The sequence below is a fragment of the Ceratotherium simum genome, chromosome 1 (genome assembly GCF_057802395.1).
Source record: "Ceratotherium simum simum isolate JZ-2026a chromosome 1, ASM5780239v1, whole genome shotgun sequence".
In the NCBI taxonomy this organism is placed as follows: domain Eukaryota; kingdom Metazoa; phylum Chordata; class Mammalia; order Perissodactyla; family Rhinocerotidae; genus Ceratotherium; species Ceratotherium simum.
Genome location: NC_141900.1, coordinates 57,194,749 through 57,750,437, shown reverse-complemented (window position 1 = coordinate 57,750,437; position 555,689 = coordinate 57,194,749). Strand labels below are relative to the sequence as shown.

Sequence of the window (555,689 nt, the reverse complement as noted above, 5' to 3'; positions counted from 1 at the left end):
TGGGAATGTCCAAGGTGAGGAGGATGAAATATACATATTTTTCAAACTAATTTGATCCTTTTATCATAGAGCATATCATCAGACTAGAATGTCAAAGAACAGACTAGAATGCCAAAGAACAAACTTTGGAAGATGCAACTGCAGTATAGGAATTTGGGGTTTTAACTGCACATTTTCCCCTGGGTTGCAGGGGCACAGAATTGCATTCTGACTATCGGTATTCACTACATCCACCTCTACGCAGAGGGAGTGCAGCCTTCTCTTCAGACATCTATTTTAGTCATCATCCTCAACTTTCCTCAGAGGATGTCAGCTCTACTCCTAACTCTGCTGGGTGTTAAGGCTAATGCATCTGTCCTTATTAGGTGACAGAGAATACCTATACTGCAAGTATGCTCAATTTTGAAAAATATTTATGGAGCCTTCGAGATTAAGGTAAATTAAATCCATGCATCTAATTTCACTTACTCTTAAAAGCATGCTAAAACTATAGTGAAGTTTTTTGGTTTTGTTTTTTATTGTATTTTGGGTTTTTTAATCCTACATACAAAATCATAAACTAGCCAGGTCACTAAGAAGAATAGGAGCTGAGACATGAGAACATTTTGGAAAGGAGATGGATGATGGGTAGATCCTAACTGGCTGAAGATACTAGAACCCTAAACTGGCAGTGGGGAAAACAGCCCAATTTACACCAGCAGAATCCTCAAAGGGCTTAGGAACTCAGTACCAGGAGTGTCTGGGTCTGGGAGTAAAGGCAGGGAGTGGCAGTAGGGGTGGGGTTGCTAAATTAAGGAAGATTGGGTGAAAGCTAAGACACAATTGCTTCCCTAGATCCTCTCCCTGCCCAGCCCCCACCACCCCACTCCACAGTGCAAGACAACTGCCCTTCACCCTGACAGAAGTCTGGAAGATTATTTTCCAAAGAAAAGTAAAACAGGATTTCTAGTATGGAGAACGCCAAGCATAGCTGAGAACTGGGTCCGTTCTGAAAACAGGGAATAAGTACTTGTATCAATCAGCATCCCAGCAGGAAATAGACCCTCAAAGGATATCACTAAGGGGAGTTTAGTGAAGCGACTGTTTACAAAGACATGGGCAGGGTGAAGGGAACTTCCAACAGTGGGGGACCTAGGAACTAGCAATAGCAAGAAGCCTTACCACTCCCAACCCTTCAGGAGGGAAAGGCCCTGTGTTCCACTGGTGAACCCAACCAGAAGCCAGAGAGCAAGGGGGCTCAGGTGATGCAATCCTTAGATACCAATGTCCTAAGGCAAAGAAAAGTGGAAAATGGATCCAGACATGCAAGAAGAGAGTAACCAGCACAGTGATCTTATAAATACCGACTCTCAGTGCTGAGAGGTGCAGCTCCCTTCCCCACTAGGCTACCAGAAAACTGACAGACATCAACTCTCCAGGAGAGAAAGTTCCCAGCTGAGGTTGATCAAGGCCACACACTGCCTTCTTGTTTCAGCTCTCATAATATAAACAAAATGGCCTTTTCACGGTCTACTTCATGCAACATTTTTCACATTTTTGTGTCTTTTGTTGGTTATCTTGCGGTTTAACATGACCCCCCAGTGTAGTACTGAAGTGCTGTTTAGTGTTCCTAAGTGCGAGTCTGTGATGCGCCTTACAGAGAAAATGTTTGTTAGCTGTGCTTCATCCTGGCTTGAGTTCTTAGACTTGACACCAAAAACATGATCCATAAAAGAAAAAATTGATAAATTGGACTTCATCAAAATTAAAAACTTTTTCTGTGTGAAATATCCCGTTAAGAGGATGAAAAGCTACACTACAGACTGGGAGAAAAAATTATTTTGCAAACCACAGATCTAACAAAGGACTAACATGTAGAATATATAAACAACTCTAAAAATTCAACAGGAAAATAACAATCCAATTAGAAAATGGGAAAAAGACATAAAGAAACACTTTACCAGGGCTGGCCCCGTGGCGTAGCAGTTAAGTGCGAGTGCTCCTCTGCTGGCAGCCCGGGTTCAGATCCCAGGCGTGCACCGATGCACCGCTTGCCAGGCCATGCTGTGGCGGCGTCCCATATAAAGTGGAGGAAGATGGGCATGGATGTTAGCTCAGGGCTCATCTTCCTCATGATAAATAAATAAATAAATGACAAAAATATTTATCTTAATTCTTAACTACAGAATTTAGTTGATTTAATGTAATTAACTTATCTATTTGGGTTTTAATCTACCATCTTACAATGTGTTTATTTTTCCCTCTTTTTCTTTGCCTTTTTTTTAGAAAATTGCTGTTCCTTTTTTTCCTTTACTTTCGAAAATATACACAATTTTCTATTATTTTATTAGTTTCCTTAGAATCTAAAATATACCTTCTTCCTGGATAATTTAAGGACCTTAGAATATTTTAATTCTACTTTTCTTCTGACTTATATGATATTGTTGCCATGTACATATTTCAACTACAAAAGACATTATTATTATTATTATTATTATTCTTTGAACAATGTTCATTTGGATTCAACCACATATTGACCTATTTTGTTGCTCTTGAGTTCTTCTTTCATCTCTGATCTCTCAATCTGTAATCATTTACCTTTGTCTAAGGAACACCCTTTAGAATTTCCTTCAGTGTGGATATGCTGGCAGCAAACTCAATTTTTGATTGAAATGTCTTTATTTCTCTTTCATCCCTAAGAGATATTTTGCCAGATAAAGAATTTAATTTGATAGTTACTTTCTTTCAGTACATTGAAACTATCCATATACAGTCCTCTAGTTTCCATTGTTGCTATAGAGAACTTTTCATTGTTATTGAAATGTCAGCGTTTTTCTCATTTTGCCTTTACATTATTGTCTCTTTTGTGTGTGTGTGTGTGCGTGTGTGTGTGTGTGAGGAAGATCAGCCCTGACCTAACATCCATGCCAATCCTCCTCTTTTTTTTTTTTTTTTTTGGTGAGGAAGACTGGCCCTAGGCTAACATCCGTGCCCATCTTTCTCCACTTTATATGGGATGCCGCCACAGGATGGCCTGAGAAGCGGTGCATCGGTGCAAGCCCAGGAGCCGAACCCAGACCGCCAGCAGCAGAGCACACACACTTAACCACTATGCCACGGGGTCGGCCTCTATGTTATTGTCTTTGGCTTTGGCTTTTTACAGTATTGGAAATCATTGAGTTTCTAGGATCTATGAATTGATATCTTTCACTCAAATATTGCTTCTACTCCATTCTTCTCTCCTTCTGGGACTCCACTTGAAGTATATTTCACATTATCATTGCATCCTCTTAATTTTGATTATTTTTCAGTTCCAGAATTTCTATTTGATTCTTTTTCAAATCTGTTATGTCATTTTTGTAATACATATACTTTCCAGTTCCCTTCTAAAATTCTCAATCCTGGTTTTTATCTCTAGAACATACTAAACAAATATTTTACAGTCTGTCTGATAATTCCAAAATCTGGAGTCCCCATGATCTCTTTCTTGCTTCTGGCATTTCTCACTCATGTTGTGTCTATAATTATCTTCCTTTCTTTGCTGAATATTTTATTTGAAAAATTTGCAGAAATAATTTGAGACCTAGGCTGATATTATCTTCTTCCAGAGAGAATTTTCATTTGATTCTGCCAGTGCCTAAAGGAAACAGAATTCCTTATTACAAGTTCAAAATTTGAGGTTTCCCTTTGCCAACCACCAAAGTCAGGCAGCAGACCTTGTAAGACCTGTTTTTTTTTCCAGTTCATCCTCACTCCCAGGGTGTAGCCCTTTGAAATCCTGACCTAAAGCAAGGGTTGTTTACCAGGTACCAGGTTCCAAACCTCTGCCAGCCCTGAATAGATAGTATAGATAGATAGAGATATATACATTTCTATAAATAGATATCTATATATCTATAGAAAACTAGGCATGTAGATATAATCATCCAGTGTATCCCACGATCTCTGCATCCTAGTATTTACACCCTCATGAAGGCCCCTCCTACATTGTACCAGGGTTAGTCTCTGTGACCAACGGCAGAAGTGATGGGACATAACTTTCAAGATTATAAAAGGTTATGCAAGACTGGCTTCTGTCTTGGGTTCTCTCTCTCTCTCAGTCTGGGGGAAGCAAGCTTCCATGTCGTAAGCAGCCCCACCCAGAAGCCGCCAGCCAAGAGCCAAAAAGGAACCGAGGCCTAACAACCATGTGAGTGAGCTTGGAATTGGATTCTCTAGTCCTATTTGAGCCCTCAGATAACTGTATCTCTGTTCAACAGTTTGACTGCAAACTCATAAGAGACTCTGAGCCAGAAACAGAACCCAGCTAAGCTTCTTCCAGATTTCTGACCCACAGAAACTGTAAGAAGAAATAAAAGTTTGTGCTTTAAGCTGCTGAGTTTGGGGGTGACGTTATGCCGCAGATAACTAATAAATCCAGCTTTTTAAATTGTCTTCAGCAAGAGTTGGCACTAACTACTCTGTCATTCCTATAAGCTGAATTTTTGACATGCTGTTTATTTTTCTCCTTTCCTACCATCCTTGGGATTGAGTAAATTTTTAAATTCCATTTTACCTTCAAATGTTTCAGAAGTTATACACTTTCTTCTATAGTGATTATGTTTCAAGTTTCAACATGAATACTTCAAGAGCAATACATTATGGGCCGGCCCCGTGGCTTAGCGGTTAAGTGTGCGCGCTCCGCTGCTGGCGGCCCGGGTTCGGATCCCGGGCGCGCACCAACACACCGCTTCTCTGGCCATGCTGAGGCCGCGTCCCACATACAGCAACTAGAAGGATGTGAAACTATGACATACAACTCTCTACTGGGGCTTTGGGGGAAAAAATAAATAAATAAAATTTAAAAAAGAGCAATACATTGAACTTAGAACTAAACTCTGATCACACTCTCCCATTTTAAATGTTGTTGTTGCATATTTTAACTACTTTGGTTTTTACTTTCTAAATTAGACATTTTAATTTTTTTATATAATTTATGTTTCATTAGATTTATCCACATATTTAGTTTTTCCACCCTTCCTTCTTGCACTTCACACCTTTCTTCTGGGATAATTTTCCACTTTTTGAAGTACATTCTTTAGAAGTTTCTCTTGTAAGAGTCTGTTGGTGATAAACTCTCATCTTTTGTTTTTCTGAAAATATCATGTGCCTTCATTGAATAAAAGTTTAGCTAGACATACAATTCCAACTTGACAACTATTTCTTCAGCCATTTGGGGATGTTAATGGCTTCTGTTTTACTCTGCTGACTTCTGGTTTTCATTGTTGCTATCGAGAAATCTGCTATAAGTCTATTTGTGATTTCTTTAGTAGATAATCTCTCTTTTATATCTGGTTATTTTAAATACTTCTCCTTGTCATGAGGGTTCTGATGTTCCACCAAGCAACAGGAGTCTTAATGTCGATTTTGGACAATTCTCAGACATTATTTTTTAAAACATAGGCCTCGCCCCAATTTTCTCCATTTTATCCCCCTGGAACTCTAAATAGGTTTATGCTATACCTTTTATTCTATCTTCCCTATGTCTTAACTTCTCTAACTTCTCTTTTATATATTCTACTACTTTGTTCTCCATATTACATTGAGTAATTTCTTCAAATATACTTCACAGTTCATTAATTCTTTCAGTTGTCTTTTTCATATTATACACTGTAAAGGTAAATAAAAAATATTTTCTCTGTTTATAAAGGAAGACAAGGGCAGGCCCCGTGGCTTAGCGGTTAGGTGCGCGGGCTCCGCTGCTGGCGGCCCGGGTTCGGAGCGCGCACCGTTTCTCCGGCCATGCTGTGGCGGCGTCCCACATACAGCAACTAGAAGGATGTGCAACTGTGATGTACAACTATCTACTGGGGCTTTGGGGGAAAAAAATAAATAAATAAAATTAAAAAAAAAAAAGGAAGACGAGACCATTTCCCCTCTCTCCCCTTTCTAAGAGTGTTTGCTAGGAAAATCTAAAGGGCTTTAGTCCTCACTCTAACCTTTTGGAATGTAAATAAGTCTCTCAGAGGCCTGAGCTTCATCCCTTTTGAAATAACCTAGGAAGACAGAGCTTCACCTTGGGAGCCTAATATAGGTGTAATCATTTGTTTCTCAGGAAAATCCAGTCGGCCCTGCATATCTGTATCTGCAGGTTCCACATCCATGGATTCAACCAATCTTGGATGGAAAAACCTACGATGGTTGCGTCTGCAGTGAACATGTACAGACTTTTTTTCTTGCCAGTATTCCTTAAACAATACAGTTTAACAACTATTTACATAGCATTTACATTGTATTAGGTATTATAAGTAATCTAGAGATGATTTAAAGTATACTGGAGGATGTGTGTAGGTTATATGCAAATACTACGCTATTTTATATAAGGGACTTGAGCATCCTGGGATTTTAGTATCCACAGGGGTCCTGGAACCAATCCTCCATAGATACCAAGGGACAACAACTGTAAGCTTCATTATTCTTTTGGATGAGGACAACTAATTAAACAAATGGCTACCCCAATTCCCAAGTGAACTCAGAGTGAAGAAATGTGACAAAAGAAAAATTCAACCAAGAAGGATCTGGCCAGAAACTGTGATGTCAAGTCCTCCTACGGAAAACATGTTACTAGTAATCCAAATAACAAGCAATAATTATGCTGACAAAGGGGAAATAGGGTACTATTGATCCTAAAGCCTCATGTTATATGCTAGCTAAAAATAGCATGGTATAAAAGGATTATAATTAGTTTTGCTGTATAAATTTGTAAGATTTTATTCTGACTTGGTAGTTTCTTGTGGATTACCTATATACAATGACTGTATTGTGCTTACTCAATAATGAATGGATTTACTTTCTTAACATAGTGATGTGAAGAGGTCTCTCTTTCTTGGTAAGATTTTTACTTCCCTAATGATATTAATAATTCCAGCACCTATGACCCTTTGGGGCTATAATTTTGCTCTTCATTGTTTTTCATTTCGATCTCATGTTTGGCATTTCTTAAGAGTATGGGAATCCTGAGGGGCCTGGGTTGAGATATTCCTCTGGAGATTTGTGTTTGCTTCTGCCAGACACCAGAACACACTGCCCATCCACACCTACTTTGCTAATTTTCCAGCTAGAGGTTTCGTAGACCAGACCATGCAGGTGTAACTGCGGCCCTACAAGACCAGTTCACCTGACCCCATCTTATCATCAGAGTAATTAAGAGTTGTCTTTCAGGAACTAAGAGTCCCCCATTGTCCAGTTCAAGCCGATTGAGAACACCAACCCATCAACTGGGCCTGCGCAAATGCTCGATAAGTGACCTTTTTGACATCAAGGAGCTGAAAACTCCACCCTCAGATTATACTAACACCACCATTTTGTGAACATGCATCCTACGAAGAGCCAAGAAGCTTGACTATGCTTGCACAGATCATCAGTTGCCTCACTTCTCCCTGCCTCCAATCATCTGTCCACACTTCAGACTGCCCTGCCCTTCACCCCATAAATTGTGTTTCAAGCCCTGGATCAGAGAGACAGATCTGAGAGCATATGCCCCTGTCTCCTTGCAGAGCGATCCAGCAGTAAAGCTGTTTTCTTTTCCCAAAAGCTGATGCCATAATAATTGGCTTTTTTTAATGTGCATCAGGCAAGAGAACCCCAATTTTGGGCAGTAACACAGGTAGAGTAAAATCAAACCCTAAGCCTGCATGAGGGCAGACCTAAGGTTGTGAATTCTCAGGGGATACTTTTTCCTCCCACCTAGTACCAAGGGCCAAGCCAGACAAGACTAACTGGCTCTTCCCTTTGCCAGTGAGCAGACTGTATTTTATCCTTTAGATTCCAGTGTTCCAACATTAGGCAGGAGTCTCACCAAACTTTCCCTCTCCACCTCCCCACACCCCTACTCCCACCTTATATGAGCTTTACTTCCATGCTGCTGAGCCTAAGGCTCTTTTGCTTCAGCAAAAGTCCTTAAGGTGGCCCTAGAGTCAGCATATGCTTATCACATTTGTTTTCAGTTCTTGTTCTCCACCTACCCGATGCCTCCAACCTGGAGACGATGCCTCCAACCTGGAGACGTCCCTAACTTTCTTGTGACCTCTTTACATGTTTTGATTGGGGGGTGGGGGGAGCAGGTATCTTACTAGATTTTTTTCATCAGGAGGGTTTTTAAAAATATGTCATCCATTATGTTGCTAGAAGGAGAAATCTAAGGCATCTGCTTTATAGCAGTTATACGCCTCCCCAGCCACTATCCATCCTATGGGATAAGATGGAGGTAGAGGGAACAGATATAACATATGAATATGAAACAGAACAACTTGAAGAATATTATGGTTCTCAACTAATTCTCTCAGGTATCTTGGGTAAACTGTAAGTACTATGAATCTCTTTAGAACTTGAATACATGCATATTATAACATAATTTATGATATCTGCTTTACTACATGATTGTGCCAAGTGTTCACTTTTGTTGTTCTTTTTCTTCTCATCTTCCTATTACTTTCAATAACAAAACTCTTTATCCACAATTTCCTTAGTTAAAAGTATTAGGAACTTCCTGTTTTCTATTCTCCCCCTCATGGGAATAAATTTAAAATGATGTCAATCAATTTGCTTGGCCAATTGATTTATTGCTACATCTATAGGATCTGCAGTATCAGCACAATGCTGATACTCTCCGTGAGTCAACTCCTTTGTGAACAAAGACTAGTAACTCCTGATACCACAAACACAAAAGATTTTGACAGAACAATTACCTATTTAAGGACCACATATTCCTTGAATAGATATGCCTGACGATGTCAGGACAGGACCTGGCTTCAAAACTACAGGCTGAATTTGCAAGGTGTTGCTGAGCTTGGTCTTTTAAAAACTTGGATAGTTAGGCAAATGAGCCTACTTCAGGAGTACACCTAAATGCTCACATCTTGGTCCCTTCCCAAAGCCACAAAAGGTCTTGAATAAGTGTTGAGATTTCTGCTCTGTTTTATAGCACGCTTCTGTGGCAGTAGTGTGTCAGATTAGAGAGAGGGGAACTGGCATCAGGACACGGAAAACAATAAAAACAATCCAGTTACATAGGGAGATGGGTGGTCTGGAGCAGAAATCATAGGACCAGTAGTTTGGAATGGATCTAAGGTAATCTAGGTCAAGCTCCTAGTATCTATTGCTTAAGTTGGGGGCAGGAGGAAGGATGCTAGAATGTAAGCTGCACCGGAGCGAGTCCTCTCTGATTTACTCCAGGTTCCCTAGAAAGTGCCTGGCACATAACATGCATTCAATAAACACTTGACTGAATGAATACAGCAGTGCTACATAGAAGACTGGAAAGGTGGAAAAATTCACCAGAATTCGGGGGCTGAATTTGAGGGACAAGGCAATCGAGAAGAAACTTTCCAGGGACAGAACCGAGCATGTCAGGAAGGGGAGCTGGTTCTGGAAGAAAAGGACGGTAATTGGAAGCTGTGGCGATCAAACCTGCATTTCCAATATGACTGCAACCGCGTTACCTTACTTGAACACGACCTTTACCTAGGTTAGACGGGATGCAAATCCTCTCTAGATTTCCAAAAATTCGCCAATCATGTAAAAATGTTTCTTCCTAGATGCTGCCCGCACACCCTCCTCGTTCTTTCTGCACGCAAACGCGAGGGGCAGACGGGTGTTGCCAGAAAAGAAGCCGGCAGGTGAGGGGCCAGAGCTATGATCCAGTCTCCGCCGCAACTGCAGCACCTTCCCCAATCGTGGGGAGTCCTTCAAGGGGAGATGTGGAAGAAAATGACTTAAAGTAACAGGGTGCAGGCGGAACAAGGTAAGGAGCTTGTGTCCAACTCTTAGATCTCCTGGTTCCAGGCTCTCTCTCCGGGGCCACCTGGCACCAGCCGTGGAAGTATGACCGAGTTTGGGTAAAGGTCGCCAGCTGACGGGACGGTAGCCAGGAGACCTCTAGGTGCGTCAGAGTTGAGGTGTCACCCTCCGGGCAAGCAAAACGCCCCGCTCAAAGCGCATTACGTCACCAAGCACAAGAGCTGTCACCTCAGCAGGTAACGCCCTCGATCCTCGACGCGACCCGGCTCCACCCTCCCCGCCCGCAAACGCATGCGCACAAAGGCAGGAGGGTGATGTCAGCCCCTCCCGACACCGCCTCGACGTCGTAAGTCCAAAGACCTGTCGTAACTGCCCGGCAAGAGAGGCCTCGAAAGGAAGGGCACCAACGCGGCACACTCTACCCTGCTAGCCGGCATGCGCGCTCAGGTCGCGGACGCAGGCCCTGGAGACTGGAGCCAATGAGGTGCGGTAACGTCACTGCGTATCAGCCCGCGCGGCCGCACGTCGGGCCGCGGGAGGGCGGAGCGAGTTCGGTTGCACCAACACCGGTACATAGGCGCGGACCGGCGTGTCCTTGGAGTTAGAAAGCGGGACGTCCGGCTTAGGAGCGGGAGTGGTAGTATCGCGCGCGGAAAGAGCGGTGAGCTCCGGGTGTAGGGACCGCTGCTGGGAGCAGGCGGAGCCTTGGGGGGCGCGCGCCTGGGTGGGGTGCGCGCGAGCGAGCGGAGGCCGGCGCCCGGGACCGCCGAGTGACCCCGCGTGGAGCGGGCAGGGAATGGCGATCTGTAGTGTCTCAGCCCGAATCGGGTGGGATACGGCCTGAGATGGGGCGGAACCCCAACTAGGTAAACTCCGGACTCAAGTCAAGGCCCAGAGGCGGCTGAGACACGGATCTGACCGAGACGCAGGGCTTCCCATTGTCGGGGTTGAAGGGCTGTGGAAATAGTAGATAAGACTTTCTCCGGGGTGAGGGCGGGAGTACCGGGACCCTGCGCAGCGCCTCGCGTCCTTTTTCAAAGAGCAAAAGCTACTGCTCCTCCAGTAAGGGGTTATTTTTTACCCTGGACACCTGTCGCTTCTCTCTTTAACCTACTCAGGCATCTCGGAAAGGTAGGTTTCGTCAGTGTCCTTGAAACCGGGCAGGATGGGTAACCTCGTGTTCGATCCTGGGGATTCAGAGCTGGAGGATGGGGGTCCCTGGGAGACCTCGCAGCCCGCCGCTGCACCCCCCACCCACAGCAAAACAGTTTAGAGTGAGCTGAGCAGGCTGAATCGACCATGACCTCTTTTTTTAATGTTTTGCCTTATTTTCAGAGAGAAATAGCTTTAAATTGTAGTATGAGTGCAATTAGGTCTTAAAAGTTGGAATGTTGGTGGTTTGGGTTTAATGTAATCGCGGTTCAGCTTAATCAGATTTGTGACTTTTTGTGACCTTGACCTCACTTTTTGAAACAATTTTGAACTAGTTTCTCACTTGCTTACTTGGGCTTTGACCTTTCATCACTTAAACACACATGGATGTCTTTTTAGCGAAGTTCTCCTTTCAAATAGTGTTTTTGGTATTAAAGAGTATTGTAAGTGTACTAAGTAAAACATCCTGGTACTTAATGTCTTAGATTTGCAATGGATTAGTAATTAAGTGACTGGCATGATCATTGGTTTCCAGTGTATTTTTACTTGGAGGAAAAATGTAATAAATTGAGTCTTTCATTTTTAGATTTAAAAATGGGTGATGTTGAGAAGGGGAAGAAGATTTTTGTTCAGAAGTGTGCCCAGTGCCATACTGTGGAAAAGGGAGGCAAGCACAAGACTGGGCCAAATCTCCATGGTCTATTTGGGCGAAAGACAGGTCAGGCCCCTGGATTCTCTTACACAGATGCCAACAAGAACAAAGGTAAGAGGGATAGAGTTGCTAAATAACCGAAGTACAAACTGCATGAATGTAATCTATGGTAAACCCTTTATCAGGAGTGTAAAATACTTAACACTACATCCCTCCTTGTTTAGGCATCACCTGGAAAGAGGAAACACTGATGGAGTATTTGGAGAATCCCAAGAAGTACATCCCTGGAACAAAAATGATCTTTGCTGGCATTAAGAAGAAGGCAGAAAGGGAAGACTTAATAGCCTATCTCAAAAAAGCTACTAATGAGTAATAGATGGCCACTGCCTTATTTATTACAAAACAGAAATGTCTCATGCCCTTTTTTATGTGTACCATATTTAAATTGATCTCATACACTAGAATTCAGATCATGTATGGCTGATAGAATGTTTCTGTTGAACAGTCCTGATTTAAATAAGATTGGCTTGTGGCTAAATGGATACAAAAGACTTTTGGTAGTAATTCCAATCCAGTAAGTGTTATCCCTGTTTTCCCCTTCTAAAGATATGATTGGACTTGATTAGTGATGTTCAACTTTTCACAGAGATGGTGAATGTCGTCTCAAAACCTATAGGAGATTGGTTTTGTATTTAAATTTATATAACTGGTTATAGTAATATATTGAAATACTGAGGAGATTACTGTTTCATAGAACAGAGCAAGACTTACCTGTTCCAAGTTGTGTTCATTAGCCTGTTAAAGGCAAAGGCTGAAGATAAACTGACAATGTCCACTTTATCTTTTTGGTCTTAACTATACCAATTCAATTAAAATTCCCTATATCTAAAATGTTGCCTTTTACTTAATGAAAGGCATTTTAGTGTGGTTTATGTATAATTTCAAATAAAGACTATTTAACACTTCTGACATTTTATTGATGATCTGTGAGGTCAGATGCTTTAAAATTCAGCATGACAAACTTTGCTTGTGAATTCTTTTCTAAGTCATACTAGGTTATAATTGAGGGTTGTCTTTTAAACAGCTATTCAAAAACACATACAACTAGAACTACTGTATATGTATGATTGGTAATGGTGCTTTTGCCAACTCAGGAGATATACCATCGGCACAAATTTGTAAATTATGTGATTGTAAGGCTTAAGAATTTAAAAAAATCACAGATTGTGGTTTTTCTAATGTCCTTGATTTAATGACTGATGCCAAAATTTTAACGTTTGAAAAGTACAATAGCTCTAAATATTGATGCAGCAATGTTACTAGTCATAGTACTAGGTTGCGTTTACTTGGTCCTCTAGGACAGCCTCAACTAGAACATTTCAGTAATCCAGCCTTAGAGTTTCTTGGGCCAGAATGAGCACTGCAGCATTTCTGCCAAACGTGGATAGAATGTGCTTCTAGCCATAGTTTTGTGGTATTTAACAGTGTATAATTTATGTACTAAATTATTTCATACACAGTCCATGTCATACATGTTTAGAGTAGTTCCTGGAAATTTTATGGAGATAGTGAGCTTGAACTAAGCCATAAAGAATGGTGAAAGAGGGGGCCGGCACCGTGGCTTAGCGGTTAAGTGCGCGCACTCCACTACTGGCAGCCCGGGTTCGGATCCTGGGCACGCACCGATGCACCGCTTCTCTGGCCATGCTGAGGCAGCATCCCACATACAGCAACTAGAAGGATGTGCAACTATGACATACAACTATCTACTGGGGCTTTGGGGAGGAAAAAAAGGAGGAGGATTGGCAATAGATGTTAGCTCAGAGCCGGTCTTCCTCAGCAAAAAGAGAAGGATTAGCATGAATGTTAGCTCAGGGCGGATCTTCCTCACAAAAAAGAAAAAATGGTGAGAGAAATTCTCAGGTAAGAAAATAAATCTGTGCTGGTGGTAAGAGCCATGTCTGTGGGACAATGAGGACACTGGGAGGAGGCCTTGTCAATGTTTTCACAGGTGATGGGGTGATTAGATAGGCCTTTAAGGCCTGACAGAGCAATTTGTAACTTGTAAATCTTACTTTCAATCATTGGAGAAATGTGAGAAAGCAAGGAAGTCAGTCTGGAAACATGTGCAGAAACAATTTGGGGAAGCAAAAGAAAGCCTGCTATAATTCAGATGGTGAGTGCTAGTCTGAGTATTAATGAGTTAAATCTTTCTTTTTTTTGGTGAGGAAGATTGGCCCTGAGCTAACATCTGTGCCAATCTTCCTCTACTTTGCATGTGGGATGCCGCCACAGCATGGCTTGACGAGTGGTCTGTAGGTCCGTGGGATCCGAACCCACGAACCCCGGGCCGCTGAAGCAGAACACATGAACTTAACCTCTACACCACCAGGCCGGCCCCTGAGTATTACTGATGGGGAATTAAAAACTGCATCCTGGAAATCCTTCAGAAGTAAAGACTCTGTAACAGAGGCCTTAGTAACTGCATCAGTTAGTGAAATTTTGAGACAGTATAGTGATTAGCTTGTAAGAGCCAGTTCTGGACCACTATGGGAAGACATGGAGACCAGGGAGTTGATTTAGTTCTGTGTCTCTTACATCAAGTAAGGCCTGTGTTGGCACAGATAATTACTGAGTACCTGCTGCATTCTAGGCCAGTTAGACTCAATAAGTGCCTCTAGTGATTTATAATGTAAGTGATCCTATAGTTTATTCAAAAGAAGGGACATTCCCAGCTGTAAGGGGTATATGCTGTCTTAGAAATAAATGATAAAAAGCTAGCACTGTATAACCCATGTGTCTTCATTCCTTATGCTTCATTGTAGGTGGCTTGGTGACTGATATAAAAAGTGAGAGCCAGATGTATTTAAGGAGTGTTTTTTCCAGGGCCACCTACGCTCAGTATTTTGTCTAGAACAGCACTGTCCAATAGAACTTTCTGTGATGATGGATTGGATTTGTACTGTCCAGTATGGTAGCCACTAACCACATGTGGCTATTAAGCCCTTGAAATATGGCTAGGTGACCACAGAACTGAATTTTTAATTTTATAGAACTTGAGTTTAAATTTATATAGCCACAAATGGCTAATGACTAGTGTATTGACAGCACAGGTCTAGAACTAGAACCAGTGGTCTATAGCAAAAGTACTTCCCCTGGACTCTATTTTCTTAATCTAGGATTCTTGCAAGTATACTAAGTACCCTTCAGAACGCTGATTCCAATTCCTGTTTCAAAGTCTGATGTGCTCATCTCTTACCGTACGTTTTACCTGTTCCATTCATAATTTGGCACTTTAGGTAGGTGGCATTCTGGTAGGAGGTAGAAGAGATACCTTTTTGTCATCGTTTTCCCACACTTTTCCCCAATTTTTTTTAGAGACATTATGTTGTACCTTTTCGTTTTAACCTCTGAAGATTCTTGTAAATTGGAAAGGCTGTGATGGAATTCACATGCTGTCTAGGAAGAGGCCTTACCAGGGGCTGTCCCTTCCCAGTTGACTAGACTCAGGCTGTTTCATGTCAGTCAAGCTCAGGCAAGAGTAAACCAAATCCAATTTACTTACAATGGAAAGTATTAATTTTTAGTGATGGTGTCTTTTGGCTCCCCTTCATATTAGAATACAGATGATCCTCGATTTAGCATGGTTTGACTTAGGATTTTTTGGCTTTACTATGGTGCAAAAGTGGTATGTATTCAGTAGAAACTGTACTTTGAATTATGAATTTTGATCTTTCCCCGAGCTAGTGATACATGTAGGATACTTGTGATGCTGGCTAGTAGCATCGAGCCACAGCTCCCAGTCAGCCACACGATCACGAGGGTAAACAACTGATACACAACCATTTTGTTTTTCACTTTCAGTACAGTGGTCAACAAACTACATGAGATAGCCACTACTTTATTATAAAATAGGCCTCGTGTTAGGTGATTTTGCCCAATTGTTGGCTAATGGATGTGTTTTGAGCACATTTAAGGTAGGCTAGGCTAAGCTATGATGTTCAATAGTTTAAGTGTATTAAATGCATTTTCGACTTAGGATATTTTCAACTTATGATGGGTTTATCGACACTTAACTCCATTGTAAGTCGAGGAAGATCTGTACCTTGAAAGCCAGGTAAGATGTTGCTGAGCATGGAATTAGAGCTGTTAAGGTATCATTCATAAAGGCAAGGCTGATGCCTGACAGCATGTGAATACACCTCTATAGTGACCTGGAAGTTTGTCTCCCAGATGACTCCTCTAGTCAGTGCTGGAATATGCACTGAACTGCTTCTTTGGCTCCATTTTTTGTGCCCCAGACTGACCATTGACCTGGTGTTCACATACTTAGAGTATAATGCAAAATACTAGGTTTTCGCATGCTTAATAACAGTAGGATTCCAGCTTATCTTATTTGGAATCTGAGGTATCTGAAAACTGGTCATACCGTCAGGCTGTCTTGGTTCACTCAGAAAGCTAAACAGGGGCCTAACCGGTGGCGTAGTGGTTGGGTTCACGCACACCACTTTGGCAGCCTGGGGTTCGTGGATTCAAATCCCGGGAGTGGACCAAGGCACTGCTCATCAAGCCATGTTGTGGGGGCATCCCACATACAAAATAGAGGAAGGTGGACACAGATGTTAGCTGAGGGACTGTCTTCCTCAGCAAAAAGAGGAAGATTGGCAACAGATGTTAGCTCAGGGCCAATCTTGCTCACAAAAAAAACGCTAAACAGTCAGTGTTTATTAGTTTATTTCTCAAAGGGTAAATATATATCCAGGCTCTCAGGAGAATCTTCACTGGTAGCCTGTCTATGTATCACCAACAAAGTATAACTTTCTGTACATGGAAATATACAACAGCGAGAGGACCAATGTGTGGTAATTGATACATCATTGACAGTTTTTAGAAATCGCCTGGCAGAAATGCCAAGAGATGGACTGATTGGCTGACTTGCTAGAGCTTTGGTAAAATGGGATATTTTAATCACATTAGACAAGTCCTAGTGTTGGAACAGGAAGAGTTCTTGGAGATCCTTAGAATCCAGCTGTGCCATTATACAGATGTGAAGTTAACCCGAACTCGGGCTCCAGGAACTATGGGAACTACTCACGTTGGGTTGGGTTGGGTTGTGCTGGGCCAGGCCACTTACAGGACCTGGTGGTCCAACCTAGCTAGTCACTGAGAGGAGGGAAACTGAGGCATAAAACAGCTGGGTTTGGAGAGGGATAAGTTTAGCCCAGTGCCCCAACACCCCTACCTGAGCTGTAAAGCTTTCCTCTTGAGGGGCTGAGGTATGTGGTGGACAGGAGCCAAGCAGCCTGAGATGGAACATAACCCATACCCCTTCTGGAGTGTTCCCTTCCCACATATGAGGAGCCCTGCCTGGGAGCTTGCTCTTTGAAGGGTGCTGAGCCCAAATTGGCCATAGTCAAGTGCTCTCACCACTGGCCTGATTACAGGGCCCTCACTTGGGGGAGGGAAACCATTCTCCACCTCCTTTTCCATCCCTCTAGATTTGTTCACGTTTTGCACTCGTTTTTTTTTTTTTTTTTTGGTGAGGAAGATCAGCCCTGAGCTAACATCCATGCCAGTACTCCTTTTTTTTTTTTTTTTTTTTTGCTGAGGAAGACTGGCCCTAAGCTAACATCCATGCCCATCTTCCTCCACTCTGTGTGGGACGCCGCCACAACATGGCCTGGGACGCCGCCACAGCATGGCCTGACAAGTGGTGCATCAGTGCACGCCCGGGATCCGAACCCGGGCCGCTAGCAGCGGAGCGTGCGCACTTAACCACTATGCCATGGGGCCGGCCCCAACATTTTGCACTCTTAACACCTACTAATAGGTTGTCTACGCTGAAAAAACTAGCTGATGAGCCACATAGCCAAAACCACAACCAAGATACCCTACTGGAATTCAGACTTAATCTAAACCCCCTTTATCCAGACATATAGAGAGCTCATTAGAGCTGCTTTTTTGCTTTTTCTTCCTCTACATTAGAAATGCGGCTATGGGGGCTGGCCCGGTGGGGTAGTGGTTAAATTTGCGCTCTCTGCTTCAGTGGCCTGGGTTCAGATCCCGGCTGTGGACCTACGCACCGCTCATCAAGCCATGCTGTGGTGGCATCCCACGTACAAAATAGAGGAAAATGGGCACAGATGTTATTAGCTCAGGGCCAATCTTCCTCAGCAAAAAGAGGAGAATTGGCAACAGATGTTAGCTCACTGCTAATCTTCCTCACACACACAAAAAAAAAGGAGCTATGTTCCATATTGGTGCCATTCAATAATGTGTCTATAGCCTGAACAGTGTACTTTGAAAAAGAACCATTGGACTAGTTAATTGTATTATCTGTGGTGTAATGCAGAGAATGCTGGGTTTGGGATTAGAAAAATTGTGTTCAGAGTCGGGGTTGGCAAACAATATAGCCCATGGGCCCAACCTGGTCGGACACGTGTTTTTGTAAATAAAACTTTATTGGAGCACAGCCACATTCACGTCTTATCTAGGGCTCCTTTCGTGCTACAACATCAGAGTTGAGTAGTGACAGAGGCTGTATGGCCCACCAAACCTTTAGGTTTTTACTGACTGCACTTTACAAGAAACGGTTCTTGACTGCTAGAGCTTTGCAGTCTTGTTTTTGCCATCTGGAGAATAGGAATAATTTCTGCCTCATAAGATTGCTATCAAACATTCATTGAATGACATCTGGGAAAGCTCTTAACGGGTAAGCACTGAAATATTTGTTTTGTTCATTTTATATCCATGTCAAATTCCTTGAAAGTCACATAGTGAAAAATTACTGCTTCCAAGGTTAGTAGTGACCTAATTGTCACGTTTAGAATTCTTTTCTATTCTCAATTGGCTCTGATGATCTCTAGGACATTTGACACCTCTGACTACTCATTTTTTTTACCTTCCTAGGTTTAAGTTAGTTTCACCCCCACATAGAATAAAACATATAGGCATCATAAAATCTTTATGCACGTGTAGCTGTAATCATCTGTTGGTAACCCACATAAATACTTCAGTGTGACATTTTGCCCAAATTCTAGTCCCATAACTCAAATTGCTTTATATTTATATATTCACATCTCAATTTATCCTCACCATCACAGAAGGTATATGGAACAGGTGTTGTCTGTATTTAATAGCTGAGTAAACAGGCTTAGAGAGGTTGTTACTGCTGAAGGTCACACAGGTACATTACTTTGGTAGTAGTATTACGTGTACTTGCATTGCTTTTACACAGTGACTTCTGAAACTCCATATACTAGGTCATCTCTGTTAGCCTCTTGACAAAACTCACACACCTCCTTTCCTTACTAGAGATAAGGCTTTCTCCAGGCCTCTACACCCCTGCAGCCCTGCCAAGTGGAGCCTGCTTGTTCTTCCACACGATCCACAACAGAGGCCTTGTAGTCTTGGCATCTTCCAGATCATTACTCTTCCTCTCACAGGCAGACGTACTTGCATGAGATTCGTGACATCTTTATGGACCATTTGCTGTTGTCTGCACTTCTGGGCCTTACATTCACTGAGAACTTCAGCACCTAGCTTATATACTTTTCCATTCCAACACTTTTTTTTTATTATTATTATTATCTTGGTAATAGTTACATACAAGTGAATGAATGACCCATCCTTAATGCCAAGTAGCTTCAAATTTTTTACTTGATTTTAACTCTTCTCAGCAGTTCTTTTCCATGGTTACAACTTAGACTTGTCATTACTCCGGAACTGCTCCTCCTCTGAAATTAGAGACCCTGCCACACCAATCTGATCACAGCTTCGTATCGCTCCATGTCTCTCGTTCTTATTTCTATTCTAGCAGCTAGAACCTGTCAAAAAGCCCCAGTCCCTGATCATTCCTTTGTGACCTCCCTTCTTTAGCCAGCCCCTCAGTGTATCTTTTCAGTCACTGCATTGCCTGCATCCTCCACCTTTGTCCCCCGTGTTGCCTTTTGTGGCATCTGTTCTGCAAATACTCAGCCTGGGAGCAGCCCAGCCATCTGCTTTCTCCACTTCCACACCTGATCTGAGCACTGTTGGAGAAAATAACACACTTCTGCCGATCGGCACCACTGTAAACTTATCTCTGATTCAGCTGAACCAGCAGCAACCCTGTGCAACTGTCCATTCGTATACCCATTCTCTCCCAGTCTTCCTCATGGCTAATTTAGAAGTTCATCGTGCTCAAGCTTCTTCACTCACCCCTATCCCGAGTTCTCACAGCGGATGGCCTTGCCTCCCATTCCGGATATGAATTCTCTGCTTACTGACTACAAGGAAGGTTTTTGTCATCCCCCAACCCCCACCGTCAACAGTGTTCTTAATTCAGATATGGTTCAGAATGTTCAATTACATCAGAACAGTAGCTCCAGATGTCATAGATGCTCCAGCATGGTCACTCTCCCATTCCCAACCCCCTTGTCCTCTGCCTCCCTCTCCTGCAGAAGTTGAAAGAGCTAAATGCTTGCTTTCATTTCAATGTGAGGACTTTGCATTGGTAGCTACACTCCAACAGAGCAAATACACTAAGTTCTGGAACTTATAGCTTTTCTAATTCAATTTAAGTTTAATGAAATTATAGTTGTCCCTGCCTGCATCGGTAATACATCTGGACCAACAGATGACAAATCTTTTCAGCTTGGGGATGTTAGGGGAAGTCTACCAATTTTCTGAGTCACCGGCCCTGAGTTGGAGCATACCATATTGTCAGTAAGAGGAAAACTTTTTATGCTTTTTACTGGTGAATGTTAAAGACAGCCCAAGGATCTGAGCCCTCTGCTGACACTGCTTAATGGAATCGTAGGCACATTAACCCTTCTGTGCCTTAAATTTCCTCATCTGTAAAGTGACACTAATTGTATTAGCCGTTAGGGTTTTTGCGAGGATTAAACTAGAGAATGTGCTTGGCACGTTGCCTGGCACTCAGTAAACACTCAAATGGTAGCTAATTTAGAACTGGATGGGCAGGGCAAGTTGTCAAATTAACAGTTGGACAGATTGCATGGAAAGAAAAGGGTGCTCACTGAGATGACTTTTCCTGAAGTGAAGTGATTTAGTGGGAGAGAAGTGCCTAGTGTTAGAGAGTTATATCCATGACTCACGTCCATAATCTAGTAACTCGCCCATCAGGTGGCGTCTCATTCTCTATTAGTGACCAGGCCCAAGAGTCGATCAAGTCCAACCTCCGCCAACTCCATTCACCTTGAGAGCTTTTTTGAGGGGATCTGAGCTGTGTCATCAGAGGGTTAAATGGGCACCTAATTTTACACTCATTGTCTAAGTGTGTCTAGTTTTTCCAGTAACCTAACAAAGACATAGTTTTTAATACCTTATTTACTGGGATTATGCCAGCCCTAGCCAACTTCTCCTGAACCTTTATTTTTTTTTTTAAAGATTTTATTTATTTATTTTTCCCCCCAAAGCCCCAGTAGATAGTTGTATGTCATAGCTGCACATCCTTCTAGTTGCTGTATGTGGGACGCGGTCCCAGCATGGCCGGAGAAGCAGTCCGTCGGTGCGCGCCCGGGATCCGAACCCGGGCCGCCAGCAGCAGAGCGTGCGCACTTAACCGCTAAGCCACGGGGCCGGCCCTCTCCTGAACCTTTAAAGGTAATCGCAACAAGAAGGGAGACAAATCAAGATGGGAATGTGTGCATTAGAGGCTGTTTAGAGTGGGATATGTTTGGGAGGCTGGCTCCAGCCCTTCTCTATTCCCCCTCCCAGGAGGATTTATCTGGAGGTTTAATCCAGGTCATAGTAGGGTGCCATCTGGAGGGCCCTGGCCTGTGAATAATTAGTGCTCCTGTTTCCCATCTTGTCACAAGAAGTTGCTAACCGGTCTTGAGCAATGTTCAGTAGTTATATTGTTAAAGTATACTGATTCTGGAACATCAGTACTTCAGATAGTTCTTGGATGGGTCATGTGTGATATTACGAAACACCACTATGCTAGTCAAACAGACACTGTATGCCCTGTGCACAGGTTAGAGACAGTATGGGAAGAGATCTGTGGGAAAGATTTTTCATTTGTGAATCTCCTGAATTAGACTAGGTTAAGGTATTTAATGTCTTGGTATATACATCATAATATTAGGCAAAAAAAAAAAGATATTTAAAGAACCAGTGCTTACTGGGAAAAGCCTGCCCATTTCACCCCTTTCCAAGTTGGCATCTCTCAAGGTAAGGTAATGAAGGAGACCCTCTTGTATTGTAAATCAAGATCATGTAAAGACTTGAGCACTCTTTTTAGCATAATAAAGCAAAATGTAGGCTGTATTCTTTTTGTAGATCTCCTGCCCAGAAGATTCTGATAGCTTTCTTTCTACCCTCCACCCTAAAGTTGATCAAATAGGTCACAACCAAAGCCTGTATTAGTAAATACAAGAGGATTCAGGCAAGGCGTCTGACTTTCCAGTGTATCTTAGCTGGAGCAGTTGGCCCCTCTGCCTAAGCTGATTCTCCAGCAGAATGCCTTGAAATGCCTTTACCCTTGGTCTTCTCCACAACAGCTGCCATATCTGAATCCAACTACTTTTTGAATTTATAGGAAGACAGGGAACTGCCCCTGAGGACACAGCCACAATCTCCCCACCCTTGGTTCCTCTCCTGTTTCACTGACCATTTCTTCTCAGCCTCATTTGTAGGTTTCTTTTTGGGCTGGCCCTGTGGCTTAGCGGTTAAGTGCGCGCGCTCTGCTGCTGGCGGCCCAGGTTCGGATCCCAGGCGCGCACCAACGCACCGCTTCTCCGGCCATGCTGAGGCCGCGTCCCACATACAGCAACTAGAAGGATGTGCAGCTATGACAGACAGCTGAGGCCGCGTCCCACATACAGCAACTAGAAGGATGTGCAGCTATGACAGACAACTATCTACTGGGGCTTTGGGGGAAAAATAAATAAATAAAATCTGTAGGTTTCTTTTTGTCCACTCTAGAAGAGATCACTGTTTGCCTACTCAATACCCATTCTCCTCTTTATTTTTAGTCACTGTTTGCCTACTCAATACCCATTCTCCTCTTTATTTTTGGTAACAGAACCTTGATTTTTTTTCCAGAGTGGTAATGTACCCTATAAAAGGCTACCCTGTCCAGCTTCCCTAGGTGTAGTCAATGGGTCTGGTGGAAGTCAGTTGGGTAGGACTTCTGAAAAATATTAAAAAAAAAAAAAACAGGAACTTCTTTAACACTTTAATAAACTTCCTTTTCCTTTAAGCCATTGTTATTTCTGTTTCTGTTATATGCAGCTCATTCTAATCCTAACTGATATCCCCACCCCTCATATAATATTAGTGTTCCCCAAAGTTATGCCTTTGATATTTTCTTTACATTTTTTCTCCTTGGTGCACACACACGTGCCAGTGACTTCATATCTATATCTACAGTCCAAATCCCTCTTGAGCTCAAAAACCATATATTCAACTGCCTTTTGGACATCTTTATTTGTGTCCCCCCAGCTAGGCACTATGGTAGGTTGAATAAGGGACCCCCCCCAATATGTTAATGCCCTAATCCCTGGAACCTATGAATGCTACCTTTTATGGCAAAAGGGATTTTAAAATCTGATCAAATTAAGGATCTTGAGATGGAGAGTTTATATCTTGGATTATTCTGGTGGGCTGATGAGTCATAGAAGAAGGGAATGTGACAATGGAAGCAGAGATTGGAGGGATGGGGCCACAAACCAAGCAATGCTGGCAGCCTCTAGGAGCTGGAAGAGACAAGGAATAGATTCCCCTTTTGAATCTCCGGAAGGAATCAGCCCCCACACCTTGATTTTAGCCCACTGAGACCCATTTCAGATTTCTAACCTCCAGAACTGTAAGATAATAAGTTTAGGGTAATTCATTACAACAGCAGTGAGAAACTTGTTAGGCCAAACCTAACATACCCCAAAATAAATTCATTAACTTTTTCCCAAAACCTGATCCTTTTATATTTCCTATTGATACCAAACCTCTTAATCTCAAGTTCATGTGCAACAAGCCAGTCACTGGGACATCAGTGCTTGGAGATGGAGAAAAGTTTATTCGAATTGGCCAAAACAAAAAGGCGGGAGGATAGGTTTTCTCAAATCCACCTTAATGAAAGAAGAAAGCAGGGGGTCTTTATAGAGCTAAGGGGCTTGGGAGGAGGAGTTTCAGAGAAACAAATGGGAAATCCATATTTCTTTCACTCCAGATAAGCCCTTAGGCAATCAGACTTCTGGGCAGCTGGGGGCTGGTTATCTGGTGGTTGTAATTTCCTTAAAGGCATTCTTTTCCTTCTGCAAAACAAGCTCATAAATCCTTGTGACCCTTGAGTCACACCTCAGGTTAAACAAGAAAACAGCAAATTAACAAGATTAACTTCTTTTTATCTGTGTTGGGAACAAGGTCAAAGGGTAATCATGTTCTTATTGAATATTTACCGTAACCTTCAGATAGCCAGCTTCACTATCTTGATTATTATATTACCCAAACCAGAAATTAGTCATATATCCTAGATTGTCCCACTCTATTATCCTTCACACATCACTGGGTATTTTCAGTTCTATGTATTAACTGTCATTCAAATCAGTTCCTAATTTAAGTTGGCATTATCTTCCATGTGTACCATTACTGTGGCAGAGTGGTTCTCAACTAGGGGTCAATTTGCCAACCAGGAGACATTTGGCAATGTCTGGTGACATTTTTGGTTGTTACCACTGTGTGGGGTTGCTATTGGCTGGCATCTAGTGGGTAGAGGCCAAGGATGCTACTGAACATTTTAGAGTGCACTGGACAGCCCCCACAACAAAGAATTATCTGGCCCAAAATGTAAATAGTGCCAAGATTGAGAAACCTTGCTGTAGTCTTACAACTAGTCTCCCTGCCCCCATATCAAACCACTCCAGTCATAATTGTTATAAGTTCCAATTCCCTGGTGAAATCTATTTTGTTATTAGTTATAAGACTTTAGAGTCCTTGACCCATAGTGCCAATATCTGGATCACTTACTATAGATCTATTGTCTTTTCTTTCCTTTCATTTTTCAGTCATTTTTGTCCTTTTTTCTCGACATGCCAAGATTGAATTAATAATTGAATGCTGACATGGAGTATGAAAAATTATTGTGGCCCTGGTTGTGTCAATGCAAATAAGTAATAATCACTCTATAGATAAGAGAGATAAGGTGAGTTTTACTTGAGCCCAACTGAGGATTATAACCCAGGAAGGTGGTTTCCACAAGGGAAGAAAGCGGTCAGGAGAAGAATGGTTTTTAGTACAGTTTTACTTTTCAAACAAAGAACATACTTTAAACACGCCCAGGATACATATTCATCTAAGTTTCAAAGAGATATTCAGTTGCAAATTAGCAGGTCAACATGACCCTGATGTCCAGAATGTCTTCAGGAGTACTGCTATGAGTGTTACCGATACTGGTGATACTGGTGAGCATAGGAGGGGAAGTCTGCATTCTTATCTTCAAAGAGTGCATTCTTGGGCCGGCCCCGTGGCTTAGTGGTTAAGTGCGTGCGCTCTGCTGCTGGCGGCCCGGGTTCGGATCCCGGGCGCGCACTGACACACCGCTTCTCCGGCCACGCTGAGGCCGTGTCCCACATACAGCAACTAGAAGAATGTGCAGCTATGACATACAACTATCTACTGGGGATTTGGGGGGAAAAAATAAATAAATAAAATCTTTAAAAAAAAAAAAAAAAGAGTGCATTCTTTTACTTTCAGACAGTGTTTAACGCATTCCTTACTTGAATGGTTTAAGCAAATGTACAATGTATGTTTGATAGGCCATAAATTAGGCCTTTCTAGTTCAAGCCAAAACAGTTTTGAACCAGAATAGCTACCCCATATACCTCAATATGTGAAAAATCTCTTGTCAGTTTATATCTTCCTCCAGAGAAAATTCACCCTTTTTTTGCTGGGTAAGATAGAATGGAGGCTGATTATCTTAATCCATTTAGAGACTGAGCTGACTTGAGGCTGGGTTGAAAATTTGGAAAGGCTTTTTCTGGGTCTGGTTCAACCCTGCTCTTAAAGTGTAGCCTTCCACTGATTCCAATAGAGCCTGGGGAGTTGACTGGGCTCATCCCAAGATGTGTCTTGAGCTCTACGCTTGTCTGCTCAGCAGTGCAAGACTGACACAAACTCAGTTCTGCTCTTCAGAGCCTTTCTGCCTGGCTTCTTAGCCTCCTGCCTTGTGCAGCTGGAAAATTTGGCAAATGGCTTAAGGGCAGGGTTGTGGGCACGTATTTTGCCCCTTCCTGAGACATTCACCCTTCAAGTCTCTACTTTTCATTTCTCCATCCCCGAGAAGTTTCTGTGCCTTTTAGTAGAAGCCCTCTGCCCACGCCCTTCCCATGGATTTTAGGCTTTTGCCCCCACCCAGAATGGGTCATTGCTCTGGGGGAAAATGCAGCTACAGACGTTAACTCACCTCTCTCTGCAGTTCTCTCTTCTCCAAGATTTTATCTCATCAAGTCCTGATTGCTTCTCCCTTATCTTCAAACAGTTGCTGCAATCTACTTCATTTTAGCTCCACACATGAGAGAGAGGTGGGTGTCGTCTAGTGCTCCTAACAGCCCTGTGAGGAAGGGATTACTACTTTTGTACAGATTAGAAAATTTGAGTTCAGGAAGCTTAAATAACTTGTCCAAATTTGCACAACTGATGAGAATAGGAATGGAGGTTTAAAGCCCATCGCTGTCAAAGTCCATTATCGTTCCACTCACCTATGTTAAGTCATTTTCCAGGCTCTTTCAGAGCAAGGGCATTATGTGGGCGTCACAGAAAAGTAGAACTGCCTCCCAGCTCTCCTCTTCCTCATTGCCCTGCCTCCTCCAGTGCCTGGATTATCTGATGCAACTGATTGAGTTCTCTTTGGTTCCATCTATCCATCTATACAACTTTTTTTTTTTTTTTTTTTTGTGAGAAAGCTCAGCCCTGAGCTAACATCCATGCCAATCCTCCTCTTTTTGCTGAGGAAGACTGGCCCTGAGCTAACATCTATTGCCAATTTCCTCCTTTTTTCCCCTATTTCTCCCCAAAGCCCCAGTAGATAGTTGTATGTCATAGTTGCACACATCCTTCTAGTTGCTGTATGTGGGACGCTGCCTCAGCCTGGCTGGACAAACGGTGCATCGGTGTGCGCCAGGGATCCGAACCGGGCCACCAGTAGTGGAGTGTGCGCACTTAACCGCTAAGCCATGGGGCCAGCCCCTATACAACATATTTTGATGCCTAATATATGAAAATATTTATTGGAAGCATAAAAATCATGAAAATTTAAATTTAGATGATTTAATAACAAGTTACAGGATCAGATATGATCTGGGAGCTCCAGAGGGAATAAATGGAGAAAGGAAAGTGTTGGAGAGAGTTGGATGAAAGAGAAAATAAGGGATCTAAAGAATTTTACATTCTTCTCAGTTTTTCCTAGAGCTGGCTCTGTGTACTTATGATTCTCAGGGTGACAGCTCCTTTTAAAAACTGGTAGCCAGATTCAGATCCTTCCCATGAAACAAGAGATGCCATTTAAAAATACCCTTGACAAATCATGAAGAGCTGGCTGTGTTCAGGTTTGCTGTGAACACAAGAGGGCGCAAAGTTCCACAGTGATGCACAAGCCACTGAGGCCCACATCTAGCATCACAGCATATATACAAATAGTTGTTTTCAAGTGATATTTCTTAAAGGTTATATCTTCTCTCCCATCTAGATATACTCTAGTTTAGTACATACCCATCTCAGTTAATTTTGTGATTTTATGTACCTGTAAGATTTGCCACTCACCACATTAAGATATTAATATTTCTAAGGAAATCAAAATAAGGTTGGTCAGGCATGGGAGCATAGAAAGACAGGTTGCAGAAGCATTGGAATGGACCACCTAAGCTTTCTCAGCAAAGAGGGAGCCTTAGCAAAGACTTCAAGTGTTGCAATTCCATAAGAGGGCCCATGTCCTCACACCGTCTTACCTGGAGACCATTAACTCTTCAAACCATCTAACCTCCATGCTCACAAAGCAACCTTTGACAATTATTTGGCTTTTCATCAGGGTCTGTGTCCATGGATGGACACTCAAGGGCAAAACAAACTTTAAAATTCTCATTTCTTATGGCAAAACAAAACAAAAATGAAAATATTCTAAATAAGTATTTGGTGGCAGTTATATTTTTTATGTTAGGTGGGTCACAGGACAAGGAAGATTTTAAAATAGCACCCAGAGTTTGACTAAGCACAGAAATAGGAAAGAGTTGCTGGACAATGGGAGTTAAGGTTTTGCCAAGAATTTGAGGTACGGGCTGTTTGTGCAGGTGGCAACTATCAATAAGCAGTTGAAACAAGGTTCTTTCTCTATTGGCGCCTAGGAGAGATGAGGGAGAGAGACACAGGTTTAGGAGCCATTGGTTTGGGGGGTTATTGCATGGATGGGATTACTGAGGAAGAGTGTGGAGAAAGATGAGGCCTGAGGATAGCCTTAGGGAGTTAGGAAGTAAGACCCAAGAAGGGCAATGGAACAGGATTCTGTGATGATATCATAGAGGAGGATAGATGTCTTTTGGAAAAGAAAGGAGTAGTGTCCAGTGCTGCAGAGAAGATAAAAATGATAAGGATTGGATTTTTCTATTTAAAATCACTGATTACATTCAAGAGAACCAGAGACGTTGAGGTAGACGTCAAATTCTAAGAGTTTACCAGTAGGTGGGCCAGGAATATCTTGTCATGCCAAAAAGCAAGAAAATTCAAGGGGGGCTGGCCCGGTGGCATAGTGGTTAAGTTCACGCGCTCCGCATCGGCAGCCCGGGGTTCGCAGGTTAGGATCCCAGGCGCAGACCTACACACCACACATCAAGCCATGCTGTGGTGGCATCCCATATACAGAATAGAGGGTGATGGGCACAGATGTTAGCTCAGGGCTAATCTTCCTCAGCAAAAAGGGGAAGATTGGCAACAGATGTTATCTTAGGGCCAATCTTCCACACGAAAAAAAAAAAGAAAGAAAACTCAAGGACTTGGAAGCCAATTTGAAAAGGACAACTGGCCAAAGATGGAGCAGTATGAGCTTCAGTCAAGATAGCAACTGTATTAGTTCCCTATTGTTGTTGTAACAAATTACCACAATTTAGTGGCTTAAAATGACACAAAGTTGCAGTTCTGTAGCTTAGAAATCCAACACCCGTCTCACTGAGCTAAAATCAAGATGTCAGCCGGACTGCATTCCTTTCTGGAAACTTTAGGGGAGAATCTGTTCCCTTGCCTTTTCCAGCTTCTGGAGACTGCCTGCATTCCTTGGCTCATGGCCCCTTCCTCCATCTTCAAAGCCAGCAGTGGTAGAGTCCTCACATCACATCACTCTGACCTCCTGTTTTGCCTCCTTCTACTTTTAAGGACCCTTGTAAGTACTTTGGGCCTACCCAGATAATCCAGGATAGCTCCCTATTTTTAGGTCAGCTGGTTGTTAACCTTGATTCCTTTTGCTACCTTGATTCCTCTTTGCCATGTAGCATAACATATTCACAGGTTCCTGAGATTAGGACATGGACGTTTTTGGGAAACATTATTCTGCCTACCTTAGGAACTATGACAGATTGAAACAAATCATATATGTTTAAATGCATGAGTTCAAAATGATATTAAGACAAACAAACAAAACTCACTGCCAGGAAACTGACACAGTGTTGTGAAAACTGGTAAATAAAGGGAAATGAGCAAGTATTCGCCCTGCCCTTCCTGTACAAACTGTACCTTGGTAACCAAAAAGTTGGTGAAGGAAAATTTTTCTTTATATGAAGAGGGAACATCATAATTTTCCAATCCTGGGTGAATTATTGGATCTTGGCAGTAATTATCAATGACAGCTAACATCAGAAAAACGCAACAGACATCTGGATATTCTGTGCCTCCTGACGGGAGTACAGAGCACCAGCTATGACTCTTGCCAAGAAAGCAGATCCTGAAACTGGTGAAGCCTCTAGATCCAACCACCAGTTTACAGGAAATACAGGGGACAAAGGAACACATTCAATGACTCTGAAGGATGCATTGAGCAAAATCTGAACTGTGGGAAACTCCACAGAACAAACAACATGCGTCGTTTGTTCTGTAAGAACTGTAAGAACAAGAACATCAACAAAAGATGGAGGGTGAACTTGTTGGAAGACTTAGAAACATCAACCAATTGCAATGTATGGGTTTTATTTGGGTCCTAATTCAAACAAACTTAAAAATTTATAAGGCAATTGGGGAAATGTAACAGTAACAGAATACTCGATGATACTAAGAAATTGTTAGTGTTTTTTAGGTGTTACAATAGTAGGTTTTTAAAATTTATTCTCTTAGAGAAATATACTGAAATATTACAGATTAAATGACATGATGTCTGGGATTTGCATCAAAATACCCTAGAGGTGGGGCAGGGGTAGGTAGGGGAACAGAGGAAGCAAGATTTGACATAAGCAGATTATTGTTGAAGCCGAGTGATGGGTACCTGGAGTTTCTTTATACTGTTCTCTCTCTCTTTTTAAAAAAATATGGGCAAAGAACCTAGGCTTTGTAGTCAGATTACCTGGCTTCAAATCCGTTTATTAGCTGTGTAACTCACCTTGTAGGATTGTTAGGAGGTTTGAATGAGAATATGTTTTTGTGATAAAATATATATAACAAAATTTACCACGTGAACCATTTTGTGTGTGTGTGTGAGAGGAAGATCAGCCCTGAGCTAACATCCAATGCCAATCCTCCTCTTTTTTATTTTTTGCTGAGGAAGATTGGCCCTGGGCTAACATCCGTGCCCATCTTCCTCTACTTTATATGGGGTGTGGGCACAGCATGGCTTGACAAGCGGTGCATCGGTGTGCGCCCGGGATCCGGGCCTGCAAACCCCAGGCTGCCAAAGAGGAGTGCACGCACTTAACTGCTACACCTCCAGCTGGCCCCTACTTGAACCATTTTTAAGTGTACAGTTGAGTGGCATTAAATACATTCACAATATTGTGCAGTCATCACCACTATCCATTTCTAAAACTTTTTATCATTCCAAACAGAAAGTCTACTCTTTAAATAATAACTCCCCATTCTCCCTCCCCCAGCCCGTGGCAGCCTCTTTTCTACTATCTCTATGAATGTGACTACTCTAGGTACCTCATATCAGTGGAATCATTCAATATTTGTCCTTTTGTGTCTGGCTTATTTCAGTTAGCGTAATGTTTTCAGGGTTCATCCATGTTGTAGCATATATCAGAATTTCCTTCCTTTTTAAGGCTGAATAATATTCCATTGTATGTATATACCACATTTTATTTATTCATTCATCTGTTGAGAGATTATTGTAAAAGCATTTAGAAAAGTGTTTGGTTGGGCCGCCCCATGGCTTAGCAGTTAAGTGCACGCACTCTGCTGCTGGCGGCCAGGGTTCGAATCCCGGGCGCACACTGACGCACCGCTTCTCTGACATGGCCGTGTCCCACATACAGCAACTAGAAGGATGTGCAGCTATGATATACAACTATCTACTGGGGCTTTGGGGGGAAAATAAATAAATAAGTCCTGTTAAAAAAAAAAAAGTGTTTGGCATATGAGCTTGCTAAATGACACCTAGTAATTATTATTGTTGTTATAGGAAAAATGCTGGAAGAAAGTACACCAAAGTTTTAACCATATTTATATTAGGGTGGAGGGATTGTGTTTTCTTCTTTCTTTTTCTATATGCTTTGCCTTTCTTGGTAATGTTGTTTGATAATTGAAAATTATTTTAAATACACATACACACATTTTAGTGTGTAAAATACTCTCCTTTCTCTCTTCATCTTTTTTACCAAACTTTTTTTTTATAATTTTATTTATTTATTTTTCCCCCAAAGCTCCAGTAGATAGTTGTATGTCATAGCTGCACATCCTTCTAGTTGCTGTATGTGGGACGTGGCCTCAGCATGGCCGGAGAAGCGGTGCGTCGGTGCACGCCCAGGATCCGAACCCACGCCGCCAGTAGCGGAGGGCGTGCACTTAACCACTAAGCCACAGGGGCGGCCATTACCAAACTATTTTTAAAAGGAGTATGCATGCTGCCTCAATCACCTTTTTTTAACGGTCTTTTTTTAATTACACAACTGCCGTTTTCTCTAAGTGCTGCATTACAATCTGTGCCCAGTTGGTGGCGATATCAACATTTGATCCTTCCACCTATCTCCTTACAACCACAGCCCCAGTGAACACACACTCCCATTTACTATAGTCTTAGGAATGTAGGCAGTAGCTATCTACTGTTTACAGACAATATTCTATACCGCCACCATCAAAGACACCAGTGCCAAATTACATCCGTGCCTGTGAAGTTCCACCTTTCCTGCCTCTCCGACCCCCAACCCTGTCAACCAGGGAGTCGCCAGAGTCATCCTATGACTGGGAAGGAGGAGCAGAAGGTACAAGCAAGGAAGGAGAGAAGCTAGCTGATCTTCCCCGCTTTCCTCAAGTGGGCGTAGAGGAATGCTGTGACCCTTCTGTGACCCCTCATAGGCTCCAAGATGCAGAAATTAAAGATGTCATACCTGGCCCAGCAGGGGACCTCCAGGAGCCTGCTCCAGTGCTGGGGGCAGCTGGAGTTCTGATGGTTTGGGGGCCCAGCCAGAACAGTTGTTGAGGCCTTTTAATATCACACCCATCTAAGATTGACCAGAGAAATCATGGGACCTGCCACAGATTTCGTCCAGGGGCAGGGAAGGAAAGAATGTGGTTTAACAGATGGAGGGAGGGGGGAAGTAAGGTTGTTTTCTGATTGCACTTGCTTTTGGCTGATATACCTGTTACACTATTTATTGTATACTTAGGAAAGTCAACAAACACAACAACAAAATAACAAAGGAAAAAGTTAGAGTTGCAGAACATAAGAGAAATCCACACAAATTAACTGCATTTCTTCCCCAAGTTAAAATTTGTAATGACTAAAAATTCCACTTATAACAACAACAACGAAGCTTTAATATCTCAAGACAGGAGATTTTGTCAAGGAAGTAGTTTTTTAATCCTGGTAGAGATAGAAAAATAAAAGCAAGACACATCTCTGTGAGTGGAAAGTCTATATCCTGTTTAAGAAGATTAAATGCAGTAAGATGGTAATAGTCACTAGGTCTCTCTTTCTCAAAGTGTGTTCCTCGGACCAGCTACTCTCCTAAGAACTTGATATGGCATGTCTTTAACTCGTCATAGCGAGGTATCATCACCCACACTTGCCACAGAGGAATGGAAATTACAGGAGTTAAGTGTTCAGTTCCTGAGGTCCCAGAGTTGCAGAGTATTGGCTCCAGAGTTAAAATACAGTTCTGTTTTACTCCAAAGCTATGTCTTTCCCACCAAATAAGGCTGCCTCCCAATTAATATGCTGGTAAAAATAATTTCATATATATGCTGCCACAGCGAGCACAAAAAAATAATGTTGTAAAGGTACAGAGCTATAATAAAAACCTGATTATTAAGTATAGCACGACCTATTTCCCTGCTCCTAAATGCCAGGAAGTTCCAGAAGCTTCCACATGTCCTATGTGTCTCTCTTTCTTACATGTTCTATTAGCACAACCTTAGAACACAGTATTTTTAGAGCAGGTAAATGGACTGATTTGCCTGCATTTGAGCAGTAAATGCAGAATGAGTACCTTGTGGCCAATTGGATCTCATTGCAAAAGGGAAAACCGAATTGCATCACTGGATGTGCTGGAGCTAGAGGAGGGAGACGACTGTGTAACTCAGACAAGGTTCTGTGTGAGTGCACACGCTGGCCCCACTCAGACAAGCCTCTTCCATGCACAGCTCTGGCCTCCACTTTTCTAATACTCTTCCGGGGCCCACTCTGCCCCCGGTGAAGCGAAGAGATAGAATGAATTTCACTTTGGTGGCTACATCAGGTGACAGAAAGAAAGTAATCCCCCCAAGGGGGAAATGCTCAAGACTAATGTGGCCAGTGGGTGACAAAGCTGAATTACCTCACCCCTGGATTTCTCTCACCCATCAGGCAGTAATCAGCATGATGTAGACCAGTGACATGTTGTGGCTCTTGTGGTAATTTCCAGAAAAAAAGTGCATTCCTACCAAAAATATATATATCTGGTTTCTTTTCGTTTTGTTTTGTTTTGTGAGGAAGATCAGCCCTGAGCTAACATCCATGCCAATCCTCTTCTTTTTGCTGAGGAAGACTGGCCCTGGGCTAACATTCGTGCCCATCCTCCTCCACTTTATGTGGGACGCCGCCACAGCATGGCTTGACAAGCGGTGCATCGGGTGCGCACCAGGGATCTGAACCCAGGCCACCAGCAGCAGAGCACGCGCACTAACCGCTACGCCATGGGGCCAGCCCCCTATAGTTTCTTTTTAAAAGGAATTTACCCTTATAACACTTGTTTTAAAAATTACCTTCAGTAGAACCATGTGAGTTTAGCAACTAATATATGACATTCTGTATTTCGACTTGTTAAAATCCTGTGTTTTCCATTTTGCAAAATTTATCAAGATTTGCCACTCTTGCCTTTGTTCAGGACCAGCATTCCCCAAAGCTCCTGGTTTCACTGACACTAATTAAAAATGGGTGTTCGATGGTTCAGCTGTTCCCCATGGTGTGAAGAAGACAGAAAGGACTTCCAGGGAGAAGCACATTTTCTCAGATTCTCCCTCCTTCCTTTTGTCCTTTTCCTTCTCTCACAAGTGTTTTTGCCTGGCATCTCAAGAATTAGAAATTGACAACCTGGTAGAAAAAGTAACACCCACCACCAGATTAACAGTTAATTCAGAACCGCCCACTGAGTGAATCACAGGATTTCTAGCAGGGCACAGAATACTCAATGGGCCTTCACCTCTCGCTTTAGCTAGTAGCTGGAAGGAAGTCCAGGAACAGAATTAAGAAAGGAAAGGAAGGAGCCCTCCTGGGGGTGTGGTGGTTAAGTTTGCGTGCTCCACTTCAGTGGCCTGGGGTTCGCAGGTTCGGATCCCGGGCACAGACCTATGCACCGCTCATCAAACCATGCTGTGGCAGGTGTCTCACATATAAAGTAGAGAAAGATGGGAACAGATCTTAGCCCAGGGCCAATCTTCCTCAGCAAAAAGAGGAGGATTGGCATGGATGTTAGGTCAGGGCTAATCTTCCTCACTAAAAAAAAAGAAAGAAAGGAAGTTTTCCTTGCAAGGACTGTCAAGCAAGATCAATGAATCCATAAAATTGTGCATTTAAAATGATTAATATTTAAAGAGTAAACTGTCTATGATTCTTCCTCTCTTTTACAATTCTGAGATTTTCAGTCTTCACTCTTTATTCTTCTCCTTTTGGATCTGTGAAAAACCACACATTTATCCCGAGAAGACTGCGAGATGGGTCAAAGGCTCATGGCCTACTTCAGGGATATTCAACATCAGCCTGCAGTCAGCTATATGTCACCAGCAGCTGCAGCCTAAGCTTGAATTAGAGGGGCGTCTTCTAAATCAGAACTTCCCTAGGGCACATGAGAAACCAAGGGTAGGGGTAGTCCACTTTTCAGGGCCTCTTTCTGAGCATATTAGAAATGTTTAAAATGGGGACAGGCTCTGATGCCATTAGATTTAAGGCCCGACTGCTATCTCCAGTCTCAAGGGAACCCTTAAAATTAGGCCATTAGCGGAGAGCACTTGCAAGCTCCAGGGAAAAAGGCACTCAGAGTAAAAAGGATTATAATATTAACAGGCACACTGCATATTCCAAGAATTGGGGGTGAGGGGGGAAGCATTGCTAAGTGCATGAGTGGGCATATATTATGGCATATCAAGGTTATCGTCGTAGTCAGTTTCCGTCAGCAAAGCCTGAATTAGACACACATATATTAGCCATTGGAAATATTTGGAGTCTCTTGACAGAGAGTAAAGCGCTTCTGTGCTTATGGATGTTGGTAACAGCAATGGGTGAAATCTATCAAAGCCTGGGGGTTGGTGGCTGGGGAGGGCCCTTAAACACTAAGTCAGGGATAGTTAGGCTGCGATACACTTGGGAGGGTGTATTATCCCCTGTCATGAAATATAAGGGCTGACTGTTGTATCCATAGCACTCATCAGCTTCAGGGGCTCTTCCTATCGCTGCAATTTTCTATGTATGGTCCCTGGAGCCAGACTGCATGTGTTGAAATTAATTAGTATTCAGTTTTATAGCTTTTCTATCTCCAATAATGGAACGATCTAGCTTCTTCACATTTGCTTTGCTAAAGTGTTGTTTGAACTTGTTTTGGCCTGATTCAGCAAATGAAGCTTGCTAGCTGTCCTCTAGCAAACACACTTGGATGCAACATTCACCTTAATACCTTTTCCAAAGACTTGATCAAAAAGACACAAAATTCTGTGAACTTGGCAAGTCTTTGAGCCTCAGTTTCCTTATAAGAACCATATTAATAATATCTACTTCCTGTGGTGTTTGTGACAACATGATTTTTTTTTAAGCTAGAAAAAAAATGTCCTCTAAAAGTTCCTAGAAGCCTTCTGTCTCTAAAAGTGGGGGAACCATCAATTCACATTTGGAGGAGTCTTCCTTTGTTTGGGGAAAACCATCGGAATGAACAACTTTAGTTAAAAAACGGTAAGTCTCCAGTATAAATGCATATAAACATTGCATGTACTGATGTATTTAATTTCTCTGACATTTAGAATGTAAGTTCTATTTATTTTATTTAACAAATATTTATATAGCAGTTACTATGTACCAGGTATTGGTCAAACGCTTTGCAAATATTGACCTATGCAATCTTTGTAACAACTCATATGACAGATGTGAAGTAAAATTACTTGCTCAAGGTCACAAGCTAATAGAGAGAGTAGAACCAGGATTCATATTCAGGTAGTCTAGCATCAGAGCCTGCGTACTTAACCGCTATGTCAGGCCCCAGACTCTCTGAGTATAGTGTCTATCCTGTTTCCCACCATATCCTAGCACCTAGGAAAGCACCTGGGCCATAGCAGGTACTCAAATATACTTGAAAGGATGGCTATGAGCCTGGCTGCCTGGCACCATCCTAAAACACTTTATACATAATAACTAACGTAATGCTCTCAACAACCCTGTAATATATAGGTACTATCATAAGAATCAGCATATAATTTATCACTGAAATCGGAACACTGTTAGTAAGTATGATGGAACAACAAACATAAGCCAGGACTGTCCCAGGCAAATCAAGACATACGGTGACCTGAATTATTGTTATTGTTATTGTTATACACAGGTGATGAAACTGAAGCACAGGGAGCTTACTTCACTTGCCCAAGATCACGTGTTAGTAAGTGATGGTGACAGGTTTGGAAGGCCAATAGTCAGACTTCAGAGGCTTCAGCTGTGACTCTTTGCTACTAGGAAGTGAAACGGAGAGAGGTTTTCCTTCAAGTCACACAACCAGTTAGCCCCCACTCCCATGCTATTCTGTTATGTATACTTCCTCTTCTAAGGCATTTGCACCGAAGAGATTATTCATGAATTTCATTTGTCCTCCAAACCACCTTTGAAGAAGAATTCTCTCCAGGAAACAAACATTCTCATACATGGGAATATGCTTCGCTGAGCATAACCTTTGGAAAACCACTCAGGTGATATTTATTAAATTTTAATTTACAAATATTTGGATTTCCAGATATCTTTCTGTTATTGATTTCTGGTTTAATTCTCTTATGGTCAGAGAACATACTTTATATGATGTCAATTCTTTCAAATGTGTTAAGGTTTGTTATATGGCTCAGAAAATGGTTTATCTTCATGAATGTTTCATGTGCGCTTGAAAAGAGTGTGTATTCTGCTGGGGTTGGGGGCTAGTTCTATACATGACAATTAGATCCAGTTGGTTGATAGTGTTGTCGGGTCTTCTGTTTCTTTGATCAGTTTCTGTCTACTTATTCTCACACTTACTGAGAGGAGCGTTGAAGTCAGTTGTAATTGTTAGGTTTGTCTCTTTCTCCTTGCAGTTCCCTCAATTTTTGCTTCATGCAATTTGAAGCTCTGTTATTAGGTGCATACACAATTAAGATTGTTATGTTGTCTAGATGAATTAAGATATCATTATATAACATCACTCTTATTCTTGGTAGTATCTCTTCCTCTGAAATCTACTTTGATGTCAATATAAGTACTCAAACTTTCTTTTTTTGTTTTTGTTTTTTATTTTGTTTGTTTGTTGTTTTTTGTGAGGAAAATCAGCCCTGAGCTAACATCCAATGCCAATCCTGATCTTTTTTTGCCAAGGAAGATTGGCCCTGAGCTAACATCTGTGCCCATCTTCTTCTACTTTATATGGGACACCACCACAGCATGGCATGACAAGCAGTGCATCGGTGCGTGCCCGGGATCCGAACAGGCAAATCCCGGGCCGCCAAAGCTGAGCACACATGCTCAATCGCTTGAGCCACCAGGCCAGCTCCCCAAACTTTCTTTTGATTAGTGTTTGCATGGTGTATCTTTATCCATCTTTCATTTGTAACCTGTGTGTGTATTCATATTTAAAATGAATTTCTCATAAATAGCATATAATTGAGTTTTGTTTTTTATTCAATCTGATAATCTCTGTCTTTTAATTGGTATATTCAGACCATTTATATTTAATGTAGTTGTTGATATGGTTGGATTTAAGTCTACCATTTTATTGTTTTGTTACGTTTCTTCATTCTGTTTCTTTGTTTCTCTGTGCCCCTTTTCTGCCTTCTTTTACATTATTGGGAAAATTTTTTGTATTTCATCTTAATTTATCTTTTGGCTTTTTGGCTATATCTCTTTGTGGTTTTTTGTTCCTTTAGTAATTTACTCTAGAGATTACATATACATTTCTAAACTTTCACAGTTTATTTAGAGTTACTATTGTACCAGTCCAAGTAAAATAGAGAAGTCTTGCAACCATGTATACACTTCCTTTAGCCCCCACCCCCACTGACTTTATGTTGTCATATATATCACATGCATACACATTGAAAACCCCACCAATGTTATATTTTTTGCTTCAGCAGTCACACATATTTTAAAGAACTCAAGAGGAAAAAATAATCTTTCATATTTACATATATTTTTTACATTTATATTAACAGATAGTTATCATTTCTGTTGCTTTTTCTTCACTCCTGAAGATCCAGATTTCCCTCTGGTGTCCTTGCCCTTCAGCCTGAAGGACTTCCTTTAGCATTTCTTTTAGAGTAAGTCTGCTAGAGACAAATTCCACTAGTTTCCCTCCTCCAAAAATATCTTTCATTTCACCTTCACCCTTGGAGGTTATTTTTTCAGGATATAAAATTCTACATTGACAATTCTTTTCTTTTATCACTTTAAACATGTTGTTCCATTGTCTTCTAGACTGTAGTTTCTGATGAGAATTCCATGATGATTCTCCCATATGTAATGTGTTGTTTTTCTGCAACTGCTTTTAAGATTTTGCTTTTGGGGCCGGCCCCATGGCTTAGCGGTTAAGTGCGCGTGCTCCACTACTGGCGGCCCGGGTTCGGATCCCAGGTGCGCACTGCCACACTGCTTCTCTGGCCATGCTGAGGCCACGTCCCACATACAGCAACTAGAAGGATGTGCAACTATGACATACAACTATCTACTGGGGCTTTGGGGAGAAAAAAAACGAGGAGGATTGGCAATAGATGTTAGCTCAGAGCCAGTCTTCCTCAGCAAAAAGAGGAGGATTTGCATGGATGTTAGCTCAGGGCTGATCTTCCTCACAAAAAAAAAAAAAAAAAAGATTTTGTTTTTGTTTTTTGGAAATTTGATCATGAAGTGTCTAGGCAAGGTTTTCTTTTAATTTATCCTGTTTGAAGATGGCTGAGCTTCTTGAATCTCTAAATTTATGTCTTTTACCAAATCCGAGAAGTTTTCAGCCATTTTTTTCTTCAAAAATTTTTTTCTACACCAAATTTTTCACCTTTTCTTCTGGGATTCCAATGAGATATATGTTGAAACTTTTCATAGTGCCTGACAGGTTCCTGAGTTTCTGGGTTTTTTCTTTCAGTTTTTTTCCTCTCTGCTCTTTAGATTAGACAATTTCTATTCATCTATCTTCAAGTTCACTGATTCTTTCCTCCATCCTGCCATTAAGCATATCCAGTGAATTTTTTATTTCAGATATTCTATTTTTCAGTTCTAAAGAAAATTGGTTGTTTTATATAGCTTCTATTTCTCTTCTGAGGACTTCTATCTTTCTATTCATTTCAAGTATGTTTACCTTTACCTCATGTTCATGCTCATGGAGTATAGTTGTAATAGTGCATTAAAGTGACCTTGGGTGCTCTTGGTGGTGGCATCTGTAGACTGTCTTTTCCCTGGAGAATTGGTCACATGTACGTGGTTTTGGATCTGTCAAGTAGCTTTGTATTCTAGATATTGTGCATGTTGTGTGGGGTAAACACTGGGTCTTGTCACAATCCTCTGGAAAATATTGACTTTTTTCCCCTTATTTTTTTAGCGGATAATCTACAAAGTTAGGATCAGGCTATTAGTTCTGTAGGCAACGGTTCCAATGTCAGTTCAGTTCTCAAAACCTTTGTTGTGTTTCTTTGGATCTGTCTGATTCACATGCAACTCAGGGGGACCCTGAGACTTAGGCAGGTTCATACACAGAGTTGGGGAGTCCTTATCTTCAGTTCTCTCCTCTCCAGTTCCCTCCCCACTCCCTAGCCCACAGAGACCCCTATTTCCTCTTCCTTTGCCACAAAGATGAGTTTTCCATAGGAGTTTTAGCCATCCATGCTGCTATTTTGCCATGCAGCTTCATGACTAGGACCTGCCCTCTGGGCAAATCTGTGAAAGAAAAGAGAAAAAAAATGGGGAGACTCATTCCTTTTCAAGTTGCTTCTTCAAGTTTTGACTCCCTTTCACAATTTTCTGCTGTTTACTTTTCAGAGTATTCAGGTAGTTGCTTTTGATGTTTTGGCCAGAGTCTTCAGTGATAATCAGCAGGAGAGAAAGGCTACAGTGGGCTTATGTAGTGGGCCATGCCAGAAGCAGAACGAACCCTCTAAAAATTTTAAAGTACATTTATACTTTGACCCATTAATCCCATTTTGGGGACTCTATCCCTGAGAGAGAAAATCACCTGCATATAAGGATAGGTATGTATGAATAGTTATTACAGCATTGTTTGCAGTGGCACAATAAAATTGGACACAAGCTAAATGACCATTAACAGAAATGGTTGACTATATCCACACCACAGAGTATTTTGTAGCTATTGAAATGTATGAGTTTGGATCTATATCCATGTGGCAGATGGTTGCTAGTTGTCCATCAATATCAATTCTCCTCTTCTTACGTAATGGATTTTTAAAATCTAGACTCATGGCTTCCCAGTTAAAGACTACATTTCCCAGCCTTCCTTGTAGCTAGATGTTGTGTGATTAAGTTCTAGCCAATGGGATGTAAGTGGAAGGAATGTATGGAAATTTTCTTCTTGCCTTTAAAAGGAAGGTGCGTGTCCTCCTCCTCATCTATCTTTATTCCAACTGACTGAAATGGGGCATGATAGAAAGAGCTGCAGCAACTGTCTTGGACCATGAGATAGAAGCTTTTGGTTGAGAATGGCAGAGCAACAAGATGAAAGGCACCAAGGTCCCCAATATAGACAAACTACCTTACCAATCTTAGATCACCTACCCACATTTTTACATGAGAGATATTGTGTTAATCAGGGTTCTCCAGATAAGCTGGAGAACCAGGAAAACCAGTGGTGTAATTCAGTCCAAGTTGAAGGCCTAAGATGTTGTAAGTCCCTATCTGAGTCCAAAAGTCTGATGTTCAAGAGCAGGAGAAGACAGATGTCTTAGCTCCAAGGATCACTGCATTTCCAAATATGACATACAGTTTATGAAAGACCTTTGTAAAATGAAAATGTTAAACAACGATAAGATGTTATTTTTAAAAATAGTATTTTATTTTTATCACAAAGGAAACAGGAAAATGAAAGTAGAAAGAAGAAAAAAATCATTAACTTTCTAGCAAATACAACTCCCCTTAACATTGAATTGAACCCCCTTATTTTTCAAAATATAGTGTCTCTATTTAATAATTTTAATCATACTCCATGCAAAATTTTATATCCTATTTTTCACTTATGTTATAATAAGCATTTTCTGTGACATTATATATAATTGTAAAAATTCATAATAACTATGTAATATTCCCTAGAATAGTCAAATTCTACTTTTTACTTAGGCTACATTAATTTTCTTTCACCAATGTGGGTGATGATGCATAGAACATCTTAGTGCATAAGGTTTTCTATTTTTAAAATTACTTCTTTGGCATAGAATTCCTATCCTACAGTGATAAAACTGAGTCACTAAAAAATATCATATTAGGAATGGTCAAACTGGCTGAAAACTTGGAATGGGCAGGAAAATTTTATAAGTTTTCTGTCTTCTGATTGTTTTAAGGATATCTTTAAGTCCTGGCTCTTATTTCAAGAAAGAAAACTGGAAATCACAAATGATGCTTTATGGAAGTGATTTATGCAAGAAAGATGGCAGTACACAAATCAGCAGATGACAGTCAAGGAAAAGCCTTGGCTCTAAATCAAAGGGTTGGAAAAGTAAACATGCATTTAAATGTCACATGTTAAAATAAAATATTGAAGATATGCATGCAACTACTTTTTGTTTTTGTTTTTTTTTCATGAGGAAGATTTGTCCTGAGCTAACATCTGTTGCCAATCTTCCTCTTTTTGCTTGAGGAAGATGATCCCTGAGCTAATGCCTATGCCAATCTTCTTCTATTTTGTATGTGGGACACCGCCACAGCATGGCTTGATGAGTGATGTGTAGGTCTGCACCTGGGATCAGAACTCGCAAAACCTGGGCTGCTGAAGTGGAGTGCAAGAACTTAACCACTATGCCACCAGGCTGACCCCTGCATGCATCTATTTTAATGAAATTTTTACCACTTTAACTGAAAATTTTTTTTTTTTTTTTAAAGATTTTATTTATTTTATTTTTTCCCCCCAAAGCCCCAGTGGATAGTTGTATGTCGTAGCTGCACATCCTTCTAGTTGCTGTATGTGGGACTCGGCCTCAGGATGAACGGAGAAGCGGTGCCTTGATGCGCACCCGGGATCCGAACCCAGGCCACCAGCATCGCAGCGCGCGCACTTAACCACCAAGCCACAGGGCCGGCCTGCACATCCTTCTAGTTGCTGTATGCGGGACTCGGCCTCAGGATGAACGGAGAAGTGGTGCCTCGATGCGCACCCGGGATCCGAACCCGGGCCACCAGCATCGCAGCGTGCGCACTTAACCACCAAGCCACAGGGCCGGCCCTGAAATTTTTTTTTTTTTTTTGTCTGAGGAAGATTCACCCTGAGCTAACAATTGTTGCCAATCTTCCTCTATTTTATATATGAGCCACTGCTACAGCATGGCCACTGATAGACGAGTGGTGTATGTCCACGCCTGGGAATCGAACCCACACCGCCAAAGTGGAGTGTGCTGAACTTAACGACTAGGCCACTGGGGCAGGCCCCTGAAGTTTTTGATTAGCTGGCCAACTATAGGTCCTGATTATATAATGTTAATTATATTAGTGCAATTATTTATCTAATCATAACATAAATAGAAAATACATATGTTTAAGATATAAAATATAATCAATTATATTAATATAAAATATATAATATATATTATTATATGATAGGTCAAATAAGAAGTTTCTTCAGCGTTATCTATTTTTCTCAAGGGAAGTATTGCCAGCATCTCTGCGTACCTTCCCAGAACACAGACTATGAGTTTGTTACATGAAAGAGTACTGGTAATGTTTGCAATTTTACCATGAAAAATGTCTCTGTAAAAATATTGTACTGGTTTTTTGTTTTTGTGGGGTTTTTTTGGTGAGGAAGATCAGCCTTGAGCTAACATCTGATGCCAATCCTCCTCTTTTTGCCGAGGAAGATTGGCCCTGGGCTAACATCTGTGCCCATCTTCCTCTACTTTATATGGGATGCCGCCACAGCATGGCTTGACAAGTGGTGCATTGGTGCGTGCCCGGGATCCGAACCGGAGAACCCTGGGCTGCTGAAGCAGAGCACACACTTAACCGCTACAGCTACTGGGGAGGCCCCAATGTACTGGTTATTTTGTTGTTGTTGTTGTTGTTGTTGTTTTGTGAGGAAGATCAGCCCTGAGCTAACATCCATACCAATCCTCCTCTTTTTGCTGAGGAAGACCGGCCCTAAGCTCACATCTATTGCCAATCCTCCTTTTTTTTCCCTTTTTCTCCCCCAAAACCTCAGTAGATAGTTGTACGTCATAGTTGCACATCCTTCTAGCTGCTGTATGTGGGACGTGGCCTCAGCATGGCCAGACAAGCCGTGCGTTGGTGTGCACCCGGGATGCGAACCCTGGCCGCCAGCAGCGGAGCGCGCGCACTTAACTGCTAAGCCACAGGGCCGGCCCCTGTACTGGTTATTTTTAAAAATATTTCTACTAAAGGAAAAATCTTGCGCTGATCATTTCCAAGAGTTATGACTATGTCTCTTCTGGCTCACATTTTCTGCCTGAAGGAAAGCAATAAAAGCTGTCAGAACACCTTCCCTTTTTGCAACAGTCATCTGCTCACCCTGGCAGAGACGTGGTGGCCTGGAGGGGGGACGGTCCCACCTCTGCGTCCCCCACCCCCGTATGCCCAAGTCTGGTGCTCTGGACTATTTGGATAATGAAGACTCGCAGAGGGCAGGAGGAGTACATGATGTTGGGGTAATGCTTGGCCCTGCATTTTGTCGGGAAGAAAGGGATAGTAACGTCCTTTGTCCATCCTCTGTCTCCCAGTGTCCTGACACTTCATTCTCTTTTCGTAAATAATAATGACAACGATGAAAGGTCTGTCCTGGAGAGTGGAAGCATCTCCAGTGTGACGATCGTAAGGCAGAGTCTTGGGGTCATATGGCAGTTTCCGTTTTCTACTTAGTTTTATTTGCCACTGCCGTGCTCCCCTCTAAGGAAAAATTTTGATGAACAATAATAACAACAGAAATGTTATTCACAGTTGGCTCTTGACAAATGAGATTTTCTTTCATTAGTAATTTTTGACTTGAGAGAAATTTTGGCTGAGAGTTTCATTTTGTAAAATCCCTTTCCCTGAGATAGCCATAGAGTTGTCTCCTGGATCTGAAAATCCAGTAAGTGTAAAAGACTCTGTATTACAGCCTCTTGCAAAATGTTTTGTTTCACCAAGAGTCGTGTTTTACACAAAATATTGTGACAGATTTGGCAGAGGGAGTTCACAGCTGCCTTAAAAATGGCACCTCCTGAAACCGCTCCCTCCAATCAAATCGTTCTTTCCCTGCTGAAGCCCCTGTGGCCTTGGCACCGTGGACGTCCTTCTTCAAACGGCTCCCTCAGCTTCTGTTTTCCTCCCGCTTCTCTAGTCACTCCAAGGTTTTCTCCACTGACTCCTCTTCCTCATCCCAAGCCCTAGCCTTGGGATCTCTTGCCTCTTACTCTGTTATCCCCAAACCTTTTCTGTCTGAGAACTTAACTCTCCCGTCTAACTGATGCTTCACCCATAATGTATTGAATGAATGAATGAATAACCTCTAAAGCTCTTTTTTTGTGTGTGTGTGAGGAAGATCGGCCCTGGGCTAACATCCATGCCCATCTTCCTCTACTTTATATGGGATGCTGCCACAGCATGCCTTGACAAGCTGTGCACTGGTGCGTGCCCAGGATCCGAACCTGTGAACCCGGGCTGCCACAGTGGAGCGTGCACTTAACCACTGCACCACAGGGCTGGCCCCTCTAAAGCTCTTAACTGATGATTTCCTCTCACCCAGTCCCAAACTCCAGTCCCTCTGCTGCTTCAAACTCAGCATGTCTGACCTACTTCTCTCTTTAGGTCCTACTTCTCCCTACCTGTCCACTTGGTTTTTTATCCCAGATTCCTAGATTCCATGAATGGCAACAACATTCTTTGTTTTCTCTTTATTTGGGCTTTCCCAAAGCCCCCCAACTCATCAGGGACCTAGGGTGAGGGCCAGGATCACTGACTCTGGGTCTGGCAGGACTCTGCTTCTGATAGTCTTCAAAGCATCCAAACTCAGAACTTTAAAATCAGCGTTAGTTCATATCCATTCTTCCTCCCTCATAACCATCCAGTCACCACATCATGTTGGTTTCATTCTTAAAACGTCCCTTATATGGTTTCCTTCTTCTCCACTTTCCTGGCCACCACCTCAGTCCAGGCCCTAATCCAACCCTCTGCAGCCTGGTCTCCAAGACAGTCTTTATCTGGTCCCTCTACCTTGGAATGTCCATGCTTTAATCCATCCTGCTCATTGCTGCCCTTCTTTAACCACCTCCTTCCTCTTCAACAAACAGACTTTTAGGCCCAGGAGAGTCTTTACAGATTAAATAGTTCAACCCACTTACTTTAGGAATGAGAAGATGAAGGTTCAGGGTGGTAAAGTGACTAGTTCTAGGGGGTCTCACAGCCAATCACTCATTCCCTACACAGCAGCCTTCAATGGCTGCCTAGTCTCTGCTTCATAGATGTACACTCCTTTTCCCTCTTCTTCCTCAGTTTCCCCCAAGAGCCATTTTCTTTCCTCAAGCCCATGATGGGGCAGATATAAAATTCAAAGAAACTGCCTACCTAGATAATAGACAAAGATTCTCTTCTCGGAGAGAAACTTGCAGGGCCATATTTTTACTTCCAAGATGTTAGATAAGAAAGGCCTGGGGAAGGAAATAGAGAATAACTCAGGAAGACCAGTTGACGGACGAAAAAACATTCAATACAGAAGGTAGGAGGTGAAAGGAGATGCTACTATTACAGAGCAGAAGAGACTCTAAGGACAAATCACCTGGAGCTGCTCCTCTCCACCTCCCCATATCACATACCTCTGTGCTCCACCTCGCGTCTTCTTGGCTCGCCTCTTTACTCTGGCCATTGCTACAGCAACCCATGCAGATGTAACCTTATACCTCGCTTTCTGCTTCTCTGACACTACCTGTAGGAACCACTCAGCCATTCTGATAACCTGTGCAGACCTGGAAGCACAAGGGAGTTAACACTCCAGGAAGCAACTCTTCTCCAAAGAGAGTGGGAAGTGGTACATAAACACAGTCCTCTTCCATCTCCAGGGCAGACAATTCTGAGACACATTCTGCATAGCACCTTGGAGAGTCCCTAGCAGGATCCTCTAGCCTCAGTTCCCAAACTGGCGGTCATCGTGACTGATGGTCATCAACATATCCTTAGATTGTCTTTCCTTTCTTACGTGCTTCACTCTTCCCAGTCCTTCCTCTCGCGTTTGGGACCAGTTACCAAGATCACCATCTTCTTGCAAGCCCTTGTCTCAAGCTCTGCTTTTGTGGTGAACTCAGACGAAAATACCCTCAGTTCAGGCAACTCACTACCTATGGAAATCTGCTGTTCAATGGTCTGAACCCTTATAAGTCCAACAAACAGAGGTATGGGAGCCTAAGGACCGAGGTGGATTGAACACAGTGGAAGAATTTCCCTATGAGTGGGAATATAGGAGACCCACAGTCACTGCTGCTTTTGGTTTCGATAATATGCTGCGACAAAATGTGTTTTCTCCTATTCCCACCCACGTCTGTGAATTCTTCCAGTGGACATTGTGAGCAGTTGTGTCATATGCTGATATGGTTGTTCTGCTGAACTCCTAGAATAAGGCCAAACCCCAGTGCAGTGAGTCAAGTCTCCCCTAAAGGGGGATGGGCATTCAAGTGGAGAGGTAGAACTTTAGGCAGGACACTTGATTTGAAAAGTCAAGCTTTAGTGACGATAAAAGGGATTTGTGTCTCTGTCTGGATTCATTTTCCTATTAATAGCTCAGAGGAGTTCCTGGTTGGTGAAGGGTAGATAGCTTCTGCCTGTGTATGTGGTACAGAATTAACTTTACCCAAGGAGGTCTGGCCTTTGCCCTTGGCTCCTGATCACTAGGCCCTTGAAACGTCCTACCTGATAAGAGTGTCTTTGTGTCCCTGGGGGTCTAGGACCACACCAGATAGTCTAACAGTGTGATTTATGGTGAGGGCTTTAAGCCATGCAGTATCTGTTCTACCTCTGGAGGGGCTGGAGACTAAAGGTCAGCTGCCTAGGCAGTCAACTACATCCATGTGATTGAGCCACAGGAAAAACGCTGGACACCACTGCGCAGATGAGCTTCCCTGGTTGGCAGTATTCCATGCATATTGTTACACATTGTTGCCAGGAAAGTTAGCGCTGTCCATACCTCCACTGAGAGAAAACAACTTTCCTGGACTCTGCCCCCTGCATCTCTTCCCTTTGCTGATTTTAATCTCTATCCTTTCTCCACAAGAAACCATAACCATGACTATCACAGTGTTCAGTGAGTTCTGTGAGTCCTTTTGGTAAATTATTGAACCTGAGGGTGGTCTTGGGGACCCCCCCAAACTTGCAATTGGTCTCAGAAGTAAAAGTGGTCTTGTGGACTGTTCTCTAACTTTAAACTATATTTTTATATCAAATCTAGTTTTACATTTCTTTCTGTGTTTGTTCCAGCTAGATCTCACCAGGCTTATCGGGAATTAAGGGACCAATTGTCTCCATGATTGGGCCAGAGCATTGGAGATAGATCAGAGAGGTCCCCTTCCTCAAGCCAATGTGGAGTGGAGCTGAGAATCTCTATCAGGGGAAGGTGAGTTAGGGAGTAGGTGGGCAAAATGGGGGCTCTGAAGTTTCGACACCTTTTCTCCATATGGAAATTGTTCCTCAAATAATCAAACTTGGAGAACCCAACCTGTGAGCTAATAGGCTTCCTTATTAAGCTCATTTGGGCCGAGGACTCTATCTTATACTTCTGCATCCATCATAGCACCAAGGACAATGTAAAGCATAGAGTAAGTGCACACTAATTCTTGATTGTGGGACTTTTTTTTTTTTTGCTAAGAAAGATTCGCCCTGAGCTAACATCCATTGCCAATCCTCCTCTTTTTCTTCTTTTTTCCTTGAGGAAGATTAGCCCTGAGCTAACATCTGTGCCAATATTCCTCTATTTTTTTGTGTGTGGGATACCACCACAGCATGGCTGGTGAGTGGAGTAGGTCTGTGCCTGGGATCCAAACCTGCAAACCCGGGCCACCAAAGCGGAGTGCACGGAACTTTAACTACTTGGCCACGGGGCCAGGCCCAGAAGGGGACTTTTGACGAACTTAAGCAGGGAAGATGTCATGAAATGTTCTTATAAGCTCACTTTCTTGTCGCTAATTTTTTATCTTTTTTCTGTTTTGACTGGAAAAGAACAATTTGAAGGGAAAAGCACCCATAACTTTATCCATTATCATAAACATGTTTCTGTATTATTACACTTGATCTTAGCCAAAAGGCTGAGAAGCAATCTCTGTATTATTACATAGCCTTCATATCATTACCTGCAATCCCTGCTAAATAGTCTGTGGAGTAGAGTTCGTGACCAAGGGTCATGATCAAAGTATGGAAGAGAAGAGAACTCAGGAAGAGATCTAAAGAAGAGAACTCAGGCGCTGTGCAAAAGACAGTTTCGAGTTTGTTGACCAGGACCCAATGGTGGAGCCTGCGGAAAGTCCTAGAGTCACCACATGAAGGAGAGCACCATCATTCTGGAATACCCTCCCCATGCTGGACTGATATAGGAGTCAGAAAGAAACTTGTCTTTGAGCTGTTACATCTTGGTTCTATTTATTACAGAAGTTGAACCTACCCTAAATGATGCAAAAAGTGATACCTTGAAGAAAAGTACTCCCATAAGAAAGACCAAAAATATATGGCACTGGCCTAGTAGCTGGGCAGTTGAGAAGAATACAGCATGCTGTAAATCTGGACACTCTACAGGCTGTACTCGCATCAACCACGCTGCATTGCCACGATAGGGCTTCCTGACTCAAGTGCTGTGAATGGTTACAGGTGTGCTGACAAACTGATGCCCTCTGCCCTCCAAGGGTGGTTAGGGTTCAAGGTGGCCAACCCCCCATGCTAGTTGCCTCAAGCCAACAGCAGCCTGTGTTTACCTCCAGTGGGCCATTGGCCATTTAAATATTAAATGAACAAAAAGGAAGCTTTCTTTTCCTTGCTTTTGAATAAAAAAGGAAGCAACCTCTCTAAGCTCTTTTATAAAGCTCCTCAGACTTCTTTCTGTCTGGAGTTATACAGCTGACTAAAAGCCCTGGACAATTTTAAAGTATTCCTTCTCCCTTTTTTTCCAACTTCCTAGAGCAAAGGCTATCAAAGTCAAAATGTATCACAAGTCCCATGTATTACGTTGGTTGCTCCGCTTGTTTTTCTTCCCTGCTTAACTATAGTTACAGGTAGCACGGTAATCACAAGGAATTTCATTACTGAATTCCCTTCTCAAAAATTTACTTAAATCAAAGATTTGTGGTTTCCAACAGCGACAGTAGGAAGTGCGGTAACTCGGGCTCTCTACAAGTGCAACATGTTATTAATGCAGTTTGTCCAAAGTGTGGAAATGGGCTAGCTGGTGGCGAACCCCAATGGCAAATTAATGCCCGAGTTAAATTCTGAACTTGGAACATGGCTAAGACATCGCTGTTTCCTGGGTCAATCGTATTTTCTCAGGGAACTCTCATATTATACCCTGCTTTTAAGAAAGCATATGACTTAAAAGATAATTAAAATGGTAAATTTTGTTATGTGTATTTTCCCACAATAAAAAAAGTTGTATGCAAGTTTACTTCTGACCTTTCATTCCCAGATGCATAGAATATCAAAGAAAGGGCCGGCCCTGTGGCTTGGTGGTTAAGTGCGCGCGCTGCGATGCTGGTGGCCCGGGTTCGGATCCCGGGTGCGCATCGAGGCACCACTTCTCCGTCCATCCTGAGGCCGAGTCCCACATACAGCAACTAGAAGGATGTGCAGCTATGACATACAACTATCTACTGGGGCTTTGGGGGGATAAAATAAAATAAATAAAATCTTTAAAAAAAAAAAAAAAAAAAGAATATCAAAGAAAGAACTTTAGAGATCACCTAAACATTTTGATTATTAAGCACTTACTATTTAGTCATTTAAACCCCATCATATTTCAGAAAGAATTTACGGCAACTTAAAAGCTATATAAAATACAGTAAGGCGGGCTGGCCCGGTGGCTTGGCGGTTAGGTGCGCGTGCACCACTGCTGAGGGCCCGGGTTCGGATCCCGAGTGTGCACTGATGCACCGCTTCTCTGGCCATGCTGAGGCCACTGTCCCACATACAGCAACTAGAAGGATGTGCAACTGTGACATACAACTATCTACTGGGGCTTTGGGGGAAAAAAAATAAAATAAACCTTTAAAAAATATATATAGTAAGGCAATATAAAATAGAAGTAGTAAGAACTTTAAAAAAGACAGAAACTTTTCAAAAAGATTATTTTCAAAATAATTTGGTAATTTCAAAATGATAATCTTCAGAAAATAATTTTCATAATAGGGCAGAATCGTAACATAAATACAGACAGAAAACTGAAAATATGTTAAATATTTTATTAATGAGGAAACCGGTAAGGATCTTACAACCAGATTAAGGGAGAAGTTGAAAAACAGACATATTTCTAGATCAGAAATATTGAAATGAATATACGAATAGAGACAAAACTGGCCCCTTTCATTGTGGGGAAGGGGAGTCAATTAGACCTCACCTAGTCAGGACAGAATTTGCATGTCTATAGACGAATTATTGTGCATTGCTATCAGTAATCTACAATTTACAGTTGCAAATAGCTTCCATATAATCGGAATCAGAAAACCCCCAGAGGGGTGTCCTCTGGAGTATAGACAACGCAGAAAACGAAGCATAAATTTTTCCCTACACATTAAACAAAGCCAAGAATTAAGTTAATACAAAAATACATACCAGGCTGGAATAGGATGGGAAGAATTCTGTTTTCACAAAGAACTTGAAAACCAGTCTACTGTAAATCGAGAGAGTTACTGGCACTGTGCTTCACGTTTTATTTGCCTCAGAATCCAACTGGGAAGTTGATTTGTAAGTCCAACCCCTGAATTTTATTTATCTTCTAATCCCTGTAACATTCCCATATGTGTGACAACCTTTTGTGATATTATTATGGTAAATACTTCAGGGTAGAAACATTTTTTCAGCTGTGTGAGTTTCTCCCTCTATCATTTTGGATGTTTTCAACTATTTACACAGTTTATTCTTTTCATAATTTAAAATAAAGACTGAGAATACGACATGCCTGTGACACCAATGGGATTGCGTGAGTTGTCGCATTTGGGGAATTGTAGATTCTTGAGGACGTTCTGTAGCATCAAGCTATTGGCAGAAAAGATGAAATTGAAAGCTGTCTTTAAAACTGACTGTGGCGCTCATTTAGGGGTCTTGGGAGAAGCTATAAATTAAGAGCCAACCAAAATTCATTGCAATTGAACACCTACTACTGCCCTTTTTCTATAGCTCACAGTCAGAAGGTGAGACTGTCTGTTGCCCAGAGTCCATTCTGACACTTCTCTCAGTTTATATAGCGAAACAATTGTAATAGTCTAAGCCTCTCCTCAGAAAGTTCAGGTCAGGTGAGAACCCAACCCCACAAATTACCCAAAGAGCACTTAAGCTCAGAAAATGCATATTTATCCTCGTTATTCAAATTAAAGTATGACTCTGGGGCCCCATCCCACCCACCAGGAAAATGGCTTTTTCCCTTCTCTGGGGATCTCACTCCTCAGATGACTCCAGGAACCTTTAGGGATAATTATTCAGTACAAAGGGTCAGTCCCAAATACTATCACCTGAAGAGAGAATAATATGGAAAATCAGCTCAGTAAGGCATTCAATTCTTTTCAGCCAGTGCTATCCACTGCCACTAGGTGTCGCTATTGAAACCTGACATCCACCTCACCATGGTCCAATTCGGTCTTTTTCCTGTGGTTTTAGGAAATTTTTTTTAAGGGCCGAATTGAAGAACATAAACAAAAATTAAATGTAAAATCTTGTTGCAAAATGTCATGATATAATAAGGTAATAATTTACAGGAGAAACTTGGACATGTGAGTACGTATAGTGCCTACTGTTGCCACCTACCTGCTCTGAATCTGGGACCCCTACCACCTTATACTCCAGGTATTAGTGAAGCAGATGTGGGAGCATGGGGAGCATGGGTTCTGGAATCCAAGAACTTTGAGAAACTGGGTTATTTGTTTGGGGATTCGTTTGGACTCTTGCGTCATCACTTTTTTTCTGTTCTACTGAATCATTCCCATTAGCAAACACACATGCTACAGTATCTCCCATTTTTGAAAAAGTCATCCCTTGACCCCACATCACCTCCCATTTCTGCCTGATTTCTCTGCTTTCCTTCACAGAAAAATTCGAGAGTTGACTATACTCACTGTCTACCTCCTCTCCTCCCATTTTCTTTCCAATCAGGCTTTTATTCCCACTATGTCCCCTGAAAAACACTCTTTTCACCACGTTGCCAAATCCAATGTTCGTTCAATTGATTCGCAGTCCTCATCCCTCTTGATTGTAATTGCCATGGTTGACCACACCCTACTTCCTGCTGAAACCCTCTCATCTCCTGGTTGCCCTCTCCTGATTTACCTCTGACCTGCCTGGACTCTCCTTGTTAGTCTTGGCTGAATCCTCCTCACCTTCATGGTCTCTCACTGGGGATTGCTCCAGGGCTAGCCTCGGACGTCTTTTGTAGCCATGCCCACACCCTAGGTGATCTCATTGAGCCCCATGGCTTTGGATACCATCTCTACACTATGACGCCCAAATTAATGTCTGGTCCCTGACCTCTCCCCTCAACTCCAGCTGCCACATCCAGCTGCCTGTGTGACATCTCCACTTGGTCATCTCACAGGCGTCTCAAGCTTCACGTGTCAACAACCTAACTCTTGCTCTCCCCCTCAAAACCTGTTGCTCCTCTAATTTTACCCATGTCAGTAAATAACGTCTCTATTTACCCAGTTACTCAGACCAAATACTGTAGAACCATCATAGACTCTTTTCTCCCAGATTCCATCACCAAATCCAATCTAATAGCAACTCCTATTGGCTCCAGCTTCAAAATGTATCTTGAACAGATCATTTCTCACCATCTCCACTACTGCACCTCCACTATACGTGGCACCGCTATCTCACCACTGGTACTGGCCCTCCTGCTCTGACCTTGCCCACCACTTACAATCCATTCTTTATGTGGCAAACAGAGGGAACTTTTAACAAAGTAAATCAGATCAAGTCGCTCCCTTGCTCAAGACACTCCAATGGCTTCCATTTCACTGAAAATATAGCCAAATGTCTTAATCCACTCACTTCACTCCAGTCACAGTGGTTTCCTAACACTTCCATGAACCACCACGGGGCCGTTCACTGGCCACGCCCTCTGCTCAGAATCCTCTTCCCTCTAGGACCTGGCTCATGTGTGAGGACCCCCTGATCATGCTATCTAAGATGACATCCCTCTCCCCCCTTCCCTGCTTTATTTCTCTTTATAGCACCTCTCACCCCCTGACATTAGGTTATATGTTAACACATTTGTTTGTTTTCTTCTGCTAGAAATATAAGTTTCGTGAAGACAGGACTTTGGTGAGCACAGCGCCTAGACCAATAGCTGAGACACAAAGGGCAGTTGATAGATATTTACTGCAGAAAGTATTGGAAAGGCAGGGCCTCTCTTTTGGAGACAGTTGGCTGTGACTGGAAACAGAATGCTGGAACTGGAAGTAAGGCTGTGTCAGGATATATTGATCTGCTTTCGGCGTCCTGGAGTGTTGATCAGAGCGTTACTTGCCACTGACCTATATTGCGCCTAGGCCTCTGTAGCCGGCCAGTCATTTCATGCATTCCCCCGTTCTCTCTGAGCACCACATGCAAATACTTCCAACATTTAAATCCTCTCACAGACTGACACTTCCAATAGCCAGCTGACACCAATCGTTATGACAGCTTCTCACAAAAAATTTTCAAAAAGTCAATTAAATTTATTGCATCTAAATATTTCGTTCTTGTTAATAGTTAATTGAAAACAATTCAAAATGATTTTCTTATAAATTCACAACACTTGTTGTATGATTTCCAAACCCACTAGTAATATCCCTAAACTATCACCCCAACCATTTTCAAAGCTTCCTGCCAGGGGCAAAAATGATCCCTACAAATGGGCCATCCAGCCATCTGAAGCCCTCTTTCCATCCACTGTTAGATCCCCTGTGGTGACCTGGGCAGATCACCACTGATATCTGGTGATCCCATAGTCTGATGTGATCTCTGGCCACCCAAGTAAAAGGCTTTTTTTTTTTTTTTTCTGATTGTTTTTTTTTTTTATTGTGAAATTTTTGTTGTACATTATTATCAGTCACCATATAAGTGCATCCCTCCACCCCTGTGCCCACCCCCCACCCCCCTAGCCCCTGGTAACCACTAAACAGTTCTATCTGTGCATGTGTTGGTTTATCTTCCACATATGAGTGAAATCATGCCCTGTTTGTCTTTCTCTTTCTGACTTATTTCATTTACGTATTACCCTCCAGGTCCATCCATGTTGTTGCAAATGGCACGATTTTGTCTTTCTTTATGGCTGAGTAGTATTCCATGGTATATATATACCACATCTTTATCCATTCATCAGTCGAGGGACACTTGGGTTGCTTCCATGTTTTGGCTATAGAGAATAATGCTGCACCAAGTAAAAGGCTTTGATGACCTAGAACCACTGACGAGCTCACAATCGCTGACCCACAATCGTGCCTCTGGGTCCTGGGTCACTCAGAAAAGGAAATCTCTGTCCCCTGGGTCACTATGGATGCTCCAGGCCAATACTATAGCCCTTTGATGACACAGCTCTTTGAGTGTAAACACACATAAAGAGGGTCATTTTCCCCCAAGACATCCCCTCAGGGCCAGGGTGGCTGGGTCCACAGAAGGTTACTGGCTGCAGTCCCAGAATGTCCTGAGGAATCACCCCTCCTCCCTGACCTATACATCTCGGGGTCAACAGTAGGGGAATCTACTTTCTTAGCCTCAAGACTCACCCCATTTCCTCTCTAAGCTTGTGACATTCCTTGGGGGAGGGGGACTTGCCCCTTATTACACAATCATCGATTATTTTTAGGCAATATCAAATAAGCCAACAGCAAAGTGACAAGAGGCACAAACTACCTCTATTTGTTTCAAGAGAGACAGTGAGTTGGCAAATTTGTAACTGTAAAGTAAGGTAGTAACAACTCCTAGCCAAAAGGCAAGCCACAAAAATTAACTACTGTACCAGGTTTGTTCTTTTGGAAAACAAGTAAATCAAAATGTAGGTGGTTTTTAACCTTTCAGATTATATGCTAACGATCACAGTTGTTAAAAGGATAGGAGAAATAAATCTCTTGGGTAAAGTTTTCCTACCAGGGATAAGATAGTATGAGGTGGGGTGGGGGTGGCGGATCCCCCCAGGAGAAGCATGACTCTGCATATTAACGAAAAGGTCAAGAAAAAAACCAATGTCATAAGATGACTTTGTGAGGGAGTTGGAGCAGTTAAGTGTTAATATTGCCCTCTTTGTTCCTGCCTAAGGAGCTTGTCATATGCTCTTTCTATCCACCTGCTTTGCAATCTTTGTGCCGCTCCTTTCAGTTTAGCAAAGCAACAGTTTTAAAAGACAGAACAACAATTTAAAGGGAGGACTGATGTTAGATTTTATGGTGGCTTATTTATCGTGAAAGCCCTTAAAACTGCCTAAGGCTATCTTCCTTTAGAACACTAACACGATGAACAATTGGTATTTAATTATTTACAAAGTACTTTGTCATCACTTTTATTTGTTTTTCTCCACAGCACCCTGATATTGATAGCCTCAGATGGGATGATGTACAGGAAAGATTTTAAAGTACAGAAAGTCAAATGAAATTATTTTATCATTATGACTATTATTACACGTCTAATCTTCTATCACTGTCGTAGCTATTAATCTTTCCAGAGCAATGCTTAGAAAGAAAGGAATAGCTGAGACTTGCTCCATTTCAGAGAAAAAACTAAGAAATGGAGAACACAGGCATCCTCCTAAAACTACTCTCTGCCAAGGATGTATATGACAGAAGACTGAAGAATCTCATAGAATCCTCACTTTCATTGAGCACGTGTGTATTTCTGCACATGCACATGTGTTCACGTGTGTACCTCACAGTCTTGAGAAGAAAGGAGGAAGATGTCTAGAAGGTTTTTCCGTTACAAGAATCTCTTTGTTGATATTTGCCGAGTTACCACGCATGGCCAGTTCATCATTAATGTCATCATTAATTTCTTTGTCAGTCACTAACCAGCTGCTTCCCCACACAGACTGGGTCCTTCACAGAAATCATCTCTCTCTCTGGTGTCACCTGTTCCACTGACCCATGCAGCCACTAACTGATATAATTGGTGATTGACAACTTGTTCTCTCTGTAGGGACACTCTCACCGTTCCCCTGGTCTCCCAAGCCTTGGGGTCTGTGACTTCCTGCCACCCCACACTGCACAGCCCCTGCTTCCCGGGGCAGTGACTGGCATTTCAGCCATCAGAGTGCTCTGGGCTGCACTGTTTAATATTTCACACCCTCCGCTTGGTGTGACTCATCCTCTAAGAACAGACAGCCTGAGCTTTCTCACACCTCTCGTTTCACTCTGAGCACAGTGAAGGCCACCCAATGGACCCTTGAATGTCACTCTTCAAAGACTGTACAGGCACCCCCTTGTTTGCAAGTCCTCATGGAGTCACGGAGCCAGAAAAGGAGAAACTCGTGCTCCCTGGATAAATGAAACCAACCCCTGACTCCAGTACGTAGGAGGGGTAGTGCCTACAGCAGCTGGGGACGGGACAGAAGGGGAGAGGGGGAGGCTTCCTCCCTCCTGCATTCCAGTGAGAGACCCTCTTCTCCAGGGAAGGTGCCAGGGACAGAAAGGAGGGACAGGACTTGGGGAGGCAGCACAGCAAGGGCACTTCTTGCCTCCAGCCTGGGTGAGTACATGCTGGGCATCTTGGTGCTCACCAGAGCTAGTGCTCTCTGGATCCTTTATGCTGGCGATAGCATCAGGAGTTGAGAGCAGAGGGTCCACAGGGCTGAATCTGCCTCACATGTGCCAGGAGAGGGATAATAATCTCTCAAGGCCCCTCCGTGGCAGGGACACTGCTGCTAGCCCTTATGGCACCTTTTTGTGAATTAGAAAAGGTGCCCCGGCCGGCCCCGTGGCTTGGAGGTTAAGTGCGCGCGCTCCGCTGCTGGCAGCCTGGGTTCGGATCCCGGGCGCGCACCGACACACCGCTTCTCCCACCATGCTGAGGCCGCGTCCCACATACAGCAACTAGAAGGATGTGCAGCTATGACATACAACTGTCTACTGGGGCTTTGGGGGAATAAATAAATAAATAAATAAAATTTAAAAAAATAAAAAAAAGAAAAATAAAAAAAAAGAAAAGGTGCCCCTCCGGCCCCGTGGCTTAGCGGTTAAGTGTGCGCGCTCCGCTACTGGTGGCCCGGGTTTGGATCCCGGGCGTGCACCAACGCACCACTTCTCCGGCCATGCTGAGGCCGTGTCCCACATACAGCAACTAGAAGGACGTGCAACTATGACATACAACTATCTACTGGGGCTTTGGGAAAAAAAAGGAGGAGGATTGGCAATAGATGTTAGCTCAGAGCCGGTCTTCCTCAGCAAAAAGAGAAGGATTAGCATGGATGTTAGTTCATGGCTGATCTTCCTCACAAATAAATAAATAAAAATAATAATAAAAAAAATTAAAAAAGAAAAGAAAAGGTGCCCCTTCGTCAGGGCTCTAGACTGCTGTCAGTTGGAATGTTGTTGAAATAGACATGCACATATACAGCGATGATGATAAGAATGGTACTCTTGAGACTTGCATAATGTGGTCAGAAGAGGTAGAGGAGGGTACAATAGTGAGGCATGGCTTCAGCGACTTCAGGGGAGACCAGGCCTGGATGAGGCACACAATCCTGCAGAACAGGTACATGGGTGGTGGTGGTAAGAGTGTTGTAGGGGCACTAGCCTGCATGCCCTTTAAGAGCCTTGTGTCCTTGAGGCTCCTTGTCTGGGCTCCACTCCAGCACTCACGATGATAAAAGTCCTGGGCTTGGCTAAACCAGCTGAACAGTGTAAACCCAGTTGTGGGGCCCAGAGCAGATAACACAGGTGGAGACCTGGAGAAGGTTAGGTGTGCATGGGTCTGACGGCAGCCTGGGTCAGGGCTTGGCCCTAGTGTCACAGGCTTCTCTGAGGGTGCCAACACATCGGCAGAGGAAAGAGGAAGGTGCCATGTGGAGAGCACAGGTGGGGTCCACTGCTGGGAGCAGCAATTAGAAATGTGGTCTGCAGCAGGAGTAGCATGTGAGTTGCCCCAGGTCTCCACTGGAACCGGAAGGCTCTTGTAGGGGGTGGGGGTGAGTGTTAGGGGTCCTGCAATTTTGCAGGCTGGGGCTTAAGTCAGCGAAACCCTGTTTGGTTGCTATTATTGTGGTCAATTGTGGTCTCAGGAAAACACTTGTTAAGCCACAAATGCCCTTAAATGCTCTTTATCATCCCCAAAGTAAAATGGTTTGACTGTTTTTCTCCCTCTTCTCTAAAGCACTGCTAATCTCCCATCTGGACCTCTTTCCTCTGGCCGAGGCTGCCTTACTGCTGTAAACAGAGTAGCGAACAGACTGGCAAGAAAATAAGATTCAAGAGACCACTGTTCTCCAGATCCTTCCAAAGGAGGAAAGGAAGGGAACAGAAATTGTTGAGCCTTACCATGCTTTAGGACTTGTGTGCTGAACTTTGCGTACCTTTTAACATTGGCTTTCATTATTAAACAGTCTCCATGAGCCAGATCTTTTATATACCTTTACTTTTAACCCTCACAACAACCTTGTAAAGTAGATGTGGTTCACAGAATAATAATAATGGCCCCCTAAAAGTTGTACATCCTAATCCCCAGAACCTATGAATATGTTACCTCACATGGTGAAAGGGACTTTGCAGATGTGATTGAGTTAAGGACCCTGAGATGGGGAGATTTCCTGGATTATCCAGGTGGGTCCCATGTCTACACAGGACCCTTATTCATGAATAAGGCGGGAGGCAGGAGAGTCAGTTAGCAAAGGAGACGTGACAATGGAAACAGAGTCAGAGCAATGTGATGTAAGAAAGACTCGACCTGCCATTGCTGCTGTGAAGATGGAAGGGCCCACCAGCCAAGGAATCTGGGCAGCCTGTAGAAGCTGGAAAAGGCAAGGAAACACAGGGGGAAGGCAGCCCTGCCACCATCTTGATTTTAGCCCAGTGAGACCCATTTTGAACTTCTGACCTCCAGAACTGCAAAGTAAATTTGTTTAGTTTAAGCCACCACATTTATGGTAATTTGTTTGAGCCTCAATAAAAAACTAATGCAGTAGGTATCCTTGTCTCCACTTTATAGGCAAGAAAACTGAAACTTGTAAGAAGATCCTGAGTCAGGATGGAAATCTAATTCTCTGTGACTTCAAAGGCCGTACTTTTCCCTACGCCCCACTGCTTCCCCTCTTAAATTTTTATGACTCATGTCCTTACTGAAATCATCAAATATTTAATTGCTGGAACAACCACTTTAGAAGGAATCACTAATGGCATACTTCTGAATATATCTGCTTGCCACAAGTAATTTGTTGAGAGAAAAGAAAGCATCAGTTAAATCTTGTCTGGAGAATTCATGAAAAGAAAACCAGAACATGAAAATTTTCCTGCAGAAGCACTGGATTCTAAGGGGACTAACAAAATCATCACCCTTTAGCTTGTTTATTCATTTGGTTGAATTTATAAATTATCCTAAGTACACTTAATAGGCATTGGTCATGAAAAGATGCACAACGTCATTAATCATCAAATATAAGTTAAAGCCATAATGAGATAGCACTACACGTCTGCTAGAATGGTTAAAATTGAAAAGACTGAGCATGCAAGTGTTGGTGAGGATGTGGAGAAACTGGAATTCTCATAAATTGCTGGTAGGCTGTAAAATAGTTCAGCCACTTTGAAAAACTATTTGGCAGTTTCTTACAAAATTAAATATGCATCTACCCTATTACCCATCAATTCCACTTCTAGATATGTCTTTTAAGGTGTATACATTTGTCAAAACTCATCAAACCTTTCGCTTAAAACCTCTGTATATAATTTATGTCTTAAGCTTTGAAAAAGGAACCAGGAGTTGAAAAAAAGAAAAAACCACACACACACCAGGGTTCTTCAAATAACCAGTGTGCATAGAATTAGGACTTTTAAAAGGGAGGTGAGTGGAGTGGTGGAAAGAGCACCAGGCAGAGAACAGAAGCTTCTTTCTGGTCTCATCCCTTCCTGACTTATCCTGACTTATGTATATGTCCTCGTGGGATTCATTTCTCCTCTCTGGGTCTCAGGATCCTCATCTGCAAAATAAATGAGCTGTTAGATGACCTCATGGTTTCATTCTAACTCTAAAGTTCCATTATTTACCATTTTAAGTGGTAAATCAAATTACTTTGGAAGTTTCTAGTTGATAGAGCACTGCTTTTCCAACACACTCTGATTCAATCTGTGATTCAGTTGATCCTGCGTTGTCAGTGAGCAATATAATTCTCAGAGATTACGTTTTCCTATCAGAAACTTGGATCCACTTCATCAGACTGTTTCCAGGAATATATCTTTGAGAAAAGCCAGTGTGAAAAGCATACATTCAGATTATAGGCATTTTCCATACTTAGACACAGCATATAGGTATGTATTAATAGAGATCTGGGGATTACTAAGAACACCCTCTTTAAAAAGCTTTAAGGAAAGGGGAATGTGACACCGTAAAAATACCACCAGACCGATAGGCTCTGGGACCTCGAACACATTCACGTGTTCAGATGACATATCAATATTTGCACTGGCTGCTTCCCCCGGGTTGTTTAAAGATGAAATGAGATTTGTCAAACAGGTAAAGCACGTTGTAACTTACAAAATGCTGTACAAATATAAAGTGGTTTGTTCTTATTGAGAATGAGGAGAGGGGAGGAACAAGTGTCCGGAAGGGGACCGTTCTTCAAGCAAGAGCTGAGGTCCGGTCAGTACCAATCGCAGCTCTGATGTGATGCAGGAGATAATGAGAGAGAGGCCAGCTTTTTAAACACAGAGGTAAAGGTATTTTAGAAGGATTCCCTTGGTTGCACTGAACTTGTGGCAGTTTCTGCTGCTTCCTGCAGTCTCAGCTCATGCCCTAGATTGTGTCTGAAGAGAGCCCGGCCTCCCCTCATCTGCAAGATGACTGACCTCTGGTTTGCCAGGCTAGACTGGGAAGACTCACGAGAGCCAAATGTCCGCAGCTAGAGGTGGGGAGGAACCGCAGACAGTGCTTGGGGAAACTGATTGCATGAGACTGCTGAGGCTCTGCCCAGGCGGGAGCGGGGATGGAGGCAGAGGGGTTGAGTAGGAGGGAGGATTGGTAGAGAGATGACTCAAAGGAAGCTTTGTAGCAGAGCGGGGAGGTCGGAAGGAGTGGAGTAGAGTAGGAGGGATGGGGAATGGCTCTCTTCCACAGAGCACAAACTCTCCCAATGAACTGTTGATATTTGATGGTACTATTTCCACACTGCTACAGTCCCAGGACCTAAAACAGTGTTAGCCATGCAAAGGTTAACCATGCTTAATAAATACTGGTTAAATGAGTTGAATGGATGCATTGTAAAAGAGGGTCAAAAGGCAGCATTTGCAGTGCCCGTCCACCCCCACTGTGCCCGGAGGAGGACAGTCCTGGCCCATCTCTCTGGTCTTGGAGGCAGGACTAGAGAAGGATTCAGCAGACTAACAAAGCCAGGTATCTAAACCATTCAGATCACGCAGCGTTAATACTCTTTTTCTGATTATCCAGTCCCAGGCGGCGTACTTGATTCTTTCCTGTCCTCTACATCCAGTCAAGGAGCCCCATCAATAGCATCCCCAAAATGTTTTCTGAATCTTCCTGTCCTCACTGTGGCTCTTACTCCAAGCCCCATCATCTCTCATCTGGACCACTGCAGTGGCCACCGAACTGGTCTCCCTGCCTCCACTCTGCCCTCCCATCTGTTGTCCACCTAGCTGCCACAGAATCATTGGTTAAGTCACTCCTCTGCCTGAAATCATCCAGCAGTTTCCAACTGCACATAGAACATGTCCTAGCACCTAATGATAGCCGTTGAAACCCTATGAGAACTGCTCTCCATTTTCCTTCTCTATCCTGTCACCCACCATTCTGCCCCTCACTCACTTTCCTATTGCTGCACTGGCCTTCCCTCTGTTCCTCAAACTTGCCAAACTCTGTCTGCCTCAAGACCTTTGCACCTGCTATTTCCCCACCCCAGCTCATGTGGCTGGCTTTTTCTTGTCATTCAGAAAGGCTTTCCTAACTAACATGCCTTCCCCTTGTCACCCAGTACAAACTATCTCCTCATCTTTTTTTTTTTTTGTCTTTTTTTTTTTTTTAATTTTTTGTTTATTGCAGTAATATTGGTTTATAACATTGTATAAATTTCAGGTGTACATCATTGTACTTCTATTTCTGCATAGATTACATCATGTTCACCACCAAAATACTAATTACAACCCATCACCACACACATGTACCGAATTATCCCTTTCACCCTCCACCTTCCCCCCTTCCCCTCTGGTAACCACCAATCCAATCTCTGGCCCTATGTGTTTGTTTATTGTTGTTATTATCTACTACTTAATGAAGGAAATCATGCGGTATTTGACCTTCTCCCTCTGACTTATTTCACTTTGCATTATACCCTCAATGTCCATCCATGATGTCACAAATGGCTGGATTTCATTGTTTCTTATGGCTGAGTAGTATTCCATTGTGTATATATACCACAGCTTCTTTATCCATTCATCCCTTGATGGGCACTTAGGTTGCTTCCAAGTCTTGGCTATTGTGAATAACGCTGCAACGAACACATGGGTGCATGTACCTTTACAAATTGGTGTTTTCAAGTTCTTTGGATAAATACCCAGCAGTGGGATGGCTGGATCATATGGTAGTTCTATCCTTGATTTTTTGAGGAATCTCCATACTGTTTTCCATAGTGGCTGCACCAGTTTGCACTCCCACCAGCAGTGTATGAGAGTTCCCTTCTCTCCACATCCTCTCTAACACATGTTGTTTCCTGTCTTGTTAATTATAGCCATTCTGACGGGCGTCAGGTGATATCTCATTGTAGTTTTGATTTGCATTTCCCTGATAGTTAGTGATTTTGAACATCTTTTCATGTGTCTGTTGGCCATCTGTATATCTTCTTTGGAGAAATGTCTGTTCAGGTCCTTTGCCCATTTTTTAATTGGGTTGGTAGTTTTTGTTGGTAAGATGCATGAGTTCTTTATATATTTTGGAGATTAAGCCCTTATCAGAAGTATGGTTTGCAAATATCTTCTCCCAATTGTTAGGTTGTCTTTTCATTTTGTTGATGGTTTCCTTTGCTGTGCAGAAGCTTTTTAGTTTGATGTAGTCCCATTTGTTTATTTTTTCTATTGTTTCTCTTGCCCGGTCAGACGTGGTGTTTGAGAAGATGTTGCTAAGACTGATGTCGAAGAGCGTACTGCCTATGTTTTCTTCTAGAAGTTTCACAGTTTCAGGTCTTACATTCAAGTCTTTAATCCATTTGGAGTTAATTTTTGTGCACGGTGTAAGGTAAGGGTCTACTTTCATTTTTTTGCATATGGCTATCCAGTTTTCCCAACACCATTTGTTGAAGAGACTTTCTTTTCCCCATTGTATGTTCTTGGCTCCTTTGTCAAAGATTAGCTGTCCATAGATGTGTGGGTTTATTTCTGGGCTTTCGATTCTATTCCATTGATCTGTGTGTCTGTTTTTGTGCCAGTACCATGCTGTTTTGGTTACTACAGCTTTGTAGTATATTTTGAAATCAGGGAGTGTGATACCTCCAGCTTTGTTCTTCTCAGGATTCCTTTAGCTATTCGGCGTCTTTTGTTGTTCCATATAAATTTTAGAATTCTTTGTTCTATTTCTGTGAAAAATGTTGTTGGAACTTTGAAAGGGATTGCATTGAATCTACAGATGGCTTTAGGAAGTATGGACATCTTAACTATGTTAATTCTTCCAATCCAAGAGCACGGAATATCTTTCCATTTCTTTGTGTCTTCTTCAATTTCTTTCAGAAATGTTTTATAGTTTTCGGTGTACAGATCTTTCACCTCTTTGGTTAAGTTTATTCCTAGGTATTTTATTCTTTTTGTTGCAATTGTAAATGGGATGGTATTCTTAATTTCTCTTTCTGCTACTTCGTTGTTAGTGTACAGAAATGCAACTGATTTTTGTATGTTGATTTTGTAGCCTGCAACTTTACCGTATTCGTTTATTACTTCTAAAAGTTTTCTGGGGCAGGCTCCGTGGCTTAGCGGTTAAGTGTGCGAGCTCTGATGCTGGCGGCCTGGGTTCAGATCCCGGGCACGCCCCAAGGCACCACTTCTCCGTCCAACGCGAGGCCGAGTCCCACGTACAGCAACTAGAAGGATGTGAACCTATGACATACAACTATCTACTGGGGCTTTGGGGGGAAAAAAATGAATAAATAAAATCTTTAAAAGTTTTCTGGTGGATTCTTTGGGGTTTTCTATATATAAAATCATGTCATCTGCAAATAGTGACAGTTTCACTTTTTCCTTTCCAATTTGGATCCCTTTTATTTCTTTCTCTTGCCTGATTGCTCTGGCTAGGACTTCCAGTACTATGTTAAATAGGAGTGGTGACAGTGGGCATCCTTGTCTGGTTCCTGTTCTTAGAGGGATAGCTTTCAGTTTTTCACCATTGAAGATGATATTAGCTGTGGGTTTCTCATATATGGTCTTTATTATGTTGAGGTACTTTCCTTCTATACCCATTTTATTCAGAGTTTTTATCATAAATGGATGCTGTATCTTGTCAAATGCTTTCTCTGCATCTATTGAGATGATCATGTGATTTTTATTCTTCATTTTATTAATGTGGTGTATTACGTTGATTGATTTGCGAATGTTAAACCATCCCTGCATCCCTAGAATAAATCCCACTTGATCATGGAGCATAATCTTTTTAACGTATTGTTGTATGCGATTTGCTAGTATTTTGTTGAGGATTTTCGCATCGATGTTCATCAGTGATATTGGCCTGTAATTTTCTTTTTTTGTGTTGTCCTTGTCTGGTTTTGGTATCAGGGTAATGTCAGCTTCGTAGAATGAGTTAGGCAGCTTCCCCCCCTCCTCAATTTTTTGGAAGAGTTTGAGAAGGATAGGTATTAAGTCTTCTTTGAATGTTTGGTAGAATTCACCAGGGAAGCCGTCTGGTCCTGGACTTTTATTTTTGGGTAGGTTTGTGATTACTGTTTCGATCTCCTTACTGGTGATTGGTCTATTCAAATTCTCTACTTCTTCTTGATCCAGTTTTGGAAGGTTGTATGATTCTAAGAATTTATCCATTTCTTCCAGATTGTCAAATTGGTTGGCATATAGCTTTTCATAGTATTCTCTTATAATCTTTTGTATTTCTGAGGTGTCTGTTGTAACCTCTCCTCTTTCATTTCTGATTTTACTTATTTGTGCCTTCTCTATTTTTTTCTTGGTGAGTCTAGCTAAAGGTTTGCCACTTTTGTTGATCCTTTCAAAGAACCAGCTCTTGATTTTATTAATTTTTTCTATTGTTTTTTTGGTCTCTATTTCATTTATTTCTGCTCTGATTTTTATTATTTCCCTTCTTCTACTGATTTTGGGCTTGGTTTGTTCTTCTTTTTCCAGTTCCTTCAGGTGCATTGTTAGATTGTTTATTTGAGATTTTTCTTGTTTGTTGAGATAGGCCTGTATTGCTATAAACTTCCCTCTTAGAACTGCTTTTGCTGTATCCCATAAATTCTGGCATGTCGTATTTTCATTTTCATTTGTCTCCAGGTATTTTTTGATTTCTTCTTTGATTTCTTCATTAACCCAGTCATTGTTCAGTAGCATTTTGTTTAATCTCCACGTATTTGTGGCTTTTCTGATTTTCTTCCTATAGTTGATTTCTAGTTTCATACCGTTGTGGTCAGAAAAGATGCTTGGTATTATTTGAATCTTCTTAAATTTATGGAGACTTGTTTTGTGGCCTAATATGTGATCAATCCTGGAGAATGTTCCATGTGCCTTTGAAAAGAACGTGTATTCTTCGGTTTTTGGATGGAATGCTCTGTATACATCTACTAGGTCCATCTGTTGTAGTGTGTCATTTAAGGCCAATGTTTCCTTATTGATCTTCTGTTTGGATGATCTATCCGTTGGTGTAAGTGGAGTGTTAAGGTCCCCTACTATTATTGTGTTACTGTCTATTTCTGTTTTTATGTCTGTTAATAATTGCTTTATATATTTAGGTGCACCTACATTGGGTGCGTAGATATTTACAAGTGTTATATCCTCTTGTTGGATTGTTCCCTTGATCATTATGTAATGCCCTTCTTTGTCTCTTTTTACAGTTTTTGTTTTAAAGTCTATTTTGTCTGATATGAGTACTGCTACCCCAGCTTTCTTTTCATTGCCATTTGCGTGGAGTATCTTTTTCCATCCCTTCACTTTCAGTTTGTGAGTGTCTTTAGGTCTGAAGTGTGTCTCTTGTATGCAGCATATATATGGGTCTTGTTTTTTTATCCAGTCAGCCACCCTATGCCTTTTAATTGGAGCATTTAGTCCATTGACGTTTAAAGTAGCTATTGATAAGTATGTACTTACTGCCATTTTTTAACTTTTTTTTTTTCTCAGTGTTTTAGTAGTCCTTCTCTGTTCCTTTCTTCTTCTATACAGAATTGATGGTGACTTTAGTTTGACCTCTGTCTGAAAGCTGTACTCTTTAACTCCCCTCCTCCCTCATGTTTTTGATATCATATCTAACCTCTTTGTTGTGCATTTGTATCCATTACGTTCTAATCATGGAAATAGATAATTTTTCCTATTTGTGGTCTTTTCTTTTCCCCTTAAATCAGTCCCTTTAACATTTCTTGTAGCACTGGTTTCTTGGTGACAAACTCCTTTAATTTTTGCTTATCTGGGAAAATTTTGATCTCTCCTTCCATTTTGAATGAGAACCTTGCTGGGTAGAGTATTCTTGGCTGTAAGTTTTTTCCTTTTAGCACTTTAAATATATCATGCCATTCTCTTCTAGCCTGTAAGGTTTCTGCAGAGAAGTCAGCTGATAGCCTTATGGGGTTTCCTTTGTACATAACTTGACATTCTCTTGCGGCTTTTAGGATTCTCTCTTTATCTTTAATTCTGGACATTTTGATTATGATGTGTCTTGGTGTGGGCCTCTTTGGGTTTATCTTGTTTGGGGCTCTCTGTGCTTCCTGTACCTGGATGTCTGTTTCCTTCCTTAGGTTAGGGAAGTTTTCATCTATTATTTCTTGAAATAGATTCTCTGAGCCCTTGTCTCACTCTTCTCCTTCCGGGACACCTATAACACGGATGTTAGTGCGCTTGATGTTGTCCCAGAGGTTCCTTAGACTGTCCTCACTCTTTTTAATTCTTTTCTCTTTTACCTGTTCACCTCGGATAATTTCTTCTAGTCTTTTGTCCAGCTCACAAATCCGTTCTTCTGTATCCTCTACTCTGCTTTTGAGTCCCTCTAATGAATTTTTCATTTCCAGTATTGTATTCTTCATTTCTGATTGGTTCTTTTTTATATCTTCCATTTCTTTGTTGACATTCTCACTGAGTTCATCTATTCTTCTCCCCAGATCAGTGAGCATCCTTAACACTCTTAGTTTGAACTCTCTGTCAGGTAGGTTGCTCATTTCTGTTTCACTTAGTTCCTTTTCTGGGGTTTTGTCCTGTTCCCTTACTTGGAATGTATTCTTTTGCCTCTTCATTTTGCCTCTTTCCCTGTGCTTGTGTCTACGTATTAGGTAGGTCAGCTATGTCTCCTGCTCTTGGATAGGTGACCTTATGTAAGTGATGGCTTAGGAGGCTTCCAGTGTGCTTCCCTCAGTTCTCAATGTTCCAGGGGTGACCCCTATGTGGGCTACGTGTGTCCTTCTGTTGTGGCCTGTTTGCTCTCCCTGTAGGCGCCCAGGGAGGCTGAGTTATGCTCCTGGCCAGCTGTTGTAATGCTCAGCTGCTTGTAGTTGTTGTGGGCCCTTCAGTCTCTTTATCAGGTGTGGGGATCCCCAGCACAGTTGGCTGCAAGTTCTAATACCACATTTGTGTTGCAGTATTTCTTTTAAGTGAGTAGGCCCCCACCGTGGCAGGTTGTTAGGCTCAGGGCCTTACAATTGCTGTAAGCCTCTAGCCTATTAGGTCTCTTGTTAGCTCTCTGAGGATTGCAGCTGGGTGGGGCTGGCCTCAGGCACAGGAGCACCCAATTGTTTCAGGTTTTGGAAGGTGGAGCAAACCTCCTATGTGGGTCTTTGAGAAGTACAAGTCTTCTGCGGCTGAGAAGCCCTGCCGCCCACAGGTCCACACACACAGTCAACACAGTCCTGCCCTGTGTGAGCGCCCCGACCTCCCCAAGCGGACCCAGTCTCTCCACGGCGGGAGCCCCACACACTCTGCCACTGCCCCACACTCTCCACCCGCTCCTTGTGCCCACCCTGCCCTGCTCAAGTCGGCTCAGTTGCCAGGCTGCAGAGAATCCAGTCACCAATCTATGCAGGCCCACAAGTTGCCTGAGGGCTTGTTGTTGGGTGGGGCCAGTCTCTAGGGTGGGCTGCCTGCCCTGGCTGAGCTGGATTAAATCGGTGCTCTAGCCGGTGGGGCAGACCCTGGGCTAGCAGGCCTCAGGGAGAACTCCAATGGTGTCTGTGTCAGCACGCCCACACCAGGCCACAACAATGGCCACCGCCAATGTCCCAGTCCCTGGAGAGGTCTCACCCCTCACCGAGATGCACTCAGGGCCTATTAGGTGAGTCTCTTGTCACCAAAGCACTGTACACCTTTCTTTCTGGTGATTTTAGGGTGCTTCCTGAAACAGGTGAGTTTGCGCGCGGTCCCTTTAAGAGCCAGTTTTAGTTTCTTTGTGAACCGGGTTTTCTGGGGGTGCTCCCCAATGCTTTAGTAGCAGGCAAAGTCAGATATTATGCCGCTGGTCTCGATTGTGCTGGGTCCACAAAATGCCCACAGTGGGGGCGCTCCCGGCTCAGGGCCCCGCGCCTCCGGGGAGGCTGCGTACCTGTGAGCTGCTCCCGGCGGCCGTGGTGAAGCTGGCGGCTTGTGAAGGCGGTGTTTTTCCTCTCCAGAAGGGAGTCTCTGCCTCTTCCACCTCAGTTAGGATTGTCCGTTGTTGCAGGAGTTCCTCTCATCCAGTTTTCAGTTCTATCTCAGGGGTAATTTTTCCACGAGTAGCTGTAAATTGGCTGTGTCCACGGGAGGAGGTGAGTTCAGAGTCTGCTTACGCCGCCATCTTGACTTCTCTCTATCTCCTCATCTTGTTTTACTTTTTTTTATAGGACTTATTTGAAGATAGTGTTAATTGTTGTTTACTTGTTTCTTGGCTCCTCTCCCTTAGGATCATGGATTTGTAAATATTGTTCATTACTGTAACCTCTGTTTCCAAATGTTGTCTAGTACCTAATAGGTGCTAAATAAAATTTTTGGAATGAATGCCTACTCACTAAGTGACCTTCTGATTCTAATTTAGTTTTCCAAATAGACTACCTATAGAGAATGTGCCAGCCAAAGGACAGAGGTGTCCTGCTCCCTAATAGTTCTATTTCTCATATAAATAAATATATGGATGCTTGAGTTTGTATACTTCAGCCTCTGTGAGTTTGGTTAATATGAGTCTGTCCCTAAAAGATAGATTCTCTCTGGGCACTAACAAATCAGGTATCTGAGCCTACAGACCAGTGAGAGGCATTAACTGAGGAAAGGCAGCCTGCCTATGTGAGCCCTGACCTTCTGCTCATGACATTCATGGCCTTACCAAGAGTGTCTTCTGGGTTTCTTTTTGGAACTTCTCTAGGAACAAGCAGAGGAGAACTCTTGGTGGGAAAATCTCCAAAAAGGAAGGGAAGGCTGTGTTAAGTATTCAACAGCTCTTTCATCTTGAACTTTTGTATTTGTGGAATCTTTCTATTCTATCCCAAATGCCATCACTACACGGTGCCCTCCTTTTTCCTGTTTTCCCTCAGCATAACCGAGTCAAGCTTACACTTCTGAAGAACAAGAAAGATGATAAGCTAATAGCTCTTGAGTACTCTATTACATATCAGGCACTAAAGAGTTTACAAATATTATCCCAAAGCAACATTTCTAAAAACTAAGGGAAAAAAGAAAATATAAATTGCATACAAGAGTTGGATATTCAAGATGAGATAACACAAAGGATGGATCATCATACCAGACTCACAGGAGTTAGAGATCATTCCCAGTAGGAAGAGTTACTAATAATTTCAAGAATACAGGTAACTGTGAGCTACAGGTGAATCCTGGAGACCCTGGTCTATAACAGCTGCTCTCTGGATCCTCTCTGGCCACATCAGGCTTTGCTCTGGCCCAGATTTTAACAGATGAGGTCTCTAAGCAATGTACGTTGTCATCCCTAAAGCAAGAAAGAACAACTTGGATCAGGAAATATCTCAGTTTTATACTCATATAGTTTCATAGTTTACATGTCATTTTCCAGGGAGCTGTGCCCCATGAATCCAGAGATTCTGGGTGTGTTTATCATAAGCCACCCTAGACTGACAGAGTACATCCTGCGAAAAGTTTTTCATAGATATAGACTCTCACTAGTAAATATCATTAGTTTCCTTTCCAGGAGGCCTGTGATTAGAATGACTACAAGGAGATTTTCAGGTCAACTCTTTCTTCCTCTCTCTCTCTTTCTTTCTTTCCAGTGGCTTCTCAGGGAAAGAGAGAGAATAGCCAGCTACTAATCCTTTCCTTCCTCCAAGGAATAGGTTTCTGATCCTAAGAATCTCACGGAAAGCAGTGCAGTGATTACTTCCTGTGCCCCCAAAGCCTTTCATCTCAGATTAGCTCTGCCTCTGTCCAGGGAGAGCTGGCACAGACTGGCAGCTTCTCCTTAACCAGCCTGCTGTCTCTTTGGCTCCCAGACCTGTTTCTCTGCTGTAGCATTCATATATCTCTCCACTAAATATATTTCCACAACTAAGTCCACATTCAGTTATTTTTCCACATAATTCTAATTTTTTTTAAAAAAGAATTTATTATTCAAACAGGTCTTAATATGAATGTTTGTTTCTTTTGTTCCACTCACTGACATCTACCACCACTATCCGGTGGGATTCGGGGGATATAGACAGTGTTAGCACGCTGAGTCCAAGTCCTACCCAAATGTTATTGAAAGCCAGGTGCCCACAGGGTACAGAGGATGGAAGAGACAGAGTCCCTGCTCTCAGAGAACTCACAGTGCATTGGGGAATAAAATGTCTTTCTCTCCAGGGCCTCCAATGTTGTGGAATTGACTTGCCTTTAATATCTATCTCAAAGAGCATGTAAAGACTGTTCTCTCCCTAATGGTACTCTAGGACCAATTTGAAAGAAACATTTTGTTCTTGTAAATACACTCATGAATAAGCAATGGGATGTGCTTGGCACTGTAATATAAGAACGTATATGAAGTGGAAGGAGGAAGTAAACAGTACATTCTAATTGGGGATGTGAAAGAAGGCTCAAAGAGGACGTGACGCTTAAGCTGGGTCGGATGAATGACTGGGGATTTCTCAAGTGGGGGAAGGGCATTTCAAGCAGCAGGCTTAATATACACACAAGATAGAGGCATGAAAAAGCAAAGAATATTTAGGGACTAAAGCATTCAGTAAAAGAAGAGAGTTGAAAAGTGGCAGCATGGTGCAATAGACAAGAAGCGGCTTACTGTCCTCAGCTATTATCCTCAGCATTCTCTAAACATAAAAGTGAGTCTGGGATAATCGTCCTAAACTATCCAGGAGTATCCTAGCCAGGGCCAGGACTACGGGAGGCAAGTGAGGTATTTGTCTTGGGTGCAAAATTTAAGGGAGTGCCAAAAAACTTAGTCATCAAGATAATATTTTAATACAGAATTTTAAATAAAAATAGGATCACATTAGTTTTGCCTCTGGCTCCAATATGGCTTGGCAAGCCACTCTTTGTTTAAAATGTTGGCATTTGTTCATGATAGACTTTTTTGCATTAATTTTGATTTTTTTTAAGTATTGCATTAAAATATTATTTATCTTGATGACTGAGGTTTTTTGGCACTCCCTTAAAACTTTTGCATCTAAGATGAGTGCCTTATTCACCTCACCCTAGTCCTGGCCCAATTCCAGCCCAACTTTATCTGTTAGCATGTGTGAAAGACACAGCATGCCACCCTGCATGGAGGCACAAATTAGAAAGGGGAAAGTTCACAGCACGTGGTGGCTGATGGGATCTGGAGAATAAGGGACAGAGAGGAGTCAAGAATTTTGTCTTGGAAAACAGTATGGAGCTTCCTAAAAAAATCAAAAATAGAACTACCATATGATCCAGCTATCCCACTTCTGGGTACTTATCCAGAGACTTGAAAACAGATTCTCAAAGAGATATTTGGACACTCATGTTCACAGGAGCATCATTCACAATAGGCAACCCAAATGTTTCGTCAACAGATAGATGGATAAAGCAAATGTATACATACAACGGAATATTATTCCTTAAGATGGAATATTATTCCTTAAAAAGGAAGAAAATCTGTCACATGCTACAACATGGATGAACCTTGAGGACATTATAACAAATGAAATAAGCCAGTAACAAAAAGATAAATACCGTACGATTCCATTTATATGAGGAATCTAAAGTGTTCAAATTCATAGAAACAGAAAGTAGAATTGTGGTTACCAGGAAGTGGCGGGTCAGAGGGAATGGGCAATTGTTGTTTAATGGGTACAGAGTTTCAGTTTTGCAAGATGAAGAAGTTTGGAGATCTGTTTCACAACAATGTGAATGTACATAACCCTACTGAACTGAACACTGTGTATGTACATAAACACATACACTTTCTGTCTCTGTCTGCTGAGAGGTTCCTAGGAGCAATGACCCCTCAGTAGCAAAAAAGGATTAGGAGTCACTTACTGTCAAGGCCAATAGCCTTCTCTGTCTCAATAATTGATGAGGTCATCACTGCATCACATTAATAATTAATGTAAGAAATAGTGACCCTGAATCATATGGAAAAGGTTAAAATTTAATCTACAGTCACCATTTTCTGGTTAAGAAGGCATGTAAAAGACTTTCTCCAAAATTTAGCACCCAGATCTTAGTTTCTCAATAACCATTATCCAATATAAGGAAGAAGGGCTTCTTGGAGAAGTAGTTGAATCTAGAGCTTGGGCAGGAAGAACTCAAAATGAGCTTGGAACATTTCATGATGCCAAAAAGTAAGGCAGTACTTGAAAAAGGTTGGGGACACAGATAGAACTGTTTGGCGGTTACCAGGGGCCGGGGGGTGGGGGTTAGGCACAAGGGGTGGAGGGATGCACTTATATGGTGACTGATAGACGATAATGTACAACAAAAATTTCACAATAAAAAAAATTTTTTTAAAAAGCAGGGAAAAAAAAAAAAAAGGTTGGGGAGCTTGTCAAAGGATACAAAAGCCAACTAGAAGGGGCTTCCAGAGGGCAAAGATGGAACAATTTGAGCAACAAAGTAAATAATGATAGAATTAGTTATAATCCATAAAATAAAATAAGTATTCATGAGTCCTTGCTGATATTAATTAATTAGTTAATTAACTTTTAAAAGGAGGAGAAGGAGGGCTGCCCCAGTGGCGCAGTGGTTAAGTTCGGCTCGCTCCATTGCAGCAGTCCGGGGGTTTGCGTGTTTGGATCCCAGGCGTGGACCTACGCCACTCATCAAGCCATGCTGTGGCGGCGTCCCACATGCAAAACAGAGGAAGATTGGCAACAGGTGTTAGCTCAGGGCCAATCTTCCTCACCAAAAATAAAAGGAGGACAAGGGACAATTGTTTCTTACAGAAGAATTCTAATTTAAAAACGTAGAAGTCGGGCCGGCCCCGTGGCTTGGTGGTTAAGTGCACGCGCTCCGATGCTGGCGGCCCGGGTTCGGATCCCGGGTGCGCACCGAGGCACCACTTCTCCGTTCATCCTGGGGCCGAGTCCCACATACAGCAACTGGAAGGATGTGCAGCTATGACATACAACTATCTACTGGGGCTTTGGGGGGAAAAAATAAATAAATAAAATCTTTAAAAAAATAAAAATAAAAAAAAAATAATAAAAACGTAGAAGAAATGAGGGAAATAGAAAATCACCATTCCGGAAAAGATCCACCAATGGATGCTAAAATTAGTGGGTGAAAGCTTGAGGAAAAGCAGTAGGTAAGCGTAGTCTCAAAGTATCTCACCCAAGATACTGGGTAACTTTAGCGTAGTAAAATCCAGCAGACATCCCTTTAGTCAAGTGATCAAAGTTACCATCACCAGTCATGAGACATCTGGACATCAGGTGCCCCTGAAACTATGCACCGAGAAAGGTACATCACTTATGTGGGATTCTTCCCCCAAATATATAACCTCAATCTAATCACATTAAAATCAGACAAAATGAGGGACATTCTACAAAATCACTGGCCAGTACTCTTCAAAAGTGTCAAGGTCATGAAAGACAATGAAAGATTAAGGACCCATCACAGACTGGAGGAGACGAAGGAGACATGACAACTCAGCCCAATGTGGGATCCTGGGACAGAAAAAGGACACTAGGGAAGAAATGAGTGGAATTCAAATACTGTCTATAGGGCCGGCCCTGTGGCTTGGTGGTTAAGTGCGCGCGCTGCAATGCTGGTGGCCCGGGTTCGGATCCCGGGTGCGCATCGAGGCACCACTTCTCCGTCCATCCTGAGGCCGAGTCCCACATACAGCAACTAGAAGGATGTGCAGCTATGACATACAAGTATCTACTGGGGCTTTGGGGGGAAAAAAAAAAAAAAAAAATACTGTCTATAATTTGGTTAATATACCAATGCTAATTTCCTGATTTTTATAATGGTATTATGGTTATGTAAGATGTTGACATTTAAGGAAACAGGTTAAAAACTAGATGTGAAACTCTTCTGTTTTTGCAAATTTTCTGTATGTTTAAAATTATTTCAAAATAAAAAGTTAAAAAATTCTTAATGGACATAAGTTTCTGGGGAAAAAACTCTACAATATATATCATTTTTTATGAATTAACTCCAAATGCTCTTCTAATATTTTGCTAAAATACACGTTTCTCAAGGTGTAGTTGTAACTGGTGTTTACATACTGGTGTTCTCCTTTTTTTCCCTTGAAATAAATTTCACTCATTCATTGAATAATTTGATTAAATAGTGGTCTTTTGTCACTATGAGTGGCCCTGTGCTAGGCACTGAGAACATGAAGATGAATAGCACTTGGTCTCTGCTCTTGAAAAGTTTACAGAATAGTGGGGATAATAAAAACGAAAAGAAGAGAAATAATATGATAAGCTTCATTACAGGTAGATAAGCAAAGGGCTGAGATATAGAGAAGCTACCGTCTTCCCCTTTTTTAAAAGAATCCAGAGTCTAACATGTTGACATAATCTGCATAATTATGTGTAAAGAACATATAATTGTCCACAATGTAATATACTGAGGTTGGCAGGGCTGTTCTCTATGGGAACAGAGTGTTGGGTATCTGGGGCTCTTCTGACTCTTGAGGGAAGAGAACATTTCCACCAGTTGTCCTTGGGGTCAGCAGGCAGAGCAGGTAGAAAGACTCTCATCTGGAAAGGGAGAGTGCTCCCCACCTCCCCGCTCCACGTTTGCAGACTGTGCCTTTGCTGCTGAGAGCCCATCAGTTGCAATTTAAATCAATTCCCCTAAAAAGGAGACTTATGGGATGGCCAGAGCTCAGCTTAATAAAGGAAGTCAATAGGATTCTCATCAAAGAGCTCAACTAATTTGTCTCATTTCTGAGTTACAGCGTCCCCTGAGCCTCCTCTTGGAGGTACCAACTATCATGCTAATTTTTATAATTGCAGGTAATTAAATAATTGGCACAATTCATTTCCCTGGCAAGAATTTCCCGTCAATTCTGCCCCAGGAGCCTATAAGGACCGGAGGCCCTACTGAGGATTGCTGCTCTCGGTCTCCCATCTCACACATCCCCTGGCGATTCTCTTTGCTCCTGTATCTTCAACTTCCTCCTGTTTTCTGGCTCCTTCCCTCGCACGGGAAACATCCTCAGTACGGGAAACATCCTCAGCCTCTCTGCCCTGCTTCCAGGCACCCATCTGAGTTTGACCAGGCTCTCCTTGAACAAAAGGCAGACGGCTAGGAGCAGTAAGGAAGCATTTGCTCTGCCCAAATAAATAAATAAACGCAGCAAATAAACGAATAAATAAAGACAATTCTTCCTTGACAGTTTAGCCACCTAAGCCGCTCTCCTATCTATCTCTTTCCCATTCTCATAGTCTTTGGTGCCTCAAAGTCACTGAGTCAAACACGGAGCCCATTGTTAATCTCCACACTAGCAAACAAACAACCTCCCCAAACCAATTTCCCTCTATTTCATGATCTTGGTTGGTGGCTTCTCCATTGCCCAAGTCACCCAAGCCAGATCCTGTATACGATCCTAGACATTTACCTTTCTCTTTCTCGTCACATCTAAGCGCTCATCAATTTCCATCAATTTTACGCCCTTTGATATTTTTCAAATCCATTCTTTCCACTCCACCCACCGCCATCCCCACTGCCACTGCCTGAACTCAGGCCTTCTCAGTCTTGCCTGGACTCTTCAAATAGCCTCTCCTCTGCCCTCCCTGCCTCCCCTCTCATCCTACCTTCCATATGTCCACATGGCTGTCCAGGTGTGGATCTACCCACGGATTGAAACATTTCAGTATTTCCCTTTGTGTGGCTTACACGGCTTCTCTTTTTTTTTTTTTCTTTTTTTTTGTGAGGAAGATTGTCCCTGAGCTAACATCTGCCAATCCTCCTCTTTTTTGCTGAGGAAGACTGGCCCTGGGCTAACATCCATGCCCATCTTCCTCCACTTTATATGGGATGCCGCCACAGCATGGCTTGCCAAGCGGTGTGTCGGTGCGTGCCCAGGATCTGAACCGGGGAACCCCGGGCCGCTGCAGCGGAGCGCGTGCACTTAACCGCTTGTGCCACGGGGCTGGCCCCTGCACCGCTTCTCTTGAGCTGGCCCTCACCAACCTCAACTTCTCATTTTCTACCTCCATAAGAAATGATATTTATCAAAAGCTTCCCTCATGCTAGAAGGTATAGTACTAAGTGTTTTATGTGAGTTATTTCATTTAATGTTCACAAAAATCCTTTGGAGGAGGAATTATTTTTTGATCCTCCTCTTTACAGATAATAAAAGTGAGGCAAAGAGAGGTTAAGAATTTTGCTTGGAGGCCAGCCCAATGGCATAGTGGTTTAAGTTCAGCATGCTCTGCTTTGGCCACTTGGGTTCAGTTCCTGGGCGCAGACCTACACCACTCATCAGCCATTCTGTGGTGGCGACCCACATATAAAATAGAGGAAGACTGGCCACAGACACTAGCTCAGGGTGAATCTTCCTCAAACAAAAAGGGGAAAATTGGTGACAGATGTTAGCTCAGGGTGAATCTTCCTCAGCAAGAAAATTAATAAATAAAATAAAAATAAGTGAATTAAAAAAAAAAGAATTTTGCTCAACTTTGCACAGATCGTAAGTGGCAGAGCTGGGACTAGAATCCAAGTGTTCTGCCACAGAGTCTGCTCTTGGCCACAAGCCGTGCTGCCCCTTCTCTATCCCAGCCCCCACCGTGGACATGTACATACCAGCAGACCTGGATGACCAGTATTCGCACACACACAAAATATTGTCTCATGACTTTGCATGTGTTGTTTCCTCTCTTGGAATACATTTCTTCCCCTTATTTGCCTGAACTCCTATTTAGCCTTCAAAACCCTACTTTATTATCACTTCCTTTATGAAGATCTGCTGTCCTCCTTCTCTATAGACCATTGTCCATTTTGTTATTACTTGGTTTCCTATATAGATATATATCATGCAACGCTGAAAATGTTTACTTTTCTGTCTCATTATTTGGTTAGGTCATGTTAACAGTCTTATTTATTATTATTCCTCAGCAAGTGGCAAAGAGTCTGATACACAAAAGGTACTAATTTTTTTAAGTTTTTTAACTGAAAGGACCAGTTTGCATGCAGGTTTTAGTATCTTTGTTTCCTTGGCCTTCTTCTAGGAATTAATGTGGAAATAACACATATTTGACAATTTAAAAATCAGTTAGACACCATAGCCAAAAGGTGGAAACAACCCACATGTCCATCAACAGATGAATGGATAAACAAAATGTGATGTATACAGTACATACAGTGGAATATTATTTAGCCTTAAAAAAGAAATAAAATTCTGATACATACTACAACATGGACCAACCTTGAAAACATTATGCTAAGTGAAATAAGTGAAAAGGACAAACATTGTGTGATTCCACTTATATAAAATACCCAAAATAGGCAAATTCATAGAGACAGAAAGTAGAATCATGGCTACCAGGGGTGGGGGTGGGGAGGGAAATGAGGAGTTATTGTTTAATGGGTACAGAATCTATGTTTGGGATGATGGAAAAGTTCTAGAGAAGGATAATGGTGCTGGTTGCACCACGACGTGAACATACTTAATGCCAGTGAACTGTACACTTAAAAATGGTTAACAGTAAATTTTCTGCTATGTATATTTTACCACAATAAAAACAACAACAAAACAAACAAACAAAAACTATCCAGGTCATCAAAAACAAGGAAAACTGCCACAGCCAAGAAGAGTCTAAGGACACGTGAGGACTAAATGTAATATGATATCCTGGATGAGATCTTGGAACAGAAAAAAGACATTAGGTAAAAACTAAGAAAATATGAATAAAATATGGACTTTAATAATAATATATTAATATTGATTCATTCATTGTAACACATGTACTGCACTAATGCAAGTATAATGTTACTAATTAACTAATGTTAATAGTAGGGAAAACTGGGTGTGGAGTATATGGGAACCCTGTACTATCTTTACAATTTTTCTGTAAATCTAAAATTGTTCTAAAATTAAGACTATTAAAATTAAAAAATCTATTAGATCGCACCTTTACCCAAGTGTAATTAATCAAATATGTATTTTGAAACTCAAATTAGTTTTATACATTGTGATCAAGAAGAAATTTTAGAACATACCTACTCTGAAACCTTCAGGCACTGGTGGCAAATATTTCACGTTAAGGACGTAATTTATGTGGAAAACATGGAACAGTGATTTCAAGTGGTGTTGGTGCTAAAAGTTTTACCTCTTTTTAATTAAAACAATCACACCAAGGTCAGAAGGCCCGAAATATAATATACTCAAGGGCTTCTTCATACCATAAATAAACCAGCTTTGGTCCTCTCTTATTTCAAAGAACACTTTAATAATTAGAAACAAGAAGGGACCAGTTACGCAAAACATGACTTGCAATAATCTCAAATATTTTCGGAGATGTGCATATGCCAAGATCCATTTCCTCCTATCTTTCTACCTCCTAACTCAGCCCAGTAAGTGTGTTCTAAGAAAACAAGGCTGGGTAATGGGATTTGGTAGAGTGAGCATTAAGTGGGGGGAAAATCAACAAAAGGAAGGGTCATTCCCTTCTGCAATCACAACTCAGTGATCACAAATGAGCTTCCTAGGGAATGTGTCCCCCCACCCAGAGGCCCTGGAACACTGCCTCAGATCACAGGTCTGCTCCAGCAGTCGCTTCCAGAGCCAGTCAGGAACCAGAGCCAGGGATGACCCAAGCACGGCTATGCAAGGCCTCCCAGTGAGAGCCTTCCAAGAGACGGCCAGCTGGTCTTTCTGAGGTTTAATCCAGAATGCGGGACTGGATGGGGATTGAGGGGGCTCTCTGTGGAATGGAAGCACACCAAGTGAACTCCCCAGAGCCGTGCCCCTCTGTCTTCTCTGTTTGCTGTAAACAGGGCAGCAGCAGAACAGCAAAAATGTTGCTTCTGATCAGAGGGCAGACTCCTGCCATAGACAAGTGGAGTTTAAGCTCGTCAGTTAACTTGAATTGCCACTTTGTTTCTAATCTGGTTGGTTGTGGGAATAAATTTCTACCTGTTTTCTTATTGTTATCACCCAGTGCTTATTTTCATTTCACAGCAGCCTCTGAGAAGAGAGAGAAAGGGAGGGAAGGAGAGGGAGGGAAGAGAGAGGGGAGAGAGCGAGAAAGAGAGAGAAATTGGGCTGAATCATTAGGTAGAGCACCAATCCATTGAACAGATATTTACAGAACACTGTTATATGACAGGCTACCCAAAGATGATGAGGACATGGCGCCTACCTTTAAGGAGCTTCCAGTCTAGTGGGGGATTCAGACACCCAATAGTTGTACAAATTATAACAAGAGCATAGGGATGGTAGAGAAAGGAAGGATTCAACCTACCAGGCAGAGCTGGGAAATGCTTCCCAGAAGAGGTGACTTTTATGCTGGGCCAGGAAGGAGGACTGGAACTATACCTGTAGGAAGAAATGACTTTTAGGGAGAAGTAACAGCACGTGTGAAGACTTGGAAGTATGAAGGCCCTTGGTTGACCCCGGGAGTGGAGAGCAGTTCTCTCTGGCTGGAGCACAGTGTATGTGGCCTTCATGGTGGGGAGGATGGGTTTGGGCTCATGAGCACAGGGACTTGGAGGCCATGCAGAGAAACTGGATTCTACCCTTACTGTCTCTCTCACGGGTTGTTTTTCCATCATCTCCATGCCTGCTGCCATCATCACAGTCCGGCTCCTGCCTGGGTTACTGCAGAAGCCTGCTAATGGCTCTCTCCCATCCACTCTTGCTCCCTCCACTCTATTCTCCACACTGCAGCCTGAGGGATCATAGCATGACCATTCTTAAATCTCTTTGTCTGAATTCTAGAACAGGCGAAACTAATCTATAGTAAAAGAGAAAGCCAAGCAGTGGTTGCCAGGGGTGGGGGATTGACTGCAAAGGAGCATGAGGGAAGTTTTGAGTGATGGAAATGTGCTGTACCTTGATTGCGGTGGTGGCTACTCATTGAACTGCACACTTAACATGGGGCATTTTATTGTTTTTAAATTATACCTCAATAAAGGTGATTTATTAAAAAAAACCTTTCATTTGCCTTGGGAGGAAAACCAGTACCCTTGACGTGGCTCAACAGACCTTGCACGACTTGCTGCTTTCTCTTGCCTCACTGTGGACCCTCCACACCACTTTGCTCTGGCCTTGCCAGGCGTCTTTCGGGTACAGGATTTGACGTGCCCTCTCCTCATTGGCAACTGTGCCCACGTGGTTCTTTCTGACCAGAATGCTCGTCCCCTCCCTACTGCCCGCTTTGCCCAGCTGACTCCTGTTTATCCTTCAGGTTGCAGTTTAAATCTTAGATCCTTCAAGGGCCTTTCCTGGCCCCTCAGGCTCCCGGTGCCCCCTGCCCTCATTGAACACATCTGTGAGTATTTGACATCTGTCATCCCCCCCCAGACAGTGTGCTTCATGAGGATGGGGGCCATGTCTGGCTTATTCACTGCTAACTCCCCACCACCTAGCCCAGTGCCTGGCATGTGAGGGGATTAACAAATATTTGTTGAATGGAGTTTTACCAGGTTTAAGAGAGATGCTCATACATATATTTTTTAACAGAGGTTCTCAGCTACAATGTTTGAACATGTCTAGGGCATTTCTATTTCTCACAATGACTGAGGGGTGTTCTTGCTACTGGTCCAAGGCCAGGCCTGCCAGACGTCCCTCAATCATCAGGAAAGCTCCCTTGAGTAACACTGCGTAGAAAGATCACTCTACCTGTGCCAGGAAACATCTGTAAAGTGTGAAGGAAGAGGAAACAGAGGTTGACATTAGGGTGACTTGCAGGAAGACTATTGCAATCATCCAAATTTGGGGCTGTCCACGTGGCTGGGGAGGAAGCATAAGCTAAATTAGAAGGTAATTAGGAAATAGAACCGACAAACTTGGTGATCAGTGGGATGAGAGAGTCACTCTTCGAGGAAAGACAACGGATGTAAGCATGAAGGTAGGTAGACAGAGAGATACAAGTTGTGTGACCTTGGGCAAGTTACTTAACCTCTCTGTGTCTAATTTCCTCATCTGTAAAGTGGGGATGAAAATAATACCCACATCACAGGGCTGTTGTGAGGATTACATGAACTGAGTTAATTTAGGTAAAGCACTTGGAGCACTGCCTGACATAGGGTAAGCACTAGATAAGTATTTGATATTATAGCTACAGAAATATGAATAAACAGATATGTGGAAATATTGACAGATGAGTGGTGGGAGGGATGGATGAATGAATGGATGGATGGACGGATGAATGGATGGATAGATGGATGGATAGATGGACAGGTAAATCGATGGTGAAGAGATAGACAAATGAATATTGGATGTGGAAGATAGAGGAGAGAGCATGATCCCTGGAAGTTTTGCCAAGAGCAGTCACAGATTTGAGCAAATATACCTATACTCTCTCCCTTCTTCTTCCTTTATGTCCAGTGATCAAGGTACCAAGTGTCTTTGGTTTATGGAACAGAGCCATGACAAATGACCCACATGGGCCCACTGGAAGCATGCAGTAGGCAAAGATCTGATGTGACTGGAATGTGCCACAGGCATCTCCTGAAGATGGGCTATGAGGTACACAGAGCATCGAAGTTGAAAAGAGCTCTTGTAACTGTGGCTTGGGGTACTCACAGGGATACTCACAGGAGCTCCCACACCCTTCCTAACTCTCTCACTTTGCCTGCTCTCTAGACATTTTGTCACACACCCACTTTCTCCATTCTGTTGTTTGTAACATTTGCCATCAGAGGATACATCTAGGAGTCCATGTATATTACCTGGAACGACACTGGCCTGGGAGTCAGAAGACCTGTGCTCTGTATGGACAATGAAGCTAGTTGCTGGTCTTGGCCTAGTCATTTTTTCTCTCTGGTTTCAGGTGTTGGTTGTGTAAAATAATTGGACTACACTAGATCATTCCTGAAGTTTCTTACAGCTCTAACACACATGCACCCACAGCCTGACCAGCCTCTTCCCACATTGTTCTTCCCCCTCAACTCAACTCTCCAACCCTACTCTCTCGTCTTCTCTCTCTTTGCCGTTTCCTTGGTGTGGAATGCCCTCCCCTCCTTGTCCTTCTACCCTCCTCTACACAGTCTTCAAGTCTCAGTGCTACCTTCCTTGTGAATCATTCCTTGACACCCTCAAGTATAGGTGTCCTTCTACTCCTCTATGCACCCACTGTACCCTGTGTGTACCTGAAATACAGCACTATCCTCAGGGACTTGTTTACGTGCCTAGCTCCCCGAAAGGCTGTAATGCCTTTAGTGCAGGAATTACATTTGTGTCAGTCAGGGGGTAGTTTCAGAGAACAGAATGCACTCTAACTAGTTTAAGCAGGAAAGAATTTATTACAGTTATTATATGACTTATAGAGTCATTGGGAGGGGAAAAGAAAGACTCAAGACTAAGCTTTCAGGAACCACTCACCAAGCCACTCTGCAGAACTGGGCCACCGAGGGAGCTGCTTCCTGATACTTCTTTTGGTATCAGGAAGACTCCAGCTTCACCAGAGCACCACCATTAGAACAATCAGGAACTAAATTGTCTCCACATATATCTCATAGTCCAATTCTCAAAAAGAGCAAGAATCTGTTGAGCCATCATCATCCCTGCTAGGACACTGTTTCTTGCACCAGGCCACCTCCTAAACTTCTGACCAAATTAGAGATTGATTGCACTGGGATCAGGGGCTAAGTGTGGTCAAAAGAGCTGTGGCCAATGGGAGCCAAGTTCATCTGGCACAAACATGGGGAAGGGGGCAGCTGGGGATGAGGGCGTGACAATAAGTTTCCTCTTTCCTTGTGCTGAGGAGAGCAGTTTTCCCCCTACCAATAGGGTTCTTTAGCAGTGATCGATGACAAGTCAATCGCCTGGCTGGATATCAATTAAATTTAAATCTGCTCTTAGCCCTGACATTCCCTTCAGTTCATGCCTCCCACAGAATACAAACTGCTTTAACAAAATAGGGCAGGATCATAGAATCTTGGGAATCGGAAGTTCAGGGGTCATAAAATCCAGTGGTTACCAAATACCTCTTTGTAGCAAAAGGAGAAAAATAGGACCATGTAATTAATCTTATTTTATCGAAGCGTATTCACTTTAAAGACTTGGCCTTTTTCTAAGATTTTCTTTGTCCTCTTTTTTCTCTAGTGATATACAGTATTTGTAGTTCTTAGCTTTTTTTGGTTTAGGCTTTTCTTGGCAAAACAACAACTAGGCTGTCCTTTGTGAGTTCTCCCTTTCAGTTGCCTCTTGATTTTTAGTCTATCCTGATGAAGGGGAGGAAGACTATTCTCTACCCATTCTGGGTCGTTTCTGGCTGGGCTACAAATTTAATTGACCTGAGACTGAATGGCAGGAGAAAATCAAACAAAGCTTTATAACATGTATACATGGGAAAAACCAGGGAAACTGAGTTTCTTGACAAATGGCAGAGGTTTTCACCCTAAATAGCATATTCAGGTAGACAAAGGCGGATGTTGGGGTTGGGGGAGTCAGCTATGGGAGATTACCAGAGAGCACAGTAATCAAGAGTATGCAAATTTTAGTCCTTGCCTTCCGCACTGACAAGAGTTTCTAGAGATAAGGTCATCACCCCTTCTTCACGTTACAGAGAGGGAGATACCTTTACAAATGGAGATTTCCCTTAAACAGAACTTTGATCAAAATGGGCTTAGCAAGGCCCCTCCCAGTCTATTGCTTTTAGGCAGTTTGGGGGAAGGTCAAATGTCCTTCAGAGAAAAATATCAGGGTAAAGAGACATATTTTGAGGTGGCCAATTCTGACCCCCCACACTGATCATGTCCCCAAAGGTCTATACCACAGCTTCACCATGATCCCTTGTGTTCCTGTTTCTTCATTTGTTTCATCCTTTATTCCCCATCATCTCACAGGGTATGGACTCTAGGGTCTCAAGACACTGAACAAGACATGTGGTAAGACTTCAAGAGAAAGCGTATACTTTCTTTGATTCTTTGTCACTGCCCCATCCCATGTCATATCACAGAATTATTTTGACACTCTACTCTTGTAAATAAGGCCCAGCTCATTTGTGAGAAAATAAGCTGTAATGTGTAGTTTGTCTTAGTGTCACGGACTACTTGTCCCAAGGAACTCAAGGGTGGGTTTGGAAGCATTTAACTGTTTTTCCAAATTGTTTTTTTCCCTTTTGTAATGTTAAGGAGATGCAACCACCAACCACCCTGAACCAGACCAAGCCTCCCCACAAGAGCTACACCCACCATCTTTGCCTTACCTTTAATGCTAAGATCTCTCCAGGAGGAGCTTGGGCCTTATTACCATAACCTGCAGTGCATGTGGAAGCATGTTTTCCAGCTGAGCCTGCGCAAGCAAATACCCACCTCTTCCTTTTGACTATTCATTCCCCATCCTAAATAACAGGTCCTTGCTTCTCTTTGTTTGGAGTCGCCATGACTTTGGAAATGATTCCACATGGCCTCCTATTTGCTGCAAACATACTTTACTCTGTGAGACTGCTTCCACTGTTGTAAAGTCTTATTTAACTTGCCAGGAGGCGAACTCACTTGGTTTGGTGATATTGGCATGTTCTCTCTACTTCAACTAGGGTTATTTCCTTCTTTCTCTTATCATTTACAAATATGCAGTCTATTTTTATTTATCTTAATGCTACTTTTTATTCCACTTATATTTCTGTTACACTTTCCAGGACTTCTTTTCCTGGAATGCTTCTGCTTATTTCATTTCTTGTCTCGAGTTTGGATTTAGTCCAAACTTACTCTTTATAGTTAGGTACAAGCATCTATGACTTCGTCTACCCATTTGCAAGCATTTACTTATTGACATACATATTATTTCACTCTAGATTGCTCTCCTGGGCCTGAGAGCCCTGAGATCCATTTCTTGCCCTCCCTGAGTTCTCTATGTCATGGTGGTGGGCGGACCCCTGCAGGCTGAGCCTCTCAGGCTCCTGTGTCAGCCCATTTCCAGCTGGGTTTGCCTAATGGGAGGTGCAAAGGGGAGACTGGAGACAGAAACAGGGGAGAAGCTCATGCTCCAGCGGCAGTGTCTCTCCTCAGTGGTCCCACTGCTGCCCAACAGGTCCATCAAGGTCTCGTCTGTCAGGTGACCCTAGCTAGACCCTGGTCTGATAACACCACCTCTCACCTAGGTCCCCTCAGCCTAGGAAGCTGAAGAGACCTCTAGATGGTGCTCAGCTCTGGGGCATCTTTGCTGTAAATACTCGGAGGGGTTTCTCTTTTCCAAGTTAGACTCCAGCTGACATAAGGATAAATCTCAGAAGTAGAATTGCTGGGTCAAAAACTAGGATTTTTAAACTGAGGTTTGAAGACATTTCTTCCTGCTTTCTCTCCCGTAAGCCCTTTCCTCCACCTGTAGTTTTCGGTATGCAGTCTGGGCCCTTCTCCTGCTGCCATTCCATTTGTTTACACATCTCTGGGCATTGGACTATCCCTCTGGTCACACTACATTTTCAAATAATGATAAACAAAATGAAAAAGTTAAGGAGGAAGGCAACCACTTCCTGGTGGTAACTGATATCTGTGCTTTCAGAACATGCCTAGGAAAGTGGAAAGAATAAGCAAGAACCTGGGTAGTTCAGGCAAACATTGACTCACCTCATCTATCAAGAGTAAGTGGTAAAGGGAGGGGAAATTGGAACTAAGTATTAACGTCCTCAAAATTGCCAGAATTAGGTAGAGAGTTACTGAACTCACCACTTCATTTCCTATCAGGAGTCTAGTGAAGGAATGACATCTCCTCGGCCATTTCAACTGCCAGGTCTTTAATTTTAGTAGGAATGAGTCAAGGAGCAAAGTGACCTTTGTTGTTTGTGGAACTGAACCACTTGTTGACTTTGACTCCACGCTGCTCTGCTTTAAGAGGGCTCTAGGCGCTGTCTCCCCAGGCAGTGGAGACAGCTTGCTGTAAATTCAAGTTCCTGCATCTTTTCATTGCATCAGACTCGGCTCTCATTGGAAACGAGGCTCTCATCCAAACTCGGGTAAATGTCTGACTTCATGTTGTGATTTACCAAATAAAAGCTATCGACTGTCTTTTACAGGCTGCTGATTAATCTTCAGCTTTCTCTGCATTTGTGGCCCTTAAAGACTCTGCTTATTCAGCAATATAACATAGTCATAAAAAATAATTTTTATAGCAAGCCATTCTTTGAATGTAAAGATAGGGGGGCAGTTGCATTGGGGAGAGCATGGATGAGGAGTTGCTTCTTATGGATGAGCAAAGAAAGTGGTTTCTTGAGATGGAATCTACTCCTGAGTGGGGAGACCCCCCATGTAGGAGTTAAGAGATCTGAGTTTGAGTTCAGACATTGTCACCACCTAGCCGAAAACCAAAATCAGCCATTTAATCATGGTGAATTTCTTATCTATTAAAATTAAGTGCTGTGAAAGTGAAAAAGATGATAAGATGAAAGAGTAATATACAGGTGCAAGCTAATATTATTACAAGCACACCTCAGAGATATTGCGAGTTCGTGTCCAGACCACCACAGTAAAGTGAATATCACAATGAAGCAACTCACATAAATCTTTTGGTTTCCCAGTGCACATAAAAGTTATGTTTACAGTATACTGCAGTTTATTAAGTATGAAATAGCATTATGTCTAAAAAAACAATGTATGTACTTTAATGAAAAAATATTTTATTGCCAAAAAATGCTACCCATCATCTGAGTCTTCAGCAAGTCATAATCCTTCTGCGGGTGGAGGGTCTCGCCTCGATGTTGATGGCTGCTGACTGATCAGGGTGGTGGTTGCTGCAGGTTGGGGTGGCCATGACAATTTCTTAAAGTAAGACAACAATGAAGTTTGCCACATCAATTGACTCTTCCTGTCATGAACAATTTCTCTGTAGCATGCAGTGCTGTTTGATAGCATTTTACCCACAGTAGGACTTCTTTCAAAATTGAAGTCAATCCTCTCAAAGCCTACTGCTGCCTGATCAACTAAGTTTATATAACATTCTAAATCCTTTATTGTCATTTCAACAATTTTCACAGCATCTTCACCAGGAGTAGATTCCATCTCAAGAAACCACTATCTTTGCTCATCCATAAGAAGCAACTCCTCATCCATTAACGTTTTATCACGAGATTGCAGCAATTCAGTCACATCTTCAGGCTCCACTTCTAATTCCAGTTCTCTTGCTATTTCCACCACATCTACAATTGCTTCCTCCACGGAAGTCTTGAACCCCTCAAAGTCATCCATGAGGGTTGGAATCAACTCTTTCTTACTGTTAATATTTTGACCTCTTCTCATGAATCACAGATGTTCTTAATGGCATCTAGAATGGTGAATCCTTTCCAGAGTGTTTTCAGTTTACTTTGCCTAGATCCATCAGAGGAATAGCTATCTATGACAGCTATAGCCTTACGAAATGTATTTATTAAATAATAAGACTTGAAAGTTGCAATGACTCCTTGATCCACAGGCTGCAAAATGGATGTTGTGTTAGCAGGCATGAAAACAACATTAATCTCATTGTCCATCTCCATCAGAGCTCTTGGGTGACCAGATGCATTGTCAATGAGCAGTAATATTTGGAAAGGAATCTTTTTTTTCCTGAGCAGTGGGTCTTGACAGTAGGCTTAAAATAGTCAATAAACCATGTTGTAAACAGATGTGCTGTCATCCAGGCTTTGTTTTTTCATTTATAGAGTACAAACAGAGTAGACTTAGCATAATTCTTAAGGGCCATAGGATTTGTGGAATGGTAAAAGAGTATTGGCTTCAACTTAAAGTCACCAGTTGCATTAGCCTCTAACAAGAGAGTCAGCCTGTCCTTTGAAGCTTTGAAGCCCAGCATTGACTTCTCCTCTCTAGCTGTGAAAGTCCTAGATGACATCTTCTTCCAATATAAGGCTGTTTTGTCTACATTGAAAAATCTGTTGTTTAGTGTAGCCGCCTTCATGAATTATCTTAGCTAGATTTCCTGGAGAACTTCCTGCAGCTTCTACATCAGCACTCACTGCTTCGCCTTGTGCTTTTATGTTATGGAGACAGCTTCTTTCCTTAAATCTCATAAAACAACCTCTGCTAGCTTCAAATTTTTCTTCTATAGCTTCTTTAGATCTTCTAGTCTTCACAGAATTAAAGAGAGTTAGGGCCTTGCTCTGGATTTGGTTTTGGGAATGTTTGTGGCTGATTTAATCTTCTATCCAGACCACTAAAACTTTCTCCATGTCAGCAATAAGGCTGCTTCACTTTCATATCATTCGTACATTCACTGGTATTGCGCTTTTAATTTCCTTCATGTTTCTTTACATTCATAACTTGGCTAACTGTTCGGCACAAGAGGCCTAGCTTTCGGCTTTCTCAGCTTTCGACGTGCCTTCCTCACTAAACTTAATTATTTCTAGTTTTTGATTTAAAGGGAGAGATGTGTGACTCTTCCTTTCACTTAAACACTTAGAGGCCATTGTAGGGTTATTAACTGGCCTAATTTCAATATTGTTGTGTGTCAGGGAATAGGGAGGCCCGAGGAGAGGGAGAGAGACGGGGAAACAGCCAATCGGTGGAGCAGTCAGAACACACACAACATTTATCAATTAAGTTTACCATCTCATGTGGGCTTGGTTCATGGTGCCCCCCAAACAATGACAATAGTAACATCAAAGATCACTGATCATAGATCACCATAATAAACATAATGATAATGAAAACTTTTGAAATATTGCAAGAATTACCGAAATGTGACTCAGAGACACGAAGTGAACAAATGGCATCAATAGACTTGCTCCACGCAGGGTTGCCACTAACCTTCAATTTGTAAAAAGGGCAATATCTGTGAAGTGCAATAAAGCGAACCTCAACAAAACAAGGTAGGCCTGTATTCATTTTGTCAATTTTATTTTTCCAATATTTGTTGTGGATTGGTACTGACTCTCAGGCTATTTGCATCCTTTCATTAGCTCATTGTTAAAAACAACAGATTACACAATGCATGTGTTAGGGTAAGCAGTTAGAAGCCACTATGACATTGGTACATGTGTTGGGAGTGGAGAACAGGATCTGAAAGTCATAACCAAAATGACCCTCTATTTGATAGTGTGCTTTCAAATGATCCACTGAAAGAGCCTGGAGAGGCTTGGAAGAGAGCATGTCCCATTTCCGCTGCCTCTGCCCTCATCTTGTTCTTCCTGACAGTGTTTGGACGTTCCCCTAAGCCCCCAGCAGCTTCCTCCTGGGCAGTTGTGGGGACAGGGTACCCTAGGCAAGCCAGAATCTTTCTCAGGCTGACCAGGGACAGTGAGCACGACAAAAGTGGACAACCATATGGAACACACTCAGAAAATAACACTAACCCAAGAACAAAGTCGATGTCATTTGTGATTTAATGTGTGGTACCATGGGAACAAAAGCATTTTTACTGTCACTGAAGCTTTGTTTTTCTAGGCAAGAAAACTAATTAGGAGACAACGACTAGAAATGAATTTACCAGCTTTCAGTTCTGTTCTTACAGATGCTGGGCCAGAGTACACCACCTCAACTTCCTACATCCCTTCAGTCTGTGTCAATAGCCAGCAGACATCTGTCTTCTCTGCATGATAATGAGATAAGTTACACAGGTGTCCTTCAGACATTATTTTCTTCCTTAATGCAGTACGGTTTTTCTGAGTGTTTGCAGAATTGTATAATGCACTACGAGACCACGAAAATGGCATGGAAGTCAGAAACAGATAGGAGTTTAATGAATTGATTAACTAAACAAATTTTTGTTGGGTGCCTTCTATATGTCACATACAGTTCTAGTCAGTGTACTGAAAATACAGCAATAAACTAGAGAGTGTTGATCTCAGCCCTCGAGAAGTTTATATTCTAGTGGGGAGAAACAAGTATACAAACAAATATGTAACATAAATTCAGGTAGTGATAAGTGTTATTAAAAAAATAATAAAGCAGAGAAAGAGGTTAGGGAGTAATTATTCTAGATGAGGTTGTCAGGGTAGGTATCTCTAAGTGACATTTGAATTGAGATTTGAATGAGATGAGGGAGTGGCCTTTAAGCCTGTTCTAGGTAGGGAAACAGACCCCACTAGGATGAGCATGAGCTTGATGTGTTTGTGGAATAGCAATGTGGTGAGTGTAACTGAGCAGAGAGCGTTAGAGACAGTGAGGAGATGGGTTTGAACTCCAATTCCTACCACTAAGTAGCCATGGAAATTTTCTCTAGGAATTTATTAGATTTATTAAATTTGTTTAATCTCTAGGAACCATAGACTCCTTGTAATTATTATGGTTTTTGGTCACAACAGCTCTCAACTTTGAGCTAGGCTGAACTAAAAATGAGAATTTTTAATAAGTATATAAGAATGTCTCCCAGAAAGCAAGGGCAGAAAAGAATCTGGGCCTCAAGAAAGAACTAGAACCAGGACTTGGGAATAACAAAACACCACCACAAAACAAGACTTGTACTCAGTCGCTCACCTTTCTTTCCCTCTTCATGCCAGATTTCTTCTCTATCTACAATCCAGCTCATCTGCTCCTCTCCGCATGCACATCTCATAGCTCCTGAATTTACTCATTTAGCCCAAATGCCAGCTGTCCCCATGTCCAACCCCTGTTCCTGTCCCCTACCAGTGCTGACACAGGGCTCAGCATGGCTCCAGAAACAGCCTGCTCCTCCAGAAACATGAGAGACTCATCAGATTTACTAAGGAGTTCATAGGAAGGGCAGAGCAGGGGGTTACCCTGCACATCAACCAGCACAATTTTCAAATCCCCTCTCTGCTCCCAAAGCTTGCCAGCAGCATGCTAATCAAAGGTTCTTCTCTTTTGTCCCCACCCCAAATACATCATCCAGTTTGCTCTGGAGTCTCCCCTTCCCCACCCCACCTAGCCCCCAACAAGAGCTTCTCCATCTCTCAGCCCTTTTGTAAGCAGAGGCATTAACTTTCTCCTAGCTTCTATAGCTGAATGTGAATTCTCAGCGCCACACATCCTACCATGTGAGTCAGTGACCAAAGGTGCTCCAGGTACCAGGACCCACTCTCTAAGAGGGCTATTTGTCTTACAAGTTCCAGTTCCAGCCATTGTTGTCTCTAAATCTCGATTCCAAATTTCTGCCAGAGAATATCTGATTGGCCTGCCTCATGACATATGCTCATACCTCTGGTCCAATCAGCACTGGGCGGAGAAAAAGTTTGACAGGACAAAAGTTTGACAGGACAATTTCCAGAGAATGCAGCAGTCCTTAGGAGATGGACAGATATGCTAAAGGAGCTTGTTACATTCCTCATGTATAAAATGGAGACAATAATACATTCCTCTCACGGTTGTCATGCTAGCTAAACAAAATAACAAGTAAAAGGGACACTGCACTCAGTAAATGTTACTTTCCTCCTCTTTTCAAGAAACCAACCAGCAAACAAACCACAGAAGACCTCTCTCTTGATTTTCCAAAATAGTCCCAGCTTCAGTATGCTGCCCACTTCTAGACTGTGCATATAAATTGTGCATCTGAAAAATACAGTCACTGTAGGTATATTTAACATGTACAAAAAATTATTAAGCAAAAGTGTTTAGATTTTATTCTGTCTCTCATGCCTTCTCCCCTCCGGCTAGGCTGAGTTTGGTGTTGTCTGATGGGCTCATCCCCTTCCATCTCTGCCCCTTCTCCAGGGTCCTAAACTACGGATTGGAGGTAGTCCATTGGGAAGAACAGAGAAGCCTAAGGGTGGGAATTGGCTTTGAAAAGGGAGAGACTAGAGTGAGCCATAGGGAGAGAGGCTTTTGGGCAGATTTTTGAGAAGGGTAGGGATGGAGAGGACTAGGGAAGGAGCATTTGGAGAGCTGTCACCATAGGCATTGAGTTCTCTCTAATGATATTTCAGAGATGCCAGTAAGATTGGAATTACTCCTAATTACTCTTGACTGCTGGAATCCATCTGCAAATCCCTGTTGAGACAGAGCCAGGTGGGTGCCTGGGTTTTGTCTACATACAGATAAAAGAAACCTCTTCTCCAGGAAATTACCATATTTGGAGGAGGCAAGACTTAAATACTTAAATTAAGGAGGCATGAAATGATTGGAACGTAAGATAAGACAGTAACAGTAATGTGTGGAACTGAGTACAATCAAAGATTTAAGCTATATCTATACCTAGGGTATTGGAGACAATCACGATTCACAAAATCTCCAACCAACTGCTGTTTTCTGGGCATGAAGGATATTTACAAAAATTACGGTGAATCCTTTGACATTTAGACAAATAATCCATTGTGTGTGAAAAACAAGTTTCCTCAAGGGATTTTCTAAATAATGCTTTTCCACTGTGCAAACAAGAGTTTTTAGTGATGTAGCCTTCAGTATAAGAACGCCTTCCAGATCACCGATACACCCTTTCACCAGCTGTCTTCGATGAAAAATTAAACAGAGACTAAAAGACTTCCTGCCTCATGGCTAATGAGCAGACAGGAACACATTCAGGAAGCTTGAATCAATTTGAAAATTTGCATCTAAACTCCTTTAAAATAAAATAACATGCACTTTTCAATATTTTGATTATAAAACTAATGTGCACTATGGAATATTGTGTTAAAAAGAATGAGGTAGGTCTAGACATATTGACATGCAAATATATTTGTTATTGGGTGTTTTGTGTCTTTTAAAAAGCATTTTACACAGCAGTATGTTAAAGGGATCCAGGGTGACAAAGACAAATACCTAGGTAGGCCAAGCAGGTATCAAAATTATGACTGCCAGGTATATGACAATAGGTGCCAAGTGGTTTATGTTGCAGAAAAGTACTACTACTTGTGTAGCTACGCAACCTTTTAAATCATTGTGTGGCTTAAAGAAAACATCATACTGGGAGTATCCCATTCCTCCAAGACTGTTTGTAAGTAGTAACTGAAAAAAAACACCAAAACTCTGTAAATGCATATTTCCTTACATATGTATGTATGTTTGTAAATGCAAAGTAAAATGCCTGGAAAGATACATATATAAACTTTTATTGGTGCTTAGCTTTGAGAAATCAAACTTCAGGAAGGGAGATTGGTGGGAGAATATGTTAGAGGGGAATTTTTATGTTTTACTCTATATTTCTCTATTGTTTGACTTTTACAGCGGGATGTATTATGAATATTAATGAGTAATTATGCTCTATAAAAATAAAAGAGTCATTCATAAAGATTGTGGAAAATTTGGAAAAGAATGAAAAGAACAGATAACAGGACTGGCCCCGTGGCTTAGCGGTTAAGTGCGCACACTCTGCTGCTGGCAGCCCGGGTTCGGATCCTGGGCGCGCACCGACGCACCGCTTCTCCGGCCATGCTAAGGCCGCGTCCCACATACAGCAACTAGAAGGATGTGCAGCTATGACAGACAACTATCTACTGGGGCTTTGGGGGAAAAATAAATAAAAAATAAAATCTTTAAAAAAAAAAAAAGAACAGATAACAAAAATCACCCATAATTTCATAAACTCAGATGTTAACTATTGATCACTGTCTTAGTCTGTTTGAGCTGCTATAACAAAATACCATAGACTGGGTGGCTTAAACAACAAAAATTTATTTCTTACAATTCTAGCGGCCAGGAAGTCCACTATCAGGGTACCAGCGTAGTCTGGTTCTGGTGAGGTCTCTCTACTTGGTTTGTCAATGGCCACCTTCTTACTGTATCCTCACACAACAGAGAAAGCAAGCTCTAATATCTCTTCCTCTTCATATAAGGGCACTAATCTCATCGTGAGAGCCCCACCTTTATGACTTCATCTGAACCTAATTACCTCTTAAAGGCCCCATCTCCAAACACCATCACATTGGTGTTTAGGGCTTTGACATAAGAGTTCCGGGGGAGGGGGGTGGAGGACACAAACATTCAGCCCATAACAATCATATTTTGGTATATTTCCTTTCAGTCTTTCCTTTTAAAAAAATATATTTAAAATAGCTGGGATTGTATTGCATGAACCCAGTTTTATACATAGTTTTGTATCCTGTCATAATTTTTTTTCCTTGTCCCTTTTTTGAGTGGATTATTACCTTAAGATAGATTCATGTAGGTAAAATTAATGGGTCAAAGAGCACAGACTTTAAATATTTTTGTGCATATTGTTAATTTGCTTTCCAGGAAGGTTGAATCAATTTACAATTAGGAAAGTATGAAAGTATCCGTCTTATTGTACCCTTTCCGACTTTGAGAATTATCAACTTAGAAATCATAAAAAAATGCCATCTGAATAGTATTTTTAAACTTTTATTGAAGCATAAAGATACACACAAAAAAGTGTCTGATTATCACAAAGCAAACACACTTGAGTAATCAGCATCCATAACAAGAAAGAGAACACATTCACCATCCTCAGAAGCTCCCCTCATCCCCCTTCTAGTCATTACTATCGCAAGAATAACCACTATTCTGACTTCTAATAGCAATAGGCTAGTCCTGTTTGATTTTCTCATTTTGGTGTAGTATTCCATTTAAAAAATACAGTATATCACTGTGTACTTATCCATTCTGCTGTTAATGGACATTTGGGTGGTTTTCAGTTTCGGATGATGAGCATTTCTGTACATTTCTTTTGGTAATGATGTGTATGTGTTTGCAATAGCCACGCACCTAGAGGCAGGATTGCTAGGCCATAGCATTTGCCTATATGCAGCTTCAGAACATACTGCCAGACAGTAATTTCCCAAATGGTTGTATTAATTTAGACTCCCACCAGGAGTATATAGGAATTCTAGTTTCTCTAAACTTTGGTTAACACTTGATGATGTCAGCCTTTTTCTTTTTAGCTAGCTGGCTGGGCTGTGTAGTGATATATCATTGTGGCTTTAATTTGCATTTCTTGGTGATTAATGAGGTTGAACAACTTTTCATATGTTTACTGACCATTTGAAGATATCCTCTTTTGTAAATAGTTTGAGTTTTTGCCCATTTTTTAATTCAGTTATCTGTCTCTTATTGAATTGCATAAGCAATTTTTATATTCCAGATTTGAGTCCTTTGTCAGGTATCAAATATCTTCTTCTACTCTTTGGGTTTCCTTTTACTCTTCAGTGGTGTTTTTGATGAACAAAAGATGTACATTTTAAGAGACTCTAGTTTATCCACTTTTTCCCTTTATGCTTAATGCTTGTTGTGTCCTTTTAAAGAAAATTTGTCTCCTTCAAGGTCCTGAACATATTCTCCTCTTGTTAAATTTACATTCTCTGATGCTTGGTGAAATTGAATTTTCATCTGTTTTTAAAAAATTTCTTTTTGTCTTTTGTAATTTCACTGTCAGCTTTTATCTTTTACACATTGTTTTATAAACATATTGGTGTTTTTCTTTTTTTTTTTTTTAGAATGATGTTTATTTATTTATTTATTTATTTCCCCAAAGCCCCAGTAGATAGTTGTATGTCATAGTTGCACATCCTTCTAGTTGCTGCCTGTGGGACGCGGCCTCAGCATGGCTGGAGAAGCAGTGCGTCGGTGCACACCCGGGATCCAAACCCAGGCCGCCAGTAGCGGAGTGTGCACACTTAACTGCCAAGCCGTGGGGCTGGCCCTGGTGTTTTTCTTATTGGTTTCTATAAGATATTTATATATTCTGAGCAAAATTTTCATTTTTAGTCCTATATATTTTTCCTAACTTTGTTAGCCTTGTAATTATTTTTAATAGATCTTAAGATAGTTGAATCATATTTCCTTTCATGATTTTTTTCATTTAGTACTTTAGGTTTAAAAAAAATCCTTTCTTATCTGTTAAGAAAAGTATATCTTCTTTTAATTTTTGTGGTTTTATTGTTATTTTGTTTTTTTTTTTTTCCTTCATTTAGCTCTTTGATTCATATAGGATTTATTTGGGTGATATTGTGAGGTGAGAATCTAAATTGACTTATTTCCCCCTAATATCTAAGTCAGTTTCCCTTTTATTAATTGAATGATTCTTCTCTTTCTAATTGATTTATAATGCTTCCTTTATAATGTTTGGTTAGTTTATATATTTCAATCGGCTTTTTAGCTATTCTGATCCATTGATTTGTATGTCAGTTCTAGTGCTATGATATATAGCTTAAATGTTTTTGTGTGTGTATGTGTGTGTGTTTTATTTTTGTTTTTTTGTTTTGTTTTGGTTTTTTTGGCTAGGAATACTTTCATTTCCTTTTTCGTCTTATTCAAACATTATTTTGGCTATACTAGGCTCTTTACTCTTCTGGATAGACTTTAGAATCTTTTTTTTTTTTTTGAGTAGCAAAAAAATCCTTTGAGATTCTAGATTAGAATAATTTAAATCTATACAGTAATTTATGAAGAATTGTTTCTTTTTTCCTTCAATATTTAGCCTTTGATACCAGAATATATTTTCATATCTCTTCATTATTTATTCAAATCTTACTCTCCCTGAAGATACATATATATGTATTAGACTTCTATGTATATGTAGACTTCACAATAGTGAAAATTTGAATATTATTTGATTGGTGATTGACTTCTGACCCATCCCTTTGTCAAATGCGGGGAAACTGATATTTTAAAGCCAAGGAGATGACTTGGGATGGGGAGGTGGCCACATCAGAAAGATCAACCACATGATTAGAGGGTTGCGGCTTTGTGCCCTGAGAGTCTTGATTTCAAGCCCATCTTTGCTTCTTACTGGGCAAGCTTGGGCTTGTCCACTGATCCTCAGTTTCCTTATCATCAAGTGGGAGTAATGGGAGAAATGGCAGGGTCGTGGCAGGAAACCAATGACACATTTAACATGGATAATTTGAGAAGAGTTTAGCAGAATTTAATAAAGGGACCATTTACAAAGCTGTGGGCAAGGTGTAAGGAAGCCACAGGGATAACGGAGTGCCTCAAGGCTAGAAAGAGTGAGGGCCATTTCCACTCTTAGACCTGAAGACAAGAGGAACAGGGTCAGTTACCAGAACTCAGAAGGAGCACATCATGTGGAGAGGCCAACCTGACAGGAGAAGCACTTTTGGTGGAGCCTGATGTGATTGCACAGGTGGGAAGCCGGGGGAACAAGTAACCTGAGCTCACGCACCTCCTCCCTCTCACCTTCTGTAGGTGCTTCCCAGTTGATGAACCCAACCTGAATCCAGAGGGCAAGAGAGCCTGTTGAGGAAGGCCAATGGTTCTGGGCCTTGGGGCTGCATCAGAATCACCGGCAGATTTTGTAACCGCAGATTTCTGATTCAATGGTGGTGGGATGGGGGATTGGATTTTGCATTTCTAACACATTCCCAGGTGATGCTGATCCAGCTGGTCAGGGGATGCACTTGGAGAACCACTGATGACATCCTGGGCACAAAGGAAGGTGGAGAATGGTGGGGAGTGGCTCTGAAGAGGCAAGGGAAGATATCAGCACACTCTTTTTAGTGTTTTTGGAGGGTTAAATAAAATGAATGTTTAAAGTGCTTGTCGGGCCGGCCCCGTGGCTTAGCGGTTAAGTGCACGCGCTCCGCTGCTGGCGGCCTGGGTTCGGATCCTGGGTGCGCACTGAAGCACTGCTTGTCCGGCCATGCTGAGGCTGCGTCCCGCATACAGCAACTAGAAGGCTGTGCAGCTATGACATACAACTATCTACTGGGGCTTTGGGGGAAAAAAATAAATAAATAAAAATTAAAAAAAAGAAATAAAGTGCTTGTCATGCTGTAGGTGATCAGCAAATGTCTGCTTTCTGTGACTTCAGACCTCAGAGTGCTCTTTGACTCCTCTTGACCTTTTTGGCTTCCACCAACTGCCTTGCTCATTTCTCCAAGACCCTCATTAGAGGGCTCTCCAGGATCCTGACTCGGAACTTGGTCTCACCATCTGGTTTCTGCAGCTTCTTCCAACTCAGAGCACTCCCATGCCAGCCACAGACTTGCCCAGATATAACCCCGGAACACGGTCTTCTCTGCAAGAGTGTCGCCTTCAGCTTGATGTGCTGACTTTCTCTGTGCTATTTGAGCCTCATGCTGACTCTCTCTTTGGTTCTCAAGCTTTTTTTTAAATTTATGACCCACTAGTTGCAAGACTTTAGAACTTTCCCTTTTGAAAAAAATAGTTGTCATGATAGATGTTTTTTCTTTTTTATCTCCAAATGGCTAAAGAAATACCTACTATGTGACTTCTTCAGGGGTGTAGAAAAAATTTTTGCATTTCAATGGAAAATATGCATTGTCTGTAGCATACCCTTTCAAGTTATCAGATTCTATCCCTATTCATTGTTTTTGAGCTGTTTCGCAACTCTTTGTAAGTTGTAGGTAACTGATAGATATGTAAATTCTATCTTGTCAGGTAGTGATTTTAATTGACTTCCTCCCCTCTGTGGAAAAACTAGTTTTGTCTCTATTTGCAATTATTATGTGAGATAATAAATGTTTCTTACTGTGTAAATTGAGTTTTCCATTGCTTGCAGCCAAAAGCCTCCTGACTGACATATCCCTCATGAACTGTGGTCAGTAATATTTCCTGCCTACCCTGCATGTTTGCCGTATGAAAGCACTTTGAAAGGTGTTTGAAGACACATGTTCTAAAGGATGATGTGCAGGCCTTTAGGTGGCTGGATACTTAAATATCCCCTTCCCTGAGTCCAAAGATTAGAAAAGAAATTAGTTCATATACACTCCCTCTAGGCTTTGACATAGCTGCAGTGTTTGCTTTTGATACTAAACTACAAAACCAGGTCTCACTCACGTATTTGCAGTAAACTGGAAAGTGGCTGTTGGAACTCAAGTAAAGATGGTCAAGTAGAAAGGTCTTTAGTGAATGAAATATTAAAAACACAGTGATCAATACTAGAAGATTTAATTAACTGCTGTTGCATTTTATTACCACTGTGTCATCTGTGTTTGATTATTTGTCTCAGTCTTGTAAGTGGTTGAGTTTCTAGCTCATTATAGAACTGAGTGCTGGTTACTAGCAAAATACCTAAGACCCTTCTGTCATCTGTATGGATGTTGCTTAGTTTGGGCAGGTTCTTAGCATATAAGCAAGTGACTGTTTACTAAATTCCCTTTGATGATTACAGTTACTATAGAACCTCTCTCCACCATGCCCTCCCTCCAAAAAAGTTGCAGGGATTTGGAAATTAGAATCTAAATTTTTTCTATTTGTCTAAGCATGTTCTGAAGATTGGGTTTGAGTTAGGCTTTATTAACACTTGGTCTTCAGGCTACAAAACCTTTCACTCCAAGTGTCCTCAGTCTTCTAGCAGCATCCATTATATGTACAGAGAGGAGGAGATGATGATACTGAACCTCTTAATCTCAAGTTCCTGTACCTGACGCACAATAAGCCAATCATTGAGACACTGCTGCTCAAAGATGGAGAAAGGTTTATTCGAATTGGCTAAAATGAGAAGGTGGGAGGATAGGTTCTCTCAAATCCACCTTAACAAAAGAAGAAAGCAGGAGGTCTTCATAGAGCTAACGGGCTTGGGAGGAGGAGTTTCAGAGAAGCGAAAGGGAAGTCTGTGTTTCTTTCACTCCAGATAAGCCCTTGGGCAATCAGACTTCTGGGCATCAGTGGCAGCTGCGGGCTGGTTATCTGGTGGTCGTAACTTCCTTAAAGGCATTCTTTTTCTCCTGCAAAACAAGCTCATAAATCCTTGTGACCCTTGAGTCACCCCTCAGGTTAAACAAGAAAACAGCAAATTAACAAGATTAACTTTTTCATCTGTGTCTATGTTGGGAATATGGTCAAAGGGTAATTAAGTTCTTATTGAATGTTTACAGTAACCCTCAGGTACCCAGCTTCAATACCATCATAAAAAAACAATCTTCTTCAAGGTTTGAAATCTGGTGACCAAAGTCATAGTCATAAAAGTCAGTAGGGGCCAGGTTTAGCTTAGCTAATCTCTGCTATGGTTTAGAATTTAATATTAAATCATTTAAAAAAGCCATTGCAGACTCCTCATATCTTTTATTCCCAAGCACAAACAAGCTCTAACTAAGCAATTAACATGTCTATGGATCTGTTGTGTTTCAGTGGCTTTTTTTAGATCTATTTTAAAAGGGTAAATGTGTATTCACTAGTTTGTTCTGATTTTCAGATAATATAGGTATGTTTGCTATAGATAAGAGGTTCTCATTTCCTCTTCTTCTTCCACAGTTGTGTATTTTAAAACCAGCAGCATTTCTCAACCCTGACTGGTTCTCAATTTCTCAATTCTGACTGCACATCAGAATCAGTAATATAATCAAAACACAATCAGTATAAAAATTACTAACAATATATTTTACATTGTTTTTTTCCTACTAAGTCTTTGAAATCCAGTGTGTATTTTATACTTAAAGCACATCTCAGTTCAGACCAGCCGCATTTTAAGTGCTCAACATCTCCATGTGTCCGGTGCCACCACATCAGATAGCACAGATCTAGACCTAAGGGTGCAAATGATTTTTTGTGTGTGTGTGTGTGAGGAAGATCAGCCCTGAGCTAACATCCATGCCAATCCTCCTCTTTTTGCTGAGGAAGACTGGCCCTGAGCTAACATCTATTGCCAAGCCCCCTCCTTCCCCCCCCCCTTTTTCTCCCCAAAGCCCCAGTAGATAGTTGTATGCTATAGTTGCACATACTCCTAGTTGCTGTATGTGGGACGCCGCCTCAGCATGGCCCGACAAGTGGTGCATTGGTGCACGTCCGGGATCCAAACCCGGGCCGCCAGTAGCGGAGTGCACACACTTAACCGCTAAGTCATGGAGCTGGCCCCGCAAATGATTTTAAGTAAATGAAGATGTAGGCAGAGAGTAAGAGCATGCTGAGAGTCTTGTCTTGTTCTCAGGGTTGGGCAGGCAGCAAGATACAGATCCTGACAAAAATGTTAATTAGCCAACACAAATACAATGTATAAGTTCTAAATCATTGGAGGAAAAAAGTAGAACCAATCAAAAACAAGACAGGAAGTGAAAAGAAAATAAACAAGAAATTGTGGCTGTTACAAAAATTATAGCCCATCCAAACTTTGGCATACTGTGCTATAATTAAAAAGAATAAAGTAGGCAGTCTCTGGTGGCCCCCAATGGTCCCTGTTTACTAGCATTCATGACCTTATGTAATCCCTTCTCCTTGAATGGGGCTGGACTTTTTGACTCTCTCCTAATGAACAGAATCAACAGAAGTGATGAGATGTCACTTCTAAGATTAGGTTATAAAAAGGATTGGTTTCCATCTTGAGCACTCTCTCTCTCACTCCCTTAGATCACTCACCCTGGGGAAAGCCAGCTGCCATGTCCTGAGGCAACCTTGTAGAGAGGTTCATGTAGCAAAGGACTGGGGTCTGCCAACAACCACATGAATGAGCTTGGAAGAAGATTCTCACTTCATTCCCAGTCAAGCATTCAGATGAGACCACAGCCTCAGCCAGCAGCTTGACTGCAGCCTCACGAGAGACTTTGAGCCAGAGTCACCTGGGAAAGTTGCATCTGAAACTCATCCACAGAAACTGTGAGACAATAATGTTTGTTGCTTTAAGCCCTAAGTTTTGGGATAATTTGTTATGCAGCAATAGATAACTAACACAGTAGCTATGTATTAACATTAAGTATAAAAAAACCAACTGCTGTTTAGTACATGTAGTATGATCCCATATATTAAAAAAAACAGAAAAATTAAAATGTATGAGAGGTAGATAGAATAACATTTATTGATAGATGATTATTCCTGCCTTTCCTTCCTCTCTTTTCTCCCTCCACACACTAACATGCATCTTTGCCTTCCCTCACCTCTCTTTTAGATGCTGAATCAGAAGAATATAAAGAGATCTCCCTGAAAGTAGAGGATTTAAATACCAAGCCAGTCTACATAATAAAGAGCTGAAGGTTTAGGAAAAGAGAGAGGAGAAAAATATGCACACATTGGGTCTTGAGAAAGTTTTGTGATTTAGCATATCAGAGATCCCAAAATAGCTTGAAAAGCATAGTATGTGGTGTGAATTGGGGCATCTTTAAGAGTTTTCAAGAAATGGTTACGAGGATTGCAAGTGCTTCTTAATTAACGTTTTGTGGATGGACTATATTTCTTTGAATCTAACTTTATTCAGAGACTGGACTATGTGGAAAATAGAATTTATTAGGGTTATGTATGTTTATAGGTAAATATTGGTACCCAAAACCTTATAAGGAAGCACCAAAGTTCTTTCATTTTTTATTCTTTGTTCTGTATTTGAAATTTCAATAGCAAGCCTGTATTGATAAAAATCTGAGGGAGGAATTATTTCACTAAAACATCTCTGAGATGTTGCCAGTGCAAGACAGATGTGACATAATTCTCACCAATAGCTATGAAACAGGTAGGAGATGAGTGCTGGTGGCACCAGTGGTGACATGAGACAGAGTAAGAGAGAAGAAAATGGTGGCACCATGGGTAACTGAGAGGCCCTTGCTATGAATACATACGAAACACCCCAGAATTCTTTAGGGGGAACTTTGAGAGGTGCCGAAGACCCAGCAATTGTAGATTGTGGGAGAGTCAGAGAAATCCTGTTTCGTGACTGACTTGTGACCCAGTTTTTACCCTGGGATTGTGAAACCTGGGGAAATAAGGATGGAACTTTCATAAAATTACTGACAACCCTGATCATCCCCTAAATAATATGAAAAAGACTATCAGCAAGTCAGGTCAGCTCCAGGGTGCAGAGAAATGGGAACACAGACACTGCTGGTAAGAGTGTACATTGGCAAAAACAAAACAACTTTGTAGAGGGTAGTTTGGCTATTACAATATCTGAAGGAAAGGAATTTTCCATCTATACTCCCACTCACACATTCCGCAAACATCTCAGTCGCCCTTTGCCTATGAATGGTGTGCAAACCCCTAGGGTCATTTAGTTTCCTCTGGTGTAATAACTATTTGACAAGTATCTTCCTTGTGTCTAACATTGTGCCAGAAGCCATGGGATTCAAACATCCTACAGAATATGTCCCTACCCATCAGTTCTTAAAATCTGGTCAAGGAGAGAAATCACACTCAGCAAATAGTGAGTGACAGTGTTGGGTATGCAGTCCTGTAGCATACAACAACATTTCGGTTAACGATGGACCAACAAATACGACGGTGGTCCCATAAGATTAGTACCATAGCGAGCTATGTAGTCAGCTACGCCATCTAGGTTTGTGTAAGTACACTCTATGATGTTCGCACAACAATGAAATCACCTAACGATGCATATCTCAGAACGTATTCTGTCGTTAAGTGACACGTGACTGTGCTCACACTGTCTACTGACTGTCAATACAAAACTGGATGGTACAGGGACATAGATAATAATCAAGCACGGATAATAACAACAACCAGACCACATCATATAACACAGACTCAATGAGGTTGTTTGGGCATTTATAAACATTTCCATTATGAAGTTTACTGAGAGGGAAAGGGTTAAGGGACATGCTCAAAATCAGTGATCCTTCCTTCCTTCCTCTCTTCCTCCCTTCCTCTCTCCCTCCTTGCCTCTCTTCCTTCCTTTCTGCCTCTGTCCTTCTATTCATTTAACAAATGTTTTTTGAGTGCTTACTATGTGTCAAGCCCTGTACTAGATCCTGGGGATAAAAAGTTAAGCAAAAACCCTGGCCCTTAAATATCTTGGAGTATGTAGGGGAGATAGATCAAATAATCATACAAATAAATATAAAATTATAATTTTGGTCAAGTTACAAAGGAAAACAATATAGTCTATGAGACTATGTAACTTGACCATGGGATTCAAGTCTAGTTTGACTCCAAATTCCCTGCTCCTCTTACTAACCAGCCTTTGACTTCTGCAAAGTAGCCAAAATCCCATCCTATAGATAATATTGCTAATTCTCCTTCTGGAATTTCCTTTTCTTTTTTGAAGCTGTCATGGTAGGTCACTGCACTTGCATCACAGTTGTCAGTTGCTGCGGTGCAGCAGCGTGATGTCAGGCTTCAGATTCAGAGAGCCTCAGTTTCAAATGCTCACTTTGTCACTTTCTATCTCTGTGACATTGGGCAAGACAGTAGACCTCTCTGAGCCTCAATTTCCTCAACTGTAAAATGGGAGTAATAGTACACGTCAAACACATGGGACATAACACACATGCAATAGTTGGCTGTTATTATTAGTTCCAACTGAGAATGTTATTTCCTCTAAATCTGGATTTCTAAACCCAGGGAAATTGGGTAGTTTGTCCAGAATTAGAACCACATCTGATGTCCAAATTAGAATTTTGTACTTTATGTTCATTTCTCAAGACAAGAAATAAGTGTTGTAGATTTGAAGATAGAAAGGCAATGGAAATACATATCTACAAAAGAAAAAAGACCTTCACGGTGTTTGTGTTCATGAAGCTGTCATCTTCTGTTATGGAAACTCATGTGAGTAAGCGTCTTCCAGCTAAAGCACTTTAGCCTTATGTTTTGGCAGCAGTAGAGGGCGTGGTGATGGGGTTCTTAAACACCCTATGATTCGAGAAAGCCAGTCAGGGTTTTTGTTCCTGGAAGAGTGACGTTAGGTTGTTGGTCCATTTACATCCAGTAAGACTATTATCCGCTGATTGCAATGCATCACAACCCTCTGGAGATATTTGGGCATCAGTTCCATTAAAATCTTGGCTCCTGGCATCCCCCCCCCCCACCTTTTTCTTTTTGACATCTCAGCTTTATCCAGATGAGCAAATTGTTGCCAATGGATGTACATTATTCTGATCACTTCCTAGGAAGGAAGCAATGGAAGTACAAGCGACCTGTGGAACTGAATGGTTGAGGGAACCCTACATCCCTCAAGCTGGAGGCTTGGAGGCACCTTGATGTAAGGGATAGTGTTTGGACTAGGTCCTAATCCTGTTCGGCCACTACTAGCTGTGCAACTTGAGCTGGTCACCAACCTCTCTGAACTTCTGCTTCTTTATCTTGGTTTCCTGTGCCTGGCACATCATAAGCACTTCTGAAGTGTTTTAGGTATGACTACTGTGCCATAGGTTTTATTCTGCCCATTTTTCATATGGAAAGATTGAGTGAGGTTCAGAGGGGTTAGGCTCAAGGCCATATATTTAGTTGATGATGCAACTAGTGTTTAAACCAGTTTCTCAGTCTCAGCGCGACTGACATTTTGGACCAGACAATTCTTTGTTGTGGGGGCTATCCTGTGCATTGTAGGATGTTTGGCAGCATCCCGGGGCTCTATTCAGTAGATGCCAGTAGCACTCTCCCTACCCGGGTTGTGACAACCAAAAATGTCTCCAGACATTGCCCAGCGTCCTCAGGGGACAAAAATGGTGCCTTGCCCCAGGTGGAGAAGCACTGATTGAAATCCAGATCTTTCTGTCTCCCAAGTCCATTCCATGACTTCATATTGTTGCTGATAAATACCAGAGGATTCTTCATTTTAAAAAGGAATTATTTATTTATTTTTTCCCTTAGATTCCAGGTTTTTCTCATTCTTGGATTCCTTTTTCTTTTTACCGGTCCATCTTTAATTGATTTTTTTCAGAAAGGATTTTTGTGTGTGTGTGTGAGGTAGATTAGCCCTGAGCTAACATCTGTTGGCCAATCCTCCTCTTTTTGCCGAGGAAGACTGGCCCCGGGCTACCATCCGTGCCCATCTTCCCCTACTTTATATGGGACGGCGCCACAGCATGGCTTGACAAACGGTGTGTCTGTTCACGCCCAGGATCCAAACCTGTGAACCCGGGGCCGCCAAAAGCGGAGGGCGCGAACTTAACCGCTACGCCACCGGGCCAGCCCCCTAAAAAGGAATTTAAAGGAGCTTTTTTTTTTTTTTTTTTAAATAACAGACACATATTATTTCCGGAAGTTGATTTAAGCCTAATTGTGAAGTTGATACATCTTGTCATAAGTTCCCCCCCTCTTTTCGCCTTTTAATCTATTAGTAGTTCTCACCTTGACTTCTGCTCACTCCCCATCAGGTACCCACTGATTTCATGGTCCACCTTCCTCTGTCATAATCCTCTTTCTACCTTCAGATGGCTTAAAGTTTTAGCCATTACAAGTTTGGTGGGAGTTGTTTAGATTTGTCTTTTGTTTTTGAAACAGAGTTCAATATTTTGAATTAAAAGTGTGGGTGCCCCACCAGCAGTTCTCAACGCTGGCCATTCATTCAAATTACCTGGGGAGTTTTTATAAATGATTCACCAGATCCACTATTGAGGGTTCTGATTCAGTTGGGAAGGTGAGGATGGGAGTTAAAAAACCTATTCAGTTGATTCTAACAGGCTAAACTGTTAAGAAACTCTTCCAAGGCAGTAGAGTCCATTTGCTGCGTTACTAGTGTCTGTCAATCAGAATCACGAGGAAAATTTGTTTAAGCAAACAAAAAAGATTTCTCAGGAGCAGTGATTAATTAACTCAGTAATTCTGGGCTTGGACCCCAAACTCTTCATTTTAAGAAGTGACTAAGGTGATCCTGATGTGGTGGTCCACACTTGGAGAAACACTGTCAAGAGTTAAGTTTGAGTCACACTGGGTTCTGCCACATGCCAGCCATATAACCTGGAGTAAGAGGTGAACCTTCTGAACCCGGGTTTCCTAATCTGAAAAATAAGGATAAGTCAGAACCCACCTTGCAGTTTCTGTGAGATTAAATGAGACATTGCACAGATGGAAAGCCTCGGGAAGTGTTTGTGGTCATTGATATTAATGGGTTTAGAACCTTAAGCAATCTTGATTATTATTCTTACTAAGGTTTTTTTTTTTTTTTTTTAAGTTAAAACTAACAGCATAAACTATTTATAGATTACTTTTTTGGGGAGGGAGGGTCCTTTTGAAAAACAGATATAACAATGTTGGTAGAGTTCTGGGGATGCCTGCCAGCCCTCTTTGTGTGATGTGTGCGTACGTCTGCGTCTCCTTCTGGAGTGTAAGCTGCCCCACAGCTCTTTGTCACCCCACAGCACCTGACCTCTTCTCCACCCCTTCAGGGCTCTGTACACCTTTGTTGAATTGAATGACTGGTTCTATTAGTTTGCTGGAGCTTCTGTAACAGAGTACCACAAACGGAGTGGCTTAAACAACAGAAATTTATTGTCTCACAGTTCTGCAGGCCAGAAGTCTGAGATCAATGCGTCAGCAGGGTTGCTTCCTGCTGAGAGCTGTGAGGAAGAATCTGTTCCATGCCTCTCTCCTAGCTTCTGATGGTTTGCTGGCAATCTCTGCCCTTCCTCAGCTTGTAGAAGCATCACCCCAACCTCTGCCTTAATTTTCACATGATGTTCTCCCTGTGTGTGTATCTGTGCCCAAATTTCCCCTTTTTATAAGGACACTGGTCGCATTGGATTAGGGCTCATCCTAATGACTTCATTTTAACTTGGTAAAGAACCTATCTCCAAATAAGTCCACATTCTGAGGTACTGGGGGTTAGGACTTCAACATATGAATTTTGGGGGACATAATTCAACCCACAGCAATGGTCTACTAAGTTGGGAATTGAATGCACCATGCAAAGCCAAGATATTATTGATTTTTCACTGCAGAGTGAAGTACATTTTATTCTTGCCACTTCCAACCTATAGCTCGAACAACACAAATCCATCATCACACTGGTGAAAATAAATCTAACTCACCGCCATTCTGAGGGAAAGGCTCCCTATGAATGCCGGTGATCATCCTCTCCCTAAACCAGGGGCAACACCTCCTACGCCGACTTGGGCACAGTCCCCACCACGACACTGTGGTATGTCTCTACACGTGTGCTAACAATATGGAGTCTTCATTTCTCCAATATGAACATTGTTTAAAAGTGTTATCACTCCTTCTATTAGCAAAGGCAATGATGGACTTAACTTTATTGCTTATTATTAAAATAAGGGCAAGTGCTTTAAAACCATGACAACTTGGGTTTACATTTCATGATGACTAATGACACTGATGGGAGAAAAGAGACCTGACAAGCTAGGTGTGAAAATAATATATGTCATTAAAGAGTAAGGCTCTTTTTAAAAAAAATAATAATAATGAATACAGGGCCTTTTTACTAGTTGATTGTCCAAAGCCTCACTGACATGTCTTGGTATTCTTTGAGGAGCCCTAGAAAGGTTTCCACACTAGCTCCCTCAGTCTAACCAGACACATTTCCCAGCAAAATACTACTTCATTTCCCTCAAAGAAGTCATGTGGGTCCTGTCATGAATACACAGCCAAGACAGTAAAGAGATCCTTGAAAATGTACCCGCTCAGCCTGCTCTTGAGAAGCAAAGAATGACGTAGGCAAACCTACTTCAAGGCTTGTGGTGAGCAAGCATACTTCAAGTATAGAGAAGATATGCAGAAAAGAGTTAATGACAGAACTAAGACTACCATCCTTAGAAAGGCCTGCTTACAAGGTTGACCCTTGGCTGGCATCTGGGAACTTAGACATAGGGAGAGTTCCCACAATTCCTTAACTGCTAAGAGTGGCTCACTGTGCCTAAAGTGTTTGTGCAAACAATGTGGTTTATGCTGAACACCTGCTTTCTTCTGGGAATCTGGAATTTTAGTATATGCTAGGCTGAGGCTGCCTATGGGACCAGCCACCAATAAAAAACGTGGACACTTAGCCTCTCTGGTTGGCAGCACTTCACATGTGTTGTCATGACATGTTGTCACAACCCTCATTGCTGGAGAAATTAAGCGTGTTCTGTCCTGTGTGACTCCACTGAGAGAAGACTCTCGGGAGCTTGTGCCTGGTTTCCTCCAGACTTCACTCCATATGCCTTTTCTCTTTGCTGGTTTTGCTTTGTATCATTTTGCTGGAAAAAATCATAGCCATGAGTGTGACTATATGCTGAGTCCTGTGCATCCTCCTAGAGAATCCTCCAGTGTGGAGGTGGTCTTGGGGATCCTTGACGCAGAAGAGCAGCTGTTATGGGCCAGCCCCGTGGCTTAGCGGTTAAGTGTGCGCGCTCCAATACTGGTGGCCCTGGTTCGGATCCCGGGCGCGCACCGACGCACCACTTCTCCGGCCATGCTGAGGCCGCGTCCCACATACAGTAACTAGAAGGACCTGCAGCTATGACATGCGACTATCTACTGGGGCTTGGGCGAAAAAAAAAGGAGGAGGATTGGCAATAGATGTTAGCTCAGAGCCGGTCTTCCTCAGCAAAAAGAGGAGGATTAGCATGGATGTTAGCTCAGGACTGATCTTCCTCACAAAAAAAAATTAATTAATTAATTAATTAAAAAAAAGAAAAAAAGAAGAGCAGCTGTTAGCAGAAATAAAAGACTCTTTAAGCTAAATGCTTACAGAAACTTGATGCTTGACATCATTGGAACTTTTAAATTATTCAAATGATAGCACTCCAGTTGGGATTAGTATAGAATATAATTTACCATATAAAAAATAGTTTTCTGGATTAGGAGCAGGAAAAGGCAATCAAACAAGTAAGAGACCCTTTTTACCTTTTACAGAAGACTCTCCTAAGAAAACCATGTGAGAGCTGGAAGCAGGGACCAAGCAACTGACATGAATTAGAAAAAAAATTTTTCTCCTAAACTGTTGAATGGCACCCCATCTCAGGTCATAACTTACTCGGAAAATCCAAGTTTCTTTCAAAGACTTAGACCAAGCCCTTCTTTACTGGAGAGAGAGGTATTGCAGATATATATACAAGTGTTGTTATCTGAAGCTTGAAGGCAGTTCCTTGAGAAACCTTTAGAAGGATGTCATTTTAGGGAACAACAAAAAAGCACTTTAAAAAGGGAAACAAAAAGGAATAATGAAACGAGCAGGCAGGAAGACGAGGATGACTGTCCTCAGGGAATTATTTGCTGAATCTTTGATTTCTAACGTGTGGTTCTCAGCAATTCTTTAGAAGTGAGTCTCTCATCGAGCCTAGGTGTTTCAGAAATTGGAACTCTGTGCCAAGCCCTGGAATTTCTTTTTTTTGTGTGTGTGTGAGGAAGATCAGCCCTGAGCTAACATCCATGCTAATCCTCCTCTTTTTGCTGAGGAAGACCAGCTCTGGGCTAACATCTATTGCCAATCCTCCTTTTTTTTTTTCCCCCCAAAGCCCCAGTAGATAGTTGTATGTCATAGCTGTACATCCTTCTAGTTGCTGTATGTGGGACGCGGCCTGAGCATGGCCGGACAAGCAGTGCGTCAGTGCGCGCCCCGGGTTCCGAACCCCGGCCGCCAGTAGCTGAGTGCGAGCACTTAACCGCTAAGCCACGGAGCTGACCCAGCCCTAGAACTTCTTAGTGTACTTCTTTACCAATTGGATCATTCTCAGAGCGCTCAGGACAGCTCCAGCAGTCAAATGGTCTGGGGTCAGACGTGCTAATAAGAGGCCCGTGCTTCTCCCACTCCCACTCATCTATGCAGAGCCCACACTGCACAGCACCTGGCAGCTCCAGGCGTCAAGGGCAATTATCTGCTGTCCAGCATCAGGAATGACGACTCCAGAATGTTTCTGGCTTTTGTGTGACTCATTTGCTCTCATTAAAGAATAGGCAGAGAGCTGATTGCAGCTGCATTAGTGAGGAGGGCAGATCTAGTTGCAATGAATGGAAACACAGTGCTGAGAGCCCTTGGTATACACAGCACGGCCTGAGGAATCAGGGCCCAACGAAGATAGAGGAACCACGCTTGGCCTTCAAGCCAGGTACAATTTGAAATGTGTATACAAGGAATTTATCCAGAAGTGTGAACTGTGTATTGAAGGCTTGGTTATCTAATAATCCCAACTTTCTAGAGCCCAGAAAAACTTAAAAATTAAACACAAGGGGCCGGCCCCGTGGCTTAGCGGTTAAATGTGAGCGCTCTGCTACCGGCGGCCCGGGTTCGGATCCCGGGTGCGCACCAACACACCACTTCTCCGGCCACACTGAGGCCGCATCCCACATACAGCAACTAGAAGGATGTGCAACTATGACATACAACCATCTACTGGGGCTTTGCAGAAAAAAAAGGAGGAGGATTGGCAATAGATGTTAGCTCAGAGCCGGTCTTCCTCAGCAAAAAAAAAAAAATTTAAACACAAAAGGTCTCTGTACTGTCAAAAAGGATGTCACCAAGTCTGTGTGCTTTTCTCAAAGCACAGCTGCTTTGGTCTTTGCCTAGAGTGCATTTATTCTTACTTTATACAGAAAAAAAAATCTGTCTTCAGCTTTCACTAAAACTGCCCTCAATGGACATCAATGCCTTCCTTGGGAAAATAACATTCTTTCTTTTATGAATTGATTCTCTAGGCAGCATTTTTAAAATGTTGACTCCTCTTTCCTCTCTCCTGACTTTTAAAAAAATTAAATAATATTGAGGTGAAATTCACATAACATAAAATTAACCATTTTAAAGCAATTCAGTGGCGTTTAGAATATTCACAGTGTTGAATATCTAGTTCCAAAAGATTTCCCTTAGTCCAAAGTAAAACCCCATATTCACTAAGCAGTTTCTCTTCATTCTCCCCTCCCCCTGGCCCCTGACAACCACAGATCTGCATTCTGTCTCTATGGATTTATCTATTTTGGACATTTCATACAAATGGAATTGTACAATATGTGGTCTTTTGTGAACGGCTTCTTTCACTTAACATAAGGTTTATTCAAAGTTCATCCATGTTGCAGCATGTTATCAGTACTTCATTCCATTTTACTAGGTTAAATGATATTCCATTGTATAGATATTCCAAATTTTGTTTATCCATTCATCAGTTGAAGGACATTTGGGTTGTTTCCACTTTTTGACTATTATGAATAATGCTGCTATGAACATTTCTGTGTTCTCTGACCTTGCCACTTCAGTTTCTCATCTCCACAATGGAGATGATAGTGGTACCTGCCTCATAGGACTGATAGGATTAAATGAGGATAAAACATTTAGAATAGTGCCTGGAACATGGTCAAAGTTCAATACATCCTTTCTGCTTTATTATTTTTTAAATATATAATAAGAACTCAAAAAGCATCAGGGGTCAGTTAGAGTCAGGGCAAATAAGATTATACACCTCAATAATTCTTGAGGTCATCATTGTATCACTTCAATAATTAATGTAAGAAATAGTGACCCTGAATCATAAGAGAAAGGTTAACAGTGAAACTATGGTCAGTATTTTCTGGGTAGGAAGGCAGGGATGAGTATGATACCACACTGATGGATTTTCATCAAAACACAGCATAAGGTATAGTAAATAAATATGGCCTTACAGGGACCTGCAACAGAATATCTTTTTAAAAATAATGAGCTACGAGTTTGCAGAGGATAAATCAGATAATAAGGGCCTTTGAGTGCTATTTCTCAAGCCGTAGAATTGTAAATATAAAATTGTAAATTGTAAAAATGTAAAATTGTAAATGAAGAAGAGCACACTGGCACTTCTGAGCCCAGTAGATTGGAGTGGAGGCAGGAAGACCAGAATGGATACTGCATAAGGGGTTGAGGTATTACCCTTAAGAGTTGGCTGGGGGCCGGCCCCGTGGCTTAGCGGTTAAGTGCTCGCACTCCGATGCTGGCGGCCCGGGTTCGGATCCTGGGCACGCACCGACGCACCGCTTCTCCGGCCATGCTGAGGCCGCATCCCACATACAGCAACTAGAAGGATGTGCAACTATGACATACAACTATCTACTGGGGCTTTGGGGGGAAAAAAAATTATAAAAAAATAAATAAATGGACTGATATTGAGATTCTAAAAAAAAAAAGAGGTGGCTGGGCTTATGAAGAAGAAGCAACGTACCTGAAAGGCACCTGTATGAAAAATTAACAGTAAATGGGAAGAGACTGGCAAGAGAAGGGAAGATTCAGAACAAATGCCGTGAACTCTGATGACGAGAAGGGCTCAGGTGATGCTGTGAATGGTGATTGGAAAGTTGGAAAGGGAGCTGCTCCAAGTTAGGGCATGAGGGACTGCTTTGACATATTGATGTTACGTGTGTCATGTCACCCACTTCTATGTTCATACAAGTTTTACTTTTTATTTAGGAACGAAAAGAGATATAGCAACACTCTTGGTTGCATTTTCAACACCCATGTCCCATTTTTTCCTTGCTGTATCAGTAGGAATGAGTTAAGATATGCTACAGTAACAAACAATTCCAACATCTCTGTAATGTAACAACAAAAGCTTATTTCTTGTTTGTGCTAAGAGTGCATTTCGGTTTGGCTGAGTCTGTATCCTGCATCTTCATCCTTCTCACCTAGAGACTGAGCCAGATGGAGCAGCCTCTGACTGGAACACCACTGGTGACTCTGGCAGAGGGGATGTTAGCATAGCAAAGCAAGGACTAGCTCTTAAGGCTTCTAGTGACATTTTATAGGCCAAAGTGGGTCATATATCCATGACTGACTTCAATGGGTGGTAGGGATGGGGTTGTGGGTGGGAGGAAGGGGAGTATAATTCTCCCTCCATGAGGGAAAGCAGATACTGGTGAAATGTAAAATAGTCTACCACGTTTGCTAATTGAACTCCAGTTTTTTTGTTTTGGTTTGTTTTATTTTTCAGGTATGAATCTGTGGTCTAAAATAGTCATGGCAGAAGTTTTGTCTTGGCCAGTGACTGCTTTAAGTGTGAATGGGCATGTGCCCCAATTCTGGCCAATGCAATATGAAGATCACCTCGTTGTGGGGCTTGTAGGTGAGGCTTCCTTACTTACAGAATGTGACTCAAAGACGGGATATTCTTTTTTTTTTTTTTTTTGTGAGGAAGATCGGCCCTGAGCTAACATCTGCCAATCCTCCTCTTTTTGCTAAACAAGACTGGCTCTGGGCTAACATCCGTGCCCATCTTCCTCCACTTTATATGGGACGCTGTTACAGCATGGCCTGACAAGCGGTGAGTCGGTGCGTGCCTGGGATCCGAACCGGTGAACCCCGGGCCACCGCAGTGGAGCGCGCGCACTTAACTGCTTGCGCCACTGGGCCGGCCCCCCCGGGATATTCTTTTTTGCCTCTGGACATGGTACTGGGAACTGTCACACATATATCACATTCGGCCTGAGGAGGAAACCCTCAGGGTGAACTCAACATAGCAGAAAGACAGAAAGAACCTGGGTCTGTTGCTGACATGTTTGAGCTACTGAATGAACCAACACCAAAGTCACTGTATTTGCAGACTTCTTGTTATGTGAGATAATATATCTTCTTGTTTAAGTGATTTTCTCTTAGTTGCAGTCAAAGTATCCTAGCAGACAAAAGGAATATAATTCTACTATCTTACTAAGTAAATTTAGATCATAGTTTTGAGGAAACTACATTTGTGTATTGGTTCAATAAGCAAAATAAAAAGATGAAATGTCTTTTATATGCAGAGCGCTGTGCTATGTGAAAGCAAGACGTTCTGGAAGAATAAGAAAAAGAGTTTATAATCCAGAAGGCAATATAAGATGGGCACCCAACTAAACATAATATAAGGCTTCTTAAGTCACTTGAAATACTACAACACAATGCTGGCGTTATGTGAGTTTTTTATACCAAAGTTATTCTGAGTTCATGTTATTTGGGATACAAGTTATTCCGAAGCCCCCAGCATGGCTGTTTTCAGGTCTCATTTACCAGAATTGCGACATATGCCCATTCATACATAAAGCAGTCACTGGTAAAGGCAAATGAATCAACGATAGATTGAGCCTATAAAAGCAATCAGGACAAGCCCTTTAATTTTATTTATTTATTTATTTTTCCCCCAAAGCCCCAGTAGATAGTTGTATGTCATAGCTGCACATCCTTCTAGTTGCTGTACATGGGACGCGGCCTCAGCATGGCCGGAGAAGTGGTGCGTCGGTGCGCGCCAGGGATCCGAACCCGGGCTGCCAGCAGCAGAGTGCGCGCACTTAACCACTAAGCCATGGGGCCGGCTCAGGACAAGCCCTTTAAAGCTGAGGTCTTTTGGGTCCGCTTCTCACCCTGAGAGGAGTATAGGCATCAGGGATGCCCTGGTCTGAGGCTCCTTAAAGTAACAGCTGCTTGGGGTTCAAACACACTCCAGCTTATCTTTTAGACACAAATGGCCAATCCTGTGAAGACTGTTCAGCCTCCCAGAGCCCAGGCTCCTTCCGCCTGTGGACCTATTATGATTTTCTGTTTACTCTTAGTTGGGAAGAGGTTGCCCAGGTACCATTCTAATCAATCAATAACTGGTTCAGCTTACGGGATAAACAAGCAGGCTTTCTGACTCTTATTTGTTCAGTATATGATTAGTACATATTTCCCTTAGAAACGTGACTCCCTAACATGGGAGAAGATGCGGTGAAAGCAACAGGTTCCAACATTGCTACAGCAACATCAGCTGGCATGAGGCTTGAGGAAGGCAATTTTCAGAACCATAGATATGTCACATCCCTTAACCCAGTAATCCCACTCTGAGAATTTCACTAAGAAGGCACTAGTGGGAAGATGTATGCGTCATTGCAACATAGTCAAAATCTAGATCAAACTAGATATCTTTGGGTGACAGAGGCCTATTAAAAAGCAAGTTATTCAAAAATAAATTTTTATAAATTATCTTCCTTTTCTTGGGGACCTTATCTCAGCTGATCACATTATTACTTTCAATCTCTATAATAACTATGAGGCAGGTATTATGGACTTCATTTTGAAAATAAAGAAGCAAAAATTTAGAAAGGTTAAATTACTTGCCCAGGATGAAAGAACTACTAAATGGAAAAGGTAGCTTTTAAACCTAGTTCTTTGTCTTCATTCAAAATTCAGTTATTTCAGTAATGGTACAAAGTTTAATTTATATCATCCATATTTCTCAGGGTGTTTCATAATCTTCACAGTAATCATTTTAAGGATTCATAATATTTTGTTGAGAATTATAAAGCAGCAATTAGGAAAACATATAAAATCAAGTCAAAAATACAATTTAAGTTTGTATTTACCCCAAAACTACAACTGTATGAAAAACTACCGGAAGGAAACCTTGAATAATAATAACGTAAGCTGAGGTGGTGGTGGTGGTTGTTTGTAGGTAGGATTATAGGCAATTTTATTCCCTTTCTTTAACTTATATTACTTTTGTTTTGTTTTTTTGTTTTTGTGAGGAAGATCAGCCCTGAGCTAACATCCATGGTAATCTTCCTCTGTTTGCTGAGGAAGACCGGCTCTGAGCTAACATCTATTGGCAATCCTCCTCCTTTTTTTTCTCCCCCAAAGCTCCAGTAGATAGTTGTGTGTCATAGTTGCACATCCTTCTAGTTGCTGTATGTGACACGCGGCCTCAGCATGGCCGGAGGGCCCGGGCCACCAGTAGTGGAGCGTGCGCGCTTAACCGCTAAGCCACGGGGCCAGCCCTCTATTACTTTTGTTATAAGGTTGTTTTTGCAAGAAATAACGATGTAAAGCAAACACTGGAGCCACATCCTTTCATAACCAGACTTTCTTCCTCTCTTGTCTTCCATTTCACAGTCCAGCAAGTCGCACTCACTTTGAGGAAAAACACAGACTCTAGGCATTGACGTGCCTTATTCCAAGTACATACTCTTCATAGAAAAGTTTATTTTTGTAATTCAGTTCATTATATTAACAGTCTATAAGAGCCACTACAAGACAGTCACAGTTCCTTCCCTAAAGTGCTAATTTCATCGGGTGTGATATCCCGAGTTGCTGTGGATCAACTGGAAATTGTGTGCAAGTACTAAGGATCAGTGAATGGGGCACTTTCTTGTGATGAAAGCCACCTGATACAAGTCCTAACAACACTGTGGAGAAATAAGAGGTTAACACAAAGGTGAAAAACCCCCTTCAAGAAAAGGCAAAAATACACACCCATTGTGGGTTCCTCGTTTTCACTTCTATAAATAGGGAAAGATCCATGGGAATTGGGCTATGGCAGGGTGGATGCAGCCAAACTAAGTCTTCCTCTGAAGTTTCTTTTGATATGGTTTGATAGAGTTGATGCGGACATTCCAAGGAATAGGGAAATAGATTAAAGGGAAAAAAGGGTAATAAAAATCAGTTAATTTATGATCTTGGCAAAATGGTAACTTTAAAGGAGATAGCATCTTTCTTTTTTTTTTTTGTGAGGAGATCAGCCCTGTGGTAACATCTGCCAATCCTCTTCTTTTTTTGCTGAGGAAGACTGGCCCTGGGCTAACATCCGTGCCCATCTTCCTCCACTTTATATGGGACGCCGCCACAGCATGGCTTGCCAAGCAGTGCGTGGGTGCGCGCCCGGGATCCCAACTGGTAAACCCCAGGCCGCTGCAGCAGAGCGTGTGCACTTAATGGCTTGCGCCACCGGGTTGGTGCTGAGATGGCATCTTTCTGATGTCAGTTGCTGTGTGACCTGAGCAACTGAGCAGTCTCTGCCTACTGGGCCTGGGATGGGTGCCCACACTACCTCTCACCCCGTTACAGACATTACAGTTCATTTCTTTGGGATTCCCTTTATTCACTCAACAAATATTTGAAGGCCTACTAGCTGCTAGGTATTGAGACAGGCATTGGGAGATTAGAAACATACAGGGTCCTCACCTTGTGGAACTTACAATTCAGTTAAGAGACAGAAATTAATTTAAAAAATCACAAAAATAAATATAATTACAACTGTGATTGGTGCTACCAACATACACACATATACACCCCCCCAACTCAGTTCTAACAAGAGCACAAAACAGAATGAATTGATCTATTCATGAAAGTCAAGGAAGACTTTCCTGAGGAAGTAATGACCAAATGAGATGTAAAGGATGAGTCGGCATTAACTAAACAAAGAGAAGGGACTAGCACGTTCCAGGCAGAAGCACATTCCAGGCAGAGAGTGCCCCATATCAGGAAGGAGCAAAGTCCTGGAAAGCAGGTCAGTGTGGCAGAACGGGGTGAGAGGGAGAGGCGACATGGCACTAGATGAAGTTGGTGCACACCAGATCACACGGGAGGTTGAAAATCGTGCAAGTAGTTTTGTCTTTATCCTAAGAGCAATGGGAAGCTTTGGAAGGGTTTTACGATCAGACTTGGATTTTAAAAAATCACTCTGGCCGCAGAGTGGAGAATGGCTTGCAGGAGAGCAAGAGTGCTGTCCTGGGAAGTGGTGGTAAGTCTGCTGCAGTTTTCCAAGCAAGAGATGATGGTGGCTTGGACTACAGCGGCATTTCTGGTGGAGACTGAGATGGGAATTTAGGGGGACTGGTGAAGGACTAGGTCTTCTGGGTTACTCTATAAAAACTGAAACGCATCAAAGAGGATATAACAAATAAAATCTTTTCCAGCCAACATACTTGTTAGAGATTTGAAGGAAAAGACATGGTGGGTGCTGTGACTTGGCTGACTCAATTTCTAACCCCACTTCCTTCTAATGTGCCTTACTGCAGAGGCTGGAAAGGTAAAAATCACATTTCCCGGCTTCCTTGCAGCTAGATTTGCAGATGTTATTTGGAATGTTCCAATCAGATGCATTCACGCAAGTTATAAATTCGGAAAGGGACTAATAAAGGAGAAGTAGGATTCAAGGCATACATTTTGTGGTGTGGCTTATAGCAGGAGGGGTATGGTTCTGGCAGTTCTGCCAAGTTTTTCTGGTTTGATAAGCAGCCTCCTAATGGTAGCAGGAGTGGCAGTAATCTTGGCAGCCCAGTTTGGCAGTGCCTGGCACATAAATGCTTAATACATGTGGGCTGTTATTACAATACTTAGCTTTTACTGCACATAATATTATAGGATGTCCATGTGCTACGGAGATAGTATCTAAGAGATAATGGAATGTTCAGCCTGACTTCTGAGGTCGTTCAGTCCTGAAGGAAATATTGTTTCCTGGTTTAATGTGCACAACGTTGGTGTTCCTTCATCCCCGTTACATTCCTTCTTATAACTAGCCTACGTTCCCACTGTATAACATGCTAAAAACTGGTTCTGTCAAATGCTTGGGAGAAAGCTGGCCTGTTGTCATCTTCCTCTAGAACATCCCAGGAATTTGAAACATCTGATGAAAAATGACTATCAGAGTTAGAATGAACTATGACCTTTAGGTGCACTGATAGTCTCCACTTAAACGAAGCAGGAACAGGGTCTAAACCAGGAATCCTAACAACGTTGCAACTTCCTCTACAAGGATAACTTGATTGTAATAAATAAGAATTTCTCATCAAACAGTTAATGTCAACGAAGGCATGCAGGAAGTGACTCTCTGTTCCTAATTCCCAAAATAATTTCTCCCTTCTCTGAACACATTTTTGGTACCTCTCAGGACATTTTCTATTTTTTAGCTTGTATTGTAGTTATTTATGTCCATGTCCGATCTGCCCAATATATGAAACTGTAGAAACATTGAGGGCAGGGACACCTGCTGATCCTCTTTGGATCTTTTTAAAGTGCCTGCTAAGAATGGTCTCTTATACAAAGGAGGTAGTTGATCTATATTTAATAAAGGAATTTTGGTGAATTCTCGAGCAGTCCTCAGTCATGAGTTCACTAACACTTTTGAAAGAATGCTCATAAGGTTGTTCCTATGCAACTAAGTACTTTCATTCATTTTCCAGATAAAAGTGAAAGAGGGAAAAACATGAGGAGTGTCCAGGATGAGGAGGGTTGCATCACTGCTTCAGACAAGTGTTTTCTCCACCTCCCAGAGGTGGTAGAAGTGGTAAAAAGATGACTGTTTAAGAGGGTAGGAGCCCCAGCCTCCAATCACTCATAGACTGCATGATTAAGGTGAAGATAATGGTAGCTGGAACTCTTTGGGCCATGGCTCCTCCCCCTCCCTCATAAAACGGACTGATGAGGAGATGAACTATAGTCCTTCTTATCACATATCTTGTAGTCACCATTCCAGAAGATTGAAGCCCTAATTTTATGGTGACTTAAGATCATAATCTTTTTTTTTTTTTTTTTTTTGTGAGAGAGGTCGGCCCTGAGCTAACATCCCTGCTAATCCTCCTCTTTTTGCTGAGGAAGACCGGCTCTGAGCTAACATCTATTGCCAATCCTCCTCCTTTTTTTTTTTCCTTCCCCAAAGCCCCAGTAGATAGTTGTATGTCATAGTTGCACATCCTTCTAGTTGCTGTATGTGGGATGCAGCCTCAGCATGGCCGGAGAAGCAGTGTGTCGGTGTGCGCCCGGGATCCGAACCCGGGCTGCCAGCAGCGGAGCGCGCACGCCTAACCGCTAAGCCACCGGGCCAGCCCCCTAAGATCGTAATCTTAAGATGACTTAAAGGTCACATAGCCCCAGCATGGCAATTCAGCATCATCTTACTGCTGACCCTGATCTATCAGCGTGTTGAGAAGGATTCTGAGGCCCTATTTGAGCTCAGTGGAAAAGACAGCCTTGACTTTATAGTGATGTCTAGCATGAGGCAGGGAGGGGAGTGGCAGCAAATAAGCCAAGATATGTCATCCCCGGTCTAGCCCAATGCCTTCACTTCACAGGAAGAAAATGAGAAGAGATGCTCACGTCTTGAGCTCACCATGTGCCAGGTACCATGCACATTGCTTTTACACACACAAATTTGTTTAATCCTTAGTCTTAAGAAGTCAGAATTATTATGATTCCCATTTTGCACATCAGGTTTAGGGAACAAAACTTGCCTGAGGTTCACACTCTAGAAATCCTTATCTTGAAGCACTTCCCTGTATTGCCTCCTAATCTGTGGGCACTTACTATGTGCTAGGCTAATGGCCTTTAGCCGGGAGCTTTTTTGCCCTCAGACATCTGGCAATGTCTGGAGACTTTCTAGTTGTGGGGAGGAGAGAGTGTTCCTTGATCTAGTGGGTAGAGGCCAGGATGCTGCTAACTGCACAGAGTAGGCCCCCAGAACAAAGAAGTATCTAGCCCAAAATGTGAATGGTGCTGGGACTGAGAACTCGGAGCTAGACTATGTGAAAATCGTTTTTAGACTGATGATGAAACTCTTCCTCTAGCCCAGTAGGTGTGATTACTGTCTCTATTTTACAGATAAGGAAAGGTGCTCCCAGAATCAGAAAGTGGTCACCCCAAGACAGGAACTTAGGTAGTCTGATTCTAGAGGCCTGCAGAGTCCTCCTCCACCAAACTCCAATACATCAGCTTCCTTTATTATCCAAACATGTAAACTCTTTTAACACCTGCTTACCTATCATGAATTTCAGAAGCTAAGAACATTCAGCCAACTGTGAAAAATTCCCACCCTGTTGGATGTGTCTCCAAAGATAAAAGGTATTTGCTCAACTGTTCAAAGGTCTTGAGAAACTCTTACTATAGAACCATTGATCTTTCTTCAGTAGACATTCAGATCCTTGCTTTAAAATAAAACTCTGAGGAGAAAGCTAATTTTCGGACATTAACAAGTTTTTTCAAGAATAATTAGCTCTGCATGGGATTCAACTTTAATTTTTTTCCTTTTGTTTTTAGGAGCTGGTGAGCCTGGAGGCTTATTTAGGAGAAGAGGAAATGAAACTCTGAAAAGGCACAGTACGATTCCTCTTTTTCTTGGAGGCAAGGCATAATATGAATATGAATAACTCTCTCATCCTGTCCAATTAACAGCCTTAAGTACAAATAGGAAAAAAAACATAGACGCACTTGGTTATTTGGAAGAAACAGCCAAGAACGTGATGCTAGTTTCAACAATAGAGCCCTATGCAAATAACTTCCTTTCGGATTGAAGGCTTGTCTTCCGCAGAAAAAACAATGCTAATGAAGCAGGGTGACGGTAGGAGGTAGAGAGAGGAAAAGAAAAAGAGAAATAAAAGAGCTTGAAGGAGGAGGGGGAGGAAAGAGCGCGCTTCTATCTCAGACAGGAATTACTGAGAAATGGAGGAAGGGCTGGGCAAACAAAGTCTGAGCTGCTCTGGCAGTCGGGGCTGGGCGTGGGTGCCTCCTTGAATTCGGAGTGAATGGTCCCGGCGCCTGCCAGACACGTTCACTCACCCGGCGTTCGTCGGTGCGAGGGCGTGATTTAAGAACCTCCGAGCCGTGCGATTTTAAACCTTCTCCAATAGGGTTCTCCGAGTGCCGACGCGGGCAGCGTGACGGTGGGTTCCTTCTGCAGCTCATGGGGATCCTCCCGCCCGCGCTCGCCGCCTGCCAGATGCAAAACAGACAGTCCCAGACATTCCGCGACGGATGGTTCCAGAAAGCGGAGAACTGAGCGCGATGAATGAAATGTGAATAACGTGGCTCCGGCAAGAGCCTCAGAAACCTTAACTGGGGGTCAGTTGGGAGACTGGAAATGCGTCAAGCGCCGCAGGTGGGGCGTGGCACTGGAATTTAACATTCTGGAGCCCCTACTCTGCACCAGGCACCGAGACTAGGGAGCCGCACTCGTTGTCTAGCGCGGTGAGGTAGGTTAAATGGGTCTTCAGGGAGGAGAAATACATTGCATTGGCCGTTCCCTTTGCCTGGAACGTTCTTGCCGAGACTGGGGTGTGGTACCTCTTTTCTCGAGTTCAGGAATCTGCGTAAAAGCCACCTCCGCCCAGAGGCCCGGGCGCTTTGCAGCTCTCTGTCACGCCCGTAACCACTTTTGAAAGCTCTGCTTAGCAATTAGTGCTCACAGTTGTTCAGCATTTTCTCGTTTATATTTGCATATGTTCTTCTTTGTTTATGGTCTGTCTCCTCACTAAAATGTAATCTCCATGAGAGCAGGAACCTGGTGTGCCATTATCACAGCTGCATGCCCACAACTGCTCCGGGCGCACACAGTAGGCGCTCAGTAAATGTTATTTTCCTTCCCACACTGCCACCTGCAGCACGCGACACATTTGCAGTCTCCAAACTGATCCCAGGTGATCAGTGGCTTGCATTCACGCTAGGACCACAGGAGGCCGAGGAGCGGGTGGGCAGTCAAGTCGGGTAGACTTTCCCGTCCAACAAGCAGCTCCTGCATTTTAATTGTAACTATCAGGCTTTCTCTGCCTTCCCCCTTGCTCATGAACTACATAGAACAAAACCACCACACTCCCCTCAGGTCTTCTCCTGGGACCCCGGCAAGAATCTGCATCACTGTCTCTGGACGTCAGGGCCACAATCTCGGGCCGGGGTCCCACGCCGATTCTGTCCTTTGTCATCCTGTGTCTGCAATTCTCTCTTCGCCACTTATTTTGTCCGTTCTCCATCCCTTTGCCTCGGCCTGACTTCCTCAAGAGGTCGAGTTCTCTTTGCCTGTTCGACCACATGTGTCCCCTGGAACCTTCTCCTTAAACAAGCCCTTCCCGCGCCGGCCTCATTCTCCCTTTTTCCCTGGTCCGGAAACGCCATTCGACAAACATTTATTGAGCGCCTACTAGGCGCGCAAACAGCGCGGTGCGCCGCCGAGAGCTCCTTCCCGGGCCCCGCCGCAGCTCTCACCTCCCTCCGCCCTTCCCACCTGCCGGGAACCCGGGGTGCCAACTCCTCTGACTGCGTCATGGAATCCGCCCGCGTCTGCCAAGTGCATCGCCCCACCTCCTTCCCCTGGGACGACTCCTGATTGGTGGGAGTGTGGGTCACTCCGCCGCCCTCCCGCCCTCCCTGTGTGGCTCCCGCCCGGGGACGGGAGCAGGCCCCTCCTCCTCACTCCCGCCCCTCGCTCCCCTCCCCTACCCCGGCTAATCGCCAGGCTGCGCGCGCGAAGTTCTGGGCAAAGTGCTGGGAACTGGCCGCGCGGTCGCAGCGGCGGCGAGCCGGACCCGGCAAGGGGGCCCGAGCGCGAGGCGGCCAGTACGCGGCGCGAGCCCCGGCCCCGCCGTCCGTCCGCGAGTGGCCATCCCCGCCACGTCTCCGGCGGCTAGTGCGGGAACTGTCAGCTGCGCGTTGCAAGGGGACCAGAGAAGCCTGGTTTGCCTTCTCCTGGGTCTGTGGACGAACCCCGGAGCCCGGCACTGGGGAACTAGGCGGCGTCCCCGGAGGCAGAGCGCGCAGGTAAGCGCCGGGACGCCCGTCAGATTGGTGCTGGGGTGTGGTGGGGGCCCGGCGGCGGCGCGCGTTCGGAAGGGCTGCGGTTTCGGGAGGCACCACCAGTCCCCGCAGGACCGGAGTCTGCCTCCTGTCGCCCGGGGAAGAACCGGCCCATGGGGCAGCCCCGAGCCGGGAGATCGCCCTCGTTGCCGGCGCCAGCCTTCCGGGGGTAGGGCCCGAGTGCTGCCCACGCTAGAGCTCCGTCTTCAGAGGGACAGTTTGGCCGGGATCGACGGCGAGAAGGCGCCTAGCACGGGGGCCTAGGTCGGGGCGCGGGAGGACGCGGCGCCGATAGGCTGTCCTGGGCACCGGGGCCGGAGGCACAGCAAACCTGTTTAACTGGGCCGAGCGCGATGCTTTACCACATCCGCGGGATGGGGCGCGCCTGGGGGGACCCGGACGACGCTGGTCTTGGAGGCCCCCGGCTCGCCCGCCTCCCCTCGCTCGGTCTGCTTCGCTCTCCGGTGCCCCGTCTGGGGGCTGAGGATCCTCGCCCCTTTGGGCTTCCCAGCGCCCTGGAAAGCGTGTGCAGCCTCTAGAGTCCCTGATGGGCATTGTTGTAGATCGTCCAGATATTTCTGAAGCCGGGGCGCGCCGCCCTCTTTTAGTAATACAACTTGCCAGCCACCCTGTGCACACTTGTACTCTCCCTTTTCTGTCTCATAGACTACCAGTCTCCTTAGTCGGGACTCTGAGCTGAGGGGGCTGTGAAGTTGTCGCTTTCGATGTGTCTAGGAACTGCGCTGCGGTGCATCTGAGGTCCCCCAGATGTACTAACCCTTAGAGTTTGAGTCCTGGGATGGGGGCATTTAGAAATATTTTAAGCTGCAGCTGCAAAAGAAATCCTTCCACACACGGGTAACAGTGTAGGTCTGACTTCTGATCATCCACACTCTACCCTAAGCATCATACAAGGTGAGGGCCCCCTTCTGGCCAAAGGAGACCAGCCAGGCAGGCCTGGGCTGAAATGCACCCAAGCTAAATGACCATCCTCTCCACCAACTTGTTGGCACACCACCCTGTTTGGTGTTCCTCGAAGCACTCATCTCTCTTTGAAATCATCTCCTTGGGCTGTTTACTATCTCCCTTCCTCCACTAGAATGGAAGTTCCAGAAAAGCAGAGATCTTATTTGTCTTGTTCTTCACTCCATCTCCAATGTCATCAATAGTGCTTGCCACACAGTAGGTGCGGGATAAATATTTATGGAATGAATGATGAATACTTCTCTGTAAAATATGAGGAATGATGATTTCATAGCTGTTTTTGATTTTCATGTTTATTTATCCTTTTTTTTCTATTGGGAAAATTAACAAATACCAATAACTACTATTGATTGAGCACCTACAAAGAACTGGATATGTACTAGGAACTTTGTATAGATTATCTTATTAAACATTACAGTAGTCTTCTTAGCTGGGTGTTTCTGACCACATGGGAAATTGAGGCTCCAGCAGGTTAATCTGTTTTCCCAAGATTATCCTGGCAGCGCTAGAATTCCAGCCCATTTTCTCTCTATTGTGCTGGGCAGCTTCCAAGAAACTAAAATGTGGTTTCCACCATTACAGCCAATAGACATTTAGCTTTATTTGTAACAAAAGCTATTGCTTAGCCAAAAGAAGATTTGTTGCTTTATCATTGTTGAGATATAGTTTCAATAATAGCTAATAGTTATGTTGTAGCCCAGATACTACCAGGCTGCCATAGATTGTATTATCTCATTTAATCTTCGCCAACTGGAGAGGCAGTGTTCTGAGGTTATCTCCATTTTACAGATGAAGAAATTGCAGCCTGGGTTCAGGAACTTGCCCAAGGTCAATAGTAGATTGCTCAGCTAGATTTCATTAATAGTTTCTCTAACTCTAAATCTTTAGCCTCCTTCACTACACCAAAATGTCTCCTGCTCCCACTATTTAATTAAATGTTAACTCATTATGATAGAGTCCAATGATACAATATGTTAAAACTATCTGAGGTTGGGCTATAAACTTTCCGCTGCCAATATCATGTGTCTAGTCTATTATTTTCTGAATTGGACTCTTATTGCCATCGATTTTTTTGGTTGAGGTTATGGTTTGTGGGCCTAGCAGACGGGAGATTTTTAATAAAGAAGGAAAGGAAATTCTCCTTTCACCTAAATTTAAATTTAGTTTCACCTAAATCTAAAGAGAAATCCGATGGGTTTTACCCACTGTGGTAAATGAACTCTGAACACAGTAATGCTTTATGCCTCTTAAGGAAAGTACTGGAAAGCCAGCTAGTTTCTCTGTTCCCATATGTAGAATGGAGACTAAGAAACAACTACTAATTCCAAAAGCTTCTGCAACAGCCTTTACTAAAATCACTATATTTCAGTTCTTTGTACTGTTGTAGTGAAACCGAGGGCAAGGGGCCGGCCTCGTGGCTTAGTGGTTACGTGCGGGCGCTCTGCTACTGGTGGCCCAGTTCCGATCCTGGGCGCGCACTGACGCACTGCTTTTCCGGCCATGCTGAGGCGGCAACCCACATACAGCAACTAGAAGGATGTGCAACTATGACATACAACTATCTACTGGGGCTTTGGGGGGAAAAAAAAAAAAGGAGGAGGACTGGCAATAGATGTTAGCTCAGAGCCCGTCTTCCTCAGCTAAAAGAGGAGGATTGGCATGGATGTTATCTCAGGGCTGATCTTCCTCAAGGAAAAAAAAAAAAAAGAAGAAACGGAGGGCAAGGAGAAGTTGATAAGAGTGTCATGGTTACCACCTAAAGGGCTAGTGGCAAGATAGGGGATGGGAAGGAATTAGCGATCCCTTTTTTTCTTCTACTTCCCGTTTTAAGGGTCGTATAACTGCATGAAGGTCTGGATAATCACCAATTTTATTTATAATGGCCCTCTTGGCAGTACTATATTTTCTTAATTGTTAATTCCACTTGAGGAGTACTCCAGGAAGGGCTGGAGAGCTGTCCAACCTAGAATGCCCCAGAAGAGATGGGAGTGTGGGACACTAAGGAAGATGAAGCTAAGTTGAAAGAGCCTTCCATGCATAATTGAGAGTTGTTTATAGTTCCCTGTGAATCCCTTTCCTGTCTCCATCTTATTCATCAGCCTCTAGCCCTGTCCTCTGGAAACTTCCTTCTTGACTTCCCAGTCACTGCTGTTGAGACTACGTTTATGCTCACCCCAACTCTTATCTCCTCCTCACCGCCTTTCACATTGATCCCTTCCTGTTGCCCCTGCACCATCTTAGTTCAGGGTCTTAGGGACTTCTGCACTCTGTCCTTACATTGCTTACAGGCGGATTTTCCTTCCTCAATCTCGCCTTCATATCATAGGTAAATTCTTTAAGTCCTGTCATTATATTGCGAAAAATTCTTGAGTGGCTTATATAGTTAATAATATTGATAGCAGCAGTAGCTGCTGAACTTCCTGTGCCAGGTACTGTCATAAGTGCCGTATATGAATTACTGCATTTAATCCTCAGCAGCACCGAAGCAGGCACTGTTATTGTACCCCCAATCTCCAGATGAAGCTAGGAAAAGTTAAGTTCAAAACTACTTTATAACTCTTACAAGGTGGAGCTCAGATGCAAGCCCCAGGTCCTTTCTCTCCTCGTGTAAGTGTAGACTCAGCCTGAAGTCAGGATCCGGCAGCCTGGGCTCAGTGTCCGCCTTCACCCCATCGCTCCCCAACCCTGTGCACCGGCAGCCTGAACTTGATTCAGCAACAGAGCATTTTGCCTTTGCCCATACACTCCTGTTGCCTAGAGAGCTCTTTTGTTGTCTCTCCCTGTGAAAACCCAAGTCTTTCAAGGCTGGACTCATAAGCCTCTTCTGTCAGAATAATCTCTCTGAACTCAGTCTTCCACACCATTTATTAAAAAAGTGAGAGTCCCCAGTTCAGTTTCTGACTATTGAGTATCGTGGTTTGTTTCTTTCTTTTAGCGCTTTGTATCTTTCATATCCCACTCCTCCCTGCCCCCATTTCCCCACCCTCGTGCCTCCCGGCCTTGTTTATTCAGATGTATTGCCTCCCTTACTAGATTGTAAATGCCTTGAAGGCAGGGCTAGTCTGCATTCCTCATGGTTCTGTCCCTCACATCACTAAGTGTGGTATCCCATCCATAGTAGGTGCTCAGTTAAAAAGAGAATATGAAACAATTATATTTGGTTATATTCTGTTAGAATATTCTGTGAAAAAAGTAATTCGAATGTGATGTTTTGTTTCCTACTTTTTGAACCACAATACTGTGATGCCTTCATCAGTTTATGATGAAGCAATAGAAATCCTACTTATTGAAATCCACGGGAAGCACCTACGCTGGCTGTTTTCACCTTGGAGATGTTGCAAGGAGGTCTCCATCCCATACACAAAGCAAACATTGTCTGTAGAATAAATATCTTGCATCTTATATGCACTATTTTTTCATATATATGGAAATGTTATTAAAAATGTATTAAAGCTGTTATGGAATTTAAATTTTTGTCAATATTTTATTGATCAGTGACTATTTCTCCTTTTTAACCTAATTTACTAGATCCCCTGTGAACTAGCTCCAGCTCATGGGTCATCACTCATCACTTTGCTCTGTGTGTTCCAGTCACATTGAACTAAATTCAGTACCCTGCCTGTATCCCAGGGCCATGCATGGTGTGCTCTGGCCTCATAATCTTTTCCTCCTCACCCATAGTCACCTGGGAATTAGCCAGGAGGCCTGGTCATGGGAATTTTTTTTTAAAGAGTTTTCTCATTCTATATTATAGCGGGATAGTATTCCCTTGTGTGGCTGTAACATGCTTTATCCAGTTACTTCTTTTTTTATAACAGCTTTATTGAGATATAATTCACATTTCATACAATTCACTCATTTAAAGTATACAGTTCAGTGGTTTTTAGTATATTCACAGTTGTGCAGCCATCACCATAATTAATTTTAGAACATTTCATTACCCCCAAAAGAAATCTGCACCCGTTAGCAGTCTCCCCTCTCACCCCTGAAACTACTGATCTATTTTATGTCTGTATAGATTTGCCTGTTCTGGACATTTCATATAAGAAGAATAATACAGTATGTGGTCTTTTGTGTCTGGCTTCTTTCATTTAGCGTGTTATATTCAGGGTTCATCCCTGTCTTCGCATGAATCAGTACTTCACTGCTTTTTATTGCCTAATAACACCCCATTGTGTCTAGGTGCCACATTTTCTTTATCCATTTGCCAGTTGATGGAACTGGTATTGTTTTTTAAGGCTTCCCCCAGCGATCCAAACGTGCAATCAGGAACTAAACGGGAGGTGCCTTTGACTCTTGTTCATTGTTGTGTTTTGGGGCTAGAACAGTGCCTGACACAAGTTAGATGTGTTGCAAACATCTGAATGAATAAAGCATTTTACTGAAAGTATAACTCTTTTTTTTTTTTTTTTTTTTGGTGAGGAAGATCAGCCTTGAGCTAACATCCATGCTAATCCTCCTCTCTTTACTGAGGAAGACTGGCTCTAAGCTAACATCTATTGCTAATCCTCCTCCTTCCCCCCCCCCGCAAAAGCCCCAGTAGATGGTTGCATGTCCTAGTTGCACATCCTTCTAGTTGCTGTATGTGGGACACGGCCTCAGCATGGCCGGAGAGGTGGTGCGTGGGTGTGTGCCCGGATCCGAACCTGGGCCGCCAGTAGTGGAGCACGTGCACTTAACCGCTAAGCCATTGGGCCGGCCCTGAAAGTATAACTCTTAAGTAGGTGTCATCAAAAGTTGTTGTCATTAAGAAGAGATCCTCATAGCTGATTGTTTAGATTCCAGTTGGAACAAATGAACTGTTAAAAAAATTATGAGATAATCAAGGAAATTTGGACATGGATGAAATCCTATAATTTTTAGGCTCTGCTTCAAAATAATCTAGGGGTGGGGAGGGAGTATAGAGGGTACAAGGCCGTCCGTGAGTTAATGATTACTGAAGCTGAGTGATGAGTTCTTGGGGTTTTTAATGCTGTTCTCTGTATCTGCTGTCCGTTGGGGCAGCCATTGGCCACGTGTGGCTGTTGAGCGCTTGAAATGTGGCTAATCTTTATTGAGATGTATGTAAGTGTGAAATACACACTGAGTTTCAAAGAGTTAGTATGAAAAAGAACGTAAAATTATTTCTAATTTTTTACTATCATTTATATGTTGAAATGATAATATTTTGGATATATTATGATATATAATGAAAATGAATTTCACCTGTTTCCTTTTAATCTTTTTAATTGGCTACTTAAATTAAAATTACATGTATGGCTCATATTATATTTTTGTTGGATGATGCTGCTGTATACTTTTGTATATGTTTGAAACTTTTTGTAATAAGTTAAAAAAAATTGAAGACGTGAATTTTTTTAAAGTCTGGAGTAAAATATTTTTCATAAAGGATTCCTCTTGTGTGAAAAGATTGGGAAATATTGATTTGTTCAAAGATGATTCTTTATAGGAGCTTATAGCAGGCAACTGAAGCTTTCCAGTGTTAATCCTGGGCTTACTTCACTTATGTGAAAATTTAAAAATTCTTTTCTAATAAATGGAATAGCAGCCTGAGGGGCTAGAAGAATTGCTCCTTTAGTTATTCATCTGATTCTTTTGTTTTGAAGTTGATGAAATATTTCCTTCATCTTGGAAAAATATAGAAAATGCAGTGGTAATTTCTTGTTCTTAGTCACATAGTTTATACCCTGAAATTAAATTTTTCCTGGACTTTCTTTATAATCACTCTGCCTAAATCTCTTCGTTTGGAGCCAGAATATGATTGTTTCTGGACTTCCCAAGATCCCGGGAATATGAATGGAATATGATTCTTTAATGCTAATAATAATAATGTACAGATTTAAAGCTGAGAAGCAAATTGCTTTTGTATAAAATTTCTTTAGATGAACTTTATGTCACTGTCTAGATGTCTGTGTTTACTCACGAGGTATTAGTGAGGTAATAAACCCAGTTCTCTGAGGGGGTGTGGGCTAGACGAATGACCCTAGAGGATGTTCTTTCTCATCTGTGATTTCTGAGATCGTGAGACCTAAATTGAAAAATAGCTTGAATATAAAGCAGCACAGAATCGAATTGCCACGAGCAGCCCAACAAGAGATCATCAGAGGATCTGCGACTGTCAGTATAAAATCAAGTTTGTTGTTTTGTTTACTCTCTACAGCTAAAATATTAAAATGTTTGTTTTTTTAATGTTATATGGGTCAAACACTTTTCTCAGTATAACATATCTCCACTTATGTATTAAAATGTACTACTAGTCAAGATTCCCATACTTGATACCAAGATACTATCTTGGTATCAAATGTGGTAATACGAGAAATTTAAAGTTACGGTTTAAGTTTTATAAAACAAATCTTCTTCCCCAAATCATTTGTGGTGGGCAGTGATCTGAAATGTTTAGAAGCAAAAGGTAAATAATATATTTTTTAATCTCATGAACATTATTAAACTTGAAGTAAATGCCTCCTTAGAATGAAAGCATGCAGTATGTTTTTGTTCATACATTTAGTGTTTATTGAGCACATGCTACATGCCAGACACCAGACTGTACAGGGGATGTGGTGATGGATTAGACAGATGTGGAACCTTCCTTCAGGGAGCTTGCAGTTTAGAAGGGGACGTAGGTATTAAGCAGTCACAGAGAACTTGTTAATTACAGTGGGGATATGTGGCTCAAAGGGAATGAGTCTGAATTTTAATTGGGACCTTGGAGAGAAAAGTTCCATCTGCTTGTAGATCATGATTCAGGCTGCTGATGGTCTGAAGAAGGAGGAGGAAAGAGAACATGGCTAGGGAATCCTCAGAGGAGGATGACCCCATGGAAGTCCTGCCTTTTTGTGTCTTTCTGCTGATTGCAGGAGGCCAGGTGGAACTGAGTAGGAGGAGGGGTTTATTGAATTGCTCTCTGTGATGCTACACTCAGGTTTGTTTATTTGCTACTAGAATTGAATCCACAGTCGAGTTTTTACCACCTTTGTAGCTGAAACTGAAACTGAATGAGATCTAACAACCTGTTCTCCAACATAGCCATGAAAGTAGCTAAAAATAACGAGCTGGCTCCAATTCTGGTGTAGCTCAATTGTCTAGCATCTGAGATGAAGTGAGTTAGGGGTATTGAAGGCCTCAAAGAATATAGGGAAGACACACATGGATTTTTCTCACAGGTTCAGGGCTGCTTCAAGCAAATTTCTAGTGTATATAGAATTAACTAGGTGTTCTTTGGAGCTTGTTGGAGTCATTAGGGATGGGGAACCATCCTGCCTTTAAAGGTGGTGATGAGAATTACAAAGAACAGTAATAATAGCAGTGGCAGCCAATAACTTATTCTGTGCCAGGCTAAGTGCTTTACTTAGATCTTCCAGTAACTTATGAGGTGGCTGTCGTCATTCCAGTTTGTCAATGACCAAACAGAGACTTGGGAGCAATTACTTGCTCTTTGGTTGTCCAGTATCCATTTACTCTTCCTGATTTCCATTTGAGGAGTCACTTCTTGCTTTTGGATATAGTCTGCTAGGACCACAACAAGGGGCCCCATTCTCCTCAGCCCTGGTTGGCCCAGTGAGCCAGGCCGGTCAGATGCCTCTTGCAGGACTCTGGGTCCAATGCCAAGGGTCATGGAGATTGTGCTGCCGAGGTGTGTCCTGACCAGACCATTCCTGTCCATGACACATTGTTGTGGTCTGGCTCTGGTCCCATGAAGCTGTGCCGTGCTTGCCTCTCCAGTCTCCTCTTAGTTCCTTAAACTGATATGTTTTCAATACATTTTCTTTGGTATCATATGACAAATTGGTTTCTATTGCTTCCACTTAAAGAATCCCTGAGTGTCACAATCCTAGAGAGGCTTAAGTAGTTTACTCACGGTCACAAAAGGAACAGGTGGCAGAGTTGGGGTGCAGTCCGGGCATTCTGCCTCTATTGCCAGGCCCTTGACCCCAGGGCCCCTCAGGGTGGTGGAGAGCACTGGACCAGGAGTCAAAGAAGCAGAGGATGGATCCAGTCCCAGTGGTTCCTTTACCTTTGTGATCTTGGGCCAGTCACTGCCTTTTCAGGCTGAACTGGGTGGACAAGATGAAATCTACACATATCTAAATGACGCCTAGCTCGAGAGGGTTTCCTCCTCCATGAGATTTTTGGATGGACTGTGTCCCAGTTTCTAAAGGCTTTCAATTTGAGGTTTGAGGCATGGTCTGAGGCAATGGTTTTCAAAGTGTGGTTTCAGGAGTTGCTGTATCACTATCACTTGGGAACTTGTTTGAAATGCAAATTCTTGGGCCGAACTCTAGACCTACTGAATCAGAAACTCTGAGGGTGGGGCCCAGCCATCTGTGGTTTTACAATCCCTTCAGGTGATTCTGATGCACACTAAAGTTTGAGAACTACTGGGCTAAGGCATTTTCATTTTATTAAAAACAATTTAACATGGGGGCCGGCCCAGTGGCGCAAGCGGTTAAGTGCACGCGCTCCACTGCAGCGGCCCGAGGTTCGCTGGTTCGGATCCCGGGCGTGCACCGACGCACTGCGCACTGCTTGGCAAGCCATGCTGTGGCTGCGTCCCATATAAAGTGGAGGAAGATGTTCACGAATGTTAGCCCAGGGCCAGTCTTCCTCAGCAAAAAAAGAGGAGGATTGGCATTGGATGTTAGCACAGGGCCAGTCTTCCTCAGCAAAAAAAGAGGAGGATTGGCAGATGTTAGCACAGGGCTGATTTCCTCACCAAAAAAACCAAAGAAAACCCAATTTAGTATGTATAAGGGGCTACATAGAAGCAGGGAACATGTAAAAGTTAATTGGCCACAGCCCCTGCTCTCAAGGAACATTCTCTCCAGCTGGGGATACAGATATAAAAATACAATTGTGAGGGACAAGAAAGGGTGTGATACTTGTTATAAACAAGGTACTGGAGTGCTGTAGGAGCACGGAAAGAGCGGTGAGAGACACTTGCAGAGAGAAGTGGGCGTTTGAGCCAGGCCTTGAAGGACACAAGGATTGAGATGAAGAAGAGAATGGAGGGCCGGGTGGAAAGGGCGTTCCAGGCAGAGAACTGAGGATAAGCCAAGGCACAGCATTTTAAGCAATGAAGGACCCTCCAGTTTGATAAGAAGGACTGTTTTAATGGGAAAAGTGACAGGATATGGGGGTGGAGAGAAAGGTTGGGGCCTGGCTGGGTCCTGAATCCCATAGTAAGGGTTTGGACTTTATTCTGTAGACAGTGAACAAGGAGGTGATATGATGGGAGCTTTCTTAGAGAAGATGTTCTAGTGGTGGTAGAGAAAGTCAGAGGTTGGGAGAATAGGCATGAGGTCATGAAACCTGAACCAGGTGGTCACAGTAGGAGAAGAAAGGAAAGACAACACAGAAATACTGGAAAGTTTGAATGACAGTCCCTAGGAACTAGAGGTTGGGGGACGGTGTTGAGCGAGAAGGCAAAGATGATTCTGTGGGAGATAATAAATGATATTGGTACAGTCAGGTTAAAAGATAAAGTTGGAGCCTTACATCACACCTTCCACTAAAATAAATTACACATGGATCAAAACTTTAACATTAAAACAGATGGGAAAAAAGAATACCATTTAAATAATAATAGGGATGGAAAATCCTTTCTAGATATGACACAAAATCCAGAAGCTATAAAATAAAAGATTGATTCATTTGACTACATATAATTTTTGCAGGACCAAAATTTTTTAACTGTGTCGAAGGCAGTCAATAAATTTAGAAAAATAATTGCAATTCATGTCAGAACAATGTAATTTCATCAATATATGAAGAACTTCAACAAATCAATAAGAGAAAGTCCAGTTACTCTAAAGGCAAAGAATATGAACATAGAGTTTACAAAATGGCATACAAATGACTCTTAAATATATGAAAACTTTAATCTCACTCATAAAAAGAGAAATGCAATTTAAAACTTTAGTGAGATGATATTTTTCACCTATCAGATTGGCAAATATAACAAAATGTGAAAATATTATTGGCAAAGATTTGAGGAAACAGGTATTCATACGTGGTGGATGGAAGTGTACATTGATCCAAGCTCTGTGTAGAGGCATTGGCAGTATCTATCAAAATTGCAAATGCATGCACTCTTTGAACTAGCAGTCACAATTCTATGAATATTATCCTACAGATATGCAAATGTAGACAATGATATGTGTGCAAAGTTATTTATTGCAGCATTGTTTGAATAAATAAAAGATTGCAGATAACCTAATTGTCCATCAGTAGGGACTGGTTAATAAATAATGGAGCAGTTAAAAATGAGACTGCTCTACATCTACTGATTTGGAATAGTCTCTGAGATTTATTATTAAGTTAAAAAAAAACAGGATGTAGAATACATAGGTTTGTGGCAAACATACCATATATACCAATGTATGTATGGTATGCTTCCATTTGAGTAAAGTATATCCAAATATAATATATATTTTATATGTCTGTACATAAGTATGTACATATTTATGTCTGTGCACACACAGATACGGCTGGTGGGCTGAAGCCAGCTCATACTGGCTTGAGAGAACCACTGGGTGCATCATGTCCTTAGTCAATGTCTTGGAGTTGGTAGTTTGAAATTGGTCATGGTGGGAGTATTTACACCGCAGAAATCAGCAAAGGCAACAAATCAGGGCTTCTGTTTTTGTTTTTGTTTTTCTAGAGAGCTGGTTTGATAAACACTTACTAGAACCCACTGTGTGTCATAAATATAAAATATCTCTTGAAGGATACATGAGAAGCTGGTAACATTAGATTCCCCAAGGAAGGAAGATTGGGCGGCAGAAGGACAGGTGTGAGATTTGAATTGTCCCTTCTGAATTTTGTTCCAAGTGAATGTATTACTTATTCTGAAATGAATATATAAAACAAACAAGATATAACTCCAGAGTTTCAGACCTAGGTGACTGTTGGTGTTATTTAAGGTGCCATTGACTACTTGAGGGGAAAATGGAAACATGAATAGATCTTAGGGAAAAAGAATGCTTTGGGTTTTGAACATGCTGAATTTGAAATGTCTGGGTGATGTGAGTGTGGAGATGTCCAACAGGCAACTCAGAAGGGAGGGCAAAGCTGGTGATCACTTCTGGGAGTCAGCAGTCTAATTGAAATTATGGCAGTTGAGAAGGTTTCCAAGGGAGGTCCAACCCATACAACCTTTTGGGCAGGTTCCAGGAGACAAAGGGGGCTGCATGTAGTACCTTGGAGAATGCCAGCCAAGAGGTAGGTAGGGGAAGGGTAATTAGTCACAAAGGTAGGAGGACCATATAATGATGATGGTCCTCTTTTATGAGTTGTCTATGAAAAGTGAGGCACTATTCTTAGTACTTTTTGAAAGAACATCTCCTGATTTAATTCTCATAACCACACTATGGGGTGGGTATTATTTCCATGATTGCCAGTGAATGGAGGAAGGTAATTCCAAAGAATAAACCAGGAGAGAGCTCCTGGGAGGGACATTAATAGAGCAGGACCTTGAAATGTGGTGAGATTTTGTAGGTCAAGACAATTCCGGCAGAGGCGAGTGATGAGCAAAGGTACAAAGAGGGTTATCTGATGTAGCTGGAGGGTTGAGATTCATGGGAGCTTGAGAGCGATGCATGGCTGCTCCATTCTCTGGCAACTGGAGAGCCACAAAATAGTTTTGAGCTAGAGAATATGCTTTAATCAGTTTGATTAGTAGTCAGATACAAAACTTACATGTCGTATTACTGGAGCACTTCCTCTGTGTTCATTGGTGGGGAGATAGGAAAACAGGAGACAGGAAAAACTACCATAAAACTTTGAGATCCATCATGGAAATGGCCTGTGCATATGTAAGGTTTTCAGAGTGTCTGCAGACAGGCACTGGATGGCTGGTGCCGGTTCCCTCTTAGTTGGTTTTTTGACTCAAGCTGAATTTTCTATGTGGTGGTGTATTGTTTATCTTTTTTCTTTTTATCTGTCAGTAAATCATGGGATGGAGGCTGTATTTTCCAGAAGATTGTGAATAAGGAATAAGGAAAGAGGAGGTAATCAAGAAATGATTATGTGTTGACATATATTTTTATGTATATGATTTATTTATGAGTTGTGCTGAGAAGTAATATTCCTGTCTCACAAGGCACATGCAGGTCCTGCCTCTCTTTAGAGAGATGCTGTATTTGTACCAGCGGTTCTTTTCCCTTGTAAATATACATGTACACCAACAGTGTGAAATTTCACCCTAGTTAGGTTTTCAACTCAGTCTTTCTCTAGCCCAGTGTTGTTTTACGTTTGTCGTATGTGTGTCATTAGGAATAATACCAATAATGAGGTGTCAGAAAGGAGAAGGATAATAGCTGTGGCCTAAACATGGGTCAGAGAAAGGACTGCGTGGTCTTCTTCATGCCAGCCTGCTAATGCATCCACTCCTGCCTGGAAAGTCCTGCTTTTCTACTCTTTGATCTCACAAGCCAAAATAGCATTCCAGTTTGTTACTTTCAGTTCTGCGTCATTTGTTCCTTGATTAAGGGCCTGGAAGCCTCTTTTGTTCTCTGGCATCCAAGGTCTTATTTTCATAGGTGTGTGTAGATAGATATGGATGACGTTTATGTAAGACATCTGCCTTTTTTGACCCACAGATTAAGACACCTTTGTCTGACAAATGCCAGGGACCAGAGGGACAGAATGTTGGAATTTGGGTCTCTGTAAGATGTACGATGTGTGGTCCCGAGAGGTACTCCGGTTTTCCGTCATTGCTAAGAACTTCACAGATTACTTGGGCAAAATAATCATGTCCTAGGATGCAAGGTACTCAGGTCTTGCTCTAGCTGGTTAACTTGTGCTGAGGTTTAGCATCATGGACTTCCCTACATCCCTGTGGATGCTACAGTTTCTCCTCCTCTCTCTCAGAAGAGTTGTTTGAGAATTAGCCAAGTGTTGATGAATGTGAATGGGCTTCTGGAGGAAATGAGAGCCCCGTGATTGCTAACTGGGTGGGGAGCCAGGTGGAGGAGTGTGGCCCATGTGAATGGGACTCACAGTTATCATAGTTATGTATCAGTTTCTCTGGGGCAGTAGTTCTAAACTTAGCAGCACCAGAATGACCTGCAGGGCTTGTTAAAAGACAGATTGCTGGGCCCTACCCTCAGAGTTTCTGATTTAGTGATCTGTGATGGGACCTGAGATTCTGCATTTCTGACAAGTTTTCAGGTGATGCTGGGGCTGCTGGTCCAGGGACCCCTTTGATAAATGTAAGCAGTGGTTCAGTAGGCAAAAGACTGAGTCTTGACCAGCCCCGAGTCCTCTCTGATTTGGAGAAGAACCAGAGAATTCTGATTATCATAAACCCCATATTTTGTATAGCATTTCCATGTTTGTAGATCACTTTACTATACTCTGCTTCTCACAACAAAACTGCCCTGTGAAGTAGGCAGGACAAGTATTAACCTTGTTGCACAGTTGGGGAAAATCAGGCTGAGGACCTTGGGGAAGGTGAGTGACTGACCCAAGGGGCAAATGGCTGAGCTGAGACTTACTTCTAGATTTTCTGACTGTGGCTTTAGTGTTCCTTCTACGTTGCCTTTAATGCTAGTGAAAAGCTTAGAGATCATCTGCTCTGATAATGCTCCAAGTTTGTTTTCATCGCCGCCCAACGCAAAAATAGCTTTTCATTTTAGAACAGTTTTAGAGTTACAGAAAAGTTGTGAAGATGGTATAGAAAGTTCCTCCGTATGCCCCACACTGTTTCTCCTATTGTTAACATCTTATGTTAGTGTGGTACATTTGTCACAATTAATGAACAAATACTAATACGTTATTATTACCTAAAGTCTGTACTTTGTCCAGATTTCCTTAGTTTTTACCTAATGTCCCTTTTCTATTCCAGGATCGCATCCAGGTTCCACATCATGTTTAGTCATCATGTCTCCTCAGGCTCCTCTTGGCCATCACGGTTTCTCAGCCTTCCCTTGTTTTTGATGACCTTGACAGTTTTGAGGCATACTGGACGGGTGTTTTGTAGAATGTCCCTCAATTGGGATTTCTCTGATGTTTTTCTCATGATTAGACTAGGGTTATGGGTTTTTGGGAGGAAGACCACAGAGGTGAAGTGCCATTCTCATCACATCATATCAGGGGAACATGAGTTATCAATTGTTCATGTTGACCTTGATCACCTGGCTGAGGTCATGTTTGTCAGGTTTCTCTATTTATTTATCTATTCATTCAATCAATCAGTGTTTATATCAGCATGGCTTCATGGATATTTATTTTACACTTTGGGTTATAATCCAGTAGTACTTTATTAATTTTCTTGCTCAAATTGTTTCAGCTTTGGCCAGTAGGAGCTCCTTCAGTTGGCTCCTGTGTCTCTTTAGCACAAGCCCATCATTGTGGATTTTTTGAGCACACCCTTACCTTCTGGCGCTATAGGATGCTCTAGGCTCATCTTCTATATTTCTTGTCCCAGCCCTAGAATCATATTGTTTTTAGTGTTGATCCTGATCCATTAAATTGATATCACCATCCGCTACCTGAGTCACCAACCAAAGTGAAAAACACTGATCCATTTCCACCCATCACATGTTAAAGATAAGGAAATCGGCACCTGGAAAGGTGAAATGGCTTATCCAAGGTCACACATAGTTTGTAGCAAAGCCAGGGCCAGGACCAGTGCCTCTGGACTTCTAGTCCTTTGTCTTTTCTGCCATTTTATGCTGGCAAATTCTACCATTCAGAAGCTGGTTTAGCATACTCCCACCTCCCCCATGTCCTTGTGTGTAGGCATTCAGATGTGAACTCAACTGGATGTGCTACTGTCTATCCAGGGCAGATATCAGCAAAAAGGGGCAAGGGGTACTGGCCAGATTCCTTTTGGAGACTGCCATGGCAAGTCTGTGTTTTTGATCAGAATGGGGTGTTGTAATGGTAAGCTGGTTACAAAGTCACAGAATGTGACTGCTGACATCAGCACTTTGCAGCTGAGGTTGGACCACATGACTGGCCTCTGTTTTGTGGGGAAGTCCGGGCAGAAGGGAGGGAGGTTTGTAAAATCCACATGCTCTTCATTTGGGTTCTCCTCCTTTCCGTGGCGGAGGGAGAAAGAAGTGAGTGCAAGTAGAAAAACCCTCAAATTTCACTTCATCCTATGAACTCCTTGGACCTGCAAAGACGGAGCTGAACAGACAGGATTTTGGTGTTCTAAAGGCCCAAACAATCTGGTTTTAGGATCTGGTGTGAATAATCAATTACACGAAGATGCATATTTTCTTTTGTGAGAGGAAATAATTCAGTCATCAAAGGGTTCCTAAGATTCGGGGAATAAGAAAGGGCAAGTTCATTTCATATCCATTTCTTAGAATGTTCCATTTCAAAAGATTTTTTTTTAACAGAGAGCATACGTGGCCCTCAAAGCCTAAAATATTTATTATCTGGTCCTTTACAAAAAAAGTTTGCCAATCTTTGCTTTAGATCAAAGTTATAGCATCTCGATTGGCATAGATACATTTTTCAAAAAATTTTATTGAGGTCATAGTAGTTTATAACATTGTGAAATTTCAGTTGTACGTTATTATTTGTAAATGTTATAAACGTGCCCCTTTACTCCTTATGCCCACCCCCCAACACCCTTCCCCTCTGGTAACCACTAATCTGTTCTCTTTGTCCATGTGTTAGTTTATCTTCCACATATGAGAGAAATCATATGGTGTTTGTCTTTCTCTGTCTGACTTATTTCACTTGACATAATACCCTCAAGGCCCATCCATGTTGTTTTAAATGTGACGATATTGTCTTTTTATGGCTGAGTAGTATTCCATTGTATATATATACCACATCTTTTTTATCCAATCATCAGTCGATGGGCGCTTGGGTTGCTTCCACTTCTTGGCTACTGTGAATAATGCTGCAATGAACATAGGGGTGCATAAATCTCTTTGAATTGTTGGTTTCAAGTTCTTTGGATAAACACCCAGTAGTGGGATAGCTGGATCATATGGTATTTCTATTTTTAATTTTTTGAGAAATCTCCATACTATTTTCCTTAGTGGCTGCACCAGTTTGCATTTCTACCAGCAGAGTATGAGTGTTCCCTTTTCTCCACATTGTCTCCAACATTTGTTATTTTTTGTCTTGGTGATTATAGCCATTCTAACAGGTGTAAGGTGATATCTTAGTGCAGTTTTGATTTGCATTTCCTTGATGATTAGTGATGTTGAACATCTTTTCATGTGCCTGTTGGCCTCAAAAGATAGTTTTTATTTTTTAATAATTGATAGTAGGTGCTCTGGCTGAAGAATTATTCCTGTAAAGGGGTTTAAGGGAATAAGGTAGTAGTGATGTATTAGGATATTTTGTTTGCAAGTAACAGAAACCCATCCAGCTTAAGGACAATTTAAAAGAAAATTTATTGACTTAAGTTGCTAAAAAGTCCAAGAGTAGTGCTAGCTTCAGGCATGGCTGGATCTAGGGGCTTAACTCATGCCATCGGGGCCCTGTTTCTGGCTTCATTCTCAGGCATGCTTTCTCCACTTGAGTAACTCTTAGCAGCTGTAGACTTATTTCCTACATGCTAAGCAACTTTATTAGCACTGCAGATGCTTGTTGCCTCTGATTGTCCCTGCCTTTGGTCATGACCGTAATCCTGAACCAGTTACTGGGGCTGGAGTTATCAGGGCTGTTACTGGTTAGATGTGGGTCAGTTGTTCCCTGTGGAACCATGGGAAGAGGAAGATTGAGGTGCTGGTACCAGAAGGGGGAGTTGGCCGGGCAGACAACAATAATGGCTGTCTGTTACAGTGTTGTGAACACTCAGGGTAAGTGCTTGATGAATGAGTAAATAAATGCTCAGCTCTGAACCTGTCTAGACATTTGTTTATTTAGTCCCTTCTGAAGCTGCTCATTTATTCTGTGGACTCACGAGTTCTTCCAGAGGGACTCCTAGTCATTTCTTGATGAATGTAGTAACCTGACCGCCAGCCCTTGTTAGCCGCTCAGCAAATACTCATCTTCTTGTTCCTGTTGCTAATTTCATGGCTCATTTCAGCTAGTCTTGGCTAGATGGTGATTCTCTCCTTGAACCTGTTTAACCAGGTCAGTGTTAGACACTGTGATTGGTTTTGGCTGAATGGTCAGCATAGGTGCCTTTAATAAATCTGCTTTGCTCTTGAGGGAAAGGAGGTAACTTCTGATCTTTTTTCCCTGGATGCCATTCCTGGCTCAGATCTTGACTGGTTAATTCTAATCCTTCCTTCTGTAAGGGGAGGACAATTTTTTTTTTTTTTAATCATTAGATGAGCCAGGAATTATTAGTTCCAGATTTTCAAAAAATTGACTTGAAAGTTTTATTATTCAAATTTCTTGCTTGTTTTCGTTGTTCCTACCTGTCTTCTGCAAATTTCACTACTTATTAGCACCTTTGCCTGAAGACAGACAAGATGAGATCAAGGGGTGTAATTAAAACCTTGACAGCATCCCATCTTTTTTTTTTGTTTCTTTCTAGAGGGGTTACCTACTTGGCAATGTTTCTATGCAAAACCAGTCTTGTACATTGACCAACATGAACTGTGGTGGATTACCTGTGAATTTCATTTAATCATCTTTTTGGTATCTGTTTGTACAATAGAAAGTTGAAAGCAGGCTGCAAAGTCCCCTCCCTCTGGTGGTTGCCTAGACTTCAGATATTTTCCTTTTGCCTTTTTTTTTGAGTCCTATTGAGATCAAGTTAATGAATCAATGCCAAGTTCAGAAGAGGTAAGTGTTTGGGTCTGTTCATTATCTTGGAGTTCCTGCTATTTCTATATTTCACAGCCAAATAGAAAAGATTTTTAAAAATCTGTCTCTGTTAGCACAGATAATTGAGTTTACTATATATTGATTTTATTTTGTCCATTTTCCGTATATTTGAAGCACTGCTTGACTAGTTCAGCACCATCAGTTTTTTTTCTTTTTCTTTATTTATTTTTCTTGTGAGGAGGAGTAGTCCTGAGCTAACATCCGATGCCAATCCTCACCTTTTTTCTTGAGGAAGACTGGCCCTGAGCTAACATCTGTGCCCATCTTCCTCTACTTTATATGGGACGCCGCCACAGCATGGGCTAACAAGCAGTGCCTCAGTGCGCGCCCGGGATCCGAACCTGCGAACCCCAGCCGCCGAAGCGGAGCACCCTCACTTAACTGCTTGCGCCACCAGGCTGGCCCCTTTTTTCTTTTTTTAATCTCTAAAGTATTTGTATCTGGGCTATGGTTAAGATTCACAAAAACCATTTTGAATAGGTTTCTCATTCATTTATATACTACATAAGCAGGGCATGCTTTTGTATTATGAGAATACTTTTAGAAGACTAATGAGGTGGAAGGATTGGGGTTTTATATCCTTTGCTTTTCTTCTATTCAGACACCTGCATTTGCCATTAATTACTACTCCCATGGCACTCTCTCTTTCTTTGTCTGTTGTGTAGTGTTTTAAAACAATATCGGGAGGGAAGCTGGGTGCTGAGGCACATATCTGCTTTGGAATAAATAGTTTTTTCCTTGGTAGCTCAACAGAAGGCTCATTTAAGTATAATTGCTATTTTGGTACCATTTTAAGGAGGTTTAGTTTCTTTTCATCTTTTTCTGCAATCTTTACCTATTCGCTATAGCTGATTCCCTCTGGTCACCTCATATTTTTCCTTAATCAAACAATTCTGAATACCATTTGCGGCTCCTGTGTTGTTTCAGAAATAAAAAATTGCTTTCTCTGGGATCTCTTTCTGGAGAAATAGGCTCTTGGGTCAAACAATGTAAGTCAGTTGAGTTTGCCAGTGGCTAATAATCACCATGATATTTAAAAAACATTTATTCATGAAAGATATTTTAAAAGGAATATATTCTCCTTTGGAAGTTTAGCCTATTGCTTTTCTTTTATTTTAGGTAAACTTTTTATTGAAATATAGCATACGTGCAGAAAAGTATACAAAGCATAAATGTGTGGTTTAATGAGTTCATAAGATGATTACATCTGTGTAACCAGCATCCAGATCAAGAGACAGAATATTACCAGCTCCTTAGAAGCCTCCTCATAGAGCCCGCAGTCCCTTTGCCTACCCCAAAGGGGTCTCCTGATTTGTAATACTATCAGATTAACTTGCCTGTTTTTGTAATTTACATAAATGGGGTCATATAGACTCTTTAGGTCTGTGAGATTCACTCATATCTTGGTGTGAAGTTGTAGTTTGTTCATTCCCATTGATGTTAGAATTCCATTGTATGAATATACCAAAATTTATCCATTCTACTGTTGATACACATTTGGGTTTTTCCCATTTTAGGCTGTTACGATTAGTGCTGCTGTGAACATTCTTGTACATAGCTTTCAGGGAACAATGTGTGTGTTTTTATCAAGTATTTACCTAGGAGTAGAATTTCTGGGTCACAGGTTGGCATATGTGTAGCTTTAGTTGGTTCCTCCAAACATTTTTGCAAAGTGATTGCACCAGTTTACATTTCCTTCACAGTGTATGAGAGTTCTAGCTGACCTACATCCACACTTGACATTTTCTGTCTTTTTCATTTTAGCCAGTCTGTTGGATGTTTAATCGTATCTTGTGATTTTTTTTTTTTTTTTTTTTGCTGAGGAAGACCGACTCTGAGCTAACATCTATTGCCAATCCTCCTCCTCTTTTTTTTTTTTCCCAAAGCCCCAGTAGACAGTTGTATGTCATAGTTGCACATCCTTCTAGTTGCTGTATGTGGGACGCGGCCTCAGCATGGCCGGTCAAGCGGTGCGTCGGTGCGTGCCCAGGATCCGAACCCCGGGCAGCCAGTAGTGGAACGCGCACTTAACTGCTAAGCCACCGGGCCGGCCTTGGTATCTTGTGATTTTTAAATTGCGTTTCCCTAGTTAGTAAAGAAGTCGATCACCTTTTCATGGATTTATTGGATGGACATTAATACTTTGCTTTAAAAAAATAGTTTGATCTTAGTTATGTTCTTTAGTCATGTAAGTCACAGTCAGGATTTCAGTGTTAAAACAAACAAACAAACATTAAACAAAAATCTTAGAAGAAGGATTTATCAGCATTTGTTGCCATGATATGAACTTCTAGGCCAAAGAACAAGTCTCCATATCTTCACTTTATTCTATTATCCCCATCACTAGATTTACAATGTTGTTTTGGAAGTTTAAGGACATATGCAATTAGAACCTTACAGTCTGTATTTCTGATTCCATCTGTCATCCCGCATTAATCAAGTGAATGTGCTAGATGTCATAGGGGATGCTAAGATGGAGTATTTGGTCTTGAAATTTAAGAAGCTGATATATGTACATGACAGAGTGAAATGATGCTATTGTGAAGCTCTAAAAATGTGCCCTGGGCACCTGAGTAAGGAGGCATTAAGTCCTATGAGAGGAATACAGGAACATTTCATAAACACTGAAATGCCTTTGAACTTGACTGTCAAACAATTTTGTGAATGGGGTGGAAGGAATGGGCATTTTCCCAAACGTGGCCCATTTGGGGAATAGCCAGTAGCTCAGGGTGGCTGGATCATACCATGTGCAAAGGGATATAGAGGAAGAAAGTTAAAGGGAGTGAACTAAATTTTCTTATTATTCAAAGAGAGACTATCAATCAAAAAAGGACCCAAAACCTCATTAGAAAAAGTAAATTAAAACACATGGAGATACACATGGAGATATTTTTCACTATCCTATTGACCGAGATTTAATAACAATGTTTGACAAGAGATTATATTGACAAGTGTGTGTGGAGAAATAAGTCTCCATTTATGGCTGGAAGGAGAATAAATTGCTATAAACCTCTATGGAGAACAATCTGCCAATCTTTTTCAAAATTGAAATATGTATACTTTTTGACCCAGGAATTCTTTTTTAGAGATGTACCTTATAAATATGCTTATACATGAGCAAAAGGCTATAACAGTAAAAGATCGGAAATAACCTAAATGTGGGAGACAGTTAAATTAATCATGGTCCCTCCATTCAATGGCTTTCCATGCAGCCAGTGAAAAGAATGGGGGAGCTCTCTCAATACTATTTTAATATGAAACAATCTCCACGATATGTTGTTAAATTGGAAAAAAGAAGGTGTAAAACAGTGAACAGTACCATAGCATTATGTAAAAATTGGGGGGAAATGCACATGTATCTTCAAAAATAAATATGAAGTTGATTACATAAGTTGCTTCCTGAGAGGAGAATTAGGTTGTTGGTAGAAAGGAATGGGAGACTTTTTACTGTACAGCCTTTTGCAGCTTTTGAATTTTGAACCATGTGAATGTGTTAATCTATTCAAAAATAAGTAAAATTCCCCAAGAATAGGAAACGGGATCATACAGGACTTTGAATTGCAGTCTAACAACTGTATTTTTCTGTAGTCTGTTAGGGCTTATAAAATTATTTCAAGTGCATTCCCTCTTTTAATCTTAACAATAACCAACTGAGGGAGCAGTTTTTATTTCTGTTTTACAAACGAGAAAGCTGAGACTTAGGTATTTAAGCAATTTGCACAAAATCTTTCAGTGGCAGATATTAGATTTGAGACCATCAAGTGTACTGTTTAAGAAATAACTTCATTTACTAGAATTTTATTAAAAGGCAAAATACTAGAGTATTTTTAGGCAGAATGAATATGTACGGAATAGTAGTATTTGAAGCTTAGTGATTTGAGAAGTGTTTATTAACAGTCTTTATCTAGATCTTTATCAGCATACACTACTACCACCATGATCAAGTCTCAGCTGTTCATTCTAGGTGAAAAAGCTGAAATTCATTAAGAAAGAGGTAGTTGAAGACTTGATAAGTTTTCGCTTAATGCAACTTGTGGATTTATTTGTTTTGGGAGTCTAGAAGTGTAATCTTTTTTTTATTAATGGAAAGGATTTGTTTCTCACAAACCTTAGTTGATGGTGGCAAATTTCTTCTTTTTGTGTCTTTTCTGCCATAATCTTGGCAAAGACCACGTGAGTGGATTATGTTGCTTCAATAGGATTGGGCTCCTTCCTTTCAGAGTGTTAAATTTGTGTTACATCAGAAGCAAAGGGCCTGTTCAAGTATAGCGACTGGAACTTTCTAGAATACTTGGAATTACAGTTCTACTCACTTGGTCTTACTTGACCTTCACAGCACCAGGCAAGGCAGATAGGACATGCCTTATTCCAATTATATGGATGAACAGTTAGAACATTCTGTTGAGTGTTTAATATTGGGAGGGGCAAGGCATTGATGAGGAAAGAAAAAAAAAAAATGTGAAAGAACATGAAAGGATATGCCCAAGATCTCACCACTTCAGTTAGTGGAGCCAGTCATGAACCCAGGAACTAGAAATTCAGTGGGACAAAGAGAACCTATTTTAAATAGGAATTTCAACGCACCAAACAAAGGAACTCCATGAGAAGAAAGTAACAGTTGAGAGGTAAAAGAGTTAAGAGGAAAAAAGAAAACCAACAATAGAAGAGCAAAACAATCTCTCTTCATTAAAAAATAAAATTTGATTATTAAAATGAAATTATACAAGTAGCTAAAAGACAGATGGGAAAACCACAAAATACAGAAAAAGGCCAGATTTACAAGGAAGAGTACAAAGAATCCAAAAGTTTTAAGTGTAACAATGAGACCAACTTATAACAGAAAACTCTCCTATGAGAAACATGCATCGCATGCACAAGACAAAGATAAAGGAAGATGCTCATTTGATAGTTAAGAGAAGATGTGAAAAAGGCAACAGATATTCCAGGGCTTACTCTTCAGTTCTTCCTAACAACAAATACATGGAATGAGCAGGTGGGAAATAAAGCCAGAGTAGGGAAACTGATGACGGATTTTTTTTTTTAATTAGCTACATTCTAATCTGAGTGGCCTGATGCTTTAGTTGATAAAATAATCTATTCATTGGCATCTTGTGCAGAGGTGGAAATATCTCAGAAGAACAGAAAAGGGCTGTGGCTAACTGGGAACCCAGTTGGCGCCCTGGAGGCTGGGTCGGGAATCGCTCTGGGCCGGGCTTTGCAGTATTTCAGTGACCCAGCAGTTTTATTAGAGCCCTTATGTGACTAAGTGGGTCCGGGACTATGGGAGTCAGCACTGAGTTCACACTCAGGTGCTGGCTGTGGGTCACTGTCATCCTGGGAGGGGTCAATCAGTATTTTCCATGGAGATTGATTTCAAGGCCTGGGAGAACTGGACATCTTTATTAGTGTTCTGGATTATGAAGTGGAAATCATGCTGTTAGAGTTTGGAGATGGTGCAACCAGTTGGTAAGTTGGAAGTAGCTGGGAGATAGCCTGATCTCGTAGCTACAAGTGCAGGGTTTTCTCAGCAGGGCCAAGAGCTAGTTAGAGTGAAAGAGATCTGTGAGGTCACAGTGACTAAGCTGCACAGGAATGGGTGTGCTGAAGGATTATATGTGTGCTTAATGATTATATGTTTTCAAAAACATGCAGTCTGTAGATATCAAAAGCCTATGAATGTGCCAGGTACCTGGGGATACAACAGTGAACAAGGTCATGCCCTAGTGGAATTTACATTATAAACAAATATATATGCCGGGTGATATTAGATGCCAGGGAGGACATTAATGCAGGGCTAAGGGGTTAGAGAGTAATACAAGGGACTGGGTGTTACAATTTGATATTATACAGAATGGTCAAAGGCCTCTCTGATAAGGTGACATTTGAGTAGAGACCTGAGGAGAGACAGGAAGTACAGACTACACAAATGTCTGGGGAAAGAATGGTCCAGGTAGCGGAAACAGGAAGTGCAAAAGCCCTGGGGCAGAAGGGTGCTTGAGTGTTAGAAGAATAATGATGAGCCCAGTCCCAGTGTGGGTTTGTGGAATGAAGTGGAGAGAAGTAGCAGAGGAGATAAAAGAGGTATGGGATGGGCTTAAATAACGTAGGGCATATATGAAAAGAATTTTAGAGTGTTTGCATATGAGGAGGGGTCAGAGGAGATGGATTTAGGAGGTATAATGGACATGGGAGATTGGTTGTTAGAAGACAATGCCAGAGTAATTAGATGGATGGTATTTGAGTAATCATGGAACCAGGAGCGGCTTTGTGGGAAGAAGTGCATACAGGTAGAGAAAAGAGGCATCCACTGTCATGTTCAGAGCAAGAGTCTAGTCTATAGAAAGAGAGTACTTGTCTAGAAACATCTTTAAACCAAGGGATGGGCAGGATGACCCCAGGAGAGTATGTACCGTGGGGACATGACTGAGACGGAACATTTAGGTGTGTGCTGAAGGAACAGAGGCTGGTGATGGAGACTGACGCTCCCTCCCAGAGCAGCAGGAGGACAGGAGCGAGGAGTGCCCCCAGGTTCCCCAGAGGTCACCAGAGCTGACCTGAAGGCCAGAGCAGTGAAGGGACTTGTGGAGTCAAAAGCTTGACCACGCAAGAGCTAGGACTCGAACACAGTACTTTTGACTTTGACTCAGTCTTTGCATTAAACTGAGAAATGTATGAGTGTGAAATGGAGAAAACGCTTCTGAGACAAGCAGAATGTAAAATTATATATATAGTATGAACCCAATGACAAAAATAAATTGGATAGGTGACTAGAAAAAGTTCGGGGATGAATGCAACAAAAGGTTATAACAGTTATTGCCACATGGTGGAATTACAGTTGATTATCAGTGTGTGTTTTTACATACTTTTCTGTATTTTCTAGAATTTCTAAATACAATGAACATGTTATTTCCTTAATCAGGGAAAAGAATGGGCTTAACCTGTGCCTAGTGGGTTTTGTTTAGATAAGAATTTCCTTTATTGCAGATCTTAGGTAGATTTGGAAGATTATGGTACCCACACTCCCTGCTTTCCCTCCTGTTATAGTGAATCACTTCTCCCTGCCCTGTCTGAGGCCATCCACCTGTGCATGCGATCCCAACCTCTCTTGCTTATTCAAGGGCTTTGCCTGTGGATTTATTCCCTTTCTCCTGCATTATCAATTTCTTTATCTCCTAGATTATTCCCATCAACCTCTAAATGTACAAAATACATTCTGAATCCAATTCCTTCTCGCCATCTCCTCCCTGGTCCGAGCCCCCATCATGTCACCTTTGGTCTACACTAGCGTCCTAACTGGACTCTTTGTTTCTCCTCTCCACCCCCACAGCCTGTCCTCCACACAGCAGCGGGGGAAAGTCATTAGAGCGGAAGCCCCGTGAAGGCAGGAACTCCATGTCTTGTCCTCCATTGTATCCTCAGTGTCAGAAAAATTCCCAGCACACTGTAGGTGCTTAATATATTTTTGTGGCTGGAATAAATGAATCCCTGAATGACATGGTGGCACCCAGTCTCATTACGGGAAAGATTTAAGTGCTTTTTGCCTTGTCAGTGGGGAACTAGTAAATTAAAGTGCTACTGGATGACCGTGCTGTAACAATGTATTAATTCAAAAATAATTTATTGGGTGCATTACATGTGCTAGACACTCACTGTTCAGGTCCTGGGGCTGTGTATAGCAGGGAACAAAATAAAAACCCTGTTTTTGTGAAACTTCTAGTGACCAAGGGACATTATGGGTCTTTGAAGTCATGATTATGGAGAGCGTGATTATATTTTCCTTATCTGCCCAATTGCTTTATCCCAATCCAGCCCCTTGGATGGGTAAATATCCCATCCCTTTAGTACCATTGGCAAGAACCCTTGGCAAGAGGGACCACTTATCAGACCCAGTGTGATATTTCTTATGCTCTTTTTAAAAAATCCTTTCAAAAATGTCTTTCACCCTTATAATTTCTAGGTAATATAGTTTGGTCACCATATTCCTGCTAAAAATTTTGAGGTTGAAATTAAAGAGAGTGTGTCAATGCAGAATGATTTTTTGTTTGTTTGTTTAGGATCCAAGTTTTTAATTCTTTTTACTGTGCTCTGTGGACAGAACCTGAGTTCATCTGCAGGGGATGGGGTAAGAAGGGTTACAGGCCTTATCTTTTTGCACCCCTCCCCCTCTTTTTTTCCTGATCTGTCTGAGAGAATTGGCCAGCCAGCATTGAGTAATATGGTTGGAATGATGCGAGTGCTGTTGGTCTAAATAGTTTCTTTGGAGCCAAAAGGCCCAGGTTAAATGGGTCTCTAGTGAATGTGTTTATATGAATTCAAGGAGTGTAAATGACTTTTGGCATAAGAGTTGCTGTAATAACATTCATAATTAATGTCGAACTTTTAAAGCTGTTTTGGTTTCATGCCTTACCTTGTGACTGAAAGATTTTGACATCCTTATGGAGAAAGGATTAAAAAGTAACAGTCTCTTTTGGTGCAGAGAATAAATAATAACTCCATGTCTAAAGATATCTTAATTTGCCAAAAAAAAAAAAAAACGCTAATCCAAAGTGTTTGACCTGAAAGACTTTTCATAACTTAATAAAGCAGCTAGATGATTCCTGGAGTTCAGGACGGTGTTTTGGCTTGAGTGACTCTCTATATGTTTAGATATCATAGCTCCTTTGTTTGCCTGTGTGAAAACTGCGGTTCTTGGGGAAGGTAGATGAGTGGAATGCCATGAAGGAGTAAGAATGTGATCTGTTTGGGGCTGCTATCTCCAGTGTTACCCAGACTCTTTGTCCGCGAATGTTCTAAGGTCCCTCCCCATGACTGAGGAAGTGTTTCAGATGGTCTGTCACTGTTGTAATGTTGATTAGCATGAAGATTATTTCCTTTATGATCTGATTTGTCTAACATTTTGTTGTAAGAGTTAATCATGGGGTACATACTGCATCTTTCTAGTTCATGCCATGGAACATTTAACAAAATGCGAGACGGCATTGACCATTTATAAAATGGAGCCTCAATTGTGTCTTGGTCTCAGGTGACTTGGAGTTTTATTTTCATTCTTTCATTCATTCGTTCACTTAGCATTTATTGAGCATCTGCTGTGCCAGGTCCTGAAATAGGAAGTGGATATGAGTCTGCAGCTTCTGTTTAAAATGAGCTGCCCTCCTTGGCTATGAACTACTTCATCAGCATACAATCTGACAGCTTTTTAATGTGCCTAATCCGTTTTCTGGTAAGCTATTTGGTTTTCATACTGAGAATACTAACAAGTGCTCAATTAATTAACTCCTATTTAAGATGAGGATTGAGGGCTGGCCCCGTGGCTTAGGGGTTAAGTGTGCGCGCTCCGCTGCTGGCGGCCGGGGTTCGGATCCCGGGCGCGCACCGACGCACCGCTTCTCTGGCCATGCTGAGGCCGTGTCCCACATACAGCAACTAGAAGGATGTGCAATTATGACATACAACCATCTACTGGGGCTTTGGGGGAAAAATTAAAAAATTAAAAAAAAAAATTAAAAAAAAAAAGATGATTGAAAATCTGGTCATAATTCAGCAGCCAATACTTTCATTTAACTGCAATACTTTAATAAGAGGCATTTAAACCCACGTTCTGAACAATCTTTCCTGCAGGGATAGGAAATTAGAACTTGTTGGTATATATTTCCCTGAGAGAAACCCCAGGGAAGAGTTGCCTGGTTTGGAAAGATACAGGCTAACCCCCTGGCAGAGCAGACAAATGGTTGGGTATCGGGAGCTGTATGTACATGGGTGGCCAGAACAGTTAGAGTGATGAAGCCTAGCTACTCAAGTGAAGGTTTTAATCTTTTCAAATCTTTTAAGGTAGTATTCCATTTGGAAAAGCCCAGAGTTATTTTAGGTGAGGTGGAAGAGGGGAAAGGGAATTGGGTGGGAGGATCTTTTAAATCTGGAAACCCTGATAATACCCTTGTTTATAGATTCAGCTAATGTTTTGCAGGTTGTTAGGGCTGGGGAATTTTGGAAATTACCTAACGTAATCTCCTTAGGGTTGATGTAATACACAGAGTTAAGAATGTTGTAGGGTTTTGTGTATGAGTATACATATGCCTGGCATGAATTACATTAACCTAGATGAAAAAGTTTAGTATGGAGTCTCTTGAGGTGGCTCATATGAGGCTGTCCTCATTGGTAGATCAACACCTAAAATTTCATCCAATTTCATATGTTGTTTAAGGATGTTAAAAATAATTTTTCAGACATGGAAGATTAGACCATACCTTCTGAGTTTCCTGAGGTTTCAGTCTGCTACAGAGCATTGAGTGTCAAGGCAGACACACGGTAGACCTAGATAATCCGGTATGTGGTTAGTGGTAACGTGACATTGGACAAATCTTGAGCTTATGGGCCTCAGTTTCCCGATGCCTAAAATATGTTTGCAATGCTTATGTTTTGCTTAGTGTCTTAAATTCTTTTCCTTAATTCTGTTTAGATTGTTGCTCCTAACCCAAATCAAATATTAGTCTTATTCAGTAGAATTTTGTGCGTCGTTCTGGTGCCTGGGTAGTTCCGAGTGCCTCTTGACTACTGCATTCTAAAACTTTATCCATGTCTGAGCTCCTTTTTCAAAGCATGGAAGAATGGCCAGGAGGAGGCCCCTCCACGGTCTCTCCTGTTCTTCCTTTTAGTTATTCGGTGTTATAATCCACTTAATAGTATCTCCAGGAAGTGTTGCTGTCAACAATACAAAAGCTCTTTACAGTCTCATTCATGCTTGAATAAAATGATTCCCTTTTATGTTTTAAAAAAATGAAAACATTTGAGGTCTCGCTGAAACTGTTTATTCATTCAAGCTGAAAGATGTACCGTGGGTGTTGTGTCTCATTTCGGAGAGCTTTTGCAGCAGATTTATGTCTAGAGTGTTTTGTCTCTGTTTATTTGTATCTGTTTAGTCTGAAATCAATAAAGAGCTTTTCTTGCAAACCATGAGGATAATTAATACAGGTTTCTTCCCTATGGTGTTTTTTGTCAGCCATTGCGTGGAAGAAAAAAGTGAAAGAATATTTTTTCTTTAAGCTCAATTCTTACATCTTTACCAGTAAACTAGGGAACTTGGAAGAAAAGAAAAAGACAGAACTCTTTTGTGTGTGCGTGTGTGTGTGTATACGTACAATAAGAAAGTTTAGGTCATAAACACTAATAGTCTTACAAATAATTTGTAAACCAAATTCTTTTCCTGGCTCTAAAAGTGTTTTTTAAGTTTCTTGTATCCATATTCATAGTCATGGACTCTATGTATATATTTAATGTTACTGAATGATTTTTTTGGTTTGCATTTACTTTTCATTTTTCCCTTTTGTTGGATCATAAGGGATATGAAATTAAATATAAATCTATGTACAATTGAAAAAGTAATTATGATTTACTTTTTACTTGAGCTTTTATTTAAAGGCATTTTTTTAAAAAAAAAAAACTAGAAAACAAGTCATCTAAGTATCCACTCATATTGGGCCATTAAAAAAGATTTTTAGGAGCCAGCCCGGTGGCGTAGTGGTTAAGTTCGTGCGCTCCGCTTGGGCAGCCTGGGCTCACTGGTTTGGATCCCGCGTGTGGACCTACACCACTCATCATGCCATGCTGTGGCGGCGTCCCACATACAGAGTGGAAAAAGATGGGCATGGATGTTAGCTCAGCATTAGCTCAGGGCCAATCTTATTCACCAAAAAAACCCCAAAGATTTTTTATAAGATTTTATTTATTTATTTTTTTCCCCCAAAGCCCCAGTAGATAGTTGTATGTCATAGCTGCACATTCTTCTAGTTGCTGTATGTGGGACGTGGCCTCAGCATGGCCGGAGAAGTGGTGCGTGGGTGCACGTCCGGGATCCGAACCCGGGCCACCAGCATCGGAGTGCACTTAACCGCTAAGCCACGGGGCTGGCCCCTTTATTTATTTATTTTCCCCCCAAATAAGATTTTGATTGATTTCTTTGACAGTCTTATTTCCACAATTCCAGATTTCTTTGTTTCTTTCCTCTCCACTTTCTATTCCTTGATGCCACGATCATCAATAATTGGTGTTAGGAGAGTCTTTCTTTCTTTTTTTTTTTTTGAGAACTTTTAAGATTTACTCTCTTAGCAACTTTCAAATATACAATACAGTATTATTAACTATAATCACCATGCTGTACATTACATTGCCATGACTTGTTTATTTTATGACTGGAAGTTTGAATTTTTTGACCCCCTTCACCCATTTTGCCCACCCCCTACGCCCTGCTTCTGGCAACCACCAACCTGTTCTCTGCATCTGTGAACTTGATTTTTCTTTCTTTTTTTTTGTTTTTAGATTCCTAATATAAGTGAAATCACATGGTATTTGCCCTTCTCTGTTTGACTTATTTCATTTAGCATAATGTCGTCAAGGTCCATCCATATTGTTGTAAATGGCAAGATTCTTCTTTCTTTCTTTCTTTCTTTCATTTTTTTTTGTGAGGAAGACTGGCCCTGAGCTAACATCTGTGCTCATCTTCCTCCATTTTTGTATGTGGGACACTGCCACAGGATGACTTGATGACCAGTGCATCGGTCCGAGCCCGGGATTCAAACCTGCGAAGCCCAGGCCACCGAAGCAGAGCACGCAAACTATAACTGCTACGCCACTGGGCCCACCCCTAGATTTCTTTCTTTTTTATGGCTGAATAATATTTTATTATATATATACCACATTTTCTTTATCCATTCATCCATTGATGGACACTTAGTTTGTTTCTGTATCTTGGCTATTGTAAATAGTGTGGCAGTGAACACGGAGGTGTGTATATCTTTTCGAGTTGGTGTTTTTGTGTTCTTTGTATAAATACCCAGCAATGAAATTGCTGGGTTATATGGTAGTTCTATTTTTAATTTTTTGAGGACCCTTCATACTGTTTTTCATAGTGGCTGCACCAATTTACATTCCCATCAACAGTACACAAGAGTTCCCTTTTTTCCTCATCCTCACCAACACTTGTTATTTCTTGTCTGATGATAGCCGTTCTAACAGGTGTGAGGTGATGTCTTGTTGTGGTTTTGATTTGCATTTCCCTGGTGCCTTTTCATGCACCTGTTGGCCATTTGTATGTCTCTGGAAAAATATCTATTCAGATCCTCTGCTCATTTTTAATAGGATTGTTTTTTTGTTATTAAGTTTTATGAGTTCTTTATATATTTTAGATATTAACCCCTTATGAGATATATGATTTGCAAATATTAGGAGAATCTTTTTATGGGGGTAGGTAGTGGTGGTGGTGGTTTAAGTATTAAGTGAGGACATATTAATTGTGGGACTTTGATACAATTTCATATAAATGCAACTTTGATCTGTTAATTAAGATTTAAGGCTTAGCTTTATATAAAGAGGAAACTAAATTTTTTCTTCAACTCAGGTTTGGTCTCTTGTGATTTTATAACTTGACTTTTAGCTGTTGGGCATTGACTTTGAACAGTCCTCTGTTGTGGTCTGAGTTCCAAATTACATACCCACTTTAATGCTGAGCAACTTGTTCTAAAAGGCCGTCTTTCTTTCCTTTTACTCTTATCTTTGCCCAGGAAGTTTTACATGTTTTATGTGTGTTGAACTAAATTGTTTCTACTTTCACCTTTGATAGCTTTGTCGAGTTTGATTTTTTTGTCTGTCTTGATTTCAAGATTAGTTATAAGGGCTTAAATGAACCTCAGCGCCAGGCATTTTGATTCTTGAGAAATCCCCTTTTACCAGGATGTGTGTTTGTGTGTATGTGTCGGGGTGGGTGAATAATTGTTCTTGGAGGCTTGATTGCGTTACTAAATATTTTCTCTGGTAAAGAAATGCAGTGTGGTAGAGTTATGGGTTTCCTTAGGAACTTCTGTGCTAGAGCTTAGTGCTTTTATGGAATAAATACTTTGCTGGAGTTTAGTACTTTTACAGAATAAATACTTTTAATGGCCTAGCTTGGGAACCTAATCATTTATAATAGCATTTCTATGGGAGAAACCAATTGCAAATTCCAAGCAGTTGGTTTACAAACATACTTTTGAAGCATAAAGCACTGGAAAATTGGAGGCTGTTTAAATCATCCAGTAAGGGCAGGCTGTCTGGTTGGGCCTGTATCTCTGTGTTAAGGACTTGTCAAGTGAGTTCATTAATGTGATTATCATTTTGAAGCAGAACACCCACCAACTCTGGCATTTCTCAGTGTTTCTCTCTTCCTCTTTGTCCCATTTGAAAGGCCTGGTCCTATATTTACCATCAAGTTTAATGATTTAGTTTTTTGTGTGTGTGTGTGTGTGAGGAAGATCAGCCCTGAGCTAAAATCCACGCTAATCCTCCTCTTTTTGCTGAGGAAGACCGGCTCTGAGCTAACATCTATTGCCAATCCTCCTCCTTTTTTTTTTCCCCCCAAAGCCCCAGTAGATAGTTGTATGTCATAGTTGAACATCCTTCTAGTTGCTGTATGTGGGACGCAGCCTCAGCATGGCCGGACAAGTGGTGCGTCGGTGTGAGCCCGGGATCTGAACCCAGGCCACCAGTAGCGGAGCGCGCACACTTAACCGCTAAGCCACGGGGTCGGCCCCAAATGATTTAGTTTTATAACATCAGAGTTCATTGGTGCGATGGATCGCTAAGCTTCAGGAGAAAGAGACAGTTTGCGCCTCTGGGTTGAAGAGGTCACCTTCATTATGATATATGAAAGAAGGTGATCCCTTGGCGCTTTAGAATGGGAGAGCTGGAAGAGATTTTAGTTCCATTTTCTCATTTTACAGATAAAGAAACTGAGACTTAGAAATAACCCAAATGACATCACTGCCTTAGTTTGATTTTCGCTGAAAGCGTAGCCTGAAGCAAAGAGTTGAGCTCAGGGAGTTTGTTTGGGAGGCCATTTTAGGAAGCAGTAAAGGGAGCAGGGAAGGAGTAAGGGAGCAGGGAGAGAGGCAGGGAGGGAGCAAAAGTCAACATAAGAGTATGTCATGAAGGCTGATGCTATAGGCAATTGGCGCTTGATTCTGTTCCCAGATTCCTCCTTTGGAAAGATAGGAGGAGGCTAGAGCATTTATACAGCCCCCTGAACCCCTTGGTTGAGGTTGTGACCTGAGCCATTAATGTTCCCACACTCTGAGCTGCCCTTGCCTTCAGGCTGAGTTGGTGTCCAGCTTCAGAGAAGGCCCTGGAGACCAAAGGGGACACCTCTGTTGCCTGTGGTGGCAGCTGTCAGCTTGAGCTGTCTACCCTACTTGGAACTCCCCACCATGGCTATGGCTGAAATCAGAGCTAGGCTGAGGGAATATGACAACGGACACCAAGAGTATCTGCTACCAAAATCAACACCAAAAATGGATTGATTATATAAAGTACAACCAACTATATCATTGAATCAAAGACTGTTAATTGTAAGATCCACTATTAATTTATATACTACTGAGAAAGAAAATGTACCACTAAGGAAGAAAATTTTGATGCCAGGTAAACTGTGATGGCCATTAAATATGAGATACACCTAATATCAGAGATGTTAAAATGTGGGAAAAAGCCTTTCCTAGAATTGATGAAACACGGTATATAATGAATGCTATAAAGCTATGCTGTAGGTTTATATGTCTTATCATGGAAATATATCCAGTATGTGTTGTTAAGTGAAAAGTGCAGAATACATTATATGTAACAGTATGTAAAATATGATTCCATTAATATAAATAGGTAGACCAATAAATTCTAAGTGGATTCACACCAAACTGCTAACACTAATTCTTCCCGGTGTGGTGAGATTACTAATGATATTTTCATGATGAGAATGTACGTGGTACCATGAAACTGACAAAGAAGAAATGAAGAAGTAGTGGCCCGGAGAAATCACGACTCATGGAGTCTTTTGGTGAGTCATTGTCAGATCATGAAAGTCAGGTCTAAAACCTCCTGAATACTCTTCTGTTAACTGTTGTTTCTGTTGAGCAGCACTGCCACTGGAAACAACTGGTTTCCTCTGCTGAATAATACGGAACCACGCACTTCGTATACACATCTCAGGAAAGCTTTTTCCCAGAGAGTCCCCACATATGCCCTCCCAAATAAGATGCTTCTGACCCCTTCCCCACCGTTGATGACAGGCTCTGTGAGACTAGCTGGCTTCAGTATTGGCCTAGGCAGACAAATACCTAGACAAAAATTTAGAATTAAGGATCCCACGACTTTTAGTAGATGATTCGGGGATTATCTATTCACAGAAAGATGGAGATTTCCTCTTTCATAAAGCAGATCATAGAATTTTAGGGTTGGAAGAAAGAATCTTAAATATCATCCAATCCAATACATCATCTGATTCTGTAGTCCACGCAACTTTGCTGACGGACATCATTTAGCCTCTGAAAGGTTCTTTGGTGATTGGGAATTCAGTACCATTTCATGAAACCCATTCCAGCTATGAGCTATCAAACTACTAGAAGGATCTTTTTTTAATGATAAGGTAAATCTGCTTGTTTTAACTTCGACCCAATAAGCCTTAGGTCTACCCTCTGAAGTAGCATAAATCTGATGTCATCGGTGCAGCAATAGTTCAAATATTCGAAAATAGCTACCTTGTCTTCTCTGAAGACTTGCTTTTTTAGGCTAACATTCCCAGACTTGAGAGTTTTCTGTCTCTCTGTATCTTCCATAGCTATGGGAGACTGTGATTCTCTGTGATCTGTCCTTGTTAGCTCCAGCTCAAGGGATTTCTCTATAGGTCTGTGAGTTTGGTGTATGGTATTTTATAGATTTTCTTATTTCCAGTAAAAGATTTAGAAGTGAGTGGTCATTGGATATAAATAAAAAATCATATTATTCTTAAAGTTTAATCTGTGATACAGTCTCTTGCATCTTTGACACACCATGAGTGGATGGAGTTCTTCAGGGCCGTTATAATGGCTGCCTGTCCACTGTCAGTCACCAACATCCATCACAGAATCTGGTGCATGATAGATGTGTGCTGAATACATGTATATAATTTGTGTTCAGGTCATAGTTTAGTTTATAGCTTATTTTTTATGTTAAAATTCTGTTTAAAACTATCTTTTGTTTCATATGAGAAAATATTCTGCTATCTACTCAGAAATAGTGACTCCTAGATGTATTTGGCAATATTTGATCTCCTCCCTCCCCGTGTAAATAAGTTGTTGGTATGGTTAGGGATAAAAAGTTACTCTGAAAATGTGACTTTTTTTTTTTTAATTTTTATTTATTTAGTTATTTTCCCCCCAAAGCCCCAGTAGATAGTTGTAGTCATAGTTGCACATCCTTCTAGTTGCTATCTATGGGACGCGGCCTCAGCATGGCCGGAGAAGCAGTGCGTCGGTGCACGCCCAGGATCCGAACCTGGGCTGCCAGCAGTGGAGCACGCGCACTTAACCGCTAAGCCACGGGGCTGGCCCTGAAAATGTGACTTTGAGATTCATTCCTTGTTAGTAACTGTGGAAAGGTATTTTCTATGAAATGACAGTATGTAACTTCAGGAGTAGCCACTGGCAGAGTGAAAGCAGCAGTTGGGAATACTGCTCTGGAGGTTTCTGGTAAAACCAAGTTGCATATATCCTGTGGGTCGATTCCTTCTGTAGACCATTGAATTATACCTGGAAGACCTTTATTCTGAGTTTCCTAGGGATCTTTTATTTCAATACATTATTGAAAGGAGGGTGGTGAATGGTACATTTCACACATTTATAGGAATTCAGTTTTGCTGAATTCCTATATTTCTATGTTACAGAATTCCTGTGTTACAGAATTATGGAAGTCTTACTTAGAAGGGACCTTAGAATCTTTGAGTCCAACCTCCATCTGATGTTTTAATCCTCTCTAAACACCTTGACTTGACCATCATCGGGCTGGGGAACTCCTGTATTTGTTTTCAGACAGCTCTGAGCCTCCCTAGAACTCAGCAGTCCAGCCTCCTGTGATACAGATTGTCTTCTTTGTTTTAGCAATTTAAAGGTATGAATGAGGCAAGAAGCACAAACCAAACAGCAAAACCTTTATTGGGTACCTGCTGGGTGCTGTGGGAAAGAGGAAGAATTAAGGCAGTTCTTATCCTTCCAAAGCTAATGACATGGACAGGGTCAGTTTCTCTCTCTCTCCCAGCCTCCCCCCCGCCCCTGCGTCTGTAACTCACCAATCCAAAGTATATGATGAAAAGGGAAGTGAGCACAGGAGGAAGAAATGACAGCCGCCTGGAGCTGGTAAGGTGGACCTGGAGCCTGCCCTTAAGAAGTGGGCAGGACTCCTGTGCTTGTGTCGCTTTTGTTGCTTACAAGTCCAAAAGTTCAAAAGCTGTTCCCATAACTCTTTTGTTAAGCTAATCAATTAATTAATTAAGCTTAGCTTATATAACAAAAGAAGATATTTGGACTGAATGAATAACAGATAATATTTCCCTCATAACGACTCATATCTAGAATGCAGTATTCTACCTAACCACATTTGTAAAATAATTGAAACTTACCCCTTTAAGAACGGTGGCAGTTTTAAAGAATGGGCAGAAATTCTCCTCACGTTGATAGGTGGGGTCTATGTACCCTCCTCTTGAATATGAGTTGGCTGGTGACTGCTTCAACCAACAGAATGTGGTGGAAATGACAATAAATGAAGAGGTCATGCAACTTCTGCTGCTTCTCTTGGGATACTGATTCTGGGAAAGCCAGCTGCCATATAGAAATATGACTGCTCTGAGATTTCCATGCTGGAGGAGCCATATGTGGGCACTCCAGTCAACAACCCCATCTGAGCTCCCAGCCGACAGCCAACATCAACTTCCAGCCTTGTGAGGGGGCCATCTTGATACCCATCCAGTTGTGCCTTCAGATGACTCCAGCCCCACCTGGCATCTGATTGCAAGCACATGAGAGACCCTGAACCAGAACTGCCCAGCCGAGCCTTTCTTAAATTTTTGACCCAAATAAATTATGAGCCAAATAAAATGGTTGTTCAAAGCTGCTAAGTTTTGGGGTAATTTGTTACGTAGCAATCGTAATCGGAACAAGTACTAAGAAATAAAATACTTTATTATTATTTTTTGTGTGTGTGAGGAAGATGAGCACTGAGCTAACATCTGATGCCAATCCTCCTCTTTTTGCTGAGGAAGATTGGCCCTGAGCTAACATCCGTGCCCATCTTCCTCTACTTTACATGGGACGCCGCCACAGCATGGTTCTACAAGCAGCCCGTCGGTGTGCGCCCGGGATCCGAACCGGCGGACCCTGGGCTGCCGCAGTGGAGTGTGTGCACTTAACCGCTTGCACCACCGGGCCGGCCCCAGAAATAAAATACTTTAAATTAACTGTGCCTTCCATCTCTCTAAAATGTATTACCTACATTTTTGTGTGTGTGTGTGAGGAAGATCAGCCCTGAGCTAACATCTATTGCCAATCCTCCTCCTTTTTCTTCCCCAAAGCCCCAGTAGATAGTTGTATGTCATAGTTGCACATCCTTCTAGTTGCTGTATGTGGGACGCATCCTCAGCATGGCCAGACAAGCGGTGCGTCAGTGCGCGCCCAGGATCCGAACCTGGGCCGCCAGTAGCGGAGTGTGCGCACTTAACCGCTAAGCCACGGGGCCCGCCCAATATATTACCTACATTTTTGAACAGAGTGTAGACATAATTTGAACCTCTTATGAACAATGAACATCTTATATCTTGCATTGTGATTAATGTAGTTATGTCGTAAGCTATACAATGAGTTGCAAAGAAACTCTAAACTACTCAGCTTTTCGAAGTCTTTTGCATATTTATAGTTTTTTCTTTTCCCTTGCTGTCAGTAATCATTTCACCATATCTGAGTGTGCTACTCTCAACACATTAAACCACATTTGGAATCGTTGTGTTCAAATTCAGGTACTACATTTCATTAGAGATATTTAAAAAAAATATTTAGTGAATGTTTACTTTGTGTCAGGCATTGTTCTGGGTGCTAGATGAGATGCTAAGCTTCAAGAGAGCAGTGACTTTGTCAGTGATGTAGTCCCCGTTCCTAGAATAATACCTGGTGCTCACTATGCCTTTGTTGAATGAATAGACACAGGACACTGTGTTAGATGGTCAGAGCATGTACTCACAGTGGATTCGGTCCTCAGGGAGTGGCTAGGATGGAGAAGGGGCAGGAAACCATATGGTCGGAGAATGACTGAATTAAATGGAGATGTTCAGCCTGGAAAAGAGAAGAGTTGCTTGGAGAGGGGAAGGATTGTCATGGGAAAGAGAAATGGTGCTAGATTTGAAATAAAGTGGATTTTCTTTTGTTTCTTTATTATCAAATAATACATTAGGTGGAGTTTATCAAATAATTTGGCAGGGCTGTTTTGGCTTAAGAATGTTGCTTGCTTGAATACAAGAAAAAAATGAATCATGAACTTCATCGGGGGAAAAAAAATCATTGACTTATTGTGCCAGAATTATTGCTTCGTGTTTTATAGATTCTAAAATATTTTTGACAGTGATATAGATGTATGTTGTTCATTAATTTAAAATGTCACTATTAAAGAGAATAAGAAGGGCCTTGTGGAGAAGTTATATACCTTGCCAGATAAGAAAAATACAAATACAAATAGCATTTTGTGATACAAACCTTTGGATAAAATAGAGCATACAGAAGAGCCCTTGGCATTCCTTCTCTTTGGGGAGGGAGAGAGGGGTCAGGTTTATTGAGATTTTTAATTCTTAAATGTTGCCATGGCATTTTTAACATCTGGAGTTTCTTCTTCTTAGTGTCACCACTGTGGTCTCAGTAATCAAGTCAGGTAAGTTTAATGCAAATAAGAAACAGAGGCTCTTGCTCAGGGGCTGGCCCTGTGGCTTAGCGGTTAAGTGTGCGCGCTCTGCTGCTGGCATCCCGGGTTCGGATCCCGGACGTGCACCTACACACCGCTTGTCTGGCCATGCTTAGGCCCCGTCCCACATACAACAACTAGAAGGATGTGTAACTATGACATACAACTATCTGCTGGGGCTTTGGGGAGAAAAAGGGAAAAAACGGAGGAGAATTGGCAATAGATGTTAGCTCAGGGTCGGTCTTCCTCAGCAAAAAGAGGAGGATTGGCATGGATGTTAGCTCAGGGCTGATCTTCCTCACATACACACAAAAAACCAGCTCTTGCTCTAAGTTTCATAGTAAGTTTAGGAGGTGTTACAGCCACTTTTGTAACCAGAATGTAGTATTTTAGAATATAGAAAATCCAGTCATCACTCAAAGTCAAGATCACTTTTTAATCTTTGTTTTCTCCCCAATAAAATTATTTTCTTAAATTATTCTTGATTTCAGATTGACAAATTTTTAATTTCTTCCTTGATTTTCTTGGCATGTTAAAGGAAGTTATTGACTACTCATATTTCTGTTCATGCTGGAAAGACTGAGTTAACAGATTCTTAATTTAACCATTATTGTCTCTTTCAGTTTGTGTTTAACCTGAAACACAATGTAAACTTCATAAACTGACTTCCCTGGAGTACAGTGATAAGTGTCAAGGAAGATTCAGAAGGGACCAACCAAAGTCACGTCTGTTTTTAATATTTATTTTTGATAGTGACATTTTCAGTAATCCATCCCAATTTAGTTGTATCATAGTGAAGAGATAGCATCAGGGAACACATGAAAGCTCTTCTTAGAGTCACATTTCCATTTTATTAAATTCTATTTGCCTGATTTCTTTCAAATTTGAATCCGTTTCTTTTCTTTTTTTTTTTTTGAGGAAAATCAGCCCTGAGCTAACATCCATGCTAATCCTCCTCTTTTTGCTGAGGAAGGCCAGCTCTGAGCTAACATCTATTGCCAATCCTCCTTCTTTTTTTCCCCAAAGCCCCAGTGGATAGTTGTATGTCATAGTTGCACATCCTTCTAGTTGCTGTATGTGGGACGCGGCCTCAGCATGGCCGGTGAAGCAGTGCGTTGGTGCGCGCCCGGGATCCGAACCTGGGCCGCCAGTAGCGGAGCGTGTGCACTTAACTGCCAAGCCACGGGACCGGCCCTGAATCTGTTTCTTAGCATGGCTCTAATAGTAGATGGGTTTCCTTGGAGATATGCATAGATATAGAGTTGTAGTGTTAACCCTGATCTTATCTAGTTTAATGGAGTTCTTAGAAAAGTATGTTCTTGTTTAGGTTATTAAAATATTCCACAAAAGCAAATACAGAAACTATGGAGATAAGATTTGAGATGATAAATTTCTGGTTGTGAATTTGGTGCTTTGTTGCAGAGGTGATTTCAGAGATGGGAGTGGGGACTGGGTGGGGAGGGGAATAATGGCATTTTTCAGTTATCACTACAAATAGATCTTCCAAAAAGATCAGACTGTGTGGATCAGTGTACCTGGTAAATCCCAACCCTAACCTCAGCAATTTAAGTAATTCATATGACTGTTGAAAGAGAGTGAGGGTATAACTGACATTTCCGAGTTACTGGTAAGAGAAAAAGGATTCTGCTTTCTAAATTGTAAAACTTTGAAGACTTGAGAGAAGTATAGAGGGAGCCTGAGAGGGTAGTTGTGACATCTTGCTCAAGAAGAACTGAGCCTTTTTTCAAAAATATTGTGTATGTTTCCTCCCAACTATGCCAACTACAGGTGTGTCTTGTTATCCTGAAACCCAGTCTGTGGAGATGCAGACTGACATCACGCGTTAATGGGACAGTTCTGACATACACGCTCGATGACTATTTTTACAGCTTTCTGGCTGTTTTCTTTAGTACTCAGACAGTTTTATTTACGTCTCTTGGTATGCATATGCCCTATTTTTGTCTGGTTAATTTTTGCTCACTTCCTGTCATGTTTTTTAAACTTGACGATGATGAATTTACTGATTACTAAACACCAGTTCCCAGACGGCCAAGAAACTAGTTCCTAGGAACGTCATGAGCAGGCATGTCCTCCTGCTTCAGCATCTTTGGTGGAGAGGGGCCAGTTTAGAAGCTAGAAACCTTTTCTGTTATTTTTGTTTTGGAATGAAAAGCCTGAATGAATGAACAGACAGACATGTTTCCTGTCTTTTCCTTTAAACCTATAAGATATGGAAAGCTGCCTCTATGGCATGAGCATGCTTGTGTCGCTCACTGCGTCGTGGCTTGCTGTGGTCTGACACGGCATTGTGGAGTGAGAGGGTCAGATTCTTCAGCATGAATATCACTGTATACATGATTCATGTATTCATGTATACGCTGTATACATGCATATCACGGGGCCTGGCGCTGCAATGGATGGAACCATGGAAGTTGCATAAATTGGTTAAATCATAAAACCCTGGCTGCCACAGCCAGGATAGACTGTAATAAGGAATTAATGATGTATAGCACTTCAAATAACCAAGAAATTGAGGAACTTTAGTAAGTTATGGGAGGAAACTTTCTGAGGTTACATTTCACCCAGAAGTTTCTTCCAGCCCTGAGCCAGAGTTGTCTTTGGAGCCACAGAGAGGACAGGCGTTCCAGGCAGGCCTTGCTGCAGCATCTTGTTTTTGCAGACGGAGCGACAGCAGTGGTCACCTCCTTAAGCTCCAGCATTGCACAGTTATTTCCAATCAGTCTCTTACCACGGTTGTGAAATCTGAATAGCAGCAGGTTTCTTGTTGTTGTTCTGGTTGTATTTTTGTAGCTCATTTGATGGCAAAATCTGACCTGAACTGACATGAAGCTATTTATGGTCTTTATTCCAGTTAATAGGAATGTTCACACGTTTTGCTGCAAAAATATTAATGTGTTTAACTATGAGACGCTGCTCCAGGTCCTGCTGGAGATGTTATTTATGATATACATACCCTATTACCTTTCTAAAATTAAGAACAAAAAAACCTATACCAATTCTAAGTATTTCTGGCCTCAAAGCTTTCAGAAAAGGGTGTGCAGACTTGCACCCAACAGGAAGAAAAATGACCACCATCGTAGAAACACAGAAGCTTTTGTAGTTTGCATTTGTCCTAATTTCACATTTCAGGGATCTGAATTCTCTCGTGTTAAGTAGATGAGACCTGAGGCCAGGATGTTCATATTCTGATGACCATCAGCATGGGGCATGCGGATTATCACGGGACAGAGAAGAGGCCTGTGAAGGATCTAAATCTAGGAAACAAAAGAAACAAAGCATCTGGATAGGGCTGGGCAGACATGGCTTTAGTCACCCCTGACTCCCAGTGGACTTAATGCTGTGGTCAGGAGGGGTGGCTCTTCGCTGTATTTAAACTGTCTATTCATTGTATTAGTTGTATATAAGAATGTCTATAATTAGATTGTCTATTTAGTAAATTTGGTATAATTCAGTCCATATTGTGTGAGTTCTGTTCTAGTCAAGTAATCCATCGTTTTCTTCTTAAAGTTACCAAGGTAAATGAACCTCTTGAGAATTTTAAGGGAAGGTTATTTGAGTCAGGTGGACTCAACATACATTTCTAGTGATACCCAAAGTACGTGGAGCAGATAAGCAGTGGGCCTTATGGAACAAAGTTTATTCCTTCCTGTTGTGTTATGTGTTACATAGAGAAATGTGAGCAAGATACAGCTTCGTGTCCTTGGAGAGGCAGGTGTGGATACAGATAACTATGAAGCCAGTCCAGCTTGCTTTGCATTAGGATAAGTGGAGTAAAGTGTGTGAGAGAAAGCTGGAAAGGAAGGTTGGGTCAGAACTGGCAAGGGCCTGGAATGCCATCGTTACATAATTGGACTTAATTGTGTTCATCATTTGTTCACAAGTTTTGCACATAGAAGAATAAATAACTAACTAAATGTATTATTTCATGTTAGATTAGATATCTCTTCTACTAGATGTTATTTTGGGTAAGTGGGAGTTGGTGTCAAAAGTTATGAAAATGTGAAGGGAGAGAAACTTAAAATGGAGGAATAGTAGCTATTACATCTTTTTTTTTTCTTTTCTTTCTATAATTCGAGAACAGACTGCATCATTTGATTTTCGTAGTGAGAACACCTCGACCCATCTCATGGGATGTAGGGACTGTAAGAGTTCTGCTTGAAAGCCAGTGCTCTGGGCGATGATTTGTCACTGCAGGTGTTTGCACAGAGAGGAGTGATGTGATCTGAGAGATGCTCCAGGAGGATGAATTTGGTAATGGTGTATGGGATGGTTTGAGTGGGGAGAGCCCAGTGCTTGGCAAGTGAGGTAGGAGCTGTTGCAGTCATCTAGGCATGAAGCAATAATTGCTATCCTCAAGGGTACTTCTAAATTGATAAGAAGGAAGGCCTGATTAGGAGGAATTGTCTGATAATAGACTGAGTTTTCTAGGATTTTCCCAGGGTTCAGAACCACAGTTTGTATGTATGTGTAAAAGGTTATCTGCCTGAAACTATTGCCTAGGCTAACAGAGTTCTCCTTCTTAAGGAATCTTGGGATTCAACAGGTGTTCAGAAAAATGAAGAGGTGTTAAGAAGAGTGGTGTGGGAGATGTCGGCTCTCAGTTCGTAGCTGTCTCCTGTTTTCCTTTGAGCTCCTGGCCTGCGCTATGCCCATGTTGGGGACTCATCTGACATGTTCATTAACTGTTCTCCCGTCTCCTTGTTTCAGTGACCTCCCCTTCCACACCACCTGAGCAACCCACTCAGTGGCCATGCCCTAGTTCTCCCGCTACTGAGATGTTTATCTCTGAAATACCTTTCCCTCTGTCAGAGCACCTATCTTTCCTGTCTGCTTTCTCTCACTACCCCTGTTCTTCAGACTCTCTGTGAATTTATTCCTTGATCCCCCACCCTGTGTTCTGTCTGGCCTTTACTTCCCGCCTTGCTTCACTTCTTCCCTGATGTGCCTGGATGGTACAGTCAGCCATTTTGACGATCTGCGCTGGCACCACTCATTTCCTCCCTCCTTTGATCGGTAGTAGTCATCTCTTTCTCCAACTCAGAATCAGCACAAGAGTCTACTTCTCCTGTCTCTGTACTTTGTAACTGATTACTGGCTCCCTTGCAAATGCATGATTTAAGGTTAACAGAACCCTTTATGTTACTGGAAATCTTTTTGCTGATCCAAAGTTTACATCTTTTCCCGTTTTCTGTAGCAGCTATTTCAAACCTTTATTATTCTCTTCAAGGATACGACTTTCCTCCACAATCACATTCTCAGCATTTGAACTTGTTCTAGTATTATCTGGAAACAGAGGTCCCTAGGAAGAAGTTTTCCCCCCTCAGTGATTGAATATGCCATTCCAGTCTAATCCTGTTTTCCAAGGCCTCCTGATGCCATCCTGGCCCATCTGTAACTTTTGATAATTGTTGACTATTGTGTCAGTTGGGATGATTTTGGCTGCAAATAACAGAAAGCCCAAATAGAAGAGGCTTAGGTGAGAGGCTACACAAAGGAAGTCTGGAAGTAGGGGAGTTCCATAGTTGCTTAATTCATGGCTTGACAGTGTTATCAAGGACCAGTTTATTTAGTCTGTCTTCCCTGTCATTCACAGCATGTTATTTTTATTTTTTCTCCAAACTTGCCCTTGGCCCATTGGCCAGGACTATGTCACATACCCTTGCCTAAGCCAATCAATGACAGGGGAATGGGATTTCCTGATAGGTTTAGAATTGTCAAGCCTTACAGCCTGGGGTTGGGGAGGAGGCCAGGTTCCCCTTAAGCACATAATGTTTCAGTAGCTGAACAAAATTGGAATTCTTTTTTTTTTGTGAGGAAGATTAGCCCTGAGCTAACATCTGATGTCAATCCTCCTTTTTTTGCTGAGGAAGATTGGTCCTGGGCTAACATCCGTACCCATCTTCCTCTACTTTATATGGGACGCCACCACAGCATGGCTTAACAAGCAGTGCGTGGGTCTGTGCCTGGGATCCAAACCTTCGAACCCCGGGCCGCCAAAGTGGAGCATGTGAACTTAACCACTATGCCACCAGGCCGACCCCCAAAACTGGAATTCTGTTAGCAGTGAAGAAACATGGGGAGAATGGCTGCTGGGGAGACAACTACCAGTCGCTTCCACGACCACCTCCTCAGTGCTGAAAGACTTTGCTCCCTTGAATTATGAGCACTGATTTTCTTCCTTCTCTGAGTATTCTCTATGTCTTGGTTTCCTTCATTGACTTTTCCTCTTTTTTCCTCTTAAATCTTGGCTTTCCTGGTGTAGTCACCTTACCATCTCTTCTTGATCAATGGTGTTTCCTAGGGCTATCTTAGTCATTCCTATGATTTCATCTGATAGCCCTATGCTGACAATTCTTAAATCTGTATCTCTACACTGATCTCTATCTCTTGAGCTCAGTTTTCTTTCTTCTCATCTGTTCTTGTTCTGTATCTTGATTAATCACATCACTTACTATGGCAAAGAATGTTGCTTCCAGAGGGTGGGAGGAGTGGGGCAGGCAATTGCCATCATGCATTTTAAGCATATATTTTTTTATGCATATAAGCCTATTTAGTTTCTTAAACCTTGATACAAATAAAAACTATGGGAGAAAAACCAAAAAAGAGTGTTGCTTCCCGTTATGCACTTTTTCCTTAGTAACAGTCCTTTTTTTTCCCTGTGCACATTATCTAAAAAAACAAACACAAACAACAAAAACAATGAAACCTCATTATCCAGTCTTCCTTGCAGCTAGCTATGGCCATGTGACTAAGATCTGGCCTGTGAGTGTTACTTAGGAGTATTGTCTGGGACTTCCTGGAAGGCTGAAAAAAACAGAAAGCTGGTCAGCTGGGAGGTGTCCCCTTTTTGCCCGTATCTCTTTCCTTCTTCTGGCCTTCAAATTTGAATGATGACTAGAGTTTCAGAAGCCATCTTGAACCTTGCAGTGATCTTAAAGATGGAAGCCAAGATAGGAGGATGCTGAGTTCTTTATGACCATAGAGCTGCCATATTAGGAATGCTTTGGAATGCCTTCCTCTGGAATTTTACATGGCAAGTAAACCCTTGTTTATTTAGGCCACCCGTGTATATGTGTGTGTGTGTGTGTGTGTGTGTGTGTGTGTCTTTGTTAATTGCAGCTAAGTGTAATTTCTAACATATTTCTTCTCTTGTTACCCAAGCAGCACACTCCATAGTTTTCCTCCTTCCCCCTTACTACCCACATTTTAATTCATGCGTTATGCTTTGGAAATTTCTCTCAATCCTGGAAACATAATACAAAACCAGGACAAGAATACCCATCCTATATGCACAGATTTGTTTAAATTAGACAGTTTGACTATAAGCATGGGCAAGGGTGTATAAAATGGAAACTCATATTTTATTGATGGGAATATCATCTGGAACAACTGCTTCAGAGAACTAATTTGGCAAGAAGTAGTTAGGTTTAAGGTGTTCAAACTTTATAACTCCATAAACCAGCAGTTCTATTTCCAAATATGTAAAAGTCTCATACACGTGTATTGGGAGGTGTGTATGCTCTGTTCACTGCTCTGTTGTTTGTTAGAGCAAAAATTGGAAGCAACCTCAATGTTCACGAACAAGATGTGGATAAATAGTTGTGGTGTATTCAATCAAGTAAATTATATAGAGGCGTTAAAATGAAAGAACTAGAACTGTGTGTATCTAAATCTCAAGAATAATGTTAGGTAATCTCAAGAATAATATTGAATAAAAAAGTTAAGTTGTGGATTATATATAGCATGATGACATTTATATAGTTTTAAAAAATACAAATAAAAATTTATTTATTTATTTTTTTTGTGAGGAAGATCAGCCCTGAGCTAACATCTATGCTAATCCTCCTCTTTTTGCCAAGGAAGACTGGCCCTGAGCTAACATCCGTGTCGATCTTCCTCCACTTTATGTGGGACACGGCCACAGCATGGCCTAACAAGCGGTGCGTCGGTGCGCGCCTGGGATCCGAACCCGGGCCGCCAGCAGTGGAGCGCGTGCACTTCACCGCTACGCCACGGGGCTGGCCCCCAAAAGTTTATTAATTAGTATCCTTCTCTACTACAACTGCTGCTGCTGCCACTGTTCAAGGTCTCATTGTTTTTCACCTGGTATACTGGTAAGAGCCCAATAATTTATCTTCCTTTTCCGTTCTCTCCATTCCAACTCACTTGAAACACTGTCACCAGTCTAATCCTCTGTTTAAAAACTCTTGAGTTTCCTACTGCGTATAGGATAATGCAGTCCAAACTTTTAGCATGGTATTCGACATTGTTTCTAGAATCATCTTCCTTTATATCTCTATCCTGTACATACCTGTTTTCCAGCAGATCCTCAAAGTTCCTGTGCCCGCAGGCACAGGCAGTCTTTCTGACTGGAATGACCCTCTCCTCTTCCCACACTCTTTCTCACTTGGCAGAAGCCCAAATATAAGCTTTAAAGGCCCAGGGCAAGGGTCATTCTTGGTCCAGAATCCTTCCACCCTCCTGCTCCTACACAGAATTGGTTATTTACTCCCCCATCTACTCCTGGGACTTTATTCTCACTGGTGGTATAAGAACTTGGCTTGTTGTATCGCAATTTTGACTTTGTTAAGTGCAGGATCTTTGTCTTATGTATCTTGAGGTCCCTGGAGGAACTCTTTTGCATAATTTTAGTACATGGCCTATGGTCGTTAAAAGTTGTATTGAAAGAATGTAGTTGGTATTTTTTTTTCCGTAAATTGTGAGAGAAAGAGTTAGCCCTAATATAGTCTGTGTTCAGTGTCTCAGCTTCCCTTGCAAAATTCACACATATTCTAACATACTGAGCTTCAGGGGGCAGGCCTTTTCAAGTTCATCTGTTACTGGAACTGGTAGTTTAAGGCCCCTTCATTATAAAGTTGATTGACATTGTGTTTTAAGGGAGTGATAGGAAGGATTGTATTGAAGATATTAAAGTTAACTTTGCAAGCAGCAGAAACCTAAGGATGAATTAGGTGGTGATTAAGAAAAGATTCCCTCCTTGAGAATATACGTACCTTTTTTTGTCTTTTTCTCTGCTTTATTAAAGTAATTCTTACTTATTGCAAAATAAATATCAGAAAGCATGAGATAGAATTTTTAGAAGAAAGTTAAATTTTGGTGTTTTTGGATTTCTTTTTCTGGGCATATAGAGACGCATAATTATACAAAAATGGGATCATCCTATAAATACTGTTTTGTAACGTTTTTTTAAACCTCATCTATCTTGAACATGTGTCCATGTCAACCAATAGGACTTCATCATCATTCTGTTTAAATTCAAGCATAACTAATGATCTAAATTGTGTAAATCTTGAGTGTACAGCAAAACCACCACCCAGATCACGATATAGAACATTTCTGGTACTACAGAAGGCTCTCTTTTAGTTCCTTGGTGGTGATGAAACAGTTCTGAATCTTGGTTGTGGTGGTGGTGATGTGAATATATATACATGTGATAAAATTTTATAGAACTATGCACAATACATACACATGCAGACGTGCACAAAATGAGTGCATGTAAAAACTGGTGAAATTCAAGTAAACTCTGTAGTCTAGTTGATTGTATTGTGCCAATGTTAATTTTCTGTTCTTTTTTTTCGGGGGGGGGGGAGATTGTCCCTGAGCTAACATCTGTTGCCAATCTTCCTCTTTTTCTTTTTTTTTTCTCCCCAAAGCCCCAGTACATAGTTGTATATCATAGTTGGAGAGTTGTACCTCTTCTATGTGGGATGCTGCCTCAGCATGGCTTGATGAGCAGTGAGTAGGTCCGAGCCCAGGATCTGAACCAGCAAACCCCAGGACGCTGAAGCAGAACACGTGAACTTAACCGCTACGCCATGGGGCCGGCCCCAAATTTTCTGTTTTTGACTATAATTACATATAAGTTGTTACCATTTGTGGAGCTGGGTGAAGGGTACATTGACTTCTCTGCACTATTTTGGCAACTTCTTGTGGTTCTATAATTTTTTTTTTTAAGTTAAAAAAAATCTCCCTCATGCCTGTTTCATTATTTTAATAGATGTCTTATAGGTTATTATATAGATATGCAATAACTTATTTAACCAATTATCTATTCATTTTCCAGTTTTTACTAGTACAAACAACTTTGGTGATGAGCAACCTTTAGATATTTTTCAAAAGAGGTCTTATCTTAAAAAAGAAAAAGCTACTACAAGGTTTTTATAAGTCATTTTTTCAGTGACTACGTATAATTTTCAAGTTCATGCATTACATAAAATGAGACAAACCAGTGCAGTAGCCCAGTGCAGTAGGGATAATTAAGTCTTCCACGAAGAAGGCATTTCAGCAAAATTGCAATTTCTGGCTTTTCCATCTGCCTATTGCCAGAAAGCCCAGGGGTGTTGAACCTCTGTACCAAGGAAATAGAAAATATAAACGAAAAGTATGGCCTGATTCAAACACAGGTCATTATGTTGCTTCTCAAGGGCGAAATATTTCTAGAAAAGATTCACTCAAGGGTAAGCTGCATGGCAAACTCAGTTGTACAGTCTTTATTTAAAAGATAAAGCCATCTGAGTTGTTATGCTAAGTTTTCCTGGTATTGTTCATCCTGATTTCTAATCTAATTTTGAGAAGACCAGCCTGGACGCAGCTTTCTTGAAACCATAATATACTTTATGTTACTCCTCATGGGTTAGGGGGAATAAGATAGATGTGTTTTTGGTAAAGCACGTGTTAAATGAGACTTGTTTTCTATTTTGACTTGGCAGATACCTTATACTCCGATAGTTGGTGAAGGTATTTTTTGTTGTTGCTGTTTTTGGATAATAGTTTTCATTTCACTGATATTCTGTTACTTAGAATTTTGTCTGATCCAAGGAACTCTGTTGTTTGTCATTAAAGCTTCTAACTCAGACACAGGGGAGGAATATAAAGAAAAGATTATTGCTTCTCAGATGTCCAGCAAGGAAGACTTAACACTTGTCAATAAGATCAGTGTTGAGCATGCTGTGTTTATCTGTGTAATATTTGAATAAGAATTTGTTGAGGTAGTTGATATTGGTGTTTTTCAAAGGAGACCAGCATTGAAGTGGTGAGATTTAACTCTTCACATGTGAAAAACTGGCTCACATGACCTTATTTTTCATTACTTCTAAACTCTTACTTTTTTTTTTTTAATCTTATTTATTTATTTTTCCCCCAAAGCCCCAGCAGATAGTTGTAGGTCATAGCTGCACATCCTTCTAGTTGCTGTATGTGGGACGCGGCCTCAGCATGGCTGGAGAAGCCGTGTGTCCGTGCGCGCCCGGGATCCGGGCCCAGGCCGCCAGCAGTGGAGCGTGCACACTTAACCGCTAAGCCACGGGGCCGGCCCCTAAACTCTTACTTTTGACCTCAGCTGAGAAAATTGACTTTCTCTCAGATTCCCATTTCAGAGCAATTACACATATGGTCTGCCTTCTCTCATCAGCGTCATCACATTCTGTCCCTTCCTTCTTTTAAGCTTTGCTTTTCTCATTTTATCCATGGAGCTATTTATAGACTTAACCAATATAAGGCCGGCAAATCTTAGTATTTATTGTTTTACTCTTTCTATTATGTAACTCTTGTTTGTATCTTTGTATATGTGTGTTTAACTCTATCTTTGGCTGAAATTCCAAATTTTGATAGCAAAAGCAGATTGTTATTAACTTTGTGAATTACCCATCTGTTTACTTTTCTCTTCTAATAACTAAATATGTAAACATTGACCGGATAAGAACTGGGAGCATATGCAAATACTTGCCTCACCTGGAATTTAAGATAATTATGGAAAAGCAAATTTTTTCTCTTTTGCATAACATGCTTAAAATTTTGCTCAACTATTAGTTTTCTTTGAGAACAGAAGTATAATCGGAAATATCATTAATGACCTAAGTGTTCTGTATTGTGGGGTTAATCTAGTTTGGGTTTTTAGACTGGCCTATGATTGTCAATATCTTGATAGTTTTCTGGGTATTTTTGTTCTCCTTTACACATTCTGCTTCTTTTAAACTATTCATAAACTTAAGATACTGTTATGCACATGAAATTATTCAGGAAATTTTGGGACTAAATCAGAGTCCATTGAGAGAGAAAACGTTCTAAAGGGCTTGTGTGTGCACGGTTCTTTTCACCTTCATGGGTCTGTTGCTCTTGAACTCTAGGATAATGTTAATAAATTGTTGAGCTGAATTGCCTCGTATTTGGGAGTTTCCAGGTGGGACTAATGATCTTTCCCTCCTTGAACACGTGTGATGAATGTCCTCTTTATTTTCCATTTTAACCTTCAGCTGTGAAACCCCCTCTCAGTTGGGCCCCAGTTCTGCAGGCATCTGTCTGCTTGCCCTGTTATTACTCCATGAATCACTGCTGGCCTTATTAAACTATTTTGGGCAGCAGCCTTTCCATTCTCCTCCCGTGAACCGTGAAGACTGGAGGTGCTGCAGCAGCATAGGCCCAGTGTGGAATTTGGCTGTGAAGGAAAGAAGATTCACTAGCTTGTCATATAGCATTCTACCCTATAGAACAGTAGGGTGTCTGCCCGCCGAGGCCACGCCTTGAAATTTTTCTTTAGTTTTAAAAGTGATCCCAGAAAAGTCATTCTTGAATGTCTAGCATTTAAGATGCTTGAATACAAGGCAGTTTGGTCTCCCTCCCACCCTTTTTCCTTCATTTTCTCTAGCATATCCATAATCCTGGTTTGTGTTGGTGGTCTTCTCTTGCTCTTGTATTCTAACCTACCTCAGATCCGTAGGCCCACAGTGTGAGCCTTCACCCGGAAAGGCAGCAGAGTACTGTAGATAAGAAGGTGGCTTCCAGTGAGAGAGGCCTGCATTCAAATCCCGATGATGGTGGGCAAATGACATCCCCTCTTTAAGGTTAAAATAGGGCAAGTGTACTCAACCTCACAGGATGGTATAAGGATTAAGAGAAGACATGTAGGGGGCCGGCCCCGTGGCTTGGTGGTTGAGTGAGCGCGCTCCACTGCTGGTGACCCGGGTTCGGATCCCGGGCTCGCACCGACGCGCTGCTTCTCCGGCCATGCTGAGGCCGCGTCCCACATACAGCAGCTAGAGGGATGTGCAGCTATGACACACAACTATCTACTGGGGCTTTGGGGGGAAAAATAAATAAATAAAATCTTTAAAAAAAAAAAAAAAGAGAAGACATGTAAGAACTAGTTAATGGGAAAACTGACCACTGGTTAGAACTAGTCCTCTGGCTTTTGTTAAGGAGACATTGTAATTCATGTAGACTAAATGTTTCATTTTAAAGATCAGTCATTGTAACCCAAAGAGGTTGTGCTTTCCTGATGACGTATAGCTGTACGTGGAAGAGTGAGGATGAGAACCCAGACTTCTAACTCCTAGTCTAGGGTTTTTCCATTGTGTCACATAACCTCCCCAGATGTTGCTGGCTCTGGGCCACATTTGAACTGTTCTGAGCCTTGTTGATGGAGGCATTTGTTGTTCATCAGAAAATGCTTTTTCCATATGCTGTTTCATACTTCTTTTCATTTCCTCACCCCCTTAAAAAAAAAAAAGAACGGACAGTGTATTAGTTTCCTATTGCTGCTGTAACAAACTAAATTGCTTTAAGCCGCAAGTTGAGTGGCTTAAAACGATACAAATTTATTCCCTTATGGTACTTGAGGTCAGAAGTCTAAAGTCAAGGTGTTAGCAGGGCTGTGTTCCTTCTGGAGGTGCTTGTGGAGAATCTACTTCTGTTTTCTCTGACTTTTAGAGGCTGCCTGCATTCCTTGGCTCGTGGTCCCACATCACACCTCTTTTTCCATCATCACATCTCATCACATTGCATTCTACTAACTCTGATCTCCTGCCTCTCTCTTATAAGACCCTGTGATTACATTAACCCCACATGGATAATCCTAAATAATATCCCCATCTCCAAGGCTTTAACTTTTTTTTTTTTTAATTCTCTGTAATAACCTCCCTTCTTTGCTTTTTTTTTTAAATAATTTTATTTATTTATTTTTCCCCCAAAGCCCCAATAGATAGTTGTATGTCATAGCTGCACATCCTTCTAGTTGCTGTATGTGGGACGTGGCCTCAGCATGGCCGGACAAGCAGTGCGTCGGTGCGCGCCCGGGATCCGAACCTGGGCCGCCAGTAGCGGAGTGCGCACACTTAACCGCTAAGCCACGGGGTCGGCCCTCCAAGGCTTTAACTTAATCGTATCTGGAAAATCTACCTTTTGCCATATAAGGTAACATTCACTGGTTCCGGGAATTAGGATGTGAATATATTTGGGGGCCATTATTCTACCTACCACAGACAGACATCTGCCTTACAACACAATTCCCAAATTATCCTTTTTTACCTATGGTTCTGAATGTTTCCAAATTGGGTTACATGTTTCAGTCTGCTCACGTATATTTTTGCAGCCATTTACTCTCCTCCCTCTGTGCCGCATAATGAATTCCTCCTTTTAGAGTAGGCCTGTTCTAGAAATGGAAGGCACTGTCACCACCTACTCAGATGACTGTTGATACTTCTCTGAGTTTACCCTGATGTTGAAGAGGCGGTGGTTGGGAATGGATGTCTGGCACCATTCCCACAGGTATTTTCTACCCTGAACATGTACTTCTTTTTTTTTTTTTTTTAAAGATTTTATATATTCAGTTTTTTTTTTTTTTTTTACCCCCAAAGCCCCAGTAGACAGCTGTATGTCATAGGTTCACATCCTTCCAGTTGCTGTACGTGGGACTCGGCCTCGCGTTGGACGGAGAAGTGGTGCCTCGGGGCGCTCCCGGGATCCGAACCCGGGCCGCCAGCATCAGAGTGCGTGCACTTAACCGCTAAGCCACGGAGCCGGCCCTGAACATGTACTTCTTATGAGAATGTTAAATAATTTGGAGGATTAAAAAAAATCATCTTCAACTTCTATCCTGTGTGTATTTGGGGTTTGGATTAGGAGAGGTTTGCCTTTCTCTTTTTGGATATAGGTCATATTTGAATTATTGTCAGCAGAAATATCAATGGTGAATCCATTTAATCAGGGGTCCTTCATCTAAACCTGGGGTCCCTAAACCCTTAAAGGCTCCGTGGAAGGCCTTCAGGGAGCCTGCTCTCTTGTAGCTATGCAAAGCCATGTGATCATTTTTCTGGAAAGACTGGACTATATTCATTAGATTTTTAATATGTTAGCCACCCAGAAAAGGTTAATGGCCAACTGAGTTGATGGCTGGTGGATTATTTTCCATTTCCCCAATAGGGAAAAGGCCCTTGGAAGTACAGTGCATATATTTTTTAATACGTGACATGATCTTTTTTTAGTTGCAACTGAACTTCCCCCATTTATATTGAAATAGACCTCCCGCTGAAGCCCATGTCTTTTTTGCTGTCAGCAGTGAAAGGTTTATTCAGTTTCTGCTGGTGTATTCTGAGATAGCTTTAGAAAAAGATATGGGAAACCTTTGTTAAGTATAATCTGAATCTTGGATAGGCAGTATATAATTTGTTTGTTTAGACAGGAATTGAGGATAAAAAGTGTTGTGGTTTTTTTCCTATAGCCCCTCGAACACCGGCTGTTTTATTTGCAAATTTTTTTCTTTTAGTACATAGTTCTTTGGAACTGAAAATTAATTTCCTTTGGTATTTTGCCTTGCATTTTCTCCTCACCTTTGATCACTGTTTACCCTTTCTTCTGTCTCCTTAGATTTCCTCCTAAAGAATGCATGATGGTTTCCTGCCTTATCATTCACTTTGCCTTCACCTGTCCTTTACCCTTCCCTTGCCTTATGGGAACCCAAAGGATGAGGACTAGCTTTTGGAATTTGCTTAGTTTCCATACATTGCTAGATATATGAGGCTTATCAATGGTAAAGAAGTATTGTATATGCATAAGGCAAAATAGCAAATAAAATCCGAAGATTTGCTAATTGAGTCACTTTATACAATTTAAAGCTTAGTGAGCAAAACATAAATGACCAAAGGTGATTACTTATGCTTTTTGAATCAAAAAGGTTTTTAAAAACAGGTACAATTTGGAATTAAGCTCACTTGACTATGAAGGAGAATTCATTAAGGTTCACTGATTTGGCAAAACAGCTTTGATGCACCAGGCAAAAAAAAGGGGCTTACGTTGGGTGGAATCTCCTTTCTTGATGGATTCTTGTTCCTTTTTTTTTTTTTTATGTGTGGTGTTTTGGAGAGAATTATTCCTTTGGTATAAAATAGAATATTTACAAATTCTCTTTGAAAACTGTGGGACATTATGCAAAAATATTGCTTAACTATTATGGAAGGAATATGTTGCTTTTGACAAAACTCATTTATGTTCATTTTTATTTGGAACAAGAATTTAAGTCTCATTTGGCCTGACTTAACCATTTTATAGATAGGAAAAAAATGAGGTCAGGATTGATGGTCTTCACAGCATTATGCAACTATTTAGTGACTAAGTTGGTGATGAATTTCAAGACTCCAGACCCTGACCCAGTGATCTTTCATTTATATGGTATTGCCTGTGTTCTGTGGAAAGAGGGAGAGCGTTCCTTGAATGCTCTTGAGTGAAGAGGAAGAGGAACATTCCTTGAATGTTGAAGGAAACAGATTTTATTCCTTATAAATTAAATCACAATGAGATATACCTGCACACCCACTAGCATGGTTAAAATTTAAAAGACTGACAATACCATGTGTTGACTAGGATGTAAAGCAACTGGAGCTGTTGGGCACGGCTAGTGAGCTTATAAAAAGGCACAGTCACTTTGGAGAGCAGTTTGGCAGTTTCCAACGTTAAACACACTTACCTTACCATAAGCATACCTTATGGCCTAACAGCTCTGCTCTATGCATTTACTCAAGAGAAAGGCCTGTGTACGAATGTTCATGGCAGCTTTATTATAACAACTAAAAGCTGGAAATAGCTCATTTTTAAAACAAATAAATTGTCGTGTATTTATACAGTGGAATACTACTCAGTAATGAAAAGGAAGAAACTGCTGATATAAGCAATAAAGTGACTCAAACTCAAAAACATTGTGTTGAGAGAAAGAAGCAGACACAAAAAAGCATATTCTGCCTGATTTCATTTATATGAAGTCCTGGAACAGACAAAACTAATTGATAGTGATAGAAATTAGAGGGATGAGTGTGGGAGTTGACTGCAAAAGGGCATGAGGGAAATTTTTGGGTGAGGGAAATGTTCTATATATTGCCTGAGGTGGTGGTTACATAGGCATGTACATTTGTCCAAACTCTTCAAAGTCTATGCTTAAAAGGAGTGCATTTTATTGTACATAAATTATACCTTTTCAATAAAATTAATTTAATATAAATAAGGGATAGGAAATGAGAAGTTAAGGGGTTGAACAGCAAAGCACAGTTGGTATAAAGCATAAAATATTTTTACCATGCCATTGAATTTTCTCTCCTCTCATTTTGTCTCTCAAAATTGTGGTCCTTCTGTTACTGTCCCCTTGCCACTTGTCTGAGAACGCAGATAGAACTACAAGCAAGCATACCATTGTGGAAAGAAATGATCAATCCGCCCATGTGCATTTCCACGAGCAAGTTTCTTCTGTGCTTGAGGAGATTTTGCCTTCTGTGCTTGAGGAGATTTTGCCAATTTAAGCAGTAATCTTGGGAATCATTTAGAGCTTCAGTTATTAATTCTTCTTTAGTTACCAAAATTTTACCAGCATAACTATATATGCAAATAAAATAATACCTGGAGAAATGCCAAGTGCTTTTCTGTTCTCTAGGAGAAAGTTTAGAGGATTTCTAGACCGAGTAGGGTGAATTTATAGCCATATTCTCTGTTAAAAACTCTAAAAATAAAAACGTTGGCATCACAGTTGGTATTCCGAGTCATATTTTAAATCCTGTAAGCCTGTAGCTTAGCAAAATGCTATTCAGAAAACTCTAAACTGCATATACAATATATCCTCATCTTGCCAACTTCCCTTCCAGCGTCTTTCAAAAATTTCCTTCAGCAATGTCTAAGACTAGAATTGAAGTCATATGAATCCCCTTGAAGTGAGTTCTAGACGAAAGAGGAAAGCAGCATTGCTTCTAACTGAGTCAGAAATTCCCAAGAGCTTTCTCTTTAGTGTGCTTGAGGATTATTAGGTAACTCTTAGAACCCAAGGCACAGTATAAAGAATCTAACTGAACAAAAATTAGTGATTATTTCATTCAAGTTTTCTTTAGCTCAACTAAAACGAAATAATGCCACCAGTATCCCTTGTTATAGTTTTGGCTACATTGATTCCACATGGGTGCATTTATTAGTTCATTTACCAAAAATTTATTGAGTACCTATCATATGACAGGTATTTTGAGAGGCAGCAGGGTATAAAGATGAAAAAGAACAGTGTCTATCCTCCAGGAGCTTATAATTCAGTAAGGAGACAGACATGCAAACAAATATTTTTATTGTAATAAATACCGTTGCTAGAATAAAGTATGTGCAAGAGCAGCCTGGTGTGTGCCAGCCTGCGAATGTTAAGTCCATCTGGTCTAATGTGGAGTTTAAGTCCGGTGTTTCCTTATTGATTTTCTGTCTGGATGATCTATCCATTGATGAAAATAGGATATTAAAGTCCACTGCTATTATTGTATTGCTCTCTATTTCTCCTTTTAGGTCTGTTAATATTTGCTTTATATATTTAGGTGCTCCTATGTTGGGTGCATAAATATTTACAAATGCTATATCCTGTTGTTGGATTGACCCCTTTGTCATTATATAATGTCCTTCTCTTGTCTCTTAGTACAGTCCTTGTCTTAAAGTCTGTTTTGTCTGATATAAGCATAGCTACCCCAGCTTTCTTTTGGTTTCCATTTACATGGAATATCTTTTTCCATCTTTTCACTTTCAGTCTGTGTGTGTCCTTACATCTGAAGTGAGTTTCTCATAGGCAGCATATAGATGGGTCTTGTTTTTTTATCCATTCATATACTCTGTGTCTTTTGATTGGAGAATTTAGTCCATTTACATTTAAAGTAGTTATTGATAGGTATGTACTTATTGCCATTTTGTTAATTGTTTTCTGGCTCTTTTTTAATTCCTCTGTTCCTTTCTTTTGCTCTCTTCCTTTGTGATTTGATGATTTTCTGTAGTGGTATGCTTAGATGCTTATCTCTTTATCTTTTGTGTATCTGGGAATGTTAGAGAGGAATGGATAGAAAGGCTTGTTTGAGCTACAACCTGGATGATGGCTACTCTGCCATTCTCAATGGGGGTCAGGGTGGCTGCTACAAAGGCTCAGTCACAGTTTGTGGGAAAACTGGAAGTGGATTGGTGCTGCTGGAAGGTGAAGTGTGAGGTGGATGGTTATGGGAATTGAGGATTGTGTGTAGTACAGAAGACTTGAGACTTCCTCTTATAAGTCAATAGTTCTCAATCCTGTGCATTGTAGTCACGTGGAAAGCTTTTTAAAAAATGTTCATACCTAAATCCCAGGACTGTTGAATTAGAATCTTTAGGAAGAGGACCTGAGCATGTATTTTTCTTTAAAATGTCTGTGTATGACTTTGATTTGCAGCCGGATTATCTGTTATTTGTAGGTAGTGTGTATCCACTGAAGAAATTTGAACAGAGGAGTGACATGACCTGACATGTTCAAACAGAAGACTGGAGAGCTTTTTATGAACTGTTGTCCGTCTTGTAAATACTGCTTCTGTAGCTGCAAATAGGTCACTATCATTTTCCTGAATTCAGAATACCTAGGGGGTAACTGTTGTAGACCTAATGAAGTAATAGGTTTCAGTTACCACTGCAGCCCACGCCCTGCTTTAGGAGCCCACCTGGTAATTATGTCTGCCTCTTCATCACACAAGTGCAAAACTGAAGGCTGATAAGGTTTCACTTTATAGCTAGTTAAGGATCATTGAATGAGCTTTTTATCTTTCTAACAACAGGTGCCCCATCCTGTCTTAAGAGTGATCTATAGAAACCAAAACAGCTATTCTACTCAGCCTTTTCCATGTCATAAATACGGGTAAAATAATGTCTGTGGAGTTGGACATGTCAAACCAGCCAGCATTCTGAACTCTAACCACATTCCAGTATAAAGGAGAGAGCCTGATGTAAACACACCATTAGCAGAACCCACCTCTGTTCTTGCTTTTCTCCTCTCCATGTAACTCAGTGATATTGTTTGCTACAAACAGTGATAGAGAAAAGCAATGAAATGTTCCCATCTGAATGGGAACCACTGAATGCATTTTTAGCCTGGAGAAGCTGGAGAATGCTCTTGCGGGGAAGGCTTTCTTCCACAGGAATTTAACTTGGAAGGAAAGCTATCCTTGTAGAACTCATTTTAGATATTTTAGTACGTCTTCAAACTGGCGTGGCTACTGGCCACTTTGAAGGAAAAATGTTTTTGTTATTAGATGAGAGGGCCATCAAGGAAAGATGTGGAAACCATCTTGGATCTTTGAGTATTTGGGCTGGAATTGGGCTATTTCTTCTATTCCTTTTTTTTTTAAAATCAGTATTCTTTCTTTGTTTTTTTGAGGAAGATTGACCCTCAGGTAACGTCTGTTGCCAATCTTCCTCTATTTTTTTTTTTTTTTAATTTTTTCTCCCCAAAGCCCCAGTACATAGTTGTACTGTTCTTCTAGTTCTTCTATGTGGGATGCCACCTCAGCATGGCTTGATGAGTGGTGAGTAAGTCCCCCGCCCAGGGGGGACTTACTCCAAACCGGTGAACCCCAGGCCGCTGAAGCAGAACACGTGAACTTAACCGCTATGCCACCGGGCTGGCCCCCTCTTCTATTCTTGAAAAGGCATCTGGTCACATATTACTATAGGTGGGCATCCTTCCTAGTGTTCCAAGGTCCAGACAAATAACAAAGTCAGATAAGTATATCAACCTCACCACCCTCCATCTACACCTGTTTCTGGGGTTTATGTTGAAAGGGGTGACTGAGGGGAGTTTGTTATTATAGCTATAGGTTGGTGAAGAACCTATCAGGATAATTTCTGTTTCAGCTGTTGGCTCCTGTGCTCATATATGTGGTATTTAAAACACCGAACTCTGGTCATACCATTTAGTAGTAATCTTTAACCATGTTTTTTTCCCCCATTAACTTGATTGAGATAATAGTGGTTTATAACACTGTGAAAATTTGGGTGTACATTACTGTTTATCATTTTCTGAGTAGACTTCATTGTGGTCATCCCAAGTAATCTAATTATTGTCTGTCACCACACATATGTACCCCTTCACCCGTTTCACCCACCCCCCTCCCCCCTTCCCCTCTGGTAACCACTAATCTGTTCTCTTTATTCGTGTGTTTGTTATATTCCACATATGAGTGAAATCATGCAGTATTTGTCTTTCTCTGTCTGGCTTATTTCACTTAACATCATACCCTCAAGGTCCATACATGTTGTTGCAAATGGGACGGTTTTGTCTTTTTTTATGGCTGAGTGGTATTGCATTGTATATATATACCACATCTTCTTTATCCAGTCATCAGTTGATGGGCACTTGGGTTGCTTCCACATCTTGGCTATTGTGAATAATGCTGCAATGAACATAGGGGTGCATAGATCCCTTTGGGTCATTGATTTCTAGTTCTTTGGCTAAAGCCCAGTAGTGGGATAGCTGGATTGTGTGGTATTTCTATTTTTTGAGAAATCTCCATACTGTTTTCCATAGTGGCTGCACCAGTTTGCATTCCCATCAGCAGTGTATGAGGTTCGTTCCCTTTTCTCCACATCCTCTCCAACATTTGTTGTTTTTTTGTCTTGGTAATTATAGCCATTCTGACCAGTGTAAGGTGATATTTCATTGTTGTTTTGATTTGCATTTCCCTGATAATTAGTGATGTTGAACATCTTTTCATGTGCCTGTTGGCCATCTATATATCTTCTTTGGAAAACCGTCTGTTCATATCCTCAGCCCATTTTTTGACTGGGTTGTTTGTTTTTTTGTTGTTGAGTTGAATGAGTTCTTTATATATTTTGGAGATCCACCCCTTGTCAGATAGGTGATTTGCAAATATTTTCTCCCCGTTGAGAGGTTGTGTTTTCTTTAACCACGTTTTTTGAATGTTAATTATATGTATAGGTCCACTGTGCTCTTCTGTTATAAAGACCCGAAGATGTATATAAAAATGATAAGTTGCTATGCCTCCTCCCTTGTTCCCTTTGCATATACGTATGTATGCACGTAAAAAAGAACCTAAAAAGAGGACACTAATAACAGCTATATATAGCTGATTTGTATTGTTACTAAAGAAGGGAAAACAACTAACCAACCTGAGCCAGGACAGATCTGATTCCTGGGCAGAACTTTGAGCAGCACAGCTGTAGACCTAACTATCCCATGAGAAAGGGGATCTTGTTGGACAAGGAACAGGATTCTGATGACCATCAGGTTGGTGAGCTGCTCATATAGGCCTTGGGGCAGCTGATTAAGCTGGAGATCATTGACATCACCAAAACATGTAAAAATGGAATTGGCTTCTTCAGAAAGTAATAAGTTGTCCATCAGAGTATCCGTACCAGTTAAACCCCGCCTGATACAAGGTGGGCAGGCACTGAGGAAATGTTTAGTAAATAAGTGTCAGCATGACAATTTTGGCAAGAAGCCTAACTGGGTGACCTCGGTCCTTTGAGTCGGTAATTCTATGTAGGAATCCATACTGGTACTGTTAGTAATAGGAAAATCACAACTTGAGAAAAACAAGTACAAAAGTGTAAGGGGATAGACTCGCATTTGTTTTTTTCCTCCTCATTTTATTTTAAGTGATTAAATAGATCATCTTGAATATATTCTCATCATAAAAATGTTGAAAATACAGAAAATTAATAAGAAAGAGAGGGGGGAAATCCCCTTTGATTTGCCTTCTAAGTGTAGCCCCCCTTCATCTCTTTGGGTATTGCTTGTGATCTTTATTTTCACTATACCTTTTTACATAATTTATGCACTTTTATATTTAGCATTTTTCTTTTAACATAAACAATTTATATTCATATTTTTAGAGGCAATATTATTCATGGTGTGCAATAATTTATTCTAGTCTTAATGTGCTTAACTTTTCCTCTACTGTTGTGCATTGATTGTTTCCACTTTTTCCCTATCGCAAATATTGAGTAAAAGGGTAAGAATATTTTATAACATTTTGATGACAATTGCTAAATAGCTTTCCCACATATTTTTTACTTATTTATATTGCTATCAGCAGTATGTGTCAAAATTTGCCAATCCTTCCTCTCATTGGGTATTGATATTTCAAATTACTTTAAAAATTTCATATGTGGAAAACAGTATCTGAAACTGATCAGGTAAAAAGAGGATTTCTTTGGACTGATGTAGGGGTGGCTCACAGAGAGAGCCCCAGGGCAGGAGGCAGGAAGCCCGGCTGGAACTTGGCAGGGCGTCAAACATGGCAGAAATCCATGGAGTCTTCCCTTATTCTTCCCTTATCCCCACCAGGTTACCCACCCCCCTCGGCCTCTTCATCTGATTTGTCTCTCTTTGTGTGTCTGTTACTTTGCCTCTGGCTCTGTCTCATTGCATGTGTGTGTTGTCTGTCTGTCTTTCTGTGTGTCTCACTCTGCCTTGCTCTGTGTCTCTGGTCTGCCTGTTCCTCTTTGTCTGTCTTTCAGGTTTCTCTCTTCCCACCCTGCCATCCCATTCTCTCTTCTCTGCTTTCCCTGCACATGGTTAAAAATGGCTCCCCCCAGCAGTTCCACTTGCTTCTGAGTTCAGTGGTCATCAGAGTCTGCCTCAGTCCCTGTGTCTACCTTCCAAATTCTGGACACGGAGAATCTGGTTGACTCAGCTTGGTCAGTACAGTGGCTGCCTTTGGTTTGGGTCACCCCAGTGGTCAAGTAGGGGCAGGGCCCAGGAGAGGCTGGTTCTCACAGAGGAAGGTGCTGGGGAGAGGAGCCCCTCTTATGGGTGCCTACAGGAAGACTGGGTGTAGTCCTGACCTCCCAGTTATGATGAGCTCCACTCTGCAAAGATAATTGAGCAAGTATGCCTTGTGTTCTTCTGTGGGCCTATTAAAGCAAGAAGTGGGATTAGTGAAGACCTGCTCTTGATAGATAGCCTATCACAAATTGATGGAAACTATCTTCTAGGATTAGATTTGCTGTCCCTAAAGTGAAGAAGAATTTGCTTAATTGGTCCCATCTCTGATACTTTGTGTGTGTAGGTGATGTGGGGCCACTGAGGAGTCGAAAAAGAATTTTCCAACACGAGCCGCTCGTTCTTTCGTGCACCTTTATTTTGTGTTCAGCATGGGGACAGGACCCATGGGCGGTAAAGAGCTGCATGGGGACAGGACCCATTGGCAGTAAAGAGCTGCTGCCTGGAAGTGTCTGTGCGTGGCCAATATATACCATTTTTGGCTATTTTACTATTCTATAGAAATGTCAAAAGAGAAAGTATTAGGTGGTCTGGTTAGCCTCAAAGATTAGGGCATGGGGGCGGATGAATGAGATGTGTCCTGGCATTCCAAGGTAAAGTTTGCCTCAAGGAACACGTAGGCAGGAGATTAAAGTCATTGATCACCTCCTGAGGTCAATTCCTTGGCTCCTAGCCAGAGGCGATTGAGTAAGTAGGGGCATGTGAGACTGAGGGGCGACCACGTCATAGGGAGGGGAGCCATACTATAGAGTAGCTCTGAGGGTCATGTTTAGAGGTTTTCTTTTTCTTTTTTTCTGCTCCTAAAACTGTAACTCAACCTTGCCTTTTCTTTTCCTTTCTGTATTGACCCTAATGTAATAAGCTAACTTTGTATTCAAAATTAGCTCTGCGGTTTTCCGTAAGGAGGATGATCCATCACTTTCACCCAGGAAACTCCGGGTCGGTGAGTGTGGCAGGTTTTTGGGGGTGGTGGTGGGGGGACAGAGATCCTTGACCTGAAAACCTGAAGCAGGGTTGGGGGATTAAGCACAAGTAGCAGGGTTGACAGCAAGGCTATGAGTCAGAACCAGGTGGTCAGGCTCGAAGGAAGTCAGTCTGAGGACTGGGGGCTGAGCCGGCAGCTCAGTGTAAGTCAGAGGAGAGCCGGCAGAAGGGACAAGGAGAGATGGTGGGAGCAGGGCTAGGGAGAGTGGCCTGAATTATTACATGCTTCCCCACTCTCATTTGGGGTTTATTGTAATGACAAATCACCTAATGCATTCTATTTCTTTAGTTGTTTAATGAGCAATACATGTTTGTAAAACCACATTTTAAAGGCACCAAGGTATCCACTGAAATCTTAATTTCCCTTCCACCCTGGTTACCTAGCCACACCATTCTCTGGGTGAGAATTAGTTCTCTGGTTGAGGAAATCGAGGCACAAATGATACCGAACCAAGTGGGCTTACCTCCTGGTGAGTTAAATAAGACTCTACACCAGTGGAAGTTGTCTCACCAAGTAAAGTGTATTTGCAGCAAATAGGAGGCCATGAGGAATCATTTCCAAAGTCATGGCGTCCCGAAAAAAGGGAAAAAAGGAACTTTTATTTCAGTTGGGGAATGAATATTCAAAAGGGAGAGGTGGATGTTCGCTTGCACAGGCTCAGTTGGAGAACATGCTTCCACATAATGAGGCCTTAGCTCCTCCTGGAGAGATCTTTGTATTAAAATAAGGCAAAGGTCTTTGAAAAGATGTTGCTAAGACCGATGTGGAAGAGCGTACTGCCTATGTTTTCTTCTAGAAGTTTCATAGTTCCAGGTCTTACATTCAAGTCTTTAATCCATTTGGAGTTAATTTTTGTGCATGGTGTAAGGTAAGGGTCTACTTTCATTTTTTTGCATGTGGCTATCCAGTTTTCCCAACACCATTTGTTAAAGAGACTTTCTTTTCCCCATTGTATGTTCTTGGCTCCTTTGTCAAAGATTAGCTGTCCATAGATGTGTGGGTTTATTTCTGGGCTTTGGATTCTATTCCATTGATCTGTGTGTCTGTTTTTGTGCCAGTACCATGCTGTTTTGGTTACTATAGCTTTGTAGTATATTTTGAAATCAGGGAATGTGATACCTCCAGCTTTGTTCTTTTTTCTCAGGATTCCTTTAGCTATTCGGGGTCTTTTGTTGTTCCATATAAATTTTAGGATTCTTTGTTCTATTTCTGTGAAAAATGTTGTTGGAACTTTGATAGGGATTGCATTGAATCTATAGATGGCTTTAGGAAGTATGGACATCTTAACTATGTTAATTCTTCCAATCCAAGAGCACGGAATATCTTTCCATTTCTTTGTGTCTTCTTCAATTTCTTTCAGAAATGTTTTATAGTTTTCGGTGTACAGATCTTTCACCTCTTTGGTTAAGTTTATTCCTAGGTATTTTATTCTTTTTGTTGCAATTGTAAATGGGATGGTATTCTTAATTTCTCTTTCTGCTACTTCGTTGTTAGTGTACAGAAATGCAACTGATTTTTGTATGTTGATTTTGTATCCTGCAACTTTACCGTATTCGTTTATTACTTCTAAAAGTTTTCTGGTGGATTCTTTGGGGTTTTCTATATATAAAATCATGTCATCTGCAAATAGTGACAGTTTCACTTCTTCCTTTCCAATTTGGATCCCTTTTATTTCTTTCTCTTGCCTGATTGCTGTGGCTAGGACTTCCAATACTATGTTAAATAGGAGTGGTGACAGTGGGCATCCTTGTCTGGTTCCTGTTCTTAGAGGGATAGCTTTCAGTTTTTCACCATTGAGGATGATATTAGCTATGGGTTTGTCATATATGGCCTTTATTATGTTGAGGTACTTTCCTTCTATACCCATTTTATTCAGAGTTTTTATCATAAATGGATGCTGTATCTTGTCTGACCGGGCAAGAGAAACAATAGAAAAAATAAACAAATGGGACTACATCAAACTAAAAAGCTTCTGCACAGCAAAGGAAACCATCAACAAAATGAAAAGGCAACCTAACAATTGGGAGAAGATATTTGCAAACCATACATCTGATAAGGGCTTAATCTCCAAAATATATAAAGAACTCATGCATCTCAACAACAGAAAAACTACCAACCCAATTAAAAAATGGGCAAAAGACCTGAACAGACATTTCTCCAAAGAAGATATACAGATGGCCAACAGACACAAGAAAAGATGTTCAAAATCACTATCAGGGAAATGCAAATCAAAACTACAATGAGATATCACCTCACGCCCGTCAGAATGGCTATAATTAACAAGACAGAAAACAATATGTGTTGGAGAGGATGTGGAGAAAAGGGAACTCTCATACACTGCTGGTGGGAGTGCAAACTGGTGCAGCCACTATGGAAAACAGTATGGAGATTCCTCAAAAAATCAAGGATAGAACTACCATATGATCCAGCTATTCCACTGTTGGGTATTTATCCAAAGAACTTGAAAACACCAATTTGCAAAGGTACATGCACCCATGTGTTCATTGCAGCCTTATTCACAATAGCCAAGACTTGGAAGCAACCTAAGTGCCCATCAAGGGACGAATGGGTAAAGAAGATGTGGCATATATACACAATGGAATACTACTCAGCCATAAGAAACGATGAAATCCAGCCGTTTGTGACAACATGGATGGACATTGAGGGTATAATGCAAAGTGAAATAAGTCAGAGGGAGAAGGTCAAATACCGTATGATTTCCTTCATTAAGTAGTAGATAATAACAACAATAAACAAACACATAGGGCCAGAGATTGGATTGGTGGTTACCAGAGGGGAAGGGGGGAGGGAGGAGGGTGAAAGGGATAATTCGGTACATGTGTGTGGTGATGTGTTGTAATTAGTATTTTGGTGGTGAACATGATGTAATCTATGCAGAAATAGAAGTACAATGATGTACACCTGAAATTTTTATAATGTTATAAACCAATATTACTGCAATAAACAAAAAATTAAAAATAAATAAATAAAAAAATAATAAAATGAGCAGAGATGATAAACCTGATTCTGAAGCTCAGGAGAAAGTACAAGGAAACCTCTGCTGGGGAGGAAAATGTACATACACACGCATATATTTGTACATATACATGTATGTATGTAAATTATATCTTATCCCATTGTTTATTTTACAACGCCCCAAAAATTTCAGCTTTCCATCAGCCTACTCTGAAATTGCAATTTACATTTTCAGTGCTAGCTTTAATAAAGTTTCTCACCCAATTTAAAAAAAAAATAAATAAAATAAAATAAAATAAAATAAGGCAAAGGTCATGGGTCCAGCTCTTGTGGTGAGGCTTGGTCAGTTTCAGGATGGCTGGTGGTTACATCTCCTTAACGTACAAAAGGAAAAGGAAAAGAAAACAACTTGGAAAAACAGTTAATTGCTTCCAAACCCACCTTTGAGTTCCCGGGGACACCTAGTTGGTGACACAAAGAGGCAGATTGCTCAAGGTCACACTGTGGTAAGAGCAAGCCCGCCTTCCTACCACCCGAGTTTGTGCTCTCCCTGGTCCACCTTGCTGCTCCCTGCTGGAACTCTGCATAACACAGCCCAGGCACTACAGCATTTGTGGATAGTTATTTTTTTAACCATGTTTTCTATTTCTCACCTAAATGATATCTTTTCTGAGGCCAGGACAATCCCGTTAGTCCCTATCGGTGTACCTAAGATATTCTAGGGTATTTTAAAAATAAATTACATCCCCAATGCTAATGATGTTAAAGGTACAGAGATTCCACAAATGTCTTTGATGTGCCTGCTAAGTACAGCCTCTCTGCTGGGTGTCAGACATAATGGTGATGAAACATGGACTCTGCATTGACCATAAGAGACATTGAGAAGTTGCTCAAAGTCACGACTTTTCATGTATCTTCCTTAGGAAATATATATATATATTTTTTTGTGTGTGTGTGTGTGAGGAAGATCAGCCCTGAGCTAACATCCATGCTAATCCTCATCTTTTTGCTGAGGAAGACCGGCTCTGAGCTAACATCTATTGCCAATCCTCCTCCTTCCCCCCGCCCCCACCCCCAAAGCCCCAGTAGATGGTTGTATGTCATCGTTGCACATCCTTCTAGTTGCTGTATGTGGGACGCGGCCTCAGCATGGCCGGAGAAGCAGTGTGTTGGTGCGCGCCCGGGGTCCAAACCCGGGCCGCCAGTAGCGGAGTGCGCACACTTAACCACTATGCCACGGGGCTGGCCCCACGAAATATATTTTTAAAAAATCCAGCAATTTGACTTTCCGTATGAATGTTGTACTTCAACAAAAAGTTTTTAAAAAAATCCCATAATGTGAACTCTTGTTTGCTTTCATTTCCAGATAAGCAGACATTTACTGAAATTAGTACTTGGGGAGAATAGCAAAAAGCCACAGACCCTCCCAGCCTTAGAGATCCCTTGTGAAGGATGTATATGTCTGAATGGGAGTGGGGTGGGATTCCCACCGTGGACCATGGCCTGTATTTGCTCACCAGTGTAGGACACCTGGGGAATGATGGGACCAGAGAGTGTGCACCCTATTTCCTGATGCTGCAGCTGGGATGCAGCCACTACTGAGCTACGTTCCGGAGTTGAACTTGGGAGGCATTTTCCCCCTATAAGAAGTGCCATCAGCTCTCTGCTTCAGGTGCATTGCATTGGTCTCTCTGGTCTCGGGTACGTGACCACAAGCTAACAGACTTCTATGAAAAAATGTGTTTTGAGTTTCAAACAGCTAATTTATAATTATCTTTTGGAACATAACCTTGCAAAAGTTGGAATTATCTGTGCTTGCTCTGTTGATCTTGCTTTCTTGACTGCAGACAATGGAATCCAGACTTTTCATCAGCTTGGGTTGTTTTTTTTTTTGACTAGTGATGGGTTGGCTTGTGTGAATGTTACTGGATACATACCCAGGTTGTTTACCCGCCACATAAGAGGGGCCAAATAAAACTAGAACACCAGGCTTGTGGCAAGGAAAGAGTTTTTACTTCGGGTTACGTCAGCCAGGAGATGAGAGCTCTCAAATTTGTCTCGTCTCCGGGGCGGCGCAGGGGGTTTTAAAGGTTGTGAGGAATGTGGCTGCTTGTAGGGAGGGGGAGCCTGTGGCCTTGCTAGTCAGCACTTTCCCACCAGCCTGCGTTTGGCCTTGTGAGGCTGCCGGCAGGGAGGAGGATGGTGAGATAAGGGAATCCACAGGAGGGTGTTCTTCAACTGTCTCTGTCTCTGTCTCCGTGGTGGATGATGGATTCCGGTGCCAGGAAGCCAAGGAGTTGAAGTCTGAGAAGCTTTAGCTTCTTGATATCAGTTTCCCTGTAACAAACCTCAAGAACTGGTAATTAGCCAAAACATCAGTGTGAGCCCAGCTTGAGGCCACCTGGACTTTTAACAATTAGTAACTTCTATCTGCCTTGTGAAGTTCAGGGATACACAAAAACCCAATAGTTACATATGAATGTAATTTAGAGAAGCAGGGAAAGAGGATGAGTGCTTTTGGTTTTAACCACATATATTCTGGGTTTAACGTAGGGGAATTGATATCAGGGCCGGTATCATGAATATGTGTGTACATATGTGTATCTATTTTAACCTACATGGCGGTATTTCTGAGAATTAGAGTTGTAGTAACTTTTGTGTTTTTTTTAATGTGGGTCTGAGTCTTTGCTAAATGTAAAGCAAGCATACAGAACAACCGTTTCAGAGCTTGAAGGTCGTTTTAGCATCACATCCAGATTTAGCTTTTAGTCATTCTGTAAAAGGGTGTTAATTAGACCCCTGATTGCTTGTAAATAGGCCCTCAGTGATCTATGCTGGGACTGCCAATCAGGACAGAAGAAAGTCTTCGAGATCTTGGAGGACCCCATGTTTCATTTCTGGATATGATTGTCAACAACCTCTGAGATGAGGAGTCTCCATGATTTGTTTGTAAGTTCTTGGATGACTAGTGTGGCAACCAGGGTTGACAAGTCTTGTCATAATTTGTATTGGTGTTTCCATGTGTTGAAGTTAACTTTGACCTTTGACTTTTACTATGTCGTTATTTCCTTTCCATGAGTTCACTAGAGCATATAGATTCAGAAGGCTTTATACGGACTGATCTGAAAATCTAGGCTCCCATGTGAATATATTTTTTGCTCATTTGTTTTCAATTGAGTACAGGTATCTTAAAGCAGTCGTGGTGGAGTTCTCACAACTTTCCTACTGGAGTTTCTTCATCTCTTTCCGAGCACAGAATAGTTCTTTTTTGAATCTTAGGACTAGATCCCAGTGTCATATGTCTGACTCAGCAAAAGATGATTTACCTGAATGCCAGTGGTTTTTGTGGGAGACGATGAATAACTGCATATCTGATTCTATTTGATTCAAAGATTATTTTTAGTAGAGGAGGATTTTTTTATTGATCTATAATTCACATACCTCGAAATTTACCCTTTTAGAGTGTAGAAGTAGTACATTCACAAAATTGTACAGCCTTCACCACTATATAATTCCAGTACATTTCCATCACCCCAAAAAGAAATCCCGTACTTCCTCGTTTCCCCCTACCTCTAGGCCCTGACAAACACTAATCTACTTTCTATTATAGATTTGCTTATTCTGGACATTTCATATAAAGGGAATCATACAGTCTGTGGCCTTTTTTATCTTACTTCCTTCACTTAGCATAATGTTTTCAAGGTTCATCCACATTGTAGCATGACTCAATGTTTTATCCCTTTTTATAGCTGAATAATATTCCATTGTATGGTATCTTAGTCATTTCGGGCTGCTATAACAAATCACCATAGACTAGATGGCTTAAACAACAAACATTTATTTCTTATAGTTCTGGAGGCTGGGAAGTCCAAGATCAAGGTGCTGGCAGATCCATTTTCTGGTGAGAGCCTACTTCCTGGTTTGCAGATGGCCATCTTTTTCTTGTATCCTCACATGGCTGAGAGCAGAGAGAGGAAGCAAGCTTTCTTTTTATAAGGGCACTAATCCCATTCATGAGGGCTCCACCCTCATGACCTAAATACCTCCCAATGGCCCCACCTCCAAATACCATCACATTGGGAATTGGGCTTCAATATATGAATTTGGGGATGACAAAAACATTTAGTCCATAGCATATGGATATTCCACTTTTTATTTATCCATTCATCATTTGATAGACATTTGGGCTTTTTAACTTTTTGACTATTGTGAATTATGCTGCTAGGAACATTCTCGTCTGCAAGTTTTTGTGTAGACATGTTTTCAAGTCTCTTGAGTATATACCTAGGAGTGGAATTGCTGCCTCATATGGTAACTATGTTTAACATTTTGAGGAATTGCCAGACTGTTTTCCAAAGTGTAACATTCCCACCAAAATGTACCTGGGTTTCAATTTCTCCACATCCTTACTAACACTTGTTATTGTCTGCCTGTTTGTTTGTTTCTTTATTATTATAGCCATCCTAAGGGATGTGAAGTGGTATCATTTTGTAGTTTTAATCTGCGTTTCTTTCATGGCTAATGATGTTCAGCATTTTTTCACGTGCTTATTGACCATTCGTGTATCTTTTTTGGAGAAATGTCTGTTCAAGTTCCTTGCGCATTTAAAAAATTAGGTTATGTATTTTTTCATTGTTGAGTTGTAAGAGTTCTAGAAGATCAAGAACATTCTAGATATGAGACCCATATCAGATATATGATCTGCAAATACTTTCTTCCATTCTTGGGTTGTCTTTTCATTCTCTTGATGTTATCCTTTGAAGCATAAAAGTGTTTAATTTTGATGAAGCCCAATTTATAATTTTTTTTCTTTTATTGCTTTTGTTTTAGGTATCATATATAAGAAACCATGACCTAATCCAAGGACAGGAAAATTTACCCCTATGTTTTCTTTTAAGAGTGACGTTTTAGCTCTTACATTTAGGTCTTTGGTCCATTTTGAGTGAATGTTTGTATATGGCATGAAGTGGGGGTCCAATTTCATCCTTTTGCATGTGAATATACACTTGTCTCAGCACCATTTGTTGAAAAGATTATTCTTTTCCTGTTAAATTGTCTTGGCACTTTGGTCGAAAATGAATTGACCATAAATGTGAGGGTTTAATTTCTGCATTCTCAATTCTCTTCCATTTATCAATATGTCTATCTTTATGCCAGTATACACTGTCTTGATTTCCGTAGGTTTGTGTAGTAAGTTTTGTAATTGGGAAGTGTGAGTCCTAGAAATTTGTGAAGATTATTTTTTGATGTGATGTTGATATCTACTCTTCTACCTTACGTGCTTTGAGATATCTTTTCTCTGCCATCAGAAAGTGACATTAGAAATGTTACTTTGAAGTGGCTGTGAATTCAGTTTCAAGTCTAACTTCACTATTCTTGTGTAAAAGGTATGGATTTGGAATCAGGCATATTACAAAAGTTTGACCGCTAGCTCTGTCTCAGTTCCTTAACTGTAAAATAAAGCTTAAAATGCAAGTCAAAAGGTAATTCTGAGAACTAAATAATGTTACATATATAAAAGCATCTAGCATGGTGCTTGAGAAATGATAGATACAAAATAGATGTCTGTTGCCTTTCCCATACCCTTCTCATGGATGCAGAAACTTTCCTTGTATCTTGTAAGATGGTTCTGAATTCTTCTTTAAAGTCAGCCTTCTTCGGTTTAGAAACTATTTTCCCTAAAGTCATCATATGGTATTACTGGATTTTCTAGTCTATTCTGTGGTATTGTTTGTAGCGTAGTGTTTCAGATTTCGTTCACTGCTTTATCTCAAGTGTCAAGAATTATGCCAGACCAATAGTAAGTGCTCAGTAAACATTTCTGAAGGGAATCCCAAGAATTCTTGTTTGATCTCATTTTCTTGTTTGCTTGGGTAAATATAGTGCACATTGCTTGGAGATGTGTTTTTAAGTAAGCCCGCACAACAGTTGTGTGAGTATTTTAATTTCTGAGACATTCTCCACAAGGGTTTTTTGGGCAGTTGGTCCAGTTAACTTGAGCGTGCCCCTCTCCCTGGAGTGGTCCTTACTTCTTTCCTCTACATGATGTTATGCTTGTCATTCGGATGTTTCTCTTCAGGGTAATTTCAGACTGAAATAGAAAGGATTGAGTCTGAGTAGTAAACTTGAGAAAGCACTGGGGAAGGGGAGTGGGGAAGTTGGGTTTGGGGGAAGATCTGCGATAATGAGAGACCCAGGAGAGACTTTTAGGGAAGACTTTTAAGTCAAATAGGGAAGCATGTTCCCAGACTCTGAACATTGCTTATGGTTTTAATGTGATAGTCTTGGTTTCTCATGCCTCTCTCGACCTCTCAAGTCTAGACATGAAACTAAGCAAAGAGCATCCAAATGTTATTACTGGCTGTTGTGAACCTGATTCATAACCTAGAAATGGTGCCTGTGCATGTTAAGCTTTATCTGCATGACAGATAAACCAGCATTTAAAGGTAAGATTTCAAATCATTTCATGGACTCCTAGGATAATTGAGTTTTAAAGCTAGAAAGGGCCATCAGGGTGAAGGAATGATGGTAGGTGTCACCTCAAAGAATAGATTCCACGGTCGAATAAGTTTGGAATGAGTTCAGTGAAGTTAACAGATTTGGCTTTGGTTGATATTTGTTTGTTTTAGCTGCAGGACCTCTCAGATCCTTTCATGTGCCAACATGTATTTCACTGTGTCTTCCAGAGGGAATGGAGGAGCAGCATTCCCCAAGGTGACTGGGTCTTGGGGACTTATTTTTTTCCTCCAGAGCCCTGTGGGACTGGCATTTAGCAGAGCACATTTTGCATAGTTATGATCCAGGGTAACACCTTTATTTTTCAGGCATGAACTCTGATTTGTTAGTCTTTTTTGAGTTGCTGTTTCTAGGAAGGGTCATGTCTGCTGATAACATTACACAGAAGCGGACTATGTCAGTTGTCTTACTTAGAGGACTGTCCAAAAGGTGAGAGCTTAAATTAGGAGTTGCAATCAAACTTCTGAAACACTGTGTATATGTACATATAATTTATGAAATACCTTATCTTCCAGGATCTAAATATTTGTTTATTTTTAATCTGTTACTTGTATAGCTTGGTTTACGTGGTGTCTGATAATCCCTGATCTAATGAATTTGTACAATTCGGTATCTGCTTCTTTTGCTCTTATAGTCCTTAAGCTGGAGGGCAGGAGGAGGAGAACCCTTACAAAACAGGACCACTGACTTCTGCTGTGGAATAAACAAAACATGGAGAGCTACCTGTTCTGAGTTGTCAGGTTATGACTAGAATGCCTTCCTGGAGTTCAGTGGTAGAGCAGACTGCATCCAGTTAGGAGTGTGGAGACAGGCTGCTTTATACCCCTAACAGTTCTTCCCTCCCTCTACCCAAACACACCCACCCTTCCTTCTTCTTCCAAGGCTAATAGGGTTTGTTTATTTAACCTTCTTTTGAAGAGGGGGTAGGAGGAAGGAGAAAGAAAGAGAAAAAGATGAGAGATTGGAAGAGGATTTAGTGGTATAGCTGCCTTCGCTTCCAGGAAATACTGTTTGTGTGTGTTGATGTGTCACCATTGTGGTGTAACCACAGCACAGACGGGATTCCCAGCATCAGTAGTTTCCACTCACACTTCAGGTTAAAAGACCTAAGCACTACTGTGTTTGTTATCCACATTCTTGGGAGTTTCTGCGTTACCCTGCTTGATGACTGTGGGGAGGCGTGACATAGGCAGATTCTCTCATCTTGGAGCATGTTTCTCTAACAGCTGAGACTCAACCAGAGAAAGAAGAGGACTACTAGGGGCGGGGGAGGTATTTGAGTTAGAATTTGAGATTGGTGAGTGTTGGAGACATACGAGAACCATGATCACGTGACTTTTTTAGGAAAACGAGCCATACAAGTCATAAAAATAATTACTGTTTTATTTTTATTTGAGTGATATGTGTTTTTTCTTTTAAATCAAGCAAAACAAAAAAAAGTTCAAAGGAGAAATTAAAATATTATCCAAAAATCTCAACCCCAAAATAACCAATGTTAACGTTTATTTCAGGCTTGCCTCTAGACGTGTAGTGAGAGAGATGAATAGAGGGATGGATGGATAAACAAAGGGCAGAAATAATTGTGTAAGATGGAGCTCAAACTAAATATAGTTTTAAAAGTAAAATATTCTGTTTTTTTTTTTTTTTTTTTAAAGATTTTATTTATTTTTTGCCCCCAAAGCCCCAGTAGATAGTTGTATGTCACAGCCGCACACCCTTCCAGTTGTTGCATGTGGGACTCGGCCCCAGGATGGACAGAGAAGTGGTGCCTCGATGCGCACCCGGGATCCGAACCCGGGCCGCCAGCATCGCAGCGCGCGCACTTAACCACCAAGCCACAGGGCTGGCCCTAAAATATTCTGTTTGATCTTACTTGAATTTAACAAAAGGAAAAGAAATTGCCAGTCTTCTGAAAAGTCATTCTTGATCCGAGGAGAATTAGTTCTTTTGGTTCAGGAGAGAGATGAAAACCTCAAGAGTGTGGGAGTCAGAATGGTTTGAGCATGAAAAAATAATGTGTTTAAATCATCTAACACTTTCGCCCAGCATCCCTCCCCAGCATTCAGATGTTTTTTGCTTGTTTTATTTTTATTTTCTTAGAATTTATACTTTTAACACTCGGTAGCTATAATTCCCCTGGTTATTACCCCCACTTATTTAATCCTAATCAAGGCATTGTTGACCATCAGTCTTTTTACCATGGCGTTGCCATTCTTGGTAATTTAACGTTTGATGGGCTTCATCGTCATTAAAATTTCTTGGAAAGGGCTTTTGGATGCCATGTTTCCTGAGTTGTTTTATGTTTGGAAATGGTTACCTATTGCCTTTTTTTGGAAAGACAACTTTTCTATTGCCTAGTTGTCTTCTAAAGAGGTTGTACCAGTTTATATTCTACTAGCAATTTATGAGAATGTCTGTCTTGAATGGTGAACTTTTAAGAATATCTGTTTGTCTGAAATGGTGGAATTATATTGGGCAGTGGCTGAAATAAGTTTGAGTTGGTAAATCAGATATCAGATTATGGAAATACTTGAATGTTGGGAAATTGGCTGTGTTCTTGGTGAATTTCTCATTTCCTTGCCAAATTAACAGCTTTCCTGCAGGCCGAGTGATAGCTACTGGGCAGTTTTGTGGAGCTATTTCTAGGGCTTTGTAAATTCTGTGGGAACACGCTTAAAAGGCATCTCCCCCTCCCTCCCCACTCTCTGTGAAAAGGCACCTGGCTGGCTGAGAGTGGATTTTTGTTGCCATCTGAAGGTAGTAGAATGTAGTAAATGTTTTCATCTACCAAAAAAATTGGCATCTGGTAATTGTTTGAACTAACATTTTTTTGGGTTCCAAAAGATGATCTTTTGCCTCGTGTCACAGACTATTGTCTTAAAACTGAGCAACCATTATAAACCATTCCTAAATGACACATGAATTTCACACATCTTTTGTAACATTCATAATGGTTTTCAATTGAAGCTGTGTGAGTTGGAAGGTCTGATCCTTTTAGGGAAGTTCATCTCTGTACTGACACAGTTTGAAGTACCTGTAAATTTAAGTTGGGCTTATTACTAAAAATCCCTGCTGACCTCATGTGGAAAACTAATAGCCTGTTTCGTTCTCTCCAAACAATGGAGGAAATGGGAAAGAAAATTTCCCAGGTGACTTAATCCATTCAAGTTTTGGCCATCATACTTTAGGGTGACTCAGCTGTATGCCAGCCATTGACTTTTTCTCTTTTTTTCTTTCTTTTCTTTCTTTTTTTTTTTTTGTGAGGAAGATCAGCCCTGAGCTAACATCTATTGCCAATCCTCCTCCTTTTTTTTCCCCCCTAAAGCCCCATTAGATAGCTGCATGCCATAGTTGCACATCCTTCTAGTTGCTGTACGTGGGACGCGGTCTCTGCATGGCCGGAGAAACGGTGCGTCGGTGCGCGCCCGGGATCCGAACCTGGGCCGCCAGTAGTGGAGCGTGCGCACTTAACCGCTAAGCCACCGGGCTGGCCCTAGCCATTGACTTTTTCAAAGGTGGTGGGGAGCACACCTGTAAGATTTCAGGAGGCAGAAATGTCCCTAGGTGTTCTCACGTTGTGCTAAAGGAAAAGAGGGAGAAAACGAGTGGTTTAGCATGGTGTCTTCTAAAGCTGTGCTATCCAGTATGGTAGCTACCAGCTACATGGGGCTATGTAAATTTAAATTATTTAAAATTAAATACAATTTAAAATTCAGTTTCTCAGTTGCAGTGACCACATTTCAAGTGCTCAATAGCCACATGTGGCTGGAGGCTGCAGTATCAGAGAGCACCTAAAGTTCTGTTGGATAGCTCTGGTTTATATGCTGATCTTTTATTTCATGATCATCCAGGGTTCATTACAGCCTAAGGAATCGGTCAGTCTCCTGTCTTTTCTTCCTCCCTCCCTCTTCTTCAATCATTCTTTTGCTCCAACTCAAATGATAAAGCACTGCTCTCCATGTTGCCTTTCTGGCGTCCTCTGGTTTCTGGGCACTGATAGCCCCCAGGGAATCCTGTGTGGTTGAGACCAGATCTTTGCACCTCAGGATCAGCTAGACAACTAGGGTCAGTCAGTGTTCTTACGAAATGATTGAATGGTGCTTGGGATTTTGACTCTTGAATTTAATAATAAAACTGCTCTTTAGAAATATTTAAATGTATCCACTTAGGACTTTTACTTCAATTCCCTCCTCCTCTTCTGGGTGTGTTCTTGATGGAGAGCAGTCCTGGGTTCTGTCCTAGTTGTACCCCCACCGACTGACCCTATGACTTTAGTAAGACAGTTTCTCTGTGGCGCAGTTGCCAGTTGAGAACTCACTCTCAGCCACTGCTTGAGCCATTATGAGGATAAATGCAAAATACTAAGTGAGAAATTTTGAGGTCCATGTTAAAAGGTATAATTAAAGGGTTTGTAAGGAGTTTATCTTCTCATCTTTGTGCCAGGTTTTAGATTTCCAATGTCACCTTTGTGGCTTGACTGTCACCATCAGATACATACCCACCTTGATTAGCTAGTTGGTCCATACTCTCTACTGTGAGCTTCATGTAAGTGACTTTCTAAGTGGGGGTTGGGGTTTGTTGAGCAAGGAGCCCTTTTCCAAGTCTGACCTATACAACATGATTAGGATGCTCTGGTAGAAGGAGCCTGGTGGCCTGAGGGTCAGAAGAAGGGGGCATTACTGTTGATGGAATCTTTTGACCCCACGTTCTTCTCGTGCTTTCCACCTGACTATCCTGGAGGTCTGCCAAGAGTTCCTGCCTGGTGCTCCAGTTATCTAATGCTGTGTAATAGACAACCCAAAACTTGGTGGGTTGTGACAATGACATTTATTTAGCCCTCAAATCTGCAATTTGGGCTGGGCTCTGCTCCACTCACTGTCAGCTGGGACAGGAGAAGGCTGGGGCGGGAACACGTGGAGGCTCGCTCACTCACATGTCTGGGAGTTGATGCTGGCTGTCAGCTGGAGGTCTTGGTTCTTTTCCAAAATGGGCCCCTCCATGTGTTTTCTCCATGTTGCCTGATTTATGCTTCCTCACATCATGGTGGCTAAGTTGGAGGGTGAGCATCCTGAGAGAAAGAGAGTCTCAAGTGGAAGCTGTATTGCCATTTCTAACATAGCCTTGGAAGTCACACAGCGTTGCTTCAGCCGTAATCACAAGCCCAACCAGGTTCAAGGGAAGGGAGCATAGACTCTGCCAATTGGTGGAGAAGTGTCGATGTTACTTTGTAAGAAGAGCTTTGGAATGGAATGTGTATTGGTGTTGTCATCTTTGAAACATACATTTTTCATACCCAGTAATGATGAATCGGAATTGGCATCAACTCTCTAAGCCATAAATAAGCCTTGAGGTGTGACCTGGATCTGGAAACTGGGGCATTTCTCATTTTCAGGAGATATGGTTGTCATCGATCTGTGCTGGGGCTTCTCTGCCTTTGGGTATGACCATGGGAGAGTCACCATTTGCATAGTGCTGGGACTGATTTGATGAAAGATGCTATCTTCGTGCAGAATGGTGTTCTGAAACACCCTCAATGTGCCAAATGCCCAGATTCAACTGATGTCTGCAATGAATGCACGACGTAGGGAAATTCACAGTGAAAATCAGGGTCCTGGTCGCTGAATGTTATTTTTTAAATTAATTTGATGGAATGAAGCTGGAGTTTTGATACATTATTACACCTCACATTTTGACTTAAGTTTTCTTATTTGTAATTTCTATGACTTATTACTCTTTTGTAACATTCTCATTAGATGCAAATTCCTAAACCATTAGGATCCATCTTTCTAAAAATTTTAAGATTTGATAAATGGTATGATACTTTAGAATATTTCTTTTCTTTTTTTTAAATAATTTTATTTATTTATTTATTTTTCCCCCCAAAACCCAGTAGATAGTTGTATTTCATAGCTGCACATCCTTCTAGTTGCTGTACGTGCGACGCAGCCTCAGCATGGCCGGAGAAGCAATGCGTCTGTGCGCGCCCGGGATCCGAACCTGGGCTGCCAGCAGCGGAGCGCGCGCACTTAACCGCTAAGCCACAGGGCCGGCCCTAGAATATTTCTTTTCCTATTTCTGAGATAAAATAAGTTTTAGTAAAAACCTTGTAGCATCGAGTATAAAGGGGAGGGGACACAGGTGATCAGTTTGGTAAACAAATAACCTGTCACATGCCAGGTTCTGGGCCAGTTGGAGGAAACTGAAAAGCAAAATCAAAAAAGAGTAAGACACAGTCTTCAAATTGCTTCTGATCTATACACTCCACTGGAGAGAAAAAACAACCAGTGCATTGTTAGCATTAGTAACAGATGCTTTTAAATTTTTCTTGCCTTTTTAGCTTTAGTCTACCAGTAACTACCCCAGTTTTTTTTTTAACGTATTTTCTCTGCCTTTTCCTTCTATTTCTCCCTATACTTTTTTTCAGCTTGTACTAATTTAAAAGCATCTTATGCTCAGTTTCTTGTAGTAGTCCTTCCCCTAGGAGTGAGCAAAACTTCCGGTATCCTTTTTCTCCCTGCCTACATTCACTAAATTAGTGATTGGTTGCTTTCTTTTGGGCCTCTTACAAAACATTGTTTGTTATTGCCTCTGCAGCTTTAGAAAGATACCCCCAAAATGTATCCCAGGAAATTAGTTTTATAGGATTTGTTTTAATTCTCAGTCCTAGGGTTATTCTCAGTCCTAGGGTTATTCTCAGTCCTAGGGTTATTTTTAGTTAGGTAGACAAACAAACTTAAAGTGTGTACGTCTGATACATTAACCACTAGGTATTGAGTTTCTTGTTACATGAGAGTGTTCAGTTAGTGCTCATGGAGCATTATTCATTCTTAGCTTAATGTTTCATTTCTGAAAAGACGATTAGTAGATTTTTATAGGAGATAGAGAAGTTTTTTGAATTCACATTCATATTTCATGGTAACTCAATTGATAGTCTTTTTAGATAAGTAACAAAATGCAGTCTGTGGTTGCCAATTGTTAAAACTCTACCCTGCTTCCGCCAGCAGTTGTCAGTTAAGGGAGGATAATGACACCCACTGATAAAGCTCAAACCGCAAGATGTTATTTTAAGTTCTTGGGTGGCGCTTTCTCTTCTTACCCTTTAAACTGCGAAGTCATATCCTGCTTTGCATTTTAATTTGGTATAAATTAGATGCAGTAGACGTAGGTCTGGCATTAGACACTAAAATGAAATTAAATACCAGAATCAAAGAAGGCCGTTCTGTGGAGTAAGTCTTTCTGTCATTTTTGAATGCAAGGTTTAGGGCAGTGGTTCTCAGCCCTCACTGTGCGTCAGCATCACCTGGGGAGCTTTTCAAATGCCCTTGCCTGGGATGAGTGGCTGGATGAATTGGTATGGCGTGGGGCCAGACTTTGGTCTTCTGTAGAAGCTCTCCAGGGTGATCCTGTCATGTAGCCAGGCTTGAGAAATATTGCATAAGGTACCCTCCCTGCCCTCCACATTTCTCTCTACCTAGTCAAGTCCTATTCACATCTTTAAGGCTCTCTTAGTCTGCCTCTTTCAAGCTTTTGCTCACAACCCCAGCCCCACTGAGATCTTCCCTGTGACTACCCACAACACCTGCTAGATGTTCCATCTCGAACTGTGTTCTGGCTTGTTTCATCTGTGCACATCTTATTGTGGTTTCCTCCTTGAATGAAGCGTCTGTCACTTGGTTTCCATCGCTTAGAGGTTAGCACAGCTGTGGATGCTTGGTAGGTACTTTATAGATATACGTTGAGTTGAGTTTTCATCCATGTGGCTGCTCTCCTTTAGCCCCTTGTCTTTACTCTATAGCTTCCTTTATTAGCCCACATTTATCCATAAGTGTTTCTTCCTCTTGAGACGTGGAGGGCAAGTAAGAGTAGCTGAATGGCAGAACGAGGAGGAGACTCAGCCCGTGTCTGATTTTACTATTCAAGAGTGGAGGGATTGTCAGATGACCTGTGGACTCATCCCTCTCCAATCTGAACATTCAGTTCTCCTGTTCCAGAGTGGCTCTCGGGATCACGTGGTTGACAAATGCAACATGAGGGGGACTATCTTGCTGGAGAAGGTAAAAATGATCTGAGGAATGCATCTCTACCATAAGGCCTACTGAAGAATATAGGATTGTTTCAGGAGAAGATAATATACTCCTAGAACTTGAAAATAGTAGCTTTCTTTGCTTTGTCAAAAAGTAAGGATTCTCACTGCCGGTGTTTCAAGGGTTCCTGTTTCTGGGCCAGGAAGCCAACTGGGAAAGGGGTGGTTGGCAACCTCCTGGTGAAAGGTACAGAGGTGACCCAAGATTCCTAATTTTAAGGCATGCTATCTTTTTAGGGCCTATGTTATTTATGCTAAACCTCTGTAACTGAGAGGCCCCAAATTAAGTGGCTTTAACAAGATCAAAGTTTATTTCTCTCTCATGTAACTGTCCAGATATGGTTATTCCTGGGCTGGCACAATGACAGTACCATTCTCAACCCATGGCTTTTATTTCTGGGTTTAGTTGTCACCATCTCTCAGCCCTCAGGAATGGGGAAAGGAGAGGGAACATATGCACATCTCTTTTTAGCACAGTTTCTATTCACATGTCATTGGCAGAACTTAGTCACAAGGCCCCCACCGACTGCAAAGAAGGCCGGAAATGTAGCTTCTAAATAGATGACATTGTGCCCAACTAAAACTTGAGAGTTCTGTTATTCAAGAAAGAGAGAATGGATATTTGTGAACAACAAGCCCAGGCATGCATGATAACCTGCCAAAATATCAGATCTACCAACTATCGCCTGTGTTCATTGGTTTGCATAAAAATATAGTAACCTGTCAAAAGAAACCTCAAATGTATCCCTTGTGCTATGAAGTCATGGTACGAAACTGAAGGTCTCGAGGGGGATGTGTGGTGTTTCTACCTTTCAGGGGAAGGTAGACCGTGAGTTGGAAAAAGATACAGAAAGTGTACAAATAACTACAGCGCAGATAATGTTGACAAACATGGTTTGGTTTGCGAGGCAGGCTCTTGCATCTTTGAGGACAAGCGTGTTTGGGAAGAGATTTGCTGACCTGATCAAGAGAGTTCAACTGAAATTTGATGGAAGGAAAAAACATTAAAATTTGATTATACGGGGGCCAGCCTGGTGGTGCAAGCGGTTAAGTGCGTGCACTCTGCTGTGGCAGCCCGGGGTTCACCGGTTCGGATTCCGGGCACGCACCAACGCCCTGCTTGTCGAGCCATGCTGTGGCGGCGTCCCATATAAAGTAGAGGAAGATGGGCACAGATGTTTAGCTCAGGGCCAGTCTTCCTCAGATAAAAGAGAAGGATTGGCATCAGATGTTAGCTCAGGGCTGATCTTCCTCACAAAAAAAACAAAAAACAAACAAACAAAAACTTGATTGTACAGAGAACAGTAGGCATGGGGAAGATATGACCAGTCACAGAGGAGGAGAACTTCAGTAATTCATAAAAAATACCCGAGAAGCAGGGCTATATATCTGTGTATATATATATATATATATATATATATATATATATATATATACACACACAGATATAGTATCTCTCTCTGTATAGATATAGACATATAAGACCTGTTGTTTTTTACCATTTTGCAGCCTGTGAGGATAAAGCACAGTAAACTTGAAGCATTAAAACTTAGACATAGATAGGATCATCTAATTTCATCCACCAAGGTTAGGGTGGGTCTCCTACTAAGATATGATTCTAGAAGGGAATATTTTGCTTTAAAGAAGCAGGCCTATGAAAATCCAGACCCTAAAGATGAATTGCTAGGTAAGGGGGAAAAAAACCACAGAAAAACTGTTGTAGTAGGATCAATATTATGAATTGCCAGACAGAGGTTAAGGATGATGCTTTCTCCCCAGAGACTATAACTCTAGAATGGATGCCAAATGTGCTGATAAAACCCACTGGAAGTTGCATTTGGCAAGCTTCTGATAAACTCTTGACTTAGGCCAATCATTTAATTTTTAAAAATCCTGAGAAAATAATGCAAGGAATGATACCTCTGGATTTCTTTCTGACCCAACAAAGAAGCATTGGCCAGTGATATAAAGTGACAGGAACTAGGAGATGAAATTCCTAAAGAAGCATGCTTTGGGCATAGCCATGTACTCTAGAAACATTTCAAACAGTTCAGAGAAGAGAAAGAAATGATTTCTCTCATGGCCAAAGACAAAATGGTAAGGAGACCTCAAAAGGAAGGGATAGCTAAAATGTTCTGAAACACAAGTATAATCTCAAATGATTCCAGTGAAGAGGAAAGGAGGAAGGCTCCTATGGAAGTAGATCAGTATGTTTACCCAGAGAACTTTTTTCCTGTTAACTCAGATTAGTGAAGGATATTCAGTCTGGCTCAATAAGTATTGTGCTACTAATCTTTGTAAGTTACTTTCCCACAGAATGTAAAGATGAGTGAAATGTAGTCCCTGAGTGAGATAATAGACCTAACCTCTAGTGGTCAGGTTACAAAGAGTGAGTCAAAATGCAAGAAACATATGGCATACCCACAGACAGCACAAAAGTAAAGCAGAGATTCAAAAGAGAAACAAACCCAGGAGTGGGGTCGGTTTCAGCAAAGGTTCCATGGAGAAGATGACGTGAAATGTTCTTTGGAGGGTGGGAGGCATTTCCCCGGATGGAGGAGAGAAAGTGGGTTAGAAGCATGCTCCGAAGGACTGGAAAGCTCCGAGGCAGAGTGGTGTAATTGCAGGGGAGTGTAGAACACAGGGTATGTCTACGTGAGTTTTTGGAGATGAGGTTTGAGTAATTACAGGTAAAATATAATTGAGTGGTGTCTGCCAACACTGTGTTGAATGCTTTACATGCATTATTTCAAACTTCACAAAAACTTAGTACTATTATTTGTCCCTCTTTTCAGATGAGGAAACAACTCCGAAAGTTTAGTGACACACAGTAAGTGGTAGATAGAGCCAGAGTCCAAAGCTAGGTAGATTTAACTGCATTGTGAGGAGCTTAGGATTTTTAAAAAATGATTTTATTTATTTATTTTTTTTCCCCGCAAAGCCCCAGTAGATAGTTGTATGTCATAGCTGCACATCCTTCTAGTTGCTGTGTGTGGGACGCGGCCTCAGCATGGCCGGAGAAGCGGTGCGTCGGTGCACGCCGGGGATCCGAACCCCCGGCCGCCAGCAGCGGAGCGCGCGCACTTAACTGCTAAGCCACGGGGCCGGCCCAGGAGTTTAGGATTTTTAATTTAATTCCATGACCAGGGTGGCCCGGTGGTGTAGCGGTTAAGTTTGAGTGCTCCGCTTTGGTGGCCTGGGGTTCACAGGTTCGGATCCCGGGTGTGGACAGACGCACCGCTTATCAAGCCATGCTGTGGCAGTGTCCCATATAAAGTAGAGGAAGACGGGCATGGATGTTAGCCCAGGGCCATTCTTCCTCAGCAGAAAGAGGAGGATTGGCAACAGATGTTAGCTCAGGGCTAATTTTCCTCACACACACACACACAAAATAATAATAATTCCATTACCAGTGGGAATTTGGAGCAGAGAAGAGACCTTGGAACCTTTTTTGGGAAGATGAACTGTGCAAGAGAATATAAGGTGGATTGAAGTTATGGGGGAGAGAAAGGGGAGACGCCCTAATGGGGTCTAAAGTAGATTGGTGGTTGTGGTCATGGAATAATGGAAAGCAAGTTGTGGGGGATGAGGTGAATGTCAGGGCAGAGTGTTCTAGCTCTGAATTTACAGTATTAGGGGATCTAGGAGAGAATGTGGGTGGACTAGGAGAGGGCGGTTGTCTTAACCAGGGTCAGGGAAGTTGGCACAGGTGTCAGCATGAGGGAGTGATGAGTTGGCTCTTGAAGGAACCAGTAGGCTTCATGTTTCAGTGATAAATCCAGGGCCCATCTACGAGGCTGCCGACTGGAGGGAGAGTAGGGATAGCAGAGAGGGTAGACAACCACCTTATTAAAGTCTTGGGTGTTGGTAAGGTGATCAAGAGCTAAAGTTAGTACAAAGAAATGGATGAAGGACAAAACTTTGATAAATGCCTTTGTAACTGGGAGGATAAAAGAGGAGCCAGTAAGCAACACTTTAAAGTTAGGAGGAGCTAGTTAAAAGTGTCATACTACCGTGCTAGAATAATGTCTGCAGAAGTAATGTCAAGAGTGAGCTGAGGCTTGCAAAAAGTGGTTCAAGGCTACAAAACAACTTTGCAACTGTGTATCCAGAGCCAGAGGAACAAATAAAAGATAAGCTTCTGGGTGTGCAAACTTTCTCTTCACAAAACATCAGGAGTCAAAAGAATTATTCCTTTTCTACTTGTTTTCCATCTCTTTTCTAAAGAAGTACTAACTAAAAAGGATTGAATAAACCAGAGAAGAGGAAATTGAAACCCAAGACAGGTGAAGGGATAGGAAACGTGCACCTAGCTGTGTTAAATGGATTCTGGGTGCCATTTCAGCCCAGAAACACACCAGGGGGATGAATTACTTCAGTCTTCACAGAAGCTCTGAGAGTAAATTGTGCCGGATAAAAGAGATTGAGATGGGTATCAGACGTCTAAAAATGCGTGGAAGCTGTCAAGGTTATTAGAAAGAGAAAGAAAATTTCTGAAAACTCTAGCCCAATGATTTTCAGTCCTGGCTGCATATTGGAATCTGCTGGGGAGCTTTTACAGACTATGGCTGCCCAGGTCCCACCCCCAAAGTTTAAGATTAAAGTGGTGTAAGGATATTCTACCACCCCTTAGGACATTTGAACAAGCATTCAGGGATTAGAATCACAACTCCATACTGATGAGTTCTGTCCATCCACTGCAGAATTCTTGAATGTGTTGTTGTTAAACAGGTGAACAGTTCACGTTTAGAAAAGGAGCCAGTTTGGGCTCACTTAACACAAGGCTTGCTGAATTACCCTAGTTTCCCTTTGTGGTTGGGTTACTAGATCATAAAAATACTGCAGACACAATAGATATTATTTCTGCTAGTTGACACCTGAGGATTGGGGAGGGTAATCCCCAGCTCAGGAACTTGTCTCAGGTAGGGCTGGGATGACACAGTAGGTGAGATCTGCAACACTGGGAACCACCCAGGATGAAGAATGTTTGGTGAGAGTATGGTAGCCGCTGAGGAGGATACAGCCTGAGGAAGTCAAGCCAGCAGCAAAACCCACCATCCCGAGGGAGGTCAGTGGTTACCAATGTGGGGGTAAGTCCAAGAGTGGAGCCCATGTGACCAGGGGTGGGGGCTCCGCATTGGAGCAAAGCCTTGGGCATCAAGGCAGCCAGCCAGTATTGCCAGACAGGAGTGTAGCAAGCTCCTTTCTCATTTGTTAAGGAGGATGCCAGACTTCTGAAAAATCTACTTGACGTATTCGTTCAAGTATCTATCTTGTGATATCCTTGTGAACAAGGTGGAAAATTAAGGTCTGATTCAAAAGCTTCTCTTCTGCTGAAGGATAGGATTTGTCTAGGTGTGTGACATGGAATTTTCATAATAATTCTTTGGAAATTACCTTTCCTTCTTCCCCACATCTGCCTGCAAGTGCTCTTTCCTAGAAATCTTACCAGCTTTAATTATCCATCTGTAAACTCCTGAAAGACTAGGTAAGCAACCTTGGCCACTGGGTCTCTCCCAACCTTCCTTTTCCTTTCTTCACTAACAAATATCTTTGATGTGTTCCTTTCTGATTCTGTGAGCTAGGCGTTATTATTGGTGTGTCTGTCCCTCCTTCCCTTCTCACTTGTTCTGAGGATGTTGGAGGCAATTGGAACTGTCAAGCTGAGGTAGGGCTCACGCAACAAGATAAAATGGAAGGCATCCTTGAGTAGGAAGCTGAATAGAAAACTATCCACTATCAGAACTTGCCAATAGTCCAGTAGCTTGTATAACTTTCTAGTTTAAAAAAAAAGATAATTTATTAAACATTGTCTTATTTCACAAAGTATATTTAAAGTGGTTTCTAAGACAACACCCACGACACAAGGAAATAGTGGGTAGCTGAGAGAATTGGAGCGCAGTGACAATAAGGGTAAGCCCGGAACACAGAAATGCTCATCTGCTGCTGCACATTACCAGTGGCACAACATTAATCTGACTCCCTCCATCCTAGGGCCCCAAACAAAGAGGGATATGTTCTTACATACAATTCTCAGTCTAAAAGCCAAGAACAAGCCAGTCATTTAGGAGTGGCTCTCTGATACTCAGAGCTGAAAATTTTCTCATAAGAGTCCTTTAAAGAAACCTTTGTCTTTTGAAGAGCAATTTGGAATAGCTAGTAAAACTAAAACTAGTCTACCTTAATATACAGCATTCCACTTATTTTAGAAAATCACCACATGAAAAGGTGCTCCACATCACTCATCATCAGGGGAATACAAATCAAAACTACAGTCGGATATCACCTCTCACCCGTTAGAAGGGCTGTTATCAAAAAGACTAGAAATAACGAGTGTTGGCAAGGATGTGGAGAAAAGGGAACCCTTGTGCACTGTTGGTAGGATTGTAAATTGGTGCAGCCACTGTGGAAAACATTATGGAGGTTCCTCAAAAAAATTAAAGATAGAACTACCATATGATCCAGCTATTCCACTTCTGGGTATTTATCCTAAGAAAATGAAAACACTAACTTGAAAAGATGCATGCACCCCAAAGTTCATTGCAGTATTATTAACAATAGCCAAGACATGGAAGCAACCTAAGTGTCCAGTAATGGAAGAATGGATAAAGAAAATGTTGTATATATAATATGTACACACACAATGGAATATTATTCAGCCGCAAAAAGAAGGAAATCTTACCATTTTTGACAACATAGATGGACTTGGAGGACATTATGTAAGTGAAACAAGTCAGACAGAGAAAGACAAATACCATATGATCTCCCTTATATGTGGAATCTAAAACAGAAAACTTGAGTTCATAGATACAGAGAACAGACTGGTGGTTGCCAGAGGCAGGGTGTTGGAGGGTGGGCAAAATGGGTGAAGGTGGTCAAAAGCTACACATTTCCAGTTATAAAATAAATAAGTCCTGGAGATGTAATGTATAGCATGGTGACTATAGTTAATAATACTGTATTGCATATTGGAAACTTGCTAAGAGAGTAAATCTTAAAAGTTCTCATCACCAGACAAAAATTCTGTAACTATGTATGGTGATGGATGTTAACTAGACTTATTGTGGTGATCTTTGCAGTATATACGAATATCAAATCATTATGTTGTAGACCTGAAACTAATATAATGTTATATGTCAGTTATACCTCAATTAAAAAAAAAAGAAAATCACATCACAGCGTCACAAGGAGCAGATCCTGCAGCACTGTTTTTAATAGCAAAGAATTGGAAACAACCTAAAGGAAGAATAAGTTAAACAAGGCATAGTCATACCATGGAACTATGTTGCAGGAATGGACTAGAGTGTGTGTGTTTGCGTGCAATAGTTTTGAGTGAGAGTAAGCCAGCTGCAGAAAGAAATGTATGGTATGATACTATTTATTAAGCGAAATTTTATAAAAGCCAGAAAAATGGTGTATATATATATTTATATAAATAAGAGTGGTGACCCATTAATTTGGGGTGATAGGAGTATGGATATTTGTATATATCCTTTTTATTTTTATAATTAAAAGAGAAAAGCAGCTGTTGCGATGTGCACTGAGGGTGACCACTACATCCTACCCTAGCTAACTCTTTGAGAGATGACTGCCCTGTCACCTTTTATATGCTTTTATATGCATTAGATCATCTAATCACCTCGGCAGCCCCTTCAGGGAGATCTTTTAATTATTTCCATTTGTCAAATGAAACACTGAGAATTAGAGAAGCTAAAAACTTGCCTAAAGCCACTTAGTTAGACTGGCTTTGAGCCCAGGCAGTTTGAATCCAGAGCTTGTAGTCTTAGTTATTACACTACTCCACAAAATTTCCCAATATCATAGGGTAGGTTGGTTGGTTATTTATTTTTATATATATAATCTCTCTCATTGTAGGCCAAGGGCATAAACCCGGAGGACAGGGCAGGAAAAGCAGTTCTTCAGAGAAGAGAATAGTGCAGCTCCACCAGCTCGATCATCTGATGATCTGGCTTGAGCTGGGTGCACACGTTATCTTATCTTTTTAGCTCATTTACTGGTGGTTCTCAACCCTGGTTCTGCATCAGAATCACCCACTTAATTCTAATGTGCAGTCAGAGTTGAGATCCACTGCTCTATAAACTCTGAACAGTACAATGTTCAAAGTTATAATGTTTGGCAAGAGCCTCCTGACAAGAAGAGGGTAAATATTTTGTGTTGAAGATCAAGGACAAATCCATGGGTGTTGAGTCTTATGACCAGACCACAGTTAATGTCTTGTGAAATTAAGGCTCCTAGTCAGGATAAGGCAGTGCATGGACCTCTGCCCACCCCACCATGCCCATGTGGACCTTAGCAGGATAGGATCTATCTGGCCAACTCTGTCCTTAAGTTTTCTGGAGAGCTGTTTGAGAAAATTTGCCATGATGATTAAGCCTGGGAGTAGGGACTAAAAGCACGTCTATCTGGTATTTGCCATCCCTGGCTTAGAGGAGTAAGTAAGCAGCAGGGCAGAATCTTCCTTGGAAAAGAGCTCAGGGTTGTCTCCAGTCCCCTGACCAATGTATACCGGAGGCCTCGAGATTCTATGCTGCGGATAAAGTATTAACCTTGGCAGTGCTTCTTAAACGTGTGCATCAAAAAACCTGGAGCTCCACCCTCAATTCGTGATGCTTAGGTCTGTAGTAGGGTCTGAGAATTTGCATTTCTAACAAGCTCCCAGGTGACCTTGATGCTGCCAGTCTGAGGACCACTTTTTGAAAACCACATGCGTAGGATAATAAAAGAGGGTTTTGGCTTCTTACCCTCTCTGCTACATCACATATACACAAAGAGAAAGATTGGTTCAGGGTAAGATAAGAAGGGTTGAAAACTACCGGCAACATCAGGGGTTCTCAAACTCTAACGTGCACAAAAATCACCTGCGAAAGGTGTGAAATGTGCAGATTATCAGACCCATCTCTGGATATTCTGATTCAATTCATCTAAAGTGGAACTTCCAAAATCTGCATTTTAAACCAGGATCCAGGAAACTTTGAACAGGTGTATCTGGACACTTTGAGAAGTTGGACGTGACTGTACAGTTGGGATTTACGGCGGGTTGGCAAATTTGAACCCAGAAATGCTAATTAGTGAACAAATTAACATCAGGCTGTGAAGAGACTTCAGTGCCCTTGGCACTCTTCCCCTTACTAAATCTCTCGGTATGATTTACTTGGGTGAGGACAGAATTCACGTGCTTATGCAGTCTATGGATGCTGCGACAAAGGAAAAGTGAGCCAAGTACATCAAATGACAGCCGGTCCCCAGAAATATCTTGACAGACTGGAATCATGGGTCAAAGTTAATATGAGGTAATTTAATAATAATAAAGAATAGTCAAGGAAGTAAAGGAGTTCTGTTCAGATAGAAGGCAGCCCAGCTTCTCCACAAGTCCTACCACACCAGAGTCCTAGAGAACTGTCGGGACAGTGAGTGCTAGAAAAAGGTGTTGATACCCCCAAAGCTAAGATGGACTTAGGCGGTATTAACAGTTGCAGTGTGCGTAAGGCAAGAGAGGTGACTGCTCCCTTCTCTCTTGCTCTAGCCAGACCGCACCTGGAGCTTGTCTTTAGATCTGGGCACCATTTTTGGGGAAGCATAGACAAATTGAAGTGTAACCAGAGTTGGATGTCCGTGATCTTAAGGATCACGTACGAAATGCCTGATGACAATGTGGCTGCTCTGGAGAAGAAAAGATTTGCTGAGTGGAAGGTGGGAGTGGTGGTAGTTCTTAATGTAGGTTATGGTGAAAAAAATGGTTAATCTTGTTCTCTGTAGTGGCAGAGGGTAGACCTAGGACCACTGCGTCCTGGTGAGACACATTGCAACTCTAAATGAAAACCCATCTAGAATAGATTTTTTTAATAAAAAAATGAAATGGGCCGCCCTGTTTCTCTCCTGAGAAGTGGTCAGCAGTGATGATGTAGCGTTATTACAGGAGGAATTCCTGCTCCGGGGAAGTAAGAAGTTGGGCTAGAATTCACCCGTAGGTTCCGTGATTCTGTGTAATAACTTGACTAATATTTTTGTGCTTTTCGTTCTGTTTACTCAATGGTGGCAAATAAATGGTTCAAGAACAAATTTTCAGCCTGGTGCCACTGTCAAGCTTTTTGTCTCATGGAAGCCATCACATTTCAAATCTGTGTCTACATGTGTTTCTGTTGCTGGATTGGACTCTGAGTGATAACTGATTCTTCTCTGAAGAAGTAGATTGTGAAGGGCGTGTAACATCTTTTGCATGGATCATGAGGGGGTAGAAGTGGATATTCTGTTTAAATGTGAGAGAGTAAGCATTTGAATCTTTAGGCCTCTTGACCCCTGTCTTCCCAGATGGGAGAGAATACAACAAAAAATGGTTTGTGGAGGGGTTGTTTGTCCTTGGGGCCGTGGGGTAGAAACATCTTTGACTCTGAGCCTCAGTATTCATCCCCGAGGAAGTCAGATATCAGCATCCCCGGATCAGGCCAGCGGTCCAGATAGTTAACGCAGATAGACCAGCCCTTCACACGGAGATCTAGGATCGGCTATCTGAGGCATTGTGATTGTTACCCAGCCCTAACTTGCTTAGAACACACTTCCAGAACCTCTGATCTTCTGAGGAGCTTAGAGCCAAATAACCAAAACTATACTTTGTTGTGTGTGTGTGAGGAAGATCGGCCCTGAGCTAACATCTGCCAATCCTCCTCTTTTTGCTGAGGAAGACTGGCCCTGGGCTAACATCTGTGTTCATCTTCCTCCACTTTATATGGGACGCCGCCACAGCATGGCCTGCCAAGCAGTGGGTCGGTGCACGCCCGGGATCTGGACCGGTGAACCCGGACCGGTGAACCCCAGGCCGCCGCAGCGGAGCGCGTGCATTTAACCGCTTGCGCCACTGGGCCGGCCTCCCCCAAACTGTAATTTTGATCATGTAACATTTTGGAAATCAAGGTGTTTCAGAGGGCATCATTTCTAAAAAATGCATATCCAGGGGGCCGCCCAGTGGTGCAAGAGGTTAAGTGCACGCGCTCCGCTGCGGCGGCCCGGGATTCCCCGGTTCGGATCTCAGGCGCGCACAGACGCACTGCTTGGCAGGCCATGCTGTGGCGGCGTCCCATATAAAGTGGAGGAAGATGGGCACGGGTGTTAGCCCAGGGCCAGTCTTCCTCAGCAAAAAAAAGAGGAGGATTGGCAGATGTTAGCACAGGGCTGATCTCCTCACAAAAAAAAAAAAAAAAAAAAAAAAGACGCATATCCAGGATTTGAATAATTTTCTTTTACCAAAAAAGACCAGAAATGGATATTCTATTATAAAATTTTTTGGTGTTAATTTAGGACATAATTTATCTATATATTTTACTGGGAAATTTGATATTAACTGGAACTGTATGCCATCTGGTCTTCATGTGAGTTGTTTCAAAGGATGGAAGCAAAACTTGTTTCTCAAGCAAAACATGACCAAGTGTGTGCGTGCAGACCCCCAGGCCTAGCAGAATAATAAATAGCTGTGTTGTATGCCACTGTTTCAAACCTACTAGTTAACGTTAAGTTGCTTTTTTGAACAGCCAGTAGGGATGAATAATGTGGCTTTTATCTTTCTGCATTTATATCTTGTTCCAAAGTAGGCATGCTGCTTTGATGATTTAAAAATCTGTTCACACGTGTGTTACAGATTTTAGAAAATGTTAATATGTTGAAAGACAAAGATGTTTTAAAATTCTGTAGAGTCCTTACTTGTTTTGATTGCAAGAGGAGCGTAGGGTCTTATCTTTGCTGCACATGCCACTTTCAGGAAGCCAGGAGAGGAGGAACTGGAACTAACATCTGTTGAGTTCTATTCTATTCAAGCCAGACACTTTATCCTTATTTTCTGGTTTATTCCTCACAATTCCCCATTTCCTACATAAAAAACTGAAGATCAGAGAGGTTAGTATATTTGTCAAGGTGCACAGAATTTGTAATAAGGGAGCACCAATTCAGACCTTGGTGTGCTCCTTCCGAGGCATGTATGTGCTGTGTACACCTCCTTTGCATCTTTCTCCAAACTGTGTATTCTTTTCTACGTGAAAATTTCTAAAATAAGTCTTAAAATCAGCCTTTGTTGCCAAAATGCTTGGCAGTGACTTGATTATTTATTCTTCCCTGTCCTTGGTGGAAACCAGAGTTCTCGTTCCCTAATGGAAGCCCCAAGACAGCGTATGTTTGCATGTGTTTCCCATTGGACTTTTAACTGGAACACCGTTTTCACCTGGACCTGACCCATCAGCTTCTCAAGGTGGATGGCAGTGGTGAGAGAGGACCCAGCTCATCAGAGGCACAAGTGCGCAGGGCATTTTTGAATTGACCTAAATGCATTGGGCTTTTCATGCCTGTTGGATTTGGCTCCCGGGTGGTTTGCTGAGATGAGAGCAGGTCCCAGGGTGAATTCTGTCACACATCAAACACTGGTATTAGACAGAAGGCACATAGTCCGTTCCTGTAAGCTCGAGAAGTCCCAGCTGTCTGATTTGGGGCAGGTTGACAAATACTTGCAGGAGAGGTGGACGTGGGGCAGGTCCTACAGCATTCAGCAGGAGGATTGGCTCCCCTACCAGTCAGATCAATGGCCAGGGGATGGAGGAACCTTCTGGGGAGGCTGCAAATGGTCTATTTCTTGATCTGAGTGGTGGTGATATCAGTATTTGCGAACGTCAAACTTCATAGAGCTGTCAGTGCGTTTAAGATTTGTTCACTTTACATATGTAAGTTACGCCAGGGAAACTGTTATATTTTGTTCAAATCAATAAACTCCTTGAGTTAGAGATTTTCCATGGAAAGGTCACTGGGAAGGGTGAAAGCACGCAAGGGTCTTTCATATGTACCCACCTCATCATCTCATATATCCCTGAATCAGGGCCCTGGCCCCTGGACAATATCTACCTCCCTTGAGGGCTTTCTCTTCGCCATTTTACGAGGTCAGCACCGTGAAGTCAGCTAGTTGGGGTAGAAGACACCAGGCTTCCGTGTGACTCCCCTTCGTGGAGGTCCTCTGTCTTGGGACTCCCATCAAGACCTTCCCTCTGATGACCCCCAGGCCAGCCCGCGGGGTCCCCTAGGCTGGATGCAATAGCTGCCTCATTCCACGGGACCACCTTACCCCTGGGGTGCCTTCTTCTTGGGCCACTGCTGCCTCCATTCTTTATTCTGCCCTTTTTTAAGCATATCTTTTCCCCAGAATTTGACTTCTTTTGCTCTTTAAAGCCACCGTTGGTAATTTTAACTGAATTTCTGATGAGGCTAGGCAGGAAGGTTCTGGGGGATGAAACAGATATCTTTCCTAGGCAGTAATCCCAGACTCACCCTGGGGACGGATGTGGGAGAGGCTGTGGATTCCCACCCTTTCTTTTCCCTGAAGGAGAAGAAGAGGCAGCGGGTGATACTTGCAGAGACCTTAACTCTAATTACCAATTTAAATGAGTATGGGATCTGGCCTACTCACAGCCCTGGACTGGGTAGCTGATACCTGGGAAGGGAAGTTAGGCAGGGTTGAGAGACAAAGATGATCCTTTCTATCCGTTGCCCCTAGAGCAGGGTTATGGTGTTTCTGATTTGGCATTTCAGAATTCCAGTCACTCTGATTTTATTGCCTATGTACTCTTTTTTCTCCCTTTTTCGCACATCACACACCACCCCCCCTCTCAGACTTACTGTCAGAATCTCAGCCTTAAAAAAAAAAATACTTGCACACACAAACAGAAACCCTTTGTTGGTATTCCTAATCTACTGTGGAGTCAGTTGTCATGGCAATGGCTGCCCCCACACACATCTCATCATTTGGGGTTCCCGTCAGGTTTTTTTTTTTCCCTCTTTCTTAAACAGCAACAGCCAACAGTGCTGTTAAACAAACTATTAATGTATCTTTACCGCCTCTCTTGGTGGTTTTTATTTTTTTTTTTTTTTTATTTTTTTATTTATTTTTTTTTAAACAGAACAGTGTGGACCAGCCCCTTTTAATTTTTTTTTTTTTTTTTTTATTTTTTTTATTTTTTCCCCCCAAAGCCCCAGTGGATAGTTGTATGTCATAGCTGCACATCCTTCTAGTTGTTGTATGCGGGACTCGGCCTCAGGATGAACGGAGAAGTGGTGCCTCGATGCGCACCCGGGATCCGAACCCGGGCCACCAGCATCGCAGCGCGCGCACTTAACCACCAAGCCACAGGGCCGGCCCTCTTGGTGGTTTTTAACTAGACTGCGTTTGCTTCTAACTTCAGGTACAGTTAGTCATGCCCCCATGAGTAAAGCTAACTTGATGAAGAGGCTGGTGTTGGTTTGCTTTAAGTCTTATTTATTGTTGGATCCACTACATAATGCATACAGAGATTTGGGGGGTTTCTATGAAAGCAACATGGGAATTGAGTTCTATGGCTACAGGTACCTTAATTTTATTTACTGAAATTTTTATATTCCTCCTTTTTGTCTTGGTTTTAGTTTATGATTTTATTTGTTTGTTTGTGAGGAAGATCAGCCCTGAGCTAACATCCATGGCAATCCTCCTCTTTTTCTTTTGCTGAGGAAGACCAGCTCTGAGCTAACATCTATTACCAATCTTCCTCTTTTTTTTCCCTTTTTCTCCCCAAAGCCCCAATAGATAGTTGTATGTCATAGCTGCACATCCTTCTAGTTGCTGTATGTGGGACGCGGCCTCAGCATGGCCAGATAAGCGGTGCATTGGTGCGTGCCCGGGATCCAAACCCCGGCCGCCAGTAGTGGAGCGTGCGCACTTAACTGCTAAGCCACGGGGCCAGCCCCTAGTTTATGGTTTTAGCATACTCATTTTTTAAGTGCGAGGGAAAGGCATAGGAGATTTGAGTACTTAATAATTAAACAAAAGTTTGATATAATATTTAACTAGCTGGTTCCTGAATAGTTACATAATATCCTTTTAAAATTAGACTGTGTGAATACTAATAACCAAATGGATTAGATATAAATTTTTTTTATTGTTGGTAACATGCTTGGGAAAGTTGTAGAATTTATTTGAACTTAGTGTGTTAAATAAAAGTCTGGCCTTCTGAAGCTAAAACCAAACTTGTTAGTCACCCTTAACTCAGGGCTGTGGATGAAGGCAGTGGTTTACCCCTGAAGAGCTGTAGGTGTGGCCGGTGGCAGCCCAGCTCACTGCTTGGAAGAGGTGTCCCTGTTTCTGCCCTGGTTGATCCCTTCCCCACCACAGATACTTTGCCATCTTGGGGATTAGTACTGTGCTGTGGAAAGGAATGGGGCGTTATATCTTCAAAGCTGGCTTCGGATGTGCTCCCTGCTGAGTCTTTCTAGTCCAGCTCCTTAATTCTCTTAGGTCCCAGAGGTGGGGCAGTAGCTGTTATTGCCAGACCTGGCCATAAGGCATGAGAATTTCCAGCACCAAGGTTAAAAGCCTGGGATCTAGCCTGGAGTCAGTCTCTTGCCAGCTGCATGATTGGGCAAGTTACCTAACTCCTCAGAGCCTCAGTTTTTTCCTGTGTAAAATAGAGATGAAACTCTCCCATCAGACTGTTGATTAAATGAGACAATGCGTGTGGGACACTCTTACTATAGTGCTGGCAGTCAGTAGTATGGACTCAACAGATGATCATTGTTTTTTTTTTTTTTAATTTTTTAATTTTATTTTTGTGAGGAAGATCAGCCCTGAGCTAACATCCGATGCCAATCCTCCTCTTTTTGCTGAGGAAGACTGGCCCTGGGCTAACATCTCTGCCCATCTTCCTCCACTTTATATGGGACGCCGCCACAGCATGGCTTGACAAACAGTGTGTGGGTGCGCGCCCGGGATCCGGGCCTCCGAACCCCGGGGCCACCGAAGCAGAGCGTGTGCCCTTAACTGCTTGCGCCACCGGGCCAGCCCTGATCATTGTTTTAATTACTAATGTACTAATAGATGATATGGAAAATTCTGCCTTCTCTCATAGTTTTTGTCACAGTATGTTATAGTTTTTTGGTAATAGTTTTTTGGTAGGATGTCTCCAGAAATCTTTGGTAGATCAAATCCTCCATCCCATCCTCCAAGAAACAGAAAGAGATTTTTTTAATTGTAGTAAAACACACACAATGTAAAATTCCCTTTTTGACCATTTTCAAGTACAGTCAGGCACCACATAACAACATTTTGGTCAACGATGATGGTCTCATAAGATTAGTACCATATAGCCTTGCTGTGTAGTAGGCTATACCGTCTAGGTTTGTGTGATTTTGCACAATGATGAGATTACCTAACGATACATTTCTCAGAACTTATTCCTGTCATTAAGTGACGCATGGCTGTATACAATTCAGTGAAATTTAGTACGTTCACAATGTTGTGCAACTATCACCATTATCTAGATCCAGAACATTTTAATCACCCTAAGGAAATTCCATAGCCACACTTCATTCCCCAATTTCCCCAGCCCCTGGCAACCACTAATTGGCTTTCTGTCTCTATGGGTTTGCCCACTCTGGATATTTCATAAAAAAAGAAACAAACAATATGTGGTCTTTTTTTCCTAGCTTCTTTCACTTAGCATAATGTTTTCAAGGTTCTTCCATGTTATAGCATGTATCGGTACTTCATTCCTTTTAATTCCTGTGTAATATTCCATTTTAATGGAATATACTGTCATTCCATTCAGGCTTCTGTAATAAGATAACCACAGTCTGTGTGGCTTATAAGCAGCAGAAATTTATTCCTATGGTTTTGGAGGCTGGAAGTCCAAGACAAGGGTGTCAGCATGATCGGAGGGCCCTCTTCAGGTTGCAGACTTATCATTGTATCCTCACATGGTGGAAGGGGCTAGGGAGCTCTGTGTGGTCTCTTTTATAAGGGCATTAATTCCATTCGTGAGGACTCTGCCCTCAGGACCTGACTACCTCCCAAAGACCCCACCTCCTAATACCATCACATTGGGCGTTAGGATTTCAACATGTGAATTTTGGAGGGACACAAACATTCAGGAGGGACTATAGCTTATACCATATGTAGTTTATCCATTCATCAGTTGCTGGACATTTGGGTGGTTTCTTCCTTTGGCTATTGTGCATAGCATTGCTATGAACATTCTTGTACAAGTTTTTGTTTGAATACCTGTTTTTGATTCTTTGAGATGTATACCTAGGAGTGGAATTGCTGGATGATAATGATAATTCTATGTTTAACTTTTTTAAAAACTGCCAAACTGTTTTCAATTATGGCTGCACCATTTTACATTTCTACTAGCAATGCCTGGGGGTTCCAATTTCTTCCAACACTTGTGCTTTTATTTATTTTTTTATTATACCTATCATAGTGGGCATGAAGTGGTATCTCATGGCTTGGGTTGGTTTTTATAGTACTGATTTTGTATGTGTCTGGACTCAAATTTTCTTACTAGTGTTCTTAAGCCCATCATATTACAAAGCTACATGAAAAACCGCCTATATATAATTTCCAATAAGAGATAGGTGTAAAGCATCTTTTCCTTCACAGCCCCTGATGTAACTAAGCACCGGGGCTCTGTAATCTGTAGTGTAGATAAACCACTTGCAGACAATCAGTGGCTAATTATAGGTGATGTCTGATGCCTCTGACCTACTCTCTAATCCTTTTCTTTTGGTTTTAGGGATTTCCTCTGGATCATCCAAAATGCTTTTAAAACATATTGGATAAGAGCTGAGCCACTTCCATACTTTCTGCTCCACTGTCTTCTGATGGCATTTTGACTGCATCGAGGCCAAGTGACCCGCTGCTCATGATGAGTGATGAGAAGAACCTTGGGGTATCCCAAAAATTGGTCTCACCTTCGAGGAGCACAAGTAGCTGCTCCTCCAAGCAGGGAAGTCGACAGGTAAAGTTGAACAATTGCACATTTAAATCAAGAAGTTTGAATATTAAAGTATGTACATTTACTTAGGAACTCCTCGGATTAAGAGCATTTGCTTTCAGTCGTATCTTAATGATATGAGAAGAGTAAATTTTAGATAATTTGAATGATGCAGCTTGAGTGCCTACCAGATGGGAAGAACTGTATTTGGCTCTTTGCATTATGTTATTTAATCCTTGCAATTGTCTCTAACACAGATATTGATATCCCTATTTTCTCCGTGAGGAAGCTGAGTCAGACCAACTGAGTTATGTGCTCAAGGACACACAGCTAGTGAGTGACAGAACAAGAAACCAAAGCTCAGTCTGTTTGACTCCAGAGCCCACACTTTCCTTTACACCCTACCAACCAAAACAAAAAAATAATCACTTTTCCAGTAATTACAGAACCCCCCCACCCTCCTTTCCAGCCCTTTACCAAACTTTTATGACAGCTTTGAACCACAGAATGCCCTGTTAGTTACTTTGAGTATCACCTGCTTAATTTCTCTAATGGATGGGAGAAGCAAATCAACAGGGAGGTGGTCGAAAGGAGTTAAGTAGGAAGAAGAAAGAAGTGAGACAAAAAACTGAATAATTAACTCCTTAATAACTGTCAGCTAATTATATGTTGTTTCTTAGTTCCCCTTCTGATAAATCTCTGTTGGCAGAATTTGCTGGTTTTAGATCAATGGCAGTAAATGCACATTAATTATTCCATGTTCAGTTAGGTAGAGAGAGAGTGGGCTGTCAAAAGCTATGGGTTCATAATCTAAGGGGTCTCTGAGCCTTTTCAGTATCCACTGGCTGTCTTGGCATTGCCTTCCCCCATGGGAAGCGCTGGCCTAAGATTTGGCCCAGAGTCCTTGGTTCCAGATTTGCAAGCAACAATCAAGCAACCTCCCACCTCAGGCATGTCCACATTTATGACACGTCACCACGGGTCTCTCCATTTGAACATTGCCAGGGACAGGGAGCTTGCCGCCTCACAACCCTGCTTCATGTCATTAGAATCTATGATTCTAGACAAATTAGATTTTGTCACAGGCCTGACATTTGGGGAGCCCTCCAAGATCTCCCCTGAGGGGTTTGGAAGAAGAATGTTTTCAGCAGTGTTATAACTTCCTTCTGGAATTAAAAAATGACTAAAATTAGTCCTTGGCCAGTGCATCATGGCTCCATGGGAGTTCTAGTTTCATAAGGGGACCTATGCTTACTTTGTCAGCTTTCCATAGGGGTATTTCTCTCCCTTAGCCAAAATTCTGGTTGGGATTAGAGCAGAATTGTGATCTTCCCCCAACCCTTTGCACCTAGTAGCATCTATTGCTATGTCCTCCTTGGGTAAAGAGCCAGCCCTGATGATCTAGTGGTTAAGATTTGGCAAACCACACCACCCCTCTATCGATGGTCATACTGTGGTGGCTGTGATGCTGGAAGCTATGCCATTGGTATTTCAAATACCAGCAGGGTCACCCATGGTGGACAGGTTTCAGTGAAGCTTCCAGACTAAGACAGACTAGGAAGAAGGACATGGCCACCCACTTCCAATAAATTGGCCATGAAAACCCTGTGAATAGCAGCAGAACATTGTCTGATCTAGTGCTGGAAGGTGAGAGGATGGTGCAAAAAGACCAGGCTGGGTTCCGCTCTGCTGTACACAGGGTCGCTAGGAGTCGGAATCAACTTGATGGCACTAACGTCAACCTTGGTTAAAAGAAAAGAGCATGGTTCATTTAAACAGCCAGTGCTTATAACATCGTAGGAATTGGAGCAGTGCAATGAAATTCTTGGATTGAATACTACAGAAACTTTTTTTGGTGTGTTATTTGAAATTGATTGATTTGGTTTTCACCAAGATTTTTTGAGGTTACATCATAAAGAGTAAGAGGAATGTGCTTGATGCCTCAGTTTTTTTTTCTGATTTAGAATGGTTGGTCATTCAGCTATTCATTCATCAAATGGTCATCTTTTATATTTAGGATCTCCCACTTTAATGTGCATGTGATGTTGCTTTATAAACATATGTACTTATTTTTCCTCTGTGGCAGAGAAGATGGAGAATTTTGTAAGTTTATTCCAACTTGAGCCTGAATCTAGTTATAAAGCACATGTTTAATTTTCAGGGACAATTTTCTTATTCTATCCACTTTCCCATCCTTCTATCAAAGAAAGGTGTTCTGTTGCAGGATTGGCTTCTTTTGCATCTGTGTTGTCCACTTTGTTAATCCATGTCCATTCTGCCATCACAAAGTATTCCAAGATTGCCTTTCAGTCTCTAAAGGTGCCACAGAGGTGCAAGAATCTTGGAGGCTCTTACTTCATGGCTCTTAGGGAACACAGCCATATCCAGCCATCTCTCTGATGCTCAATATACTGATGAGACTGTGCTTTTAGTCACTTCACTGGAAAGTACAAGTTCAACATTTAAAACTTCAAGATTTATATAATAAGAAATTTAATTTGAGGAACGTTGAAATATAACTGATAAGATAATCTGTGCAATAACTTACTTGTTTTTAAAAGTTTAGTCTGAAGTCATTTTCAGGTTGCTCTATTCATTTCATCTGGAGGAAATAGGTCTGCTGTTGATTTTATTGGCCATCTTTCTTTCTTCCTTTTTTTTTTTTTTTTTTTTTTCTGGTGAGGAAGATTGTCCCTGAGCTAACATCTATTGCCAGTCTTCCTCTATTTTGTATGTGGGACGCCATCACAGCACGGCTTGGTGAGCAGTGTGTAGGTCGACGCCCAGGATCCGAACCTGTGAACCCTGGGCCGCCGAAGTGGAGCAGGCGAACTTAACCACTACGCCACTGGGTTGGTCCCTGGACATCTTTCTTAGTGCTAGTTTTTCTTATGTGCTTTGGAATTACAGTTTAGAGCGTCATCTTGAGTTTGCTTCCTGCATGTTCTTTCTCTGCACTCACTATCCTTTCTAGGGGTTTACTGTTACCTACTGCCTACCTCCAAGGACCCCAGTCCAGAGCCAAGTGTTTTTTGTGTGTGTGAGGAAGATCAGCCCTGAGCTAACATCCGATGCCAATCCCCCTCTTTTTGCTGAGGAAGATTGGCCCTGGGCTAACATCTGTGCCCATCTTCCTCTACTTTATATGGTACACCGCCACAGCATGGCTTGACAAGCGGTGCATCGGTGCATGCCTGGGATCAGAACCAGGGAACCCCTGGCTGCCAAGGCAGAGAACATGCACTTAACGGCTGAGCCACCAGGCCGGCCCCCAGAGCCAAGTTTTATGTTTGCAGCTAGGGGCTTTAGTTCCACGATGATGATAGAATGTCAAGATCCACCACCAGGCCGGCACACAACATGGCCCAGGTCCTGGTGGTGAGGCTGTGTCTGCCTCCTGCCACCTCCCTGAATAAACAGATTTTTAAAGCCACCTTTCATTGTGTTGTGCGGGCTTCCCCCTCCACATTCTCTGATTTCCAGCAGTGAGCCTGGCTCAAGCCCCAGCCTTTTCCTTTTTAGCCCCATTAGTTCACAGAGGTAAGACTGCTGGACACCTGTCTACAGTATGCTTTGCATTTCTATTTTGTGTCTGATCCATGGAGACATTTAATCTTGTTTTTTTAATCACACAGACACAAAAAACCCAGCATGCTTATAACTTTGTCTATTTTGCTGTTTGGAGCTGCGATCGTGATAGGGAAGGGGCACTATATATGTGAACTTAGAATACCATCTTGGCTGAAAGACTTGGTCTTCTTAAGTCATTTTCACTTAAATTCTCATGCAGCATTGCCAGGTGACATTGAGAGTCTGTACCCACACTGGCTTCCTTTCAGTTCCTGGCACTGAATTTGCCTTTGTCCTGTTTCTTGAACTGAACTTGAACGCGTCCTTCCTACGCCGGAGCCTGCTCACATAAAATCTCAAGGAGCTATGCCTTTATGTGTAGATACCCCCTATCTCTATATCTATGTTAGAAGAGCTTGCTTCCTTGAAGGACAAAATGAGTGAGACCTGGGTGTTAATTGTGGTCTGTGTTTTCACTTTTACATCTGACCTAAGACAAAGTTTACAGCTTAGGGCCATGAAAACCCAAGGAGAAGGGTTCTGTCATCTTTTAACTTAAATACTAGGGCTTTGGAAATTTTAAATATAGTTTGCCTCATGTTGTCAGTATGGAAACAAGCTGTAAATATAATCTTATCAAGATAGATTTGGGAGGAAGGTATGCGTAGTGATTAAAACTTGACCTCTCCAACCCTGTTTCTACCCATTAATTGTTTCTGTGACCTTAAACTATATCAACTATATCAGTAAGCTTCAGTTTTCTCGTCAGTAAAATTGGAATAATAGTTCTTTTTGCATAGGATTATTGTGAGGATTAAAACTAAAGCATTTAATCCAGAGTCAGACTCATAGTAGGTGCCGAGTCAATATTAACATTCATTTTTATTATTATAGTTTACATTAATTTGAACTTCATTCTTATTTGTGGAAAACCTAAATGCTCATAGTGAATAGTTCTACTTTTTGTACCCAGAAACTTTTACAGCAATCATACCCCTACCTACTTCTTCTTCTTTAGTGTTGTACAAAAGACCCCCAAATGTAGAGCCAGCCCCATGGCATAGTGGTTAAGTTCGACATGTTCTGCTTCAGCAGCCCGGGTTCACAAGTTCAGATCCTAGGCGCGGACCTACGCCACTTGTCAGCCCCGCTGTGGCGGCGACCCACATATAAAGTAGAGGAAGATTGGCACAGATGTTAGCTCCTGGCTAATCTTCCTCAAGCAAAAAACGAGGAAGACTGGCAACAGATGTTAGCTCAGGGCTAATCTTCCTCAGCAAAAAAATAAAAAAAATTAAAAAGCCCCCAAATGTATGCAATGTATATATGACTATATGCTTATAAAATGAAAAGTGCCTTACTTTATACACATTAACAAAATGCTTTTAGGGAAGAACATAATAGGATGCTTAATAATTGGACTATATTTGATATCTTCAACATCTGGCATAACCTATACCTAAAACAAGTGGAAAAAGTTGGTGAATTCTTACCTGGTTCTAGTCTGCTGGGCCTTGTCCTTGCCTGGGTGTAAATGTTCTTCACCTGTTCCCTCTACTCTCCCACCTAACACCTGCCAGGCCAGCACCCACTATTGGTAGTAACTGCTAGGAGCATTGTGTTGAGAAGGATTCTGCAGTTGAGTCTGGGTTCAGTGGGAAAGAGTGCCATGTTTTAGCTCATGGGCACAAGCAGGGTGAGTGGCAGCACGGGTGCCACACTTGTCACCCCTTAGTGATATTAGAGGGTTGGAATCAAGAGGTCTCGGCTATAGTCTTTATACTCTGCCATTGGAGGAACTTGAGGCAAGTGACGTTTGCCTCAGTTCTCCATCCACAAAACGGAGACAAAACTCACCTCCTGCTTCCTTTGCAGGGTTGTCGTGAGAGAACACTGAGTCTTTTCACTGGCTAAAAGACATTGAAACTCTTGGAGAAAGGTCCTCTGTAAATATAAGAAACTGTTACCATGACAGATGAGCTCCCTTTACTCTGGCCAGTTCTGGAGCCAGAACTGAGATGGTCTTGTTTCAAGGACCCTGACACTCTGCAGAAGAAATGGATCTCTTTGAGGTAGACCATCCTTCAGGTATAGTGTCTTTACTAGATAGGCATCTATTCTCCATGCAGGAAATTCCCAGCTAGAAGAAGCCAGCTTATACAAAGAATAGGTTGTTGGTCCCTCTGACTGTCTTAATTAGACCTTATTATTTGTAGTGTCCTAGGTTGATCTCTGCTTCAGTGTTTTTCCCTCTCCCAGTCTTTGGCTCAGCCATCCCTTTAGCTAAACTGATCCATATGAAACTGTTCTGCCCTTTTGAATTTCGTGATTTTCTTGAAAAGAATCTTCATTGATTGCTTTAACACTTTAAAAATAATTTTTATAAAAATAGTGTGTGCTCACTGTAGATCATTGCCACGGTACATGCAAGATCTGTGAATTGCAATGCTTTAATTAGTTTATTTTTAAATGGCTGCTGATAGTCAAATAAAACGAAGCCTGAGAATGACCGTTGGTTGTGGAGGTTATTGGTGACATTGTCGAGTGGTTTCCTTTGAATGGTATCTGTGAAAGGCTGGTTAGAGTCGATTCGTGAGACAATAGGAACAGAGGAAGAGGGCAGCCCAGTTCTACCAGGTCCCTGGACAGGATTTGAGAGAGGCCTTAGAAATGTTCTGTTTGGGAACCTTGCGCTAAGCTAATGCCCACGGTTAAGACTGCCCTCCTGGATAATTCTTTTTTGATTAATTCATTGGTTGAATGAGTGTATAGTTCTTTGAGTCCTGGGTCCTGTTTACCCATCTCTTTAGCTCTCATAGCACCTAGCACAGGGCTTTGCACATGGCAGATGCAAATTACTGGACTGAATTTACTGAATGCCAGCAGCAAATAGCCCTCCATCAGGGCAGGTTAGAATGTATCGTCAGGTATACATGGGGAATGGCAGCAAAAAGCCCACAAATTCCTCTGCTCCCTCACTTCTATGACATATTGTGAAGATCTTAAAAAACGAACAAAGGCCTCTCCATTGAATTTCTTCTAGCGGATGAGGAAATCCCTAAATGCTTTCTATACATTTGATCTCTGAACAGTCTACTCGGTTGGAAACTATGAAACAGAAGTCAAGACTGTCTTTTTGGAAACTGACCTGTAGTCACACTGGCTCTGCTTTTTGCTAGCCAGGTGACCTTGCTATGTTATTTAAAACCTCTGAGTTTCAGTTTTTTTAGCTTTGAAATTTGGATAATTATGCTGACTCTTGAGAACTAAATGAAATAATAAACATAAAGTACCTCGGCTGGCACGTGGTAGACATTCAGTAAGTGTGGATTAAATGAGTGAATGAATAAGCACGCAGTTGCTCGATAGAAAGATGACTATTCTCAAAGCTCTGTAGATATATTAAGTAGCTTAAGGAATATCTAAGTGGGAGAGAGAATTGCTATTTTAAAACCTGTAAAATATGAGTAATTGCAGCTTCCTCTTGTCTTTCCCATGGCCCCTTTACATTTCCTTCCTAGAACTTTCAAAATAACACATTCCAAAGCCAGATTGAGCTAGATAAAGATGAATGAATAGATTTTGTCTTCTTGAAAGAGTCCTGTATGCACTTAGCTTTATTTCTTCAACCAGTATTGAGAACCTGTTAAAAGACCCTGGGCAGGGAGATGTGAAGCTACAAAGGACAGCACAGCTGAACAGACCACTACAGATGAGAAACCAACTCTGGGAAGACTGGATTGTAAAGAGAGCACAGCCTCCGTCCTTTTTTTTAAATAATGTTGCCAGCATTTGCTGTATAAGTCAGAAATCAACAAGTGAATCCTGCTAAAATAATTGACAAGTGCTTGGCTCAAGATTATAGGGGATTTGGCCCGGCCCCGTGGCTTAACGGTTAAGTGCACCTGCTCCGCTACTGGTGGCCCAGGTTCAGATCCCGGGCGCACACCGACAACCGCTTCTCCGGCCATGCTGAGGCCACGTCCCACGTACAGCAACTAGAAGGATGTGCAACTATGACATACAACTATCTACTGGGGCTTTGGGGGGAAAAAAAAGGAGGAGGATTGGCAATAGATGTTATCTCAGAGCCGGTCTTCCTCAGCAAAAAGAGGAGAATTAGCATGGATGTTAGCTCAGGGCTGATCTTCCACACACACACACACACACACACACACACACAAACACAAACGATTATAGGGGATTTGAAATGGAGTGATCTATTGCTAGGTAAGTCTCCATACAATTATGCAATTTTCTCTTGTCACCCTCTTGTCCCCGGGCTAATCCAAGGTGGCCTTTGAGCTCTCCTAGAGTCACCTGATGAGAGTTTATTTATGTAGGCTATTATATTCTGCTGCACTCCAGGGCGCCCAGGCTGGCTGGGCTTGGTGCCAGAACCTATAAGACACAGGAGTTGAATGGGAGAGAATTTGCCAGGAAGAGAAAAGAGTATTAAAGCCGTCATGCTCAGGTGTTTATAATTTCAGCAGTCTGATAGAGAAAATGCTTAGTCCTATTTATTTCTTTTAATTCATCATGTCTTTAGAGACACTGAGATTTACCAGCTGCCTTTTGTAAGCATAGGCTGAATAAACACCACAAGAAAGACCAGTGGAGGAGGAGACACTCGGGAATGTCATGATCTGTCACATTGTTCCGTGACCATCACAGATGAAAGGCAACAAGTATGAACTCAGTTGGGAGCCAGTCGGCCTGAGTTTAAACCTTGGTCTGTTTATAAGCTGTTTGACCTTGGGCAAGTTACTTAACCCCTCTGTGCCTTGGTTTCTTATAAAGTTGTGCAAATTATTTAGTTAGAAGAAAGCCTGCACGTAATGAGTGCTGTGTAAGTGTTTGGCACACAAACCATTCACCTTCCGTAAGCCGGAGTCCCAGGAGCCCTCAAGCAGTACTGCACGCTCACTGCCTCCCTGCTTCATCTTTCAGCTGCGAGGCAGGGTGGCACCAAGCAGTCAGATGGTGTGGCTCTGTCTAGGCTGCCAAAGAGTCAGCAAGGGACACTGGACGTTAACAAGTGTCTGATAGCATCTTTACAGCTCATTATATCCTTTCATGCCAACTTTTGGAGTCTCAGAACAACCCAGTGAGGTCCATATTGTTTTCTCCTCTTTGAAAGAAACTATGGCCCAGAGATATTAACTGCCTCATTCAAAGTCACATGCCTGATAAATCGTAGGGGACCAGGCAGCCATCTACATGGATAATGTTGGATTTCTTTAGATGCAAGAAGGCTTCTTTAGAGGTTCATTCAAGTTCCATGTGCCTTATGTCCAGATGGTTGTTGTTTAAACCAACCTCCAGAAGCCAACACCACTGTGAATGCAGGGACAAGAGTAACATGGCTCAGTAAAGTGGCCTTAAGGATCCCTGAGTTCTGTTTGTCTGGAGCTGTTTTTTTCTGGTGGGCCCACCAGAAAAAAAATTAACTATGTATTTCTGTCATTTTCCAGATTCTCGTTTTCTGACCTTTTACTTCTCCTTCTTACTGCCTACCTTTTGGTCCCACCTATGGTTGTGAAATTATACCCTGAAAGTAGGAAGGGTAGAGACACAAGGCTCAATTCTCAATATAGTTCTGCTCTGAGTAAATCTTGTAAAGAAAAAAATAAACATTTGATATAGGAAGAGGTTAAAACTTCAGCTAAAGTGACATGTTTGAGTTGTCAGGGTTTCTTTGTTACTCTCCACGTCCATAAATGAGACTGTCAGCTACATTTCACATTCCGAAGAGCAGGAGAAACTGAACTCTTAAAACACTTCTGGAAGTTGTTAAACTGTCTGTACTGTTCTGCAATTCCAGAATAACAAGCACAGCAAATATATTATGGTGGGTTTTAGAAATACTACTTTGATAGAAACTACATGAGATGCCTTAAGGAAATAAATTTATTTGTTTATGGTTGGCGTTGCCCATAGTGTAGGATATAGGAAGCCAGAACCCTGACCCAAATGCGTTTGTTGAGAGCACAACTTTTACTAGCTGTCTAGTTACTGGAATTTTCTCTAGAAGCTATAGATGCAAGTGTGAACTGAACTGACTCAACAGCTCTTTCCTAGGGAGCAAAAGGTCCAAGTCTACTTCAGTGATATGATGATATTAAAAGACTAAAGGCTCAGAAATGACGGTGTAAGGAGGAGCACAGAAGCAAAAGAAAAGATTTCCCTAGAATAATCTGACATCTCTCCAAGGTTCTCTGTACCCTGTCCCTGCTGTTGAGTCCAGCTGTGTCTCCCTCTGCACCTGTACACAAGCCCCCATCACAGCTAAAATCACCTCCTCTCTGGTCCCTCTCCAGGTGAGCCACATTCCTGGTGATCTCTGGCCTAGTGGTCCCTCTTGCCCTGTGTAGTGGGCTGAATGGTCCCCCACCCACCCCCAAGATGTGTCCACATCCTAATCCCTGGAACCTGTAAATGTTGCCTTGTTTGGTAAAAGGGTCTTTGCAGATATAATTAATTTAAGGATCTTGAGATGAGGAAATAATCCTGGATTATCCAGGTTAGTCCTAAATTCAGTGCCTAGTGTCCTTATAAGAAACATGCAGAGGAGAAGACAGACGTGGAGGAGAAGGTGATATGAAGATGCAGGCAGAGATTGGAGTGATGTGGCTACAAGCCTAGAAATGGCCACAGCCACCAGAAACTGAAAGAGGCAAGGAACGCTATTATGGACTGAATGTGTGTGTGTCCCCCAAAATTCGTATTTTGAAGCCTTAACCCTCAGTGTGATGGTATTTAGAAACCGGGCCTTTGGGAGGCAATTAAGTTTAGGTGAGGTCATGAGAGTAGTGCCCTCCTGATGGGCTTAGTACCCGTATAAGAAGAGGAAGGATGCCGGAGATCGCTCACTCTCACCCGTGGAGGAAAGGCCACGTGAGCATGCAGCGAGAAGGCAGCTGTCCACAGGCCAGGAAGCTGGTTCTCACCAGGAACTGAATCTACCAGCACTTAGATCTTGGACTTCCCAGCCTCTACCAAGACTGTGGTATTTTGTGACAGCAGCCCAAGTTAAGATGAACACATTCTCCCCTAGAGCCTCCAGAGTGAGCATGGCTCTGCCGACACCTTCATTTTGGACTTCTGGCTGCCAGAACTGTTAGAGAATAAATTTCTGTTGTTTTAATCCTCCAAGTTTGTGATAATTTGTCAGAGTAGCCTCAGAAACCCTGCTTCTCACTCTGTGTCAATTTTCCTGCGAGCCCCAGCTCACGTCCTTCCCCTAAGGTGGATCTAACCCGTTGTGCCTACCTGAGAACAGGAGTCTGCACCTGGTTTGTTTGAATCTCCCATTTGGCATTTACACGTTTTCAACTTTGTGGTCTCTCTTTAGTGTATGTTCACATCTTGAAGGCCAGCACTTGGTCTTATATCTTTGCATCTCCAGTACCTGGTGCTAAGCCTTAGACCTTTGAGTAGAGACTACCCTATTAATTAGAAGCTCAGTTATGAACTAGAATATAACTTGCTTAACACAAAAGTCATTTGTCTTTGATTCAGAAGGATCTCCAGGATCTTAACCTGTCACTAGGTTCTCATTATGAGAACTAGTTATTCTTTTGCAGTACTGTGAAAAAAATCACTGATGATTTGGATCAAGGATAGGAAATTGATTATGCTCAACATCTGCCACCTACTCCTATGATTTTTAAATCTCATATGCATCAATTAGCCAGAATGTATCTCTACTTTGATTGCAAATTTCAGTTAGCTCTGAAAAAATAGTTTTGAGTACACTGCAAGAGAGAACACTATTATCAGCCACTGCCATCCAGCGATGGAGTGGGATTCCTTGAGGACATGTGATTGCCCTGTAATTGGAGTGCAGAAGTGTTATATCTGAATACAGAGAGTCTGTGATTCTCTCCAGGGCTCAGACACCAAAGGGCAGAGCTCTATAATATGCCAAAGAAAGTGTGATTTTTTTAAATTAAAAGGTAATAAAGATAAAATATTAAAACAGTGCTGGAAGGTATAAAATGAAGAGCAAAAGTCTCCCCACCTAGTTCCTCTGACCTAGTCCTGTTCGCATAGGAATCTGTTTTGGAGATTTTCCCTGTCATCAGATGGTAGTGCCCGCGTGTGGTGAGTTAGGCCAGGATCTCCTACACAAGGCTGTCTGCCGCAGTGGGGACAAGGTGATTCATAGAAAGGGGCGGTGGAAAGGGCACTGAGTTGGAGTCAAAAGACTGGGTCCCAGTTCTCAGAAGTCCTGCACTTATTTTTATGATGCTACACAAATCATGTATCTTAGATTCCTCATCTCTAAAATGAAAGAGCTGGGTAGATGACTTCCACATTCTCTTTCAAGCTCTGAGGTTTAAAAGAAACACCCCATGACTCTCTGGGGGAAAAGAAATCGTTACAGTATACCCTGAAGAAAAACCCAGAAGAGACTCTTGAGTCGCTTGTGTGGCCAGAGTTTTCCCTGTCATCGTTGGCTAACACACGCGTATTAAGTGCAGGACTGTGCTGTCGGAGACAGACTTACTCTGTTTGGGGAGAAAGTGGTGCTGGGGGTAAGGGACTCGACTGGTAGGGGAGGAAGGGGCCCTGGGTGGTCTAAGATACTTGTAGGTGATCTTGTCCAGAGTGTGTGTGGTCTCCAGTCCACAAATGAGGTCCCCCACTTAATAGTTTGTGATCTTGGACAAACTACTTTGGAGCTTCGTTTTCCTCATTAAAATGAGGATAATAATACCATCATTACAGAATCATTGCAAGGCACATAGAAGGTATTCAATAAATTGTAGTTGTCACTTATATCACTATAATCACTACCACAATAGCAACTAGAAAAACCCCACCACTACCCCGGTGGGCTGCGTGGCAATTATGGGTTGTGTGTCTCCATCTTTAACAGTAGCCGCAGCTCTTAAGAGGCCCTTGTTTACAGAGCAGAGCATTACAGAGAGAAAAGTGCATAGGAGATGCTGTCCATAGCCTTAAGGGGCTTTGTACAATTAACAAATATTAATAACCTACATATCTAATTGAGGAACCTAAAAAAATGCCAGTGTAATTACAGCCATAAATGCTGAGCGAGTGATCAACAGAGTAGAAATAATGATTATATGCACATCAAAGTTTTTTATTAATATTTCAATTATAAATCCATCTGTGGTCAACACAACTGGAAAGCATTTTTCTCTTACTTGGAAACTCCAGGATGGGAATGACTTCAGGTGGAGTCGTCGACAGAGCTGGCAGCTCATGTGTTTTTTTCTCTCTATTGTCAGTATCAGCTGCTGCCAATGACTCCTTTTCTTCCCTCACCTCTCATGCTTTCTCAGGGGTTTACCCCAAAGACTGATACATGTTCTCCCGTTATCTAAATAATTACGGCACCAGTGTTTTTGGTCTGTGACTAGCCGGGTAATCAAGACTTAAAGAATTTGGGGGCCTGTTTCATCTGAATATTCCCTCCCTAGCCCTGGCAAGGGTTGATGAGCTGCATCTCTGTGTGAAGGGAGAGGAAGGCCAGTGGCCGGGGGTAGGTCGGGCCTGCTGTTCCCCACATAGCCATCAGAATCTGGGGGGCTCTTCATTGCTTAGTCCTCCTTTTTTCTTTAATTTTCTCACTTAGATCCTAGGGTCAAGGATTGTACCTGAGGTTACTAGACTGAAGCTAATGCTACTATTTATTTGTTTGTTTTTTAGGAGACTTTGCCAGCCAATATTTTATTTTATATTTTTGTTGGGGTAAGAACACTTAACATGTGATCTACATCTTAAATTTTTAAGTGCAGTATGCAGTATTGTTAACTTTAGGCACAATGTTGTGCAGCAGATCTCTAGAACTTTTTCATCTTACATAACTGAAACTTTATACTACTTTAATATGAGATGAGTTTATAAGATTTGGAAGGGCTCTCACAGCGCATTTATTCTGACCTCCTTCCTAGGCCAGGAATCCCCTCTGTGGTACCTCTGCCAGCTTCTGACAGAGCTCTCCAGTGACTAGGGAACTTGCTCTTTCATAGAGCAGTCCATGTCATTTTTGTCATTTTTTCATAGCACTAATTATTAGAAAACCAGACCATCCATCCTTTCTGCAGAGCTAGAATCCAGGGCCTTATAACTCTCACCCATTAGTCCTGGCTTTGCCCTCAGAGCCTATCGAGTCAAATCCCAATTCTTCCTGACAGCCTGGTGTCCCAGAGTGTGGCTACTCTAAGTGGGCCTGTGGTCCAGGAGCAGCAGCAGCCTCACCTGTGCAGGTGCAGAAGCTCAGGCTTCACCCCAGACCTACTGAACTGAGATCTGCATTTTGACAAGGTCTTCAGTGATTGGTATGCACAGGACAGTTTGAGAAGCACTGCATTAGATCACATACACCACCACACCCTCCTCCCCGCAAATTGTTCTTTTAATTTCTATTGCTGTCAGGCCAGCTGGTGTTCAAAAAAGCTTAGTTGAGGAAGAAACAATTGACAAGAAGCAACAATTCCAACTCTTAGTAATTGAAATATAAGTACAGAGTTGGTCTGACATCAGTTACAGCTGTCATTATATTAACTGGAATTCTGTTGACAAGTATTTCCATGAGTCCATAGGACTGTCATAAAAGATGATGATCCTGAGGCTTTGGAAGATCAAAAATGCCTTTAGTCATTAAAGACACGTTAAATTCTGTTCCATGTGATTTAATTTGGTATTGCCTTGTGATTTTTAAAAACCTGATAAACAGACTAAATAATCAGAACAACCCACTCTCCAAGTCATGCCAGCTAGAGGCAGCCATAAAACTTCCTTCCACAACACTCTTCAGCTGCAGGAAGAGTGAAAGCTTAAATCGTTTTCTATTTCGGAGATCACCGCAAGGGCAGCGACTGAGAATCCAGCCTTTGAAAGGTGCACAGGAGATGGACACTGTGGAAACAGCTGTGCTGGAGGGAAGTGCTTTCAATTCGTGCACTCAGCAGTATGGAAATGAACTTTGCCAGCTCATGAGCATGAATAAATGCCTAGCTGCCTTCCCAAAAACAAAGCAGCTTTCTATATTTAGCACTTTTTAGACATTCAGTAAAACAGACTGAATTGTTGACAGTGCCAGACTGTCTGCAGTTAAGCAAAAACCTTAAGAAGGCTCTTCCCCCAGACCCCATCGTATTTCTCTCTCCACTTGGTGTTCATGGTGAGCTTTAAACCTGACCCCAGGGCAGGAGATCAGCTCAGCCATATCGGGCTAAGTCAGCAGGGCCTTGATTTTCCACGGTGGCCCAAGTCCACCCTGTACTGTGTATCTCAGGACATTCAGATCAAGGTGCATGTCCTACTCCCAGGTCACTGGGTGTGGAGCACAAGTGGAACCACTCTCTGACGCCCAGTCCCTCGAGGCAAGAGAAACTGGCATCTCTGCTTTTTTCTGTCCTGAGTACCAGTTCACTCCAGTCCAGCACACAATATTAAAATCCCTCTCCCCAAGGGCTCCGTGGGGCCTTTCATACCCCTCTTGCTCCTCTGACTCATTCCGTCAGTAAATATTTATTTAGGGCCCCTGCGTCCCAGGTAGTGAGACTATAATAAATAAGACCCAGTCCCTGTCTTCGTGGAACCCACATTCTAGCTAGGGAGACGTAGTGCAAGTGAGGTTTGTGTAAGTGCTGAGGAGGGAGAGAATTCCTGCCCCTAGGAGGAGGGCTGGGGCTAAATAAGGATTCACGGCTGCGAAATAGATGGGGCAGACATTCCAGATATAAAAAAGTGAATCCTGTCTGTCCCGGCTGTAAACAAGAACACGGAAGGCTCTATGATATGAAAAGAGTGAACAAAGCAAGAGCATAAATGGGTTTGGGGTGTGCCATCATTAATGTAAAAAGGGGGTGGGTATATTCATATTTGCTAGTGTTTGCACACTAAATCTTTGAAAGTATACGTACACAAAAAATTAAGATCAATGATTAATACGTGGGGTGAGGGAGTAGAAACTGCATGGTTGGGGCAGGGGATGAAGACTTTTTAAAAAATATACTTTATTATTTTAAAAAAAAGAGCGAATGAGCAAAGACTTGGCAACATTAAAATGCACAGGCTGATTTCCTGCGCCAGCTTGGTGGGACTCCGGATAGGAAACACCATAGCTCTGATCAGGGTCCCAGACCTTGCTGGTCTCTATCCATCGGGCCGTGCTTCTTAACTCCTTCAGATTGCTTCAGGATCTCGGCCACTTCCTGGATTTACCCACTGCAATACCCCTACCACATGGCATTTACTCCTGGTTCATCACCAGAATTTACATACTTAAATTACAGTAGAATATGCAATATGCTATCATATGTAGCAGAATGATTAAAAATGTAGGTTCTGAAGTCAGTGGCTTTACCACTTGGTAGCTTTATGGCGTTGGGGAAGTTAATTCTCTCTTCCTCAGTTTCCACATTCAAAAAATAAAGATACTAATAAATCTAACCTCGCAGGATTGTGCAACTATTAAGCACAGTGGTGTAATTCTGGTGTTTAGCATGCTACCTGACAGATAATAGATGCGTAATAAATGTTAGCTATTGTAATTTCCTCATTAATTCATTCAATGTATTGATTCATATCTACTATGCACTGTTAAGTAGTGAACAAGAGAGAAAAAGTTCTTGCTTTCAAGGAGCTAGAAAGTGTTCTCCAATCATTTTCTATTATTATTGTTTATGTTGTTGTATTCATTTATTGCTTCAATCGAGCCCACTGGATAGTATTTCCTGAGGCACTATTCTTTTTTGTTTTAAATGGCACACTATATAGAAGTATGGATGCAGCTTAATACCTCTTTGTTAACCAACGACCCAGTGCCATTTACTTGGTTTGGAAACTTTATTTTCTTGGTATGAGACCCTAACAATTAATAAACCCAAGAGAATTCTTTTATTTCCTACTGTATACGTAGTTATTTGCTGGGGTTCTAAGCAAGTTGAAAAGGTGGTCCCCATAACTATTTGGGGAGAAAAGGCCAAAGCACTGGGGATAAAAGTGAAAAAAAAAATCATGAATTAATTAAACACTAAGTTATCTGGTAATGGACAGTGATGCTACTGTAATTTACGGGAATATATGATTGATGTGGTTTGGATAATTTAGGAATTTCATGGAAGGGTGTAGAAACTGAACTAAATCTTGAAGGGTTTGCATGGGTAGAAAAGATCAAGAGAAGATTCTGGGAGGTCTGAACAATATAAGTAAATCACTGACGTGGAAATGAAGACAAATGTTACATTATATTCATTTTTATATTGTGTGGAGGGTAGGATGTAATGGGCCCCATAAATGATCGTAGAAGTGGGGAGTCTTGGGATTGCAGAAGTGGGGAGATTTGATGAGAGTCTGGGTTAGGGTGGTGGCTGGGGAACAGAGAGGAAGGGACATAGACAACACACATTTTGAAGATGAAACCAACAGGACTTACTTATAAGAAGACAATGAAGCCCTTATAGTTTCAAAGTGATTTCACTACCCTGTGTCTTGGCCTGGCATTCCTTCTCACAGGATTTGTGCCAGGTTTAGCAGGTTCTTAACCCAGCATACCAAGGTCCCTTTATTATGTCCAATATTTTAATGACTCCTTTACTCTCCTCAAATGAAATTCATTATTAGTTTAATATATTTGCGCACATAATTTTGAAAATATCAACATAATGCTTTACTGTAATATAAAGGAAAATTCAAAGAAAGTGGTTAACATTAAAATATGTTTCAACGTGTAAAAGCCCAGACATGACTACACCAGAAGATGTAATGAAGTGGTCAGATATAGCTATACTACGTTGAACACAACAGCTACTAATGCAGACCTGTACAGGTGTGTGGTGGTAATAATTCAAATACCGTTAAGTGTCTTGGCTTTTGGTGATGCAATTCTCCAAAATGGTGAGTCACGCTTGGTAAGGTCCCAAACAGAACGAAGTACAGTCTTCCCTCAGTTATTCAGTAGTTGGATTCCCAAGAATTCAGAGTGTATAAAATCCATGCAAAAATACCTTGGTTTGTATGTGAAACAGAGTTAAGTTCTATGCTCAAGTAATTAGAAACAGATTTCCCCTACAAAAGTGTCTGCTGGCCCTTTGGAGTCTTTGCGATGTGGGACAGCTTTTTCATTGTCCAAGACTCTGAGGCATTGTGGAATGTCTAAAATCCATGGCTCCCAGACATTAGGTGCCGAGGTACCGCCCCATCACTGTGACAACCACGAGTGCCCCCACGTTCCACAGCCTCAGAGGGAGCAATACCGCCCCCACGGAGACCAGTGGCTGGATGTTGATTTTCAAGTCTCAGCAGCAACTCCAGGATGGTGTCAGACAGGGAAGCTGGGAGGGAAGAATTTGGATGTCAAGCCCGGAAGAGGAATTGGCTGCAGTGCTTTTTCTTCAGTCAAGGAGAACTTTCGTTTTCTTCTTTTTTGGGGGGAGGAAGATCAGCCCTGAGCTGACATCCGTGCTAATCCTCCTCTTTTTGCTGAGGAAGACCAGCTCTGAGCTAACATCTATTGCTAATCCTCCTCCTTTTCTTTTCCCCCCAAAGCCCCAGTACATAGTTGTATGTTGCACATCTTTCTAGTTGCTGTATGTGGGATGTGGCCTCAGCATGGATGGAGAAGCAGTGCGTCGGTGCGCGCCCGGGCTCCGAACCCGGGCCGCCAGTAGCCGAGCGCGTGCACTTAACCGCTAAGCCACAGGGCCGGCCCCGAGCCTTCGCTTTCTTAAGTACTCAAATCTGGCTTTTCCAACCTGGTAAGCGTTTCAAGTTCTGAGCCCAGGTAGGAGATACAATGAGGAAAAAAAATGATATTTTGTAGGAATAAATGCAAACCCTTTTTTATTTATTTACCTTAAGAGCCACTAAACCCAGTCTAATTCCCTGCCCTCCACATTGGCTCATTGGTAGGAATGTACTATGTCTCAAAAATTCAGAAGAAATCTAGTTCTAACATGAATCCTTGAAACACTTTTTAAGTTTAATTCTTGTTTTCCTTTAGACTACAGGTATAATCTCGTTCCATTTTTTTCAGTTTTGTAAAGTGTGCAGTAACGTCTGATCCCTCTTGGCATTTGCATTTTGCACAATCGAATGTAATGAGCAGATGTGCATGCTTGTCTAATTATCGCTCTGCATGTTGCCTTCTGCTTGGGAGTCTTAAACAAATCAAAAGGACTTGATGCCCTTAGAGTACTTTCCAGAATATTTTGAGCCTTAGATTTTCATCTAACAATAACACACACATACCCTCTTTCACAAACGTGAATGTGCTGTATTTAATTAATAAATAGTCATTTGGCTCAAAGATATTGGGCACACTTCAAATGCAGGCCAATTTTTGATATTCCAACAACATAAATCTGTTTGCAGCCTTATTCCATGACCAAGTGTATCCATTTGCCAGTCGCATGCGTACTATTCACAGGACAGCGGGTTAGGTGTTGAGAGGAAATCCAAAGTAAACTAGACACTCTTCACCCTCAAGGAGTCTGTTGTTCAGTAGGGATGATAAAATCTCACATATGTTATCATAAGTAAGTGGTGAACCATTGGAAAGGTATGATGGAATGCCGATGGAGGCTCTAGGGGTGAAAGAGTACTTTCCTCTGAAGAAGGCTTCCTGGAGGAGGTGGAATTGTTAACTTGATGACCTTAAAGATTCATTAAAATTTTGACAGCTAAGACACTTTAAATTTTGAGGAATGGCTTTCTGAGCTGAAATAAATGTGAGCGGAATTTGTGTGTGTGTGTGTGTGTAGCTTCCCATCACTTAATAATACACATTCTCTATTTATTGTCTGGGTGTAATTAAATGACTGAATAATTGGTAATAATTGCTATAAAGAAGTCTCATTCGACATTGCAACCTTTCTGAAAAAGTCCTCTAATTTAAGAGCTGAATATAAGCTTTGCTTTTTCCAGTGAAGAATTCCCTTTTATAACTCCAGATCCTAGGATACCACTATCATATTTCAAAACTCTGAAATTTACCTTTAACTTTAAAGTAAAGTGCAATCAGATATAAGGCAGATCTCTCAGGATCATTATATATAGAGTTCAATTGCTAAAGTAGGAAAGTATTCTTGTTAGTAGGTGTTTCCCATGGATTGATCTTGAGGACAACAGAGAAACTGAGCCAGAGCACCCAGGACTCCCTGCAGTTCCCAGGCCCTCCCCATTACACTGTCTGTTTCCTGGGACTTGAGTCTAATTGCTTCTGTTCCCTGGTGCTGGTGCAGACTTACTCTCTATCTCCCAGCCCCTCTGGCCTCTGCCTGTACCACCTGCCTATAGGCTGGAGATTTGACTAAAAGCAAGTTAGTCAATGTGAAATCTTGGCCAAAAGGACATGTTTGTCTCTTGAAGAGATATCTGCACCCCCACATTCCCTGCAGTGTTATTCACAATAGCCAAGACGTGAAAACAACCTAAGTATCCATTAACGGGTGAGTAGATAAGAAAGCGTGATGCGCGCGTACAGACACACACAGGAATATTATTCAGCCATAAATGAGAAGGAAATCCTGCCTTTTGCGACAACATTGATAGATATCGAGGGCATTATACTAAGTGAAATAAATCATACAGAGAAAGACAAATACTATATGTTCTCACTTATATGCAGAATCTAAAAAAGCTGAACTTATAGAAAGAGAGAGAAGAATGGTGGCTGCCAGGGGCAGGGGGGGCAGGGGTGGGGAGAATGGAGAGATGTTAGTCAAATGGTACAAACTCCCAGCTAGAAGATGAATAAATTCTGGGAAGTCTAATATACAGCATGGTGACTGTAATTAACAATATTGTTTTATATACTTGAAAGTTAAGAAAGTAGATCTTGAATGTTATCATAAAAAAAATAGTGGTAATTATGTGAGGAGATGGAGGTGTATCAAATCATCACATTGTGTACCTTAAACTTACATACATTATATGTCAGTGATATCTCAGTAAAGCTGGGGGGATGGGGGGAAGGACATGTTTGTCAAAACTTAATTACCTTGTGTTGGAAATGTTTTCTGTCTAATCTGGGTGGTACTGAGTTACTGAGGGTACAAGTGTATAAATTTATTGAGCTGTACTCAAGATTTGTGCATTTCATGTATGTTATATCCCTATAAAAATGTAAAAGTAATAATAATCCATTATCTCAGCCACTGATATATTGCCAATTTTGGTCTATCTTAGGGTAATTTTGCAATGACTTATGCATTTTAAAGCATTTAAAAATAAATTTTCAGAATTTTTAGTGTTTTTCTTTTGTATTCCTTTTTAAATTCTTTTTCAATTAGTTGAAGTAACCTAAGAAGCCAACAATGGAAGATTGATTGTAACAACACTTTGTACCTCTTCAAAATTGCAGACAGCTCAGTAGAGCAATTGACCAAAAAAAAAAGTTTTTGAAACAAAAGAAAGGGAGGGAAAACAACATTTCTGGAAAAAGAGGATGAAAATACTTGTTGTAAAAGCACCTTTTTGATGCTTCAGGATCTCCAGTATTTAAGTTACTAGAATTCGAAGATATTAACTTGCAACTAAATCATTATTTCAACCAAGTTGTCATATTTACCAACTTGCATCCAGTCTCATACTTTTCAGCCAATTCTTGTCAATCTTCCTATATTCCCACCCATCCCCACCACGCCCCCCACTTCCATTCTGATGTCTGCAGCTTTTGGTTAAAATTCAGACTAAAGTCTAGTGGTGAGTAAACAGTAACTGTGTGATACACCACAGTAACTGTGTGATAATGTCAAAAAGAACAGAAATAGGACTTACAGTAAAATCTTTACCTTTAGCTGTGGTTGCCAAGGTTTAAGCACCAAAAGAGAGAAAAAACATTCTCTTCTAACAGAGCTTTTGAAAAAAAAAATCAAATTTGATACCATTAAATTATAGCATTAAATCTATAAAGTCCAGGAACTGTATAAAAATTTAATTTTAATTTCTTCTCCCCAACAAACCCAGCCAGGCTCACCATCTTGGATGGATTTACTAATAGGATGAAGTGCTTCTTAACATTATTATTTTTTAAGTTAGCCATTTAGAATTGAACTCTTTTGTTGCAACAGGACAGCTGGGAAGTGGTGGAAGGACTGAGGGGAGAGATGAATTACACCCAGGAGCCGCCAGTTCAGAAAGGATTTTTGCTGAAAAAGAGGAAATGGCCCTTGAAAGGCTGGCACAAGGTAAGACGTGGGCCTTGGCCTCACCTTCATTTGCACCCACACTGCCCCACTCAGTACCTGGTTCTTAGGCACTTGCATTTAATTTGAAGTTGAAAAATGGGACCAAGGGAAGGATGGACATTTAGATGGAATGTCTTAATGAGTTACACTTTCTTCCCTACAGAGATTCTTCTATCTGGATAAAGGAATCTTGAAATATGCCAAGAGCCAAACTGATGTAAGTCGTCTTATTAATCCCAATATGCTATTGAAGAATTCTGAAGGGCTACTTTTTGTCAGCTCATGGATGAGATTGTGCACATTTGGGGATTGCATTTCTCTGAACTGGAAACCACAGAGGGGTAATAGTTCCTTCACATGGAACAGAGGTGCCTGCTCCCCACTGTCCCAGCTCTGGGTTCCAGGTGGGCTCAGTTCACCTGCCAAGAAGAGATGTGGGGGTCCCTCTCAACACCCTACTGGTTTTCCGGGGGTCTGTTCTGGCCTTAGGGTTGCGCTGAGGGGTTCTCTGGGTGGGAGAAGACATTTTGCAGCACAATAACAGGAACAAAACATAGGGTGTCACTCCCACTGGTATAGTGGCTGAGGGGTTTGGTGGAGAAAGCCCTTCGTGCTAAGTGCTTCATAAGTCATAGTTATTATGTTTACTACTAGTAGATGTGGAACGAGGGGTAGAGGCAAGGAGTGTCAAGCATGTTGCTACTGTTCTTAGCACCATGGTTCTCAAGTGGCCCTCTTCGTGCCTCTGCAGATAGAGAGAGAGAAGCTACATGGCTGCATTGATGTTGGGCTCTCGGTGATGTCTGTAAAGAAGTCATCAAAATGCATTGATCTGGACACTGAGGAGCACATCTACCATCTGAAGGTGAGACTGCTTCCCGGGTGCTGTCTCTTGTTGCACAGAGTTTGTTTATGTTGCAAAAGGATCATTGGTTATTGTGCTATTGGTAATGCCTTTTGAATATTTCAAAACATTAGCCAACATATAGAAGATCTTCCTTATGAAGGTATTTGTAATGGACGCTATTGGTATTTGGATGGGACAGTTCTTCATTGTGCAGGCTGTCTCTCACACTGCTGAAGGTTTAGCATCCTTGTCCCCGCATCCTCTAAATATCCCCACCCTGTGATTGTGACAACAATCAATAACAAAAAAATCTTCATGTGACCAAATACAAACCTCCCCCTGCCCCCAGGCAGTACCATCTTTAGTGAAGAACCATTTACCATAGGTTAAAATGTTTCCTGAAGTACAATATAACATTTAGTTAATTTTATAGGGATTACATTAAAATTCTCATACTATAGTGAATGTCAGGAATTTTTCTTCTAAAGTATGGATCTCCAAATAATATCTCTCAAAGTGCTTAACTACCCTCCTCTGCCCTCTCTCCTGCATGAAAAAGCATGAAGTAAGAGCTTTGGAGATCCCAATCTGGTTCAGATCTTGATCTGGCTATTTACTAAGCTTTTGGCCTTTGGCAAATTATTTAATCTCTGAAAGTCTCAGTTTTCTTACCCCACAAAATGGGAATGATTATAGTGCTCATCTTGTAGGGTTGCATGTAGAAAACTTGGCATAATTCCCAGCCCACAGTATGCTCGATAAGTTTAGTTATTGTGTATAATTATAGGTGGTACCCGAATGTTAGAAATTAGTTGAGAAAATGTTAAGATTCTTTTCCTACTTGGGCAAATTACTTGGAATATTAAGAATGTGGGCTGAGGGTTGGAAAAATAAAACCCATTGATAGATACTCATGAGATTATGAGCTCCCTGTCTTAAGATGTCCCTGTATTCCCCATGGCATATATGTGGTGTTTGGGCAAATACATGCTTAACACATACATGTGGTTGATTGGCTGCCCAAGACAGTCAAATCCATACTGTTTCCTAACCTAAGTCCCTGTCCCTGTGGGTGCAGTTAATTGTGTAAAGTGTTTCTCACCCTTGACACTATTGACATGGTGGGCTGGAGAGTTCTTTGCCATGGGGGCTGTCCTGTGCACTGTAGGGTGTTGAGTGGCATCCCTGGCATCTACTCACTAGATGTCAGTAACAACCCCCTTCCGGTTGTGACAACCAAAAAATGTCTCCAGACATTGGCAAATGTCCCCTGGGGGGTAAAATCACCCCTGGTTGAGAATGACTAGTGTGAAGTAAAGGCAGGAGAGACCTATAATCTTAAAAAAAAAGAATATTCTTCCCCGCCCCCCTTTCAATGGTCAGTCTCCTCTAGAATAATTTCGGTTATTTCTCCATGTATTTCCAGTGACTCTTAGTTTTGTGTTTTGATATGGTCAGGAAATAAGTTCTTGTTCATCTACTCTTCTAGTTAATAGAATAGAAGAAATTAATTCCTAGTTTTTAAAGAACTAGAATGCCTTAAAATACATTGAATACTAATATCGTGATAAACGTAGTTTACTGTTTCTCTGTGTTGAATCAGTTTACGTTCTGTTTGTGTTTCTTCTTCATTCTTTTGAACATCAGCTATGACTTAGTGTAGGTATGTGTAGACATCTGCGGGTCCTAGTTAATAACCTCAGAGTCAGGCATTTTTAAATGTGGGCCATCTAATCCCATTCTCTTAATTTATAGGGAGGGATCTGGGCAGCAAAGAGTTAAGTGGCTGTCCACCCATGGTCCTGTAACTACTTGAGGGGCTGGAACAGAACTCTGATCAGTTATTTAATAAAGTACTCTTATTATTCTGCTTGGTTTAACCAATAAAAAATGAGTAAAGATGAATGCTTTGGGCACTGCTTTTTAAGGGCCTCTGAGAGTAGCTCAGTGCAAAGGATGACATGAGATTCCTGTAAAATTCCTGTAACTGCATCTGGGAAATGAAATACATTTGAAGAACATAATTTAGGGGAGACAAATAGATGTGAGTCTGTTTGTATTGCTTCTTCCTATAAAGAGCACATTCAGTAGTACCTGGAGGGGTTTTAAGTCTTGTATGTCCTTCCAATCAACACAACAAACATAAGAGCCAACCTCACATTTCCTAAAGGAATGCTACCACTGCCTTCTGTTTCCACATCCTTGCTCTCAGCAGTGGCATTAGGAAAGGTTTGAACAGGATTGACCTGGATTTTTCTTCTTGGAAGTTAACCTACCATGCATCCTTTTGGGTTATTTTAAGTAGCCGCTTCATGAGTCTTTGTGTTCTGATATGTAGGTATTTATCATTTTTCATTTTGAAAATCTGAATACACTCATACATACACAAAAATATTGACTATTAAGAAATATCTATGGTGCATAGGTGCTTGTTATATTCTTTTTAGTACTTTTATGAACATTTGAAATATTTTAAAATAAAAGGCACTGGTTATGAACATTATTCTTCGTGGAAATTAGACATTGATAGATACTCATTTATGGAGAGAATGGCTAAATGTTTGTGTGCTTGTGTTTGAGAAATCCTGGAAATCACCGATAATACTTTGTCAGTTTTTTTCCATTTCTGAGAGCAGGAGAAATGTTCTTTTAAATAACATTCACATTCGTTAACATACATTCTTCAGCAATGTATTCTTTGTCAGAGAAGATTAACAAGGTTAAATATTTTAGAAAGAATTTACTAATTCATTCCAATTCAGAGAAGATTGATCTGAAGATTCTGAGTATTAACAGTTCAAAAAGAAACATGGTGCTAATATTTTCAGTAGAGATAGGAGAAGCTAGGGCAGGAGAACTTGGAAGTACTTTAAGAGACAGATATAAGTTTGAGTTTATTTGTTGTTTAATATAACTGCTACTGTTTTGCTTTCTTAATAATAGTATAACAATTGGACCCTTTCATAGGAAGCCTAAATATATAGTTTATGAAGACCATTTTTACTCTCCGTTTCCTCCTCAGACTTGTTCCCTTGGACCACATAAATGTAAACTAAGCCAATAAGCTGATATTTCTACATGTGCCAACATGAAAGAGGGGGTGTCAGGAGTGACCTCAGTTTGATAAATAATTGTTCCTCTCAGTGAGTGACGCTCTTGTTTCTTTCTTTCAATTTAACGCAATTTAGGTAAAGTCAGAAGAAGCCTTTGATGAGTGGGTATCCAAACTCCGCCACCACAGACTATTTCGTCAGAATGAAATAGCCATGTTTCCACATGAAGTTAATCACTTTTTCCCAGGATCCACCATCACAGACTCGACGTCTGGGGTCTTGGACTCCATTTCAAGTAGGAAGGTAATAATTTGCCAATAAGGAATCTACAAGGAAGGGATGGCTTTGGGTAGGGGAGTCCCATCTAGGGGGCTGTGTCTGAGAAGGAAAGGTTTGTGGGGAAGAGCAGGGTAAGCTTGAGCTGGTATTTAATGAGTCTGTTTGCCCAGCCAGTCAGAACCAGGGCCAGAGGAGAATCTGTTATCGCTGGGACAGTAACTGAAGAATAGCACGGAAGGAGGACTTTACTAGCCTTGGATTCTCCAGCTTTCTCCTGACCAGTTTGACTTTGGTTTTCTTATCTGGTTGTAAAATGCAGTAGGTACATTCCTAGCCATACAGAATTGCAAATTTTTCCAACATTTATATCATTATTTTGGTATTATTATCATTTGACAGAAGAAGAAATTAAGGACTGCAGTCCAGGCCTCATAGCATGCTATGGCCAAGCTGGGGTGACCCCCAGAGCTTAGGGTCTCCAGTGGAGTGCTTTGCTAGAAGCTTCTTCTCCATTACAGGCAGGTGGCTTCCATTAGCAACTAGCCCACTTTGTTATCCTTTACCCTAAAGTGTTCCCACTGGGCTCTGTTTTCATTTATAACGTGCTTTTGTCATCTGTGGTACAGTGTAGCAGTATATCAAAGCAGAATTCGTTTCAAACTGGAAGCAATCTGTCATTTTCTTGTGGTGGTGAGACACGAGTTCCAGTATGGTTACAGTCTTCAGAGGACATGGAAAAATGCTCCAAAGGTAGAGTGACTTGAAACCTCTGCTTCTTTCTGTCATGGCTCTTAGATTATACCGGTTTAGTATTTACACCTTGGATGAATTTGTATCCTTCCCCGTTGCTAGTCTATATTCCCTCTCATATTTTTCTTATTAAGTTTGCACTTGTGATTAACGAAAGACGCTTTCCTTGCAGAGCTTTATGTCCTCACCTGGGTGTGCATGCAGACAGATTTCCTTTTTTACTCTTTAAGTACTGATGCCTGATTTCCACGTGGGCCTACTAAATCACAATCTCCAGGGGTGAGGTCTGCACAGCTCTCTATTTTTTTAAAGCGCCAAAAATGATTCTGATGCACATCCAGGGTTGAGAATCACTGTTCTGGAGGTGAGTGGGTGAACCAAATGGTGATCCCCACAAAATAGGTGTCCTCTACCCTGTCTGCACATTAGAATCACCAGGAGAGCTTTTCAAATACAAGAATACCCATGCCCAGGCCCCTCTGCAGAAGAATCTTTTTAAATTGGTCAGAGTGGGGCCCTGGCATCACTAATTTTCTAAAGTTCCCCAAGTGATTCTGATAGGAGCCAGGACTGAGAACTCTTGCCACAAGGAAGCTCAGTGTTCTCAACCTTAATTAGCTAAGAATCACCCAGGGAACTAAAAAACAAAAAAATCACCAGTGGGATGGGAGTGTTGTGATTTAATTGTCTGGGGATGGGACTTGGATATAGGTAGTTTAAAAATTTTCCCCAGCTCATTTGAAAGTGTAGCCATGATTGAGAACCACTATTAGAGAAAGAAGTCAGGTAGTAGCCTTGAAAATTGCATTTTCTCCTGTTGAATGCAAGTATTATCACACCTGGGGCCATATAGGTTTGGTCCTCCCAGTAAATGTCACTCATGAGCTTCACTGAGTGACATTTTGGGACATTAGTTGTTGAAGTGTCGTCTCTGGACCAGCAGCATTGGCCTGGCCTGTGAACTTACTAGAAATGTAAATTCTTAGGCTCAACCCAGATAGACTAAATCAGAAACTGGGGGTGGATCCCAACGATCTGTGGTTTAACAAGTTCTCCAGGTGATTCTGATGGGACCAAAGTTTGAGAGCCACTATCTTAATGCATTTGGGCCATGATTGCTCAGCAGCAACAGCCACCATCATCCAGTGAACAGCAAATTGAGGACTGTCTTTTGAGTTAGTGACCCAGCAACTGGTCTGAGAATACTCTTAGGTCCTCTCAGGTCAGTCTGCAGAGGATCCACATGGTCCTCGTGCAGGTCCATGATCGACAAAGTTATCCTTAGAGACCAAGACAACCTTCCTTTTAATTTCATTCATTTAGCTTGTATGGGGTCCTTATAAGCAGATAGTGACACCCTGTTATTGCACTATTAGAAATGATAGTGGTGATGATAATAATAGCTGATTTATTTAGTGCTTACAATGTGCCAGCACTCTAAAAGCCCGCTGCATACATCAACTCATTTATCTCACAACTATCCTGTGAGCTTGGTGTATAATTATCCCCATTTTCCAGATGAGGAAACTAAGACATTATGTAATTTGCCCAAGATTTTAAGCGTATTAAAACTGAGACAGCCTGGTTCTTCACATCCATGCCCTGAACTGCAACAGTCTACTGCCTTTCCTGTAAAAAAGGAAGTAAAATTTCCTGTCCTTACGGATGTAAATCAAACATAGATAAATAAGAAAAGTAGCTGGCACTAACATAGTGAAGCCTGAGTGCTAAGATAAGTGCTTATGAATCCTTCTTCTGCCTTTCTCCCACAGACCTGGCTCACTGTCATGCCTACCTGGTGGAAATGAACCAGCTCCTACAAAGTATGGACGTCCTGCATCGGACATATTCGGCACCAGCTATCAATGCCATCCAGGTTAGCCAGAGCCCGCTTCTGTTTGCATTCTGGCGTTCTGCTTTCCTTTTTCCTCCCCAGCCTTTCACTAACAGTGTGATGTTGTCTGGTCGGTCGCTTCCGCCAAATTCGAGGGGATGGAGGTGGCCACTTGGCTGTGCATTTTTCCCTGTTGGTTTGGTGGACCTTACTGTCTGTGCTCTCTTTCCTGTTTTAACACAAAGGGTGGAGCTTTTGAAAGTCCCAAAAAGGAGAAAAGATCGCACAGGAGGTGGCGGTCCAGAGCTATTGGCAAAGATGCTAAAGGAACACTGCAGGTAACCATGGCCTCTCCTGACAGCCTGTTTTCTTCATTGGCCCTGCTCTCCGTGCCCCTTGGCTACTTGGACTCAAACAGGAGAATAGACAAGTGAATATTCTATAGTGAGTCTCTCAAATACCCTGTGCAGAGAGATGAATTCAATCACTTAGATTTTCTGGATACTAGAATCAGCATGTAATGGATACTGGGTAAGAGAAAAACAGCATGAGGTTGGAAGGACTGGAGCCGTTTCTAGGACTGTGGTTTCCCCCTCTCTAATGCATAGCCTGCCTTCCCTCTTCCCTGCTTGGGTGTCTGCTCTGACCCACCTCTTCTGCTGCTGCTCAGTGGATTCCTCACTCTTCTGAGCCTATTGGCTGGAGTCTTTGGGAGCAGGACATTGTGCAGACTCTCTTGCCTCCAACCTCCCAATCCCCCATCAGAGATTCATCCTGTCACACTAGCCATTGACTTTCCTAATGAACAGCTAACCCAGAGGCCAAGATTTGCAGCTCAGCCGTTGCATGTGAAATTGCGACTTGTTAGGGTGAAAATAAATCAGAAACTTACAGATAAGTCATCTGTTATACTCTTGTATACTCTGTGGTTCAAAGCACTTTATGGGTTGAACTTAAATACTTTAAAGTAAAAAGGGATTTGTGTACAAACATGAGAAGTTAGTTCATTTTGTAGAAGCACCAGGTGCAAATAAAGAAAACGTTTTCAAATCTATCCACTATTAACAACCTAGATACTGGATGATTATTGCCAGAAAGAAGGAATTGAGTATAACGAGAAAGAGCCTGGCAGCTTTAGCTGTCATTTTCAACCTGTGACTTTAATGCTGCTGTCATTTCCAAAAGAATACGTGATTTCTTGCCCATTTTTATTTTGCAAGAAGCCAGTGCAAGTTGCCATAGAAAGGGCTTTCCTGAGTTTTCATTTATTTTTTTTATAAGTTATCACTCAGTAGAAAGACTTACCTATAAAATGTTCCTCTCTTACTAGTTTCCAATCTTAGAAACAAGTAAATATTCTACGTAATTTGCATCTGAAAAGAAATATCTCCCTTTGGTATTACTTCAGGTTCCTAAGCCTTTTTCTGGCCCAGTAAGACTGCATTCCTCCAATCCTAATTTGTCCACACTAGATTTTGGAGAAGAGAAAAATTATTCTGATGGCTTGGAAACCTCATCAGAGTTTTCTAAAATGCAAGAAGATCTGTGTCATATTGCCCATAAAGGTAAATGAGTTTTCTTTTTTCCTAAGGTGTTTGGTGAAAATGTTAAATGCATGTCTGAATATGGGATGTCTTTGGAGAGGGTATCTTAGTTGGTTCATTTTCTGCTCTATTAAGATTTTGGGCAATCTGATTTTTATTTTATTTCCCTGGTAGTAGGGAGTGTATTGGCAAGAAGATTCTTTTTAACCTGACAGGGGAGAGAAAACAGTAGATATACTTTAAAAGCTGAGCAATTCATATGCTGCTGATGGGGGTATAAATTGGTACTTTTCTGGGGGGCATTATGGTAATATGTTTCAACTTTTTTTTAATCTGCCATCCAGTCATTCCACTTTGAAGAATTCATTTGTAAGGATTAATTTAAAATTTACCCAAATAAAGATATCCATTGTAGCACTGTTTATCATTTCAAAAATTAGAAACAACATCATTAGCGATTAGGGAAATACAAATTAAGGCCGTGATAAGATATTGTTATATGCCTATTAGAATAGCTAAAAAAACCCAAAAAGCAGAAGCAACTGCTGGTGAGGATATGTATAAACTGGATCTCTAATATATTGCTGGTGGCAACGCAAGATGGTACAGCCACTCTGAAAATAGTTTGGCAGTTTTATATAAAACTAAGCATATATTTACCGTACAAGCGAGTTTTCACATTCCTGGGCATTTATCTCAGGAATGAAAACTTCAGTCCACACAAAACCTCATAAATGTTCAGAGCAAGTTTGTTTGTTTTAGCCAAAAACTGAAACAACCCAAATATCCTTCAACAGATGAATGGTTAAACAAACTGTGGGACATCCATACAATGGAATACTACTCAGCAATGAAAATGAGCAAACTATGGATACATGCAACAAGTTGAAGAGATCTCAAGGGCATTATGCTGACTGAAAATAGGTTGCATAGCGTACGATTCCACTTATATGACACTTTTGAAGGGATAAAATTATAGAGATGGAAAAGTGATCAGTGGTTGCCAGGGATTAGGGACAGGGAGGAGGGAAAGGGGAAGAGTATGGGTGTGATTATAAAGGGGTAGCAAGAGGGATGTTGGTGGTGATGGAAAGTTCTGTATCCTGATTGTGTTGGTGGTTCTATGAATCTACACATGTGATAATGTTGCATTGACCTTTATTTACACATATATACACAAATGAGAGCACATAAAACTGGTGTGGTCTGAGTAAGAGCTGTAGATTATGCCAGTGTCAGTTTCCTGGTTTTGATATTCTACCATCATTATGTAAGATGTTACCACTGTGGGAAACTGGATGTAGGGTACATGGGACTTCTCTGTGCTGTTTTTGCAACTTCCTGTGAATCTATGATGATTTCAAAATAAAAAGTTTTTAAAAAATTAGGAATAAACTAAACGCCCAACAATTGAGGATTGGATTATTAAAAATGCAATATAATCATAGAATAGAATACTCAACAGCGACAGTAATAAAAATAGCTACCTTATATTGAGCACATAGCTGTCATGTCACATAATTTAAGTACTTCACATGCACTGTTTCATTGAATTCTAGCAGCAACCTATGGAGTAGGTGTTATTGTAATCTTCATCACACAGATGAGAAACCTGAGGCTTATGGCCGACCCGGTGGCATAGTGGTTAAGTTTGTGCACTCTGCCTTGGCAGCCCGGGGTTTGCAGGTTCGGATCCTAGGCACAGACCTACTCACCGCTCATCAAGCCATGGTGAGGCAGCGTCCCACATAGAGGAGCTACAACTTTACAACTATGATACACAACTATGTACTGGGGCTTTGGGGAGAAAAAAGAAATAGAGGAAGATTGGCAACAGATGTTAGCGCAGGGCCAATCTTCCTTAAAAAAAAAAAAACACGTCTGAAAGGATATACACCAGCATTTTAGTGGTAGAGGCTGGAGTGATAAGTACTTATTATCTTATTTCTGCTTGGCTTTTTAAAAATTTCATATATTTAACAGTTTTTTAAAGGAGAAAATGAATTTAAAATTTTTAAATGGAAGGGCAGTGCTTGAGTTGGGAGGAGAGATGATGTTCCCTCTGTTGCCTTCTTCTCGCAGCCCCATATTTTTCTTCCATCGCCTTATTGATTCCTTCAGCTCTCTTTTCCCTTAGCCTGCAGACCTAAATCATGTTGGTTATGAGGAAACCATTTCATGCTTTTTATAAATTCCTACCTCAAACTCTTGTCCTAGTTCCCATTAGAACTTTCTCAGTGTGTTGCAATGCTGGTGTGAAATCAATCTGTAAAATGGGAAGAATTACCTGCTCCACCCTTCAAAGCTGTTTGCGTACCCCCTGGTATGCTCTGTAGTATTAAAGGATCAGTTATAATTCAGGCATTGCATTTTAGGTTTTGTGGGAGGAAATTCCTATTAAATACCATTACTTTTTAATAATGTGAACTGTCTTTTAAAAAACAAGAAGATAATGCCTCTGCAGAAGGGAAATATCCTGAATTTTACCTACATTGAAGAAGCTGCTTCCTCAGCAGGACAGAGGTTGCCATTTTGAGTGGATCTATTGATCCTCTCCTCCTACAGGGGGCTCAGCCATGTGGAAAGTCTATATGGGCCTCAGCCAGTTGTTCTGTCTTTTGGGCTTTGTGAAAAACAACTGGCTGCAGAGCTGCTGCATGCCTAGACTAGGTCAAGGTTTGTGCTCCAAGAAAGGTTTGTGCTTATTCAACAGCAGCCTGTGCCCCATGGGCTTATGGACAGTGAATTCCACAGGGAGCCTGTGAAGCTGGGTTTCATTTCTGTAGTTTTAAAGGACACTTGCAGAGATGGAAAGATCTCTGGGAGTCCACACAGGCTGTACCTCAGAGACCTCATGGAATAAAGATAGTTCTCAGGTTTGCCTTGAGTCCCATGACCTTGTGTGCTGTCTCACTTCCATACATTCACACTCAAAGCATATTGACCTTTCTTCCCATGTAAGCCTGATTTTGTTACTGACAGTTTTTATTGTACTTTCTTGACTGCATCACGAATCTGTTGACTGATTCCGGAGCAGCTGCACTAAAGGCAAGAATTCCACTGATGCTGTAACATAGTCTGTGTTACCTACTTTTTCTTCAACTTGTTAAATGCATCTGAATTCTCCCTGTTTTGTAGAAATTAGATCAATTGGTAGACAACCAATATATCCCTATCATAGTTGAAAAAGTCCTTGTTATATATTATAGACTGTAAATTTGACTTTTATGGCATATCATTGAACTAATTCTCGTTGGTTCATGTGTCTGGCTTTGTGTGTATGTTGACACACATATAAGCAAACAGAAAACAAAATGTACTAAAACTTAAAAGTCATTGTCATTTATCATTTACATTGCATATATTATTATCTTTTACATTTCCCAAAAATGTATTTCATGGAACACTTTACCCATAAAATGCTTTAAAAAACAAAAAAGGAATTTCATGACTAAAAATGTTTTGAAAACACTGCTGACTATGGTCCTCTCTGCATTTACACAAGAAACAGTAAATATTAAGGCCCTGAGAAGTCCTGTAGCAAAGGAATCCGTTTAGCTTTGTTTAACTCAATGATTTTCAGTGTTATTTGGGAAATTTTCCCCCTCCCTCCAATATCTGTTAACACCGTAGAACTACAGTTCTGAGAAACATACCTCAGGAAATGCTGTAAATAGTAGGCTTTTTGGAGCTAATCCTGTGTACTGGCTGAGTCAGAGGACAGGCGTTCTAGGCCACCTCTGTTACTGACTGATCTCACTGGTTAACCTCTCTGGGCCTCAGTTGCCTCATCCGTTAAATGTCCTAAAGTGATTGTCCTGACTCTTGGCTCTCAAATTCTGTAATTATCTTCTATGAGTAGTTATTTTGCACTGAATAGAAATAATTCATACTGTTGCTTATTTTGTTACAAAAAGATTTTATGAGAGAGTGTTCTATTAGTAATAAAAACAGAAATGATCAAATTTGTTGAGCAGATTTAAGATGAGAAAGCAAGGAATAGTATAGGACTGTGGTCAGTGTGCTCCAAATGGAGGTGGATATTCACATGCTGCCTTAGAAGGGAAAACAAATGAAGTTTTACTGATACTTTTTCTGCAGCCTGTGGAAAGTATTTTCTGTGAGAGAAGTCTTAATTTAGACTTCATTAAATTATTTGTTATTCTTTTGTTTCTGGATTCTTTTCCTGTGTTGAGTTTTAATTGAATCGTCATTTTCTGAACTGTTTTGAGCTTATGGAAGCATTGAATAAAAAGCCCAGTATGTTACAGTGACATCACTTTCATAGATTAAAAGCTACAAGAGATACATGACTTAAAGAAAAGCCAGATCACATAATTTAGAATTCAGCATAAAAATCTGCTGAGCTATTGCATTTGTGTAAATTATCAGGAAATAAGGAGAACCATTTAATCATATTACTTAATATATCTAAATCAAAGAACCATTTGGGTAGATTATGGGTTAGAAAATATTTTAAAACCATGGACATCCTGTGAGGTTTGAAAGTTAGAGGAAACAAATTACAAAATATCAACCCACCCCAGATATTTTAGGTATGTTAACATTTTAAAGAAAGTTCACTGAAGTGTGGTTTTGATTAAAAAGAGGAAGAGTCCTACTGTGGGTTGGGTGCTATACGATAGAGTGTTTTCTCACTGTTTCCTTAAAACACTCTTGAGATATGGGCATTACCCACACATACAGATGTGGAAATGCAGGATTTGTCCAAAATCTAAATGGCAACTTAGTGGTAGAGGTAGGACTTTGGTTTGCATTCGCCTTATTACAAGATGTCTTTCCCTTCTGCCACCTCCCAAGAGGTAGTGTCCATGGTATTCATAACTATCTGCCCAAAGATCTTATTCTTTTTTGGGGCCGAGAAACTGCTGAGGAGGAGGATGATAAACAGTAGAGCTCAGGTAAATTAAGAGTCCAGGTATCCTTCAGTGCCACCTTTCACCATCCAAATGTGCTATCTACACTCTCACCATCTAACTCAGTAAAGAACAGCCTAGAAGCCTGTAGAAATGGGAAAGGTAGTGATGATCACCAAGAGTCAATTGTATGATGCTTATGGCCGTCTGTTCTGACAGAAGCTCAACCTGTGTCCCACTCTATTAGTACAACGAGGGGGTCTGGGAAATGGCTCAAAGCAGTCTGGGAAAGAGATGAGTAGACAGAGATGCCATAATTGTCTTTCAGTATTTGACCACCCCAGAAAAGAGGAAGTAGTCCTGTTTGACAATGAGGAGACACCGAGGCAAATGTCGACGTAGGAACAGGAAGGACTTTCTTACTCCCCGAAGAGTCTAAAGACAGTGGACTGCTTTAGGAGACAGCGGATGCTCTGAGAAGCATGGGCCCAAGCACTGTTTGGCGAGGAAGTTGGAGATGGAGAGGACTTGGTCGTTCTGTAATGGCGGGTGGCCTTAGTGATCTTTGAGGTTCTTTGTAGCTCTGAGCATCTCAGACTTTGTGTGTGGTTTTGTTTATTATCAGATATCCATAGATGTGATACACTCATTTGGATCTTTCTATTTTTTTAAGCTTTTTATTCTTCTCTTGAATTACGTGGGAAATTAGTTAGAAAACACTCCTGTCACAGAGAATATTCCTGACCTCTGGGATCCTGTGTCTTTATTGATTAATATAAATGCAGTCTCTGTTGAGCAGCCTCTAATCATTGCTCTGTGTGTGCTGGATCATTAGGCCTCTGTGAATGACTCAGTGTCCTCTGAGTGGGTCTAAACAGTCATTTAAGAAACTTAGTGCATGGGGATCTGGTCTTCTGAGCCCCTTTGTCAAGTGATTTAGAAAACGCTTTAGACTTTAAATGAAGTAAAGTGACTATGTGAGTTTCTTTTTGCTTATTTTATGCCCACCACAGTCTTGTCAGCTATACATTTTGAACCAAATGATGTATATTCTGCCAATTTTTAAAATTTTAGTAGGAATCTTCTAGTTTGGTTGAACACCTTGCTTTACTGCAGGCCATCTGAAAGCCAGAGGAATTGATTTGGTAAAGTGGCAGCCAGCTGAGTGCCACATTTATTTAATTTAGAGCAATAAACATGACAGTGAAGAGGTGTTCCCCCAGGGACCCACTCAGGTGCATGTATCCTATGGAGTTACAAAGCAAGAGGATGAGGTGCCCATTTAATAGGACATAAAATGCAGTGAGTTAACTCTGCTCACTGTTGGAGAAGGCTGCTCTTCTACTGCTCCATAGATTCTAGTCGGTCCCTCATTCATAGAACCTCTACCCTGCATGCACTTATTTACAAGTGTTGTCCTGGCAAGAGACCACAGCATCCTCCTGAAGCTGCCGCCCATATTTCAAGAGACTGCAGTCGCCACTGCTTTCATCCTCATGAGTCTGTTTCATCACCATCGCTATCATTATTGCAGTAACATTTATTATTTATTATGTGCTATGTGTTAGGTTAAGTGCTTTACCTGCATTGTCTTATTTAATCCCATAACAGTCTTATAAAGTAAATGCTATTATTATCCCCATTGACACATGAGGAAACTGGGGCTCAAGTACATCATATACTTGTCAAGGTCACGCAGTAAATAAATATGGAGCTGGGAAGAATCCAGGGCTGATTTTGGAGCCTACACTGTTGGTCACTGTGTCGTGCTGCCCATTATTTTGCTTAGTGGAATTATTTCAATCAAAAAGCTAAGCATGTTCCATAGACATTGTTAGAAAATTTTGGTACCTATTGACCTTTGACCTGTCTTCTGTCAAGAGAAGCACCATAATTTGTGTGTGTGTATGTGTTTAAACAAATTGCTTATTTGTACCATAACTTTGTGAAGATGCTCTGAATCCATTGCTAAACACCACAACCTCAGACAAGTTCGGCAACGACTTGTGGAGAGGTTCAGTTGTCCTTGTGGCTGTGAAATGAGCAAAGTCAGTCAATAGTGCGTATTAAGTTTCTGTGACACTAAATAGGCCACTCTTGAATAACAATACCTCTAAACATGCAACGCTGTGGAATTCAGCAGTATGCCAGGCCATTTGAGAAGTATGTCTCAGTCTCTTCCTTCTTCCTACCCTTCTAAAACAAAATATAATAAAGGAGATTGCAAAGGTAATATTCAGATGTGATGTCCATGATCAATAATTTAGATAAGAGTTTCCTCATCCCTAAGAGATAACTCATACATGTGTGTCAAAACTTGATGAATTTTTTGCCATATGTGTTAATGGTTTTTAAAACTTCAGTTCGGGCATCTTAGCCTAATGGTGCTAAGCTGTCACTACTTGAATTCTCACTAAAGTGAACAGAGTAACTGAATGCCAAGTTTAGAGGTGGGGAATTATGGGTCAAGCAGCTGACAGGACTAACAAGGAAGAGAGTAGGTACACCTTACTTTGAAATAATTTCAAAGTTACAGACAAGTTGCAAGAATAATACAAAGAACTCCCATAGATCCTTTATCCACATTCACCATTTATTTTATCTCTTTCTTTCTACGCACACATATGCGCACATACGCCACGTGTGCATTTTTCTGAACTGTGTGAGAGTAGGAATCATACATCGTCATGTCTTTTTTTACGCCTTTATACTGTAGTGTATTTTTCCTAAGAATAGGGATATTCTGTTACTTAACCGTAACTTGGTTATGAAATTCAGGAAATTTAACGTGGAAACAGTCCTGTTAGCTCTTCCGCCTTCCACATTCAACCCAATAATGCCCTTTGCTAGCACTTCTCCGCTCCAGTACAGGGCCTAGTCCATGAGTGTATATTGCATTTGATTGTCATGCCTCTTTAGTCTCCTTTAATTGGGAGCAGTTCCTCACTCTGTCTTTCTCTTTGATGAAATTGACGCTTTTGAAGAATACAGGCCAATTTTTAAAAATAGGATGTTCCTCATTTTGGGCTGACATTTCCTTATGATCACATGCAGATTGTCTCTCCCTGGCCAGCACACAACAGAAACGACCGTGTGTCTTTTTCAGGGTGTGTTACATCCCGAGGCACACAAAGTCCCTCTGAGTCTCACTGGTGCTTAATTTTGGTCATCTAGTTAAAGGGCTGTCTTGGTTCTCCGCTGCATTGTTACCATTTTCTCCCTGACAACCAATAAGCTTTGTTTTCAAACATTTCCTGTCTTTGAGGATACAAACAAAACTAAATGTTGATAATTGAGAATCCAGTAATGTAGTCCTTTCAAGTGTCAAAATATCTTGATGATCAGTCATAAAATCATGGAATTTTATAATGAATTAGTGGCCTTATAATTGACAAATTGGTGTGATTATATATTTTTTTTGTGAGGAAGATCAGCCCTGAGCTAACGTCCGTGCCAATCCTCCTCCTTTTGCTGAGGAAGACCAGCTCTGAGCTAACATCTATTGCCAATCCTCCTCCTTTTTTTTTTTTTTTTTTTTTGTTCCCTTTTTCTCCCCAAAGCCCCAGTAGATAGTTGTATGTCATAGTTGCACATCCTTCTAGTAGCTGTACGTGGGACGCCGCCTCAGCATGGCCGGACAAGCGGTGCGTCGGTGCGCGCCCGGGATCTGAACCCAGGCCACCAGTAGCAGAGCACGTGCACTTAACCACTAAGCCACGGGGCGGTCCCTAAAACATTTTAATAGACTTTATTTTTTTTTTAATTGATGTTTTAATAGTTTTTAACATTGTGAAATTTTGGGTTGTACATTTTTGTTTGTCCATCACCATATATATGACTCCCTTCACCCCTTGTGCCTACCCCCCACCCCCATTGCCCCTGGTAACCACAATACAGTTTTCTCTGTCCATGTGTTGGTTTATATTCCACATATGAGTGAGATCATACAGTGTTGGTCTTTCTCCTTCACTTAACATAATACACTCCAGGCCCATCCATGTTGCAAATGGGACGATTTTGTCTTTTTTTATGGCTGAGTAGTATTCCATTGTATATATATACCACATTTTCTTAATCCAGTCGTCAGTCGAGGGACACTTAGGTTGCTTCCACTTCTTGGCTATGGTGAATAATGCTGCAATGAACATGGGGTGCATAAGCCTCTTTGCATTGTTGATTTCAGGTTCGTTGGGTAGATTCCCAGTAGTGGGATGGCTGGGTCATAGGGTATCTCTTGATAGACTTTATTTTGTAGAGCAGTTTTAGGTTCACAGCAAAATTGAACAGAGTTCCCATACCGCACCCCCACCCCCACCCCCATACACACACAACTTCCCATACTATCAACATCCTACCAGAGTGGTCCATTTGTTACAATCAGTGAACCCACATTGAAACATCATTATCACCCAGAGTCCATAGTTTACATTAGGGTTCACTCTTGATGTTATTCACTCTGGATGTGTTCTTTAAAAGTCAATTTAGAGTGTACATTTGCTGCACTGAAAATATTCGGGGCTGTGACTTTTCTAAGTTCTTTTGTAAGAAATACATCTCTCTGTATCTTGTTTTTAATTACACCTCTTCCTTTATTCCTTTTTATAATGATTATATCTTTATAGTTTACTTCACTTTAAGGTCAGCGTTTGATACCCTATCAACAGAGAGAGAGAAACTGAAGCAGCTGATGGAGCAGGATGTCTCCTCCACCCCCTCTGCCCAGGTCGTTGGTCTGAAGTGCGCCCTGTCGTCTGTAAGTTCCATGTCTGTGTCACAGAAATGCCTGACAATGTGTCCAGGCCCATACATTTTTTATATTTTCCATCTTCATGGTTGTGTTGAAAATTCATGAAAAAAACAAACAAATGGTCCAAATTATATTCTAACCTTTCATGAGGTCTGCTTATTCCAAACACCAAAACTGAACCTACCCCAAATCTTAGTAACTAATATTTTTATTAAGCATTAAGTACTTGAACTTTGGTTTCCTCCTGTTTGTCTTGATTTTTCTGTTTCTGTAAAGCTTTTGTTTTGTGTGTGCCTTACAGACATTTGTCTGTTTATGCTTATAAAATCTGACATTTTGGAGATTTCTGTACCTAAGACTTCACAAGCTTAGGTTGACTTTCCAAATGACAGGTAACAAAGTGAAATTCTGAGTTCACACATTACTGATCCTATTTTACCACTCTTTCAAAGACATGAAAGTTATTTTATTTGATTTAGTAGTACAAAACATTTAGCTTCTTTCTCCCTATGGGCACAGAGAGATGAGTCATACGGAATGTCAGGTAATCATTGTATCTTCCTAACAGCAGAGAAATCAGTCAAGCCTCAACTGTTTCTCAGTAAGCCTTTCTGTCATTCGCTCTCTCTTCTTTTTTCATCGGTTCCCGTTGGGCTCCATTGAAGTGCAGGGTCCTAGAGCTCTATTTTGAATGGCTGGCATTGTCTAGTTGCTCGCTCTGTATCTATCAATAAAAGCTGGAGAACTTTTAAAATAACATACTTATTTGCTACTACTCTTTGCTTGTCCTTTGGAATTCCTACCATAAAAAGAGAGAGTGTGTGAGCACGTGTGAAATTACCATCTGAAGCAATAGTCAACTTTCTATTTAGGGCCAGGTAGGGGAGATGAAATTTAGGATCTTGTTTGCAGAAGCTAACTCAGGCTTTGAGAGAACTAGAAAATATCCATTCATGTTTTCAATTCATCGTGTTATGGAGAAAAGTAAAGTAATGCTCTTGGTGTAATGTTCATGGTAAATACATTACTAGTAGTACATGTTGTTGTTGTAAGATACTTAAGAAATATTCACTCAGTTGAACGTTCCAAGTGTGTTGTCTTTTTTTTTTTTAAACATTTTATTTATTTATTTTCCCCCGAAAGCCCCAGTAGATAGTTGTATGTCATAGCTGCACATCCTTCTAGTTGTTGTATGTGGGACGCGGCCTCAGCATGGCCGGAGAAGTGGTGCGTCGGTGCGCGCCCGGGATCCGAACCCCAGGCCGCCAGCAGCGGAGCGCACGCACTTAACCACTAAGCCACAGGGCCGGCCCCCAAGTGTCTTGTCTTTGAAAGAAGTAAAAATTAACCTGGACTTCCTCCATGTATAGAGTCTTAAATGTCATCTGCCTTGAGATGCCCTAAGTTCTTTAAGGTCAGAGAGACAAACATCCCCTTTTGGACTGTAGTAGATAGCTGGCCACACAGTGGGTGCTACTTTAGTTTGAGAGAAGCAAGGTTTTTTTTTTTTTTTTTTTTTAGGTTTATTTTTTAGTGGTAAAAAGCGTTTCTTATTGTTCCCAATAGGTTGGCTTTAGTGCATTTAGAAGGTACCTCTGATGGCTCCTCTTTCACTGTGGTCTTCCTCTCCCCTGCCCTCCTCCCATGGAGGTCTGGCCTCACCTTGTTAATCCACTTGTCTGGTAGAGGCCATTGGGACCTGTTTGGCCATGGTATCCTAGGCCAAAGTTATTACCTTCACTAAGGAATTCACTCTCACCTGTATTCAGGATTTTGAAAATTTAAGATAAAACGGAATGGTCCTTTCTTTCCTTTTTGGCTTGGACTCTTGATTAGATTCAAGGCTTGTTTTTTAAAAATAAAATGTTTAGCGTCATCTCAGGGCTATCAGAATGGATATGTTTATATGTACAGTCTTGGTATTTTTCTTTCTTCTGCCTGTGGCTTACAAAGGAAAGAGAAGCTACTAAAATAACACATTTTTTCAGGCCATACTAAGATTCTAGCTGCTGATATAGATTCTAGCCACTTATACTAAGATACCAGTGACATATTGGACGTAATAAAGTGAGTGCCCCATAGAGATTGTTGCATGTAGTTGGGTGAATTAAGAAACATTTACTCAGTGTTTCCTAAATAATCCTTGAGAATTTCCAAATAACCCATTCCAGCCATGGGTACTAAAAAATAAAGCCAAAATCCTTGGTTGAGATCCAGGCAGAGGCTTAGACAGTGCCTCATCCTTCTGTGCTCTCAGCAGGTAGACTCTGTGGGCCCTGATGGATGGGAAAGGCTCTGAGCTTCTTGGAGGAGAGTCAGGAAGACAAACAGATAGGGTAGATCTGTGTGTAAGCACCTGGGGAGCTGATTGTGGGAGCGTCTGGGGGGATAATCAGACGAACTCATCCCTTTCCAAAGACGGATCATTTGGAGAATAGTTGGTGCACAGGATACCAGCATGAAGGAAACATCTTCCTTTACCTTCACGCCAGTTCCTTCGTAGCTGGGAGGTTGGGATAGGGAATCAGACTTGCCCAGGGAGAAATAAAAGAGGTCTGGGGTGGACTCGTATTTACCCACATCTCACACACCCTCCATTTTCAGGGCCCTGGTCCTTAGCCTTTATCCAGGTAAGTGAAAGTGAGTTTTTTTTTTTTTTAAATAAAATGTCTTAGTCATGAAGAATGAATGAAACAATTATCACCTATATTGGAAAATAATAAAATTAATCCTCCACAAAATCCTGCTTCCCAGCATACTTCCTAGGATCCAGTTCAACTGGTGTGAAAATTAAATTACATTAAAATATGTCCAGTCATAAGGGGTGGGAGCACCATCTTCTTTCAAGATGTGAGAAGCTTAGGATCATTAGGAGGGAGCTGGCCAGAGACTACCAGCAGCTAGGAAGGAGGAGGGGCTGGGAAACCACCAGTCATAGTAAGAGCTAAAGTTGTTTGTGATTCCCTTCTTCCCTGAAAGGAAAGCCCTACTGACCCCTCCTTCCATCTCCGGAAATGAGATTAGAGAATGGCCATGGTTTCCAGAATGTAATATCTTTTATCTCCCAGGCATCTCAGAGCTGGTATCCTTTAGATAGCATTCAAGGAGAGTCCAGGAAGTGCCCTCCCCGCCCCAGGGCTCCGTCACACTGGGCCCACTGCTGTGCTTTTAGAAACATCTGTTTATTAACCAAGCCCCACTATTTTTAACATGTTCCAGGCCCTAGCACAAAACACAGATCTTAAAGAACGCTTATGCAGAATCCATGCTGAGTCTCTGTTCTTCGACCCCCCTGCTGCTGCCAAGTCGGGTGACAGCCTGGCAGAGGTGGGTAAGGCTTCTTGTCTGGTAATGTCTCCGCCACCACCACCTCTCACGTGATGCCGTCCGCCCCGGCGCTCAGTCTCCCTGCGTCCGCCTCAGTGGTGCTCACATCGCACCGGCCTCCCACAGCTGGGGCAGGCACTGGGAGTTGCTGGTTCGAAGGCTTTCTTGAGACTTTGCTGCTAACTGCTTTTTTTCTTCAGAACTCTTCTTCCTTCGGTATTTCTTTACCCCATATTCCTCCTAAGTATCACCCTTTTCTCTAGGTATCACTGGAGTGGGAACTGTAGAGAGACAAACATTTTTTCCTGTTACTTCTGAAGAAACCTAAATTTCTCTGACCCCCAGTCTCCCAATTCCCTGCTGGCATCCTCTGCTCCCTCTGTGAGAACCACTCTCCTCTTTCCTTGTGGCTGTTCCCTTCTCCTTTATCCTGTGATTTTTTTTTTCCTTTTAAAAAACACAGCTGTACAATCTGAGGGAAAAAAATATTGTATCACCATTGAAGTGTCTCTCAGTCAGTTCATAGTACTTTAAAAATGTCTTTTCTCGAGACTGGGGATGTTTATCCAAAATATTCTTTGCATGTGTTTAATATGAGAAATTTCAGAAAAATACCAGTGGATTACTCGAAAAGTAAGTAGAAAAGGGCAATGAGGATTAAAACTGTTTTTGGTTCTTATATTTATATGCCTGCCTCAGATGTGCTAAATTTTTTATTAACAAATTATTAGACTGAGTGCATTAAAAAAAACACAAGGAAAGTAATATACAATAGGTGTGTGGGTCTGAATTTTTTTACAAGGAGTTTCTAATGTTTAATCTTAATCCATCTTTTTCCTTTTCCTGTCCTCAAAGACGACAAAACTCTCACACAGTACCTTCCCCTGTTGGGAGGCTGTTGTGTCTGGTGATGTGAAGACCAGAGGCTGAATCAGTCTGTGCACAGACCCCTGGGCTCGGGGGTCCACAGCCATTTGCATTACAGGCTGTGCCATGTGCTGATGGGACGCTGTCTTCCGATGAGGGAGTTACTTTCTGTCTGCAGAGGCTCGCAGGCTTCTTATTACTTCTACACACATGACAGTGGTTGACTGTGAAATTCCTTTACATTCTCACTACCCCCAAGAGATCTTTTCAGTCATTTTAGCCCAGACCTAACCTGAGTCACCTGCAGGATTGAGCATCTAAACATTACCTATGGTGGCCTTCATTTCAGGCCTGGGCAAAGAAATATGCTCACTGGATGATCTCTCTTTTGAATCTGCACGTTTGCTGAAACAGGGCCCAGTCACCATCACTGAGGGTTGTTTGCTGCCAAATGCCAAAGCATTCTGTGGGGTTTCGTGTCTGTTTCCAGGCAGTACTTGCCTTTTAAATAGCGTTATCACATAATTATATTTATCTATTTAACAACTTGTGGCAAATTGACCATTCATTTATGGTTTTATGAATTTATGCTCAGTGTGTATACTTGGGGCTGTTTGCATTTTGGAAAGGAAACCAAAATCACAAGTCTCTTAAAATGCATGGTTTTAAGTTGATCTCACAAGTAATATACCTGAAGGTTTACATGCTGTAAATGGTCCTTGAGGAGGAGCAGTACATCCCTCCAACTCACACCTTGCAAATCAGCCTCTGGAGTCTTGCATTGAGGATGCAGTTGTCCTGTTGGTCTAGTTCCTCTTCCAGGGACTTGCTGTTTTCCGTGTTTTATCCTGCTTCTCACTGAGTGACTCAGGCTGACTTTCCCAGTGAGAGAGGAGCCGTTGTTGCTGTCAGGAAATAAGAGAGTGAGTGGGAATGGCCACCCCCAAGCCTCAAACCGCGACTGCAATTTATTTTCTTAGGTAGCTCGCAGGCACCTCAAACACTCAGGAATGACAGTCCCACAGTGGGTCAGCCTAGGGAGCTCTGTTTTAGGACCTCCCACTTTCTTTGCTTACCTTCTGTTACCTTTTAGCTGCACAGATTACCCATCTGGGGAGTTGGGCCTGGCTACTTGGGTTATAAAATCCTCCCTCTCCTAACTGAAATTATTCGCACCTCCTATCAAGTCCTCCTATTTTATATTGCTGAATGTGAACATTTAATATTATCAGCTTATTAGTTCTTATTTTCTATTATTTATATTCGAAAGGAAAGGCTATGTGACTTTGGGGATAACACCCTACTAAATCTAAAGTAAATTTAAGAGACTAAATAGGCAAGAACTTTAAAGAAAAGTTTGAAAGAGAAGAAGGGAACTTAATTCTTTTAATTGCCTGTTTGCTGTATTCCATATGCATTTGAATGCATTACCTCACAAAATCCTAACCACAACTCTATGAGATAAGTGATGGTAGTTTCATTTTAGAGATGAGGAAACTAAAGCCCAGAGGGGTTAAGTAAGTTCCTCCAGGGTGCACAACTAGTAAGAAATAGAGCTGGGATTTAGGTCCACATCTAAAGAGTCGAAAGCACTTGTTTTCTCAATAGCATCGCACTGCTGTCTAGTGAGGAAAGACATACCAAGCCAGAAAATAACACAGAGTGAAGCTGGTAGTGAAAATACGATGGTGATGGTGTAAGAATGGGACAGAATAACTGTCTCAGGCATAAACACCATTACTATGTAAAAGTAATAAATATATGATAGAAAAGGCTCAAAAATCAATGGGAAAGAGATGGATTATTCAACAAGTTAGGTCGGCACAACTCAAAAGCAGCTTAAATTTTGCCATTGCACACTAAAATGAATTGCTAGTGAATTAGAGTTAAATACAAAAATTCAAACTGAAAAATATTGATTTAAATATTTATCAAGTGGCTGGGTAGGGAGGACTTCCTAAATTTGGAAACAATAGAAAAAATTACAAAACAGATATTGAGGGCCGGCCCCGTGGCTTAGTGGTTAAGTGCGCACACTCCGCTGTTGGCGGCCCGGGTTCAGATCCAGGGCGCGCACTGACGCACTGCTTGTCTGGCCATCTGAGGCTGCGTCCCACGTACAACAGCTAGAAGGATGTGCAACCATGACATACAACTATCTACTGGGGCTTTAGGGAGAAAAAGGGAAAAAAAAAATTATTGACTAAATTGACTATTTGTTTTTGAGGACAAAAAAGATGTGTGTGAAAAAATAGACAAATAATAGACTAGGAAAAAATATTTTCAGTGAAAATGTCAAACTCAGATAATGCTAAATAGGTGATGATGTCTTTAATATGTAAATAATTAATAATTAGTAGCAAGCAACTTAAAACCTGAACAAATAAACAGAAAAAAGACACAATTCACCAGAAAACCCCAAAACAGATAGTTTTTTTAAAACTTTTTATTTTGTAATACTTATAAATTCACAGGAAGGTGCAAAGAAATGCAAAGGGGGGGTCCCATGCACCCTGACCTAGCCTTGCCCAATGTTAGCATTTCTATAGCTAGTTTTTTAAAAACAAAAAAATGTTCAACCTAATTCTTAACAAAGAAATGCAAATTAAAACAATTAGATTAGCTCAAAATTTTTATAAATTACTGTATTTGGTGTGCTCAAGAAACAGAAGTTCTCTTACTTGTGGATGTAGTTAGGTAGTATATATTTTGCCTTAAACGTTTTTAACAATTCTACTTCTGAGAATTGATTCTAAGAAATAATGATACAAGTGAAGACGTGAGCAAACATGCTCACCATCTTTACAAATTTGAAAACACCCTTAATTTCCAATCAATGAAATGATTATTCTATGACACACATATATAATAAAATATTATTTATCAACTGAAGTTCATTGTCTCAAAAAACTTAACAGCCTGGGTAAAAGTTCGCAGTATAATGTTCATTGACTGTAGCAGACTATATAAAGACTGTACAGTGTGATCCTAGTTTTTCAAACTTAAAAATATATATATACACAAATATTTTAATATAAAAAATACACCAAGAGGTTAATAGGCACCACATCTGGGTGATGGGACTTTAAGTGATACATATTTTATTTTATTTATATTTTTCTATATTTTCTATTTTGAACACATATTACTTTTATCCTCAGAACAAATGTTAATTTTGAAAAAATGATTAAGATACCATGTTGTTTGGGGGAAGTTTATAAATATATAGATATACATACATACACACACATATATACATATATATTATGATTCCAATTATTTCAAAAAAAGCAAAGCTATATCTATAAAAAGGATGGGAGCAAAATTTGTCAAAATGCTTCTGGTGGTTGTTTTAGTGTGATAGGATATGAGTGTTCCCTTCTTTCCCTTTTCTCTGTTTGTTTATCTTTTTGCAGTGTGAAAAAATAAACAAACAACCACTCAGGCCTTACAAACTTGTGGGGAAATCATTGACTTGAACTGACTAGGTTAATATTTTAATAAAGGAGGGCCCTGCCTTGTGGAAGACACTGACACTGTGCTGGGGGCTTCACTGCTGCATCCCCTTGGGTTTTCAGTAGGTATTGATAGGAAGTTGCTGGGGAAGTGTTCACCGGAAAGGTCTAGGGCTGGGTGTGTTATTTTCAGTGTTGATCATCCAAGAAGTCCTTCTGACCCATCGGTTTAGAAGAAGGAAGAGAGGGAGAGAGCAGGAGTGACTGGTGATAAATTAATGACTAGAACAGGTAAGTAAGTTGTTAGTCTTATGTGGCAGTGGCACACCAAAGACACAGGACAATTCGCTTGTTTCAGTGAGCATTAAAGGAGCTCGGTTATTCACTCCGGTGTCTCCTCTTTTGAGGAGAGAGAGCTTCCTCTGAGGGTGACAGCCGTGATATTTATTTATGGATCCTAAAGTGATCTCTTGGTTAGGGTAGAGAAGAAGCCTGCTTTTCAGAAGTCTGTGTGGATGTTAAAATGGGTAGGGTCTTTAAACGAATACCTTGACCAGCTTCCTTATTTAGAAAGAATCCAAGAGGAGAGGATACACCTTTAAATGTGTTCCTGAAGTAAACATTTCATAAAGGGACCGCTTGCCCTTTACTCATGAAAATCTGCCGTGGCCCTCCCATGATAGCATCCTCATCTTGGTATAATTTGTTTATGAGACTGAGGAATGTGTCCTGAACTCGTGAAACTTCTGGGAAAGTCATAATCTGCTTTAACTTTTATTCCCCAAATTATTTTGAGACTCATTTTTCAGATACAAAGTGATACAGAAACAGCTCTTTTATCAGCCCAGTGAGAAATGTGAGCTGTTGATAAGTTCAGGGCAACAATCTTCTCCTCTGATTGGAAGGAATCAAATCATCTTGTCCTGAATCTGTTCTCATTCCTCAAGGTCTAGTCAGGTGTCACTTTTTCTGTGACGCCCTCCCCAAACCAAAGCCCCCTAAGAGAATCAATCTCACCTTCCTCTCTGCTTCTAGAGCACTTTGTCTATTCCACGGTTTTGGTCTGGTATGTGTTGGGTGCATTCTCTGCACCACTCATTCAGGCCAGAAACCTTGTCTTATTTGTCATTATATCCCTCCATGGCCAGGACAAAGCAGTTGCTCAATTGCTGAGCTGAATGTTTACTTGCAAAGTGAATGGAAAGTGCATTCCCAAAGTTATTTAGGTTCTTCCCAGAGGGAAAGTCTAGAGGCAATGAAGTAGCGAGTGGAGGGCTATGCAAGATGAGAAAATCGTGATCTTCTCTTGTCTTGTTTGTAGAGAGGCTTATAAAGGAGACGGGGGCTTTCCTTCCCTTGAGTCATTGTGGTTGGAGAGAGACAGACAAAGAGAATTTATCTCATTCATCCCTGAATAAGAATGACCTGCCAGCAGGGGCACTTCTGGACCAAAACACGGTTTATTTGTCAAGAGATGCCTCAAAAGCAGCTTATTGGCTTCTGCAAGAGCACAGGGGCAGAAGAAAGCTATGTTGCTCTGAACCAGCCATGCAAGGACATGCATTCAGTACAATTCAGAGGGAATTTTGGCATGAAAAGAAATATCCTGCAGTGGTAGAGAATGAGAGGATATGATTCAGAGAGCGTTGGAATTTTCCCACTCTTAAATGGCGCAAAGACTGCCCTGGACAGTCTTTTTTTGCTTTGACATTTGGTACATGTGCCCGAGCAGTGATAGTGCCTATAAGTGAGCTGCCCATTCTGGGGGACCTTCATTTTTCGTTTTGTTTTGTGTGAGGCTTGCTTCCCCTCAGCTTTGGAGCTGACCTCTGCTTTGAGCTGCTTGTTTGCATGGGCCTGTGACCTTCTGTATTGTGCCATGAAATCAGTTATTTATATTGTTTCTCTTGAGACTGTTTCTAAATATATGCATTTTTGTTTTTGTGCTTCAAATAGGAAAACTCCAGAGATGACAACCGAGCTCTGGTCCATCAGCTTTCCAATGAAAGTAGACTCTCCATCACAGACTCTCTTTCGGAGTTTTTTGATGCACAGGAAGTTCTGTTATCTCCAAGCTCTTCAGAAAATGAGGTTTGAGCACTGTTCTTAGTTGGATGCCTCAAAATCTCTTTTTTTTGCTTTCTTGATTAACACATTCATTTAGAAACACCAAACTCAATGGCCCCTTTCTACCACTACGTTCTGAGGATCTTCTTCTAACTCGTACCCCAAAAGGCACAAAAGGATACAAGACCTTAGAAAAAACAGGTTGTGGGCCAGCCCTGGTGCCCTAGTGGTTAAGTGCGGCACTGTCTACTTCAGCAGCCCAGGTTCAGTTCCCAGGTGCGGACCTACACCGCTCGTCTGTCACTGGCCATGCTGTGGCAGCGGCCCACATACCAAAAGAGGAAGATTGGCAGTGGATGTTAGCTCAGGATGAATCTTCCTCAGCAAAAAAAAAGAAAAGAAAAGAAAAGAAAAAACAGGTTGTGAAAATAGCAGGTGTTGGGCATGGCCTCGCTTCTGTTACTTGATGTGGTGTACCTCTTCAATTACAGGTTAAAAATTAAGACTTCTAGCTATTTGATAATGTAATATTTCCATGACAGGGCCAGAAATTAGCATCTTGTATATTTTTTAACCATTGATTTTGACCTATATTAATGTATAATATATAATAATGTTGTTTTAAATTAATGCATAAGGGCCGGCCCCATGGCTTAGCGGTTAAGTGCACGCGCTCCACTGCTGGTGGCCCGGGTTCGGATCCCGGGCACGCACTGACGCACCGCTTCTCCGGCCATGCTGAGGCCGCGTCCCACATACAGCAACTAGAAGGCTGTGCAACTACGACATACAACTATCTACTGGTGCTTTGGGGGAAAATAAATAAAAATTAAAAAATAAATAAATAAAAAATAAATTAATGCATAAAAGTCATACTTTCCTGAATAGGCAAGTACCACAGGTGGCATTACTGTAAATGTGACCAATTTTACCCTCTCAGTATAGAAGTACTAATCTTATCTATTAATTTCCATAGGAGATTCTCTTTTTCATAGATAGTTCAGAGACAAATCTTAACTCATTCTACCAACACTAACAAATTCTGAAAATGCTGCCTTAATTAATAAGAATTTTTATAATAACTAAAACTTGAGTTTACTTGTTTTTTCTTTGTGAGACTGATTCAAGGAAGTTAAGAATTTTAACAACAGGTGTTTGCTATGAACACCGCCTAGGCAGACTGGTATATGGGCTTCCATGAAAACGGCATCCAAAATTATTTCTGTAAGTTTGTAGTGCAAGACTCAAAATGTTTGATCATTCGGAGTAAAGATTTTACGAAAATCTGGCTTGTTTACTCTCACTCTAATGTATGTTATTTCTCCTTTCCCGTAGATTTCTGAAGATGATTCGTATGTCAGTGACATAAGTGATAACCTTTCCTTAGACAATCTCAGTAATGACTTAGATAATGAGAGACAGACTTTGGGTAAGACTTAAATTATTTGATCTCTGAGTGTTTGGATCTTCACAGAATACTAATAAGCATATACAGCGTACCTGCTGCAGGCAGAGAATTGCAGCAAGTACTACATCAGAAAATTAAGATGGGGTCCCCACCTTTGAGGTTTTTGTAATCTAGGTGGGGAGACTAGCACTTAGATGTTAAAAATATATTCATTCAAATAAATTTGTCTGCTCGTGCAAACTTTATAAAGTGAAGATATACCAATATTCTATAAATATCAAAAATCAATGCAGCAGATATCCCTTATGGTCAAACATTCTCTCTGCAGACATATTAGAACATAGCTTTTTGCCTTCAGGTATCTAATGTTTTTAACAATTTAGGAATTCTGTAGGGCTTGTATAATAAAAGGTCTATAGTGTTAAGTGGTAATTCAGCTTCAGACTCTTCAAGATAACACATTGGAAAGTAATAAACTGCTGCCTCCTAGAAGGGGGAGTCCTCAAGATATCCTAAGATGTCCCTTTATTACTGGTTGATCCCAAGAGTGAAAATGGTGCCCAGGAAATGAGAGTTTGAACCATGGGGTACCTGGAGTGGCTGGCTATCCCCAAACAGCCATGATTTAGGAGTTCAGTGAGCAGACTGAAGCCCGTTTAGGAAGATGCCCCTAAGAAGAATCTACCCATTAGTCAGTTCTCTGCATGGGTCCCGTAGCATCGGATACTCCCAGTCTTGATACTCAGTGTGCCCCGGGGTCTCTAGGATTGTCTGTGTCACTCACTGGATACCCAGAGCACCACCTATTTTCATGTCTACACGGAGGAGAGGCACCAACCATATCAGGTCCTTTTTGATGTTTTGGCGCTTCCCTGCTCAGTAAGTGTGTGTACAATATGATGCTGATGAGTTGTTATCTGAATGCCAAGGGGCTTACTTTTTGAGGACCATGAAAAAAGGCAGGTAATTTTACCATCCTCTGGAAGAACATCCTTTCAGCATCACGCCTGCTAGAAGTCAGATGCTCATTATGCTCTATCTTGGTTGAAATGTTTCTGGAGAGATGAAGCCTTTGGTAGAAAAGTCTGAGAACCAGTAGTTTAAAGAAGACCAATAACACAGGAGCTACTTGTTTTTTGAGAAACAAGAATTAAAAGACAAATGAAGAAACATCACTTATTCCCTTGGCAGACAGCACACACACTAAAATGGCACTCCCACTGTGGATGAGGAAGACTGGAAAACACTGAAGTCCTCCTTCTCTTTGAGGCCTTAGGGAGGAGACCAAGGGGAGGGCAGGAATAGAGGGTTCCGAGGTCAAAGTTGGGAACAGAAGACTTGCCCCAGAACCTAAGACTGTAGTCGTACTGAGCTGACACCAGCCTGGAAAGCACATATAAGAGGTTAAGCCTGGTTCTCTCATATTCCACAGCCATTTTGCTAGAATGCTGACCAGTATTGCCTTAGCTTGAACAAATACTGGGCCAAACCCAGCTTTCTTCTTCACCAATATTTGGAAGCAAAAATAGGTATCCTCCAATTTAACTGTCTCTGAGAAGGATTAGATTTCTAAACATTGGTACTCTGCTGAAAAGATTGGATGTAGAAATAACCTTTGCATCTTATGACACAGGTTTGCCTACAAAAAGAAATAGAATTGGATCAAGGTCTTGATAAATTATTATACTAGAATTTCTCTGAGGCCGTAGTAAATGCTAGATATTTAGGAAGGTAAATGCTTCCTATTAATTTCTTCCGCGCAAAATCAGGAGGCACATATTAGGATCTGTCACCATGCTCGGTGCTGTGGGGAGATAAGTGGTTAAGAAAATAGATTTAGGGACCAGATTTCCTCGGTTAACCCCAGCTTTGCCACTCCCTGGTTATGTGTTCTAGGGCAAATTACTTAACTGCTCTGTGCCTCAATTTCTTCATCTGTAAAATGGGGTTAATAATACTGTTTGCCTCAAGAGATTGTTATGAAGAATAAGTGACATAATAAATGTAAAATGCTTAAAAGCATTGCTGCCAGGGAGTAAATTTATTAGCTATTAGTAGTAGTAGTCATATAGTATTCTTTCAAAATTTAGGTTAGTGTAATCAAAGAAAACATTTTGAGATTATGTGGAGAACTTTTTAAAAACTACTATCATTCACAGCTATTTATTTGTATAAATCAGATTTTTGCCCATGTTGGGCAATTAAATTCAGCAATTCATTGGATACTTAGATTAACATGAGACTGCAGAGTATGACCCATTTCCTATTTTTCTGTTCATCAAAGCAGCCTCTTTCTTCAGAGTGATTGGCTTTATAATGAGTAAATGTTCAATATTTATTTTTAATACATAAATATATACAAATAAAATACCACTTTCTCATATGTTAGTCTGAAAATGTTGGTTTTGCATTATTATATAATCTCAATGCAAAAGATTTCACTTCAAAATAGGCTTAGTTGGGATGGGGAAAGAATTTCAGAGCATAAAGCAATGGAAACTGTCACAAAGGAAAAGATTGATAGATGTAAATATCTAAAATGTATGTTTCATTCATCAAAAAAACACATGGACCAAATTTAAAGGTAAATGTCAAATGGAGATTAAATTGTAAAACAAATATAAAAACAAAAGATTATGGTCTTAATATATAAGTAGGAAAGCAGACAATTCAGAAAAGAAGAAATATTCATGAAGCATTCCAAACCGCTAGCAATTTTTAAAATGTAAGTTAAAACAGGGAGATAGCACTATTCACCTAACAATTTGCCAAAAATTAAAAGCGAATGATGACAAACCTGGAAAGTCCTCAGGAGATAGACACTCACATATGCTGCTGATAAATGGGAAATTGATACAGCCCTTGTAAGGAGCCGCCTGATCATATGAATCAAAATCTAAGAATGTTCGTAGTCTTTTACATAGTGATTCCACTTCTGTATATCCTAAGAAATTAATCAGAGATATGATCAAATATCTAAAAATATGAATGTTCACTACTTTTTTTTTTGCATCATAGCACTACATTGAAAGAAATGTACAAGTCCAATAGTAGATGAATGATTCAGCAAGTTATGGCATATCCATAGCATGGAATTTTTGACAGTCATTAAAAATGATGTTTTAGAAGAATTTTGAATAGCATGGAAAAATACTGATGTTAACTGCATAAGCAGAACATAAAACGAGACATACAGTATGAACTATATGGATAGAGAAAACACTGAATGAAAATACTCCAAAATATAAATGGCTATTACTATTTCTGGGTAGTGAAAAGAGTTTAAAAGTATAAACAGTAACCTGCTATGGGCATAGAAATCCAGTTTAAGTTTATTATAAGCGTATATAAACTACAAGGAACTAGCTTTTGAGTGGGAACTTGAAGACGTCCCCCTGAAGAAAGTCTGAGTTTTAATGCATATAATTTTTGGTACTTCATTTAACTGTGCAGAATTCTTTTTATTTTTTGACTTTCAGTCATATTCTGGATAACCGAGATTACTAGTAAAATTGAATACTTGCTAGGTGAGGTTTTCTTCTTGGATAATTTTTTTAAATAATAAAATAAAATGAAATGCCTTATAGAGCCAACCAGGCTTATTTCCCTTTTAGGGCCTGTTCTTGAAAGTGACAGGGAAGCGAAGTCCAAAAGAAGAACTTGTCTGCCGGCGCCGTGTCCCAACACTGGTAACATCAGCTTGTGGAACATCCTGAGAAATAACATCGGGAAGGATCTGTCCAAAGTGGCCATGCCGGTGGAGCTCAATGAACCTCTGAACACGCTGCAGAGGCTCTGTGAGGAGCTGGAGTACAGTGAGCTTCTGGACCAGGCTGCGCAGATGCCCAGTGCCCTGGAAAGGATGGTGAGGAAGCCACCTTTCGACTGCGTTGTCTGGCCTCTGCACCTGAGCCGCCGGGCCGTTCATGGGGCCTGACAGAGCTAAGACAGCAGAGCCAGAGCTCTTGCCCCCCTGGTTTTCGTTTGGGTTGTTCTTTAGATTGGTTCATTTCTCAGCGACGTGTGGTTCCCCTCTACCTGGCTGTTTTCAGTCGTACCTGGCTGTTTTCAGTCGTCTTGTCAGGATCTGCTTCTCTGTGGCAGCTGGTGCCTGGGAGTAGTTCTGCTCTGTGGTTTTGCCCCTCTTCTTTCTCCAGAACCCATGAGGGCTGTCTGGGCATTTATTTTTACTATCCCAAGTGGACAGAATTTAATTTCTCGAGCTGTTTTTCTCATCCAGGGTAAATTTCCCTTGAGAATGTTTTTGTTTATTTTTGGAATTGTCCCATCAGCTCCTAGATTTTCAGAAAATAACGTTCACAGAAGAGGTTTTTACATAAGAAAGATTCTTCTTGGTTTTTTTCCCCCTTCCTTCTTTTATAGAGTAAGTTTAAAAAAAAAAAAAAGAAAGCTCGTCCTGGAAATATCCACCTTATGTTCTCTACTCAGTATCCCTTCCAATCACAGGTTTTTGAAGGGGTTTCCAGGTGTTTCTCATATTTCCCCTGTCCTGTGGGGAAGGAAGGGGGATAGAGGTGCCCTGGTCGTAAGACTGTGGCCAAATCCGCCCTTTTTGTGACTGTGGTTGACTTTGTTCTTCAAAACTGAGTGTCTCTGGGGCTGCCTGGTGGCATAGCGGTTAAGTTCGTGCGTTCCGCTTTGGCAGCCTGGCGTTTGCCAGTTCGGTTCGCCAGTTCCTGGGCGCAGACCTACTCACTGCTCATCAAGCCATGCTGAGGCAGCAGCTCATATAGGAGGGCTATAACTCTACAACTGTGATACATAACTATGTACTGGGAGTTTGGGGAGAAAAAAGAGGAAGATTGGCAACAGATGTTAGCGAAGGGCCAATCTTCCTAAAACAAAAACTGAGTGTCTCTTCCGCTTTTTGCTTTCTCATACGTTATCTGCTCAACGGTGAGGTCATTGTATAGGAGGCTGGGACTTGAGTGTCTTCCCCCAAATGCAGAATCTCTGTCCTGAGCATTTGCTGATTGGCTAAATTGGAGGTGGTGCCCCCACCCTGCTTCAGGGACCTGGCCATAAGTCTCCCTCTCACTGATGGAGGATACCATTGTTCTCTAAATTCTAAGCATTCTGTAGTTTTAACCCTCATTAAAACTTCATTACTTTAGTGATTTGAAGATTAAGGGGAAATCTAACTACTGGCTGAAAGAGGCATCCCATAGTCCTTCCACAAAGTCTCCAGGGACCTCCCATCAAAGAAACTTTCTTGATGCTGGTGATAATAAGAGCAGGAGAGAAAAACAAGCTTTTTTTTTTTTTTCTTTGTTACTGTTACCCAGAGAACTTCTGTTGAAAAGGGAGGCAAATCGCTTCTAAGGCAAGTGTTAAAACTCAGCATTTGTGGACAGTCTTTTCTTTAAAGAAAACGATTGATTTTGATGAATATATTCTGAAAGGTGTTTCATTCTTAGGGCAATTTAGAGACCCTTAAGATGTCAGCTGATTGATTGGTAGAATTGACCTTGAGAAGAAGCTTCAGGAAAGGCTTATGATTCCCGCACAAACATTAGGAAAGGAAAGTACAGGAAAGCACTGAGCAGGAACCTTATTCAGTAGGTTGTGTTTACTGCTCTGGGAGTCAGCTCCTGCCCCTGCAGATTCTCTCCTGTTGCTAGCTCAGAAGGAGAATGCTTCATTGTGCCTGTTCCCTCCCTCCCTTCCCCCCCCCCCCCGCATTGTGAATGATACCAAGTTCTTTTATAAATTTTGTTATATTTTAAATTGTGAAGGTGATTCAGGGTCGATTCAGCATTCCATACAGACAGTGTGACCTTCGTGTTTAATAGGTAACAGACATGAGGAAACAGAGAGAGAAACAGAGATACCAAGATTTCAAGAATAAAGACTGAATTGAGCATAGTGAATTGGTTTTTATAAGCTCTCTAGCTGCTCTGGAGTGTTCTGTAATGTGAGATATTAAGGGGGGTCCTATTTGCAAAAGGATAAGAAAAGTTATATGACTGGTGAACATTTGTGAAAGGCATGCAGCTTTTTTTCCAATATGAGGAGCTTCATGAAATGTGCTGGGAAGGGAAAACATTGAAAATGTTACTTGATGTTAGAAAGGGAAAGTTGCCATCCCTACTTAGGTTTAATTTTTTGCTGCCCCCTGCCCCCCAAATAACCAAAAAGAATAGTGTGTCTCTTTGGTGCCCTGAAAGGGGAGCTGATAAAAATGCCGAGCGCCTCCCAGCGAGGGCCATGAAAGGATCTTGATTTTTCATTTTCCTCCCAGAAAAGCAGAATTTTTTTAAAGGCACTGTGGCTTGTTGCCCAGGCTCAGGAAATGCCTCTCACAGATTTTCTTGTGTCAAAATGAGTTTTTAGGTTTGTACAGTATCAAATCGGGCAGTAAGCTTAGGATGCTTATTCCTGAATTTTGAGGGCAGTTCGCTCCTTTTATGCTCTTCTTCCCCCTCCTCCCCGAAAGCCTGAGCACGATGTCAGGATTCTCAGGTACTGTAAGGCTGAGGGCTACTGGACTCAGCTTAACAGCTCAAAAACAGTGGAGTTCGTTTGATAAATTGCATCATCTTGAAAGCCTCTCCCAACTTTTAGGCATCAGAACAAATGGACAGTTTGAAAATGTTTGGTTCATTTGTCTCTGGGCCAAAATGAACGTTACTTAAACCTGCAACTTTTTTTTTTTTTAATAATTTTATTTATTATTTTTTTTTCCCCCCAAAGCCCCAGTAGATAGTTGTATGTCATAGCTGCACATTCTTCTAGTTGCTTTATGTGGGACGCGGCCTCAGCATGGCCTGAGAAGCGGTGCATCGGTGCTCGCCCAGGGTTCGGAACGGGGCCACCAGCAGCGGAGCGTGCACACTTAACCGCTAAGCCACGGGGCCGGCCCCTAAACCTGCAACTTTTAACCAGAGTTGTTTGGACAAATCTTTGGCTTTCCAAAATAAACCATAAAGAGAGAAACAGAAGTTGTGTCTTGTTCATGTCTTTGTTTGTAAAAATAAATTTCTTGGTGACAGAGAAATAACAGAGTTCTTTCCTCCCTCTCCTAGGTGTACGTGGCAGCCTTTGCTGTGTCGGCGTACGCGTCTAGCTACTTCCGAGCGGGAAGCAAGCCCTTTAACCCTGTTCTTGGAGAAACGTACGAGTGTATTCGCGAGGACAAGGGCTTCCGGTATTTTTCAGAGCAGGTGGATGTGCACTCTTTTGTTTGTTGTCTACACCCTCTTTGTCCACTTGCACTGGAGGAGTTGCTCATGCCTCCTATTACATGTGCTTTTGAAATATTTGTTTTCCACCTTTCGCTGGCTTCAAAGCAACTGCGATAATCACAGTGCTTCTATACATAAAGAGAGGGATCGATTTCCCGTCCGCTGAAACCTAGCCACCACGGTGTGCATAAAGGTACTAGCAGTGCTGAGCACTCACTGGACCATTTGCATCGACAGTGCCCTTTCTGTTTAAAGTCATAGTGAGAAGAATTTCAAAGGATGAAACATTTCTCCAACCTTCGATTTAGGGGTTTAAAGTGTGCACCCTTACTCTTTGACGTTGTCATTCTAGAGCATGAACACCCCCATCGGAATGGGTAGCACCATAAATGCATTTTTTTTGTGTATGTGTGAGGAAGATCAGCCCTGTGCTAACATCTGCCAATCCTCCTCTTTTTTTGCTGAGGAAGACTGGCCCTGGGCTAACATCCATGCCCATCTTCCTCTACTTTATATGGGACGCCTCCACAGCATGGCTTGCCAAGTGGTGCGTTGGTGCACACCCAGGATCCGAACCGGCGCACCCCGGGCCGCCGCAGCGGAGCGCTCGCACTTAACCGCTTGTGCGACCAGGCCAGCCCCACATTATTTTTTATTTTAATTTAAGAGGAATCGTTCATCCACATATTTATTCAATCCGTCAGTATTTCTCAAGCATATACCATGCACCTGGCATCGTTCTGGGAGCTGGGAGGCTGCAGTGGGGTGGGGGCTGGGGGCAGACCAGAATGCCCGTGCTCATATAATGGATGAACATACTTTATACTTACACAGCCTGAGTTCCCTGAGTTTCTGTGAGACTCTCGCCACCTAAGAATTAGCAGAGAATAATATTCCAAAACAAAGAGCAGTGTCTCTGGAGACAGCCTAGGTTCACATCTCAGCTCTGCCTCCCACTGGCTTTATAACCCAGGGCACGTTACTTAACCTTTCTGTGCTTCAGTTTCCTCTTTAACATGGAGACGATGATAATGGCACAGCCGTGAGATGGCTTTGTGGCGATTAAATGAGATACTCTCTACAAAGCACTTAGAGCCGTGTCTGATACATGAACCATTAAGTGTTGTATGAATGTTTGCTGTCATATTGATATGGGACAGCATCGTTTGCAGTAGTGGAATGTTGGGAACATCCAAAATATCTGTCAATAAGGAATTGTTTAGCTAAAATATGGTGCATTGATACTGAAAATAAAAAACAGTCCTCTCCTGCCTGGTTAAGGCAGAGACTGAATATGTCCACCCTCCATATATCCATCCCTAAATGTCAGCCTAGGAACATTAAACAGGATTGCTTCAATACATTTCTCTCCTCCCAATTCTTAGAAAACTGAGGAAAAAAGAGTTGGTTGCTAAAATATTATTTTTCTTCCTGCTATTTGGCTGCCCTTTTTATCAATGGATTTGCACTGTGGGGGTAGGAAGGGAAAGGTGGTGTGGCTGAGAGACTTAGGAAGATGATGCTTGTCCTGCAAATTACAGGCAGTGTTCTCTGAAACTCAAAGGAAAATGAATATACAGTAATCCCAAAGCACATTTTCAGTAGCTTTCCAGTTAGAAGCTAGAACGAGAAATTAAACACCAATATTGGGGAGGTAGGGGGTTAAATCAGTAGTTAAAGGGATAAGATGATCTGATACAAATTCAGCTGGGTTATTTGAATACTAAACCTAAAATGGAATGAAAATGTAATTTGGTTACCATGGTACTGTATGCACTCATATGAAAAAGCCCAATAATAGCCCTAAACTACAGCAATCAGGACAGGATGAACAGGCATGAGAAAAGAATAGTAACGTGAGCTTGTGTGAAGCTAAGCTTCAATCTCATGAGCCCCTGACGGGGCAGGACCAAATTCAGGATCTGCTCATGTGTCTCCTATGGTGGGACAGAGAGAGAAGGCAGAGCTCCTGGGCACGTGTGCACAAAGAGGGAAGGAGCATTACATAACTTAGGCTTTAGTTCCATGAAATGGATCCCAGGGAAATAAGCAAGAAAGATCTGGTCATTGTTAGTAGCATAGGGTGTGCTGGCTGTAATGCAGACCTCCTTTCAAATCCTAACCCACCACGTACTCCATGTGCGACCTTATAGAAGCTACTTAAACTTTTTGAGCCTTGGTTATTTCTTTGTCTAAGAAATAGGAATGATAATGCTTAGCTCATAGGTTGCAGTAAGGCTTAAGTGAAATAATACACTGATAGATAAAGTACTTGCACTGAGGATGGTAACTGTTCAGTAGATGGTTATTGCTCTTACATTTAGAGGCAACTTTTTTCTTTGGTGAGGAAGATTGGCCCTGAGCTAACATCTCTTCCAGCCTTCCTCTATTTTGTATGTGGGACGCCACCACAGCATGGCTTGATGAGCGGTGTGTAGGTACACACCTGAGATCCAAACCCATGAACCCTGGGCCGCCAAAGCAGAGCATGTGAACTTAACCACTGTGCCACCAGGCCGGCCCCTAGGGCCAACTTTTAAAATGATTTTTAATATAGTGTGTTAAGAATAGTAAGAGGAGTGTTGAAATAAGATATACCATATCTACTCTACTAATTCAAGTGGTTTGAAGGGGGCATAATGTTGCTGGTGAGCTCTGACAGAAGCCAGCCATCAGGCAGCCGGGAGTCCTCACAGCTGGCTTTACCATCAGAGTACCATCACTCCTGCTTCATCTATCTGGAATTTAGTCTTATGACCTCAGATAGTTGGTTCTTTAAATACACCCAAGAATGGATGAGCCTCTCAGGGACAGATTCACACTAGCTAAGCTTGCAAGAAACTGATGTATAAACTGCTCCTATATGCACTTACTATGAACAATAGACCTGCCTCGGGGACCAGAAAGCTTTGGTCAGCGTGACCTGGCATGCTTTCCCCATAGACAGATTACTTGGAAAGCCAAATTGTAATCATCAAGTGAGTGTACAATGAGAAGGAGTAAGAGCTGTTCGATTTGATGTGCTGGGCTCCCACTGCCCCAGGAGTGGAACGGGTTTTGGCCAGGGCCTTCCTCTTCCTGGTCGGCAGGAGACATCAATTCAGCCTCCCCTACCCCTCTCCCACCCTTGTTGTTTATGCTGACCACCTGACCCATTGTGCACGAAGGCCTTCTAAAGTAACACATCTAAAGAGAGCATCAGAGCCTTTATTCTGTTTCAGGCTGGTCCCTGCCAGTATGGCTCTTTCTGCTTCCGGCCCAGGAGACAATCTACCTTTACGGAGACAGCGTGACTCTACCCTTGTCCGTTACGTGTGGGTGATATACTTCAGCTCTTGGGGTTTGGGGCTTCTTTGCTTTCTTATACCTCTCTACAATGAGTGGAGGTTACTGAATGACCTGGATAGGAGCCCCAAATTAATATTTTTGGGTGGAATTTTATTCTAATCAGAATGTTGATGGAAATCATATCTCCAAGTGAAAGGACCTGGAAAGAAACAAGGGTAACTCAGCCTTTCTACTGAGTTTTCTAGACAACAGAGTCGGGTGGTTTGAAAAGTGATGTCTATTCCTCCAAGGTCCAGGGTTTTGTTGCTTCATGTTTTGGTGGGTATGTGGAGGTTTGAGGTGGTTAGTGGCCAAGGAAGCTGAAGTAATTGCTACTTCACAGAGTTCAGCTACGTCGCAGCTTGCCCCTCTGTATTGTTTCTCATCTGAAAGACCGAAAAACACATGATCAAAATGACTCCTGTGGTCAGAAACCAGACAGAGCATTTGCTGTTCAAATTTTCCTCATAGGGGCCAGCCCAGTGGTGTAGTGGTTTAGTTTGCACGCTCCACTTCAGCGGCCTGGGTTTCACAGGTTTGGATCCCAGGCATGGACCTATGCACCACTTATCAAGCCCTGCTGTGGCAGGCATCCCACATATAAAGTAGAGGAAGATGGGCACGGATGTTAGCCCAGGGCCGATCTTCCTCAGCAAAAAGAGGAGGATTGGCAACAGATGTTAGCTCAGGGCTAATCTTCCTCACCAAAAAGAAAAAAAATATTTTCCTCATAACAATTAAGTATTAGGTTTGCAGAGTGCTTTATGCTTTTCAAATTTGTACAGGATCTTATTTGATCTTCAAAATACCCCCTGTGTGGCAAGTGAGGCGAACATCAGTTATGGTTGAGGAAACTGAGGCCTAGAACGTTAGTATCTTCCAGGGCCTCTCACCTAGCGCCCTCTGTTTCCATTCCAGGGTCCTCTCTCCCTCACCGTTTTTTGGGAGTCGCTTGTATAGGTTTAGTTATTGTGCTCAGAGCTGCTGGACTCACTGGCTGTGGATATAAAAATAGCATTTTCATATACTGTTCAGTCTGTGGGATTTTGCCTGTCATCTCACTTAAGCCTTTCATCCTCCAAACTCACTCGGGACTTTGTTCTAAGCTCCCATTGTGGGCTGGGGAGTGGCATTTGTGAATGAGGAACATTTAGGAGTCGATCATAAACATTCCTGTGAGATGTTCTAACCTCTGGCTTTTCCACCTTCTCAGGAGAGGAGTTTCCATTGTGCCAAGAAATGTGATTCAGCCTTGGCTTTCCAAAGAAAAGAAAAGGGGGAATTCAGCAAGAAAGGTCTTCTTTTCTCTCCTCAGGGCCTGAGGGTCCTGCTGGCAGGTTATTCCTGAGTTGGTTCTCTGGCTGCCTGGCAGAGAGCTGACACACTGGCTGTGAGCTTCATCAGGGACCAGATGGGTCAGAAAACTCACTTCAGTTAGCTTTGCCTTTCTTTTTGTACCTTTGGGAAAGACTTGGTGTCTAAAGGATCTGCAATTAAGCTATTATCTAAAAGTAGCTTTTCTTAATTACCTGGATCTTCAGTTGTCAGATGACTGTTCAAGTCATTTTATCCATTTACCCACCCAGCCACGTACTGTTTCGAGTTTGCGACAGAAAAGGTGAATGGAGTTATTGAAAGTTGCTAAAATGTAAGAGATTCAAATAAAGTCTTTTTTCCTTTGTTCTGTGGGCTCAGCCCGTCCTCCTTTTCTGTTGCTTATCAGGAAAACTCTGAATACACACTCTTGGACAGACTTATAAATACCTTTCACCTCCCTCCTTGTCACCTCTCTGAATAGTTCTTTTATCTGCTATTAGGCAGAGTTATTTACTACTGAGTAAAGTGGATCTTATTTAAAGACGTTATCAGAGGGGAAATTCAAGCTGTTCAAATAAAACTAGCAACAAATCAAATGTAAGGTGACTAGACCAGTGCTCCTCCATTTCTAGGTCAACACTTATTGTGTTTTTGTTATGGTTTTTCTGCAAGAAGCCATATGTTTATCAAATAAGTGATCAACTCTGAATATAGGAAAGGAGAAAATAATTGGCAGCTGCATTCTCCCCCATATCAGGGCAGTATTCTCGCATCATCCCTAATAGCTCTTGCTCTTATAATCTACATCCTTCCCATCAGCAAATCCTGGGGTCTTCCTTCAGAAGCCTTCCTTCCAAAGCCAGCCATTTTCACTCCCTCCCCCACTGGTCCTGGCCACCAGGCCTAAGCTACAGTCAACAGACTCGTTCACTGGTCTCTTGTCTCCACTGGCAATTCCTCACCCAGCGGTCAGAGCAACTGCTTCAAACAGGAGCAACATCTGCTCTAAATCCTCCAACTTCCCAAGTCACTTGGAATAAAATCCAAAGTCCTGGCCATGGCCCACAAAGCACGCTAAGATGCCGCCCCCAGACCTCATGCCCTCTCTTGCTTTCACTCATTCGGCTTCAGCTACACTGGCCTTTTTGCTTCCCCTAAAACATACCAAGAATTCACCAGCCCTGGCACTGTCCATGTCCTCTGCCTGGGACACACTGCTCCCAGGTGTCTGCGCCATTAACGTCCTTATTTCTCTTAGCCCCAGAGCTTTCCGTTATAGAGTCCTGCCACTACCACCCTGTCTGGGATGGCACTGCCACTTGCCTTCCCCCATCCTCATGCCTTGCTTTAGTCTCCTTAACACGTTACTACTGACAAGTTGTGTAACTTACTTGTTTATTGTCTGTTGACCTACCTCCACACTAAACTAAACTCCGTGAGGATAAAGATTTTTGTCTCTTTTTTTCTCATTTATCCCCAGTGACAAGGACAGTGCCTGTCACGTTATAGGTAATTAGTAAATGTTTGACGAATGCCATGGGAGGGGTGGCCACTTGGTCCACTCCCTGGGTGGTTTTTCACCTGGTACTTGTCCTCTTTTCCACAAGCTGCCCTCTGACCTGTGCAGTCAGAGGTGAGTCAGGAGCTAGGAGGACTCTAGAGTTATGTCTCTGGACAGTTGCAGAACTGATGTATTGAAGGGATATTTTTCTAAATCCAAAAAAGAAAAATTTACAAAATACACAAATACTGAAATACACTCTTTACCTATCTCCTTCCCCTCTTACCGCCCACCTCTTGTATAAAGTGCATTCAAAGCATACATCAAAAAGGATTAGGTCCTTTTTACAGGACCTTAATTACAAATAAGTTACAAGAATTCTTAACTACCAAGGGAACTCATTGACTTTGGGCTTATAGAAAGAAAGATATGTATAAATACTTGCATAATAAAGATTATGCATACTAATTTCCTGAATGTTTGGAAATCCTCACCAATCAGAAATTGCTCTTATTTGGGTGGAGAGGAAGTGATGGAAAAGGATGCTTAAAAAATAGTCAAAACTGGTTTTATCCAGTGGGCTAGCAGACAGTGACTACTCGAGGGCTGGGTCAGTTCAGACTCAAAATCAAAATCTAGTTGTGCCTGTCTGTGCCTGGATTCAGATGTAACGAGGAAAGAAGCCAAATCCCACACTAACAAAGGCAGGTTAGACTGTGCTTATTATTCTCTGGTCCAGTAGATTTTAGAGAGACTGCCATCAACAAAGATTAAATTATTAACCAGGAATTACCCCTTTCCATGGGCATTCAAATTAATCAAAGCCTTAGGAGAATCTTTTCCAACTGACTGGCATTTACTGCCACCTTTGATGCTGGGATTTGAAGAAGACATCGAGAACAGACATTAGAGTCATAACATTTTGAAGCCAGAGGGATCCCCAGATTCATTTTACAAAGAAATGAATGAAACTTAAAGAGGTTGGAACGTCAGACTCAAAAGATTTTTTCTCTAACTATCCATGAGATGGGACCTTAATGGTGTGCCCAGGCTTTGGGGAGGGACTGGAGCCCAACTTTGAGAGCAGCCGTGGAGAGGCAGCTTGGAGATGCAGAAAAGAGCATGGGATTTGAAATCAGAGGACCTCGCTTTAAAGCGCTGCCCTTGTCACTAATTGGCTGTGTATCATTGGACAGGTTCTTCAGTAGATAGAACCCCTGTATCCTAATTTATAAAATAAGGGTAACGAAGACACAAGGTTACCATGAGAACTAAGTGGAAATACCACTCATGAAAAATGGCTAAAATTTACTCCCTGCCTACTCCATACCAGCATGTGATCCTGGCACTGTACATGTGTCATCTTTTTTTAGTTTGCAAAGTCAGTGGTATTAGCCCAAGTTTACAGATGAGGTACCCAAGGCCCAGAGGGTTTAAAAACTTGGGCTCCAGGTCCTCCAGCCAACAGATGATATTGCACAGTTAGGACCTAGCTCTGTGGGACTCCAAGAGCTCTCCCTCATTCCCTGACACTATTGCAGCACATGGCAGATGCTCCAGAGACGCTTGATGGATAAATACCTGCTGTAAGGAAATCTATCAAAGAAAAATAAGGCATTAATTTACTTTCCCCGGAAAGCTTTGTAAACTTCTTAAAAGACAATGCGCACCAAATAAGTCATTCTCAAAGGCCTTCTTAAGCCAGAAAGAAATGAGCAAAATCATTGATATTTGAATGCTGAGATTTATTCATCAGAAAACATCCTTTGAGCACATCGAAAGGCACTCTGCTGAGCACCGATCCAGTAACCTGACACAGTTTTAAAAGGTCGAAGTTGCATTTTTATGGACGTATGTATACTTTATGATATGATGGGGCTTCTTTTATAGTTCATATGGACAATGTATTTATCCCTGTTTTGTGGGATTTAAAATCATTACAGAAGAGGTTGTGGTTTCTATATACTGTATTTTGCTTTGATGTTTACATTTGGCCACACCTATAAAATGCCAAATTCTTGACCAAGGCTGTGATCACTACATTTTTTACTACATTGTTTCTGTGGGAATGAATACAATCTACTTCATAATAATCTACTTTAAAATGTGCCTACATTGTGGGGAATGGGGACATGCCATAGCTCCTCTCCCACTCCACTGTCGGGGGGCCGAGGAGAGTGGAGAAGTGGGGGGTGATATTGGCTTGCCCTGGTTTAGTTTTACATGATCCCAACATTTAACAGTTAACCACTGTTTTCATGGAGAGCTCGTGGGGGGAGAAGGGGAGAAAAGGATGCAGCATTTTGTGACAGAAAGTATCTTCAAGGGATTGGATTAATAAAGACAATGAAGGAAAGCAGAGAGTTGCGTTTTAGGGGTAAGGTTTCTAAGTCAGTGCTTAAGGTGAAAATTGCCTTTAAAAATCCCATAGACACACGGAGGGGCCTCTTATTTTTAAAAGGGCTGCGGGAACTACGACCATCTAAGGGACAACACATTTGCATCTCCCACCTCGTATTGGATCTGGGATTTATGTGCATTGAGACCTGAAAGATAGCCACACTATTTAAATCTTTGTCTCTTTGGTCCAAGCTGGAAGGATTGAAAGCCCATCACTTAAATGCATAGGTGGCCTGACTCTGGGCTGTCCCATCCCTGCAGTTCTCACCTAGAGGAGTGGCACAGAGACGTGGTTTTCAAACCGTGTTCCTCAGTGCACCTGAGGGCCCAGAGCAAGATGAGTGTTTGCGGGTTTGTCATGCCCCTTTCCCCAACATACCTGTTCACCTCAAGCAGGGCTCAGTGGTCTGAGTTCTTGATAAGATATGTTTCAAAACAGGGTGTAGCTGCTTAAAACAATTTTTCTTTTTGAACTTTGAAAAAATGCTGGGTCTTGCCTCCACTTCTTCCCTATCAGTGTGTTTGGGAAACATTACTTAATCTTTCTGGTTTCAGTCCCCTCGTTTGTAATATGAAGGCTTTGGGCTAAATACTCTAAATGTAAGATACTTTCTAAGAACCAGCTAAGTCAGAGAAGTTTCTGGAAACACCCCTGACAGCATTACTCTGGTTTCACTAGTACTGAATTATAATAACAGTACATATATTGCTCACGTGCCCCCAGTGTTACTGAGATAAAGAGGAAATCTGACCGAGGAGCCATTTTCTCTTTTAGCTTCTTCTTTAGTGAATAAAACAGAAGTAACGACCCAGTGACAAAAGGCAGAGAAATGTGCTGCCCTGTCTGTTACAGGGGATTCTATTTTCTAGAATGTAATTACATATTTACTCAAGATATTTTTATCTTGACAAAAAATGAATAAAAATTTTTTTTCTTAGCAGTTGACTAACATTCTTGAATAATTGTTTAGCTCTTTATTATAGATCTTCTAAAAAATTATCTTAGGTTGGTCTTCTTGTAGATCATTTGAAAAGTGGCTGGACTTTGTGGTAGAGCTTTCAGAAGAGTTAAATCTGCTGAGCCAAAGAGCGTTTTTATGTTGCTTAGAAGTAGCATTTAAAAATATATACTATTTGACATCTTGATTGAAACATCTGCAGCACTTTCAGAACAGCTCATAGAGTTTGACACTGGGTAGCCAGTGTCAGATTATATGGTTTATGAGTGGGCAGCCCTTGCATGTCCCTGTTTTATTTTCACGTCTTTCACGAGACCGTATACTCATCACTTGCCACTTGGCCACATTTCCCCGAGGCTTCTAGAGGCTTCCGTTCACCAGTATTCTTCTCATGCGTGACAAGCGTGAGCCGGTCAGAGCTGACTGTATCAGGAGCACCCTCTTGAGGACAGACTTGGAGGAGTGTAAAGAAGTTTTCATTCAGTTAGACACGGTGCATTATGTTACATCTCAATGCAAGGGAGCAGACTGGAGTTCATGAGGCACAAAAGTTAATTAATTTTTTGTATTTTGGCCTTTTTTTCCATTAGGTCAGCCACCATCCGCCTATCTCTGCATGTCACGCTGAGTCTAGAAATTTTGTTTTCTGGCAAGGTAATGTGCTAATATGTTTGACCTTCATCATTTTTTGTAAGGTTACAGATTTATTTTATTCAGAAACTGCTGTAAATGCTTGTTAAGATCAAAAGTGGGCCCTAGCCTCGGGCCTTGGCGGAAGGATCTGCACCATTTGATGTTCTCGCCTCTCATCTCTGAACAATAACTGATACTTGTGTATTTCATAATTAAGGATTCAGGAAGGTGATTTAGTTATTCCCTTTAAAAAAAAATTCTTAATCTTTGTCTGGGCCACCACCATTTATTCCTGTAACTTTTTCTCTATCTCATTCCACAGCCAAGTGGAATGCCTCATATAGTTCTAGAAACAGTAAATATTTACAGTTATTTATCAGAGTCTAGACAGCAGAGGGGTTTTTTGCCTTTGAAAAATTTAAATTTTATTTCTGAAATCACATTTTACATTGTTGACGTTTTTTCAGTTTTGTGGTTGTTGTTCCTATATTCAGTTTATATTTTGGATTTGGGAGGGGTTGGGTTGTTCTAAAGAGTAAATAAGACTGCAGATATTTTCTAAATGGATTAGTTAATTTTGTTAACTTATTTATTTATTCAAAAGTCAGAGTGTATTACTATAGAAAGAAAACTTGAGCATCCTGGGTTTTCAAACAATGAGCATAGAAACAGACATGTTTTTAAAACATTTTTCTCTGCTAACAGTGATAGCTCCTGATTTGCCACATTGCCTTAAAAAATACAACTATAAAATTTAAAAGATATGAAAGAGTATTTTATAAAAACTCTCCCTCCCCCACCTCAGTCCCTAGCCACCCAGTTCCTATCTCTAGAGGCAATCAATATTACCAGTTTAGGTTACAAGTACCATAGTTTCCTTTCTGAATCTTTGCTACTAAAGTTTAGAATTGAAGCTTGATTGGAAACTTCTCTAACTTTCACTGAAAACTTCTGGAAATAATTCTCATAAGATCTCTAACCTCCTAGTTGCTAAGTGTCATTGACCCCATAGGCACTTTATTATTATTTTTAAGTTGTGTGTTATGTAATGGAAAGAATCTTCTGAAGGTAGTTCTTACGTGCACCTTATGTTACTCATGGTTTTCTCCTCAGCTCCCTTTGCTTCTTATCAGCCTTTTCCAGGGCAGTCCCACCTGTTCCCATAGGCCCATGACCCCCATATCTTGCTTTTTTATCCAATCTGACACTTCTCTGCCTTTTAATTAGATTGTTTAGACCATTTACATTTATTGTGATTATTGATGTAGTTGGGTTTAAATGTGGCTTCTTGTTATTTGTTTTCTGTTTGTTGCATCTGTTCTTTGTTCCACTTTTCCTCTTTTTCTGCATCTTTTGGACTCTACTTTTTGTGATTTCATTATATCTCCTTTGTTGGCTTATTAGCTATACCTCTTTGTTTCATTTTTTAGTTGTTACTGTAGGATTCATATTATATATGTGTAATATATCACAGTCTATCTTCAAGTAATATTATGCCACTTTATGTATAGTATAAGAAACTTACAAAACTATACTTCCATTTCCCCTCTCCTAACCTTTGTGCTATTGTGGACATACATTTTTCTTATGTATGTTATAAACCCTGCAATACATTGTTACTGTTTTTTCTTTAAACAGCCAATGTTTTTTTTTCTTTGGTAACAACTTTATTGAGATATAATTTATATACCATGCAATTCACCAAATTAAAATGTACAATTCAATGATTTTTAGTATAGTCACAGAGTTGTACAATCATAGCCATAATCAATTTTATTTTATTTATTTTTTTAAAGGAACTTTTTTTTTTTTTTTTTTTTTTAAAGATTTTATTTATTTTATTTTTTCCCCCCAAAGCCCCAGTAGATAGTTGTATGTCATAGCTGCACATCCTTCTAGTTGCTGTATGTGGGACTCGGCCTCAGGATGGACGGAGAAGTGGTGCCTCGATGCACACCCGGGATCCGAACCCGGGCCACCAGCATCGCAGCGCGTGCACTTAACCACCAAGCCACAGGGCCGGCCCGAAAGGAACTTTTTTTATTTCGTTTTTTGTGAGGAAGATCAGCCCTGAGCTAACATCCATACCAATCCTCCTCTTTTTGCTGAGGAAGACCGGCCCTGAGCTAACATCTATTGCCAGTCCTCCTCCTTTTTTTCCCTTTTTCTCCCCAAAGCCCCAGTAGATAGTTGTATGTCATAGTTGCACATCCTGCTAGTTGCTGTATGTGGGACACCACCTCAGCATGGCCGGAGAAGCAGTGAGTCTGTGCGCGCCCGGGATCTGAACCCGGGCCGCCAGCAGTGGAACACGTGCACTTAACCGCTAAGCCACAGGGATGGCCCCTCAAGTTCTATTTCTACTTTTTTAATGGTTCTGGGATCATTTCCTTCCACTCCATCCCTTATGTTACTGTCTTGTTTACTTCATCCTTATTTATCCCTTGAGCAAATACAGTAGCATTATAACTTGTCACCTGGCTTCTCATCTCTCCTGCTCCTGGTCCATTCTCCATATTGCTCCCAATTGTCTTTGCAAAGTCTGTGTCTAACCACATCAGTTCTCTGTCTAAACAACCACTTATTTTCCCCTAGTGCACACAAACTAGACTTCTTAGCCTGGCTTGTAGAGCCCACTGGTTTTTGTGCTCAATCTGTCTTTCTACTCTTCTCTCTAGACAATCTGAGACCTACAGGACAGAACGTCATGTTCTCTTGCCCCTCTCTCCCCTTGAACAAGCTATACCTTCTGCCTTAAATTGCTTTTTCTCTGCCTGGTGAACTCTTGCTTGTTCTTCAAAGCCTAGTTTAATTGGCCCCTTCAGACAGGCCTTTTCTGATGCCCTCCACAAGTGTGTTGGTCTTTTCTTCTTCTCTGGTTCCATTTCACCTTACAACACAATCAGTTAGAGCCCCTGCCTCTCTGTGTGGGCTTTATTGTTTTCACTTCTGCCTGCCTTTCACACTATGAGCTCTTTCTTTTTTTTTTTTTTTATATAATTTATTTATTTATTTATTTATTTTTTCCCCCAAAGCCCCAGTAGATAGTTGTATGTCATAGCTGCACATTCTTCTAGTTGCTGTATGTGGGACGCGGCCTCAGCGTGGCCGGAGAAGCGGTGCGTCGGTGCGTGCCCAGGATCCGAACCCGGGCCGCCAGCAGCGGAGCGCATGCACTTAACCGCTAAGCCACGGGGCCAGCCCTGTGAGCTCTTTCAAGGGAGGGACTTTATCTTATAATTTTAGTTTCCCTGATTCTGTTCCAGTTACTCAGTTGGTACTTATATTGAATGAAAAGTTATCCTATCCAATAATGGATTTTATTATGAAAAGATTGTTCTATATAGTGATTAATTATTTATCCAGCCTAAGAACTGTTTGATCTACCCAGTTCTCCTGTTAAATATGTAATAATTGGTATTTCATTTCAGATGTGAGATGGAAAAACAAATTCTGGGGCAAATCCATGGAAATTGTTCCCATTGGCACAACCCATGTGACTCTGCCAGCGTAAGTTCTTCTCCTGTGCTTAGGAACTTTATAGAATTTAGAGCCAAGATGGAGCTTTAAGACAGGATGCCTGCTGTCCCCCGCAGTGGGTGTTGAGTGTATGTTTTTTTCTTTTAATCTGTTTGATGGTAGGTTCAAACGTTCCTCATTTTGACAAGCTCACATTTTCTTTTCCTCAAAAGGAAATGCTCCTTGAAGACCAAAGTTCCCTGAACAGAAGCTTTTTTAAAAACTCCTTTCCATTTCCTAACAAAAATTAAGAATGGTAGTTTTTCTTTAACATTGTCCTGCCTCACTGTCAGAATTCTTGTTAGGAAAGATCTGACCTTGATCCTGTAGAGGTCACTGATACTCATTTATAAAGCAAAATGGCTGAGTGTGGCCTCCGGAGCCAGGCTACTGGGGCTCAGGTGCTCACTCTGCCACTTACTAATTACACGTCCTTGGGCAGGTTCCTTGACCTTTCTGATCACCAGTTGCCCCATCTGTAAAACAGGAATAATCAGCCACCTACTTCATAGGACTGTTGTGAAGGTTAAACAGATAATATATGGAAAGCACTGAAAATAGTCCTTGCACATGGTATGTGCCGTGTAGTGTTTGGTCTTAATCCTATTATCCTCATAATCATGATTTAATTCTGTAAGTAGTACCTGAATACTTTCTCATCATAAAAGATTTAAGATACATGTATCTTAAGATTTATATATATATATATTTTATACGTATATACATATAGCTACACATATACACATATATACCTATATATGTGTACATATATGTATATATAAATGTATGTGTGCATGTACACATATATGTATGTATGTGGAGAGAGAAAGAGAACAGATTGTGAAAAACTGCATACTTTCCCCACTGCCACTTCCCTTTCCTAGTTTGGTGACTTTAGACAAGTCACCTCTGGCTCAGATTCCTCCTCTGTCGAAGGAGGGAGTGGGTTGTTCCAGGAGATCACCAGCTTCTATGAAGCCTTTGGCAGCTTCCAGAGTGCACGAGCCTGACTGCTGTCACCCTCTGGGCATTCATGCCTCCTTGGAGAGTGAAGGCTCGTAGAAGGCCCAGCACGGCTTAGGCACTCAGTCAGTGTTGGTTCCATAAATGAAGGAATGAGGAATTCATTACGTGACTTATTTTTTCAAATAGCGGTGCTTGTTTGTATTTGCTGCTGGCTCTTCTGAGAATTGTTAGTTGACCTTTTCCTCGTTTTTAGTTTTGGAGATCATTTTGAATGGAACAAAGTGACCTCTTGCATCCATAACATCTTAAGCGGGCAGAGGTGGATTGAGCACTATGGCGAGATTGTCATCAAGAACCTGAGCAATGATTCCTGCCACTGCAAAGTGAATTTTATAAAGGTAACTGGGTGGCCCTGTGAGCTCCTACTCTGGAAAGGCGGAGCTGGGGCCGCAGGGCACAGGGCGTCTCGGGGAATTTTTCACCTTCGTCTTTGTGCCAGCAGACAAGCAATGCCAGGAGCTCCCTGGTCCAAGCCCCACCTCTCTCACCTGAAGCTGTGGCCCCTCCTGGCCTCCCTCCTTCTGCCCTTACTCCCCTAAGGTCTCAATTCAGCAGCAGGAGGGAGCCTTTTAAAACATAAGTCATCATGCTAGAATATGGATGAGCCTTGAAGACATTATACTAAGTGAAATATGCCAGACACAAAAGGACAAATATTATGTGATTCCATTTTTTTGAGGCACCTAGAGCAGTCAAATTCATAGAGACCAAAAGCAGAATGGTGGTTGCCAGAGGCTTGGGGGAGGAAGGAATGGGGAGTTACTGTTTAATGGATACAGAATCTCAGTTTGGGAAGAGGAAAAAGTTCTGGACATATGTAAGGCGATGGGTGCACAATATTGTGAATGTACTTAATGCCACTGAATTGTACAATTGTACACTTAGAAATGGTTAAAATGGTAAATTTTATGTTATGAATGTTTTACCATAATGTAAAAAAAGAACGTCATGCCATATTTGACCAAAATCCTCTGACAACTTCTGTCTTTCTCAGAGGAAAAGCCTGCATCCTCATGACGGCCCACAAGGCCCTGCACAGTCTGCACCCCCCCCCACGGTCACACCTGCGCGTGCACACGCACACAAACATGCACACACTCATCCCGCTCCTACCTCAGCTCCTCCCACCCCCTCGTCCCTTCCTTCCTCCCCGTCCTCTAACCGCACTGGCCTTCTCTCTCTCTCCGTTTCCTTCTGCTTGGGCGCCTCTCCCCGGCTCCTTCCATCACCAGCCCCGTCTTGTTAGTTTCGATCATATCCCGTTTTCTTCAGAGTTTTATTCTCGTCTGTAGTTAGCTTGCTCCCTGTTGATTTGCTTGTTTATTTTCTGTTCCCTACACTCTCCTCGCCATTCCTGACTCCCGAAAAGCAAAAGTCTGGTCTAACTTGCTCACTGCTGTGGCCTGATGCCTGGGAGTGGTGCCTGGCACACGGCAGAGGCTCACGAACATTCATGGGATAAGTGAACAGATTGGCCTGGGGAAAAAGCATGGAATAGTCTGCTTCCCTTTCCATCTGCCTTGATTTGAGCTCTTCTCCCAGCTTCTCTTCCTCCCTAGATTCCCTCTTGTCCTTAAAATTCTCATGTACTTAAAGTGACCGTAAAGCATTACCCTCCTCAAGGAATATTTATATTTAATTAAGATCAAAACCATAAACTGAGAGATTAGGTTCTAATTGTGGAATTTCATGGGGTACCTCTCTGCACCACCTATGGCTGGTGGGGGACATCATGGAAAGGTGGATGAGGGTCTTTATTATAGCCTATAGGTCAAACTGGGCTGTAGACAGATGTAAAGCTAGTAGTGATCTGGGGTAAAATAAAAATGACCCTGCCTTGAAAACTTCATCTAAGCTTTCTGCAGAAAGATGACAAGGCAGCCTGGAGCAGGGATGTGTATACCCCTGATCCAGGTGACAGCCACCCAGTTCTCAGCATTTTCCCCGAGGAAATGTGCACGACTCCCATGTCTGCCATCCACCTCGTGCTCCTCCACCTGGGACCAGAGAACAGATCTTTGTACTATGAGAGACGAAAAGAATTAGAACGTCGGATGTGCCTATGGTGTTAAAAGCGAATCTGAAGAGAATGTTACCTGTGGAGCACGGCTGCCTCCCTCTCTGACATCCCATCATATTGCCAGCATTGGATTTGTTGGCAAATATTTCTAAGAGAAAATCTGACTCCTGCTTCAGAATAAACTTAAGAGCCTGGACAGTATTTGTTTCCCTTTTCGCCCATTTTTACATGATTAGAGAACTCAATTTTACATTTCTGATTCAGCCCCGAGATGCTGCTGTACTCTGCTCTCCCGTTTTCCCCGCAGACGCAGATTGGGGAAACCAAACCACCTGAATTGGCCTGAAAATGCCACTCAACTTTATTGGTTTCCAAATATGGATTCTGTTTTGGCTGAAAATAGTACTAGGATTTTTGATTTATGAAGTAATGCTTCTGTCCTTTCATGAGATTTTTAGGGCAGCCAGGTAATTGGGAGATTTGGAAAAAATCATCTCCAGGGAGTTAGGGCTCCCTCTGCTGGCTACCTTGTGGTACTGTATAAAACCCATAAACTGAGCAGAGCTGAGCTGGTCTTAGACAAGGACCAATCCACAGTATGAATGGATGTGGGTTACATAAGGTACCACTGGGTTGGATGAACAGATCTCGTTTGGGGAAAAAAATAATAAAACAAACTGAAAATTTATTGGTTTACAAAGCAGCATTCTTGGCTAGTTTACAAAAGACTGTCTAGTTCCTTTAGTGAAAAAATTATATGAGTTACATTTCTTTTAAATTGCAATAGTCAGAGCCACAGTGACAGCCGGGGAACAGTTATTCCACAGGAGGGGGTTTAAGGGTCAACCACACTCCTTGGCCAATGTGTGAGAACTGAGCCTTTCCTTCCTAGAAGAGAAAATGTATCTTATATTGGTCGCTGTGTTGCAAACTGTAAATAAAGGGTTAGCTATTAATTTTTATTAAATAATTAAAAGTATGATTATTTTTTAAGCCAGAACCCAGAACTGGCAAACAGTATGCCATGTAGAATCATTCTTATGGTTCTTTCTCTTCCCTTTTTTTTCTCTTAATATCTGTAAGAAGTCGACCCCAAAATACTAAACAGACAACTCTCATTTGAATCCTAGGCAAAATACTGGAGCACTAACGCCCACGAGATTGAAGGTACGGTATTTGACAAGAGTGGAAAAGCAGTGCATCGGCTATTTGGGAAGTGGCATGAAAGCATTTACTGCGGTGGCGCCTCCTCATCCACTTGTGTCTGGAGAGCGAGTTAGTATCCAGGTTAATCAGCCCCAGGCCAAGGGGTGCGGTGGGGAGGGATGTGGCCAGAGGACCTGCAGATGGGCCAGCATTAGTGTCCATGCGGTGTCTCCAGTCTCCGCCTGCTTTGAACTCTGTTCGAGCTATCGGCCCTTCTTTCATTCACCTGCTCATATCTCAGACTCATCCTCATGCTGATGAACCAAGCCTCAGTTGGGCTGCTGGATCATGGATTTTTAACCCCAGAACGAAGCCATTGTTAATCCATGGTCACTCTCTGAGGAAATCTTCCAGTCAACACACATCATCCCTGTGTCTATACTGGGCATTAAGAAGGAATATCTTTAATATCAAAAAGTCATTCTAGAGTATGAATAAAGAGAAAACTGTTACTGGACAAGCAGACTGTCCTGGGGGTTCTATAAGACTTAGGGATCCCTCAGATTTGCCCAACACCATAAGCCACTCTGATCTTTCCTGTAATTCCAGAGGGATACCGAGCCCTTGAAGCAGCTGTGGGGAGAAAGCCTAGGGAAGCCAAACCTTCATAACATGTCCCCCTAAACATCTTAAGACTTTAGTCCATCTTTTAATCTGATAAGCATGTTTCCAAGTCATGGTCGTATTGCAAAACCGTTGTTCTGAGATATCACGGTAGGATGGTTTAGGCTGATAAAACAAAAGAAAACCTTCTAATAGTGGCTTAAACCATTAAGATATGTGCTATTACTTAATAACAAATGAGGTGGTGGGTGGCCCCAGGATTGTTACATAGGCAATTTACCTGTGTCAAGAGCACAGATCATTGAGACACGTTCTGCCACTCCCAATATGGTGGTGATGTTTGCCATCATCGATGTAAAACTGTTGTCACGATTCAATATCATATCCCCATGAGACAGCTCACCAAGCAGGGAAGCAGGGGAGGACAAAAGGGCTTTCTTGTCTTGTGCCTCTCTTTCTCAGAAATGAAATATTTCTGGGGCTGGTCCAGTGGCACAGCAGTTAAGTGCGTGCACTCCGCTGCGGCGGCCTGGGGTTTGCAGGTTCGGATCCTGGGTGCGCACCAATGCACCACTTGTCAAGCCATGCTGTGGTGGTATCCCACATAAAGTAGAGGAGGATGGGCACACATGTTAGCCCAGGGCCAATCTTCCTCAGCAAGAAGAGGAGGCTTGGCATCAGATGTTAGCTCAGGGCCAGTCTTCCTCACAAAACAACAAAAGAAAAAGAAATGAAATATTTCCTAGGATCCCCCAGCAAATGTGTCTTTGTATCTTGTCAGCCCGAAGTGGGTCCAAACCATCCCTGAAACAATCCTGGGTAGGCAGGAGAGGTTCAGATGGGCTTATATTCATCCCTTAGAGCACAGTGCCACCTGAACAGATCAGTTTCCCATTAGCAAGAAAGAGAGGGAGATGACTGTAGAGTAGGCAGCCAACAGTGTCTCCCTCACTGTGTTAGTAGTCACATCTTCCACCAGTGCAGAGGTTGCCATGAAGCTAGAAAGAATTGGCACCAGTGGCCACCTTCCTAGCTTCAGGTTCAGAGGCACACATGCAATTGTGTGAGTGAGATACTTGCTCTCCTTTGCTTAAAGTGTGTTATCACAGATGAGAACTGCCATCCTCTCTGGGTGTTAAAGTAGTCCGTTGATGAAAGAACACCGTGTAAGCTGTTATTCTTGTTGTCGTTGTTATTTATTGACTTTATGTCTCCTTGGCCATGAGCATCCCTGGCCCATCTTCAAGAAAAACCACTGTCTTCACTCTGATGGTTGGGACACTGGGGTGGATTTCTGAAGGCCTGGTAGGAAGCTTTGCTATTATTTCCATACTTAGAATACACAGAAAATTGGACAAAAAGGACTTCTGAAGCTTCAAAAAATGGGTCTGCAGAAGAGTTCCTGTGAAGCGTTTGTATTTGTGTGTGTGAACAACGAGAGCAAAGGCTATGCGTGGGTTTTATTAGTCTACATTTGATTTCTCCAATATGTAAATTTGGGTATTTTTAGCTGGAATTCAAGTTAGGGCAATACACTTGCCTTAGTCTGCTTGAGCTGCTATAAAAAAATACCACAGACTAGGTGTTTTAAACAACAGAAATTTATTTTCTTACAGTTCTAGAGGCTGGGAAATCGAAGATCAAGGTGGTGGCAAATTCAGATTCTGGTGAGGGAGCTCTTCCTGCCTTGCAGACAGTAGCCAGATCAGGGCCCCACCCTTCTGACCTCATTTAACCTTCATTCCTTCTTCAGAGACCCCATCTCCAAGTACAGCCACACACACCCTCCACAGTGGGGGTAGGGCTTCAACATATGAATTTTGGGAGAACACAAACATTTAGTCCATAACATTCTGCCCCTGGCCCCCCAAAACCATGCTCTTCTTACATGCAAAATGTATTTCTTCCATCTCAACAGCCCCCCGAGTCTTGACTCATTCCAGCATCAACTCTAAAGTCCAAAGTCTCATCTAAATATCATCTAAAACAAGTATGGGTGAGACTTGAGGTATGAATCATCCACTCCAGTTGTGAGCCTATGAAACCAAAATGTGCTTCCAAAATGCAATGGTGGGACAGGCGTAGGATAGACATTCCCTTCCAAAAGGGAGAAATAGGAAAGAAGGAAGGGGTGATGGGTCCCCAGCAAGTCCAAAGCCAGCAAGGCAAATGCCATTAGATTTGAAGGCTGGGGCTAATCCTTTTCTGGCCCGATGCCCTGCCCTCTGGACCCACTGGGCCAGTGGCAAGGCCCCCAAGGCTCTGGGTGGTGGCAGCCTGGCTTCTTGAAACTCCTGCAGTGGCCCCACCCTTTGAGAGGCTGAGGCAGCCTTGCCCCCTGGGCCTGTGTAGTCCTGGCCTGTGGTGGGAGTGGCAGCCTGATGGTCTCTGAATCACCTCATTTACCATCCTTGAAGGATAACCCATGTTTGCAGCTGGATAGCTCGATGGTTCCTTCCTGTAAAAGACCAGTAGCCCCACAGCCTGTCTGCATTCTGTCCTGTTTTCTCTGTCTCCTTTCGTTCCAGCTGGCAGTGTTTCTGCTGGTATAATCCTATCTGTATTCCTGGCTTCTGCTGAGATGGTTTTAAATTTAAATATGTAAGATTTGGAGGGGCAAGAGTTGGTGAAAAGAAGGGCATGGATGGAGGAAAAGAATAACATTTATTGACCACTTGCTGTGGGTTCAACACTATTTCAGGTACTAGACAGAGTTCGGGAGAATTTGACATCTCTTAAATGAAAAATGGATTCTCTAGAGTGAAAGTCTCGTTAGTCAGGAAAAATGGACTTAGAGTTCTTTCTAACATGTTTATTTTAGTAACAAATTATTTTTATAGCTTAAACAATGTAGAAACTTCATGACATTTTTATAAATGTGCTGTATGAGCATACAAAGAAGGCCTTTTCCTTGTAGGTAGAAAAAAAGTTACAGAGAAGAAAATTTATAGAGAAATATTCAGCGCCTATTTGTTAGCCAGAATATTTTAATAGAAATGGAAGAGTTTAGAGCTGAGAGAAAAATTGTAGCTGGTCTAAGATGAAAGAGGTGAAGGAATTAAAATGTAACATGAATGAAATGCAAGATAGAGACGAATGGTTTCTTTTTCTTCTAGATCCCATGCCGAAAAGCCATGAGCAGTATTATGGCTTCACACAGTTTGCACTAGAATTAAATGAAATGGATCCGTTGTCAAAGTCTTTATTACCACCTACTGACACTCGATTTAGGCCAGACCAAAGGTAAGGATTTTTTAAAGATCTTTATCTCTAGAGATTAAAACTCTTTATAAAAAGTCTTATTAACAACATCTGGGCCACCAGAGTCGCCTAGAGAGAGAGAGAGGAGTAGAGGTCTAGGGAACTTGCAGCAATCATGTTGTAGAAGAGACAGAGACCAGCTTAGATCTGTGTGTGGCAAGACCCATATTCATAAGTAGAGCCCCATTTCTATTGAAATATCAAAAAAAAAGTGTTTATTTTTAAGAGTTCCGTGCATACAATAATAAAGAACTTATTGTGTATTTGAAAGAGTCAAAAGCATCTAGCTCCCCCACCCCTTGAATTTAAATTATTTTGGTGCACTGAGGTCTAACTTCTGATCCTAGGTTTGCTGCTAACAAGCTGTGTGACATATGATACGTCTTTCTCAGCCTCAGTTTCCTACTCTGTAAAATTGAAAGAATAATCTCTCCCCTAAGGCCTTACTAATTAAGACTCAAAACCCGGAAGGTAAAAAAAAAAGGATCGATAAAATTTGACTTTATTTTTAAAAAACCAGCACCTTTCTTCATGGCAAAGTAAATAAAATATATACCCAGAGTCAAAAGATAATTGACAAACTGAGGGGTTGGCCCCATGGCATAGCAGTTAAGTTCGAGAGCTCCACTCTGGCGGCCCAGGGTTCGCAGGTTCGGATCCTGTGCGCAGACAGATGCACTGCTTTTCAAGCCATGCTGTGGCGGTACCCCATATAAAGTAGAGGAAGATGGGCACGGATGTTAGCCCAGGGCCAATCTTCCTCAGCAAAAAGAGGAGGATTGGCAATGGATGCTAGCTCAGGGCTAATCTTCCTCTAAAAAAAAAAAGATAAATGACAAACTGGGAAATCTGTGTTTGCAGCTCATTTTGTGAGTTGGTTCTAGAAATCAAGATCGACCCATTAAAAAAATGGACATAGGAAAATGAACAGTTCACAAAATAGGAAATGCAGATATCCCTTAAATATATAAAAAGATGCTCAGTCTCACTCAAAGAAATGCAAATTTTTAAAACCACATTGACATACTATTTCTTAACCTATCAGATAACAAAGATCAAAAATTTGATGCACTCTGAGCCTATGGGGAAAACCCTCCCTAATAACATTGCTGGTGGGAATGTAAATTGCTGTAATCCCCATAAAGGGCAGTTTAGTAATATACACATTACAAACTCATCCTTTAACCAGGCAATTCCACTTCTAGAAATTTCTCCTTACAGATACACTAACCTATGTGCAAAATGATGGATATTCATGGTCATTCATTGCAGCATTAACTGTTAACATTAAATAATTGGAGACATCCCAAATGTCTGTCAATAGGGAATTGTTTAAATAAATTCAGGTATAGCCACACAATTGAATATTATACAGCTATTAAAAAATGAAGATATCTATGTACCACCAAGAAAGATCTCCAAGATATATTCAGTAAAAAGTGAAACAAAACAAGAAACCAAGGTGTAGAGAGTATGTGTAGCATGCTACCATTTATGTTTAAAAAAGGAAGGAGGGGTAAGAATATATATTAACGTTGCTTATTTATGTATAAAGACTCTCTAGGAGGATGCACAAGAAACTAGTAACAGTGCGTTACCTGTGGCGGGGGGTGAAGGTGAGTGGGATGGGGAGAAAACAGGTAGAATTAGAGACAGGGATGAGAGGGAGACTTTGTCCCAAATTCCTTTTTATATCTATATCTCTCTATCTTTTTTGGACCATGTATATATCACCAATTCAAAAAATAGTATCTTCCCTAACTACCTCAAAGAATTGTCTTATGTATAGGAAAGCATTTTGAATATCCAATCTTGCACACGTGCAATTTTAGTAGTAATGCTTGTTTTATTTTCTTGGAATTCATGTTCCTTTGTTTTTTTTCCTCGAAACCTCAGGTTTCTAGAAGAAGGGAACTTAGCAGAAGCTGAAATACACAAGCAGAGGATTGAACAGCTACAGAGAGAAAGGCGGCGAGTCTTAGAAGAAAATAACGTGGAACACCAGCCGCGGTTTTTCAGGTGTGTGCGCGGATCGTGTGGGTCATTGGTTGACAGGTGCTGACGACACCTGATGCTTCTGGTCTGAAGAGAGTCACTGGGTGTCGCCTCCCCAGATGAGAGCACTCTCGATGCTTTTCCTGCTTCAGAGAGATGAAGCCTCCCCTCTATGTGGGGCCTGACTTTCTGTGGACACTGGCCTCTAGGCTGACCCTTCTTCCGTTCTCTGCAGAAGCAGTGTCTTCTTTTCTGCATCCCTTGCTCTTTCCCAGCTGCCTCTCAGCACCTCGTCCAGTGAGTTTGCAGAGGAGGTGCTCCATAAGTGGAAGAAGCAACGAGACCACCCAAACTTGGCTCCCAATACCAGGCCACCTTGTTAGATCCATGTCTACGCTTGGTCACCCACCCAGGTGTATTTTACACAATGACAGATAATTAATGATCGCCCCACTGGTTACCAAAATGGAAATTCCAAGTAGTCCAATTCTTGAATCACAGAAGTTCCAATACACTTTGGCTTGGATTTGGAACATTAACTGTTAATTTTAAAATAATTTGCCAAGAAAGTCTTGTTAAAAACAGACTTCAAGATTTAGAAAGGGCATCAGAGATCATCAGCCCTTCACTCCCTCTTTTATTTTAACGGAGAAGAGACAAAAGCCCGGGGAACACAGGTGATTCATGGAACGACCTGGTGGAATGTCCTGGACTGGGGCCTGGCTCTCTTAACTACCAGGCCAGGGGTCTATGTGGTTTTAGGGGTTTTTTGTTTGTTTGTTCAGTTTTTAAAAATCAGCATTAAAATAGGCACGTGTAGAAAAGCAGCAGGCTTCTGCACTAACATCTGTTGCCAATTTTCCTCGTTTTCTTTTTTTTCTCCCCAAAGCCCCAGTACGTAGTTGTGTATCCTAGTTGTAGAGTTGTAGCTCTTCTATGTGGGACGTAGAAGAGTAGGCTTGATGAGCAGTGAGTAGGTCCATGCGCAGGATCCGAACCGGCAAACCCCGGGCCGCCAAAGCGGAACATGTGAACTTAACTGCTACACCACCAGGCCGGCCCCTTGTCATTGTTTCTTAGTGGGCAACAGAAATACTTTTAGGAGGATTAGCTACTAATCTATCAGCAGCAGCAATGAAGTATATATTCCAAAACAGCAAAATAGCAACAAGTAATATTTTATCCTCAAAATATAATGCTCGTTCCCCTAGAGTTGATGTGGATTTTGCCAGATCCCTTCTTATCATTTCCATGAACTTAGGATATAAGCAATTAAAGATTAACTGGCTAGAGTTTCATCTCAAAATATTCATGCCTTCATTTAAATATTATAAAAATAAGACACTTTAAATTTGAAAAAGGCAAGGGATAGATAAATGGATAGATTAACAGACTGATCAATTAATAGATACACACATATACCTTTAAGTAGGTCAATTCTTTTTTTTCTTTCATAAATCATCTAATGTCAATTTTAAACAAGGAAATATACTTTTATAAAGATGTTCATTATGGTATTTTTTAGGATCATTAAAAATTGTGGGGGCCGGTCCAGTGGCATAGTGGTTAAGTTCACATACTGTTTCGGTGGCCTGGGGTTCGCCAGTTCAGATCCTTGGTGTGGACTTATGTACCTCTCATCAAGCCATGCTGAGGCAGTGTCCCACAGAGCAACTAGAAGGATGTACAACTATGACATACGACTATCTACTGGGGCTTCAGGGAGAAAAAAGGAAAAAAGGAGGAAGATTGGCAACAGATGTTAGCTCAGGGCCAATCTTCCTTAAAAAAAAAAAAATTGTGTCCAAATAGCTAAAGGAATCCTGAGAAAAAAGAACAAAGCTGAAGGTATCACACTCCCTGATTTCAAAATATACTACAAAGCTATAGTAACCAAAACAGCATGGTACTGGCGCAAAAACAGACACACAGATCAATGGAATAGAATCGAAAGCCTAGAAATAAACCCACACATCTATGGACAGCTAATCTTTGACAAAGGAGCCAAGAACAAACAATGGAGAAAAGAAAGTCTCTTCAACAAATGGTGTTGGGAAAACTGGATAGCCACATGCAAAAAAATGGAAGTAGACCCTTACCTTACACCATATACAAAAATTAACTCCAAATGGATTAAAGACTTGAATGTAAGACCTGAAACTATGAAACTTCTAGAAGAAAACATAGGCAGTACGCTCTTCGACATCAGTCTTACCAACATATTTTCAAGCACCATGTCTGACCAGGCAAGAGAAACAATAGAAAAAATAAACAAATGGAACTACATCAAACTAAAAAGCTTCTGCACAGCAAAGGAAACCATCAACAAAACGAAAAGACAACCTAACAATTGGGAGAAGATATTTGCAAACCATACATCTGATAAGGGCTTAATCTCCAAAATATATAAAGAACTGATGCATCTCAACAACAAAAAAACTAACAACCCAATTTAAAAAATGGGCAAAAGACCTGAACAGACATTTCTCCAAAGAAGATATACAGATGGCCAACAGACACATGAAAAGATGTTCAAAATCATTAACTATCAGGGAAATGCAAATCAAAACTACAATGAGATACCACCTCACGCCCGTCTGAATAGGTATAATTAACAAGACAGGAAACAACATGTGTTGGAGAGGATGTGGAGAGAAGGGAACTCTCATACACTGCTGGTGGGAGTGCAAACTGGTGCAGCCACTATGGAAAACAGTATAGAGATTCCTCAAAAAATCAACGATAGAACTACCATATGATCCAGCTATTCCACTGCTGGGTATTTATCCAAAGAACTTGAAAACACAAGTGCGTAAAGATACATGCACCCCTGTGTTCGTTGCAGCGTTATTCACAATAGCCAAGACTTGGAAGCAACCTAAGTGCCCATCAAGGGATAAATGGATAAAGAAGATGTGGTATATATACACAATGGAATACTACTCAGCCATAAGAAACGATGAAATCCAGCCATTTGTGACAACATGGATGGACATTGAGGGTATTATGCAAAGTGAAATAAATCAGAGGGGGAAGGTCAAATATGATTTCCTTCATTAAGTAGTAGATAATAACAACAATAAACAAACACAAATAGAGACAGACATTGGATTTGTGGTTACCAGAGGGGAAGTGGAGAGGGAGGAGGGTGAAAGGAATAATTCGGCACATGTGTGTGGTGATGGGTTGTAATTAGTATTTGGGTGGTGAACATGATGTAATCTATGCAGAAATAGAAGTATAATGATGTACAACTGAAATTTATACAATGTTATAAACCAATGTTACTGCAATAAACAAAAAATAAAAAAAAAAAATTGTGGGTAAACCAACTGTCTCAAGAGCTAGGTAAGGAGATTCACCAAATTGATCTGATGTGAAAGCATCAAAAATGAATTCACAGGGCTGGCCTGGGGCGTAGCAATTAAGTTCATGTGCTCTGCTTTGGCGGCCTGGGGTTCGCAGGCTCGGATCTCGGGTGCGGACCTACACATCACTTATCAAGCCATGCTCTGACATGCGTCCCACATATAAAGTAGAGGAAGAGGGGCACGGATGTTAGCCAAGGGCCAGTCTTCCACAGCAAAAAGAGGAGGATTGACAACAGATGTTAGCTCAGGGCTAATCTTCCTCACCAAAAAAAAAAAAATTTAATTCACAAAGTCTGTGGAGCTCTGTGGGAAAAAAATTAACATTTAAATGAAAAATATAAAATGTTATCTAGGCTATCATTGCAACCATCTAAGAATTACGTCCGGAATGGAAAAGGACTGAACACAACTAGCCAGGTGGCCATGACTCTTTTTCCTTTTGATTCTCTATCAAATATTGGAGTATTGGATCTGGCAAATAAAAAGTTGGAGAAAAGGCAAAAGTTCTTTTCAGCAGTAGCAGTCCTGTCAAAGAGATGATAAAAAGGAATGTGAGAACCGGGATGTTTCCATTAATATTCGCTGAAGAACAACGAAAACATCACCGGGAATTCCAAGTGGAAACTACAGCTTCGGCAGGATCAAGCCTCTGTTTCGTAGTCAAGTATCTGATGTGCAGATTGGTTCGTTTTATAATTTTATTTATTTATTCATTTTTCCCCCAAAGCCCCAGTAGATAGTTGTATGTCATAGCTGCACATCCTTCTAGTTGCTGCATGTGGGACGTGGCCTCAGCATGGCTGGACAAGCAGTGCGTCGGTGCGCGCCCAGGATCTGAACCCGGGCCCCCAGCAGCGGAGCGCGCGCACTTCACCGCTAAGCCACGGGGCCGGCCCTGGTTCGTTTTAAACACATCCCTTTATTAGAATAAGGAAACAAAAATCTGTGTTCCCGAGAGTGTGGAAAAAAAAGACCCTCTCCGCTTTTGCTTCTAAAACATATGATGGTATCAGTCAAAATTACAAATCTACATACTCTGACCCAGCAGTACTACTTACAGGAATTTTTAATGTAACTATACCACACACATACAAAATAACATATTATTATATGTTTTTTTTATTATTATAAACATACGTTTATAATAGCTAGAGATTGAAAACAACCTCCTAAATGCCTACCAGCAGGGTACCTGTTACATTGTGGTCCATTCCATGTGGTCCATGGAATATTATGCAACTGTTTAAAAAAAATGAGGACTCCCTTATCACCAGTCACCAAACTTTTCCTTTAAAGGGCAAATGGTAAATATTGTTAGCTTTGCAGGCCGTAAGCTCTCAGTAGTGATTACTCAACCCCACTGTGCAATGTGAAAGCAGCCCTAGACAACACTTAAAATAATGGGCGTAGGGCTGGCCCGGTGGCATAGCGGTTCAGTGCACGCGCTCCACTTTGGCATCCCAGGGTTCACGTGTTCGGATCCCACGTGCGGACTGATGGCACCACTTATCAAGCCGTGCTGTGGCAGCATCCCATATAAAAAGTAGAGGAAGATGGGCATGGATGTTAGCCCAGAGCCAATCTTCCTCAGCAAAAAGAGGAGAATTGGCATCAGATGTTAGCTCAGGGCTGATCTTCCTCAAAAAAAAACAATAATAATAATGGGCATGATTGTGTTCCATTAAAACAGTATCACTAAGATAGGCGGAAGGCTGGATTTGTCCCTTGGGCTGTAGTTTGCTGACCTTAATATGACAATGGAAAGTGATCTCCAATATATATTGTTATGTCAAAGCTCAAGAGGTGGGCCGGCCCCGTGGCTTAGCGGTTAAGTGCACGCGCTCCACTGCTGGCGGCCCGGGGTTCGGATCCCGGGTTCACAGCGATGTGCCACTTCTCCGGCCATGCTGAGGCCGCGTCCCACATACAGCAACTAGAAGAATGTGCAACTATGACATACAACTATCTACTGGGGCTTTGGGGGGAAAAAATAAAAAATAAATTAAAAAAAAAAAAAAACAAGAGGTAGGACACCATACAGAGCTACTGTTGTGGGAAAAAATGGGAGGGGTGGAGTGTGTGTGTGCACACAGGCTCACACATGCGTGAAATTTCTCTGAAAGAATGAAGCTGACAAGATCATTGCCTCTGAGGAGAAGGACTGGGAGGCTAGGAGATGGAAGCAGGAAGAAAAGTTTTAGCTGTCTACCCTTTTGTACCTTTTGAACTTTGATCTCTGTAATATATTATCTATTCAAAGAATAGTGAACCAAGGCTGTTCTCTCCAGGCTCTTATGGCTTCCTTTTGTTTTTACCGTTATCAGTTGTTATAAACGACAATAGTTGATTTGTAGCTTTTACATAGTCATACTCAAGGTGGTGGCGATCATCCCAGCTGTGTTTTATATACGACAAACTCTTCCCTTACCCAGGCTTTTCTTAGAAGCACCATTTTTCACAGCCTCTGAGTCTGAGAAGTCAAAGTCAGAAGCAACAAAATGGTGTCCAGGCTTCCAGTTCCCTCACAGTTCCAGAACTGGACTATCAGGGACATTGCATGCATATGAGAATGATAGCCTGGGGGTGAGGAGAGGAAAGGAGGGAAAAGGGGAGAGAGAATATGACAATATCATCAAGAGTCTTCAAGAAATTCTTTCATCTTTCACAGGAAGTCCAACCATGACTCTTGGGTGAGCAATGGCACCTATTTGGAACTTAGGAAAGATCCTGGTTTTTCCAAACTGGACCATCCTGTCTTGTGGTGAAAAAGCAAAGGATACATCTTTGTCCTTCTCCGTGTTTGCTTTCTGAAGCCACAAATCTGTGTCTGTATATTTAAAAGATATTATCTAGAATGATCACTTGTGCTTAGCTTAGCATTATATTTAAGTACATATTTTCTTCAGTAGGTTTCTTTACAGTTTCAAATGTTATAATGGTTGTTTATATGAATGTAGAACACCTTGATATTTCTTTTTATATATAAACTATTTAATAAAAATGAAAGACTGAATGTTATTGTATGGGTTAAAAAAGAAGCTTTAACACTAATTTTCCAAAGGTTAGGAAAATTCAAATTAAATTTATGCCTTATAAAATTATGTTGGAGAAAAAAAATCCATCTTTCCCAGGTGCATTAAGAAATGAGAATATCCAGGGTTACTCACCCATGCGTAAGCTACCCAAGTTTAATTTGGTAGCACAGATATTTTTTTGCCTCAGACAGCTCTTGAATTGCTCCTACAGAATAATTCTGCTGGTGCTGGCGTCTGAAGAATATTTGCATTTGCATTTTGGTGATTGGGAGGATGGTATAAGATCATTGGGATGTCTGTTTTTATGTAAGATGGATATGGCACCTTCTTGAAGAGGAAGCATTTGAGTTCATCCTTCCCTATAGTTTTATTGCCTCGTGTGCAAAATTGTACCCTGTTACTCAGAGAAATTGTTGTTAATCTGAGAAATCCCCATTAAGTAAATGTTATAATGACATCCCAGAGACGCAGTCGGAAATTTCTCCATAGTGAGAAGTGAATCCTTGACAAGAAACCATTTTCTGTTTCCTACTCCACCCCTAGCTTCCTCCCTCTCTGCCCAGTTTGACCACATCTCTGTTGAGTAGGGAATGTCCCAGTTTACTGTAAAACATCCAGCACATTCCACACAGCAGTTTGACTTCCTAAAAGTTTAGCAAAATAACTGATTGTTTTAAATAACTCAACATGTTTTCTTAAATAATGTCTTGGTATTTTCTACCTCTTGATAAGCACTGTATTTTAGATCGTGTATAAAAAGTTTGACCATCTGCCTTATAGACAAATGTAGAGAATTGATGTTCTTCCTTTGTGTTGTGTTCTGTTAAAGGTTTAGATGTCTTATCCCTTTCCTACACTTTCTTCTTACTCATATCACGCTTTTATGAGTTTTGCAGCAGTCTTGAATAGTACAGATTATGACTACCAAATGGGGAAACTTTGTCTTTTTAAATGTATTGTTTCAAAGTACAATAATAGAATTTGTGCAGTCGTTGAATTGTGTTATCAAAGCAGTTCCAACTTCTGCCCAGATTACATTAAAACCAAAGCCTAACTTTTAAACCTTTCGCTCTAATGTTCATAACAATCCTATGGAATATCAAGTATAACGGCTTGGTAAAAAGATTTCTCTGGAAAACATTTTTAGATATTTAAACAATTTCAGAATGCTCTGAATGAAAAGTAGAATAAATAACAGAAGAAAAGAATGCGTGATTTTTCAGTGTCACACCAAATAACTAGTTGGACAGTATTGCATTTTCAAAATGGAGAGTTATTTTAAGTGGATCAGTAGCCTTTTGGAATCTGCAAGTGACTAGCATTTTAAAACAATAAAGGCTCATAGAATATTACATTCATTCATTCCATTTTATCAAGACATCAAGATGAACACAATGTGAATATCATTTCCATTTCTAAGCAGTTAAATGACACAATCAAATTCTTTGGTATATGCTCTGTTCTTTTCTTTTCAGGCCTGCATCTAAATTCTGCTTACAGATGGGAAGAAGCAGGCTGTAGATTTAAGGGTACTCAAGAGAAAAACAAATCTAGTTCTCACAGTGTGAAGGTAAATGCAGAATTTTGGTAATATTGACTATTAAAATAGGCCTGCTCCAGAGGCTAGCTCAAAAAAGAAAAAAAACAACAATAAAAACAAAACTTGTAGCCTGAATGGATGTAGCTTTGTCATGCAGGATTTGGAAATTCTTTGTCTCAGTGCTGTTATTTCAGTTGATCCTATGCTTTATTTTAGGATCACCAGGCTAAATGGACCAAATATCACCTTTGTAGGCATCTTATTTAAAATGGGAGTGGGGATGAATTAGAATATGATACAGAATTGTATGCAAATTTTAAAATCTACTATTCAGTACCAGCATCTATAAAGGGCTTTTCTGAAATTTAAACAGCTTGGTGTCACATCCTGATATTATAATCTTAAAACTACCTTGAGGGGGAAATGGCTTTTTTTCCCCTTCAGTCCCTATTTTCAAAAGCACCTTCCCACCTAATTTGTAGCTCAAGGGCATTTTATAATTTTAAGATGAAGAAAACAGAAATATGACATTGTTTGGAAAGAATTGAGGTAGAATTTAATTTTCTGAACTTTGAATCTCCTGATTGAATAATACCAATCACTGTACCATTTGAGATACATGTTTTAACCTCTATTTTATTCCCAATTATTCCATCCCAAATTGATGGTGAGATACATAGATATTCTTGGAAACGGGACTTTGTGCAGCCAGCCACACTGCGCTTCAGGTGGGCCACTTGCCAGTATTGACCACCCCAAGCTGTAGGAGATCCGTTCGTAAAGGAGCCAACAGTCTCCAGTGTAGCTGGGCAGCAGATCGCTTCCCTACCCAGGCCCCAAAGCAGAGGTTGATGTTTCCCTGCGTCAAATGAAATAAGCAAAGTCTCAGTGCAGCTTCTCTGTGCAGTTCACCTCTCAGAAGCCAGGCTGGTTCTGCTACTAATTAAACAGTTCCCTTTAAGACAATAGTCCAGTTACCGTTCAAGTCCCCAGAATGCCCAAATAGCCCCCACAGTCTCCATGTGCTTCCTGTGGGTCTCTCTGCAAGAAAAAAATATGCAAACCAATTATTTTTAATGTTTACTTCATTTGGGTTGCTGCCTTTCTCATATTCTACTTTCAGTTACTTCCAATAAGTCCTTTGCTTGGGCTTTGAGTACTGTCCTTCATCTGTATTTTCCAGATTCATGATGAGCGTTTTCTCCTACTATTTTTTTTTTTCTTTTGGTGAGGAAGATCAGCCCTGAGCTAACATCCAATGCCAATCCTCTTTTTGCTGAGGAAGATTGGCCCTAGGCTAACATCCATGCCCCTCTTCCTCTACTTTATATGGGACGCCGCCACAGCACGGCTTGACAAGCGATGCATCGGTGCGCACCCGGGATCCGAACCTGCAAACCCCGGGCCACCACTTACTTAACCGCTGCGTCACCGGGCCGGCCCCTATTCTACTAACAATGTCAACCCTAAAAGAAAAATAATGAAGTTTTTATTTGGCTGTTGAATCTTTTTGTAGGCCTACGACATATACTACAAGTTATATTATGCCTTCCAGCTATCGTAGAATGTCCTCAGATCGTTTAGTTATGAGTAGGAGCAATAAGAAATTGTTATTATGATCTTAGGAATAATAGTTCCAATATATTGGCATAATTTATTTGAATGGCTTTAATTTTGATATTAACGTCAGCATAAATCTATTTTTGCTACCAAATGATAGCTATTTTCATGTGCTCAATTTTCCTCTGCATTGTATTAATCTGTTACTCGGTGTTAGTGTTTATTGTTCTGTGTTGGAAATACGTATCACATAAGTATCGCATATCATGGCTGTCTAAATGCAGATCATTTTTGGAGACTTTGGTTTTGGGGAATGCAATGATAAAAAGTTGCTAATTTATTTTATTTGTGGTGATTTTCTCTTCCTCTGTTACCTTCAGAGGATACTATTTTTTTTTTAATGGATATTTGTAAATCTTCCATCTAACTGTTTATAAGATTATTTTCTGTCTAAATTCCACCCTTCCACCCTTCACCCTATGCCTCCCCAAAAAGCTCTAATTTGTTTATCCCCCTCATATAACTAGTTGACTGCGAATAAATAACATGGAAAAAGGCCACCTTTGTCTTTGTTTTTCCAGGTTAATGGGTGTATGTGGCTGCTGGAAGGGGACAGAGCAAGACTCTTGCCTAGGCTCTTTTGAGGAAGAAACACACCAGCTTACCTAAAATGAAGGGGTTTGGAAATCAGAATATCCTGGGACATAAGGAAACTTGGAAGCCATAAAGTTGCCATACTTTTGGTCCCAACATTTCCAAGGTGTCCTACAAATGTAGGACCCTCAGCTCTTAGGACAGGGGACCGGAGGCAGCTGGAGCCCCAGGAGCCCCTAGAAGCCCCCTCTCTTTACCCTAGCATGCTATGGAAATAGCGTTATTTTTCTGTTACATCCTACCATGAAAAAGGAAAATGCTGACTACTCTCACCAATTTAATGGCTCTTAGGAATGACTGACTTATGTCCTCCCATACCTAAGTGGTATCCTTTGCAACTCCAGGAACACTCTTACTCTTCACTAAAGTTCCATTTGTTTCGGTTGATATGTTTGTGGTGTTACACAAGACATTGGATTGCAGAGGTGGACACATAAAGTCGCCTCTCTGCATCCCTGAAAACACTAAAGAGACAACCAAAAGCATTGCATGAACCTTGATTGGATCCTGACTTAAAAGAAAAACAAGCTATAAAAGACACTGAAATTTGCATCTAAACAATGAAATTATTGCTAATTTTCATATATTATGATATTGCCTGTTGATCCGAATCAAATCTGCCATCAAAGGAGGATCATTTTCCAGCATTATTCAAAATAATATAAACACTAAAGGAAATTTTAAAAGGCAACCTCAGAATAATTTAACATCTTGGCCATTATTGGAATAGGTGTTAAAGCATCCTAAGGTGTCGATTTTGAGGAGGCAATGACTTGGAGGTATAAGTTCCAGGCCATTAGTTTACAAACCTAGTCATATTATTTTTTAGTCGTACCAATGGAATACCTGCATTAACATCATTAATGTCCATCAGTGACCAGCAAATCAGGACATCACTGTCCTGGTTGATGCCAGTCAAGGGTTCCTTAGTAGGGACTAATTAGTTGGGGTTCCTGCAGGAAATAGAATCCAACTCTGATCATTCACAGACTTGAATGAAGGGGCTGCTTGCTGGGCTGTTAGCAGGTTGAAGGCACTTCAGCAACAACTGAAAGTTGTCACTGCCCCTGCAGTAGCAGGACCTCTGAAGGAGGGAAGGGCTATCAGGAGCTATGGTGGAGGGACGGACGTTCGGCCTCTGCCAGAAAGCCCAGACCATCGTAAGGAAGAACCGTCCCAACCCCTGTGTCCTCTGGCCTCCATTCTCCCTAGTGGCTGAACCTAAGTGAGCACGGGAGTCCCCACCCCATAGAGCTCAGCCCCTGGGGCATGGGGAGGGCCGGGCAAACAGAAAAACAAGCACCGGGACCTGATAGTCACAGAAATAGTTGGTGTCTGAGCTTTCAGAGGAATTTTCAGTAAGTAAATAGGCTTAAGAGCCCATTCTTTTTTGGAGAGGATAGAATTTGCTAAATTATTCTGGCTCCCAGTCATTTTACCAAGGATGAATTATGATTAACTGTGCTTTTAAAAACTCTCTGCTTCTCCGTGATATTATTTTTGTTGTTGTAACATTTTTAACGAGCTAAGGGCAGCCTCTCCTCTTTATTAAATGCCATAATTTAAACAGATATCACACTGGGAAAGATATATCAACTTGTTACCGAAACCAAAGTGGGTTCGCCTCCTGGCGAGTTAAATCAGACTCCACCAGAAGTAGTTGTTTCACAGAGTAAGGTATGTTAGCAGCAAAAAGGAGACCATGCAGAATCATTTCCAAAGTCATGGTGTCACATGGTGTCAGATCGGTGTGGTGAAGTCCCAGGTTCTTGGTCCACAGACACAGAAGGATTTGAGAGCAGATACACAGCAGAAGTTTTGACAGAGGAGGATTTATTAGCAAAGCAAAAGTACACCCCCAAGGGGAGGGGCGGGCAGGCTCGAGGTGAGTAACTGCCCCAAAGTTGTGGTGGTCAGTGGCTTTGGAAAGTCAGGTATTGGGGGCGGGGGAGGGTCTTGGAAGGTAGACCAATGGGGGCATTGTCTCCACCCTCACTTCGGGAGGGGGAGATTTTTTCCTTACATAGACATCTCCGGAACTGTCATGGCGGTGATCCCCTGCAAGGGGGCTCAAAAGCGCAATGCAATTGAGGGTATAGTGAGGCTTGGGGCTACTCCGGTCAGGGTCAGGGGAGTGCTGCATGTCCAGAGAGCCGCTGCCTGGTAATTAGGACGCTGCACCGGGTGGAGTGACCTTGCTCCCAGCTCATACCTAGCTTCCTGCCTCATTCCCCCCTCAAGAGGTCTCGAGGGCTGGCCCTGTGGCTTAGCGGTTAAGTGCCTACGCTCCGCTGCTGGCGGCCCGGGTTCGGATCCGGGCGCGCACCTACGCACCGCTTCTCTGGCCATGCTGAGGCTGCGTCCCACATACAGCAACTAGAAGGACGTGCAACTATGCAACTATGACATACAACTATCTGCTGGGGCTTTGGGGAGAAAAAGGAGGAGGATTGGCAATAGATGTTAGCTCAGAGCCAGTCTTCCTCAGCAAAAAAATGAGGAGGATTAGCATGGATGTTAGCTCAGGGCTGATCTTCCTCACAAAAAAAAAAAAAAAAAGAGGTCTTGAGACCCTGAAATCCTTCAGGGGAGTGGGACATGGAGCCTCTTCTTTAGCTACTTCCTGCTGAAAGGGGGCGACGTGCCAGGGTCTCGAGTATCGTCTTCCTCTCTGTCTGGGAGCAGGGTGGACCTAGAATTGGGTATCCACCATAGATGGGGCTCTCTCCTGGATATCCTGATGGAATCTTGGGGCAGCTGCATCCAGGGGCAAATAGAGGTCTCCTGGAGAGGCATGTTGTTAGAGAGAGGTGTATTTGACCATAGAGAATGTCGTTGGCTGAACGAGCATTTGGAACTTTATGGCCTCTATGCAGGCAGAAATAAACCTAGTTAGGACACTTAAAAGACAAGGTCCAAAGATAAGTGGAGTAGAATGCAAACTAATGGTCCTATGAGAGGGAGAAACCAGGTGAGAGATGGAAGCACCCCTGATTGCTGACCATATCTGATTGAGGTCTGGTCCCTGACTATAGCGATGGAGCCAGGATCCCTCTTCGTAGATTGCTCTGATGTTGCTCTCAGCCTGTCCCGAGTTATTGACGTAAGTGCAGCAGGTTTTGTTAATCACTGCACAGACGCCTCCCTGCTCAGCAAGGAGGTAATCTAATGCCTATCTATTATCCTATCTATTATCCATGACAACATTTGCTAAGGAGTCTAGGGAAGTCTGGATGTTTTGTAGGGTTTGTCCTGTCTTTATAACCAGGTTTTCAAAGGCCTGTGTGAGATTTCTTATAGTTGACTCATGGTATATAAACCCACCCCAGGGAGTTTCCAAACCCAGGGCAGCTCCAGCTCCTGTCAGAAGTAGTCCAATTGCTCGTCTGGGTCTGGGTTTAGTATTGTTGTGGATAGTTATACCCAGTCTCCGAGGACTTAGCCGGCCCAAGGTGCACTGTCCCCTGAATTGGGTGTTATCTATGCAGGGGTATGCCAGCACTTGAACCGGGAGCTGGAAAGTAGGGGTGGGGCTGTTGGCATGGGGCAACGTGTTTTAACAGGGGCCACAGAGGAACAGATATCCGGGAGGAGCACAAGCCTGGCGCAGGGTCGAGGAATCAAACCAAGTACTCATGGCAAATGCCCAAAGAGGGGTGCCCTGACATCAGGGGGAGAGAAGTCCTCCCATGTAACCTGGGTTTAGGGGCTAAGGTGAAGCCGCCCGCGAGGCCTTTCCCGTCACATAGTAGACTCGCCACTGATCTGGGAAGCTTCCCTGCCACATGGTACATCTGTTCTGGGGCGGCTTATGTTGGTTTCCATTGTTACATACATGGGAGGTAGGACACCAATGGGTGGTATTTGGTTGGCAGAGCTTAGAGGTGTTGAAGTTTAGTGGAAAGATAGTGGGGCGGGTGGCGGACGCCATAGAGATTGAAGGTGAGATTGTAGCAACAACTTGACCCCTGGCAGGTATAGCAAGGAGATGAAGTGTTTTGGCAGAGGAGCTGAAGGGCTGCACTTTTGGATGAGTAATTGTATCAGGGGTAAGGTCAGTACATGTGAAGTTTTGGGATGTTTCCTTGAACCACACAGCTAGCGGGGGTGGATTGGCAATGCCCGAGCTCAGGTTAAGTGTTAGATTAGACCCAAAGGGAGCGAGTAGGGGTCCTGGTCCCCCAACCTGTGGGTGTGGGTGACAGATCCAGCAGTTGGAAAGGCCACCCCCTGAGGCAATGATTCTGGAGAAGTTTACAAGTGAGTTTTCTTCCCATAAACCCCCAGCAATGGGAGCCAGAACCAGTAGAATTATTAGGAGCTTCATCTTGTCAGGGGTATGTCTAAATAGCCAGACTAAAGCATCCAGTTACAGAGGTGCCAGGGAAAGTGCAGGAAGAGATGCGGTTCAGAGCGGCCCAGGTGCAGTCCCAAGGAGGGACCTCGCTAGGGAGGTTTGGTCCCGGGTTACTGGCAGCAGAAATGTAGGAAGAGTCCTACTGAGAGCATGAGAAGAATACCCAAGAGGAAGAGGCCCCCAATTAGTAGGTCTCGCATAGAATACTTCTCTGGTAGGTGGTTTCTTGGTGAAGAGCAGTTTGAGTCCAAGTCAGTTGGTTCACAGCGGTAAGAGGTGGAGTTGCGATCTGCTGTGTGAGAGTCTGGGGAGAGTTCCGGTTGGCCCTCTGGAGGGAGAGGTTTGATTCTGGACAGGTGGACCCAACTGGGGATTGCTTGAAGTTTAACTGCGGTGAGGGTCACCAGCAACACCTGGTATGGGCCCTTCCACCTTGGCTGGAGCTGTTCCGCAGGGGAGCCCTCCCTCCAAGTTTTGAGAAGTACCCAATGCCCAGGAAGTACCTGAGGGGTGTCTGGGGTTGGGTGGGATCCAGGGAGCACCTGGTTTCCATACTGAGTGACAGCCTTTTGTAGGTCACCTAGGCTGATGATGTGTGTGAGGACCAACTGGGTTTACTCATCAAACCAGAGGTCTGTCCATAAGAAAGGCCTGCCGTAGATCATCTCGAAGGCGCTCAGCCGGAGCTTTGTTTTGGGAGCCATCCGGACGCTCAAGAGGGCAACAGGGAGGAGGGAGAGCCAGGATTCTGAGGTTTCTGAGCACAGTTTGCCTAAGGTCCTTTTGAGGGTCTGATTAGGCCTTTCGACCTTACCCGAAGACTGAGGTCTCCAAGCCGCATGGAAATGGTATTCTATGCCCAGAGCAGCCGCCATCTATCGGGTAATTTGGGCAGTGAGAGTGGGGCCGTTGTCACTTTGGAGGGTCTTGGGTAGGCCAGATCAGGGAACGATCTCCTTGACGAGTACCTTGCTGACCTCTGATGCCCTCTCTGTTCAGGTGGGGAAGGCCTCCACCCAACCCGTGAAGGTATCTATTAGCACTAGGAGGTATTTGAAGCCTTGGCAGGGAGGAAGCTGGGTAAAGTCTAGTTGCTGGTCTTCCCCTGGGTAGGTTCCCCGACGTTGTATAGGCTGAAGCAAGGGTGGTGGTTTAAGATGTCCTCCTGGGTTATACATGTGACACAGTGTACACGCCTGAGTTACTTCCCTGGCTGTCTGGGGAATCCCATCTCCCAAGTAAACGCCTTGAGCCAAGATGAGGAGGGAGTCCCTCCCTAAATGGGAAGAATCATGTAAACCCTTGAGGAGTTTCCATTGTAGGCTTCCCAGGAGACAGAGTCTTCCTGCCTTTTCCCACCATCCCTCAGGACCGAGTTGGAATCCCTCATGGTGGCCTTTTGGGCTTCCTGGGGTGTGTATTGAGGCTTGGGGAGTCAGGTGGCCCCGGGGAAATAAGGCTGCCTGAGTAGCTGGAATCCGGGAGGTGGCTTGTTTGGCGGCCTGATCTGCACACCGGTTGCCCCGAGTAATCTCCAAGTTGTCTTGTTGGTGTCCACGGTGGTGGATGATGGCTACTTCGCCGGGTAGCTGCACTGCCTCTAAGAGGTCTAGAATCTGTGGGGCATGTTTTATCTCTGAGCCCTGGGTTGTGAGAAGGCCTCCTTCCTTCCAAATGGCTGCATGGCTGTGGATTGCAAGGAAAGCATACTTAGAGTCCGTGTAGATGTGGAGGCAGATCCCGGTCCCCAACTGGAGGGCATGAGTCAAAGCAATGAGCTCTGCCTTCTGGGCCAAGGTGCCTGGTGGGAGAGCCTCGGCTTCTCTCACGCTGTCTAGAGTGACTAGCGCATATCCGGCCCTTCGTGACCTTTGCTCTACAGAACTGCTCCTGTCTGTAAAGAATTCCACATCCGGGTCCTTTTGGGGGGTGTCCTTAAGGTCCAGCCTGCTAGAGAAGGCCTGTCCGAGGACCTCTTCACAGGAGTGGGAAAGGTCTCCTCCATTAGGGCTGGGCAGGAGGGTGGCGGGGTGAAGCGTAGAACAAGTCTTCAGGGTTACTCTGGGGTTTCTAGGAGCATAGCCTGGTAACAGAGTAACCTGCCCCGGTTAACCATTTGTGTGCTTGGGCTGATGATAACTGATTGAGCTGGTGGAGGGTTAGGACTTCGAGGGTGCGGCCCAGAGTGAGTTTCTTTGCTTCGCCCACCAGTACAGCTGTGGCCGCCAGAGCCCTGAGGCACCCCCGGCCAGCCCTTGGCCACAGAGTCTAATAGTTTTGATAAATATGCCGCTGGCTGCTGTTCAGGCCCCAGGGATTGAGTGAGGACGCCCAATGCAACCTCCTGTCTCTCGGCCACATAAAGGCGGAAGGGTTTTCTAAGTTAGGCAATCCTAAGGCTGGTTGAGGTCAGTAAACATTGTAGTTTGTTGAAGGCCTGGTGAGGTAACCAGTCCAGTCTAACTGCTCGGAGTCGGGGCCGGCTTGGGCATCATGTAATGGGTTAGCTATGCCCAAAGTTAGGGATCCAGATTCTGCAGAAGCCGGCCATCCCAAGGAAGGTCCTGAGTTCCTGCTTGATCTCAGGAGGCCCCAGGCCACATATGGCCTGTTTCCAGGCGGGAGTCAACATCTTTTCCCCGAGGCTAATTACGAATCCCAGATGTGGGACTTCCTGTTTTGAGATTTGGGCCTTGGTGGGGAAATGCAGTACCCTTTTTGCACCAGGTGGTTGAGGGTCTGGATGACCTTAAGGTCGGAGTCCTCCTTGGTTGGGCTACAGATGAGGAGGTCATCCGCATACTGTATGAGAGTTCCCCTTTCTAGGGGGAGGTCCCTAAGGTCCTGCTGGAGGGCCTTTCCAAACAGGGCGGGACTATCCCTAAATTCCTGTGGGAGCCAGATCCAGGTAAGTTGGGTAGTTTCCTGGGTGTGGGCATCAAAGTCCATTCAAAGGCAAACAAATAGTGAGACTCTGGGTCTAAGGGAAGGCAAAAGAAAGTGTCCTTGAGATCCAGAACAGTGAACATTCAGAGTTTCCGGGGATTTGACCCAGCAAAGTGTACGGGTTTGGGACAGTTGGGTGGAGAGAGACCACTGCTTCATTTACTACTCTAAGATCTTGTACCATTCGCCACCTTCCATCGGGTTTGGGGATGCCCATGATCGGGGTGTTACAGGGGGAGTGGCATGGGATTAGAATTTTTCTTTTAGGAATTGGTCTATGATTGGTTGGAGTCCTTCCCGGGGTCTGGCCGTTCAAGGATAAGGCCGCCTGGGGTCTCTGAGGGAGATTTTGACCGGGGTGGCATTGATGGCCAATCCTGGGGTCCCAGTCTCCCAAATGTCTGGATGTACCCTTTGGTAGATGGGGGAGGGCACATTACCCAAAGGAGATTCCCCTCTCGGGCACAAACTGGACAAAAAGATTCCCTGGGCCCCTGACAGGCGCACAGTTGCTCTGAGGCTACTCAGGAAGTCCTGGCCCAATAAGGGGCTCAGTGACTCAGGGATAACAAGGAAGCTGTGGCTAAGAAGTTGGTCACCCCAGGGGCCAGCCCCATGGCTTAGTGGTTAAGTGTGCATGCTCCACTACTGGCGGCCCAGGTTTGGACAGGTTCGGATCCCCGGGCGCGCACCGACGCGCCGCTTGTCCGGCCATGCTGAGGCTGCGTCCCACATACAGCAACTAGAAGGATGTACAACTATGACATACAACTATCTACTGGGGCTTTGGGGAGAAAAAGGGAAAAAAAGGAGGAGAATTAGCAGTAGATGTTAGCTCAGGGCTGGTCTTCCTCAGCAAAAAGAGGAGGATTGGCATGGATGTTAGCTCAGCGCTGATCTTCCTGACAAAAAAATTAAAAAAATAAATAAATAAAATAAAGAAGTTGGTCACCCCAGGCACAATGTAGGGGCTTGGTAAAGAACCAAGACATTGGGACACTGTCGATCTCGGTGATGGCACGGTGTTTTTTTTTGTCAGGGGGGCCGGCAAATGTTGCAACACCGAATATGAGGCTCCCGTATCTAACAGAAAGTCAACGACCCTGTTGGCCACTCTCATCTTGACCCGTGGCTCCACTGTGGTGATAGGAAATGTGGCCACAGGAGCGTGATGGAGCCCTGGGCACCCTCATTGGAGTGGCTCCACCATGGAGGGTCCGTCTCCCCTCCCCCTCTGAGAACAGGGACAGTCCCTCCTCCAGTGGGCCATTTCCCCACAGTTGGGGCATGGGTTCCACGGGGGTTGATCATCTCAGTGGCCCCGTCGCTTGGGGCACCTGCGGGCCCAATGGCCATGCTTACCGCACCGAAAGCAGGGACCCCTCTTCGGGTTGGGTGGCCCACCGGGGGTTGTCATGATGGAGCCTGGAGCCTGTATTGCAGCGCCATAAGTTTGGCCTACCTTTGCGTTTTTGCCTCTTCCGTCGGGTCTCCTGAGTTAAAAACCTGGAATGCTGCATCCAATAACTGGTTAATGGGAGTCTGAGGTCCCAACCCCAGCCTTAGGGGTTTCCTCTGTATGTCTGGTGTGGCCTGGTTAAGAAAATGAGTAGCCAAGACAATGGCACCTGCCTGGGAGCCGGGGTCTATGTTGCTATATTTGCAGAGCATCTCGAGAGCTGCTCCAGGTATAAGGCCGCATTTTCATTGGGGACCTGAGTGACTGTCCCCAGCTTATTGAAATTGGCTGGCCGTTGGATGGCATGGCGCATGCCCTCTAGGAGGTAGGCTGTCATGAGTCTTATGTGGTTTGGCCCCGGCTGGCCTGCTGGGTAGGTCCAGCTGGGGTCAGTTAGGGGGCATGAGGCTGCTCTGAGTGGGGGAGCCAGATTTAGGGCATTTTGTTGGTCCCTGCAGGTCTGGGTGGCCCTGAAAATGATGTTGTTTCCTCCGGGGTGGTGAGGTGGGCAAAAAGAATTGTGACGTCCTTCCAAGTCAAATCCATTGAGAGGCCTAGGTCCTGGAACCCTACCCTAAACCATTTGGGGTCCTCTGAGTATTTGCCCAACTCTTTTCACCAGGTACTCAGCTTGGACAGGGAGAAGGGTGAATATACCCATGTAATCCCTCCAACCACTGGGGATGTCCTGCAGGGGGCATATGGCATTTGGGCCATCAGGGGCAGTAGGAGTGGCACAGGCAGCCTGGGGTGGCTTGTACTCTGGAGGGCCCATCGGTGGCTGGGATGGTGTCCTGGTGGTTTGAGCCAGGATGGTTTTGATGGACTTAGGGGTGGGGTCCTCCCTTAAAGCCATGAAGGCCTGTATATAAGGGACCTTGGACCATTTACCCTAATGTCTACAGAACAAGTCTAGCTGGAGGAGGGTGTTGTATTTTAGGCTGCCATTGAGGGGCCTGAATTCCCCATCTCCCAACGAGTGCTGTGGCCAAGCCGTGTTACAGAAGAAAATGCAATTTTTTTCTTAAGGCTGTCGGTGGGAAGAGACTTCCATTTTGTCAGGAGACAACCCAGGGGTGACCCGGCCAGGATAGAGGGTTGGTTCCCCGTCGAGTTGTGAGTCCTTTACCTGTGGGAGAAGGAGGGGAGTAATCTGCTTGAACCTCTCTGGACTGGGGCGTCTGAGTTTTCCGGGCTGCCAGAGTCTAGCGTCCTAGTTTCCTCGGCTGAGGCTATTGCTCTGCCAGGCACCCGGAGTGTCCCCCAGTGCCTGCGCAGTAACACTGGGACCCGAACCCAGGGCACCTTGGTCCAACAAAGGTGTGGGGTGCATGCCCATTAAGAATAGCCTCCCCGGGATGCCGTCATCTCAGGGTCCCCCTCATCTGACCCTCCGCTGGGCCCCGGAGGATGCGGAGCGATGTTCCCCAGTCCAGAGCTCGTGACCCCTGATGAGTCCCCTCATCCCTGGGTGGATCCTTTGGGCTCTCATTTCCTCGTGGTTTAAGGCCCGGCCTGTGTGCCAGTTGGCCTCCTCTGTCACCCTGGTGAGGATCTGGTGGACACAAAGGGCAGCTAGACTTGGGGGTCCCTGGTCCTCCTCCTTCAGGACTGATCTACATGTCCATAAATATCGTTTGACAAGAAGAGTTTTGGTAGACAGCCAACTCAGGGAAGTTACAAACGACTAGCCGCTGGTGGTGTATACAACATAACACTGGGAAAGATGTCGGACTAGAATCGTCAAGAGGGTGAATTCCCCAACTGTGGGGTCTTTGACCTGCCAGAGCCAGGGGCATCCCCTGGGCCCCATCAGATACTCTTGACACACAATGCAACCCTTGTCCCCATCAAACAGGCTCTGTGACACAGGGCAGGGAGAGATCAGGGCCCAACAGTCCCCGGAAATAGACACCAAAGAAAGTATGATTCCAGATGTAAAACGTGGGATCAGGGAGTTGTTGACGAGACATGGTTTCTAGCAGACAGAAGCAAAAAGAGGCCTGAGGACGGCAATCTGTGCACCTATGGGGAAGTTGCTGCGGGGTGGGGAGTATGATGACTTTACTGTGTACCTATCCGTTGCAAGGACGTTTTCTTGCAGCTGGCAGGGACTGATGTCTAACCTCATCCCGTGCCGGTCACGGGTGATTTCTTTTAAGTGGCGAGCACCCTAAGGGCTTTTATGTGCTCCACCTGTGCCCACCACACTGCTGCGGCATTGCCCTTGCCTCAGGTATAAGAAGACCAACAGAGAAAGACAATAAAAGTACGTGGACTGACAGGACATTAGGTTCAGACAAAGGACATCAGACTGTTGATGAGGCACAATTTCCCTCAAGGCTAAGAGGGCTGAGGGAAGACCCTTACTTGACGGATGTAGAAAAGGTCACCTGTTGATGTCTGCGACATCCCAGTGTTCATCAAGTCCTCTGTCTTCTGCAAGCCTCCTGGCTGGCTCACCAAGAAAGTATGTCACCTGCATTGGTCAGATCAGTGTGGTGAGGTCCCAGGTTCTTGGTCCACAGACACAAAAGAATATGACCATGACACACAGCAGAAGTTTTAATAGAGGAGGATTTATTAGCAAAGCAAAAGTACACCCCCAAGGAGAGGGGCGGGCAGGCTCGAGGTGAGCAATTGCCCTGAAGTTGTGGTGGTCAGTGGCTTTGGAAGGTTGGGTCCCGGGGGAGGGTGAGGGTCTTGGAAGGTGGACCAACCTGGGCATTGTCTCCACCCCCACCTCGGGAGGGGGAGATTTTTCCTTACATAGGTGTCTCCAGAACTGTCATGGAGGTGATCCTCCACAAGGGGGTCAAAACTGCAATGCAAATGAGGGTATAATGAGGCTTGGGGCTACTCCCGGTCAAGGTCGAGGGGGAGGGAGCCACTGGTGGAGTGACCTTGCTGTCAGTCGGGGGGAGTGTTGCACATCTGAAGAGCTGCTGCCCAGTGATTAGGACGCTGCACCTGGTGGAGTGAGCTTGCTCCCAGCTCATACCTAGCTTCCTGTCTATCTCAATGGCTCTCCCCAAGCAAAGGGAAGCAGGGACCTTTTATTTCAGATGGGGAATGAATATTCAAAAGGGAGAGGTGGGTATTCACTTGCGCAGGCTCAATTAGAATACACTGCAGGTTATGGTAATAAGGCCCAAGCTCCTCCTGGAGAGATCTTAGCATTAAAAATAAGGCAAAGATCATAGGCGTAGCTCTTGTGGGGAGGCTTGGTCTGGTTCAGGGCAATTGGTGGTTGCATCTCCTCAACATAACAAAAGGAAAAAAACAATTTGGAAAAACAGTTAAATGTTCCAAACCCATCCTTGGGCCGTTAGTTGGTGACAAACTCAAGCAGTGATTCTCAAATTTGGCTGATGTCCTGGGGGTAATTATACACAAACAAAGTTCCCTCTGGTGGTTCAGACCCAGACAGCCCCACAGTGTCTATTGAGCAGCATTTGCTTCCCACTGGGCTGGGACACCACATTCTAATTGCATGATTGTTCTAGGACTTTAAAAACGGCACGTTGATAAATATGTGTTTCTTTTCGTGAAATTTTGTATATTGCTTTTGTACTGTCTTTAAAATGTAGAGGTAGGGGCCTTGTCACCTCTTTCCCCTATGATAACTCATAGGCCCCTTAAAAAGCACCTGCAGTCCGGGAGAAGCCAGCAGCTTCTGTGATGGATTCTTTGAAAAACATTTACTGAACCAGGAATGGTCCCAGACACTGGGAATACACAGGCCTCCACCTTGCGGAGCTTCCAGTCTGGTGGGAAGCCGGTGGGTCAGCGAACAATCACAGTGTGGTGAGAAGCCTGCATAATAGAGGATGCCCATTGACAAGGGGAGAGGGGATAGGGGCTCAACCAGCCTGCAGATGTGGTCTGAGAGGAGAGACCTCAGAGAGGTGAAGAGAATGACAGGATTTGGTAACCAGGGAAGGTTGTGGGGAGAGGTAGAGGCACCACTTATGACTCACGGTTCCTCTCCATGCCAGTTAAGCCACAACACTGCTTCCCAACTAGCGTCACAATGAAATTTTTGATATGTCACAATATCTGGTGTTTCCTCAGCCTGGAGCCACGAGACGAAGGGTGGGACATGGAGGCAGGCAGCGCTCAGGTGCCGAAGGGGACCAGAGGAGGCCAAGGAAATCACACCCAAGGACCCCCATCTTCTCCCTAAGCCGCCACCTCTAGTGTTTCCTGGACCCACCCATGTATCCAACACAGTCTTGGTGAGGCAAAGGGAGGCCAAGCCTGAGGAATCTGAGAGGTTGATCATCTCTCCAGAAGGGACTAAGCACTACCAGAGCACACTGTCAAAATAATCTGACTAGACTGTTTTTATTTTAATTTTTCATTGTGGTAAAATATACATAAAAATGTACCATTTTAACCATTTTTAAGTTTACAGTTTAGTGGCATCAAGTACATTCACATTGTTGTGTGACCATCACCACTATCCATCTCTAGAACTTTCTCATCATCCTGACAAGAGATTTTCACATATTGAGGTATATGGGGTAACTATTCGGGTTCAAAACTGATTAGGCTTGAACTAAAAAGCCTGACTTATGGCATATCAAACATACATTGTACATCTGGGTAACCATTAAAGAATACACTCTCTTAAGATAAGAATGCGTACTTCCCCTCCTACGCCCTGTTGGTAACATCCAGATTAGTCCCTTTCCTGACATCACTGTCAATGTTGACCTGCTAATTTGCAGCTGAAGACCTCTGAAATTTTGATGAAAATGTAAAATGCCACTTTGTGATCTCAAGAATAGGTGGAAATGTCCTTTGGTCAATCAAGAAATATTCGTGAGCACCAAACCTGTGCCGGACACAGTCCCTGCCCTCACGGAGCTTACCTACAGATTGCAGAATCTGCCCTAAGTTATTCTTTCCTATTTTATCCTGAAAACGGGAATTATTTGGCCTTATGGAAGAATTACATTGCATACTTAGAAAATGCTGTCGGCTTTTGAATCATTGTGCTTTTGTGGAATCAAAATTATCCAAGAGTGCACAGTTGCTGCAAAGCCTATTAACATGGTCCTTTGCCTGTACACAGTCGTCCAGCCAACAAGACAGAGAATACAGGAGAGAGGAAAAAAAAATAGTTTCTGTTTTCCTGGAGCTTAAAGTCTAGTAGGGCAGAGAGTTGGGGGGGCTGGGGGTGGTGGAGACAATGAGCACATAAACAGATGAATGTGTGGTGTGACAGACGTGAAAGTGCTGTGGAGAAAAAATACTGAAGGACAGTGGGGAGGGAAGACTAGAGGAGGTTGCTATTTTATGTCAATAGAGTAGTAAGGGAGGGTCTCGCTGATCCAGGGCTTGAAGAGACTTGAAGGAAATGAGAAGGAAGAGCATTCTGGGCTGAGGGAATAGCAAATACAAGCCCCACGCAAGGGCGGGTCCAGTGGGGTGAGGAAGGGGACCAGTGTGGGTGGAGCGGCGTGAGGGGGGGAGAGGATGGTGCATCAAAATTAGGGCAGGGAGGTACTTGGGGTCAGAGGACTTTGGTTTTTACTCTGAGTGGGATTAAAAGTCAGTTAAGAGTTCTGAGCAGAGGAATGACAGGATTTGATTTATGATTTTAAACAGTCATCTGGCTGCCTGGTGGAGACTGTAGGGGCCACAGGCAAAAACAGGAAGCCCAATTTGGAGGTTATCAGACTCATCTAGAGAGAGATGGTGGTGGTTTGGACTAGAGTGGAAATAGCAGAGATAGAGATTTCCGGAAAGAAACTGGAAAAACTTTAAGGTAGAACCAACAAGATTGGCTGACAAGTTGGACTTGAGATGTGGGAGGAAAGAAGTCAAAGATGACTCCAAGGTCTGTGTCCTGAGCTACTAGAAGGATGAAGTTGCCATGAACTGAGATAAGGAAGACTATGAACAGAGCAGATTTGGGTACTCTGGTGAAAAAATTAAGTGGTGATTTTTTTCAAGAGGTACCCTTAAATAGGCAGCTGGATATACAAGTGCAGTAAAAGGTAATGCAGCAGGCTTGGGTTGTTCAAACCCTGCACGTTTTAAGGAGGAAAAGACTGTCCCTTGACCATCTCCTGGGAGATGCTGATGGGGTTCAGAGCAGGCTGCCCCAAGATGTGCCACTCTGGTATGTGGATTATTTCAAGCTGAAGACAATAAAGGCTTAGAGGACTCAGAAAGAAACTTTGACCTGCCCCCCCCACCCCCAACTGCCTCAAAGAATTTAAGATAGAAGGCCTGTCCCCAGGACAGGCCATCACATAGATAACTCTGGGTATGGATAGACTGGGAGAGTCCTTGCTAAGCCCATTCTTATCAAAGCTCTGAAAACCAAGTAAAAGTAGAACTTATCCTTTGTAAGAGACATTTACATTTATAAGGGAAATCTCCATTTGTAAAGGTATCTCCCTCTCTGTACTGGGAAAAAGAGGGGATGAACTTATCTCTAGAAACTCTTATCAGTATGGAAGGCAAGGACTTAAATCTGTATATTAACCTTACTCTTCTTTACTATGCTTTTCTGGCAATCTCCCATAGCTGAATCCCCCCACACCCAACATCCTCCTTTTTCTTTAACTGAAGATAGTATTTAAGATGAGAACCTCCACCATTTTGTTGAGTTACTCAGTTTCCCTGAGTCTCTCCCGTGTATACATGTTATAAAGCTTTGTTTGATTTTCTCCTATTTGGTCTCACATCAATTTAACTTGTAGCCCAGCCAGAAAGGACCCAGAGTGGGTGGAGGATAGTCTTCCCCGCCTTCCATGCCCTCTAAGCCCTTGAAATATCCCTCCTGATGGAGTGTTTTTGTATACCTAGGGCCTTCAGCCATGCCAGACAGTTTATGCTAAAAACGTTATTTATAATGGGGGCTTTGGGTCATGCTGTATCAGGTTGACCTCTGCAGGGGTTGGAGAGTAAGTAGCTACAGTCAGCCACATGGGTGCTCCATGCCTAACTGACCAACCCAGGACACCAAGCCTTCCTGGCTGACAATACTCTGAATGCGTTGTCATGTGTAGTTGCCGGGATTTCTCATATGAGAAACCCAGGTGAGATTTTAGACTCCTCCGTCTCCCTCACCCCTGCGTTCATGGGGACCAAGTCCTGCCCAGCCTACCTGTGCCGATCCTCTTCCTTAGCCCACAGCCCTGCGTGGGGTCCTCATCAGTTCCTGCCTGGCTGATGGAGCTCCGGCCCACAGTCCCAACTCCTTCCCATCCATCCTCTAAGCTGCAACCAGAGTGGTTTTTCTAGGCTCTTTCTGGTCATATCATTAATCATTAATCTCTTTATAATCCTTCTCTGCTCAGAGCACCTCAGCATGGCGTGTATGTAACACAGCAGTCACAAGCCCCCAGCCTTTGGAGTCAGAGAGACTTGGATTTGAACCCTGGTCCTGCTGTTTCCTCAGTTCTAAACTGGAGGTAACCCCCATGGTGGTTGTGAGGATCACTGGCTGCTGCCGTTTACTGAGCACTCACTGTTCTGATCACTACCCCAAGGCTCCGTGACATCCCCATTTTACCTAGGAGGAAATGAGACCTAGGCTGGGGAACTTGCTCACAGCCACAGTTTCGTACTCGATAAAGCCAGGATTCAAACGCTTTTATCCTCTAAGCCAGCAGTTCTCAGAAAGCGGTGGGCACCCCTGGGGCCCCTCAAGACCTATTCATGGTGTGTACAATGTCTAGAATAGTTTCCTAATAGTATTAAGACACTATTTGCCTTTTTCACTTTCATTCTTTCACGAGTGTACGGTGGAATTTTCCAGAAGCTACGTGACATGGGAGAGTGCAACAGGTCCATGCAGAAGCAGACTTGAGAATCTAGCTGTCTTCTTTTAAGCCAGATATAATGATATTTGTAAAAATGTAAAGCAAAGCTATTCTTCTCTCTAATTTTTTTGTTTTGGAGACTATAGTTGTATTTCATTAAAAGTATGTTTTTATGTTAACATATAATGTGTTTATTATTGATATTTTAAATGAATTCATGTTTCTAAATTTCTCAATCTGAATTTCTAATACACTAAATATCAATGGATATAACCTACTTATTTTAAAGTCTATTTTGTCTGATATGAGTACTGCTACCCCAGCTTTCTTTTCATTGCCATTTGCGTGGAGTATCTTTTTCCACCCCTTCACTTTCAGTTTGTGAGTGTCTTTAGGTCTGAAGCGTGTCTCTTGTATGCAGCATATATATGGGTCTTGTTTTTTTATCCAGTCAGCCACCCTATGCCTTTTAATGGGAGCATTTAGTCCATTGACGTTTAAAGTAGCTATTGATAAGTATGTACTTACTGCCATTTTTTAACTTTTTTTTTTTTTTTTCCTCAGTGTTTTAGTAGTCCTTCTCTGTTCCTTACTTCTGCTATACAGAATTGATGGTCACTTTAGTTTGACCTCTGTCTGAAAGCTGTACTCTTTAACTCCCCTCCTCCCACCTTTTATGTTTTTAATATCATATCTAACCTCTTTTTTGTGCATTTGTATCCATTACGTTCTAATCATGGAAATAGATAATTTTTCCTATTTGTGGTCTTCTCTTTTCCCCTTAAATCAGTCCCTTTAACATTTCTTGTAGCACTGGTTTCTTGGTGACAAACTCCTTTAATTTTTGCTTATCTGGGAAAATTTTGATCTCTCCTTCCATTTTGAATGATAACCTTGCTGGGTAGAGTATTCTTGGCTGTAAGTTTTTTCCTTTTAGCACTTTAAATATATCGTGCCATTCTCTTCTAGCCTGTAAGGTTTCTGCTGAGAAGTCAGCTGATAGCCTTATGGGGTTTCCTTTGTATGTAACTTGACATTCTCTTGCGGCTTTTAGGATTCTCTCTTTATCTTTAATTCTGGACATTTTGATTATGATGTGTCTTGGTGTGGGCCTCTTTGGGTTTATCTTGTTTGGGGCTCTCTGTGCTTCCTGTACCTGGATGTCTGTTTCCTTCCTTAGGTTAGGGAAATTTTCATCTATTATTTCTTGAAATAGATTCTCTGCCCCCTTGTCTCGCTCTTCTCCTTCCGGGACACCTATAACACGGATGTTAGTGCACTTGATGTTGTCCCAGAGGTCCCTTAGACTGTCCTCACTCTTTTTAATTCTTTTCTCTTTTACCTGTTCACCTCGGGTAATTTCTTCTAGTCTTTCTTCCAGCTCACAGATCCGTTCTTCTGTATCCTCTACTCTGCTTTTGAGTCCCTCTAATGAATTTTTCATTTCCAGTATTGTATTCTTCATTTCTGATTGGTTCTTTTTTATATCTTCCATTTCTTTGTTGACATTCTCACAGAGTTCATCTATTCTTCTCCCAGATCAGTGAGCATCCTTAACACTCTTAGTTTGAACTCTCTGTCGGGTAGGTTGCTCATTTCTGTTTCACTTAGTTCCTTTTCTGGGGTTTTGTCCTGTTCCCTTACTTGGAATGTATTCTTTTGCCTCCTCATTTTGCCTCTTTCCCTGTGCTTGTGTTTACGTATTAGGTAGGTCAGCTACGTCTCCTGCTCTTGGATAGGTGACCTTATGTAAGTGATGCCTTAGGAGGCTTCCAGTGTGCTTCCCTCAGTTCTCAATGTTCCAGGGGTGGCCCCTATGTGGGCTATGTGTGTCCTTCTATTGTGGCCTGTTAGCTCTCCCTATAGGCGCCCAGGGAGGCTGAGTTATGCTCCTGGCCAGCTGTTGTAATGCTCAGCTGCTTGTAGTTGTTGTGGGCCCTTCAGTCTCTTTATCAGGTGTGGGGCACCCCAGCACAGTTGGCTGTAAGTTCTAATACCACATGTGTGTTGCAGTATTTCTTTTAACTGAGTAGGCCCCCAGCGTGGCAGGTTGTTAGGCTCAGGGCCTTACAATTGCAGTAAGCCTCTAGCCTATTATGTCTCTTGTCAGCTCTCTGAGGATTGCAGCTGGGTGGGGCTGGCCTCAGGCACAGGAGCACCCAATTGTTTCAGGCTTTGGAAGGTGGGGCAAACCTCCTATGTGGGTCTTTGAGAAGCACAAGTCTTCTGCAGCTGACAAGCCCTACCGCCCACAGGTCCACACACACAGTCAACACAGTCCTGCCCCATGTGAGTGCCCCGACCTCCCCAAGCGGACCCAGTCTCTCCACGGCGGGAGCCCCACACACTCCGCCACCACCCCACACTCTCCACCCGCTCCTTGTGCACACCCTGCCCCGCTCAAGTCGGCTCAGTTGCCAGGCTGCAGAGAATCCAGTCACCAATCTATGCAGGCCCACACGTTGCCTGAGGGCTTGTTGTTGGGTGGGGCCAGTCTCTAGGGTGGGCTGCCTGCCCTGGCTGAGCTGGATTAAATCGGTGCTCTAGCAGGTGGAGCAGACCCTGGGCTAGCAGGCCTCAGGGAGAACTCCAATGGCGTCTGTGTCAGCACGCTCGCACCAGGCCACAATGGCCGCCGCCAATGTCCCAGTCCCTGGAGAGGTCTCACCCCTCACCGAGATGCACTCAGGGCCTATTAGGTGAGTCTCTTGTCACCAAAGCACTGTGCACCTTTCTTTCTGGTGATTTTAGGATGCTCTCTGAAACGGATGAGTTTGCGCGCGGGCCCTTTAAGAGCCAGTTTTAGTTTCTTTGTGAACCGGGTTTTCTGGGGGTGCTCCCCAATGCTTTAGTAGCAGGCAAAGTCAGATATTATGCCGCTGGTGTCGATTGTGCTGGGTCCACAAAATGCCCACAGCGGGGGCGCTCCCCGGCTCAGGGCCCCGCGCCTCCAGGGAGGGTGCGTACCTGTGAGCTGCTCCCGGTGGCCGTGAAGCTGGCGGCTTGTGAAGGCGGCGTTTTTCCTCTCCAGAAGGGAGTCTCTGCCTCTTCTACCCCAGTTAGGATTGTCCGTTGTTGCAGGAGTTCCTCTTATCCAGTTTTCAGTTCTGTCTCAGGGGTAATTTTTCCACGAGTAGTTGTAAATTGGCTGTGTCCATGGGAGGAGGTGAGTTCAGAGTCTGCCTACGCCGCCATCTTGACTCTGCCTCTGGATATAACCTACTTAAATAAAAGCTCCCTGGGTTTCTCTATAATTTTTAAGAGCATAAAGTGTTTTTTAAGAACATATGGTTTTTAAGAGCAGTTTGGTCTTGAGAACAAATAGTGTGAGAAACGTAGCACTAAGTTGTACATAATATATGTAAATTGCTTATCATGGTGCCTAATGGAGAATGAGGGCTCAACAAATGGTATTTTTCACTATTTCATAAGGCGCTGTAAATGAATAATAAATCGACTGGCCTGTGACATCTCTAAGCCCTCCTTCTCATCACTTCCCCCCAGGCACTCTTCTCTCCTGTTATACTGAACTGCCTGTCGTCTCAGGTCCCCATGCCTTTCACAGTCTATCCCTGTTTGAGAAATGTCTCTCTGGCCACATCTCCCTGACTCACACCTTCTCCCCTGTAAGCCTCAGCTCAAGCATCTACACCTCTTAGGGACTTCCTTGAGTTAGACACTACTGCTCTGACTCCCTGTTCAGTGATCCTCCCAGTGAACCTCCTGACTTGGGCAGAAGGTCATGGAGATTTTGTTGATTTCCTGGAAAGGGACGAGAGGGGAAGATTTCGTTACTGCCCATTCAGTACACTTAAGAAAGAGGCTTTCTTCCTGGTACATAGCGATTTCCCCATCACTAGAACAATATACGCAAGAAAGATCCTAGACTAGTCCAGTGCTTCCCAAAATATGGCCTAGACTTCTGCGTCCAGGTCATTGAAATGTGTGTTATATGCAGATTCCTGCCCGCATCCACAACCTACTGAGTCAGACTCCTGTGGATAGGGCCTGAGAAGATGATTTTTCAAAAGAAAGTCTTAAAACAAAGTGTTGATTTGGTGATTCTTATACACACTAAAGTCTGAGAACCACTCTTCTAGGTTCTACTAGGTTCCAGAAGAACCACTATGCCATCTATTGGGAAGACAAGGATGACTAAGACACTCTTCTGCTCTCTGTGGAGCTCATGTTCTCTGGAAGAATTAGGCTACAATGAGAGAGAAAATAACTTACAAGGAATATTTACTGTGTATGGAAACTTAACAAAGGGAGTCGGTTATGTTGGGAAGGGGGTCTGGGAGGATTTCACAGAAGATGTGATGTGACATTTGAGTTGGTTTGAATAGGCATTTTTAGGCAGAGAAGGACAACAAGGGTATGCCAGGCAAGAATAGAATGTACACTGGAAAAAAAGCCTTAAAATGCGTGGCACAGATGTGTGTTACACGTTACATGCTGAAAAGTTGGCTCCGACTCCTGGCGACCGTGTGGATGCATGATGTCCACAATGTCCTGTCCTCAACAGCCCTACTTAGCTCCTGTAGACTCATGCCTATGGCTTCCTTTATGGATTCAATCCTTCATATTTGGTCTTCCTCTTTTCCTGCTGCTTTCTGCTTTTCCCAGTATTATTGTCTTTTTCAAAGAATCCTGCCTTCTCATGATGGGCCCAAAGTAGGACAGCTTCAGTTTTGTCATTTTTGCCTCCAGCGATAGTTCAGGCTTAATTTGCTCTAGGACCCACTTGTTCATCTTCCTGGCAGTCCAGGATATCTGTAGAGCTCTCTTCCAACACCATATTTCAAAGGAATCAGTCTTTTTCCTGTCAGCCTTCTCCACTGTTCAGTTTTCGCACCCGTGCATGGTAACGGGGACTATGAGGGTGTGGATGATCTTGGCCTTAGTCTCTAATGACATTTCCTTATACGTGATGATCTTTCCTAATTCTTTCATTGCTGCCCTTCCCAGTCTCTGACGTCTCTTGATTTCTTGGCTGCATTGTCCATTTAAATTGATGGCTGAACTAAGGTAGACAAAATCTTTAACGACTCCAGTGTCTTCTTTGTCTGCGTTAAAGTTGTGTAGTTCTTCTGGAGTCATGATTTTTGTCTTCTTGATGTTCAAATGCAGTCCTGCTTTGGCACTTTCTTCTTTCACTTTCGTCAGAAGTCGTTTCAGGTCATTGCTGCTTTCTGCCAGTAAGATGGTGTCATCTGCATATCTTGGATTGTGGATATTTCTTCCACCAATTTTCACTCCTCCTTCATCTGAGTCTAGCCCAGTTTTTCATATGATATGTTCTGCATACAGATTAAACAGATAGGGAGATAAAACGCACCCTTGTCTGACACCTGGCACAGACATAGAAAGGCACAAAACCATCTGCATCCTTTGCATTGATGTTATGTTCAACCAAGAATCTTTCTGGATATTAATTTGGCTATTTAGCTGCTGTGTACTGATAGTAAACACGAGTTTTCCAGCCGCTGGAGAGATATTTGTGCATCCTGCATTACAAATCAATAAACCAATAGGCTGGTGTATAAATTAACCTTTGGTTAGGGTGTATCAATACCCCAGAACATGTCAGGTGGCAAAAATAAGTTTCTAACCTATAACCCCAAGGCCCTCAATGTGATTTCAAAGGCATGAACTGCCCTAAGAGGCCTGCCAGAAGAATCAGCTGACCTCTCAGACCTCCTCTAGTGGACAATATAGTCTGCTTCCCAAAGTCACCCCTTCATTTCCTTCTTACTTACTAACAGAACTTCGATTCTGTTTGGATGTGGGCAGCACTGTATTTGAAGGGAGGCCAAGTCTGCTCCCTAGCCCCAGCATCTTAATCAGGCTAAGCCTATAGGGCAATTCCTCCTCCTACCAGTGACTGACTGAGGAATGGGCATGGGATGCAGTTCTGGCCAATGAGATGGGGGGATAAATTTGCTGGCAGCTTTGGAAATGTTTTCACAGTTTCACAAAGGGACTAAAGACAGGGCCATCTCCCTTCCAGCCTTGGACTGTTGTTTGTGTAGATTGCTTCTGCAGTCATCCTCAAACCAAGAAGAGGCAAGCCAGAGGACAATACCGGGGGGCTGAGAATGGCAGTGAGAAATGGCAGACAGAGCCTAGGCTGTTGATGATGTCGTTGGGTCTCTGAATCAGTCACCCTGGACACTGCTCTACCTCTGCATGTCTCGATAAGTGGGATGACAGAAGTCCTTATTTGCTAGGCCATTTTCAGTTGGGTTTTTCTGCTTTGTTCCAGCTGAATGCACACTAATGGCAACCCACCCACACAGACACACACAAACATAACATACCATGTGTCACTTCCCCAACCTGGGAACTGAAATGAAGGTGTCACAGGAAATGTAGGAGCAGCCTTACTCCTGGGCCTCCAGAAACTGGAATATATTTATGGAACTAGAAGCTTATTCAGAATTCACCCACTTCCATCAATAAGATTATCTTTTCTTCCTCAAGGACAGGTTAATACCCCTCTCTGCCTCTACATCTGCCATTCTCCAATTACCAACAACTTTCTTACTTTTTTTCCCTCTCATGGCTTCTGCTTGCTCATAGTTTCTCCTGCCTAATTTCTCTCTGGATATCTTTCAGCTTCTGCAACTGACTAACTTAATGTATCTACATTTCAATTTTTCTAGGGAAGGGTCACATCCTTGTGGGTAAGGCGTTCATGCTGGGCCATCTCATCAGCTGCTGACGATACCATAAATTGACTGCACCTGGGTCATAGGTGCAGCCCTGGTCCACCCAGCTGAGGCCTAGGTGGAGGGTCACATGGTACCAGTAAGAAAATTTGTGCAGAAAGAACCACATAGAAAGGGATTGTGGAGCACGCCAGACATTGTGAAGTATTATCTGTTTAGTATTATGGCAGCTGGCAAGACGTCCCTCTTATATATCTTCTCCTCTTAATCCAAAATAATAGAAGCTTTGGCTGGGCACATGGTTACCCAGCTAACGACATTTCCTAAACTCCTGCTAGGTGTGGCCATATGACTATACTCTACCTGTAAAGTTGTGAGCAGAAGCAGTGTATGCAGCTTCTGGGCCGTGCCTTTACAATGAAAGGAACGCGCCCCCCTTCCCTGCTGGTTGCACATGGACAGTAGGAAGTTGGAGCAGCTATCCAAAACCTCAAGATGGAAATGGCATGCTGGCAAACCAACAAGGTTGATTTGACCCAACACCCAGGGTGACCAATTCATCTTGGTTTGCCCAGAACTTTCTCAGTCTTAGCCTTGAAAGTACTGCAAACCAGGAACCTCCTCAGTCCTAGACAAACTGGAGAGTTGGTCACCCTACTCCATCAGGCTGCTACACCAGCTCTGGATCACCTACTTGAACTCTTGTTAGAGAGAGAGCAAAAAATAAAACACTTCCGTCCTGATCAAGCCACTGTATTTCAGGGTTTCTTTGTTTACATCACCCTATCCTGTCTCCTGATTACTACAGATACATTTAGTCTAAAGATCTGCATTGACCACTTTTTTGTTGTTGCTCAGCCTGATCTCTGATGTTCCTCAATCAGGCTTCTAGACCTCATTGTCTGGTCTACATGTGTCTGGGTTCCAATCTCCCATTACTGAGCCTCTTGGAGAGGCTGAGGCCTGATCATCTCCCAGCTCTAACCTGGTCCCTCTCCTTCCCTTTCTGAATGGGAAGTGACTTTTTGAAACCTATTGACTAGTCCACAGTAACTCCCTACATAAACACACACACGCACATATGCACGCAAACATATGTACCCACATGCATACACACACTCACTTATATATACACATTCTCTCTTTCTCTCTCCTCTCTTGCTCTTTCTTTCATCCTCTTCTCCTTTTTGATACCCAGACTTTTAGAGGGAGTCTTTGTGGGAAACAGATGGGAAGCTGGAGTGGATTCAAGGGCAAAATAGATTTGTTTTTCTTTTTTTTATCACACAATATGTGTCCTTTGCAGAAAAATTAGAAAATGGAGATTGGTTTCATAAACTTTTTTTTTAAGGCAAAATAAATGAGAACAATAAATACAACCCATTAGGATTTAATTCCCTTTGGTCATACCAAGAGACGCCACTCTCATGTCAAAGGACACTTGAGGGGCCAGCCTGGTGGTGTAGCGGTTGGGTTCGCGCACTCTGCTTCAGCGGCCTGGGGTTTGCCCGTTCGGATCCTGGGCATGGACCTACACACCACTCGTCAGGCCATGCTGACATGACGTCCCACATAGAGCAACTAGAAGGATGTACAACTATGATATACAACTATACGCTGGGGCTTTGGGGGGAAGAAAGGAAAAAAGTAGGAAGATAGGCAACGGATGTTAGCTCAGGGCCAATCTTCCTCAAACAAAAAAGGACGCTTGAGCTGATCTGATTATCTAGTGGGTAGGATTGTGCTTCTTGGAAGCAGAGGAGTTCAGGTTCCAGACAAGGTATGGCCTTGCTTCTCCATGAAGTCACCTGCAAGGATGGCCCCACTAGGAGCCAGTGACCCTTCTTTGTATCTCTGGGTTTTTTCAGGAGAGCTCTAGTTTCAAATATCCTAGATGCAAGAGCCATCTAAAAAACCCCAAACCTTCAGTGGTTCAATTCCTTGACTACATTGCCTACACTGCTTCCTGTCCCTGAAGTAACCCTAAAAGCCTTGGTCAGGCCATGGATATGGTTTTTGGTTCAGATCGTATGCAAGGCCAGATTTTGATCTATCCATGGGCATATGAGAGGATGGCCTATGTGGACAACTTCAGGGTGTCCAAATGCTGTTGACTGATTAAAATATTTTTTCCATTTTCCATTTATCCAGAAGAGCTCAACCTGTATAGGGAATTCAATATGTTATTTTCCATAAAACCTTTGGAATTTATACTCTTCATGGTGGATATTTTTGTTCACTCTTTTTAATCATAAATGTAATTCATTACTTTCAGAAATAGAAAAAATTTAAATAATTATAAGCTAAAAGTAAAGAATAAACTGGAAATTTCCTGAGTTCATACCAGCTCAAGAAAATACTGTTAGTATTTTGGCATATAATTTTTCACTTTTCAGCATTATTTCTATTTTACCCATTTCTATGTCACACATATAAATGAATTTCTGGGGCTGGCCCCGTGGCTTAGCGGTTAAGTGTGCGCGCTCCACTACTGGCGGCCCGGGTTCAGATCCCGGGCGTGCACCAATGCACCGCTTCTCCAGCCATGCTGAGGCCGCGTGCCACATACTAGAAGGATGTGCAACTATGACATACAACTATCTACTGGGGCTTTGGGGAAACAAAAAAAAGGAGGAGGATTGGCAATAGATGTTAGCTCAGAGCCGGTCTTCCTCAGCAAAAAGAAGAGGATTAGCGTGGATGTTAGCTCAGGGCTGATCTTCCTCACAAATAAATAAATAAATGAATTTCTGGTCTTTTAAGAAGTAAAAGGACACAATTTGCATCAGATTGGTTTGGGAAGTAAATCATCTTTGGGGCAGCAGGTGAGATAGTGACCTAAGAAGGGTAAATGAGGCCAACACCCATGGCACCAGGGTCCTTTGTGTAATATCAGTTTATATCTGCTCCAGGAAGTTTTAGTTAAGGCGATCTATTAATGCTTTAATTGTAATTGAATTTTTAAATGACATAAAAGTAAATCCTGGTGAAGTGATGAAGACCTGGTTATAAAATGAAACCTAGAATTCGCTTCAAAATAAAATTGGAGGTGTGGGGGTGGAGAGTGGATATAGATGAAACAAGATTGCCCATGAGTTGATAATTATTGAAACTGGGTGACGGATACAGGGGAGTTTATTATACTATTCTATCTTCTTTGGTATAGGTTTGATATTTTTCATAATAAAAAGTTAAATCAAGCAACAATTAAACCCAGGAACTGGCTCGTGATGATAGAATCTGACTCATTTCCATCTTCCTTCTTCCTTCCATCTTCCCATTTTTGAGACTTTGCTTTTCTCAGAAGTACCACCACCATGAGCACTGTATCAGTCACATGAAATTAACCACCATGACCACCATGGACAGCATCCAAGAGCTCTTCCTACCACAATGTATCCTTAGCAAAGATTTCAAGAGGCAGGTTGGGGCAGGTTGGTGGGTAGTGGGGGACAGCAACCTTGGGAGTCCCCAACAACCCTTTGCAAGCTTGAAGTACCATGGAATTCTAGCTGCTTCACAAATTTGCTTTCATGTTCATTCCAAACAATGTGATTTTTAGGTAAATTATTTAATCCCTCTGAGCCTCAGTTTCCAAGTCACTTATTTAAATGGAGTTATCTCCATTTCACCCTGGCTTCACAGCACAGAAATAAATAAAATAACATATAAAAAAATTATCTAGCAGTATGCCTGACACACAGCAGATGGCCAATATTCAACCCCTTCCCTTCTCCTGAGTTAATAATAAATCTGAAAGAGGGTCTTTGCCTTCCTTACAATAGAGTTAGGAAGATAATGTGTCCATATAATATTTTGTAACAGGATAAGAAAAAAAATTACCATAAAACCTGGTATTGGAATTCCTCTTAGGAAAGAAACTGTCTCCATTGGGAAAATTAATTCGTTAAAACACTGTGGGTGAAATATGACACTCCAAGAGTATGGCTTGGCAGAAGACAAACCACAGAGATGGCAAAAGTCCAGGGCCACCTATTACATAATTTTAGTTACTTGTTTTGTTTTCTTGTAAACTCTTTCTGTTTCTCCAACCACTGAGTAACGTCTTCCACACATATGCCTTGTGTGGGTTGTATTTGTATAAATGAAAGACAGGGGCTGGATTCCATAGCTGGATCACCTCCAAAGACAGGAGGAACTAAGTAAGCGTAAGTGAGCATGCAGACCCAGGATCTTAAAGCCAGAAGTGAGCATGAGATTGAAATCCTGGGAAATGCATGAAATCTTTGGGAAGGTTCTTGTTCTGGTTTGAGGGCTCAAGGTGAGATATGAATTATTAAAAAAAAAAAAAAAAAAGTCAAGCAAGTGATCACGATACTGTTTGTGTTAAGTGGCAAATGAGTAAGGCCACCAGGAAATGACTTAGAGACAGATGGCTTCTTTGGAGCAGACATGATGGAGTTATGGAGGAGATGGAGGATGAACAGGGCCTGGAAGTCTCTCATAACTCAGACTGGTGCAAGACAAGAGTCTCTCAAAGACTCTTCCCCTCCCAAAGAAAGCAGGATGATTTGTTTATAACTTAGACCCCACATACTTTTCGAAGAGATTTGTGCATCTAAGAGACACACATCTATGTAAACATGGGGAAATTAAAGGATAAAGAGAGATTAGAAAACATGAAGAAAAAGCAAGGAGATGGTTGTCCTGAGAACAACGGAAGCTGTGGCTACGGCATTTGAGCCTTCTGGTAACCCTAGGAAGTAGGACTCACAGAGCTTTCCATAGCTGACAAAGGGAGTTATACCAACTCAGAGGGAGGGTACTAGATTGTAGGAAGAGTTCCTTCCAGGGGATGTTTTCATTTTCATATATGTAAGCCCCCTGGCTCTGCAAAACCCAAGGGCCCATGCCATCACTATTTCAGAGGACATAGAAAGGTTCTTAAAAAGGTGGATGAGAGAGGGAGCTATACTGACAAATTAAAACATGACTATGACTGTTAATTAGTCTTAAAAATTCTTTAGATCTGCATAATATATCTGAAGCTGAGAGTCTTCATAAAACATACGAAAATAAGAGCTGATTACAAATCAGCAAAGGAAGAACAATATGAATTGCCATCAAATAGGAACACAATTAAAATGAATTAGTCATAAACTACATTAAAATGCAGGCCACGGATATGTGGATTTATGATTTGCACTAAAATGTGAAAGAATAATAATAGCACTTTATCTTAAGCTATCAAACTTAATTTCTTTTCAATGTGCTTCAGGTAGTGGCTATATAACTTGAGACGTCTAAATCATAAAACAGAATTATAGCCCAAATGATTTAAACAGTGACGTAAGACTAAACACTAAGTTTGTTTATGCCTGAGAGCTTGTAAATGCCTGAACAGAATTGAGTTTATGAAGAAAATAAGATGAAAAAAATTTTATTATCACTGATGAGTTTCCAGGATACTATAGACAGACTTTTCAGGGATGGAGGTGGGAAAAAGAAAAGCTTACTCTGTTGCTGAGTGCTGTCTTGTACACCGCCTCTGTCTGTGGCCTCCCAGACCAGGAAGGCAGTTCAGGGATCAAGAGCATGGCGCCCCACAACAATGCAATCCTGTCACCTAACCAGCTCCTGCTGTGTCTGCCTCACCCCGTCTCTGTAATTCCTTACATGTTATTGGGTGTTTTCGTTGTTTGAAATAACCAAAGTCCCTGACTATTAGATTCTTCATCTTTTAAGATCAAGTCTCGTCTCATGGCTTCCTTTTTTATAGGTAAAAGAGGCATTAGCATGTAGAAGGAGAGGAAACCAGCCGGAAAAAAAATCTCTCTAAATTCTAGTGATTTAGATTTCTGAAAAATTACTGAACTATATAGAAATCCAGTCCTAAAATCCCAACAGACTTTGCAAAGACATTAAACCAAGTCAGTCATGGAAACTACTAATATCTGATGAGAAATACACCCATGAAATCAACAGCTATCATTTATTAGGCACCAGATATACTCTAGGCACTGTGCTTAACCTAGAATTATCTCTAATCCTCAACCACTTGATCGTTCATTCACTCATTGATGCATTGAACAAATATTTGTGGAGCGCCTACTCTGTGCTAGACATTGTGAGAGGTGATGGGGATGTAGCAGCAAGCAAAGACAGGCATGGCTCTCCCCCTTTGCAGAGCTTACATTCTAGCAGGAAAAATGGACATTAAATAGTTACATGGCCAATTAATTAATTACAATTAAGAAAATTACTAGAAAGAAAGAACAAAGTGGTCCCTGCAGATCTAGGTCCTGTAGGAAGGAGCTCAGCTGTAGATGTGGCATGGAGGCCCAGAACATCAGGTAAACTGCTCAAGGTCACGCAGTCAGTAAGTGACAGAACCAGCATTCTCCTCTAGTTACACTCCTCCTACTGCACCAAGGGCCCTGTTAGACTCCAAATAAATAAAAGCATTATTAATGTGTCCACCATGAGTTCAAGAGTTCACAGTAATTTGACTAAAAGATCCCCTTTCCAGGGAGGCTTTCCTTGGCCACTATGGAAAATTCCAAACCTACCCCTCCCCACCCCCATATAGCTCCTTAGCCCCTTCTTTATGTTTTTTCCCTTAGCATTTGCCATCATCTAACATGCCCTATATTTTCTTCTTTCAAGATTTTTTTCTTTCTCTTTCTCTGCAGTTTGATTAAGATACGCCTAGGTGTGGTTTTCTGGCATTTGTCTTGTTTGGTCTTCTCTGAGCTCTCTGGATCTGTGCTTTGGTGCCTGACATTAATTTGGCGAAATTCTCAGACATGATTGCTTCATATATATCTTCTGGTCCTTTCTTCTCCTTCTGGTATTCTCATTACACATATGTTCCACTTTTTGTTGTTGTTCTACAGTTCTTAGATATTCAGTTCCTTTTATTTCAGTCTTTTTCTCTTTGCTTTTCAGCCTTGGAAGTTTCTATCGACATATCTTCTTCTTTTTTTTTTTTTTTGCAAGGCGATCAGCCCTGTGCTAACATCTGCCAATCCTCCTCTTTTTTTGCTGAGGAAGACTGGCCCTGGGCTAACATCTGTGCCTGTCTTCCTCTACTTTATATGGGACGCCACCACAGCATGGCTTGCCAAGCAGTGCGTCCGTGCGCGCCCGGGATCCGAACCGGCGAACCCCAGGCCACTGCAGTGGAGCGCGTGCACTTAACTGCTTGCACCACCAGGCCGGCCCCATATCGACATATCTTCAAGCTCAGAGAGTCTTTCCTCAGCTTTGTCCAGTGTACTAATTAGCCCATCAAAGGCATTCTTCAGTTCTGTTACAGTGTTTTTGATCTCTAGTATTTGTTTTCAATTCTTTCTTATAATTTCCATCTCTTTGCTTACATTACTCTCAGGTTCTTTCTGGAGTGTTTCTAACATCAACCAATTCACCAATTCTCTGACACCAAATAGGTGTCCAACAATTCAATTCAATTCTGACACCAACTCCTAGAGTTAGCACAGACCCCACAGATTAAGGACTCAGTCCCACAATATTGCCCCCACCTCAGACACCAGTTACAAGTATCAGGTCCCCAGCTTACCCACACTTTTATTCGACTTGGCTGATAAATTTGGGGATTCCCACAACTCCCTCTTCACGTTTGGTAATTCGCTAGAACGACTCATAGAAGTCAGAAAGGCACTTTAGTTACCATTACCAGTTTATTATAAAGAATACAACTCAGGATCAGTCAAAGGGAAGAGATGCATAGGGTAAGGTATGGGGCAAGGAGCACAAAGCTTCCAAGCCCTCTCCGAGTACACCACCCTCCCAACACCTCAATGTGTTCACCAACCTGGAAGCTCTCCAAACCCTCTTGTTTATGGGTTTTTATAAAAGTTCTATTACATAGGCATGATTGATTAAGCCATTGGCTTTTTGTGATTGAACGTAATCTCCAATCCCTCCCACCTCTCCAGAGATCATGAGTGGGGCTGAATGTTCCAAATGTCTAATCACATGGTTTGTTTTTTCTGGTGACCAGCCCCCATTCTGAAGCATCTAGGGGCCCCTCACATTTCATTAACACACCAAAGATACTCACCACTAAGGAGATTCCAAGAGTTTTAGGAGCTCTGTACCAGGAACCAGGGACAAAGATCAAATATTTTTTATTATATTATGATTATCCATCTGTTCTTACATGTAGTCTACTTTTTTCTGTTAGACTCCTTAGCGTATTAACCATAGCTTTTTTTGTGTGTGTGGGGGTGGGGAGGGAAGATCAGCCCTGAGCTAACATCCATGCCAATCCTCCACTTTTTGCTGAGGAAGACCGGCCCTGAGCTAACATCTACTGCCAAGCCTCCTCCTTTTTTTTCCCTTTTTCTCCCCAAAGCCCCAGTAGACAGTTGTATGTCATAGTTGTACATCCTTCTAGTTGCTGTATGTGGGATGCCACCTCAGCATGGCCCAACAAGTGGTGCATCAGTATGCCCCCAGGATCTGAACCCAGGATGCCAGTAGTGGAGCGTGAGCACTTAACTGCTAGGCTATGGGGCTGGCCCCAACCACAGCTGTTTTAATTCTTGGTCTAATAATACCAATATCCCTGCCGTATTTGAATCTGGTTCCAGTGCTTGCTTTTTCTCTTTGGAGTGGGTTTTTTTTCTTTTTTCTTTTTGCCTTTTAGTGTGCCTTGTAATTTTTTGTTGAAAGCTGGACATTATGTATGTAGTGGGTAAAGAAACTGTAGTAAATAGGCCTTTAGTGATGTGGTGGTAATGTGTGGGGAGAAGGGAAGTGTTCTGTAGTCCTATGATTAGATCTCAGTCTTTAGTGAGGCTGTGAGCCTGGGCTGTGAAATTCACAAAAACTCCTCAGCTCCCTTCCCTCCCCCTTAGATGGGGCAGGATGTTTAGAGGGGCTGAAGCCAACTTCCCCTTCCACAGGTCGGTTTTTCCCCTTCCACAGGTCAGTTAGGCTCTGATGAAGCCTCAATAGGTTAGGCTTTAGTAAAATAGTTTCTCTTGAAGACAGTTAAGGTGTTAAGAAGAGCTGGATGCACTGGTATATTTTTAGATGGTTAATTTTCCCTTTCCCCTCTCGGAAGCATGAGGGGATTTTTCTCCAATATTCACTGTAAGAACCTGGTAGATGTCCTGGAGGTAAAACTCACAAAAGTGTGGAAAGTTTTAGACTCTTAGACTTGTCCACTGTGAGCCTCCAGTAATTCGTCAATTACAATCCAAGTTTTCCTACCCCAGCACTGGTTCCTGCAGAGGTTTTGATACCAAATCTCTTAATTTCAAGTTCATGTGCCCAATGCACAATAAGCCAATCACTGAGACACCGGGGCTGCTTGGAGATGGAGAAAGATGTATTCTAATTGGCCAAAACAAGAAGGCAGGAGGATAGATTCTCTCAAATCCACCTTAACAAGAGAAGAAAGCAGGGGGTCTTTATAGAGCTAAGGGGCTCAGGAAGTGGAGTTTCGGAGAAACAAAGGGGAAATCCATGTTTCTTTCACTCCCGATAAGCCCCTGGGCAATCTGACTTCTGGGCAGCTGGGGGCTGGTTATCTGATGATCCTTGAAGGCATTCTTTTTATTCTGTAAAACAAGCTCATAAATTTTTGTGACCCTTGAGTCACCCCTCAGATTAAACAAGAAAATAGCAAATTGACGAGATTAATTTACTTTTCATAACAAGGTTGAAAGGTAGTCTTATTGAATATTTACAGTAGCCCACAGGTACCTGGCTTCAGTTTCTGCTCTGGTAAGTTGTGAGTCTCTGTATCTGCCTGTGTGTCTCTCTAAGACAGCAGTTTTCCCTGTGACCTCACTTCTCTAACAGATCTAAGAAGAAGGGAAGATCTAAGGTTTTGCAAGCTTGCAAGCTCCTTCTGTGCCATACTGGAAACTGGAAGTATATTTTCCCTGTTTTCCTATTTATTGTCATTTTGCCTGTTAGAGTGAGGGCAGGCCTTTTTCTGTTGTTCACAGCTGTATCCCTAGTGCCTGGTTCAGTGTCTGGCACATACTAGGGCTTCAATGAATATGTGTTGAGTGAATTTTCTCTCTTTATCTTCATTCATTCATTTAACTATCATAGTATGATATAATACACCTTAATATAATTGCCTTAGCCCATTTGGGCTGCTATAAAAAGTATTATGAACTGGGTAGATTATAAGCAATAAAGTTTATTTCTCACAGTTCTGGAGGCTGGGAAGTCCAAGATCAAGGCACTGACAGATTCACTGTCTGGTGAGAACCTGCTTCCTGGTTTATGTGGCAGAAGAGGAAAGGAGCTCTCTGGAATCTCTTTTATAAGGCTACTAACTCCATTCATGAGGGTTCTACCCTTATGACATAATCACCTCCCAAAGGCCCCCATCTCCAAATATCATCACACTGGGAATTAGATTTCAATATATCAATTTTGGAGGGGTGTGTACATTCAGTCTATAGCAATAATATGATTTAATATAAATGCTGTTTATATTTGAACTGCTGATGAAAAATATTTGCTAAGCAAATTAATCTGGTGGACCAGATTAATTTAGGGTAGTGCTCGTAAAGTCAGGTACCTGATGGTTGCTGTAAATATTCAATAAAATTGCCTTTTGACCTTGTTCCCAACACAGACATAGATGAAAAGAAGTTAATCTTGTCAATTTGCCATTTTATTATTTAATCTGATGGGTGACTCATGGATCACAAAGATTTATGAGCTTGTTTTACAGAATACAAAGAATGCCTTCAAGGATCATCAGATAACCAGCCCCCAGCTGCCCAGAAGTCAGCTTGCCCAGGGGCTTATCAAGAGTGAAAGAAACACAGATTTCCCCTTTGTAACTCTACCTCCTAAGCCCCTTAGCTCTATAAAACCCCCTGCTTTCTTCTCTTGTTAAGGTGGATTTGAGAGAACCTCTCCTCCCACCTTCTCCTTTTGGCCAATTCAAATAAAACTTTCTCCATCTCTAATCACCAATGTCTCAGTGATTGGCATACTGCACATTGAGCACACGCACTTGAGATTAAGAAGTTCAGTATCACTCCCAATCTTTGTCATATCATGGCACACATAGAAGAAGTATTCATAAAATAATCAGCCAGTGACTCATCTCAAGAGCTGAAGGCCTCAATTTCTATATCCACTCATCACCCACATGCTGTGTCATTTGGGAAACTCTGCTTAAAGGGTAATTTTTAACCCCCTGAAGAGACCAATCTGTTTGGCTAAACCTGTGTGACTGGTTCCCAAGAAGGGGGGAAATGGTGTAGAGAAAAGATCCAATGGACAATTTCCATTGACAAGAGATTTTCACATATTGAGGTATATGGGGTAACTACTGAGGTTCAAAACGACTCGACTTGAACAGAAAAGCCTGATTTATGGCGTATCAAACATACATTGTACATCTGCTTTAACCATTAAAGAATGCACTCTCTTAAGATAAGAATGCATATTTCTCCTCCTATGCCCTATAGGTAAAGCCCATATTAGTCCCTTTCCAACATCAGGGTCATGTTGACCTGCTAATTTGCAACTGAGTACCTCTTTGAAACTTTGATGAATAGGTATCCTGGGTGTGTTTAATGTATGTTCTTTGTTCTAAAAAGAAACAAGACTGTACTGAAAACCATGCTTCTCCAGAAAGGTTTCTTTCTTTGTGGAAACTGCCTTCCCAGGTTATAATGCTCACCCTGTCTCAAATAAAACTCACCTATCTCTCTTATCTATAAAGTGGTTATTGATTATTTTGCATTGACACCATTGTTAAGTAAAGCCCTCCCTAATCTGCTCTCTGCCTATCTTTCCAGTCTCAGCTCCGCACTCTTGCCCCAAACCTCACATAATCCTGCACCTGGCTTGACTTATGCTGTTCACTCTCCCCACCCATCTTACCTTACTATGTCCCAGGCTACTGCTGGGAAAGTGTTTACCAGCCTTCCCACTCAGGATTCCCTCCCTTGTGCTCCTGGATTTCTGGTCCACAGATCTGCATTTGAGCTTCTGATCCACAATTTTAAAGTTTGAAGTAATCTTAGAGACTGAGTCCAAACTTCAATTTTCAGATGGAACACATGGGTCACAGAGAGGTAGAGGGACCGTGCTGGCCACAAGACCAGCTGGGGGCAGCCTTAGGACGTGGGTGTCCTGGTCTCCTGCTCTTTCCACCACCCAGTTTAATATCTTTTTTGCTAATGATGTCACTTGATAATTTATTGATGGGTGAGAACCGACTCATTGGAGAGTCTATATGATCTGTAGCAACATCCAGATGGTCCTTAATAAAACATTAATAAAGCAAAAGCAGATGGCATTTAATAAAGGATTATACAAACATGCCTCAGAGCCATCAAAAGCATTTTTTTTCTGGACTTCCCAATAATGGAGAATTATCAGACAACACATAGAAGAGGAAACCCGTCCTCTAAATCGTGATCTGAGAAAATGTTTTAGGTTCTTGTAGATATTATGGATAATAGAAAATTTTAAATTTATTTTTATCCCAGATTTCTTAGCCCTACAATGACTGTGTTTTGTGGCAATTTTAGAAGACATGACAAAGCTTTAATAGAAGCAAAACGAAAGTCCTACAACTTCCTCCTCCCTTGAAAATCCAGCCAAAGCCAGGCTACCTAATTTTCCCACTTTCCTAGAAAAAGAGATTTCTAGAAGGCGTAAAAATACTATATTTTAATATCAGGGCAATAGAAATCATTAGACTGGACTGTAGGGATTGTTTTTTTGGTCACTATTCTGGAGAACTTTTACAAACAGAAGAAATGACAACGTGTTTTGAGTGAGTGAATATTAATTTACCTGAAGGTGAAAAGTGGGACTTTCAGAATTATGTCTAAATGTTTGACTTACTCTCCAAATTCACCTTCCAGGCAGTAGTCAAAAGTTAGGGCTTCGGGCCGGCCCCGTGGCTTAGCGGTTAAGTGCGCGCACTCCGCTGCTGGCGGCCAGAGTTCGGATCCTGGGCGCGCACCGACGCACCGCTTCTCAGGCCATGCTGAGGCCGCGTCCCACATACAGCAACTAGAAGGATGTGGAACTATGACATACAACTATCTGCTGGGGCTTTTGGGGGAAAAATAAATAAATAAAGTTTAAAAGTTAGGGCTTAGACTCAGACCTGAGTTTAAATCCTGATATCAATTGTTGCCAGACTTGTAGGTTGCCTTTCTAGGGTTCAGTGTTTTTCATCTGTAAAATGGGGATAACAATACTTTATAGAGTTGTACAAAGATTTAATGAAATTATGTATATAAAGGACCATGCTGGACACAAAGTAAGCACTCAAACAATGTAGCAATTACAGCTTTCTAACCTGGTGCCCACTGTTCTAACTAAGCTACAAGTAGCAAAGTTGTGAAGTAACCTTTTGTTATTTCTTTTTAGTAGTTTCCTTTCTGTAAGACTTCCATGTATCTTTCAACTTTCTGATGAAACCCTGCTATACAGAAAGGATCTGTATCAACATTTATGCCTTAATGTGACTGTTTGTGGCAGTTTGACTTCCCTTGGGGATATTTACATTCCAAGCCAATTTCTTTTTTTTTTAATTTTTATTTATTTATTTATTTACTTACTTATTTATTTATTTTTTTGTGAGGAAGATCGGCCCTGAGCTAACATCTGCCCATCCTCCTCTTCTTGCTGAGGAAGACTGGCCCTGGGCTAACATCTGTGCCCATCTTCCTCCACTTTATATGGGACGCCTCCACAGCATGGCTTGCCAAAGGGTGCATCAGTGCGCGCCCGGGATCCGAACCCTGGGCCGCTGCAGTGGAGCGCGTGCACTTAACCGCTTGCGCCACTGGGCCGGCCCCCCAAGCCAATTTCTAATTCTAGAATGTGAGGCTAATCATTGCTACAGAGGGAATGTCTGGCATTACCCTCGTGGGGGAGGCCTTTTTTGGTGAGGAAGGAGAGATCAGAAATGGAAATGGAAGATTTCAAGCATGCTTATTCGACTTATCTTGATCCTTGCAGAGGTCCTGATCAAAGGCTAGTCTTTCCAGGACATATTTATGGCCAATTCCCCTCCCAAGTCAGAATTACCAGGTTCTTTTTAAAGCTTTTTCAGCAGGTCACTTCTCTAGTAGTTGTGAACTTCTTCTTCTTCTTTTAAATTTTTAATTAATTAATATTTTATTGCGGTAACATTGTATAAATTTCAGGTGTATGTCATTATACTTCTATTTCTGCATAGATGTGAACTTCTTAAGGGCAGGAAACGGTTTTGTTCAGGTACATAGTGGGCACTTGATGATGTTTGCAAAATGAAATGGAATTCCAGGGAACCTGAAACTAATAGGGATAGCTAGCATTTTCAAGTATCTACTGGGTGCCAGATTAATCACGGTGATATCAAGCAATGGGCTCTCTCTGCTGGCCGCAATCTGAGCCAATTAATCACAACGAGTTAGAGATCGAGAAACGAAGTTTAGTTAGATTAGCCGGCAAATTGGAAGACAGGTGACTAATGTCTCAAAGACCCATCTTCAAGGATTACAGAATTTTGAGGTAGTTATATAGGAAAAACGGGCAGTAAGGAGGGGGTTCAGAAACGTACATGATGGACTGCAGGATCTCTCATTGTTCTTTTCTTTTGTCCATGGTGATGAATATTCTACAGGTGCTCTTTGTTCCTGGAGGCCTTCTTATTTCCCGAAAATTCATTAAAATTGTTAAGAACAAAGCTATCAGAGAACCTCAGCAGGGGTGGGTGCACGTCAGGGCCAGAAAGTCATGAGAGTGTGTAGCAATTTATAATGATCACATGCTAGAAAACTTTCAATTAAGAAACGGTTATTTAGTGTAACAAGATGGCTTCACTTATGCTTACTTACAAGATGGTCTTACTTATGTTCACTTATAATTTTCCCACTGACAATAGTAACCCATAATCCTATAGTCAAGTGGGAGAGGGGGCATCATAATTCCTCTAGCTACTTCCTGCTGAATCAGGACATCGTAAGGGGGACCATAGCATGGAAAAGAGCTACTTTCCTTTTGAATTCATCAGAGGGGTCCCTTAAGGGGAGCTGTTGTGCTGTGGACTTGAACAATTTGGAGCTTATGACAGACAAGCATTTGACACCCAGCTTAAAAAGAAGAGGGATTAATACCCTGAGGAATAGTAGTGTGAGGCCCCCTTTTATGATTCCCACTAAACCGGAGCGGACTCCAACTGGTATCCAGGAAAATAGGGTAGTAACCCAGTCACCTCCACCAGAAAGAAAAGGGGTCTGGTGATCAAGGGACATTTGTATCCATGTGGCTTGTTCTCTTATTTTGTTGATGCTAGTCTCTACCTGGGAGGAAGTATTGATGTAGATACAACAGGTGGCGTTTGCCACCAGGCATACCCACCCTGCTCAGCTAGCGCATAGTCAAGCGCTATCCTGTTATCAAGAACCACCCTAGCCAGGGAATTTAGTGATGTTTGTAAATTTGTTAGAGAGTTCACGGTTTCATTGGCTGTAATTTCTAACGATTGGGACAAGTTTAGAACATGTTCATGAGCAGCTAACCCCCCACCAAGGTAAGAGGCTATAACCAAAAAAGCAGGCATCACTATCAGGAATTCCACCTGGCAAATCTCGACTCACTCGGGTGAGTAATTCAAGCCAGTCTGTCCAATGTTTGGTTTCTTCATTAGACTATAAATTGAAAGGTACTATAAGGGTTCCCAGTAGGCACTGCCTTGAGTCTGTCGAGTTCCATAAACAGTGCGCCCATGGTATGCTGTTGTGGCTGCAGATGAATACACAGCCTTCAGGAGGGCAATGCATATAGCCATAATCTATACCTACGGCTAGAGCAGCCTTCTCTACCCAATTTTGTCCGGGAAACTAGAATCAGCAGGTTCCCCAGGGACAAGCGACATTAAGGTAGGGGTGAGTGTGGTACTGATGAGCAGTTGGGTCCCAGTTCCTGACTGTAGCAGTGTCTTTATGCCCCTTTCGAAGTTTGGTACAAAAATAAAATCCAGCATCAAGGGGAGTAACATTGTGTATATGAATTGAAAAGTCCAAATTGTTTTTCTGGGTTGTTTTGGCTGCGCTAGTAACCCTAGGGTATGCATGTCCATTAAAATGGAAAAGTATGTCCCTACTGGTTTCAGTTTCTTTATACCATATAACAGGGCCTACAGGGAATAGAGAAGTCAAGATACAAGGAAGAGTTACATCATCTCCGACTATGGCAGTGATCATCTTCCTTTGTTGGGTAATGTTGGGACTTCTCATGTCTGGTGTAGGGATTCTGAAGGAGAAGCACTGATAACAAGGAGTCTTCTACATCTTGTTGACCAAACCCACAGGTGACTATTTTAATGGGCTGAATCTGGCATAAAGGGAAAATGTTATTCCCTGGAGAAGGCATGACATAGTTGTGTTTCCCTTCTCAGGGGTACAGTGAGACAAGGAAATGTTCCCTGTTTTTCGGTAGAGAACCTAATTAGAAATTAGAATTTCTGCAGCACTGGCCGAATGCCCTTCTGAGCCTCCTCTTGTAGCAGATATTGTTTCAGGCTGGGTTTTATCTTTTAGGTTTTCAAGGGCATGTGTATTGGCTGGACATTCTTTGCTTTCCCAGGCTTCCCATCCACCCACACGTCCGGTCTTACCTCCTTGAAGACCTTCGGTGGCAGTGGGTCTGGCGGTGGTGTTTGAACATCTAGCAGGGCCATCTGGAACCATAAAGATTTTTCCGGCGGCCCTTGCACCTCTAGCTGGCCTGGAGCAAAAGTCACTTGAGCATTCAGTTTACATGTAAGGTCTTGTCCCAGGAGGGGAATACGGCATTCAGGCATATATAAGAAACTGTGTTGTAATGTCTTGTCCCGATTTGACATTCCAGAGGTTGAAGAAAAGACCACTGTTGAATTTTATCGTGATACTCCAGTCACCAGAGTGGATCTCGCTGTCTTTTGTGTTAATTTAGTGTTCAGAACCGAATAAGTGGCTCCTGTATCTGTCAGAAAGTCAACAAGCCATATCCCCACTGTCAGTTTTTCCCCGGGGCTCTTGAGGGGAAATGGGGATAGGACAATGAAAGTCCAATTGAGTCCCCGGGCACCCCCATTCTTCATCTGAATTTCCAGTCCTGCTAACTATTTACGTTATTTCCCTCCTCCTACCAACAACACTTTCTTTCCCTTTTTGGGGCATTCTCTCTTCCAGTGTCCTTCTTCCTTGCAGTAAGCACACTGGTTTTTTCCCAAAGAAGGCTTGCCTCAATTTCTCCGATTGGGAGTCTTGCTTTTGGGAATTGTTCCCTTTCTGGTCAGAGCAGCTGCAAGGAGTGCAGCACTCCGCTTTGCATCCTCTTGCTTTGTTTTACACTCTCTATTGCTATGCACCTTGAAAGCCATATCTACCAGCTGAGCGGGATGCACGCCCAATGCCCCATCAAGCTTCTGCAGTGATTTTCAGATACCAGGAGCACTTTGTCCTATGAAGGTCATACTGACCATTTGGATGTTCTCTGGGGCCTCGGGGTCAGCATCTGTGTAACGCCTACAATCCTGATACACACGCTTCAGGAACTCAGAGGGATCCTCATCAGGCTTCTGCTGAATTCCCAGTACTGTATTTAAGGCTTTTCTACTTAGGAACCTCCATTTTTAGCCCTGCCAGGATGCACCTTCTGTAGTGTTCCAACCTAGCTCTTCCTGCCAATTCATTCGGCTCCCAGGCTGGCTCAGCAATAGGAACAGTGGCAGTGGCCTCTAAGGTGCCACCAGGGTCAGCTATATGGAGTCTGGTAGCTTCTTCCCTAGCTTTGTCTATCACCATCTGTTTTTAATCCCCTGTGAGGAGCGTGTTCATTGAAATATGTATATTTTCCCATGTGGGGTGATATGTGGAAAAGATAGAAGAAAAGAAGTCAGTCATCCTTTGGGGATCCTCACTGTATGGCTGATTATTATTTTTCCAATTAAAGAGGTGTGGGGTGGGAAAGGGAGAGTGCATCCAAACAAAGCCAGCTGGTTGCCCCTGTCCGTTTATGCCCATGGGATATTGCTGCAGCGGAAATTGCCCTCCTCCGAGAAAGGCCCCCTGGGAACCCAACTTGGGTTCCTTCCTGGGTTCAAGAGGGAGAGAGTCCCTCAGACATTTCCCCTCGTTGGAAATTTGGTCCTGGGGAAGGTGGGGGAAGAGGAGGAGGAACTGGGGGTGTTGTCGGAGGGTTTAGAGTCCACAGGACCATTAAATCCTCATCTTCCTTTTGCCCCTCCTGCATGACAGAAGGTCTTCGTACTATTAAGTGACTGCTTGGTTCATTCCTCCCTCCTCCCTGGTCTAGATATAGCAGCATAAAAGCTTAAACATAGGGGATTTCATCATCCTTTTCTTCCTTCTTGTAAAACAATTTTAGCCCCAAGATGGTATTATAATTGAGCGACCTGTTTAGGGGCCACTCTTCTCCTGAGCCCAGTGTATACTGGGACCAGGCTACATTACAGTAAAAGATCATCCTTTTCTTTGTCATGGGCTCATAACTGAAGTCAGCCCACTTGGCCAGCATGAACCCTATTGGGCTTTTTCTTGGAACGGACGGAGTGGTGCCCATGGTGATAAAGTTTGTGCCCGACAATTAATGGACCTGGAGAAGGGTGCAGGGCTCGACTCCGAGCATCCAGATAACTATAGGACTTTCCTAAATCCCACTCCGCCCAAGCACACAGTTCCTGCATCAGTGCTAAAGAAGCCAAAGAGACAAGAGGTAATGGCTTAAGGTGGGGTAAAGGTCTAATTTCCCAGCACTGGTGTAGGGGATCAGATGCCAGGCAGAATGTTTTTAAATCTTCTATTTTGCAGGAAATCCAGGTCCAGCTTACTTTAAGCCCAACCCTAACTTCCACACAATGACAACAGAGAAGATGCCGCACAAGACAGACAAAGAGGGGGAAAAGCTGGTCAGGCCATGCTCACACGGCTTGCTCCCAAGGATTATAAAGATATGGAACACACAAACAGCAGTGCCCACACTGAAGCGTGCAATCCTGGCTTGACACTCGACAGAAAAGGTTGCAAACTTCACGTCCTCACAGAGGATGTAACAGGCACTGAAAGTATGCTGTAGGATTCTGACACAGAGGAAAACTGGCACACAGACGCGTGGAATGACACACACTCAGGAGAGCAGACCATACAGGCGTGCGCACCACAGAAAAATCAGAAACTAGTCTTCCAGATAATATACTAGGCAGTCTCTACTTTCCTTTATCCCTAAATAATGGCGCCTAAACCAGATGGACCTTGGCCTGCCCAAGGCCCCCAGACAAGGAAAAGGGAATACGGTACCTGGGAGTGCACTCCAGACGACTCACCTAGCTGCAGACACAAGCTCGTCAGCAAGCGATCCAGTCCTTCTTTTCCAATCACTGAAGCGTCAGAGGCAGTCAGCAAGCGAGGAAGCCACAAAGAGAATTCCTCAGGTGGGGGAAAAAAAAAGCCTCCTAGCAGCTGCGGGGAAAAATCCCAAAACAGCTTCCTCCAAGTCGACTAGCCACCTGCAGAGGCTCGTCCCATCTGGGTCGCCAGAATTTGATACTGAGCAATGGGCTCACTCTGCTCGCTGCAATCTGAGCCAATTAACCACGAAGTTAGAGATTGAGAAACAAAGTTTAGTTAGATCAGCCGGGAAATCGGAAGACAGGTGACTAATGTCTTAAAGACCCATCTTCAAGCATTACAGAATTTTGAGGTAGTTTTATAGGAAAAATGGGCAGTAAGGAGGGGGTTCAGAAATGTACCTGACGCACTCCAGGATCTCTCATTGTTCTTTTCTTCTGTTGATGGTGATGAATACTCTACAGGTGCTCTTTCTTCCTGGAGGCGTTCTTATTCCCCAGGAAAATTCATTAAAATTGTTAAGAACAAAACTATCAGAGAACCTCAGCAGGGGTAGGTGCACAGGATCAGGGCCAGAAAGTCATGAGAGTGTGTAGTAATTTATAATGATCACATGCTAGAGAGATTTCAACTAAGAAAATGTTATTTAGTGTAACAAGATGGCCTCACTTATGTTCACTTACAAGATGGCCTTACTTATGTTCACTTACAACAGTAACCATGTGAGTTAGGTGTTATCATCTCCACTTTACAGATGAGGAAACTGAGGCTTGGAGGAGGAGTAACAGCAAGTAGGAGGCAGAGATGGGACTCAACCTTGTGCTTGTGCCAACTCCAAAATCATGAAACAGCCAAGTCTTTGTCAGCAGCCCACATTGACACTGAGAATTGCTTGTTTGGTTGGGTTTTGCTGTGTGTATTAGTCAGGGGTCTCCAGAGAAACAGAACAAATAGGATATATCTATATAGATATGCAGATATATCTGTATAGATATATAAAATTTTCTATATATATATATATACAGATATATCTGTACAGGTATATCTATATAGATACATTCTATTGATTCTGTTTGGTTCTATATAGAGACATCTAGACTATGTCTATATATGAGGAAATTTATTATAGGAATTGGCTCACATGATTATGGAGGCTGAGGGTCCCATGATCAGCCATCTACAAGCTGGAGAACCGGGAATGCCAGTGATGTATCAGTCTGAGTCTGAAGGTTGGAGAACCGGGAGAGCCAATGTCCGAGGGCAGGAGAAGATGGACATCTCAACTCAGGCAGAGAGAGCAAATTCACCTTTCTCCCACCTTTTTGTTCTACTCGGGTCTTCAAGGGATTGAATGATGCCCAGCAGCATTGGTAAGGCCGTCATCTTTACTCAGTGTACAGATTTAAATGCTAATCGATTTCTGGAAACACCCTCACAGACACACCGAGAATTAATGTTTTACCAGCTATCGGGGCATCCTTTAGCCTAGTCGAGACACATAAAACTAACCATTACAGTGTTGGTATTTTATTCTTTTTAATATGAGAATGTTAGCAGAGGAAGATGCATTTACTCTCATAAAGCAAGCCTACTTACATTGTGAAGTCCCTGTGTATCCATTCCCTGTTGACTGTTTCGAGTCCTCTGAGAAACCCAGCCTTGCGGTGAGATGACAAGATACAGTTCTTCTGGGGGAAAAAAATGAAGCTTGAAGATTTCAAAGTATACGATTAGAAAAAAATTCCACCTCTGCCAATAGTTTGAAACAAAGTAAAGTCTTTCCTGGTGTCAGAGGTGCCCAGGGGTGGCAGGGGCTGAACTGCTGGAGCTGTTTCCTCTTCCATCGTTCAGACTAACAAATTTACTGCACTGGTGATTCTAGCAATCAGTCAAGATTGGGTCAGATGCCAAGATAATTTTTCCTTGCCAAAGTGCTTTTTCCATTACAATTAGCCTTTTTTTTTTTAAATAATTTTATTTATTTATTTTTGCCCGCAAAGCCCCAGTAGATAGTTGTATGCCATAGCTGCATATCCTTCTAGTTGCTGTATGTGGGACGCGGCCTCAGCATGGCCGGAGAAGCGGTGCGTCGGTGTGCGCCTGGGATCCGAACCTGGGCCGCCAGCAGTGGAGTGCGCGCACTTAACCGCTAAGCCACGGGGCCGGCCCTGCAATTAGCCTTTTTAAGGACCTTACCAAACAACAAATGTGTATACAATTCCCATTCTCCTCCTCCAATTAAAACTCAGCTAAGAAGTTTTATCAGTAATAATTGTTAAAGATGAAAATACCACCCTCATCTACTCTATCACCAGTTTCTCTATGTTTTCTTAGATATCCTTGAAATCAGGTGTAGGATCAAGAAAGGTTTGATTTTTTCATAGTGTGTGTCATATAATCCAAAAATAAATTATTTAAACAAAAACAGTTTAGCTGTCTGGGTTGCCCTAGCTGGGATTGTTTTTTTTTTTTTTTTGTGAGGAAGATCGGCCCTGAACTAACATCTGCCAATCCTCCTCTTTTTTTGCTGAGGAAGACTGGCCCTGGGCTGACATCCATGCCCATCTTCCTCCACTTGATATGGGACGCCGCCACAGCATGGCTTAACAAGCGGTGCGTCGGTGCACGCCCGGGATCCAAACTAGCGAACCCGGCCGCCGCAGCAGAGCACACGCACTTAACCATTTGCGCCACCAGGCTGGCCCCTGGGATTCTTTGTAAAAACTCTGAGCTTGGCCAATACCTGTTTGTCCTCTAAAAGCATTTTGAAGTTGAGCCTGCTACTGCTCTCAGAAATCCATCTCCTCTTTTTTCCTGGGCACAAAGACTACATTTTCCAGCTTTTCTTGAGGTTAGGGGGAGCATGTGACTGATTTCTGGTCAAAGGAAGGTACACAAAAGTGCCAGACCCATGAAAAATCTCCCATGAGAGAGCCTCCATGTTCTTTCCTTCTCTGCCTCCTGGAGACGTCCATGCCCAGGCAAACTTGGCAGTCCTAGGTTGAAAATGGCAGAGCTTCTACCAGCCTGGTTCTGAAGGAACAGAGACTACCCTCCTCCATCCCCACCTCCCAGACCCTGGACCTACCTTCAGTTGTTTCTTGAGAAAAAATGAGCTGCTATTATATTAGAGCCGTTATAATCTAGGGGTTTATTTGTCTTAGCAGTTAGCCTGCCCTAACTGACGTTACTTGACCCAGCTACCTTTCCTCCTCCACCATGTTAGATGCTCCAGCCAAGCCTTCTCGTGGCACCTGATCATTGAACATCTCACTCTTTATCCTTATTGTTTATCTGTCTTCCTTCCCAGATGTACTCCCAAGCCCTGTGAGGGTGTGGACTACATTTCCCTCACTCACCATTATATCCCCAGTATCTAATAATAGTGCTTGGCACATAGTAGGTCCTTAAGAAATATTTGTTAAATTAATAAAATGTTGGATGCATAGACTTTGCCTTTCTCTGTGCTGGGTATGGTAAACTTGGATGCTGGGCAATCTTTAAGAATAATAACAATGGGGTGAAAAAGCTTGGACAGCTCGGAATTGCCTTACTCTTGAATTTTTCTATAAATCTGACATCTGGTGGATGACTACTGGTCTCCATCGCAAATCTCCTCGATGCTGATAATGATATATGTCTCTACATGAACAATGGACAAAAAAATATAGGAGTTTTTACTAACTTTGTTTATTTAATGGCATTCTCTTTCATAAAAACAAGTGTGATAGATTGAAGATGTCTGGACTTTCTTTGCTGTTTTTCCCATTGAGAGGTAGAGTATAATTCCCTGCTCTCTGAATCTAGGCTTGCTTCAACGACAGAATGCTGTGGAAGTTACATTCTGGGCCTTCAGGGGCTAAGTGATAAGACTTATAGCTTCTGCTTTGTTTCTTGGAACATTCGCTTTTGGAACCTTGAGCCTCCATATAAGATGTTTGACTTTCCTGAGACCACCATGATAAAGAGGCCACATCTAGGAGGTCTGGCTGACAACCCCAGCTGAGCGCTGCCTTCCAGCCATGCCTGCCAGGGCCTTAGACATGTGGGTGAAGCCATGCTGGACCCTCCAGACTAGGGCATTCACTAGCTAAATTCCACTGAGTGATCCCAGTCAATGCCACGTGGAACTGAAGAATCACTCAGCTGAGCCCTGCCCGAAGTCCTGATCTGCAAAGTCGTGAGATACAATAAAATGGTGGTTGTTTCAAGACACTAAATTTTAGGGTAGTTTGCTGTGCAGTAAATGATAATTGGAGAAACGAATGACTTCATTTCCTTATTTGTCCAATAATATTTGCTTTGAGACTTTTAATTTTGACAATTTTTGTTCATCATTTGCTGGCCACCAAGTAAATTTCAGTTCTTCTGTCTGTGTCTGTTCCTTGCAATTGAACAAGAAATGGTCAGGTCGCTGAAGGAAACAGGCTGTTAATTTTGGGCCATATTTAACCCTCCATAAAGCTTTTTAGTTTAAAATGGTAGTTGGTAATATGCATTGGCAGTATCGACTCGAATTAAAAAACACTCTTGGGATTCAGTGAGGTAAATTAAATTGGTTTAAAAATATATATCAATGGATGCCAAATTTTATTGTAACTTATGTTAGTAGCTATATTCCTCTGGGAAGCAGTCAATATGGCAAAAGATAAAATTATACATATGTGAAAAAAATTTTAGACTCAATTTTAAAGTGGCATTCACTGAAAAGTGATTAATAAAGGAAAGGAAACTAATTATTAGTGATGGCCTACTATGTGCTGAGTGCTTTTCATACATCTTCTCTTTTAAGCTCATGACAACACTATAAATAATTTTTAAATGGGAATAAAAATGACCTCAGGTCATTCAGCCCATAAGTGGTAGGGTGGATTCAACCCAAATATGACTCCAAAGCCTGAGTGTGTTCTTTCTCCTCTGTAGAGGCTATCCATCTGAGAGTCTAGGTCTCTGTGAAAGTGGCTCCCAAAGAACTAGGATGTAGTTATGGCACCCCTGCAGAGCTGGTTTGTTAACATGTTCATTTATGAAATATACCCCATTAACGAATTTTATCCATTTTTCCTGATCTTCAGAAGTTGTTTACTCAGTAAGGATCTGGGGATAGAGGAGGGAATAACCAACACCCTGGAGACGTGTTTCAGGAGTTCTGTAACTTGAAACATAGTTTATATAATGGATCTTTTTAAAAGCAAATACTTGCCATCACTGTGACCACCCCAATTTATCTCCTGCAAATTGCTGTTTCCATGCAGCTCCATTTTCTTAAAGGGAATATATCTACAACAGAGTGATGACTGGGGTGCAACGTTTTCTTTTAATTCATTTTTCCTAGTCGGGCTAAAAGTTCCCACCTTGTATTGTCCGTCTGAAATCTTCAAATATTTTAATAATAATAAGCACAACTGTTAAATACAACAAAACAACAACAAAAAACTGTTCAAAATACAACAGAAAAGTGGAGACTCCTCGTGAGGCCTGTGCCAGAATCTTGCTGATGCCCCCGCCATCGACAGGGAGAGTAGCCGTGATGGTGAGGTGGGGAGGGAATCGCCTTAAACACAATTCATCCCTCCCTCCCACCACACACGGCGTGTTCAAACACTGTGTGGTGGGGTGACTCTTCTTGTGCTTCTTATTTTCTGTTCTGAAGAGTCTGTGTGGGCTAGTGGTTTTAAAAGCTCAGATGGTGTCAAATCATCTGTGTTTAAATCTTGGCTCTGTCTCTTCCCAGCTGGGTGGACTACCCAGCTTGTGCCTCAATTTACTCATTTGTAACTTGGACCTCCAATCTGTTGTGAGGATTAAATGAGTCAATCAATGCATGTAATGTTCTCAGGACCATCCTTGGTGACAGTAAATGGAAAGTGCTATATAAACATTAGCTGCTAATCTTATGACTGTCGTCCTTGGGCATTTAATTGAAAGGCACTGGACAGGACAAAAAGAGTGAAAGAATTTGAAGCCACCGAGTAAGTGTTGCAACAAAAGGCTCATGCCCTCCCAATTGCAAGTGATAACCTATCTAGACAGAGAGCTGGGGCTTGTTGGAGGGAACTTCGTGAACATGCTGTTTATGAGGATGTCCTTAAAGTTAATGGTCTGGGTCAGGAGGCAATAATCCCTGATAACAAGCCAGTCATCACTATATGACGCCTGCTAGGTGCTGGGTATAGTGAACATAACCAAGGAAAGCCCCCGCCCTCACGGAGCTGACATTCCGGGGAAGAGAAGGATAATACATGAGATAAGCGTGATGCATATAGTCTATCAGTTGGTGATCAGTGCAAAGGAAGAAATAGAGCAGAACTAGAAGTGTTCTTGTGGTTGGTGGACTGGCTGTACTTTCAATTTGAATAGTCAGGGAAGGCTTTGCTGAGACAAGCACAAGCAGGTGGAGTAACTGCAATCTAGGAATATACCGCAAGCATATGGGGGCCCAGCGGAAAGCCCTGCCTCTTGCCTGGCCCTATTGAAGGCTGCAACGAAACTCAATACTCCTGAGTTCTCCTAGGGCAGAAACTTCATTTTCTCTGGTTCATTGCTCTCAGCCTAGCAGAGAGCACTGCTCAGAGAAGATAATCCATAATTGTAACTGAAAGGATGTAATGTTCAAGTCATTCAATAAGCAAGCAATTTTTAAGCACTAACTATGCTCAAATTCGCTCATTCGGCATTAACTGAGCACCTATTATGTGAGGGATCCCGCGCTCTGCCCTCAATATGAATTATTAATTAACCGTCAGGACTAAGTGTGGGCACAGTCACACCAAAAAATCCGGATACTTCCAGGCACGGGATCAGGGGATCTCACAGGCTAGAGTGGCCTCGGACTTCCCCAGTGGGACCGCGAAGCCACAGTGCCAGTCCACATCCCACTGATGGTGGCGGGTCCCGCCCACTTCGAGGAGCACCGCTTAAACCCCAGACGCTGGGGGCAGGAGGTGAGGCCTCTTCGAGGAAGGCTGAGCTCGCTCCTCCGGTGAGACCCCGACCTTTCCCCGGTGCGCCCCAGGCCGTGGATCCCGAAAAGTGCGCGGGGACTTTGGCCAAGCCGAGCCCTAGGCGTAAGCGACCCGCTCCGGGGGAGACACACGAAAAAAGCGCACCAGCTCACTCTGGGGCTCCGGCAGGTCTCGGGACAGCCAGCCGTGCTCGGGCCGCCCCAGCTGCAGCCGCGCCTGGCCGCCCCCGCCCCCGCCCCCGGGCCCCGCTCGCCGCCCGCGCCCGCGCGCGCCCCTCTCCTCCGGCCGCCTCGCCCCGCCTCCGCCGGGCGCGCCCGGTCCCGCAGTCCCGGCCGGCCCCCGCTCCTCCCTCCGAGCCCCCGCCCGGCCCGCGGGGCTCCTCCGACTCCGGCCGGCGCGGGGCGCGCGGCTGCGGGACTGAGGGGCCGGCGCGGGAGGTGAGTGCGGGCGGGCGCGGGCTCCGCTCCGGTCCTGCATGTACCCCGGCGGGCGTCCCGCCGTGGGGGCCGAGTCCGCGCGGCTCTCCCCTCTCTGGACACCCTCCCCTCTGTCCCCGCTAAGGGAGACGAATCGGTCCGCTGCCCGCAGCTGGACAGCTGGTCCCGTCGTCTCCCTCATCCCCAGTCCCCGACCCTAAGCTCACTCCCATCCCCTTCCCATCTCCTCTCCGGCTGCTGCAGGGCGGCTGGTACCTTCTGGCTCCCCCCCTCACCACCCCCTGCCCACTCCTTTCTTCTTTGTCTTCCGGTTGCTCTCTGGCTGTGCGCAGGCTTTCCCGGCGTGGGGGGCATGTGCGCGTGTGTGCGGGAGAGGAAGGCTCCAGCAGATGTGCGTCAGTCTCTCTGGATCGCAACGAGTCCCCATCGGCATGGGTCCGGGACCCTGGGCCCCGAGCTTGGGGAGGAGGCCAAGGCCCGTGGGTGTCCTCGGCCTGGGGTGGGATGACATCACAGGGGCTCGAGTGGCTTCCTTGGGCCTTAACGTGCGGACCCCAGACCCTATGGGGAGCCGGCTTCCCCTCTGCACCTGAGAGGGAAAGACAAGAGGGCAGCTCTTTCTTAGAAAGGCTTTTGCTGTAGAGAGTCTCCGTTCAAAGGAGTGCATAGGGTGGTGAAAGGGATGGATGTCTTGGGCTCGCTGCCCTCAAGAGGCAGATAGACAGACGGACAGAAGGCGGCGTCGGAGTGGAATGAAAGAAATGCTGTGAGGTCAGAGAAGTCGCTGAGTAAAACGTAGAGTCCATTAATCGTTTTCAAAATTAACCACGAAGGAGCTCTTCTTGTAAAGGAAAACAGCCGGGCGAAGTTGAGCCCAGGCAATTAGAGAGATCTGAGAAATGCGGCCCCTGCTCCAGGCTGCTGTCCCTTAGCTGGCCTGCTTCAAGAGGAAGCTTTGTATTTTCTAGAAGTGCTTTTCTTGTTGTTCTTTTTGAACCCTCAAGGGACCAGAGGGTTCTTCTCTGTTCTTAATCAGTTTCTCTAGTTATCCTCTCCACTTGCCAAAATCCCTTGCTGCCCCACCTGGACTCCTTTTTCAAGCTCATGCCTGTCTTGTGACCATCATTTGTTTTTTATTTCCCATACTGATTTTTCTTTTAGAAAGAAATGATAGAGTACCTTGTCTTTAATTTGTCTTCTTACTATAAAGATGAGCTGAAGTACTGGGCTGTAAGCACTGGAGGATGTAAAAGGGTGACACCTCTGTTTTAATTTAATCGACTCAATTTCAGTTTGTTATTTAGAAAACTAAAAATAATCCAAAATGTGCTGAAGTTGTTAACCATGAGACAAGTACAGCAATGTCTCACTTCCCTAGATAGTGAGGAAATAACGTGTTCCGTTGCCATGCTTTTCACTTCCACCATAACTGAAGTTGACTCTTTCGAGCACAATTTCTTACTTTACAAAACAAATCATATGTAGCCCAAATTAAAAAAAAAAGAAAACCTGACTGGGGAGTCAGCAGAACAGAGTGGTCAGGAGCTCAGGCTTGGAAGGCAGCTTGACCTCCGTTGGAATCTGGGCTCAGCACTAATTCTCTATGTGACATTCGGTGCCCTCCAGGCAAAGACCTCCAGGAACACACTTAATGTTGAACAAGTTGGGTTTGTTGCTTGTTGTGTGAAGGAGACCTCACACCATGGGGAACTGTGGTGTCTCAGTAAGTGGGTGTTATTTTTATTTATTTATTTTTTTTGTGAGGAAGATCAGCCCTGAGCTAACATCGGCCAATCCTCCTCTTTTTGCTGAGGAAGACTGGCCCTGGGCTAACATCCATGCCCATCTTCCTCTTCTTTATATGGGACGCCGCCACAGCATGGCCTGATAAGCTGTGCATTGGTGCTTGCCCGGGATCCGAACCGGCGAACCCCAGGCGCGCTGCAGGGGAGCACACGCACTTAACTGCTTGCACCACCGCGCCAGCCCCCAGTAAGTGGGTGTTAGAAAGGAGTTACAGGATTTGGCCTTGTAGGTGATTTTGGGGACAGTTTAGGGAAATAGGACTTTGCTCTGGATTGGATGCTATCAGAAAGTGGGGGAAATTCTATTGCGTATCCTCATAAATCTTGTTAAAAAGGAGAGAAGGCTAGAGTGAGGCTAAACCTGTGGTTGGCCAGCATGCACCAGTCACTCATTAGCCATGGTTGGTGGTGGTAGTTGGGGGTGTTTGGTCATTTTTGTGGTTTGGACCATGTTTCTTTTTTGTCTATGGTCAGACAAGGTTATGAGAGGTCTTGTTTTTGTCTTGATTTATCACGACCACAGATTGGTCTTGCCTGATGTTGATGTTCTGTGACATTCTTCATGTTCAACACGAGAACGCCAGGCCCGTGCCTAGCAACACCAGGGCTAGCTGATGGTACCAGGCCTACTCCCGGATGTCAAGGCTGCTTCTTTTTTTCTTGTGATCTTGGGCAAGTTACCTAACATCTTTGAACTTCAGTTTCCATGTCTGTAAAATGTGGACAATGCCTACTCTGGGTTGTTGTGAAGAGTAAATGAGGAAATGTGTAGAAAGGAGTTTTCCCAATGCCTGGCACACAGCAGGTACTCAGCGTACAGTTGCCCCTCTCTTTAGCTGGTGTATTTGGATGTTGAGGTTTCTCCCCTAGAACTATTCAAGCAGAGGCCCGGTGATCAACCAGAGCTGCTCCAGAGAAGAATCCTGAGTTGGCTATGAGGAAGAGCTGCGTCCTTTCCAACTCAAATATCCGATAATTCTCTAACTGAATCAGTCTTAAGAATGGACGCTAGTGATTGTAGTATCTTCTCATGCGATCATTACCTTGGCATCCATTTTTAGGATTCTTTGTTCCCAGGAGCCAGTGGCCCTAGTTGGCCATGTGCTTTTCTGACTTTTTGTTGTTGTCTTGCTTTCTTGGTCTCTTCCTTTGAAGTCTCTTGTCCAGGAGTCTGATTCAAGCTTGTACTCCTTATCACATTCGCTTTGGCTCTCTGAGTTCTAATCTACTTTGAGCTGGGAAGCCACATGGGCAGGTAAGTAGGGACTGTTTGTTAATAGAATTCTTAAGGCCCTGTGTGAGGGCCCAGGATCCATGGTACAGCTGTGAAATGCAGTGAGTTTTTAGGCCATGAGCATTTTGAACTAGATCTCATGTGGCCATTTTCATCTACTTCCAGGTTAGAGTGTTCTGGAAATTTGAATCTGAAGTCTGACTTCTGGTTAATTGAGACATTATAGTGCTTGTCTGTATTAGGCAACTTGGTTCTAGATCCTTTAGTTGGCCCTGGGCATATTATTTAATCTTTCCTGGCTAGACTTTAGTGACTTTAGGTGTTTGAGGATGGTATGACAGCTTATTGTCTCCTGATGCCACAACTCTATTGTATTAAATTTCTAGCCTATATTTTGGCTCATCTCTCTATTATATCAAAAGTTCCTAGGAATAAAGGAAAAAAAAAAAATGAAACAATAGAAAATGGGCCAAGGACACAAACAGTTAAGAGAAGAAATACAAAAAGACTTTAAACAAAACATGCTTGGTGGCACTTATATTAAATAACATAATCTAAAACTATACTGAGATACTGTTTCTCACCTATGAGACTGACAGAAATACAAAAGTTTGATAACACACTCTGTTGCTGAGCCTGATACTTTCATACCTTATTGGTGAGACTGCAAAATGGTACAACTTATAAATTATAGATGCTTTTACCTGTTGATCTAGTAATCCCTCTTCTAGCAATCTCCCTTCGGGTACTCTTGCCTGTGTGTGAAGAAGACATACAATCAGGAGTATTTAGTGTGGCATTTTTATAATAACAAAAATTTAGAAATAACCCAAGTGATCAGCATTATGAGACAGGTTAAATAAATGATGGTACATGATGGAGTGATGTACCATCATGATGGAGTATTATGCTGCTATAAAGAAGAAGGCCCTAACGTGGAAAGATCTCCAGGGTATATTGTTACAAGACAAAAAGCAAGGTGTAGAACAGTGTGCAGACTCCTGTTTACTTATATTTGTATCAGGAAATGTGAAGATAATATACCTGAAGGGGGGAGGGGTGAAAGGGTAGATGGGACCTGGATAGGAATGGGATTTCTTTTTTTTTTTTTTGTGAGGAAGCCCTGAGCTAACATCCCATGCCAATCCTCCCTGGAAGACCGACCCTGGGCTAACATCTGTGCCCGTCTTCCTCTACTTTACATGGGATGCCACCACAGCATGGCTTGACAAGCAGTGCGTTGGTGTACGCCCGGGATCTGGGAACCTGCGAACCCTGGGGCCACAGTGGTGCGTGTGCACTTAACTGCTGTGCCACCGGGCCGGCCCAGGAATGGGATTTCTTGGTGTATATCTTTTTACATAGTTTAGATATTTGAGCCATGTGAATGTATTATATATTCAAACATAATAATAATAAAGAAACCTCTAATTTTAACTTTACAAGGAGAATATTCTCAAAGAGTTCATCGATTAAATAAGCCTGATTTTAATAAAGACCTGCAAAGCAATGGCCACCTCCATTAACTCTTCCTAAAGCAACCTACATTGTCAAGGAGGCAAATTGACTGTGTTTGATGTTAGATTGAAAAAAAATTAAAAATTAATTTAGGCGTTTCCTTTTTTCATTCTCTAACCCCTTTGGGGAGGACTGATGTCATTACTAAGGCTGTGCTGCCCACAACAGATGGGTTTTTTTATGTTTTGTTTTGTTTTTTAATGGCCAGCCTGATTTGGCTTCTTTAGAAACCTGTTTGATCTGAAGGCAAGTTAGTGAATTCCCTTTCAGGCTGTCGCAGAAAAGAATAGAAACCATAAAAGTAGAGATCCTGACACCAAAGGTAAACTGAGGCAGATTCTGCTGCCGCTCTTCTCTTGGACAAGCAGGGTGAATTCCCACAGGTCGTTGGGGAGACTTTATTTTGTTCCAAGTTCTTTCCCTGTGTTTGGCGCAATAAATCTTGCACCTTATCCTGGATACATTCTCAGCAGTTACTCTCTTATTGTCCCCAGCAATCTGCTTCCTCCCGAATTCCCTCTTGGTAACTGGCATTTCCATCTCATCGGCCAACCCACACCTGAGATTCCTGGAGGCCATCTTAGGGAGTCTCCTCTGTTTCACCACCACCTTTACATCCAACCGGAGTTCTGAGGAAACCACCAAACCAGCATCTTTTCTATCCTTATGCCACCAACATAGTGCGGCAGCATCCTTTGTTGTCCATCTCTAATCTTGTTCCCTTCTAGCCAGTTTCCTATTTTGCTTCCAGAAGATCTTTCTAAGTGACCCCTCTGATCACATTGCTCCCTGTACAACCCCTCTGATGGCTCCTGCTGCCCTGGCCCCTAACGGGAGGCATGGGCTTCCAGGATCTGGACCGAGGCCTCCTCATCCTTGTCTTTTGCCCTTCCTCACTCTAGAACCCTGCACTCCGGTGCAGGAACCAATCCTGGAGCTTGAAAAGCAATTCCAGCTCTGTCAAAGAAGAGGCGACAGCATCTCAACACAAAACGATGTCTCCTGGACATCACGAGCTCGGTGGTCACAGATCTTGCCTTGCACAATCTTCCCTACCCGTCCACCACCTCCTGCAAATGCTGGGCTTTTATAATTGCTGCTTCTCTGCTAGAGCACTGTCACAGTGCTCCTTTGCCTGCTTACTTCTACTTGGCCCACAAAATGCAGTGTGGTTGCTGCCTACTTCCAAATGACTTCTCTGACCCTGTGCTTCTCTCCAGTTGATTTAGGTGTCTTTTACTTGGTTCCTTCCTTGTAGCAAACGGTGTCAATATCTAGCATAAAACTTAGCTGTTTATTTCTCCATCTAGTAGCTCATTAAGGAGAGAGACTACTTTTTGTCTCTGTATCCTAAGTGCTTAAACACGGTACCTGGGAATACTAGGTACTTAAGAGTAATTAATAAACAATGCAATAAATGTTTTGATAAATGGATAAATGAGTGCTCCATTGCATGCAAGATCCTTATGCTCAGTACAGTGAGAGATTAGTTAGAGATGAGAGCTTGAGTGTACTTAGTTTTCCTTCTTTGCAGTTCACTGTTTATCAGAGAGGAACTTTTTGCGTATTTTAGAATCCCTCCCTTAAATGTTCATTCTTTTTTTTTATTTTTATTTTTTTGGTGAGAGAGATTAGCCCTGAGATAACATCCATTGCCAATCTTCCTTCTTCTGCTGAGGAAGATTGGCCCTGAGCTAACATCTGTGCCTATCCTCCTCTATTTTGTATATAGGACACCGCCACAGCATGGCTTGATGAGTGGTGCCTAGGTCCGTGCCTGGGATCCAACCTGTGAACCCTGGGCTGCCAAAGCGGAGCACTCAAACTTAACCACTACACCACTGGGCCTGCCCCTAAATGTTCATTCTTATTGTTAATATACAAGGACAGGGTTAGGTAGCTACACAATAATCTAAGACAAGGTACTTTAGAGAAGATGGTGATAGGTAAGACAAATATTTTCTGATGCCCTAGAGGAGAGTCATGTTAAAGAAAGTAGGTTGAACTAGTTAACATATAGGGTTACTCCCAGCTCTCAAATTCTATGATTTTATGATCCATGTGACTGCCAGACACCAGGGTACAAATACAAACAAAACATAGTTCTTGTCCATTAGACATTTTAACCTTTGACTGTGGATAGTTTAAAAAAAATTTTATTTCTATTTGTGCTTTTTTTTTGAGTAATAATGATTATATGTGTGTGTTTGTGTGTACACATATGTATGTTCATGTATATATATATTTGGCTATGTGCAGTTTATGTATTGTGAATTGTTTATAACCTTTACCCATGTTTCTACCACAGTATTTTAAGAACTTGATTTGTTAAAGTTTTTTTTTTTGTGTGAGGAAGATTGGCCCTGAGCTAACATCTGCCAATCCTCCTCTTTTTTGCTGAGGAAGACTGGCCCTGGGCTAACATCCATGCCCATCTTCCTCCACTTTATATGGGACGTCACCACAGCATGGCTTGGCCAAGCGGTGCGTTGGTGCGTGCCCAGGACCTGAACCAGCGAACCCCGGGCTGCTGCAGCGGAGTGTGCGCACTTAACCACTTGCGCCACCAGGCCAGCCCCTGTTAGTTTTTTTATATATTAAGTATGCTGGTTCTTTGTTATAAATATTATAAGTATTTTCTCAATTTGGCATTTGCCTTCGTAAAAGCCTTTCTCATCCTACAATTGGACAAATATTTGTCTATTTTTTTCTAGTAATGTTATGGTTTAATTTTTCCTCGAAAACCCCTCTAATCCATTGAGAATTTGCTCTCATGTATGGCATGAGATAGAGATCTGACTTGAATTTTTCCACATGATTGGCCAGTTGTTCTAACACCATTTATTGAATAGTCTATACTTCTTCCACTGAATAGAGTACTTTTTTAAATTTTTTTTATTTTTTAATTTATTTTTTCCCCCAAAGCCCCAGTAGATAGTTGTATGTCATAGTTGCACATCCCTCTAGTTGCTGTATGTGGGACGCGGCCTCAGCATGGCTGGAGAAGCGGTGCGTCGGTGCGTGCCCGGGATCCGAACCCGGGCCGCCAGCAGCGGAGCACGCGCACTTAACCGCTAAGCCATGGGGCCGGCTCCCGAATACAGTACTTTTATATCCAGTGTGTCTCTTTCTTCTTTTTCCCTCCAGCTGATGAGTGACTGGCCTTCATTTCCGGGTTAAAAAGTAGTAGCTAGTTACTTTCCATTTATGAATAGGGGAAATAACACAGTGTAGGGAAAAATCATATTTGACCCTTCAGAGAAGTGGTCGTAAGATACAAATTGTGGTAGTCAGTGTGTTGTTCAACAAATATTCCTAGGCCTGTACCTTCCCGATACTTGGTAGGATTGTATTTCTTGACCATTATGATTGGCTGAGGCCATGTGACTAGTTCTGACAAATTGTGAGTGGACATGATGTTTGTCAGTTTTGGGCCAGAGCATTTAATTGTTGGTGTTAGACTTTCCAGAACTCTCTTTCCTGTTGGATGATGGCTGACAATGTTCAAGATGGTGGCTGCCCCTTCAGTCTGGATCCCTGAATGACTAAGATGAGCAAAGCTCTCCTGTCCTCCTGTATTGGCATGTAGTGTAATGAATAAATAAACTTTTTTTTTTTTTTTGTGAGGAAGATCAGCCCTAAGGTAACATCCATGCCAATCCTCCTCTTTTTGCTGAGGAAGACTGGCCCTGGGCTAACATCCATGCCCATCCTCCTCTACTTTATAAGGTACGCTGCCACAGCATGGCCTGACAAGCGGTGCATCGGTGCGCACCCAGGATCCGAACCCGGGCCGCCAGCAGCGGAGCGCGCGCACTTAACTGCTATGGCATGAGGCAGGCCCTGATAAATAAACTTTATTGTTATAAGCCACTGGGATTTGGAAGTTATTTGTTTCTGAAGCATAATCTAGACTATCCTGACTTATATTCTCTTTCAGTATTTCAGTGTGATTTCTTTGACATCAACTGAACTCAAACTAAAGGCTTTTCTAGGAAGGAGGTATTCTTTCATGTATACTGATTAATACTAGTGAGAAATAAGAATAATTTTAGAAAAAAGTCATGAAATAATAACTTCTTATTTAATTTTGGGGTAACTTTATTTTTTTTTTTCAGGTAATCTAGAGCTCTCAAAATGTTTGCCAAAGCAACAAGAAATTTTCTTAGAGAAGTCGATGCTGGTGGTGATCTGATTGCAGTATCAAACTTGAATGACTCTGATAAGTCACAACTTCTAAGTCTGGTGACAAAAAAAAAGAGATTCTGGTGCTGGCAGAGACCCAAGTACCAGTTTTTATCTGTCACCCTTGGAGATGTACTCACAGAAGACCAATTTCTGAGTCCAGGTATGTTTCTTTGGGTATATTCTACAATTAGTCCCACAACAAAAGGTGATTCTTCTTCTAGACACATGTTGTCTTGAGTGATTATAAGGTGATATCTTATAATGAATTCTCCTGTTTGTTTGCTTACTGTCTTATAAACATATCCTTTCTTAAAATGAACAAAATTCTGCAGGCCTAATATGAAAAGTTATAGCTTAATCTTTAATAAAATAATATTGCAGTTTTTGGTCTAAATGTAAGACATGCCCGTTGTAGGTGTTGTGTTTGGTCAGCGTAAGTGGGATGGATCTGCTACCAAAAATTGGTTCGATGTTGAGGTTGATGCCACATGTCCCTCAGGAGGGTGTGAAAAGTTTTATTACTTACATAAATGAAGCTTTCTGGGAAGAGCAGGGCAGCGTCCCAAGCTGGTCCAAAAATAGCTAAGGGAAGGAGGGAAAAGGAGATGGGTTCAGTTTTTATTGTGATTAGCAGGTAGGGTGAGCATTCTGCAATGTGGGCTGGGGCCTGCGAGGTTTGAACTTCCTGCTGGTGCCAGTGGAGGGAGCGCCTGGGTTTTCTTACCAGCTTGCCCAGATGTGTAACAGAAATGGAAGAGGGAGTGGTGGGCTTAAGCTGTCAGCAGTCAAACATCAAAAATGGAATCAGACTCATTATTGCAGAAGAGTATTTATAAAATATAGAAAGGCATGAAGAAAATAAATCAACAAAAATTCCACCAAGTGTTCCCATTAATACTTGGATGTAGTCTTTTTTCTCTGCATCTAATTTTTTAAAAACAAAATTGGAAACATACTATGTATAACTTTTCTATATTCCTTATTTATTTTTTATTTAACCTTGTATAAGTTTTTCTTCATAGGTTTAAATATTTTTATTTATTTATTTATTTATTTATTTATTTATTTTTGTGAGGAAGATCAGCCCTGAGCTAACATCCATGCTAATCCTCCTCTTTTTGCTGAGGAAGACCAGCTCTGAGCTAACATCTATTGCCAATCCTCCTCCTTTTTTTCCCCAAAGCCCCAGTAGATAGTTGTATGTCATAGTTGTACATCCTTCTAGTTGCTGTATGTGGGACGCGGCCTCAGCATGGCTGGAGAAGCAGTGCGTCGGTGCGCGCCCGGGATCCGAACCCGGGCCACCAGCAGCACAGCACGCACACTTAACTGCTAAGCCATGGGGCAGGCCCGGTTTAAATATTTTTTAATACTGTTTTCAACAAACACATAATATTCCTTTGTGTGTATGCACCTTAATTTGCTTAACCATTTCAATTTAGTACATAATAATTAAGGCTGCAATGAACATTTTTGTCTGAATTTTTATTGTTGTTTTTGTTTTTGCTTTAAGCCATTACTTCAGCACAGACTCTTAAAGATAGTCATACTGGACCAGAGGTGGGGAACTTTTTGAGGACTTTTGGTACTCATTCCTACACTACTTTTTGGAACATGGTGATATATGAAAGTATCATCAGCTCTTAATTATTGGACTAAATGATGTCTGAGTCCTCTTTCAGCTCTGAAGTTCTCTAATCTAGTGACTGCATCTCTATTAAAGGGGAAAAGAGATAGAGGAGATAATTTGAGTTTACAAATAGTTTCCAGACTGTCTTCCAGATCAGCATTCTAGCCTGTGCTTTCTTCAACCAAGCTCCTTATCAGGGCTGTCAAGCAATGGACAAATGAATTGATATTAATTTTATTTCATTTTTGTCCTGGATTTCTGGTAGAACTCCTATCGAGTGGTGAAATAACTAAATATGAGCAGGGGCAAGAGAAAAAAATGCACAGAATAGACCATGGACCCCTGAGTAAATGAATCCTCCCTGCTCTGTGCTGTTGAAGTGCCTCTTTTGTGGTGTCCTGAAAGATCACGAAGACTCGCATTAGATGGCTGAGGCCAGCTGTAGTCACTGCAGATGGAAAAGTCCCAGATATGCTAATCATCTGAGGCCAGAGCTCACCCCTGGTTCTGTGTCCTGTTGGTGTTAGGCTGTGATGAGGGGTGTCCTCTACTTTGTCTGCTGACCAGATTCAGGATACTTCACTTGTGTTATTTTTTTTGCCATTCGCAACAACACTGGTGTGTTTGCGTTGCCCAGGGATGCAAAGGTTGGAGGGGTGACTTGATGGCGACGGTCCCAGTGATCACCGGTTGGTTCCCTCACTTTCTCCCTTCCACCAGCAGCAGTTCATGATGCAGAAGTGTGCACAAATGACATCTTTTTTGGAGGTGTGTCTAGAGTGGCTTTTTGGAATATACAGACAGTGTTGATCGTCCCCACCTGCTATGGGGTCCAGTTTTTGGGACAGAGTTTCCAGGTGTGGTAATGAGCCTCATTAAGAACAGAACTGTGGGGGCCGGCCCCGTGGCATAGCGGTTAAGTACATGCCCCGCTGCTGTTGGCGGCCTGGGTTTGGACCCCGGGCGCCACTGACGCACTGCTTGTCAGGCCATGCTGTGGCGGTGTCCCACATAAAGTGGGGGAAGATCAGCACAGATGTTAGCCCAGGGCCAGTCTTCCTCAGCAAAAAGAGGAGGATTGGCATGGATGTTAGCTCAGGGCTGATCTTCCTCACCAAAAAAAAAAAAAAAAAAGAACAGAACTGTGACCTGAAGATAGAATTTCTGTGTAGCACTTTGTACAACCTAGGACTGACCTGTTTATCAGAAAATGCCGTTGCTCTGGGCCTAAACCCAGTGGATAGATTGAGCACTTGCTGTGTGCCAGGCTCTGTATTACATGCTGTACATAACATCAGCTTGTAACAGAACCCATCAGGTGGGTATTATTAATTATCTCCAAATTACATATGACAAGCCCGAGGTTCAGGGAGATGGATGTTACCTAAGTTCTTCCAACTAGGAATATTAGGTAGTGATAAAATCTTGAGCTCTTGACAACTGCTCTATGCTGCTTCCCAGAGCATTTCCCAGAGTGTTTGTATTCCATGAGATGTGACAGGAAAAGGCTTTAAAGTGGGGACATTTTCACAGCTTTCTCATTTTTGGTCGTGGTGGTAGAGATGATTTCCTGCTTTGTCAATTGCAAAGTTAATGACTGGTGGTTAGTTCTCATTAACCCTTGTAGAGGAATGGGTTTTCTAGACTGGAGTGAAAGAAATACAGGTGTTGGGAGCAGTGAGTGGATGGAAAGAAGCCTTCAGACTCCAGGTGGATTTGAATCCCTTATGAAGCACAACCAGGAACTCAGGAGAGTCTTGGGGCAGGGAAATGGAAAAGGCCAAGTGTGAAGTTCCTAAGAGACTCTAAATGTAGAGTGGTGTGATGATGACTGAGACTATTTTTATGGTGGTATTTGGTTGGATTAAAAGTGAGAATAGTAAGAATCTGGAGACATGAGAAGCTTGGCAGATCAGGTATGAGATCCTCAGATATTTATCTTTAGTGTTCAGATAAAAAGGGCAGATCTCGAAGACAATCTGATCGCAATCACCTGGATGTGACCAGATGAGGAACATGGCAATTCCCAGGGGACTTGATTGAAGCTGGGACACTGGGTAGGTGATGGCATCTTCCATAGTGTCTGGGAAGCCAGTAAAGAAGAATGGAGAATCTGGAGCTTGTGTGTTCCAGGATGGTATTTGAGGGAGGGAGGAAGGGCATGCCCACTGACTTTATCGGGAAGATAGAGCTAAGGAATTCTGTGATGAGGAATTGAATGCCTGGGTAGAGGTTAGGTATGAACAGATAAGTATGGGAAGGGAATTATTTGCACGGAGATGGTAAGAAGGTCAGGGGAATGGTGGGTGGGAAGGGAAGATGCCCAAGGACAGGGCCAGGTGGCCAACCTGCCAGATACCAAGGCAGGTCACTCGAGTGCGCATTCTGAGCATGGGCTGCTATTTACTCTCTGCTTAGGTGTCATCCTCATCTACTCCCTTTATAGTCTTCACCCTGGAAAAGCACACATTTAAAATATTCTGTTTCTTTACCTGGATAGTGGTTAAACAGATGTTTGCTTTAAAATTATTTGTTCAACTCTACAGATACTTTTTGTGCACTTGTCTATGTATGTATAAATTGGAATTGAAAGATGAAAAAGCTGAAAAGCACCCACGAGAGCCCCACCACCAGTTCACACCATGCTCTCAGTGAGCACCCAGTGTGCTGGCTCCATTTTCCTTTGCCCACACACACAGCATGGCTGCCAGCTTTCCATTCTAAGTGCAAGCCTCATGTTGCCCACGGATCTCCACAGGCTGAGAAAGCTAGGTGACCTAAGGCACAGAAACAGCTGTATCATCATCGGATTCCTTTGCATGTGTCATTCACTCCAGTGGTCGTGGAGTCGGACTTTGTGAAATACGAGGGCAAGTTTGAAAACCATGTGAGTGGGACCATCAAGACGGCACTGGGGAAGGTCAAGCTGAATGTTGGAGGCAAAGGCCTCAGGGAGAGTCAGTCTTCGTTTGGAACCCTGAGGAAGCAGGAGGTGGACTTGCAGCAGCTCATCAGAGATTCCGTGGAGAGGTAATCAGAATTCTATTTGGCATTTTGGATTTTGACACGTCTCACATTTAAAGGTTGTTCAGTTGGACCCCTGTTAAAAGAGTGACAGACAGGAATTTGGCCAATCAACAAACATTATTGAATGCCTGTTGTGCTGAAACTTTAGGAGGACTTCATCGTTTAGTCTGTAATTTCTTGACTGTTCTTAGCCTGAGAGTGGAGACTTGGGAAGCACTTTAAAAGGATGTTACTTCAGGCAACTATGTACTTTTTCTCAATCTTATGATTTATAAAATGCCAACAGTGAGAATGCTCTGTCCTACATTTTTGAATATTAATATCAGAAGTAGGAAAATCATAACCCCCGCTAGCCCTTAATAATTTTCTGTTTAGGAGAAGAGAGCAAGTGAGGGGCTTCGAGGGAAGAGCTGGTTTCCGGCTTGGAAGTCTTGAAGAAAACCCCACATTTGTTCATTGTTTAGCTTTCAGTAAATACATTTTACCCCCATATAACTTCTCATTATTTTTACCTTATGTTTATTCAACATTCAATGAATAGTTGTGTTGAGTGCCTACTATGTACCATGTCCTGTTCTACGTGCTGGGGATGCTACAGTGAACAAAATGCCAACATTTCTGCCCTATATTCTAGTGGGGAGAGACACAAAATGTACAATTAAGTAAAATATATAGTAGGTTGATGGGGATTGATGAAATGGAGAAAAATATAGCAGAGAGGGCAGTATAGGTCATGCCAGGAATGGGGATGATTTGAAAAAGTGGCCAGAGAAGGCATCCTGGAGAAGTTGGCACTGGAGCCAAGACCTGAAGTTGGGGAGAGAGCGAGCATAGGGGTGTCCTGGGCAAGAGTGTTGGAGGCAGAGGCCAGTGTGGCTGAAGCTGTGTAGGCTAGGCAAGAGGAGGTGACATCAGAGGGGCTAAAAGGAGTGGCAGGTCCTGTAGGACATTGTAGGCCACTGGAGAGACTTTAACTCTTACTTGGAGAGAGATGGGAAGCCATCAGAAGACTTTGAGCAAGGAAGTGCATGATCTGCCTTATGTTTTAGAATGATCATTCTGGCTGCTGGGTTGAGAAGAGACTGGGTTGGTGGAAGCGGAGGCCAATTGAGAGGTTATTGCAATAATCCTGACAAGAGATGGTATTTCAGTTTGTGCAGTAACGTCTGTGCATTTTCATGTGTAATTATATCACCTTTTTTCTTTTAAAACAGAAAATGCGAATCCAAATAAGTTGAGAGAAAACTCACTTGTGTTTAAGTATGGGTAGCTTATCTCCCCTTTTCCCATGTTCTTAGGATTATATGAAATATAAAATACGCTTGGTCATCGAACGAAATTATGTTTAAAAAATTATGAGTAAAAGATATCATAAAACTCATGTATCAAGCATTTGGAGGATGGATTTTGTATAAACATTGAGGATGCTTGGGCAACTGTAGTCTTCAAAACCCATTCACCTCTCTACTAACCTCTGATGCTTAATGGACTTGGAAGATCCTGGCTGTTATTTGACTATGGCCTTTTGGCACTCTCTTGGACTCCAGGACTCCAATGAGTTAGGACTCTGGCGGGAATTCCCTTTTGGTCAGAGAACTTTAAGCTCGTTATGGTGACACCAGGTGGAAGCGATAGCCACCTGTTTCTCTGAGAGTCATGATCTTAATTTTCCTTCCTCTACTGCTTTTCTTCTTTGCTAGAGAGGCATTTTCCTTCTCTACTGTAATACTTGAGACATATTAGACAAATATTTGTTGTCTATCTGAAAATAAAACTGAATTGGGTGTCCTGCATTTTTATTTGCTAAGTGTGGCAAATAAGGGGGAAGAGGGACAGGAGGGCTGGGAGTGTCCAGGGGCCTCTGTTCCCTCAGTCTTCAGACAGCCCTCTATAGCTTAGCCTTATTTTGCAATCTTGTTATTTCTATTTCAAGAACCACCGTTTGGCAATGCTCTGTAATCACATTTCTCGATATAAGATTTTCAAACACTCTTCATGATTCAGGTATAGAAGATAGTGCCAACAGGAAGCATATGGGGAGAAGTCAGTGAGCAGAGATGGGGGAAAACATTCTGAAGAGAAAGAAGCCAAGGCCGCAGTTATAAGTTGAGGAACAGGGAGAGAGGGAGAGGAAGGAAATGAACAGCCCCTGAGCACCTACTGTGTGTCAAACACTTTATAGACGTCATCTCATTTACTCTGCACGGCCGTCTCCTTTTACATTTGAGGAGCTAAGGCTCAGGGAGGAGAAGTGACTTGTTCTCAGTCCCAGAGCTCAATCTGGGTGCTGAAGCTGGGATTCAACCCAGTATCTTCTGGCGCCAAAGCTCCTGTTCTTTCCTCTAAATCATTCTTGAAGCAACTGTGAAGCAAAGAAACTGGCTGAGATAAAAGTAGTTAAAATTACAGAACAGAATGTAAAGGCAGAGCATGAATCTGGGTCCCCAGTGAGGGTACCCGGGGAGTGGACAGTGGACTAGGTGCTGCCCTGAGCAAGTGCACGTGAACAGCTAGGCCTGTCCACCTGGAGGGCCCCGCACACGGGGATGAGATCAGCTTGGGAGGGTATTCAGAAATCCTGTTCATTGTAGAGGTGATGGGGAAGGGATGGCCAGGCGAGGGGCAAGGGGGCTACCAGGAACATGATAAAGAACAAATTTAAAGTTTAGAAATGGAAAAGGTGTCTTATCCCAGAGCCATGTCTTCCTTGTTCTGTTGCTAAGAGTAAAGGTGAGCTATATGGGAGGGGAGGAAAGACTCTCTGATCACGGGATGGAGATCATGTAAAGCTAATGTTCTTGTTGTTTCACTCTGGAGTAATAAATTCTTATTGTCTGCCTGTCTTTGGTCTCCCACAACATCATCGGATTGATAAGATACTGTTTGATACACACATGGCCCGGGAGTAGTAATTAGTAATGCTTAAATACTGTGAATTCTTGAGGGCTTATTTGCAGTCAGTCATTTTTATTTCAGGTCATTTAAATAAGTTGTCATCTGTATACAAGTTATTTTAGCCTTCAGAATTCAGAGTATTACCTTTATTGTCCCCGAGATGTGTGCACATCTCAAAAACAAACTTCATCTATCCTTGAAAAAACAAGTGCCTGTATATGTAACATTTATCTAGCATTGTTGGTACGAAAGCGATCCACAGGAATAAACCTTTACACCTGGAGCTGACCCCTTCGAGTGAGAGCTCTATGTTTATCTTAAAACATTCTTGATGGAAACCATGCTAAGATATATCATGTACTTCTTTTTTTTTTTAATGGAGAAGAACACATTTGTTGATATCTTTTTATAATGACTGAGATTCATGTTTTATTATTCTTTTTTTGTGTGTGTGAGGAAGATCGGCCTTGAGCTAACATCTGCCAATCCTCCTCTTTTTGCTGAGGAAGACTGGCCCTGGGCTAACATCCATGCCCATCTTCCTCTACTTTATATGGGACGCCGCCACAGCATGGCTCGACAAGCTGTGTGTCGGTGCGCGCCCAGGATCCGAACCGGCAAACCCCGGGCCGCTGCAGCGGAGTACGCGCACTTAACTGCTTGCGCCACCGGGCTGGCCCCCTCATGTTTTATTCTTAAGAGCCAATATTATTTTGTAATAAACTCTTTAGTTTTTCTGCCTTGTCTTCCATTGTCAGCTGCCGTTTGTCACTGCCTTAAGTACAACTGCCACACCCCACCCCACCTCTGCCACTCATTTGTTGCTTCTAATCTCCTATGGTCAGGGAATTGTATTCCTGGTCAGTAGCTTCTGTAGATTTGGTATGTCACTTCTGCCCCTCGCCTCAGTTTCCTCAGCTGTAGGTAAAATAGGTGGACTAGATGATCTTCGAGGGTTTTCTCCTGGCTAAATGTGAGAAGTCAGAGGACTCCAGAATGCACGCATTGGCCCCTTCCCCTTGAGTTCAGGGCCTTGGTTTCAGCTGGTTCCAGAGATGGCGCCATTTTGTGCTTTCCTGGCTGTTCAGGCGTTGAAGTGGGTGTTACCATACAGGCAGATCCCATTGTCATTCTTTGTCATATTGTAAAGCAAATTTTGGTCAAATGGATTACCTTTTTCTATGCATACATGATAATTAGAAGTTTAGTTCTTCATTAAGAATTCCAACTTATAAATTATATGAAACTAATACATCATGCAAGCAATGGTATGGCAATGATAAACCTTCATAATTATTTAAAATATTTTAAAATTACGCCTGAAGTCTTATATCTAAATACTTCCAAAGTTTACAAGTTTTACATGCAAGAAAAACTTTTAAATGCTACTGTTTATTATGGCCCTCATTTGATCTCTCTAGAGTTACTGCAGTAGCTCTCATGAGTACTCTTTCAATGTGCCATCCACTCTTACTTTATTTAGTTGTTGTTTGAGGGGAGGGATTTGAGGGCCCATGTCTTTCTTAAAAAAGCCATGCAGCGAAGTTGGAACTGGTCTTGTTTTCTACTTGATAAATTTCCCTGTGGCCCGCAGAGGGTTTGAAAATCATTCCATTTGTCTTTGTGCTCGGCTCAGTGCTGGCCTCATTATTTTTAGTAAATAGAGTTTTTGCCTAACAATTTAAAGACCTCTGGCCACATGTTCTTGGAGAACAAGAGTTTCCTGAATCTGGTCCTTTTGTTTATTCTCTTTTTCCTTTGTGTCTCCTTTAGGGGCCGCCTTTAAGTAGTCAAAACAAACCAGGTGAAGGCATCCCCAGGTCTAGGGGTGGGAGCGGTCGGCAGCACATCTGCGTGCTCTTCTCTTGGTGTTGGTGGGTGACAGTATTTTTAGGCTGATTGCAGAGAGGTAAACTTCAGGCTCATTTTCCAAAATGAAAAAAATTGGTTGTGGAAACACAGAAGTATAAGGAGTAATATAACAAACACTAATATACCACCTCCCTCAACTGGGGCTTAAAATTCTTTTTCTTTAAACCAAGACATAGGAGTCATCTCTTTCTGCCTTCACCATCCAAGACTTCATTAATAAAATGGGATTAGCGTTCCCAAGGAGTTTCTGTGAGAATTAAATGAGAGAATATAAACAAAGCATGACACATGGCAAGTTATTAATTGCAGCTATTAGTGTGAACACTTCCATAATTATGGCTATTATTACTAGCCCCAAATAGAGCCTGGGAAAGGTCAGAGCTGTTGGAAGGAAAGGTGTGACTTAGCATTTGGTGACAGCGCCGGGAGACGCAGAGTTTCAGAAGAGGAATGAAGTAACGTCCTTGGAGTTTCTGGCGTGGAGCGTTTCTGACGCTCACTCCCTGGAGCCCTGGGCTCGCCCCTCGGTGGAGCAGCAGGCAGCGCCTCGTCTCCATCGTGAACCCACAGTGGAAGGACCACCTTCAGTGGAAGTCGGAGAGGCTCTGGTGCCAGCATGGAGCAACAGCCTGGCTTCTCCCAAAAGGAGTGTGGACACAGATGTGTAGCCATGCCATGGAAAAGTCTAGAAAGCACGCAGGCTGTTCTCTCAGAATGTTTTGTTTGTCACAGGAGGTGCTTGTTTAATTCTTGAATAACGATGTATGAAGCCCTTGAACAATATCAGTAAGATTTTTTTTTTGAGGACGATTGACCCTGAGCTAACATCTGTTGCCAGCCTTCCTCCTTTTTTCCTTTTTTTCTCCCCAAAGCCTGAGTAGATAGTTGTACACCCTTCTAGTTGCTCTATGTGGGACACCGCCTCAGCCTGGCTTGATGAGCAGTGCATAGGTCTGCGCCCAGGATCCAAACTTGTGAACCCTGGGTCACCGAAGCAGAGCGCGCAAACTTAACCACTATGCCGCCTCACCGGGCCGGCCCCTTCCAGCCAGAAGGTTTTTTTTTTTTTTTTTTTTTTAAAGATTTTATTTATTTATTTTTCCCCCAAAGCCCCAGTACATAGTTGTTTGTCATAGCTGCACATCCTTCTAGTTGCTGTATGTGGGACGCGGCCTCAGCATGGCTGGAGGAGTGGTGCCTCGGTGCGCACCCGGGATCCGAACCCGGGCCGCCGGCAGCGGAGCGCACGCACTTAACCACTAAGCCACGGGGCCGGCCCCAGCCAGAAGGTTTTAATGGGCCTTGTCTTTCACCATATTCTTTGCAGGATGAGCAGCAGTCAAGTTCTCAAGGCTCCACCAAATCTACTCTTTTTAAAAGATGTCTTCCCTAAGACCCCCAGGCCACACCTATCTCTGTGTTGTCTGAAATTTAGTTAATATATGGCCATTTTTCTCTAAATTATGCTATCTCTTGGTTTTGGTTTTAGTTTTTAGGATTGGGAGCTTCTGGAAGCTTGTTTGACCTTCTCTGACATTCTGTTGCTTTTATCTACGGTATAACATAGCCAGCTGATAACCCCTCATGCTGGAGAGAAGGGGGTTCTGGGGATTTTTTCCAGTATTTGATTCTGGGAGTGGTTTTTGTCTTTTTACAGAAATCATCCTGTCCTATGAGCTCTACTTTGAAAGGCTACTTGAGTCTTTTTTGGAAGTAGGTGGGATTCAAGTCCTAAGGAGAGGCATTCAAGTACTATTTTCTTCTATGATTGATAGACATCATCGTATTTCATCAAAATTCAGTATTTCATCCAAGATGCACCACTATTTTATGTACCACTAAGAAAGAACACTACCAATTAAACCATGTAACCCATCAATTTTAAAACATCTTGATTTCAGAGATAAGATGTGAAAAAAAAATGTATGTATTAAAATTGATGAGATGTAGTGTACAAAATTGGGTCGGCTGAAATGAGTCAGGAGTTAGAATTCAGGTGAGCAGACGTTTATTCCACCTGGGCTTTTCACAGTGTCTGACACATGGACTGTACCTGTCACCGAACTTGTCTTCTTTCTCTAAACCCGCTTCTCTGCCCAACTCCCTCCGAGTTGGTTGGTGAGGCATAAGTCCAGGTGTCTCAGCCAGAAATCTGAGTACCGACGTGGCTCCTTCCGCGCCTTCTCTCCCACACCTGGTCTCTCACTAGTTGATTCTACCTCTTAAATATCTGTCTTACCTGTTCCCGTTGCCCCAGCCTCACAGCCATGTCCCTGGTGCAGGCCTCCACTACCTCTTACCTGCATGTCTGAGGAGTCTCCCAGCTCATCTCTCTGCACCCAGTCTCACATATTCCAGGTGATTGTCTACATGGCAGCCACTCGGATCATGTCACTGCCTGGCTATGCCCGTCTGTGCTCTTCACTGTCCTAGGAGGACGTCCACACCCTCCTCTGGTTGGCAAGGCCCAGCTTTTACTCTTCAGCCTCATTTCTCACCATTCTCCCCTCACACCCTCCTCCCCGCATACCCTGCAGGCCAGTCCCCTGAATTTATTTCAGTTCCTGGGATGAATGCCCCAGGCTCTTTCTCACCTCCAAGCCTTGCCTGAAGGCTCCTTCACTCCTGTCCACAGACTCACCCCTCTGCTTCACCTGGCCAATTCCTCACATTAGCCCCAACTTGTCCAGCAGCCACATCACCCCCCCCCCCCGATTTCCCTACTGGGACACCATGCACGTTGTGTGGTAACGCACGTTGTAACCTTCTGATTCCATGTCTGTGTCCCTCCTGGAATGTCCCCTTTGGCCCTGCACGTGCCTGCAGCTTACTAAGCACTGTTTGGTTGAAAGAATAATTGGTTCATCTTCATTTTCCATCTGAGGACCCTGAAATGAAGAAGCTAATTAGTTTGCTTGGACTCAAAATTTAAGCCCAGGTCCACATAACACATGATTTTTCCAGTTCAGCTGCTGATGCACAGAGCTTGGAAAGAGAAAAATGTCCCGAAGGCGCCTGTGTGAATTTGCCTCTCTGCATCGGCTTCCTTTGGTTTATCATCTCAGACCTGCTGCATCTCATCAACTGGTGGCAGCCAATTAATTACTCCATCTGAAAGGTTCAAAGTCTGTAATTGCTCAGTCATTTTTTCCTCTTTCTCTCCCTGGTTGTATGTGAGTGAGATAAGGTATTATATTGGCTATAATGTGAACAGAGGTGGGGCAGTCACAGTGTGGGGGTGGCCTGGTCACTTTGGTAATAACGCGTGATTCGCACTGTGCTCCGATTTTGATTTTTTCAGGCAATTTACAATCCTGAAGTCGCAGCCATGTGAGAGAGAGAACATGGCTTTTCTCACTATATTGAAGTGGAGGCCCCAGGGCACAGTAGTTCAGGTTTCTAGAGATTTCTCTGGCTCTGGCTCTGTCTCTGGGTTGAGCATCTCCCGTGTGAGGGAAGTTTCTTTTATAGTTAAAATGGAGACTCTTGGTTGGTGGTAAGGAGCCAGCCAGTGGATGGCTGCTTTGGTTTCCGAGAGGATCTGCTGCTAGTCTGTGGGAAGCTCTTGCAGGAGGATTGAGCAGAAAGGCTGCTTGTTCGTTAACAAACATGTATTAAGTACCTTCTGTATGCAGGGCTCAGAGGAGGTCCAGGAGGGAGAGGGAAGATAGACACAGGGCTTCGGAGTTGGACATGCTCAGCTGCGTTCTCATGCTGGCCCTTATTAGCCATGCGCCTTTGAGTCACTGACTTAAGAGCTCTCTCAGGGCCGGCCCCATGGCGCAGCAGTTAAGTGCACGCGCTCCGTTGCTGGCGGCCTGGGTTCGGATCCCAGGCGCACACCGACGCACTGCTTGTCAGGCCATGCTGTGGCAGCATCCCATATAAAGTGGAGGAAGATGGGCACAGATGTCAGCCCAGGGCCAGTCTTGCTCAGCAAAAAGAGGAGGATTGGCATGGATGTTAGCTCAGGGCTGATCTTCCTCACACACACACAAAAATAAATAAATAAATAAATAAGAAAAAAAAAACAAGACTTAAGAGCTCTCTCTACTTGTCCCTCTGTAAAATAAGAGAGACAATAACTTCATGAACCAGTTAGAGTGTCTTTAATTGCGAAGAACATCTGTTAATACCTCACATACGAAAACATCCCCAGGTAGAGCGAGTCACCATTAACCTGTGGTTCCTGGTGGATGGTTAATTCAGCGGCTCCGTGGAGCCCCCCTGTGGCAGCCTCCGTGCATGGCTTGTCCCAGCAGCCTAGTTGTCCTCTTGGTCCCCAAATGGCCCCATTGCAGACAATAAGATCCAGAGGCAGAAAAGTGGTGTCTTTCTTGTGCCTCTTTTTAAGAGCAGGAAAAATCCTCCCAGGAACCCCCAATAGACTTTACCTCAGGTCTCAATGGTCAGAATTGCCACAGATGTCCCATCCTACCCCAATCCCCGCTAAGAACAATGGAGTTACCAGGAGTGGCGGAGAGACTCATCTGTGGGGCTGGGTGCCCCCCCCATCTCCTAGGACCAGGCTCCCAAACGTGAACACAGTTGGAATAGTCAGCTAGTTGTCACCACACTCATGGGGGACAGAGCCTTCCAGGCCCACCATGCTCAGTCAGTGCCTCCAGAAACAAAACAGGCACAGCTAGAGTGCTGCTTCCCTCCCTTCCCTCTCAAGGAGCATACAGACTGTAAAAGGGGGAAGGAGTGTCCCCCTGGAGGGGTACACAGGCAGATGAAAGCAGCAATAGTGTGCATATGTCAGGATTTTAGGAGGCGGTTACAGAAATTAAATTCTAGTCACGGGCTTTGTGGGGTGTTTTGCCACATCTGTAGACCGGAGGAGGTTGGCTATCAAAAGAGAAGCAGACGTCGCTGTTCAATGGAATGTCAGAAGAGCAAAACTAAGTATACAAGCAGCGTGCATGCATCTAATCTAAAGAGCCTTTCTAATTTTTCCACTATACAGCTGGTCTGTCAACACACACTTACTTCTTCTCTAACTGCGGTGTTAGCGAATAATCAAAACCCTTTGGAGAAATACCTAAATTACTAAAGCCTTAATCATCAGTATATATCTTCATTTCAGTGGGTTAGTAATTTTTTTTTAATTTATCATTATTTTTTTCCCCAAGGCCTCAGTAGATAGTTGTATGTCATAGCTGCACGTCCTTCTAGTTGCTGTATGTGGGATGCAGCCTCAGCATGGCCGGAGAAGTGGTGCGTCGGTGCGCGCCCGGGATCCGAACCCGGGCCGCCAGCAGCCGAGTGCGCACACTTAACCGCTAAGCCACGGGGCCGGCCCACGGGTTAGTAATTTTTGCTTAATACTCTCTAAAGGGCAGGCCGGCCACCATCTTCGGGCTCTTTTTAAAGTCCCAATCTCTGTTCCTGGGGAGCTCTTGAAACCCACCCCTACAGTCCTGCCCTGTTTCTTCAGACTGCATTTGTGCCCTTTGCTTCTTGCTGTCAGTGTTTAGAGCAGTGTAGTAGAAAGAGCAATGGTCCAAGAGTCAGATGTGTGTCCTGATTTTGGTTCTGCCACTAACATACCACGTGATTCAGGCGAATCTGTAACCTCTGAGGGGTGCGGTCTCCGTTTCTGAGCACAGGCGTCGGATTAGATCATGGTGATGAGGACCACCGCCCTCCCAGGCCCCTGAAGACATTGCAAATCAGTCAGCTTTCTTGCTCCTCACTGCCTCCCAGCCTCGACTCAGTCGTAGAATCCTTTTCTCTATATTTGGGCAGTGATCACTGATGGATTGGTCACAGGTAGTACTCAAGATGAAACTGGTTTTCCACCCCAGAACTAGGGCCCTTGTAGATTATAATTTCCCCACAGCAGATTGGATCAAAGCTGATGGCTCCCACTCTGTCCTGATGTACCTACTCTTGGGAGAACCTTATCAGAACTCTGTTGGAAATGCTATTCCTCTAGGACACATTATTATTATGAGCTGTTACACGGGAGGATTGTGGCAACAGTGACTGCCTTGGTCTTGTTCACTGAGGAATCTCCAGCATCTAGCCCAGTGCCCGGATCAGCGTAGGCCTCAGTTATTTGTGGGGTTGAATGAATGAGTTTGGTGTGGCGATCTGCATGGGAAAGCATGCCCTCCCTCACAGGGACTGCATTTATGCTTTGGAAAAGAAAGATACTTCCCTCTTTCTTTTGGATATTGTTAGAGTTGTAAACATCTTTGGGTTTCTTTGTGAATTTGCGTTTTGGCTTTCCAAGCTTTCAAAGTAGAGAGAATGGAAATTAAAGCTTCAGGCTGGGCGAGGAGGCAGCTTTATTGGGCTGAGCCTGGGGGCTTTTAGGTGCCTTAGGAGGGGAGCCTGTCTTCCTGCTGGCTGCTCTGGCCTACGGCCTGGTCTCCAGCAGCCACGCTGGGCTCTGAGCCATCTTCCCTACCGCCATCCCTGCCTGCTGCTTCCTAGTAGCGCCAGCCTGGTCTCTCCCTCAGCTGACTCCTGTCCTGTGTCTGGGTGGCGTTTTCTTAATTGCTGTCAGGGTCCACTCCCCGGCTTGAGGGCTCACCTCACGAAGCACCGAAGCACTGTGAAAATTGTGGCTATGTCTTTGACCAGCCTGGAAAGGGATCTTGATATGGTTTCCCAGCCAAGAGTAGAAGAAAAGAAACATTTTACAGAAGGGTACAGTGTGGGCCACTTTATGTAAGACCTCATTAAATATAAGCCTCAAAGCCAATTCTCGATTTACAGATGTGCAAACTGAGGCTCAGAGTCTGGAGGTAGTAACCCAGCGAGTAGGAGATAAAGCTGGGGACCACCTGAGGCTCAGTCCAGGTGTCTGTGTTACACAGAGCTGCTGGGTTCACAGAAGTGAGATGATCGCACAGGAGAATGGGGGCGAGAGGGGCTCAGCAAGTCCACGGGGTGAGGAAAGGGCTCTCCTCTCCCCGTTTAGTGTGTACCTCCTTCACTTGCCTCCAGATGCGTTCCTTTGAGTCCAGGCCTTTAAAACTGATTGTACTATGCCTCTGTCTCGGCCTCCCGTTCTTGCTTTCACATTGCCATCCTCCAGGAAGAGAGAGGCACCTTGGGCTGTCCTTAAAAATATATCTGAAGAAGATGAAGAACATGTGGCTGATCATTTTCTCCTGGGACAGCTTGGGCCCCATTTCTCCTGTCTATGGCATTGACCCCTGGATGGACTGGGGGAGAGACTTCTTCTTTTTTTGAAGTATAATTGATATATAACATATTAGTTCCAGGTGTACAACATAATGATTCAATATTTGTATACATTGTGAAATAATCACCACAATAAGTCTAGTTAACATCCGTCACCATATATAGTCACAAATATTTTTTTTCTTATGATGTGAACTTTTAAGATTTACTCTCCTAGCAACTTCCAAATATACGATACAGTAGTATTAACTATAGTCACCACGCTGAACAGTACCTCCCCATGACTTAAAAATAACTAGAAGATTGTACGTTTTGACCCCCTTCACCTATTTTGCCCACCCCTTACCCCATTGCCTCTGGCAAACACCAGTCTATTCTCTGTATCTATGAGTTCAGTTTTTTGTTTACTTTTGTAGATTCCACATATAAATGAGATCATATAGTCCTTGTCTTTCCCTGACTTATTTCACTTAACATAATGCCCTTGAGGTCCATCCATGTTGTCACAAATGGCATGATTTCAGTCTTTTTATGGTTGAATAATATTCCATTACATATATATACCACATTTTCCTTATCCATTCATCCATCAATGGACGCTTGGTTGTTTCCAAGTCTTAGGTACCGTAAATAATGCTGCAGTGAACATGGGGGTGTATATATCATTTTGAGTTAGCGTTTTCATTTTCCTCTGTTAAATTTGCAGAAGTGGAATTGCTGGATCATATAGTAGTTCTATTTCTAATTTTTTGACGAAGCTCCATACTGTTTTCCATAGTGGCTGCACCAGTGTACATTACCACCAACAGTGCGCAAGGGTTCCCTTTTTTCCACTTCCTCACCAACACTTGTTATTTCTTGTTGTTTTGAAAATAGTCATTCTTACTGGTGTGAAGTGATATCTCATTGTGGTTTTGATTTGCATTTCCATGATAATTAGTGATGTTGAGCACCTTTTCATGTACCTTTTGGCCGTTTATATGTTTTCTTTGGAAAAAATGTCTATTCAGATCTTCTGCCCATTTTTTAATTGGATTGTTTGTTTTTTTACTATTGAGTTGCATGAGTTCTTTATATATTTTGGATATTAACCCTTTATCAGACATATGATTTGCAAACATTTTCTCCCATTCACTAGGTTGCCTTTTCCTTTTGTTGATGGTTTCCTTTGCTGTGCAGAAGCTTTTTAGTTTTATGTAGTCCCACTTATTTTTGCTTTTCCTTTTGGTGTCAGATTCAAAATATCATTGCCAAGAATGATGTCAAAGAAATTACTGCTTACATTTTCTTCTAGGAGTTTTATGGTTTCAGGTCTCACTGGTTCAAGTCTTTAATCCATTTTGAGTTAATTTTTGTGTATGGTTTAAGACAGTGGTCCAGGTTCATTCTTTTGCATATGGCTGTCCAGTTTTCCCAACACCATTTATTGAAGAGACTGTCCTTTCCCCCACTGTATGCTCTTGGCTCCTTTGTCATAAATTAATTGACCATATATGTGAGGGTTTATTTTTGGGCTCTCTACTCTGTTCCATTGCTCTATGTGTCTGTTTTTATGCCAATACCATACTGTTTTGATTACTATAGCTTTATAATATAGTTAGAAATCAGGGAGTGTGATGCCTCCAGCTTTGTTCTGTCTCAATATTGCTTTGGTTATTTGGGGTCTTTTGTGGTTCATACAAATTTTAGGATTGTATCTGCTATTTCTGTGGAAAATGCCGTTGGAATTTTGATAGGGATCGAATGGAATCTGTAGATTACTTTGGGTAGTATGGACATTTTAATAGTGTTGATTCTTCCAATCAACGAGCATGAACTATCTTTCCATTTATTTGTATCTTCTTCAGTTTCTTTCATTAATGTCTTTTAGTTTTCAGCGTACAGGTCTTTCACCTCCTTGGTTAAATTTATTCCTAGGTATTTTATTCTTTTTGATGCAATTATAAGTGGGATTGTTTTCTTAGTTTCTCTTTCTGATTATTTGTTATTGATCTATAGAAATGTTACCAACTTTCTGTATATTGTTTTTGTATCCTGCAACTTTACTGAATTTGTTTATTAGTTCTAACAGTTTTTTGGTGGAGTCTTTAGGGTTTTATGTATATAATATCATGTCACCTGAAAATAGTGACAGTTTTACTTCTTCCTTTCCAATTTGTATGCCTTTTATTTCTTTTTCTTGTGTAATTGCTCTGGCTAGGACTACCAAATCTATATTGAATAAGGGTGGTGAGAGTAGACATCCTTGTCTTGTTCCTGATCTTAGAGGAAGAGCTTTCAGATTTTCACCATTGAATCTGATGTTAGCTGTGGGCTTGCTGTATATGGCTTTTATTACGTGGTGGTACATTCTCTCTATACCCACTTTGTTGAGAGTTTTTTTTTTTCTTTTCTTTGTTGAGAGTTTTTATCGTAAATAGTTGTTGAATTTTTTCAAATGCTTTTACTGCATCTATTGAGATGATCACACGATTTTTATCCTTCATTTTATAATATGGCATATCACATTGATTCATTTGCTGATGTTGAACCATCCTTGCATCCCTGGAATAAATCTCATTTGATCGTGATGTATGATTCTTTTAATGTATTGTTGAATTTTGTTTGTTAATATTTTGTTGAGGATTTTTGCATCTATGTTCATCAGGGATATTGGCCTATAATTTTCTTTTCTTGTGCTGTCTTCATCTGGTTTTGGTATCAGGGTAATGCTGGCCTCATAAAAGGAGTTTGGAAGCATTCCCTCCTCTTCCAATTTTTGGAAGAGTTTGAGAAGGATTGGTATTAATTATTTTTTGAATATTTGATAGAATTTACTGTGAAGCTGTCTGGTCCTGGACTTTTGTTTGTTAGGAGGTTTTTGATTTCTGATTCAATATCCTTACTAGTAATTCAGACTTCTATTTCTTCATGATTCGTGGTTTCCCCTTCATGATTGGTAGGGGAAAGAGTTTTATTCCAACTCTGCCCTTAAGGATTTATGTGATAAATTATTCATTTATCCACCAACCAGGTGGATAGCATAGGTCTAGGCACCAATAAAAGAAGCAGGGTACTCGGTTCTCCAGGAGCTTCCAGTCCAGAAGTCTTTTTTAATTAAAAAATTATTTTGAATAATTATTATGTTCACATGGTTTAAATGTCAAAAGGTCAAAAGACAAAAGGTGTAAAATCTCCTACCTCTGACCTCCCAGCCGTCTAGTTCCCCACTCATGAGGCAACCACTGGTAATAGTTTCTTCTACCTCTTTCTAAAGATGTTCTTTCTGTGTTGTTCAGTGGTTTGTAACAAGGCCCAGGAGAGATGGAGCTAATTGGGACCACCTAGGGAAGAATTTTCTAAAGGTACATGGCTGCAGCCATCAGGAGATGGGGTCAGGGAGGACAGGCAGGCATGGATATTCTGCCATGGCTGGATGGAGTTTTGTGAAAGGTTGCTATCTTCAGCCTCTCTGGGTCTCCTTGTTCCTCATTTATGAAACCCCTAATCTAGGGTTTTAAACTTTTTTGTTCGTTGAACCCCTTTAGCAATCTAAAGGAATCCATGGACCTCTTTAAATGCACACAATGAAATATATAGGATTATAAATGTAAGTCAATGTACATTGAAATATGCCTGTTTTCCCACTTGGTAGGCCCAGGGGAGTCCCATCACACAGTGATTCCTTCTCTGAGGAGGGCTGGAGCCAGCTGGTTCCCATGAGCTGTTTTGGTTCCTGGCACTGCTTGGGGGCCTGGTGATGTTGACTAGGAGAGGAGATGGGGAAGAATTCCCTCCAAGATTGCTTTGTAAAGAGTCAAATGAACAATCCATTTTCCCTGATCATTAGCTTCCCCTCTGCACCAGGTCTCCTCTCCTAACTGCAGATGCGTAAGTTTGTCCAGCATTTGGTTTCTAAAAGGTGGTAGCACTGTTCCGGGAAACAGAATCCCAGTGACCTGAGTGGGAAGTGGCTGCTAAGTAGATGGTGTCTGCCTGCCTCTCAGCCCTGCCCTCAGAGACCAGGGGAGCATTTCTCAGCTGGCCTGTGTGAGTTGTAGCTGTGTTACTCTCTCCTCCCCCGTCACTCGAATCTTAGCCTCAGAGATGGGCCCTGTCCCTGATCAAGCTTCTGTTTCTTGCCTGGTGGTGGGGTCGCCCACAGGGGCCATTCTGAGGGCAGTGAAACCTCATAGGTGCTTGGCTGGGCTGGCAAACATCTCAGAGCTGTCTTGCCATCAGATGCAAAAGGAAGTTACGTTCCTGCAATTGACTTCTTTCCCTCTTCCTTCTGGTGTTTGGGGTGGGGTGACATGGGGGTTCTGAAGGGAGGTGGGCATTTTAAGCAATGGAGTCTTGGGTGGTCTAGGCTATTTTTTCTTTTCAAACAATTTAACATTGGCTAAGACAACATCAAGCATTTTAGTGGATCTGTTTAAAACACGTAGCAGTGCAATGATTTCCAATGCGCCAGAGTCACTTCAGACTCCACACACAGGTGCATACATACTTGCACATTTACACCTTCATTAAGGCAAATAGATAAAGAGGAGAAAAGCCCACAAGTTTGTTTATCCATTTATTCCAAAAATATGTAATGAGCCCTTGCTATGCACTAGGCACTGTCCCGAGATGAGCAGTAATCAAGATGGGCACGGCCCCTGCTTCCGTGGAGTTTACAGTTTAGAGGGAGGAGATGGGCAACGAACAAATAAATGAATGACCTAGAAAAGTATCGTGTGGAAATATGCTCTCCAGAGAAGTGGGTTCAGGATGTGACAGTGCGACAGGGTCCCGCTCTACACAGGTGAGGAGGGAACACCCACCTCCTGAAGGATGTTTCTAGCGTCAGCGAGATGCAGGGGTCAGGGGGACATGGTGCCAAGGCCTTGGGGTGGGTATATGCCTAGTGTGTTTAAGGCACCGAGAGAAAGCTGGAAGTGGGGTCAACTGGGAGCAGGGGCCAGATCCAGAGGCCTCATAGTCTGGAGGGGGATTGAGATGCTATGTAACCTTTGAAGGTTTCTAAGCGAGTGAGTGGAGAGGTGCAGAGGTGGAGTAATTTCACTCAAGGTCACCCAGCTGGAGGGGCAGAACTGGGATTTGAACCCTAGCCGGGCGGGCTCCAAGCCTCTGCTGTGTGTGCCTTTCTGGAAGTGCAGTCCTGGGCAGCTTTTTTGTTGTTGTTATCAATTTACTTTTATTAATTTTTTAATATGTGTGAAACATTGTTATAATTTGCATTTCTTTGACCACTGAGACTGAACACTTTTTTTTTTTGTGTGTGGGAAAGATCAGCCCTGAGCTAACATCTGTGCTAATCCTCCTCTTTTTTTTTTTTTGCCGAGGAAGACTGGCTCTGAGCTAATATCTATTGTCAATCCTTCTCCTTTTTTTCCCCCCAAAGCCCCAGTAGATAGTTGTGTGTCACTGCTGCACATCCTTCTAGTTGCTGTATGTGGGACGCGGCCTCAGCATGGCCGGAGAAGCGGTGCGTCGGTGCGCGCCTGGGATCCAAACCCAGGCCGCCAGTAGCGGAGCACGCGCACTTAACCGCTAAGCCACAGGGCCGGCCCTGAACAGTTTTTTATATGTCTATACTTTTTTAATTGTGATAAAATATATATAACATAAAATTTGCCATTTTAACCATTTTTAAGTGCACAATTTAATAGCATTAAGTATATTTACACTGTTGTGCAGCCATCACCACTATCCCTTTCTAGAACTTTTTCATCACCCCAAACAGAAACTCTAGAGCCATCAAGCAAGAACTCCCCATTCTCCCTCCCCCAACCCCTGTTAACCTCAAACTACTTTCTATCACTATGAATTTGCCGAGTCTAGATATTTCGTATGAGTAGAATCATCCAATATTTGTCCTTTGCATCTGGCTTATTTCACTTACACAATGTCCTCAAGGTTTGTTCATGTGGTATCATGCATCAGAACTTTATTCCTTTCATGGTTGAATGATATCCCGTTGTATATATATGCCACATTTGTCTATCCATTCCTCCATTGATGGACACGTTGTTTCCACCCCAGGCAGTTTTCTATGTGGAGACAGGACCTTTCTAGCTACTCACTCCAGTTCTGGGGATACTTTCTGGAGCCTGGAGAATCTGCGTCTGCCTTGGGCGGGGGGCTGACTGACCCTCCACTATGTGTGGTTAGGATGGTGCTCAGCTGTTTCAGGTAACTAATCCTGGACTGTTTCAAAAGCCCAGGTGAGCACCGCTGTTGTTCTCGTGCTGACATCAACTCTAATTTGGTTCTTTTCCTGTCCTCTTCATGGACTCATAGACTCAGAGTCTCTAGAGAGGTTTTTTCGTCATTTGCTTCTAAGCATGAAATCACCTTCTGTAGTTGGAAATTTAGCTTGTTCTTGAAAGTCCCCAGAGTAGCCACATGTCTCTGCTGGGTGACCCAGGGCAGGCATGCCTAACTGGCCTCAGTTTTCTCATCTGTAAAATGCCGTAAAACCCCTTCTGAGAGATGACACATCCTTCCCAGACAGACAGGTCAAGAAGTTCCTTTTAATTCAAATCCAATTTCTTCCTTGCTACTTGTACTTTAAGCCTGTCCCCCTCTCTTCTCTGTGAGAAGCAACTGGTCACCATCCGCCCCACAGTAATCCTGTATTTCCTGGGCCACGGCTGTGATGTCTGTGGTGCCTCAGCCTCTGATGAAATGACGAAGCGGAATGCCCAGGGTCTAAGGCAGATGGATTGCAGCTCCCCCGCCCGTGGGGTTTCTTTTCTTCCTCCTTGACAACCAGCGCTGCTGTCTGACAGGAGCCCCCTTCCCTCTGCGTCCAGCCTCTCTTCGGAGGCCTGGCAGCTCCTCGGCGGCCTCAGGAGAGTTTGGTTTGTGCCTTTCCGGATGAAGTGCCCCCTCTCTCATTGCCAGGAAATAAATGATGCTGGTTGTCACCTGTTCACTCCTCAGCCACCAGCCATGTGAGAGGAGAAAATTCACACTGCATCAATCTCCCCTGAGGTACTAGGCCACTCACAGCGGTTTTTCTTTTTCAGAACAATAAATCTGAAAAATCCTGTGCTGCAGCAGGTGCTGGAGAGCGAGAATGAGGTCCTGTGCGTCCTGACACAGAAGATAGTGACAACGCAGAAATGTGTGATATCTGAGCACGTTCAGATTGAGGAGCAGTATGGCGGCATGATGGGAATCAAAACCAAGACCATGCAGGTGTGTGCGTCCAGGGGCTGGAAGCTGGGGTCAGAGGTCACAGCGGCCTCTCTGGTCCCAACCATGGAGGCCTTGGTCAGGGGCCTCTTTGGATGATGTCTTCATTCATCAGGACTCTTTCTGTAGTAGTGAGTTAACAGAAATCCAACTCGAATTGGTTTAAACAAGAAAGAATTTATTGGCTCGTGTAACTGAAACTTTTGGGGTATCTAGCTTCAGTCACAGCTGGATCCAGGACTTGGAGAACATTGTGAGCTGCCTTCCTTGGAGGTGGATTCCCTCTTAGGTGGACTCTCTCCTTGTGGTATGGGAGCTCCAGGCTTTCATCCCACCTGCTGCAGCTGCAGGGGAAGAGTGCCTCAGGGCTGGTGCTCTCTGGACCGTCCCGGGGTTGTGCCCATTCCTGAAGCAGACCCAAGGCCAGGGCAATGGGACACTTGGATTGGCCATGCAGGCTTGGGTCAGGCACATCCCCAAAGAAAGTGGGTCAATGAGCACTGGCCAGGCCAATGCATAGATAACTCCTTGAGCCCCTTGGAGCCAGGGGTCTCAAAATGATTACTTTGGGATTAGCTGCCTGAAGTCCTTTGTGTATTGAGTTAGGGAAAGTCGCGATCAGTACATGTGTCTATATATACATAAACAGATGCTTCTGGATTAAATTATAGGCAGTCTTACCAACCTGACCCTTGAGCCAGTATTACACTTCAGTTGAACAGGAGTCTGTCAGCCCCAAACAGTTTCCCCTCCAGCTTGCCGTGGTGCCTGATATTCTGTTCTTAGAGATTTGCTTCTGGGGCTAACTTTAGGCTTTTACAGAGGATCCAGGAAAGTTGTATTGGAAGAAGGTAGAGATACAGGTCTGGAGCCGGACTTTCCCTGGGGTGGGGAGGCTGGGCAGCTTGGACAGCAGCGATGAGGGAGGTGCCCCATGGGAGAATGCTTCGGCGGCCCTGCTGATGTTTCTGTCCGTGGTGACCCCACTGAAGGTCTGGAGCCTGCCTGGGAGTTGGGAGGCTGGCTGTTGTCATGCTCTAACCAAGATCAAGTTGCTGAAAAAGGTCTCTGATCTCCCATGTTTGGGTAACAAATAGATTCTCACCTTCCTTTCCCCAGGCCATTGTGGGCATGGGTCATATCTGTAACAGGAGAGGGCTCTGGCGCCTAACCGCTTGGCATTTCCTGCCCATCCTTCTCTCGTCCTTGCCTCTCCTCCCTCCAGCCTCTCTCCTGGTTTTGTCTAACAGCAGTGTGCCATCCACAGGAGTCTGGGATGACATGCTTGGGGGTTCTTGCTCTAAGCTAGGTTCTCCCAATCAGGCTTTGATATTGTTTTGTATTTTCATTAGGATTTCAAAGTGGTTTCCATAATCCTCCTTGAGAGAAATGGGAAGTTATCTTGTCTTATTTGTTATCTTTTATTTTTTTTTTGAGGAAGATTAGCCCTGAGCTAACATCCGTTGCCAATCTTCCCCTTTTTGCAGAGGAAGATTGGCCCTGGGATAACATCTGTGCCCATCTTCCTCTACTTTATATGGGACGCTGCCACAGCATGGCCTGACAAGTGGTGCGTTGGTCTGCACGCAGGATGAACCCCGGGCCGCCAAAGTGGACTGCGTGAACTTAACTGCTACGCCACTGGGCCAGCCCTGTTGTCTTTTTTATTCAGCACTGTAGATCTAACTTCACTGCATTCCAAACTCTAGAATTTGACTTTTGTGCCACCAGGTCAGGTTGGCCATTTTCTTGGGAATGTGTATACACGTCACGAGGCCAACAAGGATTAAATCCTTACCTCTGCTGGCTGCCTCCTCATGTCCACTCGGTTCTGTGGGCATTTTCTGGGCACTTATTGTGCACAAGGCACTAGGTTGGCCACAGTGGGGAGGCAAAGAGAAGCCTGAGCACACAGGTGGGAGCACGTGCTCTCGCCCACAGGTGTCAGTGACGAAGAATGGCAACATTTCCAAGAACACCAACGTGGCGCTGGAGATCCCGGCTCCCACCACCATTGCCTACAGTGTCATCGAGCTGTATGTGAAACTGGATGGCCAGTTCGGTGAGTGCCACCTCCTGCTCGGGGCTCTCAGAATGGTTGAGCCATCGCTGAGGGACACCCCATCTTCCCCTGAGGCACACACTTGTAGAGGCTCCCCTACCGCTTTGGGGATTGATAGGCAAGAGATACTGGAAGAGTTTGGGATATCCCATGATGAGTGAGATAAATGGGCTGCGTTGCTGAGGGATGCCCAGATGTCGGGTGGGGCAAGGTTTCACCCACACAGCACAGGATTAAGACCATGGGCTCTGTGATCAGACAGGCTGGGTGTCAATATCAGTGCCACAGTTTCCTGTGAGGTCTCAGGCAAGTGGTTGAATCTTGCTGAGCCTCACCCTTCTCTGGAAGGGGAAAGACATTCCATCAGAGGGCTGCGATGAGGATTAAATTAGATGAGGCGTGGGGCCGGCCCCGTGGCTTAGCGGTTAAGTGCGCACGCTCCGCTACTGGCGGCCTGGGTTCGACGCTGGGCGCGCACCGATGCACCGCTTCTCCGGCCATGCTGAGGCCACGTCCCACATACAGCAACTAGAAGGATGTGCAACTATGACATACAACTATCTACTGGGGCTTTGGGGGAAAAAAAAATTAGATGTGGTGTATGAATTGCCTGGCACAGCGGTCATTTATTGAGTACTCCACCTTAGCTATTAATAATACTATCATCATCATCATCAACTCCTTCCCTTCCCCCAATATGAAGCCAAAAATGCTGTATTTGATCTTGCTCTGCAGCAGATCACCAGTGTGTTCAAAGCTGGGAGGTCACTGCATCATTTAAAGAAAATAAGGGCTTTGGCTTAGCTAGTGTCTGCCGGTCTTAGGTGCTCACGGCCCCTCCCTCATGTTCTTCCTGAGAAGAAGTTGTGTTGAGCCCAAGAAAACCGTTTGACCACTTCTTGGGGATGTGAATCACGAAATGTAACATAATAAATTATTGTTAACCATTTTAGGTGTGGTAATGATATTATGGTTATGTTTATGAAAAAGAGTTACCTTATTTTTTAGAGATTTATACTGAACGTTTCACAGATGAAATGGTAATATGTCTGCGGTTTGCTTCAAAAATAATCTGGGTGGAGAGCAGGGTGTGTGTGTGTGGGGTGGGCAGAGAGAGAGCAATTGTCGAAGCTGGTCGATGGGTGTGTGGAGGTTCATTATGCTATTCTCTCTATTCTTGTGCACTTTCATATTTTCCATAATGACAAAGTTTTAAAAAGTGTGCCATAATAGACCATGCACGTGTCTACTGCCGTCTCCTGCTCTTTGCTATTTGTTTTCTGTCAAGTGGCGAGGACCAGGGTAGCGAGGAGGAAGTCTTGCGGGAGTCAGCCTTTTGCACTCACTTGGCCCACACGAGTTACCACACCATTCGGCTACAGCTATAGGCACTCAGCAGGCTGAGAGTCCTTATGGGACAAGCACATGGGCCTGTGAGGAGCTGGAGGAGAGTCAGCTGAGGCATGGATTGCAATCGCCAGGCCTCCCTCTTTCATTTCACGGGGAGGTGACAAAAAGTAAAGGTGTCAATTTTAAGAAGTTGGTCTAGATAGGTAGGTCATAAATACTAGGAGTACCAAGAATTGTCACCTACATCATTTAGGCCCATAGTTCCAAATTTGTGTCATCCTAGGCATTTTTATCATTATTTTATTCTTTCTCTTTGAAAGACCTTTGTCTACTGAACAAACTGCATTAAGATGATTAAGTTGTCCCTTTGGTTTTTATTAGTGTATGGTAAGCCATGTTACCACATGTGCTATTGTGATTCCACACAGGGTGCTTATGCCTTGGTTATCCTGTCCAGATGGATTGGCAGGCAAGGTGTCGCTTTTGTAAGGCCTTTTGAAAGCTTGGCCAACACCCGAGGATGCCCATGAGTGCTGTGAAGACCCTTCAGTGGCTGGGAGCCCCGCTGGGGCTGCCACTCCAGGCTGCGGGGCCTGCGGCAGGCCCTTCTGGTTTCTCTGAGGTGGCGGCGGCACCCTGCCCTGCCTGCAGCTCTGTTTGGGCGCCTGTCGCTCCCACAGGGGGCCCCTCTTTTCTCAGCTGGGGTTGGAAAGGCACAGCTTTGCCTGGTGTGGCTCTCCTGTTTGCATTTCAATTTCCAGCCTTTTATCTTGGCTTGCTTCCGCTGTCTTTGAAAATGAACTCGTCTTTGTGCTGCTGAGAAGAGGTGCCCTGCGGAATTTTCGAGGTTCCTTTGGCTGACTTCCCATCCCTTGCCCAGGAGGCCCCGCTCCATTGCCCCTTCCCACTGCGGGCTGCCATGGCTGTGTAGCTTGGTGGTCGGGCTGTCTTGTGTGTGACTCACTGCCTGATTTTTGAGCTAGTTCTGCTTTTATTCCCCATCTGTGTTTTCTGTCACTCTTGCCACAGAATATTCTGATCTGGCTTCATAAACATAGAACTGCAGGGGCCCGAAGCGCTCTTAAGGGGCTGCCTGATCTCCCCTCCCTCCTTCCCAGTGGGAAGACATTTGACAAGGATCCTGTTTGTCCTTTGAAACTTTGAGAGGAGGCCGACTCCCTCCGTGTCCCTTGGGGGAGGCTGAGCGGCCCATCCTTGCTGAGGGGTTCTCTCAGCCACGACCCCTTCCTGCACCCACAGCTCCCCTCATGGCCACTCGGAAGCGTCATTTTATCGTCTTGAACTTTAGCCTGTGTCCTTTCAGCCCAGCACCCTGTGGGTGTGAACCTGTGCGTCCCACCCTGCTGGGGGTCTGTGCGCGTCCATGTGTCCCGCCCTGCCGGGGTCTGTGCACGTCTCTGCAGGTCTACTGGCCACGACACCAACATTTCCCCGCCAGTTCCCACCAAGGACTCTTAATTGGCTCTTCTGCTTCTCTGAATCTTTCCCCGTCTGTTCCATCTTAGCAGTGTAGCCAGTGTGAGTATTTAAAAATAAAAATTTGGTCATTTTACTCACCCGCTCAAACAGCCTTCCAAGGCCCTCTCTGTCCCAAGATCAAGTCTGCCGCTTCCAGGCGCATTGTGGTCCCGCCCCTGCGTGTGTCCAGCCCTCCTTCTCATCTCCAGTGCCTCCAGATGCAGCCATCTGGTCCAAGTTAACCCACCACCTGGGAACGCTCCACTCTTGTCCTGGAGCCTTGTGACTGCTGCTCCTGTTTGGAGGTGGCTCTCTGCCTGGCTAATTCCTACCAAGCCTTCAGGAGGCTACTTAGACACTGCTTCATCCAAGAAACCTTTCTGGTTCTCTCTCCATACCCGTCACTCTGGCTTCAGTGACCTGCCCACGTCCTCCAGCACCACCCCACGTTACCCCTGTCCCCACTTGTACCATACTTATTGTCAAGGCCTGGGTTGTAGTCCTTTTGTGTCTCTGGCTTCTAGCACAGTGCCTGACACTGAAAAGAATGAAGGCATCTGCACTGCCCTTGGGGGTCTGTGCGTGTGTAAAGGCAAGAGTGGTGCTGGTGCCATAGGCTCCTAAAGTACCAATTGGGGGCCCACAGGACTCTTGGCAGGATTCGAGGCTGTGTTAATGGTCATGGTCCCTGTGCTTGTGGAGCAGAGTCCTTACTCACCTGGGGCCGATTCACACTTACCCACCTCAGTGCCTGGTGCCAAGGGTGGAGCGAGCTGGGGGGTGCCCAGTGAATGTGGGTCGTGGAGTGAGTAAAGGAAGGATTACTTCATTTGTCTTTAGACAGCTACGCTATCTTTATGAACGTCATTGGTGCCTACAAGCAAATGAAAATATATGCTAATACCCATGCCTTCCACATGTCACACAAGTACCAGGCTCAGCCACATGCTTATTCCATAGCCTGTGTTTAAGTACACAAATTATTAAATAGAAGCATGAAAAGAACCCTAATTCATGAGTTCACTTGTTGTTTTTGCTTAGCAAGGACACAATAACTGTTACATTTTTACCTACCACTTAGATACCTTAGTTGGGTTCTCAAGTAGGAAAGTATGTAAGGAACATTTTAAAAATTATTTTAAAAAACTTTTTATTATGGAAAATTACACACATGTTCAAAAGTAGAGATAATGTAATGAACCCCATGTACCTGGCACCCATCTTCAATAACTAGGACATTTCATGTGTCATCTATAACTTCACCACCTCCCTCCACCCTTACTCAATTGTTTTGAAGCAAATCCCAGGCATTATATTGTTTTGTCTATAAATATTTCAATCTCTAAAAGATAAGGCTTTTTAAAAAAAGATTAGTTTTGCCTTCATATCGATTCACATATATTCTTTTGTGTCTGGATTTTACACTCAACATGTTTGTGAGATTTGCTCATATAATTGCAGAAATCAGTAGTTCATTTTTCATTGCTGTGTATTATTCTATTTATCAGTGAAGAAAAGTTGACTCTTTTAGAACATAACCATATAAGATAATCATTTGTGTACCTAAATATATTCTCAATAAATCTGTCATATTATCAGTTTAGTCAAATTCAAATTTTCTTAGTTTCATATATGGTGAATTCTTTGTTTAGAGTTGGTTTGTTCAAACCAGGGTAAGGAAGTACTTCTGATGTTTGAGATTGCTTCCTGCCTGTTCAAAGAGGACACCCTGGAGAGATTTATGTTAACAGCAACCATTTCTCCTGAATTTGGAGGAAGGGGATGAGTTTTGGTCAAACAGCATAAAGTGTGTAGGAAGTGGGTTTATGGAGAAGAGGTGCCCCGCCCGAGTTAGGTGAAGCCACATCTAAGATGGGCCAACAAGGCCAGGCTGACTGTGTGCCTGACTTGCCCTTTTTCCTGTATTACAGAATTCTGCCTCCTACGAGGGAAGCAGGGGGGCTTTGAGCACCGGAGGAGAAGCGACATTATCTTCCTGGACCCCAGGCCCTTACAAGACATTGTGTGCTGGGACACGCCAGATGCTGGGCAGGGGCTGCCTACCCCGGATGGGCCGTTGAGTGTTTTAAAACAAGGTATTGCCAGCAGGGTGGGGCCTGGTGAGCTGATGGGTAATTGAGCGCTGTACCCCAAAAAGTAATGTGGCCTGCAGGAGTGGTGACTCCTTAATGACTCACGGAAAACATTTGAGAACAGAGAGGATGGTGCCTCTGAGCCAGTCCCAGTCCCCTCAGCAGGGTTCACCTGGGTCGGATCTTAGGGACCCTCAGGTCTTGGGTGCCATGTTTTGAGGAAGGGGTGGGAGACTGAGGAGTGTACGTCGGGGGCCCGGCATTTACTTTCATTTTAACTGCAGAGCCTTGCTGACTCCTAAGAATAGCCAGTCAGCAGCAAGGAGAGAGAACCCGAGTTCTGCATGTTTCATTATGTTCCAGGCTTCATTGCCAAGACAAGCAATGCTTTGTCAGCATTGCAAAATGCTCTCTTGGAGGCTTTCTCCACCTGACATGAAGCTGTATGGTGCCACGGCAACCAGCGAGGAGGAGGGGAGTACCTGTGACTTGCCTGCAGCAATTCCTTTTGCTCCCCACAGCGTTTTGGGTTTTAAAAAGTTGGTTTTTTGGGGGGAGGGGGAAGGGCGGGAATGCAGTATATAATAGAAGAGGAGATGGGCAAGGACAAGGAGACACAAATAATTAGGTAAGAGCTTAGTAAAAAGAGCCAGGAGCAGTTCAGAAGATGCTCTGGCTCGGAGGGTAAGAAGAGACTTATCTATGGGGCTTCAGTGAGTCCCAAACAGAAGATGCTTTTGGTTCTGTAGCAAAAATCTCAGGGTTGGAAGAAATAGCAGTGAAGGCCTGATCTTAAGATAAGGCTTTCTCGTCTTATGCAGGGCTGCAGGCCCCTCCTCTGCATCCTCAAGATTGATAATTGGGTGTGATTATCAGCTGCCACTTAAGCGCTGTTGATGTCACGGGTTAAAACCACAGCAGCAGTGGCCCTGCAGCCTTGAACTGTGCTACAGTGAAGTGACAAGACAGTCTGTGGGCTACAGCTTTCTTACAATTTCCTTTCCCACCAGTCCACCCTGTAAGTTGGCCATCTAGTCAGCCCAGGGTGGGGTGGGGAGGCTGGGCATGTTAGGCAAGAGTAGGGTGGGAGCCAGCCTGGCCTGTGTGCCCTTGGACCCTAGACCAACCAGGACAGCTCCTTTCCAGGCTGAGGTGGCAAAGACCTAGTTGTGTTTATAAGGCAGTTTTTGAATATGTCAGTTACTAATGTGACATGTTCCTCTCCATGGGGCTTTCTACAATTGTGTGCTGGAATTTGCCATCAGCAGAGGTGGTGCATTTATGTGTTAGCATGCTTCCCTGCATACAAAAGCTTTGGTTTATCAAATCTTGCTTTTAAATCTCCCTGGGCTTAATTTACTAGAAGCTTTTGACTATCTTAAAAAAAAAAAAAAGGAAGATTCTAAGGGGAGAGGCTTGAGCATTCTGCAGAGGATGTGAGTCACCCAGCTGGGTGGGGCTGTGCACTCATTCTCCAGGACGGGTGAAGAAGAATGAATGGCAAAGTGGAAGAGCTGTGTTTGCCGTGAAGATAGGGTGCCCGCCTCTTTGAAAAGCATGCATATTAAAGGATACAAAATCTGCCATGTATGAGAAGAAAGGACACGAAAAATAATGTATTTTGGAATTTGCATGGCTCCGAAGCATTGTAAAAGACTGATGTTTAGTAATTCAGCCTTGATAATTTATTTCTATAGAAATCATGCTAAACAGGAGTCTAAATGACTTTTACAGAAAATAATTTATTAGACTTAATGTTTAGTGGGTCATCAAAAAAGAGTACAGCCTGAAACAAAACTGGGTGGCCCTTTCTTTTCTGTCTTTCTGTCTTTTTCTGTCCTCCTCCCCTTCTTTCTTCTTGTGTTAGTTACTGGTTATTGACAAACACGCAGGGTGGTATTCAACTCGATGTCCTTTATTTCTGAGTTCCATGACTGACTGTGCAGCTGGAAGTGTCTATGAAAGAACTGAGGACAATTAGTTATAAAAAGCAAGAGCTGCTGTCCCTTGTTCTGAGACACGCATGGCAGTCATGAGAGTGAGTATGTGTTGCTGCTTTCACAGGGACTCTGCTCTTGGAGAAGTTCCATCCCTTTGTAGAGCTGCCGGAGCAGCAAAAGACAGCGCTGAGCAATGTCCTCCAGGCGGTCCTGTTTGATGAAGAATTACTCGTGGTCCTGGAACAAGTGGTAAGACCAGAGACGTCTCGAGGCACAGTGTGTCTCCACCTGGGTTTTCTGGAGATGTGGACAGGCTAGACCTCTTGGGATGAGGCTTGGAGCTGGAATAAAATTGTGTTTCAAATTTCCCCACCTCCTTTGAACCCTAAAGCTTCTTTTTTTCTTACTCTCAGCTCCTCAGTTTTCTAACTGCAGAAAGGGAGCTGATGTCAGGAATCCAAGGTTCTCCAGGGCTGCCGTAACAAATGACCACACACTTCGTGGCTTAAGACAACAGAAATTTATTCTCTTACAGTTCTGGAGGCCAGAAGTCTGAAGTCAAGGGGTCAGCCGGGCTATGCTTCCTCCAAAGGCTGCCCTTCCTTGCCTCCTCCAGCTTCTGGTAGCTCCTGGTGTTCCTGGGCTTGTGGCTGCATCGCTCCAGTCTCTCCTCTGTCTTCATATAACCTCCTCTGTGTCTGTGTGTCATCTCCTTTTCTGTCTCTTAAGAGACGCCACCATTGGATTTCAGGCCCACTCCAACCTCGGAGTGTCTCCTCTGGAGATCCTTACCTTAATTACATCTTCAAAGACTCTTATTCCAAATAAGGTCACATTCTGGAGTTCCAGGTGGACATATATTTTGGGGGCTGTTATTTAACCCACTACAAGGGGGCTATGTGGTAGAGTCCAACAAGTCAACCCATTCTATCTAGAACAGATTGAAAAGCAGGCTTCTGTATTTTTCTCTTTTGCAGCAGAAGGATTTTCTGGGGCAATCAAGTTCCTTAACTATTAGTTGTACAAATGGTGAGGGCACCCCCCGGCTGCCAACCTCCTGCCACCCAGACCTTGTGCTGTCCTTCTCTGAAGTAGGCCGGGTGATATAAACCTGATTTTTACTATGGTTGGTTGGTTTTTTTTTTTTTTGGTCTTTTTGTTTTTCTGTTATGCAGAGAGTTTGAACTCTGATTTTCTGATTTAATGCCTTATGGTTTCCAGGAGATCATTCATATTATTTTTCCCTCTTGAAGTTGCATTGTGCCAAAGAGCGTAGTTACCAGTGATAGAACCTGCAGTTGTTGAAAGAGTTCCACAGCCCAGGACATTCTGGAGGATGCGGAGCTCCCGGGGGGGTATGCTGGCCCTGGGGAGAACACAGATGTTTCAAAAAGTCCACTGACTTCTACTTCCTAAAATAGCTCCTTCCAAGAGGGAAATGTCAGGCCAGCACCCTATGGAAAGAGCATCGGCTGCCCTGTCAGGCGCTGGAGAGGCAAGCTGCCCGAGTGGCGGGGGCCGGTGGGCTCTCACATGAAAGCATCTGGACATGGAGGCCACAATGGAGCAGAACTGGCTGGGTGATGTGGGTTGGCGAGGGCAGCCCTCACTGGCAGGGCCTCCCAGCTCCCAGCAGGCCCCGTGAGGATGGATGAGGCTGCCCCGGGCCCAGCTGGGAATGTGGCTGGGGGCTGGAGTGCCCAGTTTAAGGCTCAGGACCACAATGGGACGATGCTATTGTGTTCCCCCCCTCAGCCTGCGTGTCATCACCTGTTCCTGGTACAACCTGACAGACGCTGCCCTGGAAGGTTCTACCCAATAGTTCCTGCACACCCCCTCCCCTCGCTGTGGAAGAACAGTACCCAGGCGAGGCTGTTTACTGTCTCCTTAGGAGGAAGTCTGACCTGGTAGATTAGTAATTTCAAAACATAGACGAGAGCTTCAGATCTTGCTTTACGTGGGAGGCGGTGAAGGACAAGGGGTTACGTCGTGGGGCAGAGGCTGGGTTGTGCCCAGCTTGGCCTCTAGCTTCATCACGTCTGTCTCTGTTCTCTCCCCCTGCAGTGTCATGACTTGGTCAGTGGCCTGTCGCCCCTATTGCCGACGTTGGGGGAGCTAAAGCCCCTGCAGCAGCAGGACCTCACGGCCTTCCTGCGGCTGGTGGGGTGCAGTGTGCAGGGTGGGTGTCCCGGCCTGGAAGATGCAGTCAGCAACCAGAAGCTCTTTTCTACGGCCTATTTCTTGGTCAGTGCACTAGCAGGTACGGAAAAAAGAAAGAAATGCTGTTGTTGCTTTGAAATTGCTTTGCTCACCATTGTGGAACATTTGGTAGATGTGGTCCCCTCCCTTTCAGCAGTACGGGGAGGACAAGAAGTGGAAGGCCGAGGAAGTTGACACGATTGCCAGGAAAGTCATAGACTTAAGCATGAAGGAGGCTCCACTGTCCACTGCCAGCCTCCTCACTCTTGCGGAGAGCCCTTCTCTTTCCTGCCCCAGCCAGGGCTGTCTGCGGGCACACCGACGCAGGCGAGCGTCTCCTCAAACACAGCCTGTGGTTCACACTGAGCGCTGGCAGTGCTGAGTGGCTTTCATCTGGCAACTGCTCTCTCCCCCCGTGTCTCGGTCCTTCTGATCCTCTTGTTCCTCTCGGCAAACCCGTCGCGCCACTCCCAGGGCAGCGTTGTGGCCATTGCGGCAGGGAGGCTGCAGAGAGCATCCCAGTGCAGCACCACAGCTTCCCTGCTGGTCCCGAAAGGGCGCTCCCAGGGCCGTGGACATCCCGTTATTGTCTAGCAGTGGACCCTGCTGTGCCCCTTCTCTCCCACTCCCATCCAGAACTTACCATGCCACAGGGTCTGGTATCACAAGGTGGTCATCCTGCGAGGAAGCTGGGCTTTCAGTTCCTTCTCAGAAAGGCAAGACTGACTTGGCAAAGCAGCTCAGTTTCCTAGACCCCACAACTTCCCTTCAAGGTCCTATTAGGCAGTTCTTGCTGCATTCAGGGTTCCTCCCCAGTACCACACAGGAACAGAAGTCCAGGAATCTTCAGTTTTTAAAGAATTAATCAGAGAGAATGCCTCTCCCAGCTCTGTATGCTGATGAATGTATGCTCTATGTCTTGTTCCAAGTCACGGATAAAAGTTTTGACTGGGACGGGACATAAGACAGGGCCCTGTGGAACTCCGCTAGAGGCCTTTCCCCAATGTTAACATCACTATATTAGACAGAGTCTTTAAATACAGGCATTCTATCAGGAGCTAATCCACAGGCCAGAGTTCTCCAGCTTGTAAGAGGCCTTTTCTTCACATACCCTATTACTGAAACATTTCTATCAACAGGCTAGATCAGTGATGTCAAATATGTAGCACGTGGCCGACATTGCGAATGCACCACAGTCCCCTTCTCTCTGACCCTGGACACAGCTGCAAATTCTCTGCAACCTTGCACACAGGCAGCCACTCCGAATTGACACATAACATGAGACTTACTTGTTGTTTCTGAGCTGGAAGCTTGGGGATAGTGAAATCTAAGTGCTCCTGAAAATATCTACAGCCAATTTCTAAACCAACGATGCCCTTCTGCATCTCTCTGAACTGAGATCTCATTTACATGTCAGTCACTGCGGAGGTCAGATCACTATAAAGCTTTTTCATTAGTGATCTTGTTAATCTTCAGCCCTTTTGAGTTGACCTTTTCCTCCTATGACAACAGTCTTATTTCCTTAGAATCTGGGGAAAGTGCTGGAATAGAAAATGGCCTTGAGTCCTATTTCCAGCTTTCTAAATAATAACCAGTTTTTGGCTTTATAGTGCTTAACTTTTTAATTGAGATATAATTAACATATGACATTAGTTTTAGGTGTACAACATAATGATTTGAGATGTGTGTATATTGCAAAATGATCACGACAATATGTCTAGTTAACATTCATCACCATACAGTTACAAAATTTATTTTTTCTTGTGTTAACTTGTAAGATTTATTCTCTTAGCAACTTTTAAATATACAATACAGTATTGTTAACTATAGTTACCATGCTGTACGTTTCATCCCCAAGACTTATTTATTTCGTAAGTGGAAGTTTGTGCTTTTTAACCACCTTCACCCATTTTCCTACCCCCTACCCCCCTGCCTCTGGCAACCACCAATCTATCCTCCATATCTATGAGCTGTTTTTTTTTTTTTTAAGATAACCTAAGTGAGATTATATAGTATTTGTCTTTCTCTGATTATTTCACTTAGCATAATGCCCTCAAGGTCCATCCATGTTGTCACAAATGGCAAGATTTCCTTCTTTTTTATGGCTGAATAATATTCCATTGTGTGTATATACACACACACCACATTTTCTTTATCCATTCATCCATTGATGGACACTTAGGCTGTTTTCATATCTTAGATATTTTAAGTGATGCTTAAATGCTTAGCTATTTTAAGTAATTTTAAGTAATGCACAGGGGGGTGCATGTATCTTTTTTGAGTTAATGTTTTTGTTTTCTTTGGATAAATATCCAGAAGTGGCATTAGTGGATCATATGGTAATTCTATTTTTAATTTTCTGAGGAATCTCCATACTGTTTTCCATAGTGGCTGCACCAATATACATTCCCAACAGCAGTGTACGAGGGTTTCCTTTTCTCCACATCCCCTCCAACACTTATTTCTTGTCTTTTTAGTAATAGCCATTCTGATGGGTGTGAGGTGACATCTCATTGTGGTTTTGATTTGCATTTCCCTGATGATTAGTGATGTTGAGCACATTTTCCTGTACCCATTAGCCACCTGTATGTCTTCTTCAGAAAAAATGTCTATTCAGATCCTCTGCCCATTTTTAATTGATTGTTTTTTTGCTATCGAGTTCTATGACTTCTTTATTTTGGATATTATCCCCTTATCAGATACATGATTTGCAAATACTTTTTTCCCATTCGGTAGGTTGCCATTTCATTTTGTTGATGGGTCATTTGCTGCGTGGAAGTTTTTTAGTTTGATGTAGTCCCACTTGTTTATTTTTGCTTTTGTTGCCTTTACTTTTGGTGTCAAATCCAAAAAAATCATCACCAAGACCAATGTCCAGGAGCTTACTGCCTATGTTTTCTTCTAGGAATTTTATGGTTTCAGGTCTTATGTTCAAATCTTTGATCCATTTTGAGTTAATTTTTGTGTATGGTGTAAGACAGTGGTCCAGTCTCATTCTTTTGCATGTGGCTGTCCAGTTTTCCCAACACGATTTATCGAAGACAATGTCTCTTCCCCACTGCATAGTTTTGGTTCCTTTGTTGTAAATGAATTGACCGTGTATGCATGTGTTAGCCAGCACTGGTGATCAAGTGGTTAAGATTCAGTGTTCTCACCGCTGCAGCCTGGGTTATTTTCCTGGTTAGGGAACCACACCACTCATCTGTCAGTTGTCGTATTGTGGCAGCTGCGTGTTGCCGTGAAGCTGAAAGCTATGTCACCAGTGTTTCAAATACCAGCAGGGTCACCCATGGTGGACAGGTTTCAGTGGAGCTTCCAGACTAAGACAGACTGGGCAAAAGAATGTGGCCACTTCCAAAAAAATTGGCCATGAAAACCCTATGAATAGCAGCAGACCATTGTCTGATATAGGTGAAAAGATGGCACAAAAATACTAGGCAAGGTTCCACTCTGCTGTACATAGGGTCTCTAGAAGTCAGAATCAACTTGATGGCACTAACAACAAATGCGTGGGTTTATTTCTGGGCTCTCTATTCTGTTCCATTGATCTGTGTGTCTGTTTTTATGACAATACCATACTGTTTGGATTACAATAGCTTTGTAATATAGTTTGAAATCACTGAGCGTGATGCCTCCAGCTTTGTTCTTCTTCCTCAAGATTGCCTTGGTTGGGCCGGCCCCATGGCTTAGCAGTTAAGTGTGTGCGTTCCGCTACTGGCGGCCCGGGTTCGGATCCCGGGCGCGCACCGACGCACCGCTTCTCTGGCCATGCTGAGGCCACGTCCCACATACAGCAACTAGAAGGATGTGCAACTATGACATACAACTATCTACTGGGGCTTTGGAGGAAAAAAAAAGAGGAGGATTGGCAATAGATGTTAGCTCAGAGCTGGTCTTCCTCAGCAAAAAGAGTAGGATTAGCACAGATGTTAGCTCAGGGCTGATCTTCCTCACAAAAAAAAAAAAAAAAAGATTGCCGTGGCTATTCAGGGTCTTTTATGTTCCATATAAATTTTAGGTTTGTTTGTTCTATTTCTGTGAAAAATGCCATTGGAATTTGGATAGGGATTGCATGGAATCTGCATATTCCTTTTGGTAATATGGACATTTTAACAATATTAATTCTTACAGTCCATGAGCACAGGGTATCTCTCCATTTATTTGTGTCATCTTCAACTTGTTTCATCAATGTCTTATGGTTTTCAGTGTACAGGTCTTTCACCTCCATGATTAAATTTATTCCTAGGTATTTTATTCTTTATGATGCAATTATAAGTGGGATTGGTTTTTTTTCTTTTTTTTTATGAGGAACATCAGCCCTGAGCTAACATCCATGCCAATCCTCTTTTTTTTTTTTTTTTTTTTTTGCTGAGGAAGACTGGCCCTGGGCTAATATATGTGCCCATCTTCCTCCACTTTATATGGGATGCTGCTACAGCATGGCTTGATAAGTGGTGCCTCAGTGCACGCCCGGGATCTGAACCCTGGGCCGCTGTAGCAGAGTGCGTGCACTTAACTGCTATGCCACGGGGCCAGCCCCTGGGATTGTTTTCTTAATTTCTCTTTCTGATAGTTCATTATTAGTGTATAGAAACACAACAGATCTTTGTATATTGATTTTGTATCCTGCAACTTTACTGAATTGTTACTGAATAGTTCCAACAGTTTTTTTGCGGAGTCTTTAGGGTTTTCTATACAGGCATACCTTGCTTTATTGTACTTTGCTTTATTCTGCTTCACAGATATTGCGTTTTTTACGAATTGAAGGTTTGTGGCAACCCTGCATCGAGCAAGTCTATCAATGCCATTTTTCCAACAGCATTTGCTCACTTTGTGCCTGTGTGTCACGTTTTGGTAATTCTCACAATATTTTAAACTTTTCCATTATTATTATATATGTTATGGTGGTCTGTGATCAGTGATCTTTGATGTTACTATTTTAATTGTTTTGGGGCACCACGAACTGTGGCCATATAAGTTGGCAAACTTAATTGATGAATGTTGTGTGTGTTCTGACTGCTCCACCGAGCAGCCATTCCCCAGTCTCTCTCCCTCTCTTCAGGCCTCCTTATTCCCTGAGACACAACAATATTGAAATTAAGCCAATTAATAACCCTACAATGGCCTCTAAGTGTTCAAGTGAAAGGAAGAGTCACACGAGTCTCACTTTAAATCAAAAGCTAGAAGTGATTAAGCTTAGTGAGGAAGGCATGTCGAAAGCCGAAATAGGCCGAAAGCTAGGCCTCTTGCACCAAACAGTTAGCCAAATTGTGAACGTGAAAGAAAAGTTCTTGAAGGAAACTAAAGGTGCTATTCCAGCGAACATATGAATGATAAGAAAGCAAAACAGCTTTACTGCTGACATGGAGAAAGTTTTAGTGGTCTGAATAGAAGGTCAAACCAGCCACAACATCCTCTTAAACCAAAGCCTAATCCAGAGCGAGGCCCTAACTCTCTTCAATTCTATGAAGACTGAGAGAGGTGAAGAAGCTGCAGAAGAAAAGTTTGAAGCTAGCAGAGGTTGATTCATGAGGTTTAAGGAAAGAAGCCGACTCCAGAACATACAAGTGCAAAGTGAGGCAGCAGTGCTAATGTAGAAGCTGCAGCAAGAAGATGTAGCTAAGATAATTCATGAAGGCATCTACACTAAACAGCAGATTTTCAGTGTAGAATAAACAGCCTTCTATTAGGAGAAGATGCCGTCTAGGACTGTCATGCCTAGAGAGGAGAAGTCAATGCCTGGCTTCAAAGGCCAGGCTGACTCTCTTGTTAGGGGCTGATGCAGCTGGTGACTTCAAGGTGAAGCCAATGCTCATTTACCACTCTGAAAATCCTGGGGCCTTTTATGCTCTGCTTGTGCTCTATAAATGGAAAAAAGCCAGGATCAGAGCACATCTGTTTACAACATGGTTTACTGAATATTTTAAGCGCACTGTTGAGACCTATTACTCAGAAAAAAAGATTCCTTTCCAAACATTACTCCTCATTGATAATGCACCTGGTCACCCAAGAGCTCTGATGGAGATGGACAATAATATTAATGTTGTTTTCATGCCTGCTAACACAACATCCATTCTGCAGCCCCTGGATCAAGGAGTCATCGTGACTTTCAAGTCTTATTATTTCTTTCTTTCTTTTTTTTTTTTTTTGTGAGGAAGACTGGCCCTGGGCTAACATCCATGCCCATCTTCCTCTACTTTATATGGGACGCCGCCACAGCATGGCTTGACAAGTGGTGTGTCCCTGCACTCCCGGGATCTGAACCGGCGAACCCTGGGCCGCCGCAGCAAAGCACACGCCCTTAACCGCTTGCGCCACGGGGCTGGCCCTCAAGTCTTATTATTTAAGAAATACATTTCATAAGGCTATAGCTGTCATAGATAGTTATTCCTCTGATGGATCTGGGCAAAGTAAATTGAAAACTTTCTGGAAAGGATTCACCATTCTAGATGCCATTAACAACATTTGTGATTCATAGGAAGAGGTCAAAATATCAACATCAACAGGAGTTTAGAGGAAGTTGATTCCAACCCTCAAGAATAACTTGGAGGAGTTCAAGATTTCAGTAGAGGAAGTAACCACAGATGTGGTGGAAATAGCAAAAGAAGAATAATTAGAAGTGGAGCATGAAGATCTGACTGAGTTGCTGCAATCTCATGATAAAACTTTTTTTTTTTTTTTTGTGAGGAAGATCAGCCCTGAGCTAACATCCACATCAATCCTCCTCTTTTTGCTGAGGAAGACTGGCCCTGGGCTAACATCTGTGCCCTTCTTCCTCCACTTTATATGGGACACCGCCACAGCATGGCCTGACAAGCGGTGCGTCGGTACATGCCCAGGATCTGAACCCGGAGTGCGCGCGGAGTGCGGAGTGCGCGCACTTAACTGCTACGCCACCGGGCCGACCCCCTCATGATAAAACTTTAATGGATGAGGAGTTGCTTCTCATGGATGAGCAAAGAAAGTGGTTTCTTGAGATGGAATCTATTCCTGGTGAAGACGCTGTGAAGATTGTTGAAATGACAACAAAGGACAGAATATTATATAAACTTAGTTGATAAAGCAGTGACAGAGTTTGAGAGGATTGACTCCAATTTTGAAAGAAGTTCTGTGAGTAAAATGCTATCAAACAGTGTTGCATACTACAGAGAAATTGTTCATAAAACGAAGAGTCAATCAATGTGGCAAACTTCATTGTTGTCTGTTTTAAGAAATTGCCACAGCCACCCCAGCCGTCAGCAACCACCACCCTGATCAGTCAGCAGCCATCAACATTGAGGCAAGACCCTCCACTAGCAAAAAGACTATGACTCGCTGAAGACTCAGGTGATGGTTAGCATTTTTTCATAATAAAGTACTTTTAATTAAGCTATGTACATTGTTTTTTTAGACATAATGCTATTGCACATTAATACACTACGGTATAGTGTAAACACAACATTTATATGCCCTTGGAAACCAAAGAATTCTTGTGACTCGCTTTATTGCAATATTCGCTTTATTGCAGTGGTCTGGAACCGAACCTGCAATATCGCCACGGTATGCCTGTATATAACATGCCATGTGCAAATAGTGACAGTTGTACTTCTTCCTTTCTGACTTGGATGTCTTTTATTTCCTTTTCTTGCCTAATTTCTCTGGCTAAGACTTCCAATACTGTGTTGAATACAAGTGGTGAGAGTGGGCTTCCTTGTCTTGTTTCTGATCTTAGAGTGAAGGCTCAGCTTTTCCCCATTGAGCATGATGTTTGTGGTGAGCTTGTCATATATGATCTTTATTCTGTTGAGGTGTGTTCCCTCTATACCCACTTTGTTGAGTGTTTTTATCATAAATGGATGTTGAATTCTGTCAGATGCTTTTTCTGCATCTACTGAGATGATCATATGATTTTTATCCTTCATTTTGTTAACATGGTGTATCATATTGATTGATTTGCAGATGCTGAAAACCATCTTTGCATCCCTGGAATAAATCCCACTTGATCATGGTGTGATCCTTTTCTTTCTTTCTTTTTGTGTTTGAGGAAGATTAGCCCTGGGCTAACATCCGTGCCCATCTTCCTCCACTTTATATGGGATGCTGCCACAGCATGGCCTGAGCGTCGGTGCGTGCTCAGGATCCGAACCTTGGGTCGCCAGCAGAGCACACGCAATTAACCGCTACGCCACCGGGCTGGCCCCGATCCTTTTCATGTATTGTTGAATTCAGTTTGCTACTATTTTGTTGAGGATTTTTGCATCTATGTTCATCAGGGATATTGGCCTGCAATTTTCTTTTCTTGTGGTGTCCTTGTCTGGTTTTGATATCAGGGTAATGATAGCCTTGTAAAATGAGTTTGGAAATGTTCCTTCTTTTTTTTTGGAAGACGTTGAGAAAGATTGGTATTAATTCTTGAAACATTTGGCAGAATTCACCAGTGAAACCTCTGGTCCTGGACTTCTGTTTGTTGGAAGGTTTTTGATTACTAGTAAGTAGACTGAATCAATAATCAGTGTGTTCAGATTTTCTGTTTCTTCCTGATTCAGTCTTGGTAGCTTGTATGTTTCTAAGAATTTATCCATTTCTTTTAGGTTGTCCAATTTGTTGGCGTATAATTGTTTATAGTAGTCTCTTATGATCCTTTGTATTTCTGTGGTATCAATTGTAACATCTCTTTCATTTCTGATTTTGAGTTCTCTCACTTTTTTTCTTGGTGGGTCTAGCTAAAGGTCTGTCAATTTTGTTTATCTTTTCGAAGAACCAGGTCTTAGTTTCATTGATGTTTTTAGTCTGTATTTCATTTACTTCCCTCTGATCTTTATTTCCTTCCTTCTAGTAACTTTGGGCTTTGTTTGTTCTTCTTTTTCTAGTTTCTTGAGGTGTCAAGTTAGGTCGTTTGAGATTTTTCTTATTTTTTGAGGTAGCCATTTATTGTTATGAACTTCTCTCTTAGAACTGCCTTTGCTGCATCTCTTAAGTTTTGGTATTTTGTATTTCCATTTTCATTTGTCTCAAGGTATTTTTTGATTTCTCTTTTGAATTCTTCTTTGACCCATTGGTTGGTCAGTAGCATGTTGTATAATGTTGTGAATTTTCCAGTTCTTTTCTTGTAATTGATTTTTAGTTTCATACCATTGTGGTTAGAAAAGATGCTTGATATGATTTCAATCTTCATAAATTTATTAAAACTTGTTTTGTGACCTAACATAGAATCTATCTTGGAGAATGTTCCATGTGCACTTGAGAATGTGTATTCTATTGCTTTTGGATGGAATGTTCTGTATGTATCTGTTAAATCTTCCTGATCTGGGGTAAGGGCCTCCTTGAGAATTTGTTGAAAACTGTGGACCCTCTCTTTAGGCAAATGCACACACGAGATTTATATGGAATTTTAGGATCATACCCCAGGGCTGCCCCAACCTCCTAGCAGCCTTCTTCTCTTGGGAATGGGCCATGTTTCATTGTACTTTGCTGGATCACAGCCTCAGCAACACACTACCACTTATAAATAAGGCTGCTAATAAATTCAGGAGAGGGAGTGAGTTCATAAGTGGTCCCTGGGCCAAATGATTCAGCAGGTGACTCTTTTTTCTCTTTTGCCTTTTCAGCTCAAAGCTTGTAGCCTGAGGGACTGGGTACTTTTAGGACTTGCATCTCTTTTACCCTAGGAGATATTTAAAATCCACTTTGAATAACACTGACCTGGATTTCCTTTTCCTGGGGCTTTGCAGGGCCCTCTGGCCACTGGTGCCCTTGTGTCAAGCTAGCAGTGGGCCGGGGGCCCTGCACAGTCCTGTGCTCAGAGGTCTGCTGTGCCACCCCTTGATCAGGCCACATTGCATTTTTCTCCCCAAAATGACTAGTGACCCGGGTAGAATCCTTTATAGTTTACTCAGTTCTCTGATATATGCAAAAAAAAAAAAAAAAAATCTATGGTCAGTGAAATGAAGAAACATACTCACAGAGGTATACCCAAGGTCACACACCAAGTATGTAGTGGGGCTCAAACATAGCTCTTGTCACCAAATCCCAAGTTCTTTCTACTTTTCCATGCTGATTCACTTTTCCCTTAGTCTGTACAGTTCCTCCTCGTTGGCAAATTGAATGTGAAGGAATATCCTCTGGTGAACACAGAGCTGGTTACCTGGTTCCAGCAGCTATTTTCTAAACGCCCTTTGCTGCCTGTTTAGCATCATTCATTCGTTTATTCAACAATCACGAGCATATCCTCTGCCCGGCTGATGGAAGAGTGCCCAAGCATAAATTAGGTACAATCCCGGGGCTGGCTCAGTTCCCACGGATGTTTTTTTTGACCATGATTTTTGTCTCCTGCAGAAATGCCAGATAACGCAGCAGCTCTGCTGGGCACTTGCTGTAAGCTCCAGATTATTCCTATGCTGTGCCACTTGGTAAGGAACCTCCCACATGACACCTGGGGATGGGCAGGAATGGGGAGATGATGAGGAGATGGACACCTAACAGCTGATAAGACACCTCTAGGCTTTCTCATCCTCAACAGCCATTCAAAATAAGTTAAACAGATATTATTATTAACCCCACTTTTTTTACACTCCACCCACACCACACACCCCAGGAAGACTGAGGCCCAGAAGGGGGAAAGGATTTGTTTGAAGAACTTACTAACAGGGCTAGGACTCCAACCTTGTCTTTACACTCTAAATCTCATGCTTTTCCCATTGTTTGGAGAGAATTTTTGCCAAGGCTTGGTGAAATGTTGCAGGGAAGAGGCCTGGCACCATATCATTTGCAGTGGCAGTTCTGTGGCTGGACCAGTTTGATTCAGCTCTGCATCTAATTCACCAGGGAGGTATTCAAGAGGACTGCTTTGTCTCAGGGAGACATTTCATTCTCTTAGGAATGTCATTAGCTTTGTGCCCTCTGGAAATGTCATGGTAAGAGCAAGAGTTAGGTAATGATGAACTTAGCCCCCTGAGAGTCAAGGTTAAGCTTTCCTGTTTAAATTACAAATTGGGTCATTACTAGAAGGAACCATCAATAGGCTGCCCAGAAACCACTCTAATTGACAGCTCCTCTAATGTAGCCTCTGCAGGTGCTGCTCAGCCTGGGGCAGAGTAGCAGAGCCTACCTGGCTGGATTATTTTAAGGTCTGGTTATTAAGGGCCAAGGCCAGCCTCAAGCTCATGTAGCCTCAAAGGACCAAAGCTCAGAGCCCTGCTCCCCGATCTGGGAAGCAGGTATTGGGGTAGACTGCCTAGATAGGACCCTCAAATTTGTTAAGTGTCTACTTTAGGAACTTCCAGCACTATGGTTAGTGCCTTTCGTACTTCTTTGCATAGCAAAGACACGTACAGCAAGGCATCAATTCCGAGGGGCAATTTAGATGTCATGCACGACTGAAAGCAGATTCTACCCGCCCAGAGAATGCTGCGTCCTTCTGCTTTGACCACAGAAATGGAACTACTCGAAAACATGCCAGCATGTGTGTCCTGAGGCCAGCTGGGGGTAAAGGCTGGTGGAATAGTTTGGTTATGGAAACAATACGTATCATTATCTAATTGTCTGCAATGATGAGCATGACAGTTCATCATAGCTGGGCTATGACAGTTTCATAGCCCCGCTTCCTTTTGCAGCAACTGAGTGCTTAGCATTTCCCAAGTTAGAGCCTTACCATGTATTGATAAAGTCATCAACTGCATTCAGGAAGCATATAAAAAAATACTGCGAAGACCATATTAGCTAACTCCCTCTCCCAACAAACTCACACTGAGCTGTCATCTTCCTTGCAGATCAGCTCGAGGATTTGATCTTTGTGTTGCTTCCAAGTTCTGCTCTGTTAGTGTTCTAAGAGTAGCCATTAGGACACACCTGAAGTTCTAGCATGGCTGGTATTCTACTTTGGTACAAAACTACCCACCCATAGAGACATTTGTTTGCCTTTGTGGGGCTGCTCCACATATGTAAAGAAATAATTTCTCTTTAAAGACCTTTCTGGGTGTCTTCACACAACCTTCCCTAGATATTGCAACAACTCTTCTTAAGACAGCGAGGCTCCTGCCCCCTGAATTGAGTATCATGTATTTCTTACAGGAATTTACTTAGAACAGGGTACAAAAATCTACCTGCATTCCTGTCTTTTCTTGTCTGGTGACCAGAGTAACCTTGAGAGGCTTTCTGAAGGGCTTTTGAGAGAACAGTGTCAGATACACTAACACATTTGTCATCCGGGTGAGAGAACTGGTAAGAAGGTGAGTTAAAATCATCAACAGAGAATGTTAATTCACCCCCCCACCCTGTGGGTGACTGTAGTCTCTTTTATACCTAGAAGTGCCTCTGGGCACTTGGGGTTGGCAGATATTCAGAGAAGGAGGCTGGATGTTGCTCAGCACTTCTCCTCCAGGCCCAGAACGCAGAGCCAGCGGTGCTGTTGGCAGTCTGCAGCCTGTGCTGGTGGAGCGCACTCTTAAATTGCTGGGAGGGATGTGGTGCTCGTGGCCTAATCCACTCTCTACAGCATAATCCACAGTTCACGGTCTGGGCCAAATGGTAACGTTAAGCCTGCAGTTACACTGCATGAGTTGTATTTGGCGAATCTACAAGCTGTAGATTTGTAAGATCAATTTTGATAATAGACACACAAGTACTTTTATATTCAAATGAGTGCTGCCCTTCAGCCATGGGGCAAGCTGTGTATTACTTTCGGTAAGGTTACCCCTGTTCAGAACATTTCTGGAATTCTTTTGGATTCCCTTCAGATTCAGTTAAAATTCACACATACTTTATAGGCTTACTTCATTTTTAAAAATTTTACGCTCCACATTATTAATCTGATCTGGTTCTGAATGCCTGTTTAAAAATCAAATCTACTGGAAAATTTGTAATTACTGAAGATTAAAACACAGTAAGTGTCACAGGCACTGATCAAGATCCTAAAAGCTAAGTTTCAAACGTTCTGAGCAGTCGCAATTAGAGCAGCATCCGAAGTGACCTCTCTGAAGAACTTTCATTCCACACATTGAGGGTCTATGTTCTAGGCAGGAAAAGGTGAACATGACAAACCAGGTCCCTTCTCTCCTAAGCAGCTTAGGTTTTAGTAAACAGACTGAAGAGTTGAATATCAAGAAGATAATTTCAGGTAGAGTAAGCATATGAAGACAATATAGTAATGTAATAGTGGCTGGGATATGGGGCAGGGAGTGGATCAATAGAGAGGGGATTAGGAAGGCCCTTCTGCCATGGCATTTCCACTGACAACTGAGAGATGAGGAGGAAAGGTCTGTGTGGCTCCCTGGAGGGAGAGTATGCCAGGTAAAGGAATAGCAAGGACAAAGGTTCCTGAGGCAGGAAGCAGGACTAACTAAACTACAGAACCGACCCCTTTGAGGAGTTCATGCAAAGATGTAAGAAATTCTATCTTCATTAAGATAAAAATTCAGACCAATCTTACATACTGTGTGCATGAGCAAGTTACATTCTGAAATTTCTAATCTACTGGAGGTAATGGATCTACTAGAAGGTAGAGTTCAGAGAGGGGGGATTCAGATAGAGGACTCCAGGCAAACTGGAAAAATCAAGCCTGAGATCCTGGCCTGGGTCAAATATGTCTTGTTACATCTTAAGGGGTTTCCTGCTCCTAAAAAAACACACTTTTTTTTCATAATTAGCTAGAAGTGCATTACTATTCAACTATTTGGATTTTCTATAACATTTTTAAGTGAATTTGTGTAAATGTGTCATTTCAGCTCCGTGCTCTGTCTGAGGATGGAGTATCTGATCTTGAAGACCCAGCCTTGGCTCCTCTGAAAGATACAGAAAGGTTTGGGATTGTGCAGCGTCTGTTTGCCTCAGCCGACATCAACGTGGAGAGACAGCAGTCGTCCGTGAAAGCCGTCACCCCGAAGGACCCTAACGTTTTCCCACTAATTCTTTACATAAGCCTGAATGGACTCTGCGCTTTAGGTGGAGCACATTAATAATGTCATATAGCGAATTACAAATACATGTCATCGGCCAAGGCTGAGTATTGTTAAGATACACTTTGGGGATTAGGTCAGATCTACGTTAAAAGTTGATCAAGGAAATGAATTTACAAAACAGTTTAAGAAGTGGTGACTTTTTGCACTATGAATCACCTCGAGTTTAGCCATCTGTAAAGTCTCTTTTTCATAAGGGCTCTCCTGTGCTGGTGACACAGTGTCCAAGTTAGACTCCAGCACCTGGAGAGTTGGAGGAGGGTTGGAAATTCTAAGCTACTATACATTCAGACCTTTTTTCTGCAGAAAAATAGGTCCATCTATCACTTTCTTATATTTCCCACTTTCTTTCTGTTATACAAAAACTGATGAGTCTGATGCTTTGATCCCAAATTTCGTTTTAAACTGTGAATGCTATGGGAAGGCAATTTCTCTTTCTAAAGAGGCTATGTTTTGGATGTGCTGTATGCCATGTGGTAAATGCCACTAGAGTACATATATTCTTCTGCTAAACAAAATTAGACTAAAATAATCTAACAGCAGGATACTCTTCCTTAGGGGTCTAGCTATATGCCTTTTATTTGACTTTGCCATGCTTTCCTGGACATACTAATTCTATGTCTAGAACAACGTGCTGATTTCCCATGCATTCTGGATGTTTAATTTGTAAAATACTACATATTGTATCAAAGGAAACTTTGAATTGTGTATATTTTGCTTTTTATTCTGTTTTGATATCCTTCTACTATAAATAGCTTGGACTGTCTCCCTAGTGCCCCCGATTCCATTGCTAATATCCACTGGGGACCTGAAGCTCCTTCTGCTTTCCCTTAGCAAAAAGTAGCTAGCCTTACCGCTAGAATTTGTCTTGCTTTAGAGCAGGGAGGCAGTGGGGATGAGGAGGAGCAGTTGATGGAGACAAATGTTACTCAGCATGTGTTTTTTACCTCAACGTCATCTGCTTACTCCCTCCTGCCCTTCAGATTTTAATGAGCACTAACAAGGAAGAAATGAAGCAAACAACCCTTTTATCACTTCTATTAAAAATGAGACTGAACCTTATGCAAATACTTATGATACATGAGAAAAAAAGGATACAGAGTTGTATGCTGTGGTAGCAACATAAAAAATAAGCACCTTATACACAAATTGGAAAAGAATATGCAAAAGTGAAAACAGTTGTGCTAAAATGGTGGCAGTATACATGCCTTTTTGTCTGGTTTTCTGAAATAAAGAACTGCAGACAGACTGTGTCATATGAATCTACTCGTGTAAAAACGAGATATACAAGTATCACAATGCATGGGAAACCTTGTTTAAGAGTTCATCAGAAACCCAAGAGTGGCTCCTTTGGGGAGAGGATTTAGAGGTTGGGATAAGAGGCAGAGGGGTGGTGGGTCACCTTTCTAGTCTTTTTAGAATTTTGTATGTATTATCCTCTAAATTTAAAACAAAACACTGGGGGCCAGCCTGGTGGTGTGTAGTGGTTAAGTTCGCATGCCCTGTTTCAGTGGCCCGGGGTTCACAGGTTCGGATCCCTGGCATGGACCTATGCACCGTTTATCATGCCATACTGCGGCAGGCGTCCCACATATAAAGTAGAGGAAGATGGGCACAGATGTTAGCCCAGGGCCTATCTTCCTCAGCAAAAAGAGGAGGATTGGCAACGGATGTTAGCTCAGGGCTAATCTTCCTCACCAAAAAAATAAATAAAACAAAACACCAAAAACTAAAGACAGACTTCAGGCAGAAAGAAAAGATGCCACTGCACAAGTGCCGAAAGTTTGGGTTACATCAACCAGGCAACCAAAGCATTTGGCTGTTTCCACAGTTGCCCTAAGACTGGCCAGTTATCCTGCTGGATTGTGTTGTAAAAATTAGCTGTTGAAGAGGACAGAGCCTTATACTGCTACAGGGGTTCCCAGCCCCCCAGTGACTGCTGCGCTTCTTAGCAGACCCCCCACTGGGATGTGGTGGGCAAAGAAATGATTAAGTGCCTGGCATGCTTGAGTGAGGGTGAGATTGGGCCTACAAAAGGTTCTTATAACTGGTAACGTCATCATTACCTATTATTATTAATTTTCAATGTACCTTTATTTACTGCTTGAGATCAAGAACCGTACTTTTAAAAATAGATTTGGAATAATTAGTTCCGGTAGCCCAGGATCACCCAGAAAACAGTAAATAGAATAATATTTCCTGGAACAGAACAGGACAGCCACCTTAAGTCAATGTTTCCGCGACCACTTCCTTTTCATAAAAGGCTCCAGGAAGAAACACTGACATTAGCTAGTGTGGTATGGCCTGATAATGGCCCCTCAAAGGTGTCCAGGACCTAATAATCCTGGAACCTATGAATATGTTGCCTTATGTGGCAAAAGGGGACTGCACAGGTGTTTTTAAGGTGATGGACCTTGAGATAAACGAATTATCCTGGATTATCTGGGTGGGCCCTTAAAAAAGAGAAGGCAGAGGGTCAGTGAGAGAGACTTGGCCAAGGAAAATGCAGGCAAGATGAGGCGTGAGAAGGATTGAGTGCAGTTGCTGGCTCGGAAGACAGAAGAGGTCAGTTCAAGGACGAGAGGGCAGTCCATCCGACAGCCAGTAAGGAAGCAGGGACTTCAGGTCTACAACTGCACGGAACTGTAGTCTGCTAACAGCCCGCAAGAGCCTGGAAGCAGATTCTCCTCCAGACCTCCACATGAGCCAGAGCAGGCCCTGGGAGACATCTTGATTTTAGCCTGGTGAGACCTGTGTTGGATTTCAGACCTACAGAACTGAGATAAGTTTGTGTTTAAGCAGCTAAATTTGTGGTAATTTGTTACTGCCGGGATAGAAAACTGACAGGTAGCATAAGATGAAAGAATGATATTTATATGAAACCTAATTCTCTTGCAGACATCAGAAATACAGTGGACTAGCAATTTCTGACGTACGAGGTATGGAATCCCAGAAACTAGCTTGGGAAAGAGTTGCAAAGTACCTTCTCTGGAAGCCGTCTTCCTGCACTCACCCAGTGACGCCTCCATCTCTGGCCAGCCTGGTGGGTCCACCTCTCTTTGCCCTGCAGGCCCCAGGGCTGAGCTGTGTGCCACAGCAGGCGTTGTCTTCCCCACCAGGGTTTCTCTTTCTTGGCTGGCTGGGAAATGGTCCTGCATCACATGCCATCTAACCACAGGGCCTTTTCTCGATCCTTTATTTTAATCTTCCCTGTCTCTGAAACTCTTTCCTTGAGTATGTTGTCTTTGAAAGGCACCGAATCGTTTGGGCTGGGACAGAGGAAACAACAGTTAGAGTTTCCTTGTTAAAGAAGAGAGGCAGGTGAAAAATTTATATATTCATTTTGGTGGGAAAAACTAAATGCCATGAGGCTATTTACAAAGACTATTAGCATTTAAAAGAAATTACCAAGCTAATTTGATATCCTCTGTATTGTATTATCTCTAAACCTTAGTTCTACCTATAAATGAAACACATTTTTTCCAATATTAAATATTTATTTTTTTTATATATACAAAAATATTTTACCAAGAGTATGCAATGTCACAGATGGAACACTTCAATAATTTTTGTTTTGGACAGCATATGGAAATATGTGAAAAGAAATTTATAGGGACAGTTTCTGAAAAATCAATAATTATACTGCAGGAAAAATTTATACAAGGACAGCAGTAATGTTTCTTTTATATAGTTCTAGTAATAAGATTACTTGGAAAGCAGTAGCAACTAAGTTTTACTTTTAAACTTTTTCATCAGAAACTTACTTTAGCAGCTATTCAGCTTGGGTTTTTAGGTTGCTAACAAGCATTTCGCCCTCCATTAAAAAACAATTCTCTTCTACAATCACGTCAAAGACTGGAGGTTAAAAAGAGCATGCATTTGTGTTCAAAATAAAGATATACCAAAATGAAACAGAAAAAAATATCCCCCAAAGCAAGGTTTTCACATCCAATACTCATCATGGGCTCTAACAGAGCCCAACGTCAACAGGTAGAAAATTACACTTGGTGCTGGACCCTAACACTCATCCTTCTACAGCGAATTCTTCTACCACTTCCTTAAAAACCAATGTTACCAAAGAAATGGGAGTCAGTTCTTTTACAGAGGACACACAGCCAAAAGAAACACTTATCTTGTATTTCAATTACCGATGGAGATGAGCTATTCCTCAAATCTGGCTCTACCTGAAAAGACTAAGGCATTTCTCACTTGGACCATGTTTACCAGAACAAGGCTCATGTCTTCAAAGCAATGTTACTTACACTACTGTCTGCCTCTCCTATTTAAGAATAAGATGAAAAGCATTGGTAATGACTTTTGGTTTAATGTAGGTAATTTACAGCTGAGGAGTTTTTAACGCTATGCTTTTCTCCTTTTCTTTGAAGCTCCCAGGCTTCTTGACTGATACGAGGAAAGCCAAATTTCAGGATGGCTTGTCATATTTATAGGTTTCAACCCCTGGCTTGCCGAAGTGCGATAAAGACATCTATTTCCAACTTTCAAAATAAGACCTTTTGGCTTCTGCTTTGTGGTAGTGACAATACATGTTCAGTGGGACTCAAGACAGGTTTACAAGCATTGAATCACTTTATCTCCCAAGTTGTAAGTGGCATTTATGTTAACCATAGACCTGTTCATTCAGTTTGTGCTGGAGATTAGAAAACAGTAAAAGTTAGTAGGAAAAAAAAAATGAATTGTCACTTCTGACTTTGGTGTCTGGAGGCAAGTTAGATTTATGATGGCACTACATTATCAGCTGATGGCTGTGAAGCAATTAGAAAGAATGTAACAAAAAATGCATTCATGTCTGATTTGAGGTCCACTAACTGGACCTAATTGAATGTTTCTCCCTATAAACAAACAGATGCCTTTTAAACTTAATACTATGGGTTAAACAACAGGGCTGCACTGATAAATTTCAGCCATAAGAATAAGCTAAGGAAGCTTTTAGGGGCAAAAGATCAGTGTCTTCAGATTTGAGAGAGTACTGGATTGCTTACTTAAATTTTGTTTGATTTGTGAGTGGTTTGGTTGGCAGCAAGGATTTGCTAAAGGTTTGGACTTAGAATGGTATTCTGAACTAAAATGGCCCTCTTGACCAGGGGCACTAGAGAGCAGAGCAGACCCTCCTCCAGGCGGAACTACACCCTTGCTGCTGTTTTAACACTGGAGGTAGGATTCTTGAATGGTGTGCACCATTCACTATGTTACCTCCGAAAGAGGTACACTTTTATAAAAGAACTGAAAGATAAGCAACCTCAATATAAGCGAAAAGTCACCCAATAAGGATTTTCCCGTTTAGCAATTGCTATTAATACAATTATTTCTTGTAATTTATGGTGAAGACAGACATTAAGTTAGCCTTACTTAAACAAGTGGAATACTAAAAGTACAGAGAGAGAGAAATTTTATCAAAGGTTGCATGGTCATGACTCAGAATTAAGATCTCAGCCAGAAGTACACCATCTCTATTTTTATCAGAAGAGACTATTTTAAAGAAATTAGTGCAATGTATTGCAGAATTGGTGCAAATCATACTTTTAAATTCTTACCTTAGAAATGAGATATCATCATTCCTTCACTTTTAGTGTTTAAGGAATCATTTTTGATCCTGTGCACTAAATCATTCCCGGAACACGAAAAGTAACATGATGAATTGTGGGAAATATTTAAAAAGGAGTAAAACTTAAAGCTAACAAAAATGCAATTTAACAATAATCTTACCTTAAAAAATTACAGAATTGAAATCTTCCTCAAATATACAATGTATACTCACATAAAAGTGATATGATGCTGAATCATTAGTGAATTGTATTCTTAAAAGTTTGTGAATATTCATTGTACTATAAAAATAATCCTATTATTTAAAGTACTGAATTTCTCCCAAGAACTCAAAATACATTACAGATGTTATTACATGAATTCTCACAGCAAATCCATTGGAACAAGAGGAGGGCGGGTACCATAATCTCAGCCTGAACCACATCACAAATTCATTCGAAGAGGCTTCCATTTAGGACTCTGTGCTTTTTCCTTAAGGAAATTAGGATATAATGATCATTTTCTGAGCTTAATTCCTCATATATTTTCCAGAAAAGAGATTAGTATCTGCCTCAAGATAAAACAAGAGCCTTTTAAAACAATGTGAAAAAAGTTTCAGAATGTCTAAGAACTTCGAAGGAAAAATTAAGAACACTAGTTATAATTACATGGGAGAACAAATTTAGTTTTATTATTCATGTATTTTGGGAGAGTTTTACATATTATACACATAGCTGTATATATATATATATTATATACACGGTGACTCAAACATTTAAAAAATGGGACCTGCTATCTATATACATAAAACTTCAGGAGTGCTTTTTCCATATTTAGTATAAAGATTCATTACTACAAAATTATAGGCTCTCTAGCCTGTGATCTTCAGAAGTCGTAAAAGTACAATGTTAAGTAGATCACTATTTTGATCAATTTTCAAAACTTTTATGTTCAATGTTTACCAACTCAAAATAATTGTACCTAACTCCATGGCTATCCATCTCGAAAATCAACCTCAATCACTGGATCATGGCACGTGTTGTTATATATAAAAATAAATAACAATTTAATGAATTTTTAAAGCAAAGATCATCTTTTATTGTCATTGGGATATTATGGTCAAAGCAGTTAGTATCTGGCCATAATCTATAATGCTACACTATTGTATTTTATTGCTAATTTGCATTATTTTCTAAATTTCTATTAATAACCAATTTTCTCTTTTAAAGAAAACTTGTCCTTATGAGCTATTATAAATAAATTTACTAAATTCTAGATTCTAGGGTTCAGGCTACTATTTCTGTAGTCATACTGGGTTATGATATGATTTCTATTTTAGAAGGCTACGTTCAGCAATTGTATAGTTAGAGTTCGCAAAAGTAAACAAAGTCCTGATGTACTGGATATTTGATATTATCCAAATATCAAACAGAAATTGAGACTGCATAATCAAGGCGTGGCTGTAATAAAAGTGAAATTCTTACTTGTAGTGTATCATACATATTCCACTAGTTACAGTTAAGTGACTTATCCAGGACATCACCTCCATGGGTATTTGTACATTTGAAAATGAAAAGTACATATATAATATTTAGTTGTATATAGTCATGCCCTATTCATGAATGCTGAATGTGGATACTCACCTGTCCACAAGGAATCCTCAGATGCTTTAATGTATTGGCACATCATGTTTCCTAAAGCATATGCACGTGCATGTGTATTTTAACTACTACCAATTGTTCAACATCACTTTAAATCTTTTTCTCTTTGGTAAAGCTAATTGTCTTGGACCTTCCCGCAAGAGAGGTTCACATTTCCTTGATCACAACTATACTCTCATTGCCCTGGGAGAATCCTGGGGCCTCTGGGACTGCTTGCCCCAGCAGAGCTGCGCGGGTTCCTGCAGACTCAGATGGGACTTGAGTTTCAAGTTCAATGACTCTTTACTGAGATACAATGAACTTTTCTGAATTTATTCTCTTCAGCTCTGGCATCTAGACTGAGATGAACTCAACTGCATCATTTTATTTTATATTAGGAGGGATCTGGTGTGTATTAACTAAGTAGTTCGCGATGAATACTATTTACATTAGAAATAATTCCTTTAAGTGTAGACTATTTTCTAAATGATATGCATTTTATACCATATAAGGCTGAAAATATATATGATGTAAAAATCGCCCCTCTTGTGTCTAGATGGTTGAAATACTTCTTGTGCCGCTATAATGATCCCAAAGCCGTTCAGAGGCTCCACGCAGCAGTATGAAGGCGTATCACAGAAGACAGCACATTTACTGAGGATGTGGAAATGAAATTTCTCTTAAAATTTACAGTGTGTTGAAACACTGAGTCATAAGACATCATCTTGACACTGTGCTTGGATGCATGTTGCTTTGAGAAGCCAAGAATTTGATGTAAATATATGTGGTTTAAAAGTTACCAAAGTTATGGAGCTGGCCCCGTGGCTTAGTGGTTAAGCACGTGTGCTCAGCTACTGGCGGCCCGGGTTCGGATGCCGGGCGCGCACCAACACACTGCTTGTCGGGCCATGCTGAGGCAGCATCCCACATACAGCAACAAGAAGGATGTGCAACTATAACATAGAACTATCTACTGGGGCTTTGGGGAAAAAAAGGAGGAGCACTGGCAATAGATGTTAGCTCAGGGCCGGTCTTCCTCAGCAAAAAGAGGAGGACTGGTATGGATGTTAGCTCAGGGCTGATGTTCCTCACCAAAAAAAAAAAAAAGTTACCAAAGTTATTAAAAGAGTATGAGCCATTTTGCCACCAATTTCTTAACAAAGAACATGACTTTGTGTTCTGGATATGAAATTCTGTAATAAAAAAAAAACCTATAGATTTCTAATCTTAACAACTCAGCAACTTGGGTGTTTTGTTTCACTGTGAAAAAGATTTATGACAACGTGTGCCTGCTGCGTATGGCCATGTGTCTTCTCTTCCCTCCAAGTCCTCCCAGCTGGCGTGCTAGGTGACAGCTTCGGTGAGGCGAAAAGAGATCCAGTAGCAAGGTGTCTGGTGCCCACCACCAGACAAAAATGACCACCAAGAGTTAAGCACCTAACCCTCTAAGTGTGAACACTGTTCACATGAAAAGCCAGCAGCAATATTGAGACATGGCTAATGAAGTTTAATGACGAGCTGCGTCTCTGAATACGTTTTAGGAAGAATTTATACCACCCAAGAATCCTAACGGAAGATATTAACTGAGATGAATTTTGGAAATTTGTACATGTTAATGCATCTCAAGGAGAAGAACTGTTTTCCTAATCATTAAACAAAAAAGTGCATTTCCTAACAGAAATGTAAAAAAAACCCAACATTATTTAATATATATTATATAATACATACAATGTACATATTATATAATGTATATATTATATATATATAGATAAAACAGCTGACAGTTATTTCCAAATTTCATAAATTGTTCAATGGATTTGGTTTTCAGCACAACAAATCGAACAAACACCCTCATGATCACATCACACTTCAGAAAGCACACCAGTTGTTCACAAAACCCCCCAACTGCCACCTGGGAGGCATTCTTTTCAGCGTCACAGACATTTGCAGAGGCAGGATACATTTGCTGACCATATCCTAATAAAAAACTGTATAAAGCAGTAGGTTCATTTTTGTCAGTTAAACTTTTACATGTGAAAATAAATCCACGTTGAGTGTCATTTTGCTGTCAGGTTGTACAGGATAAGGCACTCTCTCAGCCTGCGTGGTCTTGCCTGCTGTGCACACATTAACTCAGCATCAGCCTGTCACTATAGCAAACGAGAGTGCAAGGTATTGCTCTTCATTTTTTCACTCAAGATAGAAACGAAGGGAAAAAACCAACCTATCTGTAGAAATTAGAAATGGATAGCCATACATCTCTGAAATAACTAAACCATGGAGCACTGAGCAGACTTCTGATGTCAGACTGGATGGGAGTAGACAAGCGATAGCACTGACATCCAAGTTCTGCTTCTGTAACCAATCACATTAGGAAAGAAGGCCAATATCTACTATTTTCTCCTAATAAGAGTAACTGACCCTTCACTAAATACTGAACTAAACGACAGCTTTACAAAACGATTTCAAGTATTCATTATCACAGTGAAAATGTGAGACCAATGTTCGAGTGAGTGATCTGAAAATTCCTGTGATGAAAAAGGCAAGGGTACTAAATCAAAACATATACAAAATGCTTCAACGCATTTCTTCATGTGATATGAATAGAAAGATTGTCCATAAAAAGTTAGAAAAATTAAGATAAATTATATATTAGTACACCTTCCCAACCACACTTCATATAAAAATTCAGAATAGTGTACTGGTATTTCAATCTACACAATAAAAATGCCTGGGCTTGGCAGGTATCTTCTATCTGTGCATGTATTTTCTTAGTAGAAGGTTTATTTGTTGCAGTCACTTTTAAAAGTTTTATTAATTGTGAACCTTATCGAATCATCAGTAAACCCAGCTGATTGGGACCCACTGTGGCTCCATTCTCAATTTCTCTATGGCAGTCTGTAGTTTCTCAAAGGCTTTGTCTAGATTGTCGTTTACGATGATCAAATCAAAATAGTGGTTGTACGCTCTTTGAATCCGTGCACTTTCATCCACTGTTTTCTTCAAGTCCGAGTCCTGTCGAAGAGTTTTAAAAGGAAATGTTTATATCACAGTAGATATTTACTCGCTCAAACACCAACTCAAAGTGAACATAAGAAATAAGTAGGTTGGATATTTGTTTATTGTGGTTCTGACATTAATCCTTGAAACCTAATCTATAGAGAGTGTTATACCATCTGCTCATATTCTAGTCTTTCCAGCCGTGTTCATGTTTGCATTTATGAGTATTTTGTATCTTCTGTTTCATTGATATTAGGATAAGATTCCTGACTTTTGCTTTTCCTGATTATTGCTGACAATAATCTAAAGGTGAAATCTAAGGTAAGAAAAGAATTATTGCAGGTGACTGGTTTCTAGCCCAGCTATATCATCCTTTTCAAAAGATTTTTATCTTACGGACTCTGTAAATCATGGAAGCCAATTTGCAGTGGCTATTAAGCTCAAAGCCAAATTTGCTGCCCCCTAAGAAAGAGGATCTTAGAATTGTATTTTGAAGACTAACTCTACATGCTTCCCATCCCCACCAATTCACACGCACACTTTTATTTATTTAGCTAGCATTGTTTATATTTCATAAAATATTTCCAGTTGTTTTGCAGTGATGTGGGGGAATAAATATGAAATGGGTTCTGCATGCAAGTAAAGGTTTTCATTAAATTCCAAGTGTTTTGAAATTTCACAATACTTCTACATGTTCTTCAAATATTTGAGTTCCTATTAAAGTGTCTACTATGTTTCATAATCTGTGGCTATAACAATGAATAAGACAGAATGGGTTCCTATCCTCTAGTGGAGGAGACAGATAAAGGACAAATAAACACAAGAACTTGCAAATCGTAATAAGTACTATAAAAGCAAATCAACCAGGAATAAAGAATTTTGAGAGATCTAACTTTAGAGCAAGTAATTACCAAGACACTGAGTAAATGACATTTAAACTAAGAACTACAGTGGGAGAAAGAGCATTCCAGGCAGAGGAAACAGCAATGCAAAATCCAGGAGGGAAATGACCCTGATGTGTTTAAGATATTGAAAGAAGACCAGGATGGACGGAGGGTTGGCGCAGGGGTAGTGAGTTGAGACGAGCATGGGCTAGGTCACGGAGGACCTAGATACAATGGAAAGACATCTCTGGATTATGATGGTGGCAGAGGTGATGGAAAGAGACTGGAAATATATTTTGGTGATAAAATCATTAGGATTAGCTGATGGGCTGGATGTGAAGAGTGAGGAAAATGAATCAATCAAGGATAGCTCTTGAGTTTCTGGCTTGAGTAAATGGGTGGTTGTACAAGATGCAGAGTTGGGGGGTAGGGAGAATATGATTTTGGGGGAAAAATGGTCTACTTTGTACATGTTAAGTTGAAGATGTCTGTGAGACATCCAAGTGGAGATGTAAAGAAATAGGCAACTGGTTATGCAAGTTGGAGCTCTGAGGTCTGGGTTACCTATACTGTATATAAATTAGGAATCATCAGTATAACAACAGCATACAAGTTAATGAATTTGGTGAAAACACCTACAGGAAAAGTGTAGAGAGAGAAACAGGTTCCCAACTAGGCCTGAGGGACACTAATACATTTTAGTTAATACTTTCACTGAGATTTCTAAATAAGTTTGAAACAATTAAAATATATTTTATTATAGAAGAGGAAACAGGCCAAAATTCAATGTGAAAACAATTCTTAACTATTACAGTCATTAGCAATCTGGCTTGTTAAAAAAAAAAAAAACAACAGTTTTTTTTTTTTTTGACAATAATAGTTTCTAACCATAATGGAATAACCAAACAGATGAAAAAAAGGATAAAGAATCTCTCTCTATGGCTATAGAGTGATCCCCAAAATATATTGTTAAGTGAAAAATGCAGGCAGACTATTGTATATAATAAGCTACCTTTTATGTAAGAAATGGGGGAGGGAGGATATACATACATACTTGCTTATATTAAAAAAAAAGAGTGAAAATGGCTACCTATGTGGGTGGGAGGGAAAAGAGTGGAAAGGACAGAGAAAAGCCAGATTTTTTTGTTTTGAAGATTTACTTTGGAACTATGAAAATGTATAAAATTATACAAGGAAATTAAATTCAAATAAAAAAAGAGCAATACCTAAAAATCAAAAGCAAAATGAAATAAACCCATGTTTCAAGTTGATGACTTAACCACGCAGAAAGGAATTATTTCAGTGACTTTAAAATAAAATAACTTAACACCCAGTGGGATATATAGATATAAGAACAATTTCTTTTAAAAGTCTTAAAACTTTTCAATAATCATATTGTTAATATTGATATTGTTATTCAGAAATTATACATATAGTGTGTGCTTGGTTTTTATATGTAAAGTAAGGAATTATGTTAATGTCATCAGGAACCAAGATTTTCAGCTAAGAGGAAAAAAGTTAAATATAAAGTCAAAGAAGTGAAGTAAAAATAATGTAAAATTTGAATTGGAACAATTAAATTGAACTAATGATATATGTTTTCTAAAAAATGAAAATGTATTTCCTACCTCTGGTCACTGAAAAGGCCTAGAAACAATGATCAACTAAGTTAAATGCACACCTTTAACACCTATATTATCTCTAGATACCATTTCCCACTAAAAGGAACCAGGGCTGTTGGATGGCTGGTTCCAGGTCTGGGCCAAGAAATTGGTAAAGATAACCTGGAACAGCCTATCCTTAAGGGAAGCAAAGACTCATTAAAGATTATTGGGATTGTGTTAAAAAGACTCAGAAGACAAGTTGAATGGCTCCTCCCAGCTGAAGATAGGACAATTTAAACATCAAAAGAGTAATAACAGACCTAAGTACACAGAGAGGAAGTATTCCAAGTGATTTTTATACAGCGATTTGACTGTATATACTTAGTGGGATAAACCCTAAGGACAAAAAAAACACGAGGAAGAAAACAGTACACCGTAATCACACCTAGCAGTGTTGGTGTACTTACTCTCATGTTGTGTGTGTGCTGTGGGATAAAGCAAAGGAGCAATTATGTGATATTCTAACATTCCCAGTGTTTTTGAGAACTGAGATACTCAACACAGGAGAATGGAGTTATAACATACAAGAGGTTAAATAAAAACCCTGTAATCCTAAATTTGATTGGGAAATTATCAGTATGAATTCATTATACAGTTCCTTCAAACATATAAAGAGAAAAGCATATATCTTTGTGCTCTGTTTACCTAAAAGGTGTAGCTAGAAACAATAACCAATCTTGGGACAAAGTATTACTGTCTTAAAATACCATTTATCCTAAAAGGAACCAGAGCTTCTTGAAAAAATAGCTGATTCCTGGCCTGGAATAGGAAATGTACAAAACAAGCCAGGAACACTGGTCATACCAGATAGTAAGGGAGCTATCCGAGACCATTAGGCTCATGAAATAAGCTCTCAAGGGCCAACTTGAATAAGCTCCTATTGGTCAAAAATGGGACAATTTGAGCATCAATAAGAATAATAACTGCAATAGAGTAAAACTAAGTAAGTTTAAATCTATGTGTTCATGATGAAACCAAAAAACAATGAAAACAATCCTTATGTGGTCACTGTCACCTCTGGAGGCTCTTAGGGAACAAACCCATTATTCTGAAAACTGACCCATAAAGGGGAAGTATCAAGCATGTATCCTGACTTTCCTATATGAACTCTACTTCAGAGTAATCAACTAGTTGATAAAGAAAAGTTATTTTTTAGAAGAAATCTAGTTTATAAACACAGAAACAATCACAAACTTAGAATATTACCACTTTACAATCCCTAAAAAAAACAACTGATCCAGGCAAAGATCAATACAATTTGCTAAAATCATGAGGTGAAAAGCTACTGGGGAACTTTACAGATCAGGCTAACATCATCTGAACCCACTGATTCATCTTATTACAAAAAGAGAGACAGCCTTTCATATGCCTCATAATGTAACAAAACAAGAAGTACTACTTATTATTCTTGAAAAAAAACTGAACCTGTATCTGATCAAGCCTCTATCAGTTCACAGGAAATACAAGGAATAGAGGAAAATGACAGAATTGGTAAAATCCAGACAAGGAACATTCTATAGGATAAATGACCCAATTTTTTGAACAAATAAATTAGAAGGTTAAAAGAGAGAGGAGGGAGGGAGGCAGTGAGAACCTACCAGAGTGAAAGAGACTAAAGAGATGTCTGCTTCCAGATAAGATGTAGTAACAGGAATCAGACTAACCCTCCCGCCTGACAACTAAAGCAGACAAATGTACAGAACAATTGGTTTTCAGACATCGTACATCAGGCAACGAAAGACAGAGACCTGAGAGAGACAGGAAACAAATGAAGTGAGCCCCATGATTACCCCAGCTTACTGGTTTCAAACAGTTTCTAGGCTGCAGCACAGCAAGGCAGAGCCCAGGAGGAGCCCAGCAAACTCTTTAAGTCAGGAGAGAGTTGAGAGTCCAGGGAGACCAAGGCAGCAAGAATTCGCAGGACAGAGTACCGGAATGGAAAAGCAGCACAGTGAGAGAACTTTGGAGCCTTGCAGGAGGTCCCCTTCCAGCATTCAGCTGAGTACCAATCAGTGCATGTGTACAACTAACCGAGGCCACCAAAGAACCACCAGAAAGGATGAGGGGTATTCTTCCCGAGCCAGGAGCAGTACCTATTTGCACCAGGCAGAACAGAACCTCATGATGCACAGGTCATTTGGGAGGGTACTCAAATGGTCTTGCTTCCATAGTGGAGAATAATTGCCCCTAGAATGAGAACAGCTCTGGTCCTTCCTAACAAATTTTAAAAGCAAGACCAGAAAGGAACAAACTATTTCCAAATAACTGCATCCCAGAACAAAGCTCACAATGTCTGGCATCCAGTAAAAAAATTACCCAGGATTGCCAAGAAGCAGGAAAATACGACTCATAATGAGGAGCAAAGTCATTCAATGAAAACCGATCCAGAACTGACACAAATGTTAGAATTAGTAGATGATGACATGAAAATACTTATTATAACTATATTTCAGATATTCAAAAAGTTAAGTAGAGGGCTGGCTCCGTGGCTTAGCATTCGGGTGCGCGCGCTCCGCTGCTGGCGGCTGGGGTTCAGATCCCGGGCATGCACCAACACACCGCTTCTCCGGCCAGGCTGGGGCCACGTCCCACATACAGCAACTGGAAGGATGTGCAACTATGACATACAACTATCTACTGGGGCTTTGGGGAAAAAAAAAAAGGAGGAGGATTGGCAATAGATGTTAGCTCAGAGCCGGTCTTCCTCAGTAAAAAGAGGAGGATTAGCACGGATGTTAGCTCAGGGCTGATCTTCCTCACAAAATAAATAAATAAATAAATAAAAGTTAAGTAGAGATAGGGAGCAACCACAAAAAGAACAAAGACGACTAACACTACTTGGTTTCAAGGCTTATGAGGTACAGGGTGGGAGGAGGTGGAAGCAGCAGGAGCGGGGGATTCTGAACGGGCACAAGGAAACTTTCTGAGGTGACAGGCAGGTCTGCTATCTTGACTGCGATGCCTTCACGGCCGTATACATATGCCCAAACCAACTTATCAAGTTGCACACTTTCAATATGTACAGTTTATTGTATGTCAATTACATCTCAATTAAGCTGGGGCAAAAAATTTAGAAGACATCAAGTAAATGCAATGTGTTAATCTTGTTTGGATTCTGATTTGAACAAATCAACTGTAAAAAAAAAAGATAAATCTTGGGGAAACTCAAATATAGACTGAATATTGATGATATTAAGCAGTTGCTCATTAATTTTTTATGTGTTAATGGTGTTATGGTTATGTTTAAAAAGTTTTTATCTTTTAGAGACAAATACCTAAGTATTTATGGTTGATATGAATCAAAGATTTGCTTCAAAATAATTCAAGGTAAGAGAGGGAGTGAGGAGAGGTTGAACTGAAACAAAAATGGCCACGTGTTACTGAAGCTAGGTGATGAGCACATGGGAGCTCATCTTTTTCCTCTTTTGTGTATATTTTAAATTTTCCATAATATGAAAAAAGAGAGAGGGAGAATAAGAGAAAACATGTAACAGAAACTAAAAGGCAGAGCACCTAACTCTACTGGTAGTAAACCATACGACGAACATGCTTGTTAATGGTCTTGGGGCCCAGATTCCTCATTAGTAAAATGTGGGGGTTGGATTAATATGCATATTTTAATACTGGCCCATTTCACTTACATAGGGGGAGTAAACTTTTGTTTTAAAATAAAGTGAACAATGATTTTTAAGTAAAAGCAATACTGTTCCAAATCCTAACTACATCTAGTAAATAATTTTTTACTCTAGAATACCTTATATAGTATATTTATTTCATAAATATGATTAGATAGAGTTAAACGTGCCCAAAGGAAAAGGAAAAATTTCAGGAGGAAAATAATATTGTTAGCCTGAGAAGAGCTGCTCACCGTCAAAAGCTTGGTAGTAATGCCAGCATCCACCACAGCCTTGTGCATGGCACGTAATGTCTCTAGTTCCGGAGCAGCAATAAATACAACATAGGGCATGAACTCGGATGTCCTCAGCACTTTCAGGGCCTGTGTAGAGAACAATTACAAACCAATTTATATAGGATTAGAATTTGAATTATGTAACCCTTTAATTTGTATTAAATACTAAATAATCAAAGTTTATCTGCCCTCTTCCTAAGTACTAAGGATTTAATTTAATACTTGCCCCCCTTCTAACCTTTTGATTCCATACAATACTTTCCTAAAATAATGATCCATTAATTGTGTTCTGACCTCAGTTTCACTACTCTTTGATCCTCTTGAATAAAGGAAAGTATTAAACTTAATGATCCAAAAATCATCAAGAATGACATAAACACTTTCTATGTTAATCGTAGAATTCTGTTAATACTGAAAAAGCAGAAATAATAATCTCAGTGCCTATTAATTAGAGAGTGGTTATATAAATTAATACACATCTGTACTATGAAATACTATACAGCAATTATAAAGAAAAAAAAGCTCTATGGTAACTGACATGAAAAGATCTTTAAGAAATACCGTTTAATGAAAAAGAGCTAAAGAATCTGTGTAGAATTTTTCCACTTATGTAAAAAAGAAACAACGACAAAAATAGAAAACCCATTACATTTTTTATATGTATTTGTATTTAAGGCATACTAAAATAAAGCAAGATACAGACCAAACACCAAAATAATAATATTTATCTCTGAGTAGGGAAGTGAGGTTGGGTTGAGTATAGAGGGGTGGAAGGGGTCAGTGAGAAAGACATGGAATGAGAATGAAATGAACTGTGTTTGTGTGTCTTGGGTGGGAAGGGGTGTGACTTCAATGTTTTATTCTTTATGTTGCAGTGCTGTTTAAATTTTAAATTTAACATTTTCTAACACATGCGTTTATATATTATTTGAGCAAGTACATAAATAACTAAACTTTTATCAAGTTTCTATTGCTATCCAAGCCTCTGTTGGCTAGTTGATCAGAGATTTATTTAACTAGCTGTAGATGCATAATAAGGTTCTCTACCAACAGGGAAATAGGGAAAGAGCCACCTTCACAATCTGAAAACAAAATAAAACAAAAACCCCACATGAAATAAAATTTAAAAAACAGGTTTGGAATCCATGCAGCTTACTTGTGGGTTGACATCCAAAATGCAAGTTCGCCCAGTCTGGACAACTTCAAGGATAGAATCAATCTTGGTTCCATAGAGATTTCCTTCATATTCCCCATGTTCCAAATATTTTCCAGCTTTAATATCTGCTTCCATTTCAGATCGTGACACAAATTTATATGCCTGGCCATCTTTTTCATCTTCCCTTGGTTTCCGTGAAGTAACTAAATAAAATAATGTTGAGAATTTGTATAAAGAGAATGCAGGGTATTAAAAAACAGACTAAAATGCAGAGGGTAGCTTGAGATTTTTCCACTTAGTGCAGGGGTTGGCAAACTATGGCCTATGGTCAAATCTGGTCTGCTTCCTATCTTGGTAAATAAAATTTTATTGGCCCACAGCTATGCTCGTTTTATCATCTATGGTTGCATTCATTTACAATGGTGGAGTAGTTGCAATAGAGACCAGATGGCCTGCAAAGCCTAAAATATTTACTATGTGGCTCTTGAATTAAAAAGTTTGCTGACCCTTCATCTATAGGAATGTTTTAAGAGGTAGTCCCCAATATACAATTTGTATCGAAAAATGTGCTTTATAAAGTCAGTCTAAAACTCAAAATACATTTACCTAGAAACAGAGCCCTAAATTTAAATTCTCAACTATGGCAAATCCTAATAAGTATGAGGTATGTTGTAAGTGAACATCTTTTCCAGTCGACCAGCACTCCCCTTCTCCTTAAGGAATATCAATTTTATCCTTTCTTTACACTTTAACATTTCCTAGTTGAGTGCCCGACAAGTGAGCAAAGTTCTCCTATTCTTAGTTGGTATTATCAATTTTCTAAAGTGTAGTTTTACCCACAAATTATCTATCCTTTGTCTTGCCTCAACACCAATTCTTTCTTTTAACTTCCTGCTTGTTGATATTCCCAAACGTTAACTTCTATTTTGAACCTCAGTGGTGGATCTAGCCACCTCTATGTTATTATGGTTTACTATTAAACATCATCTATTCTGACCTAATGTATTCTTTCCGAGAAAATGAGAGTGAATAGATCAGGTCAAAATTTAGAAGTTCCTTTTGTCTGTTATTTTAGAACTCTGAATCCTTTCAGAGATATCCAACTCCTTTGCAACTTGGGCCATGCTAGTTATGGACTATTACCATCACCTTTCAAACTGTTGCAAAGGTGTAGAGTTGGGTACTCTCTGCCAATTTGTTAACACTAGCTTGGAAGAAGAGAAGTAATTCGTGTGTGTGTGTGTGTGTATGTTATTTCCAAGTTTAGCCTTAATTTGAGTTTGGCTGGAGCAGATATATAAAAGTATTCTAATTCTACTAATCAAGTACTTATAGATGCAGAATACCTGATGAAATCATTAAGCACATGCAATTAAAATTAGAAAGTAATCTAGATCAAAAGTTGACAGTATTTTGACTATTTGTAATAAGCATAATACATCAAGAAAACCTTTATAAGAACAAAATGAACGTCAAATTCAAGCTCAATAATAAGGGTCTAATACATAAATGAGATCATTATGTACAACAGGACTCCCTTTTTTCCCTTGTTTTCTGGCTCATCCTTGAGGGTGATCAATCCCAGACCACTGTGGAGAGCATTTATAAAGTAACTTAAAGATCTTCAAGATGCCAAGGTGGCTTTTCATATTCAAAAATGTGTGATCTCTAAGGTTTCTGCAATTATTCACCAAAGGTTGTATGATAAAACTTCTAATGCAATTTTAAACTCCCCAAATAAGTACATATGAGGACTTGGCTCAATATCTGTGATTATAATTTTAGAAAAGCACTATCTTTTGGTGAAGCTCTACAGTGAAACTATATATGGGAATGTGCTGCTTGAAATAAATATGTATAGGCACACACATTGCCCCCATCATCACCTCCAACATGTTGAGGGAATCTTAATTCTTGGAGAAATGTTTCTAGTTTACAAGTGAATTTTAACTACAATCTCATTCTCCAGTGAACACTCAAAAAAAAAAAAAAAATCTATATTGCCACATACTTAAGCCCCTTTCCATTCCTAGAACAGAGAAATTAGGATAGGGTAGCTTGACTACAACTGATTCCTTAGGCTAATATGCTAAACAACTACGTAATGTGATTTCTTAGAATTTTGTTTTTGTGATTGATAGGCAAAATTCTAAATTTTAGCAGCACTTCAAATAATGAGGAATCACTCAAGGTAACATTTTATTTGTTAACTAAGTTCAAGATGTCCATGTTAAAGACGTCATAAGGTAGCTTGTCCCCCTGGATTAACAGTTTTTTCTATTTTATTTTAGGATCATTTTATGACATAAAGAAAATTAAATCAATTTACTATAATGCTAGCATTTACCTCCTTCCCTATTGGACTTCCCCATCCACTGCACCTGACAGTTAAAAGCACCTGACAATGTGCAGCACAATATTGTGCATCAGAAATTAGGCAAACTTGTCACATTTTATCAGTGTTTCTTTTTTGTGTTGATTCTGAGGCTTAAGAAAAAGCTAGATGCTATAAGTATAAAGGTGAATGATTTAAAGAGAAATAAAATACACCTACATTATATAAAGAAGTGAGAGCTGATTTGATGTATGTATAAACATAAATATTCCTGTATAAAAATTCAGATTTGAATCTTTACTAAAAATAAAGATCTGTTGAAAGGTAAAAGAATATATCTTTCTGGAAATTAATTTGGCACTAAGAAATTGAAACATTTATATAGATCCTTTGATCTAATAATTTTACATCTGAGATTTATGTATATACACTTTACCATCTCTTTACTTGTAACAAAAATAACCACTCAAACCACATAAATGTGCCATAACAGTAATGGTTATATAAAGCATAGTATACTTACATGCTGGAATATTAAGAAGCGATTAATTTTTTTAGTTTTTTTTATCATGGTAAAACATACACAACATAAAATTTATCATTTTAACCATGTTTAAGTGTACAATTCAGTGGCATTAAGTAAGTATACATTGTTGTTCAACCATTCCCAATATCTATCTCCAGAACCTCTTCAGCATCCTAAACTGAAACTCTGTACCCATTAAACAATGACTATCCAAGGCCCTGGTAATCACTACTCCACTTTCTGACTCTATGAATTTGACTATTCTAGGTACCTCATATAAATGGAATCATACAATATTTGTCCTCGTGTCTGGCTTATTTCATGCAGCATAACATTTTCAAAGTTCATCCATGTTACAGCATGGATTAGAATTTCATTCTTTTTTAAGGCTGAATAATATCCCATTGTATGTACATATCACATTTAGTTTATCCATTCATCCACTGATTGACATCTGAGCTGTTTCCGCTTTTTAGCTGTTGTGAATAATTTGTACTCATGCACTAAAATTTGCACTCGTATACATATCTGAGTCCCTGCTATCAATTCTTGTGGGTATATACCTAGAAGGTGAATTTCTGGAACATATGGTAACTCTTTAATTTTTTGAGAAACTGCTATACTGTTTTCCACAGCGATTGCATAATTTTACATTCCCACCAGTCATATACAAGGGTTCTAATATCTCCACATCTTTGCCAATACTTGTTTTCTGTTTTTTTTAAATATATAACAACATCCTAATGGGTATGAAGTGGTGTATCATTTAGGTTTTGATTTGCATTTCCCTAATGATCAGTGATGTTCAGCATCTTTTCATGTGCCTATTGGCCATCTGTATCTTCCTTGGAGAGGATACTATTCAAGTTCTTTGCCCATTTTTGAATCGAGTTTTTTTTTTTTTTTTGGTTGAGTTGTAGGATTAATATTTACAAAAAAACGTAATGACTTGCGAGAAAAAGCTCATGATATAATGTTCCTTCATTCATTCATCAGATAGTTATCAGGTATATGCTATATGCCAGATCCTGTTCTAGATGCTGGGTCTATAGAAGTGAAAACGACAGACAAACTCTCTGTTTTCATGGGACATATTCTTAAACGTGGAGATACGTGAGTAGTCAAATAACAAATAAGAATTTAAGTTGCCACACTTGCCAAAACACAACCACTAGGTACCGAGGAAGCTACTTTAGATTGAATGGTCAGTGAAGGCCTCGGAGAAGATGAGACCTGAACAGAAAGTAAAATTCGTGCATGTGATGATCTGGAAGGCAGAGTGTTCCAGGATGAGGGACCAACAAGAACAAAAAGGTGTGAAGGATAACTCTGAGGAGTTTGAAGAAAAGGAAGATCAGTGTGTTAAATAGGGAAAAAAGTATGTAAATTTTAAATGAGTAATATGATTGTAATTCTGTGATTAGAAATTATTTTAATTGTTTTCTTTGTATTTATAAACAGAATGTTAAATGAGACTTTTCTTGCAGTCTCACAATTTCCTTCAAGTCCTAAGTAGGTGCTAGAATGCCAAAGATCTACAGCTTTCTCTTTCAGAGTTTACCAAAAAGTGGCTGACTTGGTCCTAGAATCATCTATCTACCTATCTCCATCTTATGTACACTCAGAAAGGAGTCACTGAGGTAATGAGTCATAGGTTCGGGGGGAAATGGTTTATTTTCTTCTTTCCTTACCCCATGGTAAAATGACTCTCCCTGGAGAATTCTGAAAGCCCATGATGGCATGTCAGTGGGGTGATTTGTACTCCCAACTGTTTAGCAAAGCAAGAATGAGCTTCCAGTGGGCTGTGTGTATGTGTGTGTTCAAAAGGTAGCCTGGCTTGAACTATTTTGAAGGAATCCTGCACAGAAAGACAGGATGAAGGGTAGAGAACCAAGCAAAAGAGAGTATGAGCTATGTGATTGGAGCTTGGGGTAGGTCTCAAGGAGACACCTGGAGATCTTAATACCCTTGCCAGGGAATTGCAAAGTATGGAGGTCTCTACAGAATTGCCAAAGAACCTGCAAAGAGGCCTCATTGAAGAGACAGTATTTGGACATTTGTGACATAAAGGACTCCATTCTCCACCAGACAAGATTTTACGTGACAGCACTTTAATCCCTTTCCCTTGAGTCCTCACTTCTTCCTGCCCTGACTTTGAGAAACCAGCAGAGCAGAACGTGAAGGGAGAGTAATAAAACAAACTATACCTTTCCCTTTACAATGCAGGTCCTAAGCCGCGGGTCAGGAGTGAGCTGTGAGGAAGGGAGAAAAAGTGAATTGGATGCAACACTCAAGTTTTGAATTGGACTAGCCTTTTTAAAAAAAAATACCTGAGGGCCGGCCCGGTGGCGCAAGCGGTTGGGTGCGTGCGCTCTGCTGCGGTGGCCCGGGGTTTGCCAGTTTGGATCCCGGGTGCACACAGACGCACCACTTGTCAGTCCATGCTGTGGCAGCATCCCGTATAAAGTGGAGGAACATGGGCATGGATGTTAGCCCAGGGCCAGTCTTCCTCAGCAAAAAAAAAAAAAAAAAAAAAAAGAGGAGGATTGGCAGATGTTAGCTCAGGGCTGATCTTCCTCACACAAAAAAATTAAATAAATAAAAATAAAAAAAAATACCTGAAAGTTAGTCTTATTTAACAAAATGACATAGTTCTTATAACTGAAAGTAACCAGAAAGTTATAGACTCTTCTAGGGGGCTGAAGGAAAAGGAGAGGGAGAGAAGATCTAACAGAACATGTATAAAGTCAGTGGCTGGATAAAAATAGAGATCTTTCCTGTTGGTAGCTCAAAGAGCTCAGCCATTCAACAAACTAGTTACTTACATACTTGGCAGAAACGACTTAGTCAAGTGACTACACCTAACTGCAAGGATACTAGGAAATGGATCCATGTATTCAAACAAAATGAGAAGGGATTTTAGTAGAATGATAGCTGTTTCCCCAAACTTAGGGAAAGATTTTAAATTAATGAATTACTGATGGATGCTAAAACCACTGGGTGCAAGTTTGCTAAGAAGCAGAATATTTACACAGTTTCAAAATATCTTTGAACAGATTGCTTATTAATGACAAATGGAAGGAAAGTTACCATTTACAATGGAGAAACTTATCAGACATCACCTAAATCAATAATCAAAGTTATCATCATCAGCAATGGGACAAATTGACAAGATGGAGCTCCTGATGTAACGTTCAGAGAAGGATAAAACATGATTTATGTCTTTCCAATAATGCACACCCCAAACCTAATCATGAGGAAACAATTAGGTGAACTCATATTGAGACACATTTACATTATCAGTGATTACATTAAATGGATAAAAGACTCCAATTAAAAGGCAGAGACTGGCAGAATGGATTTTAAAAAACATGATCCAGCTATATGCTATCTACAAAAGATACACTTAGATTCAAAGACACAAAAAAAGTTGAAAGTAAAAGGATGAAAAAGATACACCACACAAACAGTAAGCCAAATAGAGCTGGAATGGCTATACGCATATCAGACAAAGTAGACTTTAAGACAAAAACTGTTATTAGAGATAAATAATTTTATAATGATAAAAGGGTCAATCCATCAAGAAGATAAAACAATTATAAACATACACATCTAACAACAGAACCCCAAAATACATGAAGCAAAAACTGACAGAATTGAAGGGAGAAATAGATAAGTCAACAATAATATTTGAAGACTTCAATTCCCCACCTTCAATAATGGATAGAACAAATAGGCAGAAGATCAACGAGGAAACAGAAAGCTTGAACAACATTATCAATCCACTAGACCTAACAGACATCTATAGAACATTCCACCCCACAACAGCAGAATACACATTCTCCCCAAGTGTACCTGGAACACTCTCCAGGGGAGACCATACCTGGGGTCACAGAGTAAGTCTCAATGAATTTAAAAGGAGCAAAATCATACAATGTTCTCTGGCCACAAATGGAATGAACTGGAAATCAATACCAGAAGAAATGTGGGAAATTCAAAAACATGTGGAAATTAAACAATACACTCCTAAATAACCAATGGGTCAAATAAGGAATCACAAGTGTAATTAGAAAATACTTTGAGATGAATGAAAACAAAAACACAATAACAAAAATTATGAGATGCCGCTAAGCAGTACTTATAGGGAACTTTATAGCTATAAATGCCCATGTGAAAAAAGATCTCAAACCAATAACCTAACCTTCCATCTAAAGAAAAGGGAAAAATAGCAAATGAAACCCAAAGTAAGAAGAAAGAAGAAAATAATAAGGATTATAGCAGAAATTAATGAAATAGAATACAAAAACAATATAGAAAATCAACAAAAGCAAAAGTTAGTTCTTTGAAAAGATCAACAAAATTGACAAACCTGGTAGACGGAACAAGAAAAGAAGAGAGAAGACTCAAATTATGAAAATCAGGAATGAAAGAGGGAATATTACTATGGAACCTGCAGAAATTCTGAAACGGATTAAAAAGAAATAGAAAATCTCAGTAGATCTATAACAAGTAAAGAGACTGAATTAGTAATCAAAACTTCCTACAAAGAAAATCCGAGTTAGATGGCTTCATGGGTAAATTCTAGGAAACATCTGAAGAAGAATTAACACCAATCTAACAAACTCTTCCAAAAAAAGAGGAGAGGAAGGAACACTTCCCAACTCATTCTGTGAGTCCAGTATTACAATATCAAAATTAACCAACATCACAAGAAATGAAAACTCTAGACCAATATCTCTTATGAATATAGATGAATAAATCCTCAACAAAACACTAGCACACTGAATCTAGAAGCATATAAAAAGGAATACACACCATGGCCAAATGGGATTTACCACAGGAACGCAATTAATATAAAAGAAGAAAAAACAAAAACCATAAAGTCATCTCAATAGATTAAAAAAAAACATTTGACAAAATCCAACATCCTTTCATGATAAAAAGTCAACCAACTAGGAATAGAAGAGAATTCCTCCAGCTTGATGAAGGGTATCTACCAAAAAACTAAAGCTACAACCATACTTAGTGATGGAAGACTGAATATTGTCTCTCTAAGATCATGGAAGAGATGAGGATGCCCACTTTTGCCACTTCTATTCCACATTGCACACGAGATTCTAATAAGGGCAATGAGGAAAAATAAATAAATGACATCCAGATTGGAAGGAATAAGAAAAACTATCTCTATGTGCAGATGACATGATTTTGTATATAAAAAATCCTAGAAATTTACAAAAAATTAGAATGAGTTCTAATTTATAAAAGAATACAACACTAACATACAAAACCTGGTTGTATTTCTATACATTTGCAATGAACAATCTGAAAAGGAAATTGGGTAAATAATACCTTTTATCATAGCATCAAAAAGATTAAAATACTTAGGAATAAGTTTGACAAAAGAAGCATAAGACTTGTATGCCGAAAACTACAAATAGCATTGAAAGAAATTAAAGACCTAAATAAATGAAAAGATACCCCATTTCATGGGTCAGAAGACTTAATATTGTTAAGCTGGCAATACTCCCTAAGTTGATCTACAGACTCAACACAATTCTTGTCAAAATCCCCGCTGCCTTTTCTTTTCAGGAATGGAAAGCTTATCCTATAATTTACATGGAGATGCCACGGACTCAGAATAGTCGAACCAATTTTGAAAAAGAACAAACTTGAAGGAGTCAGGATTCCTGATTTCAAAACTTACTACAAAAAACAGTAATCAAGGCAATGTGTGTCTGGCATAGGGATAGACATATAGGTTAATAAAATAAGATTGAGAGTCCATAAATAAACCTTCACGTTTATAATCAATTGATTTTCGACAACAGTGGCAAGGCAAGTCAACGGAGGAAAGAACAGTCTGTCAACAAACTATGCTGGGACAACTGGGTATTCTGCAAGCAAAAGAATGAAGCTTCCTCACATTTCATGCAAAAATTTACTCAAAATTGATCATAGATGTAAATGTAGGAGCTAGTACTATAAAACTCTTAGAAGAAAGCATAAAAGCGTACAATTTTGTGACCTTGGGTTAGGCAAAGCCTTCTTAGATATGATCCCAAAAGCATGAGCAACAAAAGAAAACGATCTATAATATTGGACTTCATCGAAATGAAAAAGTTTTGTGCAAAGGACACCATCAAGAAAATGAAAAAATCCCCACAGAATGGGAGACAATATTTGCAATCATATTTCCGATAAGGGATTTGTATCCAGAATATAAACAAGAATTCCTCTTAACAAGAAAAAGACAATTCAATTGAAAAATGGACAGATAATCTGAATAGACATTTCTCCAAAGAAGATCAACAAATGGCCAATAAGTATATAAAAAATTGCCCAACTTTAATAGCCATTAGGGAAATGCAAATTAGAACCATGAGACACAATTTCATATCCACTAGCCTAACTATAATCAAGTAAGATGAAAATGTTGTTGAGCATGCAGAGAAATCAGAACCTTCATACATTGCTGGGAGTGTAAAATGGTACAGCCATTGTGGAAAACAACGTGGCAGTTTCTCAAAAGGTTAAACACAGAGTCACTATATGACCCACCAATTCCATTCCTAGGTATATAGCCAAGAGAGTTAAATGTATGTCTACACAAAAACCTGTACACAAATGTTAATAGCAGCATTATTCATAATAGCTAAAAAATAGAGCAATCCAAATGTCCATCAACTAATGAACAGATAAGTAAAATGTAGTATAGCCATAAAATGGAATATCACTTAGCAATAAAAAGAAACCAAGTACTGATACCTGCTACAACATGGATGAACCTTGAAAACCTTATGTTAAGTCAAGCAGCCTGTCACAAAAGACCACATACTGTGTAATTACATTTCCACAAAATATCCACATAGGCAAATCTATTGTGACAGAAAGTGGATTAGTGGTTGCCAGTGGCTACAAGGGGAAAGGGGTGGTGGGAAACAGTTACAGGGTTCCTTTCTGGAGTGATAAAAATATTTTAAAATTGACTGTGGTAATGCTTGTACAACTCTGTGAATATAGTAAAAACCACTTTAGTGTACAAAATGGATGAATTATATGGTATATGAATTATACATCAAAGCTGTTAAAAAGAAAATAAATAGCATTTTGGAAAACAACAACAAAAAACATAACCATGTGGTAAAAGGATGAAGAAAGGTAAAGGAATGATTAATGCACAGTTCTAAGTAGTTACCGCCTTTGAGTGGCTGTGCAATTGAAAGCATACAAATGAGCTTCAGAGAGACTGAGAATTTTGGGGCCTGAGAATATATGTATTTTATTATTATTATTATTTTTAAATCAGCTTTGTTATATATGACAAATTTAATTTTAAAAAGATGGAAAAATTTCAAAGGAAAACATTTTAAAACTAAAATGAAATCAATACCAAGAAAAAAAGGAAATCCTAGGATACCATAAGCCAGACCATATTAAAACTAACTTCAGGTAATGATAATGCAGGGCAGAAGCTACAAACTAAAGTGTTAGAGAGGGGGTTAAGGATGAGAATGGGACTGCTTTATCCTACAGAGCCTTGAAGAGACTTGGGATGTTAAAGCAAGAAGCTAAAAATTGGTATGGGGGGATAATTATGCATATGGAGCAGGTTAATTCACATCTCCTCCCTCCTTTACCTTGATTAGAGAATACTCTCAGCAGGGGGATATCTGAAGACTTTTCTCCGGAGAACTCTAACAGCTCCCCCCAAAAACCTTCTTATACCAACATTTTGGGCTCCCCCAACAAAACAGCTGGCTCTTTGCCCACTTCATAAAATAAAGCTCTATCAGTTGCCAAGTACACAGTATACCGAGTCCTGTGTACACAGAGCTCCCCACCAGTTGTAACACTTTAAAGTATGGATGTACAAACAAGGATCAGTACATAAAAGAAAAAAAATCCTCCAGCATAAAAGAAAACATACACAGATATACCATAAACAGAAAAAGTAATTCAGAGGAAAGTAAGGATAATTTACTGAAAAAAACCAAAACACACACAAAAAAACAGCCAACCAAACAAAAACAAAATAAAACAAACAAAAGATCCCAAAAGAAAAATCAAGTCATGTATGAAAGAACAAGAATTAGAATGGCTTTGGACTTCTTAACGGAACTGGATTCAAAAGTAACATCTTTTGAGTTTTATAATCTAGAATTTCTATTCTCAGCTAAATAAATCAACCAAATGTAAGGCAGAAAATATACATCTTCAAATATAAAGATGCAGAAATTACATCCCATACACCATTTCTTGCAAAATTACAAGACAATGTGCCCCAGCAAAACAAGGCAATAAAATAAGAAGGAAAAAGAATGGGATCCAGGAACAACAGCTTCAACCAAGGACAGCAGCAAAGGGAAACACTCCTGTGTTAACAGTGGGGCAGCTGGAATGGAGAGTGCGGAGTCCTCATTAAAGCAAGAAGGCAGGGTTTTGAGACAGAGGTCTCTAAGGAAAAAACATGACTTATTGGATAAGTGAGTCTTTGGTTTAAAACAAATTATACACACATACACATAAAATCAAGGTAAAGACGGGAAGGAAAAAAGAACTCTTAGCAATTGCTGGGTGGGGGGAGAGGGAGAGGCTGTTCAAGAAAATAAAATTGAATTAACTGAAACTAGAGCTATCTTCATATTTGGAGGACAGTCAGCAAGTCAATAGACAAGACCTAAGCTGGATAAAACAAGAAATAGCAGAGGGAAGACATTATTAAGAAATATGGAATACTACCAAAGAAACAGCAAAAAGAATGAAAAGTGACTGTTTCTGGTAAGCAGGCCAGAGGTGGGGTAGTGGAAGACAGGAGGTTATTTTTTCCATTATATATCTTTAAGAACTACTTGATTAAAATACTGTACCTGTATTAATTTGATAAAAATGTAAAATAAAATACTTAGAACACAGTGAAGTTTTTATTTTGTTAACTACTCAACTAGGATGTGTCTGAATTGAGTGATTTACAGTGCCTACAATGGACTCCAAAGCCTCACCCTGAAGGGATAACAAACAGCACATAGGGGCAATAACAAGGTTACTCCCCCAATCAAGCCCTAAGAATGTTAGCGCTAAGATTACTTACTGAGAATTAAACCTCAAAATATACTGCATGAAAGCAGAGAAACTCTAAAATTCATCTAAAAGAGATGGAATGACATTAGGCTAAGATTTGACTCAGAATAGCTCAAAGGCATTAATATATCTAAAGAAATGCTGTTAATCAAAACAGGGCTTGGTCAGCATTAGATGCAAAGAAAGAGTAGTTGTAAAGGCAACACTGGCTTGTCTCCTGCATTGTTCAGGGGAGGGAGCACCTAAGTTCCCACAAGTAAAGACTCACCCATCTCCAAAATAAAGACGAATGTATATTAGTCCTTATAATAAGTCAGTGATACCATCTAACTCCTTGATCTAATTCCATTCTCATCAAGCATACTTCTGACATCATTATTTAACTTTCCGTGTAAATACGTAAATAGGGAAAGAATGCAAGGATCATAAAATGAGCGTTTGGTTCACTTCATGGTTATACTTCCGCTCAGTATTATTTCATTTTATATAGCAATCTTTGAGACCTTAATGCTCTGGAAGATGAATCGCTCTTGATGTGCTATCAAAAATCAGGTTTATGACCTTGCTGGACTGAGAGCTATAAACTGATCACACAAATTCACAAAGGGATTGCCAGGCTGGCAGTGTCTGAGGATCCAGCAGGTTTCCTCCTTTGCCTTACGCTAAAATGGGTGAAATATACAGCTTTTCAGATAGACAGGAGTTGAACAAGAAAATTCAAAGTTAACGCTGATTTTACCACAACTGTTAACACTTGCATTTAACTAAAATTTCTGGACTGAAGAGTCTGGAGAAGTGATTGCCGCCAGTCGACCGGGCCATAGTGCTATTTCAAGACAGCTATGGAGCCACTGAGTTTTCCAGTATCTTCTCCTTGTTCGTTTTCACTGGCATAATCAAATATTATTTCGGAATAAAAATAATAATAGTCTGCCCCCGCCCCCCTTGACGCTTTCCTGCCAAATGAAAAGCAAACTTACATGGCACTGTAGTTCCAAATCGAGTGGGATTCAATACTATGAACCTGTTTTTCAAGCTTCTTCGTCCCACACCTTGGGCTCCTATCAACACTAATGTCTTTCTCTGGAAGGGAGGCATTTTGGCTACCTCCTCATATATCTGGATTTCATGACGATCAAATTCTAAATGTAAAAGGAAATAAGAAAACATCATATTCAGTTATCTTCTATATGGATGAAAAACCTCTGCTATTCTGTTCAGTAATGGCTTAGTTGTCTTGAGAGTTAAATATCACTTCAATTGTACTCATTTAGTACAGATTTGTTTTTACAAATTTGGTCAAGTACAATAAATTATTTTATATCTTGATTTCAACATCTGCTTCCACCCATTCGCCCTTAAAAATTTGTCTAACCAAGTTAGAAAAATGCCTATGCTTTATCCTTATCAGATATTCTATCCATTAAAACCTCTTTCTTACCAATTCATCAGTAGAAATAACTCCTTTAATATAAATAAATTGAAAATTAGTTTATATAATTTATTCAGCTAAAGCATATCAAATACGGAGGACAGCAGTACACCTAGTGTGCCTGCTTAAATAAGTTCCATAGAATGAATGCGCCCTTCCAATGATATAAATGAACAAATATTACGTGGTGACTCTGCACATACCAGTTAGATTAATAAAGTGCAAACAGACAACATACTGACATTTAAATATTAAGATTCTGAATTTGCATATAAAACAAAACGTTGGATCAAAACTATTTCAAGTAGAAACACATTCCAAAATTACAACCTTAGTCAATGGGAAAATTACAAATTTTCTATTTTGCAAGAAAGCTTTAAATAGTTAATGAATAATAAGGCCAAAGTGGATTTGAAATATTACCTATTATTACGGCTACAAATCTCAATCTGTAGCAACAACACTTCTTCCTTAGCTTATTATCTTAACAGCAATTCTTTCTTTGCACAATTTCTCCACAGTAGATTAAACCAATATTAAGGGAGAATCTATTTCTTCTTCTTCTTATTATATTATTATATTATTGTACTATTTTCTTTATAGTGTGCTATTTAGTTTATTATCAGTATAGGAGGAGCTCTGAAATCAAGAAAGTACTTTAAAACTGTCAATTCCTTTGAGTAAGCCCCCAGAGCCTTGTGATTCAGAGAGCTGCATTTCACTCCTATCAACCTCCATAACCGAAAAGAATAACTATTGTAGGTGTCATATTTATCTTCTTTAAGTCTAAAAGATTTAAGAAAGAATCCTACTAGATTAGACTAAGATTTATTTGGTCCAGTACTATTTTCCCAAAAGTATCATGGACAATCTTATGGCAGAATATAGTTGCCCTTAATCATAACTCTTTTAATATCTTTATAAAGGCATTTGTTCTTTAGAAATGATCAAAGTTCTCTGAACAAAGAGTTTCAATTATAACATTGCTTCTTCATTAATACAAGCATAAATCCCAACCAATTCATTTTATTATAAACTATACTCATAAAATAAAGCACACTTGTGATAGTATAAGTATATATAATACCAGGTTTAAATAATGTCTTTACATTAAATTGTACCATGTGTGCACATGTCAGCCCCTTGCAATTGGGTACTAATCTGAATTACATTCACTTAAAATTATACATTTAGACTTTATGCCACATCGATTAATGTTATAAAGCTATTTCACTCAGACTTCTCGAAATGTATTTAAAACATACCTGCATTTCTGGTTGTGAGATACATCATCTTTTTCTTTTTTTTGCTACTTATGGTTCCACAAAAAGGTCCTGAAGGATGACAAGACAAATGTAACTTAAACATTATGTGAGAATATGATCAAGTTGCCCTGTGGTGTTCTACAGGGGCGGGAGAATTATCTTCCCCGTGTTGCATCCTACAAAGCAGAAGGGGGCAGGGGTGAGTTGAGCCCCTGAATTCTGATACTATACCAGCAGGTGGCAGAAAGGGATCAAAAAGTTGACTTTTGAGAGAGATACAATAAGGCAGATGGGAGGGATTAATTCTAGATATATTTTAAATAAATTCATTTGCTAATTCAGATGAAGGAGGCAAAAAAAGGTGGCCACAAAGGACTACTTGTCACTTATGACGCGGAGTGCATCACCTGAATTGTCCCAGTCTCTTCTAACAAACGCCTTTCTCTTCTCTTCCAGGAACTGGCTTGGAATGAGACCAGCGCTTCCTCCCTCTTTTACATGGCTAGCCTAGAATCAAATTAATGAATTGTATATCTCAGTGACCAAAACTTGAGGCCATATTCTAACACGTAGGACAAGCAGTAGTCAGTAAAAAACAAGCAAACAAACAAAAAAACACATTTGCTCTGAAAAACTGACCTTGAAACTTAAATCCAAGGCATTGTCAGTTAAGATATTTAAATCCTTGAGCACTAAGGAATCAACTGGCACCTAATCAATCTGCCATCTGGTAGTGAAGATTTGGGACCATAATACAAAGGTATACAGGCTCTTTAAATTACTAAAACTTTTTATTTATGATACTAAGTTAGTCAAAGAACGGAAAAGAATGAATTCTATTCTACGTGTTAACGGGACATTTCATCTAGCACCCTTCAGTAAGGTATTTACTATCAACTATAATCCTACTACGTTGGTAATTCCTGAGGCAAAATCAATGAAAAAAAGCCAATATTGGGAAAAGAGTGGACAGTTTAATTCATGCTACCAGGAATCTAAATATCCTGAGAGGTAGTAAGTTTAAGATAAGGTAAAACTTCACCTACTGTCAAGAAGCTAACTTTTAAAATAAAATCCAAAGAAGTGCTATTTTAAGATAGTGGCTGGAGAACTGGCGGCTACTGATTTATTCCACAAGGTTAGTGCCTTTATCATTACAACTAGCAAAGAAAAATCTGGTACCATTTTTAGCAATTAAAATCTTGAAAAATAGAATTAAAATGCAAGATGAGATTAAGATAATGGTGGCTGGATTTGAAGAGATGGCATTCACAGAAAGGGGAAAACAGAGAAAACTAGCAAAGTTCAATAAAGGAAACAGCCACAGAAAGCAGATTTTTTAGATGTGAGTTCTAAGAAATTCAGTTGAAATGTCTTGAAATCATGGATTCTGTTTAATTTACTTAGTTCTCTCACCACATAGTGCATTTGTACATAATAATTTATTGTCTTAATTTAAGGACACACTAGTAAGGTTGTTCTCATTCTTGTAATTCATTCCCCCTTAGAAGTCAACGTAACTTATGAGAGCTAACGTGACTCATATCTCAGTCCAATTTAGAGTTTAGTGTTAGGTTCTGGGTCCTTTGCTCTCACACCTTGTTCTTTAATGAGACTCTCACTTGTTCTGACAGTTTAAGGTATTCTAGACTTTCTGATTTGTCAGTTTCCATAGTTCTGGATACTGCAGTTGTCAACTGATGTAAACAATTACAAAAACAGACTTACTGCTGTTAGAGATTTCTGAAAGCTGTATCAGGGGAAAGGAAAAAACACACCATTACACAGATCTTCTGGAAAATGGACGGGTGTGTGTGTGTGTGTGTGTGTGTAAAGTGATAACACGCACTCCTTTCCATATATACAGATTTCAATCCAAGACCAAACAATACTGATGATAAAGCAAACATTCATTTCTCAGTAACTGAGAAGAGGAGGGCAAACAGATTTAAGAGCTTAAGAAACTATGTTCTATTTGTCGTGAATGTACACAGAGGGAGAGGAGACAAGAGAAAGACTACTATACCCATAGTAAAAGACTCCTAGTTAAAATAAACAAGCAAAAACATTGCAAAGGGATGACCTCAAGTAAGTTCTTCTTGCCCAATACCATATTTTGCTGCAAACGCCCATGTAGAAGAACCAATTGGTCTAATTCCTAAACCAATGGGATCATACCACAGGCTAGTTAATTCTGCATTTATTAACAGCTACTCACAAATTCCCTCTCAATTTGGTCTTCTGTCCACAAAATTAGCAGCCATGAAGCAGGAGCTGTTCATGCAGGAAAAACCATTGGAACAAAAGCTAATACCTTCTTCCTGAATATTCAGATATTGGCCAGATCTAAGATTGAAAACACAAAAGCAGTTGAGGGAATTTTGAGAAGCGTACTAACCTGCCACCAGTTTGGATCTTCTCTGTTTACAATCTGAAGAATTTCTCCTTTTGAAAACTTCAATCCTGCTTCTTTGCAGGGTATCAGGTTATCATTGTACGGATTATAATCAAAATGACATTTCACAAATACCTAAAACACATAGCACAATTAAAAATACTATAGATGCATCATTTGTCACTGGATTTTTGAAATCTTTTTGAAACCACTGTGATTTACTTGTAATTGACAATGTATTTAGTACTTCAACTAAGGAACTTCTCTCTATATAAAATCAAATTATTAGAACAGTAATAATTTTGTATCAGAAAAGAAATAAACATTGGTACTACATTAAAATTTTATTTCTATTTTAACTTCTAATTTTAAACCAACAAAAAGTTTGACAATCATTTTATCCCACCATTCTTATACCTTCCCCCACTCTTTTCACATTATTTTCCAATCAATACTGCATAATTTTTATGCAAGTAAATGCTACTTTCTAATTAACATCCTGAAACAATATATACAGTTAATTTAAGGCATATAGTTCAGATATATTAAGACTGACTTTTTGAAAGGGCCCTGAAACCAAAATTAAATAATAAAAGTTCCTGTTGAAGTCAGACCTGAAATATATTTAGTAACCTTAAAAAAAATTAAAAACCCAATTTTCATCACGGGTAATAATATTTTTTTAATCACATATATTGACACTGGTCAAAACTAGCGTGGAAAATACTTCTTTGGAATCATCTTGCTCTGATTTAAATGATCAGCATTAAATTAATTGTAAGACGAATACTGAAAAGGCCTTGAAACTATTTTCCAATTTAAATCCTTTGAACTATACAAATTTCTTTTAAATCTGTATTATTAATAAAAGTATGTCAGTTACCACTGTTAGTTATGATCTCCAATACCTGGAATATTTTGCTTATTCACTTTAATTTGAATTCTAATTAAGTTAAGCATTTTCAGTATTTGATAGCAAGTTCAGACTGATTACTTTCTTAAAACTTTTTTCACGCATATTTTTAGAAACTCACATTTTATCTTCTAAAGAATTGACTTAGCATTAATCAGTAGGTAAACTTGAACAAGCAGGAAAGCACACGATTAGTCAAAATAACAATGTTATTTTTTCTATTTGTATCATAATTCTATAAATATAACCAAATAAGATATTCAAAAAACATAAGTAGATACATTATATTATTAGTGTGGTAAAATGTAATGTGATGGATGCATATTAAAATAACTTAAAAATAACTAAATTTGGGAACATATGACAAAATTTTAGTTATTTACAATTAGATGATTTTGATAGAAAGCATTCAGAACATTTTCAATAACTTTGGAAAGGCTAAACATTAATGCCTAAAAAAAGCAGTAAGCCAATAATTTTTTCCTGATAAACAATTTTAGAAATATCTATAAAGCAAGCATACAAACAATATTAAGATTGCTAAAATGTGACAACTGGCTAACTTGACAACGGCATGCAGCTCAATGTTTTCGGCAATGGAAAAAACTCAAAATGATTAAGTTTAACTAAGGTAAATTTAGCTGGCTGATAAGGTAGAAAAACGGAGTACCAGAGAATGTCCTGGAATGACACCATACCTGACGGACGTGTGCTGGATGTCTCTCCACATTGATGCAATTCTAAAAATATATTTTTCATTGCATAAATAAAGCCAGACTTTAAATGATAATAAATTAACAAAATATAAACAAACTACTGGCCCATTTTATTATTTCACTAATTTGGTAAAGCAACTACTTCCCTAATTAATTGTCCATAGGGTATAATACCTGAAAATTGTAAGTGACAGAAACAAAAAGCTAGAGGTGTTTGAGATGAGGCAGAGAAAAAGGATGGGTATGCAGAGTTGTAAAAAAAAAAACTTGGAATACTCTTTACTTCTTAAGAAAGTCGCTCTGAATGAACAGTAAGAGCATACTGCCACCCATCCATGAATGTGTTTATCATTCTTATCTGTGGGACAGAATGTATTTTGCAACCATAAAGCTTAGACTTTTCAAGTTAGTCCAAACTTCAAATATTCATTCTCCTACTCCCATCAAATTGTTCTGGAAATGTCATTATTTGTGGGACAAACCACGTCTCTCAAATGTAAAAGATTTCTAGAAGAAATAAATCTTATTTTTTCATTATCGAATTAATTTTGGAACACTACTCTTATGCTCAAAAACTCAGATTAAATTGGTTTTACCTTGAACTTTGAAAATTTGTCTGAAAAATCAATTAACCCAACCTTTGATCTACACATTTTGTAATGACCTTAAAATTAAGAGAGATTTGACTAGATCTAGTATAATTATATTTTATTAAGTACATTTTAAAGTGTTTCACTAACAGACTATAGATGTTAACTGTTCATTTGTTATTAAGAAGTTACTAAACACAACCTACTAAAATATTTCAATCTCATATTTTTATTAGTAAAAGAACTGAATGACCAACAATCTAAAGTAAATGGAAGAGATAAAAAGAAGTACACATGGCTTTTAAACACAGAAGACGATGTTCAACCTCACTCAGAGTAGAAATACAAATTAAAACTATATTATGAAAACATTTTCTTCCTGTTAGATCAGCAGAAATCCAAATATTTGACAACATTCTGTAGATAGGACTATGGGACAATAGGCATTTTCCTAACAGGTTGGTGGAAGAACTGGTTCAATCCCTTGAGAGGACAATTTGGCAATAGCTATCAAAATTATGAATGCAAAAACCCTTTGACGTAGCAATCCACCTCCGGGAATGTATTGAACCACAGTGTTTCTCAGACATAGGCATAATGACTTTTGAAGAAGATAATCAACTACTGAATTATGTCTAATCACAAAAGATTGGAAGCAACCTAATTGTTTAACAATAGGGAACTGGTTAAACAAATCATGGTAAATCTATGTAATATAACACTATATAGCTGTTAAAAAAAAAAACGGGGGTGGAATGTATGTCAAGAGGCAGTCTATGTATCAATAAGGAAAGATCCTCAAGATACACGGTTAAGTGAAAAAACCAAGGTTCAGAATAGTGTGCATAGTATGTAACCTTTTCTTGAAAAAGGAGGTGGAAGAGGAATAAGAATATATAATTTTTACTTACTTGTATATGGATAAAGAAACTCTGGAAGGATAAACTAATAGCACAGTTTCTTATGGGGGAGTGAGGACTAGATTGGTAGTGGATTAGGAGGATTAGGAGGGAGATTTCAACTGAATATATATTTATATTTCTTGAATTCTGAACCATGGGAATGACTCACCTATTCAAAAATTAAATTCTTATAGTAATGAAAGTAAAGATAAAATGACTCCCACTTCTGACTAAGATGAAGTAACAAGGACCCTCCAACCTGAAACAACTAAAATATTGAACAAAATATATGGAACGTTTTTCAAGTCATCAGACTACGAAAACAGTGATCCCTAAGAAATGGAAACAAATAAGATAAGCTATACAATTGCCCCAGCTAACCATACAGAGAAAGTTTCCAGGTGCAACTCAGGAAAGAAGAATCTAGGTAGAGCCTGGCAGTCTCCAAGTTGAAGAGATGAACTGGGAGACCAGGGAGATCAAGGTGGTTACAGTGCACAGAACCAAGCAATTACAGAGGAGAGGGTTGCACAGAGAAAGTGCTCAAGAACTGCAGAGGACTCCCTCTGATCTTCAGCTGGGCGCTGATCATTGCATGTGTATGAGGACATTACCCAAGGCCAGGTAAAGAACCAGCATTACAGGGAACAATATCAGGAGGTCATACGGAGTCAGGAATAGTTACTGTTCTCACCAGGGTGAGTGGAAAAACCTCATAATTCATGAGGCATTGAGTATTCAGAAGGGTTATGCCCTAGACTTAATCCTGCTCTGGTTGCAACTAACAAAACTTAAAAAGCAAGATCTGATTGGATCAAACTGCTCCAAAGTAACTTAAGTATCCTAAAACAAAGCTTAAGAATATTTCTAAGAATACAAAAATATCCAGCACTCAATAAGGTAAAATTCATGATGGCTGGCAGCCAATCAAAAATAACCAGGGATGCAAATAAGCAGGAAAATATAACCTAAAATGTGGAGAAAAATCAATCAATTTAAGATTGATTCAGAAATCACCAATGTGACTGAATTAATAGACAAGGACATTAAAATAGTTATTTTTAACTTTACATATTGTACTCATATGTTCAAAAAGCTAAAGGAAAGATTGGGCATGCTAGGTGGAAACATGGCAGGTATAAAAAAAGGATTCAATTTGAATATCTAGAGATGAAAACCAAAATATCTGAGATGAAAAGCACACTAGATGTGATTAACAGCAGATTAGACATTGCAGAAGAAAATATTAGTAAACCTGAAGACATAGCAATAGAAACTATCCAACATGAAAAACTAGGAGAAAACAAGACTGAAATAAATGAGCAGAGTATCAGTGAGCTATGGGACAACTTCAAGGAGCCTAATATATGTGTAAGTGGTGTCACCAAATGACAGGAGAAACAGAGGAATAGAAAAAATATTTGAAGAAGTAACAGTCAAAAATTTTCCAAATTTGATGAAAGAAATAATCTTTCAACAAATGGAGCTAGAAAAACTGGTTATCTATATGACACCCCATCTACTTTGATCCATCTCTAACACCTTATACAAAAACTCACAAGAGTAAATAGATCATAGAGCTAGATATAAAGGATACAACCATAAAACTTTTAGAAGAAAATCTTTATAACTTTGGGTTATGCAAAGATTTTTTTTACTCAGAACAACAAAAGCATGGTCGGTAAAAGAAAAAAATGGACAAATTGGACCTCATCAAAATTAAGAACTTCTGCTCTTTCTATTACACGGTTAACAGAATGAAAAGATAAGCCTTTTCACTGGGAGAAAATCTTTGTAAATTATAATTCTGATAAAGTACTTGTATCCAGAAGACATAAAGAACTCCAAGACTAAATAAAACAACTCAATAAAAAATGGACATGATTTGAAGACATCACCAAAGTAGACATAAGGTTGGCAAAGAAGCACATGAAAAGATGTTCAATATTAGTAGTCATTAGGGAAAGGCAAATTAAAATCATGATGAGATACTACTATACATGTATTAGAATGGCTAAAATTATAAAGACTGACCATACCAAATGTTGGTGAAGATGTGCAGTAACTAAAACTCTCATATAATTCTGGTGGGAATGTAAATTGGTACAATCACTTCTGAAAACAGTTTGGCCATGTCTTTAAAAGTTCAACATATACCTACCATATGACCCAATCCTTCAATTCCTAGGTATTTACCCAAGGGACTTACATGTAAATGTCCATAGCACCTCTAGTTATAATAAATATTTTTTAATACCATATTATAATACAGTATTAATATTTATAATTAATAATATATTATAATATTTATAATAGCCCCAAACTGGAAACAACAAAAATGTTCATCAGTTAACAGATAAACCATGGTATAGCCATGCAATGGAATACTACTAGTCAATAAAAAAGAAGCATCTACGGATACATATAAAAACATGGATGAATCCCAAAATAATTATACTGAGTGAAACAAGCCAGATTAAAAAAAAACAAAGTCAAAGAAAGGATTCATGTTGTATGATTTCATTATATAAAAATATGGAAAACGTAAACTAATCTATAGTGACAGAAAGAAGAGCAGTACAGTCATGTGCCGCATTTAATGACGTTTTCGTCAACAATGGACTGCATATACGACAGAGCTCCCATAAGATTAGTACCATATAGCCTAGGTGTGTAGTAGGCTGTATCATCTAGGTTTGTGTAAGTACACTCTATGATGTTCACACAATGATGAAATCGTCTAATGCCACATTTTTCAGAATGTATCCCCATGGTTAAGTGACACAGGACTGTACTTGCTTGGAATAAGGATGGGGGAAGGGAGCGGGAGGGCAGCATTACAAATGGACACAAGGAAACATCTGGGACTGATGATGTTCACTGCCTCAATTGTGTTGATGGTTTCACAGGTGCATATATATGTCCACACTTACCAAACTGTACACTTTAAATATATGCTACTTCTATAAACTTCACCTCAAAGATATTTTTAAAAAGATAAGAATAGTAAAAGTACTGAGAAAATAAAATATTGCACAAGAACATGCTCTGCCTATGCAAAGGACAATAGTTAGTAGGAGAAAAAAAATCAAATGGATGAAATGGCTAGAGAAACAGCTCGACCACGACCCTCATGTTAAATCAGAAGGTGGCCGGTAATTTGTTGGGGAACGTGTGGACTGAACACGGTGCAAGCGTTGCTTACACACCCTCAGTCGCAAACCACAGGTTCAAGTCCCCCTGAGTTTGCACATCAGAGTGAGTGACAAGGTAGTGAACACACCGATCATAGTTCCTAAGAAGTTCTCTATGACAACAGCAGAGATAATCAAGGAGGGATGCTATTTTTTCTGAAGATTTTCAAAGCATATGAACTCAACCTAGTCAGTTAAATGCAGACACACACATTTTGAGATCAGCAAGGAGACTAGAATATATATTTGGTGAAAAAAGCTTTGAGGGGCAACTGATACTCCTGTTTGGTAAGTAACCATCTGTGGGCCACAAATTTAAGCTTCTGTTAGTCAAAAAAAAGCTTATTAAAGAAATCTATTAACCTAGGCTGCTCAAAATTATACTAATAATAATTCTTAATTTACATCATACTTGAATCATTGGTCCACGCAAGGCCTGCTTTTATTTATTTTGTTAGTTTTAATAATATAATAAACAGCCATGAGCTTGCCACCCAAAACAGAGGCTAGAAACCTACATAGTCCTCCTGCCCATATTTCATTCCATCCCATCACTCTGGTTTCCCCAGCCAAGGAAAACCTCATCATGAATCTCGTGTTCACGAATTCCTTGCTTTCCTTTTTGTACTGTTTTAATGCACCTACATGTATTCTTTAAAAGTAGGTATTTAGTTACTTTAAACTTAAAAAAATAGTATCATGTACTATATGCATGTACTTTTTTGGAATTTACATGCTTGTTAACATGCTTCCAGCCATATGTATATAAGAATCGCTCCAGGAAATTACTGTGTCTTGATATATGTGAACATTCAACTCTGATAACGCTAAACTTTTTTCCTCCCAGCGTGGCTACACCAATTTACACTGCCACCAGCAATGCAGAAGCGATACTGTAGATTCACATCTATAATTCTTGCCAACTGAACATTATAGAATGGTTATCTCACATTGTGATTTTTAATGTCTTCATATGTTTACTAACTGTGTGTCAGCTTTTACTTGATTTGTGTATACAGAAAGAAACAACAACACAATTTCATATATTATCCCTAAGAATAAGCAATTTCATTCACTGAATAGTCTCCTTTTCTCACTGAAAGACATATCATCTCTGTCATATACCAAAGTAATGTGTGTAGATCTCTTTCTGAATTCTTTACGTCATTGATCATTCTGTCTATTCCTATGCCAATATCAATACCACAGTACCTTAATTCCTACACATTAATAATAATCTGCTATTCCTGCTTTTCTGCCTCAAAAGTGTCTTGGCTATTTATCTTATCAAATACCATGAAAAACCCTACTGGAAGTTTTACTGAAATTTCATTGAATCTACAAGTCAGTTTGGAAAACTAACCTCTTTACAATATTATCTTCCTGTCCATGAACATGATCTACCTCTCTATTTAGATCTTCATAATATTTTTTTGGTGTGTATAGAGGTTTTGAATATTTATGTGACATTCTCTGACTCTATTGTAAATGATGTCTGTCTTAGTTGTATTTCTAGATGTTTGCTGATAACATATGGAAATACAACTGACTTATTTGTATACAGTTAGCCCTCCATACCCATGGGTTCCAGCATCCATGGATTCAACCAGCCGTGGATGGAAAGGCCTACGATGATTGTGTCTGTACTGAATGTGTACAAACTTTTTCTTGTCATTATTCCCTAAACAATACAGTATAATAGCTATTTACACAGCATTTACATTGTATTAGTTACTATAAATAATCAACAGATGATTTAAAGTACATGGGACAATGTGCATAAGTTATATGTAAATACTGTACTATTTTACATAAGGAACTTGAATATCTGCAGATTTTGGTATCCATGGGGGATGGGAAAGTCCTGGAGATCCTGGAACCAATCCCCCGAAGACACGGAGGGATGACTGTGTTAATCTTATTTTCAGGTATCCTGCTAAACTCTATTATTTCTAATAATTTATAGTATTAGGGGGGACTTCTACGCAAAAAATCATATTATTTAAAAATAAGTTTTATTTTCTCCTTTCCAAATCTTTTGCTTCTACAATTTATTTTTGTCTTCTTGTGCCCACAGAACTTTCAATAAAACACCAAATATAAGTGGTGCTAGTGAACATCTTTCTCTAGTTCTTCATTTTTGCTTAACTAGGCAAAGATTGTATTAAACCTTGTTTTAAACTTTATGTTCTGGCTTCTTTGGCTTAATTAACTGTGAACAAATAATTGTATGTAAATAAGAATTTAAAAAGCAGCAGGGCCCAAGGGCCTCAGAATTTAAAATATTACAGGTTTCTGCATTTCATTACATTCTAAACAAAATTTTTTAAAGTAGTAAAAAGTCTTGAAGTTTTATTACTTTTTTACAAGTTGGGTCAATTCCATTCGCCTCACTGTTGGAAGACTCATCAAAATTCTGAACAAGAGCAAGTGGTGCTTTTCCATTTAGCTTCTGCCAGTGTCCTTAAGCTTATTGACACCAAGCTGGTCTAAGATGCTGGGTGGCACTTCTATCAGCTGCTTTGTCTCAGCACGGCTGGTAATGGGGAGAGTATTTGCTGCCAGAGATATGTGAGCATCAGGGCTATTAAAGCGGATCACCATTCCCTGGTGTGCAAACATACTTACCTTTTTAATATCTGTTTATGCCTAGTTTCTTGAAGGAGAACTAAAGATTTTTATCATGCGTTATAACAGATATTTGTTAAATCATCTGTTACTCTATATATCATCTGAGGGTAGTCCCTTTTTACCAATGCACGATTACGCCTGAAGTTTGGCAAGCTTCTCTTGGTTTATGATGGGTTCTTTCATCTTGTTGGAGTAGAAATGGGGCTTCACAGGGGACTGGGGTTGGCACTCAAGTGGTCTCAGGCAGACCAGCTGAGAGTCCAGTTACTGATTTTAAAGAGAATGCTTCTAACAGTCAACTATTCAGAATTATGTTTGTTCTAGTTTTTTTTTTTTTAAATAAGATTAAGAAGTTTTTTTCCTGTTCCTAATTTACTAATCTTTTAAAAAAAATCATGAATAGGCATTAAATTTTATCAAATTCTCTATTGAGGTTTTTTCTTTTAATATGTTAATGTGTTTGGTTACATACATGGATTTTTAATATGAAACCATCCTAGCATACATGGGAAACATCCAACTTAGACATGTTGTATTATCTTTTTAATACATCATTAAATTTCATTTGCTAATATTTTGTTGAGAATTTTTACATGTGTATCCTTGAGTGAAATGGAAATGTAACTTCTTTTCTTATAATATTTTTGGTACCTGGGTCATGCTGGCCTTAAAGAATGAGTAAGAGAGAATTCCCATCAGTTTGGTCTTAATGAACAAATGGAATTATTAACAGCCTTTGGGAACCCAACCTACATATAAGTTGAAGAACTTCAGAATTAGCTATAACTTCTAACTCACCCTGGTCTTCAAATTTAAAATATACATCCTTAGGTCTCATGAAAGATTTTTGATTTTTAGTAAGCATCTCGAATGATACTGATAAAGATGATCTACTGACCACGCTTTGAAAAACACTACCCTGGCAGGGAGAGCTCCTGGCTTCCACCTGCTCTCATGGCAATCCAGAGGAAGAGTTGAGACAGGTCCAACAGGACTACACGGTGGAGCTTCTAGTGAAAGAGTTGAAGAGGCTAAATGCCCTTGCTTCCCCCTAGTGTCTCTTAGTAAGATGACCATTGTTTGCTCAGGACAGTCCTTGTTTATGCCTATTGTTCCAGCATAATTAGTAATCGTTCCCTCTTTTACTTTAAAAAATGTCCCAGTTTGGATATGTTTTAGCTCTCCGATTGGAAGCCTCCACGTTATAGTCTCTTTTCTTTTTTACAGTAGGATAGGCCCGAGACTGACTCAGGCTTGGATGACATCTCCTTCCCCATTTCAATCCCCTCTCCCAGTTCCAAAGGCTTAAATAAAAACCAGAGTTTGAGAAAGCATGAGACGGGGAAAAATTTATGTCTAGGACAGGGCTAAATGTCCTTGTATTTCATGTCATTCAGACCAGTTCACCAGGTGCTGAAACCACGAAGGAATTTGGACAAAGCCCTGGCTGTTAATATGAAAATTTATTTTTCCTGTAAAAATCCATTATAGCCATGGTGAGCAGAAAAGAATTCTGGAGTTTGGACCACAGGAAAAAAGAAATCTTCCAGACTATCATAACTAACACATAATTTTAATATATAAATAAATCTTAGGTTTTACTTTTCCAATCTACTCAGGTCCAAAGGGAAATGTGTCAATGGAGGAATAAAGGTAGTCTGAGAGGTACTAGTGATATGAAATGCCTAATTTCTAATACCACTTCTTTCATGATTCTTTCCTTGAAGACAAGGTCTCTTCCTTCATTTCAACTGAAGTTCATTATAATCCTATATATTTCCATAAGTTCAATTTACATATTTAAATTCATGACTAAATATTCTATCCTAACCTCCAAAGAACAATATAAAACAGGTATTCAACACATGACAACACATGTCAAAGAACTGTATGGAAACCTAAAAACTAGGCTTTTAAATTCTCACATTAACAATAGGAAAATAAGATCACTGGCAGTATCTTATGTAAAAAACTTATAATTTCACTCACACATGAAACAATAAATTTCTGGAATAAACCTGAACAATTAGAGGCATCTAAAACACTGATAGATATTGTAGAATTAACATTATCTAGGCCTGAAAACCCTCTCCTCAGTTCCAACACTCCTATCATAATTGTCAATTCTTTCTTTGTCTTACTTTATTACTTTTTCTTTCTTGACAGCTCTGTCACACACCACTACCTCATCACCACGATCACAACAGCAGCAGCTACTTGCTGAACACTCAGTACGTGCCAGGTGCTGCTATGACAGCTTTACGTGAATTAACTCATTGAATCCTCATAACAATCTTTTGAGAAAAGAAATATTATCCCTAACTATATAGATGAGAAAATGAAGCATACAGAGGATAAGCTAGTCAGTAACAGCGTCGGTATTTGAACCCAAGCAACACCTTAACCTTTCATTAGAGTTGTCTTTCAAAATCACCTCACACCTTCAAAAATCTGCTTCCTGGTTACACAATTTCATCTCTCTTTTTTCTGAAATTCACTCAACATAATGAGGCCAGATAGTCATTAAAACATTCTCCTGTTCAATAATCCATTTTACCTAAAAATTAGTTACAAAATACAGATCAAATGTGTCCAAACCAGGTGTTCAAGATTCTTTTTTTTTTTTTTTTTATAATTTTATTTATTTATTTTTTTCTCCCAAAGCCCCAGTAGATAGCTGTATGTCATCGTTGCACATCCTTCTAGTTGCTGTATGTGGGACGTGGCCTCAGCATGGCCGGAGAAGCAGTGCGTGGGTGCGAGCCCGGGATCCGAACCCGGGCTGCCAGCAGCGGAGCACGTGCACTTAACCGCTAAGCCACGGGGCTGGCCCTCAAGATTCTTTTCAATCTGGACCCATCCTCTCTTTCTGGCCTCATTCTCCACTTAGCCCATCACAGGAACACTAAGCTGGAGGTGATCAGGACTGCATTCTAATTCTCTCACAGGGCCTGGAACATAACAGGTATCAAAAATGTTTGCTAGATTAATGACTAAAAGGTTTTATGGTTTTTCTGATACCCAGCTGTAGCTTACTGAAATGTCAGGGCTCACGGTGTTCACAGAGAGATTTCCCTACTAATTTCTTTATAACAGTAGACAATGTTAATTGTTCAAAAATTCACCCATGACAAAATAAGGCAATTCAGAACGATTATATCAGACAGATTTTTTCCTCTTTTGTTTAACAAGAGTAGCAACTGGTGGTTATAGCCAACAGTGTGATTAAAGAAATAAAAGTATTTTTAATATTGCCAAGAATTTTATTACTAACCTGTTGAGGAGTAATGGTATCTCTATAGCTTGGTAAAATTTTTAGGGTGACACTTCCACTAATATTTTTCAGTAATTCTTGTAATTCCTTTGGATTGTTTCCAACTTCATGGCCATTGACTTCTTTAATGATATCTCCCACATGGAGCAGACCTTGTCGATCTATCATTCCTCCATGAAGGATTCGGGCAATTACCAGATCATTATTTTCAACCCTAAATGTTACACCCTAAAGGAAATAAGGAACAGAATTATCATTGATTTTAGATTATTAGGAACAAATCTTAAATCCTCATGAACATGTATATATAAGAAAATAATTCTAAAAGTAGGTAAGTGAATCATTCCTACTTTTCTTTTGTTCTCTCCTGTCTCAATATTCCAATCTCATTAAACCACGTGCAACTGTGACAACATACATCACCCCTTAAAAAGGAACTTCCATGGTAAGGTTAACCTTAAAAATGAAACATATATTAGGCTGCATTCCATAGGATAAAAGGAAGCTCAAAGGAGTAAGAAAAGGTATTTGTGCATTCTGATGGTCTTGTTCCCTGCTTTTCTTTTTTTCCACTTCACTGTTGTATAGTCAGGACCCAGAAATAATAATTTTAGCAGTAAATTATAAACTTCACTACTTAGAGAGTCCTACCATGTCTTCAATTTTCAATAATAACTTTCTTTTGTGTTTTGATATTGTCATTAGCAAGCAACCTAAGTTCATTTCTTCAAAGGGTGTAGAAAAAATAATGAAGTAGTTATCACTGAAATTTTTGTTACCCACTGGAAAACTTCTTCTGGCCTTTATTTCAGTTTAACTTTTTAGCTTGGTTTAATTTTGTATGCTACATCAAGTTGAGAGAGCATCAGCTGTATATTTTATACACAGGCCAAAAAAGACTGATAAAACAAATATGAATAAAGTTTTCATAATGATACAAATTATGAAGAAGAAAAAAAGAGATAGAGTAGTAACTGAGCCACAAGTACGTCCGATTTCAGATTTAAGAAGGTATTGATTTATTTACTTACCAATGGTTCCCCAGCTCTTTTGTGAATACCAAGAATACGAATAGCATCAACTGGTAATAACTGATTATTGACAGAAGAATTATTCATTTCTGGGCTTGATGGAGGTGAATCATAACACTTGGATGCCACTATATCATGGGCCTCCAAGAGTGACTATAAGGATTCAAAATAGCCTTTGGTTATTAATTATTGATGGAATAAGTTATTAAAAATAACTTAGTTCATTATCCCAGTGGAGTACTAAAAATTTCCAAGGCACACATTATTAAATTCCCAAGTATGAGTTAAATCAAATGTATAGAGAATCTTTTAAAGAAATATAAGCATATATAGTTTTACTTGTTGTCAAACAATAGCATAGTCCTTGTTTTAAAAAATTTGAAGAGACTGATAGTTTGTGACTTCTTAAGTGAGATGTTCAATGGAAACTGTACCTAGATTTCCAAGTGTGGTGCCATGGAGGCACTGGATTTCATTGCCACCATTGTCATCACCATCATCATCATTCAATATTTATCATCATTCCCTATTTATTAGTTATCATACAAACTCAAATGGCAGGGACCCTAATTTTTACCCTAAAGCTGTTATGTTAGCAACATGTATTTTTTACATGTACAAAACTTGTCTGTTAAAAAGACGTCCAACAGAAAATGAATAAATGTCAGCATCTTATATCAGTGATAGGAAATTTTATACTACAAATAAAGGTTTTAGTCTATAAAAGATAAATTTTGGGGGGGAAAAAAACAATGAACCAGTAATGATCCTGAATATAATATACTTTTACCTTCCACATTTACTATATATGTGCTATCATCATGGATGACTTTGATCCAGCTTTCTAGGAATTTCTTACAATTTTTTTTGTATATTTATTTTTATTTTTTGTTTATACTATAATTGCATATACCCAACATAAAGCTAAGTTAAAAAAATTTTTTTTGAGTGGATGGAATGCAAGTTCAAAAACAATAAATCATTGGGCCAGCCCTGGTAGCCTAGTGGTTAAGTTTGGTGCACTCTGCTTCAGCAGCCCGGGTTCGATTCCTGGGCGCAGACCTATACCACTCATCTGGTAGTGGCCATGCTGTGGTCGTAGCTCACATACAAAAAGAGGGAGATTGACAGTGGATGTTAGCTCAGGGCAAATCTTCCTCAGCAAAAACAAAAACAAGAACAATAAATCAAAATAGGAAGAAGGGAGCAAATGTCACTAGGTTCAGAATAGAAACAATCAGCATATGGGCTTAATTGGTAATTTCTGGTCATTTCATGAAAACACGTGTATGAGACTGAAGAAAAACTCCAAAAAGAAAAAAAATTCACAAATTCATATGTAAAGATTATTCGTATAAATGCTAGAAGTCACTCAAATCTCTAACCCGGGCTGCCTAGTTTTCATCCTATATAGTACTCTCTTCTTAGGCAGATTTATCCACTCCCGTGTCTTGAACCACTACTTATACATTGATAACTCCCAATTTTATATCTTTGGTTCAATACTCTCATGAGCTTCAGATTCATATACTAAAAATCTGCCCACAACTGGCCAAAGTCATGATAATTTGAAAACCAAAAAAAGCTTAAGGATTGTAAAGGATTGACACATACTGAATTAATGAAAAATTCATAATCTACAATGCTATTTAAAAAACAGAAGGACTGAAAAAACTCATTTGTTATCATTTGAGTTTGCTATTTTAAACAATTACTTTGAAAATTGGTAAAAAAAAAAAAAAAAAAATGCCCAGTACCACACTGCCTTAATTACAGGTCTGTAAGCAATCTCCCCCACCACTTTCTCTCCTGAAACTGATTCTTCTTTGTTAAACTCATTAACTCTGCACTGATATAGACCAATGCTTAAATTGCACTTACTTTTTGTACCTATGGAAAGTATGTCATGTACCAGTTTCTATCCTCACACAGCTTTCCTTTGTTCCAAGGTCATCGACTGCACCCCAGTCTTAGAAGCAATACTGAAAATGTGTAAGACTGGTCACAAGGAGGCCTGGGAAACAGTGGTAGTGAGGAAGAAAATTCCACTAACACAGGAAGAAACCGTCTCTAGCATGTGGTCTGATGGTGAAATTACACAAAGGAAAATCCATTCTGCTGCATATCTGTGACAGACACTATACATTTATGTAGTGTGTATTAGTCATGTGTGTCTGTTTATATATTCTCAGTATATCAGGATATTCAAATACCTAAGTTAGAATTTACATATTTACAAAATATGGCCCTACATAATCTTAAAAAAATCACTTTAAACTGTAACTTGACTAACGGAGAATACTTTGGGAATACAGGGAATTTCAGAGAAGAGTGACAGGGACAGTTTACCTGGAAGTGGGGTTCTTTGAGTATACCAACCAGTTCTGCCACATTTTCATCCACATTTATTAGAGGAGTGATATCTTCAAGAATCTCATTGACTAATTCCAAGTTATTGTCACTCACAGCTTCTAGTTTTGAATCTTCTAGCCTCTCATGAGCCTGAAAAGACAACAGTATACTAAAGTAATAACACAGTGTTTTGCTCCAGACTGTGGTTTTCTCCTTGATTTGTTTCTTTTTCATAAAGAAGTTTTAAAAGATATTACTTAAAGGTTTGAGTCCTTGAAACTAAATTTAATATTTCAATCAGAGGCAATATATGGATTTTACAGTAAATGCTGTCATGCACTATAATAAATCTTGGCCCCTATTCCTATCCTAAAAGTCACGGAAAACTCATTTTTTTTTTTTTTTTTGTGAGGAAGATCTGCCCTGAGCTAACATCTGTGCTAATCCTCCTCTTTTTGCTGAGGAAGACTGGCTCTGAGCTAACATCTGTTGCCAATCCTCCTCCTTTTTTTCCCCCCAGAGCCCCAGTAGATAGTTGTATGTTATAGTTGTACATCCTTCTAGTTGCTGTATGTGGGATGCAGCCTCAGCATGGCCGGAGAAGCAGTGCGTCGGTGCGCGCCCGGGATCCGAACCCGGGCCGCCAGTAGCGGAGTGCGCACACTTAACCGCTAAGCCACAGGGTCAGTCCGCAGAAAACTCATTTTTATAATTAAACCATGAAAAAAACTGAAAAGGCCAGATGACAACGTAAAAAATGTATTATATTTCCTACCCAACAGAATTTTCTAATGAGTTTCTAATGTAGGCTCAAACTCTAGATGATACTGTTTATGATTTATTAAAATAAATGATTAAGAATAAAAATAAAGAAGAGGAACATAATCATTATATGGATACCATTTAAAAAATAATAAAAATCATTTGGGGAACCCTAGAATCCTAAAGCTGCCATTTTCCAGTTTTGAAAATAAGCACAAAAAAGAAGTCAATTCAGGGAAAGTGGCTCTTGCACTGGACCTTGAACGACTGCATGATCATTCCCCTAATGTCTCTGCATCTTAAGCTTTTTTTTTTTAAATCTCACAATCTTTTCCACGGGAAGTGGACCATGAATCATACTGTCACAGGAAATAAGTAGTCCTAATTATCCTTTAATAGTAGGAGTAAAGCAGTGTTTTAAATTCAAACTGAGAAGGAACACTAGGCAGGCTCCACCTTTTACGTGTCTTTGTTTTTCTGACAGATGGTTGCTGTCTGGGTTTGAAGACAGGCAAAGCATAATTATTAAGATTAAATTTATAAATGAAACAATGTAAGATGAGAAATCTTATACTTAATATTTTAAGATTCACTTCTGTAAGTGCTGAAGAAAAATCCAAATTTCAAGTGGCAATAGTATCAACTAAACTTTCTCTGATACCTATATGCTTTAGATGCTATTTCTACCATATCGAGTGGATCCTTCAGAGTCCAAACACATATTCTAATTTTAAAAATGCAATTTTTTCATTTAATTGTGTTTTTTCTAGGTGATTCACAAGAGTGAAATAAGTTTATAAGTGGAAAATGGGGCCACATATTAAGCAACATTTTTAAGAAACACCTCAGAAGAAAAAATTTTAAGTCATGAAATAAATTGATAAAGAAGAAATTATAACTGTTATTAAGCAAAGAAAAATGTCAAAGACCAAATGTAATTTAAACAGAGAAAGAGTTTCTATCAGATTTAGATATGAAGAAAATTAAGAAGACTAGAAAATGCCATAAAGAATGAGAATAGGTAAATTTGTAATTTTCTGAAAGTATAATACATGCCTGATAAGGTTAGGATGATGAGGACACTCAACATATATCATGGAATGATTATTAACACTGGGAAAAAAACTAAAATAATGTACATAATTAGTTAACTCTCACAAAACAAGCTAGAATTGCTAATTGTTTTAATACAAATTTGCTGTTAACAAATATCTAATTTAGCATCGTTAGCAAGTAATACTCTAATACCCTTATGGTAGTATAAGAAAGTTTAAGAAAAAAAAGGAAGGAAAGAATCTTAACATTTATTAAGGGCTTTTTTTTGTGCCAGGAACTATATTTTCAGTGCAGTGTGAGTGTGTGTGGATGAGTATTCAGCAAAGGTAGGTATGTTATTATCATCCTCACCTTATAGACATAGACACTGATGCAAAATGAAATCAAGTAATTTGCAGAGTCAGGTAGCCTAATATCAAGGCCTGAGCTCTTACCTACTAAAGCTTATTCGACTTTATCACTATAAATTATTCAATCTAATATATGATGCATTATTCTCACTCATTCAAATGTGTGAGATATGCTCTCATTGACGGCTAGTTGAATTGTTGCTTCTTAGCAGGGCTCTTCCAGTCCAGACGTGTTAAGCTAACTCTTTTCCACCATATCTATCCCCATAGTTATTTTATACTCCTATGGTTCAGAAGACCATCCACCCCTACAACCTTCACTCCTTTGCTCTAAGTAAGAGCTATAAAGACCACCTGTTTCTCCAGGGAACAGATAATGACTGGCTTATAATTTTCAGGTACTATGTCATTATATTTTCTATAATATCCTATGTTACATGATTTGCATATGGTAACAACACTTTAGACACTGGGAGATTTTGGTTTGATTCAAGACTTTGGGACAAGTAAAGGAACAGAAAAGATCACTGACTTGAAAACTCTGATATATCCCTTCCTTTCTATGTTCATCCACTTTATTTCTCCCAAATTGGGTGAGGACAGTGGGCAATATGGAAAGACTAATGGCAAAAGAGAAAGATGAAGTCAAGTAGGAGGACAGAATTATGTTACAAAAACAAACAAAGATACATGAAGGTCTTTTCACATCAACTGCACAGATTGGTTCTATGGTAGGAAAGACTCGCACTACACAATACAGAAATTCTCAGAGGAAGAAAAAGTTTTTTAGTAAAACTGCAGCTGTAATTATATTAATATGGAACACCAATTTCTGAAATATAGTTGAGTTCAATCAAGATCAATTTTAATTTTCCCAAGGAAGCAAATGCAGATTCATATTTGTTAATATGTAGCTTTTTAAGTTCTAAGATATTGTGAAAGAAATTGGGACCTCTATTCACTTAAAAGTTAGAATTTATTTAGTAGCTTTAAGAGGCAGTTATCAACTTGAATTTAACGAATCAAACCAAAACAAGCCAAAAGAAACACTGAAAACTGACCAGAGGGACAGACGAATCATATGCTATTTGAATAAATGGTTCTTGTTTCCTTTAAGAAAAAGCATTATTAGCAAGTTCTCATAACTCAATAAAAACATATTTCACCTGCCACAAGTGGTTGGAAGAACATGCCATGACTGGCTTTGTAGAACATTTGGAGCTGATACAAATATGGCCTAGCCTTCTTCTATGTCCACTTCTGAGAATCCTATTCACCACAGCACCTCAGAAAAATGAACTGCAGAGAAGAAAAAGTTCTTCACAACTTCTGGGTATTTTACCCAAGCACAGTCCAACCATGTTTGCAAACAAAAAAAAATTTTAAACAACAGTTGTGACAAATCTAAAGTGACAAATACTATTATCTAGTAATAACAATAGTATTATTATTATGTGTATTGCCTTTCTCTCTTAAAAGGAAGAATCAAAATACGATAAATTTTTTTTCTATCTTCTTAGAACATGGCTAAGCATGTAGTAATTGCTCATCAACTATTTCTTGAGAAAGCTAAGTAAAGGGGAAATAGGTTTGAGCGTGGTCAAGAGTCATCCTCTTCTTTTATTCTAGAGACTTTAGAACAAGAAAGATCAAGAGAAGTCCACAAATAGTCAAAAACAAATAAGAATTTGAGCAAAAAGTAGAAATAAGAGAAGGAATGGAGAAAATTTTTATTTTGCTTCTGCATACATTATATCAAAAAGGATGAGATAGAATTGAATTCTCTAATGAGTAAAGAACTTGTTAGAAATCAGTTAACCTAGGGGCCAGCCCGGTGGCGCAAGCGGTTAAGTGCGTGCGCTCCACTGCGACGGCCCGGGGTTCGCCGGTTCGGATCCCTGGCGCACAGCGACGCACTGCTTGGCAGGCCATGCTGTAGCGGCGTCCCATATAAAGTGGAGAAAGATGGGCACGGATGTTAGCCCAGGGCCAGTCTTCCTCAGCAAAAAAAGAGGAGGAGTGGCAGTTGTTAGCACAGGGCTGATCTCCTCACAAAAAAAAAAAAAAAAAAAAAAGAAATCAGTTAACCAAAAGGAGTTCAAATCCTTGGATTAGATAAATTATATCTCAAGGTACTCAGAGAGCTGAGCTGCTCTTAGAGATACCTGTACAATTAGGAGAACCACACAGATGTCAAAAAACTAGAAATGGGGGCTGGCCCCGTGGCTTAGCGGTTAAGTGTGCGCACTCCGCTGCTGGCGGCCCGGGTTCGGATCCTGGGAGCGCACTGATGCACCGCTTCTTCGGCCGTGCTGAGGCCACGTCCCACGTGCAGCAACTGGAAGGATGTGCAGCTGTGACATACAACTATCTCCTGGGGCTTTGGGGGAAATAAATAAATTAAAAAAAAAAAAAACTAGAAATGGGAATCTTATACTTTTTAAAAGGAGAAAGAATATTTTTAGTATTTAATCATATTGGCTTTAATAGTATTCAGAGAAAATATAAAAGAATCTTTTTATAATCTTTGAGCTGGAAAGACTTTTCTGACTATGATGCAAAATCTGAAAGCTATAAATTAACAAACTAACAAAAAGCCCAATAAAATTAACTACATGAACATTTAAAATTCCTTCTTGTCAAAAATCAGCAGAGTTAAAACACAAATGACAAACTAGGGTCAAAATACTTACAAATCATATTACAGCCAAAAGGCTAATTTCCCTACCTATAGAAGACTTGCACAAACCAACAAGAAAAAGATCAACAACACATTAAGAGAAATGGGCAAAGAAATGAACAAAAACTCAGAGAAAAGCAAATCTAAATGCCTCTTAAACATGTGAAAAGATACACAACCTCATTGATGATAAGAGTTGTGCAGACTACAACTATAATGAAATACTCTTTTTTTCCTTATCAGATTGGCAAGGATAAAAATTCTGATAACATATGTTGGTGAGAATATGGCAGAAGACAGGTACACACACATTTTTTTCTGGTGGGAACACGCTAGCAAGTAATTTGACCATATCTACCAAAACAACAATGATTCTTTTAAGTTTTACCCTAAAGATATACATACATGTGCAAAGTAACATGTAGCAAGACTACACATTCCAGTACAATTTGTAAGAGAAAGAGTCATCCAAATATCTATCAGAAGGTTGACTAAAAAATTTTGGTATTTTCATACAACGGAAAATCATGCTACTTTTACAAAGAATGAGGGTGCTTTATAGTACTGATATGGAATCAAATGCAAAAAATCAAGATTTAGAACAGACCATATTTAACAGTACTATTATATTTAATAGACGCTTTCCCCCAAGACTGGGAACAAGATAAGGATGTCCTGCTATCACCATTCTATTTGACATCTGTACTGGAGGTTCTAGCCAGGACAGTTAGTCAAGGGGAAAAAAGAGGCATCCAGATTGGAAAGAAAGAGGAAAAATTATCTTTACTCATAGATTTGTATTTAGAAAATCCTGAGGAATCCACTTAAAAACTATTAGCGGGCCGGCCCCATGGCTTAGTGATTAAGTGTGTGAGCTCCGCTACTGGCGGCCCGGGTTCAGATCCGGGCGCGCACCGATGCACCGCTTGTCCGGCCATGCTGAGGCCTCGTCCCACATACAGCAACTAGAAGGATGTGCAACTATGACATACAACTATCTACTGGGGCTTTGGGGAGAAAAAGGTAAAAAAAAAAGGAGGATTGGCAATAGATGTTAGCTCAGGGCCAGTCTTCCTCAGCAAGAAGGGGAGGATTGGCAAGGATGTTAGCTCAGGGCTGATCTTCCTCACACACACACAAAAAAACTATTAGAACCAATAAACAAGTTCAGCAAGGTTACAGGATACAAGATCAATGTACAAAAGTCAATTGTACTTCTGTACACTAGGAATGAACAATATGAAAATGAAATGAAGAAAATAATTCCATTCACAATAGCATTGAAAGAATAAAGCAAATTTAACAAATGCGCAAAACATATACTCCGAAAACTACAAAACGTTGTTGAAAGAAACTAACAAAGATTTAAATAAATGGAAAATCATTTCACGTTCATGGATCTGAAGACTTCACATCGTTAAGATGTCAATACTCTCCAAAACAATCTACAGGTTGAATACAATGCCTATTAGAATCCCAGCAAAGTTCTTTGTAGAAACTGACAAGCTGATTCTAAAATTTGTATGGAATTGCAAGGGACCCAGAACAGCCAAAACAATCCTGAAAAAGAACAATGTAGGAGGACCCACGTTTCCTGATGTCAAAACTTACTATAAAGCTACAGTAATCAAAACAGTGTGGTACTTGCATAAAGGCAAACGTACAGACCAACGGAATAGAGAGGTCAGAAATAAATCCTCACATATATGATCAAAAAATTTTTGATGAGGGTGTTAAGACTACTCAATGGGGAAAGAACAGTTTTTTTCAACAAATGGTGCTGGGAAAACTGGATATCCACATGCAAAAGGATGAAGTTGGACTCTTACCTAACCTTATATAAAAAAATTAACTCAAAATGTGAGACTTTTAGGTCTTTACATTTTCTATAAAACTATTAGAAGAAAACAGAGGGCAAAAGCTTCACAGCATTGGATTTGGCAGATTTCTTGGATATGACACCAAAGGCACAAGGCAACAAAAGAAAAAACAGGTAAATTAGATTTCATGAAAATTTAAAAATTTTGTGCACCAAAAGACAATATCAAGAGTAAAAAGGCAACCAACAGAATAGGAGAAATATTTGCAAATCATACATCTGATAAGAGATTAATATCTAGGGGCCGGCCCCATGGCTTAGCGGTTAAGTGCGCGCACTCCGCTACTGGCGGCCTGGGTTCAGACCTGGGCAGGCACCGACCACAGCTTGTCCGGCCATGCTGAGGCGGCGTCCCACGTATAGCAACTAGAAGGATGTGCAACTATGACATACAACTATCTACTGGGGCTTTGTGGAGAAAACGGGAAAAAAAGGAGAAAAAAAAAAATCTAGAATATACAGAGAACTCCTAACATTCAACACCACCAGCCCTAGTGGTCTAGTGGTTAAGATTTGGTGCTCTCACTGCCATGGCTCACGTTCATTTCCTGGTCAGGGAATCATACTATCCATCTGCCGATTGTCATACGGCAGCTTCATGTTGCTGTGATGTTGAAGAGCTGTGCCACCAGTATTTCAAATACCAGGAGGGTCACCCACGGTGGACAGGTTTCAGTGGAGCTTCCAGACTGCGACAGACTAAGAAGAAGGACCTGCCCACCCACTTCGGAAAAAAATGGCCATGAAAACTCTACAAATAGCAGTGGAGCATTGTCTGATATAGCTGGAAGGTAAGAGGATGGTGCAAAAAAAAAAAAGACCAGGCAGGGTTCTACTCTGCTGTACACAGGGTCACTAGGAGTCCGAATCAACTTAACGGCACTAGCAACGAAACATTCAACAGAAAAACAACAACTTGATTCAAAAATGGGCAAAAGATTTAAATAGACATTTCTCCAGAGATATACAAATGGCTAATAAGCACATGAAAAAGAATCAGTGAGCCAGAGGATATGTCAGTAGAAACCTCCCATATCGAAAATCAAAGAGAAAAAGGAATCAAATAAATGGAACAGAATATCTAAGTACTGTGGGACAATTACAAAAGGTGCAACATACACATAATGGGAATACCAGAAGGAGAAGAAAGAGAGAAAGGAACAGAAAAAATATTTGAGGCAATAATGACTGAGAAGTTTTCAAAATTAATGATAGACACCAAACCACAGACCCAGCAATCTCAGAGAACACCAAAAAACCTATACCTAGTCACATCACATTCAAACTGCAGGAAATCAAAGACAAAAAGAAAATCTTTAAAGAAGACAGAGGGAAAAAACATCTTACCTATAGAGAAGCAAGGATAAGAATTACATTGGACTTCTTTTCAGAAACCATGCAAGCAAGAAGAAAAGTGGAGGGAAATATTAAAATTGTTGTAAGAAAAAAACTACCAACCTAGAATTAGCTATCCAGTGAAATTATCCTTCAAAAGTGAAGGAGAAATAAAGACTTTGTTAAACAAACAAAAATTGAGGGAATTTGTCACTAGTACATCTGCCTTGCAAACAATACTAAAAAAAAGTTCTTCAGGAACAGGAAAATGATATTGGTCCAAAACTCAGATATCCATAAAGAAAAGAACATTAGAAAAAAATAATACGGGCCCAGCACGGTGGCGCAAGCGGTTAAGTGCACGCGCTCTGCTGCGGCAGCCCGGGGTTCGCCAGTTCAGGTCCCGGGCACGCACCGACGCACTGCTTGGCAAGCCACGCTGTGGCGGCGTCCCATATAAAGTGGAGGAAGATGGGCATGGATGTTAGCCCAGGGCCAGTCTTCCTCAGCAAAAAAAGAGGAGGATTGGCAGATGTTAGCACAGGGCTGATCTCACAAAAAAAAAAAAAAGAAAAAAAAAGAAAAAAATAATAACTGTAAAATAAAATCTTTTAAAAAATTCTTAATTGATCTAATGGATAACGGTTTGCTCAAAAAATAATAGCAGCAATGTATTTGGTGATTATAGCTTACGGATAAATGAAATGACTGACTGAAATGTTATAAGGGATAGGAGGGAGACATTGGAAATACTGTTATTAGGTACTTGCACTACCTGTGAAGGAATATAGTGTTATCTGAAAGTGGACTTAGATTAGCTGTAAATGTATATTGCAAAATCAAGGGAAACCACTAAAAAAATTTTAAAAATAAGTACAACTGATAGGCCAAGAGAGGAGAAAAAAATGAAATCATATATAATGCTCAATTAAAATGGAGATGGCAGAAAACAAGTGGAAGACCAATCAAACAAAAAAGAAACACAGAACAAGGGTAACAAATAAAAAAGAGTAAAAACATGTTAGAGATCTGACATCAATAATTGCTTTAAACATCAATGGTCTAAATACGCGAATTAAAAGATACTGTCTTTTAAAGATTTTATTTATTCATTTTTTTCCCCCCAAAGCCCCAGCAGATAGTTGTATGTCATAGGTTCACATCCTTCTAGTTGCTGTACGTGGGACTCAGCCCCGGGTTGGACGGAGAAGCGGTGCCTTGGGGCGCGCCGGGGATCCGAACCCGGGCCGCCAGCATCAGAGCGCACGCACTTAACCGCTAAGCCACGGAGCCGGCCCAATACTGTCTTTTAATAAGACTTTAAAAAAGATAAGAAAAACCTGAATTTTTATTAAAGTCTTTTAATAAGGTAAGAAAATAAGACAAGTATATGTTGTTTACAAAAAATCTACTCTAAATACAAAGATACAGGTAGATTAAAAGTAAAGGTATGGAGGAAGACATATCATGCTAACATTAACCAAAAGAAAGCTGGAGTAGCTATATTAATTTCAGACAGAGCAGTAATTTTTTTTGTGTGTGTGAGGAAGACTGGCCCTGAGCTAACATCTATTGCTAATCGTCCTCCTTTTTTTTTTTTTCCCCTTTTTTTCCCCAAAGCCCCAGTAGATAGTTGTATGTTGTAGGTGCACATCCTTCTAGCTGCTGTATGTGGGACGCTGCCTCAGCATGGCCGGACAAGCGGTGCATTGGTGCACGCCCGGGATCTGAACCCGGGCTGCCAGTAGTGGAGCACGCGCACTTAACCACTAAGCCACAGGGCCGGCCCCAGAGCAGTCTTCAGAGTAAGGAAAATTATCAGGAACAAAGAGAGGCATTACATAATGATAAAGGGTTCAATTCTCCAAGAAGACATAACAGGCCATAATGTATATGCTCCTAACAACAGAGCATCAAAATACATGAAGCAAAGTTTGATAGAACCTGAAGGAGAAACAGATTAATCCACTACTGTAGTTTGAGGCTTCAGCATCCCTCTATCAGTAATCGATATTCCAGTAGACAGAAAACCAGTAATGACAAAGTTGAACTGAACAGCACCATCAATCAACTGGATCTAATTAACATCTTTAGAACACGTCATCTAGCAACAGCAGAGTGCACATTCTTCTCAAGCTCACGTGGAACATTCACCAAGACAGACCACAGTATGGGCCATAAAACATACCTTAAGAAGTTTATAAGAATAAAAGTCATATAATGCATGGTCTCAGACCATAATGGAATTAAACTAAGAAATAAATTATATTAAAAAAAAATCAATAAGAGAAAGATAGCTGAAAAATCCCAAAATACTTGAAACAAAACAACATACTTCTAAATAACACATGGGTCAAAGAAGAAGTCTGAAGAGAAATTAAAAAATATGTGAACAAAATGAAAATACAACTTATCAAATTTTGTGGGATGCAGTGAAAACAGTATTTAAAGGGAAATTTATAGCACTTGATGCATATTTAGAAAAGAAAGATCTAAAATCAATAATCTAAACTTCCAAAACTTAGGAAACTCAAGAAAGAAGAGCAAATTAAATCCAAATTAAGTAGAAAAAAGAAATAATAAAATTTAGAGCAGAAATTAATGATACTGAAAACACTAAACTAATAGACAAAAAATCAATGCAACCATAAGCTGGTTCTTTGAACACATCAATACAATTGATAAACTTCTTACTAGCTTAATCAAGGAAAAAAAGACACAAATTTACTAATATCAGAAATAAAATATAATGATGTACACCTGAAATTTATATAATGTTATAAACCAATGTTACCACAATAACCAAAAAAAAAAGAAATGAAAGAGAGGCCATCACTACCGATGCCATGGACAATAAAGGAATACTACGAACAATTCTATGCCCACAAATTTGATAACCTAGATGAAATGGATCAGCTCCTTGAAAGACACAATCCACCAAAACTCGCAAAAAGAGATATAGATAATCTGAGTAGTCCTATATCTGTCACAGAAATTAAATCAATAATTAATAACCTTCCAAAACAGAAAGCACCACAACCAAATAGGTTCACTGGTAAATTCTACCAAACATTTAGGAAGCAATTATACCAATTCTCTACAGTCTCTTCCAGAAGGCAGAACACTTCCTAACCCATTCTATAAGGTCAGCATTACTCTAATACCAAAACTAGACAAAGACACTACATGTCATCATACATTTGTCAAAACTCATAGAATATACAACACAAAGAGTGAATCCTAATGTAAATTTAGATTTATAGAAAAATTGAGCAGGAAGTACAGAGAATTCCCATATATCTGCCCTGTTTCCCTTATTCATATCTTGCATTAGTGTGATACATTTGTTATAATTAATGAGCCAATATTGATACACTATTATTAACTAAAGCCTATAGTTTACATTAGTGTCCACTCTTTGTGTTGTACAGTTCCATGGGTCTTGACAAATGCATAATGTCATCTATCCACCTTTACAGTATCATACAGAATAGTTTCATTGCCCTAAAAATGCCCTGTGCTCCATCTATTCACCCCTCCCCTGCACTCTCCAAAACCCTGGCAACTACTGATTTTTTGGTACTGTCTCTATAGTTTTTGCTTTTTCCAGAATGTCATATAGCTGGAATCCTACAGCATGTAGCCTTTTCAGACTGGCTTCTTTCACTTAGCAATATGTATTTAAGGTTCTTCCATGTCTTTTCATGGCTTGATAGCTCATTTCTTTTTATCACTGAATAATATTCCACTGTATATCTACACTTTGTCCATGAACCTACTGATGGACATCTTGGTTGCTTCCAAGTTTTGGCAATTATGAATAAAGCTGTTTATGTGTAGGTTTCTGTCTGGACATAATTTATTCATGTGTAGGTTTCTGTCTGGACATAATTTATCAACTCACTTGGGTGAGTTGCTGGATTGTATGGTAACTCTATGTTTAGCTTCGTAAGAAACTGCCAGACTGTCTTCCAAAGTAGTTGAACCATTTTGTATTGCTACCAGCAATGAATGAGCAGCTTCCTTTCTAGGACATATGTTTTGCAAATATTTTCTCCTAGTCTGTACCTTGTCCTTTTACTTTCTTAATGGTGTCTTTTGAAGAGGAAAAGTTTTTAATTTTGATAAAATCTAATTAATCAAAATTTTCATTATGCTTCATGGTTTTTATCTTATCTTAAAGTCTTTCTCTAATCCAAAGTCACAAAGAGGTTTTCCCTGTGGTTCTTTTAGAAGTTTTATAGTCTTAGCTCTTACATTTAGATCTATGATCTATTTTGAGCTAATTTTTGCATTTGGGTGAGGAAAAAGATGCTAAATTTTTGGATATCAATATTCAATTGTTCAAGCAATATTTATTGAAAAGGCTACTTCTTCATTGAATTACTATGGCACTATTAACAAAAATCAGTTGACCATATATGTGTTAGTCTCTTTCTGGACTCTCTTCTGCGCCACTGATTTATCTGCCAGTAACCACATTGTCTTCATTACTGCAGGATCATAGTAATCCTTGAAATCAGGTTGTGGAAGACATCAATTTTGTCCTTTTTCAAAATTGTTTTGGCTAGCCTAGGTCCTTTATAAATTTCAATATCATCTTGTCAGCCTGAAATTTTGACTGGGATTATACTGAATCTACAGCTCAGTTTGTGGAGAATTAACATCTTAAGAGTACTGAGCCTTCCAATCCCTTCATTTATATGTCTTTAATTTCAGCCAGGTTTTTAAATTTTCAGTCTATAGGTCTTGCACATATTTTGTTAAATTTATCCCTATTCCTTTAAATTACAACATCCAATTGCTCCTTGTTAGTACATAAAAATACAATTGATTTATGTAGTTGATCTTGTATTCTGTGATCATGCTAAACTTATTATTTCTAGAATTCTTTTTCCTTTTGGTGGATTCTTAGGATTTTCAACATAGATGATAATGTCATCCCTGAATAAAGACAGTTTACTTTTCCTCTTCAATCTGTATGCCTTTTATTTACCTATTTTTCCTCACCTTTTTGCACTGGCTACGACCCCCAGTATGAAGTTTAAGAAAATTGATGAAAGTTGAATAGAAGTGATCTTAGAAGGAAAGCATTCTATCTTCCACCATGAATTACAATGTTAACTGTGGTTTGTTTTTTTTTTTAATAGATGCCCTTCATCAGGTTGAGATAATTTGCTTCTACGTTTGCTGAGTTTCTATCAGGAATGGATGTGCAATTTTGTAAAACGCTTTTCCTGCAACTATTAACACGATCATATGATTTTTCTTATCATGTCATTAAAATGGTGACAAATATTAATTGGTTTTCAAATGTTAAGACAGCCTTGCATTTTTGAGACAAAACTCACTTGGTAATGGGTGTTACCCTTTCTATATGTTGCTGGATTTGATTTGGTAATATTTTCTAAAGAACTTGATGCCTATGTTCATGAGGGATACCATTCTGTAATTTTCTTGAAATGTCTTTAGCTGGTTTTGATCTTAGGGTGACACTAACTTTCATAAAACAACACAGGCAATGTTCCCCTCTCTTCTTTTTTTTCTGGAAGATCTCATGTAGAATTGGTATTATTTCTTTATTAAATGTTTGACAGAATTTTCTTGTGAAGACCATCTAGGCTGGAGCTTCTTTTGCAGGCAAGTTTTAAACTGCAAGTATTCAATTCAAAAAAACGGATATAGGGCTATTCAGGTTATCTATTCTTACGTAGGTTTTAGTAGTTTGTGTCTTTCCAGGAATTAGTCAATTTCATCTAAGTTGTCATATTTATTGCCATAAAATTGTTCATAATATTTCTTATTCTTACAATGTCTGTTGGATTTGTAGTGATGTCTTCTCTTTTATTCTTGATACTGGTAATTTGTGTCTAGCTAGAGGTTTATTAATTTTACCGACACATTCAAAGCTATATTGATTTTTTTCTACTTTTGTCTTTTTTAAGTTCACTATTATTTACTCTTTTCTGCTTATTTTGAGTTTAATTTGCTCTTCTTTTTCTATTTTCTCAAGGTGCACACTTAGATCATTGATTTATATATTGTTCTTTTCTAATATAGGCATTTTCCTCTAAGCATTGCTTTGTTGCATGCCACATGTTCTGACATGTTATTTTCATTTTCATTCATTTCAAAATATTTTTTATGTTTCTTTGTGATTTCTTCTTTGACCCATGGCTATTTAGAAGTATGTTGCTTAATTCCCAGATATTTGGGGATTTTTCAGATAACTTTGTTACTGATTTTTAGTTTAATTCTGCTAAGGTTTGTATTAGTTAGTTTCCTAGGTCTGCTACAACAAACTTGGTGTGAATTCTGCCCAATGTCCTGTGTATTATGAGGACTCTCCATGAGGCTGGTGGGAATGCAAACTATTCACCATCCTTTGTGAGCTCTGGAAATTGTTTGGCCTGTGGTGCGTTCCAGTCGATCCTTCCTTGGACTCTAGAAGCTTACCTCACATATGTACAGGTCAGTACTCAGCCAAAGATTTGAGGGCATCCCTCTGCAGAGTTCCAGAGCTCTTTCTGTGTTCAGCTTCCTGCTCCTTGACATGCTGCCACATAAACGAGTCACCTCCATCTCCCGAAATTCCAAGGTCCACTAAGACTGCTGGGCTGTTTGCATTTCCTCTTCCTGCACTGTGGCCTGGAAACTATCCTCAGGTAGTTTCATAATGCTCATCTCATTTGTTTCCTTTCTCTCAGGGGTCTCAGTCCTGTGCTGCCTGTTGTCCCATGTCTGAAGACAGTCCTCCTCTGTCCCCATATTTTGCTAACTTCTCTAGTTGTTTCTGGAATGAAGTAATTCAAGACTGTTTTTTCTCCCTTATGGCTTGGGTGGAATTTATTCAATCTTGTAACTTTACTTTTGGTGGTTACTCTAGAGATTTCAATATGCATCCCTGACTTTTTACACTCCACCTTAAGCCATTACTTTTACCACTTCCTGCACAATGAAAGAATCTTACAATTGTCTGACTCATTAAGTCTCTCCCTTCTTTTGGGCTATCATCTTCACATATGTCACTTATATACATGTTATAAATGCCACAAGACATTATTACTATTCCATCTTAAAAATCAGTATTATTTTATATTTACCCATTAATATCCACTTTCCTTTGTCATTCTGTCAGAAGAACTTTCTTCTGCATTTCTTGTAGAGTAAATGGAGATTATTTTTCTCAGATTTTGTTTGTCTAAAAAAAATGTTTATTTTGCTTTCATCTTTGAAGGTTGCTTTTGTGGAAAGGGTATTCAAGGTTGCTAGTGTTTTTCTTTCCACACCTGAACGATCTCAATCCATTATGTTATCATGGTTCCTGTTTTACTGCTAACCATTAGCCTTACTGTTTCTCTTTAAAGGTAATGTGTGTTTCCTCTCTGGTTGGTTTACAAATTTTCATTGTCTTTAATTTTCAGGAGTTTGACTACGATGTTCCGAAGAATGTTTTTCTTTATACCTCCTGCTAGAGTGTTCAGATGGCTTCTTGAATCTATCAGTTGATGTTGTTCATTAGTTTTGAAAATTCTTGGCCATTGTACTTTCAACTGTCTTCTGTCCTATTCCCCCTCACCGTTCTTTCTGTGATACTAATTACATGTGTATCAGATCTTTTTCTTTTTTTCTTTTGTGAGGAAAATCAGCCCTCTGCTAACATCTGCCAATCCTCCTCTTTTTTTTTTTGCTGAGGAAGACTGGCCCTGGGCTAACATCCATGCCCATCTCCCTCCACTTTATATGGGATGCCGCCACAGCATGGCCTGCCAAGCGACGCATCGGTGTGCGCCCAGGATCCGAACCGGCAAACCCCGGGCCGCTGCAGTGGAGCGCATGCACTTAACCCCCTGCGCCACCAGGCCGGCCCTTTGTATCAGATCTTTTGATAGTCTCTGTTCTGTTTTTCCCATACTTACTACTCTATGAGTTTCAGTTTGGATGTTTTCTATTGACCTGTCTTTAAATTCACTAGTCCCCTTTTCTGCTGTGTTTAGTCTTCTATCAAACCTATCAAATGAGCTCTTAATTTCAGATACTGTATTTTTGAGTCCTTGAACGTCCATTTGATTGTTTCTGATCCCTATTTTCTAGTAATATTTTAAATGTCTTCATTTTTTTCTATTAAAAATATATTAATAAGTTATTTAAAAATGCTTATAAACTCTAATAAAAAGACCATCTATGGCATTGCTTCTGTTGTTTTTCTCATGATTATTAGTCTATGTTCCTGCCTCTCCACATGTCTAGCAACATATGCCTCTCAGTTTCCTCAACAATTTATGCATTTTTCCCCCTATTTGTTGCACTGGAAGTGTTGGCCTGCTATAACTTAACATCTCTTTCTTGAAAGTAGAAGTCCTCCCTTCCTTCTGGGATTTCTTTACTTTCATTGTAGGAATACTGACCTACCATTGCTTCTATTTATTAAGAAACTGCTGGAATGTTGGATACTATTGAGTGATTCTGTTCTTAATTTCATTTTTTTCAAAAGATTACACAGTAGCACCTTAGCTGCTAAAAGTCATGCAGCCATTTCACCTGTTAAGAATGATGAACAAGATGATCTTCCGAAAGGCCAATATCAATAGCACAAAAGCCAACAAAATTTTACTCACAGAAATTCTTAAGAACACACACACACACACACAGCCTGTGCTGTAGCAGAAAGAGAACAAAATTTAAAGAAAGAAGACCTGATCTAAACCTCATCTCTGTCATTTACTAGCAAAGTGACGTCAGGCAAATAATTTTTCTTTTTTCTTTTTTTTTTTTTTTTAAATTTTTTGTTTATTGCAGTAACATTGGTTTATAACATTGTAAAAATTTCAGGTGTACATCATTGTACTTCTATTTCTGCATAGATTACATCATGTTCACCACCAAAATACTAATTACAACCCAACACCACACACATGTACCCAATTATCCCTTTCACCCTCCTCCCTCCCCCCCTTCCCCTCTGGTAACCACCAATCCAATCTCTGTCCCTATGTGTTTGTTTATTGTTGTTATTATCTACTTTTTTTCTACTTTGTGTCTTAGTTTTCAATTCATAAAGTTGTTGCGAAGACAAAACAGTATATTTTAAAGACCTTTGTAAACTATAAGCACGTTGTAAGACACCTTATAAAATATCATCTAATTTCTAAATCTACAGATATCTAAAAATAACTCTAGTGGAAGATATCTAAAAATAACTCTAGTGGAAGATGTTCAAACCTGTACAAAGAAACCTAAAAATATTACTGAGAATGAACAAAGAATTCATATTTGAATAGGAATTTTATGACAATCCAAGAAAAAACAAGATTTCAAAAAGTACTAGATATAGGAAGTCAAGAACTGAAATGAAAAACAGGTACATGGTCTAATGTAAAGGAAGAAAATCATCAGTACCTTGCTGCTGTTGAAAACAGAAATAGGATCTTTTTTCACAGGCCCTGTTATAACATAACTGTTCAGTTATGATTTCCCAAAAACTTGAAATGTATTAGGTGAAAACTAAGAGTCATTTCATCCTGTGTGTATTTATAGGCAGCTTGGAAGAGGCAAAAGTGGTCTAATTTTTGTGTACAGTTAAGATTTCATTATGTGGTAAGTGTTATTTGCTAACTAAGCCTAAGTAAGGCATATCAATCAAGTTCTAAAACTAATATCTGAGAGGATCTCTGTTAAAACAACTTTAAAAATAATTTAGTAATCTTATAAATAAACCAATATACCTTAGCAAGTGATTTTACAATAGGATTCTCCATAATCCCCTTGAGGAAAATGAGGTCTATTTCCTCTGCTCCCGTAGATGAGGGTAGCTCCGTAAGGTTATCCAACACTTGCTGCATTGCTGCTGAGATAAAAGCAATAAAAAAAAAATAAAAACCTTAAATTCCAAGCCATTATGAAATATGATCATAAAATAATTAAAACAAAGACATTAACAATTAACTTTTGAAAAATCACATTTTAAAAACTGAATTGTTAAATAGTATAATTTCAAATTGACTTCCCATGAATTAATAGCAGGACAGGTTTTTATACGCAATTTTGGCTTTAACAGACTACCTTATATATACTTCAACCTTACACTTACTTTATATTTTTCAAATTTAAAAACATTATTTAAGAAGAAATATAAAATTTTAATAGGCCCATTAATAAAGAGATTCAATTAGTAATCAAGAAACTTCCCACAAGCTCAGAACCAGATGGCTTCATTGGTGAATTCTATCAAACATTAAAGAATTAAAACCAATACTTCACAAACTCTTCCAAAAAAAATAGAAGAGGAAGGCACACTTCCAAACTATTCTGTGAGATTCTGATACTAAATCCAGACAAAGATATCACAAGAAAATTACAGCCAATATCCTTTATAAATATAGCTGCAAAAAGAAAACACTAGCAAACTGAAGCCAGCAACACATGAAAAGGACTGTGTACACAATGACCAAGTACAATTTATCCTCAGAAAGCCAGGGTGGTTCATCAACATATGAAAATCAATCAATGTAATACACTGTACTAAGAGAACAAAAATAGATGATATCTCAATAGGCAGAGAGAGAGAATTTGACAAAATCCAATACCTTTCATGATGAAAAACATTCAACAAACTAGGAATAGAAGGGAAATTCCTCAACTTCATGAAGGGCATCTATGAAAACTCCATAGCTAACATCACATGTAATGGTGAAAGACTAGATGCTTTCCCATAAGATCAGGAACAAGGCAAGGATGTCTCATTTGCCACTTCTATTCAACACTGCACTGGAGGTTCTAGCCAGGGCAGTTAGGTAAGAAAAAGAAATAAAAGGCATCCAGATTGGAAAGAAATAAGTAACACTATCTCTTTTTGCAGATGACATAATCTTGTATATAGAAAATGCTTAGGAATATACAAAAAAATTTATTAGAACTAATAAAAGAGTTCAGCAAGGTTGTAGAACATAAGATCAAAATACAAAAATCAATTGTATTTCTGCATGCTAGCAATGAACAATCTGAAAATGAAATTAAGAAAACTATTTCTTTTACAATGGTATCAAAAGCAATAAAATAATCAGAAACAAATGTAACAGAAGTGCAAGATTTGTACACTCAAACTATACAACATCATTGAAAGAATTAAAGAAGACAAATAGAAAGCAATCCCATATTCATGGATTGGAAGCCTTAATATTGTTAAGATAGCAGTATTCCCCAAATTTATCTACAGATTTAATGCAATCCCTATCAAAATCTCAGCTGTCCCCCCACCTTTTACTTGCAGAAATTAATAAGCTGGTCCTAAAATTCATATGGGAAACGCAATGGACCAAGAAAAGCCAAACAATCTTCAAAAAGAACACAGCTGGAAGACTTACACTTAAGTTCAAAGCTGACTAAAAAGCTACAGTAATCAAGACTGTGTGGTACCAGCATAAAGATAGACATATAACTAAATGAGAGTCTAGAAATAAATCCATAAATTTATGGTCAATTGATTCTTGGCTAGGGTGGCAAGACAATTCAGTGGAGGTAAAGAACAGTCTTTTCAACAAATGGTACCAGGACAACTGGATACGCACACGCCAGAGAGTGAAGCTAGACCCCTACTTCATTCAGTATCACAATCTTAATTTTATCTGGATTAACTTTATTAATTTTACCTCCTTGATGTTTCCTTAGAATAAGTCTACTAATACTGCAGTTGTTTGTTTTTAATATTTTTTATTTTTATTAAAATAAAACACAAACATTGTTAAAAGTCAGATTGTACTATTAAGTAGCTTCAACAGTTCTCTGTTCCATGCTGTTTGTCTCCCTCCCAATTTACCCTACTCTCCAGAAGTAACTACTTTGAATTCGTTAACAGTGTCTTTTAATCACATATATATTTCTGGGTAATATGCTAATATTGCTACTTTTTGATTTACCCATTTTAGACATTATCTATTTATTTTTTGTTAGAATACTAGAGGGTTAAATTAAGCTTTGACTTTCCCCTATCTCCAGACTGGTAATTTTTTATAAAATCAACAGTTAATGCTTTTCATATGGGACTCTCATAAGTTTTTTCCAAATGTTCCAAAAAATTTTTCCATTTCTATCAGTAATTTTTCCAAATGCTCAAATATTTTTCTAATACTCTATCAGACCTATTCCCTGATTTCTACCCCTGAACTCACTCCCAAAGTATTTTTCTCTTGTACTTTAATCTGGACAGGTCCATCTCTAGGTCTTCTACTCAGTATGTGTAAATGAGTGACAACTTTGGAAATAAAAGAGGTGAACAGGAGAAAAATGCGCACTTAAAACAAGGAGAAGGAAAACCAGTACTGGGCTAAGACGAAGAAAGAAGACACTAGGAAATAAAGAATGTAAACAAAGGCTACTTCATAATTTTGCTTGAGGTCCAATGTACACCTTTAAGCGGGCAGGGAACAACAGAATCAAAAATCTTTAGAAGTATTTTTACCCTGTGACTATAAATGTAGTTAGCTCTACTTCTCATGATTACTTTTTTTTCTTTCCTTTGACATTCTATATTCATCTTTATTTTTAACTCTTATAATGGAACATTTCAAACATATACAAAAGGAGACAAAATAATATAATGAACCCAATAATCATCAGCTCCAATAATTAGCAACTCATGGCCAATCTTGTTTCCTACCCCTATCTACCTTCTATCCAATGTAACTGTGAAGTAAATCCCAGACTTCAGTGTATGTCTAAAAGATCAGGATTCTTTTTAAACAATGTAACCAAAATACTGTTAGCATACCTAACAAAATAACAATAATTCCTTAATATCATCAAATATCTAGCTATTGTTCAGATTTCTAATTGTACTAAAGATTTTTTTAAAAATGTATCTTCTATATTGGTTCTTGAGGTGCTTAAATTTTTATACTGGTGCTTAATTAATTAATTGGGAAGAAAAGTGAAATATACCTTTGGTTATTTTGAAGATCTTCATAAGTTGTTACTGATTCTTGATTATATGAAATTTAACTAAAAAACTAATAAGTCTGTCAACATCCCATGTCCTGGAAAGGGAATCTTGAATATTATAAAGTTGCCAAACATTCCCAAACTAATTTGTACATTTAATAGAGTTCCAGTCAAAACACAACAGACTCCCCACATAGCCATGTTTTCAGGCCAGGTCTGGCTTGGCCTTCCCTGTAAGGAAACGACAGAGGAGCTCCAGGGAACTGGGGCTGACGAGGCAGGGTGGTGGGGTAAACTGATGCAGTTCTGCACGGGTTGTGGAGGCCATGGCGTCTGGCAGTAACTAGCTGTTCAGAGTAAATGTTGTGCTGGCCAAAGTCTACAAGAACCTGATATTTGTACTGCTACTTATTTTGGGGAAGAAGTAAACCATGTGCTTTGCAATGGAAATTGTGAAGGGGCCCTCATCTCCCCGTGGGACACATGCCCCAAAGACTTGAAAGAGACTGATATTCAACTATCTAGGCTTCAGGATATCAAGTATGAACCCCAGCTCCTGGAGGATGATGATGCAACAATACTACAGTTGGAAACCCAGGGAAAACAGAATTGCTACTACTATCTGTACAGGATGAAAGCTCTGGAAGCCATCATGCCTCTGAGATCCCATTTCAAGCTGAAGGCCAGCATCCCCAGTCTTTAATGCACAAGAATTCCTGCGCCTACCAGCTAGGTCTTGGAAACACTAGTACTCCTTTCAAGGGTGTGCACAGGGCCCTCACTGATACCCTGCTGGATGGCTGAGACGGCCCACCATGGGACACGGGTCTGTGGCCAGAGAGAGCACCTGTGCTATCGGGAGGCCCCGACTGCGCTGGCCATCATGGTCAAAGCACAACTTGGGAGCTCTCAACAACACCAGTCAGCAGCCAAAGACCTAACCCAGTGTCTGAAATCTCCCCAACAACCATCGGGTGATGTACCTCCCCTCTTGTCAGAAGAGTAAACACACCAAGTACTTACTGGAATGGAAGAGCTTTAAGGACAATTGACACACTAGGGAGTACTTGGTAATGGAGCTGAAGGGCTCTGGCTGCAGTGTGCTTGCCGGGCAGCCCCAGGTCATCCGGCTCAAAAGCCCCTGACTGGACCAGCCGAAGTCCTGCTGAGTCCAGAGCTCTTAGAGCGCCTGCCTAGAGGATCACTTTCCAGCCCTTTCGTAGGGGCAGTTTCAGATCATCCGCTAAGACTTTATTTTCCCCTGGTAGCACTTTTTTCTAGAGTTGAATTCAGATGTTATTCTTAATGCCCCTGTCAAAGTTTACTTAAAAATCCTCACTTGGTCTTGATCATAGTTCACCTGCCCTGTTCCAGGCCATTTAATCCCAAAGATGAGAATTGGGGTAAGGGGACTTAGTGTCTTCTCCTTGGTATATGGCTGAATGGGAACTACTTGGGTTTGGGCCATCTCAGGGTTGACTGGTGGGAAAGGCAGACAGGAACTGGTGGTGAGGTTAGGTGAGGTGGCAGGTGTGGGTGGAACGACTTACCCTGGTGTTCCAGTTAAACCAGGATGTTAAAACATTAACATAACTTTCCTGACGTGCAAGGATCTACCCTAACACTTTTTTTTTTTTAATATAATTTTCTTTCTTTCTTTCTTTTTCCCCAAAGCCCCAGTAGATAGTTGTATGTCATAGTTGCACATCCTTCTAGTTGCTGTATGTGGGACGCGGCCTCAGCATGGCTGGAGAAGCAGTGCGTCAATGCGTGCCCGGGATCCGAACCCGGGCTGCCAGCAGTGGAGCGCGCGCACTTAACCACTAAGACACGGGGCCAGCCCTACCCTAACACTTTCATTCTGTACCCTGTCATGAATAAAACGAATAATGTTCTAACACCAGGCACAGTCCCATTCCCCCTCATTTATTGGGATGCTATGGGAGAGTGTGAAGGAATGGTTTCCCCTAACAACCCAATTCACTGGTCTGACTTTATAAATTAGCTATCTAATAACATGAAATTTAAAAAAAAAATACAATAGTTCTTTTTAACTAAATTATCCTTAAAGCATATGAAAAAATAAATGAGAAAATATCTGAGAAAATTACAACAAAGAGTAATATTAAACATTAAAATATTAAAACATAAACTAAATCTATAATAATTACTCAGACATGAATAACCACAAGGCAACTCTAGTGTACACAGAAGCTTAATATATGGACTAGGAAGCTCCCTGTAGTGGGAATCTTGCAAAGTTGTGTGGGAGCCAGAGAATTAGGGAAGTGTCCCAATTTACTCAGAGATTCCAGGAAAAAAGGCAAGTCCCAAAACTCAGAAGGTAAGTTTCCTGCAAGTTCCACTCCTCCTCTGTAATCACTAGAGGATGGACCCTTTAATCAGAAGCTAGATTCAGTGACATATAACTGGGATTCTTATTTGAGCAAGAGAAAAATTAATTTATTTAACCTAGACCCTTCAATTACAAATATGAACAAATCAAGAATCACCAAACACTTAGGAAAACTAGCAGCATGAATGTGACTCACCAAATTCAACAGGAGCATTAACCGCTAGCTAAAGAAAAAGATTACTGAGGTGGGGGGAGGGGAAGGAGGAAAAGAGCAAAAGAGAGAAAGAAGAAAGATTAAATTATAACATACAGGATGATCAAACTGAAGAATTCTCCCACTAGAAAAGGGCAATGAGAGGGAAAATATGAGAAAACTGCTATGGATCATGAAAGACCAAAATTTACAAGGTAATGAGAAATTCAGAAACAGAAAGGTATTAATAAAAGGGAAAAGTAGAAATAAAAAAAAAAGAACCATAGATTTGATTAATAAGCTGGCTCTTTCAAACGACCAATAAAAATAGACAAATGCTTGGCTAGTCTGAGTAAGAAAAAAGAAGACAAACAACATTAGCAATGCAATGAGAAAATAACTGCAGGCATAAAGAAGATTAAAAAGGGAATACAATGAACAACTTTATTTTAAAATCTAGTCAAATAGATTTTCTAGGAAAATGTCAATTATTGAAGTCTAGGAGAAAGAGGTAAAAATGGAAAGAGATCGTAACAAAAGAAATTGAAAAGGTTTTCAGAGATCTACCCTTTTAAAGACATTAGGCCTGGAAAGATTTAAGAATAAATTCTATCAAAACTTCAAGAAAGAGATAATTCATGTTTTTAAAAGAAAACAGAGAAAAGATCAAAAGCTTTCCAACTTCTATTTGGATTTTAAAACAAAAAAAAATTATATACTAAACTTACTTATGAGGATATATGCAAATATCTTAACATATTAGCAAATTGAATCTAACAACGTCTTAAAAAAGAACAATTAATAGCCAAGCACAGTTTATCCTAGTAATGTAAAGATGGTGCAACATTAAGAAATATATAATTTCATATATTATCACAGTATAAGGGAAAAAACCCACAATCATCTCAATGCTTCAAATACATCAAATTCTTACCATAGTAAGAACAGAAGAAAACTAGAGTAATTTTATACCAGAATCTAAATGAAGCATCATACTTAATGGAGAATTGTCAGAAGCTTTACCATTAAAATCAGGGACAAGACAAGAATGCCCATTAAGATCATTACTTTTCAAACCTTTACTGAGAGTTTTAATCAATGTAGTAAGACATGACATTTAAAAAAAAAATGCAGATGATAACTATCTACTTAGAAAAGTCTCAAGGCATCAGTTGAAAAATTATTGAAGTTAGTTACAAGAGTTTGGCTAAGTGACTAGACATAAGAGCAATACAGGAAAATCAAAAGTTTTCCTAAATAATAGTAATAACCAACTAGAAAACATCACTGGGGGAAAAAAGAGATCCCATTCACAATAACAACAAAATCTATAAATAAGGAATAAGCCTAAAATAAAAATGTTCAGACAGATATGAGGAAAATTATAAAATATATGAAAGGACATTTAAAATAAATAGAGACCATGTTATGGGATAGGAAGATTCAGTACTATAAAAATGTCAATTCTCTCCAAATTATTCTTTAAAGAAAAAAAATCGTCATCAAATAAAATTCAAAACCCAATCCTAATGGAAAATCTTACCATAGTAAGAATAGAAGAAAACAATCCCAACAGGATTTTTTTGGTAAAGTTATTCCAAAATTTACTTGAAAGATAAAATATGTAAGACTAGCCAATATATTTGGGAAAAAAGCATAAATGTAAAGGAAGCACCTGTGCTATCAAGTAAAAAAACACTGTAAATCAAAATGGTGCAGTACTGCCACAGTAACAGACAAATCTTGAAACAGAGGAGATAAATAGAATTTAATACATGCTAAAGGTGACATTTCAAATCAGTGGGGGAGAGGGGTTCAGTTAAATTTGGTAGGTAGATTGACTACTTGAGTTTATATTCTTTCCCCTCAGAATCTCTATCAAAACAGCAGAAAAGTATTAATAAAGGTAAAAAAACCCCCACAAGAATAAAGAGAATGGCTAAAGAGAAAAAAATTGGACAAAAAACCCAGCAAAAATATTTGCAAGTTCGAAAGTGGTAGGAACAGTAACTTAGAGCAAAGGAAGCAGTAGATTCTACTTCCTAAATATCTGTGGAATCCAACAATTTTTTCCATCCACCCCCATGAATCCTAGCCATCTTCATTTCTTGCCCAGACTACCACAATAGCCTCCTGTATCTACCTACCTACCTACCTACCTACCTATCTACCTATCTATCTACCTATCTATCTACCTATCTATCTATCCATCCATCCATCCATCCATCCATCCATCCATCTATGGGAGGCTATAGCTCACCCATAAGGAATTAACTAAAATGTAAATTTTATGGCCTATAAGCCTTTAATACGTGGCTAGATTCAATCTGCACCACCCCTTGTAGCTTTGGCCATACCAATCTTTCCCTTGTCCTGATGCTAAGTCCTCACCTCACTCACCACCACATATGTACAACCACCCTGTGTACCTAGTTCATACTCATCCTTTAGGAGCAAAATTTCCATATCCCTGGCTGCTTCAACTAGGATAAATTCTCTTAACATATATTTCCATAGTATTCTATACTTCATAACTCTGATAAACCTATAATTAAATATTTTGGTAAGTATTCGCTTAATGCATAATTTCCTTTTTCAACTCTAAGTCTGATGAGCACAGAAATCATATCCGTCTTGTTCAAGCCTATATTCCCAGCAACTAGCCCACAGTCTGGTACATCATAAGTTCTCAATAACATAGTTTCAGCCACAAAAAAGTAATATTTTCCTATCACCAAAATCAAGAATAGTTTTTAAATTATATATGGTTATTTATAAATAAAATGTCTGTATAATACTTGGAATTAGCAAAATGTGGTGTAGTTTACAAAGCAGTAATCTTAAAGCTATCAACTTTCCACAAACTGATTAACAGCCATAAGGATAGAAGTGGTACCTTTCAACGCTTAGTCTACTAAAAGGGCAAGTTTTTATAGGAATACTTCTTATGTATAAATATATTTCTAACTTTCAATAATATAGTTTGGTTTTAAGGTAAATTTAATAAAATGAATGGTATTTACCCACCTATATTCTGTTCCCAAAGCTTTCTAGTATGTTTACAAAAGCATTTCTACCCAGTTTTAGAACTATAAGTAGTTAAATGAACTATTCTTAATAAATTAGGACTAGAGCCTATTTTAATATTAAAAATCCTTTTGTAACCATATTTGGTGGTATAGTTCACTCCCACTCAATTCAACAAACTGAATTCCCCATTGAAAATGACAGGTAAATTAAGTTCTCATAAGATATTAAAATTATTTATGCTCTTATATTTTATAGACAAAATAACAATTATTTCACCAGAACCATGCTGCATAATTTACAGAATCCAGAAAATGAAAAACAAAATCTCATACTATGTGCATTTGAAAAGATTTAACCATAATTTTAAAGGAGGTACCTAAAAATCATTTAGACTACTTCTAATGTATTTGCAATAGAGCAGTCAAATTCTTTTTCAAAACACATTTCCAAGAAATGATAAAGAACCTACTGAAATTTGGATCAAGTCAGGTATCTTTAATTAAATTTTGACACAACTATTTTCACACAACTAATTTGACCATGAGAGCAGAGTTCATCTAAACCATTAGTAAATAAAAGCAATTGTTTTTCTATAAAATGACAATATGCTGCCGATACCTTAGCTCTCAAACTAATATCTTGAAATTCTAATTTAGTTATATTAAATCAAAGAAGAAAACTAAAACTTTGAATGTGCTCAGCATTTAATCAACATTAACTGAGGTGAGCGCTTATAGGCCAGGCAGGATGTCAGACGTTGAAGAGAAAAGAGACACACCATCTCTCCTCCTAATACTCAATCTAGTAGAGTAGATCAAAATGTGTAAATATGCATATAAAGCACGATGATAAGAACACTATGAAGGAATCCCAGAGTTGGGTGATACAACATAGTGGTTAAGAGCCAGGACTCTACCTCTTAACTAGTCCTGAAAATCTGAGTAAATGGCTTAACTTCCCCAAGTCAGTTTCTCTCATCTGTTAAGTGGGGAATGACACTAGTATCTATCTCACAGGGTTGTTGCTGCTAAACAATACATGGAAAACTCCTAGAACAATACCTCCGAGTGCATTATTAACACTGAGGGAGTACAGGAAAGGAGTAAAATGTTAACTCTGTCTTTGATGGGGGTGGTGGGATGATAAGATGATGACAAACTAGGGAGATACCAGTGGAAGGCATCCTAGTGGAAATAACCAAACTGAGTTCACCCTACTGACAATCTTGAATTTATGATCAATACTTAAAGCCTTAAAACAAAATGTGGAGCTGTATTTCCCAAAGCATTCCTAGAGAAAATTTAAGCCTGGAGTCAACAAGAGAAAAGGTCAGGCACAGTGAAGGGGCCGCCCATTAATGAACCCCACACACAAGAGCACACTTTTTGGCCTAAGGACCACAAACTTCTCTCCAGAGACAGTGGCTGTTTGTTCTGCGCGGGAAGGGTTCCTAACATGGATGTTGGGGCCTAAACAAAGGAGCGCAGAGGCTGAAGTAAATCTGGTTCTTCCTAGCAGATACTACAGGAGGAGGGGGGGAGGAAAGGAGACTGTACAGGAGGGAATACGCTAAAGCAGTGTTTCTCAAACAGAAACTATCGGCATTTGGGGAGTAAAAATTCCCTGTTGCACAGGATTCTTCTCCACCAAATGCCTGTAGTGTTCCACATTTCGTAACACTTCCAGGGGTGGTACCACCTTCTCCCCTTCTGTTCTTCCAACTGAAAGCCTTGCACTAATCTGTTCTATCTCCACAGTAAATTCCTTCTTCTTAATTTAGCTATTTTGATGGTTCCCAGCTTGCTCACCTGCTCTTTACCTACAAAGCCAAAGGAGAAGCCTGCCAGATGATAGGCCAACCACTTACTCAGCGCCTACTCACGCCCTCCCATTCCAGAGAGAGGGCTGGCGGGTGGGCGGACAGCCTACACAACTACAGAGGAAATCCTCGTCAGGTATAGATTCTGGATTAGTCCACCTAGTCCTTCATTTATAAATATATAAACCAACCATTATAGATCGCCAGACACAGGAAGAAAACAGCAGTGACAGTGGACAATGCTGACTGAACAAACTAAACTAGAGGGGAAACAGATGGTGCTGGGAACAGAACTTAAAAATTTTATTTTTATTAGCATTCTCAGAGATACATGAGAGGCTACTGCATTCACAAAGGAACAGGCTGCTAGAGGGGAGAAAATGGAGCAACCCAAGAATAAGGAAAAGGTCCTGACAATTAAAAATACTGTCAAATTAAAAAAAATCCAACAGCAGACTAAATGACAGAATGATAAGGTTGAAACTGCTAACCTGGAAAATCAAGTCAAGGTAAACTCCCAAATGCAGAACAAAGAGGAAAAGATGGAAAATAGGAGAAAACTTAAAACACATAAGCAAGTCCACAGTGCCTATCAGGAGTTTCATAAGACCAGATCAGAGAAAAGGAGGGCGAGGAAAAAGCTGAAGAAATAAGAGAAGAAAATGTCTCTGAGTTTAAATGACATACAACACTTCAAGATCAAAGGCTTTCCAAGTGCAGACTGAATGAAAAAAGACCCAGATCTGGCCACATCTAAGCGAAACTTCAAAATGTTGAGGATGAAAAGGGGGGAAAAGTAGAGATTTCCAGAAAGGAAAGGGTTATGAAAAAGGAACAATAATCACACTTCCATGCCATTTATTACTGGTAACGCTGAATACCAGAAGATAATGGAGTAAAAATGTCAAAGTTTTGATGAAAAATGAGTTTAAAAACTTTACATGTTATTTTTTTGTGTGAGGAAGATCAGCCCTGAGCTAACACCTGTTGCCAATCCTCCTCTTTTTTGCTGAGGAAGACTGGCCCTGGGCTAACATCCATGCCCATCTTCCTCTACTTTATATGTGGGACACTTGCCCCCAGCGTGGCTTGACAAGCGAGGCATAGGTCTGTGCCCGGGATCCAAACCTGCGAACCCTGGGCCACCAGAAGCGGAGTGCCCGAACTTAAGCACTACGCTACTGGGCCAGCCCCTACATTTGTTATTTTTTAAAAGCCATTATACACTGACACACATACATACATACAAATACGTGTATGTGTTTGTATATACACACACATGTGATTAAAAAAAGTCTAAATATATTGAAATATTTAAAAATAAACACAAAAATTGATCTCCTCCTCCAAAGAGATTTTCTAGCCTTTCAGACAAAATTTATGCCTGTATTTGAATATATCCTTTCTTAATTTACATGAACTCCAACTGCTTTGTTTATTAATAAAATATCTTAGTGATCTTCCATATTGGAGCTCATTCAATATCTCTAGTACTTCACCACATGGACACATCAAAATTTATTTAGGCTGTCCTCTACTGAAGGATACACAGGCTGCTTCCATTTTTTGCAGTATAATCAGTGTTACAATCGGCATCTATCTATCTCTATCCATACACATATATATTGACGTGTGCATCATTAGTAAACACTAAGAGTAGAATTGCTGAGTCAAAGGATATGTGATTTTTCAGTTGTCTGATATTGTCAAACTGTCCTTTAAACAGGTTGTACCAACTACAGTTCCATCAAGAGGTCCTCACTTCATTATTTGTTATCATAATAATGAAGAATCTCATAAAGACATACCAATATAAATGCTGAGAACATGTGCTGCAAAAGGAGTGATTGAAATAGAGAACTAAATTCTGAATTCTAATCTCATTTTCTCCAATATAGCATTTAAAAAAATCTAACCACACATTTCCTTATCTGTAAAATATAAATGACACTGATACAACTCATAAGGTTCTACAATTAAATGGCTAATCTACTAAAAACATGTAAATGTTAAATATTCTGATTTATCTAATATTCTGCAATTCATAATCTCTTCAACCACCTTACTGTGACTATTGCTAATTATTCAAAGCGTCAATGAAAAATGAATCTCAATAACAGCAATTTAATAACAATTTTTTCCTGCCTTAAAAACAATGTTGTTTTTTAATTAAAATAGTTGTTTTTTTCCTAATTTCATCATCTTAACTGACCACTTTGCACCTTGTCATCTTCTGATGACAAGTTTAATTTGGAAAGGAAACTGAACTGCCATTTTTCATGATAGGAATAGGAATAGGAATAGGAATATCAATATTCCTATTATAAACCAAGTGCTTGGCAAAAGCAGCTGGTGTCGCTTTCTGGCAATCTTCTTAGAAACAATTTTTTATTACGTGCAATGCGTTTTAGAAAGCAGTACTCTCAAAAAAACAAAAAACAAAACAGACAGGTTCTGGAGAATATTTTCACTAGGTAAAGAATTCTGGATTGACGCCTCCCCACCCCCCCAGCATGTTTAAAACAGTGTTTCCTTACTTCTGGCCTCTACCTCTCTGAAGAGAAATTCACATTCATTGAAATAGTTCCCCATTAGTGTGTTTTTGTTTTTTGCTTTTAGTATTTTTTTTTTTGTCTTGTTTTCAGCAGTTTGATTATGACGTGGTTGGGCATGGATTTCATTGGGCTTATCCCAATTTGAGGTTCACTCAACCTCTTGAGTCTACAGGTTTATATGTCTTTCACCAAATTTGGTAAATTTTCAGCCACTATTTCTTCAAATATTTCTTTCTGCACCATATTCTTTCTTCTTTCCTTCTGAGTGTTTGATGAAACAAAATGTTAGACCTTCTAGTATTATCCCATAGGTCCCTGAAGCTCTGCTCATTATTTTTTTCAATCTTTTTCCTGTTATTCAATTTGGATAAATTTCTATTGATTTATCTTCAAGTTCATGACTCTTTGTTATCTCCATTCTGCTATTGTGCTTGTCCAATGAGTTTTTTTTATTGCATTTTTCAGTTCCAAATTTTCCATTTGACTTTTCTTTTTCTATTTCTTTATTGAGACATTCTATATTCCCATTCATTTCAAGACAGCTCATCCTTACTTATTGTAGCATATTTATAATAGCTGCTCTAAATCTCTCAAATGATTCCCACACCTGTCATCTCAGTGTTGGTGTCTGTTTTGCCCACGTGAGTTGAGATTTTCTCAGCTCTTCATATGCCAAGCAATTTTGGATTGTATGCTGTATATTTTTAATATTATGAGACTCTATGTCTTACTGAAATTTTATGGAGTGTTGACATTTTTGTTTTAGCAAGCAATTGACTGAGTTGAGTTCAGGCCTTAAATTCTGATCTTCTGATGTACCAATGTCATTTTAGTGTAGTCTTTCATGCTTATCTGCACTCTTTTTGTGAACTTACATTTTCATTTCTCTTGGATAAATACCTAGGAATGGTATTGCTGGGTCACGTGATAAGTATATGTTGAACTTTATAAGAAACTACTAAACCTTTCAAAACTTTCACAATGTTATTTGAATCTATTCCACATATGCGCCACCCACTAGCTAGTCTGGGACTTAGGTGGTGGTCTATCGGTATTTCATTACTCAACATCTATGTATGTAGGATCAGATCCACACATGCACAGCTCAAGGGTGCGCCCAGGAGTGCATCAACAACTTTTAAGGAGTCTCCTTCCAGACCTCCTCCCTCTCCAGAATCTGCCTAGTACTTCTTCTTCTCTGGGATGCTCTTTACAGATCCTCCAGCCAGAAATCTGCGGCTTTGTTTAACCCACTCTGTGTAATTCCTATAGCTGTGCTCATGACCTGGTTCAGTGGCCAGAGAACATAGAAAGGAAAAAACAACAGGGACCACAACTCCTCCAATTGAAGAAGAACGTTTCCTCCCTTGGAGTTTTAGTTAGGGTCCTCCTGGCTCTTGCAGCTGCTTCTACACTGCTGCCAGAGGACTTCCTGAGGGCTGGGGTGCAAGAGAACACAGAAAACAAACAACAGAGATTTCTGTACTCTTGCTGAGCATCTTGCTCTTTAAGCCAGAACTAGAGGGTTTCTGGAGTTTTCTCGGTTCCCTCATGCCCACTTTTGGGTTTTGGGCTAGGTAAGGGGATACCAAAGAGGAAGAAAAAAAAAAAACGGCAACTCACCATTGACTCGGTGGTACTTAAATTTCTGGTCTTCCCCAACCTACCTGCTACTATTGACTCTTCAGAGTCTGCAAATAGCTACTCCAGTATTCTGTCCAGTTTTTATAGCTGCATTCAGTGGGAGAGACAGGCTGTAGTATGCTTACTCCATCTTACTGGAACGCTTTGTAAGTTATATTTTCCACCAAATTTGGGGTGGTTTCGTGCTATTATTTCTTCAAATATTTTTCCTGTCCTTTTGTCTCCTTTTCTGTCAGGAACTCTCATTACATGTCTGTTGAAATGCCTGACATTGTCCCACAGGTCTCCGAGGCTCTGTTTACTTTTCTTAACATCTTTTTCTCTCTCTTCTTTGGATTGAATATTTTGTTGATCTTCACGTTTTCTCTGCCACCTCAAATCTGCTGTTGAGCCTATCCAATGAATTTTTCATTTCAATTATTGTACTTTTCAAATCTAAAATTTCTACTTGGTTCTTCTTTTCTAATTTCTCTATTTGTTGAGTGTTTTTAACATATCGTCCTTTAATTCTTTGAAACTATTTAAAATAGCCAATTTGAAGTCTTTGTTAAATCCAACATCAAGCCCACTTAGTTTCCATTGGCTGTTTTCCTAAGTATGGGTCACACTTTCCTGGTTTTTCTTTTCTTTTTTTCATGTCCACCAGTTTTTGGTTGAAAACTGAACTTTAATATATTACAGTAACTCTGGATTCATTTTATTTTTCAGAGTTGTTGGGTCCTGTTTAGTAATTCATCTGAAACTGCGGAATCTGTTTCCCTCCATGGTATGCAGTTGGGACATCTCTGTTCAGTTTTTTAATTCTTATTTTTATATTTTAGCCTGTCTCCCTGGGGGTTGTGCCCATGTCTGTGTAGCTTAATGGTCAGCCAATGACCTGGGCAAAGGTTGTGCTCAAACATCTCAAGCTTGTAAGACTTCCACCCTCCGCCAGTTGATCTGTGTATAGACTGGGGAATGCTTTCGAAGTTGCAGCCAGTTCTCCAGTCTCCTTTAGTTTGAACTTTTTGCCAGGCTCCCTCAGGTCTCGCCTCCACATATGTAGTTTCTTAGTCAACCAGAGCTGTGTGGAGAGCTTATCTCAGCCCTTCCATGGCTCTCTCATTTCTAGGATTTCCCTATTAAATTTCTATTGGTCCACTGCTCATGCCAAACCAGGTCCACGACCTTGAGCTAGCAAAGCAGCAGGTTTCCTCCATCTGTTTCCAAAGAAATCCACCACTTTTCCCTAGCAAAGTGACAGGTTTTTGTGTCCCCTCTCACTCCTCCCTTCCCTCAATCAAGTTACCCCAACTCTTTGGCAGCAAAGTTGCTGGTTTTCGCAGTCAGTCCTAAGCTGGTAAAACTGCATTTCTCACCAGTGAAGTGGGGGAGGCGGTGGAAGCGTCTGGCAAGAAGGCCACAGGCTCACACTGTTCTCACCCCAAGCCGTAACAGTTGTGCAAGATCCATTTTTAACTCCCTTTGGTCAATTTCCAGTGCCCCAAAATGGCTGCTTTGACAATTTTGTCTAGTTTTATATTCACTTTTTGCAGAGGAGAACTGTCACCTCTTTATTACCAGAATTCATGTAATGTTTTTAATAACAGATTTTCATAGTTTTAACAGTACTAAACCTTCATCATTACGACTTATTATCAAGTGAAAGGGATCATGACAATTGGTAATATTGCTTTTAAAGAGGCAATTTTTTAGGATGCTCTTTGTGACATTATTGGAAAACATGAGAAAAAACAGAAACAATCTCAATGTTTCACAATAGGGAAATGGCTAAATGTCCATCCTATGAATAATCTGCAACAGTTAAAAGAATAACAAGGTTTTATATTTGTACTATGATGAAAAAGCTCTCTAAACCACATTTTTCTGTGGAAAAAGTCAAGTGTCATAAAGGTAGTGTTGTGTGATATTTATAGAAATGAAGCACACAATACAATTATTTATATTTTCCACAAGAACAAATATGCAAATATACAGGAATAGGTCTGAAAAGATAGAAAACAAAGTATTAACAGGTAATACCCCTGGGGAAGGAGCAGAGATTGAAAGAAGGGTTAGTGAAAAAGGCTCTTGGCTCTATCTGGTAGTATCTTAAAATTGTTACAAAAGTAATATATTTATGTATAACTGAGTAACAAAACAATAACTTAACACATGGGCTGCTCAAGCTATGAACTGTATATTTGGAGAGTCAATACCATGAGGGTTCCTAGAGATTTGTATACACATTCAAAAGGATTAAAGAAAACCACTTTATCTAATAAAATTAAGTACCCTTATATGCAAGATTTTACTAGCCAAAAATGCTTATCCTCATTTCTCAAGTCACGGATTTGTCTTTCCAAAGATAATCTCCTTATATAGAACACTTCATCCCTTAAATATGCCATGCCTTACGGATTAGTCTGTACTCTTTATCATGGATTTCTTTCCTAGTAAGCCATTTCTGTCCATGTCACATTAAATAAAACCTTTTAATAACTTTAACAGGTGCTCTTTAAGTTACAAGACTTCCTTAAAGCCTATAGTTAAGAATTGCAATCAATGAAACTCATTAACAAACTCTTAATTCTTTAAATTTTCATCCTACAAATCAGATTTTTTTTCCCAAACATTTTTACCCTAATCACCACCTTTATATATTTCAAAAAGAAAACAGAGCCTTCAAGACACTGTGCAAATAAATGTAAAAAAACTTACCTTCCACTTTTAGCCACAAACACACAGAATGAAAATCACACTGCACTGTACAGGCAGCTCCTGGGTATTTGGTTTGAGATTACTAAGAATTAAGTTCTATATTGATTCTTGATAAATATTTAGCAGGCCAAAAGACTTTTCTTACTCCCCTATAATACTATATTACTCTCGCACAATTGTAAGATGATAAAATAGACAATCTTCTCTATTTATACTTAGTGACTGAGCAAGAATTTCTTACTATTGTTGCTTTAAGGAGCCTCTTTTTAAGAGTTCTTTTAGACTTTTTGGCTAATATAAACACACACCTACACACGCTAATTTAACCAAAAGCCATCAAGTAGTAGAAGTCTTAACAATCCTTAATTCTTTACAACTCTTCCATTATTGAATCATGCCTGCATACCACTGCAGATATACAGACTATCTTATTTTAATTTCATTTTTAGGTCAGTTGTCCACTGCCTCCCACTCAGTCACTTCAATATTCATCTTTGCGTTTTTCCCTAACTTAGTGAATCCTAAGTGTTGCTCTAAGTCACTGCTTGAGTTCAAATAATAACCACCTTGTATGCAGATTATTACCTTTTCCTACATTTTCTATCCCATTTTAGTCTCAAAAAAATGCTGTAAGCTGGATGGGATAGGTATTATCTCCATTTTATAGATGAGAAAAATGAGGCCCCAAAAGTTTAAGGGACTTGCCAGAGGTGGGTCAATAGGAGGAAAAAAAAAATATCAAGGATTCAGTTCAACTGACTGGCCCCCAAGATGCTCATGTTTTTCAGCTGTAATCACAGATTATAAGCAGCATTTCCTATACATGATCCCTCTACAAAGCAATCTCAATATTTTCCCTAAATGGAAAGAAGGAAAATGTCCAAGAGACTGGAAAGATAACAAATCAGGACACTTTGTAAGGGACTGGCCAAGAGTATAGGAATATGATGAGCTTGGTTCTGTCACTGAGGGCTTGTATTTCAAGAAGTAGCAGATATGAAGAAAAAGCATGAAACAATCTATTTTGGTCAGTGGAGAGAGCACTGGGCATGAGAAAATGCAGTTTCTAGTCCTAGTCTTGCCACTATGCAGTTTGACTTGATTATGATTTTAGCTCTGTAGGAGTAGACACACCAATTTCTACGGGTCAACACAAGCCATCTCTCATCATTCCTACTGCCATGCCAAGTCTTTGAACACAGTAGTGGAATCAGAAATATCCTTGAGAAACTTGGAAGCAGTTGCAAAGTTCAGTAAGACAGAAGAAAATGAGTTGCCAATAATAACATGCTCAGGAGCGGCAGATGTCTGAAATAAATGCTTGCAAGAACAATAGATGACTGAGATAAAAGCAAAATTAATAGTCAGAAGAGGCCATTAGAAACTATTAGCAGTCAGAAGGTCCAGAGGTGTTGGATGCTACAGACTAACAGTGGGTTAGGATATTTCTCACCACTCTCTTTTATTATCTCGGTCTCCCTGAATTGTGAAAGGTAAATACTTATTGAATCAAGTGTATCTACTGAAATCTGAAAGGAAAGAAGTATTAAATATAAAACTTTTCACTTTTTTTCAAATTACCTATCTTTTTCCCTCTCATATCCTTTGCTTAATCTTTTAGAGTTCAAAGCAATTATAAAGATGCGAGAAATGCTGAAGCAAGAGTGATAACAGATACAGATTTTAATTATGTCACTGTACATTATATAATTCCAAAAACAGACTATCAAAATGGTTAATAAACGAAGCCAAGATTCAGAGGGAATATATATATATATATATTCATAATATCTTTTCCCATTTCCCCAACTGTTTTTAGATACAAATATCTGGTAAAACAAGGGGCAAGAATGGTTTTCCAACATTTACTAGGTGTTTTACATATGCTCCCTGTTTCTCTTTATTAAACTATAACCTCTTAAAGAACAAGAGCTTTCTCTTCTATTATAGCTCCTACTATAGTGTCCTGTATACAATACGTACTCAACAAATGCTTAGTAAACGCTTAACTAAATGCTCTGAATTATTTTTCCTTTTTATTATCTTGCTTTCAGCTCAAATTGGAGACAAAATTTTGTATAATCAACTGCTGATACACACCAAAGTAAAATATAAAGTCACTTGGGATTAGCTTGAGTTTGTAGTAGCACTACTATGCCAGAGGAGCCAATTAATTTCTTGTGTTAACACTCAAGACGTCTAAAGAAAAACTCCAATTGAAGCAAAGCATGGATGGTTGTAGTGGCTCTTAGAGGCAACAACCTTGTTCTGGAAGGGAAAGCTGAAGCGGGCTCTTCATCACAGATCCTTTAACCCACGGCACAATTAAAAATGAAAATTAAGCATGTTTTTCTAACATAAACTCTTCCCTCAGACAGGCTCCAAAATTTTGGTATGCTTCGATTTGACAAAACCAAGTGTCAAGCTTGAAAGGAAAGTAAATGGAAATACAAAAGTAAAATGAATATTTTTATTCAAGAGGACAAATATCAATATTTCTAGGTAAAGACAAATGGAACTCATCTAATTTTGCTCTCACCTAAAACCCCTCTAAAATGTAATAAAGATGTAATTTTATTTTATTTTTAAAGGTCAATTTTATTTTAAAGGTAGTTTACAGAGGTAAGTTTACAAAGATGGGGAGAATGAGAGAAAAGTTGACTTTGGAAGCTGACAAAGGAGTGACTGATTTAGCATACCCAAAGAGGCCCAACTCTAAACTCGCCTTGGGGAAAGCAGAAAATCATTTCATTTACACACAAAATCTTCCAAAGGCTCAGGAATTATCTGCACAAGGTACTTGAGGTGAGGGAGACTACAAGAAGGAAACTCGGATAATATTAGGTCAGTATTTATTAGCTGATCCATTAGGAAACTATAGTTACCTTTCTCCATTCCTGTATTTTTATTTTCTTGGAGTTAATATTTACTTACTTAGTTTTGCATAAATACTACTTATCAACAATTCAACCCCACCCTCCCTGCAGGACAACTGCCTACACCCTCCACCATGCAGGTCCAAAAACTAGAGGTTTATTTTCTGGAGAGAGTAAGGTAAGAAGAGTCTCTGGACAAAGGACAATGAAATCACACGGAAAACGGGATTACTGAATGCTGAGACAACCCCTCCACCTGCTTCCCCTTTAGCCTGGTCTTCACCTCTCGGGCAGATGTGAAGAGTCTTCTGTAGAGAATATGCCCAGCCTGCGAGGAAAGACATCAAGATCAGGTATCACCACCAAATGATGCAGTCACAGAATAGCTACAGAGAAGCTCAACATGTGAACAGAGCTTCGTGTTCTTAGTTCTCCATTCTTAACAATGAGCTAATAACCTTGGGATATTAGATGCTGAGGAAAGCTTATAATGTGAAAGACAGAGAGCAGAATGAACAAACAGGTAAAAATCTACCTGGAATAATGAAACTATTCAGGGTGAAGAAAATAAAGTCATTAAAAGTCTCAGAGAAATAAGAGAATACTGTATTCATGAAACTAGAATAAGATCGCTATAGGAGAGGAACATCCAGGGGACACAAAAGACCTCTTAGAAAATAAAAATGCAAAAGCCGAAATAAAAAATTCAATAGAAATCATGGAAGATAAATTTTGGGAAATACCAAAACAAGTAGAAAAGCACAGAGGTAAAAAATAGAGAAAGAAATTAGAGGACCTGCTAGAGGACATCTAAGTAACAGGAGTTACAGGAAAAAGAACAGACAAAATGGAGGGGAGGAAACATTAATGAGATACTTAATATTTTCCAGAACCAAAAGCTATAAGTTGCTAGACTAAATGGGGCATGGAGTACCCAGTGAAATAGATTAAAATAGACTCATACCAAGACAAATCATCGTGAAATTTCAGAACACTAGAGACAAAGGAAAAAAACACACACATCAAGAATCAGGAATCAAATGCTTTTGAACTTTTCAATGATGACATCTAAAGATAGATGATGATGAAATGATGAATTTAAAAATGTCTCCACCCTAAAGTTTTTACCCTGCCAAACTACCAAGTGTGAGGATAGTTAAAAATAATTTTCAGACTTGCTTATAAGGTTTCATGAAACTAATCTACCACAGACACTTTTTCTTAGAAAGATAAAAAAAAAGACATGCTGCCCTCTGAGCATGAAACACAGGGGCAAAACAGAAAAAGGGAAAATATGAGATATAGGAACTAGAAGACCCAACCCAGGAGAAAGGCGAAGATGATTCTCAGGAAGATGGTGACAAGTGTGTATCAGGTATGGAGAATAATGAGTCCATGGTGGACTGGTCAGAAGGCTCCAGGACAGACATCTTCAAGAAAATGAAGTTGATAAATTTGAATAAACATATTGAAAGCTGATTTAGAAAACTAGCAGAGATTCTGGGGTTGAATTATTGATAAGTAGTATATATGGGAAAATAATTATTAACTCCAAGAAAATAAAAGAATGGAAAAAGGTAACTACAGTTTACTGATGGATCAGTTAACAAATACTGATCTAATTAAAATTACCAATATAATTATGTTGGAAGAATTGAGGGATCAGAAGTGTATATGACACCTATATATGGTAGAGTGGAGAAAGAGCTAAATCTTCATCTTCCACAATGGTTAAAACCAAAAAATCAAGAATCATCAAAATCAAAAATGCTATTTACCGATATGGAGCTAAGTGCCAAAAGAATCAGCTAAAAAGTTCAAAGTAGTAGCCTCTGGGCAGAAAGAAATAGAGAGAAGTGGGGAGCACTGTTGGTCTTTCATCTACACATGCTTAACAATTTTAATAAAATAATCTTTAAAAAGTACATAAAATACAAAAAATACATCTCCCATGGGTAAACAGTAACCAGTTTGCAGAAAAATCGAAGAAGTGTAACCATTTTTCTAGAGTTAAAAACAAACAGGACTTTTTGAAGGCAAAAGCCTGGGGAAGACCAAGTTGTCTTTGGATGATATGCTTCATTCAATTCTTCTTTGTATACATTATGACATGAAATATATTTTAGTAAAATATTCCACTAAAATATAACACATAAAATCAATATTTAAAAACCTATAAAGAATATTTTCAATTTTCAAAAGCTATGTATGTTCTCTACATTCATAGGTGAAAAGATTTAACTTAAAAGGAAACTTTTTAGTCAGTCTTATTTAATTCATCATAAAACTGCTTCTACTTAACTGCTATGTTTATCTAGTGTCAACTCAAATCATTTTCCTTAACTCACACACTACCAATTCCACTCTAACAAAGAACTCAGGCTCAAAAATTGATCTGTAGTCAAATATATTCAGATGATAGTATTATGTTCAACTACAATGACACAGATCTATGTAAAACTATTTTATAAGCCACTAGAATTAGCTATCGATTTGGAATATTTTATTCTTATCTCATTCAACACTCAGACTGTTGTTCACTTCTACTTATACCAGCCTTGAAAGCACTGAACAAAACATTACATAAAAGTACGTACAAGGCACTGCATTAAAAATAAGCACAAAAATATATTTTTGATGGTGAAAAAGAGGTGGGAAATATTCTCTTCTCCAAGGTACAATGCCTCTCACTCATTCCTGATGGGCAGGAATGCTCAGGTAAAAAGATGGGGGAACACACGCTCCCCACGCAGGGAGCCCTTGCACGCAATGTCAAAACACAGTCCAAATATCAGAAAACTTCGATTCTATGTGTCCAGATGAAGACCCTGCTTAGAATAGCCTTACTAACTATTTAACAAAGTTTTAGGAATTTAGCAAGTCCAAAGAGGTTTTACCTCAGTGAGAGCAGCAAATTACATCCTATCCAAAACAGAGATTATTTTAGGCTTTAACCTCACATTTCTTTATCTGGAAGATTTTCTGGTTGTAAGAAACTGAAGGAATATGTAACGTTCAAAGCGGTGAAACAGCACTCTAAACGGATGAAATGACAATTGAACATTGGTACTATTTTAATCTTTTTCTCACTGCAAATTTCCCTGTGGCAAGCATAAACACCAGACACAACCAGATATCCTCGGCAGCCCTTCACTTCTTTTTTTTTTTTTTTTTTTTAATTTATTTTATTTTTTCCCCCCAAAGCCCCAGCGGATAGTTGTATGTCGTAGCTGCACATCCTTCTAGTTGCTGTATGTGGGACTCGGCCCCAGGATGAACGGAGAAGCGGTGCCTCGATGTGCACCCGGGATCCGAACCCGGGCCGCCAGCATCGCAGCGCGTGCACTTAAACACCAAGCCACAGGGCCGGGCCGGCCCAGCCCTTCACTTCTAGCAGTTAAAGACTGAGTTGGATACCATGTTTTGAGAATACTGGTGACAAAATGAACTAAAAATACGGTAATTTGTCTCCTTCATAAATTTTTAAAAGGTTACATAAGATATTGTTTCAAATATTGCAGAATGTTTATAAGTCCTCTTCTATAATGATAGTTTTCTGCTTGAACAGAACTTCCTTCATGTGCTTCAGTTTGATAAAATGGCATTAATAGTGTAGATGGCATTCAGACTTGGTGAAAAGATTCACCCAGTGGCTTGGCTATAGCTTGCCTGCACTCATTTCAATACAGGTAGACCTAGACAAAATCATCAGGGAATCAAGTTTGTCTTCATCTCGCCTCACCTCTGATTTCCAGAGCTCTTTCCTCCATTTCGGTGCCTTCCTTCCTATTCTCCCAGGTTTTTCAATATGCTCAAACTTCCCTGGTTCTCCAAAAATCAGCAAGGTCCCAAATATTGCTGCACAATTCTATTACTTACCCCTTCCTGGGTTCTCTCATATTCCCTATTTGAAATATTTACTATACTAATTTGTCAGCAGACGATTTTGTCAGAAGGAAAAGGAAAAAACAGGCCATCATTTATAACAGTGAAATTCCCCTCCACTTGTAGAATCAAATATATCAGCACCAATCCTTACCTCTTTTCCTCAAATCAGAAAAAAAATATGCCCTCCTCCTCTAAAGGCTGCTGCCTGTGCAATCAAGTCCCTCCCACCCACTGTGAGACCACGATCCATGGATTATCCCCCTCCTATAACTCCAATATTTTTTCTTCATTTGGTACTTCCGCATTTATAAATGTGCTAACATGTTCCTCACCCTTCAGTAATAATTTTTATTTTTATTTATTTTTTTTTTGTGAGGAAGATCAGCCCTGAGCTAACATCCACGCTAATCCTCCTCTTTTTGCTGAGGAAGACCGGCTCTGAGCTAATATCTATTGCCAATCCTCCTCCTTCCCCCACCCCCCGCAAAGCCCCAGTAGATAGTTGTACGTCATAGTTGCACGTCCTTCTAGTTGCTGTATGTGGGACGCAGCCTCAGCATGGCCGGAGAAGTGGTGCGTCGGTGCGCGCCCGGGATCCGAACCCGGGCCGCCAGCAGCGGAGCGCGGGCACTTAATCGCTAAGCCACGGGGCCGCCCCGATAATAATTTTTAAAAACGCCTATTCTGAACCTCACTTTCCTTCCACCACACCAAGCTTCTCTAAAGAGCAGTTCACGCTGGGCATCATTTCTTCAGTTCTCCATGCTTCCCATTCAGCTACTGCTCTCCTCAAACTGATTTTATGAACCACCTGAGAAATCAATCACAGTCTGTCCTCACTGCTGCTGTTGGCGTCCCTCAGGTTTTCATTCTTTTTTTGAGCGATCTCATTCACTTTTAGGGCTTCAACTGGTTTCTATATGAATATGATTTCTAAATCTTAGTTACAGCACTCACCTTTCTCCAACTGCCTTCTTACTGTACCTCCCCTGGGAGTCCCAAAGATGGTGCCTTTAATTGATCATTTTCAAAACTGCTCACTTGCCCTAACCAAGCCTATTCCTCCTCCTATAGGTTCTAACTCTCATTATTATGACATCACTATCCACCCATCCTCCAAAGCTTAAAATCTCAGAATCATCTGATTTTTTCTTCTCCCTAACTTCCAGACATCTAATTCTCCTCCAAGTCCTTTCTTTCTGCTTCATAAAAGTTTCAAACTCATCTTTATCGCAATTTCCACTCCCCAACCTTTAGTTTAGAGTTATCTTCTCTTGCCTAGACCATTTTAAAAGTCTCTTAACTGGTCTACTAAATCCAATCTCCCGACCGTAGTCCCTGCTCCATACTACATTCAGAGGTATCCTGGTTAAAGTGCAGACCTCAGCCAGAGAAGAGCTAGATCTACCGAGATTCTTTTTTTTTTTTTGTGAGGAAGATCGGCCCTGAGCTAACATCTGCCAATCCTCCTCTTTTTTGCTGAGGAAGACTGGCCCTGGGCTAACATCCATGCCCATCTTCCTCCACTTTTCATGGGGCGCTGCCACAGCATGGCCTGACAAGCGGTGTGTCAGTGCACGCCCGGAATCCGAATCGGTGAACCCCGGGCCGCCACAGGGAAGCGCGCACACTTAACCACTTGCACCACCGGGCCAGCCCCTACAGAGATTCTTTTTTTCCAATTAATTTATTTATTTTCTTTGTGTGAGGAAGATCGGCCCTGAGCTAACATTTGCAATCCTCCTCTTTTTTTTCCTGCTGAGGAAGACTGGCCCTGGGCTAACATCCATGCCCATCTTCCTCTACTTCCTCTACTTTATATGGGACGCCGCCACAGCATGGCTTGACAAGTGGTGCGTCAGTGCGTGCCCAGGATCCGAACCGTCGAACCCCCAGCCGTCTCAGCGGAGTGCGCGCACTTAACCACTTGCGCCACTGGGCCGGTCCCCAGAGATTCTTTTTTAACAGCTCAAATAAGTAGTGCTATTCCCAATTTGCTCTCACAATGTAGTAGCCCTGCTTTGAATAGATTTTTATTGACCTAACCACTAATTAACAAAGCAGGCCAAAGCTTCAATAGTTTACTATAAGAAAATATGTAGTATTATAACTGAACCAGCATAACTGTCTGAAAGTGTTTTTACACAACTAATAAGTGCTAATAAAAATGAAATATGACTACAGGATCACTGCTAGATTGTATTAAATATGCAAATTTGAATTTTTTAGTATCTCAAAATTAGATTATTTTAGAACAATAAATGTCACTGATAGTTTCTTTTTCCAAAATTTACATTTATTTTATATATGCACTTACAAAAATACCTAGAATTCATAACAGATTCGGTGATAAACTGGCTCTTAAATTCAGCCATCACGGAAGTGACTGAAGAAAACTAATCTTAAGGAACTGACTCAAAATCTGACTCTCACCCCTCCCCTGCTATTATTTTACTCTAAGCCATCATCATTTCTTGCCCATTTACTGCACTAGTCACTCAACTGGTCCCCTACTTTCACTCTAGTTCTCAACAATATTCTCCAGAGTGGCTAGAGCCATCATTTTAAAACATAAAACAGATTTTGCTACTCTTCAGTTAAAACTGTCCAAAGGCTTCCCACTGCTCCTAGAAAAATATCCCAACTCTTGACCATGGCCTACAAGAGTTGTCATGATTTGGTGCCCTGCGTACACCTCTGAGTTCATCTTCTACAGCTCTCTCCCCCTTGTCTGCTTGTCTCCAGTCCCAGTGGCCTTCCTTGTGTTCTTCAAACATGCCCAGTTTATTTCCCATCTTTACCAGTTTCTCTTCTCTCCACTTGAAATGATCTTCCCCGATTTCCACACGCATATCCTTATTCTCTTCACTTTTGTCTCAGTATAAATGTCACCTCCCCAGAAGGTGAACCCAAACACCCAATCTAAGCTAGCTCCCCTCCCTCACGCACACCCTCATCACTCTCCCTCCTATGAGTTTCATTTTCATCATAGTATTTATCTGAAACTATCTTTGCTTATCGTCTGTCTCCCCTCACCAGAAACTCATCATTGTTCTATCTCCCCCAGCAGAGGACAGTGCCCTGACACGCAGTAGGCATTCAGATATTCATCAACCAATTAATAAATACATGCTAATGTCTCTCAAAGCTGTATGTCCTGAGCTTCAGACTCCTATTTCCTTGCCTAGTCTCTGCAAAGGTGTCCCATGGGTACCATAAACTCAACATGTCCAAAACATATTGCATTGCTTCCTGCATCTGGTCTGCCTCCAGCATTCCCTACCTCAATCAGCGACACCCAGGCATACCTGTTCAACCTCCCTTATTCTCTCTACCCAATCTGCCACCAGGACCTTTCAATTTGCTATCTTGCATATCGTTCAAATACATCCCTTTTTCTTTATCTCCACTGTCACTGCCTTAGTTCATATTCTCATCATCTCTCACCTTAACTTTTAAAACCTTCTATTTTCCTTACTTCATCCAACCCCAATACCACCATCAGAGTGAGCTTTCCAAAATACAAAATATAACCATGTTTCTCTCCTGGTTAAAATCATTCACTGGTGGATTCCCCATCACCTATAAAATCCAAATTCCTTAATATGGCATAAGGGTCTCACATCTCCCCCTTAACTGTTCAAACATCCTCTCTTGCTCCTCCTTAGAGAGGCTCTTTTAATTCCAGCCACACTGGGCCATTTGCTACTCCCTATATCCATTGCCTCATGCTGCTACGACTTCAAAGGAAGCCTTTCAAATGAAGCCTTTCCTGATCCATCCTAGCAGATTTAGAATATACAGCACTTATTGCATAGTACAGTTGATCCTCATTATTCATGGATTCTGTATTTGTGAATTTGCCTACTTGTTAAAATTTACATTTAACCCCAAAGTCAATACTCACAGTGCTTTTGTGGTCATTTGCAGACAGGCACAGAGAGCAAAAAACATGCCCAACGTGTCTGTGCCCCCAGTCTGGGGCCAGCAAGGCAACGCTCTGCCTTCTTCTTTCCGCTTTGACACTAAAAACAAGTATCCTTTTCATGGTCTATTTATTGTCATGTTTTTCACATTTTGTGCTTTTTTGTGGTGATTTCGCTGTCTAAAATTCCCCCAAGCACAGTGCTTAAGTCCTGTTTAGTGTTCCTGAGAATAAGAAGGCGGGCGATGAGCCTTAGGGAGAAAATATATGTTTGATGAGCTTCCTTCAGGCATGAGTTATAGTGCTGTTGGCCATTCAATGTTAATGAATCAAGAAAAATATATTAAGGTGTCTTTTTATATATATATATATAATATATATATAATAAATATATAACACACATAAAACAAGGTTATGTTTTATATGTATAAAACAGGTGTGTATAAAAAAAATAAATATATAATATATAAAAACACACATAAAACAAGGTTATGTATTCACTAGTTAATAAAAATGTGATCAGAGGCTGGCAGGAACCTAACCCCGTATTTCCTCTAGAAACAGTGGCTCAGTATTCGCTAATTCAGTGCTCCCAGAGAATTTATAGAACATAACTACCAGGAACAACGAATAACGAGAATTGACTGTATTTTCATTTACGTGTCTGTCTCCACCACAAAATTAGTGGGCTCTCTAAGGGCAGAAATGGCATCTTATTTATCTTTGAACTGTAATTCTTACTATTATGCGAAACACACTGCAGTTAATATTTACTGCATGTAATTTTAAAAATTGTGGATCTTCACTGTTGTAATGTGATTTGTCCTATATACTTAGATTCTATGGCAAGATTCCCATAATACTCCCAATCCCAGCGAGGCCTTGCTCAATTGCACAATTAATGGCCTGAACTTCATCCTCCATCCCTGCACTTTCACCTCTTTTATCATGTTCAAAGATCATGTTCTTTAAGTTCAAACTTAAAAATCACGGTTAGGGGCCAGCCCGGTGGCGTAGAGGCTAAGTTCGCATACTCCGCTTCAGCGGCCTGGGGGTCACAGGTTTGGATTCCGGCGCGCCCCGACATACCACTTATGAAAACCATGCTGTGGCGGCATCCCATATAAAGTAGAGGAAGATGGGCATGGATGTTAGCCCAGGGCCAGTCATCCTCAGCAAAAAGAGGAAGACTGGCAACAGACGTTAGCTCAGGGCTAATCTTCCTCCAAAAAAAAAAAAATCATAGTTAAATGAAAAGGCATTTACAGAGACTTACTTTTCAGCAGGTCAGTTAGCCCTAACTGGCTTAGATCTAAACACTATCAGAGAAGTTTCTAGACAAAATGGAAGAGTGAGCACAGATGCCTCCATTTCCTCCCTCCTGAGGTCCCACTGAAATGACAGGAAAGATATGTTTTAAAAAGAACAAAATGCCAACAACTCTGGAGCTGAGAGAGAAATGAAACAGAAAGAGATTAGCAAACCAGAAATTTGAGGACATTCTAGAAGTTAGAAAGCAGATGAATGAGGCTTATATGTCCAGCAAAAAGACAGACTTGATAATCTGAAAGTAATTCTCTCACTTACAAAATACCTAGAAATGCTAACTAAAATACCAAAAACATCCTCTCAAATACAAAAACAAGTCCCCAAGAAAACCCCATGGGCCAAGATGAAGAGGCTAACAACAAACTGGCAAGCAGGTGCTGAAGTCATGGCTGCTCTGGGGTGTTTACAGATTTCAGTACCTGGAAGTTCAGAGGCAGTAGTTTAGGCCTTGGTCTGTTCAAGATGGGGAATTGCAACTTAGACTCCTCCATATAAAGCTGCGACCTTACAGGACTAACCCCCACCTGTAAAAGAATGGCCTGGCAAAGATGTGCCTATGGGCCAAGGAAGACAACAAGGAAATTAGCCTGTCTCAGGTTGGACTCCACATTAGAGGGAAACTGTAGAATCTGCAACCACAGATTACTCTCAAGGATTCAGGGCTCCAATACACCTACGTAGTTCAGAAAACCCCAAGAAGAGAAATTACAAAGGTGCCAAAGAAAAGCCTTAGCAAATCTTCCCTGGAGGAATGTGCCCTCTAACTAGGCTGCACAGAATCCCTTGAATAAAACTTGGCCAAGCACGAGCTGAGCTCACAATTCAAAAGTCACAAAAAACACTCAAGGAAAAAAAAAGACTGGTAATTGAGAACACAAGAAAATAATGCTGTCATCAAGGAAAGCAGATAAGATTGAATAAACATTGTAATCTGAGACATTAGAGTAAGTACAATTCTTCCCAAGTGGATTTTCTCTGGGCCTCTCTTGAGAAGTACATGTGTGCTCAAATATTCTTCTTTTATAGTACAGTCAATAGTTAACTGTGTAAAGCTGAAAAAACAGACACGTTTTCTAAGACACATGGTATAACTTAAAAAATCACACTACCCTCACCCAGGGTAAGTACACTCCCTCCCCAAGGAGCATTCAGAAATGCGCAAGGGCATTTCTGATGCCCCAGCAGCTGTGTTAGAGAACAGGGGCACAAAACACTAAATAGCGTTCAGGACAATCGCACACAACAAAGTATGGTACTGCCAGAAACGCCAATTACGAAGTGAGAAACACTTTACTAATATAACTAAATCTGAAACTGTTATCAATGATTAACTTTATGAAGTCAGACTGGGAACAGAAAGGTTTAACTTTCATTGTACATTCATCCGTCTGTACTATTTTAACTGTTTACCATGTAATGTTAAGATTTTAAAAAATTCAATTAAAAATAAATTTACATAAATAAGCAATAGGAGGGAGGGCTGTCCTGCTCATTAGTCAACATAAATCCCTCCCTTCAGATAACCTGGGTTATTCAGAGCACCAAGCATGAAAGCACAGCATCTACTTTCCTAGACTCACAAAGAGTAGTCCCTTCAAACACTGAAATACTTCTTAGCTAAAATATCTCCAGAATTAAAACAGGCTTACTGATGCAGATTGTGTGCTCGTGTAGTGAGGGCCTGATAACTCTTCTGTGAGGCAGCAGCTGCCACACCAATGCTCTCACGGCTTACAGAAGACCAAGGAAGGAGTCAAGACTCAAAACAATAACCACACACGTTTGAAGTGGTGGGGTAGGATGGTCCTGTGCACAGTTCAAGAATACATCACTTAGTAAACTAACGAAAGCCTGTTCTTAACAACTGATCTATCAAGGAGCCAGGTCAGTTTTAGATCGCTGGAAGGCCAATTAATGAAACATTTGCACAGATAAAAAACGGAAGCTTAACATATAATTGATACGTAGTAGAAGTAGACTGAAAATATATTTAAAAAAATTTTATTTTATTTTATTTTTTTATTTTTTGTGAGGAAGACCAGCCCTGAGCTAACATCCATGCCAATCCTCCTCTTTTTTGCTGAGGAAGACTGGCCCTGGGCTAACATCTGTGCCCATCTTCCTCCACTTTATATGGGACACCGCCACAGCATGGCCTGACAAGTAGTGCGTCGGTGCGCGCCTGGGATCTGAACTGGCGAACCCCGGGCCGCCGCAGCGGAGTGCGCGCACTTAACCGCTTGTGCCACCGGGCCGGCCCCTGAAAATATTTACTAAAAAGAAAACCAACACTTACTCCAGAACTTTGCCTCCCAAACATAACAAATTCTCCACACACACACACACACAGACTTTGGATCCACCACATCCTGACTACCACAGAAGCATTTCCCTCTATACATTTGCTTTCCCTCCCTATTCCTTTACTGTACACAGAGTAGCTGTTATACACAGGCATCCTGCCCCTATATTTTAATAAAGGGCCAATGTGTTTAGATCAACATGAAATTGAGGTAGGCTAAGGAAAAAATAAGCTAGTTCTTTGAAAACATTCCCCTTTTGCCATTAGAGATATGTTCGTTCAGTTTTTACCTTTATATTCTAAGTTCTGAGTTATTTTGCTGTTTAATAATAACAATAAAACCAAACAAAAATCTTTGCATTCCTTGTTTTATTCTAGAATTTCAATGTTTTTCACTTATCATTATGAAACCACTATAAAATCTTTTTGTATGTAGTTGTTATATGTAGGACAATCTTTATCTATGTATGGATAAAATTATTCTAAAAGAAATAACTCCTAGATGGTTTTTCCTTTAAGTTAAGCATTTTATTTAAATAAACTTCTTGTATACAGAAAGATTAGAACAGTTTCACACACTGTCAGAAAAAAATTCTTACATAAAAAAATTAGAACAGATTCAAACACTATCAGAAAAAAACCAGGACTCAAGAACTAGCTCAACCCAGACCTGAGACTTGAAGCACATGGAAAGCCTTCTTGCAAAAGAAAGTACTTAAGAAATCACATCAAAAGGCCCTCAGAACTCAGAAATAGGGTGATCCCACAAGAACTGAATTTGTAAAAGGAAACATAAGATACATAAACATAGCAGAAAAAAGCCACCCTAAGAGAAGATGCGTAGAAGTATTTAAAAATATTTGTCCAATCAAAGTGTCTAAGATATACCCTTAGGATAAGAAGACAATAAAGAAAACAGTGACAATCAAGTGTATTGTAAGCTGTTGGAAGAAAGTGTGTTAACAGAAGGACAGTATCTGGTCAAGCCCAGAAAAAAAGAAAGAAGAAATTGACCCAGGTCTCAAAAATCGCCCAGGGGAGAGCTTGTCTACTCTATATTCCGGAGTCTCTCAATCTTGGCACTGCTGACATCTTGGGCCAGATGATTCCTTGCTATGGAGGGGGAGGGGGCTGTCCAATGAGCTGTTTAGTCGCATCCCTGGCCTCTACCCACTAGATGCTGGTAAGCACCCCCATCACCACCCCAGCTGTGACATCCAAAAATATCTTCAGATATTACCAAATGTCCTGGGAGGCAAAACTGCCCCCTTAAAGAATCACTGGTATACTCTAAATAATGCAAATAGATGCATCAAGCTAATATAGTTTGATGTTTCCAGCATCAAAATCACTCCACTTTTCTTGCTGACTTAGTAAATGTCTCATAATAATTTAGTTTTCTAGAGAAAGTGTGGTCATGGTTGCAAGAGGTATTTGCTATACAGTTCTTTGGTGAAATTAAAAAAAACTGTCAGAACTATAGCTATCACTGATGTATGACATATAGAAAAGGTGCTAAGAGAGTACATCCTAGGACTTCTCACCACAAGGAGAAAATTTTTTTCCTTTTTTCTTGTCTTTTTATTGTATCTATATGAGAAGACCGACATTAGCTGAACCTATTGTGGTAAGCATTTCACAATATATATAAATCAAACCATCATGCTGTACATCTTAAACTTATACAGTGATGTCAATTATTTCTCAATAAAACCGGAAAAAAATTTTTTTAATTGTCAGAGAGGAAGGCCCATGATCATACTTTATATGCTTTCTGATAATAAAAATCAAGTCACATACTTCTCCTATCTCCCCACAACTTCTAAGATTGTTTTAAGTACATGTCAGGCATTCAAATGCTTTTAAAATTTGTTTCAATATTCCTTGTTTAATATTCTTATCATCTTCCTTACTATCAGTATCTTGATTTTCTAAGTTTCTCTTTTTCCTGATTTTTACAGTTCCTCTGCTCCTCCCCCCAACAACACCCACTCATCCACCCAGCTCATCCATCATCATTACTGTAAATATCCTTCCTTTGAAAGTAATGGTATATCATGCAGGGATAAATGAAATTTGACTTACTAATTAATACCCAGGCAAGTGGTCTCAAAAGAACTCTTCTATCCTTTAATAATAATAAAAGGGGTCAAATGTAGTTGAGAATAACCTGCTTAAATCTAGAGAATATAATAAAACTTTTAGAATCAAAGTGTTAGAGCTAAAAAGGCTCTAGGACTCATCTCAATTAATTCAATCAAATGAGTACCAAGTCCCTCCCTACAGACAAGAATTTCTTTTCCTAAACTCTTTCAGAACTTACAGTCTACTGCACATGATAAAACATTATTTATATGCTAATTTGTGTTGTTTCCCAATTTGTTCAATAATAAATACTAAGCATTGCCTATGATCATGGGACAATGCTTAGCTGAGGGGATACAAAGACAGTCTTTTCCCTCAAACTATATAAAGTAATCCTTTTATTATGTGAAAGTCCAGTATGTACATACATAGATTTACTTTTGGTGAAAATATCTGTGTCAGTGTAACAAATTCTAGGTTGCTCTTTTTGGAGATATTTTGGGAAAGAGAGAACGGCAGGTTTGGAAGATAAAAGAGAAGGGAAATAAGGAGATGGCAGAGTAGGAGTAAGAGGTATTTGCAGTGCACTCTTAGAAGAGAGAGAAGGAGAGGCAAAACAAATTTCCAGCCTTCCATCTAGAATCACAGTCTGTCGGAAAGGAGATGAGAATGAGAAGGACAGACAGAGCCAAGTCAGTGTTCCATTATGTCATGTTCTGATGAGTGCTGGCATGAAATTATCATGGGTGGAAGAGAACTATAAATACCCACTGGGCTATAGCAAGCCGAGTGAGTTAAATAAAGGTTAGTAAAAGCTTATTTTTTATCTCAAACATCCAAGTTATGCTGTCTCTAGAACAACAGCTGGAATCAGAAGTTGGAGTTAGTAACTTCTAAGTGAAAATAAGACAGGCTCTGAATAAGACACCCTAAAAAATGCTTCTTATGCTTCATGAGCACTTCCCCTCCCCCAGACTGGAAATCCTGAAAAGTTTCTTTCAAGCAACTAGTGGTAAATGGAAACTGATTGTATAGCACCTGGTATTTCCAAATTGAATTACATAAAATACTGTTGATAATCTATTTGATATATTTTATTTCATGTTTTAATTGGGTGAACATTAAAAGTTTATAAAGATATTTATGGGTTCATTCATTCACAATCTCAGACTCAACCTTATTTCTCCCATAACATCTTAAACTCCTTCAGGAAAATTTTCTCTACCTTGGGGTTTTCAAGAACCTAATGCTAAGGAAGGAGAGGTCATACTGTGACAGCTTTGCCTATTTGCCTCACAAGGTGTTCCAACTTTCTTAAAAACGTGGTTTAAATTTTTTTCACTTATCCCCTATTCCAAAAGATTACTAGTTTAAAAAAGAAAATGAAAAATACCTGAATTAATTCATATAAAAATATTCATGACCATCATTTAATTTCTAAAACAAGCAACTTCAATGAATTAAACTTCTTTAACTCAGTTACTCAAGTTCCTTATACCAAAGTCTCAGGTAGAAGGATATTTAATAGATGAATAAAAAGGCAAATATTTTTATTTATGTTAAATTTTCCATAAAACATTTTATTATATGTATATGGACATACATAGTCTAGATAAAATTAAAAGACAAATCAACTTGAAGACAGTCACATTCATTCAAAATACTCAAGAATTCCTGCTATATGATAATGGACCATTATGAACATATTATAAGTATGGTCATTTTCTTCATTCAAAACAAAATGTTGCATTATCAAACCCTGCTTACTTCTGTAGACTTTTAGGGGGAAATCATGAGGAAAAATCAGGATCGTGTGAATTTTATAAAATCTTTAGATTATGTTGGAAGGAATCTGAGGTCACATAGTCATCTTTCCACCCAATACTTAATTTGCCTTTATAAACACACTGAAATGTCAGGTAAAAATAATACTTGCCAACTTTAGTCAACTCATAATTTATTGGACTACTTAAAAAGCAAAGTTCTTTTAAAAAATATTTTCTAAACAAGACATAGTTATTACACTGGAGAGAAAAAAAAGCAAAGTAATAAACCAAGCAAAGGCATCTGAAAACATGTTTACTCAACAAATATTATCCATTGTACACGGAACACTGTACCAGATGGTAACAGAAGGAAAGGATACTGACATTTACTAACATTTAACACGTACCAGACTCTGTGCTAGACACTTAATATACATATTATCCAATAAAAACGTTACACCAACCTTACAAAGTAAACATTATCATCCCTATTTTAGAGATGAGATATACTGAATTCAGTGGGGACCCCAGATGCATCTGCCAGCAAGCTTACTGTTTGTACCGAATAAAGCTGTGTGTCCCGAACAAAATAAAAGAGCTGAGAGTTAGAAAAACTGGGATTCCAACCCATGTCTCTTACTCTCCTGCCATGCTGAGTAAGAAAATAATAAAATAAAGTACCTACTTTCAAGGAATTGTATGACTTACTATAAAAGAAGCAGTGAAAATGTTTTGCTACTAAGCAAAACCCTAAATAATGTTTATTATAGTTAATGAAAAGCCAATGCTTCCTTTAGTAGAAAAGTAATTCAAGCATTAAGCTGGTAATTGCAATAAAATATTTATGGTAATATCCTACAGATAATTTATAAACTCTGTCATTAGAGTATTAAAACAAAATTTTCTAAAATATCCCAAAATTTGGAAGCAACTGTGACATTAGCTCTCACTAGATCACCAGATTAGAAGCTATTCAAATGAGTGGCAACTGTGAGTAGTATTCCCAATATCTTAGAGAGCCACTGTTTTTGTACAAAAAAGGATTTCTTCTTCTTTATATGTCTATACATACTATATTGTATTTGATAAGAGACCATGGGAGGTCTATTGTTCTTTATATGAAAACCATGTGAACACTTTGGAAAGACTCAAAGAAAGCAAGTGACAAAACAGGAAAACAAAGAGCCAAACTGCTGTATAATCAAGCATGAGCAAGACAACTATAAACAACTGAGAAGTCATAAAAAACTAGATCCTACACTCAGATTCCTTCAGAAACCATTGAGCTCTTGCTCCAAAGCTAGGAACCGGTGATAACACACTAGTTTAGATAAGAATGGTGACCCAGAGCTCCAGGCAAAAGATACATACTCAAAGAAAAGACCGACACATGAATGTCTATTTATATTTTTTAAGTAAAAATACATTTTTTAAGGTATGTGTGAATCATTTTTTATGGCTCCTCATCTAAATCAACTTTCAATCAACCAAAAACTACCAGCAGTCATCATCAAATCAAATTAGAGGATTTTACTCACGGTGTGTGCTGATATAGGCATACAATTTTTTTCACGAATGATACACAAGAAGCTACTGGCAATAGTCACCTCTAGAACAGTGTTTCTCAACATCAGCACTACGACATTTTGGGCTAGATAATTCTTGGTTGTGGGGGTCCGTCCTGTCCGTTGTTTGTAGCATCCTTGGACTCTTATCTGATAGATGCTAATAGCAATCCTATGACAGCCAATGTCCCTGAGGGAGTGAGGGGAGGGCAGCAAAACTGTGCCTGGCTAAGAAACACTGAATTAGAAAGAGAGGGACAAGGATGTGGCAAAAAAAGTTTTACCAGCTCTCCTTTTCTGGACCATTTGGACTATCATGCTGGTAGGCTGAATACTGGTCCCCCAAAAGATATCCATGTCTTAGTCCCTGGAACCTGTGAACACTGCCTTATTTGGAAAAAGGGTCTTTGCAGACATGATTAAGTTAAGGATCTCGTGATGGGGAGATTATCCTAGATATGAGGTGGGCCCTAAATGCCATAATATGTGTGCTTATAAGAGAGAGGCAGAGGGAAATATTTCTCTCTCTCTCTCTCTCTCTCTCTCTCTCTCTCACACACACACACACACACGAAGGCAATGAGAAGAACAGAGTTGAGAGATTTGAAACCTTGGCCTTGAAGATTGGAGTAATGCAACCACAAGCTAAGGAATGCTGGCAGCCACCACAAACTGTGGAAGAGGCAAGGAAGAGGTTCTCCTCTTGAGTCTTTGGAGGGAGCATGGCCCTGCTGACACCTTGATTTGGCCTCAACGATACTGATTTCAGATGTCTGGCCTCCAGAATTGTGAGAGAATCAATTTCTGTTGTTTTAAGCCACCAAGTTTGTGGCAATTTGTTACAGCAGCCACAGGAAACCAAAACAATCATGTAAGGGTTTTATTTTGATTTAAAAAGTTGTTGGTGAGCAAATGAGATAAGGAAACATAGTAAGCATTCAATAATACTGTTGATGTCACTATCAACACTAAGCCAACTATGACTAAGCTCTAAGCTCTTGATAGTGCGAGTTAAAAACAAGGACATTCCAACAGTAAAAACCAGGCATATATGTGCAAGGCTAATATGAGTGAAAACACATGAATCAGCCACTGATATGATGCGTACTTGCCAGTTATGTAAGTGTTGTTATAATTTGTCCTGTACTGAAAAGATAAATTGTGGATGAGGCCAGCCAATGAGAGCTTCTTGGGGGAAGCAAGCTCGAACATTTATTAGTAGAGAAGAAACAAGGCAGCAAAGAAGGGAAGAGTGTGAAAGTGAGCAAAGCAATGGAAATCAATTAGATGCTTGTAGAGGTATCAATACGGCTAAAGTAGAGACCACGGTGAGACAGACCAAGTTCTAGGGTTCGAGTTACCTAAATCGTATAGGACCCTGAAAGCTATGCTGACTAATAGATTTGGTTATAATTTATAGGATGTATTGTTTTACAAATATTAGCCCTTGGGGACTTTAAAAATATAAACATGCTCTGGCCCCACACCAGACCTACTAATTTAGAGTTTTCCGGTGTAAGATAAGTCTAAAGGATTCTGATGCCCACTTAGGTGGTACCCCTGTACCAGAGTCAATTCATGGTAAAAATGACCTACAGAATAAAAATATCATAAACTATAAATTATTTCCTCAAAGTATGCATTCAACTAAATCAGCTTAGCATTATCCTAGGTTAAAACTCCTCCCAAGATGTAGCCCCTCTGGGTTCTACCACAGACTTGCTCTAAATGAATCCCTCACTCTTCACTTTTCCTTTCTTAAGCAGATGGCCCTTGATTGGCTCAGAGTCATTTTCCTCACACTTGCTCAAAAATTTTTCTAGAAAAGTTCCATGTATCTTCAGCTGCCCTCCCCCACCTTTTCAGAACATTTACCTAACCCAACTAAGATCTTACAATGTTTACAGAACAAAGGAACCATGTAAAAGTAAAGTTCCATTAACATATCATATAATAAACAATTTATAAAACTGCTCTACTGACCATTTACTGTAATAAAATCCTAAATACATTTATCATGTGAAATTCTAAATCACTTTTTATGAAAGAGTTCCAAAAGCATAAAATTATGAACTGGCTCTATAAAAAGCTAATAAGCTAAGCTGGTTCACTTCAATCTTTACTTAAGTGCTACTAAGTAGTCAACCAAGTGCTAGGCTCTGAAAGATACAAAGTATATGGAAATCTCAGTGATTTAGAAACAAACTTCACCAGTACTAGAGTAGAAGACCATGTGATCTGGGAAGGGGAACTAAATATAACCCTAAAAGAGATGTCCTTTGGGTAAGGTGGGGGGTGGGGGACTGACACAGAAGGACAGACGGATGACGGATCTTGCTGGCTTTACCCTAGCCTGGGTTTGTTTCATGACTAAAGCCAAAAAGAAAGCAACACAAGTTAGTGTCCAGATAGATAAGTTGTACCTTAGCTCTTTCCTCTCCCACCAACAATGACATCAATTTATACATATTCCTAGGTATTTCTATCTACCTTAGTACTCTTCAGAAATTCCAATCACATCTAATTCTATTGAAATATATTTCTACCAGCAATGTGAGAGAGCACCTGCTGGTCTCCATCCTCTTCAAAAGCACTATCAAACATTTTTTTTTGTTTTGTTTTTTTGGTGAGGAGGACTAGCCCTGAGCTAACATCTAATGCCAATCCTCCCCTTTTTTCTTGAGGAAGATTGGCCCTGGGCTAGCATCTGTGCTCATCCTCCTCTACTTTATATGGGACGCCGCCACAGCATGGCTTAGCAAGTGGTGTGTCAGTGCGTGCCTGGGATCCGAACCTGCGAACCCAGGGCCGCCGCAGCAGAGCACACGCACTTAACCACTGCGCCACCGGGCTGGCCCCTATCAAACTTTTTTGATCTGTCAATCTAATAGATGAAAATGGGATCTCAGCTTTAATTTATGATACTTATATCATAAAGCTTATGTATATAATAAATGATATCATAAATATAGTATATCATAAATGAAGTTTAATATCTTTATCTATGCTTAACAACCATTTGGATTTCCTTTTCTGTGAACTATCTATTCACGATCTTTGCCCACTTCATGGTTGGTCCTTTTCTTATTAATTTGCAGGTACGCTTTATATATTTAGGAAGTTAGCCTTTTGTCTGTAATATAAGTCGCAAATATTTTTCTCAGTTCTTGTATTATCACCATGCTATTTTTATTGATTGTTTCTTTCCTTCATGTATATATTTCATCGTCCTCAACCAAACTATAAATTCCTTCCACGAAAGAAAGGATATTTCTTTTGTATATCCCCAGAAGAGTGCTTTTCAAATCTTTCAATGTCATATACTAGCAAAATTTAAAAGAGGGGAAACCAGCCTTTTGGGGGTGGTCAACATTAATGTGAACATTAATTATCCCTGGGGCATCTACATGGGTTGTCTCTCCAATCCCATTGCACATGGGTACAGCAAGTACAACCAAGTTCTAATAATACACACAGTTTGTTGAACAGGGGAGGGATGGGTGCTAGATGAACCTGTTTCCTGTTATCTGGGCTGGTACTGGGAAAACTTAGGAGCTGCTGGTGGCCACATTGTCCACTAAGAGGACTAGGAATTGGTCCTCTGCAGCAAGAGAAGAGATGAAACAAATGCACAGTGAGGAATAAAGAGAAGAGATGAAGTGCACCGTGCTGGCACTGGAGTCTCTGAGGCCCAACCTTTGGATTCCATCAGACACTCCCTGCATCTTCACAATAAATCTCACCTCTTGCTTATACCAGCTAGATGGATTTCTATTACAGCCAAAAATGGCCTGCTTATTACAATTACTGTCTACCCATATCATTTCACACAGGGACATTTTAACACCAAAACCTCAGGAAGAACAGAACCTCAGGTTTTTAAAAAAGGAATATTTATTTAATGACAGCTGTGTGCCAGGAACAGGTCTAAATCCTTGAAACAGTGTTAAACAAGAGAGACAAAATCACTGTTCTCACGGGGCTTACAATCTAGTGAGATTATACAGATGATAAAATAATATAAAAATACAATTTCAGATACTGATAAGTGGTTTGTAGAAATTTTTTTTTAAAAAAAAGGCAATGAGATAGAGGGAAATGAGGATAGTATCATTCCAAAAGGGTAGTTAGATGATACTGCTTGTCTGAGAAGGTAATATTTGAACTGAAACCTAAAATGATGAAAAGGAGTCACTCGTAATGTTTTAGGAAGAGAATTCCAGGCAGAGGGAATAGTCCTAAGTCAGGAACAAGCCATGACATTTCTGAAGGACAAAAAGAAAAGCAGTGTAGATGGAATACAGCAAACAGGGAGATCAGGGAAATGTTCGAGTAGTGATAAAGGGGTAACAGATCTAAGACGAAAAGACGTAAGTTGGTGAAGTAAGTAGAGATCATATCATGTATGGGAACTAGTAGGCAGTGGGAAGGATCTGAAAATAACTTGAGCTTTATGAAAAACTCCATATATTATCTTTAATTCTCATTCTGCCTTGCAACAGTGATAACTTTGACAGCCTTTTAGAAATTACCATCCCCAAGTATCTGACACAACCCTGACGCTAGCTAGGAATGGACATTTCCTAAGCAGAAAATATCTCTTCTGGTATACTATGAATATTAAAAAAAAAAAAAAGTAAAGTCATCGTAATGGAAAGAAGAATCTAGGATGCTAAGATGATGGAAACTATTCCAAATTCTACCCTGTTTATTATACTGTGAGTGAATCTACTATGATCAAGACTGTACAAAGGTCTTAGTTAAGGAAGAACATAAAAACTTAAGTTCTTTCTAAGCTACTGTAAATGTAACATCCTCTGTTTTACTGAGTTTCACTATGATTGAATTGGACATTAACAAGGTTAAATACTGTGAGAAGAGAAACAGTGGAAACCAGATTTCTGACTTTATTGTACCTGCTAAGAACAGCCACAGCTTAATGGCCAAGAAAGTTGTGAGTTTTAATCTTATCTCTATTACTGTGATAAAGGAAGAACTTCCTCTATGTGGTGAAATCTGGATGCTTCAATATCTCCTCCTCCGAAAAGCTTATTAAAATAGGAGACCAATCTATTTAAAGAGTTTTAGACATAGCACACCTCACGGAAGAGTGATGTTCTCTCCCAATCTTTCGACAATATCTGTGTACACTAAGCAACTAATTAAACCTACATTGCTTCTAAGATTAATGTCAGTAAAGTCAGATCTCTGAAAGCTCTAATGTATTCATGGATCTCACCTTTCACGATGTTAGATATTTAGTTAGCCCATTTAACAGCAGACCAAAAAGTAGACTGTTAATAACACAACCTATAAAGAGAGGTACTTTGTGAGTGTGGTGTGAGCTCAAGAAACAAAAGTCATTAGACACCTTAATCAAGACTTGATTCTGAGTACATCCTTCTCAACACATTTCCAGCAGTTTGGCAAAGTGCCAGGGATGATTAGCAGCTGGAGTATGTGAAGGAGGGATATGGTTAAACTAAAATGTAAAGTCTCCCCCCAGTGGTCACACACAAATAACAGCATGACGGGAAATCACTGCAGCTTCTGTGAGACTGACCAAAAATACTGTAAGCAGAACCTAGTCCCCTCAACGAAGAAATAAAATCTTGACTTCAATACTAGCACCATATCATTGTGCTTATCTGTTCTTACGACGTTCCTAAACGCGAAGACTATTTTTGGAAGGAAAGAACCTACAGGCAAAACAAAACTAGCATAAATTTTTCTCAGTAAAATTTTTAAGGAATAACTTAACAATATCCTCAAACAGCCCAGTATTTGCTTAATCTAATTGGCAGGTTCATTCTTCCTGAAATAAATACAGGGACCCCCCCTTGCAAATTAACTACGTTTACCTGAAGTAGAGTTCTGACACAAATCTAGTCACTTACCAAATGAATCACCTTGGAAAAGAAAATTATTAGTGTTATATACCTAATGTCTAATTTGCAAAATACTCTTTTTCAAAAACCACCTAAAACTAGGTAATTTATAACACAGTAAGTGATGTCAAAGGTACAAATGGGTCCTCTTGCCTCTTTCGATATTTATTTCCTTAGTGTTTTTTTTTTTGTTTTTTTTGTTTTTTTTTTTTTTCCTGTTTTAATTTTTTGTTTATTGCAGTAACATTGGTTTATAACATTGGATAAATTTCAGGTGTACATCATTGTACTTCTATTTCTGCATAGATTACATCATGTTCACCACCACCTTAGTGTTTTTGTAATTTCACAGCCTTTGGCTAGCACTAACCCTGTATTATTTGCAACTCTCAGCAATAATTTGCTGATATTACTACTTTTAACAAAGCTTGGATGTCAAAAATGTGAAAGGCATTTAATTAAAACATCTGTTGTCTTCTGCTAACCATCCATTATTAAACGGTAAAGTATATAAAGAGATGGTAAGTAAACAAACAACTTCGATTTAAAAACAGCTTTTTAAAAGGTAACATATACAGTCTCACGATTCTGATTTTCTTGGTTATCCCAAGCAAAAAGAGGGAAAGGAACGAGAGAAGTAGGCTGTGTATTCTTCTGGAACAATTTCAGCCTGAAATGAGACTCAGAAAAAAAGCAAACTGCTCCCTCAAATGTTTAAGAAAAATATGATTCATTTAAAAAAATCCAACAGTTGGCCTAGAGAACAGCAAAAAACGATCTTGTCTTATATAGAGCTACCAGACTTGCTTAAGCATCTTAATTTTCCAGTGTTTATTTAATCTAGAATGTAAAATAATTCATTTTGAAATTCCAGATGGAAAAAGAATTGAGTGGCACCAATTAAAAAAGCACACACACACCCCCCTGAATGTTTTTCCATAAAGATATTTAGTGTGCAATCTCTATAGGATAAAACAGAGGAATTAAAAGTCTTACCTTCTGTATATTATGTAACCCCAGTCTAAAATTAAAAAAACATGGACCTTAAAAAGTAACAACACATTGTGCAAACATATGTTTAAACATGTATTTAAATACACGTTAGATTTAAGAAACAAATGACCTCAAAATGACACAACCTACAAAAGTTCTTTGTTTACTGTACCTAAGGCCTCAGAAGACATGATTATAATCAGGCCTGATACCTTATCATAATTGCACAGTAGATGCCTAAAATAAGCAATATTACGTGAGGTCCGTTATACCTATGCACCCAACTATCTCCGCATTGATAACACTGTGTTACCTCGCCTAATATATTCGACACACATAAGTTTCCCAACGACCATTTGAAAGATTTAACTGGAAGAAATGGCTGCTAAATCATACTCCAATTGAAGAGCATTTTAACGCACCTCAAATGTTCCGAGCTATACTACAAGACCACCAATTCAGGAAGCATAAAGTAAAATTCCAACAAGCCCCAAAGGCGTAGGAAAGAGTAAAACGTGGCTAGCTAGACCTTAACAGGCTGTTTATAAGTAATGCGGAGAATTTTCTGAGCTTCCCCATCAGCCTTCAATTCCTTTCCTCGCCTGCCGCCAATCCCCCTTACACAAATACATGCCCCTGCTGATGGAAGTTTAATGGATGTAATCTCGAGCTGTAATCCCAGGAGGTGGTGAGATTGAGATTAAACTCCCAATAAAGTGTTAAAAAGTCCTTCTGCAAAAAATACCCACCAACCAATCCACATCCTGTCATCATACCGACCATATGATCTCTCAATCGACTCTCCCCTGGCCCTCCACCCCGCCAGAAAGAAAAAGGCCCCAGCACCTTTCTGGTTCCAGATAAATGTACCCAGGATCGGCAAGCACTGCCTCAGGAGCGAACGCCTCCGGAGCAGCGTGTGCTCGGCCCACAAGCACTCTGGCCAAACAACTGGAGTCTCGTGCCTGGGAAGTAGCAGCAGTAGTTGCAAAAAGCCTCTTCCTCCAAGAACTCGGAGCTCGGGAGCAAGCCAGAAGCTGGCGGCATCGCCCCCTCTCGGGACTGACCCCGAAGGTGTCAGCCACAGCAACGACCATCCCCGGCGCGGCTCTCCATTCATGCTTTAACACCACTCCCGCCGCATAGGGTGTCCGCGCCGGCGCACCGCGCCCGGAGGGGGCCCCGCGCGCCCCCAGCCCCAGCCCTGTCCCAGCCGGGGCCGCGCCGGGGAGCGCGTGGGGAGCGCGGGGCGCGGCGCGGCGGCCAGCAGCATGGGCCAGACACGTTGCCGCGCTCCGGCCCGCCCGCCTGCAGCTCGGGAGCCAGGCACCCGGGAAAGCGCGTCCCTTCCGCGCGGGCCGGGCCGGGCCGGGCCAGGCGCGCCGAGCAGCCCTCCCCACCCGCGCCGCCTCCGCCACCCCGGCCCCCCGCCCGCCGGAGCCCAGGTGCCGAGGGGGCGGGGCGGGCCGGGGTCCCCGCGTGGCGCGCGGCGACGAGCAACAGGGCGTCCTCCGGCCGGCCCCGGCGTGCGGCGAGACCGTTACCCGAGCGGCGTGGGGGCCCCGGGAACTCACCGGCTCGCACCTCGGTCGCCTCCGCCGCTCTCCTACGCCCGCCGCTGCTGCTCTCGCTCAGCCGCAGGCGCCGCCGAGCAGCCCCATTTACAAACTCGGGGCTCGTAGTTGGGAACTGGAAATGCGGCTCTCGCTCCCCTCCGCCTCTCTCCCCCTCCGCCCACTCCCTTGCTCCCCACTCCGCCCGGCTCCGGTCGCCGGCGCCGCCACCGCCGCCGCCGCCGCCACCACCGCGCGCGCGGCCAGCCTCCCTTCGGCCGCCCTCCTCCTCTTCTTCCCCCTCCTCCTCCTCCCACCGCCGCTGCCGCCGGGGCGCGCTCCCGCCCGGCCTTGCGCGTGCGCCGGACGCCGGGGAGCGCGCGCTCGGGCGCGAGGAGGCGCCACCGCCTCCGGGAAGCCGGGCCCCGCCCCTCTGGCCGCGGCGCGGCAGCCAGGTGGAGCCCCCTCCGAGCGCCCGCAGACGGCGCCCGCGGCGCCCGGGCCTGAGCCTGCGCCGGGCGGCCTCTCCCAGGGCTCCCCGGTCCTGGCCCCGCGCCGCGCCCGCGAGCGGTCTGTCAGACCTGGTCCGCGCTGGGTCTTCCAGGCCGAAATTGCCGCTGTCATTCGGCATTTACTGATGGGCAAGACACTCTACGGGGCATAAAAGAAACTCCTCTCTGCCCTTTCCACGAGTTTACATTCAAAGAACCCAGTCATAGGGCACAAAGGATAAGTAGACCTCGAAGAAAAGCCTCTGGAAAATCTCTTCCCTCCCCCTTCACCCACTCCCCTGGTGTATTTGGCAGGTTCTACAGCGCTGACTGTGTCCTTCATGAATTTTCTCCCACAGGCCCACGGAGAGTGTGATTCACACCCGAGGAAATGGACGGACACTAGCTCTTTTCATAGCATCGAGGACTCCCAGAGCCGGCTTTGCCGGACACTCCCAGGACACCAGTTGTTCAGCTTCTCCCAAACATCTGGCTTTCCCAGACCTCGGAAGGAGGGACTACGCCGTCATTTCCACCTTGACTCTGCGTAGAGTATGGTGAACTGTGATGAGTGTCCGGATGTGCAGATGACACATTTTGACAGGAGCACAGGTTTAATTTTTAAGTTGAAAGGAACTGAGCTATGCAGTGCAGCACAGGCTCTGGCTAGAAAAACACAGCAAGGCAATCAGAGAACTTCCGATTCCCCTAACACCTACCTAATCCCAAAAGATCTGTGTGAACCCTCAGAGCTGTGATGGGGGCTTTTGGAACAGCTGCTGTGTTCTTCCAAAATTTGAAGAAACTCTGAAGGTGTTATTTAAATTTTACAAAACATTTATTGCAGTCCTTCAAACCATGAATGTAGAGAGTGCAAGTAAAACTTGACATGGGAGGAACATCCCATGGGGAGCCTCCTCTATGCAGCCTTTCCTGGCTTCTCTTGGGCATATGCACAGCCCTGCACAAAGCAGGCATTTGCTAAATGCTTGCAGAATGAGTGAGTGTGTCATGGCCCTTTGGATTCAGAAATGGAGATTCAAGCTGCACTGTCCCCCCTCTTTGTGAGTGTGGTTAGCATGGGAGAGCGAGAGAATACTATGGATGAGGTGTGTTAAGAAGGCCCAGCCTCCGAAAAAGGGGTTTTCCTCCTTAGCCTCAACCAAGCATCAAAAATTAATTTACTTTTCCATTAGGATCATTACTTTTGCAAACCAACATGCAAGAGGAGTGTGTAAAGTATTAATTTAGAACTTTCTTTCCTGGAACAGCAAACCTGAGGGAGGGAAATGGGAAGCATTTAGGGAGACCTGAGTGTACGAAGGGGTACAGAGTAACTTTGGGCACATGTTGCGCCCCCCTCTCTGCAGTAAGGCTGGGAGGATGAAATGGAATAGAGCAGGCCGTGTGCCCAGAGTGAGGCAGGGCGGAGGCAGAATGGAAGAATGAGGTTTCTCTTCTCAGACAATCAGCAGACCTTTCAGGTATGCTTTTTCCTCCTTCTGGCTTCCCAGGCCCGTTTACTTCCCACAGGATACCCAGTGGCTTATTCCTGTTGCACCCTACCCAGGCCCATGAACTTTTATTTTCTTCTCTCTTCTGACCCCCAACCTCACCACACCCCCTCCTACCCAGCTAGTGCCCTGAGCTCCTCTGGGGGAGAGAGGGTGAGTGTCATTTCTGGGTGTGTTCCTGATCCCTTATAGCACACTTTTATTTTCTCAAGGGTCTTCTGGAAACAATGTCCTAATCTTCTACTGCATCCCCACCCCCCTGAAAATAGGATGAAGTCAACTGAGGAAGTTTTGAGGAGGGCGAGATAGAGGAGTTTCTGCCCCTCAAATCACAACATGTAGACCTTCCTGATTTACAGCGAGGACCAGCTGTGAGCAACTCCCTTACCCCTGATTGTACCAGGGACCCAGCATTTGGGAGCAGGAATACAGGAACAATTAGCTTTCGTTTACAGTTCCAAGCCTATTCTCTAAATAATGACAGCAGTTATTAGATGGAGGCTTATCACAGTTTAAGACTCAGCCTCATCCTCAGAGCCAAAAATGATTTTGCTCCACAACTATCTTCGATTGCTTCTCTTCAGGATGATCTTGTGGGTGAAGTTTCTCTTTCAGTGTCTATATTTTATCAAATACTCATATACAGGTTATGTTATGAAACACTACTTCTTTTCATAGATAATAGTGCCACTTTATGACATTCTGCCCTTCCTCTAAACTTTAAAGGTGGGACATGCCAGAATAAACTTAAAGTGATCTAATACGAACATTGGAACTCGCATCTTTGCTTGCCAGCCCACCTTTCTGAGAGGTCATTATTTCTGAGACACCACCCATCCATTTCCCATACCTGTTACAAATTCTTCATTCCAGAAAGGGGAATGTTACGGTTGAAAATGGTGGGGAATCCTTCTCTTTAGTGTCCTAATGGTCTGACTTTTCATTTCCTTCAAGGTTACTCTAAAGGGGTCATAATTTTACCTCAGCCTAATATCTCCTAACCGTAACTCAATTTAAAGTCTGAATTTTGATTCTTAATTCTGGAGCATCTGTCATTGGTTTTATTTCCTCCTTCAAATATAAACAAAAGCTTATACACTTTTAATATGATTGTGTTTTCTTTTTCTCTTCTGACCTGCTTTGCTGCTTCAGAAATTGAAAATTTTGCTAGTAGTTAAAGCCCCAAATTTTAGCAAAGCAAGTTCTATCTGCTCGTTTTGTAACTAATCCGTCATAATGAGAGTAGTGATGCTCTTGGAATACAGTTTTATGAAAAATTGCAACTGACATGCATCACAAAGTCCAACCAAGCTTTCCTCCAGAATACTTTATTTAGCTTTACCCCTTTTCCTCTGTTCACAAAGCTAGGTCAGACTCCAATTTCCAGCCTCCTTGCTAACCTTTCTAATTCGAGTCTTCCTCTTGCTTGCAATTTACCCTATACTGAGAGCAGTGCCTCTCACTTTTCGCTGTTTATTGGAATCATCCAGAGAACTTAAAACACACACGTACACACACACAAAATACTGATGGCTGGGTCCCACCTTTAGATTTAATTGTTCTGGGGTGCAGGTTGGGCACCAGGGTTTTCCAAAGCTCTCCAGGTAATTCTAATATGCAGCCAGAGTTAAAAACTACCGAAATGAGTCATCTTCTGAACAACATTTATACTAAATCTTCTCAGAACATTGGGGTGGCTCCAAATTACCTCAAGTAATCAATTTAAAATACCTAATCCTGTGCTTTAAAATGCTTTGCCAATTGACTAGAATAGACCTCTTTCAAAACAGCTTAAATTTATCTCCTTCCTAAAGCTTCTCCAGATTAGTCTCACCTGGCTGCCCAAAGATTGCTGTTCCCAATTCTCTGAGCATTCCAACCAGTACTGGTTTACAAGCCCTTGGACCACAGTTGATTGTGTATATTATTGTTTTAATCTTGCTTTCATAGATATCTGACAGAGGCTTTTCTTGTCATCTAAATCTCTCCGAAGTCCCACTAGGTCAACAGACAATCTCAAAATAAACAGAAATGGTATTCTTAGCAGAAGTTTCTCCTAGCTATCTGAAAGAATATTCCCCAACACAATGGCAGTTCATTTTTTATCACCACAATTAAAGCCAACAGTTGTAAAAATTCGTATTTGAGGTTTTTTGTTTTTTTCTTACAAAAGAAAAATTATGTATCTCAGTATATGTCCCTGCCTCTCCTTATCACTATTCATTTACTTCAGGAGTTGGAATTTGGTTTTCACACCCACCTCTCTACTGCAACTACTCTTCACATCACAGCTGACGTTTTCATTCATGTGTTCATTCATTCATTCATTCATTAGTGATAAATGCTGTGAATAAAATAATTAACAATATAAAATTACCCCTACCTAATAGTGAACAATAAGCAATTAAAATATCACGTGATAAGTACTATGTCAGGAGTCTTAACCAGACACAATGGAATCGTAGGGGGAGAGTCTTTGGTTAGTGTTCAAACAATTCAACTTCTCTGCAGTGTTTGGGGAGGTTAACCCCCACATCCACACCTTTTAAACTTCCCCTTTCCTTCAACTTCCCTGATACTATACAACCCAGGAACTCCTTCTACTTCTCTGAATATTCCTTCTCCTACCTCGTGTTGCATCACATCCTCCCACTACTTAAATAAAAATGTTCCACTAAGAATGGAAGAGATTTTTGAGGGAGAACATGTAGAATGAGAAGAGACTACTGTTTTTCTCAAGAATCTCGTTGATCCTTAGGGCTCTATCTCCAGTGCTTCCCCACATCTGTATCTACAGTTCTACTCTCCCCTGAGGCTTGTTTACAACTTCCTGTTGAATATCTCCATCTGGATGAGTCATTCACAGCTCAAATTAACATGTCTAAAATAAAATTCATTGCTTCCGACACCCTACTCTATCCCATCTTGCAGGTTTCCCTTGAGCCTCCCTTTCTTCACCTGTCTTTACAGGTGAAGATACAGCCTGCTCCTGTGTCCCTTGAAGTCCACCATCTCAATGTCATGGGAGTAGATTCTCTTGTCCATTACCCCTGGCCCTACAGAAAGTCTCCTTGCCCAGTTCCATGTGCACCTGAATGCCAGATGTCAGTCACATCACCTCTGCTTCCTCACTGCCTAGAGACTCCATTCACAAGGTCATTCACAATGATCTTGAAGACTCCCCAATGTGTGGAGATTACACACCAGTCATATCTTACACCTTTATCTTTCCACCTCTCTGTTTTTGCAGGAATGCCTTCCCCCATCTCTACTGGTCAAAATCCAAGCTTTTATGTCCATCTCACATCTTCCTTTCCCATTAAACCTTTCTTGCCCCATCCCAAACAGAGGCAACTGCTTTCCTTTGAATTCCTGTAACACTTTATCTCTTTAGCCCTTTTCCTATTCTGCTTCATAATAGCATCATTTATGGTTTTGAATATTTATCTTAACACTCTTTCCACTACCAACCCCAGCCCCAGCCCCTTCTTGCTTGCAGATAGAGTCCAGGGTGCTACGTACTGGAATGCCTGCAGAACTTGGCGCAATACTGCTCAAAGTAGGGGCTCCTTTAGTGAAACAGATAAAGTTGTTAGTTTGTGACTTCTAAAAGTAAAAAAAATTAACTGGAAAAAAATGTTGCTAATTAGAATTGAACTCTTATTCTTGAATGTGCAAGTTACATCTCAGAAGATCTTACAAGGACAATCAGATTGTCAGACAGGGACCCTAATAGAGCTACTTGAGTTTATCCTGTCAGCAGCCAGCCTCTATATCTAATTAACCCTTTGGGACTCTCATTTACAATTGGCTTCTAAATTCCACCTCTCCCATTGATAGATGAGCTGAAAAAATAATAGCCCTTCTACTCAGGTGTCAAAGAAGATTTAAAAAGATATGAAAACAGGAAAACATTTTTAAAAACTGTGAATATCTATGCTGTCAGTATTGATCCTGGGCTCACTGGAGAGGCAGAGGCATGAAGTCCTGGAGGGGAGAGGAGGTCTTTATGAGGAGTTTTATGGCATTATAGTAAAAAAGAGTGGATAGCGATTAAGCACAAAAGGAAAGGGTAAAACTCTCTGAGCCTGATGGTCCTCCCGAAACTGGAGAGCAGTCATGAGGGTCAAACCAAGTCACGGGGGTGCACAGTAGGGACCTAAGTCATTTTTTGTTATATAAATGAAAGATGGTCAGGATCAGGGGACTGAGAACAAAGATGGAAATAGGTGTGTGTGTGCGTGTGTGTGTGTGTGTGTGTGCATGCGTGTGTGTCTGTGTCTGTGTAGGGGGCAGCCAGGGCAAGCTGTTTGGCTGTTAAAAAATCCAAGAACTTAATGACCCATTCTAAAGTGATGCCATCTTCATGCTAGGAACTGATAAACGCTGGGAATAAAATAAAGTAAGTACAGAGCACTTCATTCCTCCTTAAAATATCAGCTATTTATAAACATAAAAGACCAGGTCTTCTAAAAATCCTGCTTTGGTAACAATAGTGAATAATAACTATCTATTGAGCTCATGACTATGTCGCAGTATTTTATGTCCTTTATATCTCATTTGAGTCATTATTATCATCACCACTTTACAAACGAGGAAACAAGTGGAGAGGTCTTAAGTTAACCTGCCCAAGGCTCCGGAACTGTGAAGTGTTCAAGTCAGTTCAAGTGCAAAGCTCCTACTCATTCCCACACTTCACACACAGAGTGCTTTGTAGCTCTCAGATCAATTCAACCAGAATGAATTATAGTACAAGTCACCACAATTAAGGGTTCTCTGTAACATGTTATTTAACTCAGATTCATCACCATGATCTTCAGACTTAGGGTGTGTGTGTATTTTAACAATGTAGAATTTGTGGAGGGGCTATCTATTTTTGTTGTTGTTCTTACCGTAGAACTAGATTATAGAAAAGTGCAAATTGTTCTGAATTATTCTTTTCAAGAAATAAAAGAGTAATACACAAAATAGTAAATAAATAAACATCACATTAAAAAAGAGTTTCTTTTACTCATTTAATAGTACACGGCCATTGTTTAGCTGTCAACACATTGCACTGAAGTTGGTTTTGTAGTACAGGTACTTACCAAGTGAGAAAGGAATGGAGAGCATCATTTCAGCTTCACTATGTGTAAATCTGTTTCTTTACCAGGAAAGAATAACCTAGCATTAAATGAAATACTTCTTAAACACCACTTATATAAATTATCTACAGCAGAGCTTTGCAAAAACCATTACTCTAGTTTTTTTCCTTGTTGCCTATTAACTTCAACTTCCTTAGAAAATGTGATGGATGCAAAGATACACTCCCCAGATGTGCTTTCAAGGAAAGACTTGTTGCCCCAGCTGTGGGAGAGCTGTCAGAAGAAAGCCTCCAGCTGTTAGCCCATCAGGGATCACCTCTCTGCACAAAGCCCACATGCTCAGGCTCATGCCCCAAGCCCTTCCCAGAGTGGTCCACATGGAATGACTGATGAAGTGGGGATAGAAGGCCCAGCTTCTTCAGCCGAATGTGGCAAGTTTGAGAGGCCATTTTAGCTCCAGAGTTCCCTGTGGGATCAGCGGAGGCTGTTCCTCGGGCCTGCATCCTACACTGATTTCTCCCTCTTTCCAATCTTGCTACAATTCATTCCCCAGGTGTTCATCCAAGGGCGCCTCCTGAACTGCACACTAACCTGTCTCAGAGCCTCCTCGCAGAGAACCCGCCAAGTGACACAGGAAAGGAGCACATGTTGATTCATATACCACACGCTTTACCTAGGGAGAAAACATAATCAAGTCGTATACGCTAATTCACTTGTTACAACCGAGGTTCACGGCTGACTGAATCTATTTAATTATTTGTATGTATATATTGTTTGTCTGTATTTATGCATTGTTTGAATGTCTTCTGTCCACATGGATAATCACTTTGCTAGTTGCTGTGAGGAATTACAATTAAGTGAAAGAAACTTGGTTGACTTAGAAGAGCTTATAATTTATGATGGATGCCTGTTCTTTTTATCTAGCCAATATTCCGTCCCTTCTGATAATTGCAGCTCCTCTCTTCCTTTGGGGGACTGTATCTGTCACTACTCATTGCATTTGATTCTGGAGGGGCTGCTAATCATGCTACCTTTCTCATACTCTCAAAGCATAGGAATGGCCGTGTGACCCAGGCCTGGGCAATCAAAGGACCCCATCCCCTCAGTCACAGTGATTGGTCCAAGAAGTAGGCATGTTACCTAAATTTTAAAAATTTAGATTTTTATATACTACAGCAGGGAGAAAGATTTTTATTTTCTTTCTTCCAATCAGTATTTGCAGAAACTCTGAAAAGGAAGATAGTCATGCTTGAGGCCAGTCCTGGACTTTTCTAGTTATATAAGTTCATGAGACTCTTTTCAACTTAAGCTAATTTGAATTGGGTTTTTATCACTTGTAACCAACAGACTTCTGACTTATAGGCAATCTATTTGGGGGAGAAGTTATACATTTATGAGATGTTAACTCACAATACAATCAATATATGGTACAGTTAGGTAAATAATAATGAAGATACTGACATATTGTGGGTACTTAACATTTGATTAACTCATTCCAATTTTTTTAAAATTAAGAAGTAATGATTATAATTCATCTCATTCTAATTCAATATATATTTCTCACAAGTTGAATACTTACTTAAAATGTATTAAAATATATCATTGCAACCTACACCAATTGCCCAAGCAGAGGTATCATTTACATAAATTAGAATTAAGTCATTATGGTGTTTATATAATACAGGTAATATGAGACAAAGGAAGAGTTTAGAATCAGAGAGCTCTAGGTTCTGTTTCTGGATTCACCACCTATGAGCTGGGTAACCTTGGATAAGTTATTCAATATTTGAGAACTTACCTTTCCTCATCTGCAAAATGAGTATAATAGGCCTACCTTGCAGGATGCTTTAGGATTACAAATTAAACCTATAAAATGCTTGCTCCGTAAAGAGAGAAATTATTGACTATTATTATTTTTATAGTAGTCATAGAATACCAAATGGTCCTTTGCTAATTATCTTTATTATCATATGATAATTATTGCTAATTATTATAATTATGAGCTAAGAATGCTCTTAATTAGATAATCTTTCCTCTCAAAGAAGACAAAGTTTCCATTATATCTGCTATTGTTAAACGTTGACCTGGAAGTTCTAGCCAGTGCAATAAGACAAGAAAGAAAAAAGATATGGTATTAATATTGGAAGGGAGAGAAAAGTTGTCTTTATTTATAGTTGATGAAATTGTCTCTCTAGATGATCAAAGATAATCAACCAAAAGAGCCAATAGAATTAAGATTTGAAAGATAGTCAGATCTGATCAAAACTTATAAAATGCGATTAGTTTTCCATAGACAGAATAACAAGATAGGAAATTAAACTGAAAAAGAAAATATCCCATTCATGATAGCAACAAAAATATGCCATACTAGAAACTGAATTATAAGGCCAAAGTAATTTAAGCATAGAGTATTAGAGAAAGAATAGATAGATTAATGAAAGAAAATAGTGAGGAAATAGATCCATATATACATATATGGAAATTTGGAAATGCAAAAGTTATTATTTATAATTGGTAGAGAAAGTTTGGGTCACTCAAAGAAATGGTGTGAAGATAATTGACAAAATTTTTTTTAAATATCCTCCAAAAACTCAATTCCAGATGAACTGAAGATTTAAATCTAAAAATTAAACCATATAAGGAACTAAAAGAAAATACACCATTACACCAAGACAGAAACTATAATCAAAAAAGTAAAAACTGACTACATAAAATTATTTGGAGAGAAAGATGCTATAAACAAAGTTGAAAATCAAATGATAAATTTAGAAATAAAATTGAAATCCGTGACAAAGTGTTGAGTCACCATCTATAAAGAATATCTAAAAATCAATAAAAATATAAATAATCAGGGGCCGGCCCTGTGGCTTAGCGGTTAAGTGCGTGTGCTCCACTACTGGTGGCCAGGGTTCGGATCCCGGGCACGCACCGATGAACCACTTGTCCGGCCATGCTGAGGCCGCCTCCCACATACAGCAACTAGAAGGATGTGCAACTATGACATACAACTATCTACTGGGGCTTTGGGGAGAAAAAGGAGGAGGATTAGCAATAGATGTTAGCTCAGGGCCAGTCTTCCTCAGCAAAAAAGAGGAGGATTGGCATGGATGTTACCTCAGGACTGATCTTTCTCACACACACACAAAAATATATATATATATATAAATATATATATATATATAAATATATATAAATAATCAGTTCTAGTGTAAATTAATAAATGACAAATGTAAGCTTGGTTGAATCAATGTGCTTTAGGATTCACATTTTACACTTGATAATTTATGAAAGTGTCAACAGAACAGGATCCAGCTGCTCAAATTATTCCTTAAATTTAAAACAAAGTATCAGGGGGCCGGCCCTGTGGCTTAGCGGTTAGGTGCGCAAGCTCCGCTACTGGTGGCCCGGGTTCAGATCCCGGGCGCACACTGACGCACCGCTTCTCCAGCCGTGCTGAGGCCGCGTCCCACATACAGCAACTAGAAGGATGTGCAACTATGACATACAACTATCTACTGGGGCTGTGGGGAAAAAAAGGAGGAGGATTGGCAATAGATGTTAGCTCAGAGCCAGTGTTCCTCAGCAAAAAAGAGGAGGATTAGCACGGATGTTAGCTCAGGGCTGATCTTACTCACACACAAAACAAAACAAAACAAAACGAAGTATCAGGGAACTTTTTTTTTAAAGAGAGAATTACCGGAGTGAACTTGATTCCCAAAGTGTAGGGATTGTACTTGTTTTAATTAAAGCCTTTTGCATGGTTTCTAGCAGGGCTACAGATGGGTGTTTAATGATGATGGTGTAGTCTATAATAATGTTCACACAATATGTGAAATGTTTTGTAATCATGTGGACTTCTTTATGACAGCAAACATGACTGATTAGATCAATATCATTTGCATATCATTATGGGCTTGATTTTTTATTCTCTTCTTACATCTTAATTATGTCTTAGTATGCTAAAAGAATATCAGTGGAATTATGGCAATTTTTTTCATATTATATCCTTTATAGGATTCTATGGATAGAAAAAGTGGTAAGATCTTATGAGATGTTACTATATAAATAATTTGAGTACATATTGTTTTGGAAATATTGTCCTGTGATTTTTTTATCCCAACTAGAGTATAAGCTACTTTTTGGCAAAAGACAATTACTATTTATTTCCTGGTACAGTTATTTGCACCAGGTAGGTGCTAACTGACCAACCCTGGTGGTCTAGTGGTTACAATTTGATGCTCTCATCACCGCGGCCCTGGTTCGTTTCCTGCTCAGGCAACCACACCACCCATCTGTCGACTGTCATACTGTGGTAGGCTGGTGTGTTGCTGTGATGCTGAAAGCTATGCCACTGAAATTTCAAATACCAGCAGGGTCACCTTGGTGGACAGATTTCAGTGCAGCTTCCAGACTAAGATGGACTAGGAAGAAGAACCTGGCCACCTACTTCTGAAAAAACTTGGTCACTAGGAGTTGGAATTGACTTGATGGCACTAACAAAAACAAAAGATGCTGATGAAATTAACAAATTCAACTAGTCTTTATTTCAAGCACCTAACATATGTGTCAGATAGTATGCTGGGAACTTGAGAACAAAGGTGACTAAGAAAGCATGGTTCTTGTCCTCATGGAGCTCACAGTCTACACAGGGAGACAATTAAATAAGCAAATGCATTAGATTCAGTACAGGTGCTCCAACAGGGAGAGTCCAGCTGCTGTGGGAGTACATAATAGGAGTACCAAGCTCACCTCTTGTCTCAGCACAGGGAAATTGTTTTCAATCCCTAGCAAACTATTTAAATTATTTATTGAATACCAACTATGTTCCAAGTACTATGCTAGACATTTTCATTTCACATTCTACATATATATATATAGAGAGAGAGAGAGGGAAATATATAATTATCTCTAGTTTATGGGTGAGGAAGCTGTGTCAGATTGTTTAAGGGATTTACTAAAGATGATATAGTATAGTGGTTAAGACATGGCCTTCGAGTCAGATGGTCTGGTGAATCTTGGCTCTGCCATCCATCAACTGAGTGGGAAAATTCCTTAATATCTTTGAGCATCAAGTCTTTCTATCTGAAACAAATGAGATAATGATGAGCATTAATTGAGTTAGTATATATAAAAATAACAGCACAGTGCCAGGTACTTGGCAAAGGCTAAACAAATGGTAGCAAAAAATAAAAAATATAATAAGGCCACATTGTTATTTATTAATCCACCAAAAAGTGATTATTTATTTAACACCTAGTATGCATCAGCAGAAGCATTGTGTTGACTACATACCATAAGAACGGTCCTTATGGCCCACAAGCTTTTCAGGGGTATGAAAATATCTGAGATCTGAAAAACTTTGTTACTGGTTCCAAAAAAATGAAAAGAAAAAACATGATGAAATTTAAAATAATAAGTACTTTATTAAAGATTTGCAAAATATTATTGTTAATTTAGTATTTCATTATACTTAAAAATAATTTCTAGGTCAGGTTTCCTACTTTGGGAGAATTGTAAATCTGCTTAATGCTTGCTTAGAAATCATAGCCCTTTGAGAATTAAACCAGTTATTTATAGCTAAATAATTTTAAAAGCAAAATATAAAATCCTTTCAAAATATCATAGCAAAAATGTTATATTAATTACAGGATGTGAGTTTATTTTAATATATTCAATACAAAGTGTGATATGGCCTAGGGGAGTTAGAGTTAAAAATGGTTCTATTTGTTAGGCGTTGGCTATATAAGGCTATCTAGTATGTGATCTCAATTCTTGATGAACTCAGAGTCTGGTAGAGAAATGGACATACAAATAATTATCATATAACAATGTAGTAAGGGATGTAATCATGTTTTATATGAAGTATAACAGTGACAAAAAAGACCAATTATACAAATAATTCAGAGAAAATTTCTTAGAGTTTGAGATGCTTAAGGTGGGACTTAAGGAATGAACAGCAAGGAATAAGGTGAACAAGGTTGGAGAAAGAGAAGGATATTTGCCATAGGGACCAGAATTGGGAAGTCAGGAAGGTATGAAGCTGTGTTCTGAGGAGTGTGCAACTTCAGGAAGCATCCAGAGCAGGAGACACAGAAGATGAGCTTGTAAAGGCAGACCGAAGACAGTGAATGGCACACCTTCTGGAGTGGCTTTGTCTTGTGGGTAAAGGTAAGACACTAACCACTTTTTTAAAAATCAGATTTCTGATTTAGGAAAACTGCTCTAGCAGAAGTGTGGATATTCTTTTGGAGGTCAGGGGACCTGTTAGGAAACATTGATCAAAACCAAAGGAAAAAAATGGGTAGGGGAAGGAAACCATTTGTTGAAGACCTACTCAGTGGAGCAGGTCTTCACCTGTTCTCTCATACATGGTATCTCATTAACCCTCACAGCACACCTGTGAGATGGATCTGACTTCCATTTTAAAGAGGAGGAAGCCTCAGAAATGTCAAATTATTGTTCCAATGTCAGGCCGTTAATAGGCAGTGGATGTGAGTCAAGCACAGGTCTCTCTGACATTTGTGTGTTTATTTCTGTACCATGCTGCCATTCCAGGGGACAGATCACGAGGGCTCGAATTAAGGCACTAGCAACAATGATCAAAAGAATGGACAAGTTTGAGAGATACCGAGATGGCATGGTCTTCCAGATTTGGTGTCTGAAAGTGCGGAAAGAGGAAAGGGTCTGGGTGACTCCCAGCTGTGGGACAAACATGGAAGGATGTAGAGGAGCTTATTGGAGGAGAACAAGGGATTTCAGAAAGCACAGTGGAAATGTCTGGGAGGGGGAGCAGCTCTGGTAAAGAGGTCTTTGGAGAGGAAGCACAGAGCGGTGCAGATTGAAGATTAAACCCTTGGGGGCTTGCGTTAGACAAGGATGATGGGGATGAGAGGCATAGTGGTATTAACCGGCCTTGAGGTATGACTTGCCGTCAGTTCTTAGTTTTAGAACAAATATAAATCTCAGAAGTGGGAATTTGGTTTGCTACTTAAAAAGAAAAAAATCTTTCTAGCTTGGAGGAGAGTTTGACGTTCCATTCATCACAGGGGTCATCTACAAAGTGGCTACTTAGTAGGAAGCAGGAAAGAATGGACCTTTTGCCAGTACTCAGTCAGAACCAGACCTGGGCCAGTGACCTCAGGAATATTTCGGTGTTTAGGGAGCCATGGAGACCTTCTGGAAACTCAGCATCTGGACACAGTCTTCCTCAACTGGCTAGGTCTTCAGTGGTCACTGCTGAGTGGGGACAGGTATACTAGAGAAAATTTGCTTAGACTTTTAAGTTTATCTTAATGTGTATCTTAATAGAAAAAGATGAACTAAGTCGATTCAAACTGGGTGTTACATTAAGGAATTCCAGTATTCTCACCTTTATAGACTAGAGCAGCCTCAAGCCTCACCTCGGAACTTGTTGGAAATGCAAATTCTTGGACCCTACCCGAGACCACTGGATTAGAGTCTAGATGCTTTCTGGGAAGAAAAGGAAGTAATATGCGTGTCTCAAAGCATTACACCCCTCTTCTGTCTCTCCGACCCCTCCCTCCTTCCGATTCCTTCTTCTGAAAGTTGAAGGATCATATTGCTTCTCTCAAATCTGGGAGATAGTCAACATGTGTCCAACACATTTTGTGAAGTTATTCTTTGGAGTAGAAAAAAATCAAAAGGTAATAGATGTTGAGGAGGGAGAGGGCTTTCTAAGCTACAAACCAGAGCAGAAGTTATAAAATGATATTATTGATAAGTATGACCACATAAAATTTAAAAACTCCTCAAGGTCAAAACTCAGTAAATAAATTAAAATGCAAGTTACAAACCGAAAAATAGCTATACCATATGTGGCAGACAAGAAGTCATTATATACTTTATTAAAAAACTTTATAGCACCGGCCCCGGGGCTTAGCGGTTAAGTGTGTGCGCTCCACTACTGGCGGCCCGGGTTCGGATCCCAGGCGCACACTGACGCACCGCTTCTCCAGCCATGCTGAGGCGGCGTCCCACATACAGCAACTAGAAGGATGTGCAACTATGACATACAACTATCTACTGGGGCTTTGGAGGGAAAACAAGAAAGGAGGGGTCTTGGCAATGGATGTTAGCTCAGAGCCGGTCTTCCTCAGCAAAAAAAAGAGGAGGATCGGCATGGATGTTAGCTCAGGGCTGATCTTCCTCACAGAAAAAAAAAAAACTTTATAACTAGGAGAGAAAAAGAAAACCACTAGAAAAATGGCCAATAGAAAAACGGCCAAACAATAGACATGAAAAGGCAACTCACAAAAGATGAACTACAGAGGCCAATGAATGTTTGAACTCATGAGAAATCAAAAAGCATATTAAAGCAAGAAACCAATTTTCACCTACAAATTGGTTTAAAACTTTTAATAATAAAGACTTAATGTTGTTGAGGGTATGGGAAAAGAGACATTATCATAAACTGCTTTTGGAAATATAACCTGGTATAAATCTTACTGGGGAAAAATTTGATAATGCATCAAAAGTCTTGAAAATATGCATGATCTTTGACCCAGAAAGAGAATCATGTTAATGTGAAAAGAATTCATCCAAAGGAAATAATCACAGATATGCAAAAGAATTTGTCTATAAAAATATTCATCTTAATATGTTTAGAAGAATGAAAAATTGAAAACAACCTAAACTCTAGCAAGTTGCAGGTTTATTAGATAATATATATGATGCCCCTAAAACAAATTACTATGCAGCTTTTAACAACTATGGTATAGATGAAAGTGTAATAAAATAAAATCATGTTTATAACATACTATTAAATTAGAAGTCACCTAATAAAAGAATATGTGTAGTAGTATCCCAGTCTTATAAAAATGTACGTGTGTTTGTACATCTCTATCTTTATCTCTATCTCTATCATCTTTATCTATAAGAATGAAGAAGCAGAATGTCTTTGAAGGCAAGGATTTTGACTATCTAATTCACATGCTAGCCCCAAAGTTTGGAATAGTCGTTACGCGCATAGCAGAAACTCAAAAATATTTGACTGTCAAAATGTTAAACAGTCTTATTTTGTACTGGTAAGTTTAAGGCACTTAAAATGTTTTTTCTTCATGTTTCCCTGCATTTTCAAAACTTTCTACAAGAAATTTACATTTCTTTTTCAGTCAGAGAAAGAGAATATATTCTAATTTTGAAAAAAATGTTAATGGATAAAGTTAGCTATCTATAGACAGAACCTAAGAGCTAATTGTCAATACGGGGCTCAAGAAATTTAAAACACTCAATTCAGCCAACGTGAACTGGGCAGTGTTGTAGAAACGTTGACAAATATGTGATTGTAACCCAGGAAACTTAGGTCTACTCAGCTGTTTTGTGTTGCTCTTGGATTATGATTTTAAAACTTTTCCACCAAGTACCCTAAAAGAGAGATCTCAAGATTTTTACTTTAAGGGTGAAATTTCTTCAAGGTTTATCCTTAACATTCATTCTAATTTTGCAGTCATGCTTCATAATATATCCAGTTTATTTTATATAAAAATATTTGAAATTGTTTACCATCAAGTAAGATTGAGTCTCCAGAAAATTCTCTCTATTATTCTGGGCTGATGTGCCCGCTGATGCTCCTTGGGTAGCGTTAGGAGAATTGCTTACGCAAGGGTAGGAACTCAGTGTTAGCAAGCAGAATTAGCAGTGTCTGGTAAAGTGAAGTCAAAGAGATAATTGGTTAGTGTGTGTTCAGAAGAAGAGTAGGTTGACTAATTGACATCAATATGCCATCTGCTTGGCAGGTACATCTTGGCAGTGAAAAAATCTCATAGGGTGAGGATTAAATGAGATATAAAGTGTTGAGTACAATGCCTGACATGCAATAAGCGCTCAATCAATGCTAGCTCTTGTTAATTATTATTACCAGAGAGAGTTTTCACACCCAGATGTCACTACGACTTACATTATCAAACTAATTATTATTACTCTGATTCAATGCGCACCAAACCACACTCTCATGCAATTACCCATGCAGAATTTTCCTGCAGGGAGGGAATGATCAAAACAGCTTCGTGCAGCCATATTTCTCTTTGGAAATTAATAAGTGAGTCAGTCCTAAGATACTAGCCATCTCTTCATAAGCAGCACAATCAAATTTCTTTACCCATGGAATGGTGAAAGAGACCTTGGAACATGATGACTTTATCAAGGTAAGGCTGTTCCTTGAAACATATCTGGACCTTAAGTCTTTCCTAATCAACAACTGCAGCTCATTTCTCTAACTAACATTGACAAGAGTATAATTTTCTAGTAGGTCCCATATTCCCTAAAGCAGAAAATTTCAAAATATGTTGGACATGGCCCATAGTAAAAAATAAAATACATTT

The 555,689-nt window shown here is 41.2% G+C and overlaps 4 protein-coding genes and 2 pseudogenes across 11 annotated transcripts; 4 read left to right on the top strand and 2 right to left on the bottom strand.

The window, feature by feature from the left end:
* The first annotated feature begins 10,266 nt into the window (after nucleotides 1-10,266).
* Nucleotides 10,267-12,529, top strand: CYCS (cytochrome c, somatic). Of its 2 annotated transcripts, none has more exons than XM_004418907.3 (3): nucleotides 10,267-10,417; nucleotides 11,495-11,671; nucleotides 11,785-12,529. In XM_004418907.3, the coding sequence occupies exons 2-3, from the start codon at nucleotides 11,503-11,505 to the stop codon at nucleotides 11,931-11,933; spliced, it is 318 nt and encodes a 105-aa protein (XP_004418964.1). In that variant the 5' UTR covers nucleotides 10,267-10,417; nucleotides 11,495-11,502; the 3' UTR covers nucleotides 11,934-12,529. The 2 variants fall into 2 exon arrangements, with proteins under 2 accessions (XP_004418964.1, XP_087285184.1); XM_087429058.1 differs by lacking the exon at nucleotides 10,267-10,417 and adding an exon at nucleotides 10,446-10,887.
* A 112,454-nt stretch (nucleotides 12,530-124,983) lies between these two features.
* OSBPL3 (oxysterol binding protein like 3) lies at nucleotides 124,984-316,754 on the top strand. 2 transcript variants are annotated; one of them, XM_004418908.3, is made up of 23 exons: nucleotides 124,984-125,216; nucleotides 224,762-224,986; nucleotides 246,586-246,702; nucleotides 246,866-246,919; nucleotides 247,454-247,567; nucleotides 250,738-250,905; nucleotides 251,508-251,631; nucleotides 253,404-253,507; nucleotides 253,711-253,803; nucleotides 254,874-255,030; nucleotides 264,509-264,639; nucleotides 267,853-267,960; nucleotides 274,239-274,373; nucleotides 275,685-275,778; nucleotides 279,372-279,622; nucleotides 282,804-282,941; nucleotides 293,057-293,120; nucleotides 296,531-296,609; nucleotides 297,838-297,982; nucleotides 300,795-300,939; nucleotides 304,551-304,677; nucleotides 306,592-306,714; nucleotides 312,730-316,754. In XM_004418908.3, exons 2-23 carry the CDS (start codon nucleotides 224,891-224,893, stop codon nucleotides 312,824-312,826), a joined length of 2,664 nt encoding a protein of 887 aa, XP_004418965.1. In that variant the 5' UTR covers nucleotides 124,984-125,216; nucleotides 224,762-224,890; the 3' UTR covers nucleotides 312,827-316,754. The 2 variants fall into 2 exon arrangements, with proteins under 2 accessions (XP_004418965.1, XP_004418967.1); XM_004418910.3 differs by lacking the exon at nucleotides 267,853-267,960 and having other exon boundaries at nucleotides 124,985-125,216.
* On the top strand, nucleotides 306,652-425,729 carry GSDME (gasdermin E). Of its 2 annotated transcripts, none has more exons than XM_004418912.3 (10): nucleotides 306,652-306,714; nucleotides 375,473-375,702; nucleotides 380,010-380,202; nucleotides 399,144-399,315; nucleotides 401,254-401,374; nucleotides 406,135-406,299; nucleotides 408,361-408,485; nucleotides 410,301-410,496; nucleotides 420,750-420,823; nucleotides 424,136-425,729. In XM_004418912.3, exons 2-10 carry the CDS (start codon nucleotides 375,492-375,494, stop codon nucleotides 424,364-424,366), a joined length of 1,488 nt encoding a protein of 495 aa, XP_004418969.1. In that variant the 5' UTR covers nucleotides 306,652-306,714; nucleotides 375,473-375,491; the 3' UTR covers nucleotides 424,367-425,729. The 2 variants fall into 2 exon arrangements, with proteins under 2 accessions (XP_004418969.1, XP_087285173.1); XM_087429047.1 differs by lacking the exon at nucleotides 306,652-306,714 and adding an exon at nucleotides 375,300-375,356.
* On the bottom strand, nucleotides 319,752-320,487 carry LOC147918213 (endogenous retrovirus group V member 1 Env polyprotein-like; annotated as a pseudogene).
* Nucleotides 425,730-433,033: 7,304 nt separating the features above from the next.
* Nucleotides 433,034-538,428, bottom strand: PALS2 (protein associated with LIN7 2, MAGUK p55 family member). Of its 5 annotated transcripts, none has more exons than XM_087429011.1 (12): nucleotides 538,282-538,428; nucleotides 492,583-492,701; nucleotides 474,793-474,945; nucleotides 472,444-472,596; nucleotides 471,413-471,640; nucleotides 459,196-459,327; nucleotides 457,205-457,304; nucleotides 456,798-456,866; nucleotides 455,081-455,242; nucleotides 442,162-442,364; nucleotides 440,964-441,092; nucleotides 433,034-434,562 (listed from the first exon to the last, which is right to left on the bottom strand). In XM_087429011.1, exons 2-12 carry the CDS (start codon nucleotides 492,697-492,699, stop codon nucleotides 434,386-434,388), a joined length of 1,623 nt encoding a protein of 540 aa, XP_087285137.1. In that variant the 5' UTR covers nucleotides 492,700-492,701; nucleotides 538,282-538,428; the 3' UTR covers nucleotides 433,034-434,385. The 5 variants fall into 5 exon arrangements, with proteins under 5 accessions (XP_087285137.1, XP_087285140.1, XP_087285146.1 ...); XM_087429014.1 differs by having other exon boundaries at nucleotides 492,583-492,704; nucleotides 538,282-538,427; XM_087429020.1 differs by having other exon boundaries at nucleotides 538,292-538,399.
* Nucleotides 496,120-496,938, top strand: LOC106801146 (lipid transport auxiliary protein 1 pseudogene; annotated as a pseudogene).
* Nucleotides 538,429-555,689: the final 17,261 nt, after the last annotated feature.

Bases quoted from the DNA above. Each gene is read 5' to 3' on its own strand.
- CYCS (XM_004418907.3), top strand. From the start codon at position 11,503: ATGGGTGATGTTGAGAAGGGGAAGAAGATTTTTGTTCAGAAGTGTGCC. The intron at 11,672-11,784 runs GTAAGAGGGATA...CTCCTTGTTTAG, and splicing joins AGATGCCAACAAGAACAAAG to GCATCACCTGGAAAGAGGAA.
- OSBPL3 (XM_004418908.3), top strand. From the start codon at position 224,891: ATGATGAGTGATGAGAAGAACCTTGGGGTATCCCAAAAATTGGTCTCA. The intron at 279,623-282,803 runs GTGAGGAAGCCA...TCCCTCTCCTAG, and splicing joins CCAGTGCCCTGGAAAGGATG to GTGTACGTGGCAGCCTTTGC. The intron at 296,610-297,837 runs GTAAGTTCTTCT...CCTCGTTTTTAG, and splicing joins ACCCATGTGACTCTGCCAGC to TTTTGGAGATCATTTTGAAT.
- GSDME (XM_004418912.3), top strand. From the start codon at position 375,492: ATGTTTGCCAAAGCAACAAGAAATTTTCTTAGAGAAGTCGATGCTGGT. The intron at 380,203-399,143 runs GTAATCAGAATT...TTTCTTTTTCAG, and splicing joins ATCAGAGATTCCGTGGAGAG to AACAATAAATCTGAAAAATC. The intron at 420,824-424,135 runs GTAAGGAACCTC...GTGTCATTTCAG, and splicing joins TTCCTATGCTGTGCCACTTG to CTCCGTGCTCTGTCTGAGGA.
- PALS2 (XM_087429011.1), bottom strand. From the start codon at position 492,699: ATGCAGCAAGTGTTGGATAACCTTACGGAGCTACCCTCATCTACGGGA. The intron at 457,305-459,195 runs GTTAGTACGCTT...ATTTGATTCTAG, and splicing joins AAGATCCAAACTGGTGGCAG to GCTAGCCATGTAAAAGAGGG. The intron at 441,093-442,161 runs GTAAGCTGCATG...TTCTCTACACAG, and splicing joins TTTTGGATGTCAACCCACAA to GCCCTGAAAGTGCTGAGGAC.